Source organism: Eptesicus fuscus, chromosome 20 (genome assembly GCF_027574615.1).
Source record: "Eptesicus fuscus isolate TK198812 chromosome 20, DD_ASM_mEF_20220401, whole genome shotgun sequence".
NCBI classification, from domain to species: Eukaryota; Metazoa; Chordata; class Mammalia; order Chiroptera; family Vespertilionidae; genus Eptesicus; species Eptesicus fuscus.
Window position 1 is genome coordinate 19,204,050 of NC_072492.1, and position 557,834 is coordinate 19,761,883.

Here is a 557,834-nt window from a genome sequence, read left to right on the forward strand (position 1 = left end):
CAAGGCCCCAAACGAACAGGAAGGGATGGGAGTCTCTCACTTCTCAGCTGTGTTGAACCCTGCCAGGGCTTGACACATTTTGCTAGGGGAGCCACTGGAGGATGAGCACCTGGGCTCCTGCCCAACAAGGGAAAACCCCAAGGTTTGGGAATGCCAGACAGAATGGTATCTAGGAGGTTGCCAACGGCTATTGTCTACTCCCATTTGGGATAAATGGGGGCACAGAGGGGACCAATTTGAGGGTCTGGGCAAGGGCAGACCTGTGAGTTCTCATGATGCACTTTGACCACTTGGCTGGGATGTGGGGGTAGTTCCAACACCTAGGCCTATCTGAGCAGATAAAAATGAAAGAAGCTGCTGGATATGTTCTGTGTGAACTGGGGAGGCCATACTATGGGTAAAGTGCACAACCAATGCTACATATACCCTTGCAGTATAGGAATGTAGGCCCAGTGTAACCTGACCTTTTATTAACAAAAATAGCTACAATTATTACCCTGGCCTGTGTGTGTGTCAGTGGTTAGAGCATCAGTCTGAGCAATAAAGGGCTGTGGGTTCAGTTCCCAGTCAAGGGCAGCTACCTGGGTTGCAGGTTCGATCTCTGCCTCCAAGGGAGGGGTGTGTGAGGGAGGCAACTAATGTGTCTCTCACATGTTTCTCTCCCTTTCCCTCCTTCCCTTCCACTCTCTCTCAAAAAATATCATTGGAAAAAAATCCTCAGGTGAGGATTAACAAAAAACAAAAACAAACAACTAATATTTATATAGTACTTTCTATGTGTTCCTGCCAGGCCCTATTGTAATCATTTTATGTTTATTAACTCATTTACTACAACATACAACTCTATATAAAGTAGATACTATCACAATCTCTATTTTATTTAATTTTGGTTGATCCTCACCTGAGGATATTTTTTCCATTGATTTTTTTTAAGAGAGAGTGGAAGGGAGAGAGGGAAGGGCAGAGAGAGAGAAATGTGGATGTGGGAGAGTTTGTGGCAACATTGATTGGTTGCCTTCCATACACACAACCTCCCCCCCTCCCCCGCCTTGCTCTGGGGTGGGGATGGAACCTGCAACCCAGGTAGGTGCCCTTGACCAGAACTGAAGCCACAACCCTTCAGAGCTCAGACAGACGCTCTAACCACTGAGACACACATGCCAGAGCTATCCCTATTATATATATATCTCAATTTTAACAAGAAAACAGGCACAGAGGGGTTAATTTCTCAAGTTCACTCAGGTGAAGAAGAGGTGAAGGCCAGGATTTGAACCCAAGTGATCAGAATACAGATTTTGTGCTGGTGAATTGTAAGTGAAGTCAAACTTTTATAAGTGAGAAGTGAATTAAAGTAAATTTAAAAATAAAGAAATAAAATACTGAATGAGCCCTAGCTGGTTTGGCTCAGTAGATAGGGTCAGCCTGCAGACTGAAGGGTCCCAGGTTCGATTGGATTCTAGCCAAGGGCACATGCCTGGGTTGCAGGCTCGATCCCCAGTAGGGGGTGTGCAGGAGGCAGCCAATCAATGATTCTTTCTCATCATTGATGTTTCTATCCCTCTCTCCCTCTCCCTTCCTCTCGGAAATAAAAAATATTAAAAAACAAAACGAAACAAACGCAAACAAACAAATTGAATGAGTGCCCTGGAGGGGTAGCTCAGTTGGTTAAAGCATCCTCCTAATACGCCAAGGTTGTGGCGGTCAGGACACATATATGAGTCAACCAGCCCTGGCCGGTGTGGCTCACTTGGTCGAGCGTTGTCCTATCCGTCAAGGCACATGCTTGGAATGCCGCCTAGATTCCCCAGAAGGGGGCTGCAGGAGAGAGCCGGTGGATGTTTCGCTCTCACATCCATGTTTCTATCTCCCTCCCTCTTCCTTTCTCTTTCTAAAAATCAAAGATCTTTTATTTTTTAAATCAACCAATAAATGCATAAGTGGAACAACAAATTGATGTTTCTCTCCGCTCTCCCTGCTCTCTCTAAAAATCAATCAATCAAAAATTTTAAATAAGTACCGAATGAGCCAGATAGCTAAAAAGGTACTGCGTACCTACTAGCTCGCCACCTCCAGGTTTGAGGCTTGAGAGGGTGCCTGGAAGAGGAGCTCTAGGATAGAGATAATAAACAATAATGGCGATAGGTGACATGTGAACGGAAGTTCTTTACATGAATGACCTCATTTTGGTAAACATCTCAATTTTTTTTCAGATTAAAAGAGCTGCCCGTTGTCACCCAGATTAGTATTTAAGGACTGCAGGGTTTGCACTCTAAACCCCTCGTGAACCCCACTCACCGCTCGCCAGATTTCTCCCGCCTTTGCGACTGTGGTGTCGCTCGCGATTGGCCACAATCGCTGCCGTGGTCCCGCCCCCTCGCTGGTTTCCGATTGGGGGAGGCTTGCGCTGCCCCGCCCCACAGCTAGAGCCCTCGGTATCCAGCATGGCGGCCGCCGGGGCCGCAGCCACAGACTTAGGTGCGGTGGCACACGGATTGAGGCCTGCGATTCACGGACTGGGAGGGAGGAATGAGGGGGTGGGGATTGTGGGGCGCCGCAGGTCCAGCGGGCCGGGTTCGGGGGCCGTTTCAGACAGGATCCCTTCAGCCTTGGGCCCGGGCGTGTCGCACGGGGATCCCTATGAACGAGGGCCGAGAGCCTCTGCCACCGGGTTGCCGGGCTCCGCGTCAGGGGTGGGGCTGGCACCTGCGCCCACGTCTGGCGTCTCAGTCCGTACCTCCGTACCTCCTTCTCTCCAGAGGTGGTCCGAGGCAAGCGCGCCGCCCTCTTTTTTGCTGCCGTGGCCATCGTGCTGGGGCTGCCGCTCTGGTGGAAGACCACGGAGACCTACCGGGCCTCGTTGCCCTACTCCGAGATCAGTGGGCTGAATGCCCTGCAGGTGAGACCTTGACGGGGGAGGCTTAGGGGACAGCTCCTCGGCCAGGTTCAGCCTCAGGTGATGGCCCTGATGCGCCTTCCCGCAGCTCCGGCTCATGGTGCCTGTCAGTGTCGTGTTTACCCGAGAGTCAGTGCCGCTGGACGATCAAGAGAAGCTGCCCTTCACCGTTGTGCATGAGAGAGAGATCCCTCTGAAATGTGAGTTCAGGGGGGTTCAGGGCTGCCTTTCCGGTCTGAGCTCAGCTCAGATATGCATCTGGTAGGAGTGTGGGTGTCCCATAAAGGTAGTTAAAAACTTGTGAAGAGGCCTCGGTGAATGAACAGTGTGTTTGGTTAGGAGAAAAGCAACTTTAAATTCAGTGTTCAGCATAAAGGTGACAGTTTTATTCATAAAACAGTATGCTACCTGATCAGAAATAGTTGATGCTCATTAGAGGATAGGGGAGGAAGTGGTATGTAGTGGAAAGAACACAGGATTTGGAATCAAGTTGGACTTGTATACAGACTTTGCTCAGTTCAACCTTAAACACTTCACTGAGTGTTAGGCACTTTTCTTAACTTAAAAAATAAAAATAAAAAAATATATATACTCACTTAATTATTATTATTTTTTTTGTTAATCCTCACCTGAGGATATTTTTCCATTGATTATTAGAGTGGAAGGGAAGGGGAGAGACACAGAAAGAGAAACATCAATGTGAGAGACACATGGATTGGTTGCCTTCCTCACATGCCCCCACTGAGGCTGGGGATAGAGCCTGCAACTGAGGTATGTGCCCTTGACGGGAATCGAACCCACGACCCTTCAGTCCATGGGCCGATGCTCTATCCACTAAGCCAAATTGGCTAGGGCTCTTTCCTTTCTTTTTTTTAATCCTCACCTGAGGATATGTTTTTATTGATTTTTGGAGAGAGAGGAAGAGAGACATTAACATGAATATTTGAAAGAGACAAAATAGCTACTTTTTGAAGCAGTATAGCTATTTTCCAAGAAAACCAAAGAGAGTCAATTGAAAATCTATTAGAACTAGTAACAGTTCAGTGAGATGACTAGGTACAAGAATACACAAGAATCAATAACTGATAAATACCAGCAATATCTAATTAGAAAAGCAAGTATTTAAAAAAATCCCAATCACAATAATAATAAAAAACATAAAGATACTCAGGAATGGTTGTACAAAACTGTAAGAAAAGCCTGGCTGGCTTAGTGGTTGAACGTCGACCTATAAACCAGGAGGTCAAGGTTCGATTCCCAGTCAGGGCACATGCCCAGGGTTGTGGTCTCGATCCCAGTGTGGGGCATTGAACACTGAATTTTCATCATTGATGTTTCCATCTCTCTCTTCCTCTCCCTTCCTCTCTGAAGTCAATAAAAAAACATTTTTTAAAAAGTCTTAAAAAATTAATAAAATGTTCATAAGCTTTTTCTCCTTTCACCTGTTTGTGTAATGAATATTGTAATAGATTTCCCTGTGGGAGAGTACTTCAGACTGAAGGCAGTGTGTACATTGTGTACATGGGCAGAGGCAAAAGCTGGGCAGGTGGAGTGTCGCGTGTTTGATATCATCCATGTAGAAATCATTAGAATTGGCTATAGCTTCTTGGTCTTTCTCTGCAAACAATCGTTTTGCTGTCCTCATGCTTCTTCCTTTTCTTCTCAAGACAAAATGGAAATCAAATGCCGCTTCCAGAAGGCCTATCGGAGGGCTTTGGACTATGAGGAAAAGGCCTTGTCAATGGGCAGTATGCAAGGTACTGGAAGGGAGAGGTCATACTATTTAACATGAAGCCCTATTTTCCCTTTTGATCCCTGAAGGTGTAGTTTTCATACCTTGTCTTAACTCCAAAATCACTTTGGGAAAGCTGTGAATGAGATGTGTTTCATCTTGGGCCACTGAGGGCCAAGCCTGCCCACAGTGGCAGTTGGGTGTCAGTGGGAGGTGGAGGGGTGGCTTAGGGCACTCTGTGGGGGCCAGAGGGAGAGGGAGTGGTGTTTTTGCTCCTGGTGCACCACCTGCTCTTGTCCCCAGAGGCAGAAACCATGTTAGCTGAGCCACAGGAGCAAGCAGAGGGCTCCCTGACTGTGTACGTGATCTCTGAACACTCCTCACTTCTCCCCCAGGTAGGGTGAGCAGAGATTCTGCGGCCTTGCCCAATCCTGTCAGCTCTTCCTCTCCCTGGTCACCTCCTTGTAGTATTGCTGTCCATTTCTTCCATTTGCTATGGAAAACTCTCCAAATATATTTTTTAAAGAATGCTAATGACAATTTTTTTACTGACTCTGGTTTTCTAAATCTAAGACTTGTATACGGTTAAAGTTCCAATGACCATTTAAAATGGGGGAAATAATCAGTAGGAGTAAAAGAAAGAAGCTGGTTTCTGTGGGTTGTGAAGGTAACCTGGGTAATAATACATTGACTTTTTCATGAACAAAAAGGCTTCGTGGAAGTTATACCATATATCATTTTCTTTATGAATTTATAATGAAATATTTTTTTTTTTTTTTTTTTTTACACTTCACACACACACAAAAATACACCACTAATAAATAACAAAAGTGGAAATACTTAGCAAAGTTACAACAGACAATGTTTAGCCGAGAATCACGTCAACAGAGTAAGGCTCTAAAGATACCAGACAAACCAGATTTTGTTTGGAATAACTTTCTTAATGTATGGGCTTATAGAAGAGTTCCCATGTGGCCAGGGTTATGGTCATAAAACCAATTTTAGCACAATTGTGCTTCGGTTTCAATAGTCTACACAAGATGTTAAGGAATGCTCCCTACAAAAAAATATAATGAAATATTTTTAAAAATTTAATGTATTGATGAGAGAGAGAGAGAGACAGAGAGAGAGAGAGAGAGAGAGAGAGAGAGAGAGAGAGAGAAAGAAACATCCTTTTGTTATTCCACTTATGCATTCTTTGGTTGTATGTACCCTGACCAGGGATCAAACCCACAACCTTGGCAAATAGGACTGTGCCTAGATACCTGGCCAGGACTATAATGAAATATTTAATTCTTAAAAAAAGAGGAAAGAAAATTTTAATAAATATCATGTACCCAGCCACAGCTTATAACAGTACAGCAATATAGTGGGGGCTCCATGTATCTCCATGGTTACATCCCACTCCTTTCAGCCCAAGGTGACCATTTTATCATATAATTTCCTTACTTTTCTTTCAAGTCTTATCACATAAGCTGTGTCTCTATAAACAATATATTTAATTTTACATATTTTTGAACTTTATATAAATGGTATAATACAGTACATGTTCTGCAACTTTCAGTTTCCTCAACATTTATGTTTGAGAGAATCATCCATGATAATATGTGTAGCTAAGTCTAGTACATTAATTTTTAATTCTGTCTAATGTTTCATTGTATAAATATATCACAATTTATCCATTCTGTTGCTGATGGGCATTTGGATTGTCTCCAGTTTTTTATTATAATAATGCTGCTGTGAAAATTCTTGCACTTGCCTCTTTACCCTGTGCCATTTACTTAGATCAAACTGTCCAGTTGTTTGTTTATTCTGCTTTTCTTGTTCAGCATGCCATCTGTTAGTTTCCAGCCTGAGAAGATTTATGTCTACTGGGAAGGGGAAGGGAATGGAAATGAATGAAGATACTCATAAATACCCACAGCTCAGAAATGCTGAGATAATAGTTCACTATGGATCTAAAGAGAGGGGCATGCCTGTTGGTCAGTGCAAAAGGCCAGATTCTCAGAAACGAATCAGTGTGCTTTCCTGCTTTCTTCCCTGAGCCATGGGCCTTCTGTTCCTTGCTTGCCCCTCATAGGACATGATGAGCTACATTGGGCCTAAGAGGACAGCAGTGGTGAGGGGAATAATGCACCGGGAGGCTTTTAACATCATTGGCCGCCGCATAATCCAAGTAGCCCAGGCCATGTCTCTGACTGAGGACGTGCTGGCTGCGGCACTGGCTGACCACCTTCCAGAGGACAAGTGGAGCTCTGATAAGAGGCGGCCTCTCAAGTCCAGCTTGGGTAGGGTGACCAGGCTTTGTTAGGGGCGGGAGAGGGAAATGAATTATGTGGGGGCACTGGGGCAGGGGGGGAATCTGCATGCAAACCCTTCTTTCCCCTGGGGTTTCAACTTTTTCTTAAAGCACTCAGTGTTTCTCATCCCACTTTTATCCCCATTGGTTCCATGATGACAGTCAGCCCCATTCTAGAGGAGAAACAAGTTCAGCTTAGCCAGGGGCACAGCTGTCCTTCATCGACGGAAGCCTCTGGGTTCCCTGACTCCTGTTTCCATAGGCTATGAGATCACCTTCAGTTTGCTCAACCCAGACCCCAAGTCCCATGACGTCCACTGGGACATCAAGGGAGCTGTCCGGCGCTATGTGCAGCCCTTTCTGAATGCCCTCAGTGTCGCTGGCAACTTCTCTGTGGATTCTCAGGTGAGACTGGGAGCAAGGAGTCCTTTTCCTGGCTTCACCATCCTTTTCAAAGTCCATCCATATTTAGTGTTTACAAGTGTAGTCAGTTCTACCTCTTTGGGCTTGCTGATTTGCTAGGAATTTCCCGTGTATGTATAAGTTCTGGTGTCTACTTTCTCTCCTTATGTCCAGCTCAGGGAGTTTCATCAATGCCTGTTAAAAAACGAACTTCCTTATGGCTTCCTCCAGAACTGTGTTCACCAGTTGTGCCATCCTTAAAGCACTTATTTAAACAACAACAGAAAATTCCCTGAAATATGTTAACGTAGTAACAAAGATGTGAAGAATGTAGCTTTCTGTATCATACAGTGTTCTTTGAGGGAAAATGTGGGAGAAATTTTTATTAGGTCTTGGTAGTGGGAGTAATTCTGAATAACTGAGACTTGATTTGATTTTGTGAACACTGAGTTCTGCTATTCTTTGTTTCCCTCCTTGTTTCGGCTGTGAGAAAACCTGGGAAAATATGTGGTTTTCAAAGAACATATTTAGTGTTTTAACTTTACCCGTGGCTTTGTGTGTTTTTTTCCTACACCTGTTTTCTCTTAGCCCGCTCTGATATTTCATCCTTTTGTAATTGTATCTTTTTAAGGCACCTCAAATCTTTTTTGGGACAAAGTGGAATATAAATCAATAAACAAAATAACGTCCTCCCTCTTTGTTCTCTAGATCCTTTATTATGCAGTGTTGGGGGTAAACCCCCGCTTTGACCCAGCTTCCTCTAGCTACTACTTGGCCGCACACAGCCTCCCCCATGTCATCAATCCCGTGGAGTCCCGTCTAGGTGAGCTTCTGAGGTTGAGGGTCTTTCTGCCAGGCCAGGGAGGGACCTGGAAGGCTCAGCCTGGGGTTGGAGATGGGTCGTATATAGTGATGGTTCCCAGGTTAGGTGGGTCTGAGGGCGTCAAGGAAGAGGAAGTGTTGGGCACTTAGGCTCCTTTGTCATAATACTATGTTGACATCTCCATCTCCATTCTATCCAAAAGCAATTATTAAACATGTTTCCCAGCACATTTTATAAAAGAATGGAGGGTGTAGGAAAGGTAACAGCAAAAGTACATGAAGGCAGAATGAGGAACCTTGAAGCTAGGTTCCAACTTTTAATTTTTGGGGTGGTACCTAGGAAAAGTAGGTGTGACCAAGAACTGCAATACAGACAAACTAAAATGAGTATATCATTAGTTGTGGGATTTAAGACATCAGGGCTAGGCCAGGGTGGCCCAAGGGGTGTGGGAGGGGCAGTGTGGGAGACCTTGGTAAATTCCTCCTGTCTTCATTCAGCAAACCAAGTTCGAGGGGCTGTTCTGTGGCAGTGCTGAGTACAGAGATAGAAAGGCATTTCAGGTAATGGACCTAGGAGCTTAGATGTAGAAGAGTAAGAGCACACAGACTCTCAGGACGCTCAGAGAAGTTTAACATGGCTGAATTGTGGGAGGGTGACCAGGATAATGTTGGCAAGGCAGGCAGGCAGGCAGGCAGGCATCAGATCATAAAGGACCAGGTTGAGGAGTTTGAACTTTAACCTAATGTGAATGGCTAGCCATTGAGAGATACTAAGTGGGGAACTGACATGAGGTCACATTTATACTTGTGCATAAAACGAGTTACAGTAATATGGGTGCAATGTGGCAGTAGCCACGAGAGCTGACGTAGATAGTTAAGGGAGGCCTGTTGGAGGAGGGGAGATTCCAGGGGCATTTTGGGGCTAAGGACTGCACTTCATGTATATGATACATCTTGAGAGAATGTTTAGAGGATCTTTGCCATAGAAACCCAGGACTGGAGGATATCCTAGTGATTATCAGTTGGGAAAAATGAGACCCAGAGTGAGTGACCGGCTAGTTAGAGGCTGATCTGGAACTAATATCTAGATCTAACATGTTTTGATATTCTGACTCCTCTTCTCTTTGTACCACAGGATCCAGCGCTGCCTCCCTTTACCCTGTGCTCAACTTTCTACTCTATGTACCTGAGCTCGCACACTCTCCCCTGTACATTCAGGACAAGGATGGGGCTCCAGTGGCCACCAACGCCTTCCACAGTCCCCGCTGGGGTGGCATTATGGTAATGGTCACAGTATGCAGACTCCAGAACCCAAGCTTCTGGGACAGACATATTCCCTGAGACTGTTCTTCTGTTCCTCTGGTGTCCTCCATGGCCCAGCCTGAGGCAGGGCAGGCACCAAGGAGGTGAGGGTGCTGTGAGCTCGTGCCCCTCCTCTGCTAGCCCCACCACTTTTTATTTTGTCAATATTTTCTCTTTAAAAAAAAAAATTTTTTTATTGATTTCAGAGAGGAAGGGAGAGGGAGATAGAAACATCAATGATGAGAGAGAATCATTGATTGGCTGCTTCCTGTATGCCCCCTACTGGGGATCGTGCCTGCAACCCAGGCATGTGTCCTTGACTGGAATCGAACCTGAGACCCTTCCGTCTGCAGGCCGATGCTCTATCTACTGAGTCAAACCGGCCAGGGCTGTTTTGTCTATATTTTCTATAATATGACCCTTTTTCATGTAGTAGTTTGCACTTAATGAGGACTCCTCTGTATACATCTTAGATCTTGGACCTGTTTGTGGAAGTCTTGCAAAGTTTGGAACTTAGTCCCCCTATTAGACTAGGAGTCTCTCAAAGGTAGAAATTCTAAACTGGAATAAAAAAATATCTCTTTTACAGGACTTTTGAGGGGGGTAAGGGTGATAATTTGTGGAAAGCTCCTGATAGGTATTTAAAAAATACCTATTATATCATCAGGTTTGTAATTTCTAAAGAGCACAGAATATGTCTTCTTTTTCTTTCATGGTCTTCAGAGTGTCTGGGGCACAGCTGTGTGTGATCCTGGCATGATATTGAGGCAACCTCATTTCCCCTTGCAGGTATATAATGTGGACCCCAAAGCCTACAATGCCTCGGAGCTGCCGGTGCGTGTGGAGGTGGACATGGTGCGAGTGATGGAGGTGTTCCTGGCTCAGTTGCGGTGAGGTCCTAGGTGATGCTCTTGGGGACATGGCCCCTGACTCTGACCACGGTCTCCTGGGCTGCCTGGAATAAAATCTCACCTGGCAGGGATACCTTGGCTGTGCCTAGAGCCCTAGGAAGCAAGAGAGGTTGCCAAGGATCACTTCATCCTTCTCCTAAGAAGAACTAGTTGCTGACAAAAACTCCTAAGAAAAATAGACTCACGAATGTCAGGTCCATGGGATGTGATTACTGGTGCTTAAGAAAAATAGCTGTTAATTCTTGTGCTAAGTAATCTATTTAAAAAAATTTTTTTTAGCCGAAACCGGTTTGGCTCAGTGGATAGAGCGTCGGCCTGCGGACTGAAAGGTCCCAGGTTCGATTCCGGTCAAGGGCATGTACATTGGTTGCGGGCACATCCCCAGTAGGGGGTGTGCAAGAGGCAGCTGGTCGATGTTTCTCTCTCATCGATGTTTCTAGCTCTCTATCCCTCTCCCTTCCTCTCTGTAAAAATTCAATAAAATATATTAAAAAAGAAAAAGAAAAGAAAAAAATTTTTTTAAAAATTGATTTCAGAGAGGAAGGGAAAGGAAGAGAGAGAAACATCAATGATGAGAGAGAATCATTGATTGGTTGCCTCCTGCATGCCCACACTGGGGATCAAGCCCACAGCCTGGGCATGTGCCCTGACCGGGAATCGAACCATGAGCCTCCTGGTTCATAGGTCGATGCTCAACTACTGAGCCATGCCATCCAGCCTAACTAATCTATTGATAGTGGCTGCCTGATGGCCCATGTTGAGGATTCTTTGGGCTGATCAAGAAAGAGGATTCTGATTGATTTGCAATGCCTGCCATGGGTGCAGGATTGGAGAGGCACAGCACACACATCTTGTCAGAGGTGGTCCTGGATTATCCCTTCACTAAGGCTTAGTGGCCCCATTTGTCCAAAGAGAGAGTAGACAGGGTGAGAGGATTAAACTAAATCAGAAATATTTTAGCCATGGAACCTTTTGTCAAATAAGATCTTGGAAATCCAATACAGAAACAGGTAAAAGCTAAAACCCAAGAGCCTGAGGTACTTGCCTGCAACCCCCGTGGGTCTGGATAAGATTGAAAATCTTAGTTATTCTAGGAATCTTAGCCGTCTTCTCCCACCTTCTAGTTCAGCCTTTGACCTTCTTCACTGTTCCTACAGGCTGCTCTTTGGGATTGCTCAGCCCCAGGTACCTCCAAAATGCCTGTTTTCCAGGCCTAAGAGTGAAGGGCTGATGACTTGGGAGCTAGACCGGCTGCTCTGGGCTCGGTCGGTGGAGAATCTGGCCACAGCCACCACCACTCTCACTTCCCTGGCCCAGCTTCTGGGCAAGATCAGCAACATTGTCATTAAGGATGATGTGGCATCTGAGGTAAGTGGGCAGGGGATGGATTCTGGGGCCCAGGATTAAAATGGCCATTGAGGGCCAGGGTGTGGTGAAACTAGTGCCAGTTGAGGTCCAGGGTATGTGTGGGCATCCCAGCCTTGAATGCCCCAGACTTCCTCTAGAAGGCAGTGCCAGCCCCCAGCAGGAGTTCAGATTGGGGGAATGTGAGGTTTTAAGCAGGAACTTGGAAAGTCCACCATAGCCCTTTTATACTAGCTGCCACATATCCTGGGCAAACTCCAGGCAACCTGTCTGGGAGATGGTAGACACAGGAAAGCTTATCACTCCCCCACCACCTTCATCGGTGCCAAGAACTAATTGGTAATCCCCTGCCCCCTTCCTAGGTGTACAGGGCTGTAGCTGCAGTCCAGAAGGCAGCGGAGGAGTTGGCCTCTGGACACCTGGCCTCTGCCTTTGTTGCCAGCCAGGAAGCTGTGACATCCTCGGAGCGTGCCTTTTTTGATCCCTCGCTCCTCCATCTCCTTTATTTCCCGGATGACCAGAAGTTTGCCATCTATATCCCGCTTTTCCTGCCCATGGCTGTGCCCATCCTCCTGTCTCTGGTCAAGATCTTCCTGGAGAGTCGCAAGTCCTGGAAAAAGCCAGAGAAGATAGACTGAGCAGGAGAGCCTCTCAGTAGGAAGCCTTCCTTTCTGGCAAGGTGGGAGGTGTTAGGTTGAGAGGCACGTAAATGCGGCCTGCCATGAAGATCTGTCTCCAGCCTCCTCTGTTGCCTCTCCAGCAACCAAAGCGTAACACTCCACGATGGGTTCATCTTTCCTTCTCTTCCCATTCCTCTGGCTCAGGGGTCCTACCTCCATCTTCAAAAGATGCATCATCTGGGTCTCCTTATCTGGCTTGAACTTGAAGAAGGTTCTTTCCTATCCCTCTGGGATAAGGGCAGCTTGTGCTTCTGTCCTGCTTCTCACAGTCCTCTTGCACTGAGAGGGAGCATTAGGGAAAGCCCCAGGTTGTTTTCTAGCCCCTTCCCCTCCACGCTTCTCTCTACCTTTCAGGGAGAGCCCCAGCACTGCTCTTATGGAAGGGGCCAGGCACAGGTCGCCTCTGGGGTCTTCTCCTTTACTCCCTTCCCTCCTGTCTAGCTATGCCTGTTGGGCACAGCCTGATGCTGTGTGGCAGAGGCCCCCTTCACCCTTCCACAGAGGCAGTGTGGTGCAGTGGAGAAAGTTCCAGACTTGGGATCAAACCTGCCTGAATTCAAACCCTGGTTTCTGTACTTATCATATGGGGAGTGCTGAATAAGCTACTTAATCTCTCTGAGCCTCAGTTTTTCATTTGTTAAAGTAACACCAATGATACCTCCCTTACAAGGTGGTTGTAAGGATTAAATGTGATAAGCATTTGAAAGCGATATATTCTAGGCTCTCAATAAACATTGAATGTGAATTGGAATTATATGAAGTATGAGCATAGCTTTTGTTCCTCATTCATGTGTAAGTGATGGTTTCCTAGTATCTATTCACAGGGTCACGTTGCTTTCACCTGGCCATGTGTCCTTCCTGCCTCCCTGTCCTGGAGGGCCCTGTGGTGACTTAGTGAGCTAGACAGTTGTCCCTCGGCATGATCGGGTTTGCCCAACAAGTCTGTTAACATCTACTTCTGCTTTTTTAGCAAGGGGTCTGGGAGGGAATGGCTTGTACCAGTGTAAGACCTCTGATACTAACTCATAAATTTAAAAAAAAAAAAAAAATATATATATATATATATATATATATATATATATATATATAGTGCCCTGGCTGGGTAGCTCAGTTGGTTAGAGTGTTGTTCCAATATGCCAAGGTTGAGGGTTTGATTCCCCCAACAGGCCATGTACAGGAATCAATCAGTGAATGCATAAATAAAAAATTTGTTGGAGCAACAAATCGATGTTTCTTTTTCTTTCCCTTCCTCTTTAAAAACCATTTTTAAAAAAATTAAAAAATATATATATTGAGCACAGGTACTGTGCCAGGTGGTAGGGTATGATAACAGAAACAGGATCCCTGTTTTCCTGGGACTGTTCTTTTAGAGGGAAGAGTCAGTGAACAAATAAAACTAATTTTGGGTAATGCATTAGAAAGAAAAACCAGGCTGATCAGATAGTGACGGGTTAGTACTGTGGATTGGGTGCGGAGGAGGGCCTTTGAGCAGATGACATTTGAGCTGAGACCAGAAGGACAGGAAGAGGCCACCTGGGGGAAGAGTATCCCAGGCAAAGACCTTGAGATGGGAACTGAGGGAGGAGCAGGGTGGCGGGAGCACCGGAGAGGTAGCCAGGACCCTTTGAAAAAATGAGTGAAGCCCAGGCGAGCCCCCACCCTGCCCTGGGTGAGTAGCCCTGGTCAGCGAGCGAGTCTACAGCCTTCAGCTGGGTGGGCTGGCGGTGGGCGGGCTCAGGGGCGGGCACACCTCAGGGGCGGGGCGGGGCGGTACCTGGGCCCGGCCGGGGGTGGGGCTGCGGACGCTCCCCTTTCTGGGCTGCAGCCGGCGCAGGCAGCCCCGGCGGCAGCAGGCGAGCCGTGGCCCCGCGAGGCCATGAAGGTGAAGAAGGGCGGCGGCGGGGCCGGGACGGGGGCGGAGCCCGCTCCTGGGGCCTCGGGCCTGAGCGTGGAACCAAAGCCGGAGCCGCAACCGCAGGCGGAATCCGAATCCGGGTCCGAGTCGGAACCGGAGGCAGGCCCGGGGCCCAGGCCAGGGCCGCTGCAGAGGAGGCAACCGATCGGGCCGGAGGACGTGCTGGGGCTTCAGCGGATCACGGGCGGTGAGCACCGGCGAGGAAGCGCCGCCTGCGGGAGGGAGGGGGCCGTGGCGGCGCGCGAAGCCCCGGCTCCCGCCCCCTTTCCCGTCCTCCCCCTGCCTTTCCTCCCCCACCGGGCACCCCTTGCCTGAGTGTTCTCCCTTCTGCCTCCCAGCCTGAGATCTCCATGTCCCCCCTTCCCCTGATCTCCTGTGCCCCCTCCTCTCCCTTTAGAGATTTATTTCCACCCCCGTCCTTCCTTTTTGAGTCCATCCCCTTTTCCTGTGGTGGAGGTGAGGCAGCAGCTGAAACTGTGACCCCTTCCCCGTGTAGTTTTCAGAACCTTTGGAATCCTTTCTCTGCAGTAATGAGGAGGAGGCTGAGTGCAGTCTGTCCTCAGCCCCCAGCCTCGAGGCTAGGTAGAGGCGGAGTTACTTAGGTGGCATCATTAAGGTCTCCCTGACCATTAAATGCCCTCACTCTGGATTCCCCAGGAACTCTCGAACCACCCCCATTCAGTTGGTTGGGTCTGTGCCCTCTTAAGGGAGTAGGTTAATGCCCCCCCACCCCCCACCTTAGCCTGGACTAGGGCCACCCTGGAGGCCTAGAGGTCTCCACTGTGGTTGAGTTTCTGGGCTGGACTGCCTGGGTTGTCCCAGCTTTGCAATGCAATTGACTGTTTGGCCTTGGGCAAGTAACTTCACCTCTCTGAGCACGTTCACCTGTAAAACGGGGTAATACTTCTTAGAGCTATTGTGAAAATAAATTCTCTGGGTTTGCCCAGTGCCTGGCATGCTGTGCATGCTCTGTAAACAGGGCTCTTTTATGAGTAGTACTGAGGGCCCCGAGGACTGCTGATGGCTGCTGTCTGGAAGCAGACAACTGAGCATTCAGAGCAGGAGAGGGGAGTCACCAAAGGCAGGGAGCAAGGACCAGGAAGCTTCATGGCAGAAGTGGTGGCTGAGCCTCAAAGAACAGAAGGCATTTGGAGAGGCAGGGGCCTTCCACTCCGACCTCACTCATCAGTAACCCTGCCCTGGCTCCCTCTGTGAGCAACTCTTGAGGCCTCTCCATGGGGATGGGGGGGCGGTGCAGGTGCCGGAATGGACCTGAGCTCCAGCTGTAGGAGCAGCGGAGCCCAAGGCAGAGCTGCGGACGAGACCATGATGGCAGGTCCAGGCCTGTTCATCTGGGTCCCTAGGGGACCAGCTTCTCTCTCCTCTCTGAGCCAGGCAGCAGCCATTCTTGGCTGGGCCCCCAGAGTGCTGAGCGGCCTTGCCCAAGCAGGCACTTGTAGTGAGAAGGGGTCTGGACCAGTCTGATGTTGGTGCCAGTTGGGCTATAATTGACAACAGCAGCATTTAGGATTCAGGTTATCGGCTGGCTCTGGGAAAGAGCTTCCTTATAGGATGATCTGTTCAGGTCCTAGGTAACTTTAGAGTTTATTTTGCACCTTTGAGGATATGTGTGTTCCAGCCCACATGCCACCATTTGTCTCCTAATTTGGAGGAAATTCATAGCCTTAGAGATGGGGCATCTGTGGGGGAGGTGGGGAGGGACTTCATGGGAGCTCTTTCCTCTATAGAAGTTGAGAATAGGGTGCCAGGGCTTTCCATCCTGGCACCTCCTGGTCTCCTCTGCCCCTAATCACATAGGTCTGAGGTTTGCGCCTCCTGGATTACTGAATCCGGCTTAGGAAGCTATTTGTGGCTGATGGGAAGGGAGCAGTTGTGTTCTGAGCCCTCGGCCACTCTTCCCCTTCTCTGGCCTAACCCTGGGTCCCCGGCCTCACCCTTCCCTGGTGAAGGGAGGGGGTGGCTGTGGTGCCCTGAGTCTTTGGCATCCCCGTTCCTCACTCCCTCAGCGGGGTTGATAGATTGAATTTGCAGTAGAAGAGACAGACTGAGGTCAGACTGCAGGAAGTTGTTTCTAAATGAGAGGAGAAGCTCCAAAAGTTGGAGAATAGAGGAAGGGGGTGCTGTGCCCAGCACCTTCTTTCTACACCTTTGGACATTCTGTGACAATAAGGTGTGTACAGGGTGAGGTAGGAGCTGCCCACTGCCATTTCCTCTTTCTGCCTTCTCTCCGCCACGGGCTCTGGTGGACTGTCCAGAGCTCAGGCCCCTTCCCAAGCCTTTGTAGTTTCTGCTGGACCCCAGGGTGCCAGGTGGCTACCAGGAGGGCTTCGTGGAGGGGGCTGGCCCAGGCTTGGGGAAGAGAGAACAACTTTACATTTACTTCCTCTTCCTGCCCCAGGGGAATAGGAGGTGGCCCCGGGGCCTGGAGGGTAATTTCCGGGCCTCTTGGGGGAGGATGTGATGCTGTGCAGGCTAACAGAGCCCCTCGCTGCACCTCGGCCTCTTCCTATTTATTGCCAGGGCGTCCCTGAGCACTTGCAGTTGCTGCAAGCAGTGAGGGTTGGAAGAGGCCATGGTATTCCTGAGCTTCCTCAGGCGGGGCCCACCACTGTTCCTGGTTCCTCTTCTGGGTACTGAGGGCTCCCCTTAATGCCCCCTGCACACCCTCTGCTGCACCTGCCACACCCTCTTCCTGTCCTCCCCCATAGTCTTCTCTCTGGGAGTGGCTCAGAGCCAAAGCTGGGTAAATGACCTTTGAAGGGGTTCCCTCTGTTTGCTAAGACTTCCTCCCATTTGGAGATCAACAGGGGATGGGAACAAAGGTGGCTCCCTTCCCCCCAAATTCCAGGCTCTGGGTTTGAGTCAGCAGAGCTTTGGCTAAGCTGCTTAAGAGAGCTGGGCTTCTATAAGCTGCTTATGGGGCTAGGAGGTGAGCACGGGTTGGGGGAAAAGGTTGAGGAGGAACAGGGAAGGGGTTGTTCCTCTGTCCCAGCACTACCCACCAGGTCAGGAGAAGTCCTTGCCTGACACACCTACATGTGGCGCCAGGGACAGCTATGGGGTAGGGGTGGGAGTATCAGGAGACTGGGTCTCCTGAGGCCAAGCTGTGTCACTCCTTTTATTTATTTTTGTTTTTATTGATTTCAGAGAGGAAGGGAGAGGGAAAGAGAGAGAGAAACATCAATGATGAGAGAGAATCATTGATCAGCTGCTTCCTGCACGCCCCCTGCTGGGGATCAAGCCCACTACCTGGGCATGTGCCCTTGTCCAGAATCGAACCTGGGACCCTTCAGTCCTCAGGCTGATGCTCTATCAGCTGAGCCTAACGAGCTAGGGCTGTGCCACTCCTTTTAGAGTGAGGTTTCCAAAAGCAGGGCTGTATCTTCCCTGTCATGTTGGGGGCTTCTTATGAGATTGGAGACCCATTTGGCTCAGGGTCACCAAGCCAGCCCTGGCAGAGGCTGGAATAAGGGCCCTCAACTCCAGGGTAGGAGGGAAAATGTGGGGGAGGTAGCCTTGTCTGCCACCCTTCTCTGCCTGCCCCTCCCTGTCCCTAGAGGCCACTAGGTGGAGATGTTTGTTTCCCATTAGAACCCATTGATGAGCTATGTCTCCCCCACACTGTGGGGTTCCTCCAGGGCAGGGGCTCAATTCTCTCTTTCTGGAAGGCAGTGACCTTAGGGATCAGAGAAGTGTAGTTAGTGTGGGGTTCCCACAAAAGCTGAGCTGGAGCAGCCACCTGTCTCCCCTAGACTACCTGTGCTCCCCGGAGGAGAATATATATAAGATCGACTTCATCAGGTTCAAGATTCGGGACATGGATTCAGGCACTGTCCTCTTTGAAATCAAGAAGCCCCCAGCTTCAGGTGAGTGGCTGGGTGGGCCGTGGACAGGGAGGTGGGTGCGAGCCCAGGGACTCCTCAGGCTGCAGAGGGGTCAGAGCACAGCTGGGACTTGGACCCCATCATTCCCAGGAGTCATCTGGCAGGGGGCCTCTTCTTTTCTTTCCCATCTGCCTCTGGGATTGGACATTTTAGGACAGTCCCGTCCCTTCAGTCCCTGCCAGCCTGCCCTCTGCAGGCCTTATTGGGAACTGCAGTCCTGGAGGCCCCAGGCCTCTGTGTCTCCTTTGGCCCCGGGAACCTCAGTTGAAAATTTTGACCTGTTGACCTAGATCTCCCAGGTGGGACTTTTCGGCCAAAGGTCTGAGCCTTCAATGTGCATCAGAATCTCCTGGGAGTTTTAAAACTTTCTGAGAGATGGGAGGCCTGGGGTGAAACCCGGGATGGGCACGGGCCCCACTCTGAAGCCCACTGAGCCCCAGCTGGGGTGCATTACAGAGCGGTTGCCCATCAACCGGCGGGACCTGGACCCCAATGCTGGGCGCTTTGTCCGCTACCAGTTCACCCCTGCCTTCCTCCGCCTGAGGCAGGTGGGAGCCACGTGAGTCACTGGGCCAGGGGGGGTAAGGGCTGGGGGTAAGGGTGGGGTGGGAGTGAGCCCTTCCTGAGTTCTTACTGAGCCTCTCTTAGGGGCAGTCTGTCCTGAACCTGGCTGGTTGACTTCAAGGCCAAGCTCAGCCCTGCCCCCTTCTCTCGCTCAGGGTGGAGTTCACGGTGGGAGACAAGCCTGTCAACAACTTCCGCATGATCGAGAGGCACTACTTCAGGAACCAGCTGCTCAAAAGCTTTGACTTCCACTTTGGCTTCTGCATCCCGAGCAGCAAGAACACCTGCGAGCACATCTATGACTTCCCCCCTCTCTCTGAGGAGCTGAGTGAGTGGGCAGGGCCCTGTGGGCAAGGGGACTCAGAGACCAAGCTGGGGGGAGTGTGGTCTGAACCCCTTTCTTCCCACCCTGGGTCTCCCATGTCTGGCACCTTTCGGGACACTCAGGCTCAAAGAGGGGAAGTTCTTTGAGGTTGTTTAGCTTGTCCCTGTCCCATAGTCCTGAAGGCCCTGCCGTGGCCTGCCTCTGGCTCCTGACCTTTGCCCCGCCTGGCTGGGGCTCTTTTGCAGTCAATGAGATGATCCGTCACCCATATGAGACACAGTCTGACAGCTTCTACTTCGTGGATGACCGGCTGGTGATGCACAACAAAGCAGACTATTCCTATAGTGGGACGCCATGACCCCCCAACTGCCTCCTACCCCAGGAGGGTCCTGGGCCCTCAGCTGTGACTTGCCATTGCTCACTTCTCAATCCCGGGTCTTCTGCCTGGGAAGGGTCCCAGGGGCCCTGGACCCTGCGTCAGTGTTGGGAGGGAGGGTGCCTGATGTCCCCAGCCCAAGTCCATAAAGCGCATGGGGCCTGGCATCTGGGGTGGGATAGGGTGGTAGGGGGGCTGTTTGCCTCCATACCCGGGAAGGCCTCCTGTGAGAGGAGTAGCCAGAATTTCTGGACAGCCTAATTGGGCCTCTTGGGCCCAAGTTTCAGAACAGTGTTCCCCTACCCAGGCTTGGACTAGGTCAGGCAGAGACCCATTCTTTGTCTCCTGCCTACCACGGATAGGCCGTTTAGATGTGTCAATTCACAGATGAAGATCTTGGCTGCCAAGACTCCCAAGGGGGTTTAGGCTCTGGCCCCAGCCCTAGCCTCCATCATCAGGGACCAAGATCCTGCCTGAGGTGTGGGAGGGATCGGCCCCGGCTGCCGCCTGTGCTGGGGGCTGGACCAACTGTACATAGTTTTCAATAAACTCTTTCTCCTTTTCTGTTCTCTGATTGTGGGCCGGCATGTGTATCTGTTGGGGAGGCGGGGAGGGAAGTGGCGCAGGCAATCATGTGGTCCCCAAGTCCTCTTGTGCCCTAATCCTCTTGGTACCTAGAGTCAGCATTTAGTACATGCTGCAGCTGGAAGGGCTTTTTCCTTTGATAAAAGAAGGCGATTCAGGCCCCGAGAGGGGAAGCTTTAGGCCAAAGTCATAGCCAACCCTGACAGAACAGAGGATGGGACAAGGGACCCCAACTCTAGGATGGGAGGGAAGGTATGGGGAGGTGGTCTTGTTCTGTATCCTACCTTCTCTGACCCCCTGAGGCCACTAGGACCCCTAGGTTGTGCTTTTAGCCCTCATCAGAGAGAGAAGGTGGACAGGTTTGTGACTAAGAACTGGAGCGCTCTTGTTTTAAGCTGCCTTGGGGAGCCCCCTGGACTGGCCGTCCTACGTATAACACTGCCCCCAGCCCTGTCCTTACTTCGTTTCCTTAATGGAGAAAATTGAAGAACGGAGAGGTAGGTGGAGAACTTATCCCAGGGTTCACATCCTACTGTTCCAAGCACACATTTGGATATGCCTGGTGCTGAGGAGTTACACGCACTGGAATTCGGGTGGTTCCTGTGGAGCCCTTGCTGGGGGCCAGGACCTGGGCTGGACTCTGGGAATTCTAAAATGAGTGAGACACAGGAACAGATACTTCTCCCTAGAATAAGATGGGCTGGGCACATAGGGAAGCAGGAGTCGCCTGCTTGGATTGGAGGATTCTGGGGAGGAATCTTGGAGGAGGCAGCGTGGAACAACCTGAGAACTCGAGACAACTTTGACTGGAAGAGATGGGGGAGAGCATGCAGGCACAGGGAACAGCGTAAAGCGGAGGTCTGGAGGCAAGATTTATCAGATATGTTCAAGGGAGTGTATTCATGATGTGAAAGGAAGACAGATCTGTGGAGCCTTGTTCAGGCATTGGGGCTTCTCCTGAGGAAGATGGGGGTCATTGAGGAGGATGACCTGGTCCAATTAGTGAAGGGTGGATTGGAAGGAGTGAGACCAATAATAAAAGCTAATATATATTGAGTGCCGAGCCCAGGGCTGGGTGCTTTATGTGTGTTAATAGAATGCCCACAATCATTTCTGAGGTAGGTGCGATTATGCTCATTTTGCAGAAAATGCAGGCCCGGAGAGGTTAATTTGCCCCACCAACGTCACAGTTAGGTGTCAGTGTCAGGATTTGAACCCAGGCAGTCTGACTCCAGAGTCTGTGCATTGAGGATGCGCTGAGGAGGGTGTTGCAGGAATTTGGGTGAGAGAAAATTGAATTGAAGGCAACCTGAATTAGGTCAATATCCATGGAGATGGGGAGAAATAGATGAAGTTGAGATTTTCAGGACTGGTGGTTGATTGGATGAGGGACTTGGAGATAGGGAGGAGTCGAGGCTGAATCCCTGGTTTGTGACCTGCGTGTTAGGGTGAATAGCAGTGTTGTTACTGGGTGTGGGAATCCAGGTTGGATCACGGAGGGGGCTGGTGGGAGGGGATGAGTTCAGGTTGGGACCTGCTGTGTTGTGGTATAGATGTCCTGGAGGAGGTGATCTAGAGGAGACAGGAAATTTGGGCACTGAGATGAGGAAGCGGGTGAGGGCTGGACATGGTGATGCTTGGAGGTCATTGGTCACAAGGTGATTGCTGATGCTGTGATGGTGGCTGAGATTATGGGGTCCCCCTGCTCACTAAACACTACTGGTGCACTTTGGGACTGCCAAACCCACTACTGGTGTTTAGTGAGCAGGGGGCAGAAATGCCAAATGTCCTCCAATTAATGGGGCACTCAATGCTAATAGTCCACACCCCCAACTGAGCGTCACTGAACAAGAGCGTGTAACCCTAGGGAAGGCCAGGGAGCTTTTGAGAGCAGGTAATGGAGACAGGAAGAGCAGCCAGAGAGGTGGGCCCAGGAGCCTGTTTTAGAGGAAGTTATGTTAAAGCAAAGGGAAGAGAGAATTTCACCAAGAAGCAGGTGGTCAGGAACCGTCACAAAGGTGAAGAAGGGGTATGGTGGGGCCGGGGTTGGTTTGAAGATGAGGCTGTGTAGGTATAGAAGTATTGGGAGTTGGAGGTGTTTATGGGGTTACAAGAGAAGTTATAAAAGCCCTAGCTGGTTTGCTCAGTGGATAGAGCATCGGCCTGCAGACTGAAGGGTCCCAGGTTCGATTCCACTTAAGGGCACATGCCCAGGTTGTGGGCTCAATCCCCAGTAGGAGGTGTGCAGGAGGCAGCCGATCAATGATTCTCTCTCATCATTGATGTTTTTACCTCTCTCCCTCTTTGAAATAAATAAAAAAATATATATTTTTAAAAGTTATGAAAGAGGGACTTTTAGGCCTACACAGTGTCAGGAGGAGGACCCTCTCTTACCACCTGATAATAGTTCTCACTGCTCCTGCTAAGTTAATTGGGTTGAAGTTCTGGATTGGGCTTGTTGCACTTCCACCTTCAGACAGGGCGGGAGGTCCCTGGGAGGGGGTCCCCATCCCTGGAGCAGGTACCTGGTTGGCACTCACTCAGAGAAGCCTGTATCCCTTGGCCCCCTGTCTCCTTTTTTTTTTTTTTTAATATATTTTTATTGATTTCACAGAGAGAGGGAGAGAGAGAGAAATATCAATGATAAGAGAGAATCATCGATTGTCTGCCTCCTGCACACTCCGCACTGGGGATGGAGCCCACAACCCGGGCATGTGCCCTGACCTGGAATTGAACCACGACCTCCTGGTTCATAGGTCAATGCTCAACCACTGAGCGACACTGCCTGGGCCTCCCTGTCTCCTTTTTTTTTTTTTTTTTTTAAATATATTTTATTGATTTTTTACAGAGAGGAAGAGAGAGGGATAGAGAGCTAGAAACATCGATGAGAGAGAAACATCGATCAGCTGCCTCTTGCACACCCCCTACTGGGGATGTGCCCGCAACCAAGGTACATGCCCTTGACCGGAATCGAACCTGGGACCTTTCAGTCCGCAGGCCGACGCTCTATCCACTGAGCCAAACCGGTCTCGGCTCCCTGTCTCCTTTTAAGTCTTCATGTCTCTGGCATTGGTCTGGCTGCTAAGGTGCAACTTGTTGCATTTAGTTCCTCGCACTTTCCTTAGGAACCTAGGAGATTCCTGGGCGGTAGAAGGAGAAAAAAGAGGGGGGTGGGATGGTGTAGGGTGGTGGTGGGGTACAGCTAGTCTGGCTGTGATTATGATGAGTGGTTGACTTTGAAGGTTGATCTAGACTAGGCTGGGTCTGACCATGCTCAGACTCTGTCTCTTTGAAGTCAGCCAGAGAAAACCCTACCGCTGGGTTGAGCAGGAAAGCCCAAATACTAGAGGAAGACAACCTGCTCATGCCGCCCGGCTGGCCTGCAGGGTGCACGTTGGGACTGCCCAACCCACTGAAACACTGAGAGGCTTCCCTTCCAGCTGATGAGGAGCTGCTGTCTTAAGCCCGTAGGGCTTCCTCGCTAGCCTGGCCCAGCCCCTAAGAGCCACCCTCCATTTCCCCACCATCTGGCACCAAAAGTCAAGGGTGCTTGGTGTCATGGACCCCTTTGTTATTGTCTACTGAGGCATATGGCAATACGGTTTTTATGTACATAAAATATATTGTAACCCTATATTTTATGTATTAAACACTACATATAGACACCTCTATCTATATCTATTCTGCAATACCTATAATGTAATATGAAAACATCTGTGGTTTCTCTTCTTTTTTTTTTTTTAATATATTTTATTAATTTTTTACAGAGAGGGATAGAGAGCTAGAAACATCGACCAGCTGCCTCCTGCACACTCCCTACTGGGGATGTGCCTGCAACCAAGGTACATGCCCTTGACCGGAATCGAACCCGGGACCTTTCAGTCTGTAGGCCGACGCTCTATCCACTGAGCCAAACTGGTTTCGGCTGTGCTTTCTCTTCTTAATGGCAAAGTCACAGCTTCTGCTAAAGCTACTGTGCTTTGTTGCTGACATTCATAATCAAGGGAAATGCTAAATTTGAGGTAGAGATGAGTAAAAAATGAAGGTGTAATTTCTTTCATTGGACTCATGAATTCTAACCAGTTTAAAACCAGGTTTAGAGCCCCTGAACAAAAGGGATCATTTCCCCCAAAGGGTCTTCTAGACCCTGCATCCATTCAGACTGTTGCTCACCCTAAAATGGTGGTTGAACACTTGGTGTAAGGTGGCCAGCAGAGGGCAGCATATGAGCGGGAGTGTGGAGCTCGGCTCAGAGAGGCACTTGCCCAGCTTTAAAAGTCTTGCCCTAACCGGTTTGGCTCAGTGGATAGAGCATCAGCCTGCGGACTCAAGGGTCCCAGGTTTGATTCCTGGCATGTACCTTGGTTGCGGGCACATCCCCAGTAGGGAGTGTGCAGGAAGCAGCTGATCAATGTTTCTAACTCTCTATCCCTCTCCCTTCCTCTCTGTAATATATTAAAAAAAAAAAAAAAGTCTAAGGGCCAAGACTGGTTACAAACAACAACAACAAAAGAAACTCAGAGTCCTATGAACTTGCTACCTGTCTTAGCTGTGTGGGGGCCAGTTCACTCATAGGTGTGATGATGGGCCCATGGGACAGAGGTCTGACTGAGGAGCCCTGGAGCTGTCCTCTGCTCACCAACTAGGCTGGAGGTGTGGAGTAGGTTTGTCTAAGGCCCCAGGGTTTGAGTCTGAGGCAAGGAAGCAGGTCCCAGTAAAGTTCTCTCATTAAACACTTGCCTTGTTCTTGGGGGCTTGGGCATTCAGACCCAGGCCTAGGGTTGGTCAGAACTGGGGTGTAATGTCACCTGGGGGCTTGGCATTGACCCTTCACCCCCTTCCTATACAGCCAGGGCTGGGTGGGCTGGGTGGGTCTTCCTCTTGGGTATATGGACTGGCCATGCCTTCCCCCACTCCTCACCCTACCCTATCCCTTTATGCCTGGACCCAGCCTTAGAGCCTCTGTGGGAAGGTACTGGTATACCTCCATTATGAGATCTGCAGAGCTGTCCTCTGGGGCAGGCAGGCGATGTTGGCCGGCCCCCAGGCCTGGCCCCTGGAAGAACTTTCTAAGCAGAGGCCTCACCTGTGGCTGTGGTAAGACTGAGGCTCATGCGAGTGCTTTTGGCTCCTACACCTTCCCATCCCTGTTCAGGCGGAGTTGGGGGCTGACTCTCAGGCTGCCCTTTGGTGACAGCAGCCTGTCTGCAGGTGGCGCCTGGGAGGTGAGCCTGAAGTGGGACCGAGTAGGCCCCTGATCCTCCAGGGACCATCTTCCAGAGCCAGCAGTGCATAGCACCCGGCTATGCTCTGATCATGTCACAGCCTGGACAGGGACGTGACCCTTTCTTGTGTGAGGAAATGAGGAGAGTGGGTGGATCTCAGAGGGGGGACAAGGGGAGGGCACCCTCTCCCTCTGGGCAGGGCATCCTCTCCTCTGGGCAGGGCAGCTGCTTCTTTGCATCCCTTTGAAAGTTCTCCTGGGAAGACACTCCACCCACATTCCCCTTCATCCTCTCAGGCTGGTCAGATGCTTCCCAGTCCTGAATGAGGGTGGGGTGAAGTCACAGGCCCGGGACATCTACAGTCAGTGCGGCCTGACCGTTCTCCCCAGGGAGGGGGGTCCAGAAAGGAAGGCTCAAAGCTGAGACCACATGGCACTTGCTTTATTGTTCCAGGGCAAGGGACAACGGCAGGCCATGGAGGGATCTGCTTGTGCCTCACCTGAGGCCAAACTCTGTGGGTTCTTGTCGTCCCCAGGCCCATGGTAGGCTGAGGCTCCCACGTGGTGGGGGTTGGGCTTCCAGGTAGGGCATGGCGGGCAACAGGGCCACACCCCTAGCTCCAAGGGCACCCCAGGTCTGTCAGGCAGTCAAAGAGAGGGGACAGGGGTGCTCCCCTGTCAGCCTGTGCCAAGCTTCCCTTCCCTGAATGCCCAGGCTGCCTCCGGCAGTTGGAAGTAATTAGTAAGCTGGGGCCTAAACTACATGAGCTTATAGCGAAGGAGTGAGACCGCAGTGACTTGGAGGGGCCCTTTCTACACCCAGGGCTGGGAGAAGAGGACACGTTCAAGTTTCCAAGGGCAGGGGCTTTTCCAAACACTTTGTGTCGGGACTGGGCTCAGTTTGGGCCTGGGGTGGACGGGGTCCCTCCTGTGTGTCACCCTGGGGCTAGACAGAGCATATGCGGAGGATGGGCAGAGCCTGGCAGAGTCAGTGCTGCTAAATAGCAGCCCCCCTGGGGAGTCCCCGGGCAACTTGGGGAGAGGCCCCATGTCTCCTCCTCCCTCACAGGCTGCTGGAATGAAGATGGGAGAATAAATACCTCGACTTCGGGGAAGATCATGCCTGGAGGGGGCCAGGCCCAAAGAGAATGTGGGCGTCAAGATAATGTTCAGGGTGGTCGTGGGCCTGCGTGGAGGCTCTGAGCTTTCGGTCACCAAAGCCCTCAGCTCTCAGCTGCCCCAGAAAGGAAGTCAGGCTCTGTGATGTAGTTCCGGTTCCTCAAGATAAAAGGCGTGTGGGTGGGTGTATGTCTGAATGACAGTGTGTACGCATGGGCACAGGTGCATGAAGGCTTGAGTGTGGATGAGTGAGAGTGGGTGAAATTTTTGCCCAGACACTTGTTCTCAGGGGCTCTGAGTGAGGAGCTGGCCCACCGGGCAGCAGAAATGTGTGAGGGGTAGCATCCTGGGTGGTGTCTCCACCCCCGGCTGTCAGCGAACAAACAAGTTGGCTTAGTGGCATAGGGGACAGGGAGAGTTTTCCTTCTTTGACCTTTAAGGTGAGCCCGATGTGGGCGGCCAGCTGGGACCTCCAGGCCAGGCCAAGGCTGGAGCTGCTGCTGGGCATGGCTCATGCTAGGGCCATGGGCTTGGAGCTGGGGCTGAGGTACACAGAGGGGCCAGCGGGGGCCGTGGGGGGCGGGGGCTCCAGCTCCATGAAGGCTGAGTAGAGGGTGGTGAGGTGCAGGTCACCCAGGGCTGCCGAGCCCCCGCTGCCTGGTGATGCCAAGTCACCCGCCCCACTGCCTGTCTCTCCCAGACAGGGCCCTGGAGGGAAGCAGTGGGGAGGTGGCGGAGGTGGCGGCATTGCAGATGATGTCGGGGATGAGGTCACCAGTACCAAGGGGTCGAGGGCCAAGCTGTCATCCTTCAGCTGTTCCCACAGGTTTCCTAGTTGGGGGATAGAACAGGCATCACTGGGAGGCACTAAAGGGGCCCCGTCTGCCCCCCACCCCGTCTCTCCCATGCTAAACAGAGCACCGTTTGGGTAACATTTGCTGGGGAACAGACCCTGGCACTAGCTGTGTGACTGCAGGCAGTTGCCGAACCTCTCTGATTCCTCCTCCCATGTATGGTCTGAAAGCCATAGCCCGGATGACCGTGTGGCTCTCTTTTGGGAGGCGGAGAGAGGTGAGGATTTGAAAGCCGCCTATTGGAAGGGTTGATGCAGGTACTGTGTGCTCCAGGGTTAGCCTGGGGAGGGAGCCCCAGGAACTCTTCACCCTGGCTGCTGCCCAGGCTCCAAGGAAGGAGGATCTTCCAACAATGCACTGCTCGACCCGATGAGACGGCTGGACTTGGCTCGCTGGGCCTCCTCTCCTGCGGGGCCCAAGGGACAGGAGCAGAGCCAGGAAGTGCAGCTTACTCCGAGGAGAAATAGTGCTGCGGCCTCATAGCCTTCTTTATGTCATGTGACCCGCATCATGGCAGGCCCTGGCGACTGCCCTGGGCATCTGGTGGTAGGAGGCTGAACTAAATACTGAACTGGGTTCCAATCCCAGCTCTCCCTCTTTCTAGCTAAGTGACCTGAGTAAGTTACTTAACCTCTGTGCTTCTGTGAAGCATGTTTCATAATCCCTCCTATCCTGCAGGCCCATATAAGGAAGCACATGTAAAGCGACTAGCGTGCTGCCTGAGAGTAGGGGTCAAGTACATGTTTATGTCTAGAGCTTCCTCTGAGGCCGTTGAGCCTGCTTCCCACTTCTGGATGGGGGTGAGGATCTAGCTTCCTAAAGCCTGTACGTCTCCCTATCAGCCGGGGAGGTCTCAGAGGGCTGACGGCCTCCACCTGCCTGTGGATATTCCCTTCCCAGTGTACGCAGGGGGTCGGAGGCCTGGCTTAGCCCAATCCACCAAACCTCCTCTGTCCAGTACCAGGGCCTGGGGTGCACTGGAGTTCAGAGGGACACATTTGGGGCTGGTCACATGCAGAGACGGAGCAGACAAGGTGGAGTGGAATGGATAGGACTCCCTCCACACACACTGACTCCTACCCTCAAATCTCTCCTGGACCTGCCTGGTTCTGAGGCCTTACATTCTTCTAGGGGGAAGATCTCTTTCCTTTTCTGCATTAAAAGATGAACTCAGCCAGGCTGGTGTGGCTCAGTGGTTGAGCATCGACCTATGAACCAGGAGGCCACGGTTCAATTCCTGGTCAGGGCACATGCCCGGGTTGCAGGCTCGGACCCCAGTAGGGGGTGTGCAGGAGGCAGCCGATCAATGATTTTCTCTCATCATTGTTGTTTCTATCTCCCTTCCTCTCTGAAATAAAAAAATAAATACTTAAAAAAATTTAAAAAGATGAACTCAGAAGATGCAACTGGTTGTGGGAATGTTAGGACTATCAGTCGCTCACAGCCAAGTATGGAACGAAACATCAGGCCCCTCCAGCCTACCCAGAGCTGAAAGGAGTTTGATGACGGGGTTAGTGGGAACACGTTCGGAGGCACCAGGAGGGGGACAAGGGCTTTCCTCTTTGCCCCCTGACACCCCCTGTCTGCTTTGCACCGGCCTCTCTGCTTGTGCCTGGAAACCTGGCAGATAGCAGGCTGCAGCCTGGAGACTTGGAAGGGATGGGCCACTGCCAGGTGTACCTCTCCAGCTTCGTCCCACCCCCCCTTTCCCACCCCCAGCTCACCCTGGAAGTCAAAGTCGGTGAGAGAGGGATTGATGGCATCCAGGTCAGTGCCGAGATCTCCGTCTGGCAGCAGGGTGTCATGCATGGTCCTGGCCGGCGAAGGCTCAGCCAGCAGCTTGGTGCTGTGGCTGGGTGGGGTGTGGGCAGGCAGAGGCGAGTCCTGGGGGGTGCCTGGCTGGGCCCGCAGCTCAAGGTGACCATCTGGCTGCGGGAACAATGGCTGCGGAGGTCCAGGAGGGCCCAGGCCCGGTGAGAGGTGTGAGTATGTCTGCCCATAGCAGGAGGGCGCGTGGCCCCCAAGTAGGTCCTGCAGCGGGTTTTTGCCAGGAATGGGGCCTGGAGCTGGGTGGATTGAGTGCAGCGGCTGGGAGAGCCCAACTGGAGGTGCCAGGGGCTGGATGGGGCCTGAGCCTGCCAGCCCAGGGGGTGGGCAGCCCAGGAGTGGGGTGCTCAGCTTCTCCCTCTTGTCTCCAATGAGGCTGTCCAGCTCTTCTGAAAAAGCCCAAGAGAGAGGGATACCGTGAGACCTCCCTCTCCCCACAAACCCTCCCCAGCCCTGGAACTGCACGCAGGCCCTCTCCTTACTCCTCAGTTCTCCTTTTTCAGTTTCCCTCTCTCTCTGTTTGCTCTGGGAACCCTGGGCCTTCCCTCTCTGCCAGCCCCACCTGGCTTGGCCATGCTCTTGCGCACAGCTATGGGGTCTTTCCTCTTCCACTTCTGCAGCTCCTCCTGCATCTTGTCGATCTTGGCTGGATTGAGGGCCCACAGGCAGCCCTTGCGAGAGGAACTTCCCGATTTGTTCTCCACCTTCTCGAAGCATTTGTTGAGAGAGAGGTTATGGCGGACAGAATTCTTCCATCCATCGGGCGCCGTCTGCCGGGGCAGAGCAAGACAAGACATGAGGCCGGGATCAGGCAGCCAGAGCTGGCTCCGGGTCTGGGCTCCAGAAAACTCCATTGTGCACAGAACGGCCGCCCACTCTGGGCCTGGTCCTCCTCAGCACCCAGCCCAGGCTCCGTTCCCTTCAGTGGGGCGGGGGGCAGGGCTGCAGGAACCTTGACCACAAGTTAGTCTCACCTAAAATCTGTCTTTCTCCTACCCAGTCCTGGATGGTCCGGGTGACTCCTAAAGGGAGGGCTGGTGGGTGCTACCGAGGTCTAGGCCTCTCCCGCACCTGGAATCGGACCACTCCCCATGGGGCTTGGAGCCTGTGCTTGGAGCCCTTTGTGGAAAGGGAACTCACTGCTCTGAGGCCTCTGGTGCCAACTTAGGAGAGAGGATGAGGGGGGAAAGCTCTGGGATGTTCCCCTGGGTCGGCCTCATCCCCGCTGGGGCAAATGTGGGAGAGAAGAAAGCTGGGTGAGGTTGGTGTTTGGGTGTGTGCACTGTTGCACATAAATTTGTGTTTATCTGAGTTTTGCTCTGTGTGTGTGTGTGGGGGGGGGGGGGGGGGAGGGCGTTGTATGAGCTCGCACATGTCCCTAAGTGTGCCTCCCTGGTGTGAGCTTGTCGCCTGGGTATGAGTCTGTAAATTCCCGAGTGTGAGGATGTGTCCCTGAAGATGAGCGTGTGTGAGAAAGTCTCTGCTGTGTGTGGGTATTTGTGATTGCATGTGTACGTGGGTGTGAGTGTTCACATGAGTGTGCCCGAGGGGGCGTGCCCTGGTGGGGAGGCCAGCCCTCGGGGTGGTGGTGCTCGTGCCAACAGAATAAACACCCATTAGGAGGCCTGGTCATGTCACCAGTGCAGTAATTGTGCCCAGGGAGGGTTGTAAAAACCATTAGGCTGACTCAGTTGGGTGAGAGGCGGTGGCGGGGGTGCCAGTAGGCACCCGCAGTCCTTCCACCTCCAGCTCAGTTCCAGGCTCTGTGCCGGTCCTGGGCCCAGCAGGGGTGACTGTGGATAGAGTTTCTGCTCTGGCCAGTGGGGCCCCTCTCCCTTTCAGGGCCCAGTTTCTGCTTAATGAGGGGCGGCCACTCCCTCTTCCCCGGCTCACTTGCCCCAGGGAGCAGCCGGGCTGAATCACGCCTAGCAGAACTGGGCTCTGATGCCAGCGTCACTGCAAGTTGCTGGCAGGAGCTACAGAGTTTTTCTTAAGGGCAGCTGGCCTGGGGCAGGGGGCTGGTTGAGATGACCCCCCCCCCCAAGGCTCCTGGGGTCACAAGGAAGAATTCTTGAGCCACCAGATCAGTCACCTGGGGATTCACCTTCAACTCCCATGACAGTCCCCACTAGTAGAGGCTGTGTCGTCTGATGGGCAGAGTTAATGGGCACTGGACCCTTTTATAGCCCCATAAATCTGTGAATTCAGATGCCAGGGCAGCTCCCACCCCAGCCACTTCCTGTTTGGAAGATGGATGGTCAGCACTAGCAATTATGTCCAGTGGCTGGACATGTCCCCAATCCCACAAGCCTGACTCATGGGGCTACAGGACGCCCACCTCAGCTGCCTCGGGCATGAGTGCTGCCCACTCCAGGGTCCCCTCCGTCCTTGCCTTCCAATAGGGAGTGAGAGATAGAAGGGGCAGGGGATCTTGGATTAACCCCTTAGGTGGGTCTGAGGGGAAGTGTCCGAATGGGAAAGAATCTATGTGCCAACTGGTTCAACCGGACCATTTTACAGATTGGGAAACGGAGGGTTAGAGAAGAAAGGGCCTAGCCTTAGATCACACAAGGAGGCAGTGACAGAGCCCAGGCTCCAACTCTGTCCCCTAGTTAAAGGCCCTGCCCAGGTCACCCCATAGGGTGGCTTCACCATCTGGGCCCGCCCCATCCTCAAAGATGCTTTCTCTCTGAAGTCAAATGTAAACGAGGGAGTGATGCAACTGCTAAGAACAACAACTGGAACCAAAAAAAAAAAAAAAAAGCTGTTAGACCTCTTCACTCTTCAGCTCTATAAAACAGGGATTACACGGCTCCCAGGAAAAATAATTAAGCCAGGAAGATGAGATGCAGGGAGGGGCTGGGGGCCAGGTCAGGAGTTAGCAGGGAGGAAAGACTGAGAGGAGTAGGGCAGGGCCCTCACTTCCCTCTCTCTGGCCCGGCCCCTTAAAGTCCTAGAGGAACCTCGAAAAGCTTCAGAGGTGAGGGAGACTTTGGTTCCCTGACCTGCTGGGGCAAAGGGAAAGCCCTGGATATCGGCTTTCATGCTTCTCGAATCCCAGAGACAACTCTCTTTCCCCCTCTTCCTCCTTCCAGAACCTCTAGTAGTAGATGGCCATACTTTTCCATTCCTGGCCAGACCACTCTGGCCATCATGCCCACTACTCGTCTGATGGCCGCTCAGCAAGGACAAACTTGTTTGAATATCAGCCTCAACTTATCCCCAGGCAGGTCAGTCGGGAAGACGTGGGACTGGGCATCACCCACTGGCAGGTGGAGCTGAGTTCTGGATCACCGGGGCCTCAGCTCCCGCCTGCTGCCTAGGTAGCAGACAAGATTGTACCCACCAGGGTGCAGAACTCCTTACAAGCTCTGATCTCCCCTGCACCCACCTCAGGAGAAGTGGGTGCAGGGGAGATCAGGGGTGTCTGGGGGGCATGCAGAGAAGGGAAATAGGGAAATTGTGCTGTGTGAAGCCAAACAGCTTGAATCAGCAACTAGTCCCACCTGCTGAGTGACCTTGAACAGATGGGTCACCCTCTCTGATGTGTTTGCCCCATCTGGAGAGAAGGGCATCTATCCTGCCTCTAGGGAGGGAGTCTGGTAGAGGTCCCAGAAGCCCGTTCTGGGGGTGACGGGAACTGGATCCTGTACATGGGAAGGTTAGGCGAGCCAGCCAGTTCCCTGGGACACGCAAAGACCATGAAGCCCACACCCCGCTTTTTGGCAGAACTGCAGCTGAGCCTGCCGCCCACAGAGGCAGATCCTAATCTCTCCCTGGAAGGCAATGGGTTCTGCGGTCCCAGCACCCATGTCACCTTGGCTGGCCAGCTCCTACCCAAATTCCTCCAGCTCTACGGCATCCTGGGGCAGGGGTGGGGACAGCCTCTCATTTCTGCCCCAGCTCTCTCCCCACTTGGGGTAGGTGGGTGCGCCTTGAAGGCTAACAGGACTGACATGTCCACCTTCTGCCAGCATAGGGTCTGACTCCAGCCTGCTGTGTCACCTTGCGTGCTTGGCTTGAGCTCTCTGTTCTCCACTCTGTCCTTCAGAAGTGGAGACTAGGGGAAGCGTGTGGGGGGCAAACCCTCTTCTGGATTTCATTCTCACTCTTCTCCCACCTCCCAAAGGAGTCCTCTGGCTCCAGAGAGGCCTGGCTTGCTCAGCACCTAGGCATGGGGGAGTGGGAGTGAGTCTTGGGCTCACCTTGAAGTAAGGGAAATGTTCCGTCATAAAATTGTAGATCTCGCTGACAGGAAGGCTCCCGGTTTTACTGTTCTTAAGGGCCATGAAGATGAGGATGCTGAAGGCAAAGAAAACCATGAGAGTGTTAACCTCGGCGGACCAGGCCCAGAGTCTCCCCCAAACCCTCTGCCTCCGCTGAAGTAGTTGAGGAGAGAGAACCTGCTGCAGAGTTAATGGGAGAGAGGCTCTATGAGGTTGAAAGGAGAAGGGATGAAAACGTGTTTACTGAAGCCAAGAATTACAGATATGAGGGTCCTGTGGAATCTGAGAGACCTGGGCTGCAATCCTGGCTTAGTCACTCACTAGCTGTGTGACCTTTGGTGAGTGCCTTAACCTCTCTGAACCTCAGTTTCCTCAGCTTTGAAGTAAAGAATGTAATAGCTACCTCAGAGTTGTGAGGATTAAGGGTGATGCCTAGCACATAGAAGCACTTATTAAATGGAAGCTGTCATTACCAGTCAGCCCTCAACCAACTGCAGAAATGCTGGATAGATAGCAAGGGAGGGAATTAAGGTTTTTTTGAGCCTCTACAATGTGCCAGGCATATTTTTGCACTTAATCCTTCCAAAGGCCTGAATATTGCTGGCTTTTATTTTTAAAACAAATAAACAAAGGTTCAGAGAGATTAAATAATTTGCCTGAGGTTTCACAGCTAGTAAATTCCAGAGCCTGAACTTGAACCCAGTTCTGCTGGACTGCAAGGATTGCATGTGCTCCTCTCTGCATATCATCCTACCTCCTCGCCAACTCCTCTGTGTTCTTGGCTGCTGTTTAGATTCCTTTTCCTTCCCCTGAGCTCACACTGGCTAATGACCTGACCCCATGTGGGGCCTGGCACATAGGAAGTCGAGTGTCAATGTGGTTGAATGAAGGGAAGTTCAGATAGACGGTCTCCCCGACAGGCTGGGTGCTGCTGGCCTGGCGTTTGCAACCCTGGCCCCAGAGAAGGTGCACCAGATCTGGAAGATGCTGGCTAACTGAGTCCCATCCGCAGTCCTCATTCCTCACTTATTTCCAGCAGAGCTTTGGGGCGGGGCTTCTCTCTGTATCTGGGGGAGGAGGGTGGGAGTAGGGGGCAAGCATCCCTCCTAAACTCTCAGTCCCCGGCCCTGGGCCCCAGGAGTCTAGAGCTGTGCGGGTAATCAGATCTGCTGTTGAGCCACAGACATGGCTCCCCAGGGTTAGACAAGAGGTCAGAGGTGATCTAGTCTATCTCCTTGTCCCCATGAAAAAAAAAAACCCATTCTCCAACATTCTCTGGAAGCCTACTGGCTATGACCTACTTCCTCCCCACCCCCCACACCATTACCCTTATACCAGGAGGATTCAGTTTCCCCAAGGATCCTCTCACCCCTCTGTTCCACCAGGAGTGCTGAGAGACATACCTGTAGGAGTAGATGGGTTTGGGGAAGAGTGGCTGGTGCCCGTCAGTGCTGGCCTGGGGTGCAATCCGCTGGTACGGATAGTGTGGGGAGCCCAGGTAGGGTACAGGGTAGCTGCCGCCACCTGGTGAGTACTGTAGAGGTCAAAGGAGGCAGAGTGGTTGCCATGGTAACCATCCTTCCCAAGGAGGGGGGAGGGGTCCCCTTCCCTCATTCTTGTACATCCAGAGAGAGAGAGCTGAGACTAGATTCTTCTCTCCCTGGTCCTAGGCTCCACCACTCACGGTCATGGGCTCCTATGGCAGAGCTACCTGAGGGGCTTGGCCAGGGGTGTGGACATCCTGTGAAAAGATCCACATTCTAGAATTCAGGATCTCAGAGGCCTCAAAGCTCCCTTGGTCCAGCACTTTCCTCTGAGGCCTTCTGGGTACTCTGGTTGCCATGGTGATGGGATAGCAGCCTGGCTGCGCTAGAAGGGCGATGGGTAGTTCCTGGCTTCCGCACCCTCCTGGGCAGGCGCTCCAGGCCTCCCTTGCATCTCCTAGAGCGGCTGGGCCGGAAGTGGGATGTCCAGCCTGGGCGTTTGCTGGGCACTGCCACCTTTTATGAGTTTCAGTGGCTCTTTGAAAGGGCCGGTCATGGTGGTGGGCAGGTGGGGGTAGGAGGTGGTTTTACAGCAAAGGGAGTGGCTGTGGTGCCAGGGATGGTGTTTTATGGGGGCGAGGGGGAAGGGAGACTCTGACTCCCCCATCTGCTTCAAGCTGGTGTGCTTTTTCCAGGTCACCCGAGCGGCACGTAGTGCCTGAGTCACCCTCTCTGCAGGCTCCATAAAGTCCCGGGTGCGGCCATCTTGGAGGTTGGGGTGCGGAACGCAGAGGGCATCAAAGCAGGGCGGGCATGGTGAGGCCATTTAAGGTCTGGTAGCCCCTTAGCCCTGCTGGGTGATTCCCTGACCGGCCAGGCTGCCTCAGGCACACCCTCTCCCCTGGGTCAGACCGGGGGCCTCAGGAAGGCTTTGACCATTCCAGCTGGGCCCCTCATGGGATGACCCCTCATGGGTCTCCTCTGCTTCCTTCCATCTTTTTCTGTTTCCCCACAAAGCAAGCTGCCTGGCTACTTCCCCCCCGCCACGTGCCTGCCTCCCCGGCTGGGCCAAGATCAGGGCCAATGCCAAAGGCTGGGAGTAGAACCTGCTCCACAGGCAGGGCCTGTCTCAGTGCCAGGCTGCAGGTGGATGGAGCTGGGCGCTGGGCAGCCACTTGCTCCGTCTTGCCCGGTGGTGACTCCTGGGAGCTGCTTACCTGCTCTGGGGCTCTTTTCTTTCTTTCTCTTTCTAAAAACCTCCATCCCATGCCAGTGTGGGGCAATTACTTGGCATCCTGTACATCTAGGAGGAGCTGAAGCTGGGCAGTGAGGTGTGGAAGGGGGAAATGGCTGAAGGTCATGGGGACTTGGAGCCTCCAGGTGGGAAGGTCCCCTAACCCGATGCCTAGTCCCACCCTGTCTGAGCGGAAAGGAGGTTTGAGGCCAAGGCCACATAGGAAGATGGTGGCCGACCGGGGCGGCAGTCCGTTGTTCCCTGCCCTGCTCAGCCTTGTGTGTCACCCCACACACACTCCTTTTCTCTCGGCCTCGTCTTTGTCTGGTTCTCCTCCTCCCTCCCTTTTTGGTTCACATCCGGTCCCTGCCCCAATCTCAGCCCCATTCTCTTCTGAGACCTCTCAGGTTCTGCCTGGGTCTCAGAAGAGACCCGCCCAACCCTACAGAAGGACAATTGCTTCTCTCCCCAGGAACCCTGCCCCCACCCCCACTGGCCCAGCCTGAGGATTAAGGAAGGCCCTGCTGCCCACCCAGATGTATACACACACCCCCACCCACACCCACATAGGATCCTGAGACTCTAGGGAAGCATGCCCACTTGCCCCAGACCCACCTGGTGGAAGGGAGGCTGGGAGGGACAGTACATGTGCTGCAAGGGGGGCTGGAAACAGTACATGCCAGGACCAGTCTCCAGAGCTGGGGGCTTGACCTTGACTTCCGACCCCTGTTGGAAGAAAAAGCAGATGACTGGGCTAGGCCTTATTTTTCTTCCTTCCTCTTGTCTGTGTCTTAAACCTTCCACAAAAACAACCCCTTCTCTGCCTCCCCCAAAACGTACTCCTGGAGGACAGAGAACAGAGAAGGACGGGGGTTTTTCTGAGGGTACTCAGCAAATCAGTGGTGGAGCTGGGGCTGGAACCAGCAGTGCTCGCTACCTCCTACCTCACTGCAGGTGACGGGCTGAGACTGGGCTGTCCAGAGAAGTGGGGAGATTTGTCAGTGGTTTCACTGAGGCTGGGGTAGGGCAGAGATCTCCCTGGAACGGCACAAGGGTGCAGTGCCGGACCCCTCTCACCAAGCCGAGCCCAGGGCCTGCTTGCTGGTTCAGAGCCCCCGCCTTTTAGAACAGGTCTGCAAAGGACACCACGGGAAAGGCCCAGCTCCGGAATTCCCGCTGCAGAGCCATGGTGAGGCGAGCACAGGAAGTGACCAGAGAGGCTGGTCCAGCTGGGGCCTCAGGCCTTGCCCCTTTCTCTTTTGCAAAGCCCAAGGAAGCTCCAGCAGGCTCCCTGGAGGGGGCTAGTGAGTCCTCTCTCTGCTCTGTCCGCCCAACCGTCCCCCACTCAGAGCCTTTGCTCCCTGCTCCAGGGAGTCTGCCCCATTGCTGGTCTGCATGAGCCTGCGGCACTCTCTCAGACTGGCGCAGGGAGCCTGTAGCTCCTGCCGGTGGTGGTGGCCAGACTCTGGCTTCCCATGAACTGTGAGCCCCTCAAAGAGAGCCCTCAGGGCCTAGCACAGAGCTAGGGCCAGGAAGGTCAACAAGGTTGGAAGGTCAACAAGGCCTGGAGGAGGTGGACCGCTGTTCCTGGGGTTACGAGGGAACCGGGAACCAGCATCTGGGCCCAGAGGGTCAAATCAGCTGTGAGCTCTTTCTGGGTGTGCCCTGGGGTTGCTGATGCATAGATAGCCATAATCATAGAATCTCAGGCCTGGAAGGGCCAAGAGCATTGTGTCCAACCCCCTCATTTGGCAGATGATGGGGCTAAGCCCATGAAGGGGAATTGATGTGCCCAGGTCACCTAGGGAGTCGACCAGCTAGCTGTGGGCCTCTGGGCCTGAGCTTTTCTCCACTGTGCAGAGCGTTAAGGGCGTGGGCTCAAGTCTCAGCCTCACCTCTTACGGGCCAAGGGACAAGTCACTTGGGCCTCTACGGAGCCTCAGTTTACCCAGCTGCAAAATGGAGATAGTGGGAGCTCTTTAGAGGGTTGTTGTGAGGATTAAATGGGGCGCTTGAAAGAAATCGCCTGGCAGCGTGACCAAGGGCAGGCGCTGAGTGGACATTGGGTGTGGGTGTGATGGTGCCTCACTATGAGCTGCTGTCATGTTCCATAGGCCTGAGGAGCAGCCATCAAAAGGCCCCAGAACCGGAACAAGGTCCTGTCTTGGCCACACCTGGTAGGTGCCCAACCCTTTCTCTATCTTCCAAGCCTGGGAAGCAGGTCTTTGTTGGGGGTGGCGGGGGGGTGGAATGGGAGCCTATCTGAAAACAAGAGGTGAGGAGGGCTGGTGGGCATCTAGAGTAGGCATAGCCCAGGCTGTGCCCGCTCAGTGTGCACCCCCTCAGGGATCTCCAAAGCTGGGGAGAAGGGAGCAAAGCTCCTTTTAGCTTTCTCTTCCCAAGGCAACAAGTCTATGAGGCAGATACCAGCAAGCCTACTTTTTTGAATGAGGCTCAGAGAGTTTAAGCTATTTGCCTAAGGTCACACAGCTTGAGGATATGGCCTTGAACAACATGTTGACCTTCCCAAGTGCTTTCAAGATATTTCTACAAACATATCCAGGTCCCTCTCTGGGCAAAGAATGGGGCCAGGAAGTATCCTTTGAGAAGACTTAAGTCCTCTCTCAACTCTGCAAGCTGATGCCGGAGAGGGGAATATTGTATTCTGTGGCTCCTCCCTTAACCCTTTCTCTCGGTCTCTGGAATGTGTTTTTCTTCTCACATTTGCATATGGGCGTATCTATGTCTGGCTGGGGATTCTTGACACTTAAACAAACAGAGAGAAGTCACACACTGGAATCCTGACTCAGGAGCCACTGGGAAGCCGCCAGCTAGCTTCCTTAGCCTGACCTGCCTGCCCCACCTTGTCTCCTCCATGCCGGGCCAGGCCAGCGTGCCCTTCCTAGCTGACCTGGAGGCCCCAAGTCTCTGAGCTTGCTGCTTCCTTGATACACGCTGAACCTGAGTGGGAAGGTCTGGGAAGGGAAGGTGGGGAGTTTGATCTCTGAGGACTCATCTGGGCTGCTGGGAGCGGGCACAGAGGATAAGTGGGCTGCCCACTGCCCTCTGGTACTTACCAAGACCTGGGGGCTGTGCTCCTGGCTGGAGTAGGGGAGCCCATTGCACCAGACCTCTGCTGAGAAGCCAGGCAGGAAGGCCTCAGCCTCCCCCACATCCACGGGGATCTCTTCAAAGGCCTCCAGCATCCCCGGGGGCTTAAAGGCGTGTCCATCGAGGGCCAGGGCCGTCTGGGCCTCGGGGAAGATGTCCTCCTGGAAATGCCGCTTGTATGGGTGGAAGGGCACGTGGCCACCCTTGAGGAAGCGCCCGGGACTGCTTGCTGGGCCCTCTTCAAAGCTGAAGCCGGGGTACTTGTCTGAGGGTGAGAGCCGGAAAGGGCTGGGGCCAGGACCAGCCGCGCAGTGGACTTGCTCAGGGCCTGGTGATGCGATGCTGGGGCTGTGCGGGGGCAGTGAGGGTGCCCTCTCCGGAGGGCCATCGGGCACAAATGACGAGCAGCTGAAGCCGGCGTGCTTCTGGGCGGACAGAGGGTAGAGGCCTGTGAGTGGAGGCGGGACCAGGATCCTACTCTGTGTTTGGGTAGAGGGGTCTGGGGCTGAGCTCTTGGAGCCCCCACATGATAGAGGAGACCTAGCCTGCCCTTGGGAGCCCCAATATGATGAGGGTACACTGCTCTTAAACCTGGGGTGCCCCAGTAGATGGATGCCCGTTCCTGCTCTGGGAAATCCCCAGCCTGAAGGAATAAGCATATCTGAATACTTCTGGGTCTCGGAGTCACTGGGTCGTTGTTTGCTGGTGGAAGGGACAAGACAGACCCCAGGGAGGTCCCTGGAGGGTGAGGGTGATTGTTCACCTGTTTCCCCATGCAGCCCTCGGGACTTGGCCTCAGCCCAGGCCTAGGTGCCAGGTACTTACGCTCTGTGGGGCAGGGGAGCCTGGGAGGCCCGGTGCCTGCATGAGGTCCCCTTGGGGCTCGCCCTCCAGTCTGGTGGAGCCCGGCAGCGTGACGTCAGACTGCGGCGGGAGTAGCGACACCATCACCCAGTCCTGGCCTCGAAGAAAGCCGGCTGTGATGAGAATGAGGGCCAGTGTCCAGGGGGTGACCAATCCCAAGTCCACCACCTCCACTCCCACCCCATCCCTGGGCTGGGATCCTGACTCCAGCCAGACATCTTGATGAGAAAGAGACAGACAGACAGACAGACAAAGACACTGAGAGATCATTAGAAACAGAAGTAAGCAGGTCATGTGAGAGATCGAGCAAGAAAGACACACAGAAAGAGAAGACTGGTGGGGAGAGAGCAAAATGAACCAATTAGGAGCCTGGGGACAAGGCTTGTGCTGCTCTGGACTCTGCAGCTGCAGAGTGAACTAGGAGAGGTTCCCCGCGAGACCCTGCCTCCGGCTCCTGTCTCCACAATGAAGGGCCGGGCGAGGTGACTGTGGCTAGTGGTCTCTGTGCAGTGGCTGAGCAAGTGGGTGGTCCTGAGAGGAAGGGGAGCTGGAGAAGGAAGGAAGTGGGCCAGGCCCAGGTGGGAGTGACCCTCATACTGCAGGTGACCAGCCCTCGGCAGAGGCCTGTGGTGCCATCCTCGGGCACCGTGGCCTGGCTCTCAAGACCTGTGTACAACTTGAGGGGACCTGATTGCTGGTGGCCCTGAGAGCATGGCACAGGGGATGATGCCACTGGTCCACTGTGGAATGTCTGGCGTGTGCTGTTTACTCCTGTGTTCTTCACCTGTTGCTCTGGCCGCTGCCCTTTCTGAGCTGTTGTTTCACTGTTCGAAACACTAGGGACTTAGACTACATGATATCTGAGGGCCCCTTCTGCTCAGACCTTCCAGAATTGTAAGAGAGCTCTGTCCCCAGCATAGATGTGTGGTTGAGGACTCAGCTCAAAGCCAGCCTTGGCCTTTCCTTGCTAGCTGTGCCAGCGAAGCTCTCTGAGCCTCAGCATTATCATCATCAAACCAGGGAGAGAGCGAGGGCCTCCCTCCTGGGCATGCTGTATCAACGGAAATGCAGTCGTTGGCCCAGTGCCTAGCACATAGTAAGTGCTCAATAAATGCCAGCTCTCGTTATCATATGGCTTATTAGTATGGCTCTTACTATCATGATCTCTCAGTTCTCTGCCATCCTTCTCCACCATCTGCAAAGAGCAGTTTCTCTTGAATTTACTCCTCCTGACCTAAGTGGTCTCTACTAAAGGCTACCATTTACGGATGCCTGCTCTGGGCTGGCCACTGCGCACATAATTTGGAGAATTTTCTCATTGGTTTGTTAGAACACCTGTGAGGAAAGTACATTATTAATCCCACCTTTCAGAGGAGGAAACTGAGGCCCGGAGGGGTTATGCGACTGGCCCAAGTCACATAGCTAATCCTTGATAGAGCCAGGATTCGAACCCAGATCTGTCTGACTCTGGAGTCTGTCTTACAGTTTCCTCATTTGGTGGGGGTCAGAGTGGGGTAAGCTGGGGTGGGGCAGGCAACAAGAAAAGCATGAGGTTCGTACTTATCCCTCTTACCCGAGACCCAGTCAGGCAGCACAGGATAACTGCATATTCCAAGCCATGCTCTCCTAGGAGCTCTGGGAAGGAGGCATGGCCTTGGTGACCCCATGGTGCCCAGCACATCTTTGCTAAATTATCTCCTTTGTTTGATAGGAGGTTAACAGGGACGAGGAAGGGAAAGCATTTGCCCAAAGTCCTCAAGGGATCCGTGTGGAGAGGGCTGGTAGCTGGGGTCCAGGTGGGGGCCTGGTGGGAGGCTCTCCCGCCCCTTCAAGAGTCTCCACCGCCCCTTCTCCGTGTCCAGGCGCCCGCTCACTCGGCAATGCTAAATGTGGCGTGACCGGGGAAGCGCCGAGCTGGCCGTAACTGGACACCGAGGTGGAGCAGGCATGGGGCCCAAGGGGCAGGGCAGCCCATCTCTGGCTCCGCATGACCGCCTGGTCTGGCCCCCGCTCCCTGGACAGCTCCTGGACAGCTGGGGCCTGCCTGTCACACCTGGCCCTGGTCCAGAGTTGCTTTCCCAAGGCGTTCTCCAGCTCCTCCAGAGGCAAGGCTGGGGTGGGGGCCCTTCCCCCCACAGTGAGCGGTGGCTGGTCCCCTCTCCAGAGGCAGAATAAAATGTGGTTGAGAGCAAGGGTTTAGGATTTCAGCTGACTCGAGTTTGAATCCCAGTGGTGTCACCTCCTGGCTGGGTGACTTTGAACAAACTGTGTAATTCTCTCTCTCTCTCTTTGCTCCTCTGGTAAATGGGGATTGTGCACCCACCTCAAAGGGTTGTCAGGAAGATTAGGTGAGATGATGGATCTAAGGTGCCCACACATAGAAAATGCTTAAGGACACATGTCACACGTCTGGCCTCATTGACCAACTGTGGCCATGACCTCTGAACCCAGACTCTATTTTCCCTGATGGTCTCGCTGCTTCAGGCCTGACAGGCCTGGGGAGATTGGCTTATGGCCCTTGCCCGGGTGGCAGCTGCCCTTGTGAGTCCTGCCCTGTCTGCCTGGCCTTCACTCAGCTTGACCACAAGGGGGCTCAGACCCCATCTCTGCTCCTCTCAGACATGAACTTCAAGAGGCCTCTCTGAGCCCCAGGTTGGGCCGCACCGCCTCCTGAGGGTCTGGCCTTCCCAGAAGGACCCCTGTAGCATCTGCCTCACCCCCATCCTTGCTTTAGTGCCTATGTCCCAGGACATTGTCTATAGCCCTGGCGGAGTTCCTGCATGTCAGAGGCCTTAGCTGAAGGCTTCAGTTCAGTCATGACTTTCATACCCTGGCTTGGCCAACTCCCCCCCCACCCCCCTCCAGCCCCTTTCCAAGCCCCCCAGGCACAGGATTAGAGCCGGGGAGGCCACCCAGAATTTAGACGTTTGTCCCTTGACTTGCATTGAGGATGTAGAAGTCCCTGAATGGTCCTCAGTGCAGGGTTTCCTCTGGGAAGGTTTTATAAATAATGACCCTGATTTGGCGACCATGCCACCCCTTTGGTTGCCTCAGCCAAAGCTCTGTTTTACAAAGAAGGAAGGAAGGCCCAGAGAAGAGGTCATGTGACTTGGGTAAGATCACATAATCCTGGAACGAGGGGTCCTTCACCACCTGCAGTCCAAAGGACCCTCCTGCCTCAGGGGTGGGGCTGAGGGGCTCTGATGGGTGTATAGGGGGCTCCTGTCCAGGGAGGGAAGGGCTCACTGAGAGGGATGAGGCTGCCTTGGCTCCTGACCACAACCTGGACTAGCTGGTGGAACTCCTGAAGTTGGATGAAGTTGGATGATGTAGTTCAGAAGCCCTAGAGTCAGGATTGGGTTTGAATCCCAGTAACTGTGGGACTTTGGGTGGACAAGTTGCCTAGCTTCCTTCCCTGGGCCTCAGTTTCCTCATTTGTAAAATAGGGCTAATAATACGTATCTCTCTGGAGGGTTAGATGAAATATTGCTTGTAAATAGCCTAATGCATAGTATGTGCTCAATAAATGATAGCTATTATTAATAATTAACAGTGGGACAGAGTTAATTTCAAGCATGAACTCTAGTTATAGGAGCAGGCAGAGCCGAGGAAATTCCTCTTCCTGCCGCCCACCTCCATCTCCCTGACATCCTCCTACCCTTTCTGCAGAGGCTAAACTTCCTTCCTCTCGATTCTCTGACCTCAGAGATCATTTTAGCCATTCCCCTATGGTGGGATGGCTGTGGAAACTCCCAGGGATTAGCCCGGCCGGCGTGGCTCAGTGGTTGAGTATCGACCTATGAACCAGGAGGTCATGGTTCGATTCCAGGTCAGGGCACATGCCTGGGGTGGCGGTTGGATCCCCAGTGTGGGGTGTGTAGGAGGCAGCCAATCAATGATTTTCTCTCAGTATTGATGTTTCTATCTCCCTCTCCCTCTCCCTTCCTCTCTGACATCAATAAAAATATATTTTTAAAAAAAACCCCACAAAAACACAACAACTCCCAGGGATTAGAGTAAGAAGGAGGGAGTGACTGTTGCTTTGGATCTCTCAGGAGGCCTCCCTGATGGCATCTGCATTCAGAAGGTATCCTTTACTGACGGCTGACCTTTGTCCTACCCGGTTCAGTTTCAGGAAGCACAGTAGGATGTGCATGTGCAAACACCAGCAAACCAACGCAGGAGGTCCAGCCAGCTCTCCGCCTTTCTCAGATCCCGGGAGCTACCCCAGACGGCACTCATCATCCTGCCACTTAGTGTGGGCACCCACAACCCACAGGCTCCCCCTTCCTGGGCGGGAGCTAGGCCAGGGCTCTCAATATGCCCTTTCGATCCCTTCCTCTCTAAGGTTGATCCTCATCACCACTCCGAATTTGTAGTTTACAAAGCACTTGTGTATCGATCACCTCCTTTCATCTGCCCTTTGCCCCAGAGGGGAGCAGGCAGTGGTGTGCTGCAGCCAGCAGCTGTGGGCTTGGGAGAGCCAATTGTGTCCATCTCTTCCCAACTCCTCGTTCAGAGAAATCAGCTCAAATTGGCCCTGGTGGAAGTATTTTCCCACAGAAATTAGCAAATACTATAAATTATAAATCAGAGCCCCCTTTTCCCCCCTCCCCATTTTTCAGGGGAGAAAACTGAGGCCCAGAGAGAAGCGACAAGCCCAGGACCACAGAGCTAAAACTGAAAACCACATCTATTGATTCTCAGGCCTTGAGAGCTGAAGCCACATCCCCAAACACACACACACTCCAGGGGTACAACCCTGGCAAATCTTAGCGGAAGACCATTTCAGTATCTGGGCATTCTGTCTACCCTCCTCGTTCTGGACTTCCTTCCATGATCCTTGGGGAGTGGGAGGGCAGGGGTGGAGGTGAAAGAAGCAGACTTGATCTTCCCTGGAGTCAGAGTGAAGAAAGAAATGGCCCTCTAACCTGAGTAGGGAGCATGGCAGGTAAGACATTTCCCAGAATGCCTAAATCAGGATCAGCCACGAACCGTATTGAATCCCTGCTCTGTGCCCGTCTCACAAACAGCCAGGCCTGCACCCCCTCTACCCAGCACATTTCCCCATCTCTCAGACCATTTCCCTAGCGTGTCAGGACTCAGGCAAAAGGGGCCATTTGGGTTGAGGGCCAGGGGGCACCGGGTTTGCTGGTTGTGTGACTTTGGACAAGTTACTTCCCCTTTCTATACTCTGTTCCCTTGTAAGTAAAATGCGGCACTGGAATTACTTGCATCTAAAGATGCTGCAGCTGGTCCGGTGGATGTGTCTGTGGCCCACAGAGTTGTCAGCTGGGCCTCTCCCTGCTCCGCCTTCAGGAAGGGCCTCCCTGAGGAAATCCTCAAGGGGACCAGGAACGGCTGGGTGAGTTATTATACCCCAGAAGGGAGGTGCTGTATTATCACCCTCATTTTACAGATGAGGAAACTGAGGCTCAGAGAGGTTCACCAAGACTTGTCCAAGTTCACGCAGCTAGTAAATTATGCTCCCCAGGACTCAGACACAGGCTTCAAAGCCAGTATGCTTTAACCACTACACTACACGGCCCCACCTGGGAAACACCTCAGCTCCCTTGCTCACGTCTGGAAGCCAGAGTGGCAGGTGGGGGGCAAGGTTGGAGGTTTCCTTGGGAGGGTCTGTCCTTGAATCCCCTGTGGGCAGCTGAGTCACAGGGGACACTGAGGGCCCTCACGGGGCTCCCCATACTCCCTCCCACCCGGGCTGCATCCCACCTGGGGTGCCTGCTACCCGCCCTTTATGAGTGAGGTGGAGACAGTGCAGTTCCGCCTTAATGGTTTCTGTTGCTGGCTGCGGCAGCATGTTTTACGAGGGGTGGGGCCCGTGCCCAGTGCTGCCGGTGGCCCCACCCGGGGCTCCGCCCGCCTAGCTGCTGGGAGGGGTTCCCTGGAGCAGCTCCGTAATTACCTACTTGGGGGTGGCAGGGAAGGGCCTGGGGGTTCTCTCCTGAGGCTTGGGCACCCCAGGATACTCGGAATCTGAGAGTGCCAAGGAGGAGGGGATTTCTAGCTCCTCTCCTCTCACCAGGATTGGGGTTTCTGAGGCCAAAATTCTGGCCCCTCTGGCTCTTGACTCTGCCTGGGTTTCAGGAAGCTGTTCCTGCCTTGAGATCTGATGAAAGTGCCTTGAGAAGCGCTACGGACAGACAGATAGAAGGGGGTGGAGAAGAACAAAGGATGAAGAGCAGCTCTGTCCTCCATGTGATGCTTTCCTCAAACCTGAGCCCCTGACACTGGTAGCTGAGTTATTTCCATCCCCAGATCAGGGCTCTCCCAAAGCCATTCCAGTCGTTCTCTGCCCTGCCTCTGGAAGTAGGCTGGTCCTACAGCATCAATCAGTATGCCCATCCTGAAAACACACTCGAACCGCCTTCCATGCCCGACGCTGACTTGGAAGTTCTTCCAGATATCTCACCTTAATCTCCCTTATAATCTTAGTCCTCTTGCTCTATCCTTCCGGCCATTCACCAAGGGACCCTCCAGAGGCTAGTAAATGGCAGCAGACTCACCCCTCCTCCCCCTGCTGCGGATGCCTGACCCCAACAGTTTCCTGCTCTCCTTTGCCTAGCACCCGTTCCTTTCCACCACCCCTGACCACCTCTGGGCAGCTTTCCATCTCTCCAGCTGGTCCCCAGCCCCTGCCACCCAGCCGTGGTCCCAGTGGAGCTGGATCCAAGCACTCACAGTGGGCTCTGGGCCATGGCCACCATCGCGGCTTCAGGGAGTCATCAGGCCAGCAACACCCCAGGAGCCTCCATGGAGGTATAAATACTCCCACATGCCTGGACCAGCCCCCTGCCTGAGGGCTGGGGCGGGGCTGCTTCCCCAGGCCTGGCAGGCAGGTCACATGCCCCATAAATGCCATGGGACCACAGGCCCTTCCCAGCAGCTCTGGGGAGACCAACTGGGACCTGACCTCTCTGGATGGATGGATGATGGATGGGTGGATGGCTGATGGATGGATTGGTGGGTGAATGGAAGGATGGATGGATGGAATTGACAGGTCAATGGATGGACAGATTGATGGATAGACAAATGACTGGATGGAAAGGTGGACACATGGATAAATAGACAGGCAGATGGGTGAACAAATAGCAGCTAGTGTGCTTGGATAAATAGACAGACTGATGGGAATCCTTGACCTGCCTGAGGATACTTATTGGTAGATGGGAAGGAAGGAATGCTTGGTTTCAAGGGGGGCAGGGGGAAGCTCCTATCATCCTTTTTTAAGGCATATCTATCAAGATCCCTTCTCTGCTCTGCTATGACCACCTAGTCTGAGAGATTGACTCTACTGGGTTCCCCCAAATCCTTAGATGCCCCTTTCCAGAGACCTCCCATCTAAACACCCCCAGTCCCCATAGGATCTTTTGCTCTTGGGTATCATTCACGGTCTGCCTTTTCCTCCCTCCTGCCTACTCTGGAGTCCAAGCCCTGCAGCTGTGAGCCCACCTTCAGATCTTGCTCCCAGAAGCAAGGTCAGCTTGCCCTCCCAGGTTAGTAGGCAGAGAGGGAGGCAAAATTAAAAAATCATAAAACCCTTAGATGGGCAATTTAGGGAGAAGATGCCACTAACCTCCCACCTTCCCCATGGATTTTTAAAGGCATGACTGTGTCTGACAGCGAGAACAGGCCTGGCAAGGTACTTGTAGGTGGCCAAGGTGACCGAGAACCATTGGGGGCCTGACTGGATTGCTGGGCCCCTGCGGGGTGGGGACTTCTTGTCTGCTTAATCCTCCCAGGATTAACGCAGTGGTCTGAGGACTTAGACACTGATTTCCAGGGAAGAAAGTTCTTTCTAATCCTCAATCTGTCCAGCTGTGAAAAGGACCAAAGAGTAGATGGTGATGTAGGGAGTGACTGAAGGAACAGGAGGGTTTTTTCATAGATTATGAAATATTGCCTTCATCCTTCTTGAAAACAAGCTTCCTCCGGCCACATTGGCTGAAGAGGGGTGACAGAATGGGATAGGGAATGGGAGGAAGCTCCTTAACTCTGAGTACCCATTAGCTCTGCCGATCTGTGGTACAGAAGTACTTCCTCCAAATGAAGTCACTCAAGGCTGAGCCTGGTAGTCCCATCCCCAGCCTCCTGTGGGCTGCATTGGTCACTGGCTGCAGAACTGATTGGCTGTGGTGCTGATTGGCAGCTGAGCATTTGAACTGTAAGACCAATAGGGATGACAGAACCCTTGTTTCACCTCATACCCTAGCCTGACATTTATCATCTCAGAAGGCTCCCCTCCACCCCCGTGGCCCTCACAAGGAGTCCTTCTCACTAAGGACCCCACAAACATCCTCTCCCAGCAACAGTGTGGGCCAGTCACAGGAATGAAGCTCATTTCCTTCTTTGTAAAATAGGATCCTCATCATTGCCCTACATACCTCACCTGGCTGTCCTGGCGACTGAAGGAGAAGCAGAAAAACAGACACCATCTTGTCTGCTGCTCCTGCCTACTTTATTGGGGTCCCCGGCGCGTGGCACTTCAGGGGAGGAATGGAGGTTGAGATCTTTCCCCTTCAACCATTTGTCCTTCCCAGGGTGCTCCCCATGGGAGTGGTCAAGAATGCTTATATCCAGCTGCATGCCCATCTCAGTGGGGGCATAAGATGGCACAGGATTCTACTATTTCTTCGGTTACAGGCCTCTCACGCTTAGACATATCATTATCAGAAGGAATGCTCATTATTACCAATCTATTTTTAGGGATATTAATTCCGCCACCACTACTAATAATACAGATCTAGTGTAAGACAAACACATACTGGCAGAGCCCCGCCCCCCACCCCATCCAGAGCTCGAGTTAGCACACACACAAGGCAAGCAGTAAGTTAGCTGCCTGGACTTAGCAAACTTCGGAGTGAGAAGAATTCTGGGAGGCCCTCCCACCCAAGCCCCTCTCTATTTGAAACTGAGGCCCCACCAATGGGAGGCACTGTTCTCTGCCATGCAGGTGCCTGCCCACTGGCCCTTCCTCAGAAGCCAGCTCTGAGCACCTAATCATTTTCTTGCCCACCTGAGGAGCAGGAGCAGGATGTGGGGGTTTCTCTGAACCTATCCAGCTCCTGGACTCCAGACCCCTCCTTTCTCTCTCAAACACCCCCAGATCCTCTTGGACTTGGCACTGTCATCCCAAAGAAGGTTTTCTCCAAAACCCTCCCCACCTCTGCCAGATTGGACATGCTCATGGGAAGGCCCAAAGAAGCAGAGCCTCCTCTCCAAAGCCACATGCTCTGTAAGGCCGCACGTGGGCTCCCCTCTCCCCCAAGAAGGGGCTGGGAACACCTCTGACAGGGAACCTTTCTGTGGCCACTCTGGCTCTGTTGTGGGGGGACTGCTAAATACAGAGCCTGATAATTGGGTTTTCTGATTACAGTAGAGAGAGAGTGTGTGTGTGTGTGTGTGTGTGTGTGTGTGTGTGTGTCCTGGTGCGTATCCGATGCCTTCCAAGACTGATGAGCTGGTATAGTCTGGGACATGGCTGTGGAATTTACAAGTGTAGGTGGGATCTCCAACTGTCTCCCGGCAATCCGGTTCCAGAGACACACCCCATTCTGTGTGTGTGTGTGTGTGTGTGTGTGTGTGTGTGTGTGTGTGTATGTTGGTGCCCAGGACAGCTGTGGTTTGTCAGAAGCAGTAGTTTCAGGATGGGGGGTCAGGGTTGGAAGCCGACTGACCTTGCATCCTCTTATGAGCAAGAGGTAGAGGGTTGGGTCAGACCTCCCAGTGGGCTCTCTGTTGCATCCTTGGGGATCTTGAGGGGTGCCCACACCCTGGAGCTTCCAGAGTAGTCGTGAGAGTATGGGATCCCTTTTCTCTGTGACTCATGGATGGTTCTCTAGTCAAGTTCCCTAAAGGATCACGATTCAGCTAATTCTCTCCCCGGCCCCATTAATCTGAGCTGACTAAGCAAGAGCTACAGGCAGGGTAGAGACCCGGGGATGCTAGTGATGGCAGTCATTCCTAAACAGCCCTGCAGGCCTCCTTGCTTCAGCTCCTGCCCATCTCTCTGCCTTGGGACTGGCCATGCCGAATTGGATTGGTTACACTCCCAGCCTCCCAGGAAAGGTTGCCACTGCCTCCTTTGGGGGCCCTCTGCGCATGTCTCTCCACTTCCCCCCGTACCTGCCACCCACCTACAGTGTAGAGAGAATCCATCTGGACATCAGACCCCAACTTGTCTGGGTGGGAATGAGTTCATTTTTACTGTTTGGCCAGCATCCAGCCTGTAAGGTCCAGATAGGATCAGGAAGCCGAGGGCTTCTCCAGGGATGATTCTATCGCATCCGTTTTGTCCTAGCGGCATGGCTCTAGGCCAGTGATGGCGAACCTCTGACACGCGTGTCAGTGCCATTTCTGATGACACGCAGCCGCTGAGGTGGCCGCATGCCGAGGATGAAACATTTATGTTATTTAAACTATAAATATCGCGAAATAATGTTTTTTCCTCAAAGTGACACACTACCCGAGTTATGCTCGGTTTTTTGGTGAAGTTTGACACACCAAGCTCAAAAGGTTGCCCATCACTGCTCTAGGCTTTTCCTGAACACGGAGAATGTGGAGGACAGACCAGGACTTGATGAGGGGGGCCTATGGGGGATCTCTGGAAAGATCCATCCTGGGAGGTGGGGACGGTGTGAGGTGGGGATATGGTATTAGAGATGAAGATGGAGGTAGGGCTGAGGAGGTGAGGAGGAAAGAGAAGGATGGGGCTGTGAAGATGGGGGTAAGCCCTGGCTGGCGTGACTCAGTGGTTAGAGCGTTGGCCTGAGAACCAAAGGGTCTCGGGTTTGATTCCGGTCAAGGGCATGTACCTGGGTTGCAGGTTCCTGGCCCTGGTTGGGGCGCATGTAGGAGGCAACCAATTGATGTGGTTCTCTCTCACATCGATGTTTCTCTCTCTCTCTCCCCGCTTCCATTCTCTCTAAAATCAATGGAAAAAAAACAGTGAGGATTAACAAATAAAAAAAAAGATGGAGGTGAAATTGAGGATGAGGAGTTGGATAGGAAGAGAGCTGGGTTGGGGTTGAAGATGGGAATGGGGATAGGGTTGGGTTGTGAAAGGAGAGAGGGCTAGAGTGGAGGGGTGAGGGATGGGGTGGGGGTTGAGGTTGGGGATGGGCAGAGAGATGGAGGAAGGGATGGGAATGGATCCATTGGAAAGACCAAAAATTATTCAGGGACCTTTGATTGATGCTTCTGAGATGCACTGCCCTGGAGGTCATCTTGTCATTCCCCTGCTCCTGGGCATGTTGCCAGCTCAGCCACACCCACCCCAGATCAATGGCTGCTTCTCCACTCAGGAAACCACCTCCTGTGGTCACATAATCCGGCCAAGTCCATTTACAATATTGAAACATCTGCTGAAGCCTGCCGGGGGAGTTCAACAAGCCGAGATTGGCTTCTGCAGCAGGAGAGATTGACATGAGTCCTTAGAGGGATGGTGGACTGTGATTGGGAAGGAAAGAGGGCAGGGCCTACCTGCGGGACCTCTGTCCCCCGAATCCCTCTGTAACAGGGGGACAAAGGGAGGCAGGCGAAAGTGGCTCCCAACAGCCCCCTCCCCATTCGAGTATGGAGATGGAGAGACAATTCAGGGGCTGTGGGTATGGGGCCTTCTTTCTGTCCCTTCTCGTACACAAACTCCCAGGAAATGCCCAGTCTCTGGCTATGTGTCTGAGCCCTGTGCAGGCAGTAGGTGTTCTTCTGGTTCATGAAAACTCAAACTGGAAGGAGGGAGGTTAGACATCAGGAAGGACTTCCTGGCTTGGAAGGATGGAGAACCCACCGGAAGGGGTGCTGTGCTGCTTTCTTAGAGGGCAGATGAGACTCTGCATGGAAACTAAAGGAAGGCTTTCCCTGAGACCAAGGAGGGGACACACAACAACGTCCCAGAAGGCACGTGTCACCAGTCGGCTTTCCCCTTGTCTTGAACTGTATCGAGCCTTTTCCCTCCTCACATGGGTGATGAAAGCTGTTGGTTGGGGGCCACGTGGGGTCAGTGTGTGGATGAGACAAAGATGGGAAGCAGGGAGGGGTCCCAAATCCCTAGTTCTTTTCTTTCTTTCCCAGGAGCAGAATCGAGAGGATTCTGGGGCTCCTTGAGCCCCTGGGAAATAAAACCCTCTGAGAACTCCCTGGCATTCCTGGGAGAACAGGTTCCTGGCCCTGGGAGGTGAGTGAGGCGCCGGGCCTGGGGGGGCAGCGTGCCTCGGCAGGCCCTGGAGCCGGGAGCTGAGCTCGGCAGAGGCAGGACGGGCGGGGCTGGGCGGGAGCTGGGAGGACATGTGCCTCTCCCCATGGCACCTTCTCCTCTGAGGATCCCTAGCCCGGCCTGGCCCACCACAAGAGAGGAGCCAGGCCCGTTGGGGATGCCCTGCTACTGCCTGCATCCTGGGGGTCTGGGAATAACCAAGGTGTTGCAACCGCCAGAGCCAGGCATGATGGAGACAAGACTGGAGTGCAATGCCACCCTCCCCATCTCCTCCCCACCCCCCCCACCCCCAAAATCAGCCCAAAGAACTGGTATTTTTCAGTGGGGAACAGAGAAGGCTGTGAGGCCTGGCAGAGCTGGACCCTGTAGCCCTGAGACTTCAGACTCCAGGGAGGACTTCATGGCTGTGAGGGACTAGGAAAGCGAGGAGGGGGCAGTCCTGTCTGGCGTGGACAACGACCAGCTTAGAGGCAGGGGGATGGATGAGATGGCTTCTCAAGAGAATGGGCCCTCTCCACCGGGCCCTTTCCCTCTGATCAGCTGTGTCTGGCACAAAGCACATACAAGCACATCCCCCCGCACCTGTAGGTGCAGAGAGAAGAGGCAAACACGCCCACTTGGTAGAGTCTATTCTTAATCTAACTTGCTCTTTGGACATTTAGGGAGGGCCTGGGGGACTCCACGGGGAATGCCAGAACCTTACCTGATCAGGTAGCGGGTGGGGAGGAGACATGGGAGCCAGAGGGGGCTTCCTGCTGCTCCAGCCCATTTCCTACGGGGTTCACTTCCCAGCCCCCAATTCTAGGCTTCAAGCGTCTGAGAGCTCCCTGCATGTCCCAGGTCTGCTCCCGGGGCCGCTGGGCTTCAGGGTTCTCCAGGGAGAGATGTTCCTAGACCTCCAGGGGGTTCTGCCTCAAGCTCAGCATCAGGTACCGGCCACAGCACCTGTTTGCCACCTGTCTGCTTCTCCACCAGGTGCACTGCCTCCTTCCTGCAACCCAGGCCTCCCCGCTGACCCCAGGCATCTAGAACCCAGCCCAGGCTGCTCGAGATGTTCAGTGATCCGTTGGCCAACGCACACCAGCAGCCCCCAGAGCTGAGTGCTCCCCTTTCTACTTGGAAAAAACACACTAAGTTGGGCATATGCGTCCCTGTCTCTCAGCTCAAGTTTTTCAGTTCAAGCACTTCCGAGTCCTCATTTTCTCCCAGCACAGGGTGGCCAAGTCCACCCTCTCAGCACACAGAGGCGCACACAAACTCCAACCAAGACCAGAATGAAAAGCTCCGCTACAGCAGGAAAGATTGAAGTTAGACAACCTGAAACAGGAACAAGAGGGAGGAGCATGGAGGAGAGGGTCCTCTTTGGCCTCCAGGCACTCACCCACTTCCTGAGTCTCCCTGGAGCTGCAGTGAGAAGATGGGGAGGACCCCAGTGCTCTCAGTCACTTCCCGGCCCCATTAAAAAAGCAATCCCTCCCACCCCATGCCCTGGCCGGCCCTGCTGGCCTCCACGGCTGACTTGGGCCGGGTCTCCTCTTACCTGCTCAATGAAGCAGGTCGGCGTGGGGGCCCGAGGCTGGGGGGCCAAGAGCTCAGTCCGTCTGTCAGTCCGTCAGCTCGGCCGTCCCGGGTCTGTGCTGACATCAGGTGAGGGGAGGCAGCTGCTGGGTGAGCCAATAATTATGATATCAGCTTCCCCTTGCCCCGAGGGGCTGCTGCCAAAACGGGGAGAAGAGCAAGGTGACTAAGAAGCTAGTTTGCTCCTTGGCTCTTGTTTGACAGGTACGGGCTCTTGTGCCCGCCCCAGCCGCGCCCTGGCCCCCCCAACCCCTCCCTCCTCCTGAGCCAGCCCAGGCCCCCTGTCTCTGCCAGCAGGCACAGCCTGTGGCCTATGAAGGAGGGGGTTGTCCCGTGGCCCCCATCTGCACTCGAGAATGGGGATGTCAGCCCCCGTAGGTGGGGCACTGGCCTGTTGGGACATGCATACATGTGTCAGGAGAGCTGGGCCACCACATGTATGTTCATGGAGCCGGTGAGAAGGTTTTGGGGCACAGCTCTGGGTGGTGGCCCAGGGGTCTCTGAGGCCCGGTGTGGACGAGTGGTAATTGTGGCTTCTTCAAGGCCAGGTACAAGCACAGATGTGCTGAGAATGCTCTGTCCATGGGGTCTGGCCATCTGTCTGTCTCTCTATGATCCCTCTGACACCTTCGGGGTGTCTCCTTGTGTGTGTGTGGGTGTGTGCACCCATGTGTACATGTGTCGTGACTCCCTGCGTGTGTCTGCGGGCACGTGTGGCTCTCTCTGTGTCTGTACGCTCATCTCCTGGTTGGTGTGCATCTGCATCTAGGTCTTAGCCCGTGTCTGTGTGGGGAGCCGTGTCCCTGTATCCAGGCCATGTCCGTGTCCTCTTGTGTGTCCTCTGTGTACATGCACATATCTGTGCTCTGGGTCAGCAGTCCTTCGCTGTGTGTGTATCTGTGTCACTGAGTGGGTGAAGATGGGGCCCCCGGTTCTGTGTCACGATCCGCGGCCACTCTTTATGGTCTAGAGCAGTGGTCAGCAAACTCATTAGTCAACAGAGCCAAATATCAACAATATGATTGAAATTTCTTTTGAGAGCCAAATTTTTTAAACTTAAACTTCTTCTAATGTCACTTCTTCAAAATAGACTTGCCCAGGCCGTGGTATTTTGTGGAAGAGCCACACACAAGGGGCCAAAGAGCCGCATGTGGCTCGCGAGCCGCGGTTTGCCGACCACAGGTATAGAGAATGGAAACAGAAACCCATGTGGTTGTGGCCTTGGTCCTGGCCCCCAGAGTCCACCTCGAGAGTCGAGAGTCTGGTGAGCCCTGGAACTGGCCCGCTGCTCCTACCTGGACTCAGGCCTGGGGCCTGCCCCTGGCTCCCTGTCAGCCTTCCCTGCCTCTGCCCAGACCCTGTTCCCACCACTAACTCACTGCTTCCCTTTTCATTATCTTTGTCCCACCTGTCTCCTGTCCCTGGCCATTCTTTCCCCTCCTCTCCTTCCCCTTCTTGTCCTCTAAGCCCACTTTTATGTCTTCCTGGGGCTAAAGGCTCCAGGGACCTAGTGGTAGATCTCCTGCCCAGCAAGATCTGGGATTTGGCTTCTGGCCTGAGGGTGTGGACCGGCCAGCTCCTCCCCTCTTACTCTAGCTCATTCCAAGGAGGGTGTCATGTCAGCCTTGGCTAGGATGGGGGTGGTGATCTTTTGGCGCCCGTGTGGAGTAGACTAACACTTTCGGAGACTTCTTTGTCTAGGCAGGGAATATGCATTTCAGAAACGAGGGTGCTGAGGCAGATAGCAATGCACCCATCTGTGAGTGATGGTGAGCTGTCATCTTCCATACGTATCACTCCGAGCCTCCGTTTCCTCGTCTGTTAACAAGGAATAATATTATTTACCCATAGAGTTGTTGTGAGGATTAAGTAAGATTATGTTTAAAGTTCCTAGCACAATGCCTGGTATATAATAGATGCTCAATAAATAAATGCGTGCCCCCTTTCTCTTCACCAAGCCCAGTGGTGCTGGGTGGGACAGAGGATGTGGTGGTTTGCCCACTTGGGTATAGTAATTGTGTTCTGGGCCAAAACAGCGGCCCTGACTCAATCCACCTTTCCCTGGGCCTCACAGCAGCAAACCCTGCTCCCTTAACCTAATAATTGATGAAATTTCACAGTGAAAGAGCAGCTGTCAGGACCTACTAGTGTTATTGCTACTTGCTCTTATCTGATGTGTATAGGGCTAATTGTTTCTTCTAGACTCCCGGGTAATTCCATATGGATAATCTGGGCACAGAGAACCATGGAAGTTATAAATTGGAGGCTGCTCTCATTGCTATCAATCAACATTATTCTGAAGGCCCTAACATTGCAATAAGATAAGAAAAAGAAATAAGGGACATAAATATGAGAAGGAAAGAGGCAAAATCTTCAAGAATGACCAGTGATGTCATTGTTTACTTAGGAAATCTAAGAGAAACAACTGAAAAACTACTAGAACTAGTAAGAGAAATTAGTAAGGTAGCAGAATCAGAATATATGTTAAGTAGAGAAAAATCAAAACCATTTCTATACAACTAAAACAACTAATTGGAAAATATAAGGAGACATAACATGCAATTCACAGTAGCAACAACATTACAAAATACCCAGGAATAAACTTAATAAGAAATGTGTAAAATCTACAAGAGGAAAACAATAGAACTTTACTGACAGACACAAAATAAGACCTAAAAAAATATAAAGGAAAATCATGTTCTTGAATTGAAAAGCTCAGTATAATATTGTAAAGTTGTCAACTCTGCCCTAAATAATCTATAAACTGAATATAATTCAAATCAAAAGACTAATCCTGCCCTGGTCAGTGTGGCTCAGTTGGTTGGAACATCGTCCCGAACACTGAAAGGTTGTGGGTTCTATTCTGGTTCAGGGCACACACCTAGGTTGTGGGTTTAATCGCCGGTTGGGGTGTGTACAAGAGGCAACCGATCGATGTTTCTCTCTCACATCAATAGTTCTCTCTCTCTCTCTACAATGGACAATACTCAAGATGAGGATTTTAAAAAAAAGTCTAATCTCCCTCCCCCAACTTTACAAATTGACTCTAAAATTTGGGGAAGAGAACATACATGAGAATAGCTTAGAACTTTTTAAAAAGAAGACTAACAGGGGAAACGTGTTTTGCTAGATTTAAAGATGTTCAATAAGCCTTCTGCAATTAACACAGTGTGATTTTGGTGCAAATTAGCAAATAAATTAGTGGGAGATAGTTCAGAATAAACTTGGGTATTTGTGAGAATTGAATATATGATAATAAAGTGTTTTAAAGCAGCAAGAAGACAAAAATTCTTCAATAAATGGACTTGGGATAATGGGCTTTCCATTTGAAAAAAAAATAAAGTTAAGTCTTACTTCTCGCTATACATAGAAAGAAATCCAGATGGACTCAAGATATAATATAAAATGAAAACCATACAAATAAATAGAAAAATATAAGAAAGATTTTAATAATTATGGAGTGGAAATGGCATTTTTAAAGCATGACCTCAAATCCAGAAGCCATAGAGGATTACATAACTTGACTATACTATATAAAGAGCTCTTCTAAAGAAGTAAGGAGAGAGACAACCTCAGAGAATAATGGGCAAAGGATATGAATAAGCAATTTACCGATAAAATGCAAATGGCCAGTAAGCAAGTGAAAAGACTTGCAACTTTATTAAAAATCAAGGAATTTGCAAATTAATTCAGGGCCCAAGGGTCCCAGAAAGGTTGTGATGGGATGACAGGACAGATGGTGGTTTTACCTTCCCACAGTGAAACTCTGCTTCTGATGGGTGAGATGAACTTCTCTCTCTTCTGAGAGAGGCTCCACCTCTGCCCCGGGAGTGGGTGTGGACCCTGGCTCCCTCTTTCCTTCGGGAAGCACTGTTTCCTCATTGCATGCAGCCTGGGCGTTGGAGCAGGAGCCTCAGGAATTCCAGAGAATTTGGGAATGAAAGGGGGTCTGTGAGGTCCTTCTCCTCATTCTCTGCCCCCAAGCAGGACCATCCTCTCCTTCTCTCCTCACACCAGCGCCTCAGCATTCTCTCCTGGATCCAGAAAGTCTGTCCTGGTGCCTCGCTTTACCTCTAGCTGCTGTAGTGTTGGCTCTGCTCCCCTTGGAAAGGACTTCAGTCTGGCGGTTTGGTCCCACACACACCTTGCACCCTAATTTCAGGGCCTGCATCTGTCGCTGAGCTGGGCTCTGGCCTGGATGGACTGTAGCTAGGGCTAGTGAAACAGACTGGGCTCTGGCCTGGATGGACTGTAGCTAGGGCTAGTGAAATAGACTGTCTTTCTGGAGCCTGAAGGTCTAGAACTGGTTCACTCTCTACTGCTGGGCTCTGCCCAGGGCTGGGCGGCTTTGAGCCAGTAGCAGGCCTGACTAGGGAAGGAAACCCCTGGGGCCAATGTGTGCCATACCTCAGTCTGAGGCAAGACTCCAGGGAGAAGGAAGAGCATGTGCCCACCCTTGGGAGCCCCAGTGTGCTGGTGGAGGCCCCTCTCTGTAACCCACATCAGGACTGGCCATATCCTGTCCACTTCTGCTCAGTGTGAACCGGACTTGTCTTCCTAAGTGGGTTTCCAAGACGGGCCTGCTACTTCCCAGGCCTTCCATCTCACTCCATTGGCATGGAAGACACAGGAACATCTGTGGAGGCTCTGGGCCTAAGCATAGCTGCCATGAGCCTGAGGACCTCATGTAAAGAAGGGGCTTGGAGCCAGGCCAGTGTGGCTCAGTGGTTGAGCATCAACTGATGAACCAGAAGGTCACAGTTCGATTGCTGGTCAGGGCACAGGCCTGGGTTGCGGGCTCGATCCCCAGTAGGGGGTGTATGGGAGGCAGCTGATCAATGATTCTCTTTCATCATTGATGTTTCTATCCTTCTATTTCTCTCCCTTCCTCTCTTAAAACAATAAAAACATTAGGGCCAAGACCGGTTTGGCTCAGTGGATAGAGCGTCGGCCTTCGGACTCAAGGGTCCCAGGTTCGATTCCGGTCAAGGGCATGTATCTTGGTTGCGGGCACATCCCCAGTAGCGGGTGTGCAAGAGGCAGCTGATCGATGTTTCTCTCATCGATGTTTCTAACTCTCTATCCCTCTCTCTTCCTCTCTGTAAAAAATCAATAAAATATATTTAAAAAAAAAAACATTAGGGAAAAAAAAAAGAAGAAGAAGAAGGCTTGGAGAGGTCTGGGATTAATCAGGATGGGCTTCTAGGGGGAGACCAGGCAACTCCTTGGCTGCGGATGATAGAGGAGTGCTGGCCAGAGCTGTGGAGGGTGTGTGTCAGGGGCCCTGGTTTGGGAGGTCTGAGCCTGTTCTGGTTGGCTGACCCTCTGGGAAATCCAGGGAGTTTCCAAGCCCAGAGCTTGGAGGGCGGGGGGCGGGTGGGGAGGGACATAGCTAGAGTCCTGCTGGGTGGGGAGGGCAGGCTTCTCCTGTCTTGTCTTAATCTCTCCTGCTACTGGGAGGAGCAATGCCAGTGTATGTGTGTCCACTGTGTGTGAGAGTGTGTATTTACATGTCTGTTCTCATGCTCACATGTGCCACCATGGGTGTGCAGCTAAATTGTGGAGTTATAATGTGATGCTGGGCATGTCCGTACCAGAATGTGTGTGTGTGTGTGTGTGTGTGTGTGTGTGTGTGTCTGTGTGTGTCTGTGAATGACTGGGTGTTTGAAGGGCTGTGAATGCCTGTGAATAACTGTACATACATGAGTGTCCCTGTGTGTGTTACTGTGTGTATGCAGGCACCTATGTCTGTGCTTGTGTCTGTGAGCTGTTCTATGTATACCCAAGAATCCATAGCTCTGTATATACATGTCTGTGAGTCTCCCACCCTTAAGAGCAACTCTTCCCTGTCACAATCTTTTTTAAAAAAATATATTTTTATTGGTTGATTTCAGAGGAAGGGAGAAGGAGAAAGAGAGAAACATCAAACAGCTGCTTCCTGCATGCCCCCAACTGGAGATCGAGCCCACAACCTGGGCATGTGCCCTGACCAGGAATTGAACCATGACCTCCTGGTTCGTAGGTCAACGCTCAACCACTGAACCACACCAGCTGGACCTGTCACAGTCTTTCCAATCAGGCTGCTCTATTCCCTTCCCTGACCTCCGTGTCCCCTCGTCTCCCTGCTCCCCTCCCTGAGGTTGATCCAGGGCTTTTGGAGGCCCTTAGACTCCCTGCCCCCGTAAAACTCAGGACTCTGCCGATCTTGACTAATGGAGCCCAGACTTGGATGAAGGCTGTAGGGGGCACCCTCCTCAGCTGGCCCCCACCAGAACCTCAAACAGCCCATTCCTACTCCACCCCTCACTCAGAACTCCCTCCTGCACAGCTCATCCCTCCCTCTTCAAGAAGCAGCCTCCCCTCTGAGACTTTGGAGAGACAGGGAAGTCATGGCCTGAGTCCCGAAGGGGCCTACTCTGGGGTTGTAACCCCCAGAGCTGCCCTTCACCTAAGCTCAAATCAAGGTGAACCCAGAGAATGGAATCCATAGCCTACTCCTACCTTTTCCATCTCATAACAAAGGCCCCTTTTCTACCTGCCAGGCTTCTCCTGGAAAAACTTGGCTTGACATCTTTTCCCTGGGCACTCTGGCCGCTACAGTTACCTCTGGGGCTGGTGCTGGCCAGCAGGAGAAGCGGGAGGCAAACGGGGCCACTCCCAGGGCCCCAGGGGACAGGGGCAGGGGAAAACAGTAGGAGTTGGCTCAGAAATCTGGACCTATGCTGAGCCTAAGATGACATTGGCCCAGAGAGGCCAAGGCATTGTCTCAAGGCCACACAGCACTCCACACACAGCAGTCTGGAAAGGGGCTCTGAGGGCAGCATGCCCAACTCTCCTCCAGGAGCAAGAAGCCCCCGATGCGTCTGATACATTCATTTATTTGTATAATAATCGCAGTGCCAGGCCCTGTGCTAGGAACACACAGCTGCCTCAGGCAGACTGTCCTCTGGTTGTTTCTGGCCTCCTCGATCTCCTCCAGCAACGAGGCGCTCACTACCATAGCAGTTGCAGCCTGAGTCGCAGCACTGCCCACATTCAGCTGGTAGGGGACCCCAAAGTACCTCGACTTTTCTGGAAGCCGTGAGTGAAGGGGTGCGGGTGCCCAGGCAGGGAAGATGCAGACCTTGGTCCCAGCACTGCCCCATCCACCTGCCACAGCCCAGGGTATGTGTGCAGGAAGGCCGAGCTGCTAGGCTGCTTGCACAAACCTGACCCGGGCTGACGGGCCCTTCCTTCAAAGGCTGGCCGGGTCCGTGCCGCTTTATTGCCCAGTTAATGACGATGATTAGGCTGACAGGTGCCGCCTGCCTCCCGTCCGCCCTCCCACCTGCTGAGGAGGATGGTTTCTGAGCACCTGGGGGAGGCCTGGCCCCCAAGCTCTGCCAGGGGCCCCACCACAGCTGACCCCTCAACCCTCAGGCCAGCTTTTGTCTACTTCCTCCCCGGAGAAGGCAGGGCCAGCTCCGCCTTTATCCCCTGAGACTGCTGTGTGACCTTAGTCCACACATGACCCTCTCTGAGCAGGACTGAGGGAGACGTGGAGGGCGGGTAGTGGTACAAAGGGTGAGCTGATAACAGTGGACGGGGTGTGTGCCCCTGAGAAGCACACCCCCCTCCCCCCGACAGGGCGGGATGAGGGTACCCGACCAGGTCTAGAAGAGAGTGGTGGCAGAGGGTCCTCCTTACAGTGAGGCTGGGCTGCTCCTTAGGGAGTCCTGCGCTGTGGGTAAGCCACTGGCGGAGTCCCACCATCCTGGGTCTGGCCCATTCCCAATGGTGGAGGGGCTTGGCCTGGGGCCTTGTGGGGGTCTCAGTGCGGGGCTGGGTGGGAGCCGTGATTTATGATGTGCTTCATAAATGAGGAATGCCAGCCTGGGGGACTGGGGTGGGGGTGGGGCCACCCCCCTGACACTCCTCACTCTGCGGGATGTCTGGCATGTCCTGTCAGGATCCCCCGTCCCCCGGGGACAGCCATGTTCTCCTCATGCTGCAGCCCCCTCCCATCGGCGCCTGCCCGCCACCCTCGAACCCCCAGCTCTAGAGTATTGAATGAAGGCCCAGACCAGGGGGAACCCGGGATGAAATCCTTTCTGGGATCCTCTCTTCACAAATGAGCCCTCTTTTTTATTGGGCACGAGAGTGACGATAGATATCTTTTTTTTTTTTTTTTCCCTCCCACTGCAGCAGGAGGGAACTGGATGAAACTCTTAGAAACTCCCATCTATGAACTCAAGGCTCACATGCCCCTGGCCACAAGGAGAGACTTCGGATTGCTACAAAGATGAATGGCCAGCCATCCTCATCTCACCTTGCCAGAGAGACAAAGCTCAGAGTTCATGAAGGCGGAGGCAGCGGAGGGGTGGAGGGGAGCTGGGGAGGCAGAGTGACCCAGAGTGTTGTCGGGTCCTGAACTCAGAAGGCCGTGCCAGTTTTGAACCTGCTGCTGTGAGTCTCGCCTGCATCCTTCTTGCTGCCATTGTAGGTGAGGGTCCGGCTTTGCGGGCACTTAGCACGGGTCAGCCTGCCTCCCCTGGTCTAGCGGGACTGGTTTTTCCGGCTGGAGGAAGGGTCGGTGAGGAATTGGCAGGGGCAGAGGGTTTTATGTAAATACCCAGGGAGTGCTCTGGGAACCGGAGGCCGGTTTTCCCAAAGACACGCAGCGACTGGCAGCTCCCAATTAGCCAGGCCGGGTGATGTCAGTGCTGCTTTCCTGGGTGGCTGCGCCCACTCCGATCGCCTTGGCAGGGGTCCCTGGCCATTACCTTCTCTCTTGGGTGGGAAGGGTGGCAGGGGGGGGCGGCCATACAGGACAAAGGCAGGTCCCTTCCGACCATAATCCCCAACCGTGTGGTGGACCAGCCCTGGAAAAGCGCCGTGAAAAACCATCCCAGACTCTACTGAAAAAAGACTTTAATGAACCTATCATTCGAGCCCTTCCCCCTAACGGGAGAGGCTGGGGTATGCTGGGCTGGTCCCAGAGGCTGTTGCCATGGCCACCCAACCTTGGGTTTCAATAAATACAGTATAAAGGGGTCTGGTCACCCATCAAGCTGGGGAGACCAAGACCTGGGGTGCTAGAAAGGGCACGTTACGTTATTTGTGAACTCACATACATGCACTGTTAAGCACACACACACACCTAAGATCATATGCACGCACACAAGCCCCCCTCTCAGACATCCTCACGCGATACAGATACGTACATACTATCTACACATTTTCTTCAGACACACAGGATTGAGTGCACACGCACATTCCTCGGAGACACACGAGGTAATGTACACGGGTGCCATCCTCTCATTGTCTGGCTTGGAGCCTGGGTGTCTCCTCCCGACTCAGAGGAGTAGGAACGGCTTGGGTCTTCCTGGTGTTGGCCAGATGGTACCCTGGTCTAGGGGCTAGGCGTGGTGGCGTTCGCCATGCAGTGGGTTGCGTTGGCGAAGGCCCAGGAAGGGAAGGTGTTGAGGTTGAAGATGGGGGTGCTCCAGGTGTTGATGGCCAACATGATGACCAGCACGCCCAAGATGTTGAGCAGGAATCCCGCCCGGACCTGGTTTGCAGAGAATCAGGGTGAGTGAGCAGCTGCTGAGCTGGGCCAGCACCCACCACTTCGGTGTCCACAGGTGCCTGGAAGCTGTCACTAGCAAAACTCGCCCTTGGCAAGTCCTCCCTGGCATCTAACCTGCAGCACCAGGCAGTGCCCTGGCCTCTGGCTTTACTCTCAGGGCTAAGGGGGGAAGGGAAGCTCCTCATGCGCTTCCCTGATCCTGGGCCTCGTTCCCTCTGAGTCCACCTTGGAACCTTCCCTAAATTCCTCACCCCTTTCTCTTCCTCTCACACGGCTTGGGCCTGGCAGGGCCTAAAGGTGCTCAAACTGGGGGTCATATCCCAACCTCCCTGCGTCCCCCACCCCAGACAAGGTCCATTCTCAGCTGAGAGTCTCAGGGGCTTCTTGCTACTTTGTAGCCCACCGAGATGGGAAGACGGAGCAGAAAGGGGTGCTGAGACATTCGGGGCCCCTGCCACTCACCATATCAGACACTTTGATTCCTCCAAAAGAGAAGACGATGGCATTGGGCGGGGTGGCCACAGGCAGCATGAAGGCCAGGGAGGCGGCCAGAGTGCAAGGGAGCATGACATAGAGAGGGTGGAGGCAGATGGCCTTAGCCTGGAGGGGGAGACAGCGGGCAGAGTTGATGGCAGTCCCCATCCCAGAGGGAAAGGTGTGGCTCCCAATACACCTGCTTCTCACCTTTGAGGGACAACCTCCCCTCCCCCCGCAACACATACTCTGGGCATGAACCCACCACTTCTGCCAGAAGGTACTGGGTGACCTGGGAAGGGCCCCTTGACCTCTCTGGAGGGAATGACTGTGTGGCCCTGCCCTGTGGGGTGTGGTGAGGGGAGGGGCCCATAAAACAGATCTCAAAGGGGCCCCGAGTATCATCAAAGGCTGTGGGAAGGGGCTGGGGACGCTCCGGGGAGCAATTTTACCCCATCACCTCAGGAATGACCAGAGCAGGGGCTGGGCTGGGGAGCTGGGGGAGGCCACCAGTGAGCCCCATCAAGATACTCAAGGGGTGACGTCACCAGGGATGGGATGAGTCAGGAGCCAGGGGCCTTTGGGGCCCAAGGTAGCTGGAGAGCCCCGGGAAGCGTGGAAGCTCAGAGGTCCCCTCCCGGCGATGAGAGGAGGTGCAGACAGGTCACTGAGACCCACAGGTGGGGCCCCTGAGTGGGGTGGACAGGTGGGATGCCTGGAGGAGGCGTGTCCGCTGGGCCAACTCACCATGGAGGCCAGGATGGGCAGGAAGAGTGTGGTGGTGGCCACATTGCTGGTGCACTCAGTGAAGGTGGCCACCAGGAGGCAGAGGATAAAGGCAATGGCGGGAGGCGACACGCTCTGCAGTGGGGTCAGCTTTTCCCCCAGCCACGCAGACAGGCGTGATTCCTGTGGGCAGAAGAGGGTGGTGTGAGAGAGGCTGGGCTGCCTGGGGTCCCAGAGTCCCCCGCTGAGGCTCTGGGAGGGTCACCTTCCTGTCCACACCTCTCTAGATTCTTCAAAATCAAGAGCAGCTTGGGAGGGAAGAGCCAGCTAGAACCCAGGGGCCCCCTCTCCTGCTCTTAAAGAGCAGTTGGGTGTGGGGAGAAGGGTCAGATGAGAAGCTAAGAAAGGGGGCCCAAGGCCTTCTTGGGAAACCTGGGGCTTGGTGGGAGTAAAGACTTCTCCCGACCTCTCTCAGGAGGTCTCCGGCCAACCTTCGCCCTCTCTAGCCCAGCGGCTCACACAGCAGTTCGAGGAGGGAGAGTGGGGACGGGGAAGAGGCTGGGAAGAGGCTGACAGGCGGATGGGCACTGTCCACAGGGTCAGAAGAGCTCCGAGGTCTTGCTAGGTTGGGAGCCAATACTGCCGACCCAGCACCCAGCACCCAGCACAGAGCTTGGCACAGTTGACGAACGCTTGATGGATGAACTAACCTTGGACTTAGGAGTCCCCAGCACCAATCCCTGACCCAGGGAAGCTGCCTCCTGTCTGTGCAGCGAAGGAGCTTAGTGGGAACACTGAGGCCCAGGTGTGCAGGTTCAGGGATTTCTCTCTTGGATGGAGGCTCTGAGAATGACGCCCTTGTCTCCAGAGCCTGGCTGGATGTGATTACAGCGCCCCCTGGTGGTTATAGCAGGCTAACCCTGTCAACCCAAAGCCAACTACTCTCAGGTGCTAAAGACATTATATTCTCTGTCTGGAAGGGGTGAAGGGGTAGAGAGTGTGTGTGTGTGTGTGTGTGTGTGTGGAGGGGTGGGGAGGATGGTCGCGGAGAACTGTCCCTGCCCACGAGTGAAATATGCCCCCCGCTTTGGCTTTGAGAACCCAAGAGGGGAAAGATCCCTTTGGCTTGTTTCTTCCGCCTCTCTCAGAGGACACTCTAACCTCTCTCCAGCAGCTGCGAGGCTTGGCCACCAGGGGGCGCCTAAGCAGGGATCAAGTCTCCCCTCTGAGGGACTGAAGCGTGGCCCCTCTTTCCCGGCCACAGGGTCTCCCTCAAACAGGCTGGGGAAAGGGCAGGGGTTGCTCACCTCACTGCCCTTGGCCAGGGCAAAGCCACCACCCAGCAGGAAAACGATATTCCAGGGCATTTTCTCATTCACTGTCTTCCAGTTGAGGAGAGCAGGAGGGGCCTTTAGCTTCCCCGGTTTTCCTACTCCCCAGGCAGAAGAAGGTGGGTCAGCAAGAGTCAACAGGCCTTCCCTCTCTTCCACTTGGGGCCTCCTCTATGGGTTCCTATCAGAGCTTAATGCGTGCGGGAGGGGGACCCCAGTTCTGCAATATCCCAACTTTGTCCCCGAGTCCCTGTGTCCTTGATAAGTCACACCAAACTCTCAGGGCTTTGTCTAATCCTGCCAAATATGGTCTAAGAGGCACATTTTAGGCCGGAAGGCAGGGGCTGCCCAGAGGCCCTTCCCTGTCCCAGTCCAGGTGCTTACCTGGATTCTGAGTCAGCCCTGGGATCTTGGAGGGCACGATGAACATTATTATGCTGATGAAGATGGCCACTGTCCCATCAGACACCACGCTACAGGTGGGGCAGGGAGGGCAGGCTTAGTGGCTCAGGGCTGCTCAAGGATGCAGGGTGGAGGAGGTGGTGGAGAGGAGCCCCTCCCACCGACAGGCCAACCCCTTCTGGCAAGTGTCCTCTCCCCCACCCTCCAGTGTTACCTTCTGCTCTGCTCTTGGGGCCCTGCTCCCTTCCCTCCTCCGTTAGCTAGGTGAGCCCCTGAAGTATTCCCCTCCCCCCACAGAATGCTCACCTTACCCCCTTGTCATTGGCAAAAGCCAGGTTGCCCCAACCAAGGAAGAAGCCTGGCTCCCGGGTGAACCAGAGCAGGACCAGGAGGACAAAGAGAAAAGTGACAGCCATTTCCGCGAAGGTCATGGGGCCCAGCTGCCTGTGCTCTGTTTGGATGACTCGGAAGGCTGCCTGCTGTTGAGCTCGTGCCTCTTCGCCCATGCCAAAGTTCTTCCGGAAGCTGCAGGGAGAGGGGCGGGGCAGCTCATGAGGGCCTTGCACCAGGGGAGGGGGGGGGGGGGGACAAGGACCTCTGAGTGCCTGTGATGGAAAGGCTGAGGCTGCAGAGGCCATCCCAGAGGTGTTACACGAAGGCCCCGAATCCACCCGTTTCTGGAAGAAGAGCAGAAGCCTTGGGGAGGGGGTCATGAGGAAGAGACAAGGTTGGAGTTGGGGGCCCCCATGCTTGGCCTGGCTCCATTTGCCACACTGACCCCCTGTCCCTCCAAGGCTTCTCTTGAGCCACGCCCTCCCTTGCCCAGAGTGAGGAGGTCCCAGAGGCCTGGACCCCATGCCTCCTTCTGGCTCTGACTCACTGCTCCCCTCCTCCAGCAGCTTTTTAGGAAGTCCTCCCCTCCCTCTCCGACCAGTTTCTGGGCATCCTCTGCCAGCCTGAGCCCCACCCTGATTGTCCCCAGAGGCACAAAAGGCTTTAGCCCATTTTTGTAGGCCGCTTCCTTACCTCATGTTCACTTTTCACTTGGGCAAATCCCAACTCCCCTTTTGGATGGTGACTTCCTCAAGGGCAAGGACCATGTTTCACACATCTTTGAATCAAACCCCATGGTGCCTGGCACTTGGACTACCATCTTGCCTGTACCAGCCCCCAGCCTCAATCCATTCTCCTCACACATGCCCACGTGATTTTTCCAGAGTACAACAACAAGGCTTTGGGCAGGAAGGGCAAATAACTCATAGTACCACTCATATCACCACTCTTATCCTGTACTCGTAGCAGACATGACTAATCAATCACAGACTCTTCCTACCGAGCCCTAGCAAGGTCTCACATGGTTTTCAACTCAGAACTCTAATGACTACAAGTAATGGAGGGTTGTTAGTAAGAATAAAACCTATTCACTACTCGGCCTCAAGGACAAGGTCCTAACTCTTTATATGGCACACAAAATCGTCCAAAATCCTACCCCCACTTATTCTCTAACTTCACCTCCTGATATTCCCATTTGTTCTTTAGGTTTCAAACACACCGAACTAGAGTTCTCCCAAACGTGTCATTTTCTTTCTTGCCTCCATGCATTGGTACAAGGTGCCTGGGCTGCCTTTACCCCATTCTCTACCTGGATGACTTCTAGTTTTACAAGATTCGGTTCTGGCACCATCTCCTCCAGGAGCCTCTGGAACCCCCACTCACCTGGGCTGTGCTCCCACAGCACCTGGCTTCCCTATGTCATGGCCCCACCATACCATCACCCATCAGAGGGTGAGCTCCAAGGACAGGGACTGCCTTCCGTCTTTTAGTATTTTCAGTGCCTAGCACAGGGCCAGGAATCCAGTTGGGGTACAACAAATTCCCAGTGTGTTCTCATTAAGCACTTACCAAAGGACTGTGGAGTGTTGCTGTGGAATGGGACCTGGCCTGGGCATCAGACCTGGTTTTCAATCCCAGCACTGACAAATCTAGCTGTGTACCTCTTTCCTCAAGCCTCAGTTTGCTCATCTGCTAAATGATAATAATACTCTTGGTCCAGTAATTACCTCACATGGGCGTGCGGGGTTGCCAAGTGCGTGGAGGGGCCTTGGGAGGGAGAGGCCTTCTCACTGGGAGGGTGATTTTGTCATTTCCACAATGGCTATCTGGGTACCCAGGGGATAAGGGCCGGGCCTTGGGCCTCTCTCACCCATTCTGCCACTTACTTGAACCCCAGGAAGAGGAACTGAAGCCACACCCAGGCAAACAGCAGCAAGATGATCATGGCGGGGAAGGCAAAACCGAACCAGGAGGCAAAATTCACCACATTGCCATTGTCGGGGAAGATCCTGAAGAGGGGATGCAGGTTGCTGAGTGACATTGCCTGGCCACCACCAGGTCCTGTCTCTCCACCCCCCGCCCCCCAAGTGTGAGTGCAGACGCCCCATCTGTCAGTCACTCACGAGTTGATCTGGCCTTGCAGCACCAGGTTGGGTGTGGTGCCAGTCAACGTGGCGATGCCCCCGATGCTGGCCGAGTAGCACACGCACAGGCTCATGCCCTGGGAAAAGCGGTGCTGCTCCTCGGTCCTCTGTGCCCTTGGCTCCGAAGGACCAGGTGGGACAGGGCGGACCTGCCCATTATCTGGGAACAAGGGAGAGCTCAGGTTGGAGAGTGGGTGCAGGTCAGCTCTGGGGATCATGGCTGGAGCCGTGGTCCCTGGGGTGCCGGCAGGATGCCGTGTCAGTGAGCAGCCCCGATTCCTGGGAGCAGAGGCTGCCTCTAGGCCTGCGAGGGCTCAGCACTCCTGGAGACTCAGGTTAGGATGACCTCAGACACCATCTGGCCCAACCTCTCTCTCTCTCAAGGGAAACTGAGGCATAGAAAAGGGCACAGGATTATCCAAACCACACAGGAAGAATGGACCCTGAACCCCTCATGGCCCACCCAGACTCCAGCTCTCTGCTTGCGAGACCTGACACCTTGGTTTTCCCGGGACTGCGGGGGTTCCCATGGGACTCTGTTTTAAAACCAGGAAAATCCCAGGAAAACCAGGACAAGTTGGCCACCGCGCGTCTTGCCTCCCTCTTTCCCTAAAAGACCCAAGACGACCAGCCCGGGGAAGGGATGTCCCTCAGACCCTCCCCAGGAGTGGGAGGCTTGGAGCAAGGTCCAGCCTCATCTTTCTCACCAACAGTGGTCACTTCCTTCTGGGGGCTCTTCTCCTGAAGTTCGAAGGTGGGGTTGTCACTGCCCTCCTCGACGTCCCTGCCCGTGGGTGCCTTGTGCAGCTGCTCCAGGACGGCCTGTGCGATGGGCACCATCATGGCCGTGGTGGCCGTGTTGCTGATCCACATGGACAGGAAGGCTGTGACCATCATGAAGCCCAGCATCAGCCTAGGAACGGACGGACAGACACAGTCGTGTTCCAGGGCCCCCGCAGGGATTGGATGCCCAGAAGGCCACTGGCCTTGGCTTCTCCTGCCCTGGCGTGTGGGAACTCACAGAGCAGGCCGCACCCCGATGATGAGGAGCACGCCGAGGGCGATGCGCTTGTGCAGATTCCAATGCTCGACGGCAATGGCCACCAGCAGCCCCCCGATGAACAGGATGTTGGTGTCGTTAAAGTACTCGATGCAGACCTGGTAGGCAGGGACAGCTGAGAGGCAGGAAGACCCCGGGGTCTCCTACGGTGCCCCTGGGCTTACAGGGCACAGTCACTGACATTCCCACAAGCCGAAGTTGGCTCCTGGGCTCTTGGGACCAAATGGAAATGGTCTTTGGATTCCGCATTATTTAATATTAACCAGGTTCCTCTCCTCCTGCCAAACTCATTCTTCCTCCCCCTCAGGAGTGATTGGGAGGTAGGTAATCCAGCCTGAGTCCATTCGCGTTTGCAGCCACGGACAGGGAGATGATAATTTAGCATTGCTTCTAGAAACTAGAGCAGTGGTTCTTGGAACTTGCTAGAAATGAAGTGCTTAGGCCCTGCCCCAGATCTACTGAATCAGAAACTCTGGGGTGGGCCCTATGTTTTCACCAGCCCTCCAGGTTAAGGACACTCAAGTTTAAGGGCCACTGAACTAGATGGATCAAGCTCTTCAGCTGGACTTCAAGGCCCCTTTGCCTCTGTCACCAGGCCTTTCCACCTCCCTGGCTTAAGCCTAATCACTCCCCCTTTGAATTAACTCCAGCCCCGCACTTGGCACTTCTAGAATGTCCTGCCCCCTTGCCTTCTAGCTGACTCCTCCCTCAGTACTCTCTGACCTGCAGAGCAGAGATGGGGCACCTCTGCTGTGGGCCCCGCCTATGGTGAGGCCTCCTGGGTCCGGAGCATCCTAGAGTAGACCCCTCCCTCCTCGGGAGCCCTTCTTCCTGTGGATGGGGGAGGCTTACCTCGGAGGCATCCATTATGCCCATCATGGGGAATAGGATGAGGGGGAAGAGGGCGGTGACAGCCAGGGGCAGGGCCTCAACACACCAGAAGAGCGCCATAATGATGATGGTGTAGGCACAGTAGGCTTGCTGTGGGTGGGAGGAGAGAGGCAGAGGTTTTGAAGGGGGCAGGCCTGGATCCCAAAGTTGTCACCTCCTGCCCCCGGAGAAGACAGGCTATTCGTAAGGGTGTAGAGAGAGCCCGTGAAACCCACAGTCACTGATTCTTGAGCCCAACGTCCCATTTCAAAATGGAAATAAAAACCAAAGCAAGGCACTCATCACTTTGACCTTGGGGAGGGGCCCCACCCAGCCCAGGGACCACAGAGGGCCCAGGTGAGGATCCTTAGATGAGACGGGGCTGCCAGCCTGGGGCCTGGACAGTGTGGATTCTGCCTGGTACCCAGGCTCTGATAAAGAACGTATTTATTTGTATGATGGTTTAATTAGCATTTGTTCTCTCTGTTAGGAGGTAAGCTTCCTGAGGACAAAGTCACTTTTGTGGCATCCAGATCCTTGGAGCTCAAGACCCAGCAGGCTTCAGAGCAAATCTATTCTTGTTTTTGTTTGTTTGTTTTCTTAATCCTCACCCGAGGATATTTTTTTAGCGAGAGTGGAAGAGAGAAAGAAAGACAGAGAAACATCAATGTGAGAGAAACACATCGATTGGTTGCCTACTGCACCAGCCCTGACCTGGATCCCGGGCCAGGGAGGACAACCGAGGTATGTGCATTTGACTGGAATCGAGCCCAGGACCCTTTGGTCTGCAGGGCAACGCTCTATCCACTGAGTCAAACTGGCTAGAGTGAGCAAATCTATTCTTAATAAATGAATCATTAGAGAGTTTGGGGAATGGCTGAGTGTCTCCTTCCTAGCAATCCTGGCATGATCACTGCACTGCACAACTCTAGGAGGTGCCACTCACATTTTATAGAACATCTGAGAGGACCCTCCCATCCCTGCTTTGTGCAGAGTCATAGTTGTGTGAGTCTTTGGGTACCAGAGGCTCTCCTTTCCGTGAGGAGGCCTCCAAGTCTAGAGAGGCCTGGCCTCAGGCCTGGAGCAGGAATGGAAGTCAGTCAACCCCCAATGTCAGAGCCGTGCCCCCCTCCCCCCCGCCATACACACACACTCATTGACAGAGCCTCTTTGCAGGGCTGGAAGGGAAGGCGGGGGAATCATTAGCCAGAAGGAAGTCTGCGGAAGCGGGGTGCAGAGAACGGTGCCCACATCCCAGCCTCCTTTGCCAAAGGAAAGGGCTGTATGCTGGGCCTAGCGGCCTCTCCTCTCTTACCTGTCTCAATTGCCCTGCCCTTCTTGTTTTCTCCACCTGCTCCAGGCTGCGCTCACCCCTTTGTACCTCATGCCCTCAGTACCCTGAAGCTTGGGTTTGGGGTGGGCCCCGGGGGGAAGAAGAAGCTGCTATTTACGGAGCAGTTTTTAGGAGCTGGTTGTTTTTATGTTGTTGCGTAAACTCAAACCGTTAGGGTGGGTGTGGTGGTCCCGTTAGAGATGAGCTTGAGAGGGTAAGTGGCTTGCTCAGGGCCGCAGAACAAGGGAGTGGCAGAGGCGGCATGGGACCCAGGCCAGGTGTCTGGACTGCAGAACTCCAAGAGTTCTCCCATCGTCCACGTAATTGGCTCCCGGAGTGGCACCGCACTCGGCCCTGCTGGAGAGCCACGTCTGTGTGATGCCAGGCTCACTTTCTTTCCAATAAACCCCCACCACCTCTCCTTACCCCAGACAAGGACTCCTGGACTCCAGGGGTGGGGCCACCTTGACCCTTGACCAGAGACCCACGCCTCCCCCAGCAGGAGGCTGATTCTGCTGAAGCTGCAGTTTCCTCAACCATTTTGTCACTTGCAAAGATTGTCCTGGCCAGCTACTCATCCTCCCCTGGGGCTAAGGGCAGGCCAGCCCCTCTGGTCCCTGGCGACCCCAAGGAGCGGGGCTGGGGCGGACCATCACTGCTGAATCAGAAGAAAGCTCCGCTGATCACGACAGCAGAAGAACGCTGAGGACTACTTTGTGCCAAGCACTGTGCTGTGCTTCAAATGTTTTGTTGTTGTTAATCTTTTGATTTTTTTAGAGGGAGAGAAAAACTAATATTTTGGAGAGGGAGAGACAGAAACATCGATGTGAGAGAGGCACATCAATTGGCTGCCTCCTGCACTTGTCTGACTGGGGCCAGGGATATGCCTGCAACCGAGGTACCTGCCCTTGACCGGAATCAAACTCACCGGGGTCCCTTCAATCCACAAGCCGAAGCTCTATGCACTGAGCCAAACCAGCTAGGGCGCTTCCGATGTTTTTAATCGCATTTAGTTGCTCTGTGAGGTAATGACTATTGTTCCCATTTCACAGATAACAAACAAATGCACAAATACATTAAGTAAATGTCTTGAAGTCACACAAGTACATGGAGAAGCCAGGCCATCTGGTTCTTGAGCCCCAGCTTTTACCTTCTACCCTACACTTTTTTTTTTTTTTTTTTCCACTTTTATTTTTTTTATTTTATTTTAATGAATCTTTATTGTTCAGATTACAATTGTTTCTCCTTTTTCCCCACATATCTCCCCACCACCCAGTTCCTACCCCCCCTCTTCCCTTACCTCCCCCCGCGCTGTCCTTATCCATAGGTGTATGATTTTTGTCCAGTCTCTTCCCATACTCCCCACACAGACACCCCTTTCCCCCTGAGAATTAACAATCCACTCCCATTCTATGCCTCTGATTCTATTAAGTTCACCAGTTTATTCTGTTCCTCAGATTTTTAATTCACTTGACTTTTAGATTCACTTGTTGATATATATGTATTTGTTGTTCATAATTTTTATCTTTCTTCTTCTTTTTCCTCTTTTTAAAGAATACCTTTCAGCATTTCATATAATGCTGGTTTGGTGGTGATGAACTCCTTTAGCTTTTTCTTATCTGTGAAGCTCTTTATCTGCCCTTCAATTCTGAATGATAACTTTGCTGGGTAGAGTAGTCTTGGTTGTAGGTTCTTGCTATTCATCACTTTGAATATTTCTTGCCACTCCCGTCTGGCCTGCATGGTTTCTGTTGAGAAATTAGCTGATAATCGTATGGGAGCTCCCTTGTAGGTAACTAACTGTTTTTCTCTTGCTGCTCGTAAGATTCTCTCTTTGTCTTTTGCTCTTGGCATTTTAATTATGATGTGTCTTGGTGTGGTCCTCTTTGGATCCCTTTTGTTTGGGGTTCTGTGCGCTTCCTGGACTCGTAAGTCTATTTCTTTCATCAGGTGGGGGAAGTTTTCGTTCATTATTTCTTCAAATAGGTTTTCAGCATCTTGCTCTCTCTCTTCTTCTGGTACCCCCATAATTCTGATGTTGGTTCGCTTGAAGTTGTCCCAGAGACTTCTTACACTATCTTCAACTTTCTGAATTCTCTTCTCTTCATGCTTCTCTGGCGGAGTGTCCTTGGCCTCTTTGTATTCCAAATCTTTGAGTTGATTCTTGCAATCCTCTAGTCTGCTTTTGGGTCTCTGTATAATATTTTTTATCTCAGTCAGTATATGTTTAATTTCTAGTTGGTCCTTTTTCATATCCTCAAGGGTCTCATTGAATTTATCGGCCTTTTCCATGAAATTCTTGAAAAACCTTATAACCGTGGTTTTGAACTCTATGTCCAGTCGCTTATTCTCCTCCATTTCTTTGGTTTGTGATCTGTTTCCTTGCCTTCTCATATTCTCTGCTTCCCTGAGTTGGTAGGGTAGTTTTGTCTACTAGGTGTCCTATTGGTTCAACGGGTCAGCCTCCCAGTTACTTGAGGTGGACACTCTTGGTGTACCCTTGTGTACTGTGTGTTCCCCAGCAGGAGCTACAGCAAGGGCTAGTTTTCTCCTCCTTTGCTTGGGCGGTTTTGGAGCAGTCTGGAGCTGTAGTTGGTTAAGCTGCCACAGAACAGGCCATTTATATGCAAAAGCCGCTTTGTGGAGCCTGGGCGGGTTTGTAGAATGTGCGGGGCGGGGCCTCAGGGTCTCAGGGCGTCACTAGGCTGGGGCGTGGCCAACGGCAATGGCTGCCGTCAGCTGTCTTTGCCTTTCCCGTTTCCAAGTCCCTGCGCCCCGCGCACCAGCGCAGTAAACAATGATTGCTGGGCGCACCTCTGCAAAAAAGTCACTCTCACTTTCCGACCCGATGGCCGAGAGTCCAGCTTCTCCCCGTAGGCGTCTGGGTCCCCCGAGTGTCCCCAGAAACTGGATTTCAGAGTGATCGGGAGCTTGTCTCCCTGCGGGTTGAAGAAAAGCCGCGCATCCAGCCGCCCGCCGCCGCCGGCCCGATTCGCGTGCCTCCGTACCTCAGCTTTTCAGCGATTGTGCTCCTTTCTCTTCTCAGCTGTAAATCTTCCACTCAGCCAGCTTTCCCGTGGTTCTGGGTGGTAGACGTTTTTGTCTTTTAGTTGTATTTTTGAAATTGTTGTGTGAGGCAGCAGATTAGTTGTTTAACTATGCCGCCATCTTGGTTCCTCCTTCTACCCTACACTTGATCCCTTGCATTTGAGGGGTGTCCCCAGCTTCAGGCTTGCTGTGGCCACTGGGGTGCATTGGGCTCTATGTATGGTGGGGCCTGCTATTTCCTGTTGCCTGACTCTGGGCAAGTTCCTTCACTTCTGAGAACCCATTTCCGCACTCCAAAGGGAGCTGGTAATAGTCAAACCAGCCCCTGTGAGCTCCAGGGTGTTCAATCTATGGCCCCCTTACCCCGTTACAATGTCTCTGTGTCCCTCTCCATGTCTGTCTATCTGTCTCTGGACCAAAACCCAAAACTGGTTTCACAGTTCCATCCAGGAGCCTTCCTTGGTCAGGGGGCTGTGGCTCCGGGTCCCCCTCCCACCTTCCTGGGGAGTCTGTCCAGCTGTAGCGTCAGGACTTGCTGACCTGCCCTTCCTGGTTCATGGGGTTCTTCACTGGGGTATGGAATTCCAAAAATCCATAAAGTCCGATAGGAAAACGATTTCACTTTTCTGCTAACATCTAACTAAGGTTATGAATGTAGGCAACAAAACCATACAACTGCGAATGGCACCATTGGTGATTTTGTCCCGGATGTGTTGACTGGCTGTTAGCTACTAGATACCCACACAAATCAGTTGCCACAGCTATCTCAAAGTAGCGTTAACATCCATCACTACTTTGAAATTATGGTAGTTATGACACCAACACTAGATCTTATTCCATGCATTCGTGAAGAAGCACCTAAATTTCTGAATTGCAATGAACTATTTTCATATCGTGATAACTGGATTCCAAACGCATTGCTCTCCTTTGTAATCTGCGCGTTTTATTTTGTGCGTTTCAGAGCAATCTCCTGAGAAGGGCCCACGGTTGTCACCAGACAACCCAAGGCAGTCATGGCTCAGAAATGGGTTGGGATCCCTGAGGAGAGAGAAAGGAAACAATTACCTCCTACTAACCCCTGTGGCCTCCCTGAATCACCTGGGGAGTTTCCTAAACTTCCAGGCCCACCCCTATGTGAGAGGGAGCAGGGGTCTCTGCAAGTCCCAGCAACGCAGAGGTGAGGCGGGCTGAGCTGGAGTGGAGGTGACAGTGACCTGCAGAGCCAGGGGGGTGCTTTACACACATTTTCTCATTTATTGGTTGGACCTTGGAGCACCTGGGTTTGAGGTCAGGGAGCTGTTTGTTCTGAGTCAGGTGCCAGCCCCTTGGGTGCCCACGGAGGAGAGCGCCTGGGGATCCTTTTCTCTTGGTCCCACGTGTGTCCTATGTCAAGGTCAATATCCACACCTTGAGAAGTGAGGACTTGGGAATCAAACCTGTTCATCAGATACTCATTCAATAAATACCATCCCCCTCCAGGCCTCCAATCCTGCTGGACCTATGCCTCAGTGCTCCCATTTACTTCTCTCCAGCTCTGGGCCACCAGCCTGGTCCGAGCCTCAGCATCTCTCACCAGGATCCCAGCAGTAGCCTCCTTGTCACCTCTTCGTTTCCCCCTCGCCCTTGAAATCTCTTCCTGCTGCGGTCAGAGTGGTCTTGAGGCGCAAATCTGTTTAATCCACCGTCAACCTCCCACCCAACATGTACACACTCACCTCAAAGCAGCTCATATCCCCTCAGGGTTTCCTGCTGCCCTTAGGAGAAGTTCAGGGCTAGTCTGTACCTCTCCTCCTTGTTCTCTTTTTGCTGCAGCCACACCGGCCCTCTTTCAGTTCCTCAAATGCTGCATTGTCCCTGTAGCCACAGGGCCTTGGCACATACTTTCCTCTCTTCCCGCCCACTTTGCCCAGCTGATGTCTACTCAGTTTTGAAGTCTCAAATATTTCTATGGCTTCCAGGCTGGGGTATAGTCAACATATTTTTACACCCTAAGCCCCTGTACCTCCTCTGCATAGCACTCATCACCATCTGTAATGCAACATTTAGTTTCATGAATTTCTTGATCTTTGTCCTCAGACCATACTCTCCAGGGAGCAGGGTCCAAGCCTGTTTCTGCTACCCCAGTTGGGTGTCTGGCATCCAGTTGGAGTTGACACTCTGAATGAATGAGTGTTGGACACTAGAGGTACAGACATGGGTCAGGCCCAGCCCTGGCCCTCAGGGAGCCTGAGTGTGAGCTGGCCCAGAGGGCCATGGCGAGGTGGGCTGCCCTGCAAAGCCAACAGTGGAGAGAAGAAATAAACCCTCCCGCCCAACATGCACAGCCTAACCTCAAAGCAGCTCATATCCCTTCAGGGTTTCCCGCTGAACATTCAGTTTCACGAATTTCTTCATTACTATCAAGAAATGTCTACTCAGAGGGCTGGCGGCTTGCTTCTTTTGTAAAGGGAAACAGAGGTCAGAGTTCAGAAAACCTGCATACCCAAAACCAGCTTTACTGCTGTGTGTCCTTGGGCAGGTTACTTAACTCCTCTCAGCCTTTTTCTTTGATAAGCAGCACTGAGCATTCCCAGCTGTACACACATGTATCTCTTTTATGAGGTTTCCTTATCAACAAATCAGAGAAACACCCACTTTGCTGGGTTATTATAAGGATGAGGGATGTGACGATGCAGCGATAAGCTGTAAAGGACTGTGGATGGCAGTGAGCAGGTGGCAGGGTTGGCATCGGGACAGAAAGTGTTCTTGGGCTTCTGGAAAATCAGGGTGAATGCAAGAGGTACACATGAGGATGAAGGTGCCAGGGAATCCAGGGCAGACTCTGGACCCTCGGTGTGGGCAAGGTGTGGGATATGCGGGCATTACGGCCTTTACCCGTTACGGGTGCAGAGCGGCCTGTGGCTGTTGGGCAGCAGCAAATATGCCCACAGTCTGAGAGGTGTCACAACTTATTTCTCCTGGTGATTGAAGGTTAACCCGGGGGTGGGGATGGGCTAGCACAGAGCGGGCCACTCCCACTGCCCCTCTGCCCCTGGCAAGTAGGGATGTTGCTGGCAGCAAGCACTTCTGGGCCTAGGGAGTGAGGCGAGGCATTGGGTGGCAGCCTGCCAAGCATCATTGCAAAGGAGAGACCAGAGAGTGGGATGGTAGGAGAAGGGGCCCCTTCCCTGAGCCTCCCTCCTTCTAGGCGGAGGAAGGCTTCCGGAGAGGAGACACTGAGGGGGTACTGAGGGATGAATAGGAGTTCAGTGAGTGGGGAAAAGGTGTTGGGGTGAGGAAGTAAGCACAGAGGGAACAGAATGAGGCATAAAAGATCAAGATGAATTCTCGGGAGGGCATAATGCTTGGAAAGATCCTTGCCTGCCTTGGGAGGGATCAAGGATTTTATCAAGAAGACAGGGGTGTCCCTAACTGGTTTGGCTCAGTGGATAGAGTGTCGGCCTGCAGACTGAAAGGTCCCAGGTTTGATTCCAGTCAAGGGCATGTACCTTGGTTGCAGGCACATCCCCAGTAGGGAGTGTGCAGGAGGCAGCTGATCGATGTTTCTCTCTCATCGATGTTTCTAACCGTCTATCCCTCTCCCTTCCTCTCTGTAAAAAATCAATAAAATATATTAAAAAAAAAAAAAAAGCCCTGACCGGTTTGGCTCAGTGGATAGAGCGTCGGCCTGCAGACTCAAGGGTCCCGGGTTCGATTCTAGTCAAGGGCATGTACCTTGGTTGCGGGCACATCCCCAGTAGGGAGTGTGCATGAGGCAGCAGATCGATGTTTCTCTCTCATTGATGTTTCTAGCTCTCTCTCCCTCTCCCTTCCTCTCTGTAAAAAATCAATAAAATATATATTTTTTAAAAAATAAGACAGGGGTGGAAAAGGGAGGCCCTTGAAGGGTTTTAAGCAGAGAGAGTGATATGGTTGGGTTAGTGTTCCTATTAAAAGATTAAACTGTGGGGGGGGGGGGGTAATGGTAAGATATGTACACATATAATACCTCAATAAAAAAAAAAGATTAAACTGATGCTATCATATGTGATTTAAAAAATATGTATACAAATATATATATATACTCCTTAGAATAATGTTTTTAAATGCATCCAATAAAATGCATAGAGCCCTGGCCAGCGTGGCTCAGTTGGTTTGAGTGTTGTCCCATGCACCAAAAAGTTGTAGGTTCGATCCTGGTTGGGGCACCTACGGGAGACAACTGATCAATATGTGTCTCTCTCTCTCCCTTTCTGTCTCTAAAAAACAAATTTAAAAAAATAAATAAAATATGTAGGATTATAAAGAAAACCAACTATATTGAAATACAGTGATTAAAATATGAAAGAATAGGTAAGATAGTGATATATGTGACTTTTTCTTAGTTCATAAGACCATCACTGGCTAACAGCTACTGTAATTGCAAAGTCATGATGAACATAAACAATATTTCAAGGTACTGGCAACAGCTCTAATGTGATGTAAAAATATTTGTGATTCCTACTTTACTGGTGGCAAAGTCAAAACTGTCATTATACTGTTGTGATTTGTTGTCTACATTCATAACAGAAGGAAATGCTACATCTTCTTTAGAGGTGTTGACAATAAAATGTAATTTTTGCCATCCAAGTCCACAGATACCCTGAGTTGTCCCCACAGATCCCCAGGGGTGTGGAGTCCCCGCTCTGGAGCACAGACACCATGCTGGTCGCCGGGACTGCCCGCAGAAAGGGCACTGGGGCAGAGGGTGGGAGGGGTCCTCTCCACTTCCCTTTTTTGTATGCTTTGAATTTAGTACAACGTGCATGTATCGTCTTAATCAATCAATCACGGAAAGATGAAAATAAGGAGTTCACACCTGCTATAGCGTGGCAGATGGATCAGAAGGCACAGGCTGGGAGACGTGGAAGCCACAGGAGGTAGTGCTAGGCATCCCGGGGGGGAGATGACAGGGGCTCAGAGCAGGTCATGGCAATGGAGATGGAGAAAGAGGGTGGACTCTAGAGATGTTAGGAGTTGGAAGACAAAGGTTTGGGTGGTGGCTGATGAGTTGGGTAGGAGGAACGGGAGGAGGAATACCCGCAGGGGCCTGTCTTGGGTGTCCGAATGACAGTGACCACAAGGAGAGAAGCCAGGCTGAAGAGACTTGGGGGAGGAGGTACGGAGTGGGCTAGGGGTGTGTGATACCCTTTCTAGGAATAATAGGCCCATGCCAAATGCCTAAAACCTTTGAAAGACTGATATACAAAGGGAACAATGGCCAGTCCACATATAAAAATGCAACCTCTGCAGGAACCAGCCCAGGCAGCCGAACCACAGCCTCGATAGCAGTTGGCCCCAGTCAGGACTGGCTCAATGACCACCAGCTTCCCTCATTTTTGCCCTCCACTCTCTACCCCCACTTCCAACTCAGGATCAACCAGTGAAAGCCAGATATGCTCCGCTAACCAATGACATAGGATGCCCTGCTTCTAGATAGCACCCCTCCCGGCTTCCCCCTGCCAACGCCTCTAATCAGGGAACACCTGAGGCCTTCCCCTTTTCCATCCTAAAGTGTCCCCAGCCCCTGCCTGCCTTTGAGACTCTGCCAAAAGCAAGTGATGGTGGCTGACTCCCTTCCTATTCTTTGCCTGATCTCATTTGGGTTGTCTCGTTTATCCCTGCCCCTTAATGGTTATGAATTTGTTGCATCACCTTCTGCTCTAAGAGGCTGAAGGGAAACAATGGGTTTTTGAGTGTCAGAGAAAACAGAAGTGGGGAGAGTCCTGACCTCACAGTCTGAGCTGGCGCCAGGCCTGCCTGTGTCCACTAAAGAGCCAAACAGCAGGCGGAGTGATGATGAGTGAGGCATTCCCACACTCCTCCGTGCGCGTGAGCCTCACAGCCCTGTGCCTCACTGCTGGGTTCCATCCAGGAAACTACAGCTGAAGATTCTTCCTGACCTTCACTTGGCAGGTGCCAAAAAGCTGGGGCCCCATTTGGTAATCTGGGGACAAAGTTCAAGTTGGGGAACCTTTTCTCTCTATTCCAGGGAGTCCCCTGGCCCTGGAAGCTGGCTTCTTCTTCTAATTCTACTCCCATGTACCCCAGAAGCCAGAAGATTCGTCTACGCATAGTCCCAGCGCTGCTCGGGGTCACATTTAGGGGCCACACCTCACCGTTCTGGTGGGAGTGACCAGAGACACCTCGCCTTCCGTTTCATAGGAATCACTGAGGACCACAGTGGCTCGTTTAAACAAAAGAAGTCATCTATGGAAAAGAAGCCAGGCATCTCCACAGGGCCCGAGACTAATGGTATTTTCCAGGGGCTAGACATTCAGACAAGAGGCCGAGGGCACAGGGAGTCATCCAAGGGCCAGGTACTCGATGCATTCAGGTTATCGCATTTCATCCTGACACTAGCCCCTTAGGGGTGAGAGGCTTGGATAAGGTCACACGGCTGTACATGCTGCAGAGTGGAGTTTGACCCACAGCTGCCTGGCTCCCGAATCCCTGTCTTGTTCCCTGGACTCTGCCTTCTCAACCAAGAGCCAGGAAGTTTCTCAAGATAGCGGCGGGTCTCAGAAGTGAGGTCCAAATTCCTCGTAGAGTCTTCATGCCCACAGTGAATCACCTGAGTCCTGGGTCTGTCTCTGGGGTTCAGGAATAGCTTGCAGTAGGGCAGTGGTCAGCAAACTCCTTAGTCAACAGAGCCAAATATCAACAGTACAACGATTGAAATTTCTTTTGAGAGCCAAATTTTTTAAACTTAAACTTCTTCTAACGCCACTTCTTCAAAATAGACTCGCCCCAGGCCGTGGTATTTTGTGGAAGAGCCACACTCAAGGGGCCAAAGAGCTGCATGTGGCTCGCGAGCTGCAGTTTGCCAACCACGGCAGTAGGGCATTTTAGTTACACATTTCTTACAGGTTTCTGTGTGTGTGTGGGCGGGCACATATACTGGTCTTAGGAGTACAGGTGATTCAGATTAAGGAATTCCACCTATTGTTCTCACCGTAAACATAATATAGGTTTTAGCTGAGCTCTGTCCTAGCAGACACTGTGCCACTGGGAAACTGTTTTTAGTTCCTCTTGGGTCCTGGGAGGCATTTGTATTTTTTATTTGAATTCACCAGCTGATTGATCCCTGAGCAAATATTTACCCTTCATGCGTAAAGCCCTCACTGCCTCCCCTAGCCTTGGAAGGCTGCCATAGGCTGACCTCTTACCACCTCTCTAACCTGCTGTCTGCTCCGCACTGAGGCCCCCATGCCACAGTTGCCCTGTTTATCCCTCCACCTTCCAAGCTCAGCCCTGGCCTCAGGCCTTGGCACATGTGTTCTGCCTGGACAGCTTCTTGCCCAGAGCAGTGCTTGGTTGGCTGTTCCTGGCCATTCTGGTCCTAGTGCAAATATCACCACCCACGAGGCCTTCCTGGACCATCCCATCTACAGCAGTCCCTCCTGAAGCCACAGTCACCGCCTGCTGCATGGTTTTCACAGCATGGACAGTACATGCTTTTTGTGTGTCTCTCCACCCCACCCTCCCCACCACCAAACCTAAACAGTGCCTATCACACAGTATGTGTTCCTTAGGAAGTAAATGAATGGATGAATGAATGGATGGATGGATGGATGAATGAATGGATGTAAGATTTCTGGCAGACTGATGATGCTTCTTCACTCTGCTTGTAGGTTCGGGAGAGTAGTGAGAAGGCCTCAGGCCCCACGGCCCCCTATCTGCTGGGACCACCAGGTGGCGAGCATTTCAAGGATTCTGTAGCGATTCCTCTAACATACCTACTAGTTCAAGCCCCTACACCTGTGTTCCTGCAGTCCCTTCACCTGGCCCTCCCTCTACAGATGCCCCTGACTGTTGGAATCTCACTCAGCCTTCAAGGCCCAAGTCAAATGTCACCTGCCTCGATCCTCCCTTGTCTCAGCTGGAAGGATTTTTCTCTCTCCTCTGAGCTCCTGCAGCCTTCTGCTCTACCTCTGTGTAAACACATGCTCCTCTACACTGAGAGCAACTTGAGGGCAGAACGTCTGTATTCCTGCAGCACAGAGCAGGAGCTCAACAGACATCCAGACTGATCAACAGAGGACGGTGTGGCTGACAGCTGGATGGACATGAGGGCAGATGGCTCAAAACATGACTCACAGCAGGGCCATCACCCTCCATCCCTGGACAGTCTCAGAGACCCCAAGATCAGGTTCCAGTCCACACTGTGCCTTTTTCTAGCTGGGACTGTAGGCAAATCACTGTACTACTCTGGGCCTAAATTTGCATGTCTGTAAAATGGAACCAATAGTAGTAACTTCACAGTAACTCAGAGATTATTTTGAGAAATAAATGGATTAGTGCTTTGAAGTGCTTGGCACAATGACTAGATACAAAAAGAACCCTCAATAGATACCAACTATTACTATATGGACACAAGTCTGAGCCTAGTCTGGAACGCCTTCTTCCCAGGTCAGAGGCCAGGGGCATGGAGGTAAGCTCGGGCCTCACCACAGAGAGCAGGGATGCAGCAGGAATTCAGGACCGGGCCCTCTTTGTCCACATTCATTCATTCATTCATTCGACAGTTATTTGTTGAGCACCTATGATGTGCCAGGCACTGGGGATTCTGCATAGAAAAAGGCAAAGTCCCTGTCCTCATGAAGCCTGCATTCTAGTATAGGAAGTCAGAAAATAAATAAAAAATAAACAAATGCATCATTTCAGACAGTGAAAGTCCTATAAATAAAATCACAGCATTTTGTAATAAAGAGTGAGTGGGTGTGGTCCGAGAAGGCTTTTCTGAGGAGGTGGATTTTAAGCTGAAACCTAAGGAATGAGAAGGAGGCATTTGGGAGAAGAACATTCCAAGCAGGGAGATGAGCAAGTTGAGGAGCAGAGAGAAAGCTGGTGGTGCTGGAGCAGAGTGGACAGGAGGTAGGACATCGGGCATGGGGACCACGCGGTCTGCAGGGGTGGAGCCCAGGGACTCGGGGCTGCCATAAGGGGTTTGGAATTTAAGTTTGATGGGAAGCCTGTAAGGGGTTTTAAGCAGGGTAGTGATGATCTTATGTTTTGAAAAGACCCGGCAGTGGAGTGAAGAATGGTCTGGGGAGGGATAAGAATAGGTGAGAAACGATGGTGACCCAAACGACAGAGAAGGCAGTGGGAAGTGATCGCATCCAAAGTATTTTTGAGTCAACAGGACCTGCTGGTGCGTGTGGAAATGACACAAAGAGAGGAATCAGGAATGGCTCCAAGGTAGATGCTTGACTCTCCATTGATGAGTAAGGCTGCAGGAGGAGCCAGCTGGGAGAGATGGGCCAGGAGGGTTTTGTTTTGGACGTGTCAAGTGTGTGCTGCGGAAGAGAGAATATTCAGGTGGAAGTGTCTAGTGTGAGTCGGATAACGCAAGTTTCAAGGTTGGGGCTGGGGTTACAGATTGGGGAATCATCAGCATAGAGTCGCTTTTTAAAGCAGGGAACGGCAAAGGATCACCTGGGGGAGGATATGGGAATAGGGAGGAGGAGCCAGGAAAGTGGCTGAGTGAGGAGGAGAACCAGGAGAAGGTGTCACCAAAGCCAAAAGAGGAGAGCATTGCAAAGAGGGGTGACCAGCTGTGGCAAATGCTGCTGAGGGGTCGAGGAGGGCGAGCATAGACAGGGCTTTGGAGACATGGAAGCTGGTGGGGACCTGACAAGAGCTCTCGGAGTGGGGAGCCTCGGAGACTGGAGCTGTCTGAGGAGAGACGTGTGCAGGGCAGACAGTCTCTGAGGCCTTCTCTGCGAGAGGGAAGACAAAGGAGGCATATGTGGAGGGGATGTGGGGCCCAAGGAGGGTTTGCTTGTTTTTTTTTTTGTTCTTTTCAAGATATATATTTTAGTTGATTTCAGAGAGGAAGGGAGAGAGAGCATAGAAACATCAGTGATGACAGAGAATCATTGATTGGCTACCTCCTGCAGGCCCCACACTAGGGATTGAGTCCACAACCCGGGTATGTGCCCTGATCGGGAATTGAACCATGGCCTCCTGATTCATAGGTCGATGCTCAACCACTGAGCCACGCCGGCCGGAGGTTTGCTTGTTTTTTAAGATGCGAGATATTACAGCACGTGTGTATGCTGATGGGAGAGATCAGGCAGAGAAGGGGAACTTGAGGTAGGAGAGAGGGAGGGTAATTACATGAGCAAAGTCCTTGAGGGGCTGGCTCCACAGATAGGACTGGGACCGTTGGAGTCAGGACAGGGAGGCAGCAGGGCTGGGCGCAGCACAAGGAAGACAGAGGCTCCTGACTCGTTGCACTCACTCCCACCAGGAAGCCTGGCTTCTAGTACTGACCCAGGCTTTCCTGTGTGACCTTGGGCAAGTGACCGAACCTTTCTGGGCTGTGCTTTCGTGGGGTAAAATGAGAATCCCAGGTCCTGTCTGTCCTCTCTCCCGGGGTTCACACACTTCGTCCAGCCTGTCTGAAAACCCATCTGATGGGTTCCCAGTACAGAGATGCCACTGACTTTGGCCTGAGACCAGGGTCATCTCAAAGGTCAGCCAAGCCTTGTCACTTAGCAAGCGTCAGGGGCCCAGGGGTTGTGCCCTTTTATCCCCTGTCTCTCACCCCTTTGGAACAGCATGAATCAAAAGCCTGCCTCGCCAGCTGCAGTGGCTCAGTGATTGAGCGTCGACCTATGAACCAGGAGGTCACAGTTCGATTCGTGGTCAGGGCACATGCCCGGGTTGCAGGCTCGATCCTCAGTAGGGGGTTCGCAGGAGGCAGCCAATCAATGATTCTCTCTCATCATTGATGTTCCTATCTCTCCCTCTCCCTTCCTCTCTGAAATCAATAAAAAAATATATTTTTTTAAAGCCTGCCTCAGTTTCCCTATCTGTGACAAAAGGAAGCCAGTGGCTCCGTGGGCAGTCCTGGGGCTGTTGTCCCAGCCTCCAGGAGGCCGTGGGTAGAGAGAAGATAACACAGGCTTTGGAACTAGATCACACCCCAGCTCTGCCACTTTTTAATTGTGTGACCTGCCAGACAGTCCTACACAAACAGGTAGAAGCGATAGGCCCACAGGCCCTGCCAGTAGGTGACCATGGTGTGGACCCTGGAGTCTATGAGGGAAAGATTTACTGTGACGCTTGAGTTCCAGGCCCTTGTCCCCAAGCCCTGTGCTAATTTTAGGTTTATAATTTTGTGTTCTTTTACGTATAAGAGCTCTCCTCACCTCCCCAAGTGCATAATATCCGGGGGGGGGGGAGGCAGGGAGCAGTGGCACCTCCCCCTCCACCCAGGGTATCTATGATGCCCATTGGCAAGGTCCCACCCCGCCTCCTCAGCAGACTTAGCCCTTAGGATCAACAGATGAGTACCTTCTCTTTCTGTTTGTGTTCTTAATGGCACAAACTGCCTGAGGCCAGCTTCACCCTACTCCCTTTCCATCCCCTCCAGCAGCTAGCCCTGCTCATTAGCCACTAAGCTTATCCAGGGCAGTGTGGGCACATAGGAGGCAGATAGCCCCGTCGGCTTCCTCCTGCATCTCTTTTACTGAACTGGCTTCCTGGCCCCCAAGGCAGTAGATGCCAAATGCACCTAAGCAATCCACCTTGGGCCCGCACTACTGGGTGCCAAGCAAAAGCCCCCTTTGACCTTTTAACCCTCATTCCTCAGGAGGACCAGGAGATTATTATAGCCTCACCTCCAGGCTAGGAGAGTCAGTAGGTTATGCTGGTCTTAAGGATCCCCAACGCTGGCCCAAACAGTCCCTCTCCTGCCCCCTTAGAGCTCCTGTGTGCCCAGAACCCCAAGTCCTTACCTTGGTGGGGATGAGGATGGGCAGAGGCAGCAGGATAATGGGCAGGAAGTACACAAACATGTAGAAGCGATAGGCCCACAGGCCCTGCCAGTAGGTGACCATGGTGTGGACCCTGGAGTGCTGCTGGAGCCACCGTCTCTCTGGAATCCAGGGAACTGAAGAACTGACTGAGCAGGTAGCTGGCTGGGGCAGGCTTATATAAAGCCCGTGGAGTGTTAACCATTGACCCACCCTGGCAATCAGAGTGTTTTTGGAGTCCGGGGGTGAGAGTAAGGAGGAGGGACTTGCAGGAGGTATAAAGATCAGGAAGACTTTGCGAGGAAAGGGAGGAGGGTGAGATCAAGGAGTAAAAGCTTCAGGTTCTTTCAAGGAGTGAGGCCCAGAGTTAACCCCTTCTGTGCGTGCCAGCTGGGAAGGGCTGCTGGGAGGAGCTGGGGAAGGAAGGGTGCCTGGGAGGCTGCCGAGCTGGCCTCCAAGAGGGCAAGTCCCCGAGCCGCCTCCCCAGCCCAGCCTTCCCTTCCTCCTTCTGTTCCCCAAAGCCAGGTTCTCCGGGAACTGTTTATCCAGGGCCATGGGTAGGGCGGCATTCCTCTAGAGAGGCCCTGTCTAAGACTGCAGGAAGCCCAGGCCCACAGCAAGCCCTCTGCTTCCTCCCAGGTGTCTCGGAAACCACGGGCCCTGACTGTCTCTTACTTTGTGATGTTGAGCCACTGACTTAATTCCTTAGAATAGCCATTTCCTTGTTCTGCTGTAATACCTTCCTATTCTGATGTTCAAATTAGACAAGTTATGGTGTGTTGAGCCTTGATATGTGGTAGGTATACAATAAAGGTTAGGGCTGTGTTGTTGTGTTTTTTTTTTTAGGGTTTCCCCTAAATTGCCATGGAAGACCCGCAAAGATTTCTCATATTTTGGAAATAATCTTGCCATTTATTCATCATCCATCCATCCATCCATCCACCCACCAAACAAGTAGTTGGAGCTGATTACACATGTAGCCCCATTCAGTGCTAAAATGCTGCTGGTAAGCGTTAACACTTGTTCAGCATTTAGTACACAGTGGTTAGTGTGCTGTTGCATTTACTCGGTAAAACTATACCATGAGTTAGGGGTTACTATTCCATTTCATGGGTTGGGAAACTGAGGCCCTGGGACGCAGAGACAGCCAGAATTCAAACACAGTCATGCGCCATTTAACATCGGGGATGTGTTCTGAGAAATGTGTTGTTAGGCGATTTTGTCATTGTGTGAACATCATAGAGGTGCTTACACAAACCTGGATGGTCTAGTACAAGCTATAGCTCCTAGGCTACAAACCTGTACAGCATGTTACTGTACTGAATACCGTAGGCAATTGTAATGCATTGTGCTATGATGTTACAATGGCTACGGCATCACTAGGAGATAGGAATTTTTCAGCTCCATTATAATCTATAATCTGTGGGACCACTCTTATATATGTGGTCTGTTGTTGTTGGAAACATCTTTTTTGCTGTTGTTGTTAATCCTCACCTGAGAATATATTTCCCATTGATTTTTAGAGAGAGTGGAAGGGAGGGAGAGAGGGAAGGGAAGGGGCGGGGGGAGAAAGAGAGAAACATCAATGTGAGAGAGACACATTGATTGATTTACTCCTACACATGCTGGGACCAGGGCCAGGGATTGAACTTGCAACCCAGGTACATGACCTTGACCGAAATCAAACCCATGACCCTTTAGTGTATGGGCTGTCACTCTAACCATTGAGCACACCAGCCAGGGCTTGATGGAAACATCTTTAAGCAGTGCACGACTGTGCTTTATGAGTGCCCTGGGAGTCCAAACCAGTGCCTGAACTCCAGGCGGAAGGAGGGTACTGGGAGTGCGGGGCAAGGGCTCCTGGAGAAGGTGGCATCTAAGCTAAAACTTGAGCCTAATTTGGCCACAAGGTGATGGAGGAAGGATCACAAGCAGGTGGAAGAGTGAAATAAGGCCTGGAGGATGGGATGTGTGTGTGTGTGTGCGTGTGTGTGTGTGTGTGTGTGTGTGTGTGTGTGTGTGTGTCTGTCTGTCTGTGCTGGAGGTGACGGTTGGGGGTTGGAAGGAATTGCCAGTTGTCTTTCAAGCCAGAGCCTCTGCCTCTTAGTACCTTCACCCGTCCCCACCCCCAATACTGCACACAGTAGAAGCTCAATCCATGTTTCTGTTGATTATCAGAGTGGGATGATGTGTGTGCCAGGATAAGAAGGCAGAATGCCAGAGCAAGTGCTTCAGGAAGTAAACAAAGCGTGGAAGCCTGAAGTTCAGAGAACAGGAGCTTCTGTGTGGTTGAAATATGGGTTTGTGGGGGACAGGATTGAAAGCTGATAACCACATCTCCAGGTTATACAGTGACCTGGGCTGTTACGCCAGTGAGATCTGGAGCCACCAAGGTCTGTGTGAGAGACATGCAATGCCTTCTGCAGGATGGGCAGAGAGCTCTGGGTAGATCCAGGCGGCAGGACTCCTGGCACCAGGCTGGGTGGGAAGCTACAGTAAGACAGGAAGGACGGGCCACCCCCATGCCGCCCTTCAGGCTGTGGCCTCTCCATTCCCATGCCACCTACCGGCCACCTGCTCAGGGCAACGGTGAGGAAGAGTCAGGAGGCACAGGGATAGACAATGGGTTTCAGATACCCAAGACAATACCCCAATTCTGTTTCACATTGGACAAGGCCTCTCCCACAGCCCGAGGCTTTGGAGAAGCCACAAGGGGAACGTGGCTGGGCCTCCCCAGAGGAACAACATCCACTCTATGTGTAATCTGCATCCCAATTCTCCCAACTCTACACCAACGCTGTGATGCAGGCTCCGAGCAATGCAGTTACTTGCCCAGGGTCACACCACTTGTGGGTAACAGAGAAAACCCAGATTCACATCCAAGACTGTCCATGCTCTTTGCCTAGCCTTCCCTGGGCCCCTGTGATGGCAAAACTTGGTGTTTCCAAATTAGATGGCTACTGTTTTACTGAGACACCATCCCCCCCACCCGGCTTTGCTTCTACAGCCCCCTTCACGGTCATAGGCTCTTGGGACTGTGGCTGATCCTCTTTTGAGGACCAATGTTGGGGTGCTATCACATCCCCAGCAGCAGGTGCGTTCAGTGATGACTTCATATCAGAAGCAGTGTCCTGAGGCAGGTGGGAAGTCTCCAGCCGTCACAGAACTTTTCCCTTGCCAGTTGCAGCCAGGGTCCCACTCTGCCAGACCTTGTTCAGGGCTCCAGTCTGCCTCACCTCCTTTTCTTTCAATTAACCCTGCAAATAACTGTTCCTTTTCTCATGGCTCCCAATGGACTGTGAGCAACCCGTGGGAGGTGCTGAGATTGTCCTTCTTCAGCCTTTCTTGGGGGTCTTTCCTGGGACAGGTCTCTGCACTGTCTCAGGGAGGAGTCATAACCAGAAAACGCCTACTTTGCACGTTGACCATTGACCCTCCTGGAGAGGGCCGCCCAAGAACAGCTGAGAAAGTACTAGGGAGAGAGGAGATGCTCCCAGCTTACAAGAACCAGCTTATCCTCAGAAGCAGGTGGTAGGTAAACTAGAGATAGAGCCGGGGCTGGGGCCCAAAGGTAGCTTTTAGGAAGTTCAGACCTGGACACTGGAGACAAGCATCCGAGAGAGCTCTCGAGGCAACCGGAGTTGAGCAGGCTTGGCCTGGAGCCCCCAGGGGGCACAGCCCAAGTGGTCCTGGAAAGACGAGATGATTGGCCATAGTAGGGAGCAGGAATAATTTGTGAGACCTGGGATTGAAACGCCCAGCCTAGAGGAGAGAAGACAGGGTACAGGGACGGCTGTGAAATCTGGATTGAAGGAGAGGACAGGAATATTCTCATGCACAGAGGGCCTCAGGGAGCAGGGCTAGGGAGGCACACTGAGGCTGTGTACAAGGACACCTCCACCCCCACCCTCACCCTCACCTCCACCCCATGGTGAAAGGTGATGCATTCCCCTTTCAGGTGATGCAAGCACCTGAAGTGCCCTTCTTGGGTGGCTTGCTTGCCCTGAGACAGTAGGGAGAGGTGAAAAGGGGTCCCACACAGAGTAAGAGGGCATCTTGCTCACAGCTCTGAGAATGCTGGACCCAGAATCTGACTCCAGGGTTCCTGACTGCTCCCCACATCTGACACTGCCTCTCCAACTGGGTCCACGCATTTTGTCTCATACCCCCCTTAGCACCTTGGAAGGTGCTCCATAGGTGCTTAAACGAGCCTACCAGACCCTGTCCTTGCCTTCCTCTTTTGCCTCAGCTCTCACCATTCCTGCCGCCATTCAACCGTTTTCAGATCCTCACCTGGCCCAGCATTGTCTAAAATCTCTAGGAGGTCCCATGCTCCTGCTTCCCCTTGACATACTTTCCCTGCCTCCCTCTCCCCACTTGATTGGTTAAGTCTTGCTCATCGTTCAAGTCAGCCTAAGACTGAACTTCCTTCATGAGCTCTCATCACAGACTAACTCGGGTTGCCCGCTAAGTGTCTTCTACATCCACAGCACACATCACACTGCATTTCTCCCTCCTGATAACCTGCCCATACCCCCACCAGACTGTCAGCTCCATGGGGACAGAGTCTGTCTATATGACTGTCTGTATGCACCTCTTCAGCCTCGAGTTGATACCCAACAAAAATGTGTTGAAAGAATGGATGGATGGATGGGTGGGTGGATGGGATGCCCCTATGAAAATTTATAAAGTCCACATCAGAGAGTCTCTTCCAGCATGTTCTGGAGCTGGTCCCTGGTTCTTCAGTGAGGACAGATGAGGACCATCTCTCAGGTAACAAGGCAAAGAAGAGAATAGGGAGCGGGGAGTGCTTCTGGATAGGAACGAGGTGACCTGACTGCCACAGGAATCTGTGGCGACAGCAGCCATGGGGGCGCACCTGGCCAGGCGCTACCTGGGCGATGCCTCAGGGGAGCCAGACCCCCTGCGGATGCCCACCTTCCCGCCCGACCACAGCTTCCCCGGGTGCAAGGAGTGCGAGATGGTGGCCACGCAGCCGCAGATGGACGATGCACAGCTGGTGGTTCAGCAGCGAGACTACTGCGCCCACTACCTTCTCCTGCTGCTCAGATGCAAGCATGACAGCTTCCCCAACTTCCTGGCCTGCAGCACGACTGGAACTTCTGCGAGCACCTCCACTACACGATTCAAATGAAGGCGTTTGAGCTCAAGCAGCTGCTGCTCAAGTGGAAGAAATGGCGGAAGCAGAGGGAGGCGGATCTGGCCAGAAGCCAGGGGTCCAGCCAGGTGGCAGTGTAGTGGGGACCGCCCACCACCCTTGAATGAGTGGAGAAATAAAAGCCTCCAGGCCCGTAGCCCCCCAAAAAGAAAAGAAGTGAATAGGTTTTCCCCACCCTCAAGATTGTGAAGGGGAGATAGGGAGTAACCCTCCCAGAGTTGGCACTGCCCATCTGCCCTGGCTGCTGGAGGCGATGCAGGGATCCAGCGAACGCTCTGATGCTGGGCATGGAGACTTGGAAGAACTGGGGACAAACTTGCTACCTGGTAATGCAGGGAGGAGGTTCTTGGGCTGACTGTCTACATCAACTGGTTGCTTCCCACCCTGGCCCGACCAGGGCCAGGGATCAAGCCTGCAAACCAGGTACATACTCTTGACTGGGAATCAAACCTGAGACCCTTCAGGGTGCGGGCCGACACTCTAACCACTGAGTAACACGGGCCAGGGTGATAAACCTTCCATTTTGTATAACTGTTTGGAGCACCCTTCTAGATGAGATGCTGCCCAATTCATGAATTACTTAATAAAGCCAATTAGATCTTCAAATTTACTCCATTGAATTCTGTTCTTTAACAGATGTGGTGGCAGCATTGAGACCAAAGCAAACTTCTGATGGTTTTGGGGGGACAAGAAACATAAGCATGGCACCCCACAAGCCCCACTTCAAGCTCACTGTCTTTCTTGCCGTTTCCTAGGGCTGCTGATAAGCCCCTCTGGGTTTGAGCTCCATTCTATCTTGCGTTCAAGTTCCGGATTTGAATGACTTGCCTTTACAGGGCAGGTAAGCTTGAGCTGGCAGGAGGTTCTGCCCAGAGCAAGCCCCTAGACAGGCAGGTTAGTAAGAAGCTAGAAAAAGTCCTTGGCAATTGGAACTGGGAAACAGACAGATAGTTAAACAAGGCCAAGCAATTTACAGCCAGCTTATAAATCACAGTCTTATCTTCCCTAACCAAGGAGTCTCGCTGCTGAACCACCAGCTGTGCCTGTGGTTAAGGACACTTAGGAGCAAGTGGTTTACACATTCCAGACCGTGCCAGGGGCAGACCCGCCTCGGTCCCGGTTCTTTTCTGGTGACAAGACCACAATTTCCCAGTGGAAAACCCCAGGCCTGAGCTCTGTCCTTGGATTCCACGATGGGAACTGCTGACGATTCAGTCCGCCACTCCCCATATGTTTGGAATCAGCCCCCAGATTCCACGTTGAGAACGGTTGGTGGCAGCTGCAGTTCTTCATTTATTCTGAAATCAGTCCACAATCCTCATTCCTTGGGATTTTTTGGTTCAATCCTTTTCCCAATTCTAGGTTCCATGGGAATTGGTGGTGGTTACCAGCCGGAGTAGACTGGGTCCAACTTAAGAACTGAACTGGGTTCAATTTAAGAACCAGACTGGGTCCAGGATTGGACTGGGTCTGATTTGAGCTGTACTGGGTCCAGCAGGAGGTCTCAGGTGAATATTAAGAAACAGGATCCGCCGAAACCGGTTTTTGCTCAGTGGATAGAGCGTCGGCCTGCGGACTCAAGGGTCCCAGGTTCGATTCCGGTCAAGGGCATGTACCTTGGTTGCAGGCACATCCCCAGTAGGGGGGGTGCAAGAGGCAGCTGATCGATGTTTCTCTCTTATCGATGTTTCTAACTCTCTATCCCTCTCTCTTCCTCTCTGTAAAGAATCAATAAAATATATTTTTTTAAAAAAAGAAAGAAAGAAACAGGATCCGCCAAGCCGGTGTAGCTCAGTGGTTGAGTGTAGACCTATGAACCAGAAGGTTGCCAGTCGATTCCCCATCAGGGCACATGCTCGGGTTGTGGGCTCGATCCCCAGTGGGGGTCATGCAGGAGACAGCCAATCAATGATTCTCTCTCATCATTGATGTTTCTATCTCTCTCTCCCACTCCCTTCCTCTCTGAAATCAATAAAAAAGAAAGATCTTTTATATCCAAAGAACTGAGTGTACCACCTTTTAGCATACCTGCTTATTTTATGCTTAAGAACCACAGTCCTGGAAGCTGCAGATATTTGCAAAGGAGGCAAAATCTTGCTGGACACAGCCTAGAGTTGGCAATGTCCATTGCGAGGAGTGTTCCAGTTAAACAAAATAATTTAAAAGCTGCACTTAGCCCTAACCTGTTTTGCTCAGTGGTTAGAGTGTCAGCTCTGGGACTGAAGGGTCTCAGGTTCGATTCTGGTCAAGGGCATGTACCTTGGTTGCAGGCTCCATCCCTAGTCCTGGTCGGGGTACATGTGGGAGGCAACCAATCAATGTTTCTCTCTCACACATCAATGTTTCTCTCTCTCTCTCTCTCTCTCTCTCTCTCTCTCTCTATCTCTCCCCTTCCCTTTCACTCTCCCTAAAATCAATGGGGGGAAAATATTCTTGGCTGAAGATTAAAAAAATAAAGTAAGTAAAAAATAAAAACTGCATTGAATGTAACTGAGCAAACAGAATGATATACTTATTTTAATTCACATGCAGAAGCTTACAGAAGCCTTTAGTATTCCAAAAAAGCTTTATTGAGATTACAAAAGGCTCCCTAACTGGTTTGGCTCAGTGGATAGAGCGTCAGCCTGCGGACTGAAGGGTCCCAGGTTCGATTCTGGTCAAGGGCATGTACCTTGGTTGTGGGCACATCCCCAGTAGGGGATGTGCAGGAGGCAGCTGATCGATGTTTCTCTCTCATCGATGTTTCTAACTCTCTATCTCTCTCCCTTCCTCTCTGTAAAAAATCAATAAAATATATTTAAAAAAAGATTACAAAGGCTAATGAAAATTAAAGAGGTATCTAAGACAAATAATAGGATAGATGTGACTCCTGCTCCCTCTCCCTTATTTATTTTTTTAAAAAAGATTTTTTAAAATTGATTTTTAGAGAGAGAGAAAGGGAGAGGGAGAGAAAGAAACATCGATGTGAGAGTGAAACATCGATCGGCCCCCTCCCAGGGATTGAGCCCTGACCGGGAATCAAACCAGAAACCTTTCGGTGCACAGGATACCGCCCAACCAACTAAGCCACGCTAGCCAGGGCTACCCCTTACTTTTCACCTGAGTACTCACATTTCACTAATTCTTTGAACTGCTTTTCCACTCTGAAGAGACTATTAGACAGTTGCTGTTTAAAATAAAACTCCCTGAAGTTGAGGATGAACCCCTTCAGGTATCTTTTACCCCTTGGTCAAAAACTAAGGTCAGTAGTTAAAGACTTTCCTAAACCTAGGGAGAAACCCCAAAAGTTTTTTGAAGTCTTTATTAAATGTCTAGATCATTTCCAAATAAGGAAGAAAAAAATTGGAATGTTAATTGTAAAACTCAAGTTTATCTACTTTTGGTTTCCTAGTACAGAATTGGGTCTACTAGCAAACATGTTTTATGCCACACTGAGAAATTTTCTATGATAAAGCACGTTTCTATACATGATAGAAAGTATGTATATGTTTGCAAAAGCACAGAATGATAATATAAAAGACAGTTCATAATTGTTTATTTCTTAGTTTTCATTAAAATCAAGGTTTTTAAGGGTTAAAAATTACACCGTATGGAATTAAAACCACTAGAATAATAAAAAAACAATTTTGAATACAAGGAAGTGTTTTCAGTAAAAGAAGATATAAGAAATGGAAATACATTTTTTTTGAGGAAAAAGAAAATAAATGTGTCCTAAAGAGAGGCAAAATTGAAGAGGAAAAACAGAACAAAATCTAAAGGTAAGAGAGATATTAAATTAATTGGGGTCATTTCGTGTGATAAACACCCTTGCCATTGCCTTCCCTCCATCCTGGCCTAAAAGTAGTCTTTTCTTTTCATTTGTTAATATTTTGTTGACCCATCTTTCTTCCTGTAAAAATCTTCCATTTTGTATGACCTCTTGGAGCACCCTCCTAGTTGCTAGATATTGGGATGCTGCCCAATGCATGAATCACTTAATAAATTAGATCTTCAAATATACTCATTTGAATTTTGTGTGTTTTTTTAAAAATGTTATTTGTTTATTTTCTTGGGAAACCAATGTAGCAAACCTAGGCTTATTGAAAATGGAATCAGTAACTAAGGCTGCAGTAAATTTGGTTCTTGAACAGAATCACACAGGCCTGGGTGTGAATGCTGATTTTGTAAGCTTAGTACCCACGTGACCTTGGACAGAGCACCTCTCTGAACTTCAGTTCTGTCTCTGTAAAGTAGAGAAGACACTGAAAATGGAGCCAGAAGGGAGGACTCGAACCTACCTTACAGAATTGTTGAAAGAACTAGAAGCAGTGGGAAGGGCCCACCCTGGGTGGCACTCGATAAAAGGTAGTCATTGTTATTTCTTGTTGGCCAGCGCTGGGTGGGTACAGCCCTTCTTCAGGTTTCCTTGAGTCTCAGAATCAATAAACCAGTGTGCCCTCTGGGGATTCAGCTTCCGTTTATTTGCCCAAGGGATCATTAGTTTTGACAAATGTAGGCAGGACTCTGCCAGACCAAGCCTCTCCCCATTGTGATAGTGACAAAGTTTCCCTCTTGTCACGTGGACTGACCTTGAAGGCTGGGAGGTGGGGAGTGGGCCCTGCCTGGGAGGAAGCAAGGAGGCACGTGTTTGTAGACAGCAGAGCCTTTTGTAGAAGAGCTTTCACTGATGACAGCAGGATTTAATCAGATTGTCTTGGGTGTGGACGTGGTGATAAGGCTAATAGAGTGGCCCTGTGCTTGTTTGGATTATGGGACTCTCTGACTAGGAGAGCAACTGGAAGGCTGCCCAGAAGAGGGACGCCCTCTCAGTCCTTCTCGGAACGAAGGGCCCTCCCGCTCCTGCCACTCCCTGAAGCCTAGGAGCAGCTTCCAAGAGGTTTGAGGAGGGAGGAGGGGCTGGGGTTCTGGCCTCAACTTCCCATCTGAGCTCTGCCCTTCACCAGCTGTGCCACCAGATCTTGGTCTTTCTGAACCTCAGGTGCCTCCTCTATAAAATGAGCATGAGAAAAACACACTAGGAAGGATTGGGGTGAGAGCTGTGTCAGAGGATATAGGGTGCACAGGAGGCCCTGGGACAAAGGTTGGTTTCCTCCTTCTCCCTTTCCTCATGAACTGCTGGTTCCTACTCAGCTCTTAAACTTCCACACGTGGGTGCAGGTGTGCACCCCTCCTGGCTAAACCTCCTCAGGGCACCACATGCCCCCACTCCCACAAGGCCGAACGAAGACTTGACTTCTGTAATAGGCTGCCCACCTCCATTTCCACTCCATAAACACTCTTCCCCATCGCTCAAGACCAGATTATGGCCGCCACCCTTACCTGACATTATGGCCCGTCTGGACCAGAATACTTTTAGGACATACCGGTTACTCTGGTTTTTTAGTACAAATCGTACTTCTGGTGGTAACATTTGTCCCAGCATGTTCTCACTAGACTGTGAGAGCCTGAGGAGCAGAGTGGGGATCTGATTCGCCCACCTTGGCTGGTAGTTCATTGTGTAACCCAGTGCTCTTCTCTCTTCTTGGAGCAGAGGTCTGAAAGCGAAGGCTGACAGACAATACATGACTGACAGATGGACCCACTAGATTCCCTTATCAAGCATCCAGCAGTCCCCCCATATACTGACCTATTTCCTTCAACAAGATGTCAAAGTGTTGTAGGCAGCGGGAAAGGCACTGAGTGTTAGACCCGCGGGGTCAGACTGGACTGGGTTCAGCAACCTCGGTACTTGGGTTCTGGCTAGGGAAGAATTCAGAGCCAAGATCCAAACTATTAGAGAACATTTGTTTATAAAATCACAGAGGTAGAAAAATGATTCCTAGAAGAAATGGGCTTAGGAAACAAGTTATAGAGGTAAAGGAAAGTCTCTTAGAGCTTGAGAGTGAGGATGCACCTATAGGTTGGGTATCGGGAGGGGTAGGAGGAGGGAGAAGAAAATGGAAAGGCACAGGGGTGCTCCCTGGAGGGAGATCAAGCTGAGTCCTCTGTCCTAAGGGTTTTAAGGGTGGAAATGTTAGGGGAGATCCCAAGGGAAGATCTCAATAGAATATTCATCAGTTTTCCCCGGTGTGTCCTTTCAAGGTTGTGGTCCCCACTGATTGATTGGCTGGCACCAGGGGGTCATTATTCAATGGAGCTGGTCCTGAGGGCAACCATGGGATTGCTGGTCTGGTTTTACTGCTCTTCTGGTTCTGGAGCTGAAATACAATCAAGGCATAGATATTATCTCTAGGGAGGAAAGGTCAGGGGTACAAACTGAATGACCATCCATAAGCTAGGGGAGGAAAAGTCACCCTGGGGGTGAGGTCCCACCCTACAATTGTCCGTCACTAGGCACCTGGGATCTTCCACCATGGTGACCTTCTGTACCTGGCCCATAGTCTTTGCTCAACTCATGTCTGTCTAACTGTCTGTCACAAAAGCAACGGCCCTTACCATTTAATTTGCAAAGCATACAGGTCTCTAGAGTGGGTGGGGACATCCTCCCTCTGTGTATGTCCCCAACTTGGACACTCTTCACACTCTAGATGGATGTGTGCCCTTCAGGGATCAGAGGAAGATATCCCGACAGTTCAGATCGCAGGTTTCTGGAATCAGAGCTGGAAGGGAGGCTGGGGATTATCCAGGTCAATTCTTTTCATTTCATGCTGAGGAAACTGAGGCTCCTGAGAGAAACTAAGAGACTTTCCAAAAGTCATACACATTTGGCACTTCCAGGTCTGCACACTTCCTACAGGTGTCTTTCTCTGATTTTTGTACTCCGAGTGTTCAGCAACATTAATGAGTCCCCACTGTGGGTCGAGCCCTAGCTAAGCATTTTCACATTCATTCTTACATTGAATTCTTACTACACTGCTTGAGGTGGCCATTATCATAATTGAACAGAGGGGCAAACTCGGGGTTCAGAAAAGGGAAATGACTGGTCCAAGACCTCACAGTTAGTAAGTGGCTGAGATAGAACCTGAACCTCGATCCTTCAACTGTCAACTCAGCTTTCCACCAAGCCTGCAGTCCCTTCTCGGCAATACTGAAAAGTTGGTGGGGGAGCTGCCACCCATGCCCAGAAGAAAGGATAAGGCTTAAGGCCCACTGGAGACATTCGGGGGCACAGATGATGGCAAGGGGCCAGGACAATGAACTTCTGGAAGAATATGGCCCTCCTTGGAATAACATGCAAATCAGGACTCAGTCCTCAGGAATGCTGCAGAGCAGCTCGGTATAGTTGAGAGGAGGCCGAGTTCCTGACAAGCAGGGCTTCCTGATAGCAGCTGGGTCCCTCAGCCTCAGCCCAGGTCTGCACACTTCCTACAACGCAAATATCATCCACACTCAGTCCTGGGCGAATACTTTTACCTCTTGTGGGCCTTGATTTCCTGGTCTCAAATGGGATGCTGATGATAATGATCTATATGAAGGTTATTTTCCTGAAACATCACTTCGTGGAGGTCAAGGCTCCATTCATATACCTTTAGTTCCCACATACCTCATAATAACAACAGTTTTTGACTTGTTATTAAGCACCTAGAACATTCTGGAACTTAATCACATCTTTACAGCATCTCATATTATAAATAAGGAAAGGGAAGCAGAGAAAAGAAGTAAATGGCAGAGCTGTGATTTAATCTCAGGATCATCCAATTTCAAATCCAGGGCTTTTTCCATGACACCATGACACTCTTGTTATTTACTATCCAAAGTCCTTCCTCCATAACCTGCCTGAACTTCCCTTTCCAATCCCAGCTTCATCCACACAGGCCTACTCACTAGTCCCATCAATGTTTCCCCATCTCTCCAATGGCCTAGAGGTACAGTATATATATGAGTCATATGTATGTATACTACATATGTACTTGTTTGTAATGTATGCATTTATATGAATGCATTTATATGAATGCATTTATACATGTTAGTGTTATGTGGTGGATGCCTGCACATGGATATTAAAATGCATGTGTCTACAGGTATATTTTCCAGTGGCTGGGTAGGATTTGACAAGTACCTAGTGGAGGAAACAAATCCCAAAAGTTGGTAGCTGGCCAATAGGGTAACCAAATGTCCAGTTTGCTTGGGACTGTTTCAGTTTTCGCACTAAAAGTTTTACATTCTAGTTAAGTCCTCAGTCGCAGGCAAAGTGGGATGGCTGGTCACCCTACTGGCCTGGCAACTGTTCAACAGTCAGTGTTCCATGCTGAACATAAACAATTTCACAGAAGATCAATATTAGATGATGTCACTCCGTGACCATGATAGAACAAGACAAAAATAAGGACAGCCACACTGCCCTCACCACACTCTGCTCTGCTCACCCAGCCCGCTGCCCCTGCCCGCCTGGCCACCATTCAGCAGCTGTCAGGAAGACAGGCTGAAGTAGGAGGAATCGTTCTGCGGAAAATGGGCACCATGGCCAAACCAGACAGTGTCATCACTTCTGATGGCAAAAATCTCACCACAAAAACCGACAGCATGGTCCTGGCGGGGTAGCTCAGTTGGTTAGTTGTCCTGATATACCAAGGTTTCGGGTTCTATCCCCGGTCAGGACATATGCAAGAATCAACCGGTGAATGCATAAGTAAGTGGAACCACAAATCGATCTCTCTCTCTCTCTAAAAAAAAAAACAAAACAATAAAAAATAAAACAAAACAAAACTGACTGCATGTTGAAAACTGCACAATTTTCATGTAATTGGAAAGAGAAGTTTGAAGAAACTACAGTTGATGGCAGAAAAATGCAGACTGTCTGCAACTTTATAAACAGTGCATTGATTAAACAATAGGAATGGGATAAGAAGGAAAGCATAGTAACAAGAAAATTGGAAGATGGGAAGTTAGTGGTGGAATGCATCATGAACAAGGTCACCTGTACTTGAGTTAATGACAAAGTAAAGTAAAAATTCCATCATCCCCCTGAACAGGAATTAGCTGTGAGGATAAACAAGCTCAGTTCAATGAACAAATCTCTTCATGCTTTTTCCCCCCATTATTGTGTTCAGTTATCACAAACATTTTACATGCAACTATTTCTATTGGTTTAATTAGAATCCATCTTTTGGTTCATAAATAAATGTGTTTATGCTAAAAAAATAATAAAAATTTTAACACTATGCAATTCAAAAATGACCAAACTACTGCTTCATTACCAATGACAACTATCGCCCTGCTTTCTCCTCCTGCCTCCTAGACAAAAATTATTAAGATGCTCAATCATCAAATTTCCCTTGCTTTTAAATATATATATATATTTTATTGATTTCAGAGAGGAAGGAAGAGAAAGATAGGAACATCAATGATAAGACAGCGTCATTGATTGGCTGCCTCCTGCACGCCCCACACTGGGGCTCAAGCCCATAACCCAGGCATGTGTTCTGACCGGGAACCGAACCGTGACCTCCTGGTTCTTAGGTTGACACTCAACCACTGAGCCACACCAGCCAGGCTTCCCTTGCTTCTTGACAGCGTTCAGCCCAGAAGAAAGTTGTGCTTCCTTAAGCACTCTCCACAACTGCCCAGCACAATCTCAGGTCCTGCAACAAGCCCATCCTGTCTCTCACTGAGATGTCCCACAGTTCCCCTCGGTGCGTGTGCCCCTGCTGCAGTGAGTAAATAAACCCAGCTTTGATGTCAGGTGTGCCTGGTGCTCTTTAGGTCCTGAGCTTTATCACTAAGCGAGAGTCTAGCAAAATCTCAAGTGGGGAGAATGTAAAAAACTCAAACTTTTCGTTGCTCAACAAATATCCGCTGAGCACTTACAATGTGTCAGGCACTGTTCTGGGACGTGGGAACAAACCCATCCCTGGTCCTCAAGGAATTTACAGTGGGTGAGTGAGATAGACCGTCTAACAAAGACAAAACTAACTACACCATTAAAAACCATGCGAAGGGCTAGGATCCACATTTAGTGGGCCAGGGGATATTTAACAGCACCTAACCCAGCCCGGCCAATCAAAGAAGTACCCCATTCAAATCTGGATTCTCCAGGCCTTGCCTTGCAGCCTCCCAAAGTGCCTCGGGTTGTTAAGGTTCTACCTGCAACCCCAGATCTGTTTGGGGTTGGAGGCATAAAGAGTCAGAAATTTCCTTTCTCTCCTCCCTAAAATTAGTTTCTCGGAGCCCAGTTGGTAATTCCCATCCTAGGAGGAGTTCCAGGTCTTAGTAGCACCTGGAGATTGGGAAGTGAGTCTCTGATGAGGTAAACCCTGCTGGGTGGGAGGGGTTATCCACAGTGCCTAGGACCTAAGTACTTTTCAACAGTCTATGAAAACGCTTGAGATCTGAAAATAAACTCATAGTGACACCAAAATGAAAAATCAAATTACAAAATAAAATCAACAACTTAAATGTTTTCTCAAAAAGTAAATTGTCACCCTGGCCGGTGTGGCTCAGATGGTTGTAGCGTCATCCCATACACCGACAGGTGGCGGGTTCGATTTGCGGTCAGGGCACATAACCAGGTTGTGGGTTCGATCCCCTGTCAGGGTGCATAGGGAAGGTGGCTGATTGATGTTTCTCTCACATCAATGTTTCTCTATCTCCCTTCCTCTCTCTCTCTCAAAAAAAATAAATAAATAAAATAAAGTGAATTGTCATGGCAACTCAATTTAATGCGCAAATTTTATTTATTGGGGATGGATGTCTGTAAGCTGCCTGAGCTGGGCTGGGCAGGACTCCATGGATCACTTCTTCCAGATGTGTGTTCCCCTCCAAGAGGAGACTTGCTTGAGCTCCAGGAGCCGCTGCAGGTAGGAAGGGTGGATCCTGCTGTAAGATAAGATCCCTGGGACATGCTGTCACCCCATATATCTCTGAGTCACTTCGCAGCGGCAATGGCCTTCATAGGATTTCCGCCTAGGGCAGCTGAGGGGTGTGGTGGGGCGTGGTGGGGCATGGTGGAGAGGCCAGGGCACCCTCCCCACCTGACACGTGAGAGAAGTACCTGAGGGGAGGAGACTTGCCACGGCCTCCATGCCCGCCCCAGCCAGGACTTTCCTGAGCAAAGGCGTGAGCTCTCTCCTGACTATGTATGGACTTGTGCTGCCCCAACTATACTCGTAGGCATCTGTGGCCACAAAGTTTTCTTGGGGTCCCATCTTTATATTCCACCTTTAGTCTGTCTTGGCCTGGTCTTACTCTTCATTTTTAGTCTATGACGTGTTCTTATAAGCCCTCTAGGTTCTTTTTAAACAATAAAGAAACTCGGAATTTAATCTGCACTTAATAACAAATATTTAAAATTCTTTAAGGCTAAAGACTATAAACAAAGCTGACATATTGACTGGCTGGGGAGAAAAATACATGGGACATCTATAACAAACACAATCTATACTAATAAAAGGGTAATATGCTAATTAGACCGGGAGACCTTCTGGACATCCTTCTGGACAAAGCCATGGTGGCAGGGCAGAAGCAGAGGTAGTTAGGGGTGATCAGGCCAGGAGGGGGGCAGTTGTTGGTGATCAGGCCAGCGGGGGCGGGGGGGAAGTTAGGGGTGAGCAGGCTGTCAGGGGGGCAGTTGGGAGCTAGAAGGCTGGCAGGCAAAATGGTTAGGGGAGATCAGGCAGGCAGGCAGGTAAGCGGTTAGGAGCCAGCGGTCCCAGATTGCGAGAGAGATGTCCGACTGCTGGTTTAGGCCCAATCCCCTGAGGGGTCCCAGATTGGAGAGGGTGCAGGTTGGGCTGAGGGTCACCCCCCCATGCACGAATTTTGTGCACCGGGCCACTAGTTTTTACATATAAAATACTTAAAACTACAAGTCACTAAGAAAAAGGCCAAAATGTCCAATAGAAAAAAGGATTTGACTCAGCTGGTATGGCTCAGTGGTTGAGCATGGACCTATGAACCAGGAGATGTGGGTTCGATTCCTGGTCAGGGCACTTGCCCCAGTTGTGGGCTTGATCCCCAGTAGGGGGCATGCAAGAGGCAGACAAGCAATGATTCTCTCTCATCATTGATTTTCTCTCCCTCACCCTTACTCTCTGAAATCAATAAAAATATATTAAAAAGAAGAAAAAGAATGAAAGAAAAAAGGATTTGAATAAATAATTTGCAAAAGAAAGCAAATGACCAACAAACATGAGAAACTACTGAATTTCAGCATCAGTCAAATAAATAGTCAAGTAAAGCGTTCTTTACCCAACAGATTACAAAATTTTTTTTAAAGAATTAGTGTGACACCTTGGCCAGGTAGCTCAGTTGGTTAGAACACCGTCCCTTTAGGCCAAGGTAGTGGGTTTGCTCTTCAGTCAGGGCACATCCAAGAAGCAACCAATGAAGGCATAAATGAGTGGAACAATAAATCAATGTTCCTCTCTCTCTTTCTCTCCTTCCCTCTCTTTCTCTAAAATCAATAATAGTAATAAAAAAATAATTAGTGAATTGCCTGCAGGTAGGTGTTGGGGCGTGGGGGTGTGGGGGTGTGGGGGCGCATCCTTTCCCTATCATAAGGGCCTGGTTTCAGAGCTGGGCTCCACGGCCCCGGGCAGGGCCCCTCCTGCCCCGCGAGCACCCCACTTCCCCCAGCGGTAGGGTCAGGTGCACCGAGGGCAGGTGGTGTCCACAGCCCACACAAGGGGTGGGGATGACCAAGCACAGAGGGACTTTGGGGGCCAGGACCCACTTGGCCTTCTGCAGGGGACCAGCAGGTTCCGGGCCACGGGCAGGAGATGGGGACTAGTGACCCTTTTTGGCCCTTTTGAGGTGCAAGGAAAGGTGCAGCCCAGCAGGGCCCCTGCACTTCTGGGAGGATGGTGCGAACCTAGTGATGATCCCCCTGCCCCACGCGCAGTAGCACCCCTCGGCAGAGCTTGCTCAATAGGGGCCATGGTGCCCCAATGGGGGGTCCTGGCCTCCGGCGGCAGCAGCAGCAGCAGCGGGGAGCCAGGCTAGGTGCGGCTCAGTCCCCCTTCAATGACCTCAACCCGCAGCTGGTGAACATGGGCTTCCCCCCAGTGGCATCTCGGACACCACGCCGTGGAGCCGGTGCCCTCCATCCTGCTCCTCTTCCTGCTCATGATGCTCGGCGTGCATGGACTCCTGCTGGGGGGCCTCCTCTCCCTGGAGTCCCACCTGAGTCAGCGGTGACCTCTGCTGGGGGGCAGGCATGGGGAGAGGGAGCTGCCAGGCCTCGATGTGAGAGCGGGCACACGGGGAGGGGAACCTGGTGGTGCTTGAAGGTGTGCTCAGAGGACACCGTTTCCACGCGGCATTAAGCATGATGCAGAGGGAACCTCCAGTCCAGTGGTCCCAGAGTATCGGTGGATACCCTCATTCCCCTGAGATGTGTTTAGGTAGTAGGGCCTGCATTAAGCACAAGGAGCAAGAAAAGGATTCCCTTCCCATTCTCTTGCAACCCTTTTCTGCCAGAAGACGGTCCCGCTTGGTGCCGCTATGTTCTCATGCCTCTGGAGCCCGTGCTGACTGCCCCTGTAACAGAGAACAGGCCGTGGGCTTAGGGCAGGTGGGAAAGGTGTGTTATAGCCCTGTTTTTATTGGCTACCTTTTATTTGTGACAGGTGGTATAGGGATTCCATTTATTGCGGTGGTGTTTTCAATAAATAAATTTAGTAAACTTGAAAAAAAAAGAATTTTTTTGGGAACCTCTTATTTTATCTGTTTCAAATTGAGTGAGAGTGGGGTGAAATGGGCTGATTTTAAAGTGTGAGTATAAATTTGTACACCTTTTCTGGAAACAGTTTGTGGCCGATGAGTTTGGGTCCTTGACTCCTTAATATAAAATAATTTAGCTCAGGTGGCGTGGGTCAGTGGCTGAGCATTGACCCGTGCACCAAGAGGTCTCTAATTCGAGTCCATTCAGGGGTCAGGGCACATGGTCAATTCACAGCAAGGGGATGCAGGAGGCAGCCTATCGATGCTGATGTTTCTCTCTCATCGATGTTTCTACCTCTCTCTCCCTCCTCCTTCCTCTTTCTCTAAAATCAGTAAAAACATATTTTTAAAAAAAGAATTTAGACCAGGGACACTGATTAAAAGCGAAGGCAGATCGATGGAGACCCTGCAGAGGGTGAGAACACTGAGATAGCATCCCAGGTTCTGCACCCGAATGAGGATTTAGGGGTTTTTATTCCTGGGAATACAGGAGTTGGTGGGGTTAACCAATCAGGGTGTAGGTTGGCTGGCTTTTTCCTTTTTTAGAACACAGTATACGGAAAACCGGAATATGTCAGCAAAACCAAGTGTCCTGGGATTGTACAGCACTTATTATGGGGTGCAGGAAGGACTTTCCCAACTAGGTTTGAGTCTGTCTTTGGGGTTTGTAGCCTGGCTTTAGATCTGAAAAACAAACTTAAAAGAAGTCAGGGTAGCCCTAGCCGGTGTGGCTCAATGATAGAGCATCGGCCCGCGGACTGAAGGGTCCCGGGTTCAGTTCTGGTCAAAGGCACATATGTTGGTTGCAGGCTCGATCCCTGGCCCTGGTTGGGGTGTGGGGAAGGCAACCAATCGGTGTGTCTCTCTCACACTGATGTTTTTCTCTTCCTGTCTCTTCCCCTCCCTTCCACTTCCTCTAAAAATAAATTAATGGAAAAATATTCTCGCCGAAACCGGTTTGGCTCAGTGGATAGAGCGTCAGCCTGCGGACTGAAGGGTCCCAGGTTCGATTCTGGTCAAGGGCATGTACCTTGGTTGCAGGCACATCCCCAGTGGGGGGTGTGCAGGAGGCAGCTGATCGATGTTTCTCTCTCATCGACGTTTCTAACTCTATCCCTCTCTCTTCCTCTCTGTAAAAAAACCAATAAAATATATTTAAAAACAACAACAATAACAACAAAAACAAAGAGCCAGGCCACCTCCCCACATTGTGGTTCCTTTTGTTTTAGAGATCTCAGGTTGAGTTCAATAACTGACCATCTAGGCCACTTGTTTTCTTCTATTTTCTCTACTCTCACTTAAATTCCTGCTTTTACTTCTAAATTCACCAATAAGGAGTAAGCCTGCAAAAACCCCAGACCCCCTGCCCGAGCTGGTTTGGCTCAGTGGATAGAGTGTTGTGAACTGGAAGATCCTGGGTAAGATTGTGGTCAAGGGCACATGCCCGGCTTGCGAGCTCCATCCCCAGAAGGGGGCGTGCAGGAGGCAGCCGATCTATGATTCTCTCTCATCATGGATGTTTCTATCTCTCTCTCCCTTTCCCTTCCACTCTGAAATCAATAAAAATATATTAAAAACAAAACAAACAAACAAAAACCCAGACCCTCCCACCCTTCACCCTAATAAAAGCAGAAACACAGGCCTGTGCACTTTCTCTTTACCTGTGACCTTGCTGCATGGCTCCAGGTGTGCTGTATATTTCCTGGTCCTGTAAATAATAAACCTTTATTTTTTTCAAAGTTTCTTTATGGTTATTGCTGAGGTGCATCTTGCAATCATAATAAAAACCACAAGGGCCGGTCCAGCCAATAACATTGGTTATTAATAGGCTGAGACCAGCACAAAACAATTTGGCATAATCGAAGGATTGCATGATCGCTCTTGCAATTAACTGAGGGGAATGGCCTTTACCTGCAACTTGCTTACTAACCACCTAAGTCAGGTGGACAGCACCGTCAGGGAAAGGAGCACAGCTTGCTGGCGGGGTCTGTTTCACTTTCATGTATTGCCTCTGTCTGTGTTGCCTATAGTATCCAGCCTTAAAGTCATGGTTTTGCCCTAGCTGGTTTGGCTCAATGGATAGAGCGTTGACCTGCGGATTAAAGGGTCCCGGGTTCAATCCTGATCAAGGGCACATGCCCAGGTTGCGGGCTCGACCCGAAGTAGGTAGGGGGCATGCAGGAGGCAGCCGATCAATGATTCTCTCTCATCATGAATGTTTCTATCTCTCTCTTCCTCTCCCTTCCTTTCTGAAATCAATCAAAATATATTTTAAAAAATAAAATCATGGTTTCCATAATAATCCAACCACCTCCCCAGAGCAGCGTAATCAAGGCCTTATGTCCTAATGAGAAGAATAGACCACTAGTTATATGACTATTCATGTGGGTAAATGTCATTCCCACCTCAAGGCTAAGGAGAGCTAAGGACCGTGGAATGCATGGCCACACTAGTGTCCCTGCCCAAGTAGAGGCTCTGAGCTCAAGACACAAAGAAAAGATTCCAGTAGGTGAGGAGGATGGTGACCACTGTACTCAGATGACGTGTCCTAATCAGGAAGAGTGAAATAGCCTTGCAACCAGAAACCAAGGGCACCACCCTCTGGCACAAACTGGTTCAGTGGGTGCAGCCATTTTCCCAGGAAGCCTCCCACAGCCCTACCCGCTACTCCTTGTTCATGGGGCCCCTGCCCCTTGTAGCTGTGGGGTGTCTGGGGCTGTCCACCGGTCTGAGTTAATGTTGTGAAGTGTTTAATACAGTGACTCCCCTCCTCCTCCTCCTCTTCCTCTTTTCTTTGCGAATGACGTCTAGCTTGTCTTCTGGGAATGCCTCCTCCATGAGGGCTGCAAACGGCAGGTGGTGGACCAAAGGCTGCTGGTATCTGGAGAAGAAATGCTGACAGACATGTCTGAAGGTGGTGAGAGGGAGGTCTTGTGTGGTCAAGGAAGCCCAGGAAATGGGATGCGTGTGCTGATACGGAAGTTCCTGCTAGAAGGGCATGCGATGTGTTGACAGGCTGACATTCCAACAGTGTATGCCTTTCTCCCCAGAGTAAAGCCCCACAGAGCCACGAGGGCCAGTCTCGGCGGTCACTGCCACTGTGGTCTGACAAGAAGAGTCCTTGTGTCATGCACTTACACTCTTTTCAATCTAAATGACTGGGAACATAGCTCGCAGGATATAATTGTTCATGCTTTCATAGGACTTGTAATTACATTACTTAAATCAATCCATTGGGGGGGAAAACTTCTGTCGATAATTATTTTTTTTGGAAAATATGCTTTCTTAATCCACTGAGCCATTTTCAGGATGCAGAGCTAAATCCCTATCTGCAGGTTGGGGACATTTTTTTTTTTAAAAAATATGTTTCCCATTTATTTATTTTTTAATTTTTTAAAAATTGATTTCAGAGAGGAATGGAGAGAGTGAGATAGAACCATCAATGATGAGAGAGAATCATTGATCGGCTGCTCCTGCATGCCCCCTACTGGGGACCGAGCCTGCAACCCGGGTATGTGCCCTTGACCAGAATCAAACCCGGGACCCTTCAGTCCACAGTCCCTCGCTCTATCCACTGAGCCAAATCAGCTAGGGCGGGGACTTTTTCTTTGAGACCCGAGAGCACTGTCATACCAGGCATGGCCACCAGGGAGCAAACAAGAGCAGCTCAGGCAGGGTCTAAGGATTTTCATTAGGAGTAGGACCCAAGGAGAGAAGGAAGAAGCGGGCAGCTAAGATTCCTAGTCACCAGAAAGCCAGAAAACCTCCTGGGCCCTGGAGATTGACATTGTCTTGCTTCTGAAACCTGTCCCTGGGTGTTAACTGCAGGGTGGTGAGCACTGAGCTCACAAACACTCCTTAAGTCCCAGCCTGCCCCTTGGTGGGGTCGGCTCTGAACCCGCTGGTGCCATAGTGCCTCAGGGCTGCGCAGGTACCTTCAGGATCACCTGTCACGCGCTCTGCTGCTCAGAAGAGAGCCTTGGGTGGACTCTGCTGGAGCCTGACCTAAGCTTACCCTTTGCATGCCACACTGACTCTTCCCCATCCTGGCTTCCTTTATCTCTAGAATTTGTGCAAGTTCTAACAAAAGGACAGCAGAATGGAGACCAGTGTTTTCCCCTGACTAGCAACCAACTCAGCATCTGATGACAACATCTAGCTCTGCCTTCCCCACTGGGTGCAGCCTTGGAAGAATCAAGGTGCCTCCCTCCTTGCCAAGGGGGGGCATGTGGCCCAGCCAGGCCAGCCAGCCTCTGTTTCCTGGGAACCACAATCTTGCGAGTGACAGAATAGGGTTACAGCTGATTTCTCCCGACAGCAATGTCCTGTAAAGTGAGTCTGATGGTTCCTGCTACCTGGATTTCCGAAGTATCTTGCCCCTTGTCCTAATTGTGACCCGGCTGTTCAGCACTTTTTTGTTTATTACACTTCCAGAGCCTCCAAACAAATTATTTTTAAAAAGAGGAAGTGGCAGTGTGAGGGCTGCTGCATAGCTAGCAGAGACACGATCCAGGTGGCAGCACATGTCCCAGGCTCTCTGCCACCCCCGCCTGCCAGCCCGAGGCAGCCTGAGCCCAGCCTGTGGCCCCAGCAGTAGTGCCATGACCAGGTGGAACGCCTGCCTCAACAACCTCATGGCAGATGGGACCTGACAGGATGCCGCCATGTGGGCTATAAGGACTCGCCCTCCGCCTAGCTGCCCTGGAAAACCTTCATCAACATCACGCCAGCTGAGGTGGTTGTTCTAGTTGGCAAAGACCGGGTCAAGTTTTTTTTTTTCTGAATGGGCTGACAGTTGGGGATCAGAAATGACCTGTGATCTGGGACTCACTGCTGCAGGATGGGGAATTTACCATGTATATTCTTCATATCAAGAGCATCTGTGGACTCCCCCCACCTTCAACATTATTGTTACCATGACTGCCAAGATGCTAGTCCTGCTGATGGGCAAAAAAGGTGTCCATGGTGGTATGATCAACAAGAAATGTTATGTAATGACCTCCCACCTCCAGCGTACTGACCTCGCCTTTCCCTTCCCATCCCCTCCCCGCCCCCCCACCCCCCCCCCCCACACACTGCTTCTGAACCCCTCTCCTTTCCATACACATACATACACCATTTTTATTTGGGGGGGCCATTACCCCACACCCCTTATTACTTCCCAAACCACATGGGCTGAGGGTCAGGGCTGGATAGGCAGACACCTCCCCCTAGCCAATACCCCACCTAGGTGTGGTTGGAAAACTATTTCTTTTTTTCTGAACAAAAATAAATTCTACTAAAAAAAAAAAGACAGCCAGAATTTGTTGCTTTTCCTTGCAAACAGACATTGCTAAGTGACACAGATGGGCTGAATCTAACAAGGTGACATTGTATGTAAGGGAGAGTTGAATGGGCCTAAAAGTGGGTTCGCAACCACCTGTACGTGGGCCAGATGGTGGAAATGGAGCCAGACAGGAGCAGAATGTGAGGTGGGAACTTGGGGATTTCAGGAACAACACAACAGGAGCCAGCGAGGCAGTGAAAGTGCCCTTTCTACCCCAATTATGGCTTCATTCATGGGGCCTTGCCCCATTGGGACAAGCCAGGTTATACTCACGTGGTGTCCTGCGGAATGCTCAGGAAGGCCACCACGGGGAGAATCTGGAAATCCCGCCAATGGAGAGGAAATGGAAGAAGCAGAGTTGTTCAACCCAGAGTGGAGAAGGCCTGCTGCCTTCAAATGTTGCTTTCTCAGTCATCTGACTGTTATTCCTGGCACTTCAGTCACTGCTGGATAAGGCAAGGCATATTCTCCTTCAGAGAACCAACAGTCTGGTCCCCCAATGGGGGAAGCACAGGGCTCTGTGACAGTGTGTGCTCCGGTGGGGAGTGGGCTGCCTGGAGGAGGGGGTACCTAAGGGGGGTCAAAAGGATGTATAGGAAGGAGTTACTCTAGCACATTGGTAGGTTAGGTGGGCATGGGTTTGGGGCCTTCTAGGCAAGGGCAGTACCAGGTGCCAGGGCTCTATGGGGGGTGGGCATACTGTCTTGCATGGAGTGGGGACCGAGGGTGAGGGAGCTGGCACCAGATCACAAAGACAGATGTCATGCCAAGGGAACCACTGAAGGTTTTTAAGTAGAAAAGTGACAAAATGAGATTTGCATTTTTAAAAGATCACTGTGGGGAAAGATTTGGTAGCAGAGGGAGACTAGAACATATAAGACAAGTCAGGTTAGTTGGAGCAGTCTGAGAAGGGAAGGGTTCTGGGCTGGTGGGGTGACAGTGGAAGGGGACAGGGACGGAGTCGAGGAGGGGGTTATTGGGGTGGTGGGAAAAGGAGGAGGAGAGGAAAAGAAGAGGTCACAGCAGACGTCACTCAGCAGGGAAGACATTTAGTGGTGAAAGTGGCAGCTGGTCTTCCAGAAGAGCCATCCTGGCCATGGCAACAGAACCTTGGGCTGCCAAATGCCACCTTGCCAGGACAGCCAGCCTGTGTCTGGCTCTCAGAGGCTGACACACAGTAACCAAACCCATAAGGGACTGCCTTTAAGTTCCAAATACCAGTGTGTTAACTCCCAGTAGAGAATCAAACTTGAAAAATATCAAAATAGATCTTTCCAGAGGGACCAGACTACATGAGCCAGTCAACAGGCACCTCTACCCAGGCATCAAGGGCCCTGAGGCTGGAAGGCTCATCCGAAGTCGCCACAGGATCCACATCCTGAAGTGGAGGGACATCTTTGCAACTCAGAATTAACACTCTGTGAGTATATGTTTGGAAAACGATTCAAGTCCACACTTTGGAAACAGAGGAAATAAATAAAGAAAATATATACTTAAAAAGAGATTCAAATGTGCATTTGAAAACAAAAGGAATTACAGTGTACAGGTAAAGTATAGATCTGAAAGAAGATCCAGATACACATTCAAAAAGAAAGTATTTGCTCAATGTTGTTAATGCTTAAAGACCTGATATACTGTGCTTTTTGAAAATTTTTTAAAATACTCACCCAAGGATATTTTACATTCGTTTTTAGAGAGAGAGAGAGAGAGAGTGGAAGAGAGAGGGAAAGACAGAGAGAAACATCGATGTGAGGGAGACACATTGATTGGTTGCCTCCTGCACGAGCCCTGACCAGGGCCAGGGAGGCGTTTGCAACTGAGGTACATGCCCTTGACCGTAATCGAACCTGGGACCCTTCCGTCTGTGGACCAATGCTCCATCCACTGAGCAAAACCGGCTAGGGCTGGTGACATCTTTATCTGAAGTAGCACTGGGGTTGGCCAGTGTTTTCTGTTTTCCCACTCAGTCTTATAAAGTCAGAGCAATGTCAACCAAATGTCAAAATAACTGCATAGAGAAGAAAAGAGAAAAAGAAAAAGAATGAACTGCATAGAAAAACGAAAAGTGGGGAAGGCACCGTGGGAGAGCTGGAGTGTTGGTTCGGCAAGGCCGTGAAGGCGTTCCAGCTTAACTGACAGCGACAGGTGACCTCGGGGTGCTGGGGTGTAAGAATGAAAGTGTCCGCGCTCCTTGGCGGGTGAACTCCGTAGAGAATGGGAGGACCTGTGTGCTGCTGTCATCGGGGTGGGCGGGGGGCCCCTAGAACAGCAGCTTTCGCTTTTCACTCACCCTAAGTTCCAGCCTCAGATGTGCTTCTCTGAGTTTCCACTGGTCACGAGATTCGGCCTGCCTGTTCCTAAAGCTCCTCAGCCCCCACTCTGAGAAAGGAGCCAGCCTGCCCCACAACGTGTTATATCTTGCTTGTTACATTCCCCAAGGATGAGCTTACCAAGGGGCAGCTTCGCTTCATCCCTCAGTATTAAATGTCCAATTGATCCCGACACAACCCACTGGGATCCAATTTCTGTTTTCCTTCTCTGACCTCACTTGTTAAAACTCTGGGGTGCCCAGTGCTGACCCTCCATTGCCAGTGCTTCTCCCTTTAGTGTCCCCCCTCTTGCCTGCAAATTCTCTTCTCCTGGCTTCGGTGCTCTCTCCTGCTTCTTCTCCCCCTCCCTCTCTGCCTGCTCCATGTCCGCTGTCCATCTGAACCGGCTGTGCTCCTCACTGACTCCTGCCCAGGCTCCATGTCACTTCTCATCTGTCTACTCCCATGACTCTATCACACATATGCGGGTGACTCCCAGCCCTGCCCTTCCTGAGCTCTGGGGACAGCTGTTCACAGGAGCCCCCCTCCACCAGGATGTCACACAGGCACCTCAAACTCAGTAACGGCCAAATTGGACTCCTTGGGGGCATAATGTGGTCCCTGCTGACTTCCCTGGCTTCACACTCTCTCTCCATTGCTGTGAGGTATAGCGATACGAGACTGGAAACTAAGGTGGCCTAATAGCCAGTTAAATCAACCTAATACGGGAGGAAACAGAATGTTCTTCAGACCCTTGGAATAGCAGCACGGCGTAGTGTCACAGTGATTCCATCTGCTTTACGTTCACGAAGCCTCCGCACAGGCCCCATGGAAAGTTCGGGATCCTATTCCCAGGCAACAACAGAGCCCAGAACAGGGGCTGCCCGTTGGATAGCCCACAGGGCCAGGCAGTTTTCACATGAGTGAAGGGGAGTGGTGAACTGGAGAACATAGGCCCCACCTCAACACGGGGCACAGTCCCGTCTAGCTTCAGCCGGGTAGAGGCTTGTGTGAACATTGCCACAATTCCTGCGTTTTCAGGAGAATCCAGAAATCTGGATTTTCATGTGACTCGACCCATTGGTAAATGTCGGCAACTAATCCAAAATGTGAAATGTGCTATGAGCCAACTAATTTTTTAAAAAACACTGTGGGGTTTTTTTTAAATATATTTTTATTGATTTCAGAGAAAAAGGGAGAGGGGAGAGAGAGATAGAAACATCAATGATGAAAGAGAACCATTGATTGGCTGCTTTCTGCACACCCCCTACTGGGGATCGAGCTGGCAACCCCAGGCATGTGCCCTTGGCCAGAATCGAACCTGGGACCCTTCAGTCCACAGGCTGACACTCTACCCACTGAGCAAAACCAGCTAGGGCTACAAACACTGTTTGAATACAACAAAACATACCTGTGGGCCAGGTCCAGCCCACAGGGCCTGTGTCTGTGAGAGGAGATTGTGTGGAGGCTTGGCAGGCCAGCAGACACCAACTCCAAGACCAGGTCTGCTACTCCGTGGCTGTGTGCTTTGGGCAAGTCGCACAACCTCTCTGTTTCCTCATCGGTAAAACAGGGATAAGGATACCTCCCTTGCCGTGTGGTACTGAGGACAAGAGATCACATTTGTAAAATGGCAAGCACAGAGCAGTTCCCTCGGTGGGAGCCAATGAATCAGCACTGGCCACACATCTATAGAAAGAACATGTTTCTGTCCTCAGCACAGGAAACTAGGGGATACGAGCACCACCGAGGACGGGGAGGGTGAGCCTCCTGACAGTGCCCCAAGCACTTCAGTCCCTAAGGAGCAGTTCTCAGTGGTGGCCTCCCTCGTGCATAGAAAAAATACCCCCAAGCCATCTTCCTCGCGGGGCTCTGATTCCTGGCTTCCCAGCACCTTTCTTCCTTTCTTTTTTAAATATGTTTTTATTGATTTTAGAGAAAGAGGAAGGGAAGGGAGAGAGAGATAGTAACATTGATGCGAGAGAAACATCGAGATTGGATCCTCCTGCACTCCCCGTATTGGGATCGACCTGCAACCCAGGCATGGGCCCTGGCTGGGAATCGAACTGGTTCTTCCTGGTTCATGGGTCTATACTCCACTACTGAGCCACACCAGCCAGGCTCCAGCACCTTTCTGACCAGGAAGTCCTGGCGTATTTCCTGGTGCTGGGGATGGCAGCCCTACATGAGCGGTGTGGCCTTTACAATCTGCGAACAGACCTTCTGACCTGCACCCCAGGGTCATTTGAGTTTAGTTCTCTGTGGCACCTGGAAAACCCAGGTGTCCAGACCAACCATCGCAGTGGCCTGGCGCTAGAGGGAGGGCCTGACGAAAAGACACTGCCTAGATGTTACTCTCCTTGTCACCCCCAAGCTGTGTCAGCCACTAGGAGCTCCCGCAGGGCCTCCTCAAGAGCCTGGGCCCCCTCCCTTATCTGATGTAGAGAAATTAAAAATGAACACTTGCCCAGACAGATGTTTGTAGTATAATTTAAACATTTGCATGTAACAAATTAACACGTTTTATTTGTGCTATTTCACTGTGCTATTCGCAGGATAATCACATGGACCTGCCTTTCCCACGGTTCAGAAAGCCCTCATCCATTTCTCCTCAGTTCTGGTAACTCCTTTCATCATCTCATGCTCCAAAGTTCCTTGTGCTGGCTGGTGTGACTCAGTTGGTTGAACATTGTCCCATGCCCGGAAAGATTAGTGGTTTGATTCCTGGTCAGGGCACATACCCGGGTTGCTGGTTTGATCTCCAGTCATAGTGTGTACAGTGAGCAACCGATTGATGTTCCTCTCTCAAATCAATGTTTTTCTCTCTCTCCCTCTTGTTAATAAAAACATATTTTTAAGACATTCAGCTCCTCTGCTGTGAATTTTTCTTTGGTTTCCGCTTGAGGATACTTTGAACTGCTGGAAGCGACTGTGTACTTTTATTATTGTAGGTCTGGGTTTGTGGTGCTGCTTCCCACTGGCCTGGGGACTCCTTGAGGAAGGGATTGTGTAAGCTGTTGTCTGTAACTCCAGCTCCTAGGAGTGGGCCTGGCAAGCAGTAGGTGCTAAATGAATGGATGGGGGGACAGAGAGATGAGAAGGCCCTGTCAAAAGCAGTGTTTAAACTGAGAGCAAGGGTAGAAGCCCCAAGGCAGAAAGCGGTTGGGAGAATCTCCCCTTTGGGGTATGTGGTTGGGGAGCTGCATCTCCAGTCCTGCATGTCTTTGGATTCTGGACAGCATTTTTCTCTCAGGCTCCCCTGGCCCTCTCTAAGGCTCTGTCTGACCCTCACTTGGGACGGCATTGCTTCTTTGTTTTTTTGGTGCCATGTTTTTTGTTTTCTTGTTGATCCCGCCCGAGGATATTTTTTCCATTGATTTTTAGGGAGAGTGGAAGAGAGAGGGAAAAACAGGGAGAAACATCCATGTAAGAGAAACACATCGATTGGTTGCCTCCTGCAGGAGCCCTGACCAGGGCCCAGGCCAGGGAGGAGCCTGCAACCCAGGTACGTGCCCTTGACTGGAATCCAACCCAGGACCCTTTGGTCTGCAGCCCAACGCTCTATCCACTGAGCCAAACCGGCTAGGGCCAGCATCGCTTCTTTGTAGTGAAATTCCTCTCTACCTTCAAGCTCAGCTCAACAACCACCACCACCTCTGGGACCTGGACATGCCACAAAAAGCTCAAAGCCACTTACATTTTCTCACTTGACCCTAACAGCACCCTTTGGGTAGATATTACTACTTCATTTTTCACAGACCAGGAAACAGAGGCCAGAAATTATTCCATAGATGAGAAAACTGAGGCCAGAAAGGGACTTGGCTAAAGTCTCGCAGTGAGATGGATATAATCACAGCTTCTATTCGGTACTATGAACCCCTTTAGCTGTGACATGAATGCTGCTTTGACTTTCAGAGTTAGCCTGTGAGAAGTGACAGCGCAAGACAGGAAGTGGCTTTCCTCTCCTGCTTTCTCCCCCCTTCCTCTTCAGGTCCCTAAACACGATCAACAATTTAGAAGATGTGATTGGCCACTTGTGGAGAGGAAGCACAGGCTTTGGGTGTAAGTTATTACCAGACTGCCATTTCAGTGAGGAATCCATGTGCAATCACTTCTCTCACAGCGGTTGTGCAGACAGCCTCCTGCACAGCTGGGAGTGAAGAAACCATTACAGCTTCCAAGCACTTCCCAAAGCTTCTCAAGAAAACTTACTGATGCCCTGACCAGTTTGGCTCAGTGGATAGAGCGTCAGCCTACGGACTGAGGGGTCCCAGGTTCGATTCCAGTCAAGGGCATGTGCCTTGGTTGCGGGCAGGTCCTCGGTGGGAGGTGTGCGAGAGGCAGCTGATTGCTATTTCTGACTCTCTATTCTTCTCCCTTCCTCTCTGTAAGAAATCAATAAAATATATTTTAAAAAAAAAGAAAACTTACTGAGCACATATTCCGGGGTAGGACAACACTGTCATTACTGCCAATACTTTTCTTTCCTGAGCCCATGGCAGACATACCCAAGGGATCCAAGACTCCTTTCCACCAGGCCAGAGATATAAGCCCATCTCAATGCAGCAAGCCAGGCCACTGCAATCAGTGAACTGGAGTTGGTGCATGCCATCAAACCTATTTAATATTTCATGTTATTGCATGCAAGCCCTGCTGCTAGGAGATGCAGAGGTGAATAAAATATAATCTCTGCCCTCAAATCTGGAGGTAGGATATGGACATGGATTGGGAGGAGACAAACCTGTAATCACATATTTATAATCAGGTTAAGTACAAATGTATGGGGTTCAATGTATGAACACAGTATTGTGGAAACACATAGGACGCAATAACTAATTCTGCCTAGAAGTATGACACAGAGGTGGGTCTTGAAGGATGAGTAGGAATGGAATAGGCCAAGCAAGGTGGGAAGGGTATTCCTGGCAAAGGAACTAACATGTGCTAATAATCTTGGGATCTAGGAAACTGAAACAGGTATGAGGAGATAGCCTATGCTCAGAGTGGGAAGGACCACTTTCCTGCATCTCTCTAAAACCATAGATACATCATCATAAGGTGTGGTGAGGATTGAATAATAAGTTAATGTGTGTAATGACCTCACCTAGTGCCTGGTAATAAAGTCAGCTCTTACTGATGTCTCCAGATACTAAGGGGCATGAAATTGATCTTTAGCAGTTGAGTCAGAATAGGTGTGAACTAGAGGAACATCATCTGACTTAAAACATTTTTATGTGCTCCATGATAAAAATACAAGTTTATATTAGAAGAGTTGGAAATACAACATATATATATATATATATATATATATATATATATATATATATATATATATATATATATATACTAGAGGCCCGGTGCACAAGATTCATGCACTGGGGGTGGGGGGTGGGTCCCTCAGCCCGGCCTGCACCCTCTCACAGCCCGGGAGCCCTTGAGGGATGTCCGACTGATGGCTTAGGCCCGCTCCCCACTGGAGTGGTCCTAAGCCGTCAGTGGGACATCCTTAGCACAGCCGCGGAGGCGGGAGAGGCTCCCGCCGCTGCCACTGCACAGGCCAGCCGTGAGCCCAGCTTCTGGCTGAGCGGTGCTTCCCCTGTGGGAGCGCACTGACCACCAGGGGGCAGCTCCTGCATTGAGTATTTGCCCCCCGGTTGTCAGTGCGGTTTCATAGCGACTGGTCCTTCAGCCATTCAGTCAATTTACATATTAGCCTTTTATTATATAGGATAATTCTAAGATTTTAGCTGGATACTCCTCCCTCACTATAGCTGACTTAACTGGGCCAAACTTTTCTGTAGGTGGTGGAGAGGAGAGGAGACAACCCACGGTTTCTCATATTTCAGGTGGAATTTCCTATCTCTAGGAAGACCACAGGGTGGCAATGGTCCTATGAGGGGCAGGCCATCAGTCAGTCCACAGTAAATAGCCAACATCTACTTATTCTGAGCATGGGACTCCTCCTGACTCCTGGGAGGTGGGGGATTGTCAAAAAGCCAGCAACAAGGCCACTGGCAGTTATGGTGGCCAGAAATGGAGCCCCGCCCACCCGCCTCCAGAAATCCAATCAGCTGCCAGGTTGCCGGGGAAAGCGATCATTCCTGGTTCTCCTCACAGATCAGGCCCAGCCCCCTGAATTAGCACCCTGGGAGTCCCACAACTCCTCTCCTGAAAGCACTTGCCACAGTTGAAGTCATACATGTATCAGTAGGGTTCTTTGATGTCTCTCCCTCACCATTCTAGAAACTACAGGGCCTGTTTACTTCACTGCTGTTTCCAGAGGTTCCCCAACGAGGTCCCTGACCCATAAAGGGTACTCATTAAATGCACTGAATGAGTCAAGAAGGGAGGAAGGCAGATAATGCTGTTCTCTGTTACAGGCGATAAAACAGGCCTTCTGGCCCAATTCCTATGGAATACAGAGCCACACCCAACAGCCTCCAAGGCCCTCCACTACCTCCTCCTCCTCCTCCTTCTCCTCCTCCTCCTCCTCTCTCTCTCCAAGGTCGCCTCAGAGCCAGCTTCCAGCCCCCAGACAAGACTCATTTCCCAGGAAAAGCTCCTAGGGCAGGAGTGGAGCAAGCGACAGCCTGCTAGTAACCAGAAGGGCACCTACAATGGACCAGACACCGTTCTTCCACAGCAGCGCTTCGAGGCAGGCTCTTCACCATTTTAAAGGTGCACAACCTGCGGCACCGGGAGGCACTGGTTTGTCCAAGAGAGAACGGAGTCGGTAAATAAAGCTCGAGGCTGCACTGTAACCCAGAGGCGCAGCAGAACATCTGCAGAGGCAGCACGAGTCCTGTGTTTTATCACTTGGGCCTTGAGGGCCCCACGTCCTGGTTCCCTCCTCTACAGATGGGGATCTTTAATAGTGGCGAGTCTATCGAGTTATTGGGAGGTTAAAGCACACAGTTTAGTACAGCGCCCAGCACCCAGTGAACGATCGATAAATGTTAAATACTGATGTTTTCCTTAATGTCCATCTGGGACTGGAAAGGAGGGCTGTAGGGCAGTATTCTTGTCGAGTTTGCAGGTGAGATCACCCTGTGAGCTGGGCGCCCGCCCTCGCCAGCCAGACAGGGCGGGGCGAGCGTGAGTGCATCTGAGGTCTGGCACCCGCCCCCCCCCCCCCCCCCCCGCAGACTTTGAGCAGGGAGCCGCGGGGGCGCAGGCGCAGGCGCAGAAAGCCGCGTCCTCTGCCTCGCGCCAGCGCCGAGCTGCACGCGCATGGAGCGCTCCGGGCGGCGCGCGAGCTCCGCGGGCGCACCCCGCAGCCACCCCGCGGCTAAGGTGCTGTTCCGCGGCCCCGTGGGGCCGATCATCTTCCTGGCCAACTTCGCCTTGGTCCTGCAGGGCCCGCTCACCACGCAGTACCTGTGGCACCGCTTCAGTGCTGACCTCGGCTACAATGGCACCCACGACAGAGGCGGCTGCAGCAACCACAGCGCGAACCCCATCTTGCAGGTAGCGGCGGCGGCGAGAAGCGGGGAGCGGACCCTGAGCTAGCGCGAGGGGACAGATGAGGGGGCGGGCGGGCCGGGCCGGGCGGGGCGGTGGGGCCGCCAAGGCGGTTATGGATGCTGGGTGGTGGGCCTGCCCGATTTCTGCAGTATGAAGGCTGCGTAAAGTTCCTCTAGCCTTAAGAGTTAACAAAAGGGGGGGGGGGGGGGAAGGGGGAGAAAGTGAGGGAAAAGGGCCTAGGCCCGTTTTCTATAACCCTCCTTCTAGTGCCAATTTTTGAAAGTTGCACTAAAATTCTCTGGAGTTTAGGGCTCCAAAGAACGTCCGCATCCCTGTATCTCCCAGGAGGGTGGTAGTTGAGCGGGACGTGGGGGTGGAGGGAGCTCAGAGTGAGGAAGAACCCCCTGGTGAGACTCGTGCCCCCACAGGAAGTGGAGAGCCTCACCTCTCACTGGACCCTCTACATGAACGTGGGCGGCTTCCTGGTGGGGCTCTTCTCGTCCACCCTGCTGGGTGCTTGGAGTGACTGTGTGGGCCGGCGTCCCCTGCTGGTGCTGGCCTCGCTGGGCCTGCTGCTCCAGGCGCTGGTGTCCATCGTTGTGGTGCTGCTACAGCTACACGTCGGCTACTTCGTGCTGGGCCGCATCCTCTGTGCCTTCCTCGGCGACTTCAGTGGCCTCCTGGCTGCCGGCTTTGCCTCGGTGGCAGATGTCAGCTCTCACCGCAATCGAACCACCCGAATGGCCCTGCTGGAAGCATCCATCGGGGTGGCAGGGATGCTGGCGAGCTTCCTTGGGGGCCACTGGCTCCAGGCCCAGGGTTATGCCAACCCCTTCTGGCTGGCCTTGGGCTTGCTGATATTCATGACTTTCTATGCTGCTTTCTGCTTTGGTGAGACTGTGATGGAGCCAACACCCACCCGGCTCTTCACGTTGCGTCACCACCGATCCATTGTCCAGCTCTACATGGCTCCGGCCCCGGACAAGTCCAGGAAGCATTTGGCCCTGTACTCACTGGTCATCTTTGTGGTGATCACTGTACACTTTGGGGCCCAGGACATCCTGACCATCTATGAGCTGAGCACACCCCTCTGCTGGAACTCCAAGCTGATTGGCTACGGTTCTGCAGCTAGACACCTCCCGTATTTCACCAGCCTGCTGGGCCTGTGGCTTATGCGATTCTGCCTGACAGACACCTGGGTGGCTGAGATTGGCTTGGCCTTTAACATCCTGGGGATGGTGGTCTTTGCGTTTGCTACCAGCACACCCCTTATGTTCACAGGTAATGTGTGTGGGCTCAGGGATAGGTTATCCCCGAGGTGCTGGGTGAAAATTGGGGGACAGCCACTTGCTGGTTTATGCCTTTGGAAACATCGTTATGTTCCTCGCTTGCACTGGAAGACAGGCAACTAAGAAACCTCATAAAAATGGCATCTTTTAAAAAATACATATTTTTATTGATTTCAGAGAAGAAGGGAGAGAGGAGAGAGAGAGAGAAAGAGAGAAACATCAATGATGAAGAGAATCATTGATCGGCTGCCTCCTACACGCCCCCCCACTGGGGATCAAGCCCACAACTCGGGCAGATGCCCTGACTGGGAATCTAACTGTGACCTCCTGGTTCATTGGTCGTCGCTCAACCACTGAACCATGCCAGCTGGGCTGGCATCTTTGTTATATGTAAAGTATTGAACTTCAATAGCCAAAGTAACCAATCTACATTGTCAATCATAAATATTGTTAGTAAGGCAGAGCAACGGACACAAGTATGGCTCATGCACTAATTGCTTCATTCCTTGGCCACCCATAGCCAATATTCATGATGTTCTTAGACAAAGTCCATGCTATTACTGTCTTAATATTCACTTCTCTGATAATCACGGGACCTACCTCAAATATCCTTAGTCAGCTTCTTTGGGTGTTTAAAAGAGCCAACCTTTCATACCACAGATATCAAGTTCCTGCTTGCGTTAGTTCTTGTTTTGGTATGAGAGGAGCAGCTGGGAATGAGGAAATTAACTTTTTTTAAAGGACAGATTTATTTTGATACAGCTGTAACGTTTAGAGTCTAAACTATGTAGTGTACAAAGTGAGCCATTTGGTAATCACAGATTTATTAACTTGGTTGCTTGCCTGGACAGTGAGGCTGAAGACCAGGTACCTTTCTTTCCTGCCCACAGCATCTCCCATAGATTCGGTGCCGAGCTCAAAGCCCTCCGGGGTGCAGAGATGATGAAGAAACTGTCATTGCTCTGGGGAGCCTCAGCAGAGTGGGATTTGGGAGCCTGACACCCAAAGGGGCCCTGTGGTGCCTCATCATATACCCACTGTGAAGGATCTGCTATCCTCTAGGGCAGCCATTTTTAATCCTTTTCATCTCATGGCACACATAAACTAATTACTAAAATTCTCAGCACACCAAAAGATGTGTTATATATTTTGCAGATCTGACCAAAAAAAAAAAATTAGGTAGAATTTTGATTCATTCATACTGAATGGCTGTTGTCGTTTTTTTATTTGACAGTCTAAGGGAAAACAGGTCAGTGCCCCTGACTACATAGTCAGGTATTGCAGGTCTTAAAAGTTCTTGTGGCACACTGGTTGAAAATTGCTGCTCTAGGGGTTTGCAGTTTTACTGAGGAGGCAATAGTCACACAAGGGAAAGAAATGGTTGTAAAGGAAATAGTGTAAGCCTGTGAGTAACAACATGCAAAGTGAAAAGGAACTTCCACTCACTATGTGCTTCCTATGCCATGCTCTCCATGGATGTTTTCTGTTGTATCCATTTCCTAGGGCTGCTATAACAAACTAGAGGCCCAGTGCACAAAATTCGTGCGAGAAGCTCAGCCCCCCGCCCGCTGTGGCGGCCACCTGCCTTGGCCTCAGCCACTGCGGCTTCATCCAGAAGGTCGTCCGGTCTAATTAGCATATTATGCTTTTATTATTATAGATTATCACAAATTTGGTGGCTTAGAACACAGAAATTTGTTCTCTCACAGTTCTGGAGGCAAGAAGTCAAGAATCCATATCACTGGACCAAAATCAGCTTGTCAGGAGAGCCACATTCCTTTCATAGGTTCTAGGAGGGAATCTGTCCCTCATCCCTTCTGACTTCTGGGGGATGCCAGCATTCCTTGGCTCCTGGCTGCATCACAGTGATCTCTGCCTCTGTGATTACCTTGCCTCCTCTTTTGTGTGCCTTCTCCGTTCTGTGTCAAATTATTTAGGGCCCAACTTACCAGGGTGTCATCATCCAGGATAATCTCCTCATCTCAAGATTATTAACTTCATCTTATTTTCCAAATGAGGCAACATTTATAGATTCCAGGGTTTAGGACCCGATATCTCAGGCCATTATTCAGCCTCCTACCACTCTAGAATCATTCTGTGGGGAAGGCCTTGTTATCTTTTATAGGTGGGAGTCAGGCCCAAGGCCACACAGTGATAGCATCAGGTTTTGAACTCAGGACTGCCTCCCAAGTCCAGGCTTGTTTTATGTGCCCTGCCATCTCCCTACTATGTGGGTGATATCCGCTGGGACCACAAGAGATGTTCTGACAAAAACGCCGTTGGTGGGGAATCAGCAGCGTTTATTCATAAAAGAGGTAGCAGGTAGGACAAAGCTTGAGAAGGGTAGTCTCCATTCCTCCTTAGTCATTGTGTCCTTCTCTATCAAGGAAGTTCTTCCTGTCTAACCTGAGTCCCATCTGGGGTGGTCTAGGAGCTCTGCTTACATCTTGCTTGGGTACCCCCCTCCCTAACCCCATTTTTCTAATGATTGTTTCTCCACAGGGTACGGGCTCCTCTTCCTGTCTTTAGTCATTACCCCCATTGTCCGGGCCAAGCTCTCCAAGCTGGTGAGCAAGTCAGAGCAGGGTAAGTGTCATGGTCAACCAGCATCTGGTTCCTTGTGCCCCATGTTCTCTGAACAAATTGCCCAGGGCAGGCAGAGGACCACAGTGCCTTGGGTTTTCAGACCACAGAGTTGAAATTTACAGTCAGAAGAGCATAATTTTGTTCCTTGGGTAACCCAGACAGAGGATTTGCCCTCTCCAGACCTCAGCTTTTCCATCTGTAAAATGGATGAGGTGACGCCAGCGTGCCCTGCTTCACTGGGGTCAGAGCGTACAAGCTCAGAGGGAGTGAGCAACCTTGTGGTGTAGGTTTCATTGTCCCCAAGTGACAGATGAGGAAGCCGAGGCCCAGAGGGTTAAACTGACTGACTCAAGGTCACTCAGTAAGTGGTGGAGCTAGGATGCAAACCCAGGTCTGTTTTTAAGAGCAGCAGGTCTTGGGATCTAGGTTTTAAGTCCTGGCTCTGTTACCCACTGGCTGTGTGATCTTAGGCAGGTCCCTTTTCCCTCTCTATGACTGTTTCCTCGCCTATACTAGAGCATTTTTTTGTTTGTTTGTTTTTAATGTTTTTATTGATTTTAGAGAGGAAGAGAGAGAAACAATGATGAGAGAATCTGATCAGGTTGCCTCCTACACGTGTCCTCCTGGGGACCAAGCCTGCAACCTGGGCATGTGCCCTGACCAGTGCACAGGACGATGCTCAACCAACTGAGCCACACTGGTCAGGGCAAGAGTGGTTTGTTCTTTTTTTTTAAATATATTTCATTGATTTTTTACAGAGAGAAAGGGAGAGGGATAGAGAGTTAGAAACATCGATGAGAGAGATACATCGACCAGCTGCCTCCTGCACATCCCCCACTGGGGACGTGCCCGCAACCAATGTACATGCTCTTGACCGGAATCGAACCTGGGACCTTTCAGTCCGCAGACCGACGCTCTATCCACTGAGCCAAACCGGTTTCGGCAAGAGTGGTTTGTTCTTGATGACATCTACAGGCCCTTCCAGCTCTGATGGTCTGACCTTTAATCTCAACTTCTGTTAGATTATTGTTCATTTCACAAAATTTGGGCTCTGCTGGCATAACTATAAAGAATAGCTTTTCTCAGGCCTCTGGGTCTTTAGACCCCCAATCTAGAAACATCTGGCTCGTCCGCTTTTCCCCATCTGCCCTGGAAGGAGGACTTGGAGCCATAGATAGCCCACCATCAGTTCGCTTGTCCCAGGACCCAGGTGCTTCCATTCATTCACTCAATAAGCTTTTGTCCAGCACCTTCACTGTGCCCGGAGGTGCCAGGGGAACAAGAAAAAAAAAAAGAACAGCCCTTACTAACTGGCTCCCTCCAGGGGGCAGGCCCTGTGATAGGAGCTTTACATGGGAATTCAGTGTTGCCACCAATCTATGAGATAGGTAGTATCCTTATTTAACGAAAGGGGTGCCAAAAACCCAGAAGGTTAAGCACTTGTTCAGTGACCACACAGCTAATAAGTGTTGGAACTGGGAATTAACCCCACAAGTAACCTCATGCGGGATGTGATTCTGAAGGGGTTAAGCCAAAAACCATTTTTCTCAGGCTTTTGCTAGAAGATAATCACATGTACTTTTAATGCGTGGATTTAGCAACAGCCATTTGTTTCATAGCCCCTGCGTGCCAGGTGCTTCCCATGAATGACCTCATTGAAACCTTATCACAACACATGATGTAGGCTTTACAGGTGAGGAGGGTGAGACTCCGAGAGATTCAGTGACGTGCCCCAGTTCACACAGCTGCGAGTTGGTGGTGCCAGGATTTGCACCTACGTCTTTCAGACTCCACAGTGTGATATTTCTTCCTTCACAGGTGCTCTCTTTTCTGCCGTGGCCTGTGTGAATGGCCTGGCCATGCTGATGGCCTCCAGCATCTTCAACTCGCTCTACCCAGCCACCCTGAACTTCATGAAGGGGTTTCCGTTCCTCCTGGGAGCTGGCCTCCTCTTCATCCCTGCCATTCTGATTGGGTAACTTAGGACTCTGTCCCAGGCTCATATGCTCTTTATCCCGAAGGTTCCCTCTCCCTCCTTCTCCTGACCAGAAATGGCTGCCTGGAACCCTTCCTGTGGGTGTTTCCGGCCCAGCCTGACTCTCCCCTTGCAGATGGCTGCCTTATCCTCTGGAGCCACTTCCCGAGGGCAGGACAGAGGGGCAGTAGGGGAAGGGTCAGGCAGACATTGCTTCTTGCCAAGGTTGGTCTCTCCCCTTCGTCCCCCTCCATTCGCATTTTACGGATGGAACTATGGCGGCAAATCTGCCAGAGGGAAGCCGGAGAGCTTCCTTGGCTAGTTGTGGCTGGGCCGCAGGCTAGCCTGCCCCACTGACTTCTTCCCCCATAGCCTTACCACTCACTTTCCAGAGCCCGCTCCTCAGGACATTGCCTTTCACCTCTGTGTTGGGAGGGAGGGTACCTGTACCAGCCCGCCCAATAAAGCCTGTGTCGCTGCTTCAGGAGTTGAAGAGGGTTCCCCCATGTGTCAAATCTGAACACTCTCTCTGGTCTCTCACAGGATTCTTGGAAAGACTGAGCCGCTCTCTGAATTCCAGCAGTTTCCCCAGAGCCCCTGATCTGCCTAGATGTGAGAACAGAGGACAGGAGGAGCGAAGTGCGCACTAACCAGCTGGAAGTATGCACCTGGGACCCACCCACAGCAGCATGAGCAGCTCCCCTCAAAGGCAGTGTTCACCCTGGATAAGGTGGTCAAGCTAGACCAAGGCCCCCAGCTCCCTCCATAGCTTGCCAGCCTATGTCTCGAGGATCTGGAATTGTAACCCCGACGGTCTGACTCCAGGGCAGGCAGTGGCGGGGGCGACATTTGGAACAGGGGTCTGTTCATCCTTTATGCAATTACATAAAACCCTCCAGGGGAGAGAGGAGGTCCTGAGGGAGGTGAGGCCTCAGGGACCAGTTGAAGCATGAGGGCCGTCTCTGCTTCCAACCCAAACGGCACAGCTCACAGTTCACTGTGAGCAGCCACCAGCCGCTCCTTAATGATGACTATTTCGAGGGGAAGAAGGGTTGTGGGAATAGAGAGGGAGCGCTACTGACTCAGTGGAATCAAGCCCCTGGGCTTAGCCGTGCCAACCATCATAATAAATCAGTCTAAGCACTCTGAGATGAATCTTCTGGTACCCAAGGCTGGAGGGGCTGGGGAGGCCAGCTGAGCCAGGTGAGGCAGGAGCCTGAGGCACAGCACCAGGCACGGGGAGGGTGGCTGGCAGCCCTTGGAGACATGGCCGCCCCTGCCCAGGCCCAAGCAGGGAGTGCCATGCACCTGTGAGTGCGTCAAACCCAGCCGCAGCTGCAGACCAGCCAGAGCAGGGGCTGGCTCAGCCCAATCCCAACCCAGGATGTGGCGAAAGAGGCTGTGCCTCAGGGAGGCTGGGAAGGGACTTGGGACCAGACCAGGTCAGCTAAGGACACTGAGTGATTCCGGGGCAAGGCCACAGGGCGGCAGGAAGGGGTGAGCCTAGGGACCAGCACAGTGTAGCTGGAGCCACAGGGTAGGTGTGGGCCTTTTACTTTCTGTCCCGTCTGCCCCCATAGGTCAGACAGGCAGCTGCTGGGCTGGGCAGAAGCCTCTGAGCTGCCATGGGATTGGCCCTGCGCGTGGCCAGCCCAGACCTCATCTGACTGCCCTTTCTCTGCTCCTGAGCGGCTGGGAGATGAAGGGCTGCCAGGCTTGCATCAAGCCAAGCAGGGAGGCTTGGAGCAGAGCCCTGGCCGCTCGTTCTGAGGGTGAGATCCGCTCCCTGAGGGTGCCAGTACTGGTCTCCCTGGCAACGACAGCCCTGCAACACCGCCCATCGCCGGGTATTTCAGCCGGGCCTTGTTCCTCAGCCTGGATCTGAAGTTGAAAGGCAAAATTGGATTTAATATTAAGGTGCCATAAGCCCCCAAGCAGACCCAGATCAGGTGGTACTTGACTTTCAAACCAGACTTGGCCACAGGGTTCAGCCCCCTAATGCCATTTCTACCCCGTGCTCTCTGACCAGCCCTGCCAGTCAGTTTTCTGGCTGGAAATCACTCAAGTAAAGTGGGCGTGGCCTACGGCAAACCAAGGTCAATGTGGCCTTTGCAGCCCAGGCCTGTTTCTAGAGTCCCCCCTCACTGTCCCCTCTGTCATTGGAAGACTGGAGCAAGAAGAGGACAATCCATTGATTGTCCCAGCATGAGGCAGGAAGGGGACAGGGGATGGGGGAGGAAGGCTCTGGGCTGGGCTCAGGCCTGGGCTCTACTCCAGCCACTGCCTGGCTCCCGGGTGACCTTGAGCAAGCCCCTCTTTGAAAGGCTAGATCTGATCATGGTTGGACAGGTTAGGAAACACTGGGTTAGGTAATATTCTGAGATCCTTTCCGCCTCATATGTTCTGGAATGAGATGCCTCTCTTCATGGACCTGGGGGAAGGATAAATGAGTTGGAGCTGGACTTTTGATCTTTGAGTGTCCCTGAGCAGTTCTTGGTCCCTGGGGAGGTGTGAGATGAGGTGGGGTAGGGACCTAGTTGACTCAGCTCCAGCGTGGGGACAGCAACTACAGTCCAGCCAAGCGGAAAACCCTGGCCCTGCAGACCTGCGTCAGAGCAGGCTTTGGGGGAAAGGCTAATTCTCAGCTCTCTGCTCCAGGACCAGCCCTGAGAGGCCAGGCCTAGGTGGAAGGTGAGGGCCAAGGTGCCTGCCCTGTCAGGGCAGGGAGGCAGTCCCGAGAATACACAGGCTTGGCTGGGGGGAGGGTCATCACTTCAGCTGCTAGGGGGTGGGGAGGCTGAGCTCTGATTCCCCAGAGACAGGAGGGGCAGCATTGGAGGGTGTGCCAAACAGAAAAAACAGGGCTGGAAACCTCTCTGAGCACTGTCCATGGGGGACCTCAGGAGGGAGTGGGATTGGGGACAAAAAGACAAAGCTCCTGGAGAACAATCGCCACGCTGTATTGTTACTGTCTGCTCTGTGAGGGCAGTAGCTAGTCTGCCTTAGTCACCATCAGATCCAGGGCCCGGCAGCGGTGGGACCCCTGGTGGCCTGAAGGAGGAAGTGCAGTCAAAGCCAGCGTTGGGGCTAGGGCCAGCTGAACAGTACCTGGCAGGGAGGGGAGTGGAAGAAGTACCAAGGTTGGAGTGAGACCTTTGACTTCCCGACCATGTGGCTCAAGAGCTAAGAGTGACCTGGCCAGCACCTGCAGGAGGCACTCTGGGAGCTGAGCCAGCCTTGAGGTGCGAACACACTCCTCAAGAGGGAAGAGGCCGGCCTGGTTAGCTGGAGCCTTCCTTCCCTCCTGGAGAAAGGGGCAGAGGGATGTTCCGGCTCGTTTATTTCTGTATAGCCCCTGGGTCAAAAACCTGTCCCCACTTGTAGATTCTTTGGGGCGAGGAAGAAGCCAGCTGTCTGGGGAGCAGCAGCCCAGCCGGGTCTCAGCCTCCAGAATGATTCTCAGGAGGGCAGTGCCACCAGCAGTGGGCTGAGCACCAGGAGGCCAGGTCTGGGTCCTGGGCTGCCACTCATGGCTTAGAAAATGGCACATCACTGGACTCCTCTGTAAAATGGGATAACACCCGATAAGGTAAAATGGCTCTGATGATTGCGGAGACCATGGAGCGGGGTGCGGGGGAACTGGTTAAAGGGGAGTGAGGGGGTTGTATTTCAGAGCCTTGCTACTTAAAGTGTCATTTCTTGACCACCATCATGGGCTCACCTGGGAATCAAAAATGCAGAAATCCAGGCCCCACCCCAGGTCACCTGAATGGAATTTTAACAAAATTCCCAGGTGGTTTGAATGTATCCCCTGCTCTTCCTCCCATGGAGCTGCAGGTTCTGCCCAGGCTACTGCTGGGAGGGACTGGGGAGGCCAGGTGGGGCAGGAGCCTGAGGCACAGCACCAGGCACGGGGAGGGTGGCTGGCAGCCCTTGGAGACATGGCCGCCCCTGCCCAGGCCCAAGCAGGGAGTACCATGTACCTGTGAGTGCGTCAAACCCAGCCGTAGCTGCAGACCAGCCAGAGCAGGGGCTGGCTCAGCCCAATCCCAACCCAGGATGTGGCGAAAGAGGCTGTGCCTCAGGGAGGCTGGGAAGGGACTTGGGACCAGACCAGGTCAGCTAAGGACACTGAGTGATTCCAGGGCAAGGCCACAGGGCGGCAGGAAGGGGTGAGCCTAGGGACCAGCACAGTGTAGCTGGAGAGCCATCACTGGACTTTTATCCCTGCTGGTTCCCAGGCCCAGGCCGCTTGGCTGGGAGGGCTGGGCATTGCCTTAATTCCTGTCAGAGGCTGCCTGACTTCCCCTACTCAAGCTGGCTGATGTCAGGGCAGGAGAGGGGGTTGTGTGCAGCGAACCCTTGCTCTTCAGTGTCTCCAGAACTGACCCGTGACCCTCCCACACCTGAGCCAGAGAACCTGGTGGCAGGGCTTGAGGGTGGTCTAACCCTTACCACCCCCAATGCCTAGCTTCCCTTTCTGGATACTGAGGAAGCTGGCTTTGAGGTGGCCCATGGGGTCTGGGAGAGGGAGAGCCATTTCCTGAGAAGGGCCCAGGCTGTCTCAGCCCAGGAAGGCCGGTGTGCGGAGCTGCTCCTTCCAGGGAGACCATGGAAATGGGGGTCACAGCAGGACTAGGGGACTAGGGGCTGGTTAAGTCGGGCCCATGGGTGTAACACCCTCCAAACTGGTGTCAGAGCCTGCAGACGAGTCCCGGGAGGAGCGGCCCTGCAGGAAGCGGATGATCTTCTCAATGGTGGCCTCCTGGTACTCGTGGGACCACCTGTGGGCACAGAGGCCGGCGGGTCAGAGGGCTGGGAAGAGGGAACTGCTGGCTGGGGGCCCGTGTACCCACCACCCCCTCCTCACTTGATGCCGTTGAAGCTGAGCACGGCCTGCATGTCCTCGGGCAGGGCCTGCGGTTCTGGCCACTCGAAGCCATCAATGACAGGCACAATGTTCTTGCCACAGCTCAAAGCAGTCACAATCTCCTGGAGAAAGGAGGGAGGAGGAAGAGATCAGGGTCCCCTAAAGTCCACCTCGACTTCTCGCTTACCCTTTGTGGTAGAATAAAAAATATTTGGTCTTTGTCCTCAGTTCTTGGCACAGAGCTCTTATAACCCTTCTAACCTCCAGATATCTGGGATGGGGGTGCCTAGATAGCTTCAGGATGGGGAGTGGTGGGAGGGGGAATCAAGGTCTGATTAGAGGGTTGGAACTTACAGCTCCCTCTCCCCAACACACACTCCCAGGGAGGGGAGGGGGGATGGAGATTGAGTTCATTCACCAACAGCCAATGACTTAATCATAGCCACATAATAAAACCTCCATTAAGAGCCCCTAATGGGTTGAGCACATCTAGGTGCTGGGAGAGTGTCCATAAGAGGGCATGGGAGCTCTGTGGCTCGCCTGCCTGCATCCCCACCCCCATACCTTGCCCCTACATCCTTCATAAAAATCCAGTAGGTAAAGTGCTTTCCTGAGCTCTTCACATCGTTTTAGCAAATTACTGAACCTGGTGTGGAGAGTCATGGGAACCCCTGAATGTGTAGCCAGGTCAGACAGAAGTGTGAGTGGCCTGGGAACCTGGGACTTTCGACTGGCATCTGAAGTGAGAGCAGGCTTGTGGGACAGAGCCCTTCTACCGGTGGCGTCTGACACTCCCTGTGGGTAGTTAGTATCAGGATTGAAGGACACCTAATGGGTGGTGAGTTGGAGAATTGGTTATTGGTGTGGGAATAAACCCACACAATTTGGTGTCAGAAGAAAAACATCACACCCCCTTGCATCCAAATTGATCCATCACAAGCCCTGCAAAGTGTACTCCTTATTTTTCTTTCTTACTTTTCAAATCCACCCATTTTTCTCTCCCTGTACCCCGTCACTCTCCTGCTCCGTCCTCCTCGCTTATCTTCATCCTCCTCCAGGTCTGTTCTCCTCCATTTCTTGCTCCCTTCTAATTTGTTCTCTACGTTGCCCCTTCACCCAGCTACTCTGCAAAATGCAAATTTGAGCATGTCACTCCTTACTTAAAACTCCTCAAGACTTTACATGGCTCAGGAAAAAAGTTCAAACTCCTTAATGTCTGAAGGTCCTCCATGACTGGCCACAGTTCACGTCTCAAACTCTATGTCTGCACTGCCCTCCCAGCCATACAGATCTTGCAGCCTCTTAGATTTCCCCTCCTCCCTTCCTGCACAGGGCCTTTGCACATGCTGTTTCCTCTGTCTGGAATGCTCTTCCCCGCCTCTTCACTGTGCTAATGCCTACTCATTTTTCTCATCTGCAGCCAATCAACACTTTCCCAGAGAAGTCTTCCCTCACTTTCCTGACCAGGTCAGATCCCCCTATTATAGGCTCTCATAGCTTCTGCAGCACATGCTAGCGTTGCAAATTTAAGTTAATTAATGAGTAATTTACTTAATATCTGTCTTCCCCACCAGACAAAAGGGCAGGGATGAGGTTTGGTTTTTACTCAGCTTATATCTCAGTATCTCCCGCAAAGCCATGCCCATAGTCAACCCTTGCTTAATACTTAATGGATGGCTGGATGAATAAATGAATGAGACAACGTAGCACAGCAGTTAGGGAGCGTACTCTGGAATCATCAGATCCGGGTTCACATTGAGTCTACCACACAGACTTTGTGACCTGAGGCAAAAACAGCTGGCTCTCAAAGCCTGTTTTCTCACACATAAAATAGGGTTGCCCTGGCCAGTGTGTTCAGTGGTTAGAGTGTCAGCCCGCACACCAAAGGATTGTGGGTTCAATTCCTGGTCAAGGGTATGTACCTGGGTTGCAGGATCCCCAGTTCCGCACTTAGAACTTGTGCGGGAGGCAAGCAATCGGTGTGTTTCTGTCACATCAATGTCTGTCTGTCTGTCTCTTTCTCTCTCTCTCTCTCTCTCCCCCTCCCTTCCACTTTCTCTAAAAATCAATGAAAAAATCCTCAGGTGAGGATTAACAACAACAAAAGAAGGTTAATGACAGTCCCTATCTTGTAGGATCAATGGAAGGAATAACTACGCTATCCCATGGCAAGTGGTTAGAACAGCTCCCAGCATGTAGAGTGCTTAATAAATAATAGGTGCTATTATTTCCTCCTCTGTAAAGTGGGGATCATAAACCTACTTCACAAGGTTGCTCTGAGGATATTACTTACTATTAATGGGTGCTCTGGTAAGTGCTTATTGAATAGGTTTTTTCCCTTTGAAAGGGGAACCACAGGGATTGGATTTCCCTGAGTGCAGTTCACTTGTGGTTTTCCATATTGATTACCCACCAAACGTGGCTTCGGGGAAAGGAGTTTTAAAACCAAAGGCAATTAAGCACTAAAAACAACCAAGGAGCAATGATGGAGCCTTTGGGACTCGTCCAAGGCAAAGGCTCCCACCACCGGCCTGCCTCCTCCCTCCTCGCAGTCTGCTGGGTGCCAGGACCCCTGAGCACAGCCCTCCCGGGAAAGTACCTACATAACTTCAACCCTGACTGACTCGTGAGGAACCTCTCCATTTTACAAATGAGAAGAAGGTTTGTGTTCTTAATTCCATCGTGTCTCTCACTCTCACTATGCTTCCCTGCCCCGCTTCCCTCCTGGAGGCTATTTTTCAAAGTATTTTCATCTCTCTCTGACCCTCACAACAATCCTACAGAGTGAATAGGACATTTTGTAGATGAGAGACATGGGTTCAGAGAGCCCAAGTGACTTGCTAGAGTCCTATTACAGTCAGAGTTGTGACTCCTGACTTCGAGGGGGGCCATGGAGGTTGCAGGGGAGTGCAGATGAGAAGGAATAGGAGAACCTTGTCCCTGGGCCACAGGCCAATGCTGGGACCACAGAGGCCAGCACCTACCTTGTGCACCCAGTCCTTGCAGTCATGGTCCTGCATGCACTTGTCCAGGGCCCCGGCGGACAGCACCAACACAAAGTTGCGGGCACCCATGACACTCTGGATGAGCTTGTCCTCAAACTTGCCGGCTTCCAGTTTCTCCACATCAATGAAGACATTGAAGCCATGCAGCTGCAGGTGCACCTTCAGGAGGCTGTGAGGAGGCCGTTTGTCACTGCGCTGGCCTCACCCAAAGGCCTGAGCCGCCCCCTCACCTGGCCCCCTCCTCCTCACCTGGCCAGCTGGGAGCCTGTGCTCCGGCGGTAGCTGATGAAGACATCCGGAATGTCCCCACTCGGCTTGCTGCCGGTGCAGGGCAGAGGGGAGTGTAGCATTTCTGAGGGTGACAGGAGACAGCTTGATGAGGGTAGCCCCTCACCATTACTCATAATGAGGTACATCGTCCCTTGCCCATCCAGCCTTCGCAGCCCAGCCCAGCTCAGGAAGGGTGCCTTGCTTCAAAAAGGGTCACTGAAGCAGAGAGATGGGGTCTACAGGAAGGAAGGCCGCTAACTTGCTGAGTCCCTCTCAGGAGGCAGGCGTTGTGTTTTAGGGACATTGAAATGCACCTCCAGCCCTGCCCTCTCTCTGGAGCTCAGACCTGCACAGCCAGCTGCCCACAGGCACTCCAAACCCAACATCCTAGATCCTTCCTCCGAGTTTGCCACCGCAGTCAGAGACTTGGGTGTCAGCCTCAGTTCCTGCCTCTTATCCATTCATTCAACAATGTTTACTAAGCGCTTACTGTGTGCCAGGCCCAGTCTTAGTGCTTGGGATACAGCAGTGAGCAGAACAAACAAACCCTGCCCTCATGGAGCTGATGTTCAGTGCTCAGCGCCAGGTACATGCTTTGTGGATTCTTCCTACTAAACAACTAGACTCCAGCCTCAGGGCCCTCCTTATGTCCCCCAACTCTAGCCCTCTCAGTGGTCTCCCCAAACCCATACTCGCCCAGTCTAATCTGTTTGCACAGCTACCAAAGGGATCTTTCTAAAATCCAAGTCTGAGCATGTCATTGCTCCCTACTCCCTGTGGAAGAGAGATTTGTAAGCTATATTTCCCCTGTAGGATCCTTTAAAAAAAAAAAAAAAAGATTCTTAAGGCTTTCCTGAGAGCTGCAAAGTAAAAATGACCAAATTTGACCTGCTTTGGTTGAAGCAAAAGCATGGGACAAAGCTCAGTAAATACTTGCTGAATGAATACATGAATGAAAAGAATCCATCCTATAATATAATCCTATATAATAAAAGGGTAATATGCAAATCAACCAAACGGTGGAACAACCGGTCACTATGACACGCACTGACCACCAGGGGTCAGACGCTTAATGCAGGATCTGTCCCCTGGTGGTCAGTGGGCTCCCAAAGGGGGACAAGCCAGGCTGGTGCAGTGGCGGTGGCGGGAGCTAAGGATGTCCGAGTGGCGACTTAGGCCCGCTCCCCAAGGGATCCTGGACTGCTAAAGGGCGCAGGCCAGGCTGAGAGACACCCTCCCCCCTCGCCCCAGTGCATGAATGTCATGCACCGGGCCTCTAGTCTTCTCATAATATTCAGACTTAACATCCACAGACAACATTTATCTATTTATGAAGCAGGAAGGAAGGGTTTCAAATTCTAATTCTGTTATTTAAACATTGGAAAATATTTTTAAATCTTAGCTTTATCATCTTTAAAATTAACACCCTTGATGGAACTATTCTTTATCTCTGATTATGATGGTATTTACACAGGAGTAGGCATGTTTCCAAACTCTTCAAACTGGACACTTTTAAGTTAAATTATACTTCTTTCATTCTTTAAACAGTTTTAAAAGTTGATTTAAAAAAATCAACACCCACTTCATCAAATGGATGTAGGGATTAATGAGACAATAACTGTTCAAAACTTAAGCCCGGCTGGCTTGGCTCAGTGGTTGGGTCGACCTATGAACCAGGAGGTCATGGTTCAATTTCTGGTCAGGGCACATGCCTGGGTTGCAGGCTCGATCCCCAGTATGATCAATGATTGTCTCTCATCAATGATGTTTCTATCTTTCTCTCCCTGTCCCTTCCTCTCTGAAATCAATAAAAATTTATTTTTTTAAAACTTAATATAGGACCTGGCATATAGTAATGGACAAAGATTAGCTAAATATAAATTAGTAAATTAAATAGTAAATAAAGAGGGTTGCTAAAGCCCTCATGACCTCCCTAAAGTACCTCCCGAACCCATACTGTGCAAGTTGCTGTCTAATAGAATAAGCCACCTGTCTTCCCACCCACATCTCACATATGGACTCCCCATGCTCTGTCTCACCTGCACATGCGGCTCCCTCTGTCCTGCTGCTGCTACCCCGACCCCCACTCACCCAGTATATCCTTCAAGACCTGGTCAGACATCCTCTAAATGCCTAGACCTGGTGGACAGGGCCTCCCTCCTGTTGTGGTCACCCCCTGTTTATATGCCTGCCTTACTCCTACCCACAGCAGACTGGGAACTTCTTGAGGGCAAAGTGCATCTTCAGAATCCAGTCTAGCACAGTGTCTGGCTCTGAGGCCCCACCACACGTTTCCCCTCGCCCCTCCAGGGATGGAGATGGGACGGGGCAGGTCTCACGTGGGCAGGCTGACCTCTGGCAGCCATGAGGATGCGCATGCGGTGCACGCCCAGGCGGATGCCGCAGTCCTCTAGCAGCTGCTGCTCGGACACGCGGTGCAGCAGGGAGCGGTCCAGGCCGCAGCTGACCAGGCCGTAGGTGTACTGGCGGAAGCGCGGGTCCAGGCTGCCCAGCCAGTCAGCCAGGTTGCTGCGGTCACACGTAGCGTAGTTGGCGAAGGTCTTGAGCTCCCTGAGCTCCCTAAAGAACCTGCACCCCAGGGAGGAGAGGTCACTGAAGTCCTGACTCAGACCGGCTAGTGGCCGAGGGGGTGTTTAGGGTGGGCGGGGGGCGGGAGGCAGGCAGGAGGCTCCATACCTCTTGCGGGTGATGCTGGAGACCATGCCCAGGTCAGTCTGGAGTTCCTCTTCCGTGAGCCGCAGAAGCAAGTCGCCATCTACCTGCTGCTCCTGGGGTGGAGTCAGAGGTAAGAAAGAAGAAGGAAGGGCTCCCCATCTCAGCCCTGGACCCCAAGCACAAGATGCAAGGGGAGGGAACTGGAGACGGGGGTAGGGGAAGAGGATAAGACCCCTGATTAGAGCCAAGTGACCCTGAAAATTGCTGAGGACAGGCTCTCCACCCCAAAAAGGCCACGCTGGCGCCTGGGCCTGCGGGACAGGAGGGGGCAAGGTCGCCTGTGTGCATGGCGCCCCTAGGGGCCACGCGTCCTTGGGGATGCGCAGGCTCTGACTCCGGAGGCAGCCCTAAGCGCCGCTATACCCGGAAACGTTCGCAGTACTGGGAGAAGCCGATCTGCTGCAGCCACGTCTGGACCTCGGCCTCCTTCCAGCTGGGCACGCAGGGCAGGATGGGCCTCGGCACCTCCTCGCCCAGCAGGCGCAGTGCGCGCTTGGCCAGCGCTGAGGTGGTGCCGTTGGTGGAGTAGGAAACCAGGCGTTTCAGGCTCTGGATGGCCCCGATGTCACTGAATACCTAGGAGAGGTGAGGAGAGGGTGCCTTGTATCCACCAACTTTCCAGCCAGCCACCCCCAAAGGTGCCCAGTCTCTCCTCTGTGCCCAGCTTCTCACTGTTGAAAGTCCCACCATCTGCCCTAGCCCTGCCTTCATCCAATAATCATGGAGTCTGAATTTCTCCTCCTGAAGCTCTCTCAAAGCTCTTGACTCTTCATGTCTCCCCTCTACAGCTTCCATCTGTCCTGCGGATAAAGTCTGAGCTCTCAATATGGCGGCCAGGCCTGGCACAGTGCAGCCTCTGTCCACAACTCCAGCTCACCTCCCCTTCCACCATCCCACACTTGTCTGACACCCCCCACAAAGGTTCTCCCACCTCTGGCCTTGGCCCAAGGTGTTTCCAGACCCTTGGTTCCTCCAGCCTGTTTTGGGGAATCCTATTCATCCACTGGAATCCAAATTGATTCCTCCCCCAGTTTGGCCCACATCTCCAGTTTGACCTTGTACCACCCTCTGAATGCCACTGTCATTAGTTGAGAATGCAACTTCCACGGGGTGATAAGCTGAGGTCACGTCTTAGTCACCCCAGGAGTCCTGTGCCTGGCACACTGCAGGCCACAGAGTGGGGGCTTACTATGTCTTTACGGAACTGCACTCACCAGCTTGGCTGGGAAAGGGGTGCAGAGCTGGTGGTCACAGCTGCTGCCCAGACCCAATACTTCCCTACTCCCAACTCGCCTTAAGGCTCTTCTCCCAAAGCAAAATGACCTGCTCTATAAAGCCAGTCCTCCCATGGCCCAACTCGGGGGCAGGCACAGAGAGGAGAAACAGAAACTCCTAGAACACTGGACCTTGTGGGAGGCCTCAGAGACCCCCTAACACCAAGCGTCTCCTTGATCTGTGAGGACACACACGATGCATGACAATCATCTGAGAGACACACTCTGTGAGCAGCCCCAGATGACAGCTGTGGTACAGACAGGGTGGTTCATGTGGTGTGTTCCGCTCCCTGGGCACCAGCTGTCACCAACCCCCCAGGGTCCCAAAGGAACAGAAAGTAGGGAGGGTGACATTATAGGGATGATCTTGATTCTGTAATATTTTAAAAAATAAAATTTCAGACTTTTGATCATTTAACTACTACAAGTCCCATATGCAGAGTAAGAACTACTTCTGTGGTCCATTCCTTCAGTTTTCCAGAGGATAAAGATAAGACACAGAGGCCCCGAGAAGGCAAGCCACATATCCAAGGTCACACAGCAAGTTAAAGAAGAGGGCAAAGGTTTCAGGTCAGGCCCTGGGCATGGGGGCCTATGGGGACTCTGGTGGGAGTTCTCTGGCTGACACACTGACAACCTGCTCCTCGGTCTCTACACGCCATCTCCTTCCTGGACTCCAGACCCAAATGACAAAGTGGCCCACGGGAGCTCTCTAACTGGTCATCTCTCCTGCACCCCAAATTCAATCTGTCCCAGTGAACTCACCTGCTTCCCCTCCGGGACTCCCACCTGCCTCTCACACCTTATTTCACCTTATTTCAGTACCTGGTGCCCCCATCCACTGGGTCGCCTATGCCCAAAGTCAGGAGTCATCCTCAGCTCCTCCCTGTCCTTCACCCGGCCACCCACCAAGTCCTGATTCTAGCTCTTCAGCACCTCTGGAATCTGTCTACCTCTCTCTGCCTCTCTATGGACCCCCACCATTCCAACTGCACCCCTGTCATGGCCTCCTAACTGCACTCCTGACCCCCACCATTCCAACTGCACCCCTGTCATGGCCTCCTATCTGGCCCCCTTTTCTTCAGCCTCACCCTTGCCAATCCCATCTCCAGGCAGCACCTGGGTAATCTTTACAAAACACGTGCCCCTCTGCTTTAAAACCTTGGTCTTGCCTTCAAGACCAGAATAACTGTTCCTCACCCTTCTCCTTGCTTTGGGAAGCCTTCTCAAATGCTGTCTAACCCTCGATCCTCACTCCACACCCGCACCCGCACCCGCACCCACCTTGGTCTTGCCCTGCAGACTCTTGATGGCAGCTTCAGCGCACAGATAGAAAGCCCCGATGCACTGGGCCTCCAAACGTGAGGAGTCGAGCAGCGGCACTAGGCGCTGCAGGTCGTCGGGCCCGCGGCCCTGGCTGGTGTCGCTGGCGTCCACCAGGCAGCGGGCGAAGCGGCCGGGGTCCAGGGAGGCCACGAGCGGCTCCACGAGCTCCAGCGTGCCGGAGCGCTCCACCTCGCGCTCCACCTCCTTGTTGGTCGCCAGCACCGCCACCGCGAGGCAGGCGTGCAGCCGCAGCAGCTCGTCCTCTTTGGAGAAGGCGAGCGGGAAGAGCCACTCGGCGGCGCGCTTCTCCACCATGCGGCGCTGCGCCGCCTGGCCCCCGTGCAGTGCGCAGTTGCCCAGCGCGAGCGCGCAGTGGCGGAGCAGCGCCGGGTCCGTGCGGCGGCACCAGTACAGCACCGCATCCAAGCCGCCGGCCGCCACCAGCCGCTGGCACGTCTCCTCCGAGTGCTTGAACATGTGCTCCAAGATGCCTGCCACACTCCGAGCCAGCTCCACCGGCTCGCGTTCCTTTGCCAGGTTCAGGATGACGCCCAGCCCGATGCGCGCCACCCGGTCCCTGCGGGAAGAAAGTGGAGGGGACGGTGGCGTTGCCGGGCCTGTGGCGTCTGGCTTGCCTCCTGGTCACTTACACTCGGTGGGCCTCATATAAGACATGAGGGAGAGCATTATTCTCCCTGCTTCCCCCCACTCCCCACCTCCACCCTACCCCCCACCCCCGCTTCCCCCCTTCACCTCTTGCCTGGGAGGACCAGACTTCTCTTGATTTCTCCTGGCCACACCCAGTTCCTTTCCTGTACCCTCCCCTGGAGAAGCTATATAGGTCCTGGTTAAGAAACCTAGCTCTGGTGCAGATCCCCTGGATCCTGGTTTCAAATTCTTTGCCATTTTCAAGTTGGGAGACCCTGGGTACTTTATCTTTCTACCTTAGTGTCCTCATCTCATAAATAGGATTATAAATACCTACTCTATAGGCTTATTGTGAGAATGAATGTGATAATCCGTGTAAAGTGCTTGCCACAGTGCCTGGCACATAGGAAAGACTCAACAAATGTTAACTTCTTATCATCATTTGAAGGGTCACTTGCACACCACTCCTGGCCTTGCCTTTAAACCTCTTCACTCCATGCTGCACGACTGGGGTGTATTTATTCATTCATTCAACAGACATGTATTGAGAACCTACTGTGTGCCAAGCACTGAGCTAGTGGCTGAAGTTAAACAGTGACTACGAGTGACTCAGCTAATATGGAGACAAACAATAAGCAAGTAAACAAGGGATTAACTGGACAATAGTGATACGGCCATAATGATAGCAAAACCAGGTGACATAACGGAGAGTGCTTGGGTGCAGGGATATGTCTGAGGAGATGCCATCTGAGGGTTAAATGTCCAGAAAGCCCTGCCTGCAAGTATCTGGGAGAGCATAATAGGCAGAGAGGACGGCCAGGACAAAAGCCCTGAGGGCTGATGAGCTTGGCATGTTTGAAGAAAAGAAAGCCCGAGATATTTGCAGTATCTAAAACCAACAAGGAAAAATATAAAACCAACAAGGGATTCATATATAATATACGTAAGTAAATATTCAAATCCACAAGAAAAAAGGCAATAAATTCAATAGAAAATGGGCAAAGGACATTAACGAGCAACTTACAAAAGAGGAAATCCAAAATGTTAGTAAAGAGATGCTCTAAATCATTATTAATCAGAGAAGTGAACATGAAAACAGCAATGACTTTACACCTTATTAGACAGGCAAAAGCAGAAGCTGGGCAACAGGAAAGATTAGTGAAGTGTGGGGCCATGAACACCCTGAAGCTCTGTGGGTGGGCATACAGGCTAGGGCAGTCCATTTGGGGAGCAGGCTGGGATGAATGGACGAAATTAAGGTGACACACACCGAATGGGCCAGAAATTGGGGCTCCTGGGTTTCTATTTCAAAGAGATTGTAACACAGACCCACAAAAGGACATAGCCAAGTTCATTCGCTGCAGTGTTATTTGTGGTGGGGGGAACTGGGGACAGTCCAGCATCAAGCCTGGGAGAGTGGAGAGGTAATATGGGCAGGTACCCAGTCTGGAGGACTGTGGAGCAGTTACAAGTAACTGAGCAGATGATAACATAGCAACATGAAGGATTTTAACATAACACTGAGTGGGGGAAAGTAAGAAATAGAATATAATTCAGCACAATTTGTGTAAATTAAAAATAAATGCACAAAACAAGAACAAAGATTTTACCAGAATACAGATAGGAAGATATGTATTATATGTTGAATGGTTGCCTATGGGATTAAGTCAGAAAGATGGTGGGGACATTAGTCAAGACAAGGGGAACTTCTGGTCAAGATGGCAGCATAGGATCAACCAAAGGACTTGTATGCACACATATGAGCAAAACCAATGGGCACAGACTGTAGGGGGTGAGGGCTTGTGCTTGGGGGAGAGGTCAATGGGGGAAAAACTAGACTCATGTAATACTTTAAACAATAAAGAATTTTTAAAAAACTAACATTAGACTGAAGAAAATTAAAAAAAAAAAAAAAAAAACGATGGCAGCATAGGAAAACATGGTGGTACTCCCCTCATCCCAAACCCACATCAAAATTATGTACAACTAAACTACAGAACAACCATCATTCAGAACCACCTGAAATCAAGCTGAATGAAAGCCCTACAGCTAGAGAATTAAAGAAGGTGACGCATCGAGACTGGTAGGAGGAGCGGAGACAAGTATGACTGGTCCCACACCCATGTGTCTCAGGTAAAAATTGGGAGGAATATCTCGGCTGTGGAAGTACTCCATGGAGAGTGAGGTGTCCCAGTCCCACACCAGGCTCCCCAGCTCAGGGCTCCAGTGCTGGGAAGAGAAGACTCTAATCTCTGGCTGTAAAAACGAGTGGGCATTGAGGCTGAGGGAGACAGAGGCTGTTGGAGTCCCAAGCAGTTCCTCTTTAAGGGCCTGTGCACAGACTAACTTGAACTTACTCCTTCTGAGTTCCAGCATGGGGGTCGGGGGGCAGCAGCTTGAAAGGCACCAGAGACAAACAGGGAGGAAGTGAATTGACCAGCATCAGGGCTGGGGGGTGCAGCTTTCTCCCAGGCAGAAGTCATTGTTCCTTTGATGAGCCCTCCCTCCACAGAGCCATATCTGAGACCCCACTAACCTGATTCCCTGAGGCTGTGCCCCACCCAATTTTCAGGCCCACCCAAGTTGTTTCTGGTGGCTTTTCCATACGATTGGCCTTTCCTGGTTCTGCCTAAAATCTTTGAAACAAGCAGCATCTGGCCTCAGTGAGCCCCCTATCTCTCACTAAGTGGCCTTAGGCCCAGCACTAGCAACAGCCGACCTTGGTTCAGAGCTTGGCCTCCCTGGGGCACCTCCAAGCACAGCATAAGTAGCAGCCATATGCATATTGCTTTGTAGCTTATGCCAGGTGGCCCGGGGCAGAATACAGGTGGCGGCTGACATTGGCTTGTACCTCCTGGGAGGCCCTAGAGCCATCACACCCAGTGGACAGCTTCAGACCATGTCGAAGCACCATCCCCCAACCATCTCCACAAGCAACACACTCATGGGGTAGACTGAGAGGGCACCAGAGCCCTGCTTAAGTAAGCCCTGCGCAGCTGATCCTCCATGGTGGTTGAAGGTCACAGCCAATTCTTATAGCTGATCGGCCTGGGGGTAAGTCCCTCCCATTGACATGCCAACAGCAATCAAGGCTCAACTACAAGAAGAAGCTGTATGCAGCCCACACAGAGGGCACACCTTGAGTGTCCAGCTTGGGTGATTGGGGAGTCTGTGCCACTGGACCCTACAGGGCACTACTACATTGGGCTACTCTATCTAGCCTGGGAGACTTAGCAGCTCTACCTAACATATAGAAACAAACACAGAGAGGCTGCCAAAATGAGGAGACAAAGAAACATGTCCCAAATGAAAGAACAGACCAAAACTCCAGAAGAAGAACCAAACAAAATGGAGACAAGCAATCCACTAGATGCAGAGTTCAAAGCACTGGTTGTAAGGATGCTCAATGAACTTAGTGAGCACCTCAACAGCATAAATAAAGGACCAATAAGAAATTAAAGACATAGTAACTGAAATGAAGAATAATTTACAGGGAATCAATAGTAGAGTAGATGAAGCCAAGAATCAAATCAGCAATGGGAACAAAAAACACCCAATCAGCCCTCGCTGGTTTGGCTCAGTGGATAGAACGTCGGTCTGCGAACTAAAGGGTCCCAGGTTCGATTCCGGCCAAGGGCACATGCCTGGGTTGCTCGATCCTCCCCAGTAGGGGGCGTGCAGGAGGCAGCCAATCAATGGTTCTCTCTCATCATTGATGTTTCTATCTCTCTCCTTTCCTCTCTGAAATCAATAAAAAAAATAAATTTAAAAAATAGTTTAAAAAAAATGACCCGCCAAAACCGGTTTGGCTCAGTGGATAGAGCGTCGGCCTGCGGACTGAAGGGTCCCAGGTTCGATTCCGGTCAAGGGCATGTACCTTGGTTGCGGGCACATCCCCAGTGGGAGGTGTGCAGGAGGCAGCTGATCGATGTCTCTCTCTCATCGATGTTTCTAACTCTCTATCCCTCTCCTTTCCTCTCTGTAAAAAAATCAATAAAATATATTTTAAAAAAAAATGACCCAATCAGAACAGAAAAAATAATCCAAAAAACAAAACAAACAAATAAAAAAAAAACACCAAGGATAGTGTAAGGAGACTCTGGGACAACTTCAAGAACACCATTTGCATCGTGGGGGTGCCAGAAGGAGAACAGAGAGAACAAGAAATGGAAAACCTATTTGAAAAAATAATGACAGAAAACATCTCTAACGTGAAGGAAATAGATATTACAAGTCCAAGATGAATCCAAAGAGGCCCACACCAGGACACATCATAATTAAAATGCAAAACGTTAAAGACAGCAAGAAGCCCTGGTCCTGGTCGGGTAGTTCGGTTAGTTAGAGCATCATCCCAAAACATCAAGGTTGCACGTTTCCTGATATTTGAGGTGAGGGAAGCTGACACCTGGGCTCCTGGGAAGTGGGTGTGGCAGCATCTTGGGAAGAAGAGAGCTGCAGAACTGAGAATGGCAAAAGGAGTGGGAAACTGATGGAAGAGCCCTCTTTAAGAGGAGGTTGGTTGTGCTCGCTTCGGCAGCACATATACTAAAATTGGAATGATACAGAGAAGATTAGCATGGCCCCTGCGCATGGATGACACGCAAATTCTTGAAGCGTTCCATATTTTTTAAGAAAAAAAAAAGAGGAGGTTGGTTGGCAGAGGAAGAACAATATTTCATAAACACACATTATCTGTGTGTCACTCCCTGTTCTTTCCCTTCCAGCCTCCTCCAGGCACAGTCCAGAGGAGTGAGTAGATTCTGCCTTTCTTTGGAAGGACTGATCCCCACCTGGAGCGCTGGGATCTGTCCTTGGTCCTGAAGTGATACCTGACCCAATGCCTGAACCAGTACGTGGTTTTTTGGGACCAAGGACACTGATTTGTGTGATGCCTCTCTCAGTAGTTCTGAACCACGTGAGAAATGTTATTTCCAGCCTTAAAAATATCAGCGCTATTTGCTATCTTGTAGCCTTCCTCTTCCTAGGGTGCTGGCTGCACCCATTCTCCAGGAGTTCTAGTTATAGCTGCCCCATCCCACATACCAGGCCTACAGGGCACACCCACCAACATGGGCCCACACATCCAGTGGGCACCCACTCCGTTTGCTAGCCCTCTAAATGTATGGTCCATTCCCATCAGGGCGCCTGATGTTAGATGAGAGATTAATGACTTGCTAAACAAGCAGAACCAAAACTTGGTTTCCCAATTTAAATGTCTTCATTCATGCATTTTTGAGAGTTGCGTAATGTCCATCACTCACAAAGTTATTTTTACTTTTTGCAGATGGCAAGGAAAGCACCCCTACCCTATGATCATCACACTTGTGAGAGCTGCATGAACTGAAAGTGACTCTTCCAATCCCTTCAAAACCTGAGGGGCCTGAGAATTCAGGTTGAGACAGAAGTGTGACAACCTGATCTCCTCTGGCATCAAAGGAGAGAGAATGAGAGTGCTCAGGGGTTTTCATATTCTAGGGGAGATCCCAAGAGGCAGCCAAGAGAGTGGCAGCCGGGCCTCAATTGGACCCACCTACTGCACCCTGACACAACGTGGGAAAGGGGAGAGAACATACACGCTGTCTGGCCCCTGCCTAACCCTGCACCTCACTTTCCTCTTCCCCCACCCATGCATCTCTGCAGAAAACCTCCCCCCGTTCTTTCAGCCCAGCCTGTGGTGAGACCATTTCCTGTTGCCTTCATTGGGAATCCGTGTGTCTCTTTGCTTGGTGGTCAGGGTGCTGTTTGAAACAGAGAGGAACTCTGCTGAGATACCGGCACGCTCAGTGTCTCAGCAGAAAACCTTCTGATTCCTAACAGCAGCCGCAGAATGAGATCATGTCTGGCCTGTTACATGGACCAAAATGAAGAAGGAGGAAGCAGAAGGTGGATTTGGGATGGCATGAAGAGGGCAAGTCACCCTTAGATTGGCATTCATTTCAGCCTGGGGAGAGAGGAAAGGGGGTTTCCCCCCCCCCCCCATTTTCTGAGCATCGTGTTCTCTCCCTCTCTCAGGAGGAGGGAGATGATATAGGAGAGAGAAGGTAGAATAAAAAGGCATTCAGGCTTGTGGGGAGGAGGGCTATTGGTTTCAGGGAGCATTGGCAATAGGATCCTATCTCCATCCTCAGAATCATGGACAAATTCCTGTTCTACTACGCCATTCCTCCACTCCCTGTCTCATTCTTCACCTCACCAGCCCGGGGAGTGAATCCTGCCTGCATCATTATTTCACTGCATGACACTGGGCAAGTCACTAAAACTTTCCCATCAGTTTTCTCATTCATAAAATGGATACGTTGATCCCCACCCCACCAGGGATGTAGTGAGGTGAGGCAGGGAAGGAAGGCACAGTGCGAGGCACACGGGCGACCCAGGCACCCCACAGCCCTTGCTGCCCCACACCACGCGGCGCTCTCCCCAGCCAGGCACCCTCACCGATTCTCAGCCACCAGGATCTGCTCCAGCAGGCGTGCGGCCTGCACGCGCGTCTCCAGCTCCGTCGCCTGCAGCAGCCGCAGCAGCAGATCGAGGCCGCCGTCCAGGCGGATGGCGTCGCACAGACCCTGGGCTACCTCGCGGCCCACGGCCGGCAGCAGCCAGGCCTCCTCCACCAGATGGAAGACCTCCACCAGGCCGACGCCGACAGCCCGCGCGCTACCCGCCTGCTTCAGCGCCGACAGCGCCTGCTGCAGCTCCGGCAGCGCACGCTCCAGGGCGCCCTGCACCTCGCTGCCCACCCCAGGCGACACCTCGCGGGGCCCGCGGCCGCCCGCGACCCACCATGGCCCCGCGCTGCCGCTCCCGTCCGGCCCCGGCACCACTAGCCGGTCGGCGCCCGACTGTGGGCCTGACATGGCGAAGAATCGGCACAGCTTGTAGGCGGAGAGGAGCAGCGTCAAGACCATGGGCGCGGGGCTGCAGAGGACATCCCTGGCCTGGAGGGGCGGGACCTAGCGCAGCGGAGTGACCCAGACCTTGGGGTAAAGGGGGCCCGAGAGGAGGTCAGCAGGAAGATGCAGGAGGGAGGGATGGAGAGCCGGGTACCAGGCAAGGGCGCTGGCCAGAGTTGGGGGAGAGGTAAGAACAGGATCTAGGACGAAGCGGTTGGGAAAGGGAATGCAGGCCCAGATACAGGGGATGGACGGGAGCAGGGAGCTGGGAAGCGAGGGGTGGACCCAGACGCCGGAGGGTGTAGGCAGCAGCCACCAGAACAAAGCGCGGCTCCAGCTACGGCTCGGCTTGCCGAGGTGCTCTGCAGCAGCCCCGCCCGTGAGAAGCCGGACCGGGCCGACGCCCCGCCTCTGGGTCTCGCGGGGCTCCGCCCCTGCCTCCTGCGTAGCTCCGCCCACGCCCACGCCCTCACCAGACCTCTCCCCCGTAGGCGCACTCCCCCTCTCCCCGCCCCACCACCTCCGCCGGGTGCAGGGGCAGTGGGTGGAGAGCGAGAGGACTGCCTCGGTTTTAACCGTGACACTGGTAATGTGAGGGCTAGCAGCACCCTTGTGTGTCTCCTCCCCTACTGGTAGTTAAAGCGATCATAATAACGATTCTGTACAACTCTAGAGGCCCTTTATACCTGTTTCTCAATTCAGCCTTACAACCTGCCTCTGAGGGAGGAATTAGTGTTCCCATTTAATAGGCGAGCCGACTTAGGCCTAAGGAAAAGAGAAGTCACACTCCCCTCTGATCAGAGAACAGGAAAAAAAAAAAAAATCAGCTGGAAACTCTGAGGATCACTTCCTCCAGGTGGCGGGAGGACTTCAGGAGTTCTGTAGACCCCTGAAAGTAGGCACAAAATCAGGCATTCTGTACTAGTGGGCATTTTATGGGTAGAGGGATCCTACTTCTCAGGAGAGTCTTAAAGTGGGAGGAATGGGGGGACCAGATCACTCTTGAGGGTGGGGACAGGGAGTGGCCTGCTCAGGGGCAGTAAATTAGTGGAAGACTCAGGAATCAAATCCAGTCCACAGGGTTAATATTCACTCAATTTCCTGTGTTGTGAAGACCAGCTTGGGAAAATCAATGCACCCAAGGGATGAACCCAGAAATGAAACTTTGTTCTTTTCTGATAAAAAGATTTCCCCAGCATTCCTCCTCCCCTCCCCACTTCACTGCCCTAAATACACAATGAGTGGGTGTGCCTGATCAAACAGATCATAGATCAATACCATTTATGGAGACTGAAGTTGGGGCTACTCTAGGCATTGGGCATTCTGTCTGCTTAACTCATATGATCTCCCAAGTATTATTAGTTTCATTTTACCAAAAAGAGAACTAAGGCAGGTTGCCCAAGGTCACATAGCCAGTAAGTGGTGGGGCAGGCCTTCTTTCTGCCTTTCAGACACACTGTACTATTTCCCTCCTGAAATAACCCCAAGCTTGGCAAGGATCCTGTTTGCAGCTCTCCCAGGCCCACAGTTTCAGGAATGTGACCCTGTGCTACAGCAACCTCTCAGGTCAAGGCCTGTGGGCTGGGCCAGAGGTTGAACAAACAGAGCAGCAGGAAAGGCAGCTCCTCTCCTCTGGTTCCCTCCCCCTCTCTCCCACCTCTCCCTCCCTTTCTCAGGCATCAGAGCAGAGAGCACAGAACCCAGTAAGCCAGGCTCACAGGCGAGAGGCCCTGCCATGGCATCCCCTAGGCCCCTTCTGACGCTGGCCCTGCTGGCCTGGGCTGTTCTGGCTGACCAAGGTGCAGGAGGGTGTTGGTGGCCAGTTGGGCTAATGTAGGGTGGGCAAGAATGGGCCGGTCTTGGCTGTGCCAACCGACACTCCCTCCCCACAGAGTCATGCAAGGATCGCTGCACTGAGGGCTTCAACCCGGACAAGAAGTGTCAGTGTGATGAGCTCTGCTCGTACTACCAGAGCTGCTGTGACGACTTCGTGGCTGAGTGCAAGCCCCAAGGTGCGTTCAGAATGGCTGGGTGGGCCTGGGGTCCCCTCGGCAGCTGGAGACTCACACCACCCACTCTGCCTGCAGTGACTCGCGGGGATGTATTCACCATGCCAGAAGATGAGTACTGGGTTAATGGCCTCGACTCGGAGACGGAAAATCCCAGTGTCCACACACCGACAGAGAGTACCCCCCTTGACAGTAACCCACAGGCCCCTGAAAATACTCCTGAGCAGGCACCTGTTCTGGACGCTGAAGAAGAGGCTCCAGGACCAGAACGGGGGACCTCAGGGCCTGACGTGGGGACCCTAAGGCCTGAGAGCACTGATCAAGAAATCCTCGAATCCTCAGCAGAGGAGCTGTGCAGTGGGAAGCCCTTTGATGCCTTCACTGACCTCAAGAATGGTTCCCTCTTTGCTTTCCGAGGTGACTCCAGGGGCAGGTCTCTGGGGCGGGGGTCTGCCCCAGGAACATCCCCTCCCTCACACAGCCTCCTCCACTCTAGGGAAATACTGCTATGAGCTGGATGAATATGCAGTGAGACCTGGGTACCCCAAGCTCATCCAAGATGTCTGGGGTATCGAGGGCCCCATTGATGCTGCCTTCACCCGCATCAACTGTCAGGGGAAGACCTACCTCTTCAAGGTGCCAGGCCCAGGGGCTGTGGGTCAGGGTCAAGGGTATTCAGGCAGGAGTTGAGAGCTGTTGTGCCGACGACCAGGGTGGGCAAGAAGGCTGAATCCTAGCCTTTGGTGTCTGGCTGAAGCTCTGTAAGGTCCAGGAAGCCCAAGGATCCAGGTCCTGGGTGACAGGTCTAGAACTGAGACTGCTGGCTTGGATGGGGGACTCTGCCTCTGTGCCCAGCCAGACACCTCCTCACCTCCCTCCTCCTTCCCTACCTCCTTAGGGAAGTCAGTACTGGCGTTTCGAGGATGGTGTCCTGGACCCCAATTACCCCCGCAGTATCTCTGAAGGCTTCGAGGGCGTTCCAGACAATGTGGATGCAGCCTTCGCCCTCCCCGCTCACAGCTACAGTGGACGGGAGCGGGTCTACTTCTTCAAGGGTACTCAGGGGGCAGAGGGGAGAATGAGCAGGCGGTGGAGCAGGCTCAGTTTGGGGGGGACTGGCCTAGATGATGCCTATGTCCGTCCTCCCTCCACCCTGCCCGGGCCTGGAGCTCCTAACAGCCTCTGGGCTTTCCAGCCTTGCTCATGCGCATCCCTCCCCAGGGAAACAGTACTGGGAGTACGAGTTCCAGCAGCAGCCCAGCCGGGAGGAGTGTGAAGATAGCTCCGTGTCAGCTGTGTTTGAACACTTTGCCGTGATGCAGGGGGCCGGCTGGGAGGACATCTTTGAGCTTCTTTTCTGGAGCAGACCCTCTGGTATGGAGGGAGGGCAGGTCTTGTTTCCCCTTCAGAGAGGGCTGGGATCCCCGGAGACAGAGGGAGGGCTGGGTTGGCCAGAGGGGGAAGTGATTGTAGACCCGCTTGTAGAGCTATCGATCCAAAGCTGTTTGCTCAGGCCAGACTTTGCATCTGTTTTGACCTTTTGGGGGAAGGCTTGCCTCCACCTGGACCCCACACCTTGGACTTTGCCTAGCATGGCCAAGGGCACAGACAGCAAAAGGAGGGTCTGTGGCTGAGGTAAATGGGGAGGGACATGGTGGAGGGAGGCAGGGGAAAGGGCATTAAACCGGGAGTCAGAAGGCCTCTGCCGCCAGCTTGCTCTGTCCTTGGGCACCTGATGAACTACCCTGCGGGGGGGGGGGGGGGGGGGGGGGAGGGGCAGGGTCCAGGCTCTCAAGGTTCCCCATTAACCCCTTCCCTGCCACAGGTGGCACCAGACCGCCCCAGTCCATCAGCGAGAACTGGCCTGGTGTGCCCGAGAAAGTGGATGCAGCCATGGCTGGCCGGATCTACATCTCAGGCTCAGCTCCCCGCTCCTCCTTAACCAAGAGCACTAAGTCTAAGCGTCGCAACCGTAAACGCTACCGATCACAACGTGGCCATGGCCACAGCCCCAAATCCCACCGGAAATCCCGTTCAATCTGGCTGTCCTTGTTCTCCAGTGAGGAGAGTGGCCTGGGAACCTACAACTATGATTACGACATGGACTGGCTTGTGCCTCCCAAATGCGAGCCCATCCAGAGCGTCTACTTCTTCTCAGGAGGTAGGAGCCCCTGCCACCCCTGTAGCGGGTTCAGCAGTGGCCCTCCCTGCTCTCTCTAGTTCCCATGAGCTCAACTCAGCCCTTGAGCAGTGACTCCAGAAAGCCAGGCCAGGAGTCCTGGCCTGCATTGTGATGTTCACTTACCCTTCCAGGAGAGACCAGGTTTTAGGACAGGCGTGGGCAGGGCCAGGCTGGGTCTCACAGGCTCTCCCCCAACCTCTCTTCCAGACAAGTACTACCGAGTCAACCTTCGCACACAGCAAGTGGACACTGTAAGCCCTCCCTACCCACGGAACATCGCCCAGTACTGGTTGGGCTGCCCGGCCCCTGATCACCAGTAGGAATCTGAGCCCATATATCTGGGCCCTCCGCTGCTTCCTCCTCTAACCTCCTCCTCCCAGCTCAATAAAGACCCCTTGGCGCTGAGTTTAAGATTACTGTCCTGACTGGGGTAGACAGGAAGGAGGCAAGGATCTGCCTGGGTAAGGGAGGTGAAGCTGGGCTGTTAGGATGGCTTGGAGAGAAGAGCCTTCCTGTGTCCAGCCCATGTTGAGCTCAGGGCCTCCTAATGAACCACAAAGCTGAGGGCTGGAGAAGGCCTCATGGGTGCTAGCCCTCCTCCTGAGCTAAGCAGCCCCCAACAACCCACCAGTAGCTAAGCATGAGCTTGAACCCCTCTGATGATGACAGGAGTCACCAAGCGCCCCCTCTCAGCCCTGGGCTTGCTTCATCTCTTGGAATTGACCTCTAGGGTCTTGGAGGACAGAGAAGGGGTGAAGGGGATGGGCTTCTGGTTCAGTTTTCTGGTCATCTTGAGCCTGAAATGTGGTTATCTCAGACACCCGAGTCCCTAGGGAACTGGTCACTGTGCTCCCCTAGTAACCCCTATCTTTGAGGACTCTGTCTGGGGTCTCTGGGTGCAGGGCACTGAGGTTAAGAGAGATAGGGAAAGGCAGGGACCCAAAGGAAATGCCAATATTCCTACATCTCTTAGAAAGTGGCCCAGAAGATTTCCAAGGACCAGTGCACTGTAAATACAAATATATTTTCCTATTTATTTATTTATTTATTTATATATTTTATTGATTTTTTACAGAGAGGAAGAGAGAGGGATAGAGAGTTAGAAACATCGATGAGAGAGAAACATCGATCAGCTGCCTCCTGCACACCCCCCACTTGGGATGTGCCCGCAACCAAGGTACATGCCCTCGACCGGAATCGAACCCGGGACCCCTGAGTCCGCAGGCCGACGCTCTATCCACTGAGCCAAACCGGTTTCGGCTATCTTTTCCTTTTTAAAAAAATATATATTTTATTGATATTTTATAGAGAGGAAGGGAGAGGGATAGAGAGTTAGAAACATCGATGAGAGAGAAACATCGATCAGCTGCCTCCTGTACACCCCCTACTGGGGATGTGCACACAACCAAGGTACATGCCCTTGACCAGAATCGAACCTGGGACCCTTCAGTCAGCAGGCCGACGCTCTATCCACTGAGCCAAACCGGTTAGGACACAAATATCTTTCTTAAAACCCCTCAGTTGTACCTGTGGAACCTCCTCTGGTTTCAGGTTCTTGGACTCTAGGAAGCCCACCTGGGCTTTCGAGGGGCCGGAGAGAACGGGTTAGATGAAAGCAGAGCTCTAACGCAGACCTGAGGGAGATCTGGTGGTGACAGCTGCTTCCCAGCCCTGCTGTTGTCCTGTCATCCTCTGCACCCCGTCCAGCCTCAGCAGGTACTTCTTCCCCCATAACCTGCAGAAAGGGAATCCTTTCTGCTTGTTTGGAGGCTTCAGAACTAAGTTACAGGCCAGCATCCAGGATGTGTGGAACAAGGGTGACGACTGCTTTGTAAACTTGGGCAAGTTCAGGCAGCATGGCCTACTTCCGGGAAGGCCTGGGTTCTATTTACTCCCGATGGAAAATCCCAGGCCCAGCAGTGCCTGGACTGGACTGGAGAAGGGAGATAGGCATCAGGATCAGGAGAAGGTACCGACAGACCAGTTCTGTTCAGTTGTTGCAGTCTCCTCTACTGCCCCCTCTGGCAATTGACAGAGGACTCCTATGGAGCCCAGTCCTCAGCTGTGGGACAGGACTGCACCCACTCTCCCCTGAAGGCAGCCAGCACCCGGCTGAAGCACTGGGAACACTGAAGAGAGGGATCTCTTTGGATTCCTGGAAGGAGTCCTGGGAGAATTTTTATGAAGCACCAGGATTTCAGACACAGACTGCCAGAGTGTGCAGTTCAAGGAGGGGGGTGGGCCCAGCTTCCTTTGTGGAGCCCTGAAGGAGCAGGGGCCCCCAAACTTTACCTCACCTATACCCTGCCAAGCTCCAACACTGCCCCTGGCCACCGGTCTCTCCTCAAGCTGGGTGATAAACCTCTAGGCTCCTGGAGGCGGAGCCAGCCCTCTGAGCAGGATAAAACCCCAGTCAGAGGAGTCTGGTGTGGGCACAGCCTGGGCATGGCCCTCTGGCTCCTCACTCTCTGCCAGCTCCATGGCCAACCCTGTGGATGCATCGCCAACAGGTGATCTGATGGGAAAAGGGCAGGCAGGGGAAGGATGGAGGGGGGGTATGATGGGGGAAATTTGGGCAGGCAGCAGATGCTTCAGGGTCTCTTGGGGGCTTTGAGGTTGGGGTGGAGGCTCTTGAAGGGAGTCCTGGCTTGATCTCCACCTCGGCCCACAGGCCATGCCAGTGGGTTGGGTCCCCACCGGAGAAAGCGGACCACCTTCAGCAGAGGACAGCTGCTGGAGTTGGAGCGGGTGTTTGCAGCACGGCCCTACCCTGACATTGACACCCGTGAGCATCTGGCCCAGGTCACCTGCCTTCCTGAGGCCAAGATACAGGTGAGCTGTGACTCCCTCTCAGGGTGGGGGCACTCTTGCACAGCCAGCTTCTGGGCTTGACCACAGCTCCTTCTGAGTATCCTGCCTCCAAGTTCTGCTTTCCCTGTGCTTGGGGGGAAGGGGGTACTGGAGCCAGAAGAGACCCCTTCTTCTTCCCTTCCCAGGTGTGGTTCCAGAACCGCCGGGCCAAGAGAATCAAGAACAGGAAGCCAGGAAGCCTAAACCCCAGGCCTGAGCGCCCCCAGAGACGCTGTTCTCTTTCAGATGCCCTCCAGCAGCCTCAGGAGCCCCAAACACGAGGCCAGCTTCCACTCTCCAACAGCACAGCTCAGTGCACCTCAGGGTGCCGACATGCCTCCTGTCCCGCTCCTGGCTTGGGTCCAGGGCAGGGCTGGGTGGGGGCTAAAGCTGTAGCTCCTTGGGGGCCAGCTGGGGCTTCCGGGGTCCATCTTTCTTCAGAGCAAGCTACTCCCCAGACCTCACTGGGCAGCCTGTCTGAACTCATCTATGCCTCGGCCATTGTCACCAACCTGGACCAGTCCTAACCTAGGTCAGAACTTGCAAACTCCCACCTCTAGCTCCTGTAGCCCACCTGCCCCTTGGGCTGGAACACATCAGAAGTGAATCCATGCCCTTTTCTTTTACACAAGCGCATTCTCTTATGGGAAGGAAGTTTGGTTCAGGGATCCCTCCCTTCCACTGTCCTCCAGGTCAGCCTAGATGCGGGACTTATGGAGTAAATGGGACCTGGCTCCTGCTTCCCATCACCCTGCACCTCCTGAGGCATATGCCCATTGTCTTGGCAGGAGAGACCTCAGAGGGATGAGGTATGGGGCCATGTTTTCCACCTGTCCTGCCAGGCCTGGTCCCCAACTCTTCTCACCCAAGCCAAAGACACCTCCACCCTCTAAAGGAAAATGGGCAGGAAGCTGCCTCTCACCTTCAGGCCAGCACCTAACTGCTAAGTGAGCTAGGAGAGGAGAGTGTGCTGATCCTAATTCTAGACCGCAAGGGACCAAACCTTTCATAGTTGAGGGTCTCTCCTGACCTCCTACCACCTGGACAAATTAATCACAAGCATGGATCTGAAGATGAAGTGATATTAAAGTAATAAAGTAGAAACAGGAGCTTGTAGCTTACACTGATTTAATTTTCATAAAGATCAGATTGGTTGCCCTCCGATCTGGCGTTGTGGAGAGAACCTGACAGATTTGAATAGGGTAGGGTGGTGTGTGCACGGCAGCATTGAGTTTTGGTATCATTGTTATCTGTAATACCAACTAATCTCCAAATAAAACCCAAACTCTGTACCTTAATCTGGATTGTTGTGTGATACAAATGAATGGGGACGAGAAGGCCCTTTGCTTTTGAAATTTATCTCCATCTCCAATCTCTAAATGGGCCAAGTTCCACAGATTGGGGGGGGGGGGGCGGGGCGGGGGGGGGGGAGGTATTACCCAGGTTTCTGCTGGGATTAGTTAAGAGGGACAGTTAATTGAAGGGCTTAGGGCTCTCACTGACAGACCCTGGGGAGGTGGGAACCTCTGCTGGCAACTCCTGCCCTGACCCCACTTGTTCCAGGACAATCTGGCTGCCTCCTCTTCTGGAGCTGCTCTGCAATCCTGGCATTGCTAAGTAACCTTGCAACTCTCAACCTATGAGCCTGAAAATGGGGATGATACTTGTCTCCTCTCTGTTTTGGAAATGAGAGCCAGGAATCTCCACAAATCTTTTAAAACTTAATTTTAAAACAGTTTAGGTTGCCCGGCTGGCGTGGCTTAGTGGTTGAGCACCAGCTTATGAACCAGGAAGCTGAAGTTCGATTCCCAGTCAGGGCACATGCCCGGGATTTTGGATTTAATCCCGTGTGGGGCATGCAGGAGGCAGCTAATCAATGATTCTCTCTCATTATTGATGTTTCTATCTCCCCCCGCCACACACACACACACTCTCCCTTCTTATCTGAAATCAATACAAATATTAAAAAACAAAAGTTTAGCCGAAACCGGTTTGGCTCAGTGGATAGAGCGTCGGTCTGCGGACTGAAAGGTCCCAGGTTCGATTCCGGTCGGGGGCATGTACATTGGTTGTGGGCACATCCCCTGGTGGGGGGTGTGCAGGAAGCAGCTGGTCGATGTCTCTCTCTCATCGATGTTTCTACCTCTCTATCCCTCTCCCTTCCTCTCTGTGAAAAATCAATAAAATATATTTAAAAAAAAAAACAAAACAAAAAACAAACAAAAACAAAAAGTTTAGGTTGCCAGAAACACTGTAAAATGCCACCTACATTTTTTTTTCCTGTTTTCATTCCTGCCAACCAAAAACAGAAATCCTAGGATTTCTCAACGTGATCTATGGTGAACAGAAGGGCCTAAAACCTCCTCCTCTCTCATGTAGAATACTGCCACGACAGGCTCAGACTTGCTATAACTGGCAGACATTGTTGAGGGAATGTCTACTGAGTCAATGAGTATATAATTTCTAAGAATAGAGCAGTGCCCGGGGATGGAGAGGGAGAGACCTGGAGCTTATGCAGTGAACAAATGGCAAGATGGACTCTACCATCAGAAGCAGACTCTGCACAATTTCCAGAACTATAAAAGTCTTGGGGCTTTTGTGTTCTCACAGATTTGAAGTAAAAGTACACTGAATACAATAAATATTTATTGTGCTTTATACAGATTCTATCATCACACTACTAATCTAAGTTCCGGAAGTTTAACATTACACAGAGACATCTAGGAGTCTTTGGTTCCATTTACCAGAGGAAGGAACACAGCAGATCATTTCATCTCTCTCGGCCTCAGTTTTGTCGTCTGGAAAAGGGGCCTAAGACCATTTTCTTTTCTAACCTCCAGGACTGTTGTAAAGACCAAAAGCAATTATGTAAAACTATTAGTCAACTGTGAGCATTTACATACTATTTTTCACACTCACCCAAACATGTTTAAGAACCCCACAGAAAACATCCTGTATTAGGCGCACATATAAAAATGTTTACATATTCATAATGTATATATTATGCATACATACTCAGGTGTATGTTTATTCATATTCATACATGTAGTTAAATCTGAAAATCATCCCTGTCCCTCCCTTTTACTAGTTGAGGCATGCTCTCCCCACAAACACAAACAAGCACAAGTGATTTTGCAATTAAAAGCAGAAACACTGTTTTTCGACCTGAATTGTTTTCATTTTTGGAGACAGAGCAAAAGGGGATGAGAAGATGGGAAGTTTAAGAAGGTGGGTGGTAGAGACAGGCAGAAGCATATAAAAAACCTAAAAGGCAAGCAGAAGGAAGAAAATATAGATGGAAACTCAGATTCCAAAAGATAGCTGCCTTCCTTCCAGTTCTGCTGTTCTGTACAGACCCATCTTCCTCTTCTTGTTTTATGTCCTCCGATCAGTTCTTCCCCCATAACCTGGAGAAAGGGAATCCCTTCTGCTTTTTTGGAGGCTTCAGAACTAAGTTACAGGCCAGCATCCAGGATGTGTGGAACAAGGGTGATGACTGCTTTGTACACTTGGGCAAGTTCAGGCAGCATGGCCTACTTCCGGGAAGGCCTGGGTTCTATTTACTCCCGATGGAAAACCCCAGCCCCAGCAGTGCGTGGATTGGACTGGAGAAGGGAGATAGGCATCAGGATCAGGAGAAGGTACCGACAGACCAGTTCTGTTCAGTTGTTGGAGACGCCTCTACTGCTGCCTCTGGCAATTGACAGAGGATGAGGCTGCCCACAGAAAGAGCAGGTGGCCTTGGCGTGGCCCTGACTAACCAGAGCTGAGTACAAAGAACCTGATGGATTGACTGAGAGTCAGTGATTGGCAGCTGGGAGCCTGGAGCCCCTCCAAACCGTCTCCAGACTTTGATGATGAAGCACCAGTTATATCTCTCCCAACTCGCCTTCCATCACCCGCACCATGACATACAGCTCAGCCAGACCCACCACAGAGGCGACGATCACTGCAGCCAGTATCCGCTGGGGAGGAAAAACACCAGGCTCAGGGGATGAAGGCCAGCCACCAGCCCTGAAGCCTCCAACACCTCTAATAAGGATGAAGAGAACATCAACCCAGCCCATAAGTTGGGGGGAAAGAAAGAAAAAGGATCTGAATTCTCCAGAGGTTACTGACCACCCCCAAGACTATTAGGCTCAAATGCTCCTCTCTTTTTTCTTTTTCTTTATTAAGGTATTACATATGTGTCCTTATCCTCCCCATCGCCCCCCCCTCATGCCCTCATCCCGCTGGGTGTCTGTGTCCATTGGTTATGCTTATATGCATGCATACAAGTCCTTTAGTTGATCTCTTCCCCCATACCCTCACCCTTCCCTACCTTCCATCTGAGGTTTGTCGGTCTGATCAATGCTTCTCTGTCTCTGGATCTGTTTTTGTTCATCAGTTTATGTTGTTCATTATATTCCACAAATGAGTGAGATCATGTGATATTTATCTTTCTCTGACTGACTTATCAAATGCTCCTCTTGTTTACTGTACAAATATTTGTTCATTATCTAACTTAAGCAAGGCATTTTCACATACATCCTCCCTTTCCCATTAACCCTCACCTGGAGCACCCTACCCTGCCCAGTGCTTACTCACCGAGGCCATTTCTGTGAAGATATATTGGCTTCCAAGGTAAGTGCAGACAAAGGCAGCTGCCACCGTGACAATGAAGTTGAAGATGGTGATGACCACAGCCTTCATTGACCTCACTTTGGGGAGGAACCCAGGGAAGAAACCTTTAGCTCAGCATCCTCCAGGAGGTCCTCTTATCTCTATAGCCGCCTCCCCCATCTACTGGGTCTCCCTTAACCAGCAAACCTGGGTAGCTCAGGCTTAACCCCAGAGCACTGGGGTGGGAAGGAGTGTCATGACTGAGCGCTCACAGGGAGAGACTTTAGCACCTAATATCCTATCCTCTCACCTTCCTTGCCCAGGTCACTTAGAATCCCACCATGCCTTGAATCCTGGGAAAAAGGAAAAAAAACAAATGATTTCTGAATGGAAGCAGATCAGAGGCAGCCCAGAGAGTATCCATTTGTTAGTCTGGGCTCAGCCCTTTTTATTCCCCGAAGCACTGTAACTCTTTCTTATCCATGGATTCTTTTGTCTGTGACCAGTTGGATTCTTTTCTGGACCACAGATCAAGCATTTCAAAGAAAGGACACAGGCTCCCAGTACTCATCTACCCCTCTACTGTTTTAGGGCAGGAGCATGCCAGAGAGCAGAAGGGAGCCCTGCTGGAAGAAAGACTCCAATGCTCATTCCCATCTCCACAACCTTTAAGAATCAGTCACCATCTAAGCCCAGAGTCTCAGGGAATTAGTTGGGAATTATATTTGGTTTTTATGTAACACAGAGCTGCTTTGGTCCCTGAAGAGTATACAAACCACGGTTGTTTCTTTCCTCTGTGCCTCTTCCCAGTGCAGGGCTCTGCTTTCTAGGGCTACTCAGTTCATGTATTGAAGAGCAGGCCCTTACCTGACAGGTGACATTGCGGGTGATCCGCTTATATTCGTCATTGGCCAGCTGTATCTTAATTTTCTCCAGACGGGCAACTAGCTCTGGGTTCTAAGGCAGGAAAATCAAATGAGAAGAATATTCTCAGGTTGCTAGAAAACATGTCACAGTCATTGGTTTTAGGGGACAAAGCACTGCTAAGGGTACTAGGAGACCCATGTACCAGTTCCGCCTCTACTGCTTTGGAAACTTTTATGTCAAACATGGAGGACCAATATCTGGTTCCCCCCACCCCAGCTCCCAAGGATTTAAAAGACAAATTTTTGAACTCAAAAGTTGACCTATAAATCTGGCTGTATCACAAATAAGCTCAATTCAGCCAAAATCCACTCTCACAAATATACCCCTTACATACCCTGGGAGGCTTCACCACCTCTGGGAGATAGATTTCACTGCCTTCTAGGAGCTCATGAAGGTACAGTGTGGAATCTGGGAAGAAAAGATTTCCACAAACATAATGATCCATAGAGCTGAGGTCGAAGGATTAAGATCAGAGGAGGATCTAGTCTTTCTACTAAAATAAAGCATGGCCATTCCTATGCCCATTCTAGACCATTTTCAATTGGGAAGAATATAAGACAATGCCACATAATCATCTCCTACTGCTGCACAGCTGAGTTTAACTGTCAGCTCTCAGTTACCCTGGCAATGTCACAGCTAACACGTAAGCCATTTACATTTGCCTACGGGTTAAGTCATTTCTGTGACCACCATAGAACTGCCCTAATTAAGTTAAAGTCACAGTGGTGTGGACTACTCAGAGAACACTGTACTATAGGATCTCTAAGGTCCTTTTTAGTTCCAATAGTTAGGCAGTCTATATCCTTTGTACTTCTGGGTAGGCAATGTTAATTTTAGCAAAACACCTTACAGGCCAGTGTGTCCTATTTCCTCCCTTTTCAGTTAAGGAAACTGAGGTCCAAGGAAGAGAAATGACTCCTCCAAAGGGAGTCAGAGGCAGAGCTAGGACTAGAGCTCAGGTGCTACTCCCAGTTCGGACCTTTCTATCATCCTATCTAACGCCAGATTTGCCTGGCCGGTGTTGCTAAGTGGTTAGAGCACCAGCCTGGAGGGTCTCGGGTTGGATTTCCGGTCAAGGGCACGTAGGTGGGTCCCAGTCGGGGCGCCTGGGAGAAGGTAACCAACCAATTGATGTTTCTCCCTCACACCGATGTTTCTCTTTCCCTCCCTTCCACTCTCTCTAAAAATCAATGGGAAAAATATCCTCCGATGAGGATTAACAACAACAACAAAAAAGAGTCAGATCTGACTACTTTTACTTCTGAGACGGAAAGAAATCCAGATTCGCAAACAGGACAAGCTCACTATGCTTAATGTGGCTTAAAAGAAACTGAACCTGTGACATGGTACTGGGTTAGGACTTGGGACTTTTTCAAAGGTCAGGTGGGCCTCCGTGGGCCTGGACGTGGAGTGGACACTCCCAAGAAAGCAGAAAACTGCACACGTAAACGTTGCAATCCAGGAGGAACTCCCATGGAAGTTGTGGAGGGAGTAGGTTGCCCTAGGATTTATGAGGTGAGTCTTGGGTTGGCTCGATGGCCGCTCCGCGGGTGAAGGGGAGTGGTGGATAAAGATGCCTGAGGTGCGATCAAGACCTCAAGAGGGAACAGGCTCTGGAAAAAAGGAGGCAACTCCGGACTGGAGAATGGGTCTCACCCCTTTCTCTCAGACACTGGTGCAGATCTCGGATGAGGCGGAAGGAAACCAGGCGTGCGGGACCGCTGGGGCGGTCACCACCCTTGTGCTTCTTCTCCAGCGCGGCCTCAAGCTCTGCCCGCAGCTTGCGTGGAAGCTGCTCTTGCTCCAGCTCCCCGCCAGGGGCCAAAGCGCGCACCAGCCGCTCGCCGGCAATCAAGTACGACGCCATTTCTAGCCCACTGTACGGTCAGGTGACCCCCCAGCCGGGACTTCCGCCAGCCGTGCGCCGGAAGGAGCTCGGAGCTTGCGGGGCGGGGCGAGGCGCGGCGCGGGGCAGTGTGGGGCGGGGGCGGGACGCCGCCCGGCCGCGGGTCGGGCCCAGTGTCAGCAGCCCAGCAGACGCTCAGGGGGACATGGCGGGCTGTGTGGCCCGGCGGGTCCTGGCCGTGGGCAGCCGCTGGTGGTCCCGGTCGCTATCCGGGGCCCGCGGGCCAAGGCCGCTCTGTGCGGCGGGTGGACCTGGGGCCTTCCTACCAGCGGCGACCACGACGCGGAGGCACCTCTCGTCCCGGTGAGGGACCGACCGCGGGGCAGGGGCCCGGCGCCTAGGGAGCGTGTTCCCGGCCGGGAAGGAGGCTAGGAGGCCCTGCCCCCGAGGGTGTTTGGAGTTCGACCGGGAGAGGGTCCCGGCCCGGAGCCTACCTACGCCGCCTGGGATGTGTGCCAGGGGCAGAGAAGGGAGCGCGGTCCGGAGCCCTGGGTTGTGCGGGGCTGGCTCTGGGGGCGGAGGGTGGGGGGAGACTAGTAACCCTCCCAGAGTGAATCCTACCTCCTCGAGTGGGGATTTTTCGAGTGCCGCTGTTAGTAGGCAGCCTTCTAATTAAGCCCTAGCTAGGGCTTTTGACTTAGAACAACCGCTCAGAAAGATGCTCGAAGTTGAAAACAGGACTCTGTTGAGTCTGAGCCCTGCACGGGTCCCCGGTTTCAGTGTGACCTTGGGGAGACTGGGTCTCTGTATAATTCGGACCAGTGAATCAAGTGGGAGGAAACAATGTCCACGTGTCAAAAATGGTAAGAATAACAGTGCTTTACAGAGCCCCCTAGAAGACGCACCTGTCCAGAGAGGGGTCGCCGGGAGAACTGACCTTTTAATGGCTGAGATGAGACACTTACATTGGGGAGAGATGCATTTTCAGACCCCTGTGCAAACTGACGTAAATCTGAACAAAAACTAGATTTCAAGACCACTAGGTGCAATGTAGGGAGTACAGTAGGAAATCTAGAGAGGGTGATGAAGCCCTTCCAGGGTAGGGAGAAGACTGCAGTTTAGAGGTGGGGAGGGGGGAGAGATGGACATGGAATTAGAACAAATATTTTTTGAGCTCCTGGTATACACGGGGCTTTGAGGGGCAACACCAGCTAATCAGGCACAGGCTCCCAGGGAACGTAGTTTCTAATGGAGATAAGACATGGATACAAATAACTGAAATGCAAGGTGGAAAGGACAGTTAAAGTGCTGTGGGAGGTCGTGAGGGTAGGTGAGGGAAGAAAGGGAGGTGAGGAGCCCAGTTGAGCAGGGTATGAAGGCAAGATATGAAGAATGCTGAGAATGAAGAGAAGAACGTGACCTGAGAGTTCAGGCCTAACCTGGAAACCAAGGAAGGGCCGTGGCTGGACCTCCTAGGAGAACAGGCGGAAGCTCTGTGGGGTGGTGAATTGGCAGGACCCTTACCTGTTTCAGCTGGCCCCACTGACCTGACCCTTCTCTGCTGTCATTGCCTTGGCCCCTCGGTATCCTAGTCGCTTTCTTTTCTGATGGAGAAGTCCTGTTACCTCCTCAGCTGCTCAGTTGCTTCTTCTGTTCCTTCCTAATCAGAAACCGACCAGAGGGCAAAGTTTTGGAGACAGTTGGTGTGTTTGAGGTGCCAAAACAGAATGGAAAATATGAGACTGGGCAGGTGAGTGCTGGGCTGGGTCATTTTTCATTTTCATGGTGTGCTCTGCTTCTGAAAGGGTCGGAGTTGGCCACAGGGCTGAATGTTTCGGTTTTCTGCCTTGGTGTTTGGTACCAGACCAGAATCACAAGTGTTTAAAGGTGGGTTTCTTGTTTTCCTGGATTTGAGTGCATTTCATGTATCAGTGGGTTCTCTCTCCAAGTTAGTGTGGACAGAGATGGTGTGGACTATCGTGAGGAGAGAGCCGAATTACTGAATAGTCCTCTAACATAGTGGATGGTGGGAAACCAGTGGAGGGAGCTTTCAGAAAAGCAAACCTGCCTGGGTGGAGTGGCTCAGTTGGTTGAGCGTTGTCCTGTGCACCAAAAAGGCTGCAGTTCAGTTCGATTCCCGGTCAGGGCATGTGTCTGGGTTGCAGCTTCCATCCCCAGTTGGGACGCATAAGGTGGGCAACCTATTGAGGTTTCTCACATCGATGTTTCTCTCTCTCTCTCTCTTTCTCTCCCTTCCTCTCTCTAAGCATGTCCTCTGGTGAGGATTTAAAAAAAAAAAGGAAAGCATACCTTTGGTGCTTTGTCATAATTGAGCTCTTCGCAGTACATTAAGCTCTGGGTGTGAGGTTCTTTTTCTGTATCAGCTTTGTGCTAGATCCACTGAGATGGATTTAGGCTTCTTGTAGGTAAGGATGACTTTTTGTTTATTGAACATTTTTTATGTGCCTACAATGGACCGGGCATTGTTCATTGGCATTAAATCAGGAAACAATGCCTTTATGGCATTGACAGTTTAGAAAGGAATTATGATATGCAAATGGTCAAATGCTCTGTACTGTGCTAAGTGGAGGGGAAGTCAGGGAACACTTCCTAGAAGCTAACATTGTGGCTTAAAGGATGAGTAGAAGTCCACCAGGTGAAGATGGGATAAGAATGTTCCCTCGTTGGGTAGATCACAGAGTTCAAGGAAAAGGAGTGGCCAGACCTTGTGTTGGAGTTGGCACACCTGTGTTGCTTTGTGATATGGGTCCCACCTGGATGGCCTTGCTGGATTACAGACTCACTGAGGCTTCTCTTTCCTCCCAGCTTTTCCTTCATAGTGTTTTTGGCTACCGTGGTGTTGTCCTATTTCCCTGGCAGGCCAGACTATATGACCGGGATGTGGCTTCTGCAGCTCCAGAAAAGTAAGTTGCCCTGCATTGTGCCTCACAGTGTTCTCAGGAGGAGGCCTGACTCATGGCAGAAATCATTGGGATCCTAGGAGTGAAGATAGCATCCTCCTGGCCCTTAGAAGCAGCCCCACAATACTCCCCTGGCACTAATACCCATGGAGACAAAAGTGCTGAGTGCGGGGACATCTGTAATACTTTCTTTTTTTTTCTTTTTTTTTTAAATATATTTTATTGATTTTTTACAGAGAGGAAGGGAGAGGAATAGAGAGTTAGAAACATCGATGAGAGAGAAACATCGATCAGCTGCCTCCTGCACACCCCCTACTGGGGATGTGCCCGCAACCAAGGTACATGCCCTTGACCGGAATCGAACCTGGGACCCTTGAGTCCGCAGGCCGACGCTCTATCCACTGAGCCAAACCGGCTTCGGCCATCTGTAATACTTTCAATAAAAAAGAAGAAAAAGTGCTGAGTGCCAAAGTTCTTAAGCCAGAGGGTCCCTTTAGGCCTCCCCAGGATACTCTCCCAAGCTATTCTCAGTTTGCATTATAGTTACCACAGAAGGCATTGGGAGACTAGACTTCTTGATTTCTTGACAGGCAGTTAGAATCTTTCCATTAATCTCTTATCATCATTAGATTACATTAAAGAAAGAAAAGGCCTGCCCGGCCGGTGTGGCTCAGTGGTTGAGCCTTGATCTATGAACCAGGAGAATCCCGGTCAGGGTACATGCCTGGGTTACAGGCTTGATTCCCAGTAGGGGGCATGCAAGAGGCTGCAGATCAGTGATTCTCTCTCATCATTGATGTTGCTTTCTCTCCCTCTCTCTTCCTCTCTGAAATCAATTAAAATATACGTAAAAGAAAAAGAGAAAAGGCCCAGCTTCATTCAGTGATCACAGACAGCCCTGGGATGTAAGAAGAGTGGGTACTCTGGGCTCTAGGGACTGAAGCAGCAATTTGATTTTTCAATATCTCCTTCTAAGAGGCAGCCAGAGAGTAGGGCAAATGATAACTCCATGCCATGGGTCCTCCACATTCCATTATTTGCCCCTGACTGGAGAGTGGCAGGCTAGGTTTTGCTAAAACCTTCAGATCAGGTACCAGTAAGTTTATTTTGTTTTATTTATTTATTTGAGAGGATTTTTATTTTACTTTATTTATCTTTTATTTTTTTATACCATAACCAAGTGGGATTGATTCCAGGGATACAAACTTGGTACAATTTTCGCAAATCAATTAATGTGATACATCACATAAACAAAATGAAGGATAAAAATCACAGGATCGTATCAGTAGATGCAGAAAAAGCATTCAACAAAATCTAGCACCCAGCCCTGGCTGGTGTGGCTCAGTTGGTTAAACATTGTCCCGCAGGCATCACACAGTTTAGATGAGGAAGGGCTGGGGTAGGGATCTGGGGCAGGCACTGATTCTGTTTCTCTCTGGATGATCTTTGGCTTCTCCTACCCTGTAGAGCAGAGAATCCTGCTGGCCACGGCTCTAAGGAGGTGAAAGGCAAAACTCACACTTACTATCAGGTGCTGATTGATGCCCGAGACTGTCCACATATAGTAAGTAAGCAAGAAGGCTGGACCTGGGGTTCCTCTTCATGGGAAAGGCCGGAATCCCATGGGGCACAAAGGGAGGGTGAGGACTCAGACAGCCCAGATCAGCACTGGGCCCCAAGTCCTCAGGACTGGAGAGTGACTAAGGAAGTCTGACTCGCTTCTTGCCTTAGTCTCAGAGATCTCAGACAGAAGCTGTGACTTTCTTGGCTAACCATGATGACAGCCGGGCCCTCTATGCCATCCCAGGTGAGTAGAGCATTTGAATGGTGCCTGTCAATGAGGGGTCTAGTGTGTCTCAAGGAGAGGATTCGGATGCCTTTCTGATATCCTTTAATCTGCTGGGAGGGATTATAGATGCTGAGAACAATGGTACCAGGGTTATCCCACCCTAGGACAAGGCCAGGAATTGTATTTCTTCTCAGCCCTGTTCCTCCCCTCACCTACTTGAGTTTCACTGTCTCTTTGCCTCTCTTTGCCAGGCCTGGACTATGTCAGCCATGAAGACATCCTCCCCTATACCTCCACTGATCAGGTTCCCATCCAGCACGAGCTCTTTGAAAGATTTCTTCTCTATGACCAGACAAAAGGTAATCTCTCTCAAGAAGAGAAGCTGGAAAGGGAGGGCCCTTTCTTCAAAAACAGTATCATAGAAGTAATTTCAGAACTCTGTTTCCACAACCTTATTCAACCTCCCATTAGACCTGTCAGGAGAATGGCTATCATCTCCTCCAGATATGGAAACTCAGAGGTGATGAGAAGGGACTTAAGATTGCTAGTTAGGTCCAGCCGGCATAGCTCAAGTGGTTGAGTGTCGACCTATGAACCAGCAGGTCACGGTTCGATTCCTGGTTCAATTCCTGGTCAGGGCATGTGCCTGGGTTGTGTGCTCAATCCCCAGTGTGGGAAGTGCAGGAGGCAGTGTATCAGTGACTCTATCTCGTCATTGATGTTTCTCTCTCTCCTTTTCCCTTCCTCTCTGAACTCAATTTAAAAAATATATGTATATACTAGCATTCCCGTTGCAGGGAAAAATCCTGCAATAGGGTTTCCTGCTGCACTCTACCCCGCCCCGCCTGCTCTCCTCCCTTGTCCCCCGCCCCGCCTTCTTCGCCAGCCCCCCTGCTTTTCTCCCTTCTCCGCCAGCCCGCCCGCCTGCTCTCCTTCCTTTGCCCCCGGCCCCGCCTCTGCTCCTCCCTTCTCCTCCCCCCGGCTTGCTTGCTTCTCCGCAGCTTTGCTCCCTTCTGCAGCTCTTGGCTTCTTTCTAGGCCGTCTTGATATGCAAATTACCCGCCATCTTTGTTGGGGTAATTTGCATGCTCTTCCTGATTGGTTGGTGGGTGTGGCTTGGCTGGTGGGCGTGGTTTGGTCGCGAAGGTGCGGTCAATTTGCATATTTGTCTATTAGGTAAGGTGTGTGTGTGTGTGTGTGTGTGTGTGTGTGTGTGTGTGTAAAAGATCGCTAGTTAGTGGCAGAGCGAAGTCTGAAAACCAGGGCTCTTAACTCCCAGTCCAGTTCTCTTCTCACGATGCTACATACATCCTCGGGGCTTTTTGGAAGCAGCTCTATGCTTTCTTTCAGCTTGTGCTTTGCTTCAGTTTGGGTGTCTTATTTATCTGAGCCACCTCCTGGGTTTTCTACCTCCTGGGTTTTCTACCTCCTGGGTTTTCCAGGAGGGGCATTTGGAAAGTGGGTATAATGCCCTGGATTCTGGCCTGGACTAATCAGTCATTCTCTTGTCCCAGCACCCCCTTTTGTGGCTCGGGAGACACTAAGGGCCTGGCAAGAGAAGAATCACCCCTGGCTGGAGCTCTCCGATGTCCATCGGGAAACAACCGAGAACATCCGTGTCACTGTCATCCCCTTCTACATGGGCATGAGGGTATGTGCCCGGCGCGGGCCCCTTCCCTCAGGACTAGTTCCCCAGATTCTGTATGGTCTTCCCAATGTGACTGCTGGAGCAGGCTCCAAATTTCAGCCATGTGCCTGTGCTGCTGCTTCCGAGTCCTCCATGTATTGGGTGGGGGTGAGCAGCCTCTTGACAAGGGCTGACACCAAGACTGAGAGCAGGGAAACCTTTGAGTCCCAGGAGAGTCCTCTAGGCTGACTGCTCTCTTCAGACTCAAAGGGAGCTGTGTTTATGAAGAATATACACATGTCTAAATTGTAGGCTGATCTTCATACTTTTTATGCATTAGTCAAACATTTATTGAGCTATTTCTTGCCTGGCTGTAAGCTAGGTCCTGGGACTACAGATAAAAATGAAACATTATCCCTGCCTTCCAGAGCTTGTGATAGTGAGGGATGTCAATATACACCACACCAAGTATAATAATAAGGTTGGGCTATGGTAGGGCCGAAGAGGTGGGCAATAGCCTGGGCCAGCAGTGAGGGTTAGGGAGCAGCAATTGTCAGGGAGGGTGGTCTAGAGAAAGGGATGAGTCCTGTGGCTGATAGGATAAGAAGGAGGAAGGCCAGCACCCAGCCAGGGTGGCTCAGTGGTTGAGCATCGACCTATGCCCTGGGAGGCCACGGTTTGATTCCTGATGAGGGCACATGCTTGGGTTTTGAGGCATGCGGGAAGCAACTGATCAATGAGTAGGAGGCATGCGGGAAGCAACTGATCAATGATTCTCTCTCTCTCTCCCTCTCTCTTCCTCTTCCTAAAATCAATAAAAATATTTTTTTTTAAGAAAAGGAGGAAGGCCAGGGATAGACCGAGGGAAGGCTGCCCCCCACAGTGGGCTTGTTGGCCATAGTTCAGTCATCATCATCCACAGATACTCGCAGCATTATCTGTCTCTGCAACCTTCCTGGAATACATCTATTCCATTGGAGCGATGTTGAGTGGAACAGACTTGATCCTGCCTTCTGCTCTGGGACTTAAATTCTTTGTGTGTTTTTTCCCCCAGGAAGCCCAGAATTCCCACGTCTACTGGGTGAGTGTCTCCCTCGAGGAGGAGGAGCTCAGGAGGGGTGCATGGTGGGGCAGGTTGGGAGGTGGGGGAGTGTTCCTCTGGGGAGCGGGCCTGTGCAATGCTGGCGTCAGCCTTTTGGTCTCTTAGAATTGTGGGCACACTAGCCCAAAGTTTACTTTCTCAGATGTGAACTCTCTCTCACTCCCACAGTGGCGCTACTGTATTCGCTTGGAGAACCTTGACAGTGACGTGGTACAGCTCCGGGAGCGACACTGGAGGATATTTAGTCTGTCTGGCACCTTGGAGACAGTGCGAGGCCGAGGGGTGGTGGGCAGGGTGAGCATCATTAACTGGGCCAGTAATGCCCAGTTCCTGGTCCTGCACAGCAGGCTTGGGGGCTTAATGTGTGGTTAGGGACAGAGGCTCTGGGTGTGAATGCATTGGTGAGAAATCTTACAACAAACCTGTGAGAGAGGTTTCTTACAACCCATTTCACAGATGAAGAGAATGAGACTATGAAGTTTAATAACTAGCCCATGGTCCCATAGCTAGTGGTGCAGGACCTGGATTGGAATCCAAGTGATCTAACATCAAAGCTGAATCCAAGTGATCTAACACCATGGCGGTGTGGCTTAGTTGAGCATCGTCCTGTGCACCAAAGGGTCGCATGTTCGATTCCCGGTCAGGGCACATATCTAGTTGTGGGTTTGATCCCTGGTTGGGGTATGCACGGGAGGCAACCGATTGATGTTTCTCTCACATTGATTTTTTTAAAAATATATTTTATTAATTTTTTACAGAGAGGGATAGAGAGCTAGAAACATCGATGAGAGAGAAACATCAACCAGCTGCCTCCTGCACACCTCCTACCGGGAATGTGCTCGCAACCCAGGTACATGCCCTTGACCGGAATTGAACCTGGGACCTTTCAGTCCGCAGACCGACGCTCTATTCACTGAGCCAAACCGGTTTCTGCTCACATTGATGTTTGTCTCTCCCTCTTTCTAGAATCAATGAAAATCATATCCTTGAGTGAGGGTTAAAGAGAAAAGCTGGTGTAGAGTTTTTTGTAGCTAGCACAGTGCCTTTTTAAAAATCTGAATTTGAATGCCCTTGGATGAGGCATGCTCCCACTACTCCTGTTGTCCTTCCCCTACCTTTTTACATGCTTGCATCCTCTGCTGGTCCTTGAGGAAATCTGATTTTGCAGTTCCTGTACTACCCCACCATTTCCTGAGAAAGTCACGAGAAGTGGCCAGGGGTCACATTGAACAAGCATTTATCCAAGTTAGCAGGGACTTGGGGAAGCAGGGTGGGCTAGAGAGTAAGAACAGAGCTTTGGAGTTAGTCTGGTTTCAAATGCCAGATGTGTTCTTTACTCACTGCATAACTTGGGTAAGTTATTTAACCAAAATCTCAGTTTCTTACTGCTGAAATGGGGATTACACCTTTACCTATGGGTACTTGGAGACTTGAGTCAGCAAAGGATTGCAGAGCCCCAAAACGGTGCCTTGCACTTAGGCACTCGGCAAAGGGTTGCTGGAAGGGTATTTACAGAGTAGGTCCTGTGCCTAGCGTCTTTGCCCAGTGCCTCAGACATTTAATCTAAGATGATCTTTCCCAGAGGCAGAATAAGAGGCCCAGGTCCAGGGCTGTGCAGTGGAGGAAGCACTGGCAGGCAGTCATTGGGGGAGGCATGAGGAGCATCCAGTCCTGACGAACTGGCAGTAGCATCTGGCCCCAGGGTACAGGGAACTTGTCTGGCCTGACCTATTTTGCCTGAACCCTAACAGGAACCGGTGTTATCCAAGGAGCAGCCTGCATTCCAGTACAGCAGCCACGTCTCCCTGCAAGCTTCCAGTGGGCATATGTGGTAAGTGAGGGTGTGCTGGGGCAGGGGCAGTTTAACTCCACAGACACAAGCTACAAGTCAGAAAAGTGGGGGCTCATAGCTTTGCAGTTAATTCTGGGCCAAGTTAAGTCCTGAGATGGAGCCTTACCTGCTGTTCATTGTTGTGGGATTTGTCTGATTGTTTATGACTGTTTTCCAGTTCCCTGTGGCTTTGTGGAGTAAGGACTTCAGCTAAAGAGGTCTGGTGATTTGATGATGCAGTGTTGCCTACATAGTTGATTCGCATCCCTCCCCCTGCCCCCCGGTATTCTACTCCTTAACCTGAAAGTGTAATTGAATTTTTGAAAATATATATTTTTATTGATTTCAGAGAGGAAGGAGAGATAGAAACATCAGTGATGAGAATCATTGATCGGTTGCCTCCTGCATGCCCCCTACGGGGGGATAAGGCCTGCAACTTGAATGTGTCCTGCATGTGTCCTTGACCAGAATCAAACCTGGGACCCTTCAGTCCGCAGGCCGACACACTCTATCCACTGAGCCAAACCGGTTTCAGCTGTAATTGGTTTTTTTATGCAGTGTGCATCTAAGGGCCAGAATCAGGACAGCTGTATTTTTTCTTTTCATGTAGGGGCAGGAAGGACTCTTGGTTCTCTGGATCAGTGTTAGGCTGGTGTGAGCCAGGCCTGTCTTCTGCCATGCTTCTGGAGCTGAGGACATAGTGCTATCCAGATCCTCAAGAGGGCTTCAGCCCTCCCTCTAAACTAGCTTCTCTGACCCACAGGGGGACATTCCGCTTTGAGAGGCCTGATGGCTCCCACTTTGATGTCCGGATCCCTCCCTTCTCCCTGGAAAGCAATAAAGATGAGAAGACACCACCCTCAGGCCTTCACTGGTAGGCCAGCTGAGGCCCTGAATGGGCAGGCTCAGTCCTTGAACAGCTCTCATCCCACAATTGCTGCAGAACTCTCCATCGTGGCCACAGTGGTTCTCTTAATCATTTGTGCCATTTGAATGTGGGGTTCTTTCTTTGGTGGGTGGGCTGTAACTTTTCTCCCGAAGACCCATGTAGGACTCCTCCAAGGCTGGCCTCCCCTGTAAGCCCCGCCTACACTGTGTTCCAGTAGACCTTTCCACCAGGAACTCTGTTCGGCTGCCACAGGCTCAGAGGAGTTTCCTAGTCGGTCACCCAAGTTGTTTGGAATGTGAGGTTTGGTCAATAAACCAGTGCACGCTTGGCCATCCTCGCCATTTCTGCCCCCAAGGTCTCAGGCTCCCTTTTTGACCTAGTGAGGGCCCTTGATTGCTTCCCTTTCTACTAGGGTATGTATGTTTCCCTCTTGAGGCTTGGGGTTGGCTAGACATCTCCCAGGATCACTGTGCCTCTCAGTCAGCGGGGTGGGGGCTTGGCTGGACTAGTTCTCTTTACCTTCTGCCAAGTGCAGAGTAGGAGGCCAATATCAGGGTCAGAGGAGGGCCTGGCTCTTAATGCTGGCCAACCATTGGCATCTCTGGCCTCATTGGGCCTGGGAGAGAAATGAGGCAAGCCAACCAGGTTTCCTGGAGCAGTGGGCCTGCCAGCCTTGAGCACAAATTTGTCAAGCTTCCAGACTACAAATGCAGAAATTCAGCCGAGGAGCTCTAGGTATGGGTGGTGACTAAGCCAAGCTACTTTCTGAGCTTTTCACAGATCTCCAAGAGCCAGAGATGAAACATGCTGCATTTTGCCCTGATTCTTAGGGTTCCTGCTTCCCCACTACCATAGTGATTGCTAAAGCAGTCGTTTTATTCTTGAATTAATATTAAATCTCCATTCTGGCCCTTATTAGTGTTGTCCTTAATCCTCCACCAGGGGGAGTCTGTATTGCAGGACAACTGAGTGCAATTGGACTTATAGGGAGAACAGGAGGTCAGGTGGTGAACACAAATAAAGAACTACATCCATAGCAGCGAGCTGACCAAGCTGTACTCACCGTAAGCACGGCTCTGTACCACTGCAGTATAACAATTTTATTAGAAATTAGTGTTTGTTTCCATCACCTATGCAGAACAACAAAGAATTGTAGTTGTATGATACAGAAGTTCCCTCATGCCAGGACCTGTACCATCCATTAGGCAGACCCTGGTCAGATAACAAACGGAATAAAACCCAATATTCATTCATGTCCTTAACAGCAGGCTTCTAGTGTTCAGAGGAACTGATGAGAAGGTTTGACCTTCACCCACACTTTTTGTTTATATTTCTCGTGGGCTGCTCAGAGTTGAAAAATTCAGACAATCAATAGTGTTTTCTGAATGGGGCTAGGAAATGCAAAATTCTCCCAGTTCTTACACCACACAGTCTGATTTAAAAAGCTAAGATTACTTCATTGAGCTCAATTTAGTATTTTTCTTAAGAACAAGGAAATATTTTCAGTCAGGGAAAAGTGTCTCAAGTCCCAGGAAGAAAGACTAGTCACCACTGAGCAGAGAATCTGAATGTCAAAGCAGTAAAGAGGTTACAGGAGCTGTGAAGGTCAAAGGACAATCATTATAAAATACTTCAGTGGGGACCTGGGACTTTTGAGTATTAAAGGACATCAGGAGGACAGTTGAGGAAGTAGGCCAGTGGCCTCAGAATTATTCCAGGCTCTGTGAAAAAGGCACAAAGCCAAAGCCAGAATCTGGCCAAAGAAATGGATTTGTCTTCATCTTATTACTTCACTGAGGGCTGGAAGAATTGTTTATAGCTGATCACGAGGGTGCCTCACCTGAAAGTCTTTATACATTGTGACAAGTGTAAAATACCTGATTAGAGTCACATTTCCCTGCCCCATCATGTCATTTCAGGTCCTTGTTGAGTGTCTATTAACCCTGGCCTGGCATTTGCCCATAGACCCTGTGGAATCAGCCATGAACAGCCACTTAAGGGCTTATTGTAAGAGTAGTTGAGAGCTGAACTTGATAACTTATGTCCCTTCTTGAATGAGTGGGTACTGCTAAGTGGCTATGCTGCTTTGTTATTTGTTAGGCTGGCTGAACATTCCTTCCTGATGGCATTCCTTTGGAAAAGAATTCAGATAAGCAGCCTCCCAAGGGCCAAGCCAAACAGAATGAAAACCAAAGCCCTGAAGAGGAACTCGCATCCTTGCCCAAGAGCTGGTGCGTGGCATCTCCATGGCTAAATTACCCAACAAGAAAGAAATGAAGAACCCTTTTAAGGGGCTTAGGCTGCTCACATTACCCTGTGTTTAGAGACTCACCCTGGGAAGAACCCCCATCTCCAACCAGGACACAAAACCAATAGCATTGGTGGGGGAGAGGGGATGTTTGGCCAAGCACACACCATTTCTGCACAGGGCTGCAGAGACTGCAGGGCTGTGTCCAGTGGTTCCACAGCCTTCCTGCTGTGGCTCATGCTCCTGGCCCCTAAAATGGTTTTGGCCTTATAGTAAGGACATCATTCTTTGGAGCTGACAGCAAGAGAATCAAAAAGAGCAATCATGTTAGGCCTTAGGAGTCAGTTATGTGAGTCTAAGATGTTGGGGCAAAGTGTCATTTCTCACAGGGCCGTTATTAGGACCACAGGTTCCCAACTTACACATCCTTTCTCAGCACTGTCTGGGCAGGCTGTTTGGCCATCCTGGCAGCCAAAACTGGTCAGTATCTTATTGCTTCTATCTCCTCCCTCAGATTGATTCTGCAGGAAGAGGGGATTAGGGTCAGAAAAAGACAACATAGGTCAGGAAAGAATATACATCTCCTGAACAAAAGAACAAAGTGCTTTAAAAAAATAGATCCCAAAGGCATGGAGACAGGTCCAGGGTCTTGGCATCCTGGAGGGGTAGCAGGAATACCCAGTCCCCTCATTATTAGACCTATAACTATTCATTTCCTAGATTAAAAAAACAAAACCTCCTCAAGCCTGTGCTTAAACTTAAGAAAAAAGGAGCCCCACCTTCTAAGAAACGGCCTCCACAGCACCAGCAGCACCTTCTCCACAGAATGACCCACTTCCTGTGGGCCTCAGCTAAGCAAAGGGGCATTTAGCAAAGGGCCAAGGGGATGCCCTTAGCAGGACGTGGGCACATTAGTCCACTCGTCCCAGGGGCAGAAGCAGCTCCCTGTCAGGAAGGGAGATGCTGAGCAAAGGGGCCAGGACTCAGCCATTTTGAAGTGCTCAGGGAGCAGGGCAAAGGAATGTGGTCCCTCCCCTCAGGCCCTCTGACCTCGCAGGCAGGGCCTATCATGCCTCTGGGTGCTGGAGCAGAAGCCCAGCCAGCAGCAGCGTGGGGTGGCCAATAGGGCAGGGTTCCACAGGACGGGAGACAGGGTGTCCCATGCCCTGACTCCCTGAGGGTTTTGTCAGTCACGATGGGCAGACTGGTGGCCGAGCTGGCGGTCATCGTAAGTGCTATAGCGTTTGACATGGATACGACGGACACGGTCCCGTAGTTCAAAGGTCTCCTCATCTTCACTGGGGGAAGCCTGGCTATGGCTACGGCTTGTAGCCTCCAACAAGGAGTTGTCAGGGACTCGCGGGGTCTCGTAGAGTAAGACGTTGAGTGTCTCCTCATAGATTCGGGCCTCTGGAAATTCCACCTAGGGTGAGGGTGACAAGAGGACTGACTGAACTGAACAAGATTTCATCGCAAAGAGGGAGCAGTATGTCAGGGCCCCTGACCCTGTGCTTGCTCATAAGGCCGCCTGAACTCTCTCAGGAGACAGCTGGCTTTCTGTTTCATGAGGCCGAGGCAGGTCTCCCTCGGAAGGTGTGAGATGTACTCTGTGCACATAAGGATGCAGAAGACGAGCACCATCTCCATGTCCTCTCGGATCCCAGACCAATGGACTAGTATGTGCAGAGGTTAGGGCCTTGGCTTTGTGGTTAGCCTAGTACAAATACAACTCAAGTACTTAATAGCTGTGTGGCCTTGGGCTTAACCTTGCTAGGCCTGAATTTCCACCTGTGTAAAATAATGGTTAGTATCTACCTTGGAGAGCTGTGAACATTAATTGAAAGATGGATAGGGATGCATTCAAGGCACCTGAATTCTAGACTGACTTGTGTCATCTTGAGCTTCTGTTCCCTCATCTGCCAAATGGGGAGAATGGCTCTAGCCTTGCCCCTCACAGGTGTGGTATGTGAGTCAAAAAGTTCATGAAAGAGAAAGCACTCAGGAAAGTAACAGGTGCTGTTGCCACTTCCACAATGTAACCAACCCTCCCAGAGACGGACCCCTCAGTCCTGACTCCATTGATACCTGCGCACAGGAGCTCCCACCCCAAAAAATGACAGGAGGAAGCAGGGCCACCTCCTTGAGCTGTCCTCTGACCCTCTAACCGCCCGCTGTAGGCATTTTAGTAGCCTGGGGGTCAGAAGGTAATACATGAGCGTGGCTGCTTTGAGCCCTTCACATGCACATGACTCCCCCAGATGAGCTGCCCTTCCACACCAGCAAGGCCTGGCCGTCTCCGGAACATACACTCGTGGGCAGCTACTATCTGGGGACACCGACCACTCACAGTGTGGGAGAGCGGGGTTAGCGCAGCTTATGATAACTCACCTAACAAATCCTTCACGCATGCCTGGCACTCTGCTGCTACTGCAGAGGCTAAGCTGACTGAGCAGGAACAGAGCAGGAAACCCAAGTAGCAGGGGCCAGAGACGAGATCTCAACAGTTATTTCCACTACACTGCACTGCTTCTTTTAAGAATTGTCTCTTTCACAATAGCTCTGTTAAATTTGCACTATCATTCCCCTGTTTACAAATGAGGAAACTGAGGCTCAAATGGTTTAGGTGGCTTATCTAAAGTCAGAAAACTGGTAAATTGTGGCACCAGAATTCAAACCTGAACTGGGCCAACTCCAAAGACCCAGTCCTTCCCATTGCACCTGCTGTTCCCTTCCCAGCAGCCCCTTCCCAGCTGACCAGAACAAATAGTTTCATGCCATTCCTGAGCCTCCTTATATTGTTTTTTATCCTTGCCTATCACCATCACAGAGAGCAAAATGGATGCCCCTTTCACTCCCTGGTGTGTGTCCTGCCCCACCACGCAGAGGGAAGCCCCTACCTTGGTCTGCTTCTTCTCTGTAGCATACACAATGGAGGTGCAGCACACCTCTGCCAGCTTGCGACCCTGGCCATAGAATGACCAGCAGCAGATCTCATCACCGATGACGTCCTTGATGAAGAGCACACGACCGTTGAAGCGCAGGGAGAGCTTGTCAAACAGCTCAATGTTTTTCAGTAGGTGGTCGTCGGAGTTGCTGAAAAACCCAGGAGGGCCAGCAGGCCTGGCAGTGAGGTTCCGCACAGGGAGGACACTAGCTGGGCTCTCCCCGTCCCTCCCCCAGCATGCTAAAATGAGGAAAAGTCAAGATGCCAAAGGGGACAGGAAGAGAAAACATCACGGGGCACCGCACCGTCTGGGTTTGGGGGCCTGCACAGAAAAGCAGTTGAATTGGTTTTAAGTTAAAGCAGAGAGAACTGAGGGAGGGAGGTCTCCTCTCCTTAGGCCTGGAAAGAAGGAGGCTTGCTGCTATCTTAGCAGGATTCTTTCCTTGCTGTAAGGGTGACGCTGGGAAGGTTTGGGACTGACTTGAGTCTGCAGCCTCCTACAGACTAACTGACCTGTTGAGAAGACAAGGGGTGGGAGTAGGGGGGAGGGAAGGGGGAAACTGGCCTAGGACAAAGTTTGGCTTAGGAGGAGTCCCAGCCCACTGGCTTCCCAGTGTCCCTCCTCCACCCCATAGGATAATGCTGGGAAAACACCTGGCATGCTGCCTGACATGACAGATGTTAAAAGGGTGTTACATGTTCAGTCTCGTCTATTCCAGCCAGGGCTCTGCACCAAGTTCCAAATGCCTCTGCCCTGATCTCCCTTCTACTCTTTGTCCTTCCCTCCTTAGACCCAGACCTGTGCAACCATGCCAGGAGTGCAGGTGGCTTCCCTTGGTCTGCTGCCAAACTTCCGCTCTGGCTGCACGTCTCTTTTAGCTGCTTCTGCAGCCCTTCCCCAAGGCCCTCCCCTCAACCCCAGCAACGCTACCCCCCACTGATGCCCAGCTTACCTGGTGTAGGAGTACTTGTTGTTGCTTCTGTTGTACAGCAGCTTCACTACAGGCTGTGAGGGAGGAGAGTGTGAGGGCTGGGCCAAGTCCTGGAATCCCCTGCCTGAGCCCTCAAGAGTCCCTCCGAGATCCCAGTACCTTGGTGGAAGATTCGATGAGCCTCTCCTCCTCCTTCAGGGAGGTAATGATGGGGATGTTGCACACCGGCTGGTAGGAGTCCTTCTTGTCCTGGGTGACACAGCCGAGAAGCCTTTTTGAGGTCTTGTTTGCCAGACTTAGCCAAGCTTTCCCCAGGAACTGTCAAAGCCCCTCTGCCACGGCCAGCCCTGCTTGCTGAGGCATCGGACAGATTAGGAGGCCCCTGATAATAGAAACTGCCAGCTGGCAAGCAGACTTCCATTTCTAGAAAACCTAAAATGCAGGTATCTAGGCTATAAGCTAGCAGCAGGGCCTACTCATAAGACTTGAGTGCGCCACCTTACAAAACTGTCTGGCTGCCCACTTGCTTGGCCTGGGCAACAGCTGGTGTATTTCACTAGGTTTGGGACTCGTCAGCCATACCTGCCACATAGCCTTCCAGGAACTGGACTCATGTCCCTGAAGGAGGGGGCCAACTCCCAACCATGTCAACCAGCCCCAACTCTGCCTCCGTACCTGCAGGGCACTCTGGCACATGTTCACCAGGCCCTGAATGAGGTAATATTTGGCTTCAGCCATCAATTCCTTGATTTCTTGACGGTTCTGAGGGAGGATGATGGTGTCATCACGGAGGTAATTCAAAATGGTGCCAAAGTGCTTTCCACATCGGTCTATGAGGATCCAGCCTAGGGATTCAAATGGGCCCCAGAGGGTGACCGTTTGCCTCCAGGTACCTCAGAAGCAGGCAGCAGCCAAGGCCACCTGACAGCCTGGTGACAGGTGGCAGAGCGCACATGAGCACCGAGTCCACAGCACAGGGTAACAGAAAACAGAACCTCAAGCTCTTAAGTCCATTGTTGCTCTCATTCCTCCTCCCTGAAACCAAGAACTGGTACACACTGTAGGGGAGACAGGCCCTCCAGGCTCTGTGGAGGCCTGCAGAGGTCTAAGCTCAGGAACGCTCAGGCCCACCTGACAACACAGAAACCACCAGGCCCTGTTTGCCTCTGCCCACGGCCCCACCACTATGGTGATGCTCCCATGAGAATCTAGTCCTATGTGAAGAAAAAACAAAGTATGGATAGCCTCCCTGGGAAATGGGTGTGTAGCCATACAATAATCTATGTACAATGTCAGATAGAATTCTGAAGCTTGATTAAGGACTCCAGGTGGAGTCCTGTACTAGGGGAACTGGAAAAGTGAACCTAGAATATATATGCCAGGCTTAAGCCCTGCCCTGAAGTCACATCCCCAGGAACTCCTCCTTCCCTTCCCACCTAGCCCAACAAGCCCTGATACCTCACCTTCCTTGTCAGTCAGCACCTCCATGCGCCCGCTGAACATGGCCTTGAGCATGGTGTCATGCCGGGTTAGTGCCCGCACAGTGGTGTAGTACAGCGAACCGCCCACATTGAGCTGGACGTATTTGTTGCCCAGGCTTCCTCCCTTGAAACCGCTTAGCTTGGGCTTGGCCCCTGAAGCTGGACACAAGCAGGTATCCCCCGACATCTCCCGCTTCAGGTAGATCACCACACGGCAAGAGGTGGGTTTGGAAGGTTCCGCCGTGGTGAAGGGTCACGAGTGAGTGGCCAGTGGAGGTGAGAGCCTCATACTCCCAAGGCTGTGAGCAGGAGATGGGAGAGAAGATAAGAGTCAGCAGGGGACAAAAGGAGAAACACTGACCATCCAGTCATTCTCCTTGACAAGTCAAGATTCCCTGGCAGAGATGAAGGCCCTAGGCAATGGTAAGAAAGATGCTCCTGCTGTTCTTTATGGTACAGGAACCAGGGCCCAGAGCTGGTCACGTCACCAGCCTCCCTGAGACTCAGCTCTGGGCAGCAAGGAGGACAAGCAAGCCCTTGGAGCCAGTCAGAGGCACAGACTGGCAGGGCAGAAGTCCTTACCCTGGGGATCTGCCAATCAGAGTCCAGTTATTTTCTTCTCAGGATTCAAGACTTCCAGTCAAACCTACTGGGAGTTCAGCCTGCCTAGGAGGTCCCAAGAGCCTGAGGGACAGGGCACACTTCCTTTCCAAAGATTCCAGGCTCAGGAGCAGCCTGCACCAGTGCTTATTTTGAGTAACACCCGGAGTCTGGCTTCAGGAAGGCAAGTAAAAGCAGCTCAGGAGAACATGAAACGAGTCGGGCTGGAGGGTCCCAGCCAGTGTTCTTGGCAGAGGTGACCCTGGCTCCAGCAGGCGCTTCCTGACCTTCCCGTTTCTTGGCACTGGCCCTATCCTAAGTTCCTGAAATTGTCACCATTTTTCAGAATTGAACAACTACAGGATGGCTATTTTTGCTTCTTTTCCTGAGAAGGGGCCTAGCCCTATCTCTTTCTCAGTTCCCTTCCAACAAGAATGGGAAGAAAGGGCTAGAAAAGACCAGATGATAAATCTAAAATAAATTAAGTGATTTGGAAATGGAAAGTAAAGCTAGGTCACTTCTTTTGATTTAGATTTTATTGTATGTTTTGGTTTTCTAAAGAATCCATTCACTGAAGAAAAAAATAATAGAAAACATTCATTGCATTAAATGTTCCAGGCATTTAATATTTATTAACTCAATTCATTCAGCAATAAAACAATATTGAGTTCCTATTAGGTTAAGCAGTAGGGATAGAGAGATGAGAAAATATCAGCCTTGTCTTCAAGGAGTTCACAGCATCAGAATGTCAACAAGAACAAATATGGTAAGAGTTAGCATTTACTTCGCCCTGCTACGGGCCAGGCCCTGGAGATACAGAAGAGAACAAGGCATGGCCTCATGCAGCTTGCATTCTAGTTGGTGGATACAGACAAGAAAACAAATAAGCAGGAATTCCAAAAGTGAGAAATACAATAAAGGTAAAACAGTATTTTTAAACAATATATATTTTTTATTGATTTCAGAGAGAGAGAGAGAGAGAGAAAAACATCAATGTTGAGAGAGAATCATTGATTGGCTGCCTCCTGCAGGCCCCCTACTGGGGATCAAGTCTGCAACCCCGCCATGTGCCCTTGACTGGAATCGAACCCGGGACCCTTCAGTTCGAAGGTTGACGCTCTACCACTGAGCTAAACCAGCGAGGGCTAAAACAGTATTAAGAAAGTGACTAGGGAGAGGCACTAATCTAGATAGGGACCAGGAAACAGAGTTAAGGCCACAGTGGCTGGTGCAGAGAAAGAAAGGAAGACCAGACCATATTAAAGAGTTCCGATTTTATATGAATTGCAATGGGAATCGATTGGAGAGTTTTAAGCAGGGGACTGATATGATCTATTTACATTTGGGAATGTAAAGACTTCTAGACAAACCTACTGGGAGTCCAGCCAGCCTAGGAGTTTCCCAGGAGTCTGAGGGACAGGATACACATCCTTTATAAAGGATCCAGGCTCTGGCTGCTGTGTAGAGAATATATTGAAAGGGTTCGAGAGATCAAGTGGGAAGACCAGCGGAAGCAGTAGTAGTCTGGGCAAGAGAATGGTGAAGGCTTGGACTATAGTGGTGATAATGGAAACAGAAAAAGAGTGGAATTACTTCATTTAATCATCACAACATTCAGAAGTTTATAGCTGCACATCATCTCTTGTAAGTGCAACCCAGAAACGGTGCACTGGTTTTCCCAAGTTTACTGCTCCAGTCTCCAAACTTAGCACAATGCCATTCACATTTTAAAGCATTGAATATATGTTGGTTTGTTACACTGAAGTGGTCCCTGATAATTTAGGTAGGTCCCTGGGAAGAACTGCCAAGGAAGGGCCAGAGCAGGTGCTGTGTGAGGTACTGAATTCCTTTGATGGCTTGTCCAGGTGACTCTCATTTGCTTCAAGGACACAAAGAACCCTCACCAGAGACTGCCCAATCAATAAGTAACACTAGTATGAGATCACCTTACCTTCCTCAGCCCACCCCAAAGGAATAAAACCCCTTAATAGGTTTCAACAAGTTCTTGTGTGTTTTGTGTCTAGCATCAATTTCCCCAGGAGCAAAGAAAACACCACTTATTCTGCCAAAGCAAAGGAACTCAAAGGCTAGGTTGTTGCCAACAGAAAGACAAACCCAAAGTTAATCTATTCTTTTCCTACAAAGCAATTGCTATGAGCCCCTGGATGACGTCAGCTCAGATTCTGTCCATACCAATAGGTTCCAGGAATTCTCTGGCAGGTAACGCCCAGAAAGTAATTCCTGTGAGAATTAAGTTTCCACTGGGAGCCTCAGAGCTCTTCCTTCCGGACTCTGTGTGTGTGTGGCTATCTGGGGATGCCTGAAGCTAGGGGCGTATCCGTGTCCCACTCAGCGAAGCTAAGGGGAACCCAAGCAGAATAAAGGGCAAACCACCTCGGCGGTGGGAGGAGGTAGGGGTCCTAAAGGAAGAACACTCAGAAACTAGTTACAGGGGAAATGGGACGTGGGGAGAGCGCCGATCTTGGTTAAAGAGGGCGGGTCTAGCAGAAATCCCAAGTATAAAAATCTTAGGCTCCATCCAAAGGGTCTGGAGAAATTAAAGAAGACTCACACTCTCTGGCCAGTGTAGGGTCTTTCCCAGCTCGTACCCCCTCCCACTCTTACTACCGAGAAACCGAGACCGGGACACAGAGACACAGAGACACCCCACCCCACCCGCAGTGGGGGATTGGAGCTCTCCATCTCCCCTACGCTGTCCCATGCCTTTTCCCCAGGACCAGGTAGGGCTCTCGGCTCCAGCGCGAGGCCCATCCATCCCTCCCCCTCGCCTAGGGTATCGGCAGACCCGATTCTTACCGTCCCCAGCGGCGCCTCTCCTGTCAGGTGGGTTGCAGGCCGACACTGTGCCGCCCCTAGGATGTGGCCGCCCTTCAAACAGCAATCCCGGGCTGTGAAATCACATCCTCCGACCGAACACTCCTCCCCGAGCTGCCGCCCAGCGGGGCGGGCCCAGGAGCCTGAGACTATAAGTCCCGGCATGCCCAGCATCCAATCAGGGGAGAGGGAAGAGCCCCTAGAGTATTCCTTGGTGAGCCCACAACTACTTCCGGAAGACTTTCCGGTGCAAAAGCCTCTGGATCTTGTAGGCAGTGGTCGCTCTTCTCGGGCCTCTGTTTCCCAGCAGGCTCTGCGGGTTAGGCGGGGTAAATGCTTCCGGTGTCAAATAGTGACGTTTTGCGTGTACAGGTCCTGTAGCCGTGGCAGCGGCTGAGGCTGGCGGGCCAGGTACCGCTGCCGCGGGTCGAGAGAGACGCTCTCTGCCAACCTCAGCCTGGGCTGCCGCGCGCCGCCGCTGCGGGGTCGGAAGGTAGGCCGTGACTCCGGTCGGGAGACGTGGGCGGACCCGGGGCGAGATAAACCCGACAGGCCCGCGCCTCGAGGAAAGACCGTCCCAGGCGGAAAGAAACGTGGGAATTCTGCCCAACTCTTTGGGAGCGGAATTACACACCGCGTGGGCCTGCAACTTTACGCGCTGATGCTTACAACAACCTTGTGAGAAAACTGTGGCTCAGATAAGTTCAAGGAGCTTACATAGTGAAGACAGCCAGTTCCATCACCCAGACCTTTCTGACTTTCTGCCCAGTGCCCTTTCCCTGTGCCCCATGAATGGAGCTTCCTCGCAGTGCCTAGCATGGATCTGGGAGAGCCAGGGGCGGAAAGCGTGTCACCGCCCTCCTCTCCGGGGAGCTCAGTCTGGCTCCTGTGCCCGGTGTTTCTCAGAGGCGCAGACGCGCGAGTGGTGGGAGCTGGGAGAGATCTGATAGTCAGCTGTGAACCCTCTCCCTTCACTCCTCTGGTCTTACCCATCTCATTCAGCCATTCAGTTGTCTCAAGCCAGAAACATGGGAATCTTGTCTGACTCTTTCCTTCACTCACCCCCCACGCCCCTACTACATTCAGTCAATCCTTACTAAGTCCTAACAACTCGACTTACAAAACATCTCAAATTGGAACACTTTTCTTCAGCTCCAAGCCTTGGTTACTATAATAACCTTCTCTGTTCTCACAGTCTTTCATTCCACAATTACTGAGTGCCAATTATGTGCAGGCCCCATGCTAGATGCTAGGGTTACCGTGATGAACTGGGTGGGTGTAGCCCCACCCTCGTGTCCTCCAGTCCAGTCTCCATCCTAGGTCACAGTGGTCTCTCTAAAAGTCAAATCTGATTCTGTCACTCTGTTGAGAATCCACTGGCTGCTCGTTAAGCCTCTGATAAAACCCAAGGTCATTACTGCAGCTTTCAGAGCCCTTCACGATCCAGCTCTAGCTCCCTTACCTAGCGGCATCCTGTTCCAAGTCCCTCTTGCTCACTCTGTTTGAACCACACTAGCCTTTCAGTTCTTGGGATGTGTTTAATTTGTCACAGCTTCAGGATCTTCACCCAGGCTTTCCCTTCTGCCTGGAATGCCGCCTCCCCCCTTCACTTGACAAGCTTTGGGGCCTCTTTTAGGTCTCAGCTTCAGTGTCCCTTTTGCAGAAGGCTTTTGTTGACACCCCCACCCCCATAAGAAGTATGTCCTGCTGCTGCCGCTTCCCCTAGCACCTGTGCCTTTCCTCATCCTATTACCATCGTTTGTGATGGTCTGTTTACTCTTTGTCCAGAGGTCAGGAACTATAGCATTAAAGCATTTTCTTCACTATTCCATCTCCAGAGCCAGGGACTCAGTAGATGTCTCTGAATAAATTCATGCTCTCAGGAAAGGGAGTAACAGCTGAAGCAGATGTTTGCTCCCTCAGGTTACCTGAAGCTTTCTAGAGTAGCTTAATCACCCAGTAAGTGTTAAGTACTTAGACTATATGTGTAAATGTAACAAGTAGGATATTTAAAAATATGAACAAATATTTTTTAAAAGCCTGATCAGCCCAGTTGATGTGGCTCAGTGGTTGAATGTTGACCCATGAACCAGGAGGTCACGGTTTGATTTGGGTCAGGACACATGCTGGGGTTCCTGGCTCCATCCCCAGTGGAGGGCGTGCAGGAGGAGGCAATCAATGATTCTCTCTCATCGTTGATGTTTCTGTCTGTCTCTCCCTGTCCCTTCCTCTCTGAAATCAATAAAAACATTAAAAAAAACCCTGATCATAAGGAAGCTCTGGATGATTAAAATGTTTCAAAAGGAAGATGCTAGCCTGCTTACTTGAGTGGATTCCAGGGAGGTCAAAGGCTCTGGGCTCCAGTCATACACAGACAACCTATAGACATGCATTAGTTGGCCCACACAGTTTGGGATGTGTTTTATTCCTTACTTTGAATTTTTGAATTAGATACTTTCCTTTAAAAATCAGATTCCATATATAAATCTGGATTTCTGGTCCTCTTGAAAATCAGTTCTGGCAATGGTAGGACTTAATCCCCCCCCACACACACTTTTTTTTTTTTTTAAGATTTTATTGACTTTTTAGAGAGAGAGGAGGGAGTGGGAGAGAGAGAGAAACCTTGGTGTGAGACAAAACATTGATCAACTGCCTCCTACACACCCTGTACTCGGGATTGAGTATGCAACCTGGGCATGTGCCCTGACTGGAAGCCAACTGGCCACCCCCAGGTACATGGACAATGCCCGGCCAACTTGGCCACACCAGCTTTTTAACCATTGATCTTCTAATGGTACACATGCTCTGGGAGTCAGTCCCAGAAGAATCACCCCATTCAAACAGAACTTCTCTAAGGAAGCTGGAAGGGTAGGGTTGGTTTGGAGGAGGTGGGAGCAGAGGGAAGAGCTGGTGCAGGGCCAGGTGGTGGTAGCCTTTGGAACACCTGGGGTTTTAGAATTGGTATAGCGGCCAAAGGCTAGTCCTGAATAGCATTGCCTTCCTTTCTAGACAGGGCATGTGTTCCTTGTTTTTTTTTTTGTGTGTGTTTTTTAAAAAAAAAATATTTTATTGATTTTTTACAGAGAGGAAGGGAGAGGGATAGAGAGTTAGAAACATTGATGAGAGAGAAACATCGATCAGCCGCCTCCTGCACACCCCCTGCTGCCCGCAACCAAGGTACATGCCCTTGACCAGAATCGAATCTGGGACCCTTGAGTTGCAGGCAGACGCTCTATCCACTGAGCCAAACTGGCTAGGGCTGTATTCCTTGTTATTTGTGTTATTTTAAAGCCAGAATGAGGGTGCGTTTTCAGTGTTTCTTTCCAAGAATCGATGCATCCTTTAGACCAGGAATGCAAGGTGGCCTAGGAAGGGAGAAGATACCTGTGCCGGTCCTGTTGCCGACAGAAAACCCCAACCTCTTTAGCGTGGCACACGGGGTCTTTCTATCTGGCTCCTATGACCTTTCCAGCTCCATCCTCCATCCTTGCATCTTGTAGGCAGGATAGGCCCTTCCAGTGACTTCCGGCTGCTGTTCATGCTGTTCTCTGCTTGGAATGCCTTCCCTGACTTCCTTACTCTGTTTTCTGCTTGGAAGAGACTGACCCAACTTTGGGTCCCAGTTCAGGCAAGCGTACAGTATCCCCTGGCGTACATTTGGGGTAATATGCTTACTCCTGGCTTATTTTTTAACCCTAATTTTTAATTCACCCAGATTTTCTCTTTCACTTGTTTTTTGTGTTGTTACAGTACTGTATTTGAAAAGCTTTTTCATGTCCTTTTGGGTATATAATTGGGGATAAATAAATATGCTTATGGCTAACAACTTAATTCAGATGTGAACTTCCTCACGCCACGTTAACTGTTCTCCTCTAGTGCTTTAGTGATATTTCTGTAAAAGCACTTAACACAGTATAATTTTTCAGTTTACATGTCTGTCTTCCTCCAGCTAAACTGTGCTCCTCCAGGGCGGGTACCATGTTGCACTCATCTTTGTACCCCCAGCATCTAGCGATGTTGGCATGTAGTAGGCACTCAAGAAATATGTGTTGAATGAACGATGCCTGTGACGAGCAACTGGACTTTATTCTTTCCTGACCCTTGATCCTATGACACATCTCCTCCTGGCTGCTACTATCACTCCTTCAGAGCAGATCTTCTCTAGAGAACCTGGAAGGGAAACAGGTGAGGCTTAGAGAGGTGGAGGCAGGGGGACGGGGAGCCTTTGGGACATCTGGGTTTTGGGCCTTGGTATCTGGGGGCAGGAGTGGGGCTGGGCTGGAAGCAGGCTTTCCTTGGATGGCTGGGAAGTGATCATGGATTGAGGTTGGTTTCTTTACAGCTATGGCCAAGGACATCCTGGGTGAAGCTGGGTTGCACTTTGATGAACTGAACAAGCTGCGGGTGTTGGACCCAGAGGTTACCCAGCAGACCATAGAGCTCAAGGAAGAGTGCAAGGACTTTGTGGACAGTGAGTGTCATTTGGGGAGATGTGTTGCCACTCAGCTTTGAATTATCCCAACTGTGCCCCACTCCTACCTTCCAGCTGTTGCTCTTGGCCCAGCCAGAATGGAGCTGCTGGCTCCCTGAAGGTTGACCCTGACCTTTATGAATTCCCATATGCCACCCACCTTATCTACCTGCCCTCTTATGCTCTCACGTAGTCCCACAGGGAACACCAGTCAAAGCGGACGCTGAAGTGCTGAGAGGAGGGTGTGTTTTGAGATATGCCATCTTTGATTTTTTTGCTCCCAGAAACCTTAAACTTCGTGGGGGCAGAACTATGGCTTGGGAGTGGGAAATAGAGTTATGTACTGATGACTTGATTTCCTGGGAGAAATAGTATTCTCAGTAGTGGGATTGTCTGTATTGGGAGTAACATTGATTAACTGGAATCCCTAGAAGCAGCTCAACAGACCCCATGAAAACATCTTTTAACAGGAGATACCCAGGACACCTCCTGTCCTAGCAGCCAAGCAAGACCAGTGGCGTGAATAAAGAGCAGGCCGAGCTAGAGCTAGAGCAGGGATTTCTGAGTCTTCTGGGCACTGTAGGCTGTAGAGAGCTCACCTGGTGAAAGGTAGCATGAGTTCTATTGCCAGCCTTCTGATGGCTGTGAATGTTGTCCCATCTTCTTGGGCCTTAGCTTACTCCTCAGTAGTGCGGGTTCCACCACACCCAAGGATATTGAAAAAAAGGGAATGGGAGATTAGGCACTTAAATGCTTTGAGCTCTTTATTAGCTGTGGCCACAGTGGATAGCCCCACCATCAATTGAAATCTAGTGTATCTGTGGCTACAAGAGGCAGCTTCCTGTCCTGAGGCAGTCCTTTCATGAATGTGGCCCTTTGTACCTGCTTGGGGTCCACCCATACAGTAGGTCCACCAGGGCCTCCATAGCTTGAGGTAACAGCAGCTAGCTGGCCGTGGGGACGCAAGGTCTGGATATTTCCCATAGCTCTGGACACCTGCCAGTCATCTCTAGGTTCAAACCAAGGGTGGCAGACTTTAGACCGGCAGGCACCAAATTGTTTGGACACAAATTAGAAGGGGCAGTTAGTCCTTCCCTCTCGCTGAAAGGGAACACCGAGGGAGAGTCACGACACTGAGGAAATAAAAACATTTTCTTCTTTCCCCAAAAGAAATTGGCCAGTTTCAGAAAATAGTTGGTGGTTTACTTGAGCTTGTTGACCAACTTGCAAAAGAAGCAGAAAATGAGAAGATGAAGGTAAGATCAGCACTCATTTTATCTCCATCTTGGCCTGGGACCCTCGTTCACTAGCCTGTCATCTTCTGCCCTCGTGACTGTGTGTGTGTTGGGGGTGAAGGGGGTGGGGTGAGGAGATTCTTTTAATAAAACAAGATTTTAAACAACATTTCCTATACAAGTATCAACTCATGTTGTATACCTGAAATATTACATCAATTATACCTGTTTTTTAAAAACAATTCCTGGTCCAATTAACCTACTTTGAATTCTTATATGCCAGTACACTTTTAGTCATTATTTCCTTTAAGCTTCACATCACTGAAATAGATGGTTTTATCATTTTATAAATGAAGGTGTGCAGAGTATAGGTGACTTGGCAAAGAGCACTAAATGTTCCAGACCCTGGGGATACTCCTAGATCTGCCTCAGAGCTCTAGGTCAATTCTAATTTGGAATCCTGAGGTTAATCCTTTCTTTCTCCCAAAGCTCTGGGGTTCACCCTTCTTTTCCCTTCTGGGCAGTGAGGTAGCCCCCAAGTGGTGCTTACCCAGTTGAGGACTTAATGCTAAAGATGGTTTTAATGAAGCCATGACCTTGGGCAATACTGTTCTTCTAGGCCAGTGGTCGGCAAACTGCGGCTTGCGAGCCACATGCAGCTCTTTGGCCCCTTGAGTGTGGCTCTTCCACAAAATACCATGGCCTGGGCGAGTCTATTTTGAAGAAGTGGCGTTAGAAGTTTAAGTTTAAAAAATTTGGCTCTTGTCAGCCTGCTGACTGAAAGGTCCCAGGTTCGATTCCGGTCAAGGGCATGTACCTTGGTTGCGGGCACATCCCCAGTAGGGGGTGTGCAAGAGGCAGCTGATCGATGTTTCTCTCTCATCGATGTTTCTAACTATCCCTCTCCCTTCCTCTCTGTAAAAAATCAATAAAATATGTTTTTTAAAAAATTGGCTCCCAAAAGAAATTTCAATCGTTGTACTGTTGATATTTGGCTCTGTTGACTAATGAGTTTGCCGACCACTGTTCTAGGCCATTGGTGCTCGCAATTTGCTCAAATCTATAGCAAAGCAGAGAGAAGCCCAACAGCAGCAACTCCAAGCACTAATAGCAGAAAAGAAAATGCAGCTCGAAAGGTAAGACATTATGTAAAGCCAAGTCTTTACTCAACTGCATTTCTATTTTTCCTTCTTAACGGTCACCTCTTATCCTTATTCATTTTTCTCCTAGGAATAGTGTCTCACTTATCCTAATTTGAAGGTTTTAAAAATAAAATTACATTTGATGGAAAGGAAAAAGAAAATTCGTTAATATCAAATCACCTGTAGTGGTTTGAGAGCACGAAGACTCAGGTGGCTAGTGTGCAGAGGTGGCTGGCAGACCCTCTAAGGGCGGAGGATTTTTCACGGTGCCCTGTGCAGGGCTTTGCACACTAGTCTTTTCTCTTCTTGCCCTAACTTCACTCTGACACCATTTCTTGGAATCATATAAGTCACCTGTATTCTTCTCTAGAAGAATTAAGTCCATGGTTTATTTCATCCGTTTTTAGGGCTTCTAACAATTTTGTTTTTCAGGTATCGGGTTGAATATGAAGCTTTGTGTAAAGTAGAAGCAGAACAAAATGAATTTATTGACCAATTTATTTTTCAGAAATGAACTGAAAATTTCATTATATAGCAGGAGGGCAGAAAAACAAAAAACCTCTGTACCATTCCAGTGACTTTGACTAATGACCCAAGTATATCATGTGAGATGGTGTGCGGAGGATGCATCATCTCTGAAGGCAATAAAACAAATCTGGGGGGCGGAAGGGGGGGCTTGTTTCAGATGCCAGTGCCTATCTGGTAGACACCCCGTGACCACGGTGGCCCAGGTTCTCACCTCTTGCATTCTTATTCTGAAATAAGCAGTCTGTAAACTTTGATTTTTTTGTTTTTTTGTAAACTCACAAAGCTTTGGAGGAAAAAGCAATAAATTATTGTTTTCAAATGGCTTATCTACCTCTTTTCCTGGTGCCCTTAAAGTGTACACTTAGTCACTTGTAAGAGAACCTTGGACTATCCAGCCCCTTGGCCACAAAACAAACCAGGCAATGGTCAGCAGCTACCTTTATTTGGACTGGACACATGAGTCAGAGGATACTCCCAATAGAGTAACATGGCTTATGAGCAGAACAGGCAAAGAGGGAATTGACTGGAACCAATTTCTTCTGTTGTCCATGTGTGTTCATAAGTCGTCTTTTTTTTTTTTTTTAAGTTAGCTTTGAGTATGAACTTAGAGAAAGCTAATGGAACACCAGGTACTAACGTGAAGAGACCCTACATGCACAGTGGACATGTTTTGCCCAGCTGTTCCCCCATTTTGACTCAGACCAACACAGGAAGGAATGATTAAACTATTAGGAAGAATGTAGTTATCCAGAAGGCAGCACACTTCCAGATCAGGTTTGAGACACCAGACCTCAGAGTAGAGTGGCTTCTGTCCGGTGGTCTGTAAAAAGACAGAACTAAGGTTTGGAAAGAAGATAAAAAATCTCTCCTTCTGGGACGAGCTGTTTAAAACAGAAACAAAGCACCTTCTGGTTTAATCCCTATCTGACTGAAAGTTAAGCCAGGGCTGAACCTTAAACCTCTTGCAGACTATTTTCTCTCTCCTTTCCCCACCAGGGGTGCAGGCAAGAAAACAATATAGTTTTTAATGAGTACTGAAGAGGCATAATTTCAAACTTAAAAATGGCCTGAACATCATACTACTCATTTTGCTGAATAGTGATTTGCTGTAGAGAATCATGAGTCAAGGGGTTAGTCACATGTATATTGTGGATCAAATAACTCATGAAAATGCCAAGCAGGATATGTTTTTTAGAAGTTTATCCATTTCTGGTCTGGTCCTGTTTTTAGTAATTCTGCAGATCTGGGCACATGGTGAACTTGGCCCGTCCTCAGGTGATGGGTCTGTGCCAGTGCCCATGGAAGGTGCCAGTTTATGGCTGCTGGTGTGTTTCAAATGCGACTGAAGACATGGGTTCTGAGTAGTTTTCCTTGTGAAGTTATCTCATTTTTTCTTTCTTTTCTCCTCATATTTATAGTAGGGGCTCCGCAGCATGAAAAGCAGAAGCATAAGAGGGATGAGAAAGTAAGGGGCATAGACAGATACGAGGGTTAAGCGTTCACGTAAAGTCTTCGGTCCTTGTCCTTTGAAACCACTGGCTTTAGAGAAATCCTCAAATAGAAGCGTGGAGAGAATTGGAATTAGGGTTGTCATGGTGTGGGCCGAGTAGACGATGGCAGCGGAGCGAATCCACTTGCAGCCTCCTGAAGTTGTCGGGAAGAGAGAGAAGCGTTAGGTCTGCTCATGACTCCAGGGATGCCCGGGACATGCCCCATGACATCTCTGACTGCTCCTTTCCGCTGGACCATTCCACCTCCTCTACCAGAGGAAACAATGGAAATCCAGATGTGTTACAATGCTGCCTAAATGCGCAAATTCCCCAAAGAGCCAGGGTGGGAGTTGGAATTTAATTCAGAAAAACTCTAGGGCAGTAAAAGTTAAACCTGTTTGGTCTGAAACGGGGCGGGGAGGGGCCTGACAGCAATGTGTTTAAGTAATTATAGTGTATGCAGGTGAGAAGATCAGTAGATTCTGCCAAGAGATGGATTTGGGAGCTGCAGTGGGAAATAAGCCCTACAAGCTTAGTTACCACATATGCCGGTATGACTGCTTTCTTTATGACAGCATCAGACATATGGGGACACTGTAAAAATCATTTTTTAAAAAGAAGTTAAACCCTTAGGAATTAGCTTGATGCTACTACTTATAAGCCAGCATGATACTACCTAAAACAGAAAAATGGAACCCAACGATAAAGGAAAGAAAAAGCAATAAGTTCAATTTTTAAGTAGCCTCAAGTTTCCCGTGTACGAGAGTTTCCCAGTTGGCTGAGGCAGTTATGCAGCCCAGCTGACCACAGACATCAGCCTGAGCCACATTAACGTCCCGTTATAGGAGCTCTCCTGGTCGTTCCCACCGGATCCTCCACCACCCTCACACAAACCACGGGGCCACTCCTCTCGCCTTTGAAGATACTTTCCCAAAGATTTCTGGGACCTGATTTGAGCAAGAATGGGATTTCCCCACCATTTACCAACCTTTGAAGAAGGCGTATGTTGCAATGGGAAAGAAAGGCAGCTGAAGCACAAGCTCGCAAAACAGGAAGGATTTAAACCACATTGGGGGGTCCTGCAGCAGAGGGTCTTTGAATTCTTTAACGTACCACTTCAGCAGGTTTCTCAACTGGAAAAGATCAAGATCACAATGAATACAACCACCTGGCAGGGTAGGCGCAGCCGCTCCAACCCCCTTGGCAGCAGATGGCACAACCAGCTGACTGTGATACAGCCTAGATGGTCATTTAATAAAAACTCACTAGCTCTAACTCAAATGTTAGCTTCTCCAAGAAGTTTTCCTCAGCTCTTGCAGCCCCTTTGTGCCACCCAGCATCGGTTTGTGACTCCATGGCAACACTTATCTAGGTGTGTTGCCCTTTGTCGAAAGCAATATCTGGCACTTAGTTTGCTGAATGAACACACAAACATGACATCTGCCAACAGTATCATCCTGACATTTGCTTTTTCACAATAGCAACTGCATGCCAAGCTCCGAGGGCCAGATACCCTCAAATACAGAAATGAATTGAATTTGACTGGGGGGAGGGGGCAGTGATGGAAAGGCGGTAAATTGAACCTCTGTGAGGAAGCAACTTTAGACAATTTAAATTGTCATTCTTTCCCCTCCCCCCAAAATATATTTTTATTGACTTTAGAGAGGAAGGGGAGAGGGCGAGATAGAAACATCAATGATGAAAATCACTGATCGGCTGCCTCCTGCATGCCCCCCTACTGGGGATTGGGCCCACAACCAGGGCACGTGCCCTGACCGGAATCAAACCCTGACCTCCTGGTTTGTAGGTCGACACTCAACCACTGAGCCACGTAGGTCGAGCCAAATTGTCATTGACTCCCTAGTACTCAAGTTTTTTCTTTTGGGAAACCAGTAGGATATTTATAGAAGAACAAACTCTGCTCCAAACCACAAACTATATAGTAGCAGTCTTAGTTCTAGCTTGGGCCCCACCCTCATAATTATGCTGTCAAATAAAAAGATACAGATCCATGCTGACTTGGCTACAGGCAGAGAAAAGAAGTAAGAGGGCCTGAGGCTGCCCATTCTGTGCTTTTTAAAGAGCCCCCCCAAAAGCCTCGGGCTCTCCACATAAGTCTTTTGCATTTAACCTCCTGGAAATGGCATGGTTTCAACACACCTGCCATCAAAGCCAAATATGTATTTATATTAAGAATAAATAAAGGCAACTTCCCAAGTAAGAATTTAGCTTACAATGGAAAAATCTAAAGATATTCCTGTTAATTTTTAGTCAGAAGATAAAGGCTCACTAAATCGAGGTCTCACTGCTGTGAGGGAGCTTTAAGCAAATATCCAGAGACAAATATTGTGTTAGCACATGAACCGGGCTGTGTGGCTCAGCTGGTGGAGCAGAGTCCCATGCACCAGGTTGCCGGCTGCATTCCAGGTCAGGGCACATGCCTAGATTTCGGGCTCCATCTCCAATAAGAGGCAGTCCATCGATGTTTCTCTCCTCCCTTCCACTCTCTGAAATCAATTAAAAAATATATTTAAAAAACAAGACAGGCTCTGTCTAGATAACCAATTTATTGACCAAGTGATCTCTTAATGTGTACTTGACTTGAAATTTAAATTGCGGCAATACCCTTAGCTTCCTCCTGAGCACTTTTTGGGGTAGTAACGCAGCAGAAAATGTTCACAAAAAGGTTAGGTCACGGCACCTCTCCTGGGCTCTATTTCCTCGCCTGTAAAACAAGCAACTTGGGCCCTAACTGGTTTTGCTCAGTGGATAGAGCGTCAGCCTGCGACTGAAGGGTCCCAGGTTCGATTCCGGTCAAGGGCACATGCCCAGGTTTTGGGCTAAATCCCCAGTAGGGGCATACACAAGGCAACCAATCAATGATTCTCTCTCATCATTGATGTTTCTCTCTCCCTATCTTTCTCTCTGAAATCAAAAGTATATATTTAAAAAATCCTATACTTTAAAAATAAAGTAAATAAGCCAGTTGGATTAAGTGTTTTTGAAGATTTTCTTTGCTTTCCAGATTTACTTAGAAAAAAGCTTTAAAAGATTTACTGCAGAATTTAAAAGGCATTCTGGTTCATTTGAACTTCATTTTCCATTCTATTTGTATACAATCTCTCAGATCCACCTACTTCATAAATCCAGGCAGATTTGTACAGTACTGTAATTTCTAAGGGCTGCAAGATGGGACTAGCAAAATTTAAAATAATCACTCAGCTCTCGTAATCAATTAAAACACAACCACCTGTCCATAGTCACCTAACAGCCACCTGACGCCAGAAGGAGGGCTGGTGGAAGGCAAGATATAGGCCTCTAGCAGGGCAAAGTGCCTAGACCTGAGTGCTGGCTCTGGACAAAGCACTTAATCCCACTAAGTTTGTTTTCCAATTATAATACCTACCTCACTGTTGGTAAAATAAAGTGAGTTAATACATACAGTCTTTAGAACAATGGCTAGCACATAAAGATTATTTGACTAATACATATTTGGAGATGTTCAAATTTAATCCTGTTAACATCTCAGCATGCAAATGGTCATTAATAAGAACTATTCTTATTAGGTAACTAGAGGCCCAGTGCACAGAGGCCCCCTCATGCACTGGGGGGGGAGGGGGTCCTAACACCGGTGGGTCTTGATCCAGCACCTAGAAGGGTTCAGGAAACCTGGAGAAGGGGCTGTGCGTAAATTAATAAGAGTCCAGAGACGAAACATAATTTTGAAAGGAAGAGTCCAGAGATGAAACATAATTTTGAAAGGCATATTTGGGGGGAGAGGGGGATAGAGGAGCTTGGCTGAAGAAACTAAGTTCTCCTTATCTCAGGACTCCTTACTTTTTATTAACACAATTTGTCCTAAGGCAAGGTGGAGATATACACATCAAAGGGTAGGGTTAGGTACAGAATCCATTGTCAGATTGGGGAATTACCTCCCGCTGTTCAGGTGTTTGGCCAGGAGGAGGCAATAACATATAGATTAAGATGCCCTGAGCTGTCAGGCAGCAAGCAATCATCCTTTTCAGGTTTGGGGAAATGCCTTTAGCCATTCCCAGCAGGCGACAATATATGTGATTCAGCCCTTGTTGAGTCCCCAAGGTCCATCAACCTTTTAATGAAACTCTTGCAATTATGACATACTGGAATTGGCTTCCGGCAGAGTCCCTCAGCCCAGCCTGCACTCTCTCACAGTCCGGGAGCCCTCAGGGGATGTCTGACTGACAGCTTAGGACATCCTTAACGCTGCCTCGGAGGCAGGAGAGGCTCCCGCCACCTCTCTTGCACTCGCCAACTGTGAGCCTGACTTCTGGCAGAGCGGCGCTCCGCCTGTGGGAGTGCACTGACCATCAGGGGGCAGCTCCTTCGTTAAGCGTCTGCCCTCTGGTGGTCAGTGTGCATCATAGGGACCGCTCGTTATGCCGTTTGGTCGCTTTGCATATTAGCCTTTTATTATATAGGATAAGACCCCCCCCAAAAGGTAATAATAAAACTGTCTCCATTTATATAACTCAGTCACATTTCACTCAACTTAACATTGTTATCCATTAAAAACATTTACCTGTCCCTAACCGGTTTGGCTCAGTGGATAGAGCATCGGCCTTCAGACTGAAAGGTCCCAGGTTCGATTCCGGTCAAGGGTATGTACCTTGGTTGCGGGCACATCCCCAGTAGGGGGCGTGCAGGAGGCAACTGAATCGATGTTTCTCTCTCATTGATGTTTCTAACTCTCTATCTCTCTCCCTTCCTCAAACACCAACATTTACCTGGCCTGCGCACATGGGATTCTCAACCAGCAGCTGCTGAACAATTTTGTACTTCTCTAACTTAGAATGAGATCACAGACTGATTGCAAACCTAGATGCTCACCTGTTTTTCCTTATTTTAACAGAAGCAATGCTACCCAGCTGCAAATCCTATATAATAAAAGCCTAATATGCTAAGTGTCCAGTTGACCAGTCAGCCGTTCAACCAATCAAAGCATAATATGCTAATGATATGCTAAGGCTGCTCAACCACTCACTATGATGTGCACTGTCCACCAGGGGGCAGACAGTCGACCAGTCGCTATAATGTGCACTGACCACCAGGGGGCAGATGCTCCAACCAGTAGGTTAGCTTGCTGCTGGGGTCTGGCCGATTGGGACTGAACAAGATGGGCTGGACACGCCCTGGAGCCCTCCTCCTGTGGTCCCTCACAGGCTGGCCAACCTCCTGAGTCTCTCCCCAGCCCTAATCGTGCACCGGTGGGGTCCTTCAGCCTGGCCTGTGCCCTCTCACAATCCGGGACCCCTCGGGGGATGTCGGAGAGCCGGTTTTGGCCAGATTCTGCAGGCCAAGATGAGGGACCCCACTGGTGCACATATTTGTGCACCGGGCCTCTAGTGATACTATAAAATACTTTCCACCCTCTCCATGTTCTAATCTAGTGATTTTCAACTTTTTTCATCTCACAGCACACATAAACTAATTACTGAAATTCCGAGGCACACCAAAAAAAGATATTTTGCCAATCTGACAAAAAAAAGTCTCATTTTGATTCACTCACACTGGAAAGCTATTGTTGTGTTGGCTGTTGCCATTTCTTTAATCTGACAATCTAAGGGAAAAGAGGCCCATGTCCCTGACTAGATAGTCAAGTATTGCATATTTTAAAAATTCTTGTGGCACACCGGTTGAAAATTGCTGTTCTAATCCAAAGTAAATTCTTACTGTTTCATAATAGTTTTTCTAAGTGTTGGGCTGGTTCAAATCAAGAAAGATTTTTTAGCCCATACATTATGTGGGCTTTTTAGTTCTAGGGAAAAATTTCTTCTACTTAAGGAGGAAAAGCAACAAATGTTAAATTTTGGCATATTTTCAAAGAGAATTTGAGAATAACTCAAGGCTTCTATTATTATTATTTTCCACAAAGAGAAGCAACAAAACTATCATTCCCCACCGCAGAGCAACAAAACTGACTAGAGACACAGGCCTTCCAAGCCAGGATGCCTGTTTTAATTCCTTCAAAACATCATCACACACTCAGTCACACACACACACACACACACACACACACACACACACACACACCACACACAGGGTTTCTGGCCAGGTCCTGCCTACATTGGCCCTTGACCTTTTATATTAAGTGTACATTAAATAAAGCTGAGAGAACTTTACCAAATCATATATATATAAATTTAAATGGGGCTATACTAGACATATTTTAATTGTATTTTGTGAGTGGTGAGCATGGACTTGTGGAATGGCACATTCAGAAAGAATAAAGAAACCAACAGCTGTTAAGTATGGAATAACCTGGAGTAACATATTTGTCCCATATTAAGAGGACTCATAACATTACAGATTTTAAATAGGCAGCCTGCCTGAATTTTGTTGGCCACAGACTTTAAAAACCACAGACATGGCTCTCCTTTCTTTAAGGCAACTAAGGGCTAATGCAGAGCTCTGACAACCTGTTTGGAAAGAGTATGTGCTATCTAGGTCTGTGTGGTAGGCTGAATGGCCCCCCAAAATATCCACATCCTGATCCCTGTGACTGTACCCTTACTTGGCAAAAGACAGTTTGTAGACATGATTAAAGATCTTGAGATAGGAAGATTACCCTGGATTACCTGGTGGGCCCTAAATGTAATCCACATGTAGGGCAGAGGGACACTGGACTAGAAGAGGTGGCAGAGTGATGACAGAGCCGAGATTGAAGTGTGTGGCCACGAGCCAAGGAACACTGGCAACCAGATTCCTAGGACCTTCAGAAGGAACCAGCTCTGCAAGATTCATTTTGAATTCTGACTCCAGACTACAAGAGGATAAACTTGTGTTGGTTTAACTCACTGATTTTGTTAATTTGTTATGGGAGCAACAAGTGAAACTAATAAACCCTGTGTCTATTTAAGCTTGTAATTGAACCCAACTCTCTTACTTGACAACTGAGGCTACAGCGCCCTGACTTGCCCAAGACACTCCAGCATTTCTTGGAATAACCCAGTCCCCAGTCTGTAGTCCATTGCATGCTCTTGTCACACGCTACCTAAGCTTTTCCAAGAAAACAGAGGTCAGAGGGCTTCCCAGTTACCCTTGAACAAAAAAATGTTACGGAGTGGGGGTATACTGTTGAATGGCTCTTGACCTTTTGAGAAGGTCAGACACCCCCTTCCCCCCCAGAAAAGTTGATGGAAGCTATAGTTCTCCTCTCAGAAAACACAGGGCACACACATTGTGCACACACCACCAGGAGTTCATGGCCTTCAGGTTAAGAAAAAGCATTTAAGAAGAAACAGAGACAAAATCAAATCCACAGGTTTACAAGTCAGTCTTGCCCACAGTTCTACAGACAGAATGCAGAAACACAGGACTGAGGACAGGAATTTCATAGAAGAAAGTTACACACGGTCCGGACATGAAAAGAACTGGAAAAATAAAATTCTGGAGAAATAAGCATTAAAGCAAAGTTTGGGGTAAAACAACAACAACAACAACTCTCCGCTAACCAGGAAAATGAGGCTCTTCGCCTGTTTCCACTCAGGTGAACCCAACTGCAAGGGTCGAATTGAAAAGGTGTCATTATTTCTGAGCCTTTGAAGTTGCTGGATTCCGATCTTGAATGACTATCTGCAAATGCCCTTTTGACGAATCCAATTCTACCTGGATTATTTCTTTGGGATAAGACGGTATTTTATTTTAAAGCTCTCCCAAGAAACACAACTTTAAAACAAATCCAATGCGTGATTTACCCACTGGTTCATCCACGCTACTCCCTCACATACCGACATTGACCTGAGGTGGTAAGAGCCTTTAAACACATCCGGGGAATAACTGTTTTTGCAAGGAACAAAGTGTTTGCCCGCAGCAACTTGTGGGGAGAGTGTGGGAAAGACAAAGAAAACCCCGAGGGAGCTGTCGAGCTGAAAAGTAAGTTCAGGCCGGAGCGCCGGCAGGAAGACCGGGGAGACAGCACGGAAACCCCGCTGCGGGGGTCGAGGGCGGAGGAGAGGAGCCGTGGGAACGCTGGGCACCACCGCAGCGCGCGGAGGGCCCCACATTCGGCGACCCGCGGCCGGGACCGACCGGCGCCCTCACCTCGATGGGGTAGAGTTCGCGTGGCAGCACCGCCTGCAGGTCGAAGAGCAGGGTGATGGGGATGTGGGAGAGGAAGTAGAGCCCCAGCAGCCACTCCAGGCCGCGCCGAGCACTCAGAGTCCCCATCATCCGTTGGTTGGGCCGCGTAGGAGCAGAGGCTGCGCTCGCCGGGACCGCCGACGTGGGAAGAGCGCCCGGGCCCGGGCCGCGCCCTCCAGGGACCCGCGCGCGGCCGCTCGCCCCGCCCCTCCCGGGGGCTACGCAGGACGCTTCCATTGGCTGCTGAGGAGGAGCGCGCGTCTATTGGCTCGTCTGAATGTAGCGTGTCAGGAAGTCAGGCAGGGGCGGGGCTCCCGGCCGCCTCGCGGAGGGTGGACAGAGGGGCGTGCCGGGGGGTGGGGAGGGCCGGCCAGGCCTTTCTCCGTCCTCCGCGTGGCGAGCTGGGCTCAGCGGCGGCTGCCCACTGTGGTCCCCTTTCGCTCGTTAGTCCATTCATCCATCCCCTCCGTTAGCGCTTACAGAGCGCCTCCAGGGTGCTGGGCCGTGGGCGTTTATGGAGCTGGAGCCCCCAGGGAGTGGGACTGTCCCAGGCGAGGGCCGTAAGGACAGTGCGCTGTGATCCACGGGCCGGGCCGTGTGAGCACCGGGCAAGATCCCTGTCCTGCCGAAGCTGAGGGGTTCTGGAAGCCTTCCAAAGGATGCGCAGGAGGCAGCCAGCCTTAACTAAAAATAAGCAGAGGTTATAGAAAGAGGTGGAGTTGATAGATAGGCCTTGGTGATTGGCTGTGAAGAATGAGGGAGGTTCAAGGATGCATTGATTCATTCAGCAAATATTGATGTTTATATGCTGGGCCCAGGTCTGCTCTGGGCAGAATGGATGGGGCTTCCTTTCGTGGAGAGGAGGGACACAGGAGAAGTGAGTTGAAGAGAAGGTAATGTGGTGCTGGCCATGTTGACATTAAGCAGTCTCTGCCATACCTGAGTGCATCCTGATGAACCTGTCTGGAGATGTAGATTTATGAGCATTATCGTTTACTGGGAGTTGAAGTTCTGAGATCAGAGGGCCTGTAAGAGAACTTAGAGGAGCACCAAACTCAGGATTTGTGGGAGGAGGGAGCTGAGATACAGGTGGACAACAGGAGTGTGATGTTACAGAAACGGAGGCAGAGGTAGGGCAGCTGTGTCAGAGCAACACTGAATGGTACCTCCTGGTGGCTCTGTGAGAGCAGCTGTGGCAGGGTGGGGGCAGGAGCTAGATGACAGCAGGGCCAGGAGTGGGAAGTAGGGAAATGGAGGCGGGGAGTGTAGATATCTGGTTATGAAGGGAAGGGAGATGGGGCGGTAGCTGGAGGGATGTGTGCTCAAGAAAGAGGGCTTATTTATTTTCAGATGAGGGAGAAGTTTCTGGGGTGGAGGGTGGTGAGTGGGGGGATGTTGCTCATACAGGAGGAAGAGAGCAGGAAATGTGGCTCTGGGCCCCTGAGGAACGGGAGAAAATGGAAGGGCTGGGGTTAGGTTAGAGGAGCGCTGTGGTCCCGGGGCGGGCCCCATAAGGACGAGGACAGAGGAATTGTGGGCAGTGTAGAGGGCCCAGCTGAGGTGGGTGGCCACTGATCTGGAGGCCTCAATCGCCTAAGCTGTGTGCTTTACTCCACTGGGAGGTCTGCTCAAAAAAAGGCTGTTAGACTCATGCAGGTTGGGGTTCAGAAAGAAATGGTGATTGTGAGGAGTTGAAAGAGTGACTGAAGAGATGGAGCATTGTGGGAACCCTAATCACAGTATGCTGGATGATCAAGGCCAATTTGCCATACGCCTGCGTGCAGGTGAGGGTGTAACCTGTTTATGTGAATGTGGCATGAGCGTCATGAATGAGGCCTCTTCTGTTTGAGCCAGGGGCTAGGCTGCCTTGTGCGGCTGCGTTTGTGGGATTACTTTCAGGAACAACTTTGTCTGATGGTTCCTGTAGTAGCAATGGCTACTCAATCTCCAATAAAGTCTCTCCTAACATGCCGACAACTTCTGTCTCCGTCTAATACCCAGCGTCCTAGGACCTGTGCTCCCACAAGATGCAGTTCAAGCTGGATAGGGAGTGAGCGACATGAGGCCAAACGAGCTGGTAGAGAGAAAGTGGAAGAGTGAATGGAGTAAAAGCCCAACCAATGGACACAGACAACAGGGGGGTGAGGGCATGAGTGGGGGGTGGGGTGGGAGGGTTAATGGGGGGATGAGGACACATATGTAATACCTTAAGCAATAAAGAAATTAAAGATTGAAAAAAAAGAGTGAATGGATTTGAGACTGAGGAAGCAGTGGTAGTGTGATGGGAGTAACTGGATGAATGGGCCAGGAGATCGAGAGATGATAAGGAGGTGCAATGTCTCAGTTCCTGGGTCAGGAAGAGGTTCTGTCCATGGGAAGGTTTGACCTAAACAGAGTGGAGGGAAAGGTCTTTGGAGATGAGATCAAGGGATAGAGAGCCTGGAGTATGGGATAGATGGACTGCAAAGGCCACTGAGGGTGGTGGTAGCAGCTAGGTGGAGGGAAGAGTGTGAGCCCATTGCCAAAGTCTTGGGTATATAAGGGGCGTAACCAGTCGGAAGGTGGGCAGGGTTGAGGTGTGGCTCAAACCTCAGAGAATGAAAGGGAAATGGGGGGATGTGGTCTTGGGGGGTGGGGAGGCTGGTGACCCCTCCTCCTGGCCCTGAGTTTGTGGAGTGTGAGAAAATGAACAGCCTGACCTGGAGAGAGCTGGGGGGAGCTGAGACCTCGAGGAGCAGGGGGAGCCAGGCGTCAGTTACAGCAGGCGAGAGCTAAGGGTGTGGAGGGGTTTGTTAGCTCCATAGTAGGGGAGTATGGGCTCTGGAGAGGAGGGGGGTTTACGCGTGAGGACAATCAGCACAGCAGGAGAGGGAGAGCAGGAATGAATGGGCGGCTCACATTGTCAGAACACCAAGTCCCTGGGGCCTCAGGGGCAGGCTGGAGCCCTCGCTCACAGAGCGGTACTCAGGGGCGCCTGGTGAAGGTATGCTCCCCTTCCCTCAGAGTGGCAGCACCTTTCAAGCTGGACTGCTTGCTGCGGGGAGGGGGTGGGATTTGCCCAGAGAACGTGGTAAGTGTGCAGCTGTTAACGCGACTGTTCCTCAAAAACAGTCTTACCCAGCCAAGTTGGTTATCTGCAGATAAAGATTTTCAAGGCCAAGCCCTTTCATGGAAAGGTCCCTCCATCCAAAAAAATCTGTTCAGCTGCTGTTTTATGCTTGAAATTCCTCTCGTGGGGAAACCACAGCTCTTCATTTCACCAGTTCAGATAAATAGTAGAAGGCAAGTGGCCCTGAGTGGAGGACATGGCTCATCAGCAGATTCCTCACCCAAAGCAAGTGCTGCGTGAAAGAGTGAGGGAGAAGAGGCAATGCTCAGCACCTTCTGGAAGTTATTTGTGCTGTGATGAGACCAGTACCATAAGCCCAACAATAGACCTGTGCTAGTCCAACGGCTTTCCTCTTCGGCAGCAGCTGTACAGAGATTTCTCCTCTTCTCTTTGCCTTTTGTTTCACTATTCTCTCTTGGTTGTTGTTGATAATGCTCACCTGAGGATATTTTTCCATTGATTTTTAGAGACAGTGGTAGGGAGGGGCAGAGACACAGAGAGAAACATGGATGTGAGAGAGACACAGCGATTGGTTGCCTCCCGCACACACCCTGATGGGGTGGTATCGAGCCTGCAACCCAGGTATGTGCCTTTGCCCTGAGACCGGTACAAGGGCTGATGCTCTAGTCACTGAGCCAAACCAGTTCCGGCTCACTTTTCTCTTTAAAATGCACCCATCCCCCCAACCCCTTAAGTGACTCTAAGGCTGAGCTGATGGCCGCCTCCCAGGGTTGCCCTGATTTGGTGGCACGGCTGTCATCTCTGAACTTCTTTTCTGACACGTTTATTCCTTTCACTCTGAGCAACGTTGATCTAAGTCCCTTTCCTGTTAGAGTAGGTTCCTTGGCAGCAAAGACTGAGTTTTTGGCATCTTTATTTGACGAACACAAAACTGAGGCCATTGTTGAGTGAGCTAAGTGGGAAAGGCAGACTCCTCTGCCACAGGAAGACTGCCACGCAGAGAAACCGCGAGGGGAACACTGAGGGCAAGGACAGCCAACCGACGGCGAGGTGGAGGTGTATCAGATTTCAGGAGGTCCTGCTACTAATGGAAAATGATTAAGACCTGGAAAGCCGCCGAGACTCCAGAATCAGCAGATGGCTTCACACCTCAAAGCCAAAACGTTATATGTTCATTAGCAAAAGCTAAGATTCTGTCAGCCCCGTCTGTGTGGGGAGAGTCAGAATGAACTCTCCTGAGATCTGTGGTTTCGCTGAGGCAGAGGGCAGCTGCCCAGCTGTCTTGAGTGATTTACCTCTTTTTCATGTCAGAGAACCTGTGAACTTGGGTGGAGGGACAGAACAGGTGGGGGTTAATCCTGGAAAGATTTAGTTTAACATTTGGATATTTTATTGTTCATAGATCTTTCTGAGTTTTTATTTTTAAAAATACTGCATTAAAATAGTACTTATCTTGCCCTAGCCAGTTTGGCTTAGTGGATAGAGTGTCGGTCTGTGGACTGAAGGGTGCCAGGTTCGATTCTGGCCAAGGGCACATGCCCGGGCTGCGGGCTAGGTCCCCAGTAGGGGGCGTGCAGGAGGTGGCCCATCAATGATTCTCTCTCATCATTGATGTTTCTCTCTCCCTCCCCCTTCCTCTCTGAAATCAATAAAAATATATTTAGGGGGGAGGGTAGGGAAGGGTGGGGGTAAAGGGGGAGATCAACCAAAGGACTTGTGTGCAGGCATATGAGCCTAACCGGCGGTTAAGGACAACAGGGGGGTGGGGGCATGTGTGGGGAGGGATGTGGGATGGGAATGGGGGGACGAGGACACCTTAATCAATAAAGAAATTTATTTTTAAAAAAATAAAAAAATAAAAAAATAAATAAAAATATATTTAAAAAATACCATTTATCCTGATTACTGAGTTATTTTGGTGCCCACCTAAGCCTCAGTCACCTCACCCTAGTTCCAACCCTGGTTGTCAGGGAGGAGTGGGGAGGGGTTTAGTTACTGGGCCTGGAAAGCTAAGCGCTGACTTGATATCAGGGCAGTAGGGAGACGTGGGAGATCTTGAGCAGGGCAATTTGGGATTACAATAGTGTTTTAGGAATATTCATCTGGCCCCAATGTGCCAGGTGGACTGGTAGGGAGGGAAGTGGAAGCGAGATATTGGAATTTGTATACTAGGCTCATGCGTTTCCAGTTTAGCAGCTAAAAAAGGAAAAACCTGGAGGTATCAAGGTCAGGCTTTTTTTCAAGATAGATGTGCCTCAAATACATTTGGTGGTGGAAGGGACCTGTTTAATGGAAGAGTTAACAGCTATCACTCACCTAAGGAGTGCCTACTGTATACTAGAGCAGGGGTTGGCAAACTTTTACTATAAATGGCCAGACAATAAATATTTTAGGCTTTGTAGGCCAATCTTTGTCCCAACTACTCAATGCTGCTATTTGATGTGTGAAAGCAGCTATATACAATATGTACATGAGTGAACATGGCCATGTTGCAATAAAACTTTATTTAAAAACCAGGCATCAGGTCTGATTTGACCTGTGGTGATTGTAGTTTACTGACCCCTGCTTTAAGGCATTGTCATCTTCATGGTCAAGGCCATGAGTTTAATTAGTAAGTGAAAAGAAAGCTAGAGGGAGTGCATTCAACATTCTAAGGCACATCCCTTCCAATCACTTTCCATTGGAGACAAGTTAGACACGTGCCCACATCTTACCACTAGGGGGTCTGGGAATGTAGTCTAGTCTTGTGCCAGGGAGGAAGATTTCAGTGGTCCATGAGAAGGCTTTCCCACAGATTCCTCTAGGGGCAGTTTCAGAACCTTCACATACTCAAAAAGTTTGATGAATCCTTCAATATTGATGAATCTGTTTAGGGTGGAAGAGAAAATGCCAAGTGTAGAAGGAATGATAGAATTAGAATTAGGAAATCAATAAATATTTTAGGCTTTGTAGGCCAACAAAGATTGGCCTACAAAGCCTAAAATATTTATGGTTGTTTCCATCTTTTGGTTACTGTGAATAATGCCACCAATTCCCAACCACTAATGTAATAAATAATTGGGGCAAAGATCATCAATGGATGGCACTGGATAAAAGTTTGTGGAGGAGTAAGATGTGGTCTCAAAATATCTCTCCATAGATTATGTATTAATAACAAAAGGAAAAGGCACTTTTACAATGGAAAGATCTGGCAATCACAGCCTTGATCAACTCACCAAATTTAGTATGACCAAAACTGGGACAAACATTTATACCCCCTGAACTGATGGGCTGGGAAATATACCACATCACCAGTTAACAGTCTTTTCAACCTGATCTAACCATGAGGAAACAGTCAGAAAAATCCAAATCGTTGTAGGACATCCTGCATGACAGTTGGTCTTGCACCTTCAAAAGTGCCAAGTGCCATGAAAGGAAAGGCAGCCTGGCCTGTGGCTCAGTTGGCTGGAGCATTGTCCCATGCACCAAAAGGTTGTGGGTTTGATTCTGGGCACATATCCAGGTTGCAGGTTTGATCCCCATTTGGGGCACTTATGGGAGACAACTGATCGATGTGTCTCCCTGACATCGATGTTTCTCTCTCCCTTTCCCTTCCTCTCTCTAAAGCAATAAAAACATACCTTCGGGTGAGGAGTAAAAAAATAAAAGGAAGAAAAGGCAGATTCTCCTAGATTAAAGGATGCTAATAAGACATGATAACCAAATGCAAGACACCATTATGGCTATATCCTGAATGGAAAATAAACAGCTATAAATGTAATTTTTGTCAATTGGAGAAATTTGAGTATGTCCTGTATAGTAGGTAACATAGCAATTGTTAAATTTCTTAGGCATGATAATGGGGCTGTAGCTTATGTAGAATAATGTCTTTGTTTTTAGCAGATACTTTGGGGGTAAAGTTTCATAATGTTTCAGCAAAATTAAAAAGTACACATTTACATACATAAATATATATCCATATTTGTATATAGACAAATAAAGCAATTTGGCAATTGTTTAAATGGTGAATCTGGGGCAAGGGCATATGGATTTTCATTATACTATTTCTTTCTGCTTTTCAACAGGTTTGATGTCTTTTACAATAAAGAGTTTTTGGCCAAGCCTAACTGCCCTCAATAAACAAACAATTATTTTCTTAATAAATGCCATCATTAATGTCTTTTTGTTTTTTAATGAAACAGAAACATTTTCATTATTCCTTTTACCCTCAGGAAAAAAGACAGATAAGCTTTATATATAATTTTTAGATTACAATGTTTTCCAGAGATGTTAAACTTCATGACAAAACCCTAAGAGGAATATGTTAAAAAAAACTTAGAACTAATCAAAGAGTTCAGCCAGCTTGTAGAATAAATATCAATATGCAAAAATCGATTGTATTTTTATATATTAGCAATGAACAATCTGAAAATGAAATTAAGAAAACAATTCCAGCCGAAACCGGTTTGGCTCAGTGGATAGAGCGTCGGCCTGTGGACTCAAAGGTCCCGGGTTCGATTCCGGTCAAGGGCATGTACCTTGGTTGCGGGCACATCCCCAGTAGGGGGTGTGCAAGAGGCAGCTGATCGATGTATCTCTCTCATCGATGTTTCTAACTCTCTATCCCTCTCTCTTCCTCTCTGTAAAAAATCAATAAAATTAAAAAAAAAAAAGAAAACAATTCCATAAAAAATAATTACTTGGGAATGCATTTAAGAAAGAAAGTGCAGGACTTGTACCTGAAAACTACAAAACGTTAAATGAAAGAAGAGATAAGTAAATGGAGACACCCCATGTTCATAGATCAAAAGATTTAATATTGTTAAAATGGCTGGCCTTTCTGCGGAAAGTCTCTAAAATCCATGTGGAAATAAATGCAAGGCACTAAGAAGAGCCAAAATAACCTTGAAAAAGAACAAGGTTGGAGTACTTACACTTCCTGATTTCAAAACTTACTGCAAAACTACAGTAATCAAGACAGTGTAGTAAGTGGCACAGATCAGTGGAATAGAGTCCAGAAATAAACCCTTATATTTACAATCAATTCATTTTATGTCCTTAAATGTTTTTACTCTTTAGAAAAGGGAGACTGAACATAGATTGATTATGTATTGATACATCTTTCCAAAATTGGGACAGTGGAGCTTTATATATTTAAGTTGTGGTAAAATATACATACATTTACCATTTTAACCATTTTAAGTGTATAGTTCAGAGGCATTAAGTACATTCACATTGTTGGGCCCCATTACCACCATCCATCTCCAGAACTTTTTCATCTTCCCCAACTGAAATTCTGTACTCATAAACACTCCCACCCGTCCCCACCCCTGGAAACCACTATTATACTATTCATTACTTTCTTCCTATGAATTTGGCTATTTTAGGTACCTCATATAAGTAGAATCATACAAGATTTGTTTTTTGTGTCTGCCTTATTTTAAGTTTCATCCATGTATCATTTATCAGCATTTCCTTCCTTTTTAAGCCAGAATAACAATCCATTGTATGTATATACGTTTTGTTTATCTATTCATCCATCAATGGACATTTGGGTTGTTTCCATCTTTTGGTTACTGTGAATAATGCTACTATGAACAGCGGTGCACAAATATCTGGTTGAGTCCCTGCTTTCAATTCTTTTATGTATAGATCTGGAAATGAAACTGCTGGGTCAAAGGGTAATTTTAATTTTTTTGAGGAACCACCATACTTTTCCATAGTGGCTGCACCATTTTACATGCCATTAGCAATGCACAAAGGTTCCAATTTCTCATTTTCGCCAATAACTTTTATGAAAATATACAAACATATTCTCGACCAAAAGTTAATAAAGGGATATTTTCTATAAAATTGACTTGGGATCCTTTTTCATTTTTTGCCCAAATGATTTTCCTCTGGCTTGTTTTGACACCATGTGTGTTTTTCATGGGTGTCTTGCTTTTAGCCTTACAATTAATTTTCTAAAGTACAAATTTTCTAGATGTAACTTACAGGGTATTTTTCCTTACATGATATTCAATAACTTTTTAAAATATATATATTTTATTGTTTTTTTACAGAGAGGAAGGGAGAGGGATAGAGAGAAACATCGATGAGAGAGAAACATCAATCAGCTGCCTCCCGCACACCCCCTACTGGGGATGCGCCCGCAACCAAGGTACATGCCCTTGACCGGAATCGAACCCGGGACCCTTGAGTCCACAGGCTGACGCTCTATCCACTGAGCCAAACCGGTTAGGGCGATATTCAATAACTTTTAAATAATTTTAAAATATATCCCTTTCGTCGAAAACCGGTTTGGCTCAGTGGATAGAGCGTCGGCCTGCGGACTCAAGGGTCCCGGGTTCGATTCCGGTCAAGGGCATGTACCTTGGTTGCGGGCACATCCCCAGTAGGGGGTGTGCAAGAGGCAGCTGATCGATGTTTCTCATCGATGTTTCTAACTCTCTATCTCTCTCTCTTCCTCTCTGTAAAAAGTCAATAAAATATATATTTTTAAAAAATATATATCCCTTTAAATATGCTTTTATCAGAACTTTGTAGCTGCAGATTCCACCTAATTCTAATTATGGAAAAATGTCTACCGTATAAACTAATCAGAAAATCTTCATTGGCAAACCAAGCAGTCAAAACTGATCTTCTGTTGAAAAAAGTCTGGCTTCATTCTTACACATTTCCGTTAAACACACACACACACACACACACACACACACCAAAACTCTTTTGAATCTTAATACAGTCAGAGCTGTGCCATGAATTTGTTTCCTGAGTGAAATAAAATACTGCCAGTATCAATATTTCCTCCTAATGCTCCCTGCTTTACTTTCAAAAGGTTCTCTCTCAGAATCAATGTATTATTTGACACCACTGAGATGAAAGAGGTGAGGTCTTCGTAAACAAAAACTATTTCCAATTGTCCGTTTACTTGGCAACCCAAAAAGTTTTTGCAGGCAGGGACGTTGCACAACAGTAACATTTAAGATGTGTGAGAAGCATGTCTTTCCTTTGTGAAGCAGAATGATGATTGAAGGGAGGTGGAAAAGGACACCATGAAGGATGGGCATGGGGACTCAAGTGGATCTCAAGCCCGGCTGCACAAAACAAAACTGACAACACAAGGCTGAAGCCTGACCCTCCTCCAGAGTCTGACCGAATTTGGGTTGGGGTGCAGACCAGGCCCTGGGTTTCTGAAACGTCTCCAGGTGATTCTACCAAGCACCCAAGTCAAGAACCCTCGGTTTGGAGTGGGAAGAGAACCCAGGACTGACCCCTAGCCCAGGGAACAGACACGTGAGGATGAAGCAGAGGAGCCTGTAAGGATCCTGTAAGGGGGCGTTGAGGTTCCCAAGAGGAGAAAAGCAGTGGGCTACAGAAGCCAAGGAAAGGCTGCTTAAGAAAGGTGGAGCCCTGGCCAGTGTGCTGAGTGGTTACAGCGTCACCTGTGCACCCAAGGGTTTTGGGTTCTTTTCCAGGTCAGGTTCCATCCCAGGCCCCAGTTGGGGCGCTTGCAGGAGGCATCCAATTGATGTGTCTCTCACATCGATGGTTCTCTTTCTCTCCCCCTCCCTCCCTCTTCGACTCTAAAAGTCAATGTAAAAAATATCCTCAGCTGAGGATTAAGAAAACAAAAAAGGTAGAGTCCAATACTGCAGAGAAGACTCTAAAAGTGACCATCTACTAACATGATGGTCTGGATGTTACTAGAGCATAGTAGGAAACAGCTTCCCAACAGCTACTTTAATTTAAAAATTCATGCAAATTTCACCCAAGGATATGTTTTTACTGATGAGAGATAGAGCGAGAGCGAGAGAGAGAAACACCAATGGGTTGCCTCCCATACACACCCTGACTAGGGACTGAACCCAAAACCTTTTGGTGAACAAGACGATGCTCCAACCAACCGAGCCACCCAGCGAGGGCTCTATTTTTTTTTTTTTTTAATTTACTGATTTGAGGGTGGGGGGGAGAGAGAAACATCAATTTGTTGTCTAATTTATATATTCTTTGGTTGATTCTTGTGTGTGCCCTGATTAGGGATTGAACTTGAAATCTTGGTGTATTGAGAGGACGCTTACTAAGCTACTTGGCCAGGGCCTTGCATTTTATTCCTTGATTTTTATTTTAATATAAAATATTTAAATGAGATATCATAGGAAAAACAAAATAAAAATTCTAAACTTTATGAGCCATCACAAGAGATTATCTTCATCTTCTGGATTATTAAACTGTAAACAAAGTGCAGCTGGTTAGAGCCCTAATTTATCTGTCCACACTGACTCCACTGGCTGTAGAAATTCCACATTTTTGCAATTATCAACAATTTTAATTAAATAAGGCACAGATTCTTTGATTAGCTGAGCAGGTTCTAGTGGGAAACAAGTTAGTATATGTTCTCTAATATTCATCTCTGAATAACTTTAGTTTCAAAGTGTTTTACATGCAATTCATAATGCTTTCTTGTAAGTGATGAAAACTAGTTTTTTATATATATATATATATATATATATATATATTATTGATTTTTTACAGAGAGGAAGAGAGAGGGATAGAGAGTTAGAAACATCGATGAGAGAGAAACATCGATCAGCTGCCTCTTGCACACCCCCTACTGGGGATGTGCCCGCAACCAAGGTACATGCCCTTGACCGGAATTGAACCTGGGACCCTTGAGTCCGCAGGCCGACGCTCTATCCACTGAGCCAAACCGGTTTCGGCTGAAAATTAGTTTTATGGAAGCACTTAGTAGGTATTCAAAAGTTTGTTGAATGAATAAACTAAAACGTGTACTTGTATTTACCTGAGTTAGAACAATTGACTCATTTCATGTCAGGAAAAAAAAAATCCATTCATTTTGCTAAACCAAGAAAAGAAAGAAGTACTTGCTATCTACAATCCTACGAGTGATGTTGCTTCAGGAAAGTATTCTGAAGTTAGGCAGTTTGGTGTCAGGTCTTAATTACACCACCACCCAGGTGAGACTTCTTTCTGAGCTGAAAGTATCTTTGGCTGCCAGGAGCAGGAAACAGGAAGGAAGAGGGAGGGGATCAAGTTCCCTGAACAGTCCCTTTCATTCTGAGCAGTCCCCTTTTATTTAATACTAGAGGCCTGGTGCACAAAATTCAGGCATGGGTAGGGTTCCTAGGCCTGGCCGGTGATCAGGGCCAATCGGGGCCTTCCGGCTGCCAGCCGGGGCCTCCCTTCCCTTTGCGCTGCCCCCTGATGGTCAGCACATGTCATGGTGAGCGATCGAACTCCCGAGGGCACAATTTGCATATTAAGCTTTTATATATGTAGATACTGGAGTTTGATTTCACATGAAAATAGGGTTCCTTGTTTAGAAAAAAGTTTGAAAACCCCTAGATTAGACTCTTAAGGTTTGGAAAGACTTTCAAAGTTGTATATGTATATTTATTTATTTTTAAAGTATATTTTTATTGATTTCAGAGAGGATGGGAGGGGGGTAGAGAGATAGAAACATCAATGATGAGAGAGAATAATTGATCGGCTGCCTCCTGCACACCCCACACTGGGGATTGAGCCCATAACCTGGGCATGTGCCCTGATCGGGTATCGAACCGTGACCTCCAAGTATTATACATGCAATTCATAATGCTTTGAAATGAGTCATTGTACGAGGTTGATGCTCAAACACTGAGCCACACCGGCCAGGCTCAAGCTGTATATATTTAAATCACAATGTCTTTGATATTGGTTAAATTTTCAATATGGTTTTGGCAAGCTAATGCTTCTGGGAAGGTTTTTTTAAAAGCTCATCTAATTTCCTCAAAGATCTAAGTGGAAATATAAGTAGGAAATGTCTCAAAACTTTGCAAATTCAATAAGTAAGCTGTACTGAAGAGAAAACAAAAAAGAGGAACTGAAATAAACAGATGACACATTTTTTTCAAATGTCACATTTAATGTTTTCACCACTGTACTTCAAATCTACATTGTACAAAGTGACCAGTAAGTGTGCCACGGCAACTGACCAACCTCTGAGATTGTACCTTTCACACCAGTGTCTTCTTGGGCTCTTTTGATACTAAACACGTTTCTCATTCAAGTGAATTGAAATGCTTCAGTTGGGTTGATTCTCAGGAGCCTCATAAAAAAAAGAAACAAAGATATTGCACCATCTTTGTTTAGTAATTCAATGTTTGTTTCTTTCACAGCAAATAATTACTTCATTGAAGTTAAAACTTCCAAACATAACTTATTAATAGTCTTCAAATTCAGCTCAGATCACTCAAGATGAAAATACTCTGCTAAATACAGATAACTTACAATAACTTTAACAGTTAATTGTCCATAACACACACCAAGGTTTTTTCCTAGACCAATTTTAAGACGATCCATTAATATTCCTTGTACAGGTGAAAAACGATCTTCAGTTTTCTTCTCTTTTTATTTTTAATATAAAAGTTGGAAGGGACATTCAAGTTTCAAGTCTCCACATTGAACTTAAAAAAAAAAATAGTCATCATCAGCATGTGGAGGTAAACAAGCCAAGTTGTATAACTCCAGGAGGTAGAGGCCTTCAATTTGTATTCATATATACATATGCACAGAAGAATTCAGTGTTCCAACAGAAAAAAGAATTTGTCAAAAAGTAATAAGTTATTTACTACTGTGACATTTCAAGACTCCCACAGCTTTGCCTAAGGACACAAACACATTTGACATAATTCCCTATGTGCCTTTTTTTTTTTTTTTGTGGCTTTAAATTTAAAATTTGTTTTTGTCTTTTATTTTTTTATTGTCCAGTGCAGGAAAAGTCTCACAAAATTTCACAGACCTAAAATGTGCAAGCTAGTTCTCTCTCTATACAGCAATGTTGGGATTCTTTTGAAATTAGCCCAGAAATGAATTATTTACACACATGAAAGATGCATGCTTGGGGGTTCTTTTATGTAAGAAAGAGCAGAAAAACTTCTAATAAAAATAGATTAAATATATATATATATATTTATACTGGGTAAGGAAAACAGAAGTTTAGTCTCTCCTAGTCACAAACTCATTCTTTCTACCCACAATATTGGATTTTAGACAGCACACATCACCGTCACGGCTCTAATGAGAAGCTAATTATAGGGCTTGATCATTAGGTGGCATGCCCCACCCCCCTCCCCCAGGTGCGGCCACGATCAGCTCACGTGGCTCCATGATTGGTCGCAGGCAAGGTTTCTAGATTTTTTCATTTTAGAAAACCCATAATTTTCAGGAATGGCTCAAATATCAAAATGTATGACTGTCCTGTGTGTGTGTGTGTATGTGTGTGTGTGTGTGTGTGTGTGTGAACAATCCCACTTCATTAAAAAAAAAAAAGAAAAACAAAACAAAAACACAAAACCCCAAACTTCCAAATTTGGTTCAATTCTCTTTTGTTCTGAGGTGAGCCATAACAGCTGCACTAAATTCATAAAACATGTGCAACTCTGGGTAAAATATTTTTCTTCTAAAAGCACAACCACTTTACAAGATTAAAAGTCTAGTAACATTTCTAAATATTATTCATATCATACAAGTAGTGGTTGTTAATTTAAAACTTCATTAGTAAAATTACAGTACAAGCATGATTAACCTCCAGAATTGCAAATCCCAGACTCCAGTGGAAAGCTACATTACATCTTCAGTAGTACATTATCTTCCACCGTCACTCCCACACCAGAGGAGATGGGGGCATCTCAGATGGCTGGGCAACAGTGGAACTAGAAAAAAAAAGGAGACATGGTGAAAACACTTATAGCACCACAAAGGGCAAAGGGCAATTCACTGTTGCCTGTTTTCTTCTCTGCCTTAAAAAAAAAACCAAAACCTGTAAAGTCCAGTTGTGGATTTTGATTTTTTAACTTCTCTAAATTGCATCTGTTCCAAATTGTTTGCTTAAGGATCTGTATGTTTAGTAAGGCAATATGGTACAGTGGCTAATACATGGCCTTGGGAAATGTCATTTACTAGTTGTGTGACACAGAGCAGATTCCTTCATCTTTCCTCTTGGAGAGGAATAATGTGATTTTTTGTTTTGTTTTGTTGTTGTTGTTAATCCTCACCCAAGGATTTTCCCACCATGGATTTAGAGAGAGAGTAGAAGGGAGGGGGAAGAGACACACAGAGAGAAACATCGATGTGAGAGAGACACATCAATTGGTTGCCTCCTGCATGCATCCCAACCAGAGCCAGGGATTGAGCCTGCAACCAAGGTACACACCTTGATTGGAATCAAACCCCGGACCCTTCAGTCTGTGGGCCGAAGCTCTATCCACTGAGCAAAACCAGCTAGGGCAGGGATAATGCTATTGTGGTGAATAAATGAGATAATGTATGTAAAGTGCTTTCCACAGTGCCTACTTTATAATATAAAGTAAATTGTAGTTATCTGTATATATAAAAGGATAATATGCAAAGTGTCCCCTCGGGAGTTCGATCACTCACTATGACGTGTTCTGACCATCAGGGGGTGGCGCGGAATGAAGGAAGGCCCTGGCTGGCAGCCGGAAGGCCCTGAACGGCCCTGATTGCCGGCCAGGCCTAGGGACCCTACCCATGCTCGAATTTCGTGCACTGGGCCTCTAGTTATAAATAATAATGCTTATAATCAATTAGAAAACTAACCTTAAATGGTGCAGAATTATCCATTTGAAAGTAGCCTCTCAAAATATAGTGACTTTTAAGTGGGAACCTGTTTTTTTGTTTTGTTGTTGTTAATCCTCACCTGAGTATTAACATTGATTTTTAGAGTGGAAGGGAGGGGAAGAAATAGAGAGAGAGAGAAATATCAATGAGAGAGAGACACATTGATTGTTGCCTCTGGGACACACCCTGACCTGAATGGAGCCTGCAACTGAGGCACATGCCCTTGACCAGAATCAAACCCGTGACCCTTCAGTCCATGGGCAGATGCTCTAACCACTAAGCAACCGGATAGGGCTTTTTTCTTTTGTTAATCCTCGCCTGAGGATATTTTTTCCCTTTGATTTTTGGAGGGAGTGAAAGGGAGGGGGAGAGACAGAGAGAGAAACATGGAAGTGAGAGAGACACATCCACTGAAGTGGGGACCTATTTTGAATGAGCCTCATAAGCTTTCTTTATCAAGTATTAACTGAGTAGTAATGGATAATCATTTAGCATTTGTTATCTATTGATTTGTTTTATCAGTTATTTCATATGTCTGTCTAATGTTTCCAACTAGATTATAAACATAATTTAGGGATTGTGTGAAACCCCTTTGCTTCTCTGGGGCCCAGAATAATGAATAACTTGCACCTGGAAAGGTACTGGGTCACTGACTCTTATGGGGAAAAAAAAACCTAAAACAAAGTAATTTTAAACAACAGAGAAGTAAAAATGCAACTTAATTCTTTCTAACAACATATACATGGAATAATTCTAAACAAAAAAATCTTGACTTTGGTTCAATAAATTAAACCAACTTCAATACCATGTTAAGACCAATTAAAACAGAAATGAGTGGAAGGGAAAGAGAATCAGAGAGAAGAGGGAAAAAGAAGAGGGAGAAAGGCAGGTGGGGAAGAAAGGAGATAGAGTGTGGCCTCTCAGATCCAAACCCCCACCCTTCTTTGTGCTGCTTTGTGATACGGGAGCCAGATGCTGTTCACATTTCTCCTTTGCCACCTGCTTGATGCTAGCCTTTGTCGACAGAGGGCGCTGGAGAGGCACCGCACGGCCATGGCATTAGGAAGCAGCTGCCCTTCCCGGTTCTGGTGTGCCCTTTTATTTTGTTTTATTTATGTATTTTTTTCTTTAACATGAAAGGCCCAGCTTTGGTCTACCTGAACATTCCAGCAAGTTGCTCTGCAACCCGACAGGCCTCTCTGATGGATGAGTTCACGTTTGGAAAGTTTTTTCACCACCCTCATGGGTGTGTCTCTGTGGCAGCCATATCACCTCCAAATCTTATTAGCCTTGGGTGAAGGGACCTCCTCTAAGGTCTTAATTTCTTCCTTGTTCACTCTTCCCCTGGTTAATGCTTCTTGTTATTGAATTTTATGGGGTGTGGTTTATTTCTCATGACTGGGCCTTGATTGGTACAAGCAGTCAGGGAAAGAGAGACGGAGAAGGCAAGGACAAAGAGAATGAGGCTTCTAGGTTCCAAAGCAGGTTTCTAGCTCTGGACACACCCGCAGTCCATCTATAAAAATAAACGTTCTTGCTGCTCTTATTCCGAAGGTGCTGGGGATGGCGGTGGGAATCCCGGTGATCATGTCCAACTCCAGGACAGTGGCCGCCACACTGTCGCTGGAGGAGATCCCCATGTACATGACCAGGCAGCACAATGGTCATTTGGGGGGAAAACTACCAAAGCAACCACAGTGAATTGGCATCAGTGTGAAAACTAATGCTAACATTTTAATATGCTTTTGACTAAAGCCAAAGTTCATAACAAACTTTCTGTTGGGCCTTTTATCTATGTCAGTGGTCGGCAAACTCATTAGTCAACAGAGCCAAATATCAACAGTACAACGATTGAAATTTCTTTTGAGAGCCAAATTTTTAAAACTTAAACTATATAGGTAGGTACACTGTTATTAACTTAATTAGGGTACTCCTAAGCTGGCCTTTGCTAAAAACTCAAGGGGCCAAAGAGCCGCATGTGGCTTGTGAGCCACAGTTTGCCGACCACTGATCTATGTTATTGAATCGAAACAAAAACAGAAATATGCTGAATAACAAAAATCACAATGGCCTCCTAATACTAATAAGGAAGTTAGAATTACATCCGCATAGTTACCTAATAAAGCTCTTAAAAGCAGCAGACTGAGGGTTGATGCAGAGAGGCACTCTGTTTCCTTTCTGCTGTTCCAGAATGAACTGGTGAATAATTTCTGTGGAGAGAACAAACACACAGGGCATGCCAATTTGCAGGTCTGGGAGCGGCGGGTTCTCAGCTAACGCTAGCCAGCGTCAGAACAGCATTTCCTGCTGGTTTAGTTAAATCAGACACACGTCATCTGTCAGGCAGACTCCAGCAGAACTTCCCTGAAACCAAATGACAGGTGCTGCTAAACACAAGCAAACCCCGCAAAGCGCCTTCCTCAGGGTGGACATCCCATCTGTGGGAGAAGTAAAATGGTCTATAAATTTGAGAGATGACTCCATAGGGTTTGGCAATATGATTGAACTCTTCTAAATTGCTGGTAATTGCCACCTTATTGAAAATCACTTATAATACCTTGATGGTTAGGTACAGTTTCAGGCTGATTTCTTTGGGAACGACTCTCTTCTCTAAAATGCCCTACAGCTGACACTCAACTCATTCAGAATTCTGGACATCATAAACCCGACCCCATCCCAACAGGAGGTGGTGTCAGGAAATACTACGAGTCGACTAGCAGAAATTTCCTTCTCTTGTCATCATCCATAGAATGATCCCTCAGTGGATGTTTATCTTTTTTAAAACTTTGCATGTTATACATCCAAGATGCTCCATTCAATTAATTACACTCAATGAATACATATTAAATATACTGAGTCACACTCATCAAGTAAGTTAGCTTTGAAAACAAGAACAAAATATTTATTCCTCTGCCTGTTCTTCCCCTGGATGTAGTACTAAATGAGCATTTTTATCACACACATAGCTTTCATGGTACATGCCCTGAATGGAGAGCTGTACGCGAGGCTATAAAACAAACCTATGAGATCTCAGCTCTTCAGGGCCACGTAATGAAAAACGTTCCTAGTGATCCTGCCAGGCCGAAGGCCAAAAAAAGATACTCACCTTTAACCTGTCGAACAGAACTGAGGTTCTTCTCAAAAGTGTCATCAAATTTGGGGTTGGTGACAGGCTCAAAGTCACTGGTATAAACTCTTCCAGTAGAGGTGGAAAAGCAACATTTACACATACACGTGTGATATCGCAGTCGCCCTTCATCTAGGTAGGGGTGGGCTAAGGCATCCTTAGCGGATATTCTTTTGGACTGAAATCAAATTTAGAGACCAGCACATCAACACTACAGATAAACACGACTGTCCACACAGGATCTTTCTCAAGGCACAGTAACTGCTTATACTTTACGGTACATCCTGTGTAAAGGGATAACTGAAGTCAGAGTGGGTAATGCAGCAGTCGAGGGAGTATGAGTGACTTTCTGCTAAGATCCCAAAGAATTCCTACCTCAAAATAAATGTATGCAGTGCCCAAAATTACAAATATCATGACATTTAAATATGTAATGCTTTGGAGGGGAGAAGTTTAAATTTTATTTTTTTTTTTAAAATAAATTTTTATTGATTTCAGAGAGGAAGGGAGAGGGAGAGAGAGAGACAGAAACATCAATGATGAGAGAGAATCATCGATCGGCTGCCTCCTGCACGCCCTACACTAGGGACCGAGCCTGCAACCCTGGCATGTGCCCTTGACCGGAATCGAACCTGGGACCCTTTAGTCCACAGGCTGATGCTCTATCCACTGAGCCAAACCAGCTAGGGCAGAAGTTTACATTTTAAAATAGCAGTTATATTTTCTAAACATGTCTCAGCATCTAGAAGAGATGTGATCATGGTGGCAATTTTACAAAGCTGCTGGAAACTTTAATTCTCTTAGAATGCCAAATCAACCTAGGGTATCTGAAGCTGCTGGAGTTAGGCAGTAGGTAACAGCCTGAATGCCATGTTTTACTATCCAGCTCACTCTGAATATCTGCAGCCTGTTGTTTCCTGACACTTCAGATCAGAATACGTAATATACTAGTTTCAGGTTGATAAAGCATACACTTTTAAACTAATTTCTCCATTAAAAAAAAAAGTCCTTCCTTTGAGCTCAGTGGACATATAAGTACTACTGAGTGAGAGAAAGTGAATTTTAAAGGATTTAAGGACAGGCTCAGGAGCAGAGAATAGAATAAAAACTGACACTCTGCCCTACTTGCAAGATGATCAAGCACTTCACATAACATGACTAAAAAAAAGAAAAAAGAAAAAGAAAACCATTTTGCACTCCAACCAACCAAACAACAACAAAAAACCATAAAAACAAACAAACAAAAAACCCCAGATCATTCTGTTAACTATTTCCCATAAACCCAGATTCCCCAAAAATATTTTAATCTCTGATTTTTTTGCTGTGCTGATGCTAAAAGGCATGTCATGCCCTTCCAGGATACGGTCATCGCAAATGAAAGTTGCTGTCTCTCCACCACGAGCAGACAAATGTAGACTTGACAACCTTGGCTTTGGCTTTGCTCCTGTTTTGTACTTGGTGACCCAGCTGAATGGATTCACTGGTACTTTTAGCAAGTAAACTTTTTCTTTTTTGCTAAATAAATCCAGCTATTCCTGGAGGTTGCACTGGAATAAAGGTCTACTGTCAGACCCAGATGGCATGGCTCAGTTGTTGAGCGTTGACCTATGAACCAGGATGTTGCTGGTTTGATTCCCAGTCAGAGCACATGCCCGGGTTTCAGGCTTGATCCCCAGTGTGGAGCGTGCAGGAGGCAGCCGATCCATGATTCCTTCTCATCATTGGTGTTTCTCTCTCTCTCTCCCTTCCTCTCCAAAAGCAATAAAAATATATTAACCTTTTGCACTCGGATGTCGAGTGTGACTCGACACGGTTAGCATCGGTAGCAGCTCGTATGTCGAATTGTATTGAATGTATCAATAATTTGAAATATAAAAAAATCCAAATAAATAAGTTTGTATGAAAAGAAACTCCAGTTTTTTATTCTATTGCCGCGCTTTGTAAAATCTGGGTATTTAAAAATTAAATCCCGAGTAGAATAAAGGAATCGAGAAAACAGCAAGCGAGTGCAAAGGGTTAAAAAAAAGAAAGTACTGTCAGAATCAAAAGAAACTAGCTGGCCAGCAATGCACCTTTCCCGAAACAGGGCCCTTCAACCCGTGTCTCTGGCCAGTCTCACATATGGATTGAGCTCTTTGGCTTTTGTTCACTAAATCTGGTTGTTGGCTGAGTCTGTTTCTATTTCTGATTGAAATGTGTGATTATGTCCACACTGGTGACAGCTATGATTGAATCTGGGTTTTAATTTTACCATCTGACCATTAAGTCATTTCTGTCAGGTGGCAGATGTCAGAAATTGGGTTCCTATGAGCTGCCACCAGTAGCTGGAGTCTGGCTTCCCTATTGGTCTTTGTTTTTTAAAAAAATAGGTTTTTATTGATTTTAGAGAGAGAAGAAGGGAGAGGGAGAGAAACACTGATGTGAGAGAGAAACATTGATCGATTGCTTTCTGTACATGCCTCAATTGGGGACTGTACCCACAACCTGGGTGTGTGTCCTGTCCGGGAATGAAGCCCAAGACCACTGGGTGCATAGGACGACGCTCCAACCGAGCCACACCGGCCAGGGCTCCTTTTTTCTTATATTTGCCTAAAGGCTCCTGCTAAAACTAAAGATCAGGAATGGAGTATTCCTTAAGAAATATCACAAGGGCCTCAGTAAAGGATGCTATCAGATGGCACTCTGACCACTGCCTTCATGGTATGCATTCATGGGTGTAACTGATATCATCCCCACGGACACCACTGCTGAGACTGAAGCAGGTAACTGAGCCAGGACTTCCAGGAATGTTTCAGTCCAGGAGCAGACACATGGCAACAGACTGCTTAGCCCAATATCAGCAATAAGTAATTAATTACTGTAACTAAATAGGCTAAATAAACTGACTTAATTATGGTTAGTGTTCTATTTTTAATGGATATTTAAAAAAAACCTCACTTCTTTCTTTTTAATGTATGGACAAACCTAAATTTAACAGGTTAAAAACAGAATAAAACATTCTTTAAAAATGATATCTACTTTTAATGTCAATTATAAATTAATAAAACATCAGGCCAATTTAATAATAAGAATTCTATAAAAAACAACAACAACGCATTTACTGGTTGGACTTGTTCTACAAGACAATGATAAAAAATAGTTAAATATTATGCAGTGATCCTTAACTAAATTCCTTTATTTTTTAATGACCATGTAGTTATTTACTTAGGTTCAATAAGAATCTGTTCTCTTGACCAGATAAATCTTACTTCCCTTTTATAGATAAATTAATTGTAAATATGGTATCAAAAGTTTCATTTACTGCCGTAGATGGTTTGGCTCAGTGGATAAAGTGTTGGCCTGTGGACTTAAGGGTTCCAGGTTCGATTCCAGGAAGGGCACATGCCCAAATTGCGGGCTCAATCCCCAGTAGGTAGGGGCTGTGCAGGAGGCAGCTGATAATGATTCTCTCATCATTGATGCTTCTATCTCTCTCTCACCTTTCCTTTCTGAAATCAATAAAAAATATATATTTTAAAAAAGTTTCATTTATTTAGGTGTGACAATCCCACTATTGAGGAATAAGGACTACCTTTCACATAGAACTGATGACTAATAGGCCTCACAGGATAATATGTGTGGTATCTGCTTTATAGCTTAGGACCCTCCAGCCTTAAGGTTGTAAAGTCTGAGTTTAAGCAGGTCAGGAGCCTTAATAAACATGGGCTCTCTGAGAAAGAGGATACCTTACAGACATAAGTACTGCAGGCAAAACCTAGTACAGGTGAATCACATGGTTTTTGGTTACTAATCTAAATAGAACTAGTAAAGAACACAAGGTATTTCTGACGCATATAAGGAAATTTTAACCTCAGGGTCTTTATAATCTTCGAAGGGCAGACAGAAATTACCTCTGAAGCTAGAAGTTTATGTGGCTCTAGTTTTGTTAACCATACAAAGGGTCTTTATGTATTAATCAACATCTTCTGTTAGCTATATAGATAGACTTCCAAATAAAACAAAATACCAAACTAATGACACTAAATCACTAGCTCACTGAGCAAGTTATGTGGTTGGAACGGTCCTTAATGGCAGGAACTTGACCACAAGGAGGGACTGTGGAATTGAGAATGGCCACTTTGTCCTGCTTCTGTATTACTAAGCACCTCACAAAGTAACAAACAAACAAAAGGAAAACAAACAAACAACAAACAAATAAAAATCCACTATGCACCCTGAGATGTAACAAAAATAACTTGGTCACCGATTGGTTCTGGTCTCCAAATAATGAAATCTTGACTGTTTCTCACAAACCTGGACTCTAACAAAACATTTTTATCCCTAATCTTTGTTATGCTGATGTCAAGATAGTTCTGACCTTTGTGGATTTGGTCTTCATGTGAGACAGCTGCTGTTTTCTCATCACAAACAGACCATGTAAACGTAGTAACTGTTAATTTTGTGGGCATTTCTCCCCCTTTAAATATCTGCTGTTTTTTTGTATTTGGTGATTTTCTTGTACTCTTAGCGAGTAAAATTTCCTTTTCTAAATGCTACCATTTTTGAGTCTTCTTTGACAACAGTTATTGGTACAGATATGAATAATAAATATTCTTTGGGTGAATGAATAAATGAGCTAAGTTTTGTTCCAAAAGAGTCAAGTCCAAAAATGGCATTTGGAAAAGCTACCATCCCAACAACTCTTTATGCAATAAAATGGACAAATTTTTTCAAACAATGTTAAAATATTTTTCCTCCTGATTTAAGTTGGTGCCAAACTCCTTTTACAAATAGAGATAAATAAAGCTGGTACAGTTCTTCATCTCTCTTCCCCCTCAGCTCTTAGGTGTTCATAATCAAACTTCTGTATGATGAGTGAGCATGATACACGTGAAACTGGGGACTGAAGTTTATCTTTTGCAAAGTCATTATTTACACTGTCCAGCTCTTGATGTTTTTCTTAGAACACATGTATTTTTAATTCATTACAAAGTATAAAAACAAAGACTACTTACTGGATCAAAGACCAACATCCTGCAAAGGAGATGAACAGCTTCATGTGTAGCCTGACTAGACAGGGTATAAAGTACAGGAAGAGATGGCTGTGAAAAAATAAAGAATTCAAATATGTAAAGGAGTGTAAGTAGATATGCAGTATAGCTAATTTATGGCAAGGTAAGTACCCAGCTCAAAAAATGTATGCACATAAGTAACAACTCAAAGAGAAGGAGTACTCCCCCGTAACCAGTCTTCAAAAACAACTGTCATTGACTCCCAGTAGCATATTTTATATTGCATGATTACCCATTGGAGGTTAGAGCACAAAGGAGCCTAGGAAAATGAAAGCAAACCTTGTAACTATGGAGCTCCTGTTAGCCTTATACAGCTAATGCTTTAGTATTAGCCTTATACTGTACATGCTTTAGTATTAGCCTTATACGGTAAATGCTTTAGCAGGAAGAGAAGACCAAACATGCCTAGGAGTGAGAGAAAAAGGATTTAATACCTTGGCCACATGCAAACTTAAGCATGTAAACTGTGCAAAAAGTAAGCATGTGAACTATGTCATATGGCAACATTACCATAAAGCTGCTAAAACACTAGTCCTAAAGGAGATGTGAAAAAGAATTTTCTCAGAAAGTGCACCATTGTTTGCACTGGGTCCACCTATTTTGCCTTTACCACCTGATTTCTCATTCAATAATTGTCTTTTGTAAGTGGCATGCATGTCCAGATGCCAAGATCTAACATTCTTGCACTGATGCAGGGAGCTGGCTTTTAGGATCTGAAAAGCCACAGAGCTTATAAAGCTTCTATTTCACAGCTTGGAGAATTGGGGACAGAGCAGCACTGCTCTTTCTGTCACACAAATAACATTAAAAGGTCTCGTCGGATCTCAATCACAGCCTCAGAGTCTTGTTACAAGATTTACATGTCTATCTCCTTCCAACAAAGCCACACAGGAAAATCCAACAAGAACAAGACACCCTGGAACCATCAGGAGGTAATTATTCAACTTACAGAAGTTTTCTTCAGGATCAAGGAGTCATAGCAACAAGGTGAGATGGGGGTTCTAGTTCACTAACAAATTAGATAAATCAACATGTCTGAATCTCAGTATTCTTAAGTATTAAACGAGAAGGTTGGACAAAATGATCTCTTCAGTTTACTTTAGTGTGAGACTTGACAGGACTACCACAGATAAAAAGTATTATGTACACAGAACACATAGGTAGTTGATATTCACATATTTCCAGACCAATTTATTATCCCTTGGTGCATTTACATGTTTGTAGGTAGAGAAGTATTGTTAAAAATTATGTAGGTCTATGTAGCTTTGAAATTATTTGTATTAGTCAAGATAAGGGGGGTAGTGTGGAGAGTGTTAAGGAAGAGTTTTAACTTACAACTTAATTTATATGTATTTTTCTCTAATAATTTTTTTGTGTGTGTGAAATTAAGTTATTTGATATTCTTAAAAGATTTGGATTCTTGGTTTGACTGTGAATAGCTGTCCTCTTCTTCACTGGCTCTGCAAGTTGGCAGCCAAATTCCAGCCAATTCCTTATTGACTCTGATATCTCACCATAAGCAACTCTTTCCTTTCCACTCGTCAAATGAATCTATACCTCATGCTATTTTTGTGGAGGAGGTATGTTATAGCCCAGGGAAGGGAATAGTGGGTTTTAATTCTAACTCTGCTATCACTAGACGTGGGTAAGTCACTGGACCTTGGCTTTCTCATTTATTAGACTGCACCAGCACAGATCTGCCTACCTACCGACATCATTGCTAATCATCTAACGTTCACCAAATCCCAGGTCCCGGGCTAGGTGTTAGGGCAACTAAGATGAGTAACATCTCTCTGGTGGACAAGGAAAACATAACCAAGTAGGTCCAGAAGCCACTGACTGGAGGATAGAGAAGAAATTAGAAGGCAAAATTTGTAAGACTTGAGGTTGCCTGGATATGAGACGTGGAGTTTATGAACAGTCAATGAGAAGATGTTAAGGTTACCTGAAATTTAAACAACCCTCACACCCCAAACTGTATCTTTCTTCACAAAAGTACATCCCAACAAATACACTAAAAATAAGGCTACGTTTAATTTTAGCCCAGAACAGTCATATTATATGCCTTCTCCTTTTCTGGGTTTATACTCATGTTGAAAAGAGGCATAGAGCCCGGCCAGCGTGGCTCAGTGGTTGAGTGTCGACCTATGAACCAGGAGGTCATGGTTCAATTCCCGGCCAGGTCACATGCCTAGGTTGTGGGCTCGATCCCCAGTGTGTGGCATGCAGGAGGCAGCCGATCAATGGTTCTCTCTCATCATTGAAGAGATGAGAGAGAACCATTCCCCCTCTCTCTCTCCCCCTTCCTTTCTGAAGTCAATAAAATACATTAAAAAAAAATAAAAGACAGATCCACTCTGATCACTAAAAAAAGAGGCACAGAGAGAAAGAACAGTCAGTTCAGTCATCCCAATACTTCTCCAGTAAGAAAAACACTAATAATTTAGCTCTTAGCACTGGCTCCACAGGAAAAATATAATGTTAGAGGTGCTGCATTTCTTTTCTTAAAAAATATGTTTTTATTGATTTTTAGAGAGAGAGAGGAAGGCGGGAGGAAAGAGAGAAAAACGTCGATGTAAGAGAGAAACATTGATCAGTTGCCTTCTTTATGTACCCCAATCAGGGATTGAACCTGCAACCTGGGCGTGTGCCCTGACCAGGAATCGAACCAGAACCTTGCTCAACCAATTGAGCCACACCAGCAGGTTGAGATGCTGCATTTCTAATTCAATTTTCCTCCCTCTGATTCACCAGCCATTATGGTTGAAACCAATTTGGCCCATGTTATAGAATCAGACAAATTTATATTTTTCATCAAGTACTGGAATTACTTGAATAAGAGAAAAAATAGAATGCTTAAAAATATGCCCTACTTATCTCATTGGGAAAAAAGTTTCTGCTAATTTCCCTAACATTTACACTTATTACTTTCCTCCCCTTTTAAAATATACCAGTCCATTTTCTGTTTATTTTGCAAGTTTATAAGTCACTTAGCAATGCAGGAGTGAGTGGGTGCCAGCGAGTGGGGACAGGAAGGGTTATAAAAAGTGCTCTATTAATGACTGTGATTAATTGTCTGTGAAATGAAGCAAGGATGAGCTTCTGGAACTGGGTGAGAGGCCCTAAATGGATAAACCAGTCATCATAAGCCAACTGCAGAGTGCTGGTCCCTGGAGTCAAGTCAGTGCGGCTGTGTGAACCCTGTTAGATGTCCCTGTTAGTTTTCACCTGGCGGCAAAGAAGCTGTTATCGTCAGTCAGCAACGTTAACTGAGGATGCACAATGCGCAGTGCATGGCAGTAAGCACTTTGGGGTTATATAGACGAAACTCCCACCTGAAAAATAGCAAGTTTGAACTGAATGAACTCTCTAACATACTCTGATTCTAGCAAATGTAAGATAAGATAGGATCATTGTAACTTCAGTGAAAATATATCTACTTCTGACACAATTAGCTGGGAACAATCTTATTAGAAAAATGAAAATCTTATTAGAGATGAACAAAAGGACTAAATTAGACTTTTCAATTCTACCCACAGGTCAGTGCCTCAACAACTATCTATCTATCTTAATAGATACTGATGTAGGCCGTGGCAGCTAAGGTTCTCTTCATCCAAGATTCTGAGTTGTAGAAAAGTGACAATAAATAAAAAAACACTGTACAGCCCTAGCTGGTCTGGCTCAGTGGGTAGAGCGTCGGCTTGCAGACTAAAGGGTCCTGGGTTCAGTTCCGGTCAAGGGCACATACTTCAGTTCCAGGCTCAATCCCTAGTAGGGGGTGTGCATGAGGCAGCCGATCAATGATTCTCTCATCATTGATGTTTCTATCTCCCTCTCTGAAATTAATAAAAAATAAAAAATGTATTAAAAAAACAAAACATACAACACTGTGCAGTGTTTTTGTCTACTCAGCATTCCCTGACCTTTAGGGAACCATTCTCTTCTCACTCTTAAGTGGTTTGGCTGGCCTGGATTTCAATCTCCCAACTCCAAGGATGGCACGTGACCCAGGCCTGGACAATCAAATGACATATTTCCCTGAGCATCATGACTGGCTCCAGGATGGGCACATGGTCTAAAAAATAAAAAATGTAAGGGACTTGGAATGGCTAATCCAACACATACCCCAATCCTCTTCTCCCTTATTTACCTTCATTATATGAGATAGAAAATTCTCATTTTTTAAGCCTGTCTTGCATCTGGGAAGGCACATATCACACAGCTCTGGAAAATGACATATAAGCAAAAGTTTGTTAGGCAGGCTTCTTGGAAAACTTTGCTTTCCTGACAAAAGGGACAGAGTCTGCTAGTGCTCCCTCTTTCCTCTTTTTACTTGCTTTGAAAGTGGATATGATTTCTGGGTAAGCTACAGTTATTTTGTGACCCTGAGGCGACAAGTGAGACAGTATGAAGTCAACATTCTAAAGATGGCAGAGGAGAAAGAAAGAAAAAAAAACTAGATCCTTGATGACATAATTGAGCTGCTGTATCAGTTCTAGACTGCCTACCTTTGGACTTGATGAGGAAAAAACTGAACTATTTCTTTGAACCACTGTAAACAAGATTTTCTATTACTTATAACCAAACAATTCCTAACTAAATCAGAGAATTTCCAAATATTATTTCTGGATCTATTTGGGAAAGCTCTTTCCCAAATGACTGATATGCTAGTAGAACATAGGCCAGGACTACTGGGTCCATTTTTACAAACACATGAGGGAAAGATTGTCTAAAATGAAGCCAACACACAGAAAAACAGGGAAGAGAAGAGAGTCAGATTCCTGGTATGGAACATCACTTGACTACCAGAATCCAGCAGGGCCTGAAGTCAGCTGTAGCTCAAGACTTTTCAGTTACATGAGCCAGTAAGTTCCTTTTATTGCTTAAGCCAGTTTTAACTGAGTTTCACTAGAAAGAATCCTGATTGTTACACAACATGGAAATATACATATTAATCAACCAACACAAGAAAATGAATTTGAGGCAGTAATTTGTGACTTTAAAAAAAAATTAGGCCCTGACCGGTTTGGCTCAGTGGATAGAGCGTCGGCCTGCGGACTCAGGGGTCCCAGGTTCGATTCTGGTCAAGGGCATGTACCTTGGTTGTGGGCACATCCCCAGGAGGGGGTGTGCAGGAGGCAGCTGATCGATGTTTCTAACTTTCTCTCCCTCTCCCTTCCTCTCTGTAAAAAAATCAATAAAATATATATATTAAAAAAAACATTAGGTTCTCCTGTATATCTATATTTTTCAAAAAGTCCCAACGAATAATAGTACATATTTCTGTACTTACAAATATATGTAAACAAATGCATAGAAAAATATGTCTGGAAAGTTATTTTCAAATTTATCCAGAGGAGACTGGGATGGTGTGGAGGGTAGCTAAGGATGACTAACTCTCTGTAAAATTTTTATTTCACATGTACTCACATATTACTTGCATATAAACAAGTTGAGATTTTAAAAGAATCTGCTGTGAAGGTATGCTAGTATGTGCCAGGCAGTGACTGGCTAAGAACATAGGTTTTAAAATTAGAGAAATCTATTTTTGAGATTTGGTTTATGAACTTAAGCATATTATTTAACCTCTATAATCCTCCATTTCCATCTGCAAAAAGGAATAATAAATGGCACATTATAGTGTTGTATTTAAGGTATTAAGGTGAACATCTTTGCATTCCTGGGATAAACTCCACATGATCATATATATATATAATCACAAGCTATATCTACTATTTTAGAGTGACAACTTTAATTTTTAATATGTATTAACCTTTTGCACTCGGATGTCGAGTGTGACTCGACACGGTTAGCATCAGAATAAAGGAATTGAGAAAAAAGCAAGCGAGTGCAAAGGGTTAAGTTCTTAGAATGCCAGACACTATTATTTTTATTTATTTACTAGAGGACCGGTGCACGAAATTCGTGCACAGGGGGTGGGATGGGGAAGGTGTGTGTGTGTGTCCCTCAGCCCAGCCTGCACCGTATCCAATCTGGGACCCCTTGAGGGATGCTGGACTGCCTGTGCAGGGGAGGGCAGTTTGGAGGGTCCAGGCCTGCCATGGGGATCGGGCCTAAATGGGGAATCGGACATCCCTCTCACAATCCAGGACTGCTGGCTCCCAACCGATCGCCTGCCTGCCTGCCTGATTGCCCCTAACTGCTTCTGCCTGCCAGCCTGATCACCCCCTAACCACTCCTCTGCCAGCCTGATCGATGCCTAACTGCTCCCCTGCCGGCCCGATTGCCACCAACTGCCCTCCCCTGCTGGCCTGGTCGTCCCTAACTGCCCTCCCCTGCAGGCCTGGTCTCCCCCAACTGCTCTCCTCTGCTGGCCCAGTCACCCCTAACTGCCCTTCCCTGCAGGCCTGATTGCCCCCAACTGTCCTCCCTTGTAGGCCTGGTCCCTCCCAACTGCCCTCCAGGCCTGATTGCCCCCAACTGTCCTCCCTTGCAGGCCTGGTCCCTCCCAACTGTCCTCCCCTGCAGGCCTGGTCTCCCCCAACTGCCCTCCTCTGCTGGCCCGGTCACCCCTAACTGCCCTCCCCTGCTGGCCTGGTCGTCTCTTACTGCTCTTCTCTGCTGGCCTGGTTGCCCCCAACTACCCTCCTCTGCTGGCCCGGTCACCCCTAACTGCCCTCCCCTGCAGGCCCAGCCACCCTTAACTGCCCTCCCCTGCAGGCCTGATTGCCCCCAACTGCCCTCCCTTGCAGGCCTGGTCCCTCCCAACTGCCCTCCTCTGCTGGCCATCTTGTGGTGGCCATCTTGTGTCCACATGGGGGTGGCCATCTTTGACCACATGGGGGCGGCCAGCTTGTGTTGGAGTGACGGTCAATTTGCATATTACCCTTTTATTAGATAGGATTTATTTATTTAAAATATATTTTACTGATTTTTTACAGAGAGGAAGGGAGAGAGATAGAGAGTTAGAAACATCGATGAGAGAGAAACATCGATCAGCTGCCTCCTGCACACCCTCTACTGGGGATGTGCCCACAACCAAGGTACATGCCCTTGACTGGAATCTAACCTGGGATCCTTCAGTCCGTAAACCGATGCTCTATCCACTGAGCCAAACCAGTTAGGGCAGCATATCTAACTTTTGAGCAGAAATGGTCTCCTAATTAGTTTTTACCCCACCAGTCTTCACTTCTAAATGAAAATATTTTCATCTCAAGACTAGCCAGAGCCATCCCCAACTTTTACCATGGTGCTCTCTTAAGGCCATCACTAAACTTAGTGATAAGCAAAATGTCAAACTCTAAGAGGCATTACTGTTACAAAGCCAAAACATGTAAAAATGTATAAGAAAGAATTCTGCTAAATATCTTAAACTATTTAATGAATTAAGTTACATTTTCCTTTCTTCCACCCTTTGTTTTAGATAATAATGACATTTACTATTTTTTATTTAATTTAAAGTTCCAGGTTTTTACAACTAACAGATTTTTAAAATCAGTAATACAAAAAGAACTCATTTGTCAGGAATTCTCAAAGGAGTGCAAAGTGACTTTTGGTGCAGTGAGTTATATTTTTGAGCTGTTGCAGGTAGCAGGCAGGAAATTCCTTAGGAAGTCTGGCTCTCTTGGTTGCTGTTTAGTCACTCTTTGACACACAGGATGAATTAACTCGCAACCTCTAGCAATAGTTAAAATCTGAATGAAAGAGGTCAGTAAAACAGGAAAATTATTTTGCTATTTCCAAGGACACATTTACCATGAGGTATTGATAAAATAGTTTAATATTCCTGATATTGGCCAATATATAAAACATAATAGATCTTTTTAGTTCCTTCTATTAACATGGAACCTTCCTGTAGGTTAAGACTTACTGTTCTCTTCTAAAGAAATTAGGGCCTCAACTTATGTCATAGTTTATTTAGAGAGTTACAGAGGTAGTAGAAGTGAGCCAGCTGGGCTGTGTAGGCTCAGAAAACAGGCTTCAGAGGCAAAAGAAGGGCACTTGGAGCTTAGGAGAGGGAGAGGGAAAGGTAATGCACCTGGGGGAAGGAACATGGGAGGGGGAAGGAGCAGGTGTGCTCTTGTGCTCCCAGAGGGACAGGTGAGGGAGAACGCACCAGGCAGGGGCTATATAAAATACCAGCATCTACAACCCTATTTACTGGTTCGGGCTGGTTTTAGGATGTTTTACTCATTGCCTTTGTGCCTGTGCATCTGCTTGAGTGTTAGTGGCAAGAGTGCAATAGAAACAGCTTCACATTCACAGCTGCATTAAGAGATACTGGGTATTTTGGTTCAGTATTTGGAAAGGACATCCTGATATATATGTATTAGGTCAGTGGTCAGCAAACTCATTAGTCAACAGAGCCAAATATCAACAGTACAACGAATGAAATTTGAGAGCCAAATTTTTTAAACTTAAACTTCTTTGAACGCCACTTCTTCAAAATAGACTCGCCCAGGCCATGGTATTTTGTGGAAGAGCCACACTCAAGTTGCCAAAGAGCCGCATGTGGTTCGTGAGCCGCAGTTTGCTGACCACGGTATTAGGTTATGGCCGTGGTCGGCAAACTACGGCTCGTGAGCCACATGCAGCTCTTTGGCCCCTTGAGTGTGGCTCTTCCACAAAATACCAAGGCCTGGGCGAGTCTATTTTGAAGAAGTGGCGTTCGAAGACGTTTAAGTTTAAAAAATTTGGCTCTCAAAAGAAATTTCAATCGTTGTACTGTTGATATTTGGCTCTGTTGACTAAGGAGTTTGCCAACCACTGGGTTATGGTACTGAGGTTAAAGCTCCACCCCTAGTAACTTTTACCAGACACATCAAAAAACCAAAACACAAAAATACCAGGGGTCATTTATTAGCAAGGGCACTACAAAAATATTTTCTTTCTCCTACAGCGTTAGGAATTACTGTATTTTATTGGATCTAACATTTTCTTACTTACAAATGACATATAGGATAAATAAAACTTACAAGTGATATGGTGGTTTTTAAAAAAAAATGATTTTAGAGAGAGAGAAAGGGAGAGGAGGAGAGAGAAAAATTTATGTGAGTGGAACACTGATCAGCTGCCTCCTGCATGCCCCCTACTGGAGATCTAGCCAGAAACCTGGGCATGTGCCCTGACCTGGAATCGAACCACCAACCTTTCGGTGCATGGGATGACACCTAACCAACTGAGCCACATCAGGCAGGGCTGCACGTAATGTTTTTGTTTAAAAATTCTCAGCCCTGACTGGTTTGGCTTAGAGGCTAGAGAATATCAACCTGTGGACCGATGTGTCCTGATTTTGATTCCCAGCCAAGGGCACATACCTTGGTTACAGGTTCGGTTCCTCCCTGGCCCTTCTTGGGGCACATGTGGGAGGCAACCTATTGATGTCAATGTTTCTCTCTCTTGCTCTCTCCCCCTCCTCTCCCTCCTGACCACTCTCTCTAAAAAAAAATCAATGGAAAAAAATATCCTCGGGTGAGGATTAAAGAAAAGAAAATCTAACTTCATTGTTCTGTTGGAAGGAAAATCCTGCCCAAAGAGAGGGTTACCAAATACAGATCCCTTTCTTCTCCTTTTACCTGTTTATGAGGACCCCTGAGTATGTGTGCCTTAGCGCCTTCACAAGCCGTCCTCATTGCTTCCAGTGATGGTGTGCCCAAGAGATCCGTGATCAAATCCAACTACAAGGAAACATGAAATACATGGGTAGTAAGCTCATGAAAACAACTTTTTATTAGTGACTAGAGGCCCGGTGCACGAAATTCGTGCATGGAGGGGGGTTGTCCCTCAGCCCAGCCTGTACCCTCTCCAACATGGGACCCCTCGAGGAATGTCCGACTGCCCGTTTAGGCCCGATCCCGGTGGGCAGTCGGATCCCTAAACGGGCAGTCAGACATCCCTCTCACAATCCAGGACTGCTGGCTCCCAACTGCTTGCCTGCCTGCCTTCCTGATTGCCCCTAACCGCTTCTGCCTGCCAGCCTGATCACTCCCTAACCACTCTGCTGCCAGCCTGTTTGCCCCCAACTTCCCTCCTCTGCCGGCCTGGTCACCCCTAACTGCCCTCTCCTGCAGGGTTGATCACCTCCAACTGCCCTCCCTTGCAGGCCGGGTGCCTCCCAACTGCCCTCTCCTGCTGGCCATCTTGTGGTGGCCATCTTGTGTCCACATGGGGGCAGGATCTTTGACCACATGGGGGCAGCTATATTGTGTGTTGCAGTGATGATCAATCTGCATATTACTCTTTTACTAGATAGGATAGAGGCCTGGTACAGGGGTAGGGGCCAGCTGGTTTGCCCTGAAGGGCGTCCCGGATCAGGTGGGGGTTCCCTTGGGGTGTGGGGCGGCCTGAGCGAGGGGCCTGTGGTGGTTTGCAGGCTGGCCACGCCCCCTGGCAACCCAAGCAGAGGCCCTGGTATCTGGAATTTATTTTCCTTCTACAATTGAAACTTTGTAGCCTGGAGCGGAGCCAAGCCTGGGGCTCCCTCCAAGGAGGCCGACAGCCATTTGTGTTGGGGTTATAATTGAAACTTTGTTGCCTTAAGCGGGTGAGCCTGGCCAGGGTGTGCAGAAAGCTTTGCTTCCCCTGTTGCCGGCGGCAACCCTGGCCTGCTCTCTCAAGCTCCATCCTGCCGCCATTTGTTTGAATTTGTTTACCTTCTATAATTGAAACTTTGTAGCTTGAGTGGAGGCTTAGGCCTGGCCAGGGCAGGCGGAAAGCTTGACTTCCTCTGTTACCTAGGAAACATTGCTCTCTGTGGCTGTAGCCATCTTGGTTTGGGTTAATTTGCATACTCACTCTGATTGGATGGTGAGCGTGGTTTGTTGGTGTGTCGAAGGCATGGTCAATTTGCATATTTGTCTATTATTAGATAGGATGAGGACGAAATTTGGCAAACATAGCCTTCTGCGGCTGTAGTCATTTAGGAGTCTGCTTCTACCCCTGGTCTTGATACCACAGCAGCTATGATCCTTGCACAGATGAACTGCTCTTTGGCTGATGGCTAATGACTATTATTTTCAAAGGTTAATGAATAGATTCTGATGCTTCACATGGACTCAGGCTCATCAAGGAGCTAATCCACAGATCAGGCAGCTGAGATTTAGTAAATACTTAGAACATTCACACCTGAAATTAAAGCTAAGCCATCAATGTTTGAGCCAGCTATGCACCCCTTTATATTCTCATTATGCTAGAAATCTCTTACACCGACAGGAAACTGTGGTACTTAGAATCTAACTATGACGTCGAATAAGGCCTCATTTAGTTAACTGGGCACAATAAAAGAGACCAATAAAAACGGTCTTCTCACAAACAAGCCTTTGTATGTACCAAAGCACCTTCACAATTTTCTGTAGTGCTACAACTGTTTTAATCTCACAGCCTAATTAGCAATAACATTTCATTCGAATTCCTTCAAAATGGAAAATTCTTCCCTAGAGAATACTTCTTTTCCTGGTGCCGGAGTTGCCAAATATAAAGCACCATTTCCTTCTGCACTTACCTGACCTGTGGGGTACCATCAGTATCACTGTCCTCCAGGATAACGGAGGTATCTACGTACACAAGTAAAGATCTCTATGCAAAGCTTTTTGGGAAAAGTATGTTGGTGGTACTTTTGGACCTCTGACAACTACCCTTAAAGGCAGAAGGAAATGACTGGCTCGTGAAAACAAATGGATCCATTCAGGAAATTGTCTAAAGTGGGTCAGATCCATGGATGAGAAACATTTTTATGAAGTCTGCTGGTATTACAAAACCTAGGCTATTTATTTCTCAAAAAATGCAAAGAAAATGCTACAGAAAATAACTACTTCCATTTAGAAATTAGACTCTTTTCCCCACTTTAGACCTTGATATTTTACTCAAAAATACAATGATGACAGATAGATGCGAGTTCTCCTTCAGTGGCTATGTCACACTGGCAAACTCAAGACCTATGTATTTCTCTAGAAAATGAGATAATCTGCATCCCATCCCAGTTGCTTCAAACTTTCCTTTAAATATTCTTTTCAGAAGCAGCCCATGACCTGGCAAGATCCTTGTTTATCATATTACTTAAGCTTTTCTGTATGGCAGCTCCTCATGTCCAAATATAATGCTAGTCTTTCAGAGAAGTCTATTAAACTCTACTTTCCAAAAATATTGAATGGATACTGTCAATAGTACCCAACATTAAATTATATGTAAGTTTTTTGTTGCTAGGATCAATTTTTAAGATGTAAACCTTAAAAAATTGACTTTGAATATGTAGCAGAGAAATAAATTTAAATGTTAATCATAGCATATGTAGTTTCTAATGTATCAGTTAACAACTCTTTGTAGAAAGAGAATTAAAAAAAAAGATTCCATTTTTGGTCAAGGAGATGAATTATTTATAAAGATACACAGTAGTCAGGGTGATCAATCAAATTTTAACACACCCTTGCTCAAAACCTTCACATCGTTTCCCATCACACTTTGCACAGAATAAAAATCCAAAGCCTCATCAGGTTGTCACGGCCAGGCTCCTTCTCTCTCTGACCTCAGCTCCTACGTGCTCTTCCTGGAGCATGCCCCCGACATGCCACACCTGCTCCTGCCTCAGAAGCTTTATTATGCTGGTGTCCCTTTTCCTGGAACACTCTTTCACAGGACCGTGCTCTCCCATTTCACTTGGGTCACTCCTCAATGTTATTCCCTCAGAGAATTCTTTAGTGCTGCTCTGCTCCATCGGCATTTTCTATCTCAACCTGGTTTAATTTTTCTTTTTTTGGGGTCAATCCTCACCTGAGGATATTTTTCCATTGATCTTTTAGAGAGAGTGTAGGAGAGAGGGAAAGACAGAGAGAAACATGGATGTGAGAGAAACACATTGATTGGTTGCCTCCTGCACACACCCCGACCAGGGCCAGGGCCGAGGAGGAGCCTGCAACCAAGGTATGTGGCCTTGACCAGAATCGAACCTGGGACCCTTTGGTCCGCCAGCCAATGCTCTATCCACTGAGCCAAACTGGCTAGGGCTGGTTTAATTTTTCTTCATAGAATTTATCATTACTTGGGATTATTTATTTATATACTTATTTAATTTCTGTATCATGTGAAAGTTTCACAAAGGCAGGAACTAACTTTGTCTTATTTACTGCTACATTCCTAGCATCCTGGCATACCACCACCATTATATTTCTTGAGTGCTTACTATATGCCAGGCCTTATCTTCAGCTTTACTATTTCATTTAATCTGTGTAACAATCCTCAGAACAGTTTAACTTGGCCAAGATTTAATAGATAGTTAGGTGACAGAGCTAAGATCTGAACCCACCAATTTGATTCCACAGCCTAAGCTCATCATTGTTACATTATTCTCAAACAAATAATACTGTTAAAATTTATGAATAAAAAATAATTAGAAATTATCCCAAGAAAATATGTGTAGTAATGAGTTAGCTATAAAGGCAGACAATGAAAGCATTAGGGTGCCCCAAAGCTACATTTTAGTCAGCTCCTGATGTTCTCTGCCATATAGAAATATTTTAGCCCAATAATAAAGGTTAGAAATGTGTCTAAATGTTTAGATTTAAAGAAATCAGCACTCAAAATTTATGTTCTAAGCATAAAGTGTAAGTACATTAAGCCACCAAAAACATTCTCAAGTCAGACCTAGTCAGCCAAAAGAACAGAGGCCCTCTGACAACTGAAGATTACACCTGTGCAAATTGTTACCGCAGCTGCTGCTATGCACCAGTGCATGTAATAACGCGAACCCTCCCTCTAATAGGCCCGTAAGTTATAAAATGAGTCTCTCTGTAATCTGCAACTTCGTAACTTTCTGAATTGTAAGTGAACCTGAATTTTCTAAAAGCAATTTAGACAGTACAACGAATAAGCCCAAGACATATATGCAAGATAGTTTTTCCTTTAAGTCTGTTAATAGAATTGGAAGTTTCTAAAGCCTAAAGTGATATCATACTTGCTGAATGGGACTCTGTGCCTGAAACAGTATTCTTCGTCCTAGTAGTTCTGCAAAGATACATCCGACAGACCAGATGTCAATAGCATTGCTGTAATGACGGCTGCCCATCAGGATTTCCGGAGCCCGATAATACTGAGTAACAACTTCCTGAGTCATATGACGAGATTCATCTAATTCTTCCACTCTGGCCAATCCAAAATCACAAATCTAAACAGAAAAGATTTTCAAAACATTGTCAAACAGACAAATGGTAAAGTGAAACAAAACAACAAAAAGCCCAAATCTTGATAGATCTTTGAACTTTGAAAAGTTTTCAATGATATAGGTAGAGAATATTTGAGTCAATATATAATTTGACCTTATTTGGAAAAGAGGGAAGAAAATTCTCAAACTTCCATATTTTTATATAAAATGATGTCTCTTAAAAATAGGCTTCTCACCTTTAATGTTTTCAATTGATAACAACCAAAAAAACAAACAAACAACAAAAACAAAAAAACAGCTGAGTGTGTTTTTCTAGTTTAATATAGAAGCTAAGTTATCTATTTTCAAGGCTGGCTTATCGAGGAAGATATTATTAAAAAAAAGTATAACCTGAAGACTTCCTGAGCTATGTTCACTATCTTTATGGAATATATGTAGTAAAATTTCTTTAAAGCTATAGGTTTCAAATTGAATCTTGCTAAATATAGTTTGCAGGAGGTATTTCAGGAGTTCCATAACCACTGTACTTAAACTTCACGTGTATCTATTTAAAAGACTAATTCACACTCAAATGTGTGAAAATGTAATAATGTAGTAAACTGTATAATACCAGTACTACTAGATTCATTCGTTTCTTCATGCCATAAATATTTAATTGAGTGCCTGTATGTTTTAGGCAGTATCCTAGAACCTGGAGACATAACAGTAAATGAGAAAGACTGGTTAATAAATATGCAGACCTAAAAATAAATCTTTTTTTGGTTTTTCTTTTTAACTAAAAAGTATGCTGAGATTGCAAGGTGAGCTGTTAGTAAACAGTTGCAATGCCAGCAACTTCTGCTTACTTTTAGAAATTAAGATTTTCTTGATACCAGGCAACCAAAATAAACAATGGGAGCATTGAGGATAAGAGAGTAATGGCCATCTTAAGTTCTAGTGTTCTCACTGATTAACTTTATGAGTCAATATTTTAAATGACAAAATAACACTTTTTGTCTGTTTTCTACGTTGAGGTCCTTGCAAATGATGTTATTTGAAAAAGTAAAATACCACTACTTCAAAGGAAACAAATTTTACACCTAATTTTTGGCAATCCTCTCTTTCTGTCTTCAATTTATTATGTCTGGTCCCATCAAATGAATTCATGTTTGTGTATGGGGATATTCAAATACTACCAAAGGCTAGTGTTCAATAACACATAATTTTAAAAACTCTATTACTTGGCCATGAATTTTTAGCATATTTTAAAAAACAAAACAAAAGCAAAGGAAAGAACATACTCCACTGTCCTATATCTTTCTTGTACTTATATTTAAAAAACAAACAAACACCCCACCACCCACCCAACAAGAAGTGTTTTCTGTTATAAAGCAAGTCCTTTGTTAAAAACATCAGACTGGAGCCCTAGCCAGTGTGGCTCAGTTGGTTGGGCGTTTTCCTGTGCACTGAGAGGTGGCCAGTTCGATTCCTGGTCAGGGCACATGTCCGGGTTTCAGGCTTGCTCCCCGCTGGGGAGCGTGTGAGAGACAGATGATTGGTGTTTCGTTCTCACATTAATGTTTATCATCCTCTCTCTCCCTCTCTCTAAAAAAATCAGTAAGAATATTTTAAAACAAAACAAAACATCAGCCTGATATGGAGTCATTTTTGGCAATTTATCTGGAATACAAGCTACACCCAAAGTAAAAAGTTTATATGATCAGATAACCAAAAAGATATTTGAGATTTCCAGCAAAATTATCCATTTTGTGCTTAACAGGAAACAAAATAATTCATAATGAGAAGATACTAATTTAATTTAAAATAAATGTTTTATCATGCCCTGGCCAGTGTGACTCATTTGGCTGGGCATGGTCCTGTACCCCGAAAGGTTGCAGGTTCAATGCCTGGTCAGAGCACATGCCCAGGTTTCAGGCTCTATTCCCAGTAGAGGGCATGCAAGAGGCAGCCAATCAATGTTTCGCTCTTTAACATGTTTCACTCTCACATCTTTTTCTCTCTTTTCTTCCTCTCCCTTCCTCTCTCTCTAAAAAATCAATTAAAAAATTGTTTAAAAAAGAAAAGAAATATTTTACCATAATATTTCGATGAATTTGTACATTTGAGGAGAGCCTGCATTCTACTATGGCTTTTAAAAGTAGGCCACTGAGACAAGTCAAGGGAGCAGAGAAACATTTCAATTTGTGTTGTTTATTCATAAATGACATTTTCCTTTAGTTACTTATTCATGTAGCCAGAGGTTACAGCACCATAACACACAATTTGGAAAATGGACCTCAAGCGGTTAATGGCATCAAGCATGACAGACTCAACACAAAATGCTTTGTGAAATTCTCCCAACAGAAACTGAAATAAAAAACTGGCTAAGTTGTCATAAAACTGATTTGGTCTGAATAGAACAAAGAATTCCTGACTATAAGGTTTTAAATTATACATACTTTTAGTTTTTTGAATGTGGATAGGTAGCAGGGGAATGAACCCAATGACCTATGATGGAATATTTACTTCAAGGAATTTTGGGGATAATTTATTTCTTTGTGGAAACAAAAGACTAAACTACAACTTTAGCTGTTTTCAGATAAAATATGAAAAATAGGCTTTTAGCTTTCTAGGGTCAAAACAGGAACAAAGTTCTTGAAACTGTACAAAGAGAAAATTTTTATTCAAAAGCAGCATAACACGCCAGCTTTTAAAGAAAACTGGCCTACAGTGGAAAGACAGTACTTAAAATTAAAAGTGAAATTCATTTATATATTTGGTTTTAACATTTAGTTTATCTACAAACAAGCTAAGCAATAATGATAGCCTGGATTACTTTTATTTTTAACTTGGGAATCTGTACCTCTTAATACCCTTCACCTTTTTCACCTGTCTCCCCCCTGTTGATTAAAGTAGAAAACACTTAAAAAAATTTTTTTCATATATATCAGTTAAAATGTTAAGATTTTACATTTATTGTAGGTGAAGCACCAAAAATACTGTCGATACTCATAAGTGGAATTTTAATTTTCTCACACAGAGATGACACAGCTCCAGGAAGGCCCTTATCTGTAATTCCTATGATGGGAAAAAATATGGTGGATCTCTCGCTTTTTAGGAGTTCTGCTAATATATATCTCTATTAGTGATGGGGAAATGCACATATGTGGGTTTTGCTATTTGTGAGTCACTCTAACAAAAGACAATGGGGAGGGGGTGGTACTAGAGGAAAAGTAAAACTGAAATTAACTTATGAAAATTTGGGGCTAACTATAATTAATCCCATAAGCAATTCTCCTTCAGAAGAGAATACTGTATATGTATTTATAGATAAACACTTGACCCTTCTAGCTTAGTATTTTCACTTTTATTTTTTTTAATTTTTATTTTTTTAATATATATATTTTATTGATTTTTTACAGAGAGGAAGGGAGAGGGAGAGGGAGTTAGAAACAATGATGAGAGAGAAACATCCATCAGCTGCCTCCTGCACACCCCCACCTGGGGATGTGCCCACAACCCAGGTACATGCCCTTGACCGGAATCGAACCCGGGACCCCTCAGTCCGCAGGCCGATGCTCTATCCACTGAGCCACACCGGCCAGGGCAGTATTTTCACTTTTAAACGTTTCCACTTTCCTACTTTGCTACCTCTAACAGCATATAAAAATGTTAGCTGTGTAAAAACACAGTCTTCTTAAAAAAGTCATACTTCATTTTCATATAAATAGAACTTTACTGGTCTTTCAATATTTCCTCCGATATATACTTCCTTTAATAATGGAATAATCTGAAAAGAAATCACCTTCTCTATTATTGTTTTTTAGTTCCACAGTAATTCCAATTTCATGTTTTCCAAAACATATGCAAAATATCATGAAGAAACCATGAGGCAATACTACAAATTAGTTACTATGGCCATGACTAGTGATATCACTAGAGAAAACTGGGTTCTTTAATTTTTGGTTAAGTGATGAAAATAAAAATAAGGATTTCTTTTCAGAAAAACGTGTTTTTCTTAAATCTGCCTTGACATTCTGATTTTTTTCTCAGATATTTAAATAAACGGAAAAGCTACCTTTAGAACACAGTTGCTGTTCACAAGGAGATTCCCTGGCTTAATGTCTCGATGTAAAATGCCAGCTGAATGGAGATATTTCAAACCTGAAATAACAAGCAGATTTAAGTACAGATATTTAATTCCTTTTACTCAACCACTGATGTGGGGAAAACCATAGAAACAGAGAATACAGGATTTTAAATGGTTCCCTAACTAACTGCATAGTGATCATGATTAAAAAGCTTGACTTAGTCTTAGCTCAAAAAAATATAATTTCGCTACAGTAAAATAAAATGTCATAAAAGGTTTACATAATCTAGAGATAATACCTACAATTCAAAAGATTATTTAGGTTTGCGTATAGATAAGCTTTTCTGGCCCAAATGCTGACCAATATCCTTAAGTTACTCGTAAGTGTGGCTACTGGAGCTCTGCTATTGATGACCCCCAACCTGTGATTCCGAGCATGCTCCAACAAAATACTTCCCATCAGCCAACAGGGAGTCTTTCCCAGGACAGATACTCACTGATGCAACCAAATTTAGAAACTTGCCCAGGTTTGTTGGTAGTATTTTCTACCCCTGAGAATCCAGAGGGTAATAAACTACACTTTAAAAGACAGGGAGCTTTAGCACTGCCAGATAAAGGTCATAGCTTTAAGGCTTGTCTTTTGAATAAAATACAGCAAATCACATTTTTTTACAAGTATAAAAAAGATGCAGTATCTCCCCTCTCCCCCCACTGCTGAATAGCAACACACAACTATAGAAGGTGGGCTTTCTAGTTTTAATATTGTGCATATGTTTTAATCTTTTTGGCTGATGCTTTTCAATCTTATAAAGAATGTCTTAATTCTATGAATCTTGGCAGTGGGAGGTGGGGGAGTATTTTTTAGGTCAGAAAGCTGTTTCAGCTTTAAACAATTCTCAATTTGTAATAGCAAAAATTCTGAAGCACACACCTGATGGCCAGAGAAAACTCTAACACTATCAGCCCAAATTGCTTCTCTATCAAGTCCTTGCTCTTTAATAAGCCAGAATGGAGAATTATTTAGTTGGCTGTTTCTATCAGTCTCCTCCATGCTTTCACTTTAATAATCATTTTGTTTTCCTAGAGTTGGACTCAGCCAACACTCTAATCAGGACCACCTAAAACTGGCTTGAAGAAAGGATGACATCCATAGAGATCACATAGTGACTTTTCAATTTACTAGTAGTCATCTCGTACTAAACCACTGCTGCTTAACAAACAAACCTGCTTATTCACTTGTATAGATTGACCTACTCAACTGCCTAATAAATTAGACAGGGCACTCTATTCCATCACTAAAAATAAGAACCATTTGGCTATCCTTAAAAGCCTCTTATTTAATATCAAGTATAGAGATTATTAACTAGACCTTGGTCAAAAGAAAAAGTCTTTAGGAAAAAAGAAAACCTTGGAAGGTCAGATTAAAGTTCAAATGAAAAGTAAAACATTTCATTTACACAGTGACACTATCTTTTTCTTCATAAAGAAAATCTTACCTCGCAAAATCTGATAAAGAAAAACTTTGACATGATCTGAGCTGAGTGGTTGAGGAGACACGATAATTTTATGTAGGTCACTCTGCATCAATTCTGTGACAACATATCTTGAGGCATTAAGTTAAGGAGAGTTCAGAGAATTCAGCCTCCAATGCCCTCAGAGTGGGCTCCAGGTCAAAAGAACTTCTATTTTTAAGGCTAGTAAAAGCTTAGGAAAAGAAAGCTTCTAGACAGCATAATAGAGGTAAGAACCCAGCCCTCAGAAGACATTGCAAAATTTTAAGAATTTAGTTTAAAAGTTAGCAGAACAACCAAGTGATTTCCCTATAATCATCATTATAAAAGAGAAAAATAAGGGTAAACATTTTAAATGACAGCCAGGCCAGTAAGAGTGTGAAGACCAGACTTAGAATTTATTTCAAATGCGAGAGTTGGTGGTCGCACCCTAGGCCGCCATGTCACCAATGGGAAAGATGATGACCTACTTATCAACTGTTATTTTTTAGTACTCGTAAAAATGTGTAAAATGGTTATTTCAAATTGAAGTTGTCATGTAATCTTAACAAATTAATTCTCTTATTTAACTTTTTTATATGTCTTCCTTATTAAATTTTAATCTTCCCATGCTTTATATTCTGTTATATTCTCAAGGTTTTGCTCAATGAAGACACAGATGATCCAAGGTGGGGGCCTGTGAAGCAATGGAGATGTGGAATTCAGAGCTCTTGCAAAGGTAAGGTCTTTTGGTATATCTAGAATAGAACAGATTCATGTCTTAGCCTGCCTGCAGTCGAGAACTCACTTTGAGTTTTATGATTTAAGTAAAATCATGCATCAGTTATTGATGGGGATACATTGTAAGAAAGGCATCATTAAGCGATTTTGTCATTGTGTAAGCATCACAGAGTGTACTTACACAAACCTAGATAGTATAGCTTCCTACATACCTAGACTATATGGTATATCCTACTGCTCCTAGGCTACAAACATTTACAGCATGTACCGAACACTGTTGGCAACTGTCACACAATGGTAAGTATTTGTGTATTTAAACAGAGAAAGGGTACAGTAAAAATATGGTATAAAAGATAAAAAAATGGTACACCTGCATAGGACATTACCATGCATGGAGCCTGCAGGACTGGAAGTTGCTCTGGGAGAGTCGTGGACACTAAGGCTATACTAAATTTACCAAAAAACATTTTTCTTTCTTCAATAATAAATTAACCATAGCTTACTATAACTTTTCTACTTTATAAACTTAAATTTTTAAAGCTTTTCACCTCTATTGTAACAACACTTATCTTAAAACACAAACACATGGTACAACTGCACCAAAATATTTTCCTTTATATGCTCAGACTAGAGGCCCAGTGCACATTCATACACTGGGGGTGGAGGGTCCCTCAGCCTGGCTTGTGCCCTCTCGCAGTCCGGGACCCCTCGCTCCACACCACCCACCTGCTTGCTGCTCCTTAGTGCTGCCGCGGAGGTGGGAGAGGTGCCCGCCACTGCTGCTGTGCTCACCAGCCGTGAGCCTGGATTCTGGCTGAGCGGTGCTCCCCCTGTGGGAGCACACTGACCACCAGGGGTCAGCTCCTGTGTTGAGCATCTGCCCCCTGGTGATCAGTGTGGGTCAACCGGTTGTTCCACAACCGGTTGTTCCACCGTTCGGTGGATTTGCATATTAGGGTTTTATTATATAGGATAAGCTTTTCTATTACAAATTTTTAAATTTTTTTTTAAAAACAAAGACACAAACACACATTAGCCTAGGCCTATATTGATCAGGATAACTGATGTCACTATTTTCCACTTCCACACTGTATCCCATTGAAAAGTCTTCAGAGGCAGTAACATACATGAAGTTGTCATCTCCTCTGATAACATTGTTTTCTAAAATACCTTCTGAAGGACCTGCCTGAGGCTCTTCTTGAGGAAGTGTCCTTCTGTTCAGAACTATGTCCATGGTGGTTTGCTTGATTGCTTTTTTCCATCATAGATTTGCTTATAAGCTGTATTCGTTCTGGAAAGTAATCTTCCTCCTCAATCATTTATCTAGAATTTTCAAAAAGTCTTCACCTGTCTTCACATCAGCATTTGCAGACGCACCAATCACTTTCACATGATGTAATGAATAACAATTCTTTGATCATTTAAACCACCCAGAATTAGCAGTAAATTCAACACTGTAGTAGAGTTCAGCCTTTTCTTTCAACACCGCAAACTTTTTGCTTTGGCCATGATTGTTACGGGGCTTGTAAGGATATGCTTCTGTGTTTGGTCATCAATGTAGGTCATTAGAAGTTTCTCCATGTTTGATATAGGCTCTTCTCAACTTTTTGTTAGTCTTGATACCTTCAATGAAGCAGATCCTTCAACAGCTTCCATCACTTTGTTCTTCAAGATCATACCTATGGTGGAATGGGGCATGCTTGACTGACCAATAACCATCCTGATTTTCCACCTTTGTAGTCCTGAATCACTTTTAATTTCATTTCCAGGTCAATCACTCAACATAGTCTGTTACTAGCAACATTAGCAGTAGAATTTGTATGTTTAGGGGCCATGATGAATAAGACAATACAAGATTAAATCAAGCACAAGAGAAAATGGTGCAATCAAAAGACATGGTAAACATGAGATGTATGAGGTTGCTGGCATAATACGGCCAACTTTTCAAAATTATTTTTTTGTAAGTGGAAAGAATACACTCTAAAACAATGATAAAAATATAGTAAAAACATAAACCAGTAACACAACTGTTTATTATCAAGTATTATGTACTATAAATAATTGCATATGCTATACTTTTATATGACTGGCAGTGCAGTAGGTTGGTCTACACCACAAACACATGAGTAATGTGTCGCACTAAGACATTATGATGGCTATGTCATCACTTGGCAATAGTTTTTCAGCTCCATTGTAGTCTTAAGGGACCACCGTCATATATGTGGTACATTATTGACTGAAACATGTTATGTGGTACATGACTGTTTAACAGAAAATTCTGTTGGTCCTTTGAAAATCTAGCCACAGAATTTGACCACTTTTTACCATGATCACTGTTACCACACTGGCCCATGACCCCTAGATTTCTAAAATATAACAGCCAGATACATTTTTTTACTGTTACATTTTTATTTTGTCTATAAATTAAGTCACTTTATTATTTAGAAAATATAATTTTTATGATTTTTACACTCTTAGGTAAGATTTTTTTATCTTAGATTTTATTAACCAGATTCTTTTCTTTTTTTTAAAGAATCAAATTTTCCCCTTTATTGATTTATATTTTTAATCCTCATCTGAGGATATTTTTCCATTGATTTTTAGAGAGAGTAGGAGAGAGAGAACTATGGATGTGAGAGAAACACATCGATTGGTTGCCTTCTGCACGGGCCTAGGCCCAGGTCAGGGAAGAGTCTGCAACCGAGGTACACGCCCTTGACCGGAATCGAACCCGGCACACTGGTCCGCAGGCCAATGCTCTATCCATTGAGCCAAACCGGCCAGGGTAACCAGATTCTTTTCAAAGAAATACATTCTATTTCATAATGAAGGTGAGGAAAGGGGATTTAGCATGCAGAATTTCATTATAGTTCAGTACAGAATGTTAGGATCATCCTATACACATTAGCTAATTTATAATATTACTAGAGGCCCGATGCATGAAATTCGTGAAAGGGGCTCGGCCCCTGTCACCATGGCTTCATCTGGTCTAATTAGCATATTATGCTTTTATTATTATAGATCAGCAGCGTTAGATTTAATTTTTCTTAATAGTTTAAAACTTTTTCTTATAAAAATTTTCAAACACACATAAGATTTGAAAGAATTAAACATACCCATCACCTAGATTCTGCACTTACTATTTTGCCATATTTGTTTTAGCTCACATTTATCCATGGCTCCTTCCCTTCAGTAATTCATCTTATTTTTGTATGCATTTCACAGAGCAATCTTTTAGAATGAAAGTCAGATTATGTCACTCTTCTGCAAAAGCTTCCCATTTCATTTAGAGTCCAAGTCAAAGTCCTAAAAATGTCCTTACAGGGCCATAAATGATCTGGCCTTCTGACCTTCTCGCCTATCACTTTTTTCCTTGCTCTTCTCTACACATGCTAGACAACCTCTGACCTTGGGCTTTTGCTCTAGCTGTTCCCTTTGCCTGTCTGTGCTTCCCCAGACATCTACTAGGCTAACTATTTCACCCTGTTTGTGTTTTTGCTTGAATCTTATCTTTCGAGTGAGGCCTACCTTGATCACTCTAATACTTCTTGTCCAACTGCCACCCTTCACACAGCTCTGCTCTCCCCCCCCCCCCCCCCCCCCCCGCTTTAGCACTTACCTACGTAAGTTACTTACTTTGTTTATTGTTTGTCTGCCCAACCCTGCTAAAATCCTAAATAGAGTATGAAGCACTGTGGGATGTCAGTCATGTCTGCTGGGTTAATTGACAAAAAATTGACAATTATTTTTTGTCAATTTTAACCCACGCAAGGGCTTTTGTCTGTTTCATTCATAACAATCCTAAACTCTCAGAAACAATGCCTGCATAAAATAAGTCCCTATAAACATCTGTTGAGTGAATGCACTATTGAGCACCTACTAGGTTCTAGCCACTCTACTAAGATTTAAACTTATTACTTTACAGAGGCTTGCAACCAATCCTGAATTTAGGCCTACCTGCATCTCTACTTTCTGAGATACCGGATGTTTCCAATTTCTGAGCTGTTCTGATATTCTATAGCAAGAACCAACCTGTTGTTGGGTTCTCACTACTGCTGGCATAGGCTTCTGCCTCTTGCAATTTTTAATCCTTTACTGACATTTTATGGGCCCTGCAGGAAGGACTGGCAGTAAGAATTCGTGTTTTATCAACTGTGTTTTCACGTTAAAAACTGATTACATGCTTATTGGCCACATGTGTATGAGAGAAAAAAAAGGAAAAGAGTGTGTGTGTGTGTGTGAGAGAGACAGAGAGAGAGAGAGAGAGAGAGAGAGAGAGAGAAAGAGGGAATTTTCTACTGGGGTGATAATTTTTATTTGTAAGAGTGCTTTACAAATTAAGGATATTAACCCTGCAGTGAAAAAAATTTCCTACTAGAATTTTAATCATATGGTAGTGTCAGGAAAAAAACTTCTATTTGTACCATTAAGCCTTAATCAGAAGTACCAATATTCTTGAGTTGGTTCCAGGAATCTCAAGGGACAAAGACAAAGAAACATTACGCAAGGAAAAAACAAAGCAACAAAACAAAACCAGAAACACTTCACAACTGCCATCACCGTATTGTGTTGTCACTTGAGGTTTTATTCAGGGGAAAAAAAATCCTAAATAGAGTAGAATATGAAGCACTGTGGGATGTCAGTCATGTCTGGTGGGTTAATTGATAATTTCTTGTTCCTGCCAGGATTGAAAAGTTCTTGCATTGAAGTGAAGAGCAGATTCTATTCTATTCTGTCTCCCATATCCACAAAACTGGCAGCCAACTTATGATGCCAGAATCTTTACTGTCAGTAGACACATTTGGTATGCATGCAAGCAGCAGAGACAAAACTCCTTAATTTTCAAGTTATCAGGTTGAATTCATAGTGCTGGTACTGGAAAAATCTTGTTTTGATTTATAAAAGAAACAAACTGATACAAGAACCAAAAACAGAGAATAAGTATAAAATAATGTGATATGCTTTCTTCTGACTATATTCTCAAAGAAAGGGGAAAAAGAAAACATTGTCTGGTTGGCATGGTCCTGTTCTAACCAGATATTTTAAAAATACTCATTAAAAAAAAAAACCAACTTACATTTTATTCGCTATTTTTTACAAAACATTACTTCCAGATCAGGGTGTTGCTGACCTACTGGATTTGAATGGACAATATGGGACCATTTTGACCAACAAAAATATGGTTCAACCTAACACAAAGTATTACCAGATATCAAAAAATTGAAAAGCGAAGTGTTCAAAATATAGAGCATGATAAGTCAATTCTTCTACATTAAGACCACATACCTATGTGCTTAATTTCTCTCACAAAATAACTTAATTTTATTTCCCAAAATATAAACCAGCAGGTATTCCCTCTGCTAAACACAAATGACTAGATCACCATGTCTCTGTGCTCAGGATCAGTGAACTTAAAACCTTTCATTCAACTTCCTGTTATAATATTTAAGAAAGGAGAGTTTAAGAGTGCTACTTTCATATCTCTGCTTTTTGAGATGACAGACTGGGTTAGAAAAGAATGGGGGTCAGTTAATAAACTCTTATTTTAACCAGAAAGTCTATGGCAAAACCACAAAGAGCCCCTGCCTATCTTTACCATTTTTTAAATAATTGTCTTTTTTAAATTTGTATTTTTATTAATTTCAGAGAGCAAGGGAAAGGAAGAGATAGAAACATCAATGATGAGAATCATTGATTGGCTGCCTCCTGCACGCCCCCTACTGGGGATTGAGCCCACAACCAGGGCATGTGCCCTGACTGGGAATTGAACCGTGACCTCCTGGTTTGTAGGTTGACGCTCAACCTCTGAGCCATACAGGCCAGGCTACCCTTACCATTTGGTTTACCTTTGTGCAGATATGCTTTTCCCTCCACTAGTATCTTTTAAATAGAACAGTCTGAAGTATTTTAAATGTGTAATTTTTACAAACTGATTAAAATAGCCATTCAGCAGAAATTATGTTTTGACAAGCTTTAGTTGGAAATATATTTTTCACTCCTCAAGTAAACCAGTTTTTTCTTCATAGAAAACAAGTCAACAACCAGGCTGACCTTTTACAAATTTATTTCTCTGGAAAATACAATTCCTGAATGTGAAGACTTAACAATGTAGGTGCAGAAATTTAAAGCCACACATATCACTTTATAATAAGGTTTCTGCTTTGCTCTAGCAGAAATCCTCTGAAGTCTCAATCCCCAGCATAATGTCTCCCAGATGTCTCAACTAGTTGCCATGCCAACAAAAGCAGCTTAAATTAAATGAGGGCCTGAAAAGGCACCTGCATCACTCCAGGTCTGTTGCACATTAAATAAAGCCCTCTTGACAGGGACTCAGAGGTGCCATTAACTTGAACAGCAGCTATCTGATTATTGTTTCTGAGTAATTTAATGAGGGTCTCCAAACAAGAGGAAAAACAGGGTGCTCTTTCTCTCTTCCTGTCCTTCTAAATAGGACAGCCTCTCCGGCAGCTGGTGCACCGGCTGGGTCAATGACTTTGCCATGGCCTTTTAAGTTACCATTGGGCAAAGAAAAAACATAGGACCCAAGTTAGGCTTTCAGGAGAATATTAACAAATTAACCATTTTTCCCTATTAAAAATCATCATTAAAAAATGACCATAAAAAACACACTGTGCATGGTATGCCAACCTCAGAGCGATTTAATAGCCCTACTATAATAATTTGCTGCTGATTGCAGCAATTAGTTAAGTAGCTCCATGAAATATGGATTTCAAAATGTACTAATTTGCTTCAGGAAAGTGAATGCAAATGAATGATACAAATGAACAATTATACTAGTAATGTATGGGTGAGAGCATGGCAGCTCTGATACCTCAGGTGCCTAAGAAAAAGTGTTCCTGTGTTGTTTTATAGTTAATTTTTCTGGGTAATACCGACATTTTAGAAGCTTCTTTATAAGAGGGTAGAAAATAGTCCTTTTTCTGCTTTCTCAAATATTATTAATTACTAGGGAATATCACTTAATAAAAAAACACAAACTTAGGGTAGAGTTGGGTGATTTACCCAAGGTCACATTCCCAGTCTGTAAAAAGCCAGGACTGCCTGGCCAGTGTGGCTCACTGGTTGAGCATCGACCTATGAACCAGGAGGTCACAGTTGGATTCCCAGTCAGGGCACATGCCTGGGTTTCGGGCTGGGTCCCCAGTGGGGGGCGTGCAGGAGGCAGCTGATCAATAATTTTCTCTCATCACTGATGGCTCTCTCTCTCCCTTCCTCTCTGAAATTAAAAACAAATTCAAATAAATAAATACATAAATAAATAAATAAAAGCCAGGACTACCTTAGGTTTCCTGACTGCTAGTCTAGTTATTTCCTATAGAAGCTGGCCTACTAGTCCCATTTTTTTTTTTAAACCAAATAACATAACAGTATGGAGATTACTTTGAAATGAAGAGAAGCTGAATTACTTTTAATTATGTACTATGAGAAGAAAAGGAAAAAGGAAGCTAACTTTTTGTTGAAGCTACTATGTGACTAATCCTCACATAATACCTAATTTGTAACTCTCCACTGTTGGGAGAGGTTAAGCTGCTGACACAGATCTTGGATTCAAACCTAGGTTGTAAAGATTCTGAGGTCTGACCCTTTCCATGAAATTTTGCCTCACTTACTATTAAAAGAGAAAATGAAATTCATGAGGCTGACATTACCTTCATGTTACAAAAACCAGGTTTCAAGGAAAAGAATCAGAAGTTCAGTATTTCATTACATGAGGCAGCTTTCAGCATTTCTCCTTTGTCATGTGTTTTCAAATGGGAAGTCACTCTGTTCATTCTTCAACAAATACTCTGAATAGCAGACACTGTTCTAGGCACTGGAAATGCAGTGGTATACAAGAGCATCACTGCACGCACTGAGTTTATAGCCTAACAAGGGAGATGAACAATTAAACAAGCAATTACAATACAGCCATTCAAAGACTACAACAATGTGCCCTGGCCAGTTAGCTCAGTTGGTTAGAGCATCGTCCCAATACAACAGGTTTCGGGTTTGAACCCCAGTCAGGGCACATATAAGAATCAAGCAATCAAGGAATAAATAAGTGGAACAACAAATTGATGTTTTGTTCTCTCTCTCAAAGCAATAAAAAAAAAATTAAAAAAAAAAGATTACAATGTTATGGTTGTTAATCTCATACAGCCCCTTAGGTATTGCTTTGGAATTGAGTATGTCAGACTTGCCATCAGAAATAAAATTTAAAAAGAAGCACAACCAAGACATGTTACTTTAAAGAGACAAATCTCTAAGTTATTAGAATTGCTAACTTCCAGTAAATAGATTTAACCCTTTAGTAAAACATCTTGAGAAACAATGATTTCTTCAATTCCTACTGAATTTCTAAATTATATGTATGTTCTAATGAGCAATTTACTTATATCTATAAAAACACATACATACTTAATTTGGTTTTCTAAAATGGTTCACCTTAAATTAAAAACAACACCACGATAAATAATAAAAAAAGCAATTAACATTTACTGAGATCTCACTATGTGCTAGGCCCTTTCCAAGCATTTTATATAAATTATCTTAACGAATTCTCCGAAGTGGCAGGTTATTTGAAAGAATTAATTGTTCTCATTTTGAGTTTTATTTATTTATTTAATCCTCACCTGAGGACATTTTCCCCACTGATTTTCAGAGAATGTAGAAGGGAGAGAGAGAGAGAGAGAAGAGAGAGAGAGAGAGAGAGAGAGAGAGAGAGAGAGAGAGAGAGAGAGACATTGATTGGTTGCCTCCTACATCCATCCTGACCAGGAATCAAACCTTTCCGTGCAGAGGATGACATCCAACCAAGTGAGCCACACTGGCCAGGGCTAGATCACCTCATTACCTCATTTAACCCTCATAACAATTTGGGACTATTCCCATGTAACAGATCTAGTCTGGGGGTGAAGGAACGTCAGTATGAAAGCCCAATTAATACTTCTTTTGCCATCAACTAAAAAATAATACAAAGATTAAGAAAAGTTTTTCTACCTCACACTCACTTTACCTACCTGTCTCTTTCCACCTCCTAAGCATTTACTTCCTTTAAGTCTTATTCCTTTTACCCTTTAGTCAAATTACAAAGCTAAAATAAATTCAATAAACATTTTCCTGTATATATGCTTACTTGAACTAGGTTCATATTCTCTTTTTTAATGGATGAGAACTTTAAAAATTAGTGTGTGTGTGTGTGTGTGTGTATATATATATATATATATATATATATATATATATATATATATCTATCAGGGACCCCCTCAGCTAACTTTTTGTGTGGGGTATAGCGTTGGGCTAGTAGCTCTTGACATGAAAAACAAAAACAAAAGAAAGTCTTAACTAGAGATTGCTGAGAATATAGGACAAGCCTTTCGTGGGATGTCTACATTGAAAATATGAATCTGGGAATCATTATATATGGTAAGAAATAGCAATTTCTACTTTCTACTAAGGGAAATCTGCCACAGATGGAGTATTAACCTTTCGCACTCAGATGTCGAGTGCGACTCGACACGGTTAGCATTAGAATAAAGGAATCGAGAAAAAAGCAAACGAGTGCAAAGGGTTAATTTTGCTTTTGATTATAATCTTTTTCTTTGCACAAAGTTTTTCTCTTTTATTAAAATTTTTTTCTATTTCTTTCCTTCTTTTATTTTGAGAATCTGGATATTAAAATTATGGAAGCACATCACCATTAATGAGTTATAAATCCAACCCCGATGACATTACATTCTTTAAAATAAGGCACAACAATATTCACTGTAAAATAATGCTCACCATAGTTGGTGCATAATGCCCAAATACAATATGCAGGACACCCTGCTAGACTCGTACAAAGGTCGCTGAGGAAGAAAATGTGTTCACGGAGGACAGCGTTTGAAACAGGAAAAAGCAAAAATAAGGACTCTTCTGAGGAGAGATGAGGTGGAATATATTAGATAGACCAGAAAGGCAGAGAACCCAGAGGGGTGTTTAGTGTAACTGTACAGTTTTGTACAATTTTCTTTGATGCAAAAAAGAATTATGGGCTAGAAATGCAGGCAGGAAACGAACCTAGAGCCCGGCAGCAAACTACAACTTAATGGTAAGCTTCCCCTGACCTTTTTCTCCAATTTAAACAAATCTGTACTGTGATCAATATCTGTTCAGCCCACCTCTATGATGATGCATCTATTTTAGGAAGTAATCTAAGAATCATGATCATCAGCCTCTGCCGCAAAGCCTGACTAATCCAGCTGTCAAAGGTAATTCTGCACAAAAGCTACACCATCACCAGAGAAACAAACGCTGACACCAAATTCCGACCTTCAATTATGAGTAAGATGATTGAGTCCTTTTCTGTTTTTAGAAAGTCATGATTACTCAAGCAGTCTCAGAGGCTGTAGGACTGGTGCCAACTGCATCTTTGTTAACTCATCATCATTAGCATCAATAAATACTGACTGGGCACCAAGTGGATGTAGAGAGCATGCTAACTCAATGACAACACAGGAAAAAGATGGATGAATGCAAGGCAACTTTCAAAAGGTTAGAAAAGACTGAGATTGATATGTAAGACTCAAATACAGAAAACAAGCAAAAGATTTCAATGTACATGGCCATAGAAGCTTGAAAGAAAAATAGCTGGTATTTACTGAGTTTTCTGTTAGGCAATCCAGCTTTAAGTGTGTTTAGCTTCATCTACTACTAACTACTCTAAGAAGTAAATCCTATTATGATTGCCACTATGCAAACTAGTGAAGAGGTTTAGAAAAGCGAAGGAACCAGCCAAAGATCACAGCTAGTATTCTGCAGAAATGGCTGCAGAGCCCAGGCTCTGTTCTTAACCTGTGCTCTGTCTTTCAAAAGATTAATTAAACCTCAGAAAAAGGTAAATGAAATAATTCTACTTCAGAAGAGAGAAGGCCAGGAAGCCGATTTTTACAATGAGGAGTTACATGGATTTAGGCAGTGAAAGGCAGGGGAGTGTAGGTTTTGGAATCACACACAAGGTTAGAATCTTGACTCTGCCACTTACTAGCTTGATAACATTAGCAAGTTAATGCCAGGGTTTAGATGATATATGTGAATCACATACAAATGCCACGCATATGGTGAACAGGGCTTCCATGGTAGCTGCTATCATCATTGTTATGGGAGGGAGGAAGGGTACTGAGTTTATGACACATCAAAATGCTAGGCACTGTGCCAAATGTCCTACATACATTAATTCATTTATTCCTTGCAACAGTTCTTTGAGGAAAAATATTATCACTATCACTGAGGAGACTAAGGCTCAGGGAAGAGTATCAAATAACTTTTTCAAGGTAAAAATACTAGTTTGGGGTTGGCGAGAGGGGATTCACAGTTGAACTCAGGACTGCCCGATATCCAAGTCCATGCCTTACACAAACTACTCTTTAAAAAAAAAAAAAAAAATATATATATATATTTTGAAACTGACTATTATTATTTCTTCCCAACACTTCCCCCTTCCTCCCAGGAAAAAGCTAAAATAATATAAGTAAAAAGAAACACAAAACAGGTAACTAATTTAAAAAGCTCATTTAAGTTCCTGATCTTAAAGGGAATGATCAGACAATCTCAAAAGGATATCACTTGTGAAGAGGACAATTTTATTCACTTACTAATGGGATCTCATGTGGTTTATTGGCACCAAACAACAGTATGTCCATGGTAGTCACATTCCTTCACGAGGACAAAGAAACCTTTTTTTAGATGAATGCAAGTTTTCTACAGTGCATATTATTTTTGAGAGACCTAGGGTTGGTCTTGGACAGACTGGAAACTCAAGGGAGCAATTAAAAGTGCTATCTCTGTGGGATCTCTGTAAACCTCCACATTGGGGTCCCCTGGTTTTGGTAAAGGGCTGCTAGTGATCTTAAGTCTTGAGCCCAGGGTGGTAAAAATTAGCTATCAGATTGATATTCCATAACTGATTCATATTTTATATTTTCAAAACAACAAAAATACACATATGCAAAACAAAACTTTGCTTGGCTCATGTATGACATACTTCCTTTGGAAAAATGCCACTTTGACCCAATCCCATTTTCTACCATCTTTCGAACTCTTAATTGATGTAACAATGATAGGAAAAGACTATCAATTAAACACATAATTATTAAACCCATCACCAACTGTATAATTCAGTGTTCTTAATATTTAATAATGACATTCATACAGTATTCAGAGAACAAACTGACATAATAAGTACTGCATAAATAAATTGTACTCTCGCTAAAATACAGGTTTGTGCTAGTGCGCTGTAGGTCTATTAAGTTCCCTGAAGTACTGCTCTCAAATAAATTGAGTTGGTAGCAGGAGACTCAGCTGGTCTATGAAGTGGCTAAAAGCCCCACTGTTTCCACATATCCTCCAATTAAGGCAGGTCTAATATATTTAGTAGCTTCTGAAACTTCTGGGTCTCCACGTAACACATGCTTCCTGGTGTCTACCAACCTCAAAAAATAAAGTCAGAACAGTGGGATATAACAAAAAGATCAAATAAATACTCCTACGAGTGTTCTTAAACTCTCACACCTGAATTAACTATGTCAAGAGGCTAATAATCGGAAGGTTAACCAGAAGGTTAAGCAGTTCAGGAGAATGATAATGGGTTATGAGTCTTTTCAGCAGCTCAAATCAGGTGAGGCTTTGTTGTTATTCAATATTACCCTCTAATAATTGGGAGGTCTGACAGCATTTCATTCCCACCAGCTGGGAAGTTTTAGAAATATATTTATTTTCAATGGAGAGGTGAAAAGATTAGATTCAAGCTTTAGAATTTTTTGGCCTCACCTGGAGCACAGGTGTTTCAAAGAGCTGGTGTGAATAAGTTGCTCCAGCTATGTATAGTGACTCTCTTCAAAGCACAGTGAAAAAAATGCCAACTGTGAGTTGGACTTAAAACAACCTCAGGATTTGCTAATACACTAAACCCTAAGTAATCTTTATGCAACCAGGAAGGGACCACTACTAGGGGACGTGACTGCTACTATGGGGCTTGAAAGGGGAGGGGTTCTTGGGATGGCAGGCTGAAGGAGGAAATTATGTACATCCTTTTAATAAGTAAGGTTCAGCTCTAGTTGGTTTGGCTCAGTGGATAGAGTGTCGGCCTGAGGACTGAGGGGGTCCCAAGTTCGATTCTGGTCAAGGGCATGTACCTTGGTTGCGGGCACATCCCCAGTAGGGGGTGTGCGGGAGGCAGCTGATCGATGTTTCTCTCTCATCGATGTTTCTAGCTCTCTGTCCTTCTCCCTTCCTCTCTGTAAAAAAAAATCAATAAAAAAAATTTTTTTTTTTTTAAAGAGAAAGGTTTGGTAAAGGTAATTAAAAACTTGGAGGTGCTAACAAGTTGTATATTAAATATATTTTCTGGGAAGAGGAGACCAGGTAAGGGAATATGAAGTGTTGAGGTTAACAACCCATTCCTCATTAACAGTTTACATCTTGGTATTTTCTTGTTTTGTTTTCACAAATCCTCTCTATATAATAACCCATTCCTCATTAAGAGTTCACATCTTATGTTGTGTGTGTGTGTTTTAATATATTTTTATTGATTTCAGAGAGGAAGGGAGCGGGAGAGAGAGAAACATCAATGATGAGAGAGAATCATTGATCGGCTGTCTCCTGCACGGCCCCCACTGGGGATCGAGCTTGCAACCTGGGCATGTGCCTTTAACCAGGTATTGAACCCTGGACCCTTCAGTCCGCAGGCCAACACTCTATCCACTGAGCCAAACTGGTTAGGGCTGTGTTGTTGTTTTTTAAAAACCTCGCTATAAACAGGCTAGGCTTGTTATTGATAGGCCATTATGAAAATCCATTTGTTTATGATGAGACCTTTCTAATGACATCTGTTGGTGAGTTTGACATGCTCTGTATCAGAAAGTTCATAGGAATTCCTATTGTCTATGCTTCACTAACCTCTACATCGATCAGTTTCTGTTTGTCTGTCTATCTATCATCTTCCCATTCCAGTTCAATCCTCAAAATAAGTCTATTAGTAAGTACAATTATTATTCTCATTTTACAAACCAGGAAACTGAACCAAGATCACACAGGTAGTAAGAGACAAAGCTGGGATTCAAATCTAGGCAGTCTGGTTCTAGGTTCCACTATAACAGATTTTGTTTCTATTACCTCAAGCTAGAATATGCTGGCTAGGTAGGCCCTGAACCAATCATAAGGATTTTGAAATAAACAGAGGATGAGGATTTAGTTCCTGTCTCATGATGTGATAGTAAATCACTAAACTCAATACTACTGTCAAGCAGCAAAACTAAGGGATATTGAATATGGCAGGCAGAAGGAATGGAGAAGGAGACTGGTTTTAGGCTGCGATTAGTTAGACACTCTACCAAGTGCATGATACCAAGAACATGTATTGGAGGAGCCACCAAGGCTTTGTAAGGAGAAAACAGGGAGACACTTGTCAGTTACCTAACAGAACAACCCTCTAAGACAGTGATTTTCAACCAGTGTGCTTCAAGAGGCACACTGGTGTTCCATAAGAATTTTTAAAACATGCAATACTTGACTATGTATTTCCCTTAGATTTTCAAATAAAAAATAATGACAACAGCCAACACAATAACTGTCTGGTGTGAATAAATCAAAATTATACCTATTTTTTGTCAGAGTGGCGAAAAAATATTTTTTGATGTGCCACAGAATTTTAGTAATTAGTTTATGTGTACCATGAGACGAAAAAGGTTAAAAATTGCTGCACTAAGAATATGCAATGAAGGTCAATTTTCCACATTCCCATGTTTATTTAAGCTTGCCATCCAGTCTATGACTTAGATTGTTCCCATCTTTTCAGACAAAAGGGAAAGAATAAAACTGATACATTACAGCTAGTCAATAAGAACTGGAGGAATTCATAAACTCCTAGAGGCCTGGCACATGAAATTTGTGCGTGGGTACGGTCCCTAGGCCTAGTGATCAGGGCCATCTTCCTCGGTTGCCAGCAGCTGGCCCTGCCCCCACCCACCCAGGTTCCCAGTTTGCCATCAGGTGATTGGAGCCTGTGGGCCAGGGGGAGGAACCAAGAGGTCAGCTGGTCCTGCCTGCTTGTGGCCCTGCCCCTGCCGAGGGTTGCTTTCTGTGTGTGTGGGGCGATCGGCAGGACGGGGGCCTTGGCCTGGTGCTGCCTGCATCCCCCACCACCCAACCCCCGGGTCTCCAGTCACCATCGGGCAATCAGAGTCTGACAGCCGAGGAGAAGGACCAAGAGGTTGGCCATTCTGCCCGCTTGCCAGTCCCGCCCCCTGCCAAGGGAGGGACTGAGAGGTGGTCAGTGCACCTCATAGTGACTGGTCAAGCGGTCATTCTGCCGTTATGGTCGCTGGGCTTTTATTATATAGGATTAGGAATAAATTCTTACTATTGATGATAAGGTGCTTTACAATAAGAAAGCACTGCTAAGTAAGTACTTTAGTAACAATAGTCATTCTGGAAAGCTCAAGTTGGGTATATGTGTGACAACTTGTGATAGGGTCTTATATAAAAAAGCTACCTATCAGGTTCAAAAGCTCACCATCTGGAGTTTAGAACTATAGCAGGCTGCTCTGCCTGCTCAATGAAACTGAAGTCTCAACACATTTAATGTTCTATGTGCAATGAGCAACTGATGTTGTATGAAAAATTATTAATGTGTTAAAACTTTCATATAGCAAAACAGGGTATTTAACTGATTTAGCTGAGAAGAAAATGAAGAGCCTGTTGTATCGAATTATTTCCTACAGAATAAATATGGGAAGTTTTGAAAACACAATTTTAATCCCTAAATAGTTTTTACTGACTTCAGATAATGAAAACTGATTCATTCTTTCTTTCATTTAATATTGGGCAGAAACCAACACTAAGCCAGATTATGAAAAAGAAATCTTGCAATATTAAATATTTATTAAGTAGGTGCCCATATAGGTCAACAGTTTCACAATATATTTTTTTAAGTCTTCATCTTCGTGTGATACATGTTTGAATAAATATGAGGCAGGTTATTTTTTCAAAAGGACACTGTGAATTGTAGTAAGCAGATCCTTAAGTCTGGCTCCCCAAGCTATGGATTCTCTTTTATGAAAAGTCCAAGAATGGCAGTTAAAACATGCTTAACCTCCAAAAAAGCATTAATTCTGAAATCCTGCCATTCCCGTTTGAAAGAAGAAAATCTCACAACTATAAATATTTGAGACTTAATAGTATCTCACACACACACACACACACACACACACACACACACACACACACACATTTTGGTTTGTTTTGTTCCAAAAATCTGGTCCACTGAGAAGGGAAATTTCAACCTAGATCTCAGATATGTAACTGCCTCTGAAATAAAAATGAGGGCATTAAATAGCATGGATAATGAAAATCTGGTTTATAGATATTGTTGATTTCAAACAATGCTTTCCATGTGAAAGAAAAACAGCAATGTATCAAGAGAGAATTGTTTTCTCTTGTAACAAATGGTTAGCCCTAAATCTCATCATCTTCTTTGCAACAAAAACCATGGGCGCCTTTGCAACTAGAAAAAAATCCATGTGTGCTTCAATCAGAATCACTGACCTTTTCTGAAGCATGCCTGTGCTTTTCTATAGAAATCAATGGAATGAAAGGTCACATTGTTAACATGTTTGAATACAACCATCTCTTTCCCAGGCAAAGGCAAATTCCCTTTTCTTTCCAAGGTAAAAATTAAAATTTGAAACTACCTTTAATTTGAAATTTAAAACTGACTAAAAAAAAAAAAAGAAATCAATTCTATCACCTAAAAACTGGAAAGCTATCATTCCATATACTCTGACATAGCCCAGGAGGTTCTGTTGGCTGAGTCCTTGTCACTAAGGCTATAAACACACATGTAATAAATTAGAAAGAGCATTCTAGAGAAAATGATGTTATTTCAAACCTCACTTCTTCTTCTCAAAATACCCCAGAGAAAGCAAAGGCAAGCTCGGTGTCTGTCAAATGTAGATGGGAGAGCCTGGTGACTACTAATCTCCTACCACCATAACCATCCAAAGTAAATGCACATATACACAAACCCAAGGAAGGAACAGAAATCAAATGAAATGACTGGAATAGTCACTAGTTTTTTTCTGAACATTAATAAAAAAGCTATTTGAAAGAAGAGCCTCTACCTAGTTTAGAAACATTTTACTTCTCTAATTTTTTTAATTCATAAAAAGCAGAGGCAAATTCTCCAATCACCTCTTAATCCATATAAAGGATAAAGAATATACATGTCATATAAACCGAATCATGCTTCTTCTTGCCAATACAACAAATTTTAACGCTTTCACCAATAGACAATGAACCCTCAAATTAGACCCACTCACCCTTTCTTATTGGTGAAAAACTTAATTCTGTGTCCAGACAATCTGGTTTTAAATGTCCTTCTGCCCAACAGAATTTGAGAGCAATTTACTTCAGTCTGTTCTATTGTAAAGCTGCAAGAATGGTGTCATTAAAATTAAGAGTAGATTACATTACTATCAGTGGTATAAACAACCACAAACAGCAGTCTGAAGGACAATCCTCTCAATATGCCAAGCTATCAATACTTTCTTATCTTACCTACCCAGTGCTACCCATCACCAGTGAAATTAATTTTTGTTGAAGATTTTTAAAGTGGTCCATTTTAAAGGATCTGCTTTCTCTGTCTAGATATTACGGTGTTATATTTCAATTATCTCTCAATAAAGCTGAAAGAAAAAGGTATAAGATCTGCCATAGTGCCTTATTCATTTGTTCATAGTCCCCACTTTGTAACATTTATGGAATGAATGTTCTATTATGCATGGACCCACCAAGAGAAATCAGATGCTACCTAAAATTTTGTGGAAAAATAAGAATACAACTGTAAATATTGAAAATATATTTATTTGCCCAGCCGGCGTGGCTCAGTGGTTAAGTGTCGACTTATGAACCAGGAGGTCACAGTTCGATTCCTCGTCTGGGCACATTCTTGGGTTGCAGGCTTGATCCCCAGTAGGGGGCGTGCGGGAGGTAGCCAATCCATGATCCTCTCTCATCATTGATGTTTCTCTCTCTCTCTCCTCTCCCTCTCCCTTCCTTTTTTAAATCAATAATATATATATATATAAAAAAGAAAATATATTTATTCTACTTATAGGTAATTGATCTCTATGGATTGATATATGAAGGACTATTAAAATATCTTATTCTATGAAAATTATAAGTCCAGATCAGTCTCCCAAACTCCTGTTTTAGGGGGAGAAGAGGAGAGAGGAGTTTTTCTACTTAAGAAAAACTGGTTAATATCTCTATTGTAAAACTGATTTACCTGGTATTATAATTATTGGAAAATTATCAATTATCCACTGAATCATGAACTTAAGAATAACAGCAATGGCCCCCATCGGTTTGGCTCAGCGGATAGAGCACTGGCCCGCAGACTTAAGGGTCCTGGGTTCGATTCCAGTCAAGGGCATGTACCTTGGTTGTGGGTTCGATCCCCAGTAGGGAGTATGCAGGAGGCAGCTGATCGATGTTTCTAACTCTATCCCTTTTTCCTCCTCTCCGTAAAAATCAATACAATATATTAAAGAAAAAAAAAAAAAGGAACAACAGCAATGACTGTTGTACTTTACACTATCTGCTGGTACATCTTTCCTGAGGGCAAAGTTCTGAAGTTAGGGCATAAAACAAACATCAAGTATCACAAAAAATCAACTGGGAAGACACTATGTTGGGGACCAATATTATCAACCTCCCACTAAATTCAACAGTACTGTGTTCTCTGGTATTGGAACAGAGTGCTGTTTTCTTTGATTGAACCCCATATAAAACGGAGGGCTTGTGTTAAAGTACCTCTCTCAACACCAGCATAACTGTGTTGCATATGCTTCAGTTTAAATGCATGACTTTGAATCTACTACAAGTTAAAAAACTCATCATTCAAAGAATGAATGAAGCACAGCATTTGGGTGATTAGCTCAAGGCTCTGACATATAGCCTTAAACTTTTGTTTTATCCATCACCATTTATCCCCTCTATGCTCTCTTCCACCTCCACCCATCCCTCTCCCCAAAATCACCACACTGTTGTCCACGTCCATGAGTTCTCTTTTTTTCTTTTTTTTAAACATATTTTTATTGATTTCAGAGATGAAGAGGGAGAGATAGAAACAATCAATGACGAGAGAGGATAATTAATTGGCTGCCTCCTGCACACCCCACACTGGGGATCGAGCCCACAACTGGGGTATTTGCCCCGAGCAGGAATTGAACCATGACATCCTGGTTCATAAGTCAATGGTCAACCAATGAGCCACGACAGCCGGGCTCTCTTTCTTTTTTTAATCAGTCCCTCCACTTCCTCCAGTCTTCAACTTTTGATACCTCACTTTAAATGCTTCCCTTTCCATTGCTGATATGTCAGAATGAAAATAAAGTTAGAACTTTGCTTAAAATATGATATAGTCTGAGTTTTTTAAAGCTTAAACAGAAGATGAATTAGGTCTTGAGGCCTTAAAAAATTTGTAGATCAATCACAGTTAATTTGGTTGTCAAAAAAGCATTTATGATGGATGAAGAGTGTGAACATGATTATGGAGAACTTGGTCTCCATTTAAAGAGCTGCTACCTTCTCCCCTACCCTTTTTCCAGGCTATGGTTGGTTTCAGGGCTAATCCTCTAAGATCTCTCCTTTAAAAAAAGACATACCAGAAATTAATTCCACAATCTCTTATCACAACAATCCCAATCTTAGCAAGATGGCACAAACAACTGGCTTATATTTGCATATTTAAATCCCTCTAACATACATGCGGATAATCACTCCAGTCCTTTAGTCTAGTGGATCCCAACCTTTAAAGGCACATTAAGATCTTTTCTATTGCTATACTCTCCAACCTAAATGATGATTATCCTATATAGTAAAGAGCTAATATGCTAATTAGACTGAACAGCAAAACCACCATCTGGATGACCTTCCAGATGAAGCCAGGGCTGTGAGGGCCGAGGCAGCCAGGGTTTCGAGGGCCAAGCCCCTTGCACGAATTTCGTGCATCAGGCCTCTAGTTATTTATATGATTGTATCCCCCACTAGATTACAAACCTGGAAGGCAGAGACTATCTTATTCATTAATTTTTACAAATACAGTACTTATTTAGCACCTCCTATATGTCAGACATTGTTCTAAGAACTGGGAATACAACAGTAAGCAAAATAATAAACAAATGCCTGGTTTTAGGAACATAGTTGATGCTGATGTTTATGGAATAAATGAAGAAAGACATCCTAACAATATGGCAATCATCACAGCTCCTGGGATGCAGATTTCTGGTACTGTTGTTGCAGAAAGAGTACACTTATATATGTATATACACCCATTTTGTTTTTGTTTTTCGCTGTTCACTGGCTCCTAGAGCTGTTTCATAGCACCAGAGAATCATATACTGAATATTCTTTAAATTATAAATTGTTGCTATAAAATATTGTACAATACGATCAATTAAACTACTATAGCTGGAGACCCAAAAACTACATGACTGACTACCAACGACTCGAACTGGCTGAGATGGACATGTTAAGTTCCCCTCACTGCCTTTATGACAAGAGATTCCAGTTTAAACATTGCCTGCACAAGCCAAACCTATTATCCAAACAGGGGCACTTCTGAAAGTGAAAGGAAGAACTTATTATATCAGGACATCAGGTAAAATCCACGAGTCTTGGCAAACTGGGACACATGGTCACTCTATTAAATTTCTCATTTCCATTGGTTTTAAGTTGTAATTGCTTCTAGCACAGAAGACCTGAACCACCTATATTCGTCTCCATAAAATACCAAGATTAAGTTAAAAATAAGCTTTTCCCGCCCTAGCTGGTTTGGCTCTGTGGCTACAGCGTCGGCCTGCGGACTGAAGGGTTCTGGGTTCGGTTCTGATCAAGGGCACATGCCCGGAGTTGTGGGCTCGATTACCAGTAGGGGTTGTGCAGGAGGCAGCCAATCAATGACTCCCTCTCATTATTGATATTTCTCTCTCCCTCTCTGAAATCAATTAAAACTTTTCTTTTTTAAAGCTTTTCCCAAAGCAAGGCAGATTTTTATTTCTAATCCAGTTGGCATCCAGTACTTTCTGGAAAGGAGCTTGTTTTTGTATAGAGTCCAGAATCCTGACTGAAGCAGGATAAATAATGTTTCCCAATCAACAATTAGCACCGGTTTCTCTTGGATTAAATTTCAGTAGGCTCAAAGTAATTAAGTGCCAAACTGTTTTCATACAGACTTCCAAACAGAAACTCAAAGTGTAAAATGAATAATGCAATGCTTTAGCAAGCTAACAGTTCAGCTCAGAAAAATACATAATCTTTCTTAATTATTAAAGAATATATTTTCCAGGTTGATATATTAGATTTAAAAAATATGAAAAAAACAAAAGTTATATGATACAGAGGTCGTGGTAGAATGTATTGCTCCTTCCATACCTGACTTCTGTTAAATCCGGTGTGCCTTCTAGGTAGATTGTAGACAGTTATAATCCAGACACTGTCTTTTTAAAAGTTGCTTAAGGAATTATTTAAAGATGTATAGTCTTTCAAAACCCAAGCTAGATTTTGGGTGGGCAAAATGTAATCACTTTATTACAGTTTCAGAAAAAGATATATGATTAACTGCATGATACTATATGATGATACTTTTATTGTATACAATGATTATCAAAATGTCCATAGACTTCAGATATTTCTAAAATATTAACTATTCAATTAGTTTTAAAGACATCTTCTGGTTTAAAAGTTGCATATGCAATATAACATCCCAATTTTCTCATCTTAGAAAAAAGTGTAATGATGTGGTACATATATACAGTGGAATATTATTTCTTTTGCCCGGCCAGTGTTGCTCAGTGATTGAGGGTCAAGCCATGAACCAGGAGGTCATGGTTTGATTCCTGGTCAGGGCACATGCCTGGGTTTCAGGCTAGATCCTCAGTAGAGAGAATCAGCAAATTGATTCTCTCTTATCATTGATGTTTCTATCTTTCTCTCCCTTTCCTCTCTCTGAAATCAAATTTAAAAAACATATAAAATACAAAAAACAAACAAAAAGATTACTTCTTTCCCTTTACAGCTTAAATAATGACAAATATAAATATTTTTGACCCTATGAACTAAGTATTACAACATCCATTAGATGCAAAGCAATATACTTAGAATTTACCTATAATGACAGAGCCTCAAACAGATCTCAAAAGTTTTCTCAAAGAACAATTTCATGAATATATATTTGAAACTCAAAACATTACCTATTCTGCCTGGCTGGCATGGCTCAGTGGTTGAGTGTCGACCTATGAACCAGGAGGTCACAGTTCAATTCCTGGTCAGGGCACATGCCCAGGTTGCGGGCTCAATTCTTACCCTCCCCACTGTGGGGCGTGCAGAAAGCAGCCAATCAATGATTTTCTCTCATCATTGATGTTTCTATCTCTCTCCCTCTCCCTTCCTCTCTGAAATCAATAAAAAGATATATATTTTAGAAGAAAACAAAACATTACTCATTCTAAAATCTACAAAGACAGAGTAATCATCCAATTAAAAAACACACACCATCAACTAAAACCACATGTAATGCATGTCATATTACTGAGATACTACAGAGGGAGCTGCTAACACAGATAAATAATATATTAAGTTGAAATAAAATAGTAACTTAAGATCCTTTTAAATCTTCAATATTTTCATACTTGATGTATTATGTTGTCATATTTTTCAGTTGGAAATTACAGAAAAAATTTTTTCCTTTGGCTACAGCATATTTATACTAAAAAGCACAGGACACAGAAAATTCCTATTTAGGATATTAAAAGAATCAGCAAAGACAGAGCATATATGTAACTAAGGCATTTCTTATGTTTCCATTTAAAAACCTATTTTTAGTACCCTGTATGCCAAGCTAAATCATGCCTTCCTAAAAAGTCTTTATAATCCCGTGGCAGCTATAGGTTTAATTCCTTTTTTTGTTAAAGGATTTGGTGTTTTCCAAATGGCACCACCACTGGAAAACACTTTTTTTCTGTGCATCATTCTACATATAGCAAAATATTATACAAGAGAAAACAAGAATACTGAAGTTTAGGTTTGAAAGATTTTTCCATCTGTAGCCAGCTAATTACTGTGAAAACAAGTGTCAATTTTTAAACTTGAAGGTAAAAAAATAAGAAAGTAAAACATTTAAGTAAATGGTGTACAAGAGGGTTCCATCTTATATAATAAACCCTAATATGCAAATTGACCGAACAGCGGACCGACCAGCAGAATGACTGGTCACTATGGTGGGCACTGGCCACCAGGGGGCAGATGCTCAATGCAGGAGCTGCCCCTGATGGTCAGTGCGCTCCCACAGGGGGAGTGCTGCTTAGCCAGAATCCGGGCTCACGGCTGGCGAGCGCAGCAGAGGTGGAGGAAGCCTCTCCCGCCTCCATGGAAGTGCTAAGGAGCAGTGAGCCGGCTTCTGGCTGAGTGGTGCTCCCACAAGGATTTCGTGCACCCGTCCTCTAGTAAATATATAATGGCAAAGTCTTTTATTTAAACATCACGAGCAATTTTGGGGAGAGGAATTTTATAGAAACATTCTGCCAACTAATGAAATGGACTGAAATCAGCTACCAACAACTACTATACCACCTATGCCACTCAAGGATTTAAAATAATCATAACGGTACTAACTCTTCCTCTGCTTTGCAAGTATTTACAATAATAATGAATCAATTCTCTCCCAGATTTAATTAAATTATGGTCAATAATTATAAGTGGTTGAGAACTCCTAGCTTATAGAAACATATATGGGGTTTTTAAAGAAATGACAAACCCAAGTACATGAAACTAAAACCTAATATAAACAATTCATGCTTGAACTATAAGATAGGAAATATAGCCCTAACCAGTTTGGCTCAGTGGATAGAGAGTCGGCCTGAAAGGTCCCAGGTTCGATTCCGGTCAAGGGCATGTACCTTGGTTGAGGGCAATCCCCAGTGGGGGATGTGCAGGAGGCAGCTGATCGATGTTTCTCTCTCATCGATGTTTCTGACTCTCTATCCCTCTCCATTCCTCTCTGTAAAAAGTCAATAAAATATATATTTTTTAAAAAGACAGGAAATTATATATATATAATGAATAGCTGAGTGTTCAGTGAAGAGAATCTAAATATACCTGGCATTTATTAAATATACCCACATTCACTAATTATCTTATATGAAAACATTCTGTCCCCACGGAAGGTCTATATTCAATAAAGTGTTAACACAGCAGATCTGGGCTACCAAAATCCTATACATTTCAAAAGTTTTTAGGACTGGCTCCTGGGAAATAACCTTTGCACTCCTGCAAATCCTGCCTCATAAGAATATCTCCGTATACCTGGGGCTTTGGCCACACCACAGTAGGCTAACAATGTGATTCATGGTATACGCCTGTTTTTGTTTGCTTGGAGCCTTGGTTCAAGTTGTATTAGTTTAAACTTGGGTAGGGAGAAGGGTGCAAGGCTGGAGACTGAGTAGCTAAGATCAGTTTCTTGGGTGCTCTATGCTTACTTACCAATGTCCAATTAGAACCCTGGACGCCAAGGCTCACGTGAGCCTCCCTAGTTGACAAGGTTGCCTGTGTTGTCATACATTGTTGCTGGGAGAATTAAGCACTATTTGTGCAATTCCAACAGGAGAGAACAACTAGAACTTTGTGCCCAGTTTCTCCTGAACTCTGCCTTATGCACCTTTTTCCTTTGCTGATTTTAATCTCTAACCATGAGTAAAACAGCTTTCCTGGGTCCTCTGAGTCCTTTCATTGAACCTGAGGGTGATTTTGCGGACCCCTGACACAGCCTATAATAGAGTAAAACTCTTATTTACTAAAGAGGATTTCTTCTTATTTCAAGGTTTGGTATCAGCAACTTTATTTCCAAAGAAGTAGTTAGTAGTACACACTCATAGGAGTGTCTCCTAGTATGTAGATTTCCTTCCCATCAACGAAAAGGAATTGTTAATGCTTTTTCCTTAGTGGCTACTACTGACATATAGTCAGGAGAGAAGAACTTTCTCAGTTCTTCTATCTTTAAGTAAATTTTGAACTAAAAAAAAAAAAAAAAAGCGCGGGGGGGAGGAGTGTCAGAACCACCTGGCATGGCCCAAGACCTCAGGTATTCAAAGACACTCTTACCAGCCAGGAGTCAGTCAAGGGCCAGTCCCTTCTTTGGAATGTGCAGGGCTGGAGTACCTTTGCAAAGGGATTAATTCCATAAGAGATTCATGGGTTAAAATATCATCAAGGATTACAGCATTAAAGAGCTTTTGGTTTATTAGATCAAAACATCCCAATGTTGATCAGTGACAATTCTATCATCTCACATGGTTTCCCAATTCCCTAGTACTTTAACTGCTCTCTTTCCCCTCGGGAGGCTCTTAATTGTTCCAAATTATTAAGAAAAATATCAAAGATAAGTGTCTAGTATGGAATTACCTACCTCTTGAGTAAGAATGAGATTTTAGTTTAGCTCACTATTCAATCAGAAAAAGCATCTTGCTTTTATATTGATTTCCATTCTGAGTCACAGGCCTAGTGCTAATAAAAAGCCTTGAGTGAATAAACAGTACTATCATGAGCTCACTAAATTAATGATTTAGGACTTCCTGTCTTTTACTTAAAGCTTACCAAGTTAAATACAGAATGGTAAATGATGATGTTTTGCCTAGGAATGTCAGATGGCCTAACTTAAGTCTTAATATTTTCCATGCATAGTCCCAGGAACTATTACCAGGCATTATTTTACAGTTTATTATTATCCATGATACCTAATATGCTATTTTTAAAAATTAACTGTAGTAGTGATAGGAGAATGTTAAAGCCTCTATCCTGAATCATGTATGTAGGGACTGAACTACATAGTCAGACTGCTTGGAATTGAACCCCATCCCCAATATTTACTTACTCTGTGAAATTGGTCAAGTTTTTTTTTAAATCTTTTGTGCCTCAATTTCCTCTTCTGTTAAATGGGAATGTTCACAATACCTTCCCCAGATGGCTGTTATAGGGATTAAATAAATTCATTTGTCCAAAGAACTTAGAATTGTGCCTTGCATTTGATAAAAACTCACGTAAGTGATGTCTATTACCATCACCATCACCACTGCCATTATTCCAAGGAACTTGGGACATTTAAATTACATTACTAGCTCTTTAATTTTCACCTTACTCCAAGTGGTAGGAAACAGGGCAATATTATCCTCTTGACTGACAGGCAGTTATTGTATAGTCACAAGAGCACTTTATTGAGTTCCACTGCAACTTAGCTGCCTCACTGGTTTCATCTGCAAAATGGGGATGGTAATAACCCATCTAAAGGATGTGTGCAGATTAAATAAAATTTCTGCTCAGAAGTCCTGTTTTGTGGTATCATTACTCAGGATATATTGATAATACTAAGCTCTGCCAGATACTTGGGATTTCAAAATTACCTGGTTCCAGGTACTCAACCACTTCTGCAAGGATGAAATTTAATACACTTCAAGGCAAGAACCCCAAAAAGGTGCTAGAAGAACAAATTAATAAAAAAAAGTGTCCCCTTCTTTCACATTCCCTGGTTAGGATACATTTCTTCAAAATAGTCAATGTGTGGAGGTTGGAGTATGTCAAGGGCAGAGAGTACCTGAGAAAAGGGAAAAAAAAGTAAAATTTAGAGAACTATAAAGGAAACAACATATGACATAAGTGCAGTAAATACTGTTAACACGTTAATGATTTAAGGTTTAGTTACAATTGCCCACTGAGATTAACTAAACTTATCAGTCAATAAACATAGTCCTGAACATTAAGATGGGTTTATAAATTTACTACCTAAAAGATAATTCTATCTAAACCAAATGAGAGAGGTAATTGGGTTATACTAAATGCTACCAGAACCGTGTTAGAAAGAAATGTTCTACTTTTAATAATCAGTATTGCTCTAAGAGCACAAGGAGCCATACCTACCATTTATTCCTTTATTCTTCTGTTAAAAAAATGTTTCAATAAGTGTATTCTACCTGGCAGGCACTATGGCGGGCTCTTGGGTTATAAGAACAAAACTAATATTCCTACTTTCATGACTAGGGAAGAGGAAAGCATTAAACAGTTACACAAATATATAATTATGACATTTATTATTATGCAGGGAAAAAGTAAAGAGGAGTGTGGAGAAAAAGCTTCCTTGTGGTAATACTACTCTGAGTGGAAGGCTGAATAGAAGTTGGTCAGGCAAATGTAAGTCATTGAGGCAAGAAAAAACCAGGAGATTCTAGAAGCAGAAACGCCAGTGCTTATGGAATATAGTGGGTGGGAGGAAAACAGGCTGGGATAAAACTGAAGAGAAAGGCAGGGGATAATCACATAAAATTTATTTAAATTATGTTAAGCATTTTGAATTTTATTCCAAGTCCCTCAAAAAGTCATTCAGGTGGGAAAAAAAAATACTTTATGGCATCTGAAATTCAAGTCCTTTATAAAAGCAGCATACTCTCAATGTAGTATGCCATTGAAACATAACAAATAGGCTTACTTCCCCTACTAGCTACTCTTTTAAGTACCAATTATGATGTCACATTTAAGAATCTAAACCTACCTTGCTAATGAAAAATACCAGGCTCAAAGGACAGGGAAGAAGTTAGTTAACAGGAAGTAAATTGTGTGGCAGTACAAATTCAAATTTTCTGATCTTGAGCTTATTTATTAGGAAAATTTTTTAAAATTATGGATCATTTTAAATACATAAAATGGGCAGAATAGTATAAAGAAAACTCATGTAATTATGTAAATACTCATGTAAGCTTGGTTGTGATCTATACATGACCATCCATTCTTGTTTCATCTGTATCCTCCACTCTCCCTATATAATTTTGAACATATAAATACTAGGTTTATTTTAGCCATACATTGGTCAGTATCTCTAAAAGATAAAAAACAAAATTATCAAATTTAAAAATTTAATATTTTATTTTTTGAACTGAATTAATACCAGTTTACTAAGAATAAGAACAAAGAAATGACCAATGTACTATATATACATGCATGTTTCTTAATACCACCAAATACGCAGTGCTCAATTTCCCAATTTCCTTTTTTTTTAAAGTTTGTTAGTCTAAATCAGGAGCTAAATAAGATTTACATGTTATGGTTGATTTATGTCTTTTAATCTACAGATTTCTCCTCCATCTCCCTTTCTTTTCCTCTTGCAATTTACATGTGGAAAAAACCTTGCTCATTTTAAAGGTTATTCTTTTTTCAGCCAAGCATTTGTCACTTTAAAATTTTAAATTAAACTAAAACCTTCTGTAATGAAAAAGCCTTCACCTACTTTAAAACCAGTTAAACATAAACGTTTTAAAATAGTTTAGATGTTTATTATAAAGAATATCTATTTTTCCTTTCTGAATTAAAATGTTTATACTTAGGAAAAATAACAGATTTTCCAGTTTCTTTAAAGAATAATTTTTTATCATATAAAAGATTTCATTTCTATATTTAAAAAATCTATAATTAGTGTGTCAAAAATACATGCAAATTCATTTCTCATTATGTGATAGAACAATTTTTAACATGAATATCTGATGCCTGAGGAAGGCAGTTAGAAATTAGTGTTTTACTTGACATCTTTTGGACTCTAAACTCTGTATCTGAACAACATACATCCTGTCTTGCGGGAAAACAGAATGCCATGAGTGACGGCGTCCATTAGATAAAGCTATTTCACACTTCAAATCTATCTGCTATAATTAGAGGTTATCTAGAAGAAAGTGACAACCATACATTTAAACCTTGATAGAGAAGAATGAGGCTTTTTTACTCCAAATTTGATGAGGCTTTTTGTAGAAAAGCCATATAAGACAGGGTTAGACATTTGCACTCAAGCATTTAGCTGTGATTGTTAGCTTCAAAGGTGCAATATTTTAAACTCTGGATGGAATTTTTTAACTGCCTGTTGTTTTTTATTCCTGTTCTTTCTACCTAAAAATGTTATCAGAGAATGGTATGCCACAGTGTTTCAAAGTGGCACAGAACTAAGGCCAGGAGAAATTATCCAGGAATCTCAGAAGTGGGAAGTAAATTAGAAAGAACAGTAGCAGATTTTCAAACTCCAGTCTTCATGCCTGACTCCTTATTTAAATAGACATGTCAGATTAACCTTATCTTGTAAATAGAGGAGGATGCTTAAGAGTTAAAGTATCCCAAAATACCAACAACCCTTCAAAGGATCTCAAATACAAAAAAAGTAGGCATACTTTTTAAATTAAAAAACAAATGAAAGCTTAAATAATAATCATTACCAAACAGTGTTTCAGCATATTTCTCAAATCGCTTATGAACTGGACAAAAGCTCATTATGATAGTCGTTGTTTAGAATTTTAACCTCTGAATGTTAGGCGAGTCATAGAAATTGGTTACTTAATGAGTAAACGGCTTAGGTTTTTAATTTTTATTTTTTTAGTTAGCCCTTTATCAATAAAACAATTGTTGTGAATAATCTCAATCCTAAATATAAAGACTAGAAATTTTGCTCTGGCGGGTGTTGTTCCCTGGTTAGAGCAGAGGCCAGCGCATAAAAGGGTCTCAGGTTCGATTCCTGGTCAAGGGTATGTACCTGGGTTGTGGGTTTGCTCTCTGCCCCCAGTTGGGGCACGTGCAGCAGGCAACCCATCAATGTGTCTCTCACATCAATGTTTCTCTCTTTCTCACCACCCACTGCTACCCTCCCACCCCCCACTTTCTGAAAAGCAATGGAAAAAATATTCTCAGGTGAGGATTAACAAAAAAGACTACATGGTTAGCTGTTCACACAATTGAGTTAAATCCCATGTTTAGCAAAGGAGCTACTTCTTCCTCATTCTCTCCATCCCTCCACCCCTAATAGATTTTAAGTTCTTTAAGGCAGAAACTATATTATTACTATTATTTTTATAGAGTTGTAAGATATAGTAAAGTATACAAATCCTAAGTGAACAGTAATTCAATTTCTTTTTACCCACACAGAATGTGTAATGGGACACATTTTTATTCCATGGTTAAAATCCAGATCAAGAATTTAAGCATTTCAACAACCCAGAAGGCCCCTTTGCCTCTTTCCTGTCAAAACCATTCCTGCTCAGAGGTTACCACTATTCTCATTTCTACCACCACAGATTTGTTTTGTCTGTTCTGGAACTTACATAAATTGAATCACAGAGTCTTTTGTGTATAGCTTCTTTCACTTACTGGTATACCTGTGAGATTCATGGTTTGGATGACATTGAATATCCAGCTCATTTTGGGGAAAGCATGCCCATTAACCACACATCCATGTTGATGTGGATCGGTGGTTCATCCTTTTTATTTTTTATTTTTAAAATATATTTTATTGATTTTTTACAGAGAGGAAGAGAGAGGGATAGAGAGTTAGAAACTTCGATGAGAGAGAAACATCGATCAGCTGCCTCTTACACACCCTCTACTGGGGATGTGCCCGCAACCAAGGTATATGCCCTTGACCAGAATCGAACATGGGACCCTTGAGTCCACAGGCCGACACTCTATCCACTGAGCCAAACCGGTTTCGGCCATCCTTTTTACTAATGTAGAGTACATCATTATATGAATGGAATACAACACAATGTACTTATCCAGGATACTGCTGACAAACATTTGCGATGTTTCCCAATTTCTAGGTATTATGAATAAAACGGCTATGAACATTCACGTACAGGTCAATTTGGTGGGTATATGTAATCATTTGTCTTGCGTATACCAAGGAGTAGAACTGCTGGGTCATTGGGTAGGTGTGCCCCTCCCTGGTAGAGGACACACGGCTATCTTAATCACTCTCTTTGCTTTGTAATTTTATTACGTTTGTATTGGTTTTGCATGTTTCTGAATTTTATGTAAATGGAATCATACCGTGTTTATTCTTTTGTGACTTGCTTTTTCACTCGATGTTTCTGAGATTTGTCCAAATTAATGTGTGCATTCCTTCTCCTTGCTATATAGTGATCCTTTGAATATAACACAACTTATTTTTCTATTTGCCCCACTGGTTATTTTGTCTACCCCTGTGTCTGATCCCCTATGAGCTATTCTTGGTCCTTGTACTTCCATGTAGATTTTAGAATTAGCTTGTCAAGTTCCACCAGTAAAAACCCTTTGAGATTGTGAATGGAACCCACTGAATCTATATATAGATCAGTTTTGGGGAAATGAACATCTACATAAAATTGAATTTTTCAGTTAATTTCATTTTGGTCTGACAGTAGACATTGTATAATTTCTATTCTATTAAGTTTGTTAAAGTATTTTCTATGGCTCAGAATGTGGTCTATCTTGGCAACTGTTCCATGTGAGCTTCAGGAAAATGTGTATTTTGCAGCTGTGGAGGCAGTCTATAGGTGTCAGTTATATCTAGTTGATTGATGGTGTTGTTGACCTCAACTATCCTTGAAAAGACACCACAATGAAAGATTGAACAAACAACAATAAGAGTTGAGAATTAAAAAATAGCATTTTAAAAACAATTTCAGAGAAGAGCTGGAAGATAAAAATCTCTCAAAAAATAGAAAAAGACAGTAAGAGAGAAGAGAGAAGAAAATCAGAGGATAAATCCTGTTCTCTCTGGATTTAACAGATGCTAGGCTTAATCAAAATTCAAGAGAGAACAGGAAATGGAGAAAATTTTCCAGAACTGAAGGGCGTACACCTCCACCTACAGCACAACAAATAATGACACACAGGAAGGCAACCTACTTGTGAACCCAAAGAGGCTTTGTTTGAGTTAGGTTAGACCAGTGGTCGGCAAACTCATTAGTCAACGGAGCCAAATATCAACAGTACAACGATTGAAATTTCTTTTGAGAGCCGAAAACCGACTTCTGCGCATGGGCCACGAAGTTTCAATCGCATTGTACGTGCGCGCCCGCGTGTGGTATTTTGTGGAAGAGCCACACTCAAGGGGTCAAAGAGCCGCATGTGGCTCGTGAGCCGCAGTTTGCCGACCACTGGGTTAGACTATACAAAGGAAAACGAATGATCTTTCTTTGTCTCCACTATCTCCTCTTTGCATTCTTCACTCTTCTCAAGAGTACTCCAGAACGAAAAGATTGGGAAAAAGTGTCTCCAAGAGAGAAATCACTGAGGTTATCATTCTAGACCCAGAGATTTATCTTTTTCTGTAACTTTCATTCATTCACTTACTCTTCAAATAGACTGCCTACTGTGTGTTTGGTGGTATTACCCAAGGACAAAAAATAAAATAAAAAAAGCCCAAGACTTGTATTATAGGGATTCTTTGCAGGAATCAATGGGTGTGAGGGGGCTCTGAACGGGCTTCAGAGAACAAGTAAAAGCCTAAAATGACATAAAATTGTGTGTGTGTGTGTGTGTGTGTGTACATTTTTCCTAGAAAGGATTCATAGCTTTCATCAGATTCTCAAAGGAGTACAAGATTGAAAAAAAAAAGGAAAACCTTTTTTTCATGATGATATGACAAATGAGTGTGTGTACAAGCATGCACAAGAGCATGGATGGATAAAGTGAAGAATATATATATATATATAAAATAATTGATTTCAGAGAGGAAGAGAGGGAGAGAGAAATAGAAACATCAATGATGAGAGACAATCACTGCCTCCTACATGCCCCCAGTACTGGAGATCGAGCCTGCAACCTGGGCATGTACCCTGACCAAGAATTGAACCGTGACATCCTGGTTCATAGGTTGATGCTCAACCACTGAGTCATGCCAGCCGGGCTAAAGTGAAGAATATTTTGTCAGATTTTATAATAGCTCAGATTCTGACTAGACACTAGAGATAAGCCTAAACACCATCAATCTTTACAAAGTTAAACCCATTTCTGTTTCCCTAAGTTACTATATCAAGGTAAACCTATCCTTTAAGATGAAAAACAACCTGTACATTAAGGAAAAATGAAAGATTGTGTGCATATGTGTGTATCTCAGTCAGTCAGATCAACTGAAGTCAATGAATTGATATAGTGACTTTGTAGGCTCTGTTCAAAAGGAAATTCAAAGCCCTCCTAGGGGCTTTGTAGCTATTCTTTGACATACAAAAAACATCCAGATTAAAATCCAACCTTCCTACGACAGACAGGTTAATCTTTCTAAATGTCATTTTCATCATGACATTCCTTTCTTCACCTTCTATTAATCAAATCTTAATCTCAAAAGACTCATCTTAAGGTTTACCTTCTCCATATTTAAAGTATCTTTAAGCCTCTAAGTCCACACAACAATTTGTCCCTTCTCCTTAATATTCACCCGGAGATTCCAATTTAGGTGGTGTGGATGAGACCCATGAATCTCTGCATTTTTAAGGTTCACTGGTGATTCTAAAATACTTGTAGGTTTGGTTTCCCAGCTGTGTGGTATGAATAGGACACAAACTGTTCTGTATTAATGTTTAACCATGCAGGCAGCCCTACCACAGCACCATTATCACAGTACTTATCACATTACTAAACTCCTTGAAGGCAGAACCCCTAGAAGCTAATGTAGTTTAGGAATATAGTATGTGTACAATAAAAGTTTACCAAATTAGTGAACAAGGGCTCTGAAGCACGACAGATTTAGACTCCCATCCTGTGTTACCTTCACCTTGGACAAGTTACTTAATTCTAAGCTTTGGTTTACTCCTCTGTAAAAGTAGGGATAACAAGCCTTATGTGACAAAAAATTTTAAGGATTAAATGAATTAATGTATGTAAAACATCTAGCATACTCCCTGAGACATGATAACAAGTATTATTAAACACCTGGGCCACTCCACTAAAAAAAAAAAGACCATTAAAAAAATTTTTTTTGTACCCTCCACACGACCTAGCACTGTACTCTATAAACAGGACACAATTAATAAATATCTGTTACCTTAACTATATAAAAAACCAGTTGCCTCTTAGACATTCCACACATACCAGGTATGCTGGCCCTGAGATGCTTCTGGAGATAAATTGCAGAGCATAACATAAATTCATTACGTATAAAACAGTGGTGCTCTGCCATCTTCATTTCCAACCATCTGCTTCACTTTTGAATATTCCCACAGAAGTCATAAGCAGTCTCTTATGACAGAGCTTATTAGGAGCTTGAGACAGTGGTTGTTGTGTTTTAATAAGTGTGATTTTCAAGAACTCTGTTTCTTTTCTTACACAACTCATTCTAACACTATCTATGTGACTTAATTAGTTACTCTATAGGAATAAGTCATGAGAAAAAATACCAGCAGTAGTCTATTACACCATCCCTCCTTTATATATATATATATTTTTTTCTTTACAAAGAAAAAAATATATGTCCCTCCTTTATAAAAGATAGAGCTGAATATAATAAACTATTGAAAGCCCTAATAAGCAAATTTCTGATGCCACCTTCAAAATATTTCTTCACTATGAATACCTTTACTTGAGTGTCTGAAAAAAACATACATAAGGTTTGTACTCTTTGATGCTAGGGTGGTACTCAGGCAAAAACTAAGCAAGCATCAGATATCATTCTAAATCACTTTCAAAATTTGAGGGACAAGTCATAAAACAGAAATGAGTGATATTTTTAAAGTTACTGAAACAAACACATTGCTAAGCAGTTCCAATTGACTAAAAGATAGCAATAACTAAGAAAAAAAAAAGATCAAGGAAGATTTCAAGGGGAGTAATCAATCAACAAAATATGTCAAATTAAGGAGTTTCAAGTAAGTTTGATATTCCTAGTTTTACCAAATACTTTAAACTTACACAAATTTCTCTCGTAAAGAGAGAACCACACTTTGGCAAAAGTTCTAAAAGTTCCTGTGCCAACAAGAAATTATTACTATTTTTCTGACAAAGATTTTAATTCAGCAATTAAAATACTATAGGTTGAATACCAAATGCAGAATACAAGGCAGTTTTTCTTTTCACATGAAACTGAAAACTAAGAGTCCAATGCTAATACCCCCCAGGTAAATTTTACATGTATCAAACTTTTAATTTAGTATTAGATGAGGTGAAGCTATCTTTCAAAACAAAATGATTCTATTTGCCCATGAGACTTAACAAATTTAAACACAGCCACAAAAAAGCTAACCTAAGTTACTTTAAGAGATTGCTGTTTTTTAAGAGGTGACTGCTTCCCTATATCTTTAACTTAATCTCTGATTAGAAATATGAAGGATAAATATAAAGCATTTAAAATCAGGGACCAATTATTTTCATTTAAATCACCCAGACTACATATTATACTCTACCTATTAATACTGTCCCTCAGTTAAATATTACCATTTGCTTTACAACAATTAATATTTATCTGTCAATGAGTCTTAGAATTTAAATAAGTTAATTGTTCACAAAAAGGATCTAACTTGTCTCAGGTTTCCAAACCCATTTAATAACTTGCATATTTCTTTTTTAACTCTCTTTTGCTCTTTACTAATACAATTAAGCATGCTTAGGAAATAGTTTATCCCAAACACCAATTTCACTTACATTATCATGTTTAAAAAAACACAACATCTTCAATTCCCGGAAGACCCTTTTGCAAGAGACCAGATTCTGGAAGACGTTGGGCATCTTTTTGAGTGCTACTCTCTTTCCATCTCTTGGATCTGTTACTGACCTAAAGAAGCAATATTTGGAGGAGAGGGGAAAAAAGACAAAGAAATCAATTCCAAACCTTATTCTTTAATGTTTCAGAGCATGACAAATATCTTTATCTTAAAAACTCAACATTAAATCCACTTAATAATGCTTAAGGTGCCAGTGAGAAAGAAGATTTAAAAAAGTACACACCTATAATCAAAGGGCATGTTTAGTCGACACAATTCATTTGCCATGCTTTTTCCTTTATTTTCGGAAAAGCAAGCAAGAATTTATTGACAGCAGCAAAAACACACTTAGGACAGTGAAACAGGAAGGGCATAGCAGAAGCAACAGAAGAGCCTAGACTGGGCTGCTTTGGCTCACTGGGAAATGAGAGAAAAGGGGCCCATGGAGACAGGTTCCACAGGTTCAGCAGGTTAGACAGAGCTGCCACTGTCCACTGCTCCCCTGGTTGCAAGCCTTGCGGGGCTCTTGAAGTTTAGGAGATTATGTGCTTGTGGGGAAAGGAGATGGCATGGGCGGGCTTCCTGGAGGGAGAGTGCCACTTTGTTCCTTTATTTTTAATCCCTGTCCAAATTTTTATAAACAGTTACTCTTTCTGAGATGTTACTTAGCAATACATCTGCAATGGGAGGACTATTAGTGGCAAAGCCATTTTAAAGATGGAAGGAAAAAGGTATAGAACATTAACATAAGTGAGGTCAAATTAGTTTTATATGCTTTATTTTCAGAACCAAATTCAATATGGAATGTTCATTCAGATGTTATCACATTTAGTTTAACATATCTTTTAGTTTCTCATATAAACAAACAGCTTTTAGTAATAAGGATTTCAAAATTTCAGTACCACCAGTAGTTGAAGAGTGTCCCCTCATCAGAAGACTAAGTGCCAGCTTACGGCTGTAGCTTCTAGGTTATGATAAGGTCTTTTCTTTTGTTTCTCAGCTCTTGCTTTGATAGCTGCTTCCTATAATTACTATCTCTTTAATAGCTCAGAGTCCCCCTTTTTACTCATTTAGCCTTCTAACACCTGTAAAACCAATTCCCTGTATATTCCTTCCCTATGTTTAAAATACTGTGTGGTTTTCATTTTTCTCACTGGACATAATTGATACAAATAGTTGTGTTTTCTCTTTTTAATCAATAAATTTGGTAAATATGGCCAATTGGCCATTTGGCAAATTGATTTTCCATAAATTAACATAAAGCTTTTACTTCCCTTTCACCCATCATCTGTGAATGTTTGTCCTTGTATAATTCACTAGAGGCCCGATGCACGAAATTCGTGCAAGAGTAGGCCTTCCTTCCCCCGGCTGCCGGCACGGGCTTCCCTCGCAGCCCTGGCTTTGTCCGGAAGGATGTCTGGTCTAATTAGCATATTATGCTTTTATTATTATAGATTCCTGTCAGGTTTATTTTGCTAATCATTTCCAGCTACCATTATCTTTCAGTTCCCGTTTCAGTCATCCAATGCTTTGGGTATCACTTCCAGATTTGTGTCATTTAAAAATCTGACCTGTAGCCCCTGGTCAGGTAGCTTAGTTGTTTAGAGCATTGTGCTAATTACATCAAGATTATGGGTTCAATCCCTGGTCAGGGCACATATAAGAATCTACCAATGGCCCTTGCTGGTTTGGCTCAATGGATGGAGCGTCAGCCTGAGGAATGAAGGGTTCTGGGTTTGATTCTGGTCAAGGGCACATGCCTGAGTTGTGTCTTAATCCCCAGTGGGGATGGGGGGGGGGGTGTGCAGGAGGCAGCTGATCAATGATTCTCTCTTATCATTGATGTTTCTATCTCTCTCTCCTTTCCCTTCAATAAAAATATATTTTAAAAAAGGAAAGAAAAAAAGATCAACCAATGAATGCATAAATAAGTGGAACAACAAATCGATGTCTCTCTCTCTTAAATCAATAAATCAAAGTTAAAAAAAAATTAGACCTGTATGTCATCAATGCCTTTACCTAAACTATTAAAATTTAGGAATAGAACTGAGAATAGATCTGTGCAACAGATACAACACTAGAAACCATGAGATTTACATCTAATCATTAATCTTGGGTATGGTTATTGAATTATTTAATTAACTACAGTCACTGTTTATTTCTCCATTTTCCTTGTACACAAGGAAATCAGACATTCATCAAATTGCTTTCCTGAAAATAAAGGAATCCTGTTATCTACCTATCTAAAAACCATACCAAACTTCTTTATGAATACCATAGTATCTTCGTGACCACTACTTCCTTTCCCAAGTGCTCACAAAACTCTTAAATGATACACTCTAGTATTTTTAAATAGCACGAAGACTCTTCTTTCTTCTATTGATTGAATATTTGGCAAAACAATTAAATATTATTATTTTTAACTCTTTAATAGCTTGAAAAGTAATCCCACTAGGCTAAGAAACCCAACATTCTTTTTGAGTCACCAATGAAGCTTATTTATTTTTTATAATTCTTTATTGTTGGAAGTATTACATATGTTTTTCCCCCATTGACCCCCTGCAGCCTGCCCCCGCCCCCACCCCCCAGAAGACCTAACATTCTTGACAGTTTCTTAAAAAATACCAACCAAACAAAATGAAATGGAACCCAATGTATGGGAGAACATATTCGCCAGTCTGATAAGGGGTTCATCTTCAAAATATTTAAAGAACTTATATGGACCTGGAGATTATTATGCTAAGTGAAATAAGCCCATCAGAGAAAGACAAATACCAAATGATCTCACATGGAATCTAATGAACCACATAAACTGACAAACAAAACAGAACCAGAGGCATGGATATATGGAAACAGACTGATAAATGTCAGAGGGGAAGGGCGTCGGGGGGGACTGAATAAAGGATTAGCTAAAGAACATATATGCACAGCCCATGGACACAGACAATAGTGTGGTGAGGGCCAAGGTGGGGGGGGGGGGGGTTTGGTGGAGGTGGGCAAAGGGGGAAGGGAATGGGGAACATCTGCAATAGTGTCAACAATAAAAAATTTAAATAAAAAAAGACAACCAAGATCCACAACATTTCTTAAAATCCATATAAACTACAAAAGTAAAATAGGAAGGAAACTGAATCTATTTAAATCAGACCATTAAAAATATATTTTTTTCTGTTTAAATATCTCTCTGTAGGTAGAAACTAGAAATGAAAAAATGTCAATGAAATGGCAAGGAAGGAAAATTTTGGATCACGCATTGCATTTAATTGCCAATGTCTCTTGAATCTTCTTTAGTCTAAGACCGATTACTTAGCACTTCTTTGTCTTTCATGATATTGCCATTTTTGAAGAGTATAGGCCAGTATTTTGTAAACTGTTCCTTAACTTGGGTCTGTCTGGTGTTTTCTCATGATTAGTACAGGTTATGCATTTTAAACCGGAATAACACAGAAGTGGTGTCTTCTCAGTGCATCACATTAGGAGACACACGATACCAATTTTCCCCATTACTGGTGATTAACTTTGATTACTTGGATGAAGTGTCTGTCAAGTTTCTCCACTGCAAAGTTACTATTTCTCCCCCCCCCCCCCCTTTAACTGTGTAAATATTCTTTTACTGATCCAATTTGACCTACTGCTTTTAGTACCCATTGATGATTTTTGCCTAAATCAATTATTACTATGACTGCTAAGTGGTACTTTAATAATTTTAATACCCGCACGAAAAATATTTGCTCTTACAAGGTTAGTACTGTGCCTTGTTGTTTTAAGGTAAAATTCACAAAGCAGCCTTTTATTTTATTATTCATGCAAAAGTCAGTCATGCCTGTGGCTGGTAACAATATAACCCTAATGAATGTGAATGGCTGTGCAGTAATTTCACGCCATGTTGAGTTTGTTCTCTCTTAACTTGAGGTAGCAGATGCTTTAATTCAGCACAAATAGCACCACAGAACTCAGATAAGTGAGGAAGCCTATTACACAGGAATTCTTTTATTTTCTTTGTTACTGAAAGGCTTCCTTGTGCTTAGTCTCTCTGCTGCTGAAATACCCTGGTTATTCCAACTGCACTTGTTAGAAGTTCCCGCGGTAGAGATAAGGAACAACATTTAGGGCAAATTTCTTCCCTTCAGAAAAAAAAAGAGCCTTCAAACAACAACTCACTTACCAGTCACTTACTTTCTCTACTAAATACTAGATGCCCTAAATAAAACAGTGTATCGGTCATTTCATCTGATTACCTTCATGGGCATTCGAGTTATACTAACAATATATACTTTCGAAGTTTTAAATTAATGTTTGATTCTACAAACACTAAATTAAAAATAAAGTTTTAAGGGTTGTGAAAAAGAATCCTTCCTTACATCTGCTCAGAGTGCATCAATCCTTCCCTACACCTAGAATACAAGTTCAACTGTTTTTTAAGCAGCCAGAGAATCCACAAGCCATTCTTCAGAGAGATACAGAGTCAGTCAAAAGAGTACAATACGGAGACCAGGAAGCTTTTTAGATCTGGTGTGGTCATTTTTGATGTTGTTTCCAGGAAATTGTGACCATTGCCACAAATCTGCTTAAATTACTGACAAGCAGAAGGGTTGGAAGGAAACACAGTGAAACTTATTTTGGGGATACTTTCCCAGACACTAGATCCGTGATTTTTAACTGGTGAGCTGCAAGAATTTTAAAAAATATGCAATACATGACTATTTGGTCAGGAGCAATGACCTCCTTTCCCTTAGATTGTCAAATAAAAAAAAGTCAACAGACAAAACACAGTAGCTATCCAGTGTGAATGAATCAAAATCATACCAATTCTTGTTGTCAGGTTGGCAAAAATTTTATTTTTTGGTGTGCCTCAGAATTTTAGCAATTAATTTATGTGTGCCATGAGATAAAAAAGGTTGGAAATTGCCGAACTAGAATGTTACAACTTTAAATTAGTATAACTATTCAGTAAGAATCTCCAAGATAAGGTTTTTAACTATATTCAAAGCAAATAAATAATTTATATTGCAAACAAATAACTTATAATGCGAATGCTTCCACTTGGATTAAGAAATCAGATTCTTCTAATTCTATTCAAATAAGCTTGCAATCAGTAATCTTCTATTTTTTGCTAAACATACCAGGTGTGCCGGCAAATAATGTTGATTTTGTAATCAAAGAAAACACGATAATTTCAAGAGAAACATCAAAAAGTGCTTTATTCAAAGTAATGTCCATCGCTAGCTACACATTTCCCCCATCTTTCAGGTAATTTGTGGATCTGTCCCAATAGAACTTTTCTTGTTTTGAGGCAAACCATTCAGAGATCCAATTTTCCACTTCTTCCTATGTTTTGAAGTGCTGCTCAGAAAGTGCGTGTGCCATCGATAGGAACAAGTGGTAATTTGAAGGAGCAAGGTCTGGTGAATACAGCGGGTGGGTTAATACTTCCCAGGCAAGATCTTTTAAGGTGTCTTTAACTGGGTTTGAAGTGTGTGATGGTGCGTTATCATGAAGCAAAATTACTTTGCCATGTCTTCTGGTCCATTCTGGTCATTTTATGATCAAAGCATGGTTCAAATTGATTATTTGTTGTTGGTCGTGATCAGTATTAACCTTCTGCACTAGGATGTCGAGTGTGACTTGACACAGTTAGCATCGGTAGCAGCTCGTATGTCGAGCCACACTCGACACGTAGTTTCACCGCAGGGGGAAGGGGGGTTTTTGTCTATTTTTCCAGTATCTTTACTTGTTTTCATTAGCATGAAAGGACAAGTAAAATGTAAATGCCGTCTCAACTGATGCCAAAAAAGAAAAAATGAAAAACGGACAAAGCATGTGAAATTTATTAGGAAACTAGTACATGATCTTGTTGGAGAATTCAGAGATGGTACACTAACTTCCAGGGGTAGATTATTATCCACTAACTTAGAGCAACGTTTAGATGGAAAGCTCCATATAATCACACCTCACCCTAACAAAAAACACAAAGATTGTGTTGTTTGTTCTAACAGAAAAATCAAAGGAGGAAGAAGAGAGACGATTTATATTTGCGAAACATGTGAATGTAAACCAGGTCTTCATGTGGGTGAATGTTTCAAAAAATATCACAGCATGAAAAATTATAGAGTTTAAAATTACTCTTTGAATGTATCAATAATTTGAAATATAAAAAAGTCCAAATAAATAAGTTTGTATGAAAAGAAACTCGTTTTTTATTCTACTGCCACGCTTTGTAAAATCTGGGGTATTTAAAAAATTAAATCCCGAGTAGAATAAAGGAATTGAGAAAAAAGCAAGCGAGTGCAAAGGGTTAACGGTTTCACCTGGTTTTAGAAGCTCATAATACACCACACCTTCCTGATCCCACCAAACGCAGAGCATTGTCTTCTTTCCGAATCGATTTGGCCTTGCAGTCGATGTTGATGGTAGACCTGGATCAACCCATGATTTTGTGCCTTTGGGATTCTCAAAATAAATCCACTTTTCATCGCCAGTCACAATTTGATGCAAAAAAGACAACTTTCGTGCCGTTGAAGCATCACTTTACTGATGACTTTTCGGTTTTCCATTTGTCTTTCGTTCAGTTGATGTAGCACCCATTTTCCTTCCTTTAAAATCTTTCCTATTGCTTTGTAAACGATCGGAAATTGTTTGCTGAGCAATGTTTAATCTTTCTGCGAGTTGTTTTTGAGTATGACACACATCTTCACCCAATAATGCTTGTAACTGTTGGTCTTCAAACTTTTTCGGTTGACCTGGACATTCTTTGTCTTTCACATCGAAATCATCACTTTTAAAGCGTTTAAAACAGCGTTCATAAGTATCTTGAGATGGAGCATGTTCACCATAAGCTTCCCGAAGTATACGATAACTTTCAGCAGCACTTTTCTTCAAAATAATGAATTAAAACTTCCCGCAAATGCTTTTTTTTGCACAAAATTCGACATTTTTAAGCATAAAAATATCTATGATATTAACACCTTCAGCAAATTTGACATATGAAGTTTTGAAGCTTGCTGTCAATACAACAAAATAGCATACATATCAAATCACACACACACACACACACATATATATATATATCAATATATGTGTAACTCCATCTATTGAAAAAAATCCGCATTATTAACTGGTACACCTGGTACAATTACTATGTCAACTGTACTAATACAGTACATATCTCAATAATAGAACCTAACTAGACTCTAAATATTTAGATTATTGCTTTCGTGTTCATTTTAAAATTCATTTCCTTAAAAGTTATATTTACTTGTATTTAGATTAAATTTGCTTGAGAAAATAGCAAACTATGAGGCAAAATTTCTGACAACAAAGTCTAAAAAATTTTATTTGTAATTTAGTGTTTGTTATATGTTCAAGGATACTATAGATTAGGGAATAAGTAATTTATTTTTTTAAAAAAAATATTTTATTGATTTTTTACAGAGAGGAAGGGAGAGGGATAGAGAGTCAGAAACATCGATAAGAGAGAAACATCAATCAGCTGCCTCATGCATGCCTCCCACTGGGGATGTGCCTGCAACCAAGGCACAAGCCCCCGACCGGAATTGAACCTGGGACCCCTCAGTCCGCAGGCCGACGCTCTATCCACTGAGCCAAACCCGTCAGGGCAGTAATTTATTTTTTATGTCTTTTTAATCAGAATTTTAACAGGCTATAATTTGTGTACACTCTTGATATAATTTACCAGCTGCATATTATTTAGGAGAACAAATCTTCTAAGCATCCCTGTGCCCACCCAAAAATACATAAAAAAATTCTCATCTTTTATATTTAATTTCTTCCATCGGTTGGGAGTTTCTGATTTTTTTAAATGTTTATACAAATTTGGTATTTGTTGAATTAGCTCTACACATACACTGAGTTGCCAGATTATTATGATCTCTTAACGCATAATAATCTGGCCACTCAGTGTAGACTGACCACAGAGTTGGGATTTTAAAATAAGGTTTTTCCATGTATAAGAACTGCATTGTGGGTAATTAGAAAGAAGCAGAGGACTTACTAACCAGAGGCTGGGGGCCACTATCTCCTGGTCCTTTGACATATCAAGATTTGCCAGCTTTCCCTTATACGTAAGTACACTGAGTGGCCAGATTATTATGCGTTCAGAGATCATAATAATCTGGCCACTCAGTATAAGAGATTCTTTTAAAAAAATATTTTTTTATTGATTGCAGAGAGGAAGGAAGAGGAAGAGAGAGGTAGAAACATCAATGAGAGAGAAGAAATAATTGATTGGCTGCCTCCTGCATGCTCCCCACTGGGGATCTAGCCAGCGACCCGGGCATGTGCCCTGCCCAGGAATCGAACCATGACCTCCTGGTTCATAGATCGACGCTCAACCACTGACCCATGCTGGTCGGGTAAGAGATTCTTTCCCTTTTTTAAAAAAGATACTTATAAAATGACCCCCAAATTTGTTAATCTGAAATTATAAGAAAAAAAAAAGGCCTTAGACAGTACCTAAACCAAAGCAGTGAAATAGTTCATTCTTTTCCTCATAGCCTAACACTACTGATAAGAAAAAAAACATCTATATTTAACTGAAAGAGTTAAATATGAACTTAAACATTCTCTAACGATGTGTTTAAATAAATAGAAATAGCAATGATCCCAGCAGGTGATATAGTACTAGGCCAAGTACTGGGCCATTCTGATTTGTACTGAGACACCTAGAGGTGCTAATAAAGGAGTAAGGCTCTAGCTGGTTTGGCTCAGGGGATCGAGCATCGGCCTGCGGACTGAAGGGTCACGGGTTTGATTCCAGTCAAGGGCACATGCCCGGGTTGTGGGCTTGATCCCCAGAAGGGTGTGCAGGAGGCAGCCGATCAATGATTCTTTCTCATCATTGATGTTTCCATCTCTCTCTCTCCCTCTCCTTTCCTCTCTGAAATCAATAAAAATATATTTTTTTAAAAAAGGAGGAGTAAGGTACAGGCAATGCATCCAATATCAGGCTGACATATTTATTTTCAAATACTTATTACTAGTGAGTAAGGTCTAACTTTTAAGACCTCCTCAATTCCCCACCAATAATCATTAAGTTAAAACATAGGTGAAAATCATTTTACACTAACTACTATGATCTTGTGAATATTTTATTGTTCTTTAGACCACAAACTAATTAATTAGTTCCATCCTTACTGCGGACACTGGGAAGCCATAGAAGTTATAGAGACTCTTTCTCCTCAGTCACTGTCAAATATCTCTGTGAGGAGTCTGATCAGCCTGCAGGAAAGTTGCCACACTGTTCTTTTCACACTGTTCTAACATGTTCTCATGTTAGAGAGGGAACATGACACAGCCTACTCTGCCAAGTTTAGGAAGTTTTGATGTCCACTAGCCACAGCCCTCTCCTAGAAACAGACCTATGAATACTGCAGTGGGAGGAAAACCCAGTTGCAATGAAGAACAGGTTTCAGCCACAGAGGAAAATAATTCATAACTGTATCTCCTTGCATTTTAACACTTTCGGCAATAATATGTTAAAGGGTAACCAAAACTGAAACAATGTGACCCAAAAATGTGCTTGCTTTTAATCCCATTGATGATTTCCTGATAGATAAAAAATTAAAATATAGCAATTTTTGTTGTACATTAGAGATTTATAAATATTGAAGACACCAAATGAAAGAACAGTTTTATTCACATGGTTTATAACAAGCCAATGTCAAAAATTATAAAGAATTTAGAAATGAAAAGTTCATATAATAAGAAAAAGTTATTTTTAATTACCATAGAAAATGTTTTATCATTCAGTATTTTAATAGCTAAGCTAATATTTATTAAAATATTTAGGAAGTAAAGATTTACTGAGGAAGTAAATACTGTTAGTATAACTTGAATGCTTATTAAGGTAAGTTGAAATTATTAAATTACTTAACATAAAATATAAGTCCCAATATGCTGTTAAAAGCAAACTGTCTGAACATACCAACCAAAATACCAGTAAAAATTCATTTTTAAAAAGTGAAATTTGGATATGGCTTGGAACTATGATTATAAATAAAATGGCCACATCTTCTAGAGATGTATACTTAATTATATATAGGTGAAAAGACATGAGATCTAAGATTTGTTTTAAAATACTTCATTAAGTATTGTTGATACAAATAAAGCAAATCTTGGTAATTATTGAATTACTAGAGGCCTGGTGCATGAATTTGTGCACGGGTGGGGTCCGGTCGGCCCCCCTGATGGGGGCCCAATAGGGCCGGGAGAGGGTCTATGGGCAGTTGGCCAGCCAGCCCCTGATCGGGGTGTTGGGGACCAATCGGGGGTGGGGCCGGGGCTGGCTGGGGGGAGGGGCCGATCGGGGCCTGGATCAGGCTGGTTGGCTGCCGCAGTGCGCATCATAGCCACCGGCTGTTCTGGTCGTTCCGACGTGCAGGTTGCTGGGCTTTTGTATATATAGACTGGTGGGTATAATGGGATCTAACTATTCAAAAGTAAAGGAATTGCAGGTTTGAAATTTTTCAAAATAAAATTGAAATAAAAAAATTTAAAAATACTACCCAATATTGGAGGGTAAGCTAACAAAAGCTATGCATAACTTCTCACACAAGAAGACTAAAACAAACAAACAAACCCATTAGCGAGAAATTAAAGACATAAATAAATGGGGAGACATGCCATATTCATGGATTAGAAAACTCAATATTGTAAAAATCTTCATTATCCCCAAACTAATTTATAGATTCAATAAATTCTAATCAAAATCCCAACAGGTTTGATTCTTTTTGTGAAACCACAAATTAGTTTGAAAGTTTTTTATAGAAATGCAAATATGCCAAAGACAGCAATGATACTCTTTAAAAAAAAAAAAGTGGGAAACATTGTTCTTCAGATATAAACATCCTATATAATAAAAGCCTAATATGCTAAGTGTCCGATCGTCTGTTCAACTAATCAAAGTGTAATATGCGAATGATATGCTAAGGCCGCTCAACTGCTCACTATGACATGCACTGACACCAGGGGGCAGACAGTCGATCGGTCAACCAGTTGCTATGATGTGCACTGACCACCAGGGAGCAGACGCTCCAACCGGTAGGTTAGCTTGGTGCTGGGGTCCAGTCGATCAGGACTGAGACGGGCTGGACATGCCTTGGAGCCCTGTCGCAGTCTCTCCCTGGCTGGCCAACCTCCTGCGTCCCTTCCCGGCCCCAATTGTGCACTGGTGAGGTCCCTCGGCCTGGCCTGTGCCCTCTCGCAATCCGCAATCTGGGACACCTTGGGGGATGTCAGAGAGCCGGTTTCGGCCCGATGGCAGAACGACTGGTTGCTATGACACACACTGACCATCAGCGGGCAGATGCTCAATGCAGGAGCTGTCCCCCAGTGGTCAGTGCACTCCCACAGGGGAAGCACCGCTCAGCCAGAAGCTGGGCTCATGGCTGGCGAGTGCAGCGGTGGTGGCGGGAGCCTCTCCTGCCTCCTGTGGCAGTTGGACATCCCCCAAGGGCTCCTGGACTGTGAGAGGGCTCAGACCGGGCTGAGGGACCCCCCACCCCCTGCCAAAGTGTACTAATTTTGTGCACTGGGCCTCTAGTTTATTATAAAGCTACTTCTGTGTTACCTATTGTTCTCATCCTATCTTTTTACATACCTACAACTTTACTTTAAATTTTAGTTACAATCAACTTTACAATTAACAACTGCCCCCCATATTAAACTGATATAATTTCTTTTCTGACTGGACCCTGACAAATGCAACATTCTTTTCAATATATGGTACTGGAACAATTGGATAGCCATATGAAAAAAACAGAATGAACCTTCATTCCTACTTCACACACAAAAATAAATTTAGATGGATTGTAGATATACTAGTAAATGTGAAAATCAAAATCACATAGCATTGAGATAACATATAGAAGAATATTTTTATGATATTGGAGCAGGGAAAGAATCTTCAATAGGACACAAAACGTGTTAATCATAATGAAAAAAACTTTATATGTACATTGTTAAGATAAAAATGCAGCCTGGCCAGTGCTGCTCAGTGGTTGAATATTGACCTATGAACCAAGAGGTCACGGTTCGATTCCTGGTCAGGGCACACACCTGGGTTGCAGGCTCGATCCCCAGTAGGGCGCTGGCAGGAGGCAGCCAACCAATGATTCTCTCTCATCATTGATGTTTCTATTGCTCTCTCCCTCTACCTTCCTTTCTGAGCTTAATAAAAATATATTTTTTTAAAAAGAGTAAAAATGCAAGTCACATAGAAAATGCTTGTAGCACACACATAAGGAACAAAGGGCTTTTATCCCTTTGATTTTTAGGAGATACATACAGAACTCCTAAAAATCAATTTTTTAAAAGGACTTGAATAGTCATTTTACAAAAAAAAAGATAATCCAAATGGCCACCAAACATATGAAAATGATCTTAACCTGATTAGCCATTTGGGAAATAAAAATTAAAATCACAATAAGAACATATTATACAACCACCAAAGTGACTAATATTTATAAATCTGACCATACCAAATGTTTGCTTGTTTGGTGAAGATGTAATGCAATGGAAATTCCTATAGACTGCTAGTAGGAATGTAAATTGGTACAATCACTTTGAAAAATAGGTTGGTTTTATATACTAAAATGAAGAATGGAGAGATTAAAGATGGCGACCGGCAGGAAGGTAGGGAGAGAGAGAGTGTGAGTGAGGAACCCATAGAGAAGAGTGTAGACGTGTGTGGTGTGTGTGTGTATAAGCTAGGGTCAGTTAGATTCTGCACGTCTTCCAAGGGGCTGCCTAACCGGGCAGTCCTAGACAGCGGAGCCCCGCGCACAAAGCGGACACATCTCCGCGGCTGTTGTGGACGCGGAGACCACGCCATCTTGAGAAACAGAGCTGCCTGAGACTCGGATCCTGGCTTCTGACACAAACCAGGACCCTGCAGCCACTGGGGACAGAGAACTGCTATCACAGCTTCAGACCAACAAACAACAAGAATCCAGACGTCCCGGCAGAATTCCGTGAGTCAAAGAGCCTACCCCCTCCCCGCAGGCGCGCAGACAGCGCCATTTTAACTGATAGATCCGCCTCTCGCCCAAGCCGCAGAGCTTTGCGCAGGGACTCGCTCCCCCTCAGGGAATTTGGCGCGCGCGCGCGAGCGCACAGGAGAGAATCAGCTCCCTGTTGGGGAAATCTGTCAGTGCGCACAGAGGGCACCCCTTCGGAGAATTTGGGGGAATTTGGCTTGCGGGTCACAGCTCTCCCTTCAGGGAATCTTAGTGCTTGCACAGAGGGGCTTTCCCTTTGGGGAATTTGGCGCGCAGGACAGACTCCGCCCCCCTTCCGGGACTCCGGTAGAGTGCACAGAGCCAGCTCACCTTCAGGAAATCAAGAGTGTGCGCCCTAGCCGGTTTGGCTCAGTAGAGAGAGCACACACAGGTCGCAGCTCCACTTCAGGGAATTTGGCACGCCGAACACAGCTGCCTGGGATCCCTGACTCACAGCGCATTCACACTAAGAGCCAGCGACCCCAATTGTTGGTGCATGCACACATAGGGACCCTGAGTCTCAACGAGAAACCGCACAAGGCAACAGAGACTCTGACACTCTAGTCTTGGTGCAGACACAGGGAAACTCTGACTCCTGGCACATGCTAAGGATCTCATTTTCAGCACATACCAACAGTGTGGTGCAGACAGGGCCCCTGAATCTAAGTGTGCACACGAGACCACACGGAACACTGGGGACACTGACCCTGGGCAAGTCTGGTTCCCACCAACCAAAGGCAGCCACACGTCCTAGTGTCAGAGCACTTCAGTGAAACTCGGGTGGAGTGAAGTCCCCACAGCACACGGCCCAGGTCCACGCAAACGGAAGCTTGAGCTTTTTGGTGATAGCCAGAATGGGGAAACGAAATAACTCACAGAGGAAAGAAAATGTGGAGTCGCCAAGAAAGGAAATCAGTGAAACTGAAGCTTGCAACATGACCGAAAAGGAGTTTAGAGTAATGGTCGTGGAATTTATACATCGGATGGATGAGAAAATAAACAACTTATGCAAGAATCAGGAAGAAATGAAAAGTGATATAGCTACAATCAAAAACACCATGGAAAGTTTCAACAGTAGACTACAAGAAGCAGAGGACCGAATTAGTGAGTTAGAAGATCAGGTACAGAAACAAGCTCAATCTCAACAGCAATTGGAGAAAAAATTTAAAAAGCAGGAGGAAAGCCTAAGGGAGCTTCGGGACAACATGAAACGAAGTAACATGCGTATAATAGGGCTGCCAGAAGGACAAGAAGAGCAGCAGGGATTAGAACATCTATTTGAAGAAATAATGACAGAAAACTTCCCGGATATGGGAAAGATAAAAGTTACGCAAGTACAGAGAGTCCCAAGCAGGATCAACCCCAAAAGACCCACACCAAGACATGTCATAATTTCAATGGCAAATATAAATGATAAAGAGAGAATCTTAAAGGCGGCAAGAGAGAGACAGAGAGTTACCTACAAAGGAACACCCATCAGATTGTCAAATGATTACTCAACAGAAACACAACAAGCTAGAAGTGAATGGACGGAGGTATACAAAGTGTTGCAAAGCAAAGGACTGAATCCAAGAATACTATATCCAGCAAGACTATCAATCAAAATTGAAGGGGAAATCAGGAGCTTTGCAGATAAAAAAAGGCTTAAGGAGTTTATCACCACCAAACCAGCAATGCAAGAATTGCTAAAGGGAATACTGTAAAAAGAAGAAATAAACAGGTAAGAAGGAATATAGACACAAAAATAGATATGACCACAAACAAATACCTTTCAGTAATATCTTTAAATGTAAATGGACTAAATGCTCCAATCAAAAGATATCGAGTAGCTGAATGGATAAAAAAACACGACCCATATATATGCTGTCTACAAGAGACCCACCTCAGAACAAGAGACTCACACAGATTGAAAGTGAAGGGATGGAAAAATATCTTTCAGGCAAATGGAAATGAAAAAAAAGCTGGGGTAGCAATACTTATATCTGACAAAATAGACCTCAAAGTAAATGCCATAACAAGAGATAAAGAAGGCCACCTCATAATACTAAAGGGAGAAATCCAACAAGAAGAAATAATTCTGGTAAACATATACGCTCCCAATATAGGAGCACCCAAATACATAAAAAAACTCCTGGAAGATTTCAAGGGAGAGATTAATAGCAATACAATCATAGTAGGAGACTTTAATACCCCACTATCACCACTGGACAAATCCTCTAAACAAAAAATCAGCAAAGAAACAGCAATCCTAAATGAATCACTAGACCAGATGGAATTAATTGACATCTTTAGAACATTTCACCCCAAAGCCACAGAATATACATTCTTCTCAAGTGCACATGGGTCATTTTCAAAGATAGACCATATGCTGGGTCACAGGCAAAGTCTCTTCAAATTCAAGAAGATAGAAATTATATCAAGCGTCTTCTCAGATCACAGTGGCATAAAACTGGAAATCAACTACAATAAATACAATCCAAAGAAATCAAACACTTGGAGACTAAACAGCATGCTATTAAACCATGACTGGGTCACCAGAGAGATCAAGGAAGAAATAAAAAACATCATGGCAACAAATGACAATGAAAACACAACAATCCAAAATCTATGGGACACAGTGAAAGCAGTCTTGAGAGGGAAGTTCATAGCTCTACAAGCCTATTGCAAAAAACAAGAATCAATGGTAATAAATTACTTAACCCTACAACTCAAAGAGCTAGAAAAAGAGCAGCAAGAAAAGCCCAGTGTAACCAGAAGGAAGGAAATAACAAAGATCAGAGCGGAGATAAATGACATAGAGACCAAAGAAACAATACAAAAGATCAACAAAACCAAGAGCTGGTTCTTTGAAAGGATAAACAAGATTGATGGACCTCTAGCCAGGCTCACCAAGAAGCAAAGAGAGAGGACCCAAATAAACAAAATCAGAAATGAAAGAGGTGAAATAACAACAGACCCCGCTGAGATACAAAGGATTGTTACAAAATACTACGAACAACTCTATTCCAACAAACTGGACAACCTGGAGGAAATGGACATATTCCTAGAAAAATATAACCTTCCAAAAATCAATCAAGAAGAATCTAAAGAGCTCAATAGGCCAATAACTATGGACGAAATTGAAGCAGTCATCAAGAAGCTTCCGGCAAACAAAAGCCCGGGGCCTGATGGCTTCACAGGAGAGTTTTACCAAACATTCAAGGAAGAACTAAAACCTATCCTCCTCAGACTATTCCAAAAAATTCAAGAGGAAGGAACACTTCCAAGCTCCTTCTATGAAGCCAGCATCACTCTAATACCAAAACCAGATAAAGACAACACAATGAAAGAGAATTACAGACCAATATCCCTCATGAACATAGATGCCAAAATCCTCAACAAAATTCTAGCAAATCGGCTCCAGCAGTACATCAGAAAGATCATACACCATGACCAAGTAGGATTTATCCCAGGAATGCAAGGATGGTATAATATCCGCAAATCAATAAACGTGATACATCACATAAACAAATTGAGAGATAAAAATCACATAGTCATATCAATTGATGCAGAAAAAGCATTTGACAAAATCCAACACCCTTTCTTGATAAAAACTCTCAACAAGGTGGGAATAGAAGGCTCATACCTCAACATAATAAAAGCTATATATGATAAACCCACAGCAAACATCATACTCAATGGACAAAAACTAAAAACATTTCCCCTAAGAACAGGAACAAGACAGGGATGCCCACTCTCACCACTCCTGTTTGACATAGTACTGGAAGTATTAGCCATTGCAATTAGACAAGAAGAAGAAATAAAAGGCATCCAAATTGGAAAAGAACAAGTAAAGCTGTCTTTATTTGCAGACGACATGATATTGTACATAAAAAATCCGAAAGACTCCGTCAAAAAACTAATAGACTTAATAAATGAATTTGGCAATGTAGCAGGATACAAAATTAACGCCAAGAAATCTATGGCCTTTCTATACACCAATAGTGAACTTACAGACAGAGAGACTAAAAAGGCAATTCCATTTACCATCGCACCAAAAAAATTAAGATACCTAGGAATAAACTTAACTAAGGAGGTAAAAGACCTATACACGGAAAACTACAGGACACTGAAAAAAGAGATAGAGGAAGACGTAAACAGATGGAAGAACATACCATGTTCATGGATTGGTAGAATCAACATCATTAAAATGTCCATACTACCCAAAGCAATCTATAGATTCAATGCACTCCCCATTAAAATACCAATGGCATATTTCACAGACCTTGAAAGAACTCTCCAAAAATTCATCTGGAATAAAAAAAGACCCCGAATAGCCACAGCAATCCTGCGAAAAGAAGAATAAAGTAGGAGGGATCTCAATACCAGATTTCAAGCTGTATTACAAAGCCACTGTTCTCAAAACAGCCTGGTACTGGCACAAGAACAGACATATAGATCAGTGGAACAGAATAGAGAATCCAGATATTGACCCAAACCACTATGCTCAATTAATATTTGACAAAGGAGGCATGAACATACAATGGAGTCAAGACAGTCTCTTCAATAAATGGTGTTGGGAAAATTGGACAGATACATGCAAAAAAATGAAGCTTGATCACCAACTTACGCCATACACAAAAATAAACTCAAAATGGATACAGGACTTAAACATAAGACGGGAAACCATAAAAATACTAGAGCAATCCACAGGTAGCAAAATCTCAGACATATGCCAAAAGAAATTCTTCACTGACACTGCACCTAGGGCAATGGAAGCTAAAGAGAAAATTAACAAATGGGACTACATCAAAATAAAAAGCTTTTTCACAGCAAAAGAAACCATTAACAAAACAACAAGAAGGCCTACTGCATGGGAGAACATATTTGCAAATGGCATCACTGATAAAGGTTTGATCTCCAACATCTACATGCAGCTTATACAACTTAATAAAAGGAAGATAAATGATCCAATAAAGAAATGGGCAACAGACCTAAATAGAAGCTTTTCAAAAGAAGACAGAAGGAAGGCCAAGAGACACATGAAAACATGCTCAACGTCACTAATTATCCGAGAGATGCAAATCAAAACAACAATGCGGTACCATCTCACACCTGTCAGAATGGCTATCATCAACAAATCAACAAACGACAAGTGTTGGCGAGGATGCGGAGAAAAAGGAACCCTCGTGCACTGCTGGTGGGAATGCAGACTGGTGCAGCCACTGTGGAGAACAGTATGGAGCTTCCTCAAAAAACTGAAAATGGAACTCCCATTTGACCCAGTAATCCCACTCCTGGGAATATATCCGAAGAAACTAGAAACACCAATCAGAAAGGATATATGCACCCCTATGTTCATAGCAGCACAATTCACCATAGCTAAGATTTGGAAACAGCCTAGGTGCCCGTCAGCAGATGACTGGATCAGAAAACTGTGGTACATCTACACAATGGAATACTATGCTGCCATAAAAAAGAAGGAATTCTCATCATTTGCAGCAACCTGGATGGAATTGGAGAACATTATGTTAAGTGAAATAAGTCAGTCAATGAAAGAAAAATATCACATGATCTCACTCATTTATGGGTAATAAAGAACATTATAAACTTGAACAAAAAGATAGATACAGAGACAGTAAAGCATCAAACAGACTGTCAAATTACAGGGGGAAAGTTAGGGAGAGGTGGGGGAGATAAGAGATCAATCAAAGGACTTGTATGCATGCATATAAGCATAACCAATGGATGCAAAACTCTGGGGGGTGAGGGCATATATGGGAGTGGGGTGGGGGGTGGCAATGGTAAAATATGTACACATATAATACCTTAATAAAAAAAATTGGAAAAAAAAAATATTCAAAGTGATGAATAGCAGGAACCTACAACCAAGACTACTCTACCCAGCAAAGTTATCATTCAGAATTGAAGGGCAGATAAAGAGCTTCACAGATAAGAAAAAGCTAAAGGAGTTCATCACCACCAAACCAGCGTTATATGAAATGCTGAAAGGTATTCTTTAAAAAGAGGAAAAAGAAGAAGAAAGATAAAAATTATGAACAACAAATACATATCTATCAACAAGTGAATCTAAAAGTCAAGTGAATTAAAAATCTGAGGAACAGAATAAACTGGTGAACTTAATAGAATCAGGCATAGAATGGGAGTGGATTGATAATTCTCAGGGGGAAAGGGGTATCTGTGTGGGGAGTATGGGAAGAGACTGGACAAAAATCATACACCTATGGATAAGGACAGCGGGGGGGGGGAGGTAAGGGAAGAGGGGGGGGTAGGAACTGGGTGGTGGGGAGAAATGTGGGGAAAAAGGAGAAACAATTGTAATCTGAACAATAAAGATTCATTAAAAAAACAAACAAACAAACAAACAAACAAAAAAAAAATGAAGAATGTAAACACTGTGACCTAGCAATTAGACTCCTAGATATATACCTCAAAAAAGAATGTGCACACCTATACACTAAAACATAAACAGGAGTGTTCAAGGTAGCAATATTTGTAATAGTCTTAAAACCAGAAACAACTCAAATATCCATAAATAATAGAATGGATAAACAAGTTGTGATACATTCATATAATGGGATACTTTACAGCAATTAAAATGAACTATCACTACAAGAAATACCATAGATGAATCTCACAAATATAATTTTGAACAAAAGAAATGAGTCACAAATGAAGATACTGTAAGATTTTATTTCTATAATATTAAAATATAAGCAAAGTTAAACTCTAATGTTTAGTGATGCATGTGTAGGAGATAGAAACTATTAAAAGAAATTAAGTACACAACTACCATAAATGTTAGGATAGTGATTATCTTGGGGGTGATGAGAGATAAAAATGAGGCGAACAAAGTGAATTTCTGGGTACTGGTATGCTGTATTTCTCACATGGATAGTGGCTATAAAATTATACACTTTGTGATGATAAATCACTGGACATTACTGTGTATGTGTGTTATTATATAACTAAAAAAGTAAAGACAAACTTCCCAGTTAAAGTTGAGCATAAAAAAGCATTTTATATAACAATCTGTATAATGACTTAATATTTAAAGAGGAAGTTTCTTTTCTTTCTTTTCCCCCCGTAAAGATATACATCTATTCCAGTCCAATGGATTTTGTCATATCTTTTCTTGTGCCACTGGTTCATTCTGTAAAGAGGAGTATACATAATGTTTTTCTTATGTTTTGGTAGAATTCCAAAGGAATTTGCTTGCTTAGAAAAAAAATAAATGTTTTCTTCATCATTACACAAGAATATGTTATTAAGAAGCATTCCACAGGAGAGTGCTGTCAGCAGAATTACAGACCCACTCCTAATCTAATCACAATCTCCTAGCTTCTTCCATTGTGAAGCAAAATGCTGAAACAGCTACATTATATAGATGTGCTTCAGGTTTTTAATTAGCTAGCCTTTTAAAAGTAACCAAAACCAAAAATATTGCAAATACAAAACAGGAGGCAAGACTTCCAGCTGTGGTAAACTGAAGAGGTCAGCAAATCTCCTCCCAAAACAACTACAAAACTCGACAAAAGTGTCAAAAACAACCATTTCAGTCCTGAAAACAACCAAAGTCAAATGAAAAATTTTAAAGTGTTTATTTATGAAAAATTGTGGAATTCTGGGTAAGAACAGGGGGGAGTCACTGGCGTTATTGCTTGGAGCTGCTCCTTACCTACCTTCCAACCCAAACCAAGAACAATGCAATAGTTTACCTGGGCTGGTCAGGAAAACCAGCTTTACTGTCAGGGGCTGCTGATGTGATTTGAAGTGAAGGGCAAAAACTACATACCCAGTGGCATTGAGAGTAAAAGTATTAAATTCGACTGGAAAAGAACAAAGAAAGCCTACAGCTCTCCTAGCCGGAGGCTACTGACCCAGCTGAGAAGAGGGGTAGAATAATAGAAATTAAGATATTTAATAAGGAGATCCTGGAAATGAGAGCCATGGGAGGCTAGGTAAATTACACACATCCCTGGCTAAGTGGAGGCTGCATGTAGGCTCAAAGCTGACCAAAGAAGAGGGCCTAAGCTCTCCACATACCAAGGCTGAATGGGAGGCTTCCCACATGTGAAGGAAAGTACTGAGAGGCTCAGCAGAAAATAAAAGCTGGGGCATACTTGAAAACTAGATGAGCTAGCTTCCTAACACACTCACAGATGAATCAACGAAGGGTAGATAGAAGCCTTACTGGCTCAAGGTATTTGAGAACAACCCTTAACCAATCACTGGCTGACCACTAAGCCATATAGACACAAGGAGGACCTCAAGAAGGCCAGGATAAAAATAAAAAATAATTAAAAAACAAAACAACTGAGCAGAGACTTCAGTGATTGCACCTCACAGGGGAGAAAGATTCTCAATATTAAGCCCAGTCAAGTTAATTAAATATAAGCAAACATACAAAATAATAGCAATAATGACAACCTTCAGGATGGGAGAGGGGCTAGGAAGGAAATCAGATGGAGTTGTTACAATTTATCTGCGATTTTCAACCTCCTCTTGGCACACATAAACTAATTACTAAAATTCTGCAGCACCAAAAACTGTATTATATATTTTTCTGATCTGACAAAAAAAACTTAGGTATAATTCTGATTCATTCATACTGGACAGCTAATGTTGTGATGGCTATTGTCATCTTTTTTATTTGACAAACTAAGGGAAGAAAGGTCACTGTCCTGACTAAATAGTCAGTTATTGCATGTTTTAAAAATTCTTGTGGCATACTAGGATGCTTCTTGCAGAACACTGGTTGAAAATCACTGCAATATATTATTAAATATATCCAGTTTTTAACAAAAATAACAAGACATGTAAAGAAGCATGGCGTATAACACATACCAATTTTAAAAGGAAGTTTTGGGGTAAATACTTTATGTATATTCATTATATGAACTGAAATGATTTAAAAATGATAATGTATAGAAAAACACCACTTTGTTCATACAAATAAAGCATACTATATAACAGAATTTAGTTGCAGATAATAAGTTCTGAATGCAAAAATATTCTAAAAACTAAAAAAATTTCAGAAATCATTCTTGTTTGAGGTGTGCTTTCAATAAAATAGGCACAGTGAGGTACACAAATCATTACTTTATGTATTTCTTATAGGTCCTTAAACCACAATACACACACTTTAAATGCAGGGTAAGTTTTAGAAAACAGGTTTTGGGGGAAAAAATGCAATGGCAAATACTGTAATTTACCCTTGATTTTTTTTTTTTAAATTGTGGCAAACAGAACAAAGGAAATGAAATAAATTACCCATAACAAGAACACCAAACTTTGCAAACAATAATTTTTTTCACATGTTGGTGTTCTATCACAGGGTTGCATGCAGCCTTGGCTCTGGGCATGGAAGCCTGCTGGCATGATGCAGGGAGCAAAATGGCTCTAAATGAGCAGGGTGATCACAATTAGCTAACAATGTTTACCTCACACCCACTGGGGAAATGCGGATGGGCTCAAATGTTGCTATTAAGAGATAACAAGGGCTTTCTTCTATGGCAAATCTATGGGTAAATCACCAGATCTTCATGGCTCACTTAACAAGGGATAAGGGGAGGATCTGGCTCCCCAAACACCTGGCAGGGGTATATCTGATGACCGAGACTTTACTTTTTCCCAAATCCATTTTTTTCACCAGCAAATGACACCTGCAACCCTCTGAAGAGTAATGCATATTTTCTCACACTTGGAAAGACAGTAGCTGGAGGGAAGAAGATGAAAACACCATCCCAGGTTTAGATCTAAATCATACCAATTTTGGATAAAACAACTTGAAATGTTTATATTGCCACTTTAAATATATGTAAATATTAACCTTTTGCACTCGGATGTCGAGTGTGACTCGACACGGTTAGCATTAAAATAAAGGAATCGAGAAAAAAAGCAAGCAAGTGCAAAGGGTTAATATAACTAGAGGCCCGGTGCACGATATTTGTGCACGGGTAGGGCCCCTAGGTCTGGCCGGCCATCAGGGCTGATCAGGTTCCCTGCCTCCCTGCCTTCTTCTTCCCTCGCTCCCTCAGTGCCCCGCTGCTGCTGCTCGCCCGCCATGTTCCACGCCGCTCCCTGGTGGTCAGCGCACGTCATAGCGAGTGATCAAACTCCCGGTCTCCCAGTCGAACTCCCGCGGGGACACTTTGCATATCAGCCTTTTATTATATAGGATATATAGATTATAAAATGAAAAACTATAAAACCTCAGGTAAAGAGGGATGCATTTGCTTCAGCCACAGCTCATTAGCTATGTTAGAGAAGCCACCTGTTACACCACAGCTACAATTTCAGGTGTGTATTACAATTCTCCTTTGAGCTACAAATTTGAAACAGTGTTGGGTAAAAGGAGGTCCCTATTTCCTTTCTCTTCAGCTAAGACAGAAAACCTTGAACCAAGGTGAAGATTCATGGCAGCAATCAGAGGCATCATAAAAAAGGGTTGAATACAGAAAAATGGTCTTCTGCCTGGCATTTTACTGAGGAGAGGAGCATCTAACAAAACCACCCGAAGAATGGAAGGCTACTAAGTCAGGTGGAATTAAAGTGGGATCCAGCACAGCCGATGTTGCTCAGTGGTTGAGCATCAAGGTCTGAGCCATGAGATCATAGTTAGATTCTCAGTCAGGGAACGTGCCCTGGTTGTGGGCTCGATCCCCAGTAGGGGGCGTGCAGGAGGCAGCCAATCAATGATTCTCATCATTGATGTTTCTCTCTCCCTTCCTCTCTGAAATCAATAAAAATATTTATTTTAAAAAGCTGGATCCAATGGTGCAATAATTTGTAGTAAGAGTTCAGAGGAGGTGGCCATAAGAAAACCATAAAATGGGTTTAAAACTAGGATATCAGTCTGTTCTTAAATAGTTTCTTTCTTTTGCTACTTATATCCAAAACACCATCCCAGTGAAAAGCATGGCTTCCCTGAACCTACAGGATTCTAGGCAAAAAGATTTCAAGACTGTTACCTCCTACTGCAAATTCCTTCCACCTGGATCCTAAATCTCTCCTTGAGAGCCTTGTTCTGCTTGTTGTCAGTTTCACCTCAGGAAAGATGAAACTAACCATCAAAATCATTAGGATGAGAAATGTCAAGTCTGTCTGCCCCCAAAAAAGTCTATCTGAAAACTACCACTTGCAGCATCTAATAAAGATAACTCAAACACAGCCCCTATCTTTCACTGACTGGCCCCACTTTGAAAAAGTAAAAATGATTATTTACATATAGCAATCTGTTACTGTGTCACACAAATCCACAGGAGACACAAATCAGAGAAATAAGAAACTCCCAAGGTCTAACTGAAAAGAGACTAGAAAAAGCAGCTTTACATACTTCTATTCCAAGACCATATCTTAAAATCATCCCCTGCTCTTAGAGAATATAGTAGTTTTGGTGAACAATGTAATAAAAGGAACATCAGGAAGGAAACCTATTCATCATTAGACAAAAGGTTGAAAAAGAATTCTGAAGTGTTTCCCATATTAAGTAGCAACTACAACCAATAATACTAATAAAAATAGAATGTGAGTATACAACATGATAAATTTCTGAATCAAAAGAGGTAAGCCCTGGCCAGTACTGCTCCGTGATTAGAGCATCACACGGAGCACCGAAGGGGAGTGGGTTCGATTCCTGGTCAAGGGTCTGGTGCTTGTGGGAGGCAACCAATCGATGTGTCTCTTTATTTCTCTCTCTTCTCTCCCCATCCCCCACTTCTCTTCCTCCCTCCTCTCACCCTTCCTAACTCCCTCCTTCCCTCTCTCCCTACCTAAAAAAGGCAATGGAAAAATATCCTTGAGTGAGGATTAAAAAACAAAAAGATTAATAGGTAAAATGGTCAGAATAAATTCTTCAAAGAGCTTATCAATCTTAGAACGATTTCCCTCAGAACAGATCTGATAAGTTCAAGAAGATTATTAGATTTTTGCCTATTTTCAGAAGTATTTATTCAGAATTTGGTTTCAAAAGTTCGCCACACATATTAATTTGCCACGACTGTGATAACCAGATAAATTCCCTTAATCTATAGGACTTTAAATATGTAGTGACTATCTGAAGCAGTTCTTCTTGAACTGTTTTTAATATATGGCTGAATATAAACAACTTTCAAACTAAAATGTTCACATTACAAAAGTTCCAAAGTTCAGAAAAGAGCAGAAAGATTTGAACTCATAGTAAAAAGGCAGGCAATGCATACTCTCAATGGTGGCTAGCTTATTAAACTTCTGTACTTCCAGAGAGCAATCTATAGTACTCATCATGTCACTCTCACACAACCTTTAAATAGTGTATGTGTGTGTGTGTGTGTTGTAAGGAACAGGGTAGGAATCACATAAAACTTCCCTCCATTTCATCTTAAGGGGCAAAATGTTGACTTCTAAGCTCCCTATGTAAGACCAAAAACTAGAAGTGCTCATCCCTTTTCAAACGACTGCTCTTTTTGTTTTATTAAATATTTTATTGATTTCAGAGGAAGGGAGAGGAAAAGAATTATCAACGATGAGAGAGGATCATTGATCGGCTGCCTCCTGCACGCCCCCTACTGGGGATCGAGCCCGAAATCCGGGCATGTGTCCTTGACCAGAATCAAACCTGGGACCTTTCAGTCCGCAGGCTGATGCTCTATCCACTGAGCCAAACCGGCTAGGGCTCAAATGACTATTTTTAAGCATGCAGCTTAAAAGTTCTCTAAAGAGTTAGCATAGCACATAATGAAGGTAGAATAAATTTATATACCATTAGAAATGCTTTACTATTCAGTTTTGCGAAATCAAAGCCTTTTTAAATATCAAAATCATACCAAAAATTAAAAAGAACATATGGAAAAATAGATCCTCAATGATCTAAGATACATAAGAATAAATCTAATAAAGGATGAGGATAGATAGGTAATAGGTGGATAAATGTAAAATTTTACTGAAAAACACAAAAAATAACTTGAACAAACAAACTAAACCACATTCCTGAAAGAGAAGAGTGTGGCAGACTTTATTTTCCAAAAATGCCCACAATAATATTACCAGTCCCACATGCTCTTCAAAATCTCATCATTCCTCTCATGGAGAAATGGCCCTAATTTCTTTATTTCCCTTGAATCTGGGGGATGGCTGTGACTAACAGTGTTATTCAAATGCCGTAATTCTCCCAAATATAAACCAGTCAAATAAAAATTTCTCTCTCGACCTTTGGAACTGAGCTACCCTGTAAGAAATGAGGCTATCCTGCAGCCACCATGCTGAAGCGACCACATAGTGATAGAGATGGCTGCTGAGCCCCGCTGTTTGCATCTCAGCTTAGGTACCATTTATGTAAGAAAGCCTTGGAGCTGTCCAGGCTGACATCAAATGGAGCAGAAACTAGCTATCCCACTGAGCCCTCCTCACCAGACTGCAGATTCATGACTACATTTTTTAGCCTGAAGTTTTGAGGTGGCATTATATAGTCATACTTAATTGGGAAAATATAATTAGAATATAAATTACTGATTCATCTATAAATTTCACAAAATTACAATGAATACTCGAACAAGATTTTGGAGAAAATCTGATAAAATAATTCTGTGGCAGATTAAAGATGGCCATACATTCTTGGACACTAACCCATATCTTCTTACCATTGACAGTTGGGTCTAGGTCCTCTCCACAATGCCTCCTTAGAGATTTTATGATTCTGACCAACAGAATATGGCGAAAGTAACAAACACTGCACCAGTTTCGGGACCCAGGTCTTCAGATACTGGCAGCTTCTACTTCTTGTCTTGGGACAACTGCTTACAAAGTCCCAAGTCACCATGGAAGAAGTCCAACTACTCTGCTCTAAAGATCACATGGAGAGGCCCAAGACCATGTGGAGAAGCAGAATGCCCAGATGATTCCAGCTTCCAAGTGATCCCTCTAAAGTTGCCTGACATGTGAGTGAAGCCTTCATGAACCCTTCAAACTAGACCAGCTCACAGGTAAATACCACCAAATGACCTCTGTGGAGCAAGCCCAGTCAAGCCTGCTTGAATATCTGATCCATAGATTATGAACAAATAAAATAATTGTGTTTTAAGCCACTAAGTTTGGAGTGGTTGTTATGTAGCAATGGGTAATTGAAACAGGTTCTAAGATTTATCTGAAAGAATAAATATTGATAGAGAAGAAAATGATCAAATAAGAAGATATTTTGATGTCCACATATAAAATGTAACAAGCTACGAGTTAAAAAGCTACAAAAATTATAATATTATAGCATGGTATTAGAACAGATACATATCAATTAAAAAGTAGAAAATTCTGAAACAGACTCAATCTATAATAACAAAAGGGTAATATGCTAATTAGACCAGACGTCCTTCCTGTTGAAGCTGGGGCCAGAGGGAAGCCGGTGTTGGCAGCCGGGGGAAGGAAGGCCCACTCTTGCACGAATTTTCGTGCATTGGGCCTCTAGTTAGATATAAGATTTGAGAATGCTAAGCACATTTCAAATCAATAGGGAAAGAATATATTATGCAATAAATGGTGCTGGAACAACTAATTAATTGGAGGGGGAGTTGTATCTTTATGATATATTTTACACCAAAACAAACAAACAAAACAGACAGCTTGAACATTTGAAAGTAGAAAATAAAGCCATAAAATCACTAGAGAAAATAAAATTCCTGAGGTGAATATTTATATACTCTTCAAATGGGCAAGACATTTCCAAGTGTAAGGAGCAAAAGTCATAAAAGTCTAAAATTTAACTATATAAGAATTATAAGCACTATTAATAACGAAACCAGAAAAACATTAAAAAATATAATAATATTTATCTTTCATATATATTTTTAAAAATCAATAAGAAAAACAGCCTGGCCAGTGTGGCTCAGTGGTTGAGAGTTGAGCAATGCACCAAGAGAGTGCCGGTTCAATTCCCAGTCAGGGCACATGCCCAGGTTGCGGACTGATACCCAGTAGGAGGCATGCAGGAGGCAACCGGTCTGTGTTTCTTTTTCATCCATATTCCTATCTTTCTCTCCCTCTCCCTTCTTCTCTCTCTCAAGTCAATAAAAACATGTTAAAAAAATAAGAAAAAACCAACAGCCCAACTTAAAAGATGGGTATAAACAGGTACTTCACAGAAAAATATATATGGACAATACTTAAGAGAAAATTACCTGCTTAAAAAAAACACAACAATACTGATTAGAGGAAAATAACTGAATCTAGAGTCTACAACACAACATTCATAATGTGCAGTACAATCCCAAATTACCTGAAATATGAAGAACCAAGACAACAGGGGACACGCAGCAAAGAAAATAAAATTTATTCAATTTTGAATCTGAGATGAACCAGATTAAACAAAAAGACAGATTTTTAAATGGCTACTATTATGATCATCAACGTAGTAAATCAAATATTTTTTTAAAAATGTGTTTTTATTGCTTTTTAGAGATAAAGGGAGAGGGAGAGAGAGAAACATTAATGTATAAAAGAAAAATGGCAGGTTGTGGAATTAGCTCATTTCTAGTTTAAATGAAGAATAATCCATTAAAAATCAGTCAACATCTTCAAAAATTATAGAATTGGCAAATGCAAAATACCAAGAAATAAGTCTTTGCCAACTAAGATTCACTTAACAAAAGAATAGTATCTTTATTAAATCCTGATAAATTAAAACCTAGGAAATATTCACTATATCATAAAATGGAAATTCAATCTGTTGAAGAGACCAACAAAGAATCACAAATGAAAAGTGATACACCCTCAATGATTTCCTAGTTGCTAAAATTGAAGTCAATTATCTTACTTGAAGACATTGAAAATGTACAAGCATCTGTCATTATAATCATATTAGCATCAGGTAATACGATGTCTGATACTCCCACAACTACAGGTAATTTCAAACAGGAAAGAGCAATATACTACTAATTATTCAAGATTAATAATGTCTACTTTAAAATAATAATGTTTCCCAATCCAACGAGGTTCAGTTTTCAAATCAAGTAAGTGTAATTCATTTATAAAAATGGATACGCCCAGCTGGCATGGCTCAGTGGTTAAGCATTGACCTATGAACCAGGTCACCGTTCAATTCCTGGTCAGGGCACAGGCCCAGGTTGTGGGCTCGATTCCCAGTGTGGGGTGTACAGGAGGTGGCCAATCAATGATTCTCTCTTTCACTTCCTCTCTAAAATCAATAATAATAATTAAAAAAAGAAATACAATGTGGATTTCCACTTAGCAAACAGAACCATGCCTAACAAATTTGCCCTGCAACTCAGCATATCTTAATTCAAAGAAGAGAGTGACTAACTTATGTAAAATGTTTGTAGATTTGAGTTTTACTCCTTAAATGCCAAGTCAAAGAACACACGTTAAATACACACACAAGAAATGAAACTCATTTATTAAATCTTCTTAATAAAGGAAACAATCACATTTAGAAGAATGGCCCATTATACATAACATTACTATAATTTAAAATTTTCTGTAAGTAACTAAGTACATATTTTGCTACCTGAGCAATTTTTTATGTGCAGTTGCCTTCAGAAGTTACACAAGAAAAATAACTTGCTGCATGTATGGCTCTTGTACCTTGGTGCCTAAATTATATCTTAAACCAAACTGAAATACAAGCAATTGGTTCAAGCAAAGTTCCATTAGATGGAAGAATAAAATTACCATTAAGTATGGCTGAAGATGGTAGTGATGGGATATGGTGTTGCAACTTACCAGACAAAACAAAGTATGAAACAAGGCAAAGGCTCCATTCTATCATTGTTTAGACCCTACGGTGTCTCATGTATCCCAGCAGGCAACTGCTGGGAATATACTTTATTTTCTAACTAAAAAGGAAATGATTCTTTATCTTTCTTTTTTTCCCCCCCGTTTTTTTTTTTTATTTCAAGAAAAACGATTTTAAATATAACGTTACATGCAATAAACATTAATATTTCAAAAAAAACATTCTTAAACTGTACTAACATAGTATATTACAAGAGCTGTAGAAAATATTAAAAATCTGCAAATAACAGGATAACTTCTATTATATTCTGGAATATTTCCCCCCTCTGGCTCTATTTTTGTTCATCAGTTTATGTTGTTCATTATATTCTACAAATGAGTGAGAGCATATGATATTTATCTTTCTCTGACTGGCTTATTTCGCTTAGCACGATGCTCTCCAGGTCCATCCATGCTGCTGCAAATGGTAAGAGTTCCTTCTTTTTTACTGCAGCATAGTATTCCATTGTGTAGATGCACCAGTTTTCTATTCCACTCATCTGCTGATGGGCATTTAGACTGTTTCCAAATCTTAGCTATTGTAAATTGTGCTGCTATGAACATAGGGGTGCATATATCCTTTCTGATTGGTGTTTCTAGTTTCTTGGGATATATTCCTAGAAGTGGGATTATTGGGTCAAATGGGAGTTCCATTTTTAATTTTTTGAGGAAACTCCATACTGTTTTCTACAGTGGTTGCACCAGTCTGCATTCCCACCAGCAGTGCACAAGGGTTCCTTTTTCTCCACATCCTCGCCAACAATGGTCATTTGTTGATGATAGCCATTATGACAGGTGTGAGATGGTACCTCATAGTCGTTTTGATTCGCATCTCTCGGATGATTAGTGACTTTGAGCATGTTTTCATATGTCTCTTGGCCTTCTGTATGTCTTCTTTCGAAAAGTATCTACTTAGGTTCGTTGCCCATTTTTTTATTAGATTATCTTCCTTTTGTTAAGTTGTATGCGATCCCTGTAAATGTTGGAGATTAAACCCTTATCAGAGATAACATTGGCAAATAAGTTCTCCCATGCAGTGGGCTTTCTTGATGTTTTGTTGACGGTTTCTTTTGCTGTGCAGAAGCTTTTTATTTTGATGTAGTCCCATTTGTTTATTTTCTCTTTAGTTTCCATTGCCCTAGGAGCTGTATCAGTAAAGATATTGCTAGGACATATGTCTGCTATTTTGCTGTCTATGGATTCCTCTAAGATTTTTATGGTTTCCCATCTTATGTTTAAGTCCTTTATCCATTTTGAGTTTATTTTTTGTGTATGGTTTAAGTTGGTGGTCTAGTTTCATTTTTTTGCATGTATCTGTCCAATTTTCCCAACACCATTTATTGAAGAGACTGTCTTGACTCCATTGTACGCTCTTGCCTCCTTTGTCAAATATTAATTGAGCATAGTGGTTTGGGTCAATTTCTGGGTTCTCTGTTTGGTTCCATTGGTCTATATGTCTGTTCTTGTGCCAATACCAGGCAGTTTTGAGAACAGTGGCTTTGTAATATAGCTTGATATCTGGTATTGTGATCCCTCCAACTTTGTTCTTCTTTCTCAGGATTGCTGTGGCTATTCGGGTCTTTTTTTATTCCAGATGAATTTTTGGAGTTTGTTCTAGCTAAGTCTGTGAAATATTCTGTTGGTATCTTAATGGGGATTGCATTGAATTTATAGAGTGCTTTGGGTAGTATGAACATTTTAATAATGTTGATTCTACCATCCATGAACATAATATATTCTTCCATTTGTTTATGTCTTCCTCTGTCTTTTTTCAACATCCTGTAGTTTTCCGAGTATAGGTCTTTTATGTCCTTAGTTAAGTTTATTCCTAGGTATCTTAATTTTTTTGGTGCAATGGTAAATGGGATTTTTTTTTAGTTTCTCTTTCTGTGAATTCATTATTGGTGTATAACAAAGTCACAGATTTCTGGGTGTTAATTTCGTATCCTGCTACATTGCTGAATTCATTTATTAAGTCTAGTAGTTTTTTGATGGGAGTCTTTGGGGTTTTCTATGTACAATACCATGTCATCTGCAAATAATGACAATTTTACTTCTTCTTTTCCAATTTGGATGCCTTTTATTTCTTCTTCTTATTTGATCGCTATGGCTAGCACTTCCAGTACTATGTCAAACAGGAGTGATGAGTGGTCATCCCTGCCTTGTTCCTGTTCTTAGGGGAAATGACTTTAGTTTTTGCCCATTGAGTATGATGTTGTCTGTAGGTTTGTCATATATGGCCTTTCTCATGTTGAGATATGCTCCCTCTATACCAACTTTGTTGAGAGTTTTTATCAAAAATGGGTGTTGGATTTTGTTGAATGCTTTTTCTGTATCTAATGATATGATCACGTGATTTTTGTCTTTCAAATTGTTTATGTCTTTATCTTTCAATAGTAAAGGATCTCTTAAACTGTTTCCCTGACTCCAATGATCTGTAAATGTAAATTTTTATTAAGGTCTCATTTCTTTATTGAGGAAAGTTAAGATATTTCAATATTCTCTCTTTTTCCTTTTCTCTCTGCTGTCTGGAAACCAAAGTGAGAGAGGGGAACTAGAGAAATGTTTTCAAGATCCACATGGGCTTTTACTAATTCAGATCAATGACCATTGAAAGTTTCTCTTTAGATGCCCACATGTCAGGATTCTAATATTAACCTTTTGCACTCGGATGTCGAGTGTGACTCGACACGGTTAGCATCGGTAGCAGCTCGTATGTCGAGCCACACTCGACATGTAGTTTCACCGTGGGGCGGGGGCGGGGGGGAGAGAAAGGGGATTTTGGTCTATTTTTCTAGTATCTTTTCTTGTTTTCATTAGCATGAAAGGACAAATAAAATGTAAATGCCGTCTCAACTGATGCCACCACCTAAGCTTATCTTTTGCATAGGCAGCAATCTTGAGTAGGAGGGTCCAAGGCATGAGTCGTTGCATCATGCCTTTTTGAGCTTGCATCATCTTCCCTTGGTAAAGAACCTTCCTTATCTTTTCATCTCCTAGGTTTGTTTAGGTTTCTATTAGCATATCACAGATGTTGTCATGACACAGGGTTTAGTTGGATGATTGGTTTGCCCCCTAGCAGTCGCACGTTCTGAGTGAATTTCCCCTCCTCAGGATGGATAAGTTTTCCAAAGACATAGAAAGCAGCAATGATGAATTTTACTTCGAAAACGAAGAAAAAAGTGAAAAATGTAATAGTGACGAAAGTGAGTTCTCCGAGGATGCGAGTGGAGATGATGAACAAATCGCTGGTCCTAGTGGAACTACAGAAAGGAAAAAGTCCCTTGCGTTGCCCAAAGATCTGGCTGAAAGTACTGACAGTGACAGTGACATTGAATTCATAAAGGCAAAACGAAGACGCACAATTGTTTATTCGAGTGAGAGTGATGGAGATATAGGTGATATCATTGAGAAATCGGGTATAAGACCCAGTGAAAGTTACGTTTCTAGGGGAAAACAGGAAAAAGAAAAGTGGACATCTACATCTGTGAATGACAAAGAGCCTAGCAGAATCCCTTTCTCCACTGGTCAGTTACATGTTGGACCTCAAGTTCCTTCTGGATGTGCCACACCAATAGACTTTTTTCAGTTGTTTTTTACTGAGACGTTGATAAAAAATATAACGGATGAGACAAATGAGTATGCTAGGCATAAAATTAGCCAGAAAGAACTACCCCAGCGAGCCACTTGGAATAATTGGTAAGATGTGACAATAGAGGAAATGAAGGCTTTTCTTGGTGTAATACTAAATATGGGTGTATTGAATCACCCCACCTTGCAGAGTTATTGGTCCATGGATTTTGAGTCTCATATACCATTTTTTCGATCTGTTTTCAAAAGAGAAAGGTTCTTGCAAATATTTTGGATGTTACACTTGAAAAACGACCACAAGTCAAGTAAAGATTTGAGAACAAGAACCGAGAAGGTAAACTGCTTCTTGTCATACCTTGAAATAAAATTTAGGGAGAGATTCTGTCCTGGAAGAGAGATTGCTGTTGATGAGGCTGTTGTTGGTTTCAAGGGAAAGATACACTTCATCACATATAATCCTAAAAAGCCAACAAAATGGGGTATTCGTTTATATGTCCTCTCAGATTCAAAATGTGGTTACGTACATTCATTTGTCCCTTATTATGGAGGAATAACATCTGAAACGTTGGTGAGACCTGATCTCCCTTTTACTAGCAGAATAGTTTTAGAGCTTCATGAAAGATTGAAGAACTCAGTACCTGGTTCTCAAGGTTATCATTTCTTCACTGACAGGTATTACACTAGTGTCACTCTTGCAAACGAATTGTTTAAGGAAAAAATACACTTGACAGGGACAATAATGCCCAATAGGAAAGATAATCCACCTGTTATCAAACATCCAAAGCTAATGAAAGGAGAGATAGTGGCTTTCAGGGATGAAAATGTAATGCTTCTTGCGTGGAAAGACAAGAGGATAGTCACAATGCTCAGTACATGGGACACTTCAGAGACTGAGTCTGTGGAAAGGAGAGTGCATGGTGGTGGGAAGGAAATAGTTCTCAAACCCAAGGTCATGACCAACTATACAAAGTTTATGGGGGGTGTTGATATAGCTGATCACTACACAGGCACATACTGTTTTATGAGGAAGACTCTAAAATGGTGGCGTAAATTGTTTTTCTGGGGGCTTGAGGTCAGTGTTGTAAATTCCTATATATTGTACAAAGAATGCCAAAAAAGAAAAAAATGAAAAACCGATAACGCATATGAAATTTATTAGGAAACTAGTACATGATCTTGTTGGAGAATTCAGAGATGGTACACTAACTTCCAGGGTAGATTATTATCCACTAACTTAGAGCAACGTTTAGATGGAAAGCTCCATATAATCACACCTCACCCTAACAAAAAACACAAAGATTGTGTTGTTTGTTCTAACAGAAAAATCAAAGGAGGAAGAAGAGAGACGATTTATATTTGCGAAACATGTGAATGTAAACTAGGTCTTCATGTGGGTGAATGTTTCAAAAAATATCACACCATGAAAAATTATAGAGTTTAAAATTACTCTTTGAATGTATCAATAATTTGAAATATAAAAAAATCCAAATAAATAAGTTTGTATGAAAAGAAACTCCAGTTTTTTATTCTATTGCCGCGCTTTGTAAAATCTGGGGTATTTAAAAAATTAAATCCAGAGTAGAATAAAGGAATTGAGAAAAAAGCAAGCGAGTGCAAAGGGTTAAAGTTCAGGCAAACTTCTCAGCCCAAAAGCAATCTTTGACAGACATTTTCTCTTTTTCCAATACTCCTTTGTTTATATCCCTTTAGGTCTAGAGATCTGAGGCCATACTGTAGGAAGATTTTAAATAATATAGGAACATTTAATTTCAAAAACTCAAGCATATATCAAATGTGTCACAATAATAATTCTGCAAGGTTGTGGTCAGACTACATTTTCTAGGCTTAATTATTTAAGCTAGGCTAGAAGTAAACTATATTGTACTTTCTTTTTATAGGTGTAATTAAAACTTTATATAATAGAATCAAGGACTTAGGCATTCTGTAATCCTCTTCAAAATTAATTCCTATTTTTAGTGAGTCAGTATGAAGTCCAGAATGCTGTTTAAACTAGATTATTCTAAAATCAGTTAAGTAGCTACCATGTATTTTCAATTTGTTTTTTTAAAAGTATATTCTTGACCTATAAAAGAATGCTTGTTCTGACCATTTCTTGAATATCATTATGTAATAAGTAAGGCATCAACATGAATGTGCAATTATACTTCATTCATGAGAGAGACTTGGAGAAACACATGGGAAATTTTGGAAAAGTTAAACTCTCCATTTTAGTTTGATGGTTTTCAGATAACTGCAACAGACCACACAACCAAGAGAAATGGACAGGAACATACTTGGGGAAGGATGACTTTTCTATTTGAGCCAGCTATTTCAGGAAATCCTGGAATACTTATAGTGTCAGAATGCCATCTGGCTGTACTATTGATGTAATTTTTAAATGCAACTTTAAGGATTGATGTAACCCAGGGAAGCAGGTGGGAAAGGGGATGCTTAATGGGAAAGGGGATGCTTAATAATAGATGCTTCAACTCTATTATTTTAACTACAGAAAATTTGGAATTATGTGATACTTTATATTCTGATCAAGAAGTGAAATTCACTGGCCGCTTTCTTTATAATAAAACCCCTAAAGATTGGAAGATACAATTATACTACAATCCTGAGAAGGAGGATCCTTTACTCTCTGAGAGATGCTTCTTTTCCAAAGAGCTCTTAATTTCTTTCACAACTGTGTGACTTATAGTGGGGAGGCGGGGGGCGGGGGGGAGAGTAAAATAATTTCCACCCCATGTAGAAGCTACTAATATAATAGAATGAATCAGATATAATGCCATGAACAATGATCAGCAGTCTTCCCTAGGGTCCAGGCCACTGTCAAGTTGACTACTCTCCGAGTTGGAGGGTTACTATACTGCTTAAGAGAGAGAGGGAGATAAAACAGGAGTACTAAGACGGGGAGGCAGGTAATATGGTGTGTCATTTAACAGCACCATAAGTAAAACTCAGTCTCTTTTTTCCTAGCACACACAGCAAAAATTTCCACATGAAATTCCCAAGGGCTATTATTTGTGCATTCCCAATGTTCTTTCTCATCTTATTCTGATAAGCAGATCACAACTCTCACTATCCAAAAAGACTTCTTAGGAAATTAAAAAATTGGAGCTGGGAGAAGTTCCTGTTCTTTGGTTAAAGAGCTATTAGGATGTGTACTGAGAGCTGCCTTTGCCATGTGGAGAAAGCAATCACAATTTGCAGAGAAAGATAAAGGAGACAAAAATCCTAATAATATCTAAGTCTTACATTTCAAAAAGACCTAAGACTAGTTTTACTTCTATCCATCTTGAGGTCTGGTCATATGAGCCAACAAGTCTTCTTGCTAGAGTTTGAGTTGAACTTCTGTAAGATCCAACTCTTATACCAATCTTTACTAGATGCTCATTTTTCACTGGTATAGAAATATTAGCTTTTGTCTCTCCTTCTCTTCCCCTCACAGATCACAAACACTGTAATGTGCTCCTTCAACAAACTCCTAGGAGATGGCAGTGTTTAAAACAATCCTTTGCAGATACTTAATCTTTTCATTAGTGGCCTTATATTATACAGTATCGGGGATGGATGAACTCCCTTCCTTTCTGGTATGCAAGTGTTGGACCCAGTCAACAAAGGACAAGTGATGATAGCTGGGTTAACAACGCACTATTTACAAATGCATATATCCATGGTCATTTCAAAGGTGCAAAAGAAAAAAGGTGGCATTACTGAAATATGTTCTTGTTTTTAGGTTCCTAGTATAGACAGAAACAATTGGACATCAATTTTCAAACCTCTTAGTTTTGAAACTACTTTGGTTTTGATGGTGTTTTTGTTCAGAAATCTCAAGAAAGATTCTAACCATTCCCTATATAGCAAACCCTAGGAAGTTGTGAAAATTATAGCTTTTTCAGAGAGCTTAATTTCACCTCACATAAACAAAAACAAATCATTTTACTTGTTCACATCATTTCATAAGAATATTACTGCTACTGGCAAACTTGTGAATCTATCATATTCTAGTAAAAATATTACAGCTTCTTTATGCTATCATTGTTACTGAACAATAGTCATTTTTGTTTTGCAATCTTCCTTGTCATTCTCTTTTTAGAGATGTTAGGTTGAAATTCTAATGTGTTGTAATGTAGACCATATGCTGACTTAGGCAGTCTAACAGCTGAATAAAGCCTGACACAATGTTCATCAATTATTAACACTAGCAGAAACCATTAAAGAGTCTAGTACAACATCAATAAATTAGCTGAATAAATGAAATAAATGAATAGTGAGAGCCTTTGATGTCCAATTTCATGGGCATGATTGTTACCTTCATTTTTCAAAAAGGAAAATCGATGCATAGAGAAGTTAACAAATTTGTCTTGGGTCACAGGAAATAAATGGCAGAACTGGGATTGATTAAAGTCTGTTGTACACTACAGTATATGTTCTTTAAAAAAAAAAAAAAAGATTTTATAGAGAGAGGGAGAGAGGGAGCGAGAGAAATAATGATTGGTTGCCTCCTGTATGCACTCCCGGCAACCTGCAACCTAAGTATATGTGCCCTGACCAGGAATAGAACCCGAGACCTTTCAGTGTACGGGGATGACTCTCCAACCAACTGAGCCACCCTGGCCAGGGCAAATAATACCAGGTTGCTCTCTCTGAACTCTGAAGTTCTATGAAGCAGCAATTACAAATCTATCTCTCTATACCTTTCTAAGGATCCCTTTGACCACAATTATCTTTCACAGAATTCTTTTTACTATAAATCACTCTTCTTGGTATGCCTATAGAGTAAATTAAGGGGAATACTCGGTGAGGACATGAAGGGAGAGTTAATGGGGACTGCCCACAAAAACTCTACTTTTGGGAATGCTATTATATATAGATCAGCCTACTTCATAAGCATTCTATTTTGGTTTCATTAAGTATGTATGTATTTCAGAGCCAAAATTATATTTAAGAAACCCATTGTATATTTTCCCAGCATCTGGTCACAAGAATATTTCAAACAAACTAAAGCCCTTTGTTTCATTAATATATGTTCCCTCCTATCCCCCTCCCCCCACCACCCCCAACTGCCTTATGGGCCAGTTATTATTTGTTAGTTGAGAGAGAGCATTTCTCAGAAATCTGGTTTAGGAAAACTTAAAAAATATAACAAAAGCCAAACCATTTCATTACTTAGCTGTTTCTATATAAGACAGTACAGTCTGTTTTGTTTCACCTTTATCTCTCTGCCAATTGTTACATAGTAGTTATTTGTTGAAAGGAAGGGCTCTAGTAATATAAGTCTGGTTAGAAAACAAGTTTTATAAAGTACTAGAGGCCCAGTGCACGAAATTTGTGCACTTGTGGGGGGGGGCTCCCCTCAGCCCAGGCTGTGCCCTCTTGCAGTCTGGGAGCCCTCAGGGGATGTCTGACTGACAGCTTAGGCCCGTTCCCTGTTGGGGGCGGGCCTAAGCTGTCAGTCGGACAATCTTAGTGCTGCCTTGGAGGTGGGAGAGGCTCCCGCCACCGCAGCTGCGCTCGCCAGCCGTAGTTAACACAGCTATATGGTATATTTGAAAGCTGCTAAAAGAGTATCTTAAAAGGTCTCATCACAAGGGAAAAATCAATGAAAAAATATCCTCGGGTGAGGATTAACAAACAAAAAAAGATAATGGACTATTTAAAGCAAAATAACAACAATGTAGTGTGGGGTTTAAAACAAAATATGTAGAAGTAAAATGTATAACAATAACAGCACAAAGGCCAGAAGGGGCAAAATGGGAGTAGACTACTGTAAGGCTCTTATGCTAGAGATAAAGTAGTATATAATAGCAACTGAAGGTACACTATGATGATTTAAAGATGTATACAAGAAACCTTAAAGCAACTACTAAAATAACAAAGCAAAGAGTTATGGAATCATAAAAATACTCATGATCCACATAAAAAAAACCTGATAAATTGAAGTCATTGAAATGAAGATATTCTGATCTTCAAAAGACACAATTAAGAAAATAAAGACAAGTTACCAACTGCAAGAATTTATGTGAAAATCTTATAGAACTTATCTCAAAATCAGTTATCCAATCAACAACAGTTTTTCTACCAATTCAATTGCCTTTGATTGCTGTTTTGTGAGCACTTTCACATCCTTAGCACGCTGGATGGCCTCTTTATGTTTTAAAATTGTGCTAATTGTCGCCAGCAACAAAAGCATTCTCTGCTTTGTTTGTTGTCTAAGAGATACTTTTTGTCATGCTGAGGTATCAGCATGAAAGGGTAGTCAGATTGAAAACTGAACTTTTGGTTGACAATCGAGACATTTTTTTTCTGTGAACAACTTGGTTGCAAACCGAATTATTCTGAGATGGGAGACATTCAAGAAATGAGGTTTGACTGTGATTGCAATGAAATAAAAATATCATATATGTTTAAATAAAAACATTAACATGTTTAAATCCATGTTAATAATATAACTGGTCACTGGTAGAAGATGTTGATGAACCAATTTATTATTTTTTAAATGGATCAAGGGAATAAATCAAGGATTTATCCTACCTTTTCTATATAAATATACCTACCAAATGTAATCAAAGGTGAAGCTTCACTTTAAAGAAGCACTGCAGCTAAGAAGAGGGAATGGTAGACGAGAATATCACCATTTTGCAAACCTTAAAGAATCAAAGGGTCTAGGCATTAATCAACAATGTTTACTAATATCACAAAAGGAAAGGCAATTCAATATATATGCCTCCTGATTAAGTACACACCACTACCTAGTGAAGTAGTCATGCCTACACATGAAACACACACACACACACACACACACACACCAAACACAAATGCGAACAAGCCTCTAGATCCAATTACTAATGAACAGGAAACAGGACAGAATATCATGCTGAACCACATGGATGCAATCAGTAAATCTCAGTAAGCTCTAAACCCCAAACCGCCTAGATTCCTTCAAATTCAATTCTAAGGGGGGGAAAAAGGGAGAGGGAACCACTTCCTTAATGTGGGCATACTCTAAGTCTTCTTCCTTGGTGACCTCATTCACTTTAATAAGCCAAAAACCTTGACTGATGGCTAAATCTCTTGAGCTGACTCCACAAAGGTGACATGTCCAACGCCCAATATCATCATGGGTTATAAACTCATAATACCAAAAGGAATCTTAGAGATCATCCACTCTAACCATCTGCCTAATATATTTATCTAATGCAAACACTTTCTTGTTCAAAAAGTTTGAAAACAAAAATGCTAACACTCAAAACCCAATCTGTTTCTAGCAAAGCTCCCTTCTCCTCTACATATATGCTATTCCACTGCCACAGTTATTCCTCAGATAAGCCTACATGGCCTTACTACATCTGTTTCCCATCGACAGCACAGTCCCATCTATCCCTTCCATGAGCTGAAATATCCCCACTGATAAGATCATGAATGATTTTCTTTTCTGATTTACATTACTCTCTATAACAATATGGTGAAAAGTTAGCATTTCTGCAGTATCTTTGATATTGAGGATATGAGTATAAAAAACACAAAAGAACCAAGATATAACCAAATCTATCTTTCCAAGTTAAATTCAAATACCACTTATTAATGCCTAGATAGCTATAATTCATCTCTGACCCACTCTTCCCAAACTATCTCTTATTTGGTACATATAGGGGCTCTATATATGGTTAAAAAAATAAACTCAGATAATTTCTAAGTTACAAACTCTAGGCATGCTAGAAATGGGGTGTCCATAAATATAAGGTGGTTAACTTTTCTGTCTCTGTGAAAATTCATTTATTTTGCCTGCCTAAATATAAGACTCAATCATAATCCTTATAAAAAGTATTTTGTTTGCAGCTATGCTCAGGATCAGTCTAACTCTCATTTTTAATGAGGTATAAATGTAACCAAGGCCTTTCTAACTTCATTAGAGTCACACCTTATTCGGGAATTAGATTCTAAAGTTCAAGCAAAAAACATTTAAGTTCTTTAACTTATACAAATTCAATTATGCATGTTTGGTAAAAGGTAATAAAATAATAATACTCTAAAATTATACTTTCAGCCCTAACTGGTTTGACTCAGTGGATAGAGCATTGGCCTGCAGACTGAAAGGTCCCAGGTTCAATTCCGATCATGGGCATGTACCTTGGTTGTGGGCACATCCCCAGTAGGAGGTGTGCAGTAGGCAGCTGATCGATGTTTCTCTCTCATCAATGTTTCTAACTCTCTATCCCTCTCCCTTCCTCTCTGTAAAAAATCAATTATATATATATACATATATATATATATATTTAAAAAACTATGGTGACTTTTAAAAACTATTATAGGTTAGTGAAGAAAAATGACAATTTCAATATTTATAGACTATCAGAAGAGATATTTGCTGTGGCTGCCAAGTAAACTACCTCAATTAATCAATTAATATACCCACTCTACAGAAAGAATCTGTAATTTAAAAAGACAACACAATATCCAGGTAAATATTCCAGTACTCTGAATCTTATCTGTTATAAAAACATATTACAAATTAGTGCATTTGAATTTAGCACATAATAAAAAAAATAAACTCTAGTTATTTTCCAGAATAAACCTAACAAATGGAAATATATACTTTCCCCCCTTTGTTTGAGTTTAAATGTATTTATTTATTTATGCATGATGCTATGAAAAATGTTCCTTTGGGGAGAGATGAAGAGGGATTAGAAACTCCCAGTTTGAGGTAAACTTTAATTACCCCATGAATATCAGTCAGAAAACTTGCTAACAGAAGAGTGTCAATGAAAAAAAAAGAAAGCATAAAAGATATGTCATTCTGCTTACTAAATAAGATAAGTGAACAATTGTGAGCAGTTGAAATAAAGCAATTTTCCTAGAAACACTTTTTCTGATTAGTCATATACTGAACTTTAATGTGCTGAAATTGACTTCTGCGGCATGTCACACAAAAAAGCACAAATCCCCCCTCCACATGACCCTCCCCCCCCCAAAAGCAATGATACAGAAGGTATAATCCTGTTGACAAGTTACAGCCCAGACAATTCAGAAGCCTGAAAGACTTGGACCCTATCACTGCCCAGTTAGGGACCTCGCTTCTTTCTATTCTTAGCTCTGTCACTCACCAGCTTTTGGGTTAGACACTTAACAAAACGGTATTTTCTAACTCAAGAAACGTATTTCATTCTTATAACCTAGTGAAGGCATGCTGCAACATTTACTGACTACCTGCCATTTGTTAAAACTTGTTTACATATAGTATATCATTTACCCTTATGTTACTTTCACTAAGGTGTTAAGAAGGTGCTCATAATCACACAACTACTAAATGCAGAACTTAGATACAAGTTAGGTTGCTGCCTGATCCCAGCAACTATACTTACGCCCAATAGGCCTTAGTCTTCTCAAATACTGGGCTAATAAGTCTTCTATACAGTCCTAACCAACTGTATCATGACATGATTCATCCTTCCTCATTTGTTTTGTGCTAGGCATTGTGCAATAGTAGTTCTCAGGGAAGCTGGCTATCAAGTGGGGGGAAAGATCTGGGAACCACTCAACATACTTTAAACCTCCTCTCTCTTACTACTTTTTAAAATATATTTTTAAGACAGAGGAAATGAGGAGTCTGGGGAAGGAGAAAGATGGGTAGGAAAGTTATGAAGTGAAGGGGGGGTGGTGGTGCTAGGTGTTCCATATACAAAACTTAAGCTAAAATATTCTACACATCCCTTAACGGAGGAAGCTGTACACTGGCTATGAGCTTTATACCAAAGCAAAAAAGGAAAACTAAGAATAGTTTTTAAGTTGAGGCACTTTCACTCAAATGCCCAATTTCGTCAAATAAGACAGGTCAGTCTGTGGGCTCAATAATTATGTCAAAATTCCAAAGACATTCAAGAATATAAAACAAATTTGAGGCACAAATTGTAAAGAGATATTGTTGCTTAACCAATGCTAAGAAGCTGCCATACAAGTTGTTCTTGCCTAATAAATACATAGATGCAGCAGGGAAATAGTCCCTCAACTAACAAGGATGAGAAAAGGTAAATTTCTGTCGTGATTACTTGCATTTGATTCAGAATTTCCAGCAACTGCAAACATAGTCTGTTTAGCTGCGGGCCTTTTACAAAAGTGAATTGCTAGTTTCACATAAATCACCTTAAAAAAAGGAGGTTTCTAGTGGAATAACATCAAGCGTCAGTTGTGTAGAACAGTTTAATGCTGAGAGTTTCTTTCTGAATGTTTTAAAAATGGATTTGTCTGCACATGATGTAAACAAACAGTTTAATATAGCCAATACTCCTCCTTAAGAGCAATTTAAAGTTATACTATATTTCATTAACTGCAAGATGTCACCAATGGTAAATGTGCCGCCATTTTATGGACCACTGAAAAAACACCACCACCACCACCACCACCACCACCACCACACACACACACACACACACACACACACACACACACACACACACACACAGTGGGAGTTGACTGATTGTAAGAAATGTCCTGATTACGGAGATGTTAAAACAAAAAGTGGATATTAGAAAAATGTTTATAAGTGAAACATGCCCCTTTCAGCAACATGAGCCAGCTTGCTGTCCATCGACCAAACTTTTGATATTGGCATCTCCTCTTGACTTCTCTGACTTGTGCCTTCTCTATCGTCATCCCAACCTCTGCTCTAGTTGGTCTTCTCACCAACCTGTCTCTGCTCTCGACAAGGTATTATTCCCATGTCTTTTTCATACTACTACCTATGTCTTCTCCTCATGTGTACATATTCAAATATGAGGGAAAAAAGGCTAGTCAGAAGGGATATGCATTTATAAAATTAACTTCTCCAATGGACACCCATTATTTTTTCTTTGTGCAGGACAAATATATAATAGCCACAAAATTACTATGTAATTTACCACAGAAGGAGAGACAAATTCAGGCAACAAGAAACAACACTATCCATGCTGCCTCCTCCCAAAGTAATCAAGGTCATTTAGAAAAATTCCTTTAAAAAAATTTAAAACTAATGCCCCAAAGGCAAAAATTCCCTTTGATCTTTCTGGAAGCACAAAATTCTGCTTCCAGAAAATTCTATATACTTCAGCATTTTAAAGGAAACTAGAACTTAGAATTGGGATCTAAAGCTCCATTTATTCCAAAATCATATCATCCAGCCACTCTGGAGATGGTAAGACAGATTATATATATACACATTTGTTAATCTTCACCTGAGGATATTTTTCCATTGCTTTTAGATAGAGTGGGGTGGGGGAGAGAGACATAGATATGAGAGAGACATACTGATTGGTTGCCTCCTGCAGGTACCCAGAAAATGAACCTGCAACCCAGATATGTGCCCTTGACCAGGAATCGAACCTGAGACCCTTCAGTGCTCGGGCCGTTGCTCTACCCACTGAACCACACTGGCCAGGGCAAGACAGGTATTTTAATCATACTTTAATCTCTCCTTAAATATGACCAGCCCAAGCAATTTACCAAAAACCAAATACAATTATTTTATCTTTAATTGTTGAATAAAGTTTAACTGCTTTATAAAAGTTATTTTCTAAAGATAAAGAGCATATTAAATTTTAACAGTCCTAACTAAAAGCTTAAAAGTTCAAGATTTGCTATAAATATTTTGAGAACGCAATTCAATAAACTTTAGTGAATACCTATTACATACTAGAGACATAGAAATAAATAAAATCTAGTCTCTAGCTTTAGGTCTACAGGAGTATCTCCCCTTTAAGAAAGATATATATATATATATATCAGTATGGAAACAACGTAAGAGATAAATTAGTTCATTCTATCTGGGGGCTTAGATGGAGGTGGAAGTTGAACCAGAAGGGGATAATCACCTACAGCGAAGGACATCTGAAGTGGGTGAAGAGTAGTATGGAAGTAAGGGAAGGACATTCCAAACTTGGAGATAGGACTAAATATGGACTTTATTTTTCTACTTATACTATACCTTGCCACACTTCTAAAACAACTAGATGTAATTCCCAAAAATATATACCAAGTATTATAGGGTAAGAGCAAATTAGGTTGAAGAATGTACTTAAAAATGATGGGTAAAGTATGTTTCAATTAGTGAATTCCTTTACTTCTCCAATAATACTATCAAGGGAAAAGCTTTCAACAAAGCCGAGGGAAATTGTTCCTTCAACACTGTACACAGCCCAAATGTTCAGTTCTGTCACTCTCTGGTATCTGCAGGGGGCTTAGATGCTTTGGGAGGAAACTGGTGTGGGGAAAGATTTTGGTCTCAATTGCAGGACTGAGGTGCAGGAACTAACCTTGATAGGTGGGGGGGGGGGGGGGGGGGAGTAAAGAAATGCCTGAGGGCAGAAACAAGAAGAAAGCATACATTCACAAGAATAAGGAACACTACAGCCAGAGTTTTCCTTGTAGTTACTGGCCAATCCTTAGGGGACAAAGGTCTAGGCTTTAATGGGCTACTTGCTGAAATAACGAGGCTACCTCTGGGCATACCATGGAGACAGATAGGATTAACAACACTTGTATAAATATGCCAAAACTCCCCAAATGGCTGCATTCTTAGTGGCAAAATAGGAAAAAAATCATTCTGCAGAGGGAGACGATAGGAAGAAGGGTCTTTATTGGCTTTGGTTTCTGGTATACAATTAAACAGACATATGTTTTCACTGCAAATTCTTAACCATAAATCTGCACCCCTGTAGGGCTAGAATTCAAACTAGTATGTGGCCTGGAAAACTAAGGTCAAAAATGTACTTAAAAGTTGGTAATACGTCGAAACCGGTTTGGCTCAGTGGATAGAGAGTTGGCCTGCGGACTGAAAGGTCCCAGGTTCAATTCCGGTCAAGGGCATGTACCTTGGTTGGGGGCACATCCCCAGTAGGGGTTGTGCAAGAGGCAGCTGATCGATGTTTCTCTATCATCGATGTTTCTAACTCTCTATCCCTCTCTCTTCCTCTCTGTGAAAAGACACTCAAATTACTCTGGAAAAAAAAATCTGTTTCATAGCCTGAAAAAATTACAACAAATGCCCTGGCCGGTGTCACTCAGCGGTTAGAGCATCAACCCACATACTGAAGGGTTGCAGGTTAATTCCTGGTGAAGGGCATGTACCTGGTTTGCAGGTTTGCTCCTTGTGGGAAGCAACCAGTTGATGTGTCTCTCTCATATTGATGTTTCTCTCCCTCTCCTTCCTCCCTTGTCTCCCTTCCATGGTCTCTGAAAAAGCAATGGAAAAATATATCCTCGGGTAAGGATTAACACACACACACACACACAATGACAAGTAAAGTTCCAAAGACCCTGAGCTCACAAGAAACACATACCTATGAGTAGAGCCAATGATTAGCAAACTATAGAATTAAACCGCAAAGCTGCAGAAAACAGAATTATCAGATGCACAGTATAAAATAAGTATTTTTTATATGCTTGAAGAAGAAAAAAAAAGAAAATTATAATGCCGAAATAGGAGACTATTAAAACTGACCTGGCAGATTTGAAAATAGACAATATACAGTATATTACCATATGGACTTTAAATATGAATGTTAAAATTCCTAGGGCAATTGAAAGAACCAAACTCATGTGTGAAACGTACAAATTAGAGTAAGGGGTGAGACATCTCAAGCAATTAAAAAGCAAGTAAAGACAAGAAACATGTAAGGCAAGATATAAAGAAAATATGACAAGAGATAATATAAATAAATCCAAAAAGAGTAGTACTCATGATTGATATAAGCAATTGCCAGACTAGATACAAAATTTAAGTATATGTTGTTTACCAGAGACATAAAATATAAGCACACAGAAATGTTGACAGTAAAAGGATAATAAAAGAGAAGCTGAAATGCATACTAAAACACTGAACAAAGAAAACTGGAAGCCATTTAACCATTTCCAATAAGGATGTAGACATTACCAAGATACTTCTCCCTAACAAAAAAAGGTTGAATAAACAACAATATCATAGTTTGTTTGTTGGTTGATTGAATAAATGAAGGTTGAGAATTCAAAGAAATGTAAATGAACTAAGTTCAAGAAAGAAAACATCCTGAGCCCTTGCTAAGAAAGAAAACATCCTAAGCCCCTTTTATCCCCAGACACAGTGGGAGAAGGATTAAACTTGCCACTAAGATGGGTAAAAAGAAAACAATAAAAAAATTTTTTTAATTTAATTTTTCAATTACAGTTTACATTTAATATTTTGCATTAGTTTTAGGTGTATAGTGGTTAGACAATCCATACTTTCCAAAGTGTTCCCTCAGATATTTCTAGTATCTATGTGGCACCATACATAGTTATTACATTATTGACTATATTTTATGTTGTACTTTACATCCCCCTATTTTGTAACTATCAATTTGTACTTATTAACCCCTTCACTTTTATTACCCAGCCTCCCAAATTCCCTCTCCTCTGGCAACCATCAGTCTATTCTATATATCCATGAGTCTGTTTCTATTTTGTTTGCTCATTTATTTTGTCCTTTAGATTCCATATATAAGTGAATTCATATGGTATTTCTTTCTCTGACTTATTTCACTTAGCATAATACCCTCTAGGTCCACCCATGCTATCACAAATGGTAAGATTCCTTTTTTTTTTTTTTATGGCCAAGTCATATTCTATTGTATGTATGTGCCATCACTTGTTTACCTACTCTTCTATTGATGGGCATGTGGGTTGCTTTCATATCTTGGCTATCCTATATAATAAAAGGCTAATATGCAAATTGACTGAAGAGCGGAACAACCGGTCGCTATGATGCGCACTGACCACCAGGGGCAGATGCTTAATGCAGGAGCCGTCCCCTGGTAGTCAGTGCACTCCCATAGGGGGACAAGCCAGACAGATGCAGTGCTGAATTTGGTTAGTTAATATTTTGTTGAGGATTTCTGCATCTATGTTCATTGAGGACAATGGCCTATAATATTTTTTTTGTCGTGTCTTTATCTGATTTTAGAATTAGGATAATGCTGGCCTTGTAAAATAGGCTGGGAGTCTCCCCTCCTCTTGAATTTTTCGGAATAGTTTAAAAAGGATAGGTGTTAGTTCTTCTTTGAAAGTTTAGTAAAACTCACGTGTAAAGCCACCTGGTCAAGAACTTTTGTTTGTTGGGCGTCTTTTTTTTTCTAGTTCCATTTCGTTGGCTGTGATCAGTCTATTCAGATTTTCTGTTTCTTCTAGATTCATTCTTGGAATATTGTATGGTTCCAGGAATTTACCCATTTCTTTCAGATTGCCCAATTTGTTGGCATAGAGTTGTTTGTAATATTTTCTTATAATCCTTTGTATTTCTGTGGTGTCAGTTGATACTTCTCTTTCATTTCTGATTTTATTTGGGTTCCCCCCTTTTTTTTCCTTGATGAGTCTGATTAAAGGCTTATCAACCTTGTTTAATCTTTTCAAAGAATCCGCTGTTGGTTTCAATGATCTTTTATATTGTCTTTTTAGATTATATTTCATTTATTTCTGCTCTGATCTTTATTTCATTCCTTATACTCACTTTGGGCTTTGTTTGTTTACTTCACCAAAAAGAATAAGGAGATGGCAAATAAGCACATGACAAGATAGATGCTCAATCTCATTAACCATTAGGAAAATGCAAAACCACAATGAGACCGAACTAGATATCTATTTAAATGCTAGCCCTAACTGGTTTGGCTCAGTGGATAGAGCGTTGGCCCATGTACTGAAGGGTCCCGGGTTTGATTATGGTCAAGGGCACATGCCCAGGTTGTGGGCTCGATCCCCAGTTGAGGGCGTGCAGGAGGCCGCCAATCAATGATTCTCTCTCATCATTGATGTTTCTATCTCTCTCTCCCTCTCCCTTCTGAAATCAATAAAAATATATTAAAATAAATGGCTAAAATTCAGGGGTAGGGAGCTGGCAGGGACAATAGCAAGTGCTCGTGAGCATGTGGAGCACATGGAACTCTCATATATTGCTGATGGAAATGTAAAGTTGCAATCACTTTGGAAAACCGTTTGGCAATTTCTTATAAAGTTAAACATATACTTATCACTTGACACAGTATTTACTCCTAGGTTATTTACTCAAACTGGAAGCCCAAATGTCCATCAACAGGTGAATAGATTAAGAAAGTTGTGATATATAAATGAAATACTATTCAACAAGAAAAAGGACCAAATTATTGATACAGGCAACAAAAATCCTAAGTACCAAACAAATTATGCCCATTAGATTTGGTAGCTGCTAGTTAATAACAGTTCACTGGTCATTTATTTGTCAGAGCTGTTTGAGCTGTATGGTATATGTTAAGAAAGGAGCATACATGCCGAAACCGGTTTGGCTCAGTGGATAGAGCGTCGGCCTGCGGACTCAAGGGTCCCAGGTTCGATTCCGGTCAAGGGCATGTACCTTGGTTGCGGGCACATCCCCAGTAGGGGGTGTGCAAGAGGCAGCTGATCGATGTTTCTCTCTCGTAGATGTTTCTAACTCTCTATCCCTCTCTCTTCCTCTGTAAAAAAATCAATAAAATATATTTAAAAAAAAGAAAGAAAGAAAGGAGCATACATACTACAGTGGATTGGGAGTAAATGAGAAGTTAAGTTGTAGAGATAGTAACTGAAGACTAATCTTTCAAGGAGCTTGGCTAAGAAGAGAAGGAAAGAAGCTAGGCTGGTAATCTAAGATGATGATAAAGATTGAGTTTGGGGGTGAGCCTTGAACAAGTGTACAGGATATGGGGAAAGGTGCTAAAGGGAGGCAGAGGTTGAAAACCTGAGAGAAGATAATAGATAGAACAAAGATCCAGGAAAAACTAGAAGAGAATAGGATCCAGAGGAAGAAAAGTGAAGGAAAGATACATAATGTTGACAAATATCTTTGTTTGTGGGTGAACCAGGGAGTTATCTAGTTCCTGCATTGTTTGGCCTTTTCCCCCTCTGAAATAGAGGATGAAGTCATCTGTGGAAAGTGAGGAAGAGGTGGAGTAGGAACTTGAGTGAGGAGTGTGGTAGAGGTTTGAAATAGCTGTCGTGGGCAGAGGATTAAAGAACTGACTTGAAACAAGTGTAAGACTTGCTGAAGAACACAGAAGTCCAGCAAAGGTTATAAACCATGAACTATGTAAAACTGCCATAAAAGTTTTTCAAAGTCTAGGGATGAGCCTCAAGCAAGTAAGGGGAAAGGTACTTTCTTCACACTGCTGGCCCATAATGAAATTTGTGGTCCACACTAGCAGTAGCATTAACTTAAATGACTATAGTTGCCTTCTCCGTTTTTAGATTTGTTCTTCCTGCAAACCATTCTCTTCAGCACTGCCTGAGCATCTTACAAAAATAAACCTGATCATTTTAATCATCTGTTTATCTCATTTAATAGCTTCCTAGATTCAGATAAAACCTGAAGGAATTAAAATAGCAAACAAGGTCCTCTTATTCTCATCTCTCAGAAATTACACTCTCATTCATTTTATCTTTCACGCTAGTCATAATGAACTAATTCTAAGTTCTCAATCGTACCATGGTCTTTCATGTCCCCATGACTTTACACATGAACTTTCCTGTCTCAGCTGTCCCCCCCCGCCCTCCCCCCATATCCTTTGACCTTTCACAACAAAAATTTAACTCAGATGTCACTCTCCTAATTTGGCTTACTAAATCAAACAAACACACTGTATAACTATAGGGGCTACCTTTCACAATATAATGTTATTAAAAAGCGTTCCCTTGATTTAAAAAAAAAAATTGATTTTTTACAGAGAGAAGGGAGAGGGATAGAGAGTTAGAAACATCTACGAGAGAGAAACATCGATCAGCTGCCTCCTGCACACCCCCTACTGGGTATGTGCCTGCAACCAAGGTACATGCCCTTGATGGGAATCAAACCTGGGACCCTTGAGTCCGAAGGCCGACGCTCTATCCACTGAGCCAAACCGGTTAGGGCACGTTCCCTTGATTTTTTTACAGCATGATCTCCCTCATTTGTGGAATATAATGAACAACATAAACTGACGAACAAAAATAGATCCAGAGCCCTAGCCGGTTTGGCTCAGTGGATAGAGTCGGCTTGCGGACTGAAGGGTCCCAGGTTTGATTCCGGTCAAGGGCACGTACTCGGTCGCAGGCTCCCGGCCCTGGGAGCATGTGGGAGGCAACCAACTGATGTGTCTCTCTCACATTGGTGTTTCTCTCTCCCTCCCTCTCCCTTCCACTGTCTAAAAATCAATGGAAAAATATCCTCGGGTGAGGATTAAAATAAAACAAAACAAAAATAGATCCAGAGATTTAGAAGCATCAAAATCAAACAGACCGTCAAACCTCAGAGGAAAGGCAGGGGAGGGTAGGAATGGGGGCGGGGGGGGGGGGGAGGTGAGAGATCAAACCAAGGACTTGTATGCATGCATATAAGCATAACCAATGGACACAGACAGTAGGGGGGTGCAGGCATGTGCTGAGGGGTGGGAGTGGCCAGGAGAGGTCAATGGGGGGGGAAAGGAGACCTATGTAATACTTTAAACAATAAAAAATTTATTTTATTTTTTTTAAATATATTTTATTGATTTTTTACAGAGAGGAATTGAGAGGGATAGAGAGTTAGAAACATCGATGAGAGAGAAACATCGATCAGCTGCCTCCTGCACACCTCCCACTGGGGATGTGCCCGCAACCAAGGTACGTGCCCTTGACCGAAATCAAACCTGGGACCTTTCAGTCCGCAGGCTGACGCTCTATCCACTGAGCCAAATTGGTTTCGGAAACAATAAAGAATTAAAAAAAACAAAAAAAAAAAAAGCATTCCCTTGAAACTGTACAAACTGAGGGAGGGCATGGGTATCCCACTTTGTCTTCCCACGGTAAGCATCCTGTGCCTATCGGTATGTATATCTTAACTGTAATTTGTTTACAAAGACTCAAGTACTAGCTTCTTCAAGGTCAGGGAAGCTTTCTTGGCCTCACAATTTAGATTAGTTACCATAATCATTGTTTTCCTCCATAAAACAAAGATGGTAAGTGCTAATAATAGATAACAATAAAAACAGCTAAAATTTATTGAGTGTTTATTACGGTCAAAACTGTACTATGTGTTTTGCACGTTTTATCTCATTTAATTCTCACAAGAACCTGAAATAGGTACTTATAATCCCTGTTTTACAGGAGAGGAAACAGAGGCACAAAGAACTAAAGCAACTTGCCTACAGTCAGACAGACAATAAGTAGCAGAACGTGAATCTAGATACATAATCTCAAGAGATTTGTTTAATGTCTGTCTCTCCTATTTAACATTATATTAATTTTGTTCCCACTGTACCCTCAGTGCTCAACGCCAAGTACACAGGTCTTCAATAAATGTTTGCTAACTTAAAGATGACTCTAAATTCAGACCTCTACATTTAGCCCTACTAAATTTCTGCTTGTCAATTTCTGCCCACCATTCTTATAGTGTTCTGTCTGAATACTTGTCAGCTACTATGTTAGCCATCTTTCCTAAATCCTATTGATTTGGAAATTTGACAAAGTCAATCTATGTTATTGTCCAGGTTACCAATAAAAATGGCACAGGGTCCTATATTTAGGTTCAGAAAATTATTCTGACATTTTAATCTGGACATTCACCCAACTACTTAATTGAAATCAGTTATTTAAACTACTTAAAAGAATTCACCCATTACTTTGGTCAGGTTTTCACAAAGTATTATTTTGCCTTAACTTTTCTCAAGGCTTGCAGTTTTTCAACAGGTAAATAAACACTCTCTTCTTGTTCCATCCAATTTATTTATTAGCATCTAAATGCACTTCTCAGGGTTTCTCATTTTGTTATGATTCCTTTCTGCTAACCCCCTATTTGTTATTAAAGCTCCAGAAGAGAGGGGCATAAGATGTTCCATATGTCTAATTAAACTTTTATAAGGGTGAGGGGATGAATCTTCCATATATTTGACTCTACAAACAACATCTTTGGAGAAAGTAAGAACTTTTTTTTATATAGACAAAACAAAATGACTTTCAAACCATAAAATTATCTCCCCTTTCAGGAGAGTATTTTAACAAATACTTTTTAAAGAACAAAGTTCAATGAGAAAGATACAATAAAATGATTTGTTTTTAGAACCCAAACCCTGAGAAATAAAATGAGAAAATGAGTAGACGGGAGGAAAAATGGTACAGATATATAAATGATTTTCAATTTAAATTATTTTTCTCATTGCAGGTTTTATAATGGAAATATGCTATCATACGACATTACTATTCCTCACTATGATGTTTATTTGGAAATAAATTGTTTCAGTTATGTGACCAAACTGAAAATGCAACAAACAGAAAAAAAAAAAATAAGGAGTGACTTGATTATTGTCTTAAAGATAAAACAGTTGTCAGTCTATCATAAATCAATAATCTTTATGAAAAGTATCAAGCTCAGAGTTAATTGTGTTAATTATACAACACACATGGTTTTACTATTAAACTTCTCATCATTATCCAGACACCACAATGTCTTTTACTAACATTTTAGAAAATTTTAAAATGCTTACCTAAAACATTGTACAATTCCAAGTTTTGATTTTTAGAAAATATTTGGTAATTTTTAAAAATAAGTTTTTACTGATTTTTAGAGAGAGAGGAAGGGAGAGGGTTAGAGAGATAGAAACATTGATGAGAGAGAAACATCATTAATCGGCTGCCTCCTGCACGCCCCCTTCTGGGGATCAAGCCCGAAACTGGGGCATGTGCCCTGACTGGGAAACAAACCTCTCAATCTCCAGGTTCCTGAGTCGGACATTCAACCAATGAGCCACACCGGTCAGGTGCCAAGTTTTGATTTTAAAAAGTTAGGATCTAAAAAAAAATTTATAAATTCACTTTTAGAATCCCCAGTCATCCTCAGAGATTTTGTAAATGTTATAGAAAGATTAATAATGGTATTAACATGCAGTGAAAGATAACTAAATGTAGTGAAATGGGCAAAAAGTTAGTATTAGATACAGAACTCTTTTGACCTGAAGGGCAAGCCACTAAATGAAGACTATGGAGCCAGCACTCCAGGATCGTAAGAAAAAATGCCAATAGCCTGCCCCATCTATAATATAGCTCCCTCTTTCTCTCTTTTGTGCACATGCTTCAGTAATCATTCTATTTATGAATTTCAACAGGCATCAGTTCTAAAATCTTCCTCACTAAATTATAAGGCATTATTTTTCTACAAAATTAATTTTATAATAATTTGAGAAATCGAATATACTCCTTGTATAACAATACTGAAAGAATCATTAATTATTAGAGCATTAACTCAATGTACTGGATAAAATGATCTTTGCATCTCTTCTACCTCTATAATCACAAATTAAAGCTTCTAAGAAAATAAGCTTCATTTCTAGTTTTGAGGAAGAATGGACCTATTTGACATCTCCATGAAGTACAGAGACACCGTCCTGTTTCCCCCTCCCCCCACCATGTGATAACTTATATAACTCTCAAATTCAAGTTAGGAACTCCAGTGATACTGAAATATCACACAAATTAGCTGGTGCTACTTTCGTCACTAGCACTGTTGAATCATAACCCAGACGATAGCAAAATCATCTCTGGGATCATTCAAAATCATTTTTTACAAATGTCTTTTTTCAATTTCCTTCTAATTATAACATTATGTTCTCCTTTTAAAAGCACTTCATAGAATCACAGAATGGTAAAACACTGCACCTGCAATGGTAAAACCTAGTACTTTAACCTTCAACTCTCAATTTGAATCACTGGGGAAGTCTCTGTAAAACTAACTGTTCCTCAGGGTTATTTAACGTCTACCATCTCTTATAGACCATGGTCCCACAGCATTTTGCTAAGAATTAGTTATGTGAGGACGCAGCTTTTAAATGATAGGTGTTAAGTATTGAAATTTGAGTATTCCCTATTAACAAAATCCCCCAAAACTTAGACTAAAAAAAAAAAAAAAAAAACCCACAAAAACCCCACAGACTTATTACAGTTTAAGAGAAAATTATTTTAATAGAAAAGAATTACTTTTATTTGGTAAGGTAAACAAAGTGGTGAAACTTATACAAATATCTTTGAAACTATCATAAACACCATAAAAACTTAGCTAGAGAGAAATTTAAAGGGAATGCCTTGGCCTGACCAGCGTGGCTCAGTGGTTGAGTGTGGACCTATGAACCAGAAAGTTCGATTCCTGGTCAGGGCACATGCCTGGATTGCAGGCTCGATCCCCACTAGCTAAATATCCCATTGGTGTGTTTGCTCGAGTTGGTTCATACCGGCTCCAAAGAGACTGTTACAATTTTTTTTCTTTTCTTTTGGAAAAAAAAAAAAAAAGTTTTTATTGATTTTGAGAGAGAGAGGAAGGGAGACGGATAGATAGAAACATTGATGGGAGAGAAACATCGATTAGCTGCCTCATGCACCTCCAGAGATGTGCCCTGACTGGGAATTGAACTGGTAATCTCTTGGTGAATAGGTTTACTATCACCCACTGAGCCACACCAGCTGGGCGAGACTATTCTATTTTCTGGAATTTTGCAAGCTGACTGTGAAATACAGGCATTATTAAAAATTAAGTTATATATTACAATGAAATAAATAATATTTAAAACAAAGGTAATAAATACTCAAAAATTATTACTTCCCTGGGGGGAAAAAGAAAGGACATCTATAATCCTATATAATAAAAGGCTAATATGCACATTGACCAAATGGCGGAACGACCGGCCGCTATGACGTGCACTGACCACCAGGGGGCAGATGCTCAATGCAGGAGCTGCCCCCTGGTGGTCAGTGTGCTCTCAGAGGCCAGGCTCAATAAATTGACCTGGATCAACCCATGATTTTGTGACTTTAGGATTCTCAAAACAAATCCACTTTTCATCGCCAGGCTCAATAAATTTTTCCAATTCAGAATTTAGTGATTTGATGATGTTGGTAGTCTGAAATTGGCCATTACAAGAGTATATACATCACATAAATTGGCAAGCCGTACAAACTAGGGTATTTTTATTTTTCAGAGATGCTATTGTTAATCATATGTCATCAAACTACTGAAGTAAGCCATTCTTTCCTCATTAATTTAAAAAAAAATCTCCAGCACATATTAGTCTGCATTTATTCATTAGGTTTATAGAACAGAATAAGGAGCTTAGAATTGAATGTACTAGGTGTACCTGTTAATAATGGTGGATTTTGTACTAGGTGTACCTGTTAATACATGATAATTTCAAGAGAAACATCAAAAGCGCTTTATTCAAAGTAATGTCCATCACTAGCTACACATTTCCCCCATCTTTCAGGTAATTTGTGGATACCATCCCAATAGAACTTTTCTTGTTTTGAGGCAAACCATTCAGAGATCCAATTTTCCACTTCTTCCTATGTTTTGAAGTGCTGCTCAGAAAGTGCGTGTGCCATCGATCGGAACAAGCGTTAATCTGAAGGAGCAAGGTCTGGTGAATACGGCAGGTAGGTTAATACTTCCCAGGCAAGATCTCTTAATGTGTCTTTAACTGGTTTTACAGTGTGTGATGGTGCGTCATCATGAAGCAAAATTACTTTGCCGTGTCTTCTGGCACATTCTGGTCGTTTCACGATCAAAGTGTGGTTTAAATTGATTATTTGTTGTTGGTAGCGATCAGTATTAATGGTTTCACCTGGTTTTAGAAGCTCATAATACACCACACCTTCCTGATCCCACCAAACGCAGAGCATTGTCTTCTTTCCGAAGCGATTTGGCCTTGCAGTCGATGTTGATGGTTGACCTGGATAAACCCATGATTTTGTGACTTTAGGATTCTCAAAACAAATCCACTTTTCATTGCCAGTCACAATTCGATGCAAAAAGACTTTCTTTTGTGCAGTTGAAGCAACATTTTACTGATGACTTTTCAGCTTTCCAATTGTCTTATGTTCAGTTGATGTGGCACCCATTTTCCTTCCTTTAAAATCTTTCCCATTGCTTGTAAATGATTGAAAATTGTTTGCTGAGCAACGTTTAATCTTTCTGCAAGTTGTTTTTGAGTTTGACATGCCATTCACCCAATAATGATTGTAATTGTTGGTCTTCAAACTTTTTCGGTTGACCTGGACATTCTTTGTCTTTCACATCGAAATCATCACTTTTAAAGCGTTTAAACCAGCGTTCACAAGTATCTTGAGATGGAGCATGTTCACCAAAAGCTTCCTGAAGTATATGATAACTTTTTCTTCAAAATAAAGTAAGGAATTAAAACTTCCCGCAAATGATCTTTTTTTGGCACGAAATTCGACATTTTTAAGCGTAAAAATATCTATGATGTTAACACCTCCTGCAAATTTGACATATGAAGTTTTGAAGCTTGCTGTCAATACAACAAAACAGCATACATATCAAATTGCATATATATCAACATATGTGTAACTCCATCTATTGAAAAAAATCTGCATTATTAACTGGTACACCTAGTAATTGTTTTCTGTGCCAGTCCCACTGACTGCTTTAGTATGTTTTGATATATTGATGAGACTTTAGACATAATTTCTATTTTTCTAACATGAGATCACAGTACTGACTGAATCAAGAATATATTTTTCCTAAGCAGTTCGACAGCATTCTTAATGTATAGTAATGAAAGCAATAGCAAAATAAAGGACTATTTTTGGGAACAGTTGGTTACTGTAGACTATTTTTAGATTAGGGCTCTTGACTCTAAAAAAAAAAAAAAAAAAAAACCAAACACATGAAAACAAAACATTACCATCGAGTTACTTAAATATCACTCTAAATGTTTCGCATAAAAATCACTCCATTGCATGAAGAAATAGGGATCTACATAAAGGCAAGACCCAGGGTTAGTACTCTTCTTTGACAGTGTCACTATCACGTACAAACTTAGCATTAGCAACTTTCAATTCAACAACAAACACTTAGTAATTTCTTATCCAGGACCACATTAGGCTCTGGAGACACAAGTGAGATATGACCCCAACCTTTAAAGCTCTCATCATTTTTAGTGGTTTAGTGGGTAGAGAATGTGTCATAAGTGGTTATAAACATTTGCTTTTATTAGCATTGAGAGGAAAAGAGAGACAAACAGATCTACTTTAAGAGGAAAAAAAATCAAAGTATAAATATTAGTTATTTAGCCCTAGCTGGTTTGGCTCAGTGGATAGAGCATCAGCCTGGGGACTGAAGGGTCCTGGGTGTGATTCTGGTCAAGGGCACATGCCTGGGTTGTGGGCTTGATCCCCAGTAGGGGGCATGGAGGAGGCAGCTGATCAATGAATCTCTCATCACTGATATTTCTATCTCCCTCTCCCTTCCTCTCTGAAATCAATAAAAATATATTTTAAAAACATTTGTTATTTAAAGTTTGCCCAGCTACAGAGATAAGCTGCTATGTGTTAGTAACTAGATCTTTAGCATCTACACCAGTTAAACATCAGTGTTCCTATTTTAATGTCTTTCCTGCTGAGGTACTTTATGAAGTCAGTGATTTATTTGCAGATACTGATTACCAACTGAATGAAGTAAACAATATCTGCTGCCTAAATATTTCCTTACTTGTCACAAGCCATTGCAATTTGAACTCCAGCTACCCATTCTAGGTTTTGGTTATTAAACTATGTAATGTAATAGCTGAGTGGACTCAATAAAACAATCCATTTTTTTCAAATAAACCCAAAGACTTCACTTTTAAAGACCTGCTGTCAGTTGGTATGTATAAAAGCATAATATCTCATATTGCAGGCTAGGGAGCAAATACAGCAGCTGCCCTTTTCACATATACAGTTGTGGTTTGATATACAGAGTGACAATTTCAACCACTTCCAAACACTGATATTTTAGACTTTAAAATCTATTTCTTAGGGATTTGTGCTATGTATAGAAATAATCATTACCCTTTGGGAAACAATGGCTCATTGACTGAAAATGAGCTTAACAAAGGAATTACTTGGTACTGAAAAATACAGAGCAGTGAATTGGGTGACACAAATACTGCATCATCAGCTCATGTGGCTGTATTAGGTTAATTTACTTAAAACAGCAACAACACATACAGTAACTTAAAATTTAGTCTCAACAATGAATATCACGAAATTATGAAAACAGATCTTAGGTTCTTATTTTGAAAATGCCCCCTTAACTCCCAACCTGAAATAAATACCACAAGAAAAAAAAGAAACTTTGCAGAATGAAATATTTCTGTTATGCTTTGAGCCTAGTTTTGAATCATATATGTTTCAGTTACACTCATGATTCACACTGAATTTTGTTTTAAGTATTAAGAGAATAAACAGCATTCCAAAAGTCACAGGTTTGAAAACTTCCAGTTCCTTCTCTAGTTGGAGAGCTTACAAAACTTATTACATGGAACACTGAGTTGATGCAGTGACCATAAATTTCTTAACATTGTAAATCTAAATTTAATCGAAAGTCATTTCAGCAAGTTCTGTAGAAATAGCCTCAAAGTAGATAAAGCAAAAAGTCACAAACTGTTAATCTAAAAGAATGGTTTATGCATATATCATGTATCCTTCAAATTTTCTGAGGTTTTAAAATTTTTCAAAAAATAAAAGGGCACAACATCCTCACAGCAGATGCACAACACAATTATTTGTAATGTGAAAAGATTGAGTTGTTTTGCACCAAAAGCCTTGTAACTCATGACATTAAACTTTTCTCAGAAACATTAGTCACTGTCACACAAAAAGCAACCAACAGAGTTTTTTAAATATTCTATTTAAATATTCTAGCACTGATCCCGGTTTCATTTATAGAGTTTTGTTTTGTTTTGCTTTTATAAAAATACTTCCTGCATTTTCAATGGAATTAAGTTGGACAGGTATTACTGGTAAAGCAGCAGAACAGCAAAGGTTCTGGCTCAGCTTCTAACCAGCTGTGTGACCTTGAACAAATCTCTTAGCTCCTCTGGGTCTCAATTTTCCCCTTTAAAAAAAGAGGCAGTTATACTAGATGCATTCTAAAGTATCTTCCAACTCTCTAATTCCTTTCAGATAAAGATCTAGGCTTGTGAAAATGAAAAAATAGCCCTCAAAAAAAAAAGGGGGGGGGGGCCAAAATCTACCTTTGTCATTTTAGTGAAACACATAGGATACTAAACTGTATATGTACAATATAATCATGATCACAACTCTAATAATATTACACACACACACACACACACACACCCAAACACACAGATTCCAGGTAAAAAATATTGGAAGAAAATACAGCAAATATTATCAGTGGCTGAGTTGTAGGATACAAACGACAAACAGCTTTTCTGTATTTTTCAAGTTTCCTACACTAACCATATTATTAGTTTGATGAGATGGGAGGAGGTAGTTAAAGAGAAAAAACCCTCCTTTTATATTCTAAAGGAAATTTTACATTTGGAAAGCATCCTAGAATTTAAATGAACTTCTTGGACACAGTCACATACCTGATACCTGTCATACAAAAGCTGTTGTTTATTTGCCCTATATATCAGTAAGCTTTAAGGAGGCACTATATTTTTTTACCTGTACTGAAACTGGTAATAATAATTTTGATAGCTAACTTTAACATAGTGCCAGGTATAGTTAGTTCTAAGACTTTACATATACTGTATTGATTCATTTAATCCTCACAACAACCCTAAGAGACAGATATACTATTACTATCCCTATGAGACACACAGATTAAATAATTAGCCTACAATAGCTAATAAGTGGTAGAAGCAAGATTTAAATCCAGGCAATCTGTTATCAGAATACAGGCTCTAATCTACTAAAACATACTGTCTTTTGTACTTAAAATACCATCTTCCTCAGGTCATTCTTGAATTACTTTTTGCCCTCAAAGTTCTTCTAAACTACTTTTCTTGAAACTAAAAATAAATACTAGGATAAAAAGAGTGGCCAAACTTTTAAAATTTACCATTCATTTCTAAGTCATTACCTCAAAGCTACAGGGGGTATAATTTAATCTCCATACATACCAATAGGTAAATAATATAACATGAGAAACGAAATAGCATTAATTACTGTTTAATATTGGAATGTTTTCATAAGGAAGGTACTTTATTGATTGACATTATTTGTATTCATGAATCTGGGGAAAAGGCCACTAAAAACCAACTGTTGTACCTTCCTAAAATTCTATTTTATTGAAATGATATTTTAAGCTATGTTGCAATTAATTTATTTGGTATTTATTTTAAAAGGTAATTTCTTTTTAAAATATATATTCTTATTGATTTCAAAGAGGAAGGGAGAGGGAGAGATAGAAACATCAATGATAAGAGAGAATCATTGATTGGCTGCCTCCTGTACATCCACCACAGGGATCCAGCCCACCCCAGCATGTGCCCTGACCAGGATCATAGGTTGATGTTCAATCACTGAGCCACACCGGCTGGGCTCATTTAGTATTTAAAAGAATATGCATCAATATTTATTTTGAACACTGGCTTTAGGACACACCAGTTAACTTTATAATAACCCAATTACTATAACATGAAGAACCTGAGAAAAGGAACACAGAGGACGCAAACCAATTAAATATAGCTGAAGGTCCTCACTGAATTCTTAGGCAATTCAAACTCAAGCCAAGTATGCATTATTTCCCTTTTTCTGCACAGTACCCACATTATTTCCCAACTTTTATAGATTCTGGATTACTTTTAATAAAGCTCAAATTTCCCCACATCTGCATTACTAAATTTCTAGCCTACTGAAGTACATATAGAAATCAATATTTTCCTTTTTAAAAAATTTAAAAGACAAGGAAGTGAGGAAGAAGGTGGGGGTTAAAACTTTGCACTAGGCTGCCTGTTAACTTAAAATGTGCAATGAGACAATCACCGGATAATTGCACCCTTTGGGTACTTCAGTCCTGGTAAGATAATAATGTGAAATAAAGTCACCTGGTTTATTTCAATTTACTTACACAATTTGCAAATCTGCAGCTCTCTGCCATGGTACATTAAGAAAATTAGCATGTAAGAAAAATCACCTGTTTATGTAAATTGAGCATGGTTTTCATCCACACAGACAGGAGGAAAAAGCTGCAATCTGGGTCAAATGACTAATTTTATCTTTTTGTTCAAATGTCTCTCTTCACCTTTTCTCTGTGGCTCAGAGAAAGAATTTTAGGTCAAGGAACAGATAAACAAAAAGTTTCTGTGTTGTCCACTCCCCTGTAAGGAGTTTGCTGTCTGACACTACTGAGCTCTATACTACTTAAATTGAAAACAAGACTGAGAACTTCATCTAGATAACAAAACCACAACACTGAGAGAGGAAAGAAAAGAAATCAATGGAGGATATCTGATCTAACTGGGAAGGAAAGCAAACATGGCAAGGATCAGGTACCAATTTTACCCTCTACTACTTTAGGTAGAGTCTTTAGAAAAGAAAAGGAAAATACTCCAAATAATTCAGGACAAACAAGACAAAATTCTCCACAGAGAATATGCCTTACACTTTGCTTTGTAAATGCACCTGATCAGGTTCTTCTGAGTCTGACATAAGTTAAATGAATGTGTTCTTGGTCAGTAATGACCATCTTCCCAACATACACTGTTGGAATTCATCCCTCCCACTTATAATGTACTCCATCTCCAGGTCCAGGAGGAACCTGACTGCTCCAAAAGTAATCTTATCTCCAGTGACAGTAATTGGTTCAGAAATGAGTATACAACCCAACAAAGGCCAAAGAGACTCCAGAACTGTGCTGGTCACACTGGGAACAGGTTTACATTTATCTCTTTGTTCCTTTAAATAATTTCAGAAGGTATTCAACATTGGTAGTCTTGAAGTTGTCTTGTGGTCACTCTATTTGCCCACAAATAATGCCACAATGCTTTACAAATATTAATGCATTTTCATTATAGAAACTTAGGAAACACAGGATTTTATAAACGAGGAAACCAAGACTCAGAAAATTTAAGTAACTTTATCAAGGTCATGGGGTTGTTGGCAGCAAGGCAGGGACCAGAACCATGTCTCCTAACAAGTTTAGTTCAGTACTTTATTACCCTGTCATTAAAATAAAAAAATTTATTTCCAAGGAAATGGCAACTTGAACATGATAAACATCAAGTTCTCTGGTTTATTAAACTAGAAATAAAAACTTGGGATTTGGCCGGGCAAGTGTGGTTCAGTGGTTGAGCATTCATCTATGAACCAGGAGGTCACGGTTCCATTCCGGTCAGGGCACATACCTGGGTTGCAGACTTGATCCCCAGCGTGGGGCATGCAGGAGGCAGCCAATCAACGATTCTCTCTCAACATTGATGTTTCTATCTCTCTCTTCCTCTCTGAAATCAACAAAAATATATTTTTTATAAAACTTGGTATTTGGCCATCAATGATCTATTTGCTAAATTCAATGGCCTTTTCTCCACCTTCATTTTCTGACTTCTTTATTTGCACCAAAGATCACTCCCATCTTCATAACTGTCTTCTGTCAAGCGTATGTTGTCAATCACTGTGAACACATTTTCCTATCTACCCATCCTTTAATTTTGCCTCCAATAGTTTCTTCCATTTACAACTGAGTACATTCCCTAAAGCTCCATCTATTAGTCTATTTAAATATCTTTTTAAAAAATCAATTTGAACCACTCATTCTCCCATTCAACAAAATAATAAAAAACCTTCACAGGTTGTCATTCCCAGTTTCAAATTTTTTCATTATCATTCCCCAACCAAGGAGCACTGTTTTTTCTTCCCCCCTCCCTCTCCCAAGGAGCATTTTTAAACATTTTCCCCTTAATCATGCTCCCATGAAATTTTAATAGTATAGATATGCTACATATTAGTTTATGTAGTGTTGGTATATATGTATGTGCTTTAGTCATAAAAAGAGTAAAAGACTCATCTCCCAAGTACCAAGGGCATCTCAGCTCTTCAGCAGGACACTCCAACTCTTCAGGATCTAACCCTAGCTCACATCTCTGCCCTTATCTTCTATCACTCCTGCAATGCACTCTGTATTTCAGCAACTCCACCAAGAATGCCCTGCCCATTAGTTGATTCCCTCATTCTTAAAATTCATTTGAGGTTATTACCTCTTCTAGGAAGCATCCATACCTCCCACAGAAATCCCTCCTCTTTGTTCCCATAATATCCAGGGAATATCTCTTTTGTTGCAATAATGGCAATGAATTATAATTCTCCATTTACAAATCTTTCTCCCCAAATGTATAATCTCTTTTAAATCTCTACCATCCAGCCTGAGAAATAGTCAACACATAATAAATGAGTATTGTAAGAACAAGTGAAAATAACATATATCTTTAAGTTTTTATTTAATGGCTTCAAGTTGAGTTTCAACTCTCCATCCAGATACCCTGAAAGCAGGGATGTATTATTTTTTCATACTGTTTACTTAACTGTAAGCTCCTTCAGGGCAACTTCATGACCTAAACATCTCTATATCCCAGTACCAAAAACATAGACAACAGAGAAGATTGTTAGAGGTTTGCAAAATTCTTTACAGAAGTAAATATCCTCATTAGTGACCAGAATAGTATTGGTCCATAACAGGTTGACAATAAAAATACACTGACTAGTGAGTTCCAACAATGTCAAACCTTCTGTCTGACAGTAGATATGATTCAATTAGACAAACTAGTTCAGAGCACAGATGTGAAACTGGGTTTAGGTAAAGAGCACCAACCATGATCAATAGCAGACATCCCTCTACTCACTCCATTACAATGAACTGTTAAAGCTCAACTCAATATAGTTTCCTTAGAAATCATCTTTTCATAATGCCAGAGTGCCAGAATTGTTTCTAATGTCTCTCGACTAGGGTATCTTAGAACCACAGACTAGGTCTATGATGACTTGTCACATGCTAATTGACAGTATTACAACTGTTGCCTCAGGCATTCTCTGTGTTACCCCCAAGCAACAACAGGATCAAACTGACAAGCTATATTATATTATTTAGGAAATCATTGTTGATCTACCTTAGAAGACCCAATCAACAAATAATTCACTGAAGTACTCTAAATGTACAAGCAATTATAAGTAAAACTCAAATATAATCTTAAAATGAAAGAGCTTCTACCCCATGGCTTCTTTCTGTTTGGTTGGGTAACAAATGGAAAGGTTTCTTAGGACTTGGCAATTTCCATCAAAGAAGTCAAATCAGCATACTAAGGAAACATACAGTATATAAACAGCAGATTCTTGAACTGCTAGGACAGTGGTCCGCAAACCCGGGCTCGCGAGCTACATGCGGCTCTTTGGCCCCTTGAGTGTGGCTCTTCCACAAAATACCACGGCATGGGCGAGTCTATTTTGAAGAAGTGGCGTTAGAAGTTTAAGTTTAAAAAATTTGGCTCTCAAAAGAAATTTCAATCGTTGTACTGTTGATATTTGGCTCTGTTGACTAAGGAGTTTGCTGACCACTGTGCTAGGACATCAACAAAATAGTAAAAACCACCAAGAATAGCCACACAATTCTACAATATAATGCTTCAAGTTATGAATATAATGAAATATTTCAGTACTCCATTAGAGAATGGCCTTTTATATCAAGGAACAACATTTCTACAGTTGTCTGTTTTGAGAATAAACCCTCAAAACTTAGATTTAAACATATATTAATGCATTTTACATATATTCTTCTTCTAGCATAGCATATGAAAGGGAACTCGATCTGCCCTCATTTTTTTTTTCCAGGACATGCACCAGTGGTACTAATTGATGGCTTAAAAAGTTGCATGTTAAAAAAGTTGCATGAGCCCTAACTGGTTTGGCTCAGTGGATAGAGCGTCGGCCTGCGGACTGAAAGGTCCCAGGTTCAATTCCGGTCAAGGGCATGTACCTTGGTTGCGGACACATCCCCAGTAGGGGGTGTGCAGGAGGCAGCTGGTCGATGTTTCTCTCTCATCGATGTTTCTAACTCTCTATCCCTCTCCCTCTGTAAAAAATTAATAAAATATATTTAAAAAAATAAAATAAAATAAAAAAATAAAAAAGTTGCATGTAATTTTGAGGGCTATTGTTGTTTTAGCTTGTTTGAAGAGGCAATTCTTTCTGAAATGTCTTTTTAAAATAAAAATATTTGTCTCTTTTCTTCTAAGTTGATATTCAATAGTATAACATAAAATGTCTCCCCAAGAATAAAACAAGTTTCTTTTGTTTTTCCTAAAATAATGTGGATAATCTTGTCAAGAGCCTACTAAGTAGGTAGAAAATGACTTCCAGTATCACAGGCTATGGAGTTTTCATCACCAAGAAATCAGCTCAGTATCATTAGATTGTGTTACTTTTATTTATTCTCTAACTCTGCTTTCTCTACTTTATGACCATGAACCTAGTTTCTAAAAGTACATCCTAAGTACAAAACAACTTCCAATGTTACAGGCTATGGAGTTTCTATCACCAAGAAACCAACTCAGTATCAGATTTTGTTACTTTTATTCTCTCACTCTCTTTGTTTTCTTTACTTTATGACCATGAACCTGCAGTTTCTAAAAGTACATTTTTTGTAGTTAAAATTAACAATATAGATTTCCACATTTCTAGTTTCACACAAATGCTTTGTTATGTCTAGAAGAGCAACCATTTCCTTTTATGGTGCAGGCTCTGCTTCTTCAAAGCTCTTTTCACAAAGCAGACCCTCCCTGTCCCCATACCCCAAGAATCCAGCTGTGGCTGTTAATCTTGGCTAATAGAGAAACTTCAATACTACAGATTCTTAACCTGTAAAACAAAGTTAATAATGAAATACACTTTACTATACTTTAGTATATATCTTTCTGATGCAACTAACTCCAGGGTTTTCCCCCAAACATATTCCAAAAGCATTTCCCATTTTTCCAAATTATAGTTTGCTATTTGAGGAATAAGAGGACCACAGAAAACATCAGGAAAAAAAAAAAAAAGATGCCTCTAATTTTCACAAGATGAGCAAGCTAGACCATCTTTGCATTGCATAAGAATTTACACTGAATAATTTTTCATTAAATCACACGTATTTCCCCACCTCGGGATTTTATTTAGCAATTCACGCTTTTTCATCCAAACACAAGTAAAACAAATTTCCAGTAAAGCTGAACTTTGACGACGATAAGGATGTTCTTTATGTTACATTCTGAAAAGAAAAAATTAATTTCCTTCCCAGGATGTAAAGCAATAATACTTTCTAAAACAGTGGAGATAATATGACTAGAATACTACCAAGTATGTACCTTTTTTATGTGTTTGTTAGCATAGCACAACTAAGTGGACACTCTACAGTATTTAAAGTCATGCCTTCAAAAATAGTCTGCATGTTGATTTCACCTGGTAAATCTGACCATATATGAAACCACTTATATGCACATTAATATAACAGTTTGATTTCTATCAACAGTATTTATCACTTTAAAAAGCTAATATTTTTTGAGTGCTTACTGTATGCTAGACAATGTATTCACTGGTTTACAAGGATTACCTCATTTAATCCTATGAGATAGATGCTATTATTATCCTCACTCTGTGGATGAGGAAGAGAGAGGTTAAATAATTTATCAATATCACATAGCCAATAACTAAACATCAATACAGTGATGCTTAAGTTTGGAAAGACTTAAATAATAGCAACCCGTGGGAGGTATTAGAATAAAATTCAAGGAGAAGGTATTAGAATAGAATTCAAAGTTCTCCGACTTTACTTGGAGTACAAAGGCACCAGACCAAATGAATCCCAGGGTCTTTACCTTTCAATTAATCAGATAAGTAAAAAAACAAAACAAGCCAACAAAACAACTTTTCCCAGACACACTTTTATCAAAATGGCAATATGTGCCATTAGTTCAATCTGTAATAGTTCAGGTTGCCAATATCAAAACTGCCTGGGTTTAGCAGTTCTCAAACCTCCCTCATGTAGTCAACTTCCTCCAACTGTCAAAAGTATACACCTCATAAGACCCTGAAACCTATACTGTAATACTCTTTGTCCCAGAGTTGTCATATCTCTAAGCACAACATACTTTCTTCTGGCAACAATGAACTACAGACAAAAAGGTATTTATGATAGCCTCGCCAACAGGCTCAGGTTTCTTTTTGTGCACTGCTTTGTGTTTTGGTTTTGCATTATGAAAATGACCGTAGACTGGTATATGGAAGCCTTGGCATCTGATAAAGGTCAAATTATATATGATGCTTTGATAACCCATGAGCAATATTCTATCATAGGCAATGAATGTATCTCATGCTACCCATGATCATATTGCCAGGTAAACTGGAACCCCTACTTAGAGAGAAAGCACAGCAGACAGTTGTTAATGAAACCTCAATTGAACTGTCAAAGCACCATCTTAACCAGCAAGCTAATAGGTAATTCATTACTTTTACACAATCGTCCAATATGGTAAGTTATTCCACTAGTTAAATTCAGCAGAAAGAGAAATCAAGCCTGGCAGATTAAACTATTCAGTGATAAATCTGAATGGTAAAATGCTACATCACTTGTGTAAAAATCTCTCCTTGTCTACATGGAGGAACAATATCCCTCAAAATTACATACAGCAGTTTCCCTGGCTGGTGTGGCTCAGCGCCATCCCATGAACCCAAGGGTCACTGGTCAGGACACATACTCAGGCTGGGGGGTCAACCTCTGGCCAGGGCACATACAGGAGGCAACTGATCAATGTTGCGTTCTCACATTGACGTCTCTCTCTCTCTCTCTCTCTCTCTCTCTCTCTCTCTCTCTCTCTCTCTCTCTCCTTCTTCCTCTCCCTTCCTTTCTGTCTCTAGAATCAATGAAGAAAGTGCTCTTGATTAAGAATTGAAAAAAAAAATTGCATGCAGCATTTTTAGCCACCACTTATTACAACTGGGTACATGTCCAGAAAAAAATAACATGAAAGCAGATATAGTTTCCTTTCCTATACCATGCCAGAAGAAAAATACTTGAAAAATGCATTAAATATATTTGAATCTTATAATATCCAAGTAGGTATATGGTGCTAGGAATCAAATGATATATCATTGGGAGAATATTTTATGTTAAATTGTAATCATTTTAGAAAATAGTTGTTTCTATTGGGTCCTTTCTAAATTAAAAAGAAAAATTCTGGTTCAGTTAGTTGAAAAGTATAACACCTTATCAATATTTTTAGCTTGGGTTTCAGATTATGAGTGCACTTCACTCTAGTTTGGTGTTCAGATCTCTGGTTTTAACAATCTTAGGTCACATAGCAGTTAAATTCCAAATAAGCAATTTAGCCAGCAAGTCAACAATATGGAAATATAAAAATAGAAAAGTATTTGCATACTAAAACACACACCTGGAACTCTTCTTTTTTTCCATACCAAATTTTATTTCACCTGTAACAGCTGATAAAAACACTCAATACAATAACTAGAAAAACTTGGCTAAAGAACAAAGAAGGGACTTGAGCAGATCAAGTAACCAAGCAGCAAAGATGCCACAGCTCTGTGCTAAGTGCTGGGGAGAAAAAGTGTATCTTTTGTGTTTTTTTAATCCTCACCCGAGGATATTTTTCTATTGATTTTAGAGAAGAGTGTAAGGGAGGGAGGTGAGAGGAACATAGATATGAGAGAGACACCATAGATTGGTTGCCTCCAATACAGGCCCTGCCCTGGGGATTGAACCTGCAGCCAAGGATCGTGCCCTTGACCTGGAATTGAACCCGTGACCCTTCAGTCCACAGGCCTATGCTCTTACCACTGAGCCAAACCAGCTAGGACAAAAAAATGTCTTTTTGTAGACCACAGTCCTTAACCCTAAGGGGCTTACAAATGTAGTCAGCGAGACAGGCAAATACAAAACAACCGATGTACTACCAACAGAAGATGGTGCACAGGGGGAGGCACTTCAAGTATATGGAAAAAAGTATATAGAAGGCGTCAATGAATGAAAGAATCTAGAATGAATTCAAATCAAACATATTGGGATTTTAATATATCACTAATTCAGAATACCTATTATCAGAATGTTCACTGTGGGTGATGTTTCAGCACTCCAATTCCTCACATCCCTCTCCTTTAAAAATAAAAACTTCTCCCTTAGCACCAACTTGAAGTTAAAATTTCTACAGGTAACATCACCATTTGGTAGAAATGTAAGTAACACCTTTATAGTATAGGAAATACAACTCATTTCCCTTTCAGTATCTCCAGTTCTTAGCATTGTATGCAAAGCACTAAAATGAAAGAGTATCCATGGCTAAGAAAATCCACACAAATTCTCAGTAAATCAATGACAAAATTTAAAGCAAGGAACAACTTTTTTCCTGCCCCCCCCCCCCACCCCAATCAAGCTTTGAAATCCTCAAGGGTCAGGCAAGAAATGGAAGGAAGTTCACAGTGCAATCCCTGAGGACAGGATATGGAAGAGAAGAGGAAGGCAGGAACTGGCAGGGCCCTGAGCAGAACAACCGAAGAGGCACCATTACTGGCTATACTCTGCCACCAGGAATCCCACACACCTTAGAGGAGGGAGCACCACCGCTGCAATCTCCTGGGAGATTTAGCTGGGAAAACACTACTAGTTTAAAACAAAAACAAAAACAGAACACAAACAGATCAGCTCACTTCAGCAGCCTACATTATAAAATCTTAAATATATATAAACATGGCCAGATACAATGCAAAAATGATATTCATCAATTATAGCCTGAAAAACAAGGACGAAAGGAGACATTTACCAGACTAGTTCCAAAGAGTTCGTTCATTTTCCTGTGGTGATGGGGGCTTTTCTAGACATTAACAAGAATCTATTTTTGAATGCACTCAAAACATCAATTCATCAATCCACACCACAGTACTGAATCCTTGGTGGAAAAACTCAGTTCACTCTAGTTTGGATACAAATAGAACCCTACAATGACAAATACATTGTATTATAAACTACCAATCTTCGTAAGAACAGACACAATGTTGCGTTTAAGAAACCCTTGGGCTCAGAGAAATATCTTAGCACTAGCAAAAGTAGAGCAGTTTCATATGTTTAAAAAGTATACTTTCTACTACTGCAACCAACCAAGGGATAAGAGCAAATTAAGAGGCACTAAATGACACTAAAACATTACACCAAATGTGGGCCACAGTATAGCTACCATCTACTGACCTCATTTGTGGTACTCATGTGTGATGCTATATTTAATGCATTCTTATCAAAAGGCTGAAGCGAAATACTTCCCAACTGTAGCCTTACGGTTTAAAATAAACCACGCACGAAGTGACTTAACTGGTTCAAATATGAACCCTATCTTCTTCCTGGGGATCAAGATCTCAAATGAAGGACTGAAAAGACGGGAAGGATAGCAAAGTAGTTTTGCAAGGTATAGCCCAATGATACAATGATTAAAAGGAATCGAGTTTGGGTCTGTTGTGACATTTGCTGCAACTGGGCAACTGATTCACTCTAAATCCAACAGGAGAGATGCCCAAGGTTTTCGCAGGAAAAACGTTTCACACATTCATCTACTGATCCCACACTTAGTGGCTTGGTCAGATTCTAAACAAAAAGTTTGGCAGACGGCAAACTTAGGTGTGTTCCTCCTCAGAAGGTTCTCCACCAAATTTTGACATGACTCAAAAGCATAAGCTCAGCCCTAGCCGGTTGGCTCAGTGGATACAGTGTTGGCCTGTGGACCAAAGGATCCGGAGTTCGAATCAGGTCAAGGGCACGTACCTTGGTTGCAGGCTCCTCCTCGTCCTGGGCCCTGGTCTGGCCTGCAGGAGGCAACCAATCCATGTGTTTCTCTCACATCGATGTTTCTGTCTTTCCCTCTCTCTTCCACTCTCTCTAAAAGATCAAGTGGAACAATATCCTCAGGTGAGGATTAACAATAAAAAAAAGAAAAAAGTATAAGCTTAGACAGCCAATGCATTAGGCCTCTTTACCATGTGAAGTGAGGGTGCCTCGCTCCACTTTGGTCAACATGGAGAAAACCGTTAAGAGGTGACTCGCCCAATCACGACCGCGAGAAGAAACCACGAGAAGTTGTGTTTTTCTCTCGATACTCACCAGACAACACCAAAGGCTCCATATCCAATAGGTCTATCCGGCTCAATGTCCAGCTGCTGTTGTGGATGATGCGAGTGCTGATGATGGTGCGCCTTCACTGTAGCAGCTGCGGCAGCCTGTACCTGAGCTGGGGCTGCTGCAGCTGGTCCAGGAGCCTGACCAGGTGCCGGTGATGGGAAATATGGCTGTTGCTGCCCAGGGTTTAACATGGCGGCAGCTGCGGCCGCTGCTGCGGCTGCCGCAGCTGCCGAAGAGGTATGCTGCTGGACGGGGTGGACAGCAGCCGCCGACCCCGGATGAAGATGGTGTTGAGGGTGGTGGTGGTGGTGAAGGTGGGGAGGAGGGAGGTGTGGAAGGTGGTGGTGATGGTGGTGGTGGTGACCTGCTGCTGCTGCAGATGTACCGCCATTGTAAGCCGCCATCATTTTTGCGTTGGCTCTCGCGCCACAAAGAGACATTCAAAAAAAATAAAAAATAAAAAAATGCCCTTTGACTGGAAAGCAAACTAGGTCAAGCTGTCATGTGGCCATTTAAAAAAATGAAGCAAAACCACTCACGCCACCTCAAAAACCATGGAGCGCAACGGGCTTTATGTCTTCATCAGTCAATCCAAACAAGTTAAGAGGATCTTGGTGTTTGATTTTGGGGTGTGTGTGGAAGGGTGTGGATTGCCAAAAAAAAAAAAAAGAAAAAAGAAAAAAGAAAAGGAAAAAGGAACCCCCCCGTGCCCCCCAGGTTTCCTGCCACAAGTGGGTACTAAAACTCCATCCTTAATTTGGGGGAGGTTCCAACTTTGAATGTGGGAATAAAGGCCAAACCTCCTGACCCCCTGAACTCCACACGCGAAAAGGATCAGGTAACACACCACCCTTGGAATCTTGTAAGAGAGTTGACTCATCTACCCCTTCCATTCCCACATCCTTTTCTAAACACCTACCACCTCCTCAAAAATACAATTTAAAAATTTCCAACCACCCCCAAAAATGAAAAGATGGGGGGAAATGTTCAGGGAAACCAGCCGCCCCCCCGCGAACTCTCAGGCCTCCCTACATCTCCCCCTCCTCTTAGTCAGGCTGACCTGGTGGTGGTGGTGGTGGGGTGGGGGGGGGGGGGTAACTAAACTTTCCCGAACAGAAAAGAGCCAGGGAAGGAGGCAGGAGAGAGTAAGCCGAGGAGGCGACAGGCAGGACCGCGAGGAGAAAGAGAAGCAGGGCAAAGTGGAGGTAAGGAGGTGCAGGCAGGAATGAAAGAGAGGTGGGTAGCGCTCGGACGCCCAGACAGAGGGAACCGCCCAGGGATGAGGTGAGGGTCCCGGGGCCAAAGAAAAGCAGCCCCGGGAGGCGGGCGGGGTGCAGTCGGAAGCGGGCAGATTTCCTACCCCCGCCGCCGGCTGCTTCTGCTAGAAGGGTTGGGGGGGAGAGCGGGTGGGTCCCCCCGCGCGACGGCCCCCGCAGGGCTCAAGGCTGCTCCGTCTCCCCCCCTCCCCCCCCACCCGGCTTCAGTCCCTCCGGCCGCTTTCTCCTCCTCGGTCGCTGCGGCCGTATTCTCCTCAGCCGCCGCCTCCTCAGCCGCCGGTGCAGCCGCGGCCAGACTCACCTCCCCTAGCAAAGCCGGATAGAGCGGAGCCAGCGGCGGACACGCGCAACCAGCCGCCGAGGCCCCGCCCCCGTCTCACACTGACCGGCTTCCCTAGCCAATCCACGCCCACCTGTCCGCATCCGCTCCCAATCCTGGGACCGGAGCTTCAGACAGGCGCACTGTTCGGCCAGTGGCAACAAGATGTGGGTCTCCTGGGGAAATCCCGCCCCTATCTGGGATGGGCAGATAGGAAAACCAATCAAAAGGCAGAGTGTGGCCTGACCGACAAGGCTAACAGCGAATTAAAACCCAAAGATCTCTGTGACATTTTCTTTCGCCTCTCTCCTCTGTTCTTTTTCTTCTTTTATTTTTTTGGCAGGAGCAGGAAGCTGCGTGCTAATCCCGCCTGCAAAACTGGAAGAGAGGGTGGAATGAAAGAACCAATCATGAGCCGGGGACCAAGAACAGAGCAACCAATCCTTGGCTTGAAGATGAAGTGGGCTGGGACTGGTGCCAGATAGACACTTGATCTAACAAATGGACAAAAAGATTGATCGCGGTCCCACCTTTCAGATTTCCTATAGGTCAGAATTGTGGAGAATTCGCTGTCATATCAGCGACGACTTTTTTAGGAGGCGGGATCAGTGAAGGGGGTGTGGTTTAAGGAAAAGGGGGCGGGACCTAGAAGAAGAAGGCGGAGTCCAAGTCTTCGCTGGTCCATTGATAGGAGCCCTTTACTATCCCTTTTAAAGGCATAAGGTGTGAAAAACTAGGGGGAGCAAAAAGGGAAGTGGGGCTCCAGAAATTCAAGGTTCAAGGTTACGCAACAAACTGTCGCAGAAGAAACTCGGTATACTAACAGTTCATACCGATGGCTGGTCCTTCATGGCCCATCTTGATCTTGGCAAAAAGAGGTGTTATGTCCAGCATTCACAACTCAACTCTCAATGGACAGTAAACCTATCATACAAATGCAAATTTAAAACAATAAAAATAATAAACTTAACCATAAAGATCGTGATTTTCTCCCATATTTTCTAAGTCAATAAATTCTAGTCATTGAAATCTTATTAAAACATCATCTTTCTTTCACTTTCACATAACTTCACTTATCTGAATTTTAAAAAAAAGAAAAAAGAAATAATAAGCTTACAGAACCTTCTTTTGCTAAAAATGTGCACTCAGAACCCTGAAGATCATCGTTGATTTCTCTTTTGCCTACCCACTTCTCCCCTTCTAATCAAGCATAAAGTTTTCAATACTTTGAACCACTTCTAACCACCTTCCCATTCTCAGTTGCCACAGTATTACCAAGTTTTTCACTACTAGCATCTTCAGTGCATCTCCCTGCTTACAGGCTAGCTCTTCTCCAATCCATCCTCCACTGAGAGGATAGCAATCTTTTAAAAATTCAAGTCTGACCATGCTCCTACCCTTGATTAAAGTCGGTAAGTCTAAATGACCCAGCACTAGCTGGTTCCCCTCTTCCTCAAGGGCCTTATCTCTCATATCCACCCTCTTCAGACATTCCAAACTTCTTTCAGTCTCTCCAAGCCTTCTTGAATATCTTCAGTTCAAAACACTCCTCACTCACCCTCCACTTTCTAACTTACCATGCAATTCTTCCTGTAAATTTTACTTTTTTTTTTTTTCCTGGAAAGCTTTCCCAACCCTGTTGTAGAGTTGTGTCTCTGTTATAAAGCTCCATAGCACTGAAAACTCTGTATTTTAATTGTTTACTGAGTTCGACCAAGACAGAGAGTTTGTCCCACTCAATGTTGCATGCCTGGTTCCCAGGGCAGAGTCTAAAACATGAAGACACACTAAATATTTGCATGAGTTTTTCAGTGCAGAGAAGTAGGTACCAATACTAGCTCTATGACTTAGGTAATTTAACTAACCTGCATCTCAGTTGCCTCAACTGAACATGAAGATAATATATGCCTCACAAAGTTGTGGTGAGGGTTAAATGAGGTTATATATTTAAAAGTTCTTTGCAAACAGTAAAAGTTTAATATATGTTCATTCTCTTTCCCTAGCCCCATCCTCACATAATATTTGGAATGCTTTTCCAATTTCCCAATGCATATCAGTCTCCTCCAAAGGGTAGTTTCGTAGAAGCTTCTTAGAAATTCAGAGTCTCAGGTTCTATCCCAGGCCTACTGAATCCGAATCTCGTGGAGGTGCAGGCAGGAATCTGTCTAACAAGCCCTGCAGGTGATTCTTACACATGCTCAAGTTTGAGAAGCACTGGTCTAGAGGAAAGGGGCTGAATTTTCTTAAACTTTTTGTTTGTTTGTTTGTTTTGTTTTGTTAATCCTCACCTGAGGATATTTTTTCTATTGCTTATCCAGAGAGAATGGAAGGGAAGGAAGGGAGGAAGGAGAGAAAGAGAGAGAAACATCGATGTGTTGCCTCCCACATGCTCCTCAACCAGGGGCAGGGAGAGAACTGAAACCCAGATACTCGACTGGGAACCAAACCTGACACCCTTTGGTGTGCGGGCCGATGCTGTAACTACTGATCAACACGAGCCAGGGCTTCTTAAACTTACTTTTCAGCACCTATTATAGTACCTAGCACCTAGGAAGTGCTCAATACATGTGAAATAAAGAAATAATCCAATCCACCAAAAAATTATTGCATATTAAGAGCTATTGATTCCTGACACAAACATTTTTTGAGCATGAAGTGTATGTAGGTTTGGTGCTACGTTCAGTAATGTGGGAGGGGATACATGAATTAAAACCTCTGCCCTCTAAGAGCTCTAAGTGTAGTGCAGGAGTTTTCAAAATGTTGTGAACATACTCCAAGTTGACAAAGTAAGCTATTAGACTCTAGGAGGAAATGAATACAACGAATTCTGCTTATTTTTAATTTCATCTTTTTAAAATGTCCATTTTGTCAGTGTTTTATAATATACAGAATATGCAGAGTAATGTACATGTATATAATTTATAAATAAGTAAAAATACATAAATTGGGGATTCATGGCCCCCCAAATTATCAAAATTTAATTTATCAAATTATCAATTGATAAATCACTGGCCCGATGACCATTTAATGTCCATGGTTTAGATCAGCTCTGTCTAAATATATATAGGATGTCCCCCAAAAATGTATACACTCTTCTAAGGGAGTGTTTATGAAAATACATTTCATTTTCAAAATGTAATAGAATCTACAGCTGTTAAAGTGTGTATACATTTTTTGGGACATTCTGTATATGATAGAAATATAATGAGAGCCACTATGAAATTTTAAATATTCTAGTAGTCACATTAAAAATGAAAAGAAATAGCCGAAACCGGTTTGGCTCAGTGGATCGAGCGTCAGCCTGCGGACTCAGGGGTCACGGGTTCGATTCCGGTCAGGGGCATGTGCATTGGTTGCGGGCACATCCCCGGGGGGGGGGGGGTGTGCAGGAGGCAGCTGGTCGATGTTTCTCTCTCATCGATGTTTCTAGCTCTCTGTCCCTCTCTCTTCCTCTCTGTGAAAAAAAAAAAAAATGAAAAGAAACAGATATAATTATTTTAATATATTTTATATAACCCAATAGATCCAAAATATTATCATTTTAAACATGTAATCAATATAAAAATTTATATATATTTTGATACTAGGTCTTTGAAATCTGACATATATTTGCATTTACAACACATCTCAATTGAATTAAAAATTCAATTTCCTCAGTTACACTAGTCATATTTCAAGTGCTCATTAGCTTCATGTGGCTAGTGGCTACCATATTAGACAGTATAGATCTAGATCATGGGTTTGAATCCCTGCTCTGCCCCTTTCTAGCTCTGTGATCTTGGGAAGGTTCCTTCACCCATCATAGTCTGAATTTCCTTGTCCATAAAATAGAGAGAATCCTTGACTTTTTCAGTTATTGTGATGATTCAAATAGACAGTCATGGAAAGCACACAGCCCAGGGCCTGCCTGGCTCCTCATCAGTGGCAGTGAGTGGAGTGGTTATTATTAGTATTACAGTCCAGGCAGAGTGTCCTATGTGTCAGATGGGAAAAACACTTTGGGCATTGCTCAGTTCATGTCCCCAGCATTCCATCCACTTGGGCTGGCCTGACAGCCACCCAATTCCTCTTAACCACATTGCCAGACCGCACAATATCCGGCCCTTTCCATTCTGTTCCATTTTCAGGAGCTGAGCATGATGAAGGAGAAGTCGGAAGTGAGTCAGCAGGATAGCACTTAGAGCCTAAAAAAGCAAGCAGGACATCAGAATGCATAAGCAGGAATAGACTGTGCAGGAAACGGGGGTGATCTTGCCTTTTTTCCAAGAACTGGCTCCATCTTGAGTTGCCTGTGGAGACTTTGTAGAACTTGAGCCAGACCATGAGCGTTAAAGGACAACCAAGGGAGCAACCTATTCAACAATGCTGTGCACTCAATGAATGTTATCTTATGTGATAAATCATCACTACATTCCATTTTGTGGAAGAAAAGTGAAGAAACAGACTCAGGAAGGCAAAGTAACTTGAACCTTACCTAGCTATGGAGTGGCCAGCTTCACACTGTATAGTCTTCCCACAGCATCACACACCTGGAGGGCCTGGCCAAGGAAGTGATGCTATGGAGTACAGGGAAGAGTGGGCAGGAAATTCTTCCACTTTCAATCCTCACAGCCCAGGGGCCTCCCTCACTGGGTCTATGATACCTTTTCAACATTTTTTTTTTAAATTGAAATTCTTTATTGTTTAAAGTTTTACATACTAGTAAGTCTCCCCTTTTCAACATTTTTAAACCAAATCCTCAGTGCCAGGCAGGTAGGACCACCTCTGGCCTTTCATCAGACACCCTTCTGAATCATGCTTCCTCCATGCTCTGACTCCTCCCTGCAGACCTGGAATTCCTTCTACCTCTTCTCCCCAAGTTCTATTCATTTTTCAAGGCTCTGCTCCTGGAACCTCAGAGCTTTCATGAAGCCTTCTCTGATACTAGGCCCTCTGGATGTCTCCCTCCCCTGAAGAACTTAGACATTTCAATGTCTTCAACTGAAATGCGATGCTATGAAAAAATTTTCCAAGACATGATTTTGTGCACTTAACACTTTTGAGCTTTAGTTTCTTCATCTGTGAAATGGGATAGCAATACCTATTTTGAAGTAGAAAGTAATATCTACTTCGAAGGGATATTGACAGGATTAAATTAGGTCACATATCTATAATAATAAAAGTGTAATATGTCAATCAACCGAACGGCTGTCCAGACATTCTTCTGGACGACCTTTTGGACAAAGCCAGGGCTGCAGCCACGACTGTGAGGGAGGGATCGAGGCAGCCACTGTGGCTGCAAAGGCCTACTCTTGCATGAATTTCGTGCATCAGGCCTCTAGTTAATACATGAAATACCAGGTATAATGCCTGACACAGAGTAGCCAGTTAATACAGGTAGTGTCTTATATGTGTGGTTTTTCTGATCAATTTTTTTCCTGGTGTCTCCATTTCCAGTGCCCTTCTATTTGGAGAGTTGGGTGTGTGTGAGTGTTGGGGGGGGAGGGGGGGGATGAAATGTGATACTTAAATCTTAATAAATTATAAATTGCTTCTCCTATTTTTCCTCATTTATTTTCTAGTGCCCCTTCAGGCTCTCTATCAGCCATAGCAGTCAGTGCCAAAGGAAAGCTGGAAGCTTGATCAAACAGTGTGAGTAAGGCCCTAGGTGGTTTGGCTCAGTGGATAGAGCGTCAGCCTGTGGACTGAAAGGTCCCCAGTTTGATTTCGGTTAAGGGCACTTGCCCGGGGTTGTGGGCTCGATCCCCAGTAGGGGGCTTGCAGGAGGCAGCCGATCAGTGACTCTCTCTCATCATTGATGTCTCTAACTCTTTCTCCCTCTCCCTTCCTCTCTGAAATCAATAAAAAATATATTAAAAACAAAACAGTGTAAGGCTGCAAACCTCTGAGCATTTGGCAGTATTGTGGGACAAAGGGCATGCCCAGGCTCAGCTACAGGGATGCATAATAAGGGAAGCCAGACAGGACAGTGGAAGAATCAGTTTGGGGGCAATACAATGTCAGGAGTCAAGAGAACTAAGATAGAGATGGAATATGGTAACAAGCTGGGGACTGGGTAAGGGCAGGAAAATCCAAGTTCACGTGCTGTCCAGGCCTTCTGCTGAGGCCCTGGGTCTTCTTCCCCTCACAGCTGGGCCTCCATCCAACTCAATAACACAGCCTGAGTGTTCCCTTTGCAGTACTATCTGAGGACTTTGGCCTCGCCTAACCCCTCTCTGCCTTTCAGCTCCGAACTCCGGGACCAAATCTTAGCCCTCACTCACGTCCTTGGCCATGAGAGTCAGGCAATGTCCCACACGTTCCCCCTTCCCAGGTGAATCAGTGATAAACATTTTATCTTAAAGTTAATTTTTTAAAATGTTTTTTAAAAATATAATAAAAGCATTATTCTTAATATTTACAGATGCCCTTGATTACTTTGACTTCTTAAGTCAATAAATGAAAGCATAACACATGCATTGAACATACAATAAAATAAGGGACGTTTCATCATGTTATATGGGAAATGTCCTGTGGAACCATTTTCAGCTTGGACTCCAAATGCGACAAGCAAGACACTTTTCACTAAAAGGGCCGTAATAAGCCTTGTACAAAACTTCCAGCGATCCACCCCCAACACATCAAATTACAGAGTTCAGCTTCTGGAACAGAATGAAGGTTGCCCTCTCTGAAAGTTTTCAGAGACAGTGGCCGCAGGCTAGAAAGAAAGCTGCAGGCTCAAATACCCATTCCTAGAGTTAGCAGGTGACATCAAGTTCTCCAAGACCACACTGAGCACCGCGTAGGCAGAAACTGAGACTGGCTCCCAAATCTTGCTGTACATGGGAATCACCTGGGGATCTTTAAAAACCCGGGATTCCTGGCTTCAGTGGTGTGCTGGTAAGTGCTTAATAACTGGTTCTTTAGAAAGAAAAACACACACACACACACACCTAATGTCTGGCCTAATTCAGTGGTACAAAAACTTCCACCACAGTTGATTTCAATGAAGCTGGAGTTGGGAAGAGATACACAATAGGGTCTCCCAAGCCAGTGGCAGCTGACCATTGCCTGGTGCCCCACCCCATTTGATTGACAGGGTGTACAACTTGGACATTAGGATTTGTAAAAGCTTCCCGGTAGATTCCAATGCACACAAAAAACTTGCAACACTAGGATAAGGGGCCTCATGATAAAGGCCTGGAAGCAAGAAGCAGGCCACTTGATTGCCTTTCAGTGACAAATACAACCAACAACTAGATTGTAATACTTGCCTCCTCCCCTCTGCACATTTTCTCCCACTAGGCAAGCCTCCATGGGAAACTAAATCATCAGCAGGAGGTTGCTGGATGGGCATGGTCTCAGAGCATGGGCTTGTGGGAGTGGGGTGGAGAGATGGAGAAGAGGCTGGTGGGAGATCTAAAGAACCAGAATCATTGCGTCAATGTAACTGTCTGGCTGGAAATTCTTGGTGGTTCTGGAAACATTGATAAACTCCTGCTCCAGGACACGGCTCCAGGGATGTCATGACCCTTCAATGAAAACCATTTGTGTTCTGTGCAGAGGGAGGCATGGATGGGAACACGTTAAAGCCCTGACCGGAATTGAACCATGACCTCCTGGTTCATAGGTTGATGCTCAACCACTGAGCCACGCCGATAGGGCCTGATGTGTCTTATTTATTAAATCATTTCCCATTTAACTTGCTTACATTTTCTACCTTTTACAAATAAGGCTTCAACGTATTCCCATCCATGCCTCCTTCTGCACATGTACCTATAAGTGGGTCCATCCATTACACAATGTTTCTCTCTCATTTTACTTTGGCTGAGCGATGCCTACTGTGATCCACTCTGAACTCCAGGCTGCTGGAGTGTGAACATCCCCTTTCTTCCTTAATCTTCAATATTGCTGATTCAGGAATTCTTCCAAGATTGAAGAGATGAGAGCCTCTAATGACTTTCCCAATGCCCTGGAAGGAAGTCCCATAGCCTTATCTTTTTTCTTTCTCCACAAGTCATTCCTATGACTTCACCTTTGTCTTCTGCCTTCAAAACCTGTTGCTGCTTATATATTCAGATTGTAAGTAGTACTCTAATAATAAAAGTCACATTTTGGAGCAATGGCCTGCTTCTATTTGGTTAGATACTTCACCTCTATATATCTATCTAGGCAGGCCATTATTTCCAAATGAAGAGCTCATATCTGCAACAACTTGAGACTGCATCTGTGTAATCCTTTATATGCATGGTAGCTAGCACAAGGACACAGTTAGGAATTTATAAAAAAAAAAAGTTAATTCAAAAAAATCAATTCAAAAATTTATTTTTACTTTCAAAATAATCTTTATTGAACTGTACTTTTCAGCCAACAAATATTTTAAGTTTATTGAGTTTTGACAAACATATACACCCAGGTAATCACTACTCCAATGGAGATAGAGAACGTTTCTATCTTTGTCTCTTTCTAATCAATCCTTCCCAGTCTCGAGGCAAAGAACTACTTATTTGCTTGCCTGTTTTAAAATTTCTTATCAATGGAATTACACAGTATGTACTCATATGTGACGTTTCTCTCACTCAAAATGTGTTTGAGATTCACCCATGGTGTTTTGTGTGTCAATAGATATTTTCTTTTTACTGCTGGGTATTTCATTGTAGAGGTGAATCACAATTTATGTATCCATTTGCCAGTTGATGGACATTGGGTTATTTCCAGGTTTTGGCAATTATAAATGAAGCTGCTATAAATATGTGTGTTCAGGTTTTCGTGTGGATATCTACAGTTGACCCATGAACATCGTTGGACGTAAATGTGCCAACCCCCACGCAACTGAAATCTGCTTATAACTTTTGACTCCCCCCAAATTTAATGACAGTTGGCCCTTCGCATCAGCAGATTCAACCAACCACAGATTGAAAACAGTATTTTTGATTCATGGTTGGGAAACTGCAGTTGAGAATGCAAAAAATGTTTTTGATCTGTGGTTGGTTGATCTGGGGTTGTGAAACCTGTGATATGAAAGAGCTGACTGTATTTACTGAAAAAAAATCCAGGCATAAATATCTGTGCAGTTCAAACCACGTTATTCAAGGGTCAGCCTTACTAACATTGAGCCTTCCAACCCATGAACACAGTATACCCCTCCATTTACTTAGGCTTTTTTCTTTAATTTCCCTGAGCAATGTTTTGTACTTTTTAGTGTACAGGTCTTGAACATATTATGTTGCAGTAACATGTGACATTCAATCAGGTGCTTCCCTCTGCTGACTGCAGATTCCATAATTATTCCTAGGATTAACATGTTGTCCTAACCACTACAAAACAAATGCACTGTTCCAAATGATACCCAATTATATCATGTTCACTGCTTTTAATAGTATATCCAGAAAGAACAATTCACAAGTCTTGGCTCCAATTCAGAGGTACAGACAAATTTTATTGTTAGTCCATACACATGCTTTCTGAGGCCTGGAATTCTCCAGTTCTGAACACAGCAGGAGTCAACGATACTAGGGCAAAATAATGTTATAAGTCCCAGAGCAGTGATTCCAAATGCCAGCCCCAGAGCAAGTGCCTGTGAAGTGTTTCACATAGACCTCTATAAAATAAGAAACATAAGAATGATTTCTAAAAAAATATATATATATTTCTGAGTTCTTCACAAAGCTAAATGTATACTGTTCCTTATTTTGAGATTCTACCTCTCCTACCTTTTCGGTATGAAAATGTTCCTATATTATTATTTATGATGATTACTATTTATTACTCTTATTTGGTAAAATAAGTTAGCAAAATTATCTAAATCTTCCACACACTACTAATTTAAAAAAATGTTACTGGCCTGAGAAATAGTAGAGTATATTTCCCAAGAGAACCTCAGTTTGCCTAGATTTGTGCCAGGGTAGCAGATTGTCTATCACTGTTACATTTATGGCAACTATGAACCTTTTTGGAGTCACTTCAGAATTTCACCTTCCATCCTCCAACCATGGAGTGTTGGCCCCAGTGATAGAACCACAAGGGACTGGATGCAGAAGGCCTATGATGCTCTAGTGGACTGAGGTGAGCCTCACCTGACCTGAAAAAGTATAGTTGTGAATTTTGTGGCTCTAAACAGGAGTATGTATTGGACAAATTTAAAAAAGATACAGTGATGGATAAACACCAAGGGAAAGGGCCCATATCAACATGTTGAATGTTTGGGGGATCCCAGGATTTGTGGGAAGCCTGGTGGAGGGCATAGAGACAGAATCATGAGCTAGAAGAATGGCTCAGCCAACTTGGCTGAGGCTTAACTTTGTAAGCCTCTGTTTCCATAGCTGCTAAGTGGAAATGATCACCCTTTCTTGTCTCTATGGAGTGTTTGCTTGTGGATTGAATGATAATGGGTAGGAGAGTGCTTTGCCAACTACAGTATCCCAGACAAATTTAAGAAATGACTCTTTTTTACTTTGTTGGCAATTGAGAAGACAATATTTCTAGACACATGACATAGCTCCAGGCAATCTCTTCACTGAGAAGAGATGATGGAAATGTACATGGCCTGTAGGCTAAATACTGTCAGAACATATTATCATCAAATAAACTGGACAATTGTATTTTTAACACCATGTTCCCAAACCTAGCAATTAGGCAGCTCTGGGAAGCTGCTGGATGCAAGGTGGGGTCTGAGGTTCACAAAAGGATAGCCAGGGCCTGTGTCAGCTGCTCACGTCTGTATATTCTGGATAAACCTCTCAGATCACATTTGGGCTGCAATGATATGCCGGGGTAAATTCAGAAGATGGTTCATCTGAAGACCTCGCTTAGCATAAACAGGTTTTTCAAATGACAATACATTATTTTAATTGCCCTAAAGTCTATACTGTTAGAATATATTCAGATCACAATTTTTTAATGATAACAGTTATCATTTATTAAGTACTACCTATGCAGGGGCATTATTTTAAGTGCTTTAGTATATTATCTCATTTAATCATCCCAACAACCCTATGAGGAAGGTACTATCTTTGTCTTCTTTTTTAAGATGAAGAAAGCCATACACAGAGAACTAAGTACCTTATCCAAGGTCATGCTGATAAGTGTCAGAGATTTGATTTAAACAATAAGTCTCATCTCAGTGTCAACTAATACTGCTCTTCTGTTTTTATTAAATACACTAGAGACCCAGTGCACGAATTCACGTACAGGTGGGGTCCCTCGGCCTGGCCGGCAATTGAGGCCTATTGGGGGGCTGGCCAGCTGAGGGGAGGGGCCACAGGAGGTTGGCCGGCCAGGGGGAGGGGCCGCAGGAGTTTGGCAGTGTCAGTGCACATCATAGTGACTGGTTGACCAGTCGTTCTGGTCATTCCAGTTGTTCTTTGGTAAAGGTTGCTTAGGCTTTTATATATATAGATGTTTGGTTCTAGGCATAGGACCAGTAAGCTATAGGGATTAATAAAATCAAATTATGGCCTTGAAAAACAATCTAGGCACAGGTAATTAAAACACAACTTAGTAAATTCTACAATAGACATACTTATTCTCTCAACCTGATTTATTTTCCTCCAAAGCATTCCTATTCCCATTTAACAAACTACATATTTATTTGTTTATTTATTATCTGTATCCCTCTACTGAAACAATAAACTCTGTGAGGGCAGGGTTTTCATTTTGTTTATTTTATAACCCAGAATCTAAAGGAGGGCCTGGCAAGTAAATACATTTATTTATTACTTATTTTAAAAATATATTTTTATTGATTTCAGAGAGGAAGGGAGCGGTAGAGAGAGATAGAAACATCAATGATGAGAGAGAATCATTGATCAGCTGCCTCCTGCAGGCCCCACACTGGGGACCAAGCCTGAAACCCAGTCATGTGCCCTGACCGGGAATCAAATTGTGACCTCCTGGTTCATAGGTCTATGCTCAACCACTGAGCCATGCCAGCTGGGTAAGTAAATATATTTAGAATCTGCCTTCAAGGCAAAGGAATGGAAATGAAATGAAAATGAACAAGAGATGTCACAAACTATCACATGATTCTTCCTCAGTAAACTGGACTGATAATATCTTCGTGAATCGGAGTGTGCTGAAAACTTCAGGGAGAAGAAAGGACATCAGCTAGAACTTAGGCAGTGAAATTGCCCTTTAAATATTCTGGAGTTATTTTATGTGTATACATTCCATCCAGTCCATCCCCTACAGCCCTCATCCCCTTCAGTCATATTGAGCAAGTTGGCCTTTTCCTCAAATTGATAGACCTTCACACATTCTGTTCTCTTTCCTAGAGGGCCCTCCCACTGAGCCCCTGCTACCCTCACCTTTCTTGTTCTTTACCAACTCAGTTTTATCCTTCAAAACTCATATCAGTTGTCACATACCCATAGCATTCTCTACAATTATTCCGTATAGAATCATGGTCTTGTCTCTGGCTCTATGTTGAAGGCCTCTTGAGAGCCGAGTCCATGTCTTCTTCAGCCTGTATTTCCAGAACCAAACACTATGCCTAGCATGAGAATGTTTTTGAATGCCTCATGAAATGTTTTTGAATGTCTAATGGAAAAATCAGTCATCCTTTCTTTCTTTACACACACACACACACTTCATTGCAGAGACTCATGTCCTCTAATTCCAGTACCTCTTTTACTAAACTTATAAAATGATCCATATAGAAGTTGTTCCATATTTTGAATAAAAATAACCATAAAAACATCATGGTAGTATGTATGCTACTTGTAGTTTTATTTTACTTTTTTATTTTTTAATCTTCACCCCAGGATATTTTTCCATTGATTTTTAGAGAAAGTGGAAAAGAGAGGGAAAGACAGAGAAAAATATCAATGTGAGAGAAACACATCAATTGGTTGCCTCCTGCATACCCCCTTACTGGGGATTGATCCTGCAATCCTGGCATGTGACCTTGACCAGAATTGAACCCAGGACCCTTCAGTCCACAGGCTGATGCTCTATCCACTGAGCCCAACCAGCTAGCGCTATAACTCTTACTCTTAAATGCTACACTATAGCACCTCTCAGTAAAGAGTTTAAGCCCTTGAGCCACAGAAGAATTACCACTGAAAGAAAATATTTAGGTGTCATGTTTCCTTAGCCTCCTCTGGACAGTTTCTCAGACTTCTCTTGTTCTTGATGACAGTTTCTCTTCTCTTGTTCTTGAGGTTTTGAGGGGGTACTGGTAAGGAACTTTTAGAATGTCCCTCAATTTGTGTTTGCCTGACATTTTTCTCATGGTTAGACTGGGGCTATGGGTTTTTGGTAGAAGACCAGAGAGGTAAAGTTCCATTCTCATGATATCATATCAAGGGCACATGTTATCAAGATGACATATCAACATTGATGTTGACTTTGGTCACGTTGAAGTAGTATTTGCCATATTTCTCCATTGTAAAGTTACTCCCCACACCCCTTCCTTCCAACTGTACTCTTTGAGACTAAGTCACCAAGCATAGGGTGGAAGGGAATTGTCTGTGCCCTTTGGACATAGCTTCCTGCATTCCTTAGGAAGGCACTGTCACCTCAGAATAGCAACCACTTTTGGAGCCTCTGCTCTGTGGGTTGGCTATTAGAAATTTTTAGGAGGGTGCTATTTAAAAGTCTTTACAAATCATACTCAGATGTAGAGGGTCATCCAACTCTCCCAGCCAAGTCCATATCCTCTATCTTGTGTTTCACCCCCACCAATAGCTATATATAGCAGGGCTCAGTAAATATTTATTAACTGACTGACAGATTTTTTTAAACCTGAAGGTACTCATTTGTCCAATTGCAAATTCTCCAAGGCTTTATTTATGCGGGCACAAGTCAGCATCTTTTTTTTTAATGACATTGATATATATTCACTTAAGTAAATTAATGTACCCATCGCAACTATTCTCTTGGCTATATGGACAAGCTCATATTCCAAAGTATGTGACCCTAATACTAAAAGAAATAAAAGATGATTCAGGCTTTATGCTGATACATTTGTTGTGAGCATGAGATGAGATGATATAAAGCATTTTACATGGCACCTGGCACATAGTTTGCACTCAATAAATATTAGCCATTGTTTTTGAAAAAAAGCAGATCTTTATTTTTTTCTTAGCATTTATTAAAGCTATGCCATTGTGCCAGAGATTGCATGGATGGAAAGGTAAAGAGAGAGTAAAAAGATGGGGTGATAGGCATTTCATGATCTATTAAACGATAAGTAGAAGAATCCCACGTCTTACAAAAATATAGAAAGTGCTAGAAATGCAGCAATGAGTAAAGCATAAGAATGTGCATCTGAAAGGAGTGTTATAAACCAAGTATATAGGAAAGACTAACTAGACCTAAATTGTATTTGGATTTATTTATTTTAAAATATTTCATGCTAGTCTACCAAGTGCCAAGCATTGTGTTAGCTGTTGGAGATGCAACAATGAGTACCATAAGAAAGATTTGGTTCTTGCCCTCACATAGTTTACTATCTACTGTTTACTGTTAACTGTGACAGCAGTTAATAAAGAAGCAAACAAATGAATATGTAACTACAAATTGTAATGAATATTACTTATGTCTAATAGATAACTCAAACTCAGCTTATCCAAATATTAGTAGAATTCTTTGTTGTTTCTTTGTACTCTGTCCAGCGTTCTGCATCTGTATAAATGGCACCACTATTCACCAGTTACTTAGTCAAAAATCTTGAAGTGATCTTTGACTCAGCTCTTTCTTATAGCCCAGCCAATCCCGTCTTTGGGTTTTACTTTCAAAATGTATCCTGAATCCAACCTCTTCTTGCCATTCCCAAGACTACCCCATTGTCAAAGCCACCATAATCTCTCACCAGGATTATCCAATACATTTTCCTGTTTCTACCCTGTCTTCTATGAAGTCTACAGTATTATACACACAACAGCAAGAAAAGTCATCTTACTTATGACTTAAAGTGGTCACTTTACCCTCTCCCCCAAAATATAATACCCAGGAATAAGTGTAGCCAAGGAGATGAAAGACTTACTTACACACTGACAACTATAGAACACTGCTGAAAAAAAAAAAGTTAAGGAAGACTTAGATAAATGGAAAGATAGCCCATGTTCATAGATTAGAGCCTTAATTTTGTTAAAATGGCAATACTACCCAAAGTGATCTACACATTCAATGCAATCCTCATCATAATTCCAATGACCTTTTATGCAGAAATGGAAAAGCCAATCCTCAAATTCAGATGGAATTGAAAAGAGCTCTGAATAGCTAACACAATATTGAAAAAGAAGAAAAATGGAAAACTTACACTTTCCAATTTCAAAATATACTACAAAGATACAGTCATCAAAACAGTATAGTGCTGACATAAGGATAGACATATAGACCAATGAAAGAGAATTAAGGGTCCAAAAATAAACTCATTTATGGCCGGCTGATTTTTTTTTTGACAAGGATGCCAAGTTCATACAATAAGGAAAGAATAGTCTCTTCAACAAATGGTGCTAGAACACTAGATAATTATATGCAAATAAAAAATAAGAAGAGGTTGGATCCTTACCTCACACAATAAAGATAAATTAACTCAAAAAGGCAGGGGAGGAGTGTGTGTAAGAGATCAAGCATATGATTATAAGCATAATCAATGGACAAGGACACTAGTGGGGTGAGGGCATGTGCTGGGGATTGGGGTGGCTGGGGAGAGAGGTCAATGGGGGAAAAAGGAGACATATGTAATACTATATGTAATACTTTAAATAATAAAGAATTAAATAAAAAGAAAAAAAGAAACCATAAATTCCAAATAGCAGATTTAACATTGAACAGTAAGATAAATAATTAGAGTAAGACTTTACAGAGTAAAACTAAATTCTGTTTAGAATGCTAAGAAAAAAGTCAGGACAATAAACAGCATAGTTTCCACAAAACAGTAAAAAGATTATCTACAGCCCTAGCTGGTTTGGCTCAGTGGATTGAGTGTTGGCCCACAGACTAAAGGATCCCGTGTTCAATTCTGACCAAGGGCATGTACCTCAGTTGCAGGTTCAATCCTATGTGGGAGGCAACCAATCGATGTGTCTCTCTCACATTGATGTTTCTCTCTCTCTGTCTCTCCCACTCCCTCCACTGTCTAAAAATCTATGAAAAAAAAAATCCTCAGGTGAGGATTAACAAAAACAAAAACAAAAACAAAAGATATCTTCAATGGGTATTCGTGGATATTTCACATGTAATTTAGTAAAAAATAAAAATTGTCTCACTAATATAAAAAAAGGATAAATGAACTACATATAAGATCTGAAGTCATAAAACTCTTAAAAGAAAAACAGGGATAAGTCTTCATGATCTTGAACTTTGCAATGGATTCTTAGTTATAACACCACAAGCATGAACGACAAAAGAAAAAATAGGTAAAACTTAATTAAGATTAAAAACTTTTGCACATCAAAAGACAATCTATAGCAGGGGTCCTCAAACTTTATAAACAGGGGGCCAGTTCACTGTCCCTCAGATCGTTGGAGGGCCGGACTATAGTTAAAAAAAAACTATGAACAAATTCCTATGCACACTGCACATATCTTATTTTGAAGTAAAAAAACAAAACGGCAAAAACACCCGCATGTGGCCCACGGGCCGTAGTTTGAGGACGCCTGATCTATAGTATGGTAAAAATATTTGCAAATTATATGTCTAACGAGGATCAAATATCCACAACATATAAAGAAATTTTTACAGCTCAAAAGCAGAAAGACAAAATTAATTTTTAAAATGTGCAAAAGACTTAAATAGGTATTTATCCAAAGAAAATATAGAAATGGCCAACAAACCCATGAAAATATGTTTAATATCATTAGTCATTAGGGAAATGCAAATAAAAATCACAATTAAGTACCACTTCACACATACTAGATGGATATAATAAAAAGGTAATAAATGTTGACAAGGATGTGGAAAAATTAGAATACTCTTACATTGTTGGTGGAAATGTAAAATGGTTCAGCCACTGTGGAAAACAGTTTGATGTTTCCTCAAAAAGTTAAACATAGAATAACAATATGAGGAATTCCACTACTTGGTATTTACTCAACCTAATTGAAAACTAGTACTCAAATACACATACATACATGTTTATAGCAGTACTACTCACAGTGGCCAAATGATAGAAATAGCCCAAATGTCCATCACTGGTTTATGTATTATGTATTGTTTATGTATTAAACATTCAATGCGTTATTAATCAGCCATAAAAATGAAGTACTGATACATACTACAATGTTAATGAATCTTGAAACCATTGTGCTAAATGAAAGAAGCCAGACACAAAAGTTCATACACTGCATTTATATATTTATATAAAATATTCAGAATAATTAAATCCATAGAGACTGAATGGAGATTGGGGGCTGGGGAAAGGGAAAATGGGGAGCAACTGCATCATGGGTATGGGTGATAAAAATGTTTTGAAGATGATGGTTGTATAACATCATGGATGTACTACATGCCACTTACTTGTTCAATTTTAAATGGTTTATTTTATGTTATGAGAATTTCACTTTTTAAAGTTCTTTTATAAAGGAAGTTGTATTATGTCACCTTTAATCATTTTAGATGAGGTTCAAGAGTCAGTTTGAGTTATATAAGGCAGGATCTTAGGATCACTCTTCATAGGATGCCAAATCATGACCATCAAAAGCCAATATCTTAGAGGCCAGAAATATAGTCCACCACTTTCCCTATAAGGGAGGAGATCAGCAATTGCTTAAAGGAGCAAGGAACTAGCCCCTGGGGATAATAGATTGATGGATGCCCACTGACATCAGCCTCGGGTGGCCTGTCTCATCCTTCTCTTGATAGGGATGGTTTGTCAGTGGTCTATGATGTTCCAGATCGGATTGCTGAGGCTCCCTTGGGGATGGGGACTAACACGTCTTTGCTTCAGCAACTTTCTTTTGTCTATGTTTTCCTCACGACCAACTTTCTCTTTCATCCGTATTTTCTACTGATTCAATTTGACACATTCTTTAGGCCTGTTAATATCTTTAATTATACAGAGAAGCTACACCTGTGTCCTTTAGGTGATTGTACATATTTCTAATCCCATTTTATTTAAGGTGCAAGTTGTATGTGTGTGTTTTAATGGGCATCACTCCTTGTGGCCACGATACTCCCAAAGTAACTCAAGTGGCTGGGTAATTCTCAGTTCATGGATCTCAGTTAGGACAGATGCAAGGATATTGTGGAAGTGCATAGGGCAGCGAATCAAAATAATCTGGGAAGCTTTTCTGAACTTAACGTGGTTGTCACCCAACCTCACTGACAGCTCTGATAGACCAGAGGGTTAGGGTAGGTGGAGAGGATAAGCATGAGTGTTTTGGATAAGCTTTACAGCTGATTCTGAAAATCTTTTTCCTCCTCCCTCATTCTTGTGAGAACTCTCATATACTTCGAGGGAGCCACTGATTGTGGCTGGGAACTTGAGACACACAGACCCTTGTATCAAAGGAACTGTGCCTTTCATCTGTGAATCCTGAGTCTAGGTGATTTGAAAAGCAGGAAGATCCCACAAGACTTTCTTGGATACTTCTCCCTTAGCCAGGTGTTTGCCACTATTTTTGTTCAGAACCACCCACCTAGTTGAGGCTTTCTTTATCAGGAAAGGCATTTATCCACCAGAGTTCTCACCCACCAGAGAGTGGGAAAGAACAGCACTGGTGGAAGTGGGAGTCACAGGCAACAACTGAGCCCACCCCCAATTCACTACTTTGCAACAGGAAAAAATGACTAATGGGTTTTGTAAAGTGAAGGAAAGTGAATGATTTCACAATCACTTTTGTGGTGGTTGAGAGTAAAGATGTCGTTTGAATCTTCTTTAGAAATGGTCAAAGACCCCATACTCACTTGGAAATGTGGGTTGGCAAGATAAGCAGAGTGTGATGCCGACTTCAAATTGTTCCAATTGCGTAAGTAAGTGCTTGTCAATGGAAGTGATGCTTTTCCGTGAGAGGTTTGGGATATATACAAGAGGAAAAGGAAGCAGTATTACTGTTGAGATTCTAGTAGCATTGAGCTGGCCATATCATACACCAGTTAAGATATGAGTGGTTTTTAGCAGTGGAATTTTAAGTCTGTCAGCGTGTCAGTAAGATGCTTTAGAACATTTTACCGGAGCAAGTTTGGTGATAGTAAGAACTGGCTCTGTCCCAGGCCTTTTCCCTCATTTTATCTCCCTAAAACCTAAGGTCACACTGACAGCTTCATCCTGACAGGTGACCACATCAACACAGCATGGGGGTGACCAGTGCTTTAGAATTGCAGCTTCCAAACGGAACTAGGTCCTTTGGTAGACATGGCCATGTGTGGCAGCTTGTTCTCAAGCCAACCAAAAAAGGCATTGTTTTCTGCTGAGTTTGGTTTGTAAACTGGCTAGATGTGACCCACAGAAATTTATTGTTTGGCCCACATGGTATTTTTACATTTTAAAAACATATATATCTTTTTATTGATTTCAGAGAGGAAGAGGGAGAGAGAGAGAGAGAGAGAGAGAGAGAGAGAGGTAGAAACATCAATGATAAGAATCATTGATCGGCTGCCTCCTGCACGTCCTCTACTGGGGATCAAGCCCACAACCTGGGCATGTGCCCTTGACCAGAATCGAACCCAGGACCTTTCAGTCCACAGGCCGATGCTCTATCCACTGAGCCAAACCAGCTAGGACTACATTTTAATCTGTATCAACATTTTAAAATAATATATTTTATTGATTTTTTACAGAGAGGAAGGGAGAGGGATAGAGAGTTAGAAACATCGATGAGAGAGAAACATCTGATCAGCTGCCTCCTGCACACCCGCTACTGGGGATGTACCCATAACCAAGGTACATGCCCTTGACAGGAATCGAACCTGGGACCCTTCAGTCCGCAGGCCGACGCTCTATCCACTGAGCCAAACCAGTCAGGGCTGGACCAACATTTAGGAAACCTGATTTCTGGCCTTTTTTTTTAAAAAAAAGTCAGAAGTCCTGGCAATATTGAGCGTGCATTTCTATATGGCAAGGAGTGGCTGGAACTGAGAAGCAGCCTCTTCCTTTAAACAGTTTGTCATAGTCTTCACTACTCACACAGCACGTGATGTGCTTTTATACTCAAGGTCATTTGAGCTCAGACCTCCTTCAGTGTGCAGGCAGCAGCCAATGTGTCCCAGAACACTCAACACCGAAAGGAGGAAACATCAGACCCCTCGCCAGAAAAGTCCAAAGACAACCTTCAAGTGCAAACCCCCTCAAGTTGTAATGGGGGAAATACATGGGGAGTCCCTTGGAGATAAGTTAGAAGTCCTCCTGGAAGATAAGCCAGGTGGTGAAGAATGTAGTGGCTGCTCTGTGATAATGCAGAAGAGGTTAGCATTAATCCCAGGGAAACAGTTATCTCTTACTCCCAATTAGTTCATTTCTAGGCTCATTGGATAGGCTGTAGCTCACAACTGAAGTGAGTGTGTTGGGGCTGAGAAAGTGTCCCTGGTGTTGGCACATGCCTTCTGGTTGAAAACCGCCATCCCAGCCAGTCTCTAGGAGCTGTGTGATCACTGCCATGGGGACTATTGTTCTTCCTATAGAACTGTGCCTTATCTCTGAATCCCTGAGGATTGTTTCATGACTAAAGGCAGAGGGAGGAAGCCTGAGGTTTATAAAGGTTGCCAAGAGCAGTGCTTCCCAAATTTGTCTGTGCACCCGAGCTCCCTAGACATCTTTAAAAAATCAGATTCCTGGGCTATATTCCACACCTACCGAATTAGAATCTTTGGGAATGGGGTCCAACTATTTACATTGTCAATACATCCACCAGGCGATTCGGATGCAGCTATGCCAGCACACCAGCCTGTGCTTCTAAGAAGGACTTTGGAGAGGCACTGGGTCACAGATATGGAGGATGTCCCTGAGTCTCCCACATTCATCCTGTAACCAGCAACCCTGTACTCAACAGTCAGTCCCTATTATACTTCTTCCCTTATTGGAGTCCCCAAAGTCACAGATAGTTAGCATAGTCTGGTATTAATGTTAACCTGAGTTTGAATCTTATCTCTGCCATTTGTATTGATTGGTCTTGAGTAAGTTTTGATCTCTCCTCAAGCCTTAGCTTCCACATCTGTGAAATGGGAATATTAATACCTAGGGTTGCTGTAAGGACATGTTGAGAGAGCATGTGTAAAGCATCTGACTAAGACGTGGGTGGATGGCAATTATGTAGTAAATACTGGCTCACTTTCCAGAAGTGGGATCAGCTGAGTACTCTTAGGAAGTTTTAATCAGAACTCTTCCACAGGGCACTCTAGGATCAGAGTGAAGAGGTGAAAGACCCCAACTTAAGGAGATCTGAAGAGAATATGCAGCTTTTGACATTTTGGCTTTATGTAGTAAAACTTCAGAATCTACTCTCTTTGTTAATGTATGTATGATTCAGTTCCCTTAAACCAAACAAAAACTATTCCCTATGGCAACAATTATTATTCTCCTCCTGAATGTCTCTGGGGGAGAAGACAGAGAAAAAGAATTTAAGCTATATACTTTCAAAATAATTTTAAAAGATGAAGTCTCTTGAAATGTGCCCTCAATCCCTCAATATTTGTGAGAAGTTGAAGCAGCTACACAGGCATTCTCCCAAAACATTGAAAACAAAGCAAGAGAGAATGCAGCTATAAAAGACATTCATTTCAACCCAGTAGGAGCTCACTTAAAAACTTTAAAAAGTTATACTGTTTGCATAACATCCACTTTATGTCAGAATTCAACCTCAATAGATAACAATGCAACATTTCCTAAAAAGCTGAAGACAGGTTTAGAAAGTTTATCTGAGCAGGTTTTTTTAAAATGTTATTTAATCTCATTTGTTTTGGAAGCAGGCACTTTCTGGTATTACTAAGCACTGAACCTATGGAGTCTAACTTGAGTGCTTAAAGCTGTGGCAAGAAAAGCAGGAAAATCCTGATACCACTGACTAAAGCCAGGTTCTGGAATGAGAGGAGTCCTGGGGAAGGAGCTGTCCATGCACTTGGTGCTGACACCCCCAGCAAGTTTACACCGAAAAGCTATAGGCAGAAGCAGTGTATGAGACCATCTTAAAATCCTACCTAGTGAATTTATGCACCCCAAATGGGGGTGATTCCTAGATCAGGGTGGATGCACCTGAATCATTAATCAACTGCCTCGCCCCAACTGGGGACTGAAACCCAGGCAAGTACCCTGACCGGGAATTGAACCCTGACCTCCTGGTTCATAGGTCGATGTTTAACCACCGAGCCACACCAGTTAGTTCCCTTCATCTTTTAAAAAAAATTTTTTTGCATTGTTTTTGTTGAGGAAGCCAGACATTTTTCCTATAGAGTTTTCCATAGACTAGATTTTCCTGATTGCCTCCTTGTGGTGTTGCTAAGTGGGTTTCTCTCTCCCTGTGGTTTTTGTAAATTGATATATCTAGAGGCTTAACCATATTTAGATGCCTTTTTATTCAGGAGTACATGTCTTTTCATAATGCCAGTGGTGAGCATTATCAGGATTCATTCATTCATCAGGGCTGCAAAATGACGATATTCCATAATTTCTTTCTTATGTACTAGCTGAAGAAACGTCTCCTCATTAACTATTTGGTTACTCAAAGCCCACAGAGGTGGGGAACCTTTTTTCTGCCAAGGGCCATTTGGATATTTATAACATCATTTGAGGGCCATACAAAATTATCATCTTAAAAATTAGCCACTATATTTGGTCAAACATTTAATTAACTCACCCCTAATGCCTTGGCAGGGCCAGATCAAATAATTTCACAGGCCTTATATGGCCCACAGGCCAGACATTCCCTACCCCTGCAAGGAATAAGAGGACAAATATATAATTTTCCCCTTTTATTTACTGATTTTCAAAAAAGGAGTTGGTTAATTCCCATTTTCTTCTACACTCACTCTAATCAGGATTTCATGCCCACTCCCCAACTACACCACTGAATCTACTCTTGTTGAGGTCACCAATTAACTCTATGTTGATAAGTTCAAAGGTCAGTTCTCATTCCTCATAACTGACCACCTGCATTTAACATTGAGGATCAAACTCTCCTCCTGGAAAGACTTTTTTCACGTGGCTTTGAGAACACTGCACTGTCCTGGTTTTCTTCTTATTCCATTGGCCGCCCTTTTTCAATCTCCTTTGCTGGTTCATTCTTATCTCCCTAGACTCTTATATTGAAATACCTTTGAGCTGTCTTCAAACCTTGTCTCTCTTGATATACACAAGTCCCTTAGAGATCTCATCTAATCTCATAATTTTAAAATGCCATTTATATGTTAACTTATCCCATGTTTATATCTCCAGCCCATTCATCATCCTCAAACTCCAGACTCACATACAACTGTCTACTTGATATATTTATTTAGAAGTTTAATAGGCATCTCTAAATTAACCTGTCTAAAGCCTAACTCCCAATTTTCTCCTAAAACCAGCTTCATCCACATATTTCCCCATTTTCATTAATGGCAACATCTTTCCAATTGCTCTAGCCAAAATTCTTACAGTAATTTTGAGTCCTCATTTTCTCTCATATTCCATATCTAGTTTGTGAGGAAATGTGTTGGTTCTACTTTCAAAATATATACAGAATCAGATCATTTCTTATACCCTCCACTGCTACCATTCTGGTCCAGGACACCATCATACACCTGGATTACTGTAATAGCCTCCAGTTCATGCTGTCTTCCCTGACCTTATCCTCCACTTTCACTTGCATTGCTACCACTCAAAATTTGAAACTCAACTCAGTCATCCCTTCTTCACACAGCAGACTGTGTGATCCTTTAATAATATATCAGATCATATCACTTCTCTCTTCAAAATCCTCTAAAGATTTCCATCATACACAGAGCCAAAGCCAAAGTCCTTACAATGTCCTACAAGGCCCTGCTTAGTCTGCACCTCTTGCTTCTTCTCTGACCTCATTTTCTATCAGCCTCCTCTCACTTGCCCCATTCTAACCACACTGACCTCCTTGAACAAGCCAAAAGCACTCTTGCTTTAAGGCCTTTGTATTTGCTGTTTTGTCTTTTTGGAACAGTCTTCTCCTTCCTGTGCTTTTGGCTTACTCTCTTACATCCTTCAAATCTTTGCTCAAAAATCACCTTCTCAATGAACTTATTCCTGACCTCCCTTTTAAAAATGGCGCCTTCCCTAACACCATTATGCCTTCTTCCTGAATCATTGTTCTTCATTGTACTTATCACCACTGAACGTACCATATACTATTTACCTCATTTATTCAGTTCCCCCTACTTGAATGTAAGCTGCAAGACAGCAGGATTTTTATCTCTTTTGTTTTGCTCACTGCCTTATCCCATAGTCAAGAATAGAACTATGCCTGGGTGGCATGGCTGAGTGGTTGAGTGTTGACCTATTAACCATGAGGTCATGGTTTGATTCCTGGGCAGGACACATGCCCAGGTTGCAGGCTTGATCCCAGTGTGGGGTGTGCAGGAGGTAGCTGATCAATGATTCTCTCTCATCATTGATGTTTCTATTTATCTCCCCCTCTCCCTTCCTCTCTGAAATCAATAAAAATATATTTAGGGGAAAAAATAGAACTTAACATGGTGGTACTCATGGTTTCATGGGTGTGCAACTAGTGTAGTTGCACATGGCCCACTCTCAGAAGGGGGGCCCTTACTTGGAGTTTAATGCTCTGTGGTCACCATCCTGAAATTCGAATCTGTGTTTCATAAGTGTAGTCTAATGGAACAATGGAGCATGCTCTGGGGGTTTGGAGCCCCAGTTCACATGTGATTCTGCCTCTGCCATGCCCCACCTCTCTGGGATGGTTTCTTGCCTACCTGCTCCTCTTCCCCTACCCAGTAACCACTGCCAGCCTATGCTCAGAGGAGCCTTCCACATAGGCATGGGGAGGGACACAGTAAGAGTATGGATGCCCATAGTCAAAGGTGCAGGATGGGGCATTGGACACCTTCAACTATACTTGCCCTGCAGTATCTCTGTGCTCCAGAAATGAAGCATTAAATAGCAAATAAAACATATGAAAACAGATGGAGAGAGAGAATGCAGAGAAAGATAAGAAGCACTTTCTTGCTTTTGAACAGGGCCTCCCCATTTTCACACTGTATTGAGCCCTGCACATTCTGTAGCCAGCCCTGCAATGCTTAATAAATATTTGTGAAAGGAATGAATATTATATGTAAAGCTCTTAGAAGTATCTGGCATGTGGTAAGCATTCAATAAAAGCTAGTTATTATCATCTATTGTCTTATTGGTGACCTCCTCTTGCTTCAAATTTAACTCTCAGGTTACATCCTTGTTTTCTCTCCAGTTCCTGACATTGCTAGCATGTGTGTCTTTGCTTGTTTTCTCTGCAGTGAATTCTCTTCTCTCCTCCACTTGCACTTACATGGCTACCACTCAACTCAATAGCCCCTGCTCTAGGAAGTCTTCTCTGAGCCTCCTGAGTCAGATTATCCCCTCTGTTACCTACACCCTCTTCTTTTATCAGGCCCAGTTTTTCCAAGGTGGGTCACGACTGAGCTCCATCCAAAGGCCCAGGACTTCATTTGGTGGGATTTGGGATGTGTCTGTACCACCAACCAGTGTAGCTACTTATAGCCTCCTGGTCCCTGAGTTGAGTAGTTGCTCTTCCTCTGCCTCACGCTTTATCTAGAGCCAGGTTTTGTCTTAGTCCCCACGGTCCCAGTAGGACAAGGACTTGCCTGAACCATAGCCTGCTATTGGGATCTTGATACTCATCTTAGTTGTGTAAACAAGCATTTCTTCTGAAAGCAGGATGCAGTTCTATTTAGCATTGCATTGTCTTGCATTTAGCCTTGTGCGTTTTCTTTTCCGTGCACACCGTTTAACATATCTGAGCCTCAGCATTCTCATCTGTGAAATGGGGATGAGCGTCTACCTGGCAGGGTTGTTGAGAAGTTTAAATAAGGAATGCCAGCCCACAGCAGGAGCTTGGAAAATACTCTCCCTTCTGCCAAGTGTATTCCTTTTTAAAAAAAATTTTTTTTTGTATTGATTTCAGAGATGAAGGGAGAGAGAGAGAGAGAAATAGAAACACCAATGATGAGAGAGAATCATTGATCGGCTGCCTCTTTCATGCCCCACACTGGGGATCTAGCCCACAATCCAGGCATATGCCCTGACCGGGAATCAAACCCTGACCTCCTAGTTCATAGGTCAGTGCTCAACCACTGAGCCACACTGGCATGGGAGCTTCTCATTGGCACAGGCCTCCTGGTTTCCATGCTGCTGTGAACACTTTAAGCTGCCCTAGCTCCAGGCTGTATGTTACGCTGGTATTAGTGACTATCATCTCCCCACTAGGTTCTTCTGGCCTCAGAGAGGGGGGCAAAAAATCATTGTTTTGGTTCAAGTGTGATAAACAGTGATTGACAGGCCTGAAAAAGAAGCTGTTGAATAACAAAGAAAAAAAAAAGCCTCTAATTATTCCCTTTAACCTGTCTGTTATCCAGTCTGTTCAATTCATGTTTTTGACAACTGCCTTTCCCTCCTTGCTTTAACTGTTTAGGAATAAATTATTTTGGAGAAATGTGTTTTCAAATAGATTTGTTAAAGCTAAAATGTTGACATTTGGGAAACTCTCTCTATTCTGAATCCGAGCTTCCCTGCCTTCCACCGAGAGACTGGGGATCACTCTTACTGGGGAATCATCAGTGATAGCAGCTAACAGGGGTGCCAGGTCTAAGAGGGGGAAACCAGCTTCTGATCCTGGACTCTTCACAATTGGTCGGGTACCTTCAGGCAATCCTTTACCCTCTCGAGCCACAGCTTCTTCATCTGTAATGGACATATCCTACATACCTCTTGGAATAATGACTGCAAAATCACTTTGGAAATGTAAAGAATTATTATTATTCTTAGATGGTGCTCAAAATACTGATCAATTCAGTGAAAGAAAAAGAATGACCGACTTGAGCTGCTTGCCCCAGTTCCTGCTCTTGGAGCTCAGTCTCTGACCCTGGCCTCTCAGGCGCGTCCTCTGCAGAAGCCCTCACATCTTTGAGGCAAAGAGAGCCAGTGAGCCCTTTAGGAACTCTCCTGGGCTGGCTGGGGCTGGGACTGGGGCAGGAGTGGGGATGAGGAAGGGAGGAAGAGGAAGGCTTCAGAAGAAGGAAGAAGGTGGGGAAACCTAGGATTTTACTGTGGGAATTCAGAACCACAGGTTTGGAGGTCCTTCTCATAGTTATTATTATCCTGGCCACATCACTTGCTCATTTTCCCCACTATTGCAGGGCCCTGAAGACTCACAAGTTACCCTAATGATCATGGTTCAATCCATGGAGTAGGCTCTCTTGATTGTGGTCTGTGTGAAGTGGTGATGTTAAGGGGAGGAGCTGAACCAGGAGCAGAATCCCTACCTAATCAAAGAGCTAGGTTGAGTTGGGTTTCTGTTCAAGTTATTGAAACTCTGTGCCTCAGTTTTCTCCTCTGTAAAATGGGGGTAATAGTATTACCTACCTCACAGGGCTGTTGTAAGAATTAAATGAGATTTTATCCATGGAGATATATCTATACACAATGCATAGTACTATGTAGGGCACATAGAGAGTACTCAATAAAAGTTAGTTATTATTATAATAGTTATCATCATTATCATTATCATATCATTAGACTCCTGGGCTTAAGCCCAAAGCCATCAGTCTGAGCCTACACTCCCTGTCACTGGCAGAGAGACAGCTGTACTTTCCATTAGCTTATTCTCCACAGGCTCAGGATTTTGCAGTTGCTGGTAGAGCATTTTAATGTGGTTTAGTGTTTTCAATTCTGTCACTTTGTTGTACCGGCCCCCTGAGGCAGCTAAAGCAGAGAATCCCTGAGAAAAAGGAATATATAAAATAAGAAGCTGTGATGAAGTCCCATTGTTATTGTCTAATTTCAAGCTGTTTTTCAGGGTATCTTTTGGTAAACAGGTGAAGACTCAGAACCCAGTAGATCCAAGCACAGGTTGTAGCCACTGGAGGTGACAGATTGGTTGGGCTGAGGCCAGCAGGTGATAGGGATAGTATGGTGAAGCATGGCAGATAGCAGCCAGGGCAACAATGCACTGTTGTATTGAAGCATGAAGATAACCCATCAGTTAGAGCCACAGATATTCAAAAGCCAGCTTAGAAAACTCTGAAGATTATTTTTAACTACACATACCAGACAGCTGGCCTAGCTCCTCTGGCAGCTCTGTGAATCCCAGCAAATGTGAGTTAGAGTCATGGAAGGTGACAGAGGGGAAATGATGGGCCAGAACAGCATTCCTCTTGTGTGTGCACAATGAACAAAAAACCTTGAGACTACACTGTCTCACTCATGGACCACACCAGCATGGCAAATAAGAAGCCCCTTTCTGCTATCAGTCTTCGTCTAGGCCTTCTACCTGGTTCTGCTTTTGACTAATGAAGAATCTTTTGAGTTCCTGGCCCATTGGTTTTGTCTCTTGCTTTCAGCCCTGCTCTTTTGTTGGAATTTAAAGATGGCCTTCAGCATCTTTACTTTGACCTTTTGTAGTCTCAAGGGCAGGCCTGCATCTCCAGTCAGTCAGCTTCAGATAATACCCTACCTGGCTGGAAACTGATCATGCACAGGTCTTTTCCGATGCTTTTGCCACCTTCCCACCAATGGAGCACTGCACAGCTTTCCTACTCTTTTTTTTTTTATATATATTTTATTAATTTTTTACAGAGAGGAAGGGAGAGGGATAGAGAGTTAGAAACATCGATGAGAGAGAAACATCGATCAGCTGTCTCCTGCACACCCCCTACTGGGGATGTGCCCACAACCAAGGTACATGCCCTTGATCGGAATCGAACCTGGGAACCTTCAGTCGGCAGGCCGATGCTCTATCCACTGAGCAAAACCAGCCAAGGCAACTTTCCTACTCTTATTCCCTCCTCATCCCCAAAGATTCTAGTTCATAGGGCTGGGCTGATCTGGTGCTGGTGGTCTATGAATCATGCATTCAGACACACTGCTTCACTGCTTCATAAACAAGGTTCTGGAGTCAGATGGCTTTGGCAGTGGATCATGCTTCTGCTTTTAATGAGCTATGTGATCTTGGGCAAGTTTCTTCACCTCTCTAAGCCTCAGTTTCTGTATCTTTCAGGTTTTGTGAAGTGTCTGACCCAGCATTTAGAAGGGGCTAAGCAAATGATAGATGTCAAGTATTGTACTATCCTGTTGGTAGAGGACTCCAAAAGTCAAGCAGGAGAGGCGGTAAAAGCTATTGTCTGAGAAAAAAGTAAACTTCATGAAGAGAGGAACAACATGTTTACGGTTTTACAGGGATTAGTGATGGTAAAGAATGAATTCCACTAAATCTGTCCAGTATATCTCCAAGATGGCTTCAATGATCACCATCTCCTGGTATTCATGCCCTTGTGTAATCCTCTCTCTTTGAGTGATTAGTGACTCATTTATAAAAAATAGAATACAGCATAAATGATAGACTAGCATTTCTGAAATTACGTTGTAGTTTAGCCCAGCCAGCATGGCTCAGTTGTTGAGTATTGACCTATGAACCAGGAGATTATGGTTCAATTCTTGGTCAGGGCACATGCTGGGTTTCAGGCTCAATCTCCAGTGTGGGGTGTGCAGGAGGCAGCTGATCAATGATTCTCTCTCATCATTGATGATGTTTCTATCTCTCTCTCCCTCTCCCTTCCTCTCTGAAATCAATAAAATATATTTTAAAAAAGACATTGTGGCTTATACCTTGGGTGTATTCTCTCTCTCTCTCTCTCTCTCTCTCTCTCTCTCTCTCTCTCTCTCAGATCAGTTGTGCTTGGGGAAGCAAGCTGCCATGTGAGCAGCCCTATGGAGAGGCCCATGTGTCATGGTAAATAACTAAGGTTCTTAGTTCAACAGCTCATGAGGAACTGAAGCCTGCCAACAACCATGTGAATGAGCTTGGAATTGGATCCTTCAGCTCCAGTCAAGCTTTCGGATGAGACCACATCCATGGTCAACAGTATGACGAAAACCTCATGAGAGAACTTGAACCAGAGGTACCCATTGAAACCACATTCAGATTACTGATCCCTAGAAACGGTGAGATAAAAATTGTTTTTGTTTTAAACTGCTAAGCTGTGAGATAACTTGTTATTTAGAAACATAATACATCTTTACTATCTGGACTTTTAATTTAGTTTCCTTCTTCCTTGGGGCTTCTCCAGGGACCCATTCAACCTGGTGAGGATTATAAATGGGAGACTGGAATGTGTGGAGGGCACTGGCATTGCAGGAGAGTGCCATAAGCAGCAGAAAGTAATTCTATGATGATCTCATCTCTCAGAGAATGGTTGTGGAGGAACATAGAGGCTGGAGAATAAAGCTTCTCTGTGGATGCAAGTCCAGCTGGGCTAGCTAAGCTCTGGTGCCAAGCTTGGGCTAAAAGTGTTAAAGGTGGTGGAATTCTCATAGGGCAAATTTGGGCTCACAACAGGGCACAAGTGATGGGGTAAAAAGTGAGAGGAAATTGGGGCAGCAGCATAAAGAATGGAAGCACTGTCATTAGAGTCCCAAGGATTAGGCTCTGCTACTTACTACCTGTGTGACTTTGAACAAGTTATTTAAAATCTCTGAACCAAACATTTTAAATAGAGATTATAATAATAGTCACTTTGAAGGATTATTTTTAAGAGGAAATGGGATATTGTAGGGAAAGCTTTAAGCAGAATGCAGGTGAATAGTTGATATTGCATTATTCCTGTTAGGGGCCCACGTTGAAGGTCGACTGGGGTCTGGGTGGATGGTAGGAACCAGCAGTGCCTTCCAAAGCAGTGTTGTGGAGGCAGTGAGGTGAGCCTCTCCCTAAAAAATAAATGTAGGAAGCCCTAGCTTTGGCTCAGTGGATAGAGCATCGGCCTGCGGACCGAAGTGTCATAGGTTTGATTCCGGTCAAGGGCACATGCCTGGGTTGCGGGCTCGGTCCAACGTGCAGGAGGCAGCCAATCAATGATTCCCTCTCATCATTGATGTTTCTATCTCTCTCTTCCTCTCCCTTTCTCTCTGAAATAAATAAAAATATATTTAAAAAATAAATGTAGGAATAAAAGGCCACCTCAAAAGGAAGTCGACACATCAGAGAATCATATGAAAAAGCCCTGTATTTTACTGAACATGGGATAAGCATTCAGATAGAGCTGAAAACTTTGACATAAAGAAACACTTAGCGATAACTTATTCCAAGGAGTCAATGAGCAAAAATGGGCAAAGATTCTTATCTAGAAGTTATGACTCATGGTTCTCCAGAGAATTCTCATGGGAGCAAAACCCGAGAGGGTATATACAGACCTCATTAATGTCAGTAATTTTACACTGAGAAGAAAGGACCAGTCTAACAATGAAATTCCATGGTAATAGTAGAAAAGAAGTGATGCTTCAGAAATAATGCCAACATATTTGTAGAAAAGATTACAGAAAATATAATTATAAAGGATAGAAGTGATTGATCACAGTTGGCTGTAGATTTAAAAGGATGAATACAGCAAGTAATAAGAACATATCTGGAAAAGCAAAAACCCAGCTACAGAGAAAAACCAAGATGGCGGCATAGGTTAAACACCTAACCTGCAGCCGGGCACAACAATTTCAAAAATACAACTAGAGGTCAGAACGGACATCGTCCAGAACCACAGGAGAGCTGGCGGACTGAAATGCCCACAGCTGGGGGGAAGGAGAAGGCCACGGGGACAGTCGGGGAAGCCGTAAAAGCCTGAGGTATGGAGAAACGGGCGGAGACACGAGCACACGCGCCTGCGGGGAGGATGGAACCGGAGAGGAGGGGGCGGCTGATGACCTGGCCGGAGTTCACTGGCAGGAAGGAGATAAAGGCTCCGGAGTGCGCTGAGCACCGGCTCCGATTGCACTGAACCCCATTCCGGGCGAAACCCTGGGAAACTCACTCACTTTTGCAACTCCGCCGCCCCCGCAGGCCGCCCGGCCCGGGACGCTGGGGACGCCGCCGCAGCGGCGGCGCCCGGAGCCCGGCGGCCTCCCAGCACCCGTCCCCGCCGCGCAGCCCCCGCGCGCCTGGTCCCGCGGGCCGCGCGCCCCGCACACCGGACGGAGGCCCGGGCGCCCTCTCCGTGCACCTCCCGGCGGCGCTAGACTTCAGTAGAGTTGACTGAATTCAAGGGATTAAAAAGTATAAATTGGGGGGACGCCGCGGCGGCGACGTCCGGAACACGGTGATGGCGGTGCCTGGAGCTCGGCGGCCGCCCAGCGCCCGTCCCAGCCGCGCAGCCCTCGCGCGCCTGGTTCCGCGGGACGCGCGCACCGCGCACCGGACGGAGGCCCGGGCGCCCTCTCCGTGCACCTCCCGGCGGCGCTAGACTTCAGTAGAGTTGACTGAATTCAAGGGATTAAAAAGTATAAATTGGGGGGACGCCGCGGCGGCGACGTCCGGAACACGGCGATGGCAGTGCCTGGAGCTCGGCGGCCGCCCAGCACCCGTCCCCGCCGCGCAGCCCCCGCGCGCCTGGTCCCGCGGGCCGCGCGCCCCGCACACCGGACGGAGGCCCGGGCGCCCACTCCGTGCACCTCCCGGCGGCGCTAGACTTCAGTAGAGTTGACTGAATTCAAGGGATTAAAAAGTATAAATTGGGGGGACGCCGCGGCGGCGACGTCCGGAACACGGTGATGGCGGTGCCTGGAGCTCGGCGGCCGCCCAGCGCCCGTCCCAGCCGCGCAGCCCTCGCGCGCCTGGTTCCGCGGGACGCGCGCACCGCGCACCGGACGGAGGCCCGGGCGCCCTTTCCATGCACCTCCCGGCGGCGCTAGACTTCAGTAGAGTTGACTGAAATGAAGGGATTAAGAAGTACAAATTGAGAAGTTTGAAAAAGATGGCGGCGGAGGTTAAAGGCTGTTCTGTTGCCTCGCACCCAGCGAAATCGGAGGGGATGAGGTGTGGAGGTGCGTGGGTCTGGCTGGTGGCGGGGGAAAGGGGCTTTTGTTCCAAACCTAAGGGAGATTAGCTCTCCATCACCCTGAAACCCATCTTCTGGCGAACCCCGGGAGACCCAGATGCCTGCGGGGAGAGGTGGGACTCTTGCAGAGGTGCGCCCAGCAATCAGTGTTTGCTGCGCTGGAGTGCGGAACGAGGGGACTTAGATACATGGAAGGCAGAAGGACCAGACTCACAGCCATCGAGGCTCGCCGCACCATGGCCTGTTGGCGCCCTGAGACCCCGCCCCGCCCTGGGACCCGCCCCGCATGTTTTGAAGACCTGCCCCGCAAGTCTTGCAGGCACACCTGCGCCCCAAGCAACGGCTTATGCATGTGGGTGGCCTGCCCTCTGGCAGCGGACCAGATGATCTGCTGTTCTAGTCGGACTGCTCCAGGGCCACTCAGACAGGAGGAAGAAACTACAGTTTTTGCTGTAATCCTTGCTGAGTGCCTAAGGCAGTAGCTGATCTACACCCCATTGGAGACCCAGAAACGAGGGCATCTAGTGGTCTGTGGGAGATGACACCAGATTTCAACCACGTGCATAAGGGACACATTCAACGGGAATATTCAGTGAGCGCCAAAGCTTTGCTGCACCAAGACCCGGCCCATAAACGTGTCTCCTGCACAGCAACTCTTCCTTTATAGACAAAGAGAGCCCCCCCAGTGACACCAACAACAATCAAGACTTAACTATACAAAGGAGGACCAAGATGGAGGCATAGGGCGGAAGCCTGATTGTTGCCTACCACAACAACTTTGAGACTACGACAAGAGAGCAGAGCAGACACCATCCAAGACCACCATAGGGCTGGCTGAGTAGATGCTCTACAACTAGAATAAAAGAGGGGTATGTGGGATGATGCTGATGCCGGTGACCCAAAGACCACACTTTAAGAACTACAGCTCAGGCGACACAAAAGAACTATGGCTCAGGCGATACAACAGCGGCCTGGAACGTGCTCGGCGCAGTTCCCCCGGCGGTCTCCGGCTGAGGGGACGGCTCCACTGGCAGCCAAGCACGGACAGACGAGCCCCTATGAGACATGGGGTGGGAGACTCCGCGCTTGCTGACCTCTGAGACCGTCAAGAATCTCAACACCCCGGAAGCGACCAGGTGCGCATGCTCGGCGACCGGCCACCTATGCAGACCCAAGGGCCGACGCAGCGACGCCAGACTGGCCCACCGCCATGCACCGGGTGCACCGGAACTTCGCCGAGCCGCCGCCCGACGAGTTCTGCAGCAGCCATACTGGAGCTCTGGAAGGATGGCCAGGGGAATTGCTGAGGGGGGATTGACCGGCAGGAATTGGGATCGGGAAGACGGGGCCCCGCTGAGACCCGGGTGCGGGCGGGGTTGCGCGCCTCTGGACTCGGGTGTGGTCACACGCCTCTGGGTATAAGTGAGGCCTCACGTCCCTGGGTCTAGGCGAGGCCACATGCCCCTGGGTCCAGGTGAGGCCGGACTCCGGGTCCGGGTGAGGCCAAGTGCCCCTGGACCCGGATGACGCTGGACCCCATGCCCGGGCGAGGCCAAGCGCCCCTGGGTCTGGGAGAGCCCACACACCCCTGGGTCCAGGCGAGACCATGTGTCCCTGGATCCGGGTGAGGCTGCGTGCACCTAGGCCCGGGTGAGCCCAAGTGGCCCTGGGTCTGGGAGAGGCCAAGCGTCCCTGGGTCCGGGTGAGACCATGTGTCCCTGGATCCGGGTGAGGCCTCGTGCACCTAGGCCCGGGTGAGGCCACGTGCCCCTGGGTCTGGGAGAGGCCAAGCGTCCCTGGGTCCGGGCGAGACCATGCGTCCCTGGATCCGGATGAGGCCTCGTGCACCTAGGCCCGGGTGAGCCCAAGTGGCCCTGGGTCTGGGAGAGGCCAAGCGTCCCTGGGTCCGGGTGAGACCATGTGTCCCTGGATCCGGGTGAGGCCTCGTGCACCTAGGCCCGGGTGAGGCCACGTGCCCCTGGGTCTGGGAGAGGCCAAGCGTCCCTGGGTCCGGCGAGACCATGCGTCCCTGGATCCGGATGAGGCCTCGTGCACCTAGGCCCGGGTGAGCCCAAGTGGCCCTGGGTCTGGGAGAGGCCAAGCGTCCCTGGGTCCGGGTGAGACCATGTGTCCCTGGATCCGGGTGAGGCCTCATGCACCTAGGCCCGGGTGAGCCCAAGTGGCCCTGGGTCTGGGAGAGGCCAAGCGTCCCTGGGTCCGGGTGAGACCATGTGTCCCTGGATCCGGGTGAGGCCTCGTGCACCTAGGCCCGGGTGAGCTCAAGTGGCCCTGGGTCTGGGAGAGGCCAAGCATCCCTGGGTCCGGGTGAGACCATGTGTCCCAGGATCCGGGTGAGGCCTCGTGCACCTAGGCCCGGGTGAGCCCAAGTGGCCCTGGGTCTGGGAGAGGCCAAGCGTCCCTGGGTCCGGGTGAGACCATGCGTCCCTGGATCCGGATGAGGCCTCGTGCACCTAGGACCGGGTGAGCCCAAGAGGCCCTGGTTCTGGGAGAGGCCAAGCGACCCTGGGTCCGGGTGAGACCATGTGTCCCTGGATCCGGGGGAGGCCTCGTGCACCTAGGCCCGGGTGAGCCCAAGTGGCCCTGGGTCTGGGAGAGGCCAAGCGTCCCTGGGTCCGGGTGAGACCATGTGTCCCTGGATCCGGGTGAGGCCTCGTGCACCTAGGCCCGGGTGAGCCCAAGTGGCCCTGGGTCTGGGAGAGGCCAAGCGTCCCTGGGTCCGGGTGAGACCATGTGTCCCTGGATCCGGGTGAGGCCTCGTGCACCTAGGCCCGGGTGAGCCCAAGTGGCCCTGGGTCGGGGAGAGGCCAAGCGTCCCTGGGTCCGGGTGAGACCATGTGTCCCTGGATCCGGGTGAGGCCTCGTGCACCTAGGCCCGGGTGAGCCCAAGTGGCCCTGGGTCTGGGAGAGGCCAAGCGTCCCTGGGTCCGGGTGAGACCATGTGTCCCTGGATCCGGGTGATGCCTCATGCACCTAGGCCCGGGTGAGCCCAAGTGGCCCTGGGTCTGGGAGAGGCCAAGCGTCCCTGGGTCCGGGTGAGACCATGCGTCCCTGGATCCGGATGAGGCCTAGTGCACCTAGGCCCGGGTGAGCCCAAGTGGCCCTGGGTCTGGGAGTGGCCAAACGTTCCTGGGTCCGGGTGAGACCATGCGTCCCTGGATCCGGATGAGGCCTCGTGCACCTAGGCCCGGGTGAGCCCAAGTGGCCCTGGGTCTGGGAGAGGCCAAGCGTCCCTGGGTCCGGGAGAGACCATGTGTCCCTGGATCCAGGTGAGGCCTTGTGCAACTAAGCCCGGGTGAGGCCACGTGCCCCTGGGTCTGGGAGAGGCCAAGTGTCCTTGGGTACGGGTGAAGCCAGATCCTGGGTCCGGGTGAGGCCGTGCGCCCCTGGATCCATCCGGGTGAGGCTGGGTCCCAGGCCCGGGTGAGACCACGCGCCCCTTGGGTATGGGTGAGGCCACGTGCCCCTTAGTCCAGGTGACGCCGTGCCCCTGGGATCGGCCGAGACCAAACCAGAGGGAGTCAGACCTCCATTACCACCATTTGTCCACCATCCAGAGCTGAGGGGTCAGTGCTGACATGTACACATAAGGAACTACTGGACATCGAAATTGGGTCTCAAAAGAACTGTTGGTCCAGGGGGAAGCTCGCTACAGATTGATTCATTTGCCTGTCAGCATAAATATTATTGCTCGTCTCACATTCAGTTCTTATTAGTATATATCTAGTGACATTTGATCTCGTTCATCTAGAGGAAATGATGAACAACATAGACTGAGGAACAAGAACAGAACCAGAAGCAAGGAGGCATCGATCGGACTATCGGGCCTCAGAGGGAGGATACGGGAGGGTAGGGGGAGGGTGGGGGGAGGGGGAGAGTTCAACCAAAGGACCTGTATGCATGCATATAAGCCTATCCAACGGTTAAGTTCAACAGGGGATTGGGGCATGCGTGGGGAGAGGGGTGGGATGGGAATGGGGGGATGAGGACAAACATGTGACACCTTAATCAATAAAGAAATTAAAAAAAAAAAAAAAAAAAAAAAAAAGAACATATCTGACTACTTCCCCAGGTTCAAGGGTCATGTTTCTGAGTATGCTCCATTTAGAAAATTAAACATGTATTGAAGATGCATATGAGAATTAACATAATTCTGAGGATGGAATATTATATACAAGTCCTTACAGAGTATATGACATGATTCGGTTGCCTGTATATGACCAGGCCCTAAAGTTTTTGAAATATTAGCATATTGAAGCATAAAAAGTGCTCATTTACAATTTATGGATCATCATTTTCTGCATCTTGATTTAGAGACCTTAATTCACCTTTGGGGAAGACTGCTGCTTTAAGAAAAATCTCAGAATGGCCCTTTAATTATCCAGATGTAAAACATTGTTCTCATTGTTCTTGAAAGAAACGGTGACATCATTGTTAAACTGACTGTAAATATTGATAATATAAGTTATAACTTTATAAAATTACCACTTAAAAATAATAAAACAAAATAAAATTACCACTTATTGGACATTTACCATGAGGTCATTTGGGATGCTCATTAAATGTACAGATCCTGAGCCCCTCCCTGGAGATCCTATTCAGAGGCCTGGGGAAAAGCTGTGGGACCCATAAGCAGGCTGAGCTTTCCTCAAATGATGCTGTGGCTTCATGCTTTTTCTTCATTATCCCACAGCTCCAATCCTGAGGACTCTGAATTACAGAAAAGGCAACTTGCCCAAGGTAACATGGCTAGTAAGTGGTGGAGTAGGGGTAGAAAACCCATGGGTAGTGGGGGATATGGATTACAAATGCAGAAGCATCATGGTGCTTCTAGAAAGACCATGCCTATCAATCACCTTGGGTGGGCCACAGGCATCTGTTTTAGGAAGACCAGGGTATAAGTAATCCCAGTCTGTGAGTACCTAGACACAAGCCTGGCCCATGGAAGACAAACTATTCATGCTAGTGTCCTTGTCATGCTACTGTAGGCAGCAGAAACTACTGACAGAACTTGTTGTTATTACAAAGAGCCTGCCATCCCAGACCATCAAAGAGAATTTATATTCCCCAGCTCTCCTCCTTCTATCAAGAAAGGAGTAAATATAAAGTGCTGGGTGACTTAAAAAAAATATATATATATATAAAAATATATATATATATATATATATATATCAGAGGCCCAGTACATGAATTCATGCACCGGTGGGGTTCCTCGGCCTGGCCTGCACCCTTTCGCAATCTGAGACCCCTTGGGGGATATCAGGCTGCTGGTTTTGGCTCCATCCCCACAGGCCAAGCCGAGGGATCCCACTGGTGCACGAATCCATGCACCTGGCCTCTAGTATGCATATGAGATCTTTGGTTAATCTCTTCCTACCCTTCCCCCTCCCCCTTCCCTCCTTCCCCTCTCCCTTCTTCCCCCTTCCCTCTGAGATTCATCAGTCTGTTCTATGTTTCCATGCCTGTGCTTTGAGCATCTGCCCCCTGGTGGTCAGTGCACGTCACAGCTACTGGTTGAATAGTCAAACAGTCACTTAGGCTTTTATATAGAGAGATATTTTTAGTGATTTCAGAGAGGAAGAGAAAGATAGAAACATCAATGATGAGAATTATTGATCAGCTGCCTCCTTCACACCCCCTACTGAGGATCAAGCCCACAACCTGGGCATGTGCCCTTGACTGGAATTGAACCTGGGACCTTTCAGTCCGAAGGCTGGTGCTCTATCCACTGAGCCAAACCAGCTAGGGCTGGGTGAGTTGGTTTTTAGTTATCGGGCCAATGATTTGCTACAGTCTCAGTTACTAGTTTTGGCCTTGGTTTCCTCCCATTTTCTTATGAGATCAGCAGAGGTGCTCCTTGAGCCAGTGTAACTTAAACTTCTTGACATGTTTTTTATTTCCATATTCCTAGATCCTAGCATGGTGCCTGACATATAGCAGGCATCCAGCAAAAATGTATTGGCTGCACCAATGAATAAACCAATGATCTGTTTGAGTTTGAGGAGACTCATAGGTATCTGCAGCTCTGCTCACTTAGGTATCCGCAACTCTGGTCTTATAAAGGTCCCTTACTCTGCACCTGATGTCATCAGCCAGGACAAAGGGGACAGCTTTGGCACCAATATCTTATGCTTAAGAAAAGCCTATTGTATGGAAACTTAGAGTTATGGGAATAATAAATTATGATGATGATGGTTCTTTTAAACAGACCTCTGTGAGGAAAGATAAGCAAGACCTCACCAAAAAGATCTTACAATTGTGGGCATGGCCTGGGAAAGGTTCTTAAGAATACAAACAATAGCCCTAGCTGGTTTGGCTCAGTGGATAGAGCGTCAGCCTACGGACTGAAGGGTCCTGGGTTCGATTCCACTCAAGGGCACATGACCTGGTTGCAGGTTCAATCCCCAGTAGGGGGCGTGCAAGAGGCAGCCAATCAATGATTCTCTCATCATTGATCTCTCTCTCTCTCTCTCTCTCTCTCTCCCTGCCTTACTTTCTGAAATCAATAAAAAAAATATATAAAAAAGAATACAAATAATAAAGGACTGTCACAAAAGACAGAAAATTATTTCTTACAGTCACATTTATGCTTTTAAAAAAACAACTAAAAGTTTGGTATGTTTTCTTTTTTCTTTTTAAGTTTTGCAATATTTAAAAAATATATTTTTATTAATTTCAGAGAGGAAGGGAGAGGGAGAAAGAGATAGAAACATCAATGATGAGAGAGAACCATCTATCAACCGCCTCCCACACTGATTGAGCCCGCAACCCAGGCATGCGCCCTTGACCGGAATCGAATCCAGTACCCTTCAGTCCACAGGCCGATGCTCTTTCCACTGAGCCAAACCAACTAGGACTTGGTATGTTTTCTTCCAGTTGTCTTTCTTTGCATATGTCTTTTTCGTAGCGATTGTGATGCATATAAATTTTTTGCATCTTGCTATTCTTTATTACACAAAACATAAAAACATTTTCTATGTTATTATAAAGTCTTTATGAATATCAGTTTTAGTGGTTGAATAATACTCCATTTTATAGATGTACCATACTTTATTTAACTATTCCCCTATTGTTGCTCATTTAGTTGCCAATTTTTCCCTTTTATAACCAAGTAATTCTGCAAAGATGTATGTGCATTAAACTTATTCTATATTTGAGATTATGTCCTAGAGATAGGAGATCAGGAGTTGAATGCTGGATCCCAGAGGAAATTGCTAATTTGTGGGAATTTATCTCTGTTCTTGGGAATTCAGGCTCGGGACTCAAATAGGCTGAATGCAAACTCTTGCTCTGGCAGTAAGCTGTATGAATTTGGGTGCCTTGGTTGACCTTGCTAAGTCTCAGTTCCTTAGCTGTAAGTTAGGGATGGGGATGCTGTGAAAATGAGCAAGTAATATATGCAAAGTGCAGTGCTTAAACGTAGAGTGTGCTACATAAATATTAATCACAATTAGTTTGGCTATCTTTGATTATCAGCAAGGATGGACCTTCCCTAATGCTTGTCTGCTTATATTTGTGTATGTGTGTGTGTGTGAATTAAGACATTATTTTAGACTGAAAAAACCCCCTAAACAATAAGGGACTCTAAAACGAAATATTTATCAGGCAACCCACGGGTCATATAGCTCTTTCTCAGGGTTCATCTCACCCCAGAGGAAAGCAGGCAGCAGAGGAAAGCACGTACTACATGTACAGCATCTCTGCCTTTTGTTAGTTTTAAGTGCTATCATTTCCTGTCATTTTCCTCTTTAAATGCTTCCTTTAAGACTAGCCCTATGAGTATGATTCTTATTATGTCGAGGATTCCTGTGGGAACGTATCAGCAATTGTGGAACTAATTCGGAGGGAAAACCGGGTTTGCTTTCCAGTAATTGGAGTGCGTGGACCTCGCTAGGCACTTTTCTCTGGAAAACCAGACCTCCCAGGGCAGGAAGCCTAGTCTGCTCCCTCCGAGGGGAGCAGAGCAGCCTGCGCAGCCGTGGTGGCTTCCCCTCCCACTGACAGCGTCTATAAATCCATTTCCTGTCTTGTAATTATGTCTCTTGTAGTAATTAGCCCCTTCATATCAATGAAGCCAAATTTCCATGCGTGATGGAGTGCAGCCTGAATGTATGAGAGGAAGTGAAATGCAGCTTTGGCAGGCGGGGGTCCCGTGGGGGAGGGAGGATGGTCCTCCTGTTTGCTTAGTCCTACTGTGCGCCAGGCTGTGATGGGTGCTTTGCACACCCTGTTCCATGTAATTCTCATACTGATCATCCTCTCCAGCACCTTCACTTTTGCTTTCATTGGCAGCTTCTGCATTCCCTCAGGGAGACAATCAACCCCCTGAGCGGCACCTTGGTGAACATATGACCCATGCAAAGGCTCTGCGGGTGCCCAAGAAGAAAATACTGCAGGAGCCAGCCCAGGGTAGCTCTCTGGAGGCCGGCTCCCTCCTGGAATTTCATGGGCACTGCTGCCTCGTCACAGCCCGGAGGCAGGCAGGCCATGCGTGGAGCCAGCATGAGGGTGGCAGAGAGGCCCCGCAGGCACGTCAGGGTCCTCAGAGCCCAGAGCCTGCACAGGGACCCCGCTGTGGAGGGGACACTTGGGCGCTGCAGCCCTTGGGAGAACAGGGCAGGGAAGCATGGGCAGACACACGGCTGGAGGGTGGGGCAGAGTGGGTGGGTGCCGGCTCATGGCCTTGAGGAGAACACTCCATCTCAGTAATGAAGACAGCACAGGTCTTTTGATCACACCCTCCTCCATCTCCCTCTTCTTTCTTTTTCCTCTCACTTCTTCGCAGGCATCTCCTTCCCATGATCAGGCTGTGTTTGTGGGGGGGGGGGGCGCGGAGGGGGTAAGAGGCGGGAAGGGGAATCCATAATTGCTTAGCTTGACAGAGAATTTGTATGGGATGGGGATAATGGACACAAATTGTCAGGAAGGCTAAGGAAAAGGGTAGGCTGGACATTGGATTAGCTGGAGTCCTTGAATAAGCTAGATGTTGCTAAGTCCCTTCAAGTCCTAAAATGGAGATAATAATCACTGTCTTGGGCATTTTGCTGGACTGAGGAGTATGTGGAATATGTCCAATTTTGACTTAAGAATGTGCTGGTTTCTCAGTGACATGTCTGGGTAAGTATGTAAATGCATGTTTATATGTATGTATGCACACATCCCCAACTTCACTTACAATCAGCTAAATGTATGTTTTTGTCTTTTAGAAATTTGAAACTACCATGTATAATAATAACTAGTTACTACTGATTAACCACTTGCTCTATGCCAGATTAGGCTCTGTACATATTCTCTTATTTAATCCTCAGAGCTCTAGATATTATTAGCCCCATTTTACAGATGAGAAAACTGAGACCCCCAGGTTAAGATGATCTCCCAACTCCCTAGGTCATGGACCTAGTGAGTTTTAGAACTGGAATTTGAAATAGGGTGGTATTCTGAGTCTTTATTCTCAGTCATTATGCGGTTTCTAAGAATCTGGGCTTTTCCATAAGCAGACATTTTTGGACTCAGAGGGAGGATATTTCCAAATACCATTATCTTTGGGCTAACTCCCACCTCCTAGCGCCACTGTGGCTCTGGTTCAAAGTGACCTCATGCTGGACGTGAGAAAAGCTTTGGTGTGCCGTGACTTCCATCTCCACAGCGGCCTGGGCTATTTCTCCAGCAATCTTCCCAGCATTCAGAGGAGGGAGAGCCTTAGCTAAGTCCTCAGGCTCAGGACAGGGGTGCCGGGGGCTCCGACTGGGTGATGGCCCTTCCACACCAGAAGGTGGCTGCCTGCTGATGAAACGCTGCTGCCCCTCTCTCCATACTGCATGGCAAAAGCACTGCTCCCCCTTCCCCCGTGTCCTCTCCTTTACCTGTCTCTTCCATGCACACCTGGGGCCTCCTTTTCTCATTATACAGAATTCCAGAAGGGTTTACTCCAAGTCCAGCTTTTCCAGGCAGGGAGACCCCTTCTCTGTCTTTGCCAGTTCAAAGAGTGGGCTGGCAGTGGCAGCGGTGTAAGAGTAAGAGCTTGGGCTCTAAGGGCTATGGGTTTAAATTTTGGGCCTGCCATTTTGCTGTGTCACTGAGCCTCTCAGGGTCTTTAGTTTCCGTCTCTTTTAAACATTTTTTTAAAAGGAGGGTCTAATAACACCTGAGTTCTAAGTCTGTTGCTGGTTTTAAATTAGTTAATACAGCCCTAATTGGTTTGGCTCAGTGGATAGAGCGTCGGCCTGCTGACTGAAGGGTCCCAGGTTCGATTCCGGTCAAGGGCATGTTGCCTTGGTTGCAGGCACATCCCCAGTGAGGGGTGTGCAGGAGGCATCCGGCATCCGATCAATGATTCTCTCTCATCGATGTTTCTAACTCTCTATCCCTCTCCCTTCCTCTCTGTAAAAATCAATAAAACATATTAAAAAAAATAAATGAATACACACATAGTATGTGGGGTGGCGCTGAGTGTAAGAGCTCAGTAGCCATCATTTTTACTGCATGTCAGACACTTCCCGGAGTGCTTTAGACAAAAACCCTATGAAATAGATGCTATCATTATCTCCATTTTACAGATGAGAAAAATGAGGCTTTTGAAAGTTAGGGTCACACGGCAAGTAAGTGAGACAGGGAGGATTCAACCAGGACTGCCTGTCTTGGAGGCTCATGCTCTTCACCTCCTCACTGCACCACCCCTCAGAAAGTCCCAAATGTCTTCCTCAGCCTTTCTGGGGGTTCCTAAGGGAAACCCCTGCAGATGGCTGCCGAGGGCTCCTGTGCTGTGATGAGAGGTGTGGTGCTGGCGACCTTGTGGTGAGCAGGACCCTGTGGTTACCAGGGTCCTCTCCGGTGCTAATGCTGGGGGTACCATCCCCAAATGGACTTTAAAGGAGCTTGGGGGTGTCTGGCAGAGTCAAGATGTGACCTGAAGGATTTTTATTTTATTTTTTATTTGAGGGATCTCAAGGGTTGAGAGCAGACAGGGCAAAAATAAGCTTTGCATTAATCCATTATCCTAATTATCATCCTAAAGATAAGCTTGATCAGATATGAGCATTGCTGAGATTGATTTGCCTAAAATAAGAATCTCATTTGCATTTTTCTGATTTTCCTCCACTTCATTTAGCCACATTAAGACAGCTGCAGCTCTTGCCAAGGACAAACTTTTGAAATAGATGGATTTTGCTTTCGTGTATTTATGGGGCGTATGATCCTTCCCACCCACCTGTGGGTGTGTTGTAGTCTCCTTAACAGAAAGGACAGTTGAGGAAACTTCAAGGTGACAACTCTGGCTTGCTAATGCAGGGTCAGCATTTTCAACTTCCTTTTGACCATATTTTTTAACTTATATAGGAAATATATGTCTAGGAAGCCATCATACAGTTGGAGAAAAGTAAGCCAAATATATTTCCTATATAAGTAAGGTGGATTGTAAAAGATCCTAATATCTAGAGTCTGAGTTAGAAGATGTCATTTCATAGATCTCTTTTCATTAACTATTCACATAGAGGTAGCTAGGGAAAGCATTTTCTGTTTGTTTGTTTTTTTGTTTGTTTGTTAATCCTTATCTGAGGATATTTTTTCCATTGATTTTTTAGGGAGAGTAGAAGAGAGAGGGAAAGACAGAGAGAAACACATCGATTGGTTGCCTCCTGCACAAGCCCAGCCGGGGAGAAGCCTGCAACAAAGGTACGTGCCCTTGACCAGAATCAAACCTGGGACCCTTTGGTCCACAGGCTGACGGTCTATCCACTGAACCAAACTGGCTAGGGTAGGGCAAGCGTTTTTATTCCCATTTTATAGGTGAGGAAACTGAGGCCCAGTGAGGTAAAGGTATACATATATATAATTTAGGCTCCCTGATTTGTTAATAGAGTCCAAGACCTCTTGACTCCCAGCCCTGGGTCTCGAACCTCCTGACTTCCAGGCCAGGGTTCTTTGCTGACCCAGATGCCTGTGAGCAGCTCTGGGAAGAATCTCTTCTTGCAGAGAGGAAGATTTGGTCCTGGTCCTACAAACAAGACTACATCTTTCATCCACTTGACTTTCAATGACCCTTCATGGGGGAGATAAGACCAGTGAAAATACCTGAGAACTTATGAAGAGCATCCGTGCGTTTCTTAGCAGAGCAGATCACCCATAATAAAGGCCCATGAGGTCACAACATCTAAGCTTTAGAAAGACTCCACTGACTCTATTCCTATATTCAACCTGGGGACCATTTCCTCTATGGCCAGTCCCTCTTCAACTCGACTTGGTGTTTAACTTTAAGAGTGGAAAGAACATGGACTGTGGATCCAATAGTCATGGGTTGAGCCCTGGCCTTGCCGTTAGTGTCAGCTGATGTTCATAAGAATGCCCTTTGTGTGGAACTTAATCTATTACATCTTTTAATTTAAAATATTATTAAAAATATATTATTTAATACATTTATCACTTAACTCCACAACATTACCATGATAAATCCCAGGAGGGCATTCATTCATTCATTCAACAAATACATATTTTTGGTGAGGTTCTGCTGGTTATTATTTTAAGGGGCAGCATATTAAGTACACTATTCTGCCTCTTGCTTTTTAAAAAACTTTTTATTATAGGACAATTTTCACACATACAGGGAGTATAAATAGGGAGTATAATATGAACTCTCATATAGCCATCAGCCCACTTCAACAATCAGCTACACAGGGTTAGTCTTATTTTTTCTACACCCCAGCCCTGCCCCTTCCCCTGACAATTTTAAAGCAAACCCAGACATCATATAATTTCATCTATAAGTACTTCAGAATATCTCTAAAAAATGACTTTAAAAAACATAACTACAACATCTATCACATGTAAAAAAAACACACAATAAAATGTCTAGTCTGCATTCAGATTCCCTGATAATATGGTCTCTCTCTCTCTCTCTCTCTCTCTCTCTCTCTCTCTCTCTCTCTCTCTCTCTCAACAGATGCTACTCTGTTCAAATAAAAATTCAAGCAAGGTCCACACATTGCATTTGGCCGATCCCTTTGCTTTTTTATCGCCTAACAATACTCTTGCAGATCATTTCATACCAGAACATAAAGAACTAGAACGACTTTATTCTTTTTCCACTGCAGAGTACTCTTTGTATGGATGTCCTATCATTCATTCTACCAGGCTCCTGTTGGTGGACATTTAGTCCATTCTGAATCTTTTACTATTACAAACAATGCTGTGTTGAATAACCTTGTAAGTACGCCACTTTGCACACGTGGGGGTATATTTGTAAGATAAATTCTTGGAAGTGGAATTTCTGGGTGAAAGGGTATGTGTGTTTGTAACTTCACAAATTATTGTGGATTGTCCTTCTCAGAGGTGGTACCCAAGCCACTGGTACTTCCACCAGCCAGGTGGGTGTGAACCACTCTCCCTGTACCCTCCTCAGAAGCAATATCCCCTCTCAGACCTCTGTTTGTGCAATTCCCCTTTCTTGGGAATGTCCTGTCTCACCTTGACCCTCTGGTGAACTCGTAGTCTTTAAGGCTAAGCTCAACCCCCCTACCAAGCCCGGGTTTAGGGTTGGTGCTTTCTCACTGCTCCCAGAGAACTCTTTTCACAGCAAACATCATACTTCATACTGGATCCTCTTTGTTGATTCATCTCTGTCCTCCATTGGCTATTGAGAATCCTGGGTACATCACCCACTTTTATAACCGTCTGGCACCCAGGTATTGGAGCCCAGACAAAACCCAAGCCCCACATTGCTCAGCCCCAGAAGCCTGCAGCAGATGGCATCGCATCACTGAGGCTGGGAGGCCCGATTATCTTAGACTGGCAAATGGTTTGTGGATTCTGGCCTTTCAAATTGCTTTCTATTTAATCTGGGCTGGAAGACCCCGATTTTTGTCCATTTAAAATTGAGCTTTTCTTCCCACCCCACACATGAAATTGTCATCCTCCAAATTATTATTATCTGGATGGGCAGGGACAGAATTAGGCCCCACAAAAGCAAGTTAGGCGGGGCAGGTGGGGGTAATCCCATTGCCTGAGGCGGGGGAGGGTGCGGCAGATGGTTCCCTAGGCAAGCCTTGAAAGCCAGGATTAAAAAGTAATTTTCAGCCTGCTGAAACTGGGACTGCAGATTTGGGTCACTGCAATTAACTCTTTCCCGGCTATAGGCTGGAGCCTTGGCACCAAGAAGAGGTGTCCTGCTTAGGGGAGAGACTAGGTGAGAACCCCATTGGTTTCTCCTCCTTGAGCCTCAGAGAGAGCATCTCTGGAGCCTCTTCTTGAGGAGGGAGCTCAGGCCTCTTGCTGGAGACAAGGCTCTTACCTCCCTTTTGAACTGGGACTCCGTCAGAGGAAAGTCCCTCCGAAGGGAGGCCTTGTGCTTCCGAGGTTGAGTTCTGATCAGAGGCTGAAAGTGGCACCTCATTCTGTTATCAAAAGTACCTCAGGCCCTAACCGGTTTGGCTCAGTGGATAGAGAGCGTCAGCCTTCGGACTGAAAGGTCCCAGGTTCAATTCCGGTCAAGGGCATGTACCTGGGTTGTGGGCACATCCCCAGTAGGAGGTATGCAGGAGGCAGCTGATCGATGTTTCTCTCTCATCGATATATCTAACTCTCTATCCCTCTCCCTTCCTCTCTGTAAAAAAAAACAATAAAATATATATATTTTTAAAAAAGTACCTCAGGTATTTTCCCCACCAAGATGAAGTGCTGTCTTGCCAATTACTTTCTGTGCTAGAGACTCTATACTGCAGTTCTGTCCCCAAACAGGATCTATCAGTAGCTGTCCTTGTTACCAGCTCCATATCCCCCAAATAATTCTCAAAAGTCAATGCGTTAAATTCTTTTCCCTGAGGAATTATTTTCGCCCCCCTCCTTGCACTCTTGAACTGTAGAATTGCAATTAAAGGGATTTCCCTTTTCTCTTTGGTTGCTAGGAAGCTCAGAGCCAAATTCACAAACTAATTCCATGGTCTCCATGAATGCATTTTATTTTTTCACCTACCTTGTTATTCTATTTTAATTTATATATTCTGATTTTATTAGTAGTCGTATTTTTATCCTCACCTGAGAATATGTTCATTGCTTTTTAAAAAGAGAAAGGGAGAGAGAGAGAGAGAGAGAAACTTCCATGTGAGAGAGAAACATCGATTGATTGCCTCCCCGTACATGCCTCAACCGGGGAACAACCTGAAACTAGGTCTGTGCCTTGACTGGGAATGGTGCCTTTTGGTCAGGGGTCCTCAAACTACGGCCCGCGGGCCACATGTGGGTGTTTTTGCCGTTTTGTTTTTTTACTTCAAAATAAGATATGTGCCATGTGCATAGGAATTTGTTCATAGTTTTTTTTAAACTATAGTCCGGCCCTCCAACGGTCTGAGGGACAGTGAACTGGCCCCCTGTTTAAAAAGTTTGAGGACCCTTGCAATTTTGGTGTATGGGATGACACTCCAACCAACTGAGTCACCTGGCCAGGAATGATTATATTTTTTATTTATATTGCACTGTATTGCTGAATGTATATCCTGTATGTTATATCAAATCATTTGTGCAATTAGGTAGAGTATAAATAACTAAATGCAGAAATAATTCACACTTTCATTTATTAATTCAACTTTTAAAATAAGTACCTGTTAGATGCCTAATACTGTAGTAGATGAATGGCTGATAAAAAAATACACTTAAACATTTATCACCTATGATATAGCAGGTACTATGCCTCGGACCTTTTATGTCATTTATTTTAATTTATGCCCAACAACAATCTTATGACATAAATATTAAATGAGTTGAAACACATAGAGCACTTAGCCCAGTGCCTGGCACAGTAAGTACTAAATAAATGGTAGCTATTTTTCTTATTAAGGATCATTATTCTCATTTTAAAAGGAAGAAACTGCAGTTCTGAAAGGTTAAGTTGTGAGAATTTGATGAAAATCATGAACCAGTGACCAGCAGATAGTAGGTGTAGCAGGCATTTGATTTCTTTTTGGGTACCGATTTCAATGCCCTTTCAGGAACTGTCCCTTTATTTCTCTTTGGGAACCTCTAATCCCTACAGAACATGTAGTTCATGTGCTCCAGGCCAGGCTTCATCCCCCCACGCGAGAGGAGGAGCATGTGACTCAAGCATGGCCAATCAGGGCTCTGTGTTTGCCTAACCACAAGAATTGGTTCAAGGGTACACCATGTGACCTGATTTGTTCAAACAAAGTGCATCCTAGGATTTGTGTAGGTATAATTAAGAAGAGACTTGAAGAAGAAGAAGAAGAAGAAGAAGAAGAAGAAGAAGAAGAAGAAGAAGAGGAAGGAGGAGGAGGAGGAGGAGGAGGAGGAGGAGGAGGAGGAGGAGAAGAAGAAGAAGAAGAAGGGGAAGAAGAGGAGGAGGAGGAGGAGGAGAAGGAGAAGAAGAGGAGGAAGAAGAGGAGGAGGAGGAGGAGGAGATGATTTGTTCTCTTTACTGCTAAGCCAGAGCTGACCACACGTGTGACTGGAACTTGAGCAGCTAGCCTCTTACTCCGAGTAGAGAATCCATTTGATAATGAAGCCAACAAGAGAATGTGGAGGCTAGAGATGGAAAGAGTGAAAATGGGTCCTGAGTGTGCATCATTTCTCTGGGTCAAGCCACACCTGAAGCCAACAAGATCTGTTCCATGATAGTTCAGTTGCTGAGCCAATGAATTCTCTTTATGGCTAATTCTGTTTGAGTTGGTTTCATTCACTTACCCTTAAAAAGATCCTAATCTATATAAGGCATTCAACAAATTTTTGTCATGGCTAGTAAGGGGCAGCATCAATTTTTGAACCGGCTTTGGCCCTAAAGCCCGTTATGTCATGTTCCCTGCCTGTAGGAACTTGAACTGTAGTTGGGGTGTCAGATGGAGACAAGTAAAACTGGTGGATAACGAGCCAAAGTGGGGACAGCCTGACCATTATGGAAAAGCTGGGGGCGTCTGGAACACCCTCACCCTGTACTCTCCTCCCCAGGATCTGTAAGTGGTCTGGGAGATGCTCAAATGCTGATTCACAGACATGCCAGCTGCCTCTGTGGTTTCCATGCAAGGAGCTGATGCTTCCCTTGCCTATTTAAAGGAGCAATCTTGCTAGAGCAGAGGCTGGATGGAACAGTCAGGGACACTTTTACAGCACTGGACTCGACTCATCATATGACCTCTTTGTTGAGTCATCTCCCAACTGAGATGGGCTTTCTCATCTGCAGAATGAAGCTTGACAAATGAGGTACAAATGAGATACTGTAAGTTGCTAAACCGAAAGGTGGCTTCTGGGTAGTCCCACCTGAGTAACTGCAGGACCGGGCCTCTTCTATTTGGGAGTCATCGAGGGTGTTTGTGAATAAATCCAGTCTTACATCATCTCCGCTGCTCTCGAAAGATCTGCCCCCTCTCCCCCCAGCTCAAGGCTTTGTGTTGCCCACACAGTCATCACTACCCATAATGCCCTCTGTCTGTGTCACAGCCTGCCTCTGGACTGCCCACTGCCTTGGACCTCCGATGAGGAAGGGTCCTCTTCTTATGGAGAAACTCTCCAGGGAGCTTTCTGCTTTTTGTATCACGGTAAACTTGTAGGAAAAGAAAGCGGGAGGCTGGGTGTGGCCCCTGTTCTGCAAGTTTTGTCACTTTCAGGGCATCTTGCCGGGGCTGACCAGCAGACCCTGAGCGATGGATGAACAGATTATTCCGACACAGTTTTCTGTGAAAGAGAGGGCTAAGGGACTCTTTTACTTCAGTAGTAAAAGCAGTCCTGTTCACCTGCCTCATTGGCTTTTTATTGTAACAACAGCTTGAACTTAAATTAACCTCTAGATACAATCAGCAGGGCAAGTATCCTTGAGAAAGTATATGCTTCTACAAGGTCAGGTCATTAACGACTAAGCATAGAGATTCTAGCAAAACACCCCGGGGGACCGGACGCGTTTGGAAAAGTCAAGGTAGGGGCTGCCGCCTTCCACAAGGTCCCCTCAGAGGCCCCCGACCTTTCAGAGCGTCCTCCTTACAGACCAAGTCCCGTGCATTCCAACCAAGTCCCGTGCTTCCCCACAGCATCTCCCTGCCTGGGCTATACATAGGAGGATGAAAGATCCAGTGTCCCCACCCAGGGACAATTTCAACAAGCGTGAAAGATACTAATGTTATAGGCAGTACATTCAAAGAAAATAAGCCTGGTAGGACAGAATTCTGCAAGGGAGCTGCTCGCCCTGTTTTGCTCACTTTGGGTAATAGAATCATAACACTGATAATCACCAGATTCAGGGTATAAAGATGGTGTGGGTAAATGTTTAAAAATTACCTCTCCAGAAAAAAAGTGTTCATTATAAATTGAATGTAATTTATATATTTATTATAAAATTTTATTTGTAGAAAGAGTATGTACTACACAATTTACAAATAATAAAAGACACAATGCTTCATTGTAAATTCCATATAGCCAATTGATTCTCACAAGGCTCTCATTGACCTTTGTTGAACTCTTATGTCCATAGCCAAACTACAGTTGCAATTCAACCATGATTTGACGGGATCAGACTATGAATAAATGCTTGATTATTATCCCATTCATCAAAGAAGGCACTCTTGTCACTAAATGAATGAGTATAATTCCAATGTGAATGTCAGTTGATATTTTTATTTACATTAAGGAGTAAGACAAAGTGAAACAACGAAGATGTATATTGGAATGTTATTTGTTCATCAGTGACATAGTGACTTCTTTGCTGAATCAGGTAGTAGTATTTGACTGCTGAAAGAATATTTCCTTATTTTTGCTGGTAGTCACAATGTAATAGTTGTAGACACAACATAGGTTTAAATTGAATCTGCATAATTAACATTTTCCATGGAAATATTGGTGTAAATACTTCCACCAAGACTGATTTTAGTTTACCAATGTTAAGTCACTGAATGTGGAACTCGAAGGAGATGACTAATAACACAACATTGCAAATGGTACTTCTGCCATGCAGACACAATCGACATAAATAACCTCAAGAGCGTAGAGGATGATAAAATGTAGTAAAATAATTAGAAAGTGATGAGTTTTGTGTGTTTACTATCTTTGTTTTTAATGTAATTGATTTCACTACTAGAGGCCCGGTGCACAAATTCGTGCACAGGTGGAGTCCAGCCGGCGAGAGAGGCCGCGGGCAGTTGGCCAGCTGGCCCTGCCTCCTCGTCCAACTCCTGGTTGAATTCCCGGTCAGACTCCCAGTCGAGGGGACAATTTGCATATTAGCCTTTTATTATATAGCATAAGTATATATAATTTAATTTTTATTAATGACTATTAATAAGCAGCTTGCAAAATTCCTGAAACTTTAGCAATTGGCTCTGTGAGCCAGTACAAGCTGGCTCTAATACTCTACTGACAGAGATAGTGACAAACCACACTCCCAGCTCAAACAACATTAGGTAAAGAGAATAACCCATGGACACAGACAATAGGGTGGTGAAGGCCTGGGGAGGGGGGTGGGGAAAGGTTAGAAGAGGTCAATTGGGGGGAAAAGGGGACATATGTAATACTTTCAACAATAAAGATTTAAAAAAAGAGAGAGAACTAAATGAATTGCTCAGCATACTAATTAATACCTGACAAACTTTTAGGCCAATTCTGTTTTCCTATGTGATATCAATAGCCATGTGGCTGAGGGAGTAATTCCAGGCTGTTGTGGATCCTCTGGGCCAGTGCTTCTCAAAGTGTGGTCCCAGGACCAGCAGCCTCAGCATAATACCGAACGTTTTAGAAATGCAAATTTTAGGGCCTATTGGCAACCTAATGAATCAGCCCCTATAGGGCTCTGCAGTCTGTTTCCAATGTTTTAGATGCATGTTCAAGGTATTTCTGATGCACCCTCAAGTTTGATTTCTTTTCTGAGGTGTACAGTTTGAGTAGAACTGCTCTTTGATGTGCCCCAGTGTTCTTTCCCCATGCTGTGGGTGATGGAGCATGCTGTGGGTGATGGAGTGTCAGCTTTTAAATTCAGAGTCCTTGTTTCTTCTAGGGGCACTCGAAGTATAGTGTTTAGGAAAGGAGTTTTCATCAATTGGTCCCTGGGCAAGGCTTCACCTCCATCCAATTTGCTTTGCAAAACAGGGCTGTGGGCCAGGTGCTCCTCTGGCCTCTCTGTCCCAGGGCTCAGTGCATCCATGCTCCTGGGATCAGTATTCTCCTGCCCTGGGAGCACAGCAGGGGCAGTTTAAATTGCCTTTAGTCAGGAGAGAGGCACAATGTAGATGCCCTGTTTGTGCTATCCTGTAGCACTGACTCTGACATAAAGTTCAACATTCCGCCTTCACTGTAAATTAGCTGAAGTGACAGACATCCTGGGTCAAATGGTCTGAAACAATAAGTAATTTTATTGCTTTTCATAACTGAAGTCCCTGGGCAATGGGAGTGGTTGGTTTAGACTGAGGCTCAGCATCAGCCTCCAGGATCCAGGTTTCTTTTTCATTTCTCTGTTATGCCAACCCTTACATTGATAGCAAAGATGGCTGCAGTGGCTCCAAACAGCATAGCCAGCATAGGGGTTCTTAGCTGGTTCCATGGACAAACTCAGGGAGCCATGAACCTGAATGGGAAAAAGAATTACATCACTAACCTCTCACTGAAATTCAGTATTTCTTCCATTATGAATGCAGGCAACAAACTAAAGCAGTAGTGTGCTGTTTTGCCACCAATGGATATCACAAGTATTTTCACATAACATTATAATTGTGACTATATTGTGAAATACCATTGATGCTTAACCCCACTTTTAAATTATAGTAGTTTTAGACTTGCCACTAGATCTTGATATTGAATGTGTTAATTAAGTTTACATACATTATAGCATAAATACGTTTGTTTTTTAAAAAATAATTTTTATTGATTTTAGAGAGGAAGAGAGAGGGAGAGAGAGATAGAAACATCAATGATGAGAGAGAATCATTGATCGGCTGCCTCCTGCATGCCCCCCACTGGGGACCAAGCCCTCAACCCAGGCATGTGCCCTTGACTGGAATTTAACCTGGGACCCTTCAGTCCACAGGTCGACGCTCTATCCACTGAGCCAAACCCGCTAGGGCATAAATATGTTTTAATATTTTAATACCTGTTACATGATCATTATTTGTATATAATTTATTTTATGTATGTAAAAATATTATTCTAAGAAGTTTTCCATAGAATTCACCTGACTGCCAAAGGCATTCTCACACACATGTGCACACACACACACAAATAAAAATAAATAAATAAATAGTTATAATTCCTGATGTGGAAGAAGGGAGGCCATCTGGTATTTCTCTCTTGTATTTCTCTTAAGAAACATCATATCTCATTGGCCAGAACAGGGTCACATGACATCCTTGAGCCAATCATTGTGGAGGGAAGTTGAATTATCCTTGAACAAATCAGGTGCATTCCTGGTCAGGGGCTGTGGTCAACTTTCCCTGAGGTGCAGAGCTGCTTGTAGCAGAGTGGATATCAGAACAAATTGGGACTCTGTTAGGAAGGAGGAAAGGGAGAATGGATGCTGGAAAGGTGTTCTGGGTCAGGAGTTGCTCAAGGGTCTGTATCACTTTCTTCACGTACCAGAAGGATAAGACTAAGATAAAGAGAACAGCATGTTTTTATCTGAACACTTAGAGAGTGTAGGGGGGAAGATGGGCTTCTTACCTTTTCAGAAAATTTCCCAGAGGAAGGTATACATAAGTTGAGTCTTGGGGAATGAATAGGTCTTAGCCAGGAGAAAGATGGAAAATAATTCCAGAATGTGGACATGCAGAAGCTAGAGACATAAAGGGCATGGGTGTGTTCAGATACAAGTAGTTTAATATTTGGTAAGAGAGTGAGTGGTGAGAAAAGCTGGAAAACTGGCCTGAGGTGCCAACATGAAGGGCATTAAATACCAAGGTTGGGCTTAGAATTCTATCCTGATGAACACAGTTTCTGAGGGGTTTTAAGCAGGTCAGTGACATGATCCTATTTTGTTTTTTCTAAAAGATCATTCTGGCTGTAGTCTGGAGAATAGATAGAAGGAAGAAAAACATGGCCATTTAGAAGCCTGTTTTTATTTAATTTAATTTTTTAGCATGTAAGTTTTTTATTTTTTTCCTAAATCTTTTTGTACACTTAATATTACAGTACTTCACAAACAGCGTAAATATACTACAATGACATTGAGCTGCATCTGTAGGAGCCTGTTTTTAAGCCAGAGGAGAGGTGGTGCTCTAAAGAAAGGTGGCAGAGGTGCGGCTGGAGAAGAAAGAATGGCCCTGACAGAACTTAGGGGACTGGTTGGGTATGGCATGAGGGTAGTGGCGAGAGAATGGGTGACCCCCCTGCTTGTGACTTCAGCTGGTGGAGGATGGTGGAACCATTCGTTGCATAGGAAACAGGAGGAAGTGTGGTTGGGAAGGAGGAGGAGAGGTCAGAGAAGACGATGAGATCATAGATTCATAATTGGATAGACTGTGATATAATTTTGGCTCCTTTTGGCCTTGGCATTCTCATTTCTTGTATTTTCCCTGAAAGTTCAGAACCTCCACAACTTTTCAATGAGAACCAGGGAGGCTAGGTCTGAGGGCTCCAAGACCTCGGCAGAAATAGGAAGACATGGCAGAGACGGATGACACCAAGTGATACGATTTTTGGTCCACTGCCCCAAAGACTCACTAAAACAATGAAAGCACTTATTCTGTCTCCTTACACCAGGAAATGGAAGCTTTGAAGGAAAACCAACTTGTGTTATAATTATAGGCTTTTAAGTAAGTATCATGGGTGATATTTAGCACCAAACAATGAGGTGTTGAAGATCTTATTGTGTTGTTTTTTTTACTCAGCAGAATTTGGGGACTTTTAAATAGATTTGGAAAGTGACTCTGAGCCAAGGTGCCTGCCACTTTACAGAGTAAATTATCAAGGTAATAAGAGGCTGGGACTTCCGCCTGGGGAAATGGTTAATTGCTTTGCCCTCTAGTTATTGTGATGGTTCTGTGCTTATGGTGGCGTGTAGCTTTCCAGGAGAGGGGCTATAAATTTCATGGCAGGGGGCACTTCTGATGGGGTGGGGTGGAGGTGAGCCAGTTATTGATGCTGAGGTTAATTATCAATCATGGGAAATACGTATCTTTTTAGGCAGTGCTGTCTAACAGAACCCTATGATTTTGGCTTCTTCCTGTGTTTTCTACTCCCTTCCCCCAGTCACTCGTACCCATGTGTACTCATCATCAAAGCAGACACACATACGGACCCATTCAACAAAGCTTTGGGCTGGTCTTTGATTTAGATGGATGTATCCACACAGGGTTCGTAGTCATGGGCATTACCAATCCAGGTCCTTTAAAAAGAGAATGCCTGGCTTGAGCAAACAAATTTCATGACAAAGTATAGATGACTATATTGATTTCACACCCCCCACATCACCACCCCACCCTGCCCTGGGACTCTTGCTGTTGTTACTGTTTCTTGAAATCTTGTCCTGGGCTTTGACTGGACAGAATGTACCATTATTGCTGGCCCCGTTCTTAGGAGCTGACAGACAAAGGCTGGGAGCATTCACATGACTTTGGCAGCTGGGGGTGGAGGCAGCGGTGGCTGCTGTGGGTGTTACCTGGTGGGTGGGGTGGTGGAGAGACAGGTGGGTTCTTTCACACGCCATACACTTGTGAAGGCGTTTTGTGCTTGGGAGCTGTTTGTGTCTGCACCTTGCAAGCTGTTGGATGCCTCTGCTCAAACAGAGGCCAATTCCTCAGCCCAAGGCTCTGTTCAAGTGCTGCCGTGGGGGGATGTTTCCTTTGCAGACAGACTTGTCATCCAGACTCTCTCCAGCATGCCCTCTCTGGCAGGGAGCAGGTGTGCAAATTGCAAGGGCTGTTTTGACAGGACTGGCACCAGTAGCTGGGGAGGCAGGAGGTGCCTGAAGGTGAGGGATTGAGTCAAGGTTGGTCAGCTGTGGGCTGGGCTGGCAGCTGGCTCCAGAGTCCAGGGGTGGGTCACAGAGGTGGGTCAGAAGGCCCCACTAGTAGTGAGAGCGTGAACTCTGCTCCACCGGCCCAGGCCATGTGCTGCTGGCCTTGTTGACACTGTCTGTGGAGTGGGTGGTGATTGTGCGCAGGCTGGTGAGCTGCAGGGGAGCCTCGTCTGATTCCAGCAAGGGTGGTGACATCAGAACAGCATTTCCCAAAGTCTTATTCCACTGAACCTCGATTCCATGGAACCTAAAAAGGATGAAAGGGTTCTGGGATTATATAAATTAAAGAAACACTGAGTTACATAAAGAGAAATGGGTCTCTTCACTGAAAAACTTCTCAAACTTACAATTTGCCCAAGAGTGCAGTAAACCTGTAGGCAGGGATTAGAATAGATAATGTTTCCCTAACCTGTTTGACTATGGGACCATTTGGGGGTGTAGCATCTCTTGGGGTAAGGGTCCCATAGAACATACTTTGGGAAACACTGCCTGTGCTTTCCTTGCATACCGAGTTTATGTGACCAGGCTGGGTGCTTGGATCCTGGTTCCAGGATGGTGGATTTTGAATCCAGCTATTGGTGGGGCTACTCAATGGTACTTCTTACAATACTGACCAATGAACACAGAACTCTTGATATTAAAAGTAGACTAAGGATTTTAAGCTGCTTTGCTCAGAATTGTGCAAGTGACTTGAGGTAGTAAAGTAGGAGCAGTAGCTAAGAGGTAGATGGCTGCCTGCAGGAGTGGGGAATGCCAGTGGTAAATGACCTCAGACTTGAACAACAGAGAGGGCAGGACCAGTGCAAAGATGAATCTGCAACGAGTGTGAGGTAGCATCGCAGGGCTGAGCGAGAGGGAGCAATATGGCGCGGTAGTAACAGATTGGGTTCTAGATTTGGATAGACCTCATTCAAGTCCTGGCTCATCTATTCTTTGGATGTGTAACCCAGGCAAGTTTCTTAGTCATCCTGAGCCTTAGTTTTCACATATGTAATATGGGGTCAATAATAGTACCTACCTCCCAGGGTATTTGTGAGGAATAAATGAGACAAAGCCTGTTAATCACTTAGCACATGACCTGCCAAAACCAGGAGCTCAATGAATGTCTTTCTAAAAAGTTCTGATGCAGGAATGCAGGAACAAATATATGTCAGCTGACAGAAGGGACCAGGGAATGAATGTACACAGAAGGCAGGTAGACAGGGCCAGTTACCTTGGTGCCTTCAGGATGGCTGAGTTGAGAGAAGAAAAGAGGCGTAACATAGAATTAGTTTTCTGCAACTTGGACCAACCTGGCTTCAACTTGGCTTTGCTACCCGCAGTCAGTGTACCAGTGGCAGGGGTGAGGGGTGGGGGTGGGAGGACCAGTGACACGCGCAGTAAGCTCTAACCTGTGCCATTTAGAGCCTAGAATCCCTTGACATCCAGTGGGGCTGCAGGTGCAGGCCGGCGAAGGGACCTCTGCCACGGGAAGCCTGGCCTCAACTCATCAAAGGGAAAGAAAAGGTCACTGGCATTTGGGATGGCTGGAACCTAGTGAACCAAGCAATGAGGTCACCAATTCAGCCTCTGGCTGTGGAGTCCCATCTCAAGAGGTGATTCATATCCTAATGGAAGGGAGGAGCCGAGATAATGAGCAGCTGCTTCTCCTGCTCTCTGTGTGTGGTGCTGCCTCCAGGCCACGCACAGGCAATTTGAGGAAATGATCTTAGGGTTAAGGTGAGTCCTGAATGTGGTGAAGTAGTTTGTACCACATGAAGGGAAATGGGGTGCAGCTGGCTTGTGAGTTACTAAGGCTACATCTGGCCAGTTTCAAAGACCATCCTCCTTGATGTGCAAAGGCTTGCCGGCCAGTCGCTGCCTGGTTCTGTGAGGGGTGATAGTTGAAGTGAGGGTGCTGGCAGGCTGTTTAGTATGGTCCTCAGAATGGCCTGTGCTGCAGACCCGGAATAGGGCTCTTTCTGGGTGTGGAGGATGTGCACTTGGGTGGTGTTTAAATCACACCGGATGGAAATAGCACCAATAGCCAACGTACTATGTTATGAGCCTCTTTCCACATGCTAACTCGCTGGGTCCTCACAACCCTAGGTGGTAAGTTTTCTCATTAGCCCCATTTTGCAAATGGGGAAACTGAGCCAAGGACAGGTTGAGTAACTTGCTAGAGGTCCTATTAGTAGTAAGAACCAGGATTTGAACCCTGGCAGTATAGCTCCTGAACGTAGGTGCTGAACCACTGTGTCATCACGGGATTTAGCAGAAATGGGATTCAGTCGTGGGCTAGGTGAGATACCTAGGAAGAAGTATGAGCTCCTCTGAGCTCTGGGAGGCAGGGCTGGGATAGGTGGCTGGCTCAGGAACAAGTTCACACCAGAATCAAATATCTGAAGTGCAAATGCCTTGCAGACAAAAGCAAAGCACCACAGAGGCAGCTCAGATCTGTTTTACTGAGCAAGTTGCTTGTGATCTTTGCTAGGGTTTACTGCCCCAGCTCCCTGTGTGATATCCGGGTGGTGGAGGTGGGCTATCTCCTGGCCCTGCGATGGTCCCACGTGCTTCAGGGCAAGAGGATTCCGATTCCCGGGAAGAAGGAAAAAAGCACAGGCTTTAGAGCTATATAGGCTTGACAGGGCTTGAAATCCAGTCCCAAATCGCAGTAACTATGTGACTTTGGGGAAGTTATTTAACCTCTCTGAGCCTCAGTTTCGTCATCTGTTAAATAGGGGTAATTATATGTACCTCCATGGCATTGTTATGAGGATTCAATGAGATGATCACTGCCCATCATACAGTGCTTGGGGCATGGTAGGTGCCTGCCTGGTCAGTGTAGGTTCATTGGCAGGCTTGCCTTCTTCTCCCTCTTTCCTGGAAAAACGTATGATTTTCTAGGACGAATAAAAAAAGAGCAAGGGAAAGGCACTACAGCTGCAGGACCTGCAGCCCTCCTCAAATGCCCATAGCAAAGGAGAAAGCTATTTCTGATTCTAGTTGCGCTTGGAGAAGACAAGGGTGCAAAGAGAAGACCTCTGGCCCTGCTTCTCAGTGGTCATCATCACCATGACACCGATTCTGACCCGGGAACTGACACCAGAGACCGCACACACAAGCAGGAAGGGGCAGTGGTGGGCCCGAAGGGACATCTGGGAATCTGGGCCGGGAGCTGCACCTTCGAGAGGGCTGAGACCAGAGGAGGTAGCCCTAAGGCTCTGACCTGAGAGGGAGGGTAGGATGGTGACTCCCACCTGGCAGGAAGGCCAGACTATCTCAGGAGACAGCCACAGTGGGATCCTAGGTTTAGCTCACAGCCACTCTCTCCCTTCTCTTGCTCTTCCCTGGAAAAGCAAACCAGGTGGGTTGCCCCATTGGCTGCTCAACCTACCCTCTTAGCCACTGGGAGAGAAAATGGCTAGAGAGAGAAGGCAAGTGGAGTGCATTCATTCATTCATTTATTCACCTAATCTTTATTGAGCATGTGTTTCCTCCCCATGTTTCCCAGGTCATAGGCTACTTATACAGGCCTCAGTTTTTTTTATTTACGTATTTATTTATTATTTAATCCTCACCTGAGGATATTTTTTCCATTGATTTTTAGAGAGAGTAGAAAAGAGAGAGAAAGACAGAGAGAAATGTTGATGTGAGAGAAACACATGGATTGGTTGCCTTCTGCATGAGTCCTGATGAGAGCCCGGGCCAGGAGCCTGCAACTGAGGTATGTGCCCTTGACCGGGATCAAACCCAGGACCCTTCGGTCCACAGGCTGATGCTTTATCCACTGAGCCAAACCGGCTAGGGCCAGGCCTCACTTTACAAACAGCACACTTACTAGCAGTGTGACCCTAATCAAGTCACTTAACTTCTCCGGACATCGGTTTCTTGTATGATAGGTAAGAAGTCACCCACCTGGCATACAGCAGGCATTCAATGAATATTGTTTCTCTTTCTTCCCTACCTTGTCCTCCTTTCCAAATGTTTGCTGAGAGAAGGAGGATCGGAGGCTGCCAGCACTCATTTGCATGTGATTTTATGTAAATGTGGGGTGTCTTTTAAGCTGAGGAGGTGAAAAGCTGCCAGAGGCCCAATTTTGTCTTCACTTGCTCTGCTAACCATGCCTGTTTTCGGTTATCTATTGCTCATAATGAATTGTTCCCAAAAATAGTGGCCAAAAACTAACAACAATCATTTTATTGTTAACTCTGATGGTTTTGCAGATTAATTGGGTGGGTAGGTGGTTCTCACTATGGATCCCTTGGGCAGTTGCAGTCAGATGGTAGCTGGAGTTAGAGTCATTTCAAAGGCTTCCTCACTTGCATGACTGGCATTGATGCTGGCCTTTGTCTAGGATCTCTGCAGGGGCTGCCACCCAGTCACCTACATGTTGCCCCTCCATGTGCTCTGGGCTTCCTCACAGCATGGCAGCTGTTCCAAGAATGAGAGTTCCCAGAGAACCAGGTGGAAACAAAAATATTACTTCTGCTATAGTCACAAGTCTGCCTAGTTTCAAGTGGAGGAAATGTAGACTGTATCTCTTAATGGGAAAACCACCAGTGTCACATTCAGAACACGTGGGATGAGGGATCTTGTTGCAGCCACCTTACAAAATACAATCTGCCACACCGCCCAGCTAGGAATAACTTCCTGAAGGAAGGCTTGTGGCTTGACTCCCAGGGGTGAAATTGCTAATGCACGGAGAAGATCAGGTTCCTTGATAAAAGGCTTTGGGTATGAGGTTGGGGGTGGGAGAAGGATTCAGACACTGCTAAGATAGTTCTTGAAACTTTGGGATTCCAGAATTGGATCAGATTATCCCAGAAGGCAATAGGGGAGAAAGGGAAGAACAACATAGCCTGGTGCTATGGGAATTTGTTAGGTTTAGGAAAGAGCAACTAGTCTTTCTCTGGTGTTCCCCACTTCTTACAGGAGACCTACTTAAGCTACTTGAGGAGGATCCTGGGAACTCAAAGGAAGGGGAGCTATACTGGGATCAGAGGTTGGTGGCACCGACACTGGCATCAGGTGGGGGTAGCTTCAGCCTTTTTCCCCAAATCCCAATTCCACCCCAAAGTGGATGGGCATTTCTATCAGGAGATGATAGGCTGGTCTCTTCTCTGATATGCCTGGGATAAGCCCATGTCCGGTATAAATAGAAACCACCACACATGTCTACCATTCAACCTATTCCTAAAGACTTAATAAATATGAGAGTGAGTCTGGAATTAGTCTTTAAAAAAAGAATTCTCCGGGCAGAAACAGAATAAAATAGATGGAGCTCTACAGGATCACTCCCCATAGAAAATAAAAAAGGGAGTTCTCCCTGTTCCACCCCGTGTGAACTAGACAGAGATTAATCTATTGAAATCAAATGTATAAATTATACATGGACAGGAACTGGCCCGGGCATAAGGTGTCTGATAGTGTGCTGATGGAAATGAAAATGAGGCTTGAAAGATCAATTCTGCTTTTAAATCAGCTCCAGTCCTGCTCATGCCCCTGGGCCTGCCTGGCAGAAACAACCTGACTTATTAAATTAGAAAACACCCCATTTCCAAACCTTTGGAACTTGCACCTTCAAAGTAATTGCTAATGTTTTGGATGATATTTCTGTGCGTCACCAGGAATAATAAAAAGGCAATAAAAGTTTGAAGGCCCATATTTTTGCTGCCTGATGCCAGATGTAAATCAAACCCATCTCTTCAAAGGGATAGACAGGAAGTTTTATGATGTGGGCTGTTATCTGCCAAGGGGAAAGGGTGGGTCTAAGTCTGGGACAATGTGACTTACAGTCCAGCCATTCCTGTGTGGCTCTCTCATTTAACCACCATGGGCTTACTGCTTTCCATTCATCTATCCACTTACAAATTCACCTATCCGTTCAATTTACTTTGTGATACTATGTGCCAGACACATATTTGGTGTTCACTAAATATAATCAGTACAAAGATGAATATAGCAATTCCCTGTTTTCAAGAAATTCCAGATCAAAGATACATAAACAGATAGTTTGCAATACCACCTTGTTAGTGTTAAACCAAGGTGCTTTGATCACAGGGTTTGTAGAGGGACAGGTTTATAAAGGAATAGAGATTGTTTTGCCTGACAAAGAGGATTACTCCTACTAATGATCATCTGGCCAATGTGTCCTCTGAGAGTCTTTAGGATGACCTCTGCTGAAAGAGTAGAAGAGGAAAGAAGCTTAGGTTGTAGCCAGAGCTACTTAGGTGAGATAAAACAGAACCCGACCATGCCTGTTGTAGGTGGACCAGTGAGACAGCGATGGTCGATGTAGCTCCTAAGGTCAGACACTTCCCCTGTTACCTCCAGGACCTTGCAGGGGGCCTGGATCAAAGAAGGTGCTCTTCATAGTTTTCTTGAACAAACAAAGAAATGGTCCATTGCCTGGTGTTATTTCAGGATCGAATGGACCCTGCCCTGTTTGTACAGGCAAGGCGCACACTTACCTAACAACATGGCAGGGGAAAGATATGGCCCTTCCCAGTCTGATGTTGTTACTTGTATCCTTTTGAACTGATGGCTCACTTCCTTTTTAAAACGATGCTACTCAGGGTATAATATACATGCAGCAAAGTACATAAATCTTAATCAAACATCCCAGTGAATTTTTCCATATGTCCACACCAGTGTAACCATCAGCAGGTCAAGATCTAGACCAGTGGTCGGCAAACTCATTAGTCAACAGAGCCAAACATCAACAGTACAACCATTGAAATTTCTTTTGAGAGCCAAATTTTTTTAAACTTAAACTTCTTCGAACGCCACTTCTTCAAAATAGACTTGCCCAGGCCATGGTATTTTGTGGAAGAGCCACACTCAAGGGGCCAAAGAGCCGCATGTGGCTCGCGAGCCACAGTTTGCCGACCACGGGTCTAGAACATTACCTGCTCCAGGCCAGGCTCCTCCGTGCCCTTTGCAGCTCTGCAGGGGAAACCACTGCTGTGATGGCTCTGCTAACGCTTTCTGTAGAGTCTACCTCCACCTTCCCATCCTGTGTGAAAAGACAAGCTTTCAAAGGTAAATTCATCTTCATTTTAGTAAAAAAAAAAAAAATGTTTAAAAATATTTTTATTGATTTCAGAGGGGAAGAGAGAGAGAGAGAGATAGAAACATCAATGATGAGAGAGAATCATTGATCGGTGTCCTCCGCCCTCTACTGGGGATCGAGCCCGTAACCTGGGCAAGTGCCCCTGATCGGAATCGAACCCGAGACCCTTCAGTCTTCAGGCTGATACTCTATCCACTGAGCCAAACCAACTAGGGCATACAAAAATTTAACAGATTGATTTTATCCCTTCCAACATTAGAAAACATAGAATCACTAAATGTCAGCTCAGGCTGGGCTTTTGCCCATCTAGGTCTTCCTTTTCAGGAGGTAGGACTTCTTCTCAACATCAAAGTCCACAGAGAAGAGTTGCTCCTTTTTAGTGTCTTTTGATTAAGGAAATAATGACCAGTGGTTCCCAGGACTAGGTAGAGGGGAAATAATGGGGAGTTGGTGTTTAATGGGTACAGGGTTCCAGTTTGGGAAGATGAAAAAGTGAATGTGAATTTTATGGTAAATTTTATGTTATGCATATTTACCACCAAAAAATGAAAAAAGATTAAAGTGTCATTTAAAAAAGAAAAGAAAAGAATAACAAAAATTCCTGTGAACTCAGTGACTGCTTTAGAATGAAGTTTTATTTTGTTAATAGATTCTGTGTTCATTTGGAAAACATATAGTTCATGTGAGCATGAGAGCTATTCTTTTCCCAACAAACAGACTGCTTACGGTACATGCAAAGATTCCTAAACCTTAGCAATGCCTGCAAGACCCCTGCCTCTTCCCAATGTCTGTGACCCACCATTGAGATGAACTCTTCATTCCAGCACCCTCAGTTGAAGACACTGAAGCTCAGAGAGAGGAGTATCTTGTCCAGGGTCAGAGAGCTGGTCTGTAACAGCCAGGATCAGACTCTGGGCTCAGATCCCTCTCACTGCTAGTAGCAGGTGCTCCTGACTCTGCACCCTCTCTGTTCTGCGCTGGCTGAAGACCACAGGCGCTATTCTGAGCCTCACTCTTCTGTTTCCTGCAATTACCTAGCCAGATGTGACTCTCAGCTTGGAGACTCCGCCCTCGCCTGTCCCATCAAGGCAGGAAGTAGGATGTACGGCCAAGAGATGGGGCCTCCTGATGCCTTTGTAATTTGACCCTGAAGCTCGGTGGGGCGGTGGGAGCTGCTACAGGCTCATTCTTATCGAGGCTGTGTTATCGCCCCTGTGAACCTGGGCAGATGCACCTGGCGGCACAGTGTTCAAAGCCGAAGGCTGAGAGTCGAGTTTCAGGGTAGAGGTGCTCTCAGGGGCGAGAGTGGGTGCCTTGGCTATTTCGGCGAGAGCTGACAGTAAGGAATGCTTCTCTCGCACAAGCTGTGCAGAGCATTTTGTATTGTGGGCTGTCCTGCCTCCGCTTTCCCTTTCCCAGGCGTGGTGGATGCTGCTGCTCCCCAGCCCCCTCCTTGGTGCTGCTAACGACATCCAATTAATTCGGGATAATTTGGTTCATTATAAGCCCTTGGATTGGAACAGCGTTTTCTCTGAGCGCAGAGCAGCCTTCCTGGATATCCTCAAAGGGACAAGGCTGTGAGTGTAAGAGGGGAGAGAGTCCTGCTTATCTGCCCAGTTGGGTACCAAGGAGCTGGTGGGTGCTTGAGACAGGCTGGGCTGTGCTCACTCCAGCAAAACCCATCCTTCCTGGTGCCCACACAGTCCTAGTTAAAAATATGATGGCAATGGGGACGTGGCAAGACACCCCAGCAGGAACATCGGGCCACCCTTGGGGCCTACCAATCGGTGCCATCCTGTGGGGCTAGAGATGTCAGTTCTGTGCTCGGTGGGCCCATCTTTTATTATTATTTATTGATTTGTTGTTGTTGTTAATCCTTACCCAAGGATATTTTTTCCATTTATTTTTAGAGAGGGTGGAAGGAAGGGAGAGAGAGAGAGAGAGAAAGAGAGAAATAAACATCAATGTGAGGGAGATACATTTGATCAGCTGCCTCCTGCACGTCTCCTACTGGAGATCAAGCCCACAATCTGGGCATGTGCCCTGACTGGGAATTGAACCAGCAACCTTTTGGCGCATGGGATGATGCTCAACCAACTGAGCCACACCAGCCACTGCAAGTGGGCTCATCTTGATGACTGTGGGAGTTCCTGCAGGAGCCTGGGGGAAAGAAAAGCCCTAGCTGTGGCCAAGACCCAGCAGGGCAGGGGGTGGGGTCCACTTTATAAAGAGCTTGGTTTTCAGTGGAGAGGAAACGCGCAAGAGAGCCAGGACCTGCCCAAACAGGGTTTGCTCATGAGGGAGTGCTGGGCCGTGGGAGCAGGCTGGGGCAAAGGACTAGGAAGAATTTCAGAATCAGGCAGGCTGGGACAGGACTCATAGCCATGCCTGACCCCTGCTGTGACTGTGGCCTCCTTGAGCTTTATTGTCTTTGATGAAGAGCAAGATAATGATACCTCCTTCTTTGGATTGTGAGAACAAAATGGGGAGTCAGGAGGTCTCCAATATGATGGTTAAGGGAGGAGGCTCAGCAGCCAGACAGCCTGGGTTACAGTCCTTGCTCCACCCCTGTGCCACCTTGGGCAAGTCACTTCATCTCCCAGCTCAAGCTTCAGTTTCCTCAGTTGTGAAATGAGGATAACAATAGTACCCACCTCATAGGAGTGTTGCGAGGATTAAATGAGCACTTACTAGTCGAAGAGCCCTGGCCAAATGCAGCTCAGTTGGTTGGGTGTTGTCCAGTGCACTGGGAGGTTGCTGGTTCGATTTCTGGTGAGGGCACATGTCGGGATTGCAGGCCGATCCTCAGTAGGGGGCATTCAGGAGGCAGATCAATGCTTCTCTCTCTCTCTCCCTCTCCCTCTCCCTTTCTCTCTCTAAAAAAAATCAATATACTAAAAAAACAGGAGGGGGGGGGGCGGAAAAGGAGGAGGAGAAAAAGGAGGAGGAGGAGGGTGCTGGCACACAGGAGGTGCACCAGGCATGTAAACTATTATCACTTTTATTGATGATGTGTGTAGCATGCCCAGCACCCTGCTTGGAAGAAACATCATGAAGACTCTGATGATTTATCCCATCCCTCTCCCCAGTGACTTAAATGCCTTGTTTTTAAATCGAGATATTAACCCCTACCTATCTAATACGGTCTCTGCAGGAGTCTTTCAGAAAACCTGTCGTAAGCACGCTCCTCCCACCCCAGAAGGAAATGAGCTGCCCCTTGAGCACCACTGCAAGGATGTAGACTTCCATACGACCCTTGAACTTGTGAGCATTGGTGGTTATTCTCTTCTCGGGAGTGGGGACTGTGAGGACTGAGGCATTCTTGTGTCTCCACACCTCTCCTAGCACCTGGGTTGTGGGAGACACACAGGGAGGGCCTGCAGGGTGGGCGTGAGGGCCATGTTATCTGGATGTGGGAGAGGACATATGTCCAGATGAGCGAGAAGGTGCCTGTGTTGGTGAGTGTCTGCCCATGAGCTGGGAGCAGCAGGGCTCATGCCCACCAAGGGCCCAGGCCTGCCTATTTCTGAGACACTGGATTCTCCCAAAATCCTTAGGACATTCAGGGGAAAGAATTGGGATGGAACAGAGAGGGAAATTATGCAACTATCCCCCTGTCCCTGCTCATCTTCCAACTCTCCACCCAATCCTCCGCCTTTAGTTAATCACCAAATCTGCAACATTAAAATCTCCAGAGGAGCTGTTACAAACCTGGAATGCCCGGGCCTCATCCCAGACCAATTAAATCAGAACTCCCTAGGGATGGGACCCAGGCGTACATATTTTCTTGTCAAATCCTCAGGTGAATCCAGTGTGTCACCAAGGTTAAAAATATCAGATCGGCTAAGGAGAGACACTGTTTCAGAGTCTCAAGAACTGCAGGATTGAATGATGTGTCTCAGTAGACCCATCGATCCAGGTTTCCAGCATTGCTGTCTTAGAGGGAGATGCAGGGAGTTACTGATGTTTACTGGGTATCCTCTACTACAAAGCCCCTGGCTGGGTGTTGAAGGGAGTATGCCAATAACTCACAGCAAAGATCATAATAACAACATTTATGACGTGCCTATTGTGCGTCTGGCACTTAACAGACATTTGTTAATCCTCACAAAAATTCACAAATTGTTTACCCCCATTTTAGAGATGAAGGATTAGTGATGCTATCGTTACCCTGCTCAATTTCACCCTCATACGCCCAAGACTGCTTATTACACACATCTGTGAGTTTGGGATTCATTTGTGGTCAAGGAACCTGAGCTTTTTTTTTCTTTCTTTCTTTTTTTTTTTAGTGAATGAGAGAGAGAGAGAGAGAGAGAGAGAGAGAGAGACATCGATTGGTTGCCTCCTTCATGTGCCCTGTGTATATGCCCTGACTGGGAATCGAACTCGTCACATGTATGGGGTGATGCTCCAACCAACTGAACCACACCGGCCAGGGCACATGCAGGAGGCAACCACTCATGAAATAAGCTGGAAACATCTTCAACCAATGATGGGTGGAGAGTTGTGGATAAGCACCCCAGTTTTTACACCTCTCGGCTGGGATTAGCTCTGAGATGTATTCTACACCAATGATTCAAACGTTGCTACATCTAAGATCCCCTGGGAAATATAAAAAAATTTGTTTGCCCAGGTCACATCCCAGACCCAATTAAATCTGAATCTTAAAGCTCTCAGGTAATTGCAATTTTCAACCAGCTTGTGAACCTACAGTCTACATCGACAACCAGAGTCTCCCAGAAGGATTGAACTCTAGTTACCCGATGTGGTAACTTGCTTGATAATGCACCCTATTTGGGGTTCCTTCCTTTCCCTGTCTCACTTCCCCATTTGCCTCCCAGAACGTTCTGGGGTTACCTCCCAATACATTTCGATATTGAATCCAGGTTTTAGGGTCTGCTTCTGTGGGAACCAAAGGAAGCTAAGATCTGGAAAGGTTAGGCATCTTGCCAAAAGCCTCACAGCCAGGACACGGCAGAGCCAACGTGTGAAGTCCTGCTCTCCACAGACTTTGTGGTACAATGGAAGAAACAGGTATTCAGAAAACTATAACATAAGACAAAGAGAAATGAAAGGTCAAATAGATGTTCAAACAAATGCTAGAGGAACATTTAAAAACACCAAGAAACAAACAAACAAACAAAAACCCCCAACAACCCAGCCCTACGACCAAATGTCATGGGGAATCAGGAACGGCTGCGTGAGTTGGAATCGGTTATGGGAGGCGAGAGGGATTTCCCTCCTGGAGATGTGGGGCAAGGTCATTGCCAGTGTTGGACCAGCCAGAGCAGAGGCCCAGAGACAGAGTCGAGGGCAGATTTGGATGAGTGAGTGGTCAGCGGGGATGTGATGTGAGCTTAGGGCTAGAGGAGGTGGATGGTAGGCTGAGACAGTCCCTGGAGATCAGGAAGTTCCTTGTCTTCCACGGTCCTTCCTTAGCCTCCTACATTGGATCTCTTTTTAAGGCATGGGTAGGCAAGGGTCTTCTCCTCTTTGTAATCTTTTACCCAGACTGTGAGGGCAAGGGGCCAACCCAAAGTCATATCACCGGACACGGGTGGAAAGGGCAGAAAGAGGTCCATTGATGTCAAGTCCTGATAGTGAACCTGGGCAGCTTATTGAAGGAGAGCCGTCCCACCAGGACAAAGTGCCAGGGGTTGGTGGCCTCCCTCATCACCACCCACCTCTCTGCTGCTCACAGCATTAGCTTCTCTTGGTCCAGAGGGCTAAGTCTGCGCCTGCTCCCAGGCTTTGTCTCTGCAGTTCCCCCTGCCTTGAGAACTCTTTTCTCAGATCTCAGACGGCTCCCTTTTCCCCATCGCTCAGAATTCAGCTCAAACACCACTTCCTGGGAGAGGCCCTCCTGGGCTACCTTCCTTCTCCTCGTTTCCCTCCCCACAAATCTCTCTCACAGTCCCTCATTTTATTTTCTTTATTGCACAGAACATATTTGAAATTCATCTTAGGTCTATTTCTCTTTCCTTCCTATCCTGTCAGTCTCCCCTTCTAGGCTGCATGGGATCAGGTAGGTTCATCTCTGCTGCGTGTGTGTGTGTGTGTGTGTGTGTGTGTCCCTTCAGCTCCCAGATCAATGAATGACTGAACGAGGGTCATGCAGCAGGGCCTGGTGACAGGAGTGGGTCCTGGTGAATTCTGGGGGTGGGAGGAAGGGCGAGCTGTCTTTGCTCTTCCACACTGCATATGTGGTGATGAGCTGTGCTCAAGTGGCCAGGTTGGCCTAAATGAGCAGTTCCTAGCAGTGTCCAATCAATACTGATAGAGGAGCTAAATCAGGTTAAGACCCAGCTCTCCCAGGTTGGTGTCTTGCCATAAATGGCTTCCCAGCAGCCCAAGGTCAAGGGTGCAACCCCACTCCCATCCCTCACTACCAACAGGGAGCCCCTCCCTGCTGCCCAGGAAGCATGCATGCTCTGGGCTGTTGTTCTTCTGCTGCCCTGCCTCCCTTTCATCCACGCATTAGGATGCCCTTTCCTTCTGCATTTTATTTCTGTGCCCAAGGTCTGAGGTGGTCACGCACACGCTGACATTTAAAGACCCAGCTGAGAAATCAATCAGTGTGGTCTGTCCTTCAGCGCCTCAGGAACCTGTGTGGCTGAGCCAGGCCTTGTCTGGCTCACACCCCATTGATTTGTAATGGTATCTGTGGGCTGGTGACATTATGTGTAGAACCCTCTTTGAGAAAATGGGAAGCAGTATAGCGGAGTAGTCAGGAGCCTCGGGAGCCAGACTGCCTAGACTTGAATCATAGTCTCTGTCATTTGCCGGCCACATGACCTGGGCTACTTGTTCAACCTCTGGAGTATCTGCCCTATAGGACTGTAGTAATGACAGAATGAGTTAATAAATGTAAAGCAGGAGAATGACACCTACAACATAGTGCTATATTTATATGTTAGTTATTGTTATTGTTTTTGGACTGGGGATAGAAACAGTACCCACTTCCTAAGATTGTTATGAGGACATAATGAAATAACTCAAGTAGAATCCACCTAGTGTGATGTAAACACTCAATAGGTATCAGTTATGCCCACAGCTTAAGGAGACACAGCCTGTTGAATATTAAGCCAAGGGTAAGGATCGCATGAATTTAATGATAATCATTATGAGTAAAAGGGGGCTTGGTTTATGAATTAATAGTCTACCTAACTTTTGGCAGGAAGATGGCTGTCAAGCAAAGCAAGGTAAGCCTGCTAGAGTTGCCTGGGAGTCGGGCAGTGGGCAACTGCTTTGTCCCAAGGAGCTTGTCCAGTCTGCCATGAGATGGAAAGCCATCTGGCCCAGGCAGGGTCACGGGTCCTCATGTGACTCCCAGAGCCTGCTTAGTGAGCCGTGAGAGGTAGAAATCCTCCCCCAAGTAGACCCAGGCTCCCAGTTTCAAAGACAATGTCCTTTTTATATCTATCCAGTGCCTGGGCCAGCACCTGATCATATGCCTGTTTGGATTGAGGGCAAAGGGGAGAGAGGGCCAGGAGGGAGAGGATTAAGAATTACCCAAGTCCCAGAAACATGACCGGAAACAGCCCTCAGGACAAGAGTGTGACATAAGAAAAGTACCTGGAAAAAAGCTGTGTCTGCAGGAGGAACCGGGGAACCAGCCATAACTGGGCTGTGGGCTGTGAGTTTTACATACATTCACTATGCATGGAAACCCCTGGGAGGATGGAGCAGAAATGGTGTTTGAGTCACATGGCTTATAAATGGAGAAGGTGGGCTTTGAACCTAGGTTTGTGGGTTCCAGAGCCTGTTTTCCCAACTGATGGTGCTGGTCAGTACCCTGAGGGAACACAGCCAAAACAGAAACCTTCCAAGGTTTACTTGGCATTCTGCTAAGGGAGGGTTCATTGTGTTGGGGAGACGCCAATACTCAGGTTCCCAGAGAAGAGAGTTCTGTTGTGGGTCAAGGTTTGTGTGCTGTGGTTTTGTGGACGATGCCTCCAGATGCTCTGTGCCCTTGACTCTCATTCTGTGTTCATCTTCAGATTAAATTTAGTTCCCAGGGATCTTGTTAGCAGGAAGGGGTGTCCCAGATATAGACTTACTTGTTCCTGTTCCTGGCAAGGCCCACTTCCCATCATGACTGACAGGTTTTGGATAGTGCGGGATAAAGAAAAGAATATAGATTTCAGAGTCCGGCTGGCTCCACTCATTAGCCTGCAAGTTCCTTAACCTCTCTAAGCTTCCATTGCCTTCCTTATCTGTAAAATGGGTTTTAATAAAATCTACCCTGAGGGAGCTATTGTAAAACAGACAAACACCTAACCCAGTACCTGCCTCACTGTAGGGGCTCAATGAATGGCAGATATTTTTGAAACACGTTAACATTCTGGTTTGTCAAGCAGTTTTTTGTGAGTTGGTCTTGCAACCATGGGTAGCAATAAAGTCAAGGTGAGAATTCCATTGAGTTCTAGAGATCCAGATTCTAAGATGCTGGCCCTTGGAAATACCCTGAGAGAAACCTGGAGAGGTGGGAGGTGGTGTTTGGCAGTTGGTGGTCTTTGGCAGTTGGTGAGCACAGAGGAGTATGTGAGAAGGAGAAATAAAGGCCTGAGAGAAGACCCCAGGAGACCAACCAACCCGAACAGGAGATTTAGGTACTCAGGAATGATAGGGAAGCCACAGGCTGGACCAGTCCCAGCCTCACCAACCATCTGCACATTCATAACTCCCGGGTAGCTTTGTAAACACAGATTCCTGGGGCCATCCTTGAAAATTCTCATGGAGTAGATCTGGGTTGAGACCTATGAAATTGTGTTTTTCAAACATTCTTCACTATAGAATAGTATGTGTAGTAAGATATGTAATATAATATATATAAGTATATATATGTATATGTATATGCTTGAAACACTCTGAACAAACTTACAAAAACTTCTAGTAATTGTTTATAGGGATAACTGAAGGTAAGGTACATGAAGGAGACTTATTTTCATTTATACCCCTCTGTGGGATTGGAATTTTCCTTATCATGTGTATGTATTAAAACAGTTACATCTGTTAATATAATTTAAAACATAATTCATTGAGGTAAAATTTACATACCATAAAATTAGCCATTTAAAAGTGAACAATTCAGTGCCATTTAGTACATTCACAATGTTGTGCAACCAACAACTCTATCTAGTTCCAAAACATTTCCATTATGCCAAAATAAATCTCCTTACCCATTAGGCAGTTTCTCCCACCACCTCCTCCTGCCAGTCTCTGGCAACCACCAATCTTTGTTCTGTCTCTATAGATGTGTCTCTTCTGGATATTCAATTTCATTTTTATATGATTTCATATCACTGGAATCATACAGTACATATTTTGTGTCTGGCTTCTTTCACTTGACATAATGTTTTTGAGGTTCATCTATGTTGTGGCACATATCAATATTTCTTTCCTTGTTATGGCCAAGTAATATTCCATTGTATGAATATACCACAATTTCTTTGTCCATTCATCTGTTGATGGACATCTGGCTATTGTGAATAGTGCTACTATGAACACGCATGTACATATAATTGTTTGAGTATCTGTTTTTAATTCTTTTGAATTATCATATAGTAATTCTATGTTTAACTTTAATATATATATATATATATATATATATATATATATATATATATATTTACTGATTTCAGAGAGATGCAGGGAAAGGGAGAAAGAGTTAGAAACATCAATGATGAGAATCATCGATTGGTTGCCTCTTGTATGCCTCCTAATGGGGATCGAGCCTGTATCCTGGGCATGTGCCATGACTGGGAATAGAACGGTGACCTCCTGGTTTATGGTCAACGTTCAACCACTGAACCGCACTGGCCGGGCTATGTTTAACTTTTTGAGGGACCACCAAACTGTTTTCCACAGCAGCTGAAACTTTTACATTCCAAGCAATACAATTTTAAAGGTTCCAAAGATATTAGGTACAAAAGAAGAAAAAATATTCTCTTAAACTACTGTTTTCTAAATTGAAATTTTAAAATTATTTACTTACTCTAAGTACACTTTTGGTGCACAGCCTGATTGGAACCCCTGTTCCACAGTTAGTGCAGAGAGTGGGGGCTGGCTCTCCACCCTCCTCCTGCCCATGTCTCACTTGTCCTCCATACACACAGTCACTTGCAACTTATCATAACTGATTTTGAGTGGAAGTTTTCAACTGCTCCATTTTTCCTCTTGTCATTGAAAGTCTGTTATCTGTGTTGTTTGACTAGCTGCCATGCTACTGGCTACACTTCCCATGGAATAAACCCCCTAAATGTGGATGGTAAATGATGAAAAGTTGGCACAAAAATAAGAAAGCAGGCCGTGTTCCACTGACACCCCTTAGGAATTGATCAACTTGATCCCATGTGCCATATTCTATGTGCCCAAGCTCCAGGGCCATTCATGCACTGGGAAATAACCACTCGTCCTTCTCTCCTCCCTCCCTCCCTCTTTTTTTCAATCAACAAACATACTGAGAACAAAGTACCTAATCAGATACTGTTCTAGGTATTTTTATATGAGCTGTGTTGTGTAAGACTCATAATATGAAATTAGTATTATTTTCAGTTCAAAATGAGGAACTGGAGATTAGAGAAATTAAAGAAAGTTTTCCAAAGTCACAGAACTAATAGGTGGTGGAATCAGGACTTGAAGCTGGGGTCCCTAGTGGCCTAGATTATTTAGAATTCCCTTTCTCTTCCTCTACTTTCCTCCCCTTTTTCCTCTCTGTCTGCCTTCCTTCTGTACTTATGTCCATCATGCTCCATGTGCCAGGCACCCAACACAGACACGAAGGATGTCATAGTGAATAAGATGGACAGGTGCAAACTCTTTCCCATCACTCTTTCACGGAGTCCTGTGACCCCTGAGCATCATCTCAAACCTACTCAATTTCTTCTCAAATGTTCTCTCTCACATAATGAACAAATGTAGCAGATCAAAGAGCTGTGATGTTGAAGATGAATTAAATTCAGGCCCTGGGTTTATTCCTCCTTTGATAAAGCCCCAAAAGCTCATGGTTCAAAGATGTGATTAATAAATCTGATCACACCCCTCCCCTGCTCCAAAACCTCTGGTGGTCCAGGGCCTACAGACATTTCCGTGACATGAGAAATGGTAAAGATCCAGGTCCAGCTGGTAAGCTGAGGCACATAGCAAGGCCGGGGAGAGCATTTTAAGAAGTGCTTTTCTGTGCGTAACGTGAAATTCATGGATGGAGTGGCATCAGGCCGTGGAGGCATTTCTTCAAACTGAGAAGCAAGGTGAAGGCTTCAAGGCTGAAAGATCACCTCTCTCAAAGGAAATGTGCACACCAGTTCATTTGTGTATAGCGCCCATCCGCATACTCAGGTAAGTTTGTGCTTATATTATGCAAGTAAACAAATACTGAGAGGTAGCAATGTTTATTTGAGTAGAGACATTTATTTTAGTAGCTTTATAAATCACACCAGGATTTCATTTATAGTATCTTCAAGGATATGAAGGTGTCACTTAAATGTCTAAGTTAGACTTTACGGCTACAATTTATAGGAGATACTTGTTATCAACGGTCTATTGTAATTCTGAGCAAGGCAGAAGGGTATTAAGCTTGATCTCACCTCCTGCTCCCCCAACCTCCAAACCTCCCAAGTACCTACATAGCAGTGAACGAGGAGACTTTACTAGTGTCCTTGTATTCCTCCTCTTGTGGACTAAAGAGGTCAGGATTTGGAATCTGGAGACGCAAATTCTGGGCTCTATGCCATCCAATGGAGGGACCTTGGACAAATCACTTACACTTTCTGGGCCCTTTCCCTCAGCTGTTAAAAAGAAGAAGAATGATAAAGGATAATAATACTGCCTTACCTATGAAAGAATGTAACATCGCAAGGTTGTGGGTAGACCCAAGTGAGATAAAGGTGTGCTTGGTAAACAATAACGGCTTATAAAATATATATTTTTTAATTGATTTCAGAGAGGAAGGGAAAGGGAGAGAGAGAGAAACATCAATGATGAGAGAGAATCATTGATTGGCTACCTCCTGCACATTCTCCATTGGGGATCGAGCCAGCAACCCGGGCATGTGCCCTTGACCGGAACCGAACGTGGGACCCTTCAGTCCGTAGGCCGATGCTCTACTCACTGAGCCAAACTGGCTAGGGCCTATATGGCTTTTGTAATTCCCTGTCTCACTCTACTGCAGAAGTTGGGGGTTGAGATGAACCAGGGGCCTCTGAAAGGAGGTATGTATTTGTTTCCTGAGGTTGCCATAACAAACTACTGCAAACTGGGGAGTGGGGGTGGAGATAGAACAACACAAACTTATTGTTTCATAGTTCTGGAGGCCAGAAGTTTAAAATGAAGGTGTTGGCAGCTGGACCTTCTGGAGGTTCTGAAGGTGAATCCTTTCCATGCCTCTCTTCCAGCTTCTGTGGCTCTGGCTATGAAGATGGTCACCTGATGGAGAGCTGAGGCCTCCTGCCACCAGCCGTGTGAGGGAGCCATCTCGGAAGTAGACCCTCCAGCCCCAGTCAAGCCTCTGGTGGCTGCAGCCCCGGCTGACATTTGACTGCAACTTCATGAGAGACCCTGGACCGGAATGATCCAGCTAAGCCACTCCTGGTTCCTAACCCTTCAAAACTGAGTTATCTAATGCATATTTGTCGCCTTAAGCTGTCCTTGGTGTTCCTCAGCTTATATTGATATAACTTCAACCTCTGACTCTGTCTTCACATGGCTTTTCCTGTGTCTCTTTGTCTCAAATCTCTCCCTCCTTCTCATTGGATCTAGAGTCCATCCTAAATCTAGAATGATCTTAAGATCTTTACCTTAATCCCATCTACAAAGACTGTTTCCCAGTAAAGTCACATTCACCCCTGCCCCAGGAAATTCCACTTCTCTTGGTCTACCAGTGGAGCCCAAGGTTCTGCATTTAGAAGCTCGGCAGGTGGCTGTGATGTGCAGCAGGTTTGAGAACCCTTGTGCAGGTTTACTCTTCCTAGAAACACATGTAGCTCCTGATTATGTTTTGTTCCAGCTTCCAGCTTCCTGGCTTCACACGCCAAATCCACTTCCCTTCAGGCTGCATTTCTGGTTGGTTGGACCTTGTTTTTTCCGTGTGATTTTCAGTTTTGCTTACTTTCTTGCCACTAGCTCCAAGGAACCCCCAGTTCCTGACTGGACTAGCCTCTGCCTGCCGCCCTCTGGGGGGCCAGGCTTAACCAAGGTTTCTGTCCTCTCTCTCCATATATCACAATTTCCATTCTATTCTATTTTATTTTATTGATTTTTTACAGAGAGGATGGGAGAGGGATAGAGAGTTAGAAACATCGATGAGAGAGAAACCTCAATCATCTGCCTTCTGCACACCCCCTATTGGGGATGTGCCCGCAACCAAGGTATATGCCCTTGACCGGAATTGAACCTGGGACCCTTCAGTCCGCAGGCCGATGCTCTATCCACTGAGCCAAACCAGTTAGGGCACAATTTCCATTCTTTGTTATTGGATCTATTGGCCAGCTCTTCACCATCAGACCAAAAAGGAGAGTGGGAACAATTATTCAGATAATTCAGACACTCATTCAAGCAAAAAAAAAAAAAAAAAAAAAAAAAAGATGATTTCTCCCCCTCCTGAATGATCCAGATAATTGTTTTAATTCTCACCTTCACTTTGTCTCTGGAGCCCTGGCCTCTTCGTTCTGTTGCCCTAGTTAAAATTTGGTCTCAGTGATAAATATTTCAGATCTAATTGTTTCCTTCACTCATATTCCCCAAGAAGTATTTTTAGGGAAGAGGATCTATAGGTAAATGAGCATTAATTTCAATCCTGGGCAATATTACAATCAAAATTAAGTTGCCATGGCAGACCCGCTACCTACATTTCACTTTCCGGAAGGGCCCCAATCTATTTCATCTGTCCCAACCCCGACAGAGGCAGCAGCGAGGAGGAGCAAATTACCATTTATTAAACTCTCTAATTACATTTTCAATAGCATTCTTGTGTATGTGTGCAGCCATTAAATTACCAATGTCCTGTTAGCATAACATCCATATTTATAGACAGGGTTGAGTGATGCTGTAGTGACATGGTGTAAAGTTGAGTGCCCTTAATAGAAGGTTAGGGACATGTCCTCATCCTGGAGCCATTCAGTCACACAGCAGATGGAGGGGATTTGAGGGGACTTAACAAAGACTTGAGCTGTTTGAGACAGCTTCAAGCCTTTCATTGGAATCTATAAAAGTTCGGCCAGAGACATCTCATTTTGGGAGAAAAGCCCATGCTTCTTTATTTGGGTGTCACAGACAGCCGGAGGCTGACAGGAAATGACAGTGTCCTATTTTGTGGCTCGCAGAACAGCCATTCAGAAAGTGCACTGCAGATCCTGCTTGAGCTGGCTGGGTTTGTACCACTTCTCCAAACCCAGGATGTCCAGGCCGGGCATCTGCCTGAGCAAAACAAAAGTATTCATAAGATTCTTTCGTCATTGCCTCCTCTGCCAGGTAACCCTCAAGTGTTTGTCAGGACAGTGATGTGTGACAGGCCAAGTCCTCTATCTCATCAGTAGGGCAAGGTTAGATGCACACTAGTTAGCCAGGGTTTATAGGTAAAACAGGGCGGGTGGAACTGGTTCAACAAACGCAGGTCTGTACAATGACGGATCCACACCCTTTTAAAAATACTGAGCATCGCATCCTAGACATCCAGGCCAGACTCTTCTATTTCCCGTTTCCCACAGGAAAGCGTTGCCCTGACTTCTGAAAAGCATGCAGATTCCCAATTAGCATCTTTCCATCAAATGCTTACAAAGTGACCTGTCCACTCCACAGGGTCCCACTTCTCCTGCATGGGTCCCAATTCTACTGCGCTTGCCAGGTGATGGGTGCCACCTGAGGAGGCTGCAGGTTCCACAGGCTGCGCATCCACCCTTCCTGCCCTTGGTTACGTTCCGTAGCCTCTAGGGCAGTTCCCTGACAAGACCCAGGTCTTAGCTGGTCTCCCACTTCTCATCTTAACTCATTTGATTTAGAATCCGGGTGCTAGAAGGAACATCAGGAAGAAACTGACCCAACTTTTCATTTTTGCAGACAGATCCATGGCACTGAGGCAGGGGTGGGGAAGGGGGACGCGGGGGGTCGGGGGGTTGCTCAGAATAATCCACTCCCCCCTTTGCAGACACCTGGCTTCCCTTTACCTATTGTTCTGCCGGGGCTGGCAGCTCCCGCAGTGTAATCGCCCTCAGCTCATTAACTAGCTGTGCTCATTTGCATATCTAAACATCCCTGAACATAGAAAACAGAGCCGAGTACATCTTCCGCTTATGTATATACAGGAAAAGGGCAGGGAGGAGGCAGACAGGAAAGTCGGTTCACACACTCCTTCCTCTGTTCCTCACATTCACCTGTTAGTTGTGTGTGTGTTTTTTAACTCTCTCATTTGTTTCTTACAGAGAAAGAATTGATAACCTTTATCTTGTATTTATTCCTTCCTTCCTTTTCATTTAGAAAAGCTGTGATTCTTCCCTATTTTCACCTCCCTTCTTTTCACCTTTGCTGGCACCATTTCTGAGAGAATGCCCTACCCCCTCTTTAAACACACACACACACACACACACACACACACACACACACACACACACACACATCGCCTTCTACATCCATCAGCTTTATGCAAATGTATAAACACACCCACCCTCATTCAGGATGCTCAGAAACAGGAACCGTCTATCTATAGATCAGCCTGATTGCAGTTCATTTTTATACAGCTTGAGAAGCGTGAAAAGTCACAGGCCGGGGATAAACCAGTTCTAAATTGCCAACCAGATGATTGTGAAACACATAGATCATTTATTCCAGAAGCGCCTTAACGGCCCCCCAGGATCCACCCTAAGGATTTGTCAGTTTGTAGGAAAAGATGCTGCTTGAATGATGCCTTCTAGGGCAGTGCCATCTTAATCATGGGTGGAGGGGGTACACTCATCTCTACCCAGCTGCCAGCTTCCTGGGAAACAGCTCCTAAACAATGGATGAAGGCCAGGGGGGACTAGCCCAGAGAGATGAAGTGGCTGGATGCGGGGTGGGGGGGGGGGTGGGGGGCGTGAGTCTAGACAGTAGACAGGCCTGCTCTCAGCTTTGTCTCTCACTCCATTCACTCTGTAAGCTTTTATTGGACCCCCTACTGTATGCACAATTTCCTTCTACTAGTTTTGAACACATTTATTTAACATATGCTTATAAATGCTTGTTAAGTGGCAGCCACTGTTCTGTTTTACAAATACTACCTCATTTAATCCTCATCACAATCCAATGAGGCAGGTACTATCATTATCCTTACTTTACAGACGAGGAAACTGAGGCACTGAGAAGTTAAGCAACTCACTCAAGGTCACACGGCTCATAATCGTGATGCCAGGATTCTAACTCAGGGAGTCTGGCTCCAGTCTGTGCTCTCAACCACTATTCGGACTTTCCATGTAGCTGGAAGAATGATAGGATGCAATAATGACTATTGATTGCTTCTCTAGCATTCATTCACCCTTCCTTTGTCAACAGCATCCTTATTTTCTCCTCCAAGAGGTTTCGGTGGGTGTGGCTTCAGGGGTGGGTCTTCATCAGTTTAGGCCAATCAGCATGTCTGATTGGTCAGGGACAAGCACATGACCACAGAACATAAGTCCTTAAGATTCTGAGGGAGATATTTGGGGGGACTCTTCTACTTGACAGTGTAATGTGAGGAAGATGAGCTGTGGTGAAGTGAGAGTGGAACAGCTATCATGTGACATTTAAGAATGAACATGTAGAAGGCAGAGCAGAGAGACAGATAAATCAAGTCATTAGTGAAACTGTTTAAGCTGCTGGTTTAGGCTTTGCCTGAAGCTACTACTTCCTCCAAACTTTTTAGTTGCCTGACACATAGTAGGCTACCAATATTTGTTGAATACATGAGGTAATAAAGTTCCTTTATTGGGTAAGCCAGTTTAAATTGGGGTTTCTATCATTGGTAACTGAAAGATTTCTAACTACACACACTAACCAGTGACAAAATAAACGTAAGAAATATGTGGTATATTTGTATATAGCACATGCTGACCAAAATTATAGAACAATACTAAAGGCCCAGTGCACGAATTGGTGCACGGGTGGGTTCCCTTGGCCTGGCTGGCAATCAGGGCCAGCCAGCTGACGGGAGGGATGGCAGGAGGTTGGCTGCTGTGGGAGGTTGGCGGGGGGAGTGCACTGATCACCAGGGGTCAGCTCCTGCATTGAGCATCTTTCCCCTGGCGGTCAGTGCACATCACAGCGACTGGTCGACCGGTCGTAATGGTCGCTTAGGCTTTTATATATACAGATTCTTATACAACAATATCCTATAAGCTAGACAGTAGGGGTTTTGCTCTCTTTCACCACCAGCATCTTGACTCTAATGAGCATGGTTCCCTGGGTCTGGGTGCCTATTTATAACAGTAGGTTTCTCTAAGCTGGGACTTTCTTTGTTTGTTTGTTTCTTTCTTTCTTCAAAAGCAGGTTCTTTAAAAATATTTTTTTTATTGATTTGAGAGAGAGAGAGGGGGGAGAGAAAGAGAGAGAGAGAGAGAAAGAGAGAGAGAGAGAGAGGAGAGAGAGAGAGAGAGGTTTGTTGTTCCACTTATTTATGCATTCATTGTCTCCTGTATATGCTCTGACCTGGGGTCAAACCTGAAGCCTTGGCATATCAGGAGCACACTCCAGCCAGGGCCTAAGCTGGGACTTTCTGAAAGTGATAAAAGGATTTGTTAAGGATAAGTGAGGTCTGGATGTGGAGTTGATGTACATTCTGAAATGAGACATAGGTGGAGAGTGTGACACATGTTTATGGGTTATAAATGACCTCACAGTGATTCCTGCAGCAGGAAGTGGTGGCCCTTGTGGCCTGGAATGACTTTGGCAGCGGTAGCTGGTCAGGTCGGGCTTCTCCCTGGGTTCCCACTGCTTTGCCGTGAGCTCTTGGAGCTGGTGCCCAGCCTGCCTCTCCCTCCCGGACTTTCATCATTAAAGCCTAAAATGTGGTTCTTTACTTGCTCAATGCTCAGATTTTAAGAACTGGGTTGCTATTAGTCCATCTGTGTAAGGCTCTTTTCCTCTTTGCATCTTCCTAGCTGGGGCGAAGAGGCTTGCAGTGCTCTGCTCCTAAGCAAAGGACTCTCTACTGCTTCATCTGCAGGTAGCCTGGTGGCAGGGAAGGGGGCTGGACCCACATGTCAGGCCCTTATTCCCTCCAGGAGTCACTCTCTGCTAGAATCCAGCCTGAAAACGGATCCTTGGTTGTGCAGAATCACAGAAGGTGTTGAGGGCACCAACCTCTCCAAAATCAGCAATTCATGTCACATATTCAATTAAAACTAAACCCACAGAAATAATCCTTAATATTTGATTCCTCTGATCCACCATCATGATCACTTCATAGATCTTCAATGACACACTCCCCTTGGCTTCTTCAGGATACGCCGACTGCCCTTGTTTTCAATGTACATTTGACTTGTTTGCAAATGCAAGTTATCAGTTTTCTCTTCTCTCCCCCAGCACTGCACCTCTTTTTCCTGTGGACCACAAAGCAATTTCTGGAAGGTTGGGACTTAGAGGGTGGGTCTTAGGGATACTCAGGTACATAAGAAAGGTTGCATGTAAAATAAGCGTGATAAGAAGCTGGTATGAGGATGCCCGGGCCCTAGCTGGTAAGCATTTTCCTCCATCTTCCCTATAATGCAGGTCTTAAAAACAGCGAAATCCTGTTTTAAAGTTTAGTCTGGGATTCCCCTTCTCCCCTTCACAGCGGAGGCAGGAGTCAGTGCCTTTGAAGTTCAGTGGGTGAATCTTATCCCAAGAAAGCCCCTTCCAGGTCTGGCATATTCCTAGACAGATAAGGATATTTCTCATTCAAGCCTGTTTGCAAAGATCTAAATGAAAGTTGTTATTAGACAAACAACCCCCCCAATCTTTCACTAAAGTAAGAAACAAGAAAATAAATTTTCCAGGTATTGTCTACTGTCTGGCTAGCGAACATAATGTGAGCATCAGAATTCTTCTCTGACATGTAAACTATAAGCAATCCTCCAGCCTCTTTAGTCTAGAGAATAAAAATAGTCCTCTTATCAAGTAGTCTTTCTCTGCTTCCACTTCCCCTGGGAAGTCCACCCTCTGGCTAATTCCTCTGCCACTGTGATGACAGTCCCTGGCAGTGGTGCTAATATGTGTCCCTGGGTCTGGTCCTCTTGTCCCCCACCCTCCACCCCAGCTCCACATTCCTGCTCTGACTCCAGCTTGTCACTAGGTGTTTCCTGCTGATACCAACAGAAGATGCATGACTGCTGATGCCCGTCAACTTCTATGCTGAGGCTGCCAGTGCCCAGGGTTGAAAGCTGCTCTATTTGTGCCAAGGGTCCTGTTTCCTATGACAGCCAGACCCATTTCTGAGTCATCACTGTTGTGGTGTAAGCTTCTAGGACTCAGGCTGGGTTATCTTAGGCAATAGCTTTTGTTGGCTTCCTTTAACTGAAACTCCCTTGACCCTGGGATTCACTTGATCCCCATACAAAGGGTCAGGACTTTCCAGGTAACCAGCTGAAGGACAACCTCAGAGACAGACACTTGGCTGTGCTCACCCTTCTGCCTCTTTATCGTTGAATCTGTGCTCACCCTTCTGCCTTAACTCTCTGTAGTAGACTCAGCTCTTGTTAGCTGGATGAGTTTCAGCAAGCAGCCTAACCATTCTGGGTCTTATTTTATCATCCTTAAAATGGGAATAATACTTGTCCCACTGGGTGGTTGTGGAAATTAAATGAAATCAAGTATTGCAGTGCCAGGTATGGAATAAATATGCAATAGGCATATTTAGACGCTTTAGCATCTAACCAGTTTTCTGAACCTATCTGACTCTTAGGGTTATATTATTATTGTTGTTATCTAAATGTTTATTTCCATTTTTTTGAATACTTTCTATATGCCAGGCATAGTCCTAAGTACCTGTCATTCATTATCTTATTTATTTCTCACAATATGAGGTGGGTACTATTGAAAGGCTTGGTTTAAGGTTGAATAAAGTGAGTTCCATAGAGATCAATTGGACTTTCCCAAGGTCATCCTTTTGGTAAGTGGTGGAGTCAGGGTTTGAACCCAAGACAAACAAACTCCAACGCTTGTGACCTTAACTGCTCTGATATATGTTTTCACTTCAGGTTGAACACAGCCAGTCCCTTACTGCAGGATTTTTCGTTTTTTTAGACTTAAGAAAATTCTGTAATGTCATATTAGGTTAACCAAGAACTCCCCATGATCCTTTAACTGTCTGGTGTGTTCTGCTTGTTCGCCCAGATATGCTGCAACAAGAGTGCCTCTTTCATTTCCTGGTTCAAACCAAGAAAGGCATGTTAAGCTGTGCAGAAAGGGTGTGCCCTTCTCTTTGTCTCTCACAAATTTGGCCTTAGCCCTTTGCTTCCCTGGCAAGGGCACCAGGAAAGGGACAGATACTTCACATTCCCCTTATTTAGAAAATTTATATAGACAGATGTTAATTTGTTTATTAATTTGCTTTGCTGTAGTTTTTGAATAACATCTTGTTTAGATGTAAATTTAAGCTTATCGATATGTTGCAAGAATAGTGCAAGGAATTCCCACGTAAGCTTCAGTCAGATGCACCAGTAGTTCACATGTTGCCCCTTGTTTTCTTTCTCTTTATTTTTTTCTAAACTATTGAAAAGCATGATGGATAGCCCTGGCAGGATAACTCAGTTGGTTAGAGCATAATTTACCTAGTAGATACCCCAAGGTTGCAGGTTCAATCCCCGGTCAGGGCACATACAAGAAGCAACCAAAGAATGAATAAATAAGCGGGAAAACAAAGCAATATTTCTCTCTCTCTCAAAAAAAAAATCAATAAATAAAATTATTTTTTAAAACAAGCAAATTGGAGACATCATGTCTCTTTTACTCCTAAATATTTCAGTGTATGTTTCCTAAAAACATAACCTCAGTAGTCATCAAAATCAAGAAATTTTACATTGATACAAAAGCATTATCTAATTGATCATTCATATTCAAACTTTCCCCCAATTATTATAATAATGTCTTTTATGGATATTTTTCCAGATCTATAACTCCTTTAGAATTTCTTACTGCATGAAATTATTATGCCTCTTTCATCTGGAATGGTTCTTCAGCCTTCTTTTGTGGTTTTACCTTGACATTTTTGAAGATTAAAGGCCTGTTTTGTGGTATAATGTACCTAAATCTGTGCTTCTCTGGTGTTTTCTCATGATTAGATTCAGGCCCTACATTTTTGGCAGAAATGTCACTGAAGTGATATTGTGTCCTTCCCAGTGCCTCACATCAGTGGGCACATGACGTTGGTTTGGTTTGTTCCAGTATTGGTGATATTAGCTTTGGATATTTGAGTGATTTTACTATAAAGTTACCATTTTCACTTTGTAATTAATAAATAATTGTGGCCCTAGCCGGTTTGGCTCAAGTGGATAAAGCATTGACCTGCGGACTAAAGGGTCCTGGGTTCGATTCCGGTCAAGGGCACATGCCTGGGTTGTGGGCTCAATCCCCAATGTGGGGCGTGCAGAAAGCAGCCAATCAATGAGTCTCTCTCATCATTGATGTTTCTGTTTCTCTCGCATTCTCTCTTCCTCTCTGAAATCAATAAAAATATGTAAAAAAAAAATTTAAAAACCCTAATTAAAATGTAAAAATAAATAAATAAATAATTGTGATAGCTTTTTTTAGTTTCTGCTTTTTCTTCTTTGCCAAATGTCCACAGCAGCTGTGACATTAAGCCTAAGGGGGGAACTATGCTGGTTCTAGAAGAAACTCCCAGTCTCCTTCTCAGTCTATGGTCTTCTTTCTCACTTTCTAAAAAAACTAGGTCTAATTCACACACATTGTATACATATACGCATCTTAAATGTACACAGCTTGATGCACTTTTACATATATGTATGCCCATGTAACCACTCCCAGGTCAAGATACAGACGAGCATTTCAACCACTGAGCCACACGGGCTGGTCTTGCCTTTTTAAAAAAATATATATATTTTTATTGATTTCACAGAGAGAGAGAGAGAGAGAGAGACATTAATGATGAGAGAGAATCGTTCATTGGCTGCCTCCTGCATGCCCCCTACTGGGGATCGAACCCGAAACCCTGGCATGTGCCCTTGATTGGAATCAAACCTGGGACCCTTCAATCTGCAGACCGATGCTCTATCCACTGAGCCAAACCAGCTAGGGCTTGCCTTTTAATTCTAGATGTAAGGAGAAGCCATTGGAAAGTTTTGAGCAAGGCCGTGATTTGCTCTGACTGATGTTATCAAAACCACTCAGGTTGCTATGTGAGGAGTCAACAGTGGGAGGAGAGGGAGATAGGCTGGAAGGTGTCTTACACTGGGTTCACCCAAAGGCACAACCTGTGTCCAGCATTTAAGTGCAGGGCGTTTATTTGGGAGGGGACCCTGGAAAAAGGCCCATAGAGATGTAGGGAAGTGGGACAGGGAGGGGCAATCAATCAATAAGAGATGCATTAAGTGAGTTACCCCTGTGGAAAACTGGAACTTAATTCTCCTGAGGAACTCCGGGGACCAGTGTAGAACATGCGTCTTCAAGTTATCATGTTCCAGGGATGAAGAAGTTGGCACGTTGATACCAACTCTCTGCAGCCTTTGTTTGAGGGCCGTTGCTGGCGTTAACTCTTCAGCCCATCCTGCTGTGTGGAGAGCAGGGTCCCACCCACAGAGAAAACACTCCCACAAAAAGATGCAGACATGCAGGTGTGGCCTGCAGCGGGAAGGTCCAGGGGAGAGGCGAGCCCTGCAGAGGGTACTACAGAGATCCGGGCACATGGCAGGTGCTGGGGACGGCAGTGTTCACCCCGGGGCAGCGGGCCTGGCGTGTGGGGGTGTGCTGGTGTGGAAGCGTGTGCTTGCTGCTGTGAGGGCAGTGGAGGCTCCAACAGGGAATCTTGCAGAAAGGAGCCTGGGGAGGGCCAATGAGGGCCTCCTGGTCACCATAGCACTTATTTGAGAGGCCGTCACTTGAGAATCCCTCTGGAAATGACTGGAAGGTACGGCCGGAGTGTCTTTGCAGGGGCCACGTGGCTCTGAAGGAGTTGACAGGGATGTGAATCAGAGAAATGTGTTCTGTAACTGTCCAGGCACCCCGTTCCTTTTCTCTCCCCAGGCCTGGGAAATGTGGTGGCATTTTGATTGTTTTTTCCTTGTGACTAGCCTGGATTTCATGCTCCGATCACAACTGTCCTGCCCAGGTTAGTTTTCTAAATGTTGACTCCAATTTGCCTCCCCGACCTTTGACCATTGCTCGGTCCTCTGGACTCAAAGAACCACATCTGTCCCTGCACACACCTCTTCCTCTGTCATCTGACCCGGTCGTGACCTCCTGCCAGCCCATTGCCTCATCTTGCCAGCCTGGCACAACTCCCAGAAAGGCTGCCCTTGGCTTGTCCTATTTTATTTCTCTCCCTAATTTGACACTGACATTGACAGATAAAGACAGAGAGAAGCCAAACCCCAGGGCGTAACCAGTATCATTCAAGCACCACCAAATTAATTTTCAGGCTAGGATCATGCGGCCTGGATTATAAATCTCTGCCACTGGGTATGGAAGTGGAGAGTAGCTTTTGGAATTGACACGGAGAGGAGCCATTTGCCCAACCAGAAAACCCCAATCTCTAGACGTGGGGCCCCCAGAGTCCAATTTCTGGAGAGGATAGAAAAGCCTAATGTCAGGGAGGGACAAGAAGAGATAGAAAAGATGAAACTCTACAGAGATAAGATGCCTGCATTGCACAGTTGTGCCCAAGTATGGCCCATGGTCGGTTCTGTGTGGGAACTTTCTTATTCTAAGAGGGAATATCTCCCTATGTATTTACTATCCTCTACCTGCCACATGGAATTGTCTTCTGCCCAAATAAAAGCATAGAATTCTATAGCTAAGAACTCCTTGGCCCTTGATTTTAAACGTCTTTATCATAGCACTCTATTTTACTGAATATTAAATTTCCACCACATTCTTGAAAAACAAAACCAAACCAAAACCAAATCCTACTATGAGAGATTTCTAGCTAACTATAAATTGGGGGGCTGGGAGGGGGGCGGCGGGGGAGGGGAGCGGGTACTGCTTGAATGCCCTTAATGGCCATGGTGAAAGTAGAATTGGGGGCCCTGACATACCTTATAGACACATTGGGCATCCTGGAGTTCTGAACTTGACCAAAATTTGGCAGCTTCAGACTTGCTGGCGGCCTGCCCTCATCAGTAATGATGGGGAGAAGCACTCATTTGATTCTCATCTCTTTCCTAACAAGCCTTTATCTAAATGCAAATGTGATTCCAACTTTTTGATCAGGATACTAGCTAGTCATCCATTCCAGAAAAACCACAATTAACGGATGGTTTTATTTCTGACTCAACATGTCTTTGTTTGGAAAGTTCTTGGGTTGTGTGATGCTCCTGATGAAGTGGGCAGAAGGAGCCATTCTTAGACGGAAAGGTGTTGGCTATTTACCACTGAGGGTAGAGGTGAGAGTGGAGGGGGAGTGTAATGGGGTGTGATTTTCTATCCTAAAATATTTTCTAAAACATGTTAGCAGCTAAATCTGGCTGTTTGTGGGATTGGGTGAAGTCTTAAAGTGACAAGGCAGGGCACACTTTATCTCGGGATTTTAACTGTAGTTTAGTTACATAAGCTGGGGAGACCACTTAGGGGCAACCTGATTCAAGAAGGCATCCTGCCTTACCACGTGCTAATTGGGCAACTTACCTACCCTCTCTGGACCTTCAGTTCCTGAGTTAAATAATACTACCTAACTCCTAGGGTTGTTGGGGATTAAACTAAATGAGCTAGTATTTATAAAGTGTTTAGAACAGAGCCTGGTGTACAGGATATGGCATGAATGATAATATCATTTCCTACTTCTAATATAAAGCCTACCTATTGAGTACCTACTAAATGTCAGGCATTGTGCTCAGTACTTTATAGGTATTTAGCTTGTTTACTCCTCACGAATACAAAATACTATTTATTATGAACCCTGTGATATATTTTTTTTAAATCTTCACCTAAGGATATTTTTCCCATTAATTTTTAGAGAGAATAGAAGGGAGGCAGGAAGGGAGAGGGGAGAGAGAGAGAGAGAGAGAGAGAGAGAGAGAGAGAGACACATTGATTGGTTGCCTCCTGCACTCGCCCCAACTGGGGCTAGGGATTGAACCTGCAACCCGAGTACATGCCCTTGACCAGGAATCAAATCCACGATCCTTTGGTGAGAGGGCTGCCACTCCATCCACTGAACCACACTGGCCAGGGCCCTGGGATAGTTTTGATGTGTCAACTTGGCTAGTTATTTAACCAAACACTAATCTAGGGCAACGATTTTCAACCCTTTTCATCACACAAACTAATTGTTAAAATTCTGCAGCACAGCAAAAGATGTATTTTTTGCCGATCTGACCAAAAAAAATAGGTATAATTTTGATTCATTCACACCAGATGTCTATGTTGTGTTGGCCATTGTCATTTTGTAAATTTGACAATCTACGGGAAAAGAAGTCAGTGCCCCTGACTAAATAGGCAGGAATTGCATGTTTTAAAAACTCGTGCGGCACACCAGGGTGCCTCTTGCAGCACACCGGTTGAAAATAGTTGGTGTTGCTGCGAAAGTATTTTGGAGATGTAGTTAATATCTACAAGTGTTTGACTTTACATACAGGATAAGGCCCACCTCTTCATAATATGGGTGGGCCTCATCCAGTGAGTTGAGGCCTGAAGAGCAAACCCCAAGGTTTCCCAGAGAAGAAATTCTGCCTCAAGACTCACCATTAGTAACTCCTGCCTGTGTTCCCAGCCTGCCCTACAGATTTCAGACTTACCAGCCCTCACAATCATGAGAGTGTATGTGTGTATGAGGAAACCAAATGATCAGCGAAATTCATTGCACATGGTCACAAAGATAGAAAGTGGTAGGATTCGAATCCAGGTCTCTCTCACTACATAGCTTCCTTTCCACTATAAGCTACTGTCTCTCTGGTTGCAGGTGAGGGGCCTTGCCATTTCAGGCTGTTTATGGAGCATGGAATCCTCTCTGACCCTTGAACTCTACAGAGAGAACCTGTAGAAGTGCAATTCCTCTGACCATCTGGTTTGCTCTATATTCTGGTTTCATTTGGAGGAAAGACTGGCGCGAGGAGCAGGGGAGAAAGGAAATGGAGGAGTAAGAATTTTATCGGTGGGGTTTTTGGTTGCAAACAACAGAAACGGACTTGCACTAAATTTCACACAAAGGAAAGGATTGGAAGAATATTGTTGAGGAAAAAGTGCTCCGCCGCCTGGACCACGAGAGCCCCTGGCGAGCCCACTTTGGCCGCAGAGACCAACCTGGAACCTGCTCCTTCCTGCTTGGGTGAAGTGCTCAAGGGGACATCTGTCCAGCTGGGCAGCTCAGATCATGTCCTTGCCCCCATCTCTACCAGGACACAGAGAGAGGAGCTAGACTCAGTGAGGCAGGGGTGCTAGGAATTACCAGCCTCAGAAAACGAGGGAAGCTTTTCTTGCCAAAAGAAAACGGAGGTACGACTAAGAAGGGAACTGCATGTTTCACAACCAAAATGATAAATGTCCATTGTAGCAGCAAAAGATTCTGAGGTTAGATCCCCTTTTGCAAACTATTTCAGGAGGGGTCCATCACCCATCTCCAGAAATGGCTCTTGGTTTTTTGGGGTGATAGGAGCACATCTCTTGATTTTAGCTTATGGTTTTGTGTCTTAGAAAAAGGCTCTGTATATTAAAGTTTGCATATTAAACATACATAGTGTCCTAGCCGGTTTGGCTCAGTGGATAGAGGGTGGGACTCCAGACTGAAGGGTCCTGGGTTTGATTCTGGTCAAGGGCACATGCCCAGGTTGCAGGCACGATCCCCAGTAGGGGGTGTGCAGGAGGCAGCTGATCAATGATTCTCTCTCAGAATTGATGTTTCTCTTTCTCTCTCCCTCTCCCTTCCCCTCTGAAATAATAATAATAATAATAATATACACCGAGTGGCCAGATTATTATGATCTCTGAACGCATAAAAATCTGGCCACTCAGTGTATATCCTATATAATAAAAGGTTAATATGCAAATTGTCCCCTGGACCAGGAGTTCGACCAGAAGGCAGGCCGGCCAACCGCCCATGTCCCCTCCCCCTGGCCAGGCTGGCCGGACCCCACCCATGCAAGAATTCATGCACTGGGCCTCTAATACACACACACTGAGTGGCCCGATTATTATGCGTTTAGAGATCATAATAATCTGGCCACTCAGTGTATATATATATTTTTAAAAAGATAAAAGTTAAAAAAAACATAAATAGCAATAACAGCAATTAATCTCCATCAAACGCTGTGTGTTGGGCATGGATCTCACTACATTGCTTGAAGCTCACTCATCTTCACAACTTTGTAAGGTGGGTACAATTATTATCACCATTTTACATGTGAGAAAACCGAGGGATGTGGAGGTTAACTAACTTGCCCACGTGGCTAAAGAATGGCAAGCAGTACACAATGATGCCTTTTTACAATTCTAATCCTAGAATATTAAATAGGATAGTTGACTGTCATCTAATCACAAGCAGCCAAGTGCCTTCGCCTAGCTGGAGAGCTGACAAGGTCTGATGCTTGCTTGATAAAGACTCTGCCTTGATGTCTCATCAGAGATGTTCAATTCCATTTTCTTAATGGCTGTCAATCAGTTCCCCACTGTTTCCCCTGAGGCTGGACTCAGCGGGGGCATCGTCAGCACTTAGGAATAGCATTAAGAACAAAACCTGATGGGGCTGTTTGTTTTTCCCCAGCGTGATGGCCCGGTCCCTCAACACAGTCAGAAATGAGCTCAGATGTCACTCAGTGCTGAATGAATTGTTTCCTAAGTCACTGGGCTTTCCCAAGGCACCCAATATTCCCAGGGCATACAGAACCGAGATGTGAGTTCCAGTGATGCCTGCCATCACTTCTGGTCCCAGGGACTTCTCTCTTAGACCAGCGATGTTCAGTAGAAATAGAATACAAGCCACACACATCATTTACTTCTCGGTTTTTAAGAAATACATGTTATTTAACACAACAAACCAAAATATTATTTTAACATGTAATCAATATAAAATTTGTCATTGAGGTATTTTACATTCTTTTTTTCCCCCCCATACTAAGTCCTTGAAATTCAGCGTGTATTTTGCATGGAGCATACCACCCCGTTTGGACTGGCCACATTTCAAGTGCTCAGAAGCCCTATGTGGCTAGTGGCTGCCCTATCGGACAGTGCAGCTCTGGACGATGACCCTTTCAGCAACTTCATTCCTCAAATCTGAGCACCTGCCAGCTGCCTGCATTCTAGAGAGAACAATGGACACTAAACAAGTAAATGTGGAAATAAACAAGGTCATTGTGGGTTGTGATGAGCAGCTCCCTCAGAGGAACTTGAGAGGCCTCTTGAGTATGGAGGATGGAGGGGTAGGGAGCCTTCTCTGAGGAGGGGACATCTGAGCGGGGACCTGAAGAAAAAGAAGGAATCACTGTTTTGAAGAGGGGGCAGAGCCATCCAGGCAGAGGCCAGAGATAGTGCCAAGGCCCTGAGGCTGGAAATCCCTTGGCCTTGGTAGATGCAGAAAGGATGGCTGCACATCTGGGCACAAATAGCTGGAAAGCTGAGTAGGACAGGGACCAGATTGTCTACTCAGGGTTTGGGGTTTTGTCCTAAACATGAGGAGAAACCACTGACCTGTTTTAAACAGAGAATGGTGGGATCTGATCTCAGTTTTTAAAAGATGGCTCTGGCCCTGGCCAGGTAGCTCAGTTGGTTAGAGCATCTTCCTGATACACCAAGGTTGCAGGTTCAATTCCAGGTCAGGGCATATAAAAGAATCAACCAATGAGTGCATAAATGTGTGGAACAGCAAGTCGATGTATCTCTCTCTCTTTTTCTCTCTGTCTCTCCTCCTCTCTCTCCCCCTTTCCACTCTCTCTAAAACCAATAAATATAATAAAAATAAAAAAAGATGGCTCTAGCTGGAAACAGGGTAAGTGGGGCCCATAGAGACTGTTTCCTTCCCCTTCCCTCCTATTCCCCTTCCCTCCTACAAACACACAGAAATGCCTTCATTTAAAAACAAAAGTAAATAAAATGAAACTGACTATATATCTGAGTTTGCTAGAAAGGCAAATACTCTTGGGTCAAAGAGTAAGAGAAAAGTTAAAGACATAGCAGGGATATAAGATGCCAAGTGGACTCTGGATGCTTGGGAGTGGATGTGAGGTCAGGGGAAGGTTCTAGAATACAAATGCTAAGGAATATGGGCTGGAGTTTTCATGACTGTGCTGGGATAGGGGTCAAGGCTTGGGGCCACTTAAAAAGAGGACTTAGAACTGAAACCCTTTCATAAATGCAGGATCTTAAGAGGGGTCCCCCAGGAAATGGCCTAAACTACCTTCCCTCACCAGCTCAGGTAGGAAAGGGAATCTGTAAGATATTAGAACCTCGAGACTGTGCCATGTGAAGGGGAGGAGTAAAAGAAAAAAACTACACTGGGTGGTGAGGGAATTGGAAGATTGGTCCCAGACCAGTGGGTTAGAGTTAGGCAGGATGAGAAGTTGACCAGTTGGGTAGCTTCTGCTGTATTCTTGGCGCTTCTTAGACTTTAATGTGTAAATGAATCCTCTGGGATCCTATTAAAATGCAGGTTCTGATTCCCTAGGTCGGGGGTGGGTCCTGGGACTCTGCATTTACAACAAGCTTTTGAATGTTGTGAATTCTGCTGGTTCTCTGAGTTGCGAGATTCCAAGCTACCCAACAGACCATGGTGGCTTGGACTACATTGGTGGTGGGATGGAGAGAAGAGGATGGATTTAAGAGACAGATTGGGGAGACAATTACCAGGACTTACTGAAGGACCTATGAGAAGTGAGGGGAAAGGAGAATCAAGGATGACTCCTGGGCTTGTGGCTTTGGTAATGGATGATGGTGGTGCCATTTACTGACAGGGGAAAGACCAGGGCAGGAACAGGCCTTTTTTGTTTTTGGTGTTTTTTGTTTTTTTGGGCAGGGGGGAAAGGGACTATGTGTTGGAGGGTTCAAAAACCCAAGGCCAGTGGATTGCAAATGCTATGTCATATCTCCTTCCTCTGTCAAAGAAATGCCTCTAGGAGGCAACCAGCAATGGATGATCTATTTTCTTACCTTGAGTTGCTGATAACAATCTTTGCTTCGAAGGTCCAATCTGGCAAATGTTACAGGTTTAATAAATAGCCAACATTGTAAATGAGGTCCAGAAATGACCAGTAAACTCCCCCCTATCTGCTTCTCACACACTCAACACACACCTACCTTGCTTAGCATTGGTAAAGATCATGACACTTAAGCCAGTTAAATTTAGACTCTATCTATTGGAACCCTCTGAACTCCTCAGCAGGTAGTCAATGTGAATGAGCAGAGTGCTTGTACTGCGGTTTCTAATACATAATATCACATGTGCAGCTTAAGGACATTTTGAACAAATGTTTATTTTAAAAAGGAAAAGAAATTATCTTTGTGCCAGGCACCCCGCTAGGTGCTTTTACAAACATTATCATATTCAACAGCTACAACAATTCTTCCAGATGGGTTCTGTTACTCCTATTTTCATAGATGAGAAAAGTGAGGCTCAGCGGGACAGGAAGCTTACTTAAGGTCCCACACAGTCCGTCGGGAGTTGAACCTCTGTTAGCCTTAGTCCAAAGTGCAAGTTCTTTTTACATTGCTCTGGGCCAGTGGTCGGCAAACTGCGGCTCGCGAGCCACATGCGGCTCTTTGGCCCCTGGAGTGTGGCTCTTCCACAAAATACCATGGCCTGGGCGAGTCTATTTAAAAGAAGTGGTGTTAGAAGAAGTTTAAGTTTTAAAAAATTGGCTCTCCAAAGAAATTTCAATCGTTGTACTGTTGATATTTGGCTCTGTTGACTAATGAGTTTGCCGACCACTGCTCTGGGCTCCCAATTTTAGGCTCTGTGCTATGTGCTGAGTGGGATACTCAGAACTTTGGAAAACATCATTCCAGCCCTGAGAGAGTTTAACCTAAATGGGGAGAGAAGTCAATCATACAAACATATTTGACATGTGGTCTTGTGTTGCTGCTGGTTAGACGCCAATGTCATTGGAGATATTTCTTCAGAATCAGAGTGAGGGAGGCTCAGCAGAGTATTCCAGAGAAGGTGGGTCTTTAAACCATGCTTACAAAAATGTGTAGTGCCTGGAGAGAGAGGAGAACCTCCCAGACAGCAGTTCCAGGTAGTGGGACTAACCCAAGCCAGGCAAGGAGGCAAGAGCTTCTGCTAACAAAATTCTCCTCCACTCTTTTCCACCTTCCATCTTCACCACTAAAATCCAACCTGGCAGGCCCAGGTTCAATGCCTGACCCCTTTAGGCTGAAATAGGTGTTCATGTCCCATTCATTCATGACATCCTGTGATTATTGCTATTACTGCTATTTCCATCAAAATTGATTGTTTTATGGGTTTCTTTCTTGAGGCCAGGGATTGTGCTCCATTTAATTTTCAATCCCCAGAGATAAAACAGTTCCTGACACATAATAGGTGCTTGATAAAAAAACAAAACAAAAAAAAACATTTTTTAATAGTTGACATTTTTTTTAAATTTCTTTATTGATTAAGGTGTCACATATTTGTCCTCATCCCCCCAATAGTTGACATTTTTCATGATGATTTCCTCTCCTTTGCTCCTCTCTGTTACTTGGTCTGTACCAATCTGTATTGGTTGGGATACACCTGTAACAACAAGAGTCACTATACCAGTGATTAAAGCAAGGTAGTGTATTGCTTCCATGTCAGAGTCAGAGCAGAAGCAGTCCAAACAGATATGGTGCCTTCGTGGTGTGGGGCACTCAGCATCCTGCTAGTTAGTAGCTCTGCCGTCCCTCATATGTCACCTGCACTTGCATGGTTGAAGGTGGCTCCCCACAACTGTGTCCTAACCAGCAGGAAGGGGCATAAAGGAAAGGGCAGACAGGCTGGGTGTTTTTGTTTTTGTTTTAAGGTGCAACAGGGAAGTAGCACATATCACATCCATTCTCACCCCATTTTCAGGACCTAGCTGCATGGAAAGGGAGGCTGGTAAAGGCAGTTTTTGTTTGGGCAACCATCTAAGGCTAGAATTTATATTACCAGAGAATGAGAGAGCAGCTATGGGGGTGTGAGGAGGGCAGGGATCTGTGGCAGTGTCTGCCACCTTTGTTCTTCCCCTAAACTGCCTTATTGTACATGTCCAGACAATTACATATGATATGCTTGATCTTTCCCTCCCCGCCCCCCGGCCCTCCCCCCGCCCCGCCTTCCCAAGGTACATTTACTACTGAATTATTTGCAATTGTCAAATCATGTGTGGTCATTTTACCTGTCCTCTGAGGGCATGAGGTCTTTTCATGGCAGAGGTTGTATCTTGCACAGCCTTGATCTTGTAGCATGCCTTATGCTTAGATGCTCAGTCAATAGTGCCGAATGAATACATGGGAGAAGAGAAAAGCTTTTTCATTATTCCATTACCTTGTCTCTATGGAGTTGGATTTATCAATTACATTGAGCCAACAGCACAAATCAATCAGCATTGCCCATGTTAAGGTCTCACAAAATGCTGGAGCAGCGAGAGACCTAAATATCTCCTTCCCTGCCCTCTGGTGATATATTGGCGCCGGAGAAGAGTCAGATCTGGGACCAGGTTGACACTACTCCCAAAATACATGTCACAAAGTCAACTGCACCACTACCATCCTCTCCCCCTTTCCTCTGGCTCTTCTTCATAAGGAAGATCCACTCTCCCCTCCCTAATTTTAGAAACATTTCATTTGAGTCAGAATGCAAATATTTGGGGGCAAAATAATCAGAAGGATCAACATTTTTCTAGAGTCCTAAAAATGGAACTTCCTGTACTTTTTGGTCATCTGGTTTGGGTATAGAGTTGGAAATTGCTCATTCACCTTATGAAACTGGGTTACATTTTGATGATGCCAGGTCATCTGGCCCCGAGAGATCTGTTACCATGATAAACAGTAAGGTCACCTTGTAGTTACCCAGTTGACCTGCGCTTGTTATGTCTAGACACTCATGCTGAGGGCAACATCACCTAGGAAATCAGACTCACAGACCGGCCTTGGTTCCTGGTTTGTCACATTTTCTCCAGTCTCTGGACCGGCAGGATTTCCAGCTCCTTTCATATTCATGTCTGTTCTCCCAGGGCAGTGCTGTTTTCAGCCGAGAGAAGCTTCTCCTCCCTCCCCCAACCCAGGAATGGCCCTGGCCTCTATGACAGCAAATCCATTGCACCATTTAGGCTTAATTAGAGCACAATGACAGATGATTAGTTTACACATCAAAGCACTGAAACAACTCAACAAATTGGCCCCATCCCAAAGCCCAGCACAGGAGTTGGCCTTGAACTCAGAGGCTTTGCCCACGGGGACTGGGGAGCTAGCGATGAAAGCTTGGGAGCCCCATGCAGAGGTACACAGAAGGAGTTCTGTTTCTCAAGTGAAGAGATGGATCCCAGCTGTTTCCAACCTTAATTGTGCGCCTGCGTCTCTCTCACCTTGACTCCCCTCCTCCAAGCCCTTCCTTACCGCTGGGTATAGTTCATGTGTATTCAACTTTCAATTCTTTGGGGGCTGATTTATCAATCCACGAGTTACCCAAGCCTTTTGCTAATTTTCTTTTTTACCCCATTACCCTCCAACTGGGGTTTTGACTATTCATTAGGATACCACCTACTAAGGAATGAGAGGGGAAGCAAATAAGTTAATCTTTAAACTAGGCCACTTTTGATTTTTTGAGGTTTGATGGGGAAGGAGTTAGAAACTACAGGTTGCAACAAGGTAAAAAAATTATTTCTGGGTCTCCTTCATGCACACTCTCCCCATCCTTTGTAGATGACCAAGAGCCAGGTGAACGAACACATGAGAGCACTCTACATTAGACTGTCTTTGCCTTTTGTTACATACTAGTGGCCCGGTGCACAAAATTCGTGCATGGTGGGGGGGATTCCCTCAGCCCAGCCTTCACCCTCTCCAATCGGACATCCCTCTCGCAGTCTGGGACCACTGGCTCCTAACCGCTCACCTGCCTGCCTGCCTGATCGCCCCTAACTGCCTCTGCCTGCTTGCCTGCTTGCCCCAAACCCCTCTGCCTGCCTGCTTGATCGCCCCTAACTGCCCTCCCCTGCCAGCCTGATTTCGCCCCCAACTGCCTTACCCTGCTGGCCTGATCACCCCTAACTGCCTCTGCCTCGGCCCCCACAACCATGGCTTTGTCCAGAAGGAAGTCGGATGACTGGAAGATGGCCGGTCGACCCGGTCTAATTAGCATATTACCCTTTTATTAGTATAGATTTCAGATCCCTTATTGTCATGCTGGGGCTCTGGAGATGCTGACGATGTGTTGGGAGACATAGCCGTTTAGTTCTGGCTCAAAAGACCAGTCTGTTCATACTAACAATCACTTAATTCAGTGAGAAACAAACCAAACAAAAATCCCCAAATGTCCACCCAGTAGTTGAACTGAACTGACTCTCTTACTTGGACTACACACATACTCATCCAAACAATTGGCATGTCCTGCTTCCAGGTCAATGGCAAGGCTTCAAGGTCAAAGTCAGCGGCAGAGGGGAAACTTGAATCTAGGTCTTCCTTCGTAACCCTGATCCCTCAGGACCATGTGATCTTTCTAATTGTGGGAGAAAAACAGGGCTGCAGCTATATAAAAATCCCACAGAGCACAAAGGCTCAGGCCTCTCTCCTGGAACAATTGATGGAGACGCAGTGCATGGTGGGATTGTCGTTTCCTCGCTATGGGCCTAGCGGGTGAGCGGGCATCAGCCTCACCACGGTGATGTGGGCAGACAGATGAATGCCGGCTGCCTCCAGCACAGGACAGTGGGCAGAGCTGTGCGGGGTTCAGACTTCTGTAAGCAAAGCACTTCAGGAGGAGTATGGCACTGCATTATTAGCATAAAGCAGGAGCCTATTGATCTGGCTGATTAGAAAACCTTTCAAGGCACTGGGGTAATTAGCACAATTTACAGAGTAGCAGTTATCAGCTTCATTGCTTAATTAACAATGTAAATATCCTCCTAAATGACATTTTATAATCATGATCCGACCCTCTAGCATTTGCCCTGTTCACTGCAAATTCCTTCCCAGATGTATAGATAGTTGCCTTTTTTCCACGCCTAACATCACATTTCTGCATCACTTAACGATAAAGCAATTGTACATGCCCCACATCGCCTCTGTTGCATCTTACTACCTTCTTCTCTCCAGCCCGAAATACACAGTCTGACAATTAAAAGTACTTATTTAGCCAGGAAAGGGGAGTTCTGTCATGTTCAGGATTCTGAGCTATTTTTTTATTTATGTGCTTAGCAGGATAAGTCGTCTTAAATTAGCATCACATTTTTTCCTCTGTAGAGCATGTGAGAAATGAGGCTATTAGGAGGAGAGGTTTAACACAATATTTGTTTACACTAGTCATGGGTGCAGAGAATCATCCCAGACGCATATGTTGCTTTGGCAAGCAGGGCTACTTTTCATGTTTATTTTACTTCCTTATCATTTCTTGTTGAATTAATGTTTGTGATAGAATATTTGGCCTGCCTAATCAAACATATGTGCAGGGAACTTGATTGTTTTATTTTAATTTTACATTAAATCCACTTATTCTTTTAATTAAAAGATTATTGTTCTGCCATCGCCGGTTTGGCTCAGTGGAGAGAGTGTAGAGACCAAAGGATCCTGGGTTCGATTCCAGTCAAGGGCATGTATCTTGGTTGCAGGCTCCTCCCCAGACTGGGGCCCTGGTCAGGGCTCATGCAAGAGGCAACCAATTGATGTGTTTCTCTCACATCCATGTTTCTCTCTGTCTTTCCCTCTCTCTTCTACTCTCCCTCAAAATCAATGGAAAAATATCCTTGGGTGAGGATTAACAAACAAACAAACAATATTATGGTTCCGTGTCTAAGTTCCAAATGGCATGGACACAAATTCAACTCTTTATGGAGACATGCGGGTGGAAAGTTCAAAGGCTCATAACCTCACTGCAAAGAATCCTGGGAAGTTTCCCATTACTGAAGGCCTGATGATTTCAGTTGGTGGGTTGTTCACTTCTGATTTTTTCCGCTTCCACTAACGGCTTGGTGTTCAATGCAGTTATATGTCTACAATGTGTGCAGAAAGGGAATTTAATACAAGCCCGTGCATATTACATTGGTAAAGCGGGAGGGGAGGCAAACGTGAATTTTAGAGGGATTTGCTGTAGGTTTTAATTAACTGTCTTGCCCTTGTTCCCATTATCATTGATTTGTGTGATAAGTGCCAATTATATGTGTCATAAGTATACTCCTTTTTGCTGAAGACAAGAGATCTTATGTGTGATGCAAATAAGGGTTCTCAGAATGCTAATTTTGTAATGAGCCAGTGCATTCTTCAAGGAGTGTATAGTCTGTCTGGTGGGGAAATAATTATAATGCAAAGTAGGAAACTAGTGTATCATGAGACAGTACAGAAAGAATTATGGTCAAAAAAAGAGGGTGGAGAAAGAAATTATAGCTGAGAGATTCAGGAAGGCCTGCTCAAAGGTGGGGGCAAATTGGCATAAAAGCAAATTGAAAGTATTGGGTGTGGTTTCCAGATGAAGGAAACAGCTGGAAGAAAACACAGAGGTGGGACAGCATGCAATTTAAATGAGAAACAAAATGTGAACCGTGGCCACGGGAGGAGTGTGAAGGAAGACACTACAGGGGATGCTGTGAAGGTCGGTGGGGCTCCATCTCACAGAACCCAGAGTCCAGGCTGAAACATCCACACCGCTTTCTGTAGGCCAGAGAGTCAATGTTTTAGGCTCTGCAGGACACGTGGTCTCTGTCACAACTACTTGATTCTGCTGTTGTAGCACTAAAGCAGCCACAGACAATCAGTAAATGAACGACCATCACTACGTTCCAACAAAGTTTTACTTATGGACACTGACATATGAATTTTGTATAATTTTCTCACATCACAAAAGATTTGCTTTAATTTCATTAGTGTCCTCTGCTCTTGGGGTATGCAGGGCCATGACCTTGTAACCATCTCCAAACCTCTGAGTTTTCTTTGCCTTTGGTCATATCCCCATGGCTACAACGAGCCACGTGCTGAGGAGCTTGAATCCGGGGGGCAGAGAGCCTCCAAGTCAGGGCATCAGGTGACTATGATGGTACACGCGTGCACTTGGGGCTCCATCACTGCTGTGGCCCTGGACCAAGCTTCAGCATGCAGCACTCGGGCAACACGGGGACAGTGGGCCCCTGACCGGCTTAACAGTATTTGGTAATTAAAAGGAAATAGAGCCCTAACTGGTTTGGCTCAGTGGATAGAGCGTAGGCTGTGGACTGAAGGATCCCGGGTTCAATTCCGGTCAAGGTCACATGCCTGGATTGTGGGCTCAATCCCCAGTAGGGGGCATGCAGGAGGCAGCCGATCAATGATTCTCTCTCATCATTGATGTTTCTACCTCTCTCTTCCTCTCCCTTCCTCTCTGAAATCAATAAAAATATATTCTAAACAAAGAAAAGAAATAGCTAGGTTAAGAGTTGGGATAACCCACGTGAGGTAAATGTGGTATACAGACTGAATACCTCTATGTCTATGAACCCATGCTTCGGTAGACTATACACTGGCATTCCTCAACCGCCTTCCCTGGGCTGAATTTAGTCTTCTATATATCAGCAGGCTAATAACAACTTTCATCCATCTTTTAGGTGAGCTTCTGTAGTTTCCAGCAAATGATTTTCCTCCTTCCCACCCCCTATTTCCCTCACTGTGCCAACTTTCCTTTAGGACTGGCACCGAGTTTAGGCTGGTAGTCCCGTGGGAAGCCTCACAGTCCCTGCCGGCTCTCCTTCCCACCCAGAGTCCCAGAGAGCTAAGACGGGGCTCAGGGAGGCAGGTCTGGAAGGAATGATGAATCAGCTTTTTCCTTTGTGAGCTGGTGATCAAAGCAGTTATCTACCTCATTTCCAGCCACACCTGACATAACAAAGGATTTTTAAAGATCATAAAATAAAATGTATTTTTTTTTTCTGGTTTGGAATTACATGTGTATGCTTGAAGAAAGCGAATCTCATTGATCGCCTTCCCCTTCATCTCTCTGCCGTGTCTTCCCTTACCCAGAAACGTCTTTAATTTGTTTTGCTAGTAAGAGCTGACATTGAACAATACATGGCAAGGAAAAGGTTAATTAGGGGATTAAATTAATTTAACAACTTTCAAGAAGGAGGGTGTGGTCAGCTGACCCAAGGGTGCTGAGTAGAGGAAGCTAAGGACGGAGACAGAGCAGTTGCTTATGGCAATAGGGAAGCCATTGGAAAAACTTGTTTGAGCAGGTTCAGTGCTGCTAAGATGGGAACCAACTGCATCCCGGGAAGGTGAACGGGTGAATGAGTGAGAAAGTGAGGCAGCCTGTGTAGACAACTCCGATGATGACTTCTTGTCATTTAGGTCTCAGTGTAAATGTCACCTTTTTGGAGTGACCTAAAGTAGCCATCTGGTGACTACCACATGACCGTATCTGATTTCTCTGCAAAGCACTTATTTATGACCTGATCATGCCATCTTTCTTTGTGGTTCTTCACTAGGTCACCATACACACACAACAATGATCATATTTGTTGTTGTTTTCCCCCCCTGTATCCCCAGAACCTAAAAGACTGCTTGGTACCTGGTAGGTGTTCTATAAACATTTGCTGAATGAGTGAATACAAGTGCGGCTGTAGGGGAGAGTGGAGAAATAGAGCAGAGACGACGTGCATTCTCAAACTAGAATGTGCCCGGAAATCACGTGGGCATCTTGTTTAATGTAGATGCGGAGCCTGCAGGTCTGGGGTGGGAGATTCTGCATTTCTAACAAGCGCCCAAGCGAGGCCGCTGCTATTGGTCTCTGAGCCACATTTTGAGTAGCAAGGCCTCAACACCTATTTGATATGTTGCTTAGAATGAGCAGGAGAAGCGATGAAGGAAGCAGGAGAGAGGGGCTAATGACAGCAGCAAAGATTTAGGAAGGCAGAGGGGATGGAAGCCAGACAACCCGCAGAGGATTTGGTTTTTCAAAGGTGTTAGGAGGCTTTCCTCAGTGTAACAGGAAGGAAGGAGGAGAAGGGCTGAAAAGAGGAGGAAGGTCTTGACTGGGGTGTCTATTTAATGAGGTCACAGCTTAGAGTGAGGGTGGAGGTGAGCCCTGGGAGTTCTAACAGAAACAGTCATTTTCTTCCCAGGCAGCATCGAGAATGCCTTTGAGCTTGAATAATACATTTAAGGTAAAACCCATCAGCTGTGTTGTGTCACTGTCTCAACATTAATCTCCTTGGAAGCAGGTTGGAGAACGAGGGTGGTAGGTTCACTCAGAGTGTGTGAGACAGGGTGAGAGGAACCAGAGAGTTGAGGGTGTTGGTAAGGGGGGAGTGACTTTTAGAATTAATTATTAATTTAAATTTTTTTCAATTTTAGTTGACATTCAATATTATTATATATTAGTTTCAGGCGTACAGCATAGTGGCTAGATAATTACGTAATTTACAACGTGAAGGGGAGAGTGATTTTAATGGTGGACCAGAGGAAATGAGGCACAGGCACTGGGAGAGACATGGCTACTCAGTCCCTGTTCTCTGGGAGCTCTAGTGGAAGACAACACACACACACACACACACACACACACACACACACACACAAATGTATGTATTATATGTAAATGTACATGTATATGTAACTAGCAGGTCCGCCCCCATAGTGCCTTGAGCCTCCTCCTGTGTAAATCTGGCGGACTTACAACTGCCAGCATCTGCATCTCTACCTGAGAGCATGGAAGGCCAGGAGCAGTACCAGGGGGTTCGCATCCAGAGACCATCATTCAGCCAGTAAATACCGCAGCTCTCATGACCCTAGGGTGGGAGAGCAGGTGTGTGCTCCGCATTGGCTTCCCTCAGGATGAGGCTCAGTTGCCCATTGGTGGGGACTTGATGGGTAAGATTCTCTTTATGGGCTGCCTTCCTTTCCCTGTCTCTATTCCCTTCCTGGGCATTTTCTAGCATCACCTACCAAATAAATGATGGAGAAAGAGACGGGCTACCATTTGGGAGGAGGAGCTATCTGCCCCACTGTTGAGTGGGAGGCGGGGCATCAGGGATGTTGAGGAAGAGACCTGTGAGGTGGAATCAAGAGGATGGGCAGGTAGAAGGAACATGGGGCATTTGAGGGTCTGAAAGGACACTTTGGCTGCAGCAGGGGCCTGGGACATGCAGTGAATCCTGAGACCAGACCCTGCAGGGTTTGTAGGATGTGATAAGGAGCTGAGGGTATCTATTCAGAGAACACTGAGAAGCCAGGAGGGGGCTCAAGTGGGACAGCGCCAGCATCAGTGGAGAAGGGCAGGAGAGTGGGAGTGGGAGAAAGGGAGTTCAGGGGCCTCTGCTACAGCTCAGGGCTTTGCATGGAGGAGTCTCAGTGAATGTTTGGTGAAATCCAAGGTTGAACTGCTCTCATGGGGCTCCAGTGGAAGACAATATCTATACTAATAAAAGGGTAATATGCTAATTAGACTGATAGACCAGACGTCTACCGGACATCCTTCTGGACGTCCTTTTGGACAAAGCCACATCGGCTGTAAGGGCCGAGGGCCGGTGGCACGGAAGAGGGAGAGGTGGTGGTGCGGGCTGGTCCAGCGCCATGGCCCCAATCCAGTGCCACGACCCCTTCAGCAGATGCAGCCACAGAGGCAGCGGCGCAGGCTGGTCCCAGGGCCACACCTCCGCAGAGGCTGGATGGGGTGCGACCTGCTGTGCCTCAACCTCCCACAGCCCCTCCCCCAGCCTGGCCCCAGATCGCCCTCCACCCACCAGTGGGCAGGGGACGGGGCCAGTGCTAAGTGAGGGCTGAGGGCCGGCAGCTGCGGCCGGCAGTGGCAGCAGCAGCAGCAGCAGTGGGGTGATGGGGCGGGGTGGCGCCTTCCCCTGATCGGCCTGGTCACCTCCGTCAGTAGGACATCCCTTGAGGGCTCCCAGACTGTGAGAGGGAGCATTTACATATAATATATGTATGTATTATATGTAAATGTACTACTAACAATGCATGACTACTAACTACATATTTGATTGACCAGACACCTCATTTTTCTGGCCAAAATGAATAATGGTTTCCCTTAGGAAATGATGCCCTTTTGTTCTGGGCTGCTTCCCTTAACTTCATCAGGCCTTTCTCTGGGGAGCACCAAAAAGCTAACTTCCTTCTACTTTTTCTCATTCTCCACTCCCCCTTCTCTCTTTCCTCCCCTCCCCACTTCCTTCCCTCTGTACCTCTCTGTCTCTCTCTTCCTCCAAATAATCCTATTTAATAAAGTTCATTATTTCGTACAGTCTCCATTTCTATTAACTGTGACATTAATTCTTCACCTTTGGCTTTAAGACTGCAGATGTAATCAGAGGAAACAGAATCACACTTTGTGAACAAGGTGATTTTTAAAGTGGATCTTTAGTTAAATGCTATCGAAATGCAGAAAATAAAAATGTTGCCAAGCACATTCACTCCTTTGTTAATGTCACCATCCTGCATTCACTTAAACTTTTTCATGGGAAAAATTCAATTTCAAAGGTGATTTATACAAAAAATTGTGTGTATATGTGTGCATGTTATTCATAATCTGAAATCATGAGACATTGAGCATATTTCCAAGAGATGAAAACTGGAGACTCATATTCACACATCTGATCATCAATGTGATCTCACGTGTGGCCAGTGTAAATATATTACTACAGAACACACCAAGAAATATAATATGATATTTACCAGTCAGCAAGTTTAGATTTATGGAGCTTCAGAAAGCAATACAAGAAAGAGGTCTAGGGAGTCTAAAACCCAGGCCATAAATTACTCTCCAAGAATATGTTGTAGTCCTAGCTGGTTTTGCTCAGTGGTTAGAGCCTCGGCCTGCAGAGTGAAGGGCCCCGGTTTGAGGGCACATGCCCGGATTGGGTTGCTGGCTCAATCTCTAGTTGGGGGTGTGCAGGAGGCAGCCAATCAATGATTCTCTCTCATCATTGATGTTTCTATCTCTCTTTCCTTCTCCCTTCCTCTCTGAAATTAGCAAAAATATATTAAAAAGAAAAAGAATATGTTGTAAATAGTCACAATTGTACCCTTTTCCCTTTTGTATTCCTTTATATAAAAATCTTGAAATCCTTGCTCATCCCCTTATTCAACCAGCAATTAAAGAAACAAGAAACTAGATATCTAAGATTTCACACAACCTTGTACACCCAGTATTTTCATTTTCTTAAAAATGAATCTTCAGTAGTTGGTGAGGGTTATGCTTTGCAGGCCCCTGGGGGTGTAGATCTGTTCATTGGGTTTTCCATTTCCACTCTGGTGTCCCCTTTTGGCACTTTCACCAAGCACCCCCAAGCCCCTCACCCTGTGTTCTGGCAGGATTTGAGACATGCAAATTGCAAACTGGTAAATAGCAACTTTGCATATTTTGAATAGAAGAGAACAACGTGGTACCACTCATTCCGTTCACAGGGAAATCTGAGATAATGGGAGTGAGAGCAAGGGCAGGCCGAGGGTCCTGAGTGTTTTCTTCAAAGTGTTTATTATGCTTATTAAACCTATTGTACAGCGATGAATTAATTTGAATTATTTACATGGTCAACCTTTGAGACAATAACCTGATTTAATCCGAGGATGCAAATGTATCATTTCTCTTTGAAATCTAAAAACAGGTTTAAACTGGAAGAAGCATCAGGACTTGTATTGTTTCCTACAAATATTGGTTACAAACCTGCAGGTGTCAGGTTAAATGGCCTAATGTCAGAAATCAGGAGAATGTGGTGATGTGTTTCTTATAAAAGTCGATAAACTCTCCCATGAGAACATGTCCCCTGGACAGCCAATTTGTGTGACAAATATCTCAGGTAAAAAGTCTTTCAATTCCATTTATTGGTAAATATCCTGCATTGTCTGACATGAGGGTGTTTGTCTGCTAAAATTTCAGTGTAGAGGAAAAGAACTAGTAAGAATGGTTGGGTTTTCATTCGATCATGGGCCAGGTGTCTTTGTAGTGTATGTGTGGACTGGTAAGAATTCTTTAGCTTTACCACTGAAGCGTGAGAATGGAAGGTGGATGTCAAGTTCTAAGTATTATAATCAGATTATTCAAAATTTCTAGGTTTCCTCATGACTTGGAAAAAATCGGAAATTGTTGTTCAAGCCCATCTTACTTTGGGTTATTTTTTTTTTTTTTCTTGGTGTTTGGATGTTTACGAGGAATTTTTGAGAAAGGTAAAATCTTGTGTGTTTAGACCGAGAGGCACAAGTAGATGCTGAAAGTGGAGTCTGTTTGAGGTTAAAGGGAACAGCTTGCATCTTGAATATTTTATGAGATCTGGGTATTAGAACAGCGATTTTCAACCAGTGTGCCACAGGACTTTTTAAAACATGTAATACCTATTTAGTCAGGGGCACTGACCTCTTTTCCTTAGACTGTCAAATTAAAAATTGACAACAGCCAGCACAGTAATTGCCATCAGGTATGATTAATTCAAAATTATACCTATTTTTTAATTAATCCCTTCACCTTCTTCCATTCAGTCCCCCAGTGCTCCTCCCCTTTGACAGCTGTCAGTCTGTTCCATGTATCCCTGCCTCTGTTGCTATTTTGTTCATCAGCTGATTTTGGTCACAGACAACAGTGTAGGGATAGCCAGAGGGAAAGGGGGTTAGGGGTGAGGTGGAGGTGGGCAAAGGGGGAGAAAATGGGGATGGAAAGAGACTTTGCTTGGGGCAATGGGTGCACAATGCAGTGTGCAGATGTTTTATTGAGTTGTACAATTGAAACTTGTATGCTTTTGCAAACCAATGTCACCCCAATACATTCAATAAAAATTATAACTAATTTTTGTCAGGCTGGCAAAAAATATAATGCATTTTTGGTGTGCCGCAGAATTTTAGTAATTAGTTTGTGTACCGTGAAATGAAAAAGGTTGACAATGGCTGTCTTGGAACAATGTTTCTGATGCAGGAACATAGCAATCAAGGAGCAAAAGGGAGATGGAGCCAAAGACAAACTGTGAATTTTTTTTCAAAATATTAAGTGATCCTAATGCTGAAAACAGGAAATGATGGTGATACTGCAGATTGCTCCTAGTAAGGGCTTTAAAAGCTTAATGATTTATTGATTGAATCTGCACTAATGATGTGCCCCTGAATATGCATGTATAAATAAGAGGGCTTCTTTAAGAAGGTTCAATCATGTCTTTCAGATATATTTGGTTCAAGTCTATATATTCAAAATAAATGGAATGGTTGAGGCAGTTATCAGGGCTGGAACCCCCACCTGATTTGGAGGAAGGCTAGTGTGTCAGGTGAAGAGGTAAAACGAAAAAGGGAGAGAAACTCTACAGGGAGTCAGGGGAAAACAAAAGAGAGAAACCTGAAAACCACCACTGTTGAGAAATATCTCTCCCCTCCCCCTTCCAACTTCTCTTTATCCTAAAAGGAGAAAAATAGATTCCCAGGTGCCACCAGGGAGCAATGTTTCCTTGAAAAAAAGAAGAAAGAAAGAGAAAAAAAAGTTGTCCTGTTAAATCAGCTACACATGGAGTCCGTCTGTGTGAGGAAATCAGCCTTTTCATTACAAATAGGTTTAAAAAGCCCCAGAGAAGAGAGACGTGAACAGAAGCAATATTATCCACTAACAACCCAACTCCCTTTTAGACATCAGCTGAGAGGAGATCAGCAGCAGCATTGAACAGGGGGTTTGTCTGAAGATAAAGACTCATCTTTTTTTTCTTTCAGGATATAGAACTTGTATTTAAATCAATTCAGAGAAGCACTTTAGCTTTAAACAGTAGAGAGCAGGGAGAGCCTATTTAATAAAACAGCATTATTTCATTTTCAAAGAATGATACTGGCAGTAGCTCTGAGTTTAAATTCTGTATTCTTTTCCTCAATTATAATTATAGATGGGTCTGAAAGGAAGCATGCCTATTACTGTCATATTTATTCTTTTGACAGGTGTTATGGGACTGTAATTTGATGGAATGACTCAAAACGCAATTTCCCATCCAAATATAATTCCTGTCATCAACCCGAGTGGTTTAGGAAAGTTCTCTAGTAAGCCTTTTCACAGATCTTGAACGCCCCTGGTGTTTTTATAACTTTCTAATTCATGTTCAGGAATATGGGGGAGAGCCTGCCTTCAGGGCTTAGATCCGAGGTAGCAACAGCCAGAAGGAGGTGTGGGTGTTTGACGTAAGAAGGATGTTAGTGGAACGGCTTTCTTTTCCAGCTGAGGGGGGCGGATTGGGGAAGGGGCACCCAGTAGACAGGGCAGGTTGGGTTTCCCTTACAAACAGACCCCAAGTTCCGCGCGCGGCCGACAGAGGGCGCTCGGCACGCAGTGGCCAGGCGGGGGCGGGGCTGCTCAGAGCCGGAGACGCAGGCGCACTCGTGGCCCCGCGTCCGCCCTGGCCGGGGTTGACGTTTCCCAGTGGAGGCGGGTGAGCGCGCGGCGTAGGCGGAGGGAGGGGGCCGGGCGGGCGCGTGGGGCCTGGAGCCGCTGGGGTGGAGGGCGGGCTGGGGATGTGAGGCCTCGGGTGCCCTCGGCTTTGTGTGGCCTGGGAAGACCTTGCAGCGACTCGCGCCGCCCCGTTCCCCTCCCTGCCCGTTGTCGTGCCTCGGGAGGGCCGGGTGCCCCGCACGCCCGGGCCCGCAGCAGGCCTCGCCGGCGCGACTCGGAGCAGCGGGGAAGGCCCAGGACTCGGAGAGGGGCGTGGGGCCCGCAGGGAGCCCGGGGGTCTCCAGACGCCTCCGCGAAGCCTGGCCGCGGGCCCACTAGGGAAATGTTCATTGTCTGGCGCGCACACCTCCGTGGTCAGCCTCCGTTTGCCCGTTTTTACAAGTAGATGTGGCCCCTCCACGGCCCCCCTGCCTGGCGCACCCCGGGAGCGAGCTTACCTGGAGGGACCTTCGCATTTTGATTTCTGCTTCTGAAGGACGGATCAAACCACTCTGTGGCTGAGACCCCCTTAGCCCTTAAGACGAATCTTTTGTTTGCTTTTACATTGCACACAGCTCACCCATTTAAAATGCACAATTGAATGTCCTTTAGTGCATTCACAGATTGGAGCATCATCCATCACCATGGTCAATTTTAGAACATTTTCATTACTCCCGAAGCAACTCCTCTTTTAGCTCTCATCACCCCAACCGCCCCTTCCCTCCAGCCCTAGCAAGCACTGAGCTACTTTGTGTCTCTATAGATTTGCCTATTCTGCACATTTCGCATAAATGGAATCATACAGTATTTGGTATTAGCTTCTTTCCCTTAGAGTAATGGTTTCAAGGTTCACCCATGTTGTAGCATGTATCCGTAGTTCATTTCTTTTAAATTATAAAATAATCCATTGTATGAAGCTACCATGTTTTGTTTATCAAAGATGAAATGTCAGGCCTTTCATCTTTGGTCCCAGGGCTGAGTCCAGAGCCACACACATATTAGCTGCTCTGAATGGCCGTGTATGGGTGACTGACACAGCTTGCTGGCTTTCATCCCTCTCTCGCTTTGTACCGAGTATGTGATTGTGCTATTGTTGTGCTGAATTGAGTTGAATTGGATAACAGACAGGATCAGGCACCCCAGAGATTGTGGCACACCCCAGTGACTCTGGACTGAACTAGTAAAGATGGGGGAAAGAGACTTAAGAATAGTTCATGGAAAGCACAAAAGAATAGTTCATGGAAATAAAGGTAACCTTCTAGCTGAATGCCAGGGCCAGGTAAGCTAAAACAGAGAATGCTAAGTTGCATTCCTTGAACACCCAAGTAGAAAGGTGACGTTGCCATCTGAGTAATGTTTTCAAGGTTCACCCATGTTGTAGCAGGTACCAGCGCCCACAGAGCCGGTCAGAACACAAGCAATCTGTGGTTGTGAGGGTGGGATCAATAACGAGGGTGTGTGTGTGTCCAGAGTGGGTTGGAGAAGCACTGGGAGGTTAGAGCAGGATGGTTATCTTGGAAAAGGAACTACTGAATGGCTGGGGCAATTGACTTTGAATAATGAAAGACTGGACTTGGGGGTAGGTCACCAGAGACTTTAGCCCCAAAAGGCAGAGGTCAGACTAGTATGTGGAACTTTTCAGAGCAGATTTTAGCCCGGAACCAACAGGAATTTCTGACAGCTCGGGCTGCCAAGGATGTGGAGGAGAGATTTCTTTCACACTGGATGGGAGAAGGTGGCTTTCAGCTCTTTGATATTCTGGTTTTGAAAGACTGCCTACCTTGGACTGTTTTTCTGTTCATTCAGTTAACACCTTTTACTGGGAGCCTACTGTGAGGCAAGCCACACTCCCTGAGGTGTTTTTATAACTTCCTAATTCATGAAAGGCTGCGGGATGACTAACCAGAACTCAGCTCTGAGTTGGGAAAGAGCTAAATAAACTTCACCTGATCTTTTGTTTGATTTAAAAGAAAAAAAAGAGCCGAAACCGGTTTGGCTCAGTGGATAGAGTGTCGGCCTGCGGACTGAAGGGTCCCAGGTTTGATTCCGGTCAGGGGCATGTACCTTGGTTGCGGGCACATCCCCAGTAGGGGGTGTGCAGGAGGCAGCTGATCGATGTCTCTCTCTCATCGATGTTTCTGACTATCCCTCTCCCTTCCTCTCTGTAAAAAAAAAAAATAAAAAAAGAAAAAAAAGATATATATTCTTCTCCTTGATGTATGCAGAACTAACTGAATCAAGGAACTCCACAAAGCTCTCCCAGTCTCATTACACATGAAAATAAACATAAAATAAACATAAAATCATTACAATAAAAAGGCGTTGGTCCATATACTGCTTAAAATAATTTTATGTTTGTCCCACATTTTGGGGAAAGTTGTCAGGAGTGATAAGGGGTAAAGGAGGATATTAGGGGTTTTAGGCAGGAACTCGAAATGCTGAGGGTTACATTTGGAAAGATTCACCCTGGCTGTTGAGTGAAGAATAGCTTGGAAGACAGGGAGACCTGCTGGGAACTCTTGGAGTTGTCCATATGAGCTAAGATATGAGTCATAACCAAGGCTCTTACAATGGAAATAGGAGGGGACAGATTTGAGGGGCATTAAGGTGTAGAATTTGATAGGACTTAGAGACCAGTGACATAGGAGTGGAGGGAGAAGGAGGAGTCTGGCTCTGTGATGGTTTTGGTTTGGTTGCCTAGGAAGATGGTGATGCTTTCACAGAGGCAGGGAGCCCAGGTGGAGGGATCAAGTCCAAGGAGTAGGATGTGCCAAGCGAGCATTCCCAGGGCCACAGGGTTTGACTACAGTTTTAGCAATGATGCTGCGAGGTTCATTGCCCCTTAAATCATAGCAAACCCACACTTTAAATTAAATTGAGACATTTTTAGTTTAACTCTTCTGAGTGGACCCACACATGCCTTCTCTGCCAGTTATTACTGAGAAGGACTAAGAATTATAATTGAGCTGAAAATAGCCTCCCGCCCATACTTGCTGGGTTGGTTTCTAAGTATTGCTTGGGTTTTTAAGTAATGAAACTAAGTTGTGCTCTTTCCAAATGTTAATTTTGAAGACTGCAGCTGGTAACCATCTGTTACACCACTAGCATTTTACAATATTTGATTAGCACTTTATATAGTTTGGGGAAGCCTGCCAGTGGACTCTGCCCATCAGCTTGGGGGCTCCAGGGGTATGTCCCCTCCGGTGGTACTTGAAGGTCTTTGCCACCATTGTGTGGGGTTCCCCTCAGTGTGTTGGATCGAAGTGTGGCTAGTGAGACTGGCAGGTTGATATTTGGGGAGTGAGGACCTTGGGGAACCCCGCCCTGTTTGCTCTCTTCCTCAGAGCTGGAATGATCACAGCTCATCATGGAAGTAGAATCTGGGAGATGAAGATTTTTTGATCCGTTTCAACGCTTTTGGCTGCAAGTGACAAAACAAACCCAAGCTGCTTTGGCAAATGGGATAAATTGTCTTGGATGATTGCAGAGTCTAGGGGTGGGACTGCCTTCAGGTGAATGGTTTTAGGGCTCAAATGAATTCTTCAGACTTGGTTTTACTCAGGTTCTCAGCTCTGCCCTTTGTGGCTTCAGCCTCCGGCTTCAAGAGGAGGCAAGATGGCTTCCCTGAGAGAGGATGAGTCCTCTCACCATCAGGCCTAGTCACTCCTGTAGACGTGTTGAGATTCACTCAGCCTCCTTCATGTGCCCAGCTGTGAACCAGTCCCTGCCACCACGTGGATGCAGGTCTCTGATTGGCCAGACTTGGAGTGGAGCTCCACCCAGACCTTGTGGGCTGAGACCTGGCCTCTCGGGATCACCAGCCGCACATCTGGGGCTGCTACCAGACGGGTGGTGGGGGCAGACAACCACCTACCTACCCCAGAGTCAGAGCGAGAGCCCCGAGCACCACGAGCAAATGGGAAACTTCGCTGTGGAGATAGACCTTTATTGTTGCCAGGAAGATATGCTGGAAATGGAATGAAGGAGCCTCTGAAACCAGCCACTTAATGAGTTTCTTTTCTCAGTTTCAGGACCTCTGATAGATTTAAAACCAAGGCCAGTCGCTTAATCTTGGTCTTTTAGCTCCTTCATTTGGAGCATAGTGAGCTTCTCTGTCACAGAGGGGAAGTCTGGACGGAGGAGATAACAGATTCCATTCAGTCCAGTTCAGTAAACAGGGCACGAAGCACTGGGGCCTGGGCCAGGCTGCCCAGGCCTGGCAGCGCATGAATCCTGGCAATGTGGGAAGCACTGTGCCAGCTCCATAAACAGGGTACTGCCCCCCAACCCCCGCCCCCGCCCCACCGGAGGGACAGTCAGGAAGGACTTCCCAGAAGAAGTGTCATTGAGCTGGGCCTGGCAGGATAAACATGAGTTCCTCACATGGAGCGGGGAAGGGAGCTCCACGCTCAGGCAGCTGCATGTGCAAAGGCAGCACGAGGTGACTTAGTTGTGGTTTTGGGGGATCTGGGTGAAGGTCCTGTGGCTGAGTGTGGAGGAGACTGGGACATGACGGATGGAGGCAGGAACACAGGCCAGATGCTGTGGCAGAGGTCCAGGCAGGAGCCTACAGGGCAGTGAGCATAGAGGAGGGTACTGTTATGGGCTGGGAGGTCCTTAATGGAAGCTTAACAAATCCTTATGTTCTAGATTCTATCATTGGGGTGTGTGTGTGTGTGTGTGTGTGTGTGTGTGTGTGTGTGTGTAATCTGTGTTCTTAGTTGAGTTTCCTGCTTCAAAAAATAAGAGGCCAGATTAGAGTTACAGGTTCTTTGGAGAGAGACATGATTATACAGAGCTTAAAAATATGGGTTCTGCAGACACAAAGGAGTACACGACGTATGATTCCTTTTATGTAAAACTCAGGAAAATGCAAACTAATCTGTAGTGACAGAAAGCAGAGGTTGCTTTGGGATGGGGGCGTGGCGAGGGCAGGAGGGAGGGATTACAGAGAGGCTCCAGGAAATTTGTGTGGGTGACGGAGATGTTCACTCTTTTGCTTTTGATGATGGTTTCTTAGGTGTATACTAGTACATATGTCAAAACTTATCAAAGTGTGCACTTTAAGTATGTTGATTGTATGTTAATTACATATCAATAAAGCTTTAAAGGATTAATAAAAAGAAGAGGTGGGCTCTGGAGCCTGTCTGGGTTCAAATCCCAGCTCTATCCTTATCAGACTCTCTGTGCTGATTCTTTCTCTTTCTCTCTCTTTCTTTCTTTCTTTCTTTCTTTCTTTCTTTCTTTCTTTCTTTCTTCCTTTCGTGCTTGATTTTTAAAAAATGCGTGCATTAATCACATGTAAATCGAATAGGACAGAATAAGAGCTCATTATTATTTTATTTATTAAATCCTCACCTGAGGATATGTTTATTGATGAGAGAGAGAGAGAGAGAGAGAGAGGAACAGAGAAACATTGATCGGTTGCTTCCCATATGTGCCCTGACCGGGGATTGAACCTGCCACCTTTTGGTGTATGGGACAACACTCCAACCAAGTGAGCCACCCTGCCAGGGCAAGAGCTCATTATTATTCCTTTTCTAACACACAGTAAAGTGAAATCACGTGTATCATGACAACTTTTTATGTAGCTGCTTCTTTACGTAGAGTCCTCTGGAATCGTGTTTCTCAAACTTTAACTGCATGTGAATCTCCTGGACATCTTGTTACAATGCAGGTTCTGTCTAGTAGGTCTGGGGTGGGGCCTGAGACTCTGCATTTCTAACAAGCTCTCAGGTGATGTCGATGGTTCTGGCTACCCTTTGAGTAGCGACGCTCAAACCTTTCATCCTGCCCTCTGTTGCTTGAGGAGATGATTTCTCAGCAATTGCAATGCGCGATTTTCCTGCTTGTCTCTCCTACTCCGCCTGTCAGCGACACCTGCTTACCCACCACCGGAAGTTGGTGCTCAGAAAGAAGATGATGCTGAACATCTCACTTTTGTTCCTTGTGGCCTGCTCTGGGCTGAGACTCCTGCAAGACTGAATGCACAGCCGGAGCTCCGGGTCTGGGTTCTGAGGGGTGTGGTACAAGGGCGACCCGGCCTCTGTGCTGTTACCAAGCCTCCCTCACAGGGCGCTGGAACCGGAGGGCCAGGGCTGGCTATTGGCCTGATGCCTTAGACCCGATGCTCTGTGTTTTCCAGGGACAGACAGCCTTGCAGATGGCCCCGCTCCCGGGGGCAGAGCTGGTCCACACGCCCCTGCAGCTCTACCGATACCTGCTGCGCTGTTGCCGACAGCTGCCCACCAAGGGCATCCAGGAGCATTACAGACACGCTGTCAGGCAGGTGGGAGCAGGGTGTGCTGGGCCTGGGGGTGGGGGAGATTCCTCTAATAGAGGGCCTATCCGAGGGTCAGGGGTCAGGGGCAGGGATGGTCTTCCAGGCGGTGGGGGTGCAGTTTAGTAAGAGCCACTGGATATCCGTGCTGGGCAGCCCAGCTCTTCTCTCTGGTTTTCGTTGAGGAAACAGAGGATGGATGTGCCATCCAGCCCACCAGCTCTGTGCCAAGCCTTGAAATAGGCAGCCACATGGATAATTAAAATAGTGTGGGACACATCCTCACTGTGACAGATGTCTCTGTCGACAAAGCACGCCTGACTTTAACCATGAGAAAACATCAGGAAAGCCCACACGGAGGGGCCGTCCACCACATAACTGGCCTGTTCTTGTCAAACACATCAACGTCGTGAAACACAGAGGAAGGCACCAGAGCTGCTCTGGTTTAAAGGGGAATAAACAGGTGCGAATGCTAAATGTAATGCATGATTCCAGACGGGATCCTGGACCAGAGAAACAATTCTTATAAAGGACATTGTTGGGGGAAATTCATGAAGTTGGAATTTGGGCTATGAATTAGATAGACAAACTAGTACTGTGTCAATATTAAATTTTCTGAATTTGATTACTGTTGTTATTAAGAGAATGCCCTTGTTGTTAGGAAATACACACCCACGTGTATAGGGGTTAAGGGCTTGTCTGCAACTTTTAAGTGCTTCCAAAAGTTTAATGCAAACACATGAAGAGAGAATAGTAAAGCAAATGTGGCAAAATGTTAATGCCTGGTGATTCTGAAGGCAATTCTTTTGTATTCTTGCAGCTTTTCTATAGGTTAGAAATGATTTCCAAATAAAAAGTTAAAAACTAAAATTAATGCAAATATAATGTGGAAACTGGAAATGATAGAGGAAGCAGCAGAGGGTGTGGAAACATGGAGAAGGGAACAGTTAGTTGTCTGAGGGAGGACTTCCCAGAGGTGAGCACTTGACAAGGAGGGTGTGTAGGGTCGAGAGTTACAGGGCAGAGGAGGTACCAGTGCCCGAGTGTCCTGAGTGAACCTGAATCTCACGGTGCTCCTCCAGGGTGACCATCTGGTCGGAAGCAAACAGCAGCCTGGGCTCTGCACTGGGCTTGGCTGGGCTTCCACACCACCCTCCCCACGGCCCCTTCCCTCTCTGCTTGGCTTTGCAGCATGGGCCGGAGAAGCCCTGTTCTCCCCGGTTGGGAAGCCATGCAGAGACCTCCCCCTAGTGAAATCAGCTTCCTGGGAGGAGCAAACAAAGCAGTGATGGGAATTTCCCTTAGGCCCTCCATCACCTTTTCCCCCCACCTGATAACCTTTGGGTCCAGCTTGATTTGGGTGGTAACTTAGGGACCAGTCTTCCGTTTCACAACTGCCCTGCTGGCAAGAATATGTGCTATGCAGTTGAATAGACCAGAATTCCAATGCTGACACCATTGCTTAGCAGCAGGTTTCCTCATCTCTATATGGAATCATAACTCTTTATGGAGGGTGAGAGAGATGCTGAGTATAAAGTGCCCACAGTGTGCCTGGCCTGTGTGTGACTGGTGCTCTGAAGCTGCTGGTCCTGTCAATTTTGCAGTCACCTTTTTTTATGCTTAAACTTTCAGAGTTTCCGGGTTCATTCAGATGAAGACAATCCTGAGAGAATCCAGCAGATTATTAAAAGAGCCATTGAAGATGCTGACTGGATCATGAACAAAGTAAGTGCTTGGCTCCTACCTATACCTGTGAGCTGTAATCTCGATGACCAGCAGGGGTCGCTTCTGCTCCACATTGAGAACAGTCTAGCTGCTCCCTACCTCTAGAAGCCAAAAGGTGATGGCAGATGTCCTTCTGATTGTATTTGTGAGTTTGTTGTGTTTGAGGGGACAGGGGGACACCCTCAATCCCTAAAGACAAATTTATTTATTTTGTTAATTCTCACCCGAGGATTTTTTCCCTTTGATTTTTAGAGAGGGGGAGGGAGAGAGAGGGAGAGAGAGGGAGAGAAAGGGAGAGAGAGAGAAAGAGAGAGAGAGAGAGAGAGAGAGAGAGAGAGAGAGAGAGAGAGAAACATAAATGGGAGAGTGAGATGGGGCAGCAGGAAGAAGGAAGAGAGAGAGCAGTCTTACTGGAAGCAATATGACAAAGCTGACCACAGTGTTGCGAAGAGAAGAGAGCTGTCTTGGGGTGGGTAGTGAGCTCTCTGTCTCTGCAGGTATTCCCACTGAGGCAGGGTTATTGAGGAAACATTCAGGTGTCCGTTTTGGTGGCGAAAGAGAGTCAGTAACATAGACTGGCTTGCTGGTCCTTACACTTTGGTGTTAGAAAACCTAGAAAGCTAAAACATGCCCTAGTTCTCTGTCCGTCTAAATCAGAATATCCAGTTATTGGGCCCAGGATTCATTTTTTTAAACTCAGTGATTAGACTAGATGGCTTTTGAGGTTCCGCCTCTACCTGAGATTTTTCCTCCCCGCAAACAAGACTCATCTTAAAGAGAACGATGGACATGCCACTGTGTTTCATTCTAGTTCCCCAGTGTCTTTCTTATCCTTCCTCCCAACCCCATCCGCTACCTTTTCCACTAAAGAAGAAAGGGGGGACCCAGGCACCAACTACATTCAACAGCCGGGGTCCCACCACTTTCAAGAAGTCCCTGCGGGGGGCTCCTGAGGCCTGGCTGACCACAGGCTCGGCATTTCCCTGGCCCTCCCTCTCGCATTGGCTTTCCTCACCCACTTCTAATGACCTCTCTGTCTTGCAGTATAAAAAGCAAAACTGAGACTCAAAGAGTGAAGCTGCCCTGAAGACCCTGACGATGAGAGGCCTCCTGGAAGGAACCAGCAGCAGCACTTCTGACTCTCCGCTGTCCTGCTGGTGGAGAGAGCAGGACACCAGGGGTGGGAGCAGCTGACATTTGCTCAAATGGCTCTTCTCGGGCTGTTGGTGTCCCCGGTGACCTTTATGTTTGCTTTTCCAGGCGGTTATGATGTGAGATTTGGGGAGAATGTGTTTTTTCACTTTGCTCTGAAAGTGATTCATTTATCCTGGATGTCGTCCTTTGAGACTCGTCACTTGAGACTCGAGTGGGCGTCCCCTCAGATGGCGGCCTGTATGGAGGACAGGGCAGGGGTGTCAGAACCAGACAGATCTGGATTTGAATCCCAGCTCAGCGGCTTTTCGAGGGCGTTGACTTTGACCTTGGTTTCCTCTCTTGTGAGAATTAAAGAAGATGAAGTCACAGAGCCTAACACAGGACATGGTACATGGTGGTGCCAGTAGATGACCCTCTGAGGAAGCCGCCCTCCCCGCTCCCTCCTCTGCTCCCGCAGGGCTCCGCGTATCTCTAGCCCACAGCACCTTGGTCCGTTTGCTTGTGGACTTGTCCTGTCCCTGCTTGTCGCCACTGTCCCTCTTCCCCCGAGGCCCCTGAGTCTTCACAGTTGCACTGCGCCCAGCAGTCTGCCAAGCACCTGCGCTTCCCGCCCGGAGAAGCAGATGCCCTGGTCTTTGCCTTCATGGGTCTTTGCCGTCTTGGAGTTTACGGAGTCCCGGAGTCCTGGTGGTGAAATACAGCCTGCATGAAACAAGAAGGAATGCCAAGCACCTCCAGTAGTGCCCACGTGTTTAGGCTTCTGTGAACCTGCCATCTGTCTTGACTGTCCCTTCCCTCCTTTGCCACTATCTCAGAAAGGGGAGGAGGGAAGCCGGCAAGCAGTGGTTACTTTAGGTCTTTGAGTGTGTAAGACCACCATTCAGGCCTTCTCTGAGCTTGTCAGATTAGCATGTGGCCCCTTTTTTGTCTACAACACCTAGTATGAAAGTTAGCACACAGTAGGGAACAACAAGTGGCAAGAAGACACCAAGTTTTCACAGTTTGATGTATTTACTTCATTGTCTGCTGATCAGTCAAATGCACATAGATGTAGCTCAGTCACTTCAAGCCATGTAATTGCCAGGACATAAACACATGGTAGCTCATCCCTCTGGCTAAAGTAACCACAAAGGATGGTGTGAAATTAAAACTTTAACTGCCCTTGCCAGTTTGGCTCAGTGGATAGAGCATCAGCCTGTGGACCATAGGGTCCCAGGTTCGATTCTGGTCAAGGACACATACCAAGGACACGTACCAGGCTTCTCCCCAGCCTGGGCCCTGGTTGGGTGTGTGTAGGAGGAAACCATTCAATGTGTTACTCTCACATTGATGTTTCTCTGTCTTTCTCTCTTCCACTCTCCCTAAAAAACTAATGGAAAAATATCCTCAGGTAGGGATTAACAACAACAACAACAAAAAACACAAACAAAAAAAAAAAAAAAGAAAGAAAAAACCCTTTAACTAAAAGCAATGATAGTGGGGAGTCATGTCCTAGGCTGGTGTCTTCCCTGACAAAGGTCAATCTTTACCTTAACTAAGCCTGTCTGTTGTATTTTACATCTATGATAACATATCATTGGAATGTCAGGGTAATTTTAACTTCCCTTTTTCTGGACCCTTCAGGGCATAACCAATGGGTCAGGGCTCCAGGACAGGAGACCGCAAATCCCTTCATTGTCATTGTTATCTTGTTAATTGTTGAATGTTAACTATCCTGTACCCACCTATGAAAAGAAGCATGTATCTATCATTTTACTTTTTATCTAATCCCTAGGTTTGCCCACTTTGCTTTCTCCCACCTCCCTGATCTATCACCAATGGATTTCATGTAACCCACTTAAGTCTTTTCCTTTGATTATAATGAATAAAACAGGGGTCCTCAAACTTTTTAAACAGGGGGCCAGTTCACTGTCCCTCAGACTGTTGGAGGGTCGGACTATAGTTTAAAAAAAACTATGAACAAATTCCTTTGCACATTGCACATATCTTATTTTGAAGTAAAAAAACAAAACGGCAAAAACACCCGCATGTGGCCCGCGGGCCATAGTTTGAGGACGCCTGGAATGAAACAAGGTGGAAACCACTATTCTCCAGAGCATTATCCCAATATGTTGAGATTCTGCTTCCTGGCCATTGTTGACAGTTTGGCTCAAATAAACTCACAAAAATTCTTTATAGGTTTGAAAGTTTTTTTATGTTAACATTACTTGGCGTAGTTGGCAGGATTCCAAAGAATCTCACCCAGGATCATCTTGCAGAACTGGACCCGGTGCTAGGATCCAGTCAGGGGCCCATTGAGCCTGCCAATTTCCCTCCCCCTCTCCCAATTGGGTGAACTTGTGTGAGTTGTCTCCTGGACCCGGGACCTTCCCTTGCTTTTGGCAGAGGGTCTGACTTTATTTGAGCTGTATTTTTAAATCCTTGAGGTGGAACTAAGGTTAAGGGTTGACTGAACTCAGGCTAAGGCGAGACTGGAGGAAAAAAAATGGGTGGCTGATTTTGATTTTGGTTTTCAATTGGATTTGCTTTCTGAGTCTGAGAAAAATCAACCTTTGCAGTATAAATGAGAGCTGAACTTATTCAGCTCCAAAGATAAAGGGGCACATCCTCCCTCCAGCCCGATTCTCAGGTGTTCTTAGGTGACTAAGAATCTTTGTGGAGGTGTCAGAGGTCATTCCTCACGACGTGCAGGAGCCCCATAGGGAAGTCCTAACTCAGTTGTAATTACTAACTGGCTTATCCAGGAGGCCCCCATTCGGCTTGATCTGCCAGGGCCCCAAGCCCTTCCTGTTGTTTTAGACAGATGCAAGAGAAACTGAGGCACGTAAAAGGGTTGAATTGTGACTCAAGGGGTGAGAGCCTCATGGAGTTCAACCCATAAGCAGCACCCTTCGACCCTCTACATAACATCCCTAGAAAATTTGCTCAGACTACAGAGACCCAAAAATAAACGTTAAAATAAATTTAACATGGGGAATTTGCTTCCAAGTCCAGAAACTCCCAAACCCCAGCCCGCATTTATTACTTCTATAGGAAGCCTTTACATGCAAGTGCTTTACAGAAATGGGAAGATTTCATTAGAAAATATCAACGTAAAAATGGCCAAAATGCAGTTGTCTTTGGGTACCTAAATTAATATTTTGCATGCAAAAAAATTAGAAAAATGCCAGCTCTAAAATTAAACTGAATGACTATATGGGAAGCATATCTTGATTTGGCAATTAGAAGCTTCTAAGGAGAAGCATAGAAAAATTATTCAAAAAAGTGGAAATTAATAAGAAATTTTAGAGATTGTCCTGGAACTATTCTGACGCTAATAAATGCCTACACCTCATTTCCCCCTCTTCCTTTCTGAGCTTCCTTGTCTGAACTTGCCCTTTCCTCTCTCTTCCTCCTGTCTTCTCTACTGCCACTGACTTGAAGGAAAATGGGAATAGGAATTCTAACAGCTTCTTTTGGAAAAAAAAAACTGGTCTCAGCTAGAGAGGAACTGGCAACTGTTCCTGACTTTAACTGGAAGATTAACAAAAATTTAACTGTTAGAACATGTAATCCTGGCTATTCTGACCTATCCCAATTAATACACCTACTGGTTTCTAAGAGCAAGGCAGCAGAATTACAAAATAAGGTCTACTGTGAAATGTAGAGGAATTTTTTGCTGTAAAAAGCCAGATCACCATAAGAAAGACTGTAGAAAAACAAACAAACTGAAGTGTGATTTACAAAGAGAAAACAGAAGCAAACAGGGTTGCTATAGGACTATGACGGTATTTTCGCCTCTTTACTAATACTTTAGGAGAAATTGAGATTATCATAAAAGGGGAAGTTACGAAGGCCCTTGTAGATACTGGGGCTACCTTATCTGTTCTTAACGCTGCCCATCTAAGTTTCCCTCTCTCTAGGAGTAAAGTTTCTGTACAAATGGTAGGGGTAACTAACCAACCAATGACTTTGTAAAATCAGAACCTTGTCCCCTTTCAACTAGGGCATGTTAAGGGGCAACATATTTTACTGGTCAAATTGGACCCAATTCACCTGATAGGGAGAGATTTTTAAAATCAGTGTTGCCCACATATGTTTTTTTCAGAAAAGTAATATGTATTTAGAACTAAGTGAACCAGATACTGAGCCAAAAGGGGAAAAAGATGGTTTTAAAGGAACCTCCCAAGAGGAAACTAATTTTGAGACTGACTGAACGTTTGCCAACCATCTTTTCTTCATTATTAACTTCCAGGAGAGCTGGAGAAAAGGCTTGACAGGGGACCCACCCTACTCAGAACAGCCCAAACAGCGCCTAGACTTACAGAGACTTACAGAGATACCTCTAACTCTCAGGGATGGGGAACCAGGCCACAGTGCCTTGAGAGTCCCCTTTTCTTTTGGTGTACAAACTCTTCAACTGGGAGGAATTTGACTTGGGGTCCCTCAAGAAAAAAAAAGTCCAGTCTTCTTTTGCAACATAGCCTGGCCCCACTAGAAAGTGGACTATTAACTCTTAGAAGCCTCAATTTCCAATAACAACTAAATAAAATAAAATAAGTGATCAGCATTCCTTAGATTGACTTTTATGAACACATTTTAAATGCACGCTTACTTTCAAGAAACACACCTTAAAGAATTTCTCCAACAGTGTTAAAGGGACCTTAACCACGAATGAACATCTGCCTGTATCTGACACTCGCCTTCATCTCAAGGATGAGATGCCACCATCTACAGAGGAGGTAGACAGCTATCCTAACATGTCAACAGGCTGGTATGTTCACAAATTGATTCTGCTCAAACCTTGTTCTTATATTTCCTAATTGTTATTGATTGAATGTAAATAAAATGATTTTATTGTTACTAAAGGCCCAGTGCATGAAAATTCGTGCACTGGGGTAGGGTAGGGGGGTCCCCTCAGGCCTGCCTGCGCCCTCTCGCAGTCCGGGAGCCCTCAGGGGATGGCTGACTGATGGCTCAGGCCCACTCCCCGCGGACATCCCTGTGGGAGCACACTGACCACCAGGGGGCAGCTCCAGCCCCGACTCCCATTGCCCAGCCGCCTCCAGTTGCTGCTGCCCCCCAATTGCCATCCCCTTCCTTTGCTGGCTGGCACCCATCTTGGCTGGCCTGGTGCCGCCCACTCGCTGGCCCCGCTCCCTGCAGACCTGTTGTTCTGCTGTTCAGTTGATTTGCATATTAGGCTTTTATTATATAGGATTATCCTCCTTATGGTTTCCTAGTGGAAACAATATCCACCTCCCTAGACCTACCTCCCTTATTAGATAGGAAAAACATTAAACTTGGATATCTCCTAATCTTTCCCACCTACTAGCAAATAATATTCTGATTATCAGCTATGATAATGAAGCTAATGTTTTGTTGGTCACACACTGGTCTTCTACTATCAATATAAGCACTGGTACATTTTTTCCCTGGCTAGAGCTATTATAAAGGACCTATATTGAACAAACCCCTTCAAGAACACCTCCCTAAGAACACCTGTTTTAGATGAGCATTATCTAAATATAGGAATAGATGAAACTAACTGCCCAGAAGAAAAATTAAAATTTCTGGATAATAAAATAGTAGAAGTCTTAGTTCATCTGGCCAAACATATCATAAGATAAAAGTGAAAGTGGATGAAGGAGGGAAACATATAATTAGCTTAATAAACAATTATGATAATACATGTAAAGGGTTTTTTCAGTGGTTGGAATGCTTGTTCCCCTCAGATCCTTCCTTGTCTAATATTAGACAGTTTCTGTTCCTAATCAATGTTTCTGGTTTAAGATTATTGCTTTGTTCCTGGTATGTAAATGTTATACTAGATGTAGAAAAACAAAATTTAAGACAAGCAGCAAAAATACTTGGATTATGGCAACTCAAAAGTTAAAAATGATCCAAAATATTTTTAACAAGGACATACAGGATCTGACTGCCTCCCATTTACCTGCCTTTTATTTTCAATAATAATAATTCCACCTTAAATGCCATCTAAGGTTATGGTCTTGCCCCATCCCTGGTGGTCCAACCTGTTCAGCAAGAGAAATGCTGACATTGAGACTTCCTAGAAATGAGCCTTCCTAGAACCATGGAACTCCATTATCCAACCAAAAGGTTGGTCATCAATGCATCAGTGCATCCTTTGGATTAATTTGTGACCAAAAGGGGGATGTATGGATGAAAAAGGGGCCACGTGCTAATCTGACAAGCTCGGGAAGGCCTGCATGGTGGTCTTGCAAACTCAAAGACCTAAAGTAACCACAGAGGATGGTCTGAAATTAAAACTTTAACTAAAGGCAGTTATGGTGGGTGGTCACATCCTAGACTAGTATCTTCCTTGACAAAGATCAACTTTGATCCTACTGAACCTATTGTCTTTTTGCATCTAAGATAACATACCTGTGGAATGTCAGGGTAATTTGTAACTTCCCTTTTTCCAGACCCCTCAGGACACAACCAAATGTGTCTGGGTGGCAGGATGGAGACCACAAATTATTTCATAGCTATTTTATCTTGTTAATTGTTTACTGTTAACTATCCTGTACCCACCTATGTAAAAGGAGCATGTGTCTATCATTTTACTTTTTATCCAATCCCAGAGGTTTCCCCACTTTGCTTTCTCCCGCCTCCCTAATCTATCACCAGTGGATTTCATGTAACCAAAATACATCTCTTCCTTTGATTGTAATGTATAAAACAAGGTGTAAACTGCCATTTTCTGGAGCATTAGATTCTGCTTCCTGGCAATTGTCGACAGTTTGGCTCAAATACTCACAAAAATTCTTTACACGTTGGAATGTTTGTTTTTTTTACATTAACATGATTAACAGAGCATGATTAATATTTCTGCCCCTCACAATGTGGCTTGTAGAATGTTATTATAATGCAAATTTTTACTCTCCCATTATTTCTTTGTAATTTTTTTCTGGAGGTTTTTATTCTTCCCCTGTGTCCCTGAATAAAAACTGGCATAAGCCTCAGAAATTTCTGGCCAAGTTTAGGTTAAAAGCCCCATGCTATGGTTGTTTTTAAGTCACCAAACAGTCTCAATTTATTAATTGAAATGCCCAGGCCCAGGTAAAAATAAAATTGCAGAACCTGAACTAGAGGCTTCTCCAGGCTTCTAGTGGAATCTGCTACAGATGGGAAACCCACTGTCAGAGATGGAGGCATAGGTGGGGTCTTTGCTGGCTTGGGGTGGAGTTGGGGGTGCAGGGGCATTCTAGGCAGCAGGGAGTTTCAGCAAAGGTAGGAAGCAGCACCATTTGCTCAGGATTGCCCATCTGTTCAGTGTGGTTGAGATACCACAGACCAAAGAGATAGTGCTGGAATCATCTCTTTTTGTAATTGCCTCCCCGCCAGAGAGTGAACCCCCTGAGGATAGGGACCATGCACTGAATCCTCTGGGCCAGCTGTGTGCCTGCTTCCCAGGATGCCAGCTCTAAGCTTCTGATGATTGAGTAATAATCCCAAGCCAGTTTGACTGGGTAGATAGAGCGTTGGTCATGGGTTGGTTCAAGTCAAGGGCACATACCTTGGTAGCAGGCCCTAGTTGGGGCACATGTGGGAGGCAACCAATTGATGTGTCTCTCTCACATCAATGTTTGTCTCTCCCTTTCCCACTCTCTCTAAAAATCAATGGAAAAATATCTGTGGGTGAGGATTAGCAAAACAAAAAAGAAGAAGAAAGAGTGATAACAGCAGGCAAACTGATGTCTCTCTTTAGTTGGAGTTTTTATTGCTTTCTAATAATGAGGGAGGTTGGGAGGTGATGATTATTTCTTGGCAAAATACTGGTTGTGTGTGGGGATCCTCTTTTTATCGCTACACTCAGGAGCTGATTTGGAGGTGAGAACTCTTACTGTCACTGCATGCTGAGCTGCACAGGTGCCTCCCACACCCTTCCTCCAGGATTCCCCCCAAAAGCAAAGGTTACCAAGAGCTGCAACCCAAACTTCTTTCCCACTTCCCGAAATGAACCTGGCCCTCTGTTCACCTTGCTCCTCTAGGGGATGGGGCTTAACGTGAGCATCCAGGGCAAACAAAACCAACAGCCTTTGTTCACTGACAGGAAGAAACCTGACCGTTTCTATGTGAGGGAGTAACCTCGTTAACAGTAGGACAGGTGACTGTAGTTCAAGCAAAAGAGCAGAAGCTCAAGGCATTGTATCATCTCTCATCACAAGAAGGGCGAGTGAGGCACAATAAGAATTTTGAGAGAGAGACCCCATTCACGTAACTTATTACAGCATATTGTTATAATTGTTCTATTTTATTATCATTGTCGGTCTCTCACTGTGCAGATTTATAAACCAAACTTTATTACAGGTATGTATGTATAGGAAAAACCCTAGTATATATATAGGGTTCTGTGCTAGCTGCAGTTCCAGCATCCACTGGGATCTTGGGACATGTCCCCCACAGATAAGGGGGCACACTGTACACCATTTGTTGCTTTGAACCAATCATTTTGAGACAACCTTCACAAATAAGGCCAAGGATGCTTGATAATTCTCTTCAAAAGCCCCAAACATGGAATACATGGAATACTACTCAGCAATCAAAAGAACTACCAATACATGGACAACTTGGGCAAATCTCAAAGGCATGATGTTGAAGGAAAGACGCAATATGGTACATGTATGTAACTACGTAACAAAAGTTGCATATGTTATGATTCCATTTACATGGCAGTCTCAAAAAGACACAGCTCTGTGGTTACCAGAGGTTAGGAGTGGGGGAGGGTGTGACTATAAAGGGTAGCATGAGGGAGCTTTTTGGGGAGAAGGTGCTGTTCTGTATCCTGTTGTGGTAGTGGTTACGTCTGCATGTGTTAAAACTCCTAGACCTGTACCCTGTCCCGGAAGTCAATTTCTTTACATGGCCCAACCATCATTAATAGGATTTTGGTTCCTTTATGTCTTAGTTTCCTCTGTGGTCAAGGGAGGGTAATCTCCTGACGTACTCTCTGTCTTCAGGAACAAAACAAAGAAGGATGAAACAGGGCTATACTAGTAATACTAGTAGACATGGATTTTTGAAAATGCCATCTTTTTAGGTCTGGCCAGGAAAACAAAAGAAGATCAAGGGGAGAATGGGGCGGGACGGGCGGGGGGTAGGGATGGGGGTAGGGAGGAGGGGAGGGGTAGAGAAGAGGGAAGAAGGTGGGAGAGTGTTCTGGAATGACTTTTGAGTTACTGTGTTTTCACTGCTTATTACCTGCCAGGCAGTAAAGCTCTGTGTGCTTTACTTTACTTTTTCTCCAAGAGGCAGGTGCTATAATTAGCCCCACTTTGCAGACGAGGGAAGTAAGGCCCAGAGAGGTAACGCAGTTTGCCCAAGTCACACAGCTGGTGAGTGGTAGAGCTGGGATTGAATTCAAAGCCAGTGCCTTCCATACCATTGTCCTCCCTCCCAGTCTTTGTTACTTCATCCCCGAACCTGTGAGTTTCTTCTCTCCAGGCTGGAGATTTATATTTGATTTCCTGCTCTCTTGACCATCAAGGACTTGGTCCTGGACGTACTCTCCATGTTCCGTCTACCTTCCCCTCTTTCGAAGATACCCCTCCTGGGCTGGCCTCTCAGCAGGCCCTTGTGTGAGATTTGAGAGGCACGTGGGAGGCAGTGGCAGCAACAGGCAGCGGTGTGGGCTTCGGGAGACAGGAGATGGATTTCCTGGCCTGGGAGGCAGGTAGCCGTGACCACCGGGCATGCTTTCCTGCAGCCCCTGGCCTGGACAGCAGGAGCAGCTTCCTGCCCCTGAAGGCTAGTGGCAGCTTCCCTGACCTAGTCTTCTCCAGCCTTCTGATGGAGTTCCAACACTTATGTTCCTCTGCAAGTCCCTTCTTGAAATGCCTGGAACAATTTCTGTTCTTTGGCTGATACAGAGCCCGGGTGCACTGTCCTCTCAGGAAAACCTTTAATTTTTATAAAGGTTTATTTTTTATAAAACACCATCCTTGAAAATATAGGAAGTGGACTTGGGATGGAGACCCTAAGGTTGGCGTCTGGGGTGCCCCTCTTTGGAGCTGCTTGGCGGAGCCCTCTTATCTGCCAGCATTGACGGGGCTGCCTGGCCCGGGGGAGGGGAAGAACTGCCCAAAGGGCCTTCCCATCCAGGTGGTCCCATTCCATTCCCATTTTCCTTTTCTCTGTCTGTGGACTGCCCACCCCTTGTGTGAAGGACACAGCAAGAGTTGCTTTCTGCAATGTCTAGTGAGGGAAACGGAGGCACAAAGAGGCTCGAGATGGGGCCGCATGTGGCCAATCCAGAGGAAGAGCACCCCTGTGCCCTGTTTCCAAGTTCATCATCTCATCACCAGGAAACCAGAAAGATTCTAGGGGAGGTGGGTGAGTGGTGGGGAAGTTTCATTCAGCACCTGTTAGGTTCAGTGTCAAGCACTTTCCATGCTAGTTCATTTGCTTGAGTCTTCACAAGGCCCTGGCTTATGATTCCCATTGATGAGAAGAATGAGGCTCAGAGAGGTCAAATAAGCTGCCCAGAGTCACACAGTGGCAGGTGTGATATTCCAGCCCAGTGTAGCTCCAAAGCCCGAGTTCTTTCTCCCTCACCACTACCAGTTCCCAGGGCTCTCACTGCACAAGTGCCTGCGGCTGTGTTCGCTCTACATGTAATTGTTTAGATTTAGGTCTGGCCTCAGGTCTTCCAATTTAAGATGAATACCATTTACTTCTAAGACTTCAACCTGCTTTATTGAATATATATGATACTGAGTTTTTCATTATCCAGTTGCTATTATAATTCATTTATTCTGACATGACCCTTGCTGATAAGAATCTGGCAAACTGTGGGCCAAACCATGCCCCCTACAACTTAACAATGACCCGGCTTGGTCCTTCTGATCCACCTCCTTCCTGGCTCCTGCCTCCTATGCCAGGGCTCTCGCCCCCTCCCTGTCTCTCCAGCTGCATCATGTTCCTGCCCACGTTGGCCCAGTGCTTTGGGCTCCAGTCCCAGCCTTTGTTCATGCTGTTCCCCTGCTCGTGTGCTCTCCCCTCAGTCCATCTGCCAAACTCCTCACCCCCTCTTTCAAGTCCCTTTCAAGGCTCCTTTGCAAAGCCTCTCTTGGCCTCCATCCACAGGTAACGCTGATCTCTTCCTAAGAATCCTACCATCCCCAGGACGCTTCTTGCGCTTATTCAATATCCACCCTTTCTGCACATGTTTAGTGGGCGCTCGACATGGAGCTAGGTGCTGGGGACATAGCTCGGATTCCGGCAGCGACCATGGGAGGGGGCTTCGTTGTTTCCACTTACTGATGAGGGCCCTGGGGATCAGAGAAGTGAAGGACTGGCCCAGACCCTCACAGACAGTTCATGGTAGACCCAGGATTGAGGCTGGGTCTGTGTGATCCCAACACTGAGTCAAGTTTTGCTGAATTGAAGTGAGGTGGTGGCTGCTACAGGTGGTGGTGGCTGTGCATTCTCAACTGTCCTCGTATAGTGGGGGCTTGGAGTAGCAGTCCGGTTGGAAGGGGAGCAGCTAAGAGATGGTGTGGAGCTGCATTGCGCAGGAGTCATATTGCTTTTTATGGGCCGCATGCTTATATAAGGTGGCTTTGGAGTAGCTTGATGGAGATGAGGGGGCACTAAAACCCCTCACAGACCACTGTGGATGGAGTCAGGAAAAGATGGGGGTAGAGGGCTGAACCAGGGAAGCCCAAGGCAGAATTGCAGCTGTAGGATGTCCTGTGTCCTTATCAGGATGACCAATCACCCAACTTCGTCATTTCCACTGAGTCAGACCCCAAAGGGAGTTTTATAGAGAGCGGAGGAGGCTGTCCATCCCCTAGAGCAGTGGTCAGCAAACTCATTAGTCAACAGAGCCAAATATCAACAGTACAACGATTGAAATTTCTTCTGAGAGCCAAATTTTTTAAACTTAAACTTCTTCTAACGCCACTTCTTCAAAATAGACTCACCCAGGCTGTGGTATTTTGTGGAAGAGCCACACTCAAGGGGCCAAAGTGCCGCATGTGGCTCGCGAGCCGCGCAGTTTGCCGACCACGGCCCATAGAGGAATCTCCAACCCCAAAGGATGTGAGAGAAGATCTTCTGTGGGGGTTACCAATAAACAACTATTAAAACAGCATTCCCAGGCTCTTGAGAAGGGAGACTCAATTATTATTTTCTTTTTTTCTAAAAACAGGGGAAAAATTAATGGGGAACAGAAGAAACAACTCCTGTTATTAACAACAATAAAATCACGACATTTGGATGTAAAATTTTCAACTTTTTCAAAACGCTATCATATATCATTATCTCATTCAGTTTTCACTTCCCTTAAGAGAGACATCAGGAGAGCCTCTCACACTAATCTACAGGGGAGGAAAGGGTCTCAGTGATGAAAACTAGTAGGAATGATCAGAAACTGATGGATCTTGTGGGGCAAGCCCTCTAGTGCTCATTGTTGAAATTAGAAGTCACGGAATGAGCTGTTCATTATCCAGTTGAGGGCAAACAAAGGGATTGGGTAGGTCCTTGTTGACTGGAAGTGACTTGAACATTGGATCCAGGTAGACAGAAACCAGTGAGCTGTTGTTCCCTTTACTTTTCTTGTTGGTCATTTCAGATTTATTTGGATTGGCAAAGACATTCTCAACAGTCCTCAAATGACATCAGCGATGGTGCCAGCAAGAACTTTGTGCACAGGGCAAAGTTCAGCACCCACTGAGCTGACCAATCAGAGGGGTGGGGAAGGTAGTAAGTAATCCTTTCTCCTTAGGGTTGTTTAGAAATGATCGTAAAAAAAAAAAAAAAGAAATGATCGTGTTATAGTACACAGACTGCAAGGTGAAGATCCCCACTCCTCACCCTGTTCTCATTCTTTTCTGTTGCTCCTTTAATTTATTTGTCCCCTCCCAGCCCCGCTTGCCTGGTCCAAGCCCTAGGCATGCCAGAGGGGACTCCAGGACAGCGCTCAGCTGCTCGCCTTCATTAGCACCTGGAGCCCACCGCCTCCCCCACCCAGAGAAACAGGGAACTCCTTCTGGAGCTGAGCCCGCTGGTCTCCCTTTCATCCTCCTAATCAAGCCAGGGTGATGACATCGAGCAGCCCAAGACAGGTACCTGCGCTATCAACTGTCCTTCCCACTGGAATTTAATCAGAGCTCACTGCCCAAACTCTTCGGTTGCTGCAGTTGGGCCACTCAAGACATTCTGGCCTTACCCACTTTGTGCTGCTTTTCCCGATAGTGCAAGTCCCTTTGGATGCTTATTTTTATACAGGGAAGCATTGCATACCAGGCTTTTTAATAAGAGTGTGGAGGAATGTGGAGAAGTGATTGCATCTTAGGGGCCAGTTGCCACTTCAGAGACCAACAGTGCAGCCTTTCAGCAAGAAGCATAATTTACAAAGCTTGGGAAAGCGCCCAAACTGTGTGGCCAGGAGACGAGCCTGGTTTTGGGGTGAAAGAGGGAGACCCTTTCCTGGAAACGATGCCAACTGAATAAATATTTTCATCCCACCCATCTTTCCAAAGGCTCCTCTGCTGGTGGATCCCCATGGGGACTGTGCCAGGAATTAGGGAGTAGGGCAGGGCCAGGACTCCCTAAATCCTTTTCCGCTAAAGGAGGGGTGTACTGGCTGGAGGCCATTTGTTTAACAAATTAATTTTCTAATTTATTAGTTCATTGAACCAATGAATACTTGTTATGCAAATTTATTTAGTTATGGGACAGATAAGATGTTTGCATGGTTCAAAATTCAGAAAGTACTCTGTCAAAATCTCTCTCCAGCCCGCTCCCTCTCCAGAGATAAAGCCACATGACCTGTTTCTCAGGTCTCCTTCCGGAGATGTGCAATGCGTAGAAAAGCTGTATAGCTTATCGTTCTGTGTCTGGTTTGTGGTTTTTCTAACCCACACAAACAATAGTCATTTATAAAGTCTGCTGTGAACCTTGATTTTTTTTTTAACTTAATAAAATATCTTGGAATTCTTTTAAAAAATGCATAAAAGGCTTCATTATTCTTTTTTTTTTTTTTCATGGTTCATTTTAGTCCAGTGCATGGAGGCATCACGACTTTTTCAGTAATCTCCCACTGAGAGACAGCTGGTTTGTTTCCATTCTTCTGCTATAATAAACAGTCCTGCAGTACAAATGTCATTTCATACCTGGCCAAGTCTACCTGTAGAATAAGATCCTAGAAGGGAATTGCGGGGTGGGAGGCATAGAGAAGTTGAATCAATTTACACTTCCACCAGCAACACGTAAGAGTGTTTTCAACATGTGAGCAGCTTTTACTCCGTGTTCATTATGCTCCCTGTACATTGGGTGGCTAAAAAGGTGGAGTCAGCCTTCAGTGGCTTCCCTTCACCCTTAAAGTAGAGAGCAGCCCCCTACTGGCCTCGCATGACCAGCCTGTGAGCTCCTTGCTAGCCTCCCAGCCTCCCTGCCTGCCTCTTTCCTTGCCTGACTCACTACCCCAGGTGCACCCATCTCTTCCTAGTTCCCCAAACAGGCCAAGCTCCCTCCCCTCACAGGGTCTTTGTATATGAAGTGCCAGATGCCTAGAAGGCCCTTTCTCCACTTTCAATCCCTAACTCTCAGCTCAATTACCCTTCCTCGAGGGAACCCTGCACCCACCTCCATGACTAATTCCCTGTGACTAGGTTATAAGCTCCCCAGCACCATGTACTTCTTCAAGGCCCAGAAGCTATTATCCCCTCCATTTCTGTAATTATTTAGTTAATGTTGTTCTTTTCTGTGGGTCTTTGAGCTCCGTAAAGGCAGAGACCATGTCTGTTTCTCTCTCCATTGTCTCTCCAGGGCCTAGCATCGTGCCTGGTACCTAGTAGGCACTCAGTAAAGATTTCTTGTTTGATTTTATTCAGTAAGATCAACGAATCTTTATTAGGCATCAACAATGTGCAGGAATTGTTCTAGGCTTCAGGGAAACATTACGAATAGAACAAATTCCTGCTCTCATGGTGCTTAACAGACCATGCTAGTGGTTGGGGGAAGGAGTATACAGTCAATAGAGATATAAACTAATGTCTGACTAATATAAACTATGTCAGACTGTGAAGCATGTTATGAAAAGAAATAAAGCAGAGGAAAGCAGTAGCACAAGATAGAGCTGGGAGATCCATTTCCAACAGTCTTCATGGAAGGGCTCTTAAATAGGGTGACCTTTGAGCAGAGACCTGAATGGAACAAAGGAGTCAGCTGTGTGGATATTTGGAAGAAGAGCATTTCAGACTGAGGGAATGGCAAGTACAAAGACTCTGAGGCAGGTCCATAATAGCCATGCTGGAGGAATGTAGGTAGATATTTGAAAGACAAGAATTTAAAAATATATATATTTATAGATTTCAGAGAGGAAGGGAGAGGGGAGAGAGAGATAGAAACATCAATGATGAGAGAGAATCATTGATTGGCTGCCTCCTGCATGCCCCCTATTGGGGATCGAGCCCACAACCCGGGCATGTGCCCTTGGCCGGAATTGAACCTGGGACCTTTTAGTCCGCAGGCCGATGCTCTATCCACTGAGCCAAACCGCTTGGGTGAAAGACTAGAATTTATGTAACATTCAAACAGTTACATTCAATCTTATGGTCTTATTAATGATGTTACAAGGATCCTGAGATAATTTAAGATTTAAAAAGAAAAAGAATTTGACAGTGAAAATGCTTTATCCTGAGACCACAGGCTAAAAAATAAAACCATGATCTTCTTCCTAAAACTTGCCTATTTTTTTTTTGGTAATTAGGGCCAAGCCCTCACTTTGAAATACTATAATTCATTTCATCTAAGTTACTTTAGGTCAACAAGGAAATACAGTGAAACTTCTTTTCAATAACAAATAAAAACATCAGAACAAATTGTCTGAATATCTGACCATGTAAAATAATGCAAAATGTTTATTTATTTAAAACTTATATAAAATTTATATGTAATATAAGTGTATATATTACATGTAGTTTATTTTTCTGAAGAGATTATCTGTGAAGGAGTTTGTTACTGCCTTATAATCTATTTTGTATTATTTTTAGCATTCTATTCAATTCAATATACTAGTAATAATTTAATATAATTTTGGTGATTCTATTTTCACAAGAGCCACTCAAAAAAAAGTATAGTGATATGAGAGTCTAATTAAAATAATTATTTCTACTGAAATAATTCAAAGTATAAATTTCATCTCCTGAGGATCGGGCAGGATTCATAAAATCACCTTCAGTGTGATTACCTCCTCATGAGATTTATCATGAAGCATTCTGAAGGTACTTACACGCACTACAGATAAAATACTATGCTAACTGCCACGTCAAAACTGGGCCCACCAACAGCAGATGTCACAGTGATGTGCTGGGGCCAGCTCTCCCTGGCTCCCCTGGGCCAATGGTATATATTCAGGAACTTTGCAAGCAGCCCATTCAACCATCGGGAGCCTGAAAGCTTCCATAGTGAGAGTATTTCACCATGGAAATCAGCAGATACTGCCCATCAGGGCACCCCAATGAGCCAGTTTATCAGCACCCAGTGTCTAGGACAGTATTTGTGATTTTTTTTTTTTACCTAGAACTGCAATATTTTGAAAAGCAGTCCCTTCCAGCTCCTAACACGTCCTGCGCTTTGCCTGGGTGCCCACTGAGCTATTATTTTATGGCCTCAACACTGAGCCTACTGCAGGCCCACGTGACAGAGGCCTATGCGTCTGTCCTCTTCCACAGCTATGTTATTCCAAACTCCCTATGATCCTAGAATGACAACCTGCACATCCACGAGGAGAATTTCCTTGATAACACGTGTGCCTGTTTGCTTTGTGCCTGGTTATTTAACATGCATTTAGGCATGCTCACATGTATTTCCTTGCCATGAGTGAACAGAAGCTATGTAAAGCACCTGCCATCAGGCATAGAGGTGAGTAGGGAAAAGAAACACGAATAGAGAGACTGCCTTAGAGGTGTTGCCTGCCCTTCGTGGCCCTGCTCGCTGGGTCACAGTCTCTCTCCTGCTGTGATCTGTATTGGAAGGACACAGGGAGACCCAGGAAACCTAGAAATGGGCTCTATGGCCCTTGAGGATGTGGCTGTGAACTTCACCCTGGAGGAGTGGCTTTGCAGGATCCTTCCCAGAAGGAACTCTATGGAGATGTGATGCAGAAAATCTTCAGGTGCCTCGTGTCAATAGGAAACAAACAAACAAACAAACAAACAAACAAAAAACAACTGGGAAAATTATGACATTGAAGATCAATGCAAAAACCAGGGGAGAAAACTAAGAAGTCAAATGGTAGAGAGAATCTGTGACAGGAAAGAGGGCAGTCAGTGTGAAGAAAGTTTTAATTTTATTCTGAATCTCAACCCGAACAAGAAAATTCTCCTGGAGAAAGCCATGGGAAGGCAGTGTGCCTGGGAAAGTCTTCATGCACCATCCACCCCATAATATGCACACCAGAGGTCAAACTGAATGTCACGGAGAGAAGCCATGTAAATGTGATACATATGGGAGAGCCTTCAGTTATTTCCAATGTTTTATAAAACATCGAATAAAGCACAATGGAGAGAAAACCAATTCATGTGAGGAATGTGGCAAAACCTTTAGTTCTTCGCTTTGCTTCAAATACATGAAAGCACTACCCTGGGGGAGAAACTCTGTCCATGAGAACAATGTGGAAAAGCCCATATATATCATCAATCTTTTCAAATACGTGAAAAGACTCACCAGAAGCGAAAGCCTGTGAAGGTAAAAAATGTGGTAAAGCCTTCAGTTGTCTCAGAAATCTTCAAATGATGGAAATAAATCACACTGGGAAGAAGCCTGTGGATGTAAAAAGAACGTAGTGGAGCATTTAAGTGTCCCAGTGATCTTCAGAAGCTTGAAAGACATCTCACTGGAGAGAGACCCTTTGAATGTAAACAATGTGGTAAAGAGATCCCACCCAGTTCCTTACAAACACAAGAAAGAATTAACTGGAGAGAAACCCTCTGAATATAAGGAATGTGGTAAAGCTTTCCTTTATCACATAACTTTTTGAAGACATGTGACAATTCTATTTTCCATACTAACAAATAGTTGGAATAGATTTTGTGTAAGTTTTTTTTTTTTTTTGGGGGGGGGGGAGATGAAGAATACATTTTAATTTTTTTAAATTTTATTTCTATAAATACACCAGAAAATTATGCAATGATGCTGGTATTGGATGTAATCCTGGGCCACAACTCTGTACACTCCTTCGCAACTGGTCCTGTGACGGCTGCTGAACCATTGAAACAAAGCATAGAAACAATAGCAATCGCATAATTTGTTGTCTCCTCTATTGCCTTGACTGATAGGTTAAGGGGAGGGAAATAACATTTATTGAATAGCTACAATTATGCAAGCCATCTCATTTTATTCAACACTCAGAACACTCTCAAAGTCGTTATTATGACCTCATTTTATGGATGAGGAAATTAAAACTCAAAAAAGTTAAATGATCTGGCTGGCGTGGCCCAGTGTTTGAGTGTCGACCTATGAATCAGGTGGTCATGGTTCCATTCCTAGTCAGGGCACATGCCCAGGTTGCAGCTTGGTTCCCCAGTTGGGGGGTCCCACCATCGCTCCGTGATCGCACCTGCAGAGGAGGCCCAGGCCACCCTCTGTGGGGCAATCGATGGGGGTGGGAGGTTGGAGGGGGAGGCCTCAGCGATTGATCGCCCCAAAGAGGGAAGCCCAGGCTACCTGGCAGGCGTCACTGTCTCGGGTGGGTGAGGCCTCTATCTGCGGAGTGATTGATCATAGGGCTCCCAGACTGCAAGAGGGCACAGACCGGGCTAAGGGTCCCCCCCCCCAAGTGCATGAATTTCGTGCACCGGGCCTCTAGTTATTTTATAAATTAGGAAATGAAAACTTTGGCTAAGCATAGAGCCCAAGGTCACATGGGTAGATAGTGGTGAGGCAGGATTTGAACCCACCTTGTCTGACTCCAGAGCTCATGTGCCTAACCTCTTCGTTGCAGTGCACACAAGCCTCAGTTTCAGTCTCTGCCCCAGGAGACCTTTCTGACTGGGCGGGGCTGGATGCTGCACTCACACAGCACCAGGCACCACCTTGGTCATATCCCTTTCCTACTATTTTAGGAGTCAGTTTGTATGTCTGCCGCTCCCTTTAGACTGTGAGTTCTGCCGGGACTTGTTCATGTTTATTTTCCTAGACCTGCACATAGTAGGTGCCCAGGGAACGTGCTTGTGGGAGGTTGAGGTTCAGACTCCATGGATTGATAGTGGCTGCCCGGAGCTCTGCAAGAGCCCCAGGACCATCAGCCACGTCTGCCTTGCTCAGGGGAGCGGGGGCACACACATACTGTCTGCCTTCATCCAAGCACAGAGTAGACAGTAGCTTTTTGTTGACTGGAGGACACAATTCCTTTGTTAAGAAATTGACTTGAACCCTTTAGGCCACACCAGAAGTTTTGTTGTTATTATTGTTGCTTTTAATGCCTCAAGAAGAAGCATTTGGAAGGGAAGCATTTTAGCAAAGCCCTTTCTGGTTTAACCGAACAGGAACCCATTCTATCTTGGTTGACACACTTTTGTGCCCTTGTTAGAATTATATTGAAAGAAGATGCTTTTGCCTGTAGTAACTGATGAAGCTGTAGCAGCGACGGGTTCGGTATAGCAATGCTGCCTGCAATATGGGCACATAAGAACTTGGGTTAAGTCAAAGACAGTCCCTGGATATTGGTACTTTTGTTACCTCTCAGACATTCATGGAACTTCTTCTTATTTAGCTTTTTATATTAGAAGTAGGGCCACCTCTTGCAGAGCACCGGGCAGCCACCATCCACCTCATTGGGAATGAGGTGGATGGATAAGGTTCCACCAAACTGAGCGTTCTAATAGAACGAATTGCAGCTCATTGATTTTGCAAATAATCAGGCTCTAAGGCAACTTTGTGAATGTGTCCCGTGTTTACTCATCCTTGAAACCAGAAACCCTCACACCTCATTGCAACCAACCTGAGCTCAGTCCGAGTGTTGTTCTGCTGCGTTGTTAGTTGACCATTGCTTTAATAAGTGGAACTCTTTTAATTCCCAGAGCTTGGGGATTTTTTTTTTTCTGTCAAGCAAACTCAAAAAACGTCTGGAGGCTTTGCTAGAAATAAGTGGTAGATATTTACTCAAGGGTCTTAGAGTCTGCAAACTGCAAACACAGATAGATGAAAACCCAGATGTGTTCCAAAGAAGAAAGAAAAGTTAAAAGTTCTTATAGAAAAAAGTGCATTTAAAAATACATATGTTTTTATTGATTTTTCTAGAGAGGAGACAGGAGGGGAGAGAGAGAAAAAAAAACACATTGATGTGAGCGTGAAACATCAATCAGCTGCCTCCTGCACGTCCCCTTGGGATGATGTCCAACCAACTGAGTCACAGTGGCCATGGCAAAAAAGTACCTTCTTGAGAATGATCATTCCTGCATTCTTAGCCCTAGGATTGTCCAGGATGGTTATCAGTCAGATGACGGGGGATCAAGATAATGGTTGCTAGGTGGTCCGGAAGATGGTCTAGTCACATCTCGCTGGCTTGGATAAGGATGTCAGGTGAATGTCTAAGTGAGTCCTTCAGGGGTAGTTAGAGGGGTTCCTGGAGATCCAGGTGTATATCTAGGCATCAACCGGAAGGTTGATGTATGTGCACGCATTGACGTAGGACTGGAAAGTTCAAAAAAGTTTAAGTTCCCAGGCTAGTTGGAACAGGAATGGAGTCTTTCCTCATATTTCCACCTTTGTAATGTTAATTTTAGCAGCTTGGTTACAGTGTGACTCCATTTTATATGTTCCCTATCTTCACTCTGTCCTCGGTTCTGTAGAGATGTGTGCAGGGCTGCTACTTGATGCTGTAAGGCTTGGCTGAAAGAGAAGACCGCGGGTGGATCTGTGTAGCCACAGAAAGTGCTTTGTGTAGAGCAGAAAAAAGGTTTTGAGTCACTGCCCCAGCCTGCCCCCTTGGGCTGTGATGCAGACAAGAGTGTCAGAAGTGACTGTCCCTTCACGATACAATCAATTCAAATCAGCTCCAAGAAAACAGATTCAAATCAGGAAGCCAGATTCCACCCAGAGCCAATTCCCTCGGAGAAAAAGCGGTAACAAGCACCTCACTGAGGTGCTCAGTTCTATTTTAAGTAGCCCAGGAGCTTACACCCGAAGTCCAGTTTAATTAATTACTTAATTATATTCTGTGTGTGTGTGTGTGTGTGTGTGTGTGGACATGATGTATCTTATAATTTTAAATACAGTGAAAATGAAGATTAAAAAAAATGGTACTGGATGCCCTAGCTGGTTTGGCTCAATAGATAGAGCATTGGCCTGCGGACTGAAGGGTCCCAAGTTCTATTCCTGTCAAGGGCACATGCCTGGGTTGCAGGTTCGATTCCCAGTGGGAGGTGTGCGGGAGGCAGCCAATCAATGATTCTCTCTCATCACTGATGTTTCTATCTCTTTCTCCCGCTCCCTTCCTCTCTAAAATCAATAAAATGTATTTTTAAAAAATGGTATTGGAAGCTGGTTATGGCAAAGTAGGACCTATTCTATCAGGAATGTGGATTTAAAAGTTTCAGTGTCAACTTTAAAACTGAGCTTCTTAGTGTCCAAGGCAAAAATAGAAATGGTGGTCCATGTGAGTTTCATCACCATCATCTGAAGAAGAAAGGCAAGGAGGAGGAGAAGGAGATGGAGGAGGGAAACCACAGCGGCTATGTTTATGTTTGTAGGAGCAAACATTCATCTGGCATGACATTATTGGAAAATCAGATTTTGTCGATCTTCCTGTAAGAGGCTTGAGTTAACTTGCTCAGAGGTGTCTTCGACTGTTGTTTGGCAGCAGCAAAAATGGTTAGGTCTTACCACGAAATCATGGAAGTGCAAGTCAATGCTGGTTCTTCCTCCGAGGAGAGCAGTCAACTCAATTCAGCTTCTGCATCAAGGCCAGATCCTGTGTCGCTTTTATTTTTAACTTTGGTTCAAGGGTGCGAAGTGGTTTCTCATCATGAGTTGACTTCCAGAAAGATGTATTTTAGAGCACAACCAATACAGATAGTAATGCAAACAAGCCGGTTTGAACAAACCACCAGAAATTCCCATGCCCTCTTTATCCATGGGTTGCTCAATACTGTAGTTACCCCATGTGATGCTGTCAATAGAGAAAATGAAAGAGCCAGGAGCGTTTTGGCCGAAGGAGACACAAAAAAGAGCACGGACTCCGCAGATGGAGCAGGAGCTTCAGCAGTTGGAAATACCCGGTGTGCACATTTTGGCATTTCCACGTGAGTGTGGACTTCCTGAGATGATGGGAGGAAGCCAGGCCTGGCATCTGTAGTAGGAGTAGTCCCTACTCAAGAGCCACTATCCTGGCCCTGGGCTTCCAACCAGCAGACAAACTGGCCAACGTCCGATATTTAACTTCGTATACAAAGGTTGCTTTTCTGATACACCCTACAGGAAATTCAATCCCACCCCCCCCCCCTTTTTTTTTTGCCTTCTCTCATCTGGTTCTTTTACAACCAGCTGCAAACATCTGCATTGCAAGTTCAAGTGTTTAGCACCAGAGTGACCCCTATCACTCCTGTAGGCCATTCCTAGGGAGACGCCCCACGTCTCTGGATTGATAACCAACACATTTCAGGAGGGAGTAGATACAGAATTAAGTGCAGGCATTCCAGGGGGGTTGGGGGAATGGGTGAAAAAGGTGAAGGGGACTAAGAAGTACAAACTGCCAGTTGTAGAATAAGTCACAGGGATGTAATGTACAGCACAGGGCATACAGCCAATAATACCATAATAACTATGTGTGGTGTCAGATGGTTACTGGAATTATCATGGTGACCACTTCATAAGGTAATCACTATGCTGTACACCTGAAACTGATATAATATTATACGTCAACTTTAATTAAAAATAAATTTTAAAAGGCAGACATTCCATCTCCTGATTCCAGCCCTCTACTCGGGGACAGGTCAGGGATGGGTTCTTCATAGCCATGTGCCCTTGGGATGACCCTTCCTGGGTGCCAAGAGAAGGGCAGGAGTGATGAGTCATGGTCTTCTCTCTAGAATTCTGTTTTATGACCAATAGAGGGCATGGGTTGGCATTGGGAAGCAGGGGACGGGGCTGTCCCCTACTGGAGGGACATGAGGCCAATGTCCTGTCAAAGGACCGGAAGAGAGCTCCCCAAATCCCCCACTTTATTAAACTGGTGACTTCTGAGATGCCAGTTTGGTTCTGAGCATGGCAACCGTGGGGTTTTCCCTGTCTGGGTGAGAAAAGTGATTCAGCTCTTTGGCTAATTTCCTTTCTCTGTTCTTGGCTCTAAGTCTTGACTTTGCCCAAGAAAAAACACTTCTCAGAAGTGGGTATCACTTGGCTGTGTCACTTAACAGGGGAACCAGACATCCATGCAGAAATTCTCTGGGTTCCCTCAGGGGTCCAGGAAGTAACACTTGTAAAAACACTAATAATAACAGCCATCCCTTACGTAGCACTTACTATGTACCAACTTCTGTTCTCAGCACTTCCCATACATTTATTCACTGAATGTTCATAAGAGCCCTATGAGGTGGGTGGAGTTGTTATCCTCATTTATAAATAACTTTGGCAACAGAGAGGCTTAGTAACTTGTCCAAGCTCACACCGTGGTGGGGAGATGTCTGCTGAACACAGGATACTAAGAAAGTGTCATGAGAGGGTGGTTTGAGGTAATGGTCTGGGGGGTCGGTAGCCAGCTTGATGGGGCCCTGATGCTCTTGCCTCCAGGAGCCTTTTGAGAATATGTTGAAAGCATCACCTTCTCCCCAGAACAATGTACATTTGCATCATGACAGACAGAATTCCCGTGAGGAACTGCAGCTCACTAAGTATTTAACAAGCACGGTATCATTTTTCTGACATTTGCTCCCCGTGGTGCTCTCAACCCTTTTCCTGCTTCTGCTGATGAACAACTCGAAGGACTTCTCAGTCTGTCCTCATAACATTAGTCATTTGTATTTATTGAAACATTCTTTTGTACACTTTAAACATATAAAGTTTTGTTTGTCAATTATACCTCAATAAAGCCAGGAAGAAAAAACATCCAACAGTCTCGTTGGTTATTACGTCTTAACATTAACAATGTAACATCCATTTAAAAACTTCAGTCTTGTATTCAGCTCCAAATCTCCCTCCTCCTCCCAGGCCACCACAAGGATCCTTTCCTTCTGAGGTGTATGTATTGGGGGGGTGGGTGGTGAGATTTGTCCGCTCTCACCAATCCCTCTGCCCCCCATGACCCAGCAGTCCCACTCTGGGTATTTATTCCAGATAAATGAGGACTTACAGCCAATCTTTGGATTGATTTAAGTCAAAGGAGACACCTGATAAGGGCTCTGCTTCAGGGGACTCAATGTCAACTGGCATATTGGGTGGCGGCGGCCCTGTATTTGGAGAATTTAAAAGGCGTCATAAAACTGATGCCTTTATGCTGATCATCATTATGCACAGATAACCCTAAGTAATGTCAGCAATAAAGTACTTCTCCCACCTAAGAGGACCATACCCCCTTGGTATGCCAGGATGTCAAGTGACTTTGCCAGGTCTTGATGGTCCCTTGAGCCCTGGTGTCTTCAGATGCCCCCTCCCTGTCCATCCCCTCCCCAAGAGTAACCACTATTCTGACTTCTATCATCACCAGTTAGTTTTGCCTGTTCTTGAACTTCATGTACATGGAATCTCATAGCAGGTACTCTTTTGTGTCTACCTTCTTTCATTCAAAGTAATCTCTGTAGATTCATTTATGTCACTCTGTAAACCTCAGTTTGTTCTTTTTATGCAGTGGTAGTATTCCCTTGTAGGAATCTGCTGCAATTTATTTATTTATCCTGTAGATAGACATTTGGCTTGTTTCCAGTGTTTGACTACTATGAATAAAGCTCCTGTAAACATTTTTGTATGTGTATTTTTATTCACACGTGAATTTATTTCTTTGGATTAATATAATTGTGGGGTCATATGTTTAGCTTTATAGAGACTTCCAAGCAAGTTTCCCAAAGTTGTAGTACTGATTTACATTTCCACATGTCTATGTTACCACTTGGTATTATCAGATTTGTTGTTGTTGTTGTTTTAGCTATTCTGGTGGGAATAGCTTTAATTTTCATGCCATTTATTTGTTGAAGAATCTGGGTCAGTTCTGTAAATTTGCCCACATTCTGGATTTGGCTAATTGTATCCTTGGGGTAATTCAAGATGTTTCCTTTATCCTCAGTATTTCCCTTAAACTAATAACTAGCTCTAAAGACATGATTATATTAAATTTTATTTTATGATTATTTCAGAGATGTTTTCCTATTATCTCTTGCATTAAATCAGAAAGAACGTAATGTCTATTGTCTCAATTTAATTGATGTTAATAGAGATTGTTGGATTCAGGTGACATGTTCCATCTGTTATTAAGTTTCTTAGCAACCTTCCTTCCACTTGATGATTTTAGTGGTGATTGATGATTATTGCTGAGATCCATTTTTCACTGGAGTTTCAAAATGATGATTTTCTAACTTAACATTCCTCTTGCATTTATTAACTATGATTATTTATAAATTACTCTTCCTTATCAATTATTTGGTTGCCTTATATATACTCCTACCAGAAAAACAAGATAACTGCTTGATAACCTATATTAATTTTTAGAATAATGAGTTGTTGCTTTAACTTCCAAGGTAACTAAGGAACTGTTTGTAGTATCATTATGAACTTAAGGATTTATAAATATTAAAAGTGTTTTAATTTATTGCACTCATTCTTTTTGATGCTCAAATTGTCCTGTCTTTGGCCAGAGAGCACCTTCAAGTTAGCTCTAAGTGTATGAACATTTTTAAGGCTTTTGATGTATACCTTATTGCTCTCCAGGAGAGTCATATGACTTTACACACCCACAAGTGGCATGAGAATGTTGGTTTTCTGCTATGGTCACCTACAATGGGCTCTGTAATATATATATATATATATATATATATATATATATTAAAATATCTGCCAATTTCATTTATAAAAATCACATAAATTTTTTATTGTAATAAAATATATCTAATATTAAATTTACCATTTTAACGGTATAATTCAGTGGCATTAAGTACATTCATATTGTTATGTAACCATCTCTACTATCCATCTCTTTTCATCATCCAAAACTCTTTTTTGGTTGGTTTTACCTAATTATTTCATCTTTATACAAATCTCTATGAACCTCAATTTGCTCTCCTAATACATTATACATTCTTCTATGGTTTAAGTCAATATAGGCAAGTGTTATCTTCACTTGAGTCTTTACTACAAATATTGAGGAGGTCAAGGCCACACACAAAGCTGTATAGCTTCCCATTAGAGAGACCTTTCTGTTGATAGTAACCACTTCAGGGGAAGGGAAGTTAAATTTTATTATTACTACATTCTTGACACTTTAGAAACTGACATTAAGAGAGGTTATAGCACACAAATTGAAGTCTGACTGAGCCAAAGCCCACTTTAGTCATATATACCACATTTAGCTTTATAGTTTGTCTTATTAAGTCTTGACATCTGGTACTATTAATCTCCAACTGTTTTCTTCTTCTTAATGATTATCTTGGCCAAAGATCAGCAAACTATGGCCCACAGGACAAATTTGCCCCACAGTCTGTTTTTATAAATAAAGTTTTATTGGAATACAGTCATGCCCATTTGTCTATGTAGTGTCTACGGTTGCTTTTGTGTTACAAATGCAGACTGAGTAGTTGTGACAAAGATGGAATGGTCTCCAAGTCAAATATTTCTGGCCCTTTACAGAAAAAGATTTTGCAACCCCTAGTCGTGGCTATTCTAAGTCCTTTGTATACTTATAGTTTTAAAATCCTGCTGGGATTTTAGTTGAGATTGCATTGAAACTTTAGGTCAATGGCATCTTGCAATATTGAGTCTTCCAATGTATGAATACGGTGTCTCTCTCCAGTTATTTGTCTTTACCTCAGCAATGTTTTATGGTTTTAGTGTAGCTCTTGTGCATCTTTTAATAGAATTATTCCTAAGTATCTGATATTTTAATGCTATTATTAATATTATTTAAAAACTTTATTTTCATCCAGCCAGGGTGGCTCAGTGATTGAGCGTTGACCTATGAACCAAAGGTCATGGTTCGATTCCCAGTCAGGGCTCAATCCCCAGCAGGGGGCATGCAAAAGACAGCTGATCAATGATTCTCATCATTGGTATTTCTATCTCTCCTTCTCACTTCCTCTCAGAAATTAATAAAAACATATTAAAAAATTTTAAAAATAATTTCAAACCTAAAAAATGTTGCAAAATTAGTACAAAGAATTCTATGTACCATTCTTTTCAGATTCCCTAAATCTTAATATTTTATTACATCTGTTTTATCATTCTCCCTCCTCTTTCATACACATACACACACACACACACACACACACATACACACACACATTATTGGTAAGTGGTATTTTTAAAATCTTGTTTTTCAATGCTGCTAATATAGAGAAATAAAATTGATGTTTTATATTGACCTTGTAGCTAATGACTTTGCTAAATTCACTTGATAATTCCAGTCAGTAATGGATTATTTGCCTTTTTAACATATGTCATCTGTAAAGTAAATGACAGTTTTACTGCTTTCTTTCCAATCTTCTATTTCTTTTCTTGACTTATTGCATTGGCTAGGACCTCTGGTAAAGTGTTGAATGTAAGTGGTGATAGTGGACATTTTTGTCTTGTTCACAAACTCATAAGAAACGTGTTCAATATTTTACTATTAAATTGGATGTTAGCAGTATTTTGTTTGTATTATAATAAAGGGTATCAACAAAATACCTACAAAACCCAAATGCCCATCAAATCAATTTACATAGCAATGAAAAAGAATGAATTACTGCTACATTCGACAATACAGGCACTCTCATAGGTATAACAAGGAGCTAAGAATGACAGAAACAAAAGAGTGTGTGAAGTTCTCTATCTGGTCACGTACAGAAAGTTCTGGAACAGGCAAAGCTAATCAGAATAGCGTTTTCTAAAGCAGGGGATTGACAAGAGAGGGACATGGAGAAGCTTTCAGGGAGCTGGAAGTGTTATATTTTGATCTGAGTGGTGGGCATGTAGGCATATATATGTAAAAATTCACCAAGCAGTATACATACAACTCCTGCACTTTAATAAAAAATGTAAAGTTCTGCTTCAATAGAAAATTCGAGGTTCTCTGCCTTTTACACGGAACTATACCGTGTTTCCAGCAGCAGCAGCTGTTATCATCAGCTAGCCCACATGCCTCCAGCTTATCTACGAAGCTTTCCTGAGAGGTTTTGTCAAATATCCTTTCTGATATCGGGTCTTCCCACATCTATGATAGTGCTTCTCAAACTATTTTTCCCCTTTTGTCCAAGCCCTGTGCAATGATGATTTATTCTGGGTTTTAAAATATCCCTATCAGTCAAGGAGATTCGGTGGAAACTCCCTCTGGGAATTCTGATAGTTGTCAGGGTTGTCTGCCCACATAGTCTGAGAGTCACTGGTCCCCTGATGCAATACTTTTTTTGAAAAAGTAAGAAAAGACAATCTGCAGATGACTTGTTCTTGGTGAATTTGGGTTGGAGAGGTCAAGACACTCAGAGCATTTATTTAATAATCAGTCTAGAATTTTTCCAGGGGTGGACAGTAAGCTCTCTGATGGTGAAAATGCTGTAATGATATCACAAACTGGTAAAAACCCAGCACTGTTACTTACTTTGGCACATTTCCTTTTTTGCTTGAGCCAAGTTCAGTTTGGCTATCTGCTATTTGCAATTGAAAACATTCTAATTGACGAAGAAAGGAAACTAACCCTGAAAAATTATCCTGTGGCAAGCACTTCAGAGCCACTTTAAAATTTAAATCTTAAAACAGCCAAATGATGCCATGGCCCGTGTGGTTCAGTAGTCAGAGTGTTGGCCCATGCACTAAAGCATTGCAGGTTCAATTCTCGGTCAAGAGTATGCACCTGAGTTGTAGGTTCAATCCCTAGCCCTGGTCTGGGTATGTGTCGGAGGCAACCAATTGATGTGTCTCTCTCACATCGGTATTTCTCTTTCTCTCTCCCCCCTCTCTCCCTCCCTCCCATCCATTCTCTCTAAAAAAAAAAATAATAAAATAAAATAAAAAATCAATGGAAAAAATATTGAGTGAGGATTAACAAAAAACCAAAAACAACAACAAAACCCACAGCCAAATGAAGTGAATGTTACTCTACTAACTTAGAGATGAGGAAACTGAGGTTCTGAGAGAACAAATGACCTGCCCTGGCAGCGGAGTCAGGATCTGAATTCAGATCCCAGTCTTACCCCGGTGCTCATGTTCTTTCCACAGCTCCTCATCTCCCTCTTCACCACCACGCCCGAGTGTGCTCTACACTCTCTGATTTGAAGACATTTTCTTACATGGAGACCGACATGAAAATAGACGGTGACTAGTTCTGCTACCTTCTAATCACACCTGCCCTACAGTGTGACCTAGCATCTCCAAGAGCCATTTTCCACGGAGCCCTAATGTTTCTCTCGGTTAACAGGTATGCCGGGAAAAAAACAAACGTTTAATGGTCCGTTGGCTGGGGAAATGCCACTGCGCCTTAGAGTCACAAGTGCATCAGCACTTGACAAGGCTCTGGTAAATCGTGCCATATACAGGACTGGGCAAAAGTAGGGTTACAGTTGTTCGTATGTGCAACACAGCTTATTCTTGTATTACTCTTTATGAATTATTGTATTCTTTTCCATACGAACAACTGTAACCCTACTTTCGCCATGCCCTGTATAACCCGTTTAATTTCACTTAATTTAATGTTTCTCAAACTTATTTAGGTCACAAAACCCTGTTTTGAAGAGATATTTATTAAAATTTTGGCCGAAACCGGTTTGGCTCAGTGGATAGAGCGTCGGCCCTGGGACTGAAGGGTTCCAGGTTTGATTCCGGTCAAGGGCATGTCCCTTGGTTGTGGACACATCCCCAGTAGGGGGTGTGCAGGAGGCAGCTGATCGATGTTTCTCTCTCATTGATGTTTCTAACTCTCTATCCCTCTCCCTTCCTCTCTGTAAAATATCAATAAAATATATTTTAAAAATAAAATAAAATAAAATGTTGGTGATGAGACAGTGTTCATTGGAACAGAGTTTGGGAAAGGCTGATGTCATGGCTCAAACCCTTGCTATCAGAGACTCTGTCTTCTAGCCCTTACGAAGTTTATGTATCTAAACTTTGGTGTAGCAAAGGAAAATAGGCCAACAATCTCTTCCTGCCTTACAGGGTACTATTATAATTCAAATGAGAGATGAGCCACCATAGGTCACATCGGTTGTGTGTGTGTTTGTGCCAGGCATTGCTTACACACTATATACATGAACTCATTTCCCCCCTTACTCATTTCACCCTGACTGCACCCTGTGCGGTGGATTCTGTCACTGTGCAGGGGGAAATGCTGCCCCTGAACGGCTCGCAGTCTCTGGTGGAAAAGCCAGGATGTGATCCCAGATAGCGTGGGCCTAGAACCTGAACCACTGCCCCACCCTGCCGCTCTGCCTTTACACGTTGCTGGTGACCAGGAGGCCCTTCGACAGCCTTTACTGTATTTTCCAACCTCCTGCCCCTTCTGCACATCAGCCTTCCTGCTTCTGCCTTGGCCACTTTCCCCCAAAAACAATCTTGGAACTCCTTCCCTGGCGGAGCTGCTGGAAATTCCACCTGGGCACACCACACAGCGTTTCCACCCGGGCTGTGGGCACGACTGCGAGACCGCGCATTCCTGCCACAACCTGTGGATGAAGCTCTGGAGGAGGGCGCCCGGCCACGGGGGACAGACGCGGCTTCATGGTGTGGCCAGCGGGAGCCCTGCGGGCCTGGGCTTGCTTCTTTCCCTGGGACAGCTCTGAACCCTGCTCTGGCTTTTCAAGAACTAATGCCCACCTACTAATCCTCTCTCCCCTTTTCCTCTCCCTCCCGCTCTTCCTTTCTTCCTTATGTTCTTTCTTAATGTTTAATTTACTAATGGAGAAAATGTATGCAGGGTAAAAGAAATCAAACAGGACCAAAGAGGGCAGTATAAAATGAAGTCTCACTCCTTGATTCTCTCCACACCCAGCTCCCTTTCCCAGCGGCAACCTCTGTGCCAGTTTCCTGTATTTCCCTCTGAGACGTTTAATGCATGGAGGCATATATAGATGTATCACGCCCCATCGGTTTTTCACGAGTCATATGATACTTTCTTTTTTTAAAAAAAAATATATTTTATTGATTTTTTTACAGAGAGGAAGGGAGAGGAATAGAAAGCTAGAAACATCGATGAGAGAGAAACATCGATCAGCTGCCTCCTGCACACCCCCTATTGGGGATGTGCCTGCAACCAAGGTACATGCCCTTGACCGGAATCGAACCTGGGACCTTTCAGTCCACAGGCCGACGCTCTATCCACTGAGCCAAATCGGTTTTGGCCATATGATACTTTTTTTTTTAAAAATATATTTTTATTGATTTTTTACAGAGAGGAAGGGAGAGGGACAGAGAGCTAGAAACATTGATGAGAGAGAAACATGGATCAGCTGCCTCCTGCACACTCCCTACTGGGTATGTGCCCGCAACCAAGGTACATGCCCTTGACCAGATTCGAACCTGGGACCCTTCAGTCCGCAGGCGGACGCTCCATCCACTGAGCCAAACCAGCTAGGGCATTGATACTTTCTATGTTGCTTTTTACACTTAAAAATCTACATGAGAGGTCATTGCATATTCGTGCATGAAGACCTGTTTTGTTCTTTGTAACAGCTACAGAGGACTTAGTTTATTTAATGTTATGTTTAATGCAGACTCTTCTGGCCACAGTGTCTGGCTCAGTTGGCCTTGCCCATGATAGTGAGTTAGGGGCCCACACAGGTGTCTGTGTACACACCTACACAGATACCTACCTGAATGGGGGGCGGGGTAGCTTTAAACCTGGACCTTATGGACGAACCCAGAGGGTCTGATGGCAATGACTGACCCTAAGTGCTAGAGGGAGGAGCAGATACATTTATTTTTCAGGGTGGTCATCAAATCTGGATATGACTAAATCTCTGTGGACCGCTTCTTTCTCGTCCTGGAAGGCTGGGCCAGCACTTTAACACACCTGGGAGGCAGCACATCAGAGCACATTCATAAGAAAGGGTTCTTTACAACACTTTGGTGGCGAGATGGGGAAACGGCTTTCCATTACACGCTACACAACTTCACAAAGATCCCCAAACCCCCTTCCGATGCTCATCACTGCATCGCCCTGCTCCCCAACCTCACTCATCTCCTCTTCCGCTGCAACTTCCTCTCAGCACTACCCTCCCCCACTGTCTGGTCTGAGCAATTTAGCTCGCTAGCCTTCTCCCCTTGGTGCCCTCTCCCTTCCTGCTGCAGCCTGCACAGCAGCGTTTCTCAAAGTGTGTTCTCTGCATCTTCTGCAGCAGATTCACCGGCAGGACTTGCCACAGGGCCCTGCAAGGACTAGGGATTGGCAGAGGAGGGGTCGGGGATCGGCATCACTAGCAAGCTCTCAGAGGCTGCATAGGCGCACTCGGTAAAGTGTGAGGGCCGGGTGTGTAAGGCGGTTTTGGGCTCCACCCATCGGAGTCAGGTATGTGGAACCAGGTGGATGTGATCAGGTGGCCTGTGGGTAAAAATGCCACCTTCTCAGCATGTGTTCTTCAGAAAGGAGCCGTGGTGTAATACCAAGCCCAGCCTCTGGGGTGAAGGGTGAAATCCCCCCACTGTGCTTTGCACGTGGCAGATCCTGCTTGGAGGTGGCATTTTTTTCCTTTAAAAATCGAGGGAGAAGTTATTTGCTGACGTGCACAAAAACTATCTGTGCCGCCTGATACATTTTTGCATAATTACACACCCATGGAACCACCACCCACATCATGAGATAGAGCATGGGCTTCCTCGTGCCCTCCAACTCGTACCCCCTGCCCAGAGGTAACCACTATTTTGACCTCCATCATCGTAGGTTTAATTTTGCCCGGTTTTGACCTTTATCTAAATGGAACCATACAGGATGCACTCTTTTGCGTTTGGCCTTTTTGTTCCACATTTGTCTGTGTGATTCATCCAGGTTTGGCATGTAGTAGAGATTCAGTCCTTTTTTTGTGTGTGTGGCTTTTATTTCATCCTCACCCGAGGATATGTTTTTCATTGATGAGAGAGAGAGAGAGAGAGAGAGAGAGAGAGAGAGGAAGGAAGGAAGAGGGAGAGGACAGAGAAGAACATGGATTGGTTGCCTCATGCACACACCCTGAATGGAGATCAAACCCACAACCTGGGCATTTGCCCTAACCAGGATTCGAATCCAAGACCCTTACGGTGCACAGGATAGCAGTCCAACCACTGAGTAACACTGGCCAGAGCGAGATTCGGTCTTTTTCATTGCTGTGTGCAAGGGATCAGCAGCCTGTTTCTGTAAGAGGCCGGTATAAATATTTCTTGGCTGTGCAGACTCCGCCATTGTAGCTCAAGTGCAGCCACAGCCAACATGCAATAGACTACACGTTGGCCCGTGGAGCATAGTTGCTGAGCCCTGCTGTATAAGATTTGTTATGTGGATTTCACAGCGTATTTAGTTATCCAGTCTCCTGCTGCGGGCATGTGGGTTATCCCCTCTTGGATGCAATGGCTCGTGCTGCAGTGTGTGTTGTGAACATATGCACTCACTCTGTGGAGTGGAAGGTGTGGGACCCTCAGGCCATAAGATGGACGTGCGTGCAGCTTTAGTAGAAACTTCCAAACAGTATTCCAATGTGCTTGTGTCAGTTCGCACTCACCAGCAAAGTTTCTTCACGTCCTCAATGATACTTGGTGTTGTCATTTTTTATTTATTTTGTATTTATTTATTTATTTTTATTTTTAGCTATTTGGATAGGTGTGTCGTGATTTCTCCTTGTGGATTTTAATTTGCATTTCCCTGATGAGTAATGATGTAGAGCATCTTTTCTGATGCTTGTTGGCCTCTTGGGTATACTCTTGTTTGAAGTAAAAACTGTGTACTATTTCTAAAACTGGAATCATTTTTTTTTTCTTGTTTACTTATAGAAGTTTGTTATATATTTTGGATACAAATCCTTTGTTAGATATAAGTATGGCCAATACCTTCTTTCAGTCTAGGGCTTGCCTTTTTGCCTTCTTTTTTTTAAATTTAATTGTTTTATTTTATTGTTTAATGTATTACAAATAGTAGTACATATGTCTCCTTTTTTTTTCTTCCCATTGACCTTTCCCCGGCCTCCCCTACCTCCCTGGCACATGCCCTCACCTCACCCCCTTTTTGCTTTCTTAATAATATATATTTTGCCCGGCCGGCCGGCATGGCTCAGTGGTTGAGCATCGACCTATGAACCAGGAGGTCGAGGTTCAATTCCCAGTCAGGGCACATGGTCAGGTTACTCGCTCCATCCCCAGTAGGGGACATGCAGGAGGCAGCCAATCAATGTTTTCTTTCCCCCCCTCCCTTCCTCTCTGAAATCAATAAAAACATTTTTAAAAATAATAATATATTTTAATGAACAGAAGTTTTTAATTGTAATGAGGTCCGATTTATCAACATTTTCTCGTACGGCTAGTGCTTTTGGGGTTGTTTAAGAGATCTCTGCCTGCCCCCAAGGTCATGAAGACATTCTTCTATGGTTTCTCCTAGAAGCTTTATGTTTTACCTTTCACATCTAGGCCTTCAATTCATTATGAATTAATTTGGTTGCTTGATATGAGGTAGGGGTCCAAGTGTCACGTGGAAACCCAGTTGTTCCAGTACCAATTAGTGAGAAGACCATCCTTTCCGGTGTGGTGAAGACTGCATTTCACGTTGAACTCTAGAAGGGATCTGGACACCTGTGGTGTGTTTGAAGCTGAGGCTGGTCTCTAGACTATGCCCTGGAGGGAAGAGATGAAGGGGTGGCGTCCTGATACTCTGGGCTGGAATTGTATGGAGGCATCAACTCTCACGGGGACGAGACAGAGGGAAAGGAGGTTGCTTCCCTCCGTCTGTGAAAGTCTCTGTCTCCATCACCCTTAGAAGGATGTCTCACCAGGCTCAGATGTTTCCGCGGTAGCTGGAAGAACAAGATTTCCAAGAAACTACCCTCAGAAAAAAAAGGACCCGGCTTTGCATTTGAAAATGTTTTCATTATTCTTCATATTGCTCCCGTCCAACTTTTGCTTCCGGAAGAAAACAGGCTTAAACCAAGTAAGTCAGTGCTGGCAGCAGCGGTAACCAGGGAAAGTCCTGGATATTTTGAGACTCAAAACTGTTTATTTCTCCAGCAGAAAAAGTGTCCCAGGCTCAGGTTCTGCAGACATCAGACTGCGGACTAATATTTTCCAGGCAGATGACTCCTGTCCAGAGCTTTCCTGGACCGCACCCCAGGCCCTTCTCTCTGGCTACGTGCGCCCCGGCAGGCACTCTGCCATGTGCAAGGGACAAGAAGGCGGCTTTTGTGTCCATCGCACTGACACTCGGAGGATGGGGCAGAAGAGTGCTTGCTATTTCTCACCATTTCTGGAGCGTGTGGGTGGGCATGGAGCCAGGGAGCAGACATGGGGTGAGGGCCTTGGCGCTTGAGTTAATGCTGGAAGAGTATTTCATTCTCCGACTCCTGTGTTATCGCTGAGGACCTCGAGTCTGCAGGGGCAGCTGCACCTGGGGAAAAGGACCTGGGTGGGATGGGTGGGCTCCACCGACCAAGGATTGCAATGGACAGATACTTTATTTTCTGTCCTATCATGGCAGAGAATGTCAATCATTCACCTAACAAAGACTGAGGCAGGCACCGTGCTAGGCACTGGGTATACGTATATGAACAAAGACAAAAATTCCTGCTCTCATGGGGCCTGCGTGCTGGCGTGTGGGAGGAGCAGACAATAAACAAATAAGTAAATTATATAGGATATGAAGTTAAGTTCCGGGGTGATGCATAGAGCAGGCTAAGGGGAATCAGGAGGGTCAGGGGAGGGCAAGGCCTGTCATTTTAAATAGGGAAGGCAGGGTTGGCCTCAGAGAGGAGGTGACACATGAACAAAGGCTCCAAGGAGGAGAGAAAGTGAGGCATGGGTTATCTGGGGGAAACGTTGTTCATGCAAGGCTTTGGCTCACCCTTAGATTAAGCAAATTCTAGTTTTAAACCTCCTTTCCCCTTTTTTTCCCTCCCTCCCTCCCTCCCTCCCTCCCTCCCTCCCTCCCTCCCTCCTTTCCTCCCTCCCTCCCTCCTTTCCTCCCTCCCTCCCTCCCTCCCTCCCTCCCTCCTTGCCTCCCTCCCTCCCTCCCTCCCTCCCTCCCTTCTTCCTTCCTTCCTTCCTTCCTTCCTTCCTTCCTTCCTTCCTTCCTTCCCGCCTTCCTTCCTTCCTTCCCTCCTTCTTCCCTTCCACACACATTAGTTAAACGCCCACCATATACCAGACACTTTCTACCCCCTATAGTTCTCCTCTCACTGAGAGACAATGGGCAGATGGGCTCAGTTGCTGAGAGCTCTCCAGTCCTCATGAAACAGGGCCTGGACTTCTTCAGAAATGCCCCCAATATGGCAGAAGAGATGAGAATTTAGTGATGGATTGTCACTAGAACCTCATAGATACCCCCTGGAATGATATTAAATTGTAATATGTTCACTCCAACTATTTTTTATTTCATCCCAACTAACCTCTATCTTCTGAGGCCTTTGATGGGCATTTTAATTAAACCATGAAGAGCCCTTTGTCTCCTGAGAAGGAGGACTGAAACTTTCCCATCCCTCATCACCCCTCCGCTCCCCGCCCCCCCCCCCCCGCCCCCCCTCCCCCCGCCTGGCTGCTGAGGAATGCACGGAGTCCCGAGCAGGGTGGGGATGGCAGGACCCAGTTCTAGAGGCAGTGCCCACCGTGCCCTCCTCCTAGGCTCAGAAGGAGGCTTCCTGGTAGGAACAGCGGCAGCCTCTCATAGGTGGAGCAGTTGCTGGATCCCGGGTTCTGGATAAACATTGTTGAAAACAACCTGCCCCCAGTTCTTGCGTGTCTGTGTGTCTCTCTGCTCTGGCCTGTTGTAAGCAGCTGTGACCCTTTTCAACGTTACACTCCGGCTTCATGGCTTCCCTGGCGTGACTGGCCAGAGCTGTCTGCTGCTGGGCTGTAAATGTCCTTGCCCGGGGGAGGGTCCTCCATCCATCCATTCATCTGTTTTCATTCTGGGGTCATTCAAACATTTTCACTTTCATGTCCCACAGACCTTAACACATCCAACGTCAACTTCCTAATCAGATCCCACCCCTGCATCAGCTCCTCCCCCTGGCTTCCCCGGCTCAGTAACTGGCGCCATCAGTGGGTGCAAGAGGCAGCTGCTGCCCCAATCACCCTTCAGGAGCAGGGGAAAGTGGAGAAGCCCTCAGGGGCAATCAGGGCCGGCAGCTGCTGCTTGCACCCACTGATGGCGCCGAGTGATCGGACCAGCGCTGGGCACTGGCAGCCGGTGTGAGTAGGGCTGGCGCTGGCAGCAGGTGTGAGCGCCAGGCAGGACCGCAGTGCCTGGGAGCAAAGAATTTTTAGTATCCACCAGAGGCTCACCCTGATGACAGCAACCAGCGCCCTGCCTTGGTCTGGCGCCCCCGCTCACCTGCTCCACCATCCTGCAGCAGCCAACGCTCGTCATGTTCTGCACACGCCCCCTGGTGGTCAGCACACGTCATAGCAACCGGTCGTTCTGGTTGTTCCGCAGTTCAGCCTATTTGCATATTAGCCTTTTATTATATAGGATGTCTAGAACAGGCAAATCCATAGAAACAAAAGACTAGTTAGTGGTTGCTTAGGGCTGGGGGCAGAATAAAATGGGGAGTGACTACGGATGGAAGCAGCACGAAGGACAGAGAAGGGAGGATGTTCTGGGGTGTGTCGACAAGAAAATTCTTGGCTGGACACCCCCAAGAGCCCCAGCTGGTGAGGTCCTGGCCCACTGTGCCAGCCCTGCCCGTGAAGTGCCGGGCTTGCGCCAGCCAGCATGAGTCATGTTCTAGGGATTCAGCGAGCAAAGCCATCCATGTCTTGGTCCACCCTAGGTCTGTCCACCGCAGGTGACCAGCTGGGCATTTCCAGCAAAAATCCCTCTGCTTCTGTCATTTCCATGTCATTCAAGTTAGCACACACCGGGGAGACCTTGGCTACTGAGCTGCCTGGAATTTGTGTGACTCACGCCCTCCAGTGGTCAGTCAAGAAATGATGTGGGGCTCAGGGCCTGTTTGAGACCTAACGCTTGATGGTTACCAGAACTGGGAGGGTTCTTAGAAAGCCTCTTCCCAGCACCTTCCTTTGACAGGGGCGTTGGACATGTGACTTGCCATGGGACACACACACACACACACACACACACACACACACACACACACAGAGCCAAACTCACCTGTCCCGTGGTATACTTTCCTTATGGTTATTTGTGTCCCACTTTCTTAATTTCTGTCACACCTGCAGACCACCTACACTGTTATTGCTGAAATATTTTTTTCCCTTGAATTCACTTTAAAAAAAAAAAAACTTAAATGTATTTCTAAAATAAATTTGTATTATTTTCCACAAGTGGAAAATCAGTGAACTGTCACAGACAGTAATCACATCAATAAATACTTCAACTATTACAAGGGGGAAAAAGGTTATTCCAGGTGCCACCCCAAATCCCCTCTGGATTGCCTTAGGTACAATGACCCCGAGGGCAGGTGGCATGACCCTCTGACCTCCCCAAGAGCCCTGTGGCTACTGAGCTGGAGCTTCCTGGATGAGAGTGGGAATTCCCTGGGCCCAGAGACACGTCATCTCCACCGCAGAGAAGGGACACTGACGCTCTCATTTAGAAGCGATGGAAATTGAGGCTTTGCCACAGGCCTAAGCCACCCTCCTCTGTCCCCTCACCCTGTCTAAATTTTTCCCTCCTTCAAGTGCCCCTTTTGCCTGAAGGATCTAAGCCTTCTCGAGCAACCCCTCCCCCCGTCCCCTGCAGGTCTGGTGCCCTTGGCATCTGGGCAACACAGCTGAGCGCTTTGTAGAGTTCTCGAGTCAGTGCAGTGCCCCTCGGCACAGCTCCCTGTCTTCGGAGCCGGGAGGACGCAGGTCTGCATTTCTGGCTGTCCAGTTTTGATCCATGGGTTCTTGAGCAAGTGGGCCACCTCTCTCAGCCTTAGTGTCCCATCCCTTCCCTCCCCGCCACCCCCTTATAAAATGGGAATGTTGTAGGTGGTGGGACCGGCACCAGGTGTTAGATCCATGGGGTCAGATGGGACCTGGGTTCAGCAACCTCAGTACTTGAGTTCTGGCTAGGAAAGAATTCAGAGCCAAGACTCAAACTATAAGAAAACATTTATTGGGTAAATCACAGAGGTCGGAGAAGTAATTCCTAGAAGAAATGGACTTAGGAAGCAAGTTACAGAGGTAAAGGCAGGGCCCTGAGAGCTTAGAAGTGAAGAAGGTAAAGGTGAAGTGCCTGGGAGGAGTGGGAGGGGCGTGGGGGGGGGTGAGGAAAAGAGGCGGGCAAGCTGGGTCCTCCTTCCTAAGGGTTGAAGGGTGGAGGTTTTAGGGGAGGCCCCACCGGAAGGTCTCAACAGAACATTCAGTAGTTTTCCAGGTGTGCCCTTTCCGGGTCTAGGTCTCCACTGATGGATTGGCACCAGGACAGGGGGTCATCATTCAGTGCAGCTGGTCCTGAAGTCAGCCTTGGTGTCGCTTGTCTGGTTTTGCTGCTTTTCTGGGCCTGGAGCTGAAATACAACTGAGGCCTAGAAGTTATCTCTAGGAGGAAAGGTCAGGGGGTACAAACAGCATGACCAGTGATATGCTCGGGGAGGAAAGGTCACCCTGGGGACTAGGTCCCACCCTATAACTGTCCTTTGCTAGACACCCAGGGTTTCCGCCAAGGTCACCTTCTGCCCCTGGCCATTGCCCTTGCTCTACTCATGTCTGTCTAACTGCCTCCCAGCAGAACAACGGCTCTTTCCTTGCAAGGTTGTCACAGGTTGGGTGAAGTGCCATGCACATAGGAAGCGCACGATTCTCCATGCAGTCCATGTTTGAGCGCCCACTTACTGTGAAGCACGGGCATACAGCCGTGAGTGTGACAGGCGCCCCACAAACACATGACATAGAAAGAACCTGCCTTTGGAGTCTGACAGTTCTGGGTTCAACTCCCAGCTCTGCCCCCAACTCCCTGGGTGATTGTGGCAAGTCGCCTTCCTTCTCTGAACTACAGGTTCCTGCTCTGTAGTTGGAGATGACAGCAGCTTCCTCAAAGAGCTGACGAGAGGATTTCACGGGGGCTTCTGTGAAGCAGTGGCACACAGCAGGGTCTCCCCCCTCCCCCCCATATTGCTGGCACCAGAGGCTGGCTCTGGGGGAGAGTGGGGAGAACATTCAACCCCAGGTCATACTCAGCTCTTACCTTGGCCTCAGTTTTCCACCCCCATCCTGCCACTTCTTCACCTTGCCCCTGGGGTGTGCCCACATGCAGAAATGGGCATGCCCACAGAGGCGCATGAGGTGGGAGGGGGGTCACCTGCAGCGAGGACCTTGGTCTCAGACCAGGGCCAAGCCTCAGCTCTGTCCCTTATGAGTGGAGGGACATAGGTCTGGTGGCTCACCTCTTTTGTGTCTCGGTTACTTTACCTGTGAAATCGGCGTAATGACAGTACCTTCACAGGGGCTGCTGGAGGACTGAGTGGGATGATAAAAGCTCAGGACCTGCCTATAGTTTTTGAGCAAGTGCTCCACGCAGGAGCTGTGATTATTCTCGTCTCCAATTATTATTACAGGAGGGCCGGGGAGAAAAGACTCCAAGACAGGCCGTGGAGGTGGTGCAGGAGCCTGGGGCTGTGTCCGGGTTCTGCCCTTCGCAGGGGGAGGGTGGGAAGGGCAAGGCAGGGGACTCCAGGGTTTTAGCTTTGCCACTGCCTGGCTGTGTGATCTTGGACAAGCCATTTAATTTTGCAGAGCCTCAGTTTCCCCACCTATAAAATGGGACCAGTAATAACTCTAACCTCAGCCTATTGCGTGGATTAAACGGTTGATGCGTATAAATGCTTTCGTTAGTAAGTGTCCTCTCTGATCATTGTTTTGGTAGGAAGAGCTTCGAAGTTGCTAACTCCCAAGGGACCAACCGGAGCTGAACCATCTCCACAACCTGGTGTAGGGACAGATCAACTTTACTTAATGGAAAAATCAGCCCCAGAATGACTGAGAAGCTCCAGTGCTGGGTGGTATTGGTGTGGTGCCCATGCTGAGCTGTAATGAAGAGGGGAGAGCCTGTCTCCACAGCGGCCTCAGAAGCCTCCATCCCCACCCTCCCGGTGGCCCACCGGCTCCCACTCTGCCCTCAGGTGCCCGGCAGCACGCATCTGCAGTGCCCATCCTCAGAAGGAGCCCAGGAGTGCGGCCTACAGGGTGAGCTGGGCCAAGGGCGAGGCAGCCGTGGAGCTCAGATAGCCACGGGGCATGCAGAGAGGGAAACCTAGGCCAACCTCCAGGAGGGGGCCGGCCCTGGACCCACAGACTAGAGCTCTGGCTGGGCATCAGGACTCCCTGTTTGTCGTGGCTCTGAGACTGCCTGCTGTGTGTCCAGGGTGACCCTCTTACCCTATCTGTGTGTCACAATCCTTCTTGTTATTTTTACTCCCCTCCTCGCTGCTCATCAATGAAGAGAGCTTTGGGACAGTAGTGACAGTTACACACAATATTGTGAGCACATCAAAAACCGCTGACGTGTACACTTTAAAATAGTTAAGTGGATGAATTTTATGTTATGTGAGCTTTATCCCAATTAAAAAAAAAATAACTGAATGCAGTGTTACAAAAAGAGAAAGAGTAGGGATTTAAAAGCAAATGTGGCGGAGGCCCGCCCGTCTGCCGGAGGGTAACACTTACATTACCCTTCTTGCTCATATTACCTGCTTGCTCTTTGTCAGAAGGTAAATTATTATTCTCTGACACAGCAGGGACCAACAAGGCTTGCTTGGCTGCCTTTTTGCACCGCAGCTCAAAGCATTTTCTTATATCTCATTCCCCACTTTATCGTGGCCGCCCTTTGTCATGTAAAAAGTGGGGCTCACCCTAACCGGTTTGGCTCAGTGGATAGAGTGTCGGCCTGCGGACTGAAGGGTCCCAGGTTCGATTTCCGGTCAAGGGCATGTACCTTGGTTGCGGGCACATCCCCAGTGGGGGGTGTGCAGGAGGCAGTTGATCGATGTTTCTCTCATCGATGTTTCTAACTCTCTATCCCTCTCCCTTCCTCTCTGTAAAAAAAATCAATAAAAAAAATATATATATATATTTTAAAGTGGGGCTTCTTTGAGGTCCCACAGCAACTTAGTAGTCTATTCCGAGAACCCATGACCTTTCAAGTGAATTCCAGCCATGTACTCAAAGCCTGGTGCTCCGATTGGAGAGTAACTGCTGACCTAAACCCTGCCGTGGGCCAAGAATGCCACGTTTGGCGGATGACGGGTTAGAGCACGGCCTGAGGTGATGTGGTAGCCTTGACACTCAGGCTCATAACTTTCCTAGAATCACAGGGAAATGATTACTAAGCCTCTGCCTTGCACCAGGTGTGGGAGGCAGTTAGACAGACATGAGCAGAGCAAGGACAATGGGCCAGGTGCAGAAGGTCACCAGGGTGGAAAGCCTCGGGTGCCTAGCAACAGACAAAACTGGGAAAATGAGGACCTCACCCCTTGGGTGACCCTTTTCTGCCCTAGCATATTGCTGGTCATGCGGTTTGGACGCCCAGACCTTCCATATCTCTGGTCACGTGGGTTAGACCCCTGACCTTTCCTCCATAAGGATAACATCTAGGCCCCAGTTGTGTTTCAGCTCCAGGCCCAGAAAAGCAGCAAAACCAGACAAGTGATGCCGTGGCTGACCTCAGGACCAGCCGCATTGACTAAGGACCCCCTGCTCTGGTGCCAACTATTTAGTGAAGATCAGGACCCTGAAAGGACACACTTGCAAAACTGATGAATATTCTATTGAGATCATCCCGTGGGACCTTCCCTAAAATTTCCACCCTTAAAAGCCCTTAGGACAGAGGACTCCCTCCCGGATGCAGGCCCTTGCCTTTTTCCTCCCTTCCTCTCTCCTCGCTAACCCCCTGCCCCGGGTGACTTACCTTTACCCTCCTCTCTCCTAGGCTCCAGAGGCCTTTCTTTTGTCTCTGTAACTTGTTTCCTGAGCCCATTTCTTCTACCACTCACTTCTTACCTCTGTGACTTTCTAAATCAGTGGTTCTCAACCTTCCTAATGCCGTGACCCTTTAATACAGTTCCTCAAGTTGTGGTGACCCCCAACCATAAAATTATTTTCGTTGCTACTTCATAACAGGTTGAGAACCGCTAGCAGGGTCGCTTAAGACCACCGGAAAACACAGATATTTACATTACGATTCATAACAGTAGCAAAATTACAGTTATGAAGTAGCAACGAAAATAATTTTATGGTTGGAGATCACCACAACATGAGGAACTGTATTAAAGGGTCACGGCATTAGGAAGGTTGAGAACCACTGTGATGTTCTCTGATAGTTTGGGTCTTGGCTCTGAATTCTTTCCCAGCCAGAACCCAAGTACCGAGGTAGCTGAACCCAGGTCCCGTCTGACCCCGCCATTCCCACCGCCACCAACACAGGCATCCCAGACACCCTTTGATTAACACCACTCCTCATTCATTCATCATCCCATTATCATACCTTCGGCTAATGCTTTTGTGAGTGCCACTCTGTGCCAATCAGTAGGTGTTGGGGATATTGGTGGTAAGGACAGCACAGTCCCTACCCCTATGGGTAGGGGAGACTCAGAGGGGAACCAGTCAAGAGATTTGGGTTCCTGCCTTTCCGTGCCACAGACTCACCTGAGACTCCAGGTGCCTGGATTTCCACACCTGTTCAGGGTATGAGGAATCAAAGAAGGCAATGGACACACAGGTAGCTGGGTGGTTATAAGCATCACACACTTCGGGGTGGGTCATGCAAGGGAGGCCCCTTGAGGAGGTAAGCCGCCAAGATAATGAGGACGTAAAGGTGCCCCAGGGACTGCATCCGGGAGCGGCCCTCTCCATCCAGGGTGGGAGCATCCAAGAGAGTGAGCCATGCACCAGCCTCAAGTGAAGGGCAGTGCACGCACGTCCTGGGATTTCACTGCCCATGCAATCACATGTTTAACAGATTGAATAACTGAATAACTGCATTTTCTGAAGCAAAACCAACCAGGTGTTCTGATGCCAAGTAGATGGGATTCTAGAGGATTCTATGAAAGACAAGTAATAGTACCCACCTCGTAGGGTTGTCGAAGGAGTTAATACATGCATTTGCTGCAGGTATAGCCAAAATATGTGAAAGCAGGTACAGGAGTTAGAGTGAAACGAACTCTTAATCACCCCACAAAACCCTGCTCTAGAGTCCTCTACCTTGTGAACCTTCCCCGAGCAATGCAGATTCAGCTACTTTGGTGCCGTTCCATCCCTCCACTCCATGTACAATAATTGTTCATTCCTTTCTTTAGGCTTTGCACTCCTTAGGCCCAGGGACTTGATCTTTCCTCAAGCAGTATTGGTTTTCTTGAACAAACTGGCTGAAGTCTCAAAGAGGATGGCTTTGGTATGTTGAAACTCATTGCAGTCGACTACTATTTTCATTCATTCATTCAATTAACAAAGATCCTATTCATGTCTTTTTTTTTTTTTTTGTAACTTTGTCTTCGACAAATTCAATTCATCATAATGCTGCATTTAATTTGGGAAAGATGGGAAGAAATGAATGGATGATGGCTGAGATGCGTTAGGATGGTGAGAGCCAGGGTGTGTGTGTGTGTGTGTGTTTTCCTTCCATTTTTGTACTCTCCCCTAATGTAGTTGTTATTTTACTTTTCTTTAAATATATTTTTATTGATTTCAGAGAGGAAGGGAGAGGGAGCGAGAGATAGAAACCTGAATGATGAGAATCATTGATCGACTGCCTTCTGCACGCCCGCTACTGGGGATTGAGCCTGCAACGTGGGCATATGCCCTTGACGGGAATCGAACCTGGGACCATTCAGTCTGCAGGCCGATGCTCTATCCACTGAGCCAAACCAGCTAGGGCTATTTTACTTTTCTAATGGAACAATTCATACCATATAGGAATATTTTCTTTGAAGTACTATAATAAATGAAATTATAAAAAACTTAAAAATTTAAAAAATAAATTAAAAAATGGTTTCCATATTAGAAGTTATATGATAAAGTCTATGATCACGAAGGAATTTTTTCTCTGTAGAAAATAATTCTACCATAGCTTATGTAGAGCTGCAGGGTGAGACGTTAGTGACACCACCATCTGAGAGGTCTCTCTGTGCCAATGGCTCCTCTTCCCTTCCCACAACCTCAAGCTGAATATTTCCGGGACCTGTTTGGAACACTGGCACCACCCAGCATCACTGGCCTGCTGTAATCGGGCATTTTCCAGTGTGTTCCATACTGTCACTGCTCCCCAGCTTCCTGGACTCCTGCCACAAACTGGAAAACTGAAAGGCTGGACAGGAATTAACCAGAGCCACCTGCTGAGATTTTTTTTTTTAAATCCCCAGATGTTGAAAGTGAAGCACTGTGGGTTTAGCTAAATAAAACCTGGCTCCAGGATGACCCCTTGATCATCCTTGCTACCTGCTGAGGAGCTACTTAACTGCCTTGGACCTGGGACCAGGAAGAGGTGGATTTACTGAGCATCCACCACACGGGGTGATGTCACAGCAGAGTCAAGTCACCCATGGGCCAGGAGTCCTTGTCATAAATGAGCTAACTGCACACCCAGCCTGGGAAACTCCCTTTGGAAAAAAAAAAAAAAAAAGGGACCTTTATGCAAAAACGGCTCCCTGAGCAGCACAGGGGGATATAAATACCTCTTAGCTGCCGGTGTGATCAGAACTTTGCAACGAGTTGAAGACTAAGGCTCTCTGGCCCTAGGAAACTCAGCATCGTTGGTTAAAATCTCTCAGCCAGCCTTGGTGAGGGCAGTGATAGACGGTTCCGAAGGTCTCAAGGCTCAGGTCTCCTCCCCAGTTTGCTTGTCTGTCGAGGCAGCACAGCCGAGAGGTGAGTTTCTTCGTTTCTGGGGAAGCTGCTGTTTGGAGAGGGGTTTGCTTCTTCCTGTTTGGGAAGGCTCAGAAAACTTTGGGAATTTTCTGCCTGCAAAGATAAACTGGTGGAAAGCCTGAGAAATGTCAACAAGAGGCCTGGCCGTTGGAACAGGGCATCTTATTCAGATTTTCTTTTTCCTGCAAAAATTTGCTGAGGTTGCTACATTTCAAGAAAAACACTTTTTGGAAATTTCAGACTGGAGAGTGGAAAGTAATCTAAGATTTAAAAAAACAACAACACATAGGTTATCTTATCCAATTCTTATAACATGCACCTCTCCCCTCCTGAAAAAATTCTTTTCAGATGGATATTTATTAAGCCCATATTATGGATGAAGAAATAAGTCTGCGTTAAATAACTGGGTCCAGGTCATGTAACCAGTAGGAGCTCTGGAATGCTTACCTGGACCACATTGCCTCCCACTGTAAGGGGTTTTCCAGTGAGGAGGTATGCTGGCTGCAGCCCAGCCCAGACCTGGGCCTCCACTTAGGTTTCCTTTTATTTATTTACTTATTTACTTATTTATTTCTTAAATAGACTTTTATTGATTTCAGAGAGAGAGAGGGGAGAGAGAGAGAGAGAGAGAGAGAGAAATATCAATGATGAGAATCATTGGTCAGCTGCCTCCTGCACGCCCCCTACTGGGGATGGAGCCCACAACCCTGGCATGTGCCCTGACCGGGAATCGAACCGTGACCTCCTGGTTCATAGGTCAACGCTCAACCACTGAGCCACACCGGCCAGGTACTTAGGTCTCCTTTTAGTCTTTTTAAAAGAATATAATTGATCTCAAATATTAAGAGTTGAGTGCATTTTTCACAAATAATTATTTCCCTCCCAAATGACAACAATTGCAACATCTTGGAAGAAAGGCAGCTACAACTTGAGTGCCTTCCCCAGTAACCCGTGTACAACCGACAGTTGGCCGTTGCTAATTAGAGCTGCTGGAGAAGATCTTGCAGCCTCAGGCAAAGGCGCCCAGGTTTCAGGGCCAATCAGCGATAACTCTTGCTCAAGTCAGGTGGGCTAGCAGGTCCTGTAAAGGAACCCCTCAGGGGCTGTACCCTGACCTTTGAGCTACGGCCCAGCATTTTTCCTTTAGATTGCTATGTAGCTTTGTAGAATGAAAGTCTATATCCGCAGGATCCCCAAAGCCAGCATTGCCGAAGTGGCTGTTCAAGACCTACGTTAGCTTTTGTATGATTCTTTAGTAAACCAACCCGATTGAGAAGGCCCAGTTCTGTAAACGCTTCATCAACCTTCTGTCACCGTCTCCTTCCCTTTCCTCAGCCCCACAGTGAAGAACCTCTGAGTTCAAATCCAGAGAAGTGACCTGCTTTGCAAGACCACAGAGATGGCTCATCACTGGAAGTTTCTGTTCAAAGCTAAGTCACTCTTGACGAAGGAACCAGATATCAACAACAATATCGGAGAAGCCATCCGTGCTCCCAACAGGTAAGCTTTCCCCTGCCACCTCCACCTTCTGCTCATCTCCTCTCTGCTTTCATTCCCCCACCCTTCACCACCAACTCACAGTTCCTCTCTCTGACCCTGGCTTCTCACTGGAGGACGTATCTTGGATGTCAGGTCTGACCTAGTTGCTTCTTGGATGTACCTGTAGGAATTTGATGCAACCACTGTTTATTGTGTGTCTCATTGTGCCTGATGCTGTGTGATAAAGGAGGGGACATGGCACAGTCCTGGCCCGCAAGGAGATGGGACTCTCTAGGGGAAGTATATGGGAAGGGAATGTGGAATCCTTGACTTGAGAATGGTTAGAACTGGGGAAGCACCCTAGCCAACATCTTTTTGTTTTTTTTTTTTATCCTTTTTGTTTTTTTTACAAGGTTGAATTATTTACCCAAGGTCAATATCTGGAAAGTGGTGGAACTGAGGTTTGAACCAAATTCAAACTCATAAGCTCTACAGTATATGGGTTCTCCTTGAGGGCCTACCATGTGCTGGGCTGGGAAAGGGAGAGAGAAGAGACCCAGTTCCTGCTGTCAGGGAGGGGTGGGGGAAATGGTGCCTTCCTCACTGGTTTGGGGAGGAGTGCATGCAGAATGGGGGGTTAACGAGCTCCATAAATTGGGCTGGGCTGGGACAGAGGTAGGAGGTGACAGGAGAATGCCGAGGCTCTAGGAGCTCTACTGAGGTAGGCCCAGCTGGACTGCAACCTACAGTTGCAGGGAGCTGGGGGCAAGGGGTCGGGGAGGATATTACTGGAAGAGGAAGCAGCATTGCAAAGGGGATTTTATACCGAAAGCAGTGGGAACCAATTAATATATTTTGATTTTTAAAAGTCATTTCCAAATCCATTCAGGTATAAAAAAAATAAGACCCAGAACCTATTGTATGTGACTTGGAACACAGTTGAGCTGGGTTGCAGTTGGTTCAGAGTAAATGCGTACCTTCTTTCATTCCGCTGTATTCTGGGTTGGGGTAAAATGTACTGGAATATGTCCAGGAGGGCTCTGTGTACTCTACGGTCGGGGGCTGCTGCTCTGTCTTTCTGGAGCCCAGGAGTTCTCCTGCTTCCTGCGGAGCAAAGTCAAGAGGCCCTGTGCCTTCCAGATTGCAAGGACCAGGAGCTGGGAAAGGACCTGAGGGGGCTCCTGGTGCAACTGCCCGCCCCCCCATGTCTCCCCGTAAAAGTGATCCCCAGTCCTGCTCTTTCTTTGGCTTCCTCCCTTGGAATCACACTGAATGTGCAGAAAAGAAGTACACTTCCCAGGGCAGCCCTGCGAGGTGGGGGAGAGCTTGGGCGCTGGCCCTAGGGCTGCTGTGTGGCCTGGGGCAAGATCGTTAACCTCTCTGTCCCGCCCCTCCCCAGTAAAGCGGGGATGGCAATATGGATTTACCTTCTTGAGTGGATTCAGTAAGGAGTAGATGACCTAACAGGATAAGGTTTGCTTTGTAAACTGTAAAGCACTACAGTGCAAGCCCCGCGGTCCTTGCCCAGGGGGCTTAGCCCAGAGAAAGTCTAGTGGCATCCAAAGGGCAGACTTCCCTGCGAACGGACGCCTGTTGCGGGCATGCGGGTCCCGCGCGGACACTCTGGCCCTCTGGCCCGGGGCTACGCACGGGCTGGAGCCTGTGCCCTGTCCGGGCCGACTTTCCTGTTTGCTCCTCCCCGGGGCGGGGCTGCGGGGCGGGCGGCTATAAAGCGGCTGGCGTGGAGCGGAGAGGGGAACCTTCGAACTGCGCCCCAGCGGGTACCATGCGCGAGGGCCTGGGTGCGGCGTGCGAGGCGGCCCGGCCCCGGCTCTGCGGGCTTCTCCGCAAGATCCTGCGGCCGCAGCCGGCCTGCGGCTCCCGCCGAGCCAGGTACTGCCACCGGCCGGGTCCGCCCCGGGAGGGAGGCGGGCGGCTCCGCGCGCGCACCGGGCTCCAGCCCGACGTGGCACTGACCCTCTCTGAGCGTCGGTTTCCCGTGAAAATAGGAGGGTTGGAGTACCCGTTCCTGTGGGATTCCGATGAGGATTCGCCGAAAGTGCTCTCTCCTCGGTTGGGACGCCTAAGAGGTTGCGATGCAGTAGCCACAGAACCCAGGGAAGCCCCGCGTGCGCCCGCGAGCCGCGTCGAGGAGGGCTGGAGTGGGAGTTGTGGGTGTTTGGGCACCTGGGTGCTTGCTAGACCTTTCAGCACTGGGGCTGCTGCACCCTTTAGGCCAGATATAAGAGAGCTGGAAGGTTCTTGTTTTACAAAAGAGGTCCGTTTTCCAGAGCTCCTCCCTGACCCCCTCCCTCGGCGGTTGGGTAGGGAGGAGTGGGAACTGCAGGAGAGTCAGGGCCAGGTCAGCCCCTTCTCCCCCCAAACCAGACTGCAGCTCTGGTTCTGGGTCTGAGCAAGCACCACGCTGGCAGAGGGCAGGTCCTAAGGGTCCCCTGTTCCCACGAAGGACCAAGCAGGACCAAGCACAGCTGTGGTCACCCAACTTGCACGGAGTGTCCGAGTGGACAGTGCAATCGTTTGTCAGTCAGTATCCAGAGCCTTCATATGCTCATCTGGCTACTGGTCACCCATCTCCCAACAGCTAGCCCAAGGAAACCTGCTAACCTGGGGAGAAAGGTGACTGTGCATCGCTTTGTTTATTCATTTTCAAATTTAAAAATTTCCCTCATTTACGAAAGGAATTTGTGATCACTGTAAAAAGTTGGAAAATGCAGAGAAGTCTAAAGAAAGATTTTAAATGTCCATGCTCTCATCACTTAATGCTAGTCACTGTTAACACTGACCGGTGTTTTTCTATGCTTTTACTAGTACACACACACACACACACACACACACACACACACACACACAATCAGACCATGTTCACAGTTTGGGGCGTTGTTTATACTAGTGAAGAAACTGGGCACAACCTAAATATTACTTTTGTCAGTAATAAAAGCAATGCGTGCCCATTTGTCATATTCCAACATCACAGATTTGCATAAAGTGGAAATTGAGAGGCCCTTGTAATACTCTCCAACCCCCTCCCCCTTTGATGTGTGTGCACACCCGGAAAATAGTGCAAAGAACCTGGAACACAACCAGCTTTCCTACTAAAGTGCCCCTGTCGTGTGACCCACCCCGGGAGGAGGCATGTGTGGGGTGTGACGCTTGGAGGGGTGCTCATGAGTATGCAGCCAGGGGAGTCACACGTCTTCTGTCCCCTGCAGCATTTGCCAGGAGAGCGAACCTGAAATCCCAAACCAGAACCAATGGTTTCTCAGTGATTTCAGACTATCAGGGTTTTTTTCCAAAGGACAGGCTAAATTCTCTTTTTTTTTTTTTAATATTATTGATTTTAGAGAGGAAGGGAGAGGGAGAGAGAGATAGAAACATCAATGATGAGCGAGAAACATTGATTGGCTGCCTCCTGCACACCCCACACTGGGAAGTGAGCCTGCAACCCAGGCATGTGCTCTCACTGGGAATCGAACCATGACTTCCTGGTTCATAGGGTAATGCTCAACCATGAGCCACACTGCTGGGCCAGGCTACGTTCTTTAAATCTATTGTTTTAAGAAAATGTAACCACTATGTCTTATTTTAAAGAGTCCTTATCTTCCAGAAACGCTTACTGAGATATTTAAGGACAACAGGGCATCTCAGACTTGCTTTAGACTGATGGTGGGGGCTGAAAGAGTGGAGCTGCAACAGGGCTGGCCATGGGTTGATAAGTGTTGATGGGGTTGAATCTGGGTGAAGGGCCCATGGGGTTTATTATTCTATTATCTCTATTGTGTATGTTTAACACTTTTCATAATAAAAATTTAGAATATATAAATAAACCGAGACAAATGGAATGCTTTAAATAAAAATGCTCAAGTCCTCCAAAATGAGTGGTTGGTGGGCAGTGTTGCTGGGCTGGGAGAAGCCGTTATCTGCCCACCCACAATTGTACTCGGCTTTAAAAAAATACTTTTATTGATTTCAGAGAGGAAGGGAGAGGGAGAGAGAGATAGAAACATCAATGATGAGAATCATTGATCGGCTGCCTCCTGTGCGCCCCAACTGAGGATCGAGTCTACAACCCTGGCATCTGCCCTGACCCGGAATAGGACTGTGACCTCCTGGTTCATAGGTTGATGCTCAACCACTGAGCCACGCTGGCCAGGCTGTACTCGGCTTTTGAGGGAGGCATCTTCCTGAAGCTTCTGTGGGTCGTCCTTTGGCCCCCAGCTTTGGCTCAGCTCCCTTCATGTTGTTTTGGCTTTGTAGAGGGAAGGCAAGAGGAGAAGAGGGAGGGTGGTGATGGTGGGGTGACTGGATCTGACTGACTGCTTCCCCTGCCACATACACACATCCTCCTTGGCTGGAGACCATGAGCAACTCATCTCCATTCTCCGGACCTCGGTCCCCTCACCCATCAAATGACAGGCTGGCAGAAGGGACTCTGAGACCCCTCTCTGCCCTCAGATACTCCATCTCATCACAGTTGTTTCCTTTCACAGTCCAGTGACACAGGATGACCCCAAGAGTCACAGCCTCAGCAAGCACCGGAATGAGGCCCCCCAGCCCTTCACGGGGACGGCAAAGGTCAGTGAGTCACAAGGGTGTGGGAAGCCCCTTCCTCCCTCGCCCAGGCAGATGCAGGCTGAGCAGCCTGGTGGAAGCTGGGGTCTGAGCAGTGAGTGGAGACCCAGGGGACACAGGTGGGGATGAGGAAGGGCTTTGGAGAGCACGATGATCCGTGGTGATCTGGAGTGGTGGCCCCCAAGGTGCACTGGCACCTGGAGGACTTGGCCTGGGTGAGAGGAGACCATTCATGGAGTCAGAAGTGGCACTCCGAAATTGCCCCAGACTCGACAGCTGAGGCTTTTGGTCCCAGCCGCAGCCTCTGTCCCACTGGTTCTCTCTTCCCTACGTGCTTTGGACCTCAGCGTTCCAGGGAGATGGGCAGAGAATGGGGGGGGGGGTGGGGGAGAGGGAGCTGGGAGAGAAGATGGTTTTCATTTTCTTAAATGCCTCTGTGGAAGGCAGTGGTAGGTTATTCCTCATCCTGGTTTCTGTTCTCAGCGGTATTGACTGTGACAGTAGTCTCCTTCGCATCTAACCTTAGTCCCCACTGTTGCAATTCTTCTGAGGGAGCGTTTGGCAGGGTCTTGGGTGAGGAGAGAATCCTGGCCAGTGGCCCAGGCACCTGGAACTCTGAGCAGGCGCTGGTCCAGGTGGCCAGGCTGCCAGGAAGGGAGGAGGGACATGGATTGACACCCTGGCCTGTGTACCCACCCTACCTCCCCACCCCACCCAAAGCCAAGGCAGGGCCCAGGGGCCAGGGAGAGACCCATGGGATCCTGGAGTTAGAGGCATTTGGAAATCCCTATTTTCTTCTCCCTTTTAGAAATCTCCAGAATCCCTGGTTAAGCTGGATGCGCCCCCATCGGCCTGCCCACGACATGTGAGGGTCAAAAACTGGGGCAGTGGGATGACTCTCCAAGACACACTTCACCACAAGGCCAAAGCGGTGAGAAGTCTGGGGCTTCAGGGGGAACCACCTTTGTCCCAAGTCGGTGAAGCCATCAGGGCCCTTAGAGGATCAGACAGATGTCCCCCTGGGCAAGCAGTCTTCCACTTGGGTGAAGGGTACCGGGAACAGAGACCTGTGTTCCTCATAAATAACAGTAGGAAGTAAATGAGACCAACTCCCTGTGAACCCCCCTCATGGATAATGGATAATCCAGAGGTGATATCAACGGTTACAGGAACAAATTAATTCTTTTCCAGAGAGACATAGATTTTAGCATAGTATCAGGGAGAACTTTGTAACAGACCTGCCCAAACTTAACTGAACTACATCAAGAGGTAGTGAGTTTCCTGTCACTAGAAGGATTCAAGAGCTATCTCTATATATAAAAGCCTAAGCGACCATTCGACCAGTAGCTATGATGTGCACTGACCACCAGGGGGCAGATGTTCAATGCACAGGTATGGAAACATGGAACAGACTGATGAAACTCAGAGGGAAGGGGGGAGGGCAGGAAGAGATTAACAAAAGATCTTATATGCATACTAGAGGCCCTGGTGCACGGATTTGTGCACTGGTGGGGTACCTTGGCCTGGCCTGTGGGGATTGGGCTGAAACCAGCTCTCTGACATCCCCTGAGGGATCCCAGATTGTGAGAGGGCTCAGGCCAGGCCAGGTCGAGAGACCCCACTGGTGCACAAATCTGTGCACCGGGCCTATAGTTTAGGGATATTAGAGAGGGGTTCAAGTACCCAATGAGTAGTTGTACTGAGTATCCTTTAAGGCCCTTTGATATTCTACGTTTGGCATTCTCAATTTAGGATGCATTCTATCTAATGCATCTAAGTGGGAAAGAATTGAAAATTTCAAGACTGTGAAAGCAGAATGATTTCCCACACTTTCCAGAAATTATCACAGTTAACATTTGGATATACTTCCTTCCAGTACTTTTTCTATGCCACCCTCTGACTTTGGGATTTCCACCATCTCATTTCAGTTCATTTTGGCTGAACACCAATAGTGTGTTCCCAGGAGCCACATCAGCCTCTTTAACTGAGAAGGTAGTTGAGATGTCCCCAGGGATAGAGCTGTTGACTTTGCTCTGGGTCTGGGGCCGGCTGGGAATAGGACCAAGGGGCTGAACCTGGGTGAGGGGGAGCAACCTCAGGTCACACCCAGTGGGGTCCAGCCAGTAGAGGAAAAGAAATCTAGGTGGGGAGAAAGCCTGGTGGACACCAAGGAGGAGGTGCCAAAGGGGTGGAGAGGGATGGTGGGGCCCTGGAGCAGCCAGAGTGGAAGGACATGGCCCAGAGAGCTAGCCCTGGAGAGGATGGCCATCAAAACTGCCCACCTCACCACCCACCTCTCTCTTTGCAGGATTTGGCTTGCAAGTCCAAGTGTTGCTTGGGATCCATCATGTACTCCAAAAGTTTGACCAGAGGACCCAGGGACAAGCCTACCTCCCCAGACGAGCTTCTACCTCAAGCTATCGAATTTGTCAACCAGTATTACAGCTCCTTCAAAGAGTAAGGCTCATTTCTTGCAGGACCCGCTGCCTCCCCCTTCCTGGGAGCTCTCCTGTCTCCAGTCATTTGTTTCCCTCTGACTCCAGGCCCCTTTCCTTCCCAGATTCGTGGTGGATCCAGGGCTAAAGCACAGTCTCCCAAGGGAGAAAGACCCAGAGTGGGTTTTCATCATCCTAAGACAAAGAGGCAGAGCAATAGAGGTTAAAAGTGTGGATCAGGAGTGTAACTGCTTGAGCTCGAATCCTGACTCCGCCAGTAACTAGTGCTGCATCCTTGGGAAATCTGTTCGCCCTCTCTGTGCCTCAACTTCCTCATCTGTAACAGACGGGGGTGGCGATAGAGTCTTGCTCATAAGATTGTTGAGGATTTCAAACCACATCCTGGCTCAAAGTCACCTTGATTGTGACTTGATATGCACATTTTCATTATTAAATGTTTGCAATAGATAGGACCTTGGAGACCACCTAGCCAAGTCCTTCTACAGGTATGAACAGGGAAGCATAGTGACACACCTGAGGTCACCCAGTAGCTAGAATTCAGGCCACCTGACTTGGAGAAGGCTGGCCATGCTCTTTGCACTGAACTTTGTGGGGTTCTACACGCCTGGGTTTCATAAAATATATGACTTTTCACTTAGGCCCCTTTAAAACTTTAAAATAAGAAATGCACAACGGATTGTGAGGCAGAATGGCCAAGAGCATGGATTGGCTGGCTTATGGGCTGGGAGGGGAGCGTGGCTCTTATAGTGCAGCCCCAAGTGGCACTCTGCTGCATGAAGTGAGCTACAGAAGTGCGCCTGGGACCCCCATGGCAGAAAGAGTGGTTCTGGTGAGACCACATGCCCTCTCCTATGGCCAGACAATGTCTGAGCCGCGGGGACCCCTCCCTTTTTTTCAGAACTAACAGGCATCATCGCATTTTCAGTGCCTCAGAAAAGTGACCTCGCAGGGCCAGTGGTCCTCAACCCCGGCTGCGCAGTAGAGTCGCCTGAGGACATTGCAAAATGCTGATGTCAGGGTCCCTTGGGCCACGAGGGTCAGGGCCCCAGGAAGTGGGGAGGCAGCAGACATCCAGGTTCTTTCAAAGCTCTCCAGGCGATGCTAACACACAGCTGGACTGAGAGCCCTATTCACGCAGGCGAGTGAGCGAGGGCTGTGTGTTGTGAAACTGGAACCCCTGCAGGGTGCTGGGTGACTGGGAGGCTCCGGCTCCTTGGGCTGTCAGTGAGGTTGTTGACTAATGAGCCTTTCAGTGGGCGGGAATTTTCCCCAAGGGGCTTCCTTGGGCCACGATATCGATGCTAACACGTTCTGAGCGCTAAGTATGTTCTGGGCCCTGCGTAGGTGCCTTGTGAGTAATGCTCACCACGCCTCGATGAGATTGGCACCATTATTATCCTCCGCATGTTTCAGACATGGAAACCGAGGCTGTGGAGGAGATGAACCTACTCAAAGTCACACATTCTGAAGTCCCAGAGCTAGGGTTTGAACCCCAGCAGCTTGGTGCTAGAGCCCCTGCTTTCACCTCAATGGTCCTGGGGGGTCCTGCTGGTGTCAGGAAGGCAGCTGGGCGGATGTTAGCTGGGGGAGGCCCCCGGGCTGCTCTGCTTCTCCCTGAGGGAAGAGCCGTTTCTCACAGTCACAAGTCCATACCTGGGTCCCCCATGAGGTCCTGGGGGCTGTGGAGGACAAATGGCAGTCCATCTCCACAATTACACGAGCAGCCACAGGCAGCTGGGCTGGTTCAGTCTTTCATGAAGGAAGGAATGTATAGATAGAAATCATAACTTGCTCAATATTCTGTTCAAATCCAGTTCACTGATGCCAAGAGCCACTTTTTTTTTTCTTTTCTCAGAACTAATAGGCATCATAGCATTTTCAGTGCCTCCGAAATGTGACTGAATGAAAGTAGTGGGAAAATGTAAAACTGTAAAGGAATGGGGTAAAAAAATGTAAAAAATAATTCTTTCTTGTATGGTCACATGGTAACAAGTATGCGCGAGGCATCTGTGTCCGGGTCATGGCTGCTGTTTCCATGCTTGGGTGCAGCGCAGCCAGTGTTGCTAGGAGCTTTGTTTAGGGAGAAAGGGCTTCCTCACCCTTCACCCAGCAGAGGCGGATCCTTGAAGATAAATGGTGTCAAGTGTTTTGTCTTTGAGCTTTTTCTTTAATCAAGGAAGAGTCATCAGGACACTCTTCATCCACAGAAAGGCCATTTTGTTCTGAGTTGTCCACTCTCCTTAATCAGGAGTCCATTCCTTAAATAGTTTTGTTTGTTGCCATTTCAAACATTTTTGGTGCTGATTGGAAATCCCAAGGTTGTGGTGTGCCGTGTGTGTGTGTGTGTGTGTGTGTGTGTGTGTGTGTGTGTGTGTATGTGTGTGTGTATGTGTTTCAAAGCCTTTCTGCCTGAATGCCTCCCTGTGGGGTATTTTTGAAGCCTGGGAGGGGAGGGGAGGGGAGGGGAGGGGAGGGGAGGGGAGGGAAGGGGAGCCAGTGTAGAACCCTCACCTGGGATTGCTGGCTGAGAGGAGCAGAGGTTGAGAAACCCTGGGCTGTGGAGAGCCTGGGCTGTTGGACCCTGCTGTGGAGGGCTCCTCCCTGAGAAGGCCCTGGGGCCCTGCAGGCAGCGTCCTGAGAGCCAGTCCCTGTCAGAGTCGGAGCAGGAGAGCGTGGGAAGGCCCTCAGCATCTCTGGGCTTGCACTCCCCCTAGGGTAGGAGGTGGAAGGTGAAGAGCCTGGGCGTGGCATCAGGGAAACCTGAATCTGAGTCCTGACTTTGCTCTTTATCACACTTCCGTTCTGTGGGGGTACTTAGCCTCCTAGAACCTTGATACATTTGACTATAACATGGGCACAAAAATGCCTCCCTCACAGGCCCAGTGAGACACCGACTGTGAGGGACGCCACCAGTACCTGGCTCCTAGCAGGTACTCAGTGCACAGGAGATGCTGGGGAGGGATTGACTGGCTCATCTCTTCACCATGGGAAGGGGGTCGGCTGCTCCCCAGCCGAGCGGCAGGACGGGCCTGTGGCGTGATGGATGCTCCTCTGGGTCTCGCGTGTGTCTGAGGGGGATTGCATGCACTCCTTGCTCGTGCTCGCCAAGCGGAGATGTACATGATTAGGGAAGAAGTGCCTAGAAACCACAAGGGTGCTGATGGGATCGGGAGCAGCGACATAGCTTGCAGGGCCCAGCGTAGAATTGAAAACACAGGCTCCCTGTTCCAAAGTGATTCCGAATTTGAACACAGTGACAGCAGAGTGTGAAACCAGGCACGGGGCCCTTCCAAGCTCAGGGCCCAGGTCACTCACCCACGAAGCTGACCTGGAGGGGACGGTCTCCAGGAGGCATCTTGACCTCCTGGTGTCCTGATTCAGTTCCTGCTTCTGTGGACTGAATTAGTGCCCGTGTAAGGCTATCTCCTTGTTGATCTCCCTGATGTCTTCCTGTCCCCCAGGGCAAAAATAGAGGAACATCTGGCCAGGGTGGAAGCTGTAACAAAGGAGATAGAAACAACAGGAACCTACCAGCTGACGGGAGATGAGCTCATCTACGCCACCAAGCAGGCCTGGCGCAATGCCCCACGCTGCATCGGGAGGATCCAGTGGTCCAACCTACAGGTGCACTTCCTTAGAGCCTAGCGGGAGAGGAAGCGGTGGACGGACGGGCCCTGGGCAGAGGCCCCCCGAACAGCCAAGCAGAGCTGTGCCCAGGGCTCCCGGACTGAACCCAGGGCCTCAGCTTCTCTCTGCACACCCCTGAACCTGAGAGGGGCCCCTGTGGGAAGTCTAGAGTCCGATTTCAGCCCCAGGGTTTCCCGCTGATCTTCTCTGTCTGATGTTCAAGTTGGGAGACTAGGGGCCAACATCAAACCAAATGACCTTGTTATTATTATTGTGGCAGCCCTGGTGCCGCAAGAGAGGTCGTCTGCCCGGACTGTTTGGATCCTTGGCCCCTAGAAAACATTTTCTTTATCTTAGCCTCCTAGGACAGCTTTACATCGAGGGGATCTTGTATTGCTGGAGAATATGGCTAGCCCTGGGACAGAGCAATCGATGAGCGATGCCAGTGAAAGCAACGCCGCCTGTAACAAAATGTGCTGGAGGCCTGGTGTCCCATGGGCTCACCTTGGAAAGAAACTAGGCTGGGCTGTGGGAATCCTGACTCATGGTGCTTGCCATCGAGTTTTCTTGGGATTTGGGTTTTGATAGGATCTTCCAAGTGGGGGTGCTTGGGCTCCCCTAGGAGAGCAGGAGAAAGGCTGGACGGGGCAGCCCTGAGGTGGGAGGTGTCGATGCAGAGATGAGAAAGCACTTCTCTGCTGGGTGTTTGGCCCCCGGGGTCTGGGGCACACCCTCGGATCCTCATGATTTAGCTTCTGATCATCCCTGAGACCCCTGAGTTCTCACGGATCTTGGTGGGCGTGGTCTGGGGGGCTGTGTGCAGGTCTTCGACGCCCGGAGCTGTTCCACTGCCCGGGAAATGTTCGAGCACATCTGCAGACACCTGCGTTATGCCACCAACAACGGCAACATCAGGTGGGAGCCCCTTTCCCGAGGTGATGCCTGGGGTCCACCCACCTCCAGACGCAGCCAGATGATACACATGGGTTTAGGGGTGGCGTCTCTGGCTCCAGGAAAAACCAGGGAGAAAGAGAGCGGAGACTCGGGCTTCTTTAGGGAGCCCTAGTAATGAGCAGAGCCTCTGCGAGCTTAGCCCCCCCTCGATAGCCTGTATCCTTGGTTTCCTTCAGACTTGGAACCATTTGGAGGGGATGGGGGGTCTTTAAGATGGAAGAGGGAAGGAGACAGTATTTCAGGGAGTGGGGAGGGTTACACAGAGGCCAGGGAGAGCTGGGCATGTTGGGGAGCTGCAGGAGTTGGGTTCAGTAGGCTCAGGTGCAGAGGGCTGGGGAGTGGGGGGAAGACAGGAAGGGGCAGGGTACCGGAGGGGGATGGCTGGGAGCCCCCACCAGAGCCAGGTGGTAAACAGCACTGTCCTTGTCTTGGGGAAGGTCGGCCATCACGGTGTTCCCCCAGCGGAGCGATGGGAAGCACGACTTCCGGGTCTGGAACTCCCAGCTCATCCGCTATGCCGGCTACCAGATGCCTGATGGCACCATCAGAGGGGACCCTGCCTGCGTGGAGTTCACCCAGGTACCAGATCCAGCCTTGGAGGGGGACAGTGGAGCCCAGAGGGGGCAAGGTGCCTGGGTCTGCAGACTCACTGGCCTGTCTCGTCCCCAGCTGTGCATCGACCTGGGCTGGAAACCCAAGTACGGCCGCTTCGACGTGGTGCCTCTGGTCCTGCAGGCCGGCGGCCGCGACCCCGAGCTCTTCGAAATCCCGCCTGACCTTGTGCTCGAGGTGCCTATGGAACATCCCAAGTAAGCAGGCTGAGGGTGCTGGGTGTGAGTTAACAGGCATGTCCCCCTCCTTTCCTGAGTGAGACCTCAATCCTCAGGCCTCTCTTTGCATCTCCTCCAAAGCCCAGTCAGCAGCAGGTGCCCGAAAGGGCTTGCTTTCAAGGCCCCCCTTGTCAGCCTTATGCAGAAACTCTGCACTTGTGTCTGGGGCTTCAGACTTATGAGGGTATGTTGATGAGGAGGGGGAAGCGCAGGCTGGGACAGGTGAGGCCCTGGGAGCTTGGGAAGCAGTGACCTTGGGAGAGGAACCCTTGGAGGGCTCTGAGATTCTCACTCTGAGCAGCCCAGGCCTCTGTGGCCTTCCTGCCAGTTCTCTTAGCTGTGCCTCGCCTGACTGTGATGAAAGCATAGATTACAGTGACTTCAAGAACTCATCTGGTTCAGGCCTTGCCCCAGACAGCTCTCACAATCACAGAAATACCTGCCTATGTTGAGACTCACTACGTCGCGATCATTGGGCCGGGCTCTCTTTCTGTGTGTGCGCCTTGAATATCCTGAACCCAGTCCGCCTCAGGGCCTTTGCACTCGCTGTTCCCCCGTGTCCTTTCCTCGGAGCTCATTTCTTTTTGTCAGTGCGGCATTCCTGCATGTTACCCCCTCCCAGAAGCCCCTCCTGATCTGGAGTAGTGCCCTCACCCTCTGTTTAACACATCACCTGGTTTTTATATTCCTATTTATTCGTTTGTTTACCTGTTTATAGTCTAGACTGGAGTCTACAGACTGTAAACTCCTTGAGAATAGGGATCTTGCCTTTTTGTTGTTAATCCTCATGCGAGGATATTTTTCCATTGATTTTTTTTTGGGGGGCGGGGGAGGAAGAGAGAGAGAGAGAAATATAGATGTGAAAGAGACACATAGATCGGTTGTCTCCCGCATGTGCCCTGACTGGGTATGTGCCTTTGATCAGGAACCAAGTCCACGACCCTTTGGTGCATGAGGTGACTCTCTTACCACTGAGTACATCGGCCAGGGCAGGGTCTTGCCTTTCTTGTTCAGCAATATATCCTCAACACCTAGCAGGGTGCCTAGCACATAGTAGGTGCTCAATTATAAATATTTCTGGAATAAATGAATACACAAGTGAATGATACTGCGATCTTCACAGTAATCTCACGAGTTTGATGCTATTATCTCTGTTTTGTTGGTGAGGATAGTGAGGCTCAGAGAGGCTAAATAACATCCCAAGTTCACACAGCTGGTCAGCAGTAAGGCAGGACTTGAAACCAGGCTTTCTGACACTGGAGTCCTGAACCACTATGTATTGTTGGGTTCTCAGCACTTGGCACAGGGCCTGTCATATACTTGATGCTTACTAAATGACTGGGTGAATTAATGAATGAGTGAATGAATGAATGCATAATCAGTGAAGGACACCTCGTGCACCCATTCACCCCTCCAGGGGCGATGAACTTAGAGATCAACCCTTGGAAAAGAGCTTTCTTGGCTGACTCTTTCTGAAGCTTTTTTTTTTTTTTTTGGGTGGGGAGGTGAGAGTGGGCAGAAGTGAAGGCCCCAGTACCCATTGGCTGTGTGTCCCTGCCAGGTACGAGTGGTTCCGGGAGCTGGGGCTGAAGTGGTACGCCCTGCCCGCCGTGTCCAACATGCTGCTCGAGGTGGGTGGCCTGGAGTTCCCAGGGTGCCCCTTCAACGGCTGGTACATGGGCACAGAGATCGGGGTCCGGGACTTCTGTGACGTCCAGCGCTACAACATCCTGGAGGTAAGGAGGACCGTCCGGCTGGGCCAGCGGGAGGTGTGGGCCTGTGGTTTGGTCCTGATGCAGCGCCGCTTCTCTGCCTCTGCAGGAGGTGGGCAGGAGGATGGGCCTGGAGACGCACAAGCTGGCCTCGCTCTGGAAAGACCAGGCTGTCGTTGAGATCAATGTCGCCGTGCTCCACAGTTTCCAGGTATGACTGGCGTTCTGTGGGCCTTTCTGGCTAGAAGGTCATCTGGCCCAGCCTCGCATGCCATGCTTGACTTGCCCTTACAGCGCTGTTCATTTATTTATGCACCAAACAAGCATGGGACACCCAGCTTGCGCCACACACGGTGCTAGGTGCTGGGGACACAGACAGATAAGCCCTCTCCCTGACTCGAGGTCTCCTAGTACAGCTCGCATGCTTCTAGCAACAGGCAGCTACTTTCCTCCCAAGACTGGTCCACCCTGCGTTTAAGCACTGAATCCTGTCCTCTCTCGATTTCTCAAGGACTTTAATCCTGAAAATTGCCCCCTTCTCTCTCCTGTCTCACCAGTGTCTCCCTCTCCACCAGTATCAATATGGATATTGATATTCCCGTCAATATCAATAGGCTGTAATGGTTCTCATCTCAAAGAAATCAATGGCTAGCTAACCAAATGCCTCCCCCACCCACCACCTTGTTTTCTGTGCCTCTTTACAACAAAACCAAGGAAGGATCTCCTTACACTTCCGCATCCCCCAGCCACTCCCGCCAGGCCTTTATCTCCCACCCACCTTCCGGTCACACTAGAATTCTTGCTGTTTTTCAGACTCACCAATATAGTTCCCACCTCAGGGCCTTTGCACTTGCTTTTCCCTCTGCCTGGAACACTCTTCCCACAAATCATCCCACAACCGGCCCCTTCCCTTCATCGAGGTGCCAATGTCACCTCCTCAGAGGAGCCCTTCCTGACCATGCCATATAAAACGGCACCCTCACCCCATCTCCACCCTGTCTCTCTCTCTCTTCTTCCCTTAACGCTCTTTATTTTTCTTCATAATACTTATTAGCTCCTAGTATATACTACATCTAATTCTCCCTTTGTTGTTTTGTCCCCATCCCCACCCCACCCCACCCCAGAATGTAAGCTCCATAGGGCAGCAGGTGTCTTGTCTTTCTTGTTTACTGCTTACCTCTAGAGTCCAGAAGAGTGTCTGGCACATGGTTAAAAAAAAAGAAAAGTGTGTTGAGTGAATGAATGAGAGAGCCCACATCCACATGATCAGTGGTGCTCTTATTTCTGAGCGACAGTGTCCACCCCTTGGACCTACACACAGCAGGTTGGTTCCTGTGTGAGACTGAGCCCACTGGACCCTCTGCTGCTCTTACGCATATAAACACACCCCTTTCTTTTGGGAAGGAGGCATGGGATGTGTGAAGATATTACTTTAGAAGCTGGGACCACCTCCACAAAACTGGCAGGTGCCCTGGTGGCCAAACCACTGGGCAGAGAGTCATTCATTCATTCATTCATTCAGCAAAGTTTTATTGAACTTTTTCCATGTGCCAGGCCCTAGGCTGGGCCACAGACATGAGTGGTGAACAAACTAGACAAAAATGTGTCCTTGTGAAGCGCAGTGGGGAGCTGACATTAAACAATCACCCAGTAAATATTTACCATCACACACTGTTCCCCAGGGCAGGTCACCCCATAGGTAGGTCAAGCTTGTGCTTGATTCAGGGCGGGGGTGGCCTTGAGACAGGACAGGAAGAGCCCCCTGGGGCTGGCCCAGCTTGGGAAGGCCCCACTGGCCACCCATGGACCACACATCCTGACTCCTGGGGCTCCCAGCATCAGCCCCGACACTGGCAGGATGTGGATCTGTCTCAGAAAATCTGCTGATCCTTCACTGGCTCTTGACCATTGCTGGTCACGTCCCGTCACTGTTTTTGAGTCTCCAAGACTTCCTTGTCACTGACCCTCCTTACAGTAAACTTCAAAAGACTTGGCCTCGTTTCCTAATTTGTAAAACAGAGATAATAATTGTCCCTCCCTCCCTAGGTTACTGTAAGAATTAAATGAAATAGATGCAATTTAGCAGAACTGCCTGGCCCATAGCGAACACTTAGCAAGCACTCATTTTGTTGTTATTATTATTTATTATTGTTACTGTCATTATCACAACAATCATCATCAATTCCAGAGCTTAAAACTGATCTGGAACCCGGGAGCTGCTATATGTGTATGTGTAAATTTTGGAAGGTGTGAGGGGGCCTCCTGGGACCTCCAGCAGCTAATAGTATCTCCTCTCCTCCTCTTGGCCTTGACCTTGGTTTGTGTCCTCTTTCAGGATTGCCCGTCTCTGGCCTAATTTGTACCCATCTCTCAGGACTCACCTCCTCTTATAAGCTGTCCCTGGAAGCCCCATCTCTCCTCCAGGCCTCTGAGCTAAGCCCTCTCCTCTGCCCTCCATCAGCACCTGCACCCACCTCCACGTAGCTGCTATCAGACCACGTGAAAAGCGGACTTTTCTTCTTCCTCCCCTAGTTAGAATACAATCTGATGCATGAAGGGGCCGTGTCTTTCATGTCTATAGTGCCAGTGCCTTATGCACTGCCTGGCAGATAGAAATAATAGCAGGAGTCATTATTTGTCCTGTGCTTTACTTGTAATAACGTGTTGCATCCTTTCAATGACCTCCTGAGGAACTGTTAGCATCCCCACTTTACAGACGAGGCAACTGAGGCTTCGTGAGGTTCAGGAACTAATGACTTGTGGTCACAGGGCCAATAAGAGGCCAAGGTTGGAACCATTACATGAAGCAAATGTCTCCTGGCTGCATGGGTTGCCTCTGGCATTGAGGGTGTGGCCCTTGTTGGGTCATTGTGGGAAGCTCAGACCCCATGGCTTTTAATTTGAGGATTTTGGTCACTTGTCTTCCAGACACTACGGTTCCCCCAGTGCTTCCATCCTCTCCAGAGGGGTCTAGTTCCTTCTTGGCCAAGAGAGCCACATCCGTGGGGAAGTGACTCCTGGGATTCTCTCCCAACCAAAATGCACTGTGGTTTGATTTATCAGCATCCAGAGAGAGAGAGCCACCTGCAGGAATTTGGGGAGACCTGTGGGCATGGCCTGAGAAGCTGGACACTGCCCCAGAGGGCCAATAGGAGGCCACCATCTGATCTGTGGGCTGACCATGGTGATGGTGATTTTTCTGGCTCCTTCAGAGTGCCTTCTTTTTGGATATTTATTTTCAGCCATGAGGAGGGACCAGGAGAAATTGCTGTCCCATTTTACAGATTTCCAGGCCTTCCCATGGTTTACCTGGGAACCCTGCAGTCAATAGACCGCTCTCCTGATTCCCCCATCCCTTGTCTCAACTCCCCCTCTTGCCTCCTTCTGATTTAGAAGCAAAATGTGACCATCATGGACCACCACTCAGCTGCAGAGTCCTTCATGAAGTACATGCAGAATGAGTACCGGTCCCGAGGGGGCTGCCCCGCCGACTGGATTTGGCTGGTGCCCCCGATTTCTGGAAGCATCACCCCCGTGTTCCACCAGGAGATGTTAAACTATGTTCTGTCCCCTTTCTACTACTACCAGGTAACAGAGGGCTTTCCTCTTTTCTCTGTCTTGGGAGCTCAGGGGTAGAGATAGTGTGTGTCTGCACATGTATACGTGTATGTACACATGCATGCATGTGTATGCGTGTGCATCCGCGTGTGCATGTGCATGCTCACTTGTGCAGAACAAATGGGGAAGGACCAAGAACACAGACATTCTTAATACTTTTTATTTATTTTGTAAAGGTATTCTTTTTTAAAAAAAAATATTTTTTTATTGATTTTTAGAGAGAGAGAGAGATGGAACATCGATGAGAGAAAGACACTGATTGGCTGCCTCCTGCATACCCTCTACCGGGGATTGAGCCCGCAATCTGGGCATGTGCCCTGAATAGGAATCCAATGGGGGAAATCTTGGTTCATGGGTAAATGCTCAATCAGCATTCCCAAGTCCAAGCTGAGCTGGGGCCTGCCTGGCTCTCACATGTGCCTTCTTTCCTGAAGGTGGAGGCCTGGAAAACCCATGTCTGGCAGGACGGGAATCGGAGGCCACGGAGAAGAGAGATTCGGTTTCAAGTCTTGGTTAAGTAAGTGGGAGTGGCCAGTGTTGACATCTTCCTTCCAGTCAGCCTGCCCTTCTAGGCCTTGAAGGGCAGGGAACAAAGAAAGATGATCTTGATCGAGTGTGGCTCCCAGAGGTCCCCACACAAATTCCAAGGGTCACCTGTCACTATTGTCCCAACCTCCTCTCTCCTCCATTTTCCCAAAGGGGCTAAGCAGCAGGTGGAGCGGGCGAGGGGAGGAGAAGGTGGCGAGTCAGGGTTGATAGCTGGTGAGAAACGTGGGTTCTTTTAACTCAACCTGCCCACTTTGAACACTGTCCCCTCCCACCCTCCTGGGCCCCCATCTTCCTCTGGAAGGATGACCCGGCACAGTATCTGTCTGTCTGTCCCCACAGAGCCGTGCTCTTTGCCTCTATGCTGATGCGCAAGACCATGGCGTCCCGAGTCAGAGCCACCATCCTCTTTGCGACAGAGACGGGAAAATCAGAAACGCTGGCCCAGGACCTAGGGGCCTTGTTCAGCTGTGCCTTCAACCCCAAGGTACCTGACCCGGCTGGACAAGTGCCGTTCCCCTGCCTGTGTTCAGGGAAGTCTGGGAAAGTCAGAGTGCTTGCTCTGCTCCAGGATGTCTCAGAGCCTGGATGTGCGGCTCTACATTGTAAATCAGTGATAGGAGGATAGGTGTGTCCAGGGGTTCTCAAACTTACACAGTTGGTACATTTTTCAGAGTGTTCCAGGGAACATAGGTTGAGAAACCCTTCCTTCCTTCCTTCCTTCCTTCCTTCCTTCCTTCCTTCCTTCCTTCCTTCCATATATTTTTTATTTCAGAGAGGAAGGGAGAGAAAGATAGAAACATCAATGATGAGAAAGAATCATCCATTAGCTGCCTCCTGTACACCCCCACTGGGGATCGAGCCCATAACCTGGGCATGTGCCCTGACCGGGAATTGAACCGTGACCTCCTGGTTCATAGGTTGATGCCCAACCACTCAGCCACACTGGTCAGGCAAGAAACACTTTCCTAATGAGTCCAAGTCTCAGTTTCCATGAGCTGCTCTAGATGAATTTTATTCCCGTTCACTGCACACCTTCCCTACAGGGTGCAGTGCTAAATGTGAAGGCGGCAAAGGGTGAATAAAATGCAGACAAATAAAACCCCCAAGGGTGACTAACCCATCCCGTCAGTGCTGGACTTCATTCCTCACCCCTGCAGGCCTCCCAAGGCAGGTGGGTTGGGTAGGAGCAAGGCAGTGGCACCCTTCACCTGATATTAGCGTCAGGCAAAGTGTTTGGGTTCCGGAGGTGCCAGAGGAGTTGTCATTTTTGTAACCTGCTCACCCCATTTTTGTGGAAGATGAGTCGATGCACGAAGAATCCAAAATAGCCGTGGAAGTGGCAAAAGTGTTTTGATTTGGGATGTTCAGTAGTTTGGAGGCGGGCCCCCCAGCTTGCTGACGTGGTAGTGGTGGGGCTTGAGGCAGGGAGAATTGAGGCTGTGTATTCAAGAAGGTTCATCTGACGGATTGGTTAAGCACTCACCTTCTCTGTGTCACACCTGTGCTGGGGAAGGCGGGGGGCCTGGGTGATGAAGGGGGCTAAGGGCCTGGGTCGGGGCAGGAAAGCGCAGGGTGTCTGGGGAGGGCACAGAGGGCTCCAGCCTGGGAACCAGGGCTGATGCCCACCCTCGGTGCCATGCAGGTTCTCTGCATGGACGAGTACAGGCTGAGCAGCCTGGAGGAGGAGCAGCTGCTGCTGGTGGTGACCAGCACCTTTGGGAACGGAGACTCCCCCGGCAATGGAGAGGTAGGTGGCCCAGGTCTCAGGGGTCTGGGGGGTGGTAGGGCCCAAGGAAGGGATGTGGGGGTTCAGCATATCCTAAGGCGGACATTTGGGGGGTGAGTGCTCAGATCTCTCTGGGTTGCCCAACATCAGCCATTTGCCTGTGTCCTTCGTAATGATCGCCATACCATGTGCCACCTTTCCTATGACATACTTAATAGATTTCAGCAAACTGATCTACCTTTCAAATTCAACAATTCATGTTTAGAGGAAACTCTACCTCACTCTCCCAAATCCAGTGAAAGCCAAACGGAGTTATTGAATTTTAGCTAGATACTATTAGCTGACCATGGCTTGCTTATGTTTTTTAAAAAAATGAGTAGTAGGCAAGTATTAGAGAGGTGTTAAGGCTCCATTAATACCAAATCTGAGACTTTCTCCCTAGTGTTTGAGAACAACAACAACAAAAAGTTGAAATGGGAATAACTAAAAAAAATTACAGAGGAGAGAATGCTATCTTACCATGAGATCTGACACTATATCTGCTAGGTCATGTGCCACCTAAAATTATCTTGAGGTCCTGGGAAATCAGGGTTATTTTAGAAAATACGGGAACCCTTGTTGCTCTCACCAGGTTCCAAACAGGAAGGAAGCGAGGCTCACTCACGCCCCCATTAGGAAACCCTCAGGAGCTGCCCTGCTGTAAGGCAGGCCCCCTCTACTGGGCTGGGTGCGGTGGGGGCTGGGCTGTTTCCGGGTCCCGTACTGAGGGTCAAGGCCACATGAGTGGCTAAGGCTGGGCTTGTCCCTGAGCCCCAGCCAGGTACACATAAACCAACTTGCATCTGTGGATCTTGAACCTTCTGTCAGATGTGGCCGGTCCTGAAGTGGGCCACCAGAAGAAAAGAAGCAGCATTTGCTTTTATGAATCCTGTCCTGAGACCTTTGTGCTTCTCTCTCTTTCTAGAAACTGAAGAAATCCCTCTTCATGCTGAAAGAGCTCACCAACAAGTTCAGGTAAGGCTGTTCCCACACCCTCTTGTCGGAGCCCTGCCTGATGGGCCCAGAGTCTGGCACTGGGTGTATATTAGAGGGGCCCCTCTGGGATGTCCAGGCATGGAGAGAGCCTGACCTCAAGCCAGGGGATCCAAGCCCCTCTTACAGGTCTGCAGGCCAAACTTCGGGCTGGTCATGGGCGTTGGTGACAAGCTTCTGGTGCTAGGGAAGCCCAGAAGGGGGCATACACTGTTTGGCCCTGTGCCTGGCTGCACTGGGAGTGCCTGAGCCCGGCCTATGGGCTGTTGGAGCTGCTGGGAGATGCTTGCATGGCTGGCTCACTCCAGTCTCTGTGTGTGTGTCCTCCTCGGGCAGGTATGCCGTGTTTGGCCTCGGTTCCAGCATGTACCCTCAGTTCTGCGCCTTTGCTCATGATGTCGACCAGAAGTTGTCCCACCTGGGAGCGTCTCAGCTCACCCCGACAGGGGAGGGGGACGAGCTCAGTGGGCAGGAAGAGGCCTTCCGCAGCTGGGCCGTGCAAACCTTCAAGGTCAGTTCATAGCTGGTGCCGCCCCACAGCACGGACAGGGGGCGGTGGTGCATTTGTGCCCAGGACATCTGTGCCGGGCATCCTGGGTGGCATGACCTCTGCCTGGTCCTGTAGGCATGGTCCCAGCTGTGGCTGGGGTTGCAGGCCTGTGAGCTCAGGTCGCTGCTGCTCTTCCTCGACCCCCCCGGAAGAGATCCACTTGAGACATGTGTCCCTGGGAAGGAGAAGGTAGCAGGACACCTCCCTGACTCCTGGGAGCTTTGGCTTAAGATCCTTTCCCCTCGGATTATCCAGGGCGTCTTGACAACCTGGTCTTGTTGGGGACAGAGAGCTTGGGGATGGGGACCACACAGTGCAGGTCTTTGTTGCCTGAGGTTTGACTCCTCTGATTTAGCAAACTCCTCCCTTAAGCAAAGTGTTTCCCCAGTGGTTGGTGGTGCTGCTGATGACGATGGCGCTCACGAACACGGATTCCCTCTGTCTCCTTCCAGGCAGCCTGTGAGGCGTTCGATGTCCGAGGCAAACACTGCATTCAGATCCCCAAGCTCTACACCACCAATGTGACCTGGGACCCGCACCACTACCGGCTCGTGCAGGACTCTCAGCCTTTGGACCTCAACAAAGGTACCTGCCTCCCTGCGCCACACGGGGCTGGTTTGCCCTTCCTGCCCGGTGGGGTCTTTGAGCACTGGACCCTCTGAACAGGGGCAGCTGGCCTAGGGCTGCCCGGCGTCTCTCTCTTGTTGCCTACAAGAGCCGGTTGGGGTGCCAGAATCAAGGCCTTGCTTCGTCTCTGAGGGAGGCCATTTAAGGAGGAAGCCCTGGGAGGGAGGGAGGTGGAGAGAGAAGGGGGCCACACCAACTGAGGGCCTCTGTGTGCCAGGCACTGTGCTGGGCTCTTTGCCCACCCGCTCTAAGCGAGCCCTGACACTCATCCTGCACGACAGGCACAGAGGAAATGAACTTCAGGGAGGCGATGTGAGTTGCTAGCATGTGGCCAAGTTGAGATCTGAGCCCCACCCTTCCAGCTCCGATGGCAGCCACGTATTGTAAAGAACATTCTGCAGAGGCAATTCCAGAACATTCTGCAGCCTGTGAACGCTCAGTGGTGCCCCCCAGATGCCGTGCCTCCGTGCTTCCCCTTTTGTTGTCCCATGCGTCCGGTGGTCCTGCAGATTTCTGCTTGTTTAGGATATCCCCGACTTCCACGATGCTCTCCTGAGGATCCAGGATGTCCTCGGAATCCCCATATCTGGGCATCTGAGTTGCATTTCTCAACACCCAGCAGCAGCACAACCACCCTGGGTCAGACCAAAGGTCCTTATTTGTGATTCAGACACAGCGGGGAAAAGGAAAGAAAACCCTCCCACGCCCACAGCGGGCCCTCCCGAGGGCAGTGTCCGGATGGCATTGACCCAGGCACACGGAGGCTGCCCCGCCAGTGCTTGGGAGCCATTGGCCATTTCACCGTCTCTGTCCCCACAGCCCTCAGCGGTATGCACGCCAAGAATGTGTTCACCATGAAGCTCAAATCGCGGCAGAATCTACAGAGCCCAAAATCCAGGTAGGGTAGAGCACAGGGCTCTGGGCGATGGTCCACAGGTTTCATTTTAACGAAAGGAAGTGCAGGGCAAGTCAGTCTTTGAGCAGAGGGATGTGTCCACTGGCATCAGCAGTGAGGACCAGCTTGACCGGCAACCCCGTGGCCATCAGAGCCTCTATGGCTGGTCTCCAGTCATCCTGGGCCAGTGTCCCAACTGGGGGCCTGCCTCACTCCCTGCCCTTTGTCACTTAACTCTCTCACCAAAAAGGGGGGTAAGAGAAATTCAACCATTTGGCTCTTTTTTTCCAAAAATATATTTTTTTATTGATTTCAGAGAAGAAGGGAGAGGGAGAGAGAGATAGAAACATCAATGATAAGAGAGAATCATTGGTTGGCTGCCTCCTCCATGCCCCCTACTGGGGATCAAGCTGCAACCTGGGCATGTGCCCTTGACCTGGAATCGAACCCGGGACCCTTCAGTTCACAGGCCGATGCTCTATCCACTGAGCCATACCAGCTAGGGCCATTTGACTCTTTCTTAAGAACTTGCGGGAAAAGTCTAGCAGGGGAGGACTTTCCCGCCAGGGTAGGCCCATGCTGTGGATTCTCTGTAGGTTTTGTTTCTCTGTGCTGTCCTCCCCATTCATTAGCAAAACTGGGTTTTGTTCCAGCAAGAACCGGATTTGCCTCCATCTCTCCTGGAGGGATGCTTTCTTTAGGCAGAGTCTGTGGTCAGGCCCTCGTGGGCTTGGGAGGACGGCACAAGGAGGGGTGCAGCCCACCCTCTCCCCACGGAGAAGCCTCAAGTAGTCTGGTCAGCCTCAGGTCCCCGTGGGTGCCCCGCCTCAGGGGGTGCTGGTGACCGTGCTCATGGAATCAGGCAGGAAAATGAAAGGAGGGCGTATTTCCAGGGGAAAGCGGCCCACCTGCCGGGAGCTCTGGAGGAAGTCCTGGTGGGTTACCAGCGGCTTCTCCTTCCATTTCCAGCCGCGCCACGCTCCTGGTGGAACTCTCCTGCGAGGGCAGCCCAGGCCTCAGCTACCAGCCTGGAGAGCACCTGGGGGTTTTCCCAAGCAACCAGCCAGCCCTGGTTCAAGGCATTTTGGAGCGAGTGGTGGACGGCCCCGCACCCCACCAGCCCGTGTGCCTGGAGACCCTCAGCGAGACCGGTGAGCCCTCTACACGAACCCTCTGCTGAGGCAGCCCCAACATCCTTCCCCCAACCCCCCAACCAGCTGATGGGCTGGGCCTGGGCCTGAACTGCAGGCAGCTAACCCTGCCCTTCCTGCTGGGGGAGTGGGCCATGCAAGCCTGCGCCTTACAAACAGTTCTCAGCCAGGTGGCAGGCCAGCAAAAAGCGGTGCTTCTTTGGGACTCTCTGCCCAACATCAGAGGCTGGAAAGCCTTTCCCATTCATTCTTTTGCTTATCTGGCCACTTTTTAAATGATTGACTGATTTCTTTATTTTTCCAGCGCAATTTTAACTGGTCTCGTCTATAGAACAGCCAGGCCCTGGGCTAATAAATGAATAAGACTTGGTGTCTGCCCTCAGAGAGCTCACCACCTAGTACAGGATGCAGATATGCAAGAATATTATTCATCAGAATACCAGCTGTTACAATTATAACAGTAACAGCTAGCATTTGTTGGTAATTACTGTATGCCAGCATTTTACATGCACTGCCTCTTTAGTCCCCACCGAAGGCATGGTGACATAGAGAGAAATGTGGAAACAGTGTAAAAATGGTGAGGTTTGAAGGTTCAAGTCCCTGGTCCAGCTATGTGACCTTGGATATATGAGTTAATTGCTCTAGGCTTTATTTCTCTTCTCTAAAATAGAGATGATAAGAGCCTTCTCTGTAGGCTTGTTGTGAAGAACAAATGAGTGAATATAAGTGCAACCTTCACCACAATTCCTGGCAGCAAATAAACTCAGGAATGGAGGGAGGTTCACTTCCCCACAGGCTAATGAACATCTGTGCAGAAGTCAGAGAATACACCATAAGAGCCTCCTCAGATCCCCAAATATATAACCTCTTCACATTTTCATGGCATTCTAATGTCATCCTACGGCCCCGCCAAGGGTCTGGTTTATTCCCACCCTCCCAGGGCAGTGAGCAGGGCTCACTGAGAGTATGGCTCCTCCTGGCCATTCTCACCGGGGAGAGGACACTGTTCTAAGAAGACAACAAGGCACCCTCTTCCTGTGCTAAGGGGAGGCTCTCCGTCCACATGGAGAGCACAGTAAAGGGTGACAGGCAGGAGGAGCGGTGAATTAGTGAAATCTACAATCTCAGGCCTCCCAGCCATAGGACTAGCTCCCTGGCCTTAGCTTCCTCAGCGATAATGACACCGTCAGGAATGTGTCCCCCTAAAGAGAGTGGCCAAAGTCGGAAAGCCGGGGTCAGAGGAGCAAAGTCTGGCATTGGACCCCAGTGTCCTGGAGAATGTGAGAGAGCCTGACACTTAGGGATGAGGAGACAGAGATGTCCTTGTGACTGTAGGGAGACAGATGTGGTTCATCGGGCCTTGGGTCTAGATGAAACAATGTAATACTAATATTTTTACCTAACGTTTATTGAGCACCTGTGTCCCAGACACTGTACCAGCTATCATACTGCACTATTTCATTCAATGCGCCTACAAACCCAGCGAGACAAGTTGTGTTATTACATCCATTTCACAGAGGCAGAATCCAAGGCTCAGAGAGTTCAGTTACCCAGCTAGTAAGCGGGGAGCCAGAGTTTGAACACACATCTACTGGTCCAAGCATCCATGCTGTGACCACGCTGTATAGAGCCCCTCAAGACTCCTTGAGACTCACTACCTCACTCAGGGTGATTGGTGGCTCTTCTGGCACCTCCTGGTATAGGAACCCAGGGGACTGCAGTCATGGGCTCTTCTCTAAACAAGGAACTGGCCTCTGGGCATACATCAGTCTTTGGTGGACTTAGTCACTATGAGTCTGTAATTCACCTGTGGGTATCAGGTCTGGGTGAGAGAGGGACTGGACTCTGGTACATAGTTAGTTTATAGGATAGAGTCACCCTGGGTGCCCCTTCGAGGGGTGTTGGGAGCCTTCCCTGCACCCATATGTCTGAGCCCATCTTCCTGCACATGAGTTGGGCACATGAGCCCTGTTGCTGTTCCTGGAGCCAGAACTTCAGTGTCTTCTCTCCCCTGAAAAGACAGCTGGAGGGAGGAGGGGGTCTGCCCCAGAGGCCTCATCTCCCTCTGGGAAACCTAAATGGGGCCTTTTCCATCTGACTTTCCTAGGCAGCTACTGGGTCAGGGACAAGAGGCTGCCCCCCTGCTCCCTCAGCCAGGCCCTCACCTACTTCCTGGACATCACCACGCCCCCAACCCAGCTGCTGCTCCGAAAGCTGGCTCAGCTGGCCACAGAAGAACCGGAGAGGCAGAGGCTAGAGACACTGTGCCAGGTGAAGTTCGGGGCTGCTGGGTGAGGCAGTGGCAGGGGCCTGGAGTTGGGGGAAGCCAGAGCTCAGAGCTGACCTTTCACTTCCAAGTGGGATCCACCCCAGCTTTCCAAAGCGAGACTTGTCAAAGTCAGGTGGAAGTCAGGAATCCTGTCCCATCCCATTTCTAGGCACAATTGTGTTGAGTAAACTGGATTTCTCTGAGTGTCTGCAGGATGCAACCAAAGTGCATGTCCTTAGAAATTATCTAGGAAAAGTGAGCCACTGTGTCTTGTCTTTGTATTTCCAAATCTTGGACAAGCCTGAGACAAGCCTGGGATGTAGAAAGTGTTGGAGGATGGATGGTGTAGCTGAATGGATAAATGGGCACAGAGACAGATGGGTGGTTGAATTAATAAATTAATAAGAGAATGTGTTAACCCACCTGCAACTTTCTAGGCCCAAGTCTTTGCAAAAAGCACTGAATGTCATTATTACATCATCATTATTGCTAATTATCGTGATTCCATACACCTCCACGGCCATTATTTCGAGGCTGTGCTGCTGTAACTTGGCACACATTTTCTCACTTAATACAAGAAAGTAGGTGATGCTATCCTCATTTCACAGAAGTTAAGCAATTGGGACAGGATCCCACAGCTCTAAGACAAGCATCCAGTCAAGATTTGAACCCAGGCCTGTATGGTTCCAAATGAGATTATAATAAAGATTTGGCTCGTGCCCACACGTTGCTGACAGTGATGTTCTCAGCACAAAAGTGAGATCAATGCTACTCACTGGCCTGTGTTCTTCCAGGACAGGAAATATCAGTATTCTCTCCAGCTTGGTAGTCTCAGCACCCTGGACAGCGCCCGGTACTCTGAAATCTTTGTTGAGGAAGGGAATGAATGAGAATGAATGAATGAATGAATGAATGAAACCTGGACTGTAGCCATCCCCAAGGACCTCTTTTCCCTCGGAGTGGGGCAGGTGCCCTGAGTAGCTCACACTGCCCTTACCTTCTAGCCCTCAGAATACAACAAGTGGAAGTTCACCAACAGTCCCACATTCCTTGAGGTGCTGGAGGAGTTCCCGTCCCTGCGGGTATCTGCCAGCTTCCTGCTCTCCCAGCTCCCTGTCCTGAAACCCCGGTACTACTCCATCAGCTCCTCCAGGGACCGCACCCCCACGGAAGTCCACCTCACCGTGGCCGTGCTCACCTACCGCACCCGAGGTAAGGCTGAGGCAGAGGTTTTGGTGCAGTCCAACTCTGCTATTTACTGGACAGCTGTTCAACGTGCCTGAGCTTTGGTCTCGTCAGTAAACACCCACCTTGCAGAGTTGTTACAGCAGTAGGAGGTGTGCGGGAGAGAGATTACTCTGAACCAGGCACTGAGCTCGCCCCTGTGTATGCGTATCATCAGTAATCATGTGAGATGGGTACCGTGTGCTTTTTACAGGTGAGGAAACTGAGGCCACTTGTTCGAAGTCACACCATTAGCAAGTAGAGAACTGAGATTCAAACCCAGGTCGTCTGCAGAGACCAAATACTTAACCACCCGACTCCACTTTGCAGTCCTACTTCTATTGGGGCAACTTAATGAGATCAAATGTGGAAAACACCCAATACTTAGTGGGAGCCCAATGAGTCTTAGTTTCCTGATAGTCCAGCCTGAACACAGGGCTGATTCCGCCTTGGTTGTTCATTCCTTCACACACTTACCCAGCGGTGGTTTGTTTCATACTTCTCTACCCTTGGCACCATGGTCAGTGTGGAAATACAGCACACGGAGCCCCTGCCCTCATGGAGCTTCCCACTGAGAGGGTGCAATGAAGAGAACCACAGAAATAGACAGTTTTCATTGTGGATGTGCTGAGAAGGATGTGCAGGGTGCTATGAGGGCAGGGGATGGGGATGGACTGACACAGACTTGAAGGTCCAAAACCTTGTCCAGTTGGGCTTGGCTCCTACCCTGGAAGGACTGTGCCCCTGCCTTGCCCTTGGTAACAGCATTGCCTGGGGTGGAAAAGCAGGGGAGCCAGCACACACCTCAGAGCCCTCTGTGCTCTGAGCAGCGCAGTCACACAGTTCTAATCTCTGGGCAGAGACCATTTGCTGGGGTTTCCAGAAGTCAAGGAGGGGCCACACACACATGTCAGAACCGACCGGAAACCTCAGGAGGTTGTCCATCACCCAGGCTTCCTTCCAGTCAGGACTATATTTGGGAAGACACTCTGGGGCAGTGACAGTAGCCATCCCCAAGGGTCCCTTTGTGCAATTGTCATTGGAGCCGAGTGGTGGCTGGGAGGGTCCCTGGAGAAACTCTTAGAAGGAGCATTGGAGTAGGGGTCAGGGAAGCTGAGCTGCGGCCTGCTTCTGCTGCTACCTGAGTGGCCTTGTGCAAGTCGCTGTCCCTCTGAGACTCAATTTCTGCAGTGGCAAAGGAGAGGCTTGCCTGCTCTCATGTCCCGTTCCATGTTCACCAGCTCTGAGTATATGGAGGGCAGATCTCAGTACCAGGAGAAAAACAGCTCCCATATTAAAGCTCACAGAGTTCCAAGAGCCACTGGGGCAGTTCACACACCGGGGGTGGGGGCTGTGTTGGTCAGGTCTGTGCTGTCCTTGCAGATGGCCAAGGTCCCCTGCACCACGGTGTCTGCAGCACATGGCTCAGCAGCCTGAAACCCCAAGACCCAGTGCCCTGTTTTGTAAGAAGGTAAGCACCCCCTCCGTTCTGCATGCGGTGGAACCACTGGCTCTGGGAATTTGGGGTTGAAAGGGAGGGACCTGGGTGCAGGTGCCACTCTGGACCCCTTGGCCCATAAAGAAGGCATAGGGGTCACACGGGGCCTCTCCATTCTACCTCCTGGCTAGAGAACATGGCCAAGACTCTAGTAGGGATGGAGATGTCAGTAGTGATGAAGCCCAGAGGATAATGAGGCTCAGTCTCTTTAAAAAGGAGCCCAGGGCAAGGTGATGGTGGGTCAGGCCAGAGGAAATGAAGCTGCCTGCAGGACTTGGGAATCAAATTTGAGATAACTGTCTTCTCCACAACCCCCAACACTACCACCCAAAGCACACACCCCAGCTACCCAGTCTCTGTCCTGCATGTGCATCCAGCCCAGGGTGTCTGAGGACTAGGGCCTCTCTCTTTCTGTCCCCATCAGTGCCAGCGGCTTCCAGCTCCCCGAGGACACCTCCCATCCTTGCATCCTCATTGGGCCCGGCACGGGCATCGCTCCCTTCCGCAGTTTCTGGCAGCAGCGACTCCATGACACTGAGCACAAAGGTACTGCTGGGGGGTTCTGAGTGTTGGAATGGGGGGCACCAGGTGGCCAGCACCTGCCAGAACTGAGCTGCAACAGAGTTGTGCCACTGCCCACAGACATTGCTTGGCCCCTATCCCAGTTGGCCTCAGCCTGTGTGGACAAGTGATATGCATGCCCTGGGCATCAGCTTCTTCATCTATGAGGTGGGCAAAGTACTAGATAGGACACTCGCAGGGATGAACTGAGAATTGAAGTTGGGTGGCCAGCTAGTCAGGCCTTGAAGCTGACCCTCTGGTGGCCACCCTTGTAACTGCAGCCTGCTGGGTCTTTCAGGGCTCCAGAGAGGCCACATGACCCTGGTGTTTGGGTGCCGGCGCCCAGATGAGGACCACCTGTACCGGGAGGAGATGTTGGAGATGGCCCGGAAGGGGGTGCTGCATGAGGTGCACACAGCCTATTCTCGCCTGCCTGGCCAGCCCAAGGTAATGGGGCAACAGCCTTGGCTGGGAGGAACATTAAAAGCACAGACTATGGAGAGTGCCCTGGCTCCCCACACACATGCCCCTCACATCTCTGAGCCTTCATCTGCTCAGCTCTAAAATGTAGGCAGTTACTGTCAGAGCGATGCTGGGAAGCTCTTCCATTCACTCTTCCAGGAGAAGAGACAGGCCCTGAGACCTTCAGGACTAAGTCAGGGCCACATGGTGGGTTAATCCCCGGGCACAGCCTGCTGCGATCCTCCCCACGAAACTCACTTGCCTGGGGAGAGGTGGTCCAGGCCGCTTTATGCACAACCACAGCAAGGCTGGAGGGCGGCCACTGCTCCCACCACAGGCCCAGGAATCTCTTTACCCCTCGAGCCTGGGGAGTTGGGACAGACTCTTGGCTCCCCCCTTATGAACTTGTCCCATCAGGGCTCCTCCCAGAGCCAGTGCTCCAGGCCCAGTGCTGGGGTCACTGGGAGCCCCGATTGACTTCTGGACTTGTATGTCACTGGGGGGCCCAGGACTCTGTGCCCTGCTCTGCATTACAGTGGAGAGCCCACAGACAATCTTCACTGAGAGAATCCCTTTTCTGGGGTGTAGGCAGGTGGGCCTCAGAGCCTGGGCAAGACAAGTGGCTTGACTGATGCCTCTTTGAAGCATGGTGAATGCAGAATACATCCAGTACCCCACTGGACCACCAACTCCTCAAGGGCAGGGCTTTGGCCAGAATTCATCTCTGTAGGCCCAGCCCAGGACTGTGCAATGTTCTAGGAGGGAGATGCTCAGCCTGTGGCCCATCACCCACCTCGTCACCTCCCGATGGCCAGCAGGCCTGACTGCATGCTTGGCTGCTCTCCCCACCCAGCAGCAGCGGCCTGGGCTCACCATCTCCTCTGCTTTCAGGTCTACGTTCAAGACATCCTTCAGCAGCAGCTGGCCGACCAGGTGCTCCACGTGCTCCACCAGGAGCAAGGCCACCTCTATGTCTGTGGGGACGTGCGCATGGCCCGGGATGTGGCCCACACACTGAAGCAGCTGGTGGCTGCCAGGCTGAGCCTGAGTGAGGAGCAGGTTGAGGACTATTTCTTCCAGCTGAAGGTATGGCAGCCGGGGTGCAGGCTAGGGATGCAGGTCAGGGGCCTGGGCCAGGGAGCCAGGACCAGGGGAGCCAAGCTCAGCACAGTCATGAACGTCTAAGGAACCCTAGAGGTTCCTGGAGGGCGGCCACTGCTCCCACCACAGGCCCAGGAAACTCTTTACCCCTCGAGCCTGGGGAGGTGGTAGAGATCAGAGCTGGAGGGTGTCAGGGACCTGGCTGTGCAGCCGGGTCTGGTTGCTCAGGTGAACAAAGGCTGACACGCTGCTTTACGATAAGACTCGCAGAGCCTCTAACATGCTCCTGTGCAGAGTGACACTGCTTCTAAATGTGGAGAAAGTATGTAGCATTCACCAAATGTGTATATATCACAGCCCACATTTCCGGAAGCTTCCTGTGGGAAGAGCAGGAGGCCAGCTATTCTGTCCATCATAAAGCCTGGAAAGATGTTTGGGAGGTCTCCATCAGAGCACGCAGAGGAGGGGTTAAAGATTCTAAGTGAGGTTCAAGCATGATCTAAGCATGACATTTGGGAAGAGAAATAGCTCATGAGTGTAGGAGTGATGGGGAAGCTGGGGAATCTCAGAGCTCATCCTAGCCCGGACCAGCAGAACTGACACGGTGATCCTTTTCCCTTAAAGAGCCAGAAGCGCTATCACGAAGATATCTTCAGTGCGGTATTTCCCTACAAGGTGAAAAAGGATGGGGCAGCGGAACAGCCTAGCGATCCCAGAGCGCCAACTGCCCACAGGAGAAGTTAAAGGTGCTAGCACAGAATTGCAGGATGGAGCCAACTCTCCATTATCTGACGTCACAGGGTCTGGGGAGATGGTGGGAAATTCTATCCCCAAGTCTCCCATCTTATTTCCCCATCTCCTTCCCCTTTACTTGACTTGCTACCAAGTAGCAGCCTGCACTGAGTGGAACTACTTATCTCCTTTGAGCCCACCCTTCCCTGGATCATGGAGAATTGGGTTGTCCCTGGTCCCTTGGAGAGCAGATCTGCAATGTCAGGCCTGGCCAGTGGGTGAGGATTGGATCCTTCTTGTGATTGCACCTCTAGGAGGGACCACCAGGAGGCGACGAGGAGCCACTCCGTGTTTAGCCCAGCCCTTCTCCCCATGTACAGTTATTTATGCGCTTGTATTTAAAAAGCAAACACTAGTCAGCTCCTGAGGCTATGTAGGCCTTCCCTGTATGACTCCTTGATGGAGATATTTATATGAAATCCATTTTATTTTAATCACATTGTGTGTGTGTGTGTGTTTTATAAGGGAAACAGCCCTAAGTTATAGAGACTTGGAGACTGTTGGGTGCAGCAGCCTGGACAAACCCCTCCCCCACAAAGGGATATGCTAGTTTGACCTGAAATGGATAGGAGGGCAGCACACATGCACCTCATCTGACAACCCGGGATGGAGGGAGGGAGCACAGGTCTCAGCTGAGCCCCACACAGGAGGCATCTCCCATGGGCGATGGATGGGGTGATGCCAGCTGTTTAGCAGAGGCCTGAGCACAGCCTGTCTTACAGTCTCTGTGTTTTGCTCTGGGGTCTCCAGCATCATGAGAGTTTGGCTAATGATGATTGGGCACATGGATGACAAAGCCTGTGAGGTGTGGCTAAGGTCAAGGACATGGCAGTGAATGAAGGATACACATGTTCCCCAGGGAAGGCTGCTGAAGGGACTGAGCCATGTTTCCTGCTCTCAGTGGGAGCCAGGAAGGCACTCAGCCAGGGCTAAGTGGGGACTGGCAAAATCTGGCTCCCAGCTTGGGTTTGGCGTCTGATTCATTGGCTCCCTGGCCTCCCTACTCAGATGGGGTGATGGGGCAGGCGAAGAGGACATGCCAACCTACAGGGTCCCAGCAGATCATCAGAACAACGGTGGTCAAGGACACGGTCACCTGGACCAGTGATTCTCATGCTTTCATACACGCAACCTCCTGGGATCTCCTTCCAGTGTAGACTCTGATCCAGGTCTGTGGCTGGGCCCAGATTCTGCATTTGTAACAAGCTCCCAGGTGCTGTAGAACTGCTGGTTCCAGGACTACACTTTAGCCAGCACCCTGGTCCTGGGGCCCTGGATTCTTCATGGGATTAGCAGGATGTGGGCACGGACCTGGGTCCCTCGGCACTGGCCCAGTTGCTGGCAGAACCTCACACACTGAGACACTTTCCCCAGCACACTAACCCCTAATGCCGGGGGGCCCACAGTGGAACAACACACACAAGCCTCTCTTCTGAGTCAGCTTCTCCTGACTCCAGCTGCCACCTCCTCCCACTGGGACACGGGGCTTTGAGGAGCCGGCCCTGCCATCAGCCCTCCTGGCCCTGTCCTGGCCCTCCAGGCTCTGGCCCAGCCCTTGGCCCACCTCAGAAGCTTGGGGCTGTTTCCTGGGTTCACCTCTGTTATCAGGCTTCCTGGCAGAGATTCTGTCTATAAAGTCTGAGGCCGGCTGCTTTCTCCCATACCTGGTGGGATTTTGGGGGACCCACTGAGAGCAGAAATGGATCTGCACCCCCACCCCCATCAGAATGACCCTATGCTCTCTCCTTGGCCAGGACGCCCTGATCCCAGACACCAGCATGTCTCCAAACACATTGAATAAACCACCGTGGGTATGTCCCAACCCCGAGTTTTTTTTTCTCTCTTTATTTGAAGGGCACTGGGAAAGGGGGTGTCCAGCTGGAAAAGGTCAGGTGATGGAGACCAGCAGGTGTCAATCAGGGTCATGTTCCTAGAGTGGGGGAAGGGTTGGTACAGGGTGCAAGGAAAGGTTAAAGGTTGGAGAAAGAGGAGGGGCTGAGGAGACACACCGCCTCCCATGGGAGTGACCCGCTGGTGGCTGGAGCCTGAGGTGGACTTGAATGGAGGGTGGGGATGGGGCCAAGAGGTAGATGAGGGGTAGGCCCAGGCTGGGAGCTTGGGAAGGCCCAGATGCTCCCTTTCTGCTGAGGGGACTGAACATGGGCTTCTTGCCCTGATGGTCTCTCCTTCTACTGACTGTGCAAACCACACTCCTCATTCATTGATCCAGTCCCTACTGCACTCCAGGCACTGTGCAAAGTGCTGGGATACACAAAGGGACAAGTCACAATCCCAAGCTCACGGGTTCAGGCAAGGACGGGTGGAGTGACGGAGACAGACATGTAAATACAGTTACAACAGGACATGGTGCCTGGAGTGCAGAGTTGTGAAATGTCCACTGAGACAGGGAAGGGCTGGAACATCCAGCAACCTGCCAGGCAGGGAAGATGCCCTGAGGAGCCACATTTCAGCAGAGCATTGAAGGGCAGTTAGGGGTTGGCTGGGTGAGGTGGCAAAGGGTCCTTTTGGCCCCAGGACAGTAGATGCAAAAGCTTGGTGGCCGGAAGGAGCCTGGAGTGAGCAGTGGAGGGTGACGGAGGGTCTTCGTGGGTTAGGTGGCAGGCCGGCAGGTGGGTTGGGCAGGACTGGGGAGGATCTGCTCCTCCAGCTGGGAGTTTCAGTTTATTGAGCCCGGGGTCGTTAGGGTTTTTAAGGAGGGAGTAGATGCCATTAGATTTACTTTTGGAAAAGTCACTGTGGCATTGGGTCGGTGTGAGGGGGTGAGGGGTGAGGAGTCAGATGGCCTAGTCCAAGGCAGTGGCTTCAGGAAAGAGAGGCCTTGGTGCCCTGGAGGGATGTTAAGGAAGGGAGGGAAGAATGGAGGACGCCTCTCAGATCAGGGACCTGGGTGCCTGGTGGAAGGAGATAGGGAACCCTGGGTGGGACGATGGGGGCTATAGGCCCTGCTTCCTCCTCGCTGGAACTAGCCTCTCTCTCAGACTCTCTGTCCCTCCTGCTGACTGCTCAGCCTCCCAGGTTCTCCATGTTTAACTCACTTTTGCTTTCTGCTGCTTGGGCTAAAGTAGGTTACAAGTCCGATCATTTTGCACCACAGGGACATCACCAGTGTCCTGTGAAAACAAAAGGTGCCATGGGGTGAAGAGAAGCTCTAATGAGTCAAGTAAGAGTGGAAAGACAGGGGCCCAGACAAGAGGGAGAAAGCCAGGCAGGCAGGGACAGACAGAGCAGGCAAGAGGGAGAAAACAACAGAGATGAGGACGCAAGAGAGAGGAGCTCATATTTGCTGCAGGCCTACTGTGTGCTTTCCCATTTGGGGAGGGCATTCAAATACTGAAAGTGGAAATAACATCTCCAATACAGGCGCCTGGGGCCCTGTGGGAATGTGGGCCAGGCCTACCCCAATCTTCCTTGTTTTCACAAAAAGCGAGACATTCAGATTTCCATGTGATATCACCTGACCTGGAAAATGTTTGGTAAAATGCACATAAAATTTACCACCGTCACCATTTTCAGGAGTACAGCCGAGGGGCATTCAGCGCCTTCACACTGTGGTGCAGCCATCACCAGCACTCAGCTCCACAACGCACACCTGCTCCCGACCTTGTAGATGTTGGCAACACATTCAAAAGGTGGAAAACACAGAGAGGGTCTAGTAGAGCTGGGATCTGAGCTAGATTCAGTGTGATTCCCAAGCTGGTTCTTTCTGGAACCACATGGCCTCCTAACCAGGGTGGGAGTAGAGAGGGACAGGCAAGAGTGATAGGATGAGGTAGCCAGAGGTATGTCCACAGAGTCACCCTGGGGAGAGATTAGCTTATACTTGTGGGCACACCCAACAGGGACTAGTAGGCTTGTGAGCGCCATTTATACTTTTCTTGTATGATTCCTTGATGAGTATATTTCTGTGAAATGCACATTATTTGAATCACATTGTGTGTGTGTGTGTGTGTGTGTGTGTGTGTGAGAGATAAGGAATAGAGCCTTAAATTCTATCGCCTTGGAGACTGTTGGGTACAGCAGCCGGGACTTAAATTCTCCACAAAAGGGTGTGCCAGCCTGGCCATGCTGCTTCTCTGAAATGGGGAGGAGCGCAGCTCACATGCGCCTCCGTAACCTGTGATGGAGGGAGGGAGCTCAGGCCCAGCGGAGCCCCCACAGGAGGCATCTCCCGTGGGCGATGGGTGGGGTGCGATGCTGCAGGTGATGCCGGCTCTTTAGTGGAGGCCTGAGCACAGCCTACCTTGCAGTCTCTGTATTTTGCTCTGGGGCCTCCAGCTTCATGAGATTTTGGCTAATAATGATTGGGCACCTGTTCTATTCCCTGCAAAGTCCTGGGGATACCAAAAGGGACAAGTCACTAATCCAAGCTTATGGTTTGGGGGAAAAGGGGCGGGGGGAGGGAGTGACTGAGACAGACATGCAAATACAGTTATAACAGGACATGGTGCAGAGTTGTGAAATGTCCACTGAGACAGGGAGGGGCTGGGGCATCCAGCAACCTGCCAGGCAGGGAAGATGCCCTGAGGAGCCACATTTCAACAGAGCATTGAAGGGCAGTTAGGGGTTGGCTGGGTGAGGTGGTGAAGGGTCCTTTGGGCCCCAGGACAGCAGAGGAGAGCCGCGGCGATAACGAACTTACCTGAAGTCAAGCAGGTCCCTGCAATGTGCTGGAGAGAAAACCAATGAGCTACCAGTCAAGCCTGAATGAGAGCAGTTAAGGGTCAGATAGGCGCCACGTGGGCAGAAGGTGCGCAGGGTCACACATAAGTCTGTACCTCTCTTCCTTCCTGAGCCTTGTCTAGAGGCACCAGAATTTGCAAAGATCGACTTCTTTCAGATGCTCCTGTAAACCGAGGTCACGTGTCCCCGCATGCCACCCTCCTGCCTAGTATATCACTGAATCAGCTGGAATTTAATCGGGTTAAGGGGGCCAGAGGGAACAGCAGCACAATTCTTTGCTATCCTCTCCAGCAGCAGGGACACCAGGGACAAGGTCATCACTGATGGGGACATGGATCCAGTGGAACTCTCATTCCTTGCAGATTGGAATGTGAAATAGTGCAACTTTGGAAAACAACTCAAGAGAGATGAGAACAGACATACACAACAGCTTCACTCCCATAGCTCCAACAGGAAACCACACAAGTGTGCACCAGCAGGAGAAAGAAGGAACAGATGATGGTGCTCGTACCATGGAAGGGCCCAGCAACCAGAAGGAGCTGTGCCACAGGAAGCCTCAGTGGCCTCAGGTTGGACAATGAAGCTGGGCGGGCAGTCTTCTGGCAGCGGGAGAAGTTCTGGAACTTGATCTGGATGGCAATCACACAGCTGTTTCACCTGTGCAAGTGACTCATTGCAAATAATTAGG

General features: G+C 46.0%; 16 protein-coding genes, 1 non-coding gene and 2 pseudogenes across 24 annotated transcripts; 12 read left to right on the forward strand and 7 right to left on the reverse strand.

Moving 5' to 3' along the window:
* The first annotated feature begins 2,424 nt into the window (after window positions 1-2,424).
* On the forward strand, window positions 2,425-13,630 carry PIGS (phosphatidylinositol glycan anchor biosynthesis class S). Its single transcript, XM_008147808.3, has 12 exons — window positions 2,425-2,475; window positions 2,757-2,896; window positions 2,982-3,093; window positions 4,561-4,650; window positions 4,929-5,020; window positions 6,706-6,913; window positions 7,187-7,329; window positions 8,035-8,149; window positions 9,284-9,429; window positions 10,240-10,340; window positions 11,519-11,729; window positions 12,089-13,630. The coding sequence occupies exons 1-12, from the start codon at window positions 2,442-2,444 to the stop codon at window positions 12,362-12,364; spliced, it is 1,668 nt and encodes a 555-aa protein (XP_008146030.2). The 5' UTR covers window positions 2,425-2,441; the 3' UTR covers window positions 12,365-13,630.
* Window positions 13,631-14,215: 585 nt separating this feature from the next.
* UNC119 (unc-119 lipid binding chaperone) lies at window positions 14,216-20,065 on the forward strand. Its single transcript, XM_008147807.3, has 5 exons — window positions 14,216-14,508; window positions 18,095-18,208; window positions 18,683-18,785; window positions 18,946-19,118; window positions 19,361-20,065. The coding sequence occupies exons 1-5, from the start codon at window positions 14,283-14,285 to the stop codon at window positions 19,471-19,473; spliced, it is 729 nt and encodes a 242-aa protein (XP_008146029.1). The 5' UTR covers window positions 14,216-14,282; the 3' UTR covers window positions 19,474-20,065.
* Window positions 20,066-25,726: 5,661 nt separating this feature from the next.
* Window positions 25,727-40,103, reverse strand: FOXN1 (forkhead box N1). The gene is made up of 8 exons (XM_008147805.3): window positions 39,981-40,103; window positions 39,122-39,580; window positions 36,660-36,770; window positions 34,730-34,860; window positions 33,306-33,402; window positions 29,663-29,870; window positions 28,998-29,489; window positions 25,727-27,250 (listed from the first exon to the last, which is right to left on the reverse strand). The coding sequence occupies exons 1-8, from the start codon at window positions 40,101-40,103 to the stop codon at window positions 26,931-26,933; spliced, it is 1,941 nt and encodes a 646-aa protein (XP_008146027.2). The 3' UTR covers window positions 25,727-26,930.
* Window positions 40,104-62,743: 22,640 nt separating this feature from the next.
* SLC13A2 (solute carrier family 13 member 2) lies at window positions 62,744-86,985 on the reverse strand. 2 transcript variants are annotated; one of them, XM_008147804.3, is made up of 12 exons: window positions 86,884-86,985; window positions 70,720-70,848; window positions 69,829-69,965; window positions 69,515-69,720; window positions 68,787-68,967; window positions 68,550-68,672; window positions 66,637-66,855; window positions 66,313-66,401; window positions 65,905-66,026; window positions 64,619-64,780; window positions 63,860-63,997; window positions 62,744-63,379 (listed from the first exon to the last, which is right to left on the reverse strand). In XM_008147804.3, exons 1-12 carry the CDS (start codon window positions 86,983-86,985, stop codon window positions 63,221-63,223), a joined length of 1,767 nt encoding a protein of 588 aa, XP_008146026.2. In that variant the 3' UTR covers window positions 62,744-63,220. The 2 variants fall into 2 exon arrangements, with proteins under 2 accessions (XP_008146026.2, XP_054565369.1); XM_054709394.1 differs by having other exon boundaries at window positions 69,829-69,961; window positions 70,719-70,848.
* A 4,730-nt stretch (window positions 86,986-91,715) lies between these two features.
* LOC103291823 (NADH dehydrogenase [ubiquinone] 1 beta subcomplex subunit 7-like) lies at window positions 91,716-92,160 on the forward strand (annotated as a pseudogene).
* Window positions 92,161-110,280: 18,120 nt separating this feature from the next.
* LOC103291822 (profilin-1-like) lies at window positions 110,281-112,419 on the forward strand (annotated as a pseudogene).
* An 8,098-nt stretch (window positions 112,420-120,517) lies between these two features.
* SLC46A1 (solute carrier family 46 member 1) lies at window positions 120,518-128,090 on the forward strand. The gene is made up of 5 exons (XM_008147803.3): window positions 120,518-120,778; window positions 121,204-122,056; window positions 124,567-124,650; window positions 126,469-126,625; window positions 127,169-128,090. Exons 1-5 carry the CDS (start codon window positions 120,542-120,544, stop codon window positions 127,224-127,226), a joined length of 1,389 nt encoding a protein of 462 aa, XP_008146025.2. The 5' UTR covers window positions 120,518-120,541; the 3' UTR covers window positions 127,227-128,090.
* A 3,188-nt stretch (window positions 128,091-131,278) lies between these two features.
* SARM1 (sterile alpha and TIR motif containing 1) lies at window positions 131,279-147,674 on the reverse strand. The gene is made up of 9 exons (XM_008147802.3): window positions 147,190-147,674; window positions 140,065-140,683; window positions 137,870-138,082; window positions 137,468-137,559; window positions 137,124-137,359; window positions 134,750-134,852; window positions 134,480-134,669; window positions 131,496-131,617; window positions 131,279-131,409 (listed from the first exon to the last, which is right to left on the reverse strand). The coding sequence occupies exons 1-9, from the start codon at window positions 147,657-147,659 to the stop codon at window positions 131,280-131,282; spliced, it is 2,175 nt and encodes a 724-aa protein (XP_008146024.2). The 5' UTR covers window positions 147,660-147,674; the 3' UTR covers window position 131,279.
* Window positions 145,276-145,382, forward strand: LOC114233858 (U6 spliceosomal RNA). The gene has a single exon (XR_003620048.2). It is a non-coding gene; the product is annotated as a U6 spliceosomal RNA (small nuclear RNA).
* A 1,661-nt stretch (window positions 147,675-149,335) lies between the features above and the next one.
* On the forward strand, window positions 149,336-152,233 carry VTN (vitronectin). The gene is made up of 8 exons (XM_008147801.3): window positions 149,336-149,443; window positions 149,537-149,656; window positions 149,732-150,070; window positions 150,150-150,289; window positions 150,552-150,708; window positions 150,875-151,027; window positions 151,479-151,814; window positions 152,043-152,233. The coding sequence occupies exons 1-8, from the start codon at window positions 149,380-149,382 to the stop codon at window positions 152,153-152,155; spliced, it is 1,422 nt and encodes a 473-aa protein (XP_008146023.2). The 5' UTR covers window positions 149,336-149,379; the 3' UTR covers window positions 152,156-152,233.
* A 2,030-nt stretch (window positions 152,234-154,263) lies between these two features.
* SEBOX (SEBOX homeobox) lies at window positions 154,264-155,212 on the forward strand. The gene is made up of 3 exons (XM_054709054.1): window positions 154,264-154,345; window positions 154,507-154,667; window positions 154,832-155,212. Exons 1-3 carry the CDS (start codon window positions 154,315-154,317, stop codon window positions 155,210-155,212), a joined length of 573 nt encoding a protein of 190 aa, XP_054565029.1. The 5' UTR covers window positions 154,264-154,314.
* Window positions 155,213-157,313: 2,101 nt separating this feature from the next.
* TMEM199 (transmembrane protein 199) lies at window positions 157,314-162,121 on the reverse strand. Its single transcript, XM_008147799.3, has 6 exons — window positions 161,871-162,121; window positions 160,549-160,622; window positions 160,155-160,244; window positions 159,598-159,640; window positions 159,273-159,385; window positions 157,314-158,650 (listed from the first exon to the last, which is right to left on the reverse strand). The coding sequence occupies exons 1-6, from the start codon at window positions 162,079-162,081 to the stop codon at window positions 158,555-158,557; spliced, it is 627 nt and encodes a 208-aa protein (XP_008146021.1). The 5' UTR covers window positions 162,082-162,121; the 3' UTR covers window positions 157,314-158,554.
* A 73-nt stretch (window positions 162,122-162,194) lies between these two features.
* Window positions 162,195-172,549, forward strand: POLDIP2 (DNA polymerase delta interacting protein 2). The gene is made up of 11 exons (XM_008147797.3): window positions 162,195-162,423; window positions 163,729-163,810; window positions 164,887-164,984; window positions 166,449-166,545; window positions 166,713-166,788; window positions 167,022-167,129; window positions 168,285-168,421; window positions 169,452-169,478; window positions 169,668-169,793; window positions 171,251-171,330; window positions 172,094-172,549. Exons 1-11 carry the CDS (start codon window positions 162,266-162,268, stop codon window positions 172,206-172,208), a joined length of 1,104 nt encoding a protein of 367 aa, XP_008146019.1. The 5' UTR covers window positions 162,195-162,265; the 3' UTR covers window positions 172,209-172,549.
* A 1,101-nt stretch (window positions 172,550-173,650) lies between these two features.
* TNFAIP1 (TNF alpha induced protein 1) lies at window positions 173,651-183,391 on the reverse strand. Its single transcript, XM_008147796.3, has 7 exons — window positions 183,242-183,391; window positions 179,807-180,123; window positions 179,019-179,188; window positions 178,503-178,592; window positions 178,365-178,417; window positions 177,365-177,560; window positions 173,651-175,890 (listed from the first exon to the last, which is right to left on the reverse strand). The coding sequence occupies exons 2-7, from the start codon at window positions 180,009-180,011 to the stop codon at window positions 175,654-175,656; spliced, it is 951 nt and encodes a 316-aa protein (XP_008146018.1). The 5' UTR covers window positions 180,012-180,123; window positions 183,242-183,391; the 3' UTR covers window positions 173,651-175,653.
* A 217-nt stretch (window positions 183,392-183,608) lies between these two features.
* Window positions 183,609-190,909, forward strand: IFT20 (intraflagellar transport 20). 5 transcript variants are annotated; one of them, XM_008147795.3, is made up of 6 exons: window positions 183,609-183,752; window positions 187,209-187,444; window positions 187,602-187,730; window positions 188,901-188,986; window positions 189,998-190,101; window positions 190,540-190,700. In XM_008147795.3, exons 2-6 carry the CDS (start codon window positions 187,369-187,371, stop codon window positions 190,619-190,621), a joined length of 477 nt encoding a protein of 158 aa, XP_008146017.1. In that variant the 5' UTR covers window positions 183,609-183,752; window positions 187,209-187,368; the 3' UTR covers window positions 190,622-190,700. The 5 variants fall into 5 exon arrangements, with proteins under 5 accessions (XP_008146017.1, XP_054565027.1, XP_028010680.1 ...); XM_054709052.1 differs by having other exon boundaries at window positions 183,610-183,752; window positions 187,409-187,444; XM_054709051.1 differs by lacking the exon at window positions 183,609-183,752 and adding an exon at window positions 186,371-186,436 and having other exon boundaries at window positions 187,409-187,444; window positions 190,616-190,909.
* Window positions 190,910-191,056: 147 nt separating this feature from the next.
* On the reverse strand, window positions 191,057-200,444 carry TMEM97 (transmembrane protein 97). Its single transcript, XM_008147794.3, has 3 exons — window positions 200,205-200,444; window positions 193,114-193,258; window positions 191,057-192,279 (listed from the first exon to the last, which is right to left on the reverse strand). The coding sequence occupies exons 1-3, from the start codon at window positions 200,331-200,333 to the stop codon at window positions 192,020-192,022; spliced, it is 534 nt and encodes a 177-aa protein (XP_008146016.3). The 5' UTR covers window positions 200,334-200,444; the 3' UTR covers window positions 191,057-192,019.
* Window positions 200,445-213,211: 12,767 nt separating this feature from the next.
* NLK (nemo like kinase) lies at window positions 213,212-353,027 on the reverse strand. 3 transcript variants are annotated; one of them, XM_054709544.1, is made up of 12 exons: window positions 352,369-353,027; window positions 280,025-280,154; window positions 271,144-271,199; window positions 243,785-243,891; window positions 242,277-242,362; window positions 238,013-238,222; window positions 233,643-233,744; window positions 224,050-224,136; window positions 219,035-219,233; window positions 218,045-218,138; window positions 214,877-215,003; window positions 213,212-213,755 (listed from the first exon to the last, which is right to left on the reverse strand). In XM_054709544.1, exons 1-11 carry the CDS (start codon window positions 352,824-352,826, stop codon window positions 214,949-214,951), a joined length of 1,584 nt encoding a protein of 527 aa, XP_054565519.1. In that variant the 5' UTR covers window positions 352,827-353,027; the 3' UTR covers window positions 213,212-213,755; window positions 214,877-214,948. The 3 variants fall into 3 exon arrangements, with proteins under 3 accessions (XP_054565519.1, XP_054565521.1, XP_054565520.1); XM_054709545.1 differs by having other exon boundaries at window positions 213,324-213,397; XM_054709546.1 differs by lacking the exon at window positions 214,877-215,003 and having other exon boundaries at window positions 213,212-213,397.
* Window positions 353,028-463,459: 110,432 nt separating this feature from the next.
* On the forward strand, window positions 463,460-472,671 carry LYRM9 (LYR motif containing 9). The gene is made up of 4 exons (XM_054709305.1): window positions 463,460-463,495; window positions 469,640-469,783; window positions 471,407-471,499; window positions 472,544-472,671. The coding sequence occupies exons 2-4, from the start codon at window positions 469,658-469,660 to the stop codon at window positions 472,559-472,561; spliced, it is 237 nt and encodes a 78-aa protein (XP_054565280.1). The 5' UTR covers window positions 463,460-463,495; window positions 469,640-469,657; the 3' UTR covers window positions 472,562-472,671.
* Window positions 472,672-520,141: 47,470 nt separating this feature from the next.
* Window positions 520,142-552,720, forward strand: NOS2 (nitric oxide synthase 2). Its single transcript, XM_054709282.1, has 26 exons — window positions 520,142-520,242; window positions 524,730-524,814; window positions 525,620-525,742; window positions 527,120-527,268; window positions 530,729-530,891; window positions 531,718-531,809; window positions 532,286-532,427; window positions 532,518-532,657; window positions 534,240-534,414; window positions 534,500-534,601; window positions 537,784-537,978; window positions 538,443-538,525; window positions 538,897-539,041; window positions 540,200-540,304; window positions 541,248-541,297; window positions 541,652-541,826; window positions 542,318-542,450; window positions 543,312-543,390; window positions 544,357-544,538; window positions 546,646-546,809; window positions 547,812-548,019; window positions 549,415-549,502; window positions 549,954-550,075; window positions 550,389-550,537; window positions 551,444-551,638; window positions 552,278-552,720. Exons 1-26 carry the CDS (start codon window positions 520,142-520,144, stop codon window positions 552,395-552,397), a joined length of 3,465 nt encoding a protein of 1,154 aa, XP_054565257.1. The 3' UTR covers window positions 552,398-552,720.
* The last annotated feature ends 5,114 nt before the right edge of the window (window positions 552,721-557,834 follow it).

Excerpts from the sequence above, each read along its gene's own strand:
- SLC46A1 (XM_008147803.3), top strand. The coding sequence starts at position 120,542 with ATGGAGCGCTCCGGGCGGCGCGCGAGCTCCGCGGGCGCACCCCGCAGC. Across the intron at positions 120,779-121,203 it reads GCGCGAACCCCATCTTGCAG|GAAGTGGAGAGCCTCACCTC; the intron begins GTAGCGGCGGCG and ends GTGCCCCCACAG. Across the intron at positions 122,057-124,566 it reads CACACCCCTTATGTTCACAG|GGTACGGGCTCCTCTTCCTG; the intron begins GTAATGTGTGTG and ends GTTTCTCCACAG.
- SLC13A2 (XM_008147804.3), bottom strand. The coding sequence starts at position 86,985 with ATGGTCACCTACTGGCAGGGCCTGTGGGCCTATCGCTTCTACATGTTT. Across the intron at positions 66,402-66,636 it reads GCCAATGACAAGGGGGTAAG|CGTGGTGTCTGATGGGACAG; the intron begins GTGAGCATTCTG and ends CCCCACCTGTAG. Across the intron at positions 64,781-65,904 it reads CCCTGGCCAAGGGCAGTGAG|GAATCACGCCTGTCTGCGTG; the intron begins GTGAGCAACCCC and ends TTCTGCCCACAG.
- SARM1 (XM_008147802.3), bottom strand. The coding sequence starts at position 147,659 with ATGGTCTTGACGCTGCTCCTCTCCGCCTACAAGCTGTGCCGATTCTTC. Across the intron at positions 140,684-147,189 it reads ATCCTGGTGGCTGAGAATCG|GGACCGGGTGGCGCGCATCG; the intron begins GTGAGGGTGCCT and ends TTCTTCCCGCAG. Across the intron at positions 131,618-134,479 it reads GCAAGGACTGGGTGCACAAG|GAGATTGTGACTGCTTTGAG; the intron begins GTAGGTGCTGGC and ends TCCTTTCTCCAG.
- VTN (XM_008147801.3), top strand. The coding sequence starts at position 149,380 with ATGGCATCCCCTAGGCCCCTTCTGACGCTGGCCCTGCTGGCCTGGGCT. Across the intron at positions 149,657-149,731 it reads GGCTGAGTGCAAGCCCCAAG|TGACTCGCGGGGATGTATTC; the intron begins GTGCGTTCAGAA and ends CTCTGCCTGCAG. Across the intron at positions 150,071-150,149 it reads TTCCCTCTTTGCTTTCCGAG|GGAAATACTGCTATGAGCTG; the intron begins GTGACTCCAGGG and ends CCTCCACTCTAG.
- POLDIP2 (XM_008147797.3), top strand. The coding sequence starts at position 162,266 with ATGGCGGGCTGTGTGGCCCGGCGGGTCCTGGCCGTGGGCAGCCGCTGG. Across the intron at positions 162,424-163,728 it reads CGGAGGCACCTCTCGTCCCG|AAACCGACCAGAGGGCAAAG; the intron begins GTGAGGGACCGA and ends CTTCCTAATCAG. Across the intron at positions 164,985-166,448 it reads GCTTCTGCAGCTCCAGAAAA|AGCAGAGAATCCTGCTGGCC; the intron begins GTAAGTTGCCCT and ends CCTACCCTGTAG.
- LYRM9 (XM_054709305.1), top strand. The coding sequence starts at position 469,658 with ATGGCCCCGCTCCCGGGGGCAGAGCTGGTCCACACGCCCCTGCAGCTC. Across the intron at positions 469,784-471,406 it reads ACAGACACGCTGTCAGGCAG|AGTTTCCGGGTTCATTCAGA; the intron begins GTGGGAGCAGGG and ends TTAAACTTTCAG.
- NLK (XM_054709544.1), bottom strand. The coding sequence starts at position 352,826 with ATGTCTCTTTGTGGCGCGAGAGCCAACGCAAAAATGATGGCGGCTTAC. Across the intron at positions 243,892-271,143 it reads ATTGACTATTTTGAAGAAAT|ATATGTTGTCACAGAATTGA; the intron begins GTATCCTAACCA and ends TAATGCCTCAAG. Across the intron at positions 238,223-242,276 it reads ACAGCAACTGTGTTCTAAAG|ATTTGTGATTTTGGATTGGC; the intron begins GTAGCTTTTCCG and ends TTTTCTGTTTAG.
- FOXN1 (XM_008147805.3), bottom strand. The coding sequence starts at position 40,103 with ATGGTGTCGCTACTCCCGCCGCAGTCTGACGTCACGCTGCCGGGCTCC. Across the intron at positions 34,861-36,659 it reads CCCAGCCTCCCTTCCACCAG|TACTCACCAGGTGGCGGCAG; the intron begins GTGGGTCTGGGG and ends TGACCTCTACAG. Across the intron at positions 29,490-29,662 it reads CAAGAGCATGGCCAAGCCAG|AAGAGCTGGACAGCCTCATT; the intron begins GTGGGGCTGGCA and ends GGGCTTTTTCAG.
- PIGS (XM_008147808.3), top strand. The coding sequence starts at position 2,442 with ATGGCGGCCGCCGGGGCCGCAGCCACAGACTTAG. Across the intron at positions 2,897-2,981 it reads GTGGGCTGAATGCCCTGCAG|CTCCGGCTCATGGTGCCTGT; the intron begins GTGAGACCTTGA and ends GCCTTCCCGCAG. Across the intron at positions 9,430-10,239 it reads CCCGCTGGGGTGGCATTATG|GTATATAATGTGGACCCCAA; the intron begins GTAATGGTCACA and ends TTCCCCTTGCAG.
- TMEM199 (XM_008147799.3), bottom strand. The coding sequence starts at position 162,081 with ATGGCGTCGTACTTGATTGCCGGCGAGCGGCTGGTGCGCGCTTTGGCC. Across the intron at positions 160,623-161,870 it reads CCAGTGTCTGAGAGAAAGGG|ATTCCACACTGTACCTTCAT; the intron begins GTGAGACCCATT and ends TTTTCTTCCCAG. Across the intron at positions 159,386-159,597 it reads AAGTGACCTGGGCAAGGAAG|TGAGGTCAATGAAGGCTGTG; the intron begins GTGAGAGGATAG and ends TCCTCCCCAAAG.
- NOS2 (XM_054709282.1), top strand. The coding sequence starts at position 520,142 with ATGGCTCATCACTGGAAGTTTCTGTTCAAAGCTAAGTCACTCTTGACG. Across the intron at positions 542,451-543,311 it reads GCCTTTGGACCTCAACAAAG|CCCTCAGCGGTATGCACGCC; the intron begins GTACCTGCCTCC and ends CTGTCCCCACAG. Across the intron at positions 550,076-550,388 it reads CCATGACACTGAGCACAAAG|GGCTCCAGAGAGGCCACATG; the intron begins GTACTGCTGGGG and ends TGGGTCTTTCAG.
- SEBOX (XM_054709054.1), top strand. The coding sequence starts at position 154,315 with ATGGCCAACCCTGTGGATGCATCGCCAACAG. Across the intron at positions 154,346-154,506 it reads TGTGGATGCATCGCCAACAG|GCCATGCCAGTGGGTTGGGT; the intron begins GTGATCTGATGG and ends CTCGGCCCACAG. Across the intron at positions 154,668-154,831 it reads TTCCTGAGGCCAAGATACAG|GTGTGGTTCCAGAACCGCCG; the intron begins GTGAGCTGTGAC and ends TTCCCTTCCCAG.
- IFT20 (XM_054709051.1), top strand. The coding sequence starts at position 186,379 with ATGAGAGAGAAACATCGATCAGCCGCCTCCTGCACACCCCCTGCTGCC. Across the intron at positions 187,731-188,900 it reads GTGCAAGGACTTTGTGGACA|AAATTGGCCAGTTTCAGAAA; the intron begins GTGAGTGTCATT and ends TTTCCCCAAAAG. Across the intron at positions 188,987-189,997 it reads CAGAAAATGAGAAGATGAAG|GCCATTGGTGCTCGCAATTT; the intron begins GTAAGATCAGCA and ends CCACTGTTCTAG.
- TMEM97 (XM_008147794.3), bottom strand. The coding sequence starts at position 200,333 with ATGATGGGGACTCTGAGTGCTCGGCGCGGCCTGGAGTGGCTGCTGGGG. Across the intron at positions 193,259-200,204 it reads GCGAACTCTACCCCATCGAG|TTGAGAAACCTGCTGAAGTG; the intron begins GTGAGGGCGCCG and ends GATCTTTTCCAG. Across the intron at positions 192,280-193,113 it reads AACATACGCCTTCTTCAAAG|GAGGCTGCAAGTGGATTCGC; the intron begins GTTGGTAAATGG and ends CGACAACTTCAG.
- UNC119 (XM_008147807.3), top strand. The coding sequence starts at position 14,283 with ATGAAGGTGAAGAAGGGCGGCGGCGGGGCCGGGACGGGGGCGGAGCCC. Across the intron at positions 14,509-18,094 it reads GCTTCAGCGGATCACGGGCG|ACTACCTGTGCTCCCCGGAG; the intron begins GTGAGCACCGGC and ends TGTCTCCCCTAG. Across the intron at positions 19,119-19,360 it reads CCCTCTCTCTGAGGAGCTGA|TCAATGAGATGATCCGTCAC; the intron begins GTGAGTGGGCAG and ends GCTCTTTTGCAG.
- TNFAIP1 (XM_008147796.3), bottom strand. The coding sequence starts at position 180,011 with ATGTCGGGGGATACCTGCTTGTGTCCAGCTTCAGGGGCCAAGCCCAAG. Across the intron at positions 178,418-178,502 it reads TCATCGAATCTTCCACCAAG|CCTGTAGTGAAGCTGCTGTA; the intron begins GTACTGGGATCT and ends CCTCCCTCACAG. Across the intron at positions 175,891-177,364 it reads CAGAGAAGAAGCAGACCAAG|GTGGAATTTCCAGAGGCCCG; the intron begins GTAGGGGCTTCC and ends CCCTCACCCTAG.